We start from the raw sequence: 576,716 nt of genomic DNA on the forward strand, positions 1-576,716 counted from the left end.
ACCAGTGATCAACCTGGAGATGCTGTAAGTGCCCACAAGTTGCTGATTCTCTTTCTGGCATGGCACACAAAGATAGTTAATACTGTTGCTATACACTGGTCTTGATTCGCCTTCAGCAATCTCTCCTGCAAAGATGTTTCACCCACTTTCCCCTGAATATGTAATCATATTATTAAATACCTACTATCAATTATATATCATATTGATCACATGTATTTGATTTCATTCTAGCTTTTGCTGATGCTTCTCAGCTCCTTTAGAGACCTTTAATGTTTTACTCTTTCAAGTACAAGTTGTGTTACAGACTTCAGACTCCAGCAGGGGCTGGCGTCATGTTGGAGGTCTGACTAGGGCTAGGTGCTATGCAGCATGCTTTAGGTTCTCCCAGAGTCGCCCATTTTCTTACTTACACATAAATGTACTTGCATTATGGTTTGCATATTTCCTAGTGCTTTTACCTCCCTCAAAGGTGCTGTAGTGAATGGGAGACAGTTACAACCTCCACAGTCAGACAAAATAATAACTTAATTTCTCCACATGATTTTAAATGTGTCTTCATGGTTTTTTACAAGGTGTCTTAAAACTCATTTTGAAAGTGCTTATTATGTTGATGCATGAAGCTTTACTTGGTAATATTTGCTCCTTGATATAGCACATAGTCAGGCATTAACCCCAAAGATATGATCCATGCCTTTGAAACCATTTAGTACAGAGATGATGGACTTAAATGCCCACCAACGCCAAGAAGGGATGCTTGTCAGGAGGACATGTTAGATAGGCCAAGTTGCATATAAATACCGAGCTACTGCTAAAAACTATGTCCTCTGTGATTACAGAGATACTCTAATGCATCTAGATTGTGTTGTGCTAGAAATTAATTTTTAAGTGTATTCATGTTGTCAGTACGTGCAACTGTTTTATACATATTGTGTAAGCTTAACATTGTCCTCCAGCAAAGTTCACAGGCTACCCATCTGTGATTTCTGACTCTTCCAAAAACCCATTTTACTTGGCAGAAGTATGTGCCAGAGAAAAAGTGATCATGCATAGTAGCCAAGAGGCAAAAATAGAAGAGGAAGGGTCCAGCATCTCAGTAATCTCTGTAGGTCCATAGTCCCAGCCACCTACTTCCTGTAACTAGGTTCTACGTCCTAACTATTCCTCTTATTCTTAATAGTGCCATTAGCTGAAAGCCAAACTTTCAACACATAAATGACCATCCCAGTGGGTAGCACTATAACAGAGACTCACTGAACTGTGTTTTTAGACTCCTATAGTTCCAAAGGCTGTGAACATATAAGTCTGTAGAAAGAAAACATGCAACAGACACCATTTTTTAAAATTTAAATGCATGCGTGCTTAAGGAGCAAGCAGATACTCGTTTGCAGCCTCTTCCGCCACAGTAACTTCAATAAGTATTTTTGTGTATGTGTGAACACACACATGCCACGGCACACAGAAGGAGGTCAGAGGACAATCTCGGGGATCTGTCCTCACCTTCCAACTAGTTTGACAAGGATTCTCGTTTAGCATTAGAAGCACCATGCTAGCTGGCCTATAAACCTCTGGATGGTCTTCTGTTTCTGGCTCTAGCACAGAGTAGGAACACTGAGACTCTAGATAAACCCTACTTTACAAGGCTTCTGGGAATCTGAACTCAGGTCCTTGTATTTCTGTCAAAGTTATCTTCATGACTTTTTTTTACAATAATAAATAATCATATTTTATCTTCTTCAACCTGTTTGATAAACATTAGAAGATAGTGTCTCCCTGCTACCGAATGTCACTCACTAAAGTTGATTTGAATTTTACTTGTACTTTGCCACCACCACCACCCCCACCTCACTGGAAGTACATGTACAACTAAACCTCCTGATCTAATGCTCTTCCCCTGGAATTTCATATGTGATTCCAGCATTGGAAGAAACTTTAATGGTAACCTAAATCCAACTTTATCACTACTTATAATATTTAGTATATTAAATACTGAGTTCCAGGCCTTGTTCCAATCATGCTTGTGATTTTACAATTTAACCCTCAAAATAAATCTACAAGTCAGTGATGTTGTGACTCACATTTTACAATAAGCCAAGCACAGTGAGCCTAAGTAACTTCCGAGAATACACAGTCGACAAGCAGAGGCAGATATCAGACCACAGGATGTCTGTTTCCAAAGTCGATGCTCAGAATACCCTTGCCAACCAGAGCTGCAGTCTGAATGCCATCTGAAGATTGGATACCTATTTTCAAATAAACTACTTAAGACACTCTCACAGAACACAACTGGTGGGAAACAGAAAGAGAAGCTATGAAACAGGGGAGGAAGAAGATGATGGTGGATGAGTGTGGCCACAGAGTGGACAGTCAAAACAGCACATCTTGATTAGTTAATGCTCTGCTCTGTGCTTTCAAATCAGAAATTCTTTTCTTTCCTCTCTGTTTATTGTCTCTGTTCATAATGGAAAATCCTCAACTTGTTAAATAAAAGAAAAAATTTAAAAACCTCTAATATGGTTGTACCATGCATCCATTACAGTCCTAAATCTTTTGTTATCATTGTTGCTGTTGTTTTTTTAAATAAGGTATTCTTTCAGACTGGGTTGGCCTTGAACTTGAAATCCTCTTCCCTCATCCTTTCAGGTCCCAGGATTATAGGTCTACATCTCCATGTCCATTTTCTTGGTGTATTATGTGACCTGTACTGAATGCTAAGGTACCTCCATTCAATGTTTCCCTGTTGGAACATGTGGCCTTAGACATTTGATGTGTTCCATCTCCACTAATCTTCAACATACACAAGTGCACATACTATAACAATATTTTTTAATTCTCACTCCCAGTGTAACACATCTCAAACCCAGTCCCTGTGCTCAGTAAATGGTGGAGCTGTATCTGTCTTCCTAGAAATGGGAGAACCCAAGACCATGAAAACTACTCAGTGTCTATCTTTGACCAATTTTTCTCCACCAGACTCCCTTTCTTCTGTCCATTTCTCCTGCCCTTTGTCTGTGTTTTCCTCCACCCCTATGCTTTCAGTCATCAATTAGCCTTTTAGGGTGTAGTAACATGTGAGATTGTGTCTACAGATGGCCACATAGACCCTGGCATCTCTGCATCCAATCCCTAAGTCCTTGGTGACCTGACAATTAAACATCTGGGAAACTGACTCATCTTGGTTTTCTTTTCATCTACATGACTTGGCACCACTTGGCCACTGCCAGAAGGTCAGGCACAGAGTCCCCAATGCCGTGACAATTTTCTTCTGGCTTCTTGAAATCATCAAGGGTGTGTGCATGGGTAAGGCTTTTTAAAACAGGGAACAGTTGGTTTTGCTGAAGTATCTATTTGTTGCATCCACTATTAATTAGTAACATTTTAGAAAACAGAACAAGAAGAGAAACATTTACAAGTAGGGGGGAGAAGTGGACACCATATGTAAAAGCTGGGGTGATGAACATGCATGCTACAGTTGAAGAATTTTCAGGTAAATGACAGAGGCTAATATCCTATGACTTTAAAGAGTAAAAACATAAATAGTCATTTCAGTAAATAGCATTTTAGACTTCATCTTTCCAGACAAAAAGCTATAAGTCAGAAAATATTCTTTATTTGTTATTGTTTTTATTTTTTCTAATAAATATCTTTTGTATTCTTTACCATTACATGAGAAAAGCATGGAATAAATGGTTACCAAAGAGTTCTTTTTTCTTCTGGAAATTGTTAAATGCAGTAAACTGATGTGAACTGAGAAAGCTGAGACCTTGTGTGTACTTTCACACACACTGCGGAAGCCAGAGAGCAGTCCCCAACTCAGCTACCAGCACTCCTCAAGCACTGGACCTCAACAAATAGCTCGACTTGCCTAGAAAGAAGCTCATGAAACCAGAAAGATTTCATGTTGGCATTAACATTTTATCAGAGAAAAATTGATAGATCAATATGGATGTCCAGCATTACACTTTTCAAAGTTTCCACAGGGCCCTCCGGTAAGTCAGTAAGCTCCTCTTGCTTAGAGTATTTATGGTGGCTTTCTGAACAGGATGTGTTAGAAAGGCAACTTCTGTAGTGGGAATCTTGCTGTATACCCTTCCTTGCTCCCATTCAAATGCATGGCCTCTTTTTTTTTTAAGTTGTTGTTTCATGCCTATATGTACATGGATATACATATATCTTCTTAAATATAATCTGCTCAGGGTGAATCACATTACTCATCTGTATGTTTTCAGAGTAAGAATGTTAAATTTGGTTCTTGTCCTGAAACTGGAGGAGTGTGTCCAAGCTGGAAGTTAGAAAAGTCTGGCTGAAGAGAAATCCACGCTTGCAATGGCACTGAGTGGTGTTCTGACAATGTCTGTTCTCGCTTTCCTAAGAATATTCCATTCTAGAAGCCTAGAAAGTATAGATATAGGTACTCTCTATGTCTCCTTGATTCTTGATGAAATTAGTCCCTAAACTACTTTCTACAACATTTGGTCATCCTGTCTACTCCCTCTGCCTTCAACAAGCCATATATTTCTGATTTCTATTGTATTATATATCTCAGGGATTTTCTTAATGAATGCCTCAGGGTACCACATCTGTTCTCATGCCATCTCCCTCAGTATGTAATGGAGTCCTGTTCTCCACCAGTATCCAGAATACTTAAGAATAAAGCTTTCCTATCAGTTCCTTGTGTTATCATTTACTACCTCCTCTCGTAATCAACAGTAAACCCACAAGTTTTAACCGGCATTTACAGTATGCATGAGGGTCAGTCACGAAAGTTGCACATGTCAACTTCTCTTTCTAAATCTTTCCATTGAGTGCTTTGCATGGGATACTGTCTCTGTCCTGAATGCTATCACTCCCCATTTAACTATCTGCCTCTTGAGGAGACACAAGATTCCTTGTACAGACTTTTCAGTGTGGAGTGTTGTTCTGATGTACTAGCTCCTTAAAAAATTGCTTCAGCTTCTTCATTGTAATAGAGTACATTCCAGTTGTAGGATGTATAGTATTTGTTTAAAAAAAAATGGAACTCTGGCAATACTATTTAGTGTTTAACTATTAAATTTTGAAAAAAAAAACTTTAATCATTCCTTTCTAGGATATCATGTGTTGTGAGAACCACAAGTACTGAAAAAAGATGAAATAAAGCTAATTTCAAAATTTACCTCCTTTTTTCAGGTAGTTCACAATCTGCAGCCCCAGGAGAATGCTAATTAGACTGTATAATTAGTGTCATGGAGGAAATATGAAGAATAAGCAAGAGAGGTGAGATTTTTCATTTTCCTGTACCATATGGGGACATAGAAAACACAGCTACTAGATATTGCATTGTGATCAAAATATGTATTAATAAGGAAAGAGATAGTTTCATTCCTGTTTCTCTGGGGAAAAATACACTAAGCCAGACTATAGACTCTGAAGTCTGTGTGACGTAACTCAGGAGGGCAGACAAGAGTCAGTATTGCCTTCCTCTCTGCAGGGTGCAGAATGATCTGGCCAGTGGCAGGCTATCCCTCTACAGACTGTCACTATAAAGGATTAAGATTCAAGGAGTGTACTCAGTCTTTGATGAGGAGCCACCTGGAGCTGTCAGCTTGCATTCTCTTGGGCAATGAGGTGTTGTTTGGAGTTTATTAATCTGGAAAAATAACAACAGAAAAAGTATGTAATTACCTCAAGATTCTACGTGGCTTGGGTGAGAACTGCAATATAGATGCTTAACTTTTCCAGAAACACGACATTCATGGGGGATGTGAAGTGTTTTGTAGTCATTTTTCAAGTTAAAAAAAATACCAATGATAATGAGGTTTTGTTTCTTTTGGTTTGGTTTGGTTTTGATAGAAGCTCTCATTCAGCAGTCTAGTCTGGCCTGGAAATCACTATGTAGTCCATGGTCCATTTGAGCTCAAAGCGAGCGCCCTGCCTCAGGCTCAGGTGTCATCATCACAGGCAGATAGCACTACCCCTCGGGAATGGGGGCTTTTGAAAAAAGCAAACACTAACCCTTGCAGAAGGTCTTCTTGCACTGTGGAGTTGTACACATACTTGAATTGAAACAGACCAGAGGAGAAAGATGGTATTTGCTGGAGTTACAACATCATTTTCATTTGTTTTTACATCTGCCATTATTAACCAATCAAAGAAAACTGGCCTGACTCAATATTCTAAGGAAAATTCTAAATCTAAGTTAATTAGGGGCTTCAGAGCTGTTCAACAGTTGAAAGCATGCTGTTGAAGAGGACCTGAGGCATGTTCGCAGGATTCACCCAGGCTGTCTCGCAGCTGCCTGCTCCTCTAGCTCCAGCGGATCTACACTCTGACCTTCTTTCATGTATACAAACCCCCACCCACCAACACATAAACAAAGTAATAATAATAACAGATTATTCTATGAAAAAGCCTTAATTGGCTGAAGCTATGAGAATTGGGATAGATTAGCTACTTGCAAAAGACTATAGAGAGCTTGGATCTTATCCCATCAAAACCCAGTGATAATTGACATCCACCTGTGAACCTCACTCCCTGTTTCTAATCCAGGGAGGGAGCTACCATTCAAGAGCATCTTTTTTTCTAATTCTTTCTTTCATGATGGACATAAGTCCATAAATTCCATTACATCTGAAGCATCTCTCTCCATGTTATTTCGTTTTCCCAGAGCATAAAAGTTAGGTGCTGGCAATAGGAAAAATGATTTGGAAACAATAGCAGAATAAAACAGAGGACAAGAGAAAGGAAAGGAAAGAAGATGGAAGGAAAATCTCCAAGGACTGTAGCTCTCTGTCCCTTCCTTTCTTGTTTGTGGACCCAAATTAACAGAATTCATTCTTCATACTTGATTGTCAACCTCTCTTTTCAAGACTCTGTTGCCATTATCAAATTAAAATGTAGCATTCCTGGCAACATGAAACCAACAACAACAACAACAAAAAGCCAAATTGGTATTTCTTGAAGAATAGGGTGCCAGATGCCAGTGCCTGAGCAACAAGGCTGCCAATTACGTCACTATGACAGATCCAGCACTGAAACCACTTGTTAAAGGTGTGTCTTCTTTCCATGATGCTTGTCAGGCATTTTACACACACATGTAGTCCAGAGAAAACAACAACTAGAAATGCCATCTTTGGACCCTATGATGTCTGAAATTTAAAATTAAAAAAAGAGACTAAATGAGTGTGGGAAGTAGAGAAAGAAAGAGAAGAAAATGAAATACAAGCAGGAGAGGAGAAGGAAGAGAAAGCAGAAGAGAAGGAAGATAGAGAAATAAAAGAAAAAAAGAGAAAAATTTTCAGTAAAAAGAAGGCATCTCTCTCTCCTTCTCTTGAAATGTAGACTGAGATGAATGAATCCATTTGGGGAAGATGGAATCACCCAGAACAGATACCTATGGTTTGAGGTGTTCCTCTTGTATAACTTTCTGTCTATCACTCACAGGGTTTGATTGATCCTGTGGACTGGGTGTGTTATGAGACAGACTCCTCAAACAGACAGCTGCATCTCTAAGCACAGCCTCTGTACTAGGCACTATGCCAGGGGCTTTACTGCACTATCTCATTCATGCTTTACAATAACTCAGCAAAGGAGCTAATTTTAAGCCTATTTACAGATGAGGAAATGGAGACCAAGAGAGAGCTGAGGTAATTTGCCCAGGGGCATGTATTTTGTAAGTGACATAGCCAGGATTTAAACCCAACTTGTTTTGCCCCCAAGCTTGTTTCTAAGACACAAAATCCCTTCTCCAAGTCCTCACATCCTTCTTGGCTAGAGAGGACATTTACATAAGACTGCAGAGCTTGGGTGGGGAGGAGGGAGAGGGGTGTTCTGAAAGAATGTACTTCTGTATGGACATTTTGACTACACTGAATTATGTCATTTTTACAACCACACACACTGTATGGAGAGGGCACTTTAGTTCATTTTCCCAGAACATGAAAGTGAGGTACAAAATGATGGAGGGCATGGTGGGGGGACAGTGGCTGGGCTGCTGATTAGATGTGCAGGAAGTTTGACTTAGGACCTAGCCATGAAGTTAAGGAGATATTGGTGTGCTTCCTATTTTCTGATGACTGACAAGAAAGGGGTTAGGTAGAGCAGACAAATTCAAAACCTGTGTAGTTACATGGCTTTATCTGACATCCCTACATAGCAGCCTGTGAATCAGCTGGCCTCTTCTAGTAAGCCTAGGCTCTCGGACAGGAAAGCATGGCTAAGACTCTCGCTTATTTCATATGAGTAAAATTGACGGGTTAAGGCCTAGTGTATACATTGCAAAGTACTTCAGCCTGAGCACTTCTTGATTCTTAACACATGTTCATTAGTATTAGTAAACATATAAGCTCAGGGAGATGAGAGTCATACTTGAATCCTTAGTACTTGTCCTAATGTCTATAACGCAATGGACTACTGATAAATATTTCTTAAGTTAGTAGAAGAATTTCCCATTTGTCCTGACTTGAGGATGCTTCTGAGGATCTGGGAAAACTCAGAATAAAAACTATTACAATTTAAGTGACTCATACTAATTGAACATTTATAAACAAACCTCGTATACTTGGTATTTTGACTCATTTAACCCTCAGAGAAATGCTAAGCAATAGAACTTGCTATTACTGACCCCCTGTGACTAACGAGTGACCTCAGTAAGTTCCGCCTGGCATGGTCTATTGCAGGATAGCTGTGTTCTTCCTTTCAACCCTCTCCACCACTTTTCTTCCTTCAATCCCTAACACTAGAGAAAAAAGGAAAAAGGGTAAAGAGAAGAGAGAAAACATCACTGAATAACCTTAGACCTTGAAAGGGGGTGACATTCTCGTTAGACCGCTTCTTGCTTATTATGGGGACTGAGATCCTTGGGGCAAGTTTGATCTTTGCCATCGGGATATCTATTTTCTTGTTGTTTCTTCTCTGCACAGGGCTACTTAACAAACTGTGTCCAACAACCCTGCACTCCACACCTCTCAGGGCCCTAGCATTTATATGCCCTCTGAAAAGTCCGCAGAACTGCAGAAGTCACACAGTCACAGAAACCATCTGCAGCTGGCAAAACCATGCCTTTGTATGAGCATGAAGCAAATCATAGTCAGCTGCTGTGAAGCAGCCCCACATCTCCACACCTAGGATTGAAACAACAACAGCAAAACAAACAAACAAACAAACAAAAAAACATTCTTACAATATTGCTGTGTTTTTAAAAGAAACCAAAATTCTGAAATCATCACTACATAGCTGGGTTTAAACTCTGTGTCTGTGGACTCAGCATAAGCACTTATCCCGGCAGTGTCTTTCCTTAGATTTTCTTACCTGTATTCACATGAAGATGATAAGTTGGACCTGTAGCCATCAACCCGGAGGTGGCTTCCCTTTCCAAACTTCTTGTCTTCCAGAAGTTGTCAGTGCTAGTACTCCCCTTCTGGAAAGGTGAATATTGTGAATCAAGACAGAAACATTAGTCAATATTGCCTTTGGGACCATACATGTGTGAAGGACACAGACTGTTTTGGTGAAGTGTTTATAACCATTTGTTAACTGAAGTCTAGCTGACCAAAGCTGCCCTGCAGAGAATCTTGTGTAACCTTGGGTCACATTTGTCCTCCAGAGCTAGGCACCATTATGTAGTGTGCTGGAGAGTTGTGGAGAAGATTCTAGACTGCTGATGAGTGGGGAGAATTCTCAGGAGCACACCCTCCGAAGTCACTGGTTTCTCACTGGAGTCAGAATGGGCATTTCCCATTACATAAAATAATCTGTAAAATTGTGTGTAAATAATATTCTCATTCATTCAATAACTGGAAAAACAATAGCTATACCAGGGCGAATTTTGTAGCTCTAAAACCAGGAGATATATAGTTTTCTACCACCATAGTTCTGTCACAGACTTTAAGGAAAAGGTAACAGTGGAATTCAACAGTAGTAAGAAAATAGAACCTGCATTTGGCTCTGTAAAATCTCAGCTTAGCACACACTGAACACTCTAAAGTATGAACAACTATGAACTAGCATTTCTCATCATTTTCAGGGGATGTGAAAGCTGAGAGATAAAGCACATGTTTAGCATATACAGTCCTTAGTTTCATCACAAAATTATAGTTAATGGAAAAGATGACAGATAGATAGATAGATAGATAGATAGATAGATAGATAGATAGATAGATGTATAGATGGATAGACAGACAGATAGATAGATAGATAGATAGATAGATAGATAGATAGATAGATAGACAGATAGACAGATAGGTAGACAGACAAGTCCATGGTCTGTATTCCTCTGGAATTATGTATGTGTTTGCCTCTGTCAACATTCATTTTGCAAGTGTTTCCCGTTCTCATTATGGAGGGCTGGTGATTTCCTGGTGACCTTTATCAGTGAACTTAAAGTCGCTCTTCTGGCATCATACCTCAAGTGATCTCGAAAGATGCTCTACAGCTGCAGCTTAACATATAGGCTAAGAATGTGGCCTTTGAAGACAACTGAATCTGGGCTTTAGTTGTCAAAAATTCGCACAGTGCTCCAAAAGTATTTTTTTTCTTCTCTGTAAAATGGAGATAGTCCTATTACCTGCTACTAGAAGTTCTAAAGAATTAATAATATAGTATCTAAAACACTCAGCACATAAAACAAGCAAACAACAGATTTTACATCCAAAATATATAACTAATTCAAGAAATTAAACAACAAAAAACCAAGTAACCCAATTAAAAAATGGGTACAAAGCTAAACAGAGAATTCTTTACTGAGAAATAATTAATAGCCAAGAAGCACTTAAAGAAATACTCAACCTCCTTAGTCATTAGGAAAATGAAAATAAAAGCAATTATGAGGTTATATCTTATACCTGTCAAAATGACTAAGAGCATGAATTCAAGTGATTGCACATGCTGACAAGGATGTAGAGCAAGGGAGACATTCCTCCATTGCTTGTGGGAGTGCAAACTTTTACAACTACTTTTGAAATCAACCTGGTGGTTTCACAGAAAATTGATTATAGCTCTACCTCCAGACCCAGCTATACCACTGCTGGGCATATACCTAAAAGATGCTCCACCATATCACAAAAAACACTTTCTCAACTATGTTCATAGCATCTTTATTCGTAATATCCAGAAACTGGAAACAACCTAGATGTCCCTCAACCAAAGAATTGATAAAGAACATGTAATAATTTATACAATGAAATGCTACTCAGCTACTAAAAACAAAGGCATCATGCAATTGGCAGGCAAATGGATGGAACACCCTGATCGAGGTAACCTGGTCCCAGAAAGACACACGTGTCTGCACTCACTTATAAGTGGATATTAGCCATAAGTACAGGATGACTATGCTACAATCCAGACCAAAGAGTCTAAGTAACAGAGAAGGAGGTGGATGGATGATTGAATCTCACTGAGAAGGAAAAATAAAATAACATCTGAAGTAGATGGAGGGATAAAACTGGGTGGGAAGGGAGTGGAGAGTGGAATGGGGTTTGGATCAGATGCTACGGGGTAAGGGGCCTGGGAGAGAGAATGGAAATTGGTGGGGGTGGGCATCTCTGGGACAGGAAAGGCTCCCAGGAGTCTGTGAGGGTGGCACTAGCTGAGTAAAACTCCTAGCAGCAGGGGATATGGGGCCTGAAGTGGCCACCTCCTGTAGCCAGTTGAGACTTCCAGTGGAGGGAGGACACCAGCCCACCCACTGAACCTTAGATCTAAAATTTGTCCTGCCTATCAAAAGTGTAGGGATAAATATGAATCAGAGGTTGAGGGAAAGGCCAAGCAGTGACTAGCCCAACCTGAGACTAACTCCACGGAAGAGAGCCAACCCCTGACACTATTATTGATACTCTGCTATGCTTGCAGACAAGAGCATAGCATAACTGTCCTCTGAGAGGCTTCATCCAGCAGCAGATGGAAACAAATGTAGAGACCCACAGCCAAACAATCCTCCGAGCTTGGGGGAAGGAGAGAAGTCCTGTGGAAGAGTAGGAGGAAAGATTGAAGGAACTGGATAGGTCAAGGATACCACAAGAAGATGCACAGAGTAAACTAACCTGGGTCCATGAAGGCCTCACAGAGACTGAACCATCAATCAAAGAGCATGCAGGGATTTTACAGAGACCCCCAACATTTATGTAACAGATGTATAGCTTGGTCATCATGTGGATCCCCTGACAATTGGAGTAGGGGCTGTCTCTGACTCTGTTGCCTGCCTCTGAACCCCTTTTCCTCAGCTGGGCTGCCTTATGTCAGTGAGAGAGGATGTGATTAGTCCTGCTGAGACTTCTTATGTCAGGGTGGGTTGGCACCCATGGTGGAAGGATGGCTCCCCTTCTCAGAGAAGGGGAGGGAGGAATAGGGGGAAAAGGATAGAGGGTAATACTGGAAGGGTAAGAAGGAGAGACAATGGAGGAAGGGAGGGAGCTGCAATCAGGCTATAAAGCGATTAAGTAAATAAATTAATGAAAAAAGCAAGCAACAGTTATGAGCCATTAATAACAATAGCTGTAACAATGTAAGAATGAAAAATATCACTTCACACAGTTAGGTAGACTTTTGCAAAATGTCAAGTAAATGATCCAACATTGATAAATAATTGTTGAATGAATAAATGAATCCTCATCATTCAAAGTAAGATAGGCAGCAGTTTTGTAGGACACATGATTATTTGGGGGCCAGAAATCAGGGTGGAAAAACTTGGGTATGTGAATTTAGGAGAGTCTCTTCTCTTTACTTATAAAAAAGGATGCTCAATTTAAAAGAGTGTAAAATACTTCTGGTAGTGGCAAATATAATGTCCTGGTATGGCATATATTAATTAATCTGACATCTACCTAGAATTGTGTACACAGGACAACAGCAGTTGTTAACCAGTTGACAAGCACCTGGTTGGCTGGCTGGTTTGGCAAGGAGCAGGCCTGAACTTCCAGCTAGAAAAGGAAGCTTGCTTTGTATTGTGTCTTTGGTTTTCCTCTTCTGGATTTTAAGAAATGGAAAGACTCTGTAAAAGATAAACTGAATGAAGCATGACCTCCTTTATTTGAAGTCACACACAGCAGGAGTTAATTAGAGTCTAGTGGATGGCACCAAATGCTCACTGCACTCTTAGCATAAAACACTGAGGATACACTCCATATGGAGTAGCAAAAGGTACAAGATACAAGTCTTATCTAGCATAGAAAACGCAAAATCACACCTAACAATATAACAAAGAGAGAAAGCTCAATAGTCCCTAAAAATGGTTTGTTTTAATGGTTAAAATGTTACTCAGGTGGTGGCTTTTACACTAGTTTAGAGGAAACATATTTGAGTTAGACATTTGGTCTTTTAGCTAGGTGACATGGGGTGAACTGCTACTCTTTCTAGGTGCAAGCATCTTCAATTCTTGAAAGAAAGAAAAAAAGAAAGAAAGAAAGAAAGAAAGAAAGAAAGAAAGAAAGAGAGAGAGAGAGAGAGAGAGAGGGAGGGAGGAGGGAGGGAGGGAGGGAGGGAGGGAGGGAGAGAGAGAGAGAAAGAAAGAAAGAAAGAAAGAAAGAAAGAAAGAAAGAAAGAAAGAAAGAAAGATCTAATGGAGTTGTGAGAATCTGAGTTCAGTCCATGAATAACACACAGAAAAGTGCTGACAAGATATTCCAAACTGATGTAGACTGGGTTTATCAGAAAGCATTGCTGGATTAGCTTCGAAGGAAAAAGTCTTCACCAGTGATTAAGTGAGGGCCTGCCATCTCAGTTCATATAAAAAGTGGCCAATTGGACAGTGATTTTGCAATCTCTAGGGGGGAAATGAGTTGAAAGCTTTGTTCATTATGTGGCTCAAGGTTTAAAAAAAAAAAAAAGCTAAGTTATCAAATGTTTCTCCTCTGATCAACAAAACAAGGCAAAATGTGCCAAAAGAAGAGACTGCCCATCATTGCCTAATTCTGATTTCTAACAAGCGTTCTTCCACTGTGTTGTGTAGGTATTTCTTGGGTTCCAGTTAAAAGAATAGAAAGATAAAGATGGATTAAAGGTGGGTCAGCCCTGCAGTTAAGACTGTGGACTTTGAAGTGAGATAGCTCTGAGTTCAATGTGTCATAGAATTCTTCTATCTTTGTTGTTGTTGTTGTTGTTGTTGTTTTGATAACATATTGTTTTAAGCTTAGTTTGTTTTTTGCAAAATTGGAAGACCATGAAAAAATTACAGATTATTGTTCTGGAGATTTAATACTAGAGTATGAACAGGCGCTAAAATAATAAGTTATTATTACTACTAAAAGAAAAATACAAAAAAGGAAAAGGAAAAATACAAATCAATGGAATCCAGAAAAATGATGTTATTCTACAAACAAGAAGGTAAAAATAAAGTGTTAATCAGTAATTTTCACCTTCAACTTTAATTCTAAACTTGGCAAATGCCCTAGGTACCTTGGATAAGCAAAGGGATGGATTTTTGGTATCAGTCAAATGACGAGAGCTAGAGTCTAGAAATCTCTGTCAGCTTCCTGTAAGCTAGCAGGAAGAACTGAAAGGGGCTTAACTGATTGTAGGGCTACTCAGTTTTTAACATAAATAAATAGATAGATAGATAGATAAATAAATAAATAAATAGAATGGTCCAAGAATGAACTTGGGAAATGCAACAGACTTTCAGACTTCATAGACAGACAATGTAGCTCCTCCGCTGTGTTTTTCTACTTGTACATGATGCAGGTAGAAAAATGCAGGATATGATCCCTACTTCCCTTCCCATGTGGCACTGAACTAAGAACGGTACTTACTCAATTACTGTTAGAATTAAGGTAATTTTTAAAACATTTTAATAAAAATCTTGGAGATATTCAAATTATATTGGGCTAACAACCACTTTATTTTTTAACGGAATTCAAGAAAATAGAATTGATAGTAACCTTCTGAGCAATTAAATTATGTTCAAAGTTACCCTTAATCTTGTAAAAAGAAAAAATAACTCGTATGAATGTGTTCTAACCATTTTTATTTTAAGTGACACACAGTAGGCACGCCGTAAGGAGAAGTCATTATCCCTGCCAGAGCTCTGTTCATCTCCTGCATGTATATCCCACAACACAATTAAACTACTGTTGAGGCAAAGATGAAGAAGCTGGTGTTTACACGGTGCTCACTGACATGCCAAGTCACAACAGAGTCCTCCATGATAACCTCTATCTTATTTCATCTCCCAGATAGCCCTGGGAAGTTTGTACAAATGAAACTGTTATTTAAAGGCTGGATGTGTGTTTCATGGTCTCTGAACTTGCTACACAGTGTTACATCTAAACTGACTATGCTCTCCACTATCCATTTAATACTCCTCTCCCTCCCTCCGTCCCTCCCTTCCCACGTCCTTTCTCCTTCCTTCCTTTCCTCCTTCCTCTTCCTCTCTCCTTCCCTCCTTCTCTCTTTCTCTCTTTCCTTTCATCTCCTTCCTTTCTACAATGTACTCCCCCCACCCCCATCCCAGTTTAACTTCCTCTGTAGGCCTGCTATAAGTGCTTCCTGGGAAGGCTCCAATAAAAGCAACTTACTACAAGCATGACAAATACAAGCTGTTAATAGAGTGATTGTTGAACAAAAATTATAATTCTTTATTTTCTCCCAAATTTTGTATCCTTGTTATTTCAGTTGAAAAGCTAGTGAATGTCACTGCAGATTTATCAGGATATCCACAGTGCATCCTCAACAGTAAAAACTAAGAAAAGGGAGGCCTTAGAGTGGGTATTCCTCACAAATCTGATGTGTTCATGGCTTTATGGCACCATGATTGACACTACAGGAGAAGCTGTGATACACACATGTAAAATATACATGCATTCAGACATACATGTGTGCGTGTGTGTGTGTGTGTTCAACTGTGGTTTGAACAACATGTGAAGCACTGAGCTCCATGTCTGGGGAAGCTCCATGTAAATGCCTTGAACACTGGAGATGGAGCCTAAGTTGCCTTGGGGACCCACTGAAACAAATTCATCAGAAGTTTTCAGAGAGCCCAGAGGAGGGAGCCCTTCAGGCTGCTGGGGGCCTCTGTGGCTCCTTACATTCTTCACAGCAGGTAAGTAAAATGACCCTTGGAGTCCTTGCCCTGGATACTTCCTAATCTTGGTAGGAAGATAAAAAGAGGACACCAAGAACAATGCAAGATCCTATCTCACAGTTTCTACAAGAAGACAATGTTCCCTTAGGAATTCTGAAAGAGAATAATTGACTGTCTGGGAATAAAGGATGGAGACCTGGCTGTAGAGCTGACAGAGAAGCCCAGTGACCGTTAAATTTAAATCTATGGGAAGGAAATGGGTGGCCCTTTATTAGGCGCCTACTGTGTCACACAATGCACTAATGTAGTCCTCATGACAGCACCAAGGCGTAGCCCCTGAGATTCAGAAAAATCAACCACTGGCTGAAGGTCATAGGAACCCAAGTCATGGTAATTCTGAAGCCAGTACTTTGGGTCACAATTTATGCATTCAAGTCCATCTAAGTCTCTAAGGCACTATTCTGATGTTACTCTAACCTCCAACAGAATTTTATACCCTCCTGGGCTACATATATTGCATTCAATTATTTCTAAGTAAAATGCATGTTGAGGCAGTATGTCCCAAGGATTGAAAGTATAAAGTAAAGGGGGCTCTAGTACAAAAAGTTTCCCCAGAGCTTAATAGAGGCTCTCGAGAGGCTGGGTAACAGGGGATCCTACAGAGACTGATAAACCAAGGACCATGTGCAGAGAGGACCTAGACCCCCTGCTCAGATGTGGCTGATTGGCAGCTCAGTCTCCATGTGGATCTCTGAGTGAGGGGAGCAGAGGCTGCCTCTATCCTGAGCTCAGTTGACTGCTGTTTGATCACTCACCCCTGATGATGCAGCATGCAGGCCACAGAGGAAGAGGATCCAGGCTGTCCTAATGAGACTTAACAAGCTATGGGCACATGGCAATAATGGAGAACTCCCATTTCAGTGAACTAGGAGAAGAGGATGGGGGAAGAGGGAGGGAAGGTAGGACTGGGAGGAGTTGAGGGTGGGGGCTTCAATTGGGATATTTAATGAATAAAATTGTGAAGAAAAAAATAAAAAATTTTAAATAAAAAAGACTGGGAACTAAATGAGAGCTATCCCTATAGTAGAGCACTGGCAGAGCTACCATGTGGGAACCACTAAATTCAATTTCTAATACTGAAAAGGGAAAAAATTGGAAAGATAAAAATGAGACAAAATCTACAAGAGACTAAGTGATGAAGTGAAAAGGAGAGCAGTACATGATGAATCATTATTTTATATGTACGTAAATAAAAAAGGCCATGCATAACTTATTGGTTTGAGTGACCTATGAGCCATAGTTTACAATTTCTCTCGTTCTGTGAGACTTAGAATTAGAAAACAGCTTAAAAACAAGCAACTGTGTGTGTGTGTGTGTGTGTGTGTGTGTGTGTGTGATAAGTAAGAGCAGGCACCTAGACAGGTGAGATAAAATAATAATTGTGTGTTTAAAAGTTTTATTTTATTGACTTGTTGAGGAGCTTATATGTGGAGGTTAGAAGACAACTTGAAAGAGATGGGTGAGTCATTCCTTTCACCATGTGGGTCCCAAGAATCGAACTCAGGTCAGCAGTCTTGGCAGCAAGCACCTTCACCCACTGTGCCCTTTACCAGGCTGATAATTATACATTTAGGAATATGTCAGTAAAAGGTGTTTCTAAGGATTTCCAATGCATCTCAGGACTGACCTCAAGTAACAAAACAAGCTAGAATATCTATTCTTTCTTTTTGTTCGAGTTCATAAAGAAGAAATAATTTGACCTGCCCTGTTTATATTTAAGTAGCCAGGGAGGATTCAAGGTGCACAGAGAGAAATTCTACAGCTAAGAAAGTTTTGTTCTCAGAATAAGCTTGTGGAGTGTATATTTTCTTTAGCAACATAGCTGACTGGAAGGTTGCAATGAAATGCTTCACAGGAAGAAAGGTGTGGATGTGTTGGAAGCTGATATGCCTTCCATTCTCACTCCTGGTTGGAGAGCAGGTGAAATTCTAAATGTCTACAAATACTAAAACTATTGCACACAATGGCTTAAAGGCTCCTGGAAATGCAGTCTCAAATACCTAATTGTCGCAACTGAAGTGAGCAGTAGTCATGTTCCAAAAGCCATTAGGGAGAGGGATATTGAATGACAGGATTTGTGCAATTCATCCTTTATCTTTCTTCTGTTAAGGACAACCTCCTGGCTTGTATAGGTGACTCGCAGTTATAGAAAGCAAGAGGTTTGCCTGAGGAAATAGTTCCTAGGGAAGTATCCATGGCATAGCGCACAGTAAACTTTTTTTTTCCATCCAGTGTCTAAAAAAAATGTAGGATGTAGGTGAGCTTCACTTTGTAAGTGGAGAAACTGAGTTCCAGAACTCTTAGCCTGATACTATACCACAAGTTCTTCCCTGACCAGGAGGACACAAATCTGGATAGTTGGTTAGCAAAACAGTGCCATGATTCCTGCTTGCCACATTCCAGCTTTTTATGGAGGGGACATCTGAGTCATTGCTGATCTCACCAATCGTCATCCTTCTACCACCGTGTATTCTCCAATGGTTCTCTCCCTCCCTGGAGCATGAGGCAAAGATCCCAAGTCTTGGGAAGGATCTGGAACAGCCCCAGAAAAGGGAATACCACGCAAGAGCAACTTACTAATTAGCAGCAGCCTCTTCCCCTCAGTTTTCCACCATAACTTCTACCTGTAATAAAACCTTTTTAAGGTGTTATTTGGACCTTACTATTTGGACAGAGTGACAAAGGACTAATCCAACAGAGCTAACTCATTTTGACTTATTAAACTGTTTTGCCATAAGGGGGAGCTTTTGAGTTCCATAAAGAGGGGGGAAAAGAAAAATTATATATATTACATACATGTTTCAATTCAAAACATAGAGCCACAAGCAGCAGACTTCTAGCTTCTTACCTGTGCTGGGACATCGCTAGGCGACTTGGTTGTTTTTTAGGTTAAAACTGGGTAAATACAGAGTTTCCTCTTGTTTATATTCAACAAATATCATGTCTAACAACCAACTGGATGTTTTAAGACTATTCTGGGGCAGGGATGGGGGGTGGTCCGGCACTGAGCCACAGTTTCTACAAGGTAGATAACCCTGGAACCACTTCTCACCTGATTTTCAGTTGTATCTATGAGGATTTCGGAAATTAGTTCGGTTAGCTGAAGCTTGAAGGTGAATGTATTGGGGGCTCAGGGAAAAGAGGACCCACCCACTACAATATAACTTTAAGGAAATTTGGGGACGGGGAGGGAGAAAGGCAAAAGAGACAGAGGAAGCAAGAGAAAGCAAGAAAGAGGAGAAAGAAAGAGTGGAATGACGGAACGAGGATAGAGAGAAAGAAGGAACATGGGAGAAAGAGAAAGAAAGAACATGAAAAAGAATCTGAGAATCAAGTTTCAACGCCTTAAGTGTTGTGGAAAAGGTTAGACGTAACGGCAAAGGGCAAAGAGGACCCTGAAAGCCAGATTTCTCTCTCCCGCCACGAGGCAAAATAAAAATGAAAATAAGAGGCGGGGGTGACGGGGAGCAGAGCAAAACAAAACAAAACCAGGAATGTGTGTTTGGAGCCGGAATGAGGAAAGCGGGGAGGACTGTAAGGGGGTGTGTACAGAATTTCATTAAATTGTTACTTTAAGATTGTCTTCTTAAAAAAAGAAAGAGAGAAAGAAGAGGGGGTGGAGAAGCTGCAGCGAAGGGAAGGAGACAAACGGCAAAGTAGAGGAAGGCCGGGTGGCTTGGCCGCTCCACACCGATTGATTGGTCATGATCCCCGCAGTTTGAACAGGGACTCATTCAATTGGGAAGGTGGAGTGCTGGCGAACAGATTAGCACACGCTTGTTTACTCATCTTCTAAGGGATTTTTTTCCCCTCTTTCCTTTCATTTCGTGAAGAAGGAGGGAGGGGAGGGGGCGGGGGGGGAGAAGGGGGCTGTGGCTTGTGTTATAAAGGACGCAAAAAATAAATAAATGAGAGCATCTTGGGGGGGAGGGAGGGAATTCAGCCGATCAGTGTGTTAGAGGAGATTTTTTTGAAGAGCGAGAAATATATAAAATAAAATATAATAAAACAAGGAGGAAGGCATCCAGCTGTTGGGGGGTGGGATAAGGCAGATAAAGGAGCGGGGAGAGAAATTAATTGCCAACCAGGAGGAGTTGGACTGTATTTTTGAAAGGTGGGGGAGTGGAGCACACACCTTGAGGAGGAAAGCGAGAAAGAAAAGAAAAAAGCAAGTGGAAAGGGGGGCTCGACCGAGAAGGGGGACAAAGTATTGCTGCTTCCAAAGCTGGCAGCTCCGGGCGGCGGTGCAGGGGCGCAGGGGGGGCGGGGGGGGGACCGTCGGACATGCGGCTCTGGAGTTGGGTGCTGCGCCTGGGGCTGCTGAGCGCCGCGCTGGGCTGCGGGCTGGCGGAGCGCCCCCGCCGGGCCCGGAGAGACCCTCGGGCCGTGCGCGCCCCGCTCCCCGCGGCCGGCCCGGCCACCTGCGCCACCCGGGCCGCCCGCGGTCGCCGCGCCTCGCCGCCGCCGCCTTCGGGCGGTGCCTGGGAAGCCGTGCGCGTCCCTCGGCGGCGGCGGCAGCGGGCTGCGAGGGGCGCGGAGGAGCCGAGCCCGCCGAGTCGGGCGCTCTATTTCAGCGGGCGAGGGGAGCAGCTGCGCCTCCGGGCCGACCTGGAGCTGCCCCGCGACGCCTTCACTCTGCAAGTGTGGCTGAGACCCGAGGGGGGCCAGAGGTCTCCAGCGGTGATCACAGGTAAGGCGAAAGGGGACCCCTCTTCGGCGGACCACCCCGCTGGTCTCAGCCTGCGCCTCTGGGGAACGCGCGGATGTCTGGGGGTGCGAGTGGCGGGTGGGCCTGCGGGAGCGGCCCCTGGTAGGGTACAGGGGCCGCGGAGGAGTGCCGCGAGCCTCGCTTTGACCCATCTGCGGAATGGGCGCACTGGGAAAAGATGCTTCCCTGCCTGAGGGAGCTGCAGCAGGGAAGCTCCGCGCCTTTCGAAGACCACGAGCTGGGGATGCTGACCCCCTTCCCCCCGAACTCTTAGGCAGTGATCGGATGTGCAGACGGACTCAGTCTCGGTATGGGAGGGAGGGGAACAGGACACAGACGGGCAGCATGTGAAATCAGTGTCAGGGACCGTTAAGTTCTCTTTACTTTTGATGGAGGCAATTCTTCATCAGCCCGGTTCTCCTGAAAGTAGGCAGGGACCAGGCTGTTGTGACTGCCGGACTCACAAGTCCTAGAAGTACCTCCAAAGTTGCTCTCTGCCCTCCGCTTGCCTCTGCGACCCACCTCCACCACGACAGCCACCCACGCTGCCTTTCAGGGTCCTCGCTTTTCAAGTTGGTGGCCTGTCACTCAGGGCTGGAGCAGACCTTCCTAGCGTACACTGTCATCTTTCCGCACTTTTCTCTTTGGGGACTTTTATGAGCCCATAGTGGATTTAAGTTTTTCCTCCTCGCCCTCCCTCTCTCGCTTTCGCTCTTCCACAGCAAGCCCATAGTGAAACCGGACACTTTGCGAGGGCTGCAAACCTTCCAAACGCCTCAACATCCATTTTCCCTTCTAAATGAATCTGTGGCCGTGCCTTTAATAAAACGAGGGATGGCGGAGGGGGCGGCGCTGGGGGAGAGAAGGAAAGTTTTGCCTCTCTGTCTGGGAGATTCCCTCACTGCATAAACAATCTTACCCCGTCCTGGGACATCTTAAAGCGAGGGTAGGGTTCCCCCTTCGCTGCAGGCTGGAAACCAGCAGAGGCTTCTGCGATCCCACCCCTTACCCCTTCCCCTTACACACCGCCCTCTCAGTTTATTGCCGTTTCGCCTTGGCTTAGACCTTCCCGAACAGTACACAGACTCTCCTACCTACACGAAGTCCCCTTCGGGGGAACCCAAACACTGCTACCATGCCAGTCAAATGTGTTCTCAAAGCTTCCACTTTCCAGCTACCAAAGGAGAGCGAGAATGGCTCCCCCACCACACACACAACTGACGTCATCGCTAGCTACACCCCCCACCCCACCCCACCCCACCCCCCCGAAAAGGAGAGGGAAACGGAGCTCATTCACTTTCAGCTCTCAGACCCTGGTCAGCCAGAGGAGGAGGGTACAACACGGAATGGGGGAGACAAGATTCAAAACAATTGTAAAGAAGATGGTGACAATTCAGGACTCTCTCGTTCTCTCTGTCTCCCTCTCTCTCTCTCTCTCTCTCTCTCTCTCTCTCTCTCTCTCTCTCTCGTGTGTGTGTGTGTGTGTGTGTGTGTGTGTGTGTGTGTGTGTGTTTCGCTTTCAAAACACAAGCAGTCTGCTGCTTGGAAGTGGTTAAAAGCGTAGACCTGCCTTTGCTGGTCTTTACCTGTTGTGCGGTGATTCAGAAGGGATCCCGTGGAAAGGAAAGCCTGGGTTGCACAGGTAGTGGGTGCACTTCGTATATACATGTAAGCGAATCTATGTCTCACAGGGTTGCAGTGTCTAACGCAGACCAAGGTCTCTCTTCCTGTTCTCTAGAATACGTAATCCACTCTCACAACGACTGTTGCAGTAAAATACTTTAATTGGATCAGGGATGTTAGGTTGCTATTGCTCGTATAAAATGTCTGGTTCATTTTATGCGTGGAAATAACATTCCTCACAAAACGGGAGAGAGAAAAACAACAAGACAGTAAATAAGTAAGTAAATAACAAATAAATAAATAAATGACAGGGCTGCCTGTAGCCCCAGACCGCCACGGAGCTGCTCTCTGGAGAATTCTGGTAGATTCCCGCCCCTCCCCCTCCTCCCCGAGTTGAATCGGAGCCAGATTTGGCAGTGTGTAAACACCTGGCAGCCAGCCAGAAAAGACTTATTCTGCCTTATCCTCCACACGGGGCATACTGTAGAACTAAAGAGAACCTGCTTCTCCTTGAATTAAAAAGCAAACAAACAAGAGGGGATTTTTTTTTTTTCTCGAAGTACTTTTTTAGTTCCCTGCTCCGTGGTTAAATTTGGGCTGGAAGAGACAGGACCCTAAGTGGGTGAAGTGAGCACACTCCGGCTGTCTGCCGCGGCGACCTCAGGTGCCCGGGTGGCTGCCCGACCTCTGTTGGCCTTCTCTGGCTGGGAGTCACCATTTTCACAGGAATCCCTGGCCACCTATCTCCGGAGCAGCCATCGCTCAGCAGGGTTTGAAACTGCTATTTCGGGCTTAGTGCTGCTGCCTCTGTCAGCCCAGCCTTACCTCACTAGCCTGCAGGATTCAACTGGCTTTCGTAAAGGTCTAATTTTACGGTGCTGTTAACCGGGTCTGTCGTCTGGCAGAGGCAGGCCTTGCCGCTCCTGGTGGGTGGGTGTGCTCCCAGACCCGCCTGCCTCTGGTGCTATTTCTGCCGGGGTTCAAACTTCACTTCACGGATACTGGTTCCGGCAGGCGCGGGAAGAAGCAGGGGGCTTCGGAAACACCAAACACCGAAAGCATACCTTTTATTTTTTTCTGAAAAGGAAGGTGAACACACACAATTGTAGCGTCTGCAGGAAGACATAAAGCCACAGTTAGAAAGTAGTGGGAAGCAGGATCCTCTTGGGGACTGCCCAGGCTAAAAAGGATACTTTTAAGAACTGAGGATTCCTTTAAGGTTACTATGGGCAGGGTCCCTAGAGGTTATAGATCAGTTATCATGCAGCCCAGGGAGAAGAGAATCACAGAGGGCCAGAGGTATGCTGAATGGCAGAACTCAATGTCAGGACCTAAGACTTAACGCCTGGCATCCCTATTTCCGGGCCTCCCTCACTACCTAGCAGAGAGAACTATCACAAACAGGCACCTTTTACCCTCACACAGGCCCACCGTCCAGGTAGTGCATCTGCTGTTTGCCTGTGCGTGTGTGTGCGCGCGTGTGTGCGCAAGTTTGTGTGTGTATGTATGTGATCTGACACACCTCTGTTTCTGCACCATACCTGACAGATCCAACCCCTGCCTCCCAGCCTCAGCCAACCCCAACGATACCTTACTACCCCTACCTTGTAAAAGAAACAGAAGACAATAAATTACACTTGGTCCTGAATCGGAGGACCTGAGTGGCAGTTAACCTTAGTAAAGTTTTCCTTGACCTGAAAAGTGGACCCCATAAGTACTGCTCTCCTCCCACCCTACCCACAACCTTTTCCATTAGTGATTCAGAATTCCAGCTGTGAGGAAGAAGAGCTTGAAACCGGAGCAATACCCAGCATCTCTGCTGGCAGGTTCTTCTGTAGGTGTCAGAAAGAATTAAGTTTGCTGGCTGCTCTTAGGAACCCTTTCCTTCCACCCTTCCGTAGGCCATTTCTTCCTTCTCACTCAGCCCTTCAACAGGTCAGGAGGTTCGTTTGAAGCTCACACATGAGCTCTCTCTGTAATAGCTGAAGCTCCAGCTGGGGTTCAGAATACTGCACTGGCCACAGTGAGGTGTCAGCGACCTCCGTCCTTGCCCAGCTGTGACCTTGAGCAAGCTAGTGGCTCCTCCTGGCTGCAGCTTCCTCTTCCGCACAGGAAAGGTGCTGTACGCACTTTGTCGCAACAGCACTGTGCAAATGGCGATTGGGCTCAAGGGTAAAACGTGCTTAGGATTGGCCGTGGCACTCAGTAGACGCTCAGCAAAGGTCTCTTTAATTAGACAGGATTTTTTTTTTTTAAGATATCAGGGTTTGGAGATGAGGGGACCAAAAGGCAGAAAGTCTGCTCTCTCAAGCAGTGTATTTCACACTTGCTTTACACCTGAGCATTTTGTCTTACTAACCACCTTGAGAAGTAGACATTGGCACCCACTATAAACACACACACACACACACACACACACACGCATACACAGATACACACTGTAGTCTGTGTCAGAGTTGAAGGTCCAAAGCTTCACATTCCCTCAGATAGGCAAGTCATACCCAGAAATTCAATTCCAAAAGTGCTGATCCCTCTGTTGTTTTGGAGGGCATGAGAAGTGATAATATTTCTGTTCCCTTGGACATCTCTGTACCAACCCACGGTTTTCCAGATCAGAGAGAAGGAATGGAGAGGTCCTGGAGATTGCATGGAACTTGGCAGTTCTGTTTTCATTTTCATATGAAGTAGTCAGACTGACCAGGCTGGAAATATCTCTCAGAGCTACTTGTTGTATAATGCTCCTTGCTATTTCATTCATCTGTCTCTCAGTTCTTTACCTGTCAAATGGGCACTGTGATTTAAGGATAGTTCCACAACACACAACTGCTCAAAGACCCCCTAAAGAGTGCCCTATGTATTTGAGGTGGAGTGGAGGGTAACCACATCTAGTGAACACGCTGTGTTCCAGGGCCTTGGCTGGGTCTCCTGGAAGGCAGAGTGTGTGTGTGTCTAGAGCATCCTCTTTTGAACTGAGGGATGTCTGGAGTTAGCATTGTTTCTTTGGGAACTGTTAAACTCTAATCTCTTCTTTGCCTTTAGTCTTTTCTTTAACCTGTGGGTGACACTTTGCTAGTAATCGAAGGCATCCAGGACTGCTGAGAACTGTGAGTTGTGCAGCCAATGGCTTGGAGAGGAAACATAGATCCCCAGGAATAGGAGGTGAATGGTGATTGTAAATCACGCTCTCACTCCTGGGTTCCCACCCACTTTCCCCTATGCTACTGTCTAATGGACGAATAGACATGATTTAGGCTGTTAAACTTCAGAAGCATCTTTGTCTCTTTCTTCACAGAAGAAAGTAACCTAGAAACAAAAGATGTAGAACATTCAGCTGCGTGGAACAGAAATGGTTGGCTCAGGCTGAGACTTGGCAGCCCATTGGATCAAGCAATTCAATGCATAAAGAGAAAATCAAGGATCAGGGTCACACAAGACACTGCATTCACAGACCTTCCTGGCTTAGAAGGGCTTGTGAGACATTTTGATCCCTTAGCTATCAGTCCCGGATGCATCAAGAATGTCCAAGCTTTAGAACATCCTCCAGGTTAGCATGTATATATGATCCAAGCACAAGGACATCCAAGCTAGGATCACAACAACTTTAAGGCTAGCCTAATCTACATACAACATTTCAGACCAGCCAGGGGCTATATATTATGACTCTATCAGTCAATCATTAAACAACTCAGCTCAGGCTTCACACTGGGCTTACTGTGGCTAGCCTGAACACAGGTATTTCTCTAAGAGTTCCTAAGTAATACAGAAGGACCATCAGTGGGGAACCTAAGATAAAACTTTATGTCCTCTTATTGTGCAGGTGGGTAAAATGATGTAGTAAATAAAAATGACATTCTTTGATTCCAAGGAGGACCCCTGGTTAGAGCTGCCACACCCCAGAAAAGAGCTATCTTCCAACCTGATATCTCTGCTTCCTATCAGCCTCTGGCATTGTTAGGGCTTGGTAGTGCATTTTCCCCCTGAGTTCTTCCTGTGCTCTGAGACATGTTCCTTCTCCCTGGTACCTCCTTTAAGGTAAAAGCATGCCTGCATGGAGTCATGTTGACTTGAGTTTCAGGCACCTGATTTCAGGTGAACTTACCAGTGTTAAAAGAGAGCCTCACCAAGAAGGAATGTCAGAAGGGAAGATTAGCTCTGAAACAACCTCCACTTGTATTCTTGTATTCCTCTCACCTTTAGATATCAATCCAGCCCTGACTGTAGGAAGACAAAAGACGGCCACACCCCTGTTCCTCACTGAGGACTTCCACTGCGGGCTCTTTAGATCTTGTCTACTGTGGCAGAGGCTTCTGTCCAGCATGTGTCTGTTTCCCAGCTCTCTGGGTTCTGTCTCTTTACAATTTTGCTCTCCTCAGAGTCCCAGTAGTGTTCACTTGTCACAGAGAGAACTGTGCTTCCTGCCTTGAGCAGGTCACTGGGAATGCTCACTTGGGACCCTGACACCAGTAAGTGAAAACTGACCTCCAAGGTCAGATCTCTCAGGTGCTGCACATTTGGAATTGAGAATCAAGAGTTCACAGGTCAGGTCCTAGCTTCATGTCGTCTAAGTTCTGTGACTTTAAGCCAGTGGGGCAGGCTTGTGATTACACTGAACATCCCCAGCTCATAATTATCATGGGGACCAGGTGAGTCCATGACAGGAGATGCTCTCCGCAGAGATAAAAACCAGCACTTATGCAGCATGGGTAGGAGGAGGGATGGATTTGTGCAATCAAGGTCATTCTTAGAAAGGTGCCTTTATTTCTATTATCATCTTTTACACTGCAGATGATAAACAGTGACTGAGCCAGCAAACCTTCTACATACATGACCTCACTGCAGTCCTTTGATGTTGTTGGGGTTCATAAGTCCGCCAAACCTTACCAGATAGTGTTGTGTGACATTGGCAGCTTGTGGCTCCTGTCTGGGACCCACTGTTGTCGATATAAAGAAGAGACAGGGATGGCATAGAAACCATACACTATGCCCCTGCAACTTTAGGGCGCCTCTGGAGAGATTCGAAAGGCCAGGATCCTACTTCACATACCTCCTCTCCTTGATATTCTGCTTAAATCACACCAGTCTATGGAATCTCTCTCTGTGTGCCTGTCTCTCTGTCTGTCTCTCTCTGTCTCTGTCTCTTTCTCTCTCTGTCAAGGGAACCACATTCCTCCTTTACAAAGTATTTGAATGGACAAAGACTTACAGGGAGGTATTTGGAATAGTGTTAGGTGTGATTATAGCATTATTATCACAAATTCTAATTTGTTAAAAATGCACACTGAAGCACCTATAGGTTAAGTTATATTATCTCTATTTTTTGTTGTTGTTGCTTGTTTTTAAAACTCTAAAAATATAGAGGCTTGGTGCAGGAATGAGGAATGCTAACGATGTAGTGATAGGCACTGTTGAAATGGCAAGATAGAAACATGGGATTTAATGCATATTTTGTGTTTGTGTGATTTTTTTAAAATGTAATTAAAGCTTTCCATAATAAAAAGTAAAAAAAAAAAAAAAAATTCAAAGTGCTGGAGAGCCAAAGAAGGAGATGACATCTCAAAAACTTAAGCATGATATGAGCTGATGTGTTCAAAAACAAAGAAGCTGGAACCCAAGGTCACACAAAGACTAACTGAAGTCCTGACACACTCTAGGCTTCGGATACTAGGATCTCCCTGGCCATCCCTGTTTACCTGCAAACTCTGGTTGCCATGGCCAGCTGGGAGGAGCTTGAGGAAAAAAAGACTAGAAAGGATCATGCATATGAGGCTAGTGGAGGCTTCCCTACTAACATGTTTTCTAATGACAAGTGTCTTTGCTGTGTCAGACTCCCCTATATGTGGAGAAACACAGCATCCTTGGCTTCCTCACAATGCCAGGAGATTTATTACTTTTTGTAAAAACCCACAGTGTAACACAGCAATATACACGACTCCAGTTTGCATGTGGCTGTGGTTCTCTTTCACTAGTTCCTATCTCTTTCCATCCCAATTGCCCAGAGTACCTTCTATCTAGCATCCTCTGGAGGCTTCCAGGGAACTGGGGGAAAAGGAGTGTGTGTTTACTGAGGAAATATTTTGCAATAGCTGATCTTGGGCTCAGGAGTCAGGCAGATTTGATTCCCTGACTTTTGCACCTGCTACCTACATGACCTTGGGACAAGTACTCAGTAGCTCTACCTTCCCTCTCACCATCTGTCGAATCCAGTTAACACGAGTTCTTACTTACATCAGGGGGTTTTTCTGAAGATTAACTTTATCTCCTTGTGGAAAACGCTCAGTAATAGAGTCTAGATGACAGGTAACCCAAGAATTGTTAACTTATGTTGATGCTACTTGTATTGACCCTTGCTGTACATTATTTCTAGTTCTTTCTGTGATTCTGCTCAGATGTTGTTGATAGGCAGCTCAGTCTCCTTGTGTGTCCTCGAGTAAAGGGAGCAGGGGCTGCCTCTGTCATGAACTTGTTTGCTTGATCTTTGATCACTTCCCCCTGGAAATGGAGCCTTGCCAGGCACAGAGGAAGAGGATCCAGGCAGTCCTGATGAAACTTAACAAGCTATGGGCAGATGGCAGGGGAGGAGCACTCCCTCTTTCAGTGGACTAGAGGAAGAGGATGGGGGCAAGAGTAAGGGAAGGTGGGACAGGGAGGATATGAGGGTGGGGCTGTAATTGGGGTATAAAATGAATATATTGTAAATAATAATAACAATAAATAATAATAATAAGAGATGCATTGGGAAGGAGGTGGAGGAGCAGTCTAAAGAAAGGAAGGCTGTCTAAAGAAGGAAGCTAGCAGAGGCTAGTTCTGAAAGAAGGCTGTCATTAGCTTGATGTGTAACTTTAGCCATGTTCCTTTCCCTCTCTGTTTAACCTCTCTCACCTGAAGCATAGAAGACATTATCAGTTTATCACTACCATGGCCTTAAAAGGCTATCTAGCAGAGACCTTTTTCAGCCTTTAATACCAACCAAGGCTGTCTTAGGTAATGATTGTGAAGTTGATAATAGCTCTGGTTTTCTTCCATTTTGGCTTATTTTCTTCCACTAGGTGGTGCCTGGGCCTGTTACCCTCAGGGGCAATGTGCCCACATAAGTTTTTCCTCCTGCCAGGAGCAATACTAATTCTCAGAAAAGAAAGACCCACCTCTCTTTCTTGCTAAGGTGTCATTAACTTGCAACACTTATAACATTACTTTTTCTTTGACATATACTTTAATGAAATCCTCCCAACAACTTTGTTCACATACCAAAATGTCAGTGGTAGAATTTCAGTCAAACTATAGGCATTATTTGGTGAATGTTAGTACTTCCCAATGGCTAGAAGCAATCTCTTTAATACTTGAAATAATTACAGTTGTCACAAGAATTTCCACCATAAAAGCCACCATTGGGTGACTTTTCTGATAATTGTTTATTAAGTTACACAAACTTCATAAATATGTTTACTGGACAAGGGCCACCCTATACAAACTTCCAGACAGCACAGTCAGTTACTGGCCTATTAATATTTGTGATCGTGTACCTCAGGGACTATTTTGTCAATTAAAAAATATTAAAATCCAGGGGCTTGGATGTGAGTTTATTTGGTAAACTTCTTGCCATGCACTCATAAGGACCAGCTTTTGATCTCCAAAACCCACATTATGAAGCCAGCCATATCGAATGCTTGCAATCCCAGTGCTGAGGAGGCAGATATAGACTCTAGCCTGGAGCTAGCTGACTGGCAACTAAGAGTAATCAGTGAGCCCCAGACCTCAGTGAGAGATACTGTCTTAAAAAAAAGCAAGGGGTAGACAGGCCCTGAGGAGTGACAGCTGAGGTTTACCTGACACACACACACACACACACACACGCAGAAACATATGCAGGAACACATGTGAGGGCACACACTCACATGCATGCACAGAAACCCTGAGATACGAAGGAACACATGTGAGGGCACACACTCACATGCATGCACAGAAACTCTGAGATACGAAGGAACACATGTGAGGGCACACACGCACATGCATGCACAGAAACCCTGAGATACGAAGGAACACATGTGAGGGCACACACTCACATGCATGCACAGAAACCCTGAGATACGAAGGAACACATGTGAGGGCACACACTCACATGCATGCACAGAAACCCTGAGATACGAAGGAACACATGTGGGGGAAACACTCACATGCATGCACAGAAACCCTGAGATACGAAGGAACACATGTGAGGGCACACACTCACATGCATGCACAGAAACCCTGAGATACGAAGAAACACATGTGAGGGCACACACTCACATGCGTGCACAGAAACCCTGAGATACGAAGCTGTTCACCCCTGCGTTCTTCCACTGCCTCGAATGTCATCATTGTCACCATCACTAAAAGTCATCGTGTTCCCTCTTCCTTTCTCTCCTCCCTGTGCTCCTACTTCTCACGCCCACTACTAAGACTCTTCTTCGAACAACATAAATTAAGTGCATGTGCACTTGCCTCTCTCTCTCTCTCTCCCCCTGTGTGTGTGTGTCTGTGTGTGTCTGTGTGTTCATACTGGCATTATTTACTACCAACTAGAGGTGGTTGGAAGCTTGGAAGGAGAATCATGAACTTCTGAGAACCTTGTAAGGACCAAGTTCCAGCCCATTTTCAAAGTGCAACATCAAAGAAATAAAAATTCTGTACTGTCAGTGGTCACAGACCCTATAGACCAGGAAATCTAAAGATGCAGGTAGATGTGACTGCCCGACCCCATAGTGAAAAAGTTGTTCTTGGGTCTGCTGTTTCTCTGTAGCTCTTTTTCCTGAATCCGCATTGCTCAATGTAATAGAAAAGGCAGCAGGGCAGAATGCAACCGAACAGGCTTACGTGGAAAGGACTATTTTCCCAAACTGAGACTGGAGACCTTTTATGTAAGGAGGTTGCTGAGGAAGTAAAGAAGGATGTGATCGTCAGCATTTGGAAGGAAGACAGCTTTGCTCTAACACATGCAAAGCTCACAGTCATGGATACAAGAAACGAATGCATTCCATAGGCACTCTTATGAAGCCAAAGAATCAAGGTGTGTGAATGCCAGAAGTATGTGTTCAGCCATTCATTTCATAGCTGTGGAACTGAGATGCTCGTGAGGAAAGTAGTAGGTCGAAGTCAATGGTTGGATTTGGAAGGCAAGAGCCAAGAGACTAAGCATGTTCATACCTCTGCATACTTTCTCAGAAGTTAACTAGCACAGCTTGCTGATGGTTCTCTTCCATCTCCAAATTCTATCCAGTGTAGATTTGTAGAGGAAAACCAGTTGTGCATTGAAATGCTTTACATATACCACACATTCAACAAGTCCAAAATGTCCACTTTTCCACCAGTATTCCTGTTCCCTTATCTTGCTGAGTGTTACCAACTCTTGGTACATCAGGAATCCCTATGTCACCAGCCCATCTATCCTGCTTTGTAACATCTGGATTAGCAAATGTTCTTTCTTTAAACTGTCTTTCACTATGAAAATGCCCATTTTTGAACTGTAACCCCTCTGCCCACTGCAGTCTACCTACAAACACTGGATGTCCTGATCTTTCTATAGCTATAAAGAAAATCTGGCTCTATTACTTCTAGTTAAAGGCTCTTCAGTAACAATTGAATTATTTAAAGTTCTCTTAGACGCTACTGCTTTTGATTACATCGCTTTATTTGCTTATTGAATATTCTTGAATACTGTTTTACATCCAGTTTAAAGCTCTACAGCTTTCTGATCAAGGTCTCTTTCTTCTGAAAGAGCCCTCCCTGCATCTTTACAACTTGTAACTTGTTTTTCACCTTTCTAATTCCTCTCATTATTGTGACTTATGAAAATTCACATTTACAAATACCTGGACTTCTTCATTACACTTAATTATGAGCACATTTCAAATCATATCCATCTTACTTTCTTCTTTGCCTAGCATTCAAAGGAGCATGTATGTTTGTTGTTTGTTTGCTTGCTTGTTTAAGGTAAAGTAAAGAGAGGTGAGAACCAGCTTAATATCTATTGACTATGGGAGAAAGAGCTCAAAGAACCTCTCAGGCATGGAGCATTACGTAACCCAAGCACATGACCTGTGTTGTGCGTCACAGTTAGCAACATTACACAGTAGTTAATTCCATTTCCCCTGTAGCAAAGAAGTCAGAAGGAAAAAGAAATTTGGCCTTCCAAAAAAGAAAGAGGAGGGGAGAAATGGATTCGTGGGCCCTTCAGCTCATATTGTGGCCTGTCTAATCCAAGCCATATTTTGGCTTTCATCTTCCCATTCGCAGCTCCTGGCTTGTGTGCAAAGCACTTGTTTTGTGTTTTCACTGAAGCACATGGTCCTCAACTTTACACTGAGATCTCCCCATTCTCCCTCTCAGCAGTATCTTTCTGAGCCTCCAGTACCAGGTCGGCTTTCTCCATTGCTTAGGTTTGCACCCACTTTCCTCCTCCCTGATAGTGGGCCTTTGCATCTTCTACCCTTGATCTTGAGAGACCTTGAAATGACCTAAGGATTTAGGATTCTCTGTCCACTGTTTGTATAACCTTGAGAAGGGGTAGGGATTTTCATCAGTAGCGCCTGTGATAAAAGCAGACAACTTCTAAAGATCACATGCTGTGTAGTGGTACCACAGTGACTTTCTGTACCTTCTGAAATTTTGGTTGATAGCTAGTTGCATGCCTTACCAAAGGACCCTCTGCTAATGGATAGTAGAACAGGAAATCAAATTCCATCTTCAAGGCAGTCATATTGCTTAAAATAATGTAAGTATTCAGTTCAACTACTCTTGAATGAATGTATATATGAATGAGTGAGTGGATGGATGGATGGATGGATGGATGAGAACAATAGTGTACCTCATGGCCAGTGCAGATATTTGAAGAATGCAGATTGAAAAAGAATGGCAAGAAAGAGAAAAATTGTAGGAAAATCAACCCCCACCTTTAAAAAGTCTACTCAGAGAAATAAGCTTATTTCAAAGATGTTGTCTTTGTCATGTTTAAGATATTTTCTCCCAAAACACTCAGTGAAGACATGTTTAATCCTCTGATAAGAACCCTGATGATTATGAGCTGAACTGAAGGTTGATTTCTTCTAGATATTTTTTGTGAAAATTCATTGGGAGAGGAAAAGCTTTCTTTCTACCCTGTCACTGTCCATCCATCATTATACTTACTAGGTCATTACTGAGCAATGTTTATGTGCTGTATGTTAGCCAAGCAGATGGAGTCTGAAAAGAGAAGCAGGGTTCAGTGCCATCCCCTGAGGACCTCCTAGTTCTTGTAACGGAAGCCAAGTGGTAAACAGATATGTGACATCATAGCAACTGCTATAACTAAGCAATTAAGTGAATCCTGTGGAAGCAGTGAGAGGGAAACACTGTGATGTGGAACACCCATGTTTATGGGACTAGAAAGTACTCCTAGAATTCAAACCTGTAAGTGGTCTTTTCCATGGGAAAGGACCAGGGTATTTGCAAGAATGTAGCAGTATAATTTGCCATACATGGGGGTATGCCATACATATCATTTTATACACATTCATGAGAATGTAAATGAAATGAGAGAAGCCTGTGTGGCTTGATTCCTGCTTCGGTTGTGGACAATGTCCCAGAGTTGCTTTTTGAAATACAGTGGGAGAAATAATTATTGTGCAATTCAGTTGATCACCATCCAATTCAAGCGCTGACAACTGATCATATTCTTCCTACGTAATTTTTACCATAGTGTATTACAGTTGCCAAGTACATGCCTATGTTTCCCACTTGACTCTGAGCTCTTCAGTAATAGATGCCATTTCTGTTTTCATCTCTATATAATTACCATAACTTAGACTTGTCTTGGACACATTGATGCATGCTAAATAAAGTTTGTTAGATGAATGAATGAATTGGGGTGTTTGAGAGTTGATATCTTATGCTTTAGGAAAAGCCAGAGAGTGAAAGCAAGCACACCATGAAAAGCATTGGCTGTGGTTCTGTGTGACCTTGGCCTCTGAGCTGACCAAGTGTCTGTTGAAATGTACATTGTTATCACCATTTTCTATCTCTTAGTCTTCATTCTCTCCAAGAAGCTACTGTGCTGTATCTGTTAGCTTTCAGTCTTTACTCCATGCTTCTTTCTAAACCTTTCCAGCCCATCCAGTTCTAATTTGTGAGGTGTGCTTCTATTTCTCCCTGTGCCTGAATGACCTCTCTTCATCTGAGACTCATCATAGCTACCATTCTCAGGGACCGTTCTCAATGTCTGGGATATTACATGGTCCAGCAATCATTTTTCAGTAAATACCTAGATGAACAAAAAAATTCACATGTACAGACTATATAATCCAGACTCCTTGACCCTCAGACGAAGAGCTTGATATTGTGAAGAGGGAAAGAAATCATCCCAACTTCCATTTCATCTTAGGCAGAGAAAGAGTAGGTCTCAGTTCCCCTAGTCTTGCCCACCCTCTTTGATCTTAATGTCTGAGGATTTAAGCCCAACTTGTTTGAATTTACACTAATTTTTTCCAGACACTTAATACTCAAGATAGTTAGCTAAGACTTTACCTGTCCTTTTACACCTGGACAGTCTGAAGTCCAATGGGGGGAGGGGGTTCTAGATTAAACAGTGCTGCAGTGACAACTCAGAACTGTCTCAAGAAATCTCTGACTCTCTAGATTAACACTGTTAGATATAGTCATGAATGATATAGAGCAGGCCCTTGTCCTGGTGAACTTTGTATCCTCAGGAGATGCGAAAGGCAATAACTTAGTAAACAGTAAGCAATTATACCTTGATTGTGAGGTTCTTGTTTAAGCATTATAAATAGCAAGCTTTGGAGAATAACTACCACGGAGAAATACTGGACAGTAGGGTCAGGAATGAGGCTTGCATGAAAGATGAGAGAGACTGAGAGACAGGTTTCAGAAATAGAAACAGAAATGTTAATGAACACACCATGGCCAGGAAAAGTTGAGCACAGAGGCAAAACATGTGAAAGCCATTGGAGCATGTGAATATAGAGAGTTGAAAGTATATCAAACATGAGATGTGGACAGTAATCCTCATGTGTGAGGGAGTGATCAGTGATCAATCAGTTGCCTATAAGTTCCACTAAACATTTTCCAATAAGGGGACTAGATTCCATAATAGTAAGATGGAAGTCTCAATTTCAATGGTTAAATTAATTGCCGGAATGTTTTTTTTTCATTATTTAGTATTTTGATTAACATCATTATTATTTATTTTTGAATACCATTTCCTGCTTAAATACCCAATTTTCATTTGTATTTTAGATCAACAAGGCAAACATAGGCTCTTTCATTTGACTTCAGGAGAATTTAAGAGATGTGTTGATCTCAAGATTTTTTTTTTTTTTGTCAAAATCTGTGGTTGTACATACCTTTTTTGGAATCCAAAGTTTTAGTCAGCTCAAAAGAGTTACTTAAATGTGGGAAACAGGGAGCATAGCAGGTCATCCCCAAAGACTGTCCCAGCAAGAGAGTCCGAACACTACAGAGGATTGGTGAAAATGAGAATGTTGATGCCGAGTTGTCAAATCAGACTGAGGAATTGCACTTTCTGTCATCTGCACCCTTGGTGGAGTAAATAGAATTTAGGCTTTTATTCCTCAGAGGAGGAATTATGTATTCCTTAGAAATATAATCTACAACTCTGTTTATTAAAAGTCTGTTCTCTCGGGTTTTCTGAGCTTTTAAGTAGGCAAAGTCAAGTCTATTGTTGCCTGAAATGTTCCTGCTGGCATTTAGTCCAACGCATTCTAACCTTCCACCAATTCTTAACATCCTACATCCCTTGTTCTTCCTTCATTCCATCATTTTAGCCATTCTTCCATCCTTCCTTTCATGGGTCTGTGTAATCTTGTAGTTATCAGGTTTGGGCCTAAGGACAGAACATGAGTTAGAAGAAGATTTTAGTTGTTATGCTACTGTGAATTCCTAAAAGAACTTGTTTTTCTTAATTTTCCAAAACATTCCATTGAACCCCACACATCCATATAGTACAGTTTGAAAACTACTTCCTTCAGAAGTTGAAAATTACTTTAAAATAATTAAAGTGTGCAGTCTGCATAGCTATGTAATTATAAGTAGCTGAAGCTCGTAGAGTCAGACATTGTGCTGCCAAGTAGTTGTTGTTGTTGTTGTGCTGTTTGTTGTTTTTCTTGTTGTTTAATCAACACTAATATTTTTGGTTGATCCTTTTGATCTTTGGGTCAGCAGGTGATGGAAAACCTATAGAGAAACAAAACCCAGCTAGCAGGAAAACCACACCTTCTTAGGTGGAGACAGCTAGACAGCTGTCAGTCACTCAGTTCCCGGGACATCCCTCTCCACAGCCCCTCATGGGGCTCAGTAGTCAGGGCCTCTGTGATCTCTGAGCATCCCTGGACATGTGAAGTAGCAAGAAGCGCTCATGGTGTGAAGTTGTAGCCATTTCTGAAGCATTTTCAACATGTACCTATCATATTTCCATTCACCTTGTAAAAGAAGCATTTTCATTTAATACAGTGAGGTCTTTGTATTCTCAACAACAAACACATGGTTTTAAAGCTCTCAGGAACAACCTGCCTTTTCTCCAACTCTCACTCCCACCCCTACCCCCACCCCACTCTTTCTTACAAAGCCTTGTGTCAGCAGAAATATCTGTTTACAAACAAAGGCTGCAAAAGGACAGTATCAGCAGCTCAAACAAACCTTTTCTTTTTTTATTTAAGTGTCCGTGAGTCTGTCCTTGTGATGCCTGAGCACTGTCACCCAAAACAACTTTCCTCAGAAGAATGCTATCTTTCTGTCTGTCTGTCTCATGTCCTCTGACTCCTTTCACTTATGCAGTAAAACCATGAGATACCTAAACTGATGGGGTGCTCAGAGGCTGGCCAAGGCCTTTGGGAGAGCTGGGAGGTGAGACCTCCTCAGGAAGCTGCTTGTAATGGTCAAAATAAACATAAACACATGCCATTTACATGTTGTCACCTGAAGCAAAAGCTGCCATAAGTAGGGTAATTAGCCAGGAAGGTACAATAGTTTTATGAAGATCAAGTACCTCTGAGGTCCTGGACGACCTAGGAAGTGCTTTATCCACTCTATTTGATGCAAGTCTGCCATAGCTCCCTCGTACTACTCATGCAATGGAAATAGCTGACACAAGCAATCTATGATGTAAGACAGACCATATTCGAAGTATTTTGTCTATGCTTTACTATTCACAAGGATCTTCTGAAATTCGTAACAATAGTATCCTAGTTTGACAATTCAGGAATGAAAAAAAAATTAAATAATTTACCTAAAATGTACACCTGGTCAGTGGGAGAATCTGTCCTCAAGGTCAGTAGTGGAACTATACTCCACCATAAACATCCTAACTCTGGACCAGAAAGGCTCAATATGACACTCTACTTGCTGGCTAAACCTTGTGTCCCATCATAGTTTGTGAAGACTAGTCAGCTCAGCACCATGAACTTTCCAGTGGGCGATTCCTCATGAGTGTTTTCCTGTGTACTGCAGCAGGCTCACCAGCATCCTCAACCCCTACCTGCTCGGTGCAGAAGCAGATCCCATCCACTCTACAGTTGTGATGAGCAGAAATGGAAGTGTCCATTCCCGAATACCCCACAGAGAGCAAAATCCCTACTTCTTGAGAATGGCAGACTTTAGATTCATCAGAATTGCCTGATCTTCTTAGGACATATAGTGCCATTTCTGTTCCCTTTCACATTAGCTTTTTCCTTGGCCTGACGGTATCCTTGGCTCTCTGCTAATTACTCTTCTACATCATATAATCTATTACACACTCAGTCTCTTTTAAGGAAGACAGGAAATACTATCATATCTGAAGGGTTACTTTATTTTTTATGCTTAAAAAACCATATCCAATTACAAACTTTTGATTTACCCCTCCCTCAAAGATTTCATAGGAATCTTGAGTTTAAGAACTCAATCTAATAGATTTTTTTTCACATATCTAACAGACTTTGGGGGGGCTGGTTTACCCCATGTCCGGTGCCAAGCTAGTCTTGGGGGTCTTAAGTCAAAGGATATACACCTGTGTAGATAGATCAGCTGGGCCAGAGTGGACTTAGATCAACTCTGCATTTTCCTGCACTTTAATATACAGGAATCCAAGAAACAAAGGTAGCTTAAATTTAAGCCTTCAACTAGAGACCAGGGTCAATAATAAACATAACACAAATTTTGAATACCTGATAGGTGTCTAAAATCCAGGTATAAGTTTTAAAAAAGCCTTAATGAAATTTTTTCAGTTGAGTCATAACTAACAATTTTGTAATAGATGTCAAAACAGAAAATTAACAACCAGTTAAAATTCCCATCAACCCTTTCCAATATTTTGATTACACTCTACTCTCAACATTCACAGATCTTCATTGCTCCACAGAGTCGTTAGATACGAATTCTGGCTCTCTCTGCTCTGTCACAGTGAAAGGGGGTGCCACGTTACTCCTAGCTAATGGTTCTCCATTTTCTGGACTCTTCTACAAAAACCCCAGGGGTACTCTAATGTCCGTGGAAGGATTTCAGATGTTACTGTGAGTCAAACTCAGCCCTTTACCATCTAGTCTCAAGCAGCCCTTGCGGCTTCATTTCCATCCATTCCCCTGGGCATTCTCAAGGCTGTCATGTGTAGATGTTTCATGTCTGGGGTTATAAGTCTCATCCATGCTCTTCTACCCGCTTGAAGGTCTCTAATCCCACCTTGCTCCCACAGAAATCCTTCACCTCATCAAGGTTTCACACTCTGAGATTCATCCCGGAAAACTTGTGTGAGCCTTCTTATCTGAACCAAGTCCTTATTTTTGTTTGTCATAGGTTAGCCCTGATGGATAGTGTCATTTAAAAGTTAAGATTCTGAACTCCGGACACAGACTGTGTGGCATTGAAGTCCACCTCTCTCCCCTGCATTCCAGTTCCTCAGGCTTGGGCCCGTTATTTTCCCATCTATAAAATGAATGCAATGACAATACTTCCCTGCTTGGATTACAGTGCATGCCACCTGTAACACCCATGCAAAGAGCTTAGCCCATGCCTGCACAGCAAACTTGGCAAGCACCTGCCTTCATGGTTCTCCCAGCCCAGGAGAGAACTCTGTATGACATAGCCCAGTGAAAGGGAGTTCTGGCCTGCCTGGCCTCATCCTTGACTTATCTCTTCTTGCCATCTCTCTCTCTGAAAGGTTGACCCATCTCCATAGGCCAAGAGGTGATGTCAGGCTTACCCAGAGCTTTTTGTCTCCAGAGCTCAGCCCACACTGTCTGAGTGTGTTTTTAGATAACAGGGTATGGACCTATGTCAGGAATTAAACTTATGTCACTTCCCTAGCCCATCCTTTTACCTCTTTTTTTTAAGAGTAAGACACTTCTTAAGCCAAAAACAAAACCCAAACTACAGCCCACAAAATCTGTTGCAAGTATGAATGAAAAGGCTTGCCAAAGATCCATAGCACATTAACAACAAACCAGAACACAAGGTTTTTATTTATTATCTCCAACTCATAAAGCTTTCTTTGTATTTCCAAGGAAAACCATGAAAATTATTTCACTGTAGTTTGTTCTTTTAGAGTTGACAAAGGGAACACCAGAAAGTATTACCAGCTAAGTTGTGTTTTCCTGCTACTTTTACTGTTTTCAACAATCAAATGTAAGACCGTGGTAACACCCTCTCACTCCATAGATGAGAAGCCTGAAGGCCAGAGCAGAAGAGGCTTCTGCATGGATGTAAGGATACAGATGCCTTCATTTCAAGGCTCTCCATCCAGGACTGGGCAGACTCCAATCTAGCTTCCTCAGCAGCCTTAGGCACATTCATCTTATATTCACTCATGTGTTCAACAAATGTTTATTGGGTATTTATGCCCTCGGCACCATGTGGAAGAATCCAGATGAAGAGTGGTGATTGATATGCACTGTGTGCCCTCATAAGCTTATAGTGCAGTTTCAGAGACTACTTTAAAGTGGATATCTGAAACCAATCATGGGATTAGAAGTGATCATTGCTAGGGAGAAGCAATACAAAAACCAAATAACACACAGCAGCAAAGACCCAGGAGTGAAAGTTTCCACTCTATGATATTTTGTGTAATAAAATAACAGCCCAGGTACACGATAGCTGGTGCAGAAAGATGTCCAAGGTCTAAGACCTGCTATCTCTGTTACAAAAGACAAAAGTATCAGTGCCCTTCTATGTGCACATACAAGGGGTACAGACGCATGACAAATCCAAGTCTAGTGGAAGAGAAAACAAATACTGTTTAATCTAGAAGGGCATAAGGCAGAGGAAACAGAATAATATTTCTACCTAAAGGAAGCATTGTGGGTCAAAGAGATGGACCTAACAACAGTCTGCCTTCACCATCAGAAAGAAGATGAGGCCAATGTCTTTACAGAAACTGAAAGATGATCTTAATGTGAGAGGATCAGAGAAATGTGACATTGTGAATATGAATCTAATGATACTCTATGAAATATATCATTATAGGAGTAAACTTCTAAAACAAAGGCTAGTTAAGAGAGCTCTAATGAGAGCAAGGATAAAGTTTTGAGAACCAACTCTATGCTTTCCCACACCCAATGTCACTAACTTTGTACAGGGGGTAACAGCATAATCATTTTACAAACTAAGAAGACAAAAGTTCAGACAAGTGTTATGATTTTCCTATGCCTCCAGGTATATGGTGGCAGAACTGAGATCTGGAATCATAACTCAACTCCATCTTTGAAAAGTAAGCATCACTGTGTCCTTGGATTTTCAAGCTGGCAGATAGAGCACTGTGTCCATATAACTACATATAGAGCATCCTTTCAATGAAAATCTGAAATAAGCACTACTGTTTTGTCAAGTGGTATAGGAAATATCATCTCAAAGTTCAAGTGTACACACACACACACACACACACAAACATACACACACACGTAGGCATACACAACACAGCACAGCAGCTGCATGGAATAGCCAAGAAAAGCTAAATTATGATCAGAATAAAATGAAGAAATATCACCAGTTAACGGTGCCTTTCTTTGCCCAACGATACAGAAGAGACTCATTCTCTTGATGCCTGCTGTATTCAGAATACAATATTGTTGTTTTGGTGTCCTTGACATATGTGTGTGGTTTTGTTTGTATAGACATGTGAAATTTGCTCCTGAGCATACTAGCTGCATCTATGTGTTCTATTTCCTCCCACTCTGATATTCTCATGGTCTCTCTATATGCATTTGTTTCTTTTCTAGCTCTCACATACACAGAGGATGATGCTCATTTCTTGAGTACATATTTGACACCAGACACTTTAAGTGTTCTGTGAACAGTGTCCTATTACAGCCCTTAACCAGAGATGCATTGAAGTTATGTCAGAGTCAGGGATTCACAGATCTGTGTTTGCTGCTGAATAAAGCTTTTAATCACTAAACAATCCACTGTGCTGTCACTCAAGCAAACGCCCTCATGTGTTCTCATCAATCTCCTCTACTGAGCATGCATACATATCAGCAGCAGTCAGTTCTTCCTAGTTGCCCATCCTTGGGCTGAGGCTACGGTCACCAAGAGTATGTATGCACCCTGCAGCTTCACTTGTGCAATGTTCCGTTGCAACAATGGTCCTACCTAGACCAATGTAGGTTCCCCAAATCAGGAATCCTCTTTGCTTCTGAAACAGCTTCTTGTGTAGTCCGGTGGATGACATCAATTGTGTTGGAATGAAAATGCACGTACTTTGCTCTTCAAATGTAATCTCCATTCCTTTAGATTTTACATGAATTTAGTGCATAAATGAGGTTAACAATTAACTGTGCAAAAGAAAGTAGTACTGACCTCAGTGAGAATGTCTCTAGCCACTAAGAAACATGTCTTGAGGCTGTATGTGCAAACAGAGGGCATCTGCATGCTGAGTTAGGACTTAGGACTCAGGTTCTGGTTCTGTCTCTCACAAAATGTATGACATCAGACAATCTGTGCCACTCTTGGATCCTCACTTTTCCCATTCATATAAAGCAAATCATCTACATTTTGTCTCCTTGACAGAGTGCTAAGAGAAGCAAATGAAATAAATGAGATGCTCTGTAGACTTCAATCTCAAAGAAACTTCATATTCTTCTGTGTTATTAAAACCAACAAAACATATAATCAGAGTGAAGAAAATTTGAAAATTACACAAAAAAGTAAATATTCGACTGTAAGAGACTTCTTCTTTTCCATCGAACATGTAGTACATGAGTGAAGTCCTAGTTATCCTAGGTCAAATGACCTTGGCCATCACTGCAATGATCCTGAAACTCAATTTCCTCACTGGTGGAGTGAAAATAGAATTTATGTCATGGAGCAGTACTAACGGTTCAAGAAGATGACACCTAGGAATCTTTTGGTCATGTACATTGTACATCATACGTAGTGGGGATATTTACTTTTAGGCACATATAGCTATGTGCCAGAATTAGAAAAATGCTGTCAATATCATGAATAGGACACATGATACTAATAGGTTCTCCTAACTGTGTGTTTATCTCCTCTGCTTGTGTCTATTTTGCATCTATGTATGGGCCAGCAGGAGTCATCAGTCCCTAGAAAGACAACTCGTGCTGTTCCTCGCCATGCCCCATGCTCCAGATATCTAGCCACAGCCTGATACAATGGACACTACAAGAATATATGTACAGTTAATGAGAAAATTCATACATAAGAGGAAACTTGGAGATGTTAATATGGGAAATTGTAGATCTCACAGACAATACTTGACAACTCAAACATCTTAAGTTCAGCTGGAGGTTCAAGGCACTCAACATCTGTGAGGGTTCCTGGAAATCAGATCATACATTGAAAGAAAGGGAAGTAACTTAGTCTCTGTCTAGGACATTGCAAAACATGATTAATGGTATGTAGGCCTTCTGGGTACTGGGGAATTCTTTGATTGTAGAAATGTGAAGGGCCACTCAGTAAAATGACCTACAGGTGATTCAGAATGCTACTGAGTGATAAAAGGGTTGATAATAGAATATAGTAAGGAGACCTCCCACATGGCTCTACTTGATATTGCAGTGAAGGGTGAAGAAGGGGTTGCCATGAAAGATGGAGTCTGTAGTATCTATCCATACTTACCTATTTTTCAGAAATGATACTGCTCCCAGGGTTTAAAGAGTGAGTGTATAAATGAGTTTCTCAAGTATCAATATGAACAAAGGTGGTGGGTTTTCCTTCATGGAAGGACCATTATTAACATCAGCCAGTATCTTGTTTGAGCTGTGTAATTGTTGAGAATAAATGAAATTGAAATCCACCCCCACCCCATGCTCCCACTCTTCTTTCTTCTCTTTCTTCCTCCTCCACCTCCACTTCTTTTTCTAAGTTGATATGCATCACTTTCATTCACAGTGTATGCCAAAGACGACAATCACTTATGTCTTTGTTACAGAAAACGGTGAAAGAAGTAAAGTTGAAAGAAAAACAACTCAATTCTGAGGGAGAAATATTTATTCTGAATACCAATAAAACAGTTAGCTACATTTATTACATACAGTGCAAGTGTGAATTTTCAGTCTCTCAGTCTATCCTATCCTAGGTGGGAAGTACTGACTTTACATATGAAGAAACTCAAAGAAGAAGGGGTGGGGGGGATGAAGGGAGGTGTTGCCTGAGGCTGCCCTGCTAACAGGGAGCAGAGCTGGGCTTCAAACAGACCGTCCTGACTACACACTACAGATGTTTTAACACGTGTTATGTTGCCAGTGGCTGTGTACCACGTCCCGACAAATTTGTTATCTCTTTAGTTTCCTCTACAACAGTCAGGAGAAGATGGGTTACCCCACTCTAGAGATGACTACTAAAGCCAGGAGAGGTTTCCACCAGAATTCCTGAGTTGCTTTACTGGTTATGGTAGAAATAAGATTTGTTCATCTGTTAAGCTCTGAACTCCCCAATTCTGTGTGTGTGTGTGTGTGAGAGAGAGAGAGAGAGAGAGAGAGACAGACAGACAGAGAGAGAGACAGAGAGACAGAGAGACAGAGAGAGAAAGAAAGGGCTGCACATATGTTTGGTGTACATATGCACAATCACATGCAAGTTCACATGTGTTTGAGTACATGCCAGAGTATGATGTATTTTATGTATTCAGTTTCATGTATTATTTCAAGTTCTCTTGCTAAATCTGCAATCCACCAATTCATTTAGACTGTCTGGTTTGCAACCTCTGGGGATGTGTCTATCTTCATCTACCCACCCTCCCAGCTCTACAGTTCAGATAGACACTTCCATGCCAAGTTTTTACATAGATTTTGGGAATCCAAATTCAGACCCTCATAGTTGTGAGTCAATTACTTTATCCACTGAGCTATCACCCCAGCTCCAAACTGTGACATTTATGCTTCTTATACAGCAAAGGATTCAGGATGGAATGCCAAGAGTAGAAGGAAATGCAGGTGATTTTTGAGCTCCCAGATGCATTTTGCCAGTCCATATCTATTACATAGGCGCATGTATTAAGAATTCCACGTTTTAAAGGGTTAAAGTTAAATATGTATCTTAGTTAGGAAAAGACTCTGAAGCATTTTTGTTTTTGTTTTGTTTTTTTTTGTGAGTTTATGCCTGTGATTCAATGTGTGGATATGTGTGCAGTGCCCATGGTACTGACACATTAGTGTGAGATCCAGAGCTGAGTTACATGCTGCTGAGAGCCTCCTCATGTGAGCATTGAGGAGAACTCCAGCCTTCCCCAGAGCAGAGACCCCTCTCCAGCCCTAAAATGACTTTTATAGGAAACCTTTAATGTGCAGTGCTTATACAATTAAATAAAATAACCTACTGATTTCAAAAAAAAAAAAAAAGAAGAAGAATTCCAGGTTTTAGATGTATCATTCTCAAATTGTCTGGTTTGCTTAAAGTAGTTCTCAAGTATGTTTTCTTTTGTTTCCTTCGTCCTCCCAACGATACCTGTGAAATGTATGAAGTATGCAGGATACTCATCCCTGGAAGTAGGTGGAGGAACCCAGACTCAGGGAGCTTAAGTCATTTAGGGTTATACCACTTAGTGAAACTGGAAAACTGGACCATGTGGTCAGGAGACACCCAAAACTGGTTTCTAGCATGAAAAAATAATCCAGGCAGGAGAACAGCTGTAGGTGCCATTGTCTATGCCAGCCTCACTGCTTCCCGCAACCCTGCCTCTATCAGAACACAGATATAACTGACTCACAAGAAACCTTACCTGAGCAAGTGTTGACCATGTAACTGAGGTTTCACTTGATGCTTTCATTTCTCTGACGCCAGAAGACAAAATTGCCCTTTGATACCATCGCAGCTTTCTCTTAATGTCTGGTAGTCCTGAATCCTTCAGGTCATTTTGGGGGGCCTCCCCCGAATAAACGTAGTGCAGGGACCATGGGTACACTTAACCCGAATCTGTCTGTTTTAATTACTCTCCACTGGACAGATAAAAGCTTTCCATAGGATTGCTCTCTCAAGCATTCTTCTGTGGTTTTAATACTAGCGATTAAATCAAGGAAAACAAAACATAACAAAACAAAACAGGACCAGTGTCAACTTTTAGCTTTTAATTTTTTTAGCATCCTGGAAGGAACTGGATTGTTGACCTAAATTTCACCTTGCATTCCTACCTACACTGTCTCACCTCTGTTTGTATTCTCCTGTCAGATTCCTATAGATCATGGGTATGGTGAAGTGAAACCCCAAACTTGCCGGTCCCACCCACGACCTTTCATTTCCCACAGTGAATAAACCACATTGGCGTATCCAAACTAAGAGCCTAGCATTCAGAATCTAGGAAATTTGGATAGACCTTTAGGTCTGTCTGTTGGGGCCCTCCTGTCAGGAGAGAGAATAAGAACGCTCAGAAAATAATTGGCTTATCTAGGGGTGCAGAACAGAGTAGCAGCAGGGTGGGCCACAAGATCTTCTGGCAGGGCAGAGGCGGGGAAAAGAGTCATTCCTATGCAGGAAAGCTGCTGGGGTCCATTTTAGCTTCAAAGTGAGGTAGATGGGAGTTGTAGGAGTCATAATTGAGTCTCACCCAGACCCTAGTAGAGGTCCTTGGGATACTATACTTTCATATCTGTCATAGGCTTGTTAATATTTTAAAGGGTCACGTGAGCCCCAAGGTATGTGTGCAGAACATGGATATTCCTATATAGAGGTTTTGAAAAGCTGTTATTATTACCATAATTTATTTGCAACTTCTGTGTTTTTTAGAGAAAGAAATGTCCTTAGTAGACTTTTCTGTCTTCCTATATGGATACTCTCCAAGAAGAAAAATAAACATTAGCTGGGTATGCAGTCGTGTGGTTGGCTACATCTCCTCCCTAGACAGTGGCAAATGTAACAGCTAATGTCATACTATGTTGAGCACAGTATGATATTAGAAAACATTAGAGAGAAAGAGAAGATGCTAATACATGTTGAGCATAGAAGATATTGGAAAACAGTAAAGAGAAAGAGAGGCAGAGTTGGGGTCCCCCCAGAGCCATGGAAGAATGAAACTGGACGTTATAATACCGAAAATCTAGCAGTTCCTACTGCTTAGGTCTCCATGACTTCAGGAAAGGGACTTCGCTCCTCTGAGCCTCAACTTTTCTCCCTGGTAAATAAATAGCAGCTATTGTATACAGCTTGAGAGAACATCATGGGAGATACTGTGACATGGAAGCTGCTACCCATGTACTCAATACATAGCAGGTGCACCAGGGAAATCGATTCACGCAGAAACACAGATACTGGCCTCCCAGGAAGGAAAACTTTTCTGTTCATGGAGACTACATCACTGTCTTTGTCTCCTCCTCATACACTGTGCTCTGCTCAAAATCAGAAGGGAGAACATTGAGGCATTATATCATAGGAAGAGAAGGATTGTGAACTGAGCACAAGGCAGTGGGGGAGGGGCAAGAGTTAGAGAAATCCCAGCGGGAGTGTTTGGAAAGCATGTGGAATGATATCTCAACAGTCTGCTGGGGCTTCCCTAGCAGAGGCTCCTCAGGGCCTGTGTGACTGAAACAACACACATTTTTCTTTTCTTCATATGATGCTGGAGACTACAAATGCAAAATGCAACTCTGCGTGGAGTTATTTCTTCTCTCGGGCTTTTAGGTGGCTGTCCTTTTGGTGTGTCCGTGTGTTGTCTTCTCTGAACACATAATGTGCCTCCTCTTACCAAGACACCAGTCATCAGATCCAATCTTATTGTGACATTGCTGCTGTCTGATTACTGCTTTAGAGCCCCTGTCACCTAATGCAGTCATACTCTGAGCTTCTAGGTAATGTGATGTCAAGATACACATTTTAAGGGGTCACAAATATTCAGAATAGATATGAGGCGATCAAATTATGGCAGAAACCTCAAAAAGAACAAAACCACTGTAGACACCGGAAGCTGGGACAACCCTGGATCTGAAACAAACATGTAGAAAGGCTGGAAATAAAAGTCTTGAAGCTGGAGTCTAAATTAAGAAAACGTCCCAAACTCTGAGCCGACAGATGCCCTTGCAGATGTTAGGTCCCAGTAGACCGGGATAAGCGCGACAGATTGTTGGCAGTGAAGTACTGCTTTCTGATTCTAGTTTTAGGTCTAGGCGAAAGCACGTCACAAGGCTCATCCTCCTGGCTTGCACTTGAGCTCAGCTTGCTTGTGTTGGCAATGTTGAGTTTGTACAAGTATTCTTGGAGAATACTTGGCCTTCTTGGAGAAGGCCAGGCCTTAAGACAATCTACATCAAAATGCTTGGTGTTTGGCATGTGGTATACGGACACAATTACAAGCCTGGGGCTTCTATAAGTCCAAAATCAGCCCTGTTGCCCTGGACTTCCTACTCCTGAGCCTCTGAAGAGTGCTGAAGGGTGTGCCACGTGAATGCTTACAGCTTTACGGAGAGCGTTAAATGAGAGACTTGATATTCAGCAGTTCCTAAGAGCAACATGCTTATATGGAGAAAAGAGAAACAGAGATGAATACCGCTAGAGCAGAATCTTTAACCTGACTCATAAAAGATGTCCCATACCCCAGAGCATTTTCCCAAGTCAATACTTTAGAGGACTCTATGCAGATCTCCTACCTTCAGGATTTCCCGCCAGGTGTGAGCTGAACTGGAGATGTGAGAAGGTAAGAGGGCAAGGAGTTGATGAAATGGCTCAACAGGTAAAGGCACTTGCTGTTCAAGGTTGACCCCCTGAGTCTAATTCCTGAACCTGTATGACTTTGGAAGGAGAGAACCAACTCCATAAAGTTGTCTCTTGACATCCTCATAGGTAACATAGCATGTGTGTACTCTCATATAGTAAATAAAATAAAATGGAAACAGAGTCCTGTCAAGCTTCTGGGAACACTTGAAGCCCTTTGTGTATCAAACATAGCTGCATATAGACCAGGGCATATTAGAATGGCAACATACTGGAATGCTGGTGGCCAGTTCCTCAACAGAAGGCTTAAAAGTGGGCCCTCTGCTAGAATTGTGACTCCCTCTCTCCCTCTCTCAGGGCAATGTTTACAGGTACCTTACTGGCCTGCTGAAGGAGCCTCGAAGTCGCTTTCATTGTCTGCTTCTGTGGGCTTACAACATTTAGCAGGTGTATGTTAATTATATGCAGATTGTATGCAGAATTGTGTTTGGCTTTCTGCCTTGTCATATAGGGATATGTCTGTTGAGACTATCCTCCAGTTCCACACAGATGGCTAGCTTAAGACAGACTTTCACTATTTTTTTAAACTATGTCTCTATCTCGCTGAACAATTGCGAGAAAGTACAGTGTGGAGTTATATGGGTGCTCCTTGGGTTCTCCAGAGGATACCGATTTTGGGTCCTGCTTGAAGTGACACAGAAAGAGGAAATCTAAGCACACAAGAATTGAGAATGACAATAAGACACCTACACATGAGGGACCATTCAAACAGTGAACAAACAGGCTCTTGAATTTTAGCAGAGGATTACCTCACTTCAAAACCCCCTTTACAGAAAAGGGCAACACGCTCTAGTAGCATGATGAGGGTGCTATGTCTCCTTGCAGACAAGGTTACTTGGCACAATAAGCCAGATATCTGATATCAAGGCTTGGTCCTGTGTTGATGCAGTACAGGAGTGCTTCCCATCCAGTTTCCTGGAAGATGACTTCAATTAAATGATTTTTCACATACAAATTGACTCCCACCCCCACGTCTGTATCTCAACTCTAGAAAGCCCAGTGACTTCCTTTCACCAAATTACACTCCAGGTAAATATTTCCATCTGAGCTTCTAAGACTCCTGCTTCAAAGCTCTCATTTTCTTTACTACCTTTCCCCCTGGAGCCACTGAAAATCACTCTTTGCCTTTCCTCCTTGCCTCTTGGGACAAGCCAGCTCTTCCTCTATACATTTGTATGGCAGCATCAGGGATGCGCCACGGCTCCACGCCCAGGACTTTTCTGAAGGTAGGAACTCCTACAGGTGTGAACATTTTACACTGATAACAGTGCAGTCTTCTTTCCCAAAGCAATTGAAAGTGCAGAGACCAAGAGCCCCTGCTAAAATAAAAAGGGAAGAAAGAAGAGAGAGGGAGGGGTATCCTGTTTCCTATCAGAAGACTCTTAATTTTTTATGGAATAATAAGGGAAAAATTAAATGTAAAAGAGGGAGACACTGAGCTAAGAGGTAAGGGGGACACAAATATGGTGATGGTGAAAGGTGTCTCTGATCCTACTGACATTCTAAGTGGACAGTAAGACAGGAGCTCTGGGATATTCATTCCAAATGTGAAGGCAGCTCTTTGCCTTTGGAGAGGGTCAGTGGGGAAGTGACTTTTGATATGTAGTCTCTTAATATTGTGTAGGCTGGTGGAAATATAGAATTTCTAAGTGTTTTTTTTTTTAATTCTGTATCTTGTCATATGCCTTCTTTCTCTGGCCCCTTTGTATTTTGTTTCCAAGTATTTCCTACTCTTTCACTTTTAATTTACTCCGAGTCTCTTCAACATCTTAAAAACAAACTTTTGTTTGGATAGCCTCTGTGTGTGTGTGTGTGTGTGTGTGTGTGTGTGTGAAGGATATTATGCCCATTATGTCCTTTAAGGAGGACAACATATTTAAAGAGAGATACAGATGAGGGAATCAAGATCCACAGAGATGAAGTGATTTTGTTCCAAACATATGGCCTGTAATTGCTGTCATCATGAGTCAAAACAGGTTACCCTGGTCCCAAAGATCCTCCCCCTTTCTTCACAGTAGAGACACATCTGTCCTCTGATTTTCTTTGTCCTTTAGCAAATGAGACATAAATTAGTGCCTTAAATTCTGTTTGTCTTTAAAACCACTTTCTTTTTTTTTTTTTTTTTCATACTCTGTTTTGACTGATACACAACTGTGCTCACTCATGGGACACAAACTGGGTGCCTACTGTAACAGGAGGCTGGACAAGGTTGCAGACATGACCAAATGTGGTCACTGTCCTCCACAACCATCCAGTTTCATAGAGAAAGAACAACATGATGGATACAGGCAACTCCAGAGTGAGAGTTTCAATGTTCCCCCCTGAAAACAAAATGAATAGAGTGGAGAGATGGCCCACACTCAGAGCTATTAAAGAGTGCTCCCTTTGTAGAAGCGCTCTGTGTGTTAGTCACTCAGAAGTCTAGAATAAATATAATAAGATATGGATTGACTACATGATACAAAACTTTATTCAAAAAAGATCCAGCCGCATTTATGACACTGCCAATGTCACCCAGATGGTAGAAGTGGAATGACAGTTAGGAGACTTTTGTCTAGTGCCTGAAAATGTTATGAGTGGGAAGAAATAAGTGGGTGAGCTTAGATCCTCTGCCAAAATGCTGGCCATGTCAGATGCTAACATAGACATTTGCACAGATGCTAAGGTCCCAGTGCCCACAAAGAAGGAAAGATTGTGTGGGCCTCCTCTATTGATTTTGCTGGACACTCTCCACGTTCATTTGATGAGCATTAATGGCAGATGCACACTGAGAGTTACAGTGACCGCAGTGATTCTCCAGTGAGAGTAGAGACTGTCCTTCCAAAATGAACATCATCTGTTCGTTCCTGTCTCTTTTTCTTTCTCTTCTCACCTGGCTTCATACGACAGCTGACACTTAAAATACACATGTAATTAGCAAATACTGTTATCATCCAGGAGCTTTGCCTGTGCCAAGGTACAGTGGGTACATTCCAGAATGACTGGGGGATGTGGGACTGGTGAGTACAAAGATAAGCAGATGCATGGGAAATCTGTTGAGCTGCTTATGGGAGTTTCTACATGATCTTTACAGAAAGACACTTGTCTTTAAATGTCTATAAAGACCAACTAAACCTTGTCAGAACTACCTCTGATTTTCTTTGGTAGATGACAAAGCCCAAGTTCTTGGTAGTGTTAGTGTTGGGGTGTTATGCAACTCGCACACTGTACAGTAAACTTCAAGGTCACATAGCAACCAGCTGACCGCATACTCGTCTTTTCACTTCTTTTAGTCTTCATCATCATCATTGCTTAAATTAGAAACGAACTAACGCTGCCATGAATGTTGTGAGAGTTTGATAAGCTAATGTAAATAAAGAGCTTAGCAGAATTAGTAGAGTTCATACTTAAAAGGGCATATACAAATTTGTACACACACACACACACATTATAGAACGGGGAGTGCATTTTGTTCTTGAGAAATTTGTAAGTCATTCTGTATAACCCACAAATGTCTTCTGTCCTCTGTCTTTGTTTCCTCACCACTGATAAAGTTGAAGGAGTTAGAGGCAGTCATCTTCCAAAATCTTTCCAGTTCAGCTATGCATGCCAGGGCTAATCAAGACTCACATTAGAGATGAAACCACTGGTATTCCAGCCCTTGCCTTTTACTCTTCTGGGGCCACTGTTTCCATAATTCCATTCTTCAGACCATTCACTGACTGCTAACAGCAGTTATACGCTCAAAGTTATGGTGATGGCCTTAGAAATAATATTTCTAAATATGCATCTTCCATTCCTAATCATCTCTAACTGCTTCTTCGCCACCTTTCATGTTACCCTTCACTTGAAATAGCCTCCGAAATTGAAAGTATACTTCTCCACACAGTACTTTTGTAAAACCAGTAATTTTCAGGTTTTATTATCATGTTTTATTTTTTTTTTTGATAGGTGAAATGTCCATTCTTCTAACAGAAGCTTTCTTGCATGCTCCCTGTTCAAAATAAAAAGAGTAAAACCTCATGTGCTCATTTTCCGTAAGGTGCTGACAAATCTAACCCTCTGCCCTGTTAGTTCCTCTGGCTCTTAGCATGCCCTAGGGGTGTTCCTCAGAGGTTCTAAGATCAGGAGCCAGGGGGTCTCAGAGAGGTTCCTGAAAACAACTATTCTAGAATACCCTGATATGAAATTTATCAGAGAAAAAATAGCTTACCTGCATCTACCTCCACGTTTTATTTATTCATCTTTCTCTTTTGGGCCCACATAGGGCTGTATGACAAATGTTCTTATACCTCGCGTGACCGAGGATGGGTCGTGGGCATTCACACCACCAGTGATCAAGGCAACAGAGACCCACGCTACTTTTTCTCCTTGAAGACGGACCGGGCCAGGAAAGTGACCACCATTGATGCCCATCGCAGCTACCTCCCCGGTCAGTGGGTGTACCTAGCTGCAACCTACGATGGGCGGCTGATGAAGCTGTATATGAATGGGGCCCAGGTGGCCACCTCCGGGGAGCAAGTAGGTGGCATATTCAGCCCTCTGACCCAGAAGTGTAAAGTGCTCATGTTGGGGGGCAGTGCTCTGAATCACAACTTCCGGGGCCACATTGAACACTTCAGTCTATGGAAGGTAGCCAGGACACAGCGAGAGATACTGTCTGACATGGAAACCAGAGGCCTCCACACTCCTCTACCTCAGATCCTCCTCCAAGAGAACTGGGACAATGTGAAGCGCGCTTGGTCTCCCATGAAGGATGCCAATATCCCCCAGGTGGAAGTCAGCACTGCCCACGGTTTCCTGTTGGACACCAGTTTGGAGCCCCCTCTTTGTGGGCAGACGCTGTGCGACAGCACAGAAGTCATCTCCAGTTACAATCAGCTCCCAAGTTTCCGTCGGCCCAAAGTGGTGCGCTACCGTGTGGTCAACGTCTATGACGATGAGCATGAGGACCCAACTGTGAGCCAGCAGCAGATTGACTTCCAACACCAACAGCTGGCTGAGGCCTTCCAGCACTACAACATCTCCTGGGAGCTGGATGTATTGGAAGTCAACAGTTCCTCTCTGCGCCACCGCCTTATCCTAGCCAACTGTGACATCAGCAAGATTGGAGATGAAAAATGTGACCCTGAATGCAACCATACACTGACCGGCCATGATGGTGGGGACTGCCGCCAGCTGCGCTACCCCGCATTCATGAAGAAGCAACAGAATGGTGTGTGTGACATGGACTGCAACTATGAAAGATTTAATTATGATGGTGGAGAGTGCTGTGACCCAGACATCACTGATGTCACGAAGACATGCTTTGACCCTGACTCTCCACACAGGTAAGACTTTCTTAGGCAAATGTCCAGTTGAAAGCTGATTATGTTGTTCCTATTTGATAGATACGACACCTAAGTTCCCTGGGGGTTTATGACATTTTTCCAGTTTGTGCAGCAGTCTTGTGGCCAAGGCAAGTTCATTATTAAGGTTATCAAGGGGACTATAAACATACATACCCTTTTACGAGACTACTTGCCAAGTGCTTACTGTTGACCCTGAAGAAGACCTCACAATCCTGTCCTCCCAGACACAGGGCTGGGTAACATGCACTGCATGAGAATAGCTGCTGTACTGCACGTGTGTTGGCTACATCTGTCCAAACCAATCCAGGAGCTTCTGGCCATAGGCTGCTGCTGAAATTTAACTCAATTAGAAGTAAATAGAACTACTTTTGTTTTATATTTTCATTTATTATTTTATACTTCTACATTTGTACTTGTTACTTTTACTTTATAAATAAATAAAACCTGAAGCACCTGATAATTCTACCTTTAATCTCAACTACTTCAGAGAGACAGACAGGAAAATTTTAATTTCAAGAAATGCCTGCGCTATAGAAGGAGTTTAAGTCTGTGAGACCTTATCTCAAAATAGAAAGAGGGGTAGGTTTATAGCTCAGTGGTAGAGCACTTCCCTAGCTAGTACAAGGCTCTGGTTCAGTCTTTAACACCACTTATACACATGCACACACACACATACACACAAACACATGCACGCACACAGGTGCACACACACATACACATATGCACACACACATACACACATGCACACACACAAAACACACACACACACATGCACACACCCACAAACACACGGATACACAAGTAAATAAAACTACAAAAGGTAGAAGTCAACTGTTTTGTTACCCAGTTACTACATGGGTTTGTGGCTGTTGTGCTCGACAAAATGATGCAGAAATCTTCCACTGTCAGATCTGGTTCTGCGAGTGCTGAGCTGGTAGATCAGGGGTCAATTAGGAACAGGCACCTTGGGTTCAGATCTCAGCTCTCCCATTTCCTCTCTCTGTGACCTCTTAGAGGCTCTTTATACATCTGTAAAAGGAAAGTGATTTTCAAGTTTGCAGAGGTCAGAGAGAAAGCATACCAAATGCTGTCTCTCTCCACCCGTGGCTGGTCCATTAGCAGATCTCAATATTTATCTAAGGAAAGGGTGTTGTAGTTAGGAAGTAGCATGCAAAGCACACACCTAAAGATTTGAAAGTGTCCTGGAGAGTTCCCTGGGACAAGTGGAAATTCACCAAAGTCTCCAAAAGCAGACATAATGGGAAGCACAACAGAGGATCTCCAAAAATCTAATGTGGATAATGAATATGCAGTGTACTTAGTATCTATGCTAAAAAAAAAGTTTGTAGTTTTTCTTGCTACAACACAAAGGTAGATACATGAGATGATGGATATACACACACAAACACACAGCATGTATATACAAAGAATAGGTATAATTTTGACACTGTTCAGAGACTAGATTGAGAAAGAAAGACATTGCAGGAAGAGGAAATATCTCTTGTATTACTCATGAGAAGCAAGAAGAAAAGAGGTCTGCTGCCCAAATCCTTCTCTGAGTCTGCCCTGGCTATTGACTAAAACCAGCAATCCCAACATGAAAGAGCATAACTTACATTTCATGTGGGACCTTCAGTTTGAAGTCAGGGAAAGTGTCAACAACCACTTTCCTGTTTTTCTCAGGTTCGTGGGGAACTTTTCCATTCTCTCCAACACACAGGACCCTGGACTTGCTGATGGCTTCAACACATTTGCAGATCTATGCAGGTTTTCTGCTGACACTTCTTTGTCTCTCTGCAAAGAGCAAGTGCCTCCCTTGCACAGGCAAAATACCTATGTACAGAGAAATGAGGATTCTGGCAAAAGAATGTCCTCCCTGGCAGCAACTCAGAGAGCACCGCAGCTCAGCCGGTTGGCACACAGGGGGCTCCTGGGCACTCACTTGCTTAGACTCACGCAGCATACAAAGGAAGATTTAGTGTATATAGTCCTGTCCAGGTCACTTCTGCTCGCATTTGAGTCAGGAAAAAACCTGTGAAAAGAGACAGGTTGGGAGCTAGTATGTTCGTATGAATGATGGGGAAAATTGGGCATTTAGAGAGTTCAATACGCATGATTCAGTAAAGTCATCACTGAATCATGGAAATGGAAAGCATAAAATGTAAAATCGTGAAGTTGAAAATGTAGGTCTTCTGTGAAGAGTGTAAGTGTTCTACTAAGCCTTACATGAAACACCTACGTTCAAAGGCAGAGTCTGTGGAAAGGAGAGTGAGTATAGCAGAGAGTCATCCATGCAACTAACCATTCGTAGACTCATGTGTCAAATCGTTATTTTACATCAGCCCAGGGCTGAGAGTCAGGTACCCCAACCTTAATGTGCTTAAAGAAATTCCAGATTTGGAAAGAGGAATGGATACATTTAAAGTCATCCTGCTAATGTGTGGAAGACTTGAACTCAAACCAAGGCTTACTAACTCTAAAGCCGTAGGATGGGACTATGTTTACAGCCGAGGAACAATTAGGGAGCATTAAAGGATGGGATAGTAGGCAGGGTAGCTTTTACAAAGCTTTGGGAGAAGTCTGATGGTTATGACTGATTCAGAACCAACGTTAACTGGCCTTTTCAGAGTCCCACACTGGCATACAGGGATCACTGGGTCCTGGGTTCCAGATAAGTTAAAATCAGCAGACAACAGCAGCAGATTCCAAAAGCCTCTGTGCATGGCCATGTGCCAGCTGTGTGACCATTCAAGCCAGGCTCTCTTTGTTTGCTGCCTGGGAAAACTGGGTGCCCAGGGTCAGCCTCACCAGGCCTGTGTCGTCCTGACTCAGCTGGGGTATTGGGTTCTGCTGGAGTCAGTTCTCCTGTGTGCACAGAGAAACCTGTGGAAGGTTTCAGAGAAATACTCACATTGTGGCTTTGAACAAATGGGAGGAAGGAGGAAGGGGGATGCAAAGAAGAAAAGAGAGAGGGAATAAAGGGGAAAAAGCAGGGAGGTGCCTGGAATAGAAGCCATGACAATCAGGTTGCTGTTGCTAAAATGAGTTTTAATACAGCACTAGGTAAAAAGAAAAAAACAAAACAAAACAAAACAAACAACAACTCCTCCAGGATACTCACCCCCCCCGCCTTGTCTTATGTTTTCTTTTCATCTATCTCCTTTCCTCTCCATCATCTCTTTTCATATGACTATTATTAATGCTTTTCTATCTCTGATTTTTTAAACATTAAATTTATTTTATTATTATTGCTGTTATTATTATCAACATGATTGTGTGTGTGTGTGTGTGTGTGTGTGTGTCCACAGGAGACAGAAGTGGGCATCAGATCCCCTAAATGCATAAAACCTCAAACAGTTATCAGCCCTCTCCCATAGATATCTAGGAACTGAACTCAGATAATCTCAAAAAGCAAGTGCTTTTAAATGCTGAACCAGTTTTCCTCTTCTCTATTTTCTAAGGCTCTTACTATTTCTTTGAGAATTTAACATATGCTTGCAATGTATTTTGAACATATTCACTATTTCCTAACCACTCATCCCCTTAACTTCTCCCAAACCTATATTCCATCCCTTCCCAACTTTTTCTTCTTTCTTCTTTAATATAACCCACAGGGTGCAGAGTGTAATCTGTGCTGGCCGTGCACTCATGGATGCCATTCACTGGAGTGTGGTTGACCTAACACAGTACAAACCATTAAAGAAAGCTAACTCTCCACTCCCCAAAATTTATTCAACTGTTAATGGCTCCTCAGCCAGGGTCAGGGCTCATCTCCAGCCCATGCACAAGAGGGCAACCGCAGCTGCTGTGAGTCCATGAGTGCAAGCACCCTGTGATGTTTAGGAAACAGTTTCACTTTGGTCTTCCGTGACCTCTGGCTCTTAAGATCTCCCCTCCTCTTCTGTGAAGATCCCTAAACCTTAGTGGGAAGGGTGTGATGTAGATCTCCCATTTGTGGTTGAGCACTCCATAAACAATTATTTGAACTTTGGCCAATTATGAATTCTGCATTAAATCCCTTCCAATGCACAAAGAAGCTTCTCCAGTGAGGTTCTACAGCTACACAAGTCTAAGGGTAGAAAGATACAGATTTGGAGAACAGTTAGATATTATGTCAGCTTAGCAAAATAGCAAGAGGAGGTTCATCCCTACAGCCTATGAGCTGCACAACCTTGAGGTCTTAGCCAGGTATACAGTATCAGTCTGGCACTTTGTCCTAGAGGATGGTCTTCAGAAAGTAGTTATTTGCTCCCATAACATCCATACAACTGTTGCACTCCAATGAGCGTAACCTGCCACACTGGTAACTCAGAGTTCACAACTAAGCAACATGTTTGAAGACTTTTCCTTCTATCAGCTATTATAACACCTACTGGCATTGCAGAACCTAACTTTCAATCATTATGTTACTATAAAAAAGAGAAGATTATTCTGCAAACGGCACAAACTAATACCTGTACAATTGGTAGTAATTAGGACTTGATATGATAATAGAATGCCTCTCAAATGATAGGGAAATGGCAGATCTGTCTCACAGTTTCCAAGTAATAGCTTTTTATTTCTTTTTTTTAAATTTTTATTTATGTATTATTTGTTATCATTTATTCAATTTGTATCCTGGCTGTGGCCCCCTCCCTTGTCTTTTCCCAGTACTGCCCTCCCTCCCTCTTTTCTGCCTATGCTCCTCCCCTAGTCCACTAAGAGGGGAGGTCCTTCTCCCCTTCTATCTGACTTTAGCCTATCAGGTCTCATCAGAACTGGCTGCATTGTCTTCCTCTGTGGCTTGGCAAGGCTGCCCCCCCCACACACACACACACACCTCTCAGGGGCAAGTGATCAAAGAGTTGGCCTCTGAGTTCATGTCAAAGACAGCCCTTGTTCCCCTTACTAGGACACCCACTTGGTAACTTCACTTCTTATGGGTTAAATCTAAGGAGGGGGACTAGGTCCTCTTGCCTGCACTGGTATGAAACAGTTCATAGATAGTCCATCTTGACTGGCAGTGTTTCATTATGCTGATTATTTACTTAGCATTTCCTCAGTTTCTTCTTACAAAAAAATAAGATTCACCAGTAATGAAGCTGAGAAAATTGTCAGACTTTATTGGAGAAGTGCCAGCTTTGAACAGATTGAAACTCTTACAGTTCTCTGGGGTATGATCTCAGGGATGCGTATATTATATGAAATCACTTAGTCACCATAAAGCAGCTATAGAGGACATAAAAATGATAACTATCTGAGGAGCATCATTCTCTGAGATGGTTGAGCCTAACCCCAAAGGCCCCACAAAATAAAAATAAATAAGGCTTGCAAACCATTCTTTAAGTGGTGAAGCCTAAGAAGAACTTGCTTCCTGACCCAGCTTCTCGCTATTGCTCTGGTCAGACACAGAGTTATGCCACCTTCTGTCCTTTTAACCTTCTTGCCATTTTCTCAAGAGCTTGAGTTTTAAAAAGTAATAAAATAGCAAGTTTGTAAATGAGTTTCTTTATGTTTCTGTGGTTACATTAAAGTGATCAGGGGAGTATTGGCACTGTGTTTTCTCAGTAAGACATAATGATAATGACAGTCTACTGAGGGTGTTGAAAGAGGAGGCTAGAATAGTGAGGGGTGAGGAGCAGTGTAATATGGCTAGTGCAAGACACTTGGCCTTGAGAAGAAGAGAGTTCACTATTATGAGGGAATACCCTAGTATACTAAAGTGTGGTCATCTATTCTGTGGAAGCATGGCTAGCCTTTCTACGTGACCAGTCAGTCAGAGATAGGCATCAAAAGTGAGCCACAGTCATTTTTCCCAATGTGGAGATAATCCAGGTAGGCAACTAACGTTTTGCATTTTAGTTGTCTCCCTAGGAGATAATGATGTAGCAACTTACTGATAACCTTCTTTGGAACACCAGCTTCCCCATCCCACCTCACTGGCTACAGCGTCAGCAGGTAAATTACACCAGCATCCATGCATATCTGTTCATGTAAACTGAATGGAGCAAAGCAACTATCCTGCCACTTTTGGCTCATAGGGAAATGGTTTTTGGCCTCATGTGTGCGTGTATGTGAGATGTATGAATATGTGTGTATGCTTGATGATTGTTGTGGTGCTGGTGGTGTGTGTGTGCATTTGCGGTTTGAGAAAATGGGTGGTGGGTGTGTATATGTTTCTTTTATAGTGTGTGTGAGAGTTCCTATGTGTGTGAAGATAAATGAGCATGTGAAGGGTAGAGGACAGCTTTAGGTGTCATTTCTCAGGAACCATATAAAAAGTTTTGTGTTTGAGACAAAGTCTCACACTGATCTGGAACTCACGAAGTAGTCTAAATAGGTTGGTCAGTGAGATGCAGGGATGTACCTGTCCCTTCATCCCCATCACTGGGATTACAAGGATATATTCCCATGCCCAGATTTTTAAAAATACATTTTATGGATTTAACTCTTTTCCCAATATTTGTTAATAACTATGTTACTGGATAAACTACCTCCTCTGTCCCTTCTTTGCTCTCTTGCTATTATTATTACTGGATGTAACAAGGGCATTCTCCTGGATTTTTGTTACCTTTTAAAGTCAAGTCAACATAGCTAGAGATCTCACAAGATGAGTTAAGTCTTGAAGTGACCTCATTGCAATGTGTTCTGGTCCTTTCTGAGTCCCATTAAAAGATTTGTCTGTTAGTTTTGTTTCTTGGATGGTCTTCTGAACTGTGCTCTTCTTACTCTGTAGAAACTCTCAGCCTGACACAGCTGTTACAGAGTCAAGGGCTGTCAGAACTTAAAGACACAGGGCAGGTCCTCTTATTGTGGCTCCTTCTTGCTGAGCACAAGGAGCCCAAGTAGCAAAGGAGGGCGGGCAGAGCCCAGCCCTACCAGAAGCAGAGGCCTGATCTGGGACTAAAAACTGCCCAGGAGTTTTCTCCCTACTCCCATGCCATTTCCGTCCCTCAACCATCCCACTACCAACTGCCCCAATGTCTTAGAAGTTGATAGCTGGAAGCTTGAAAAGCTTTTATCTAGCAAACATATTTTCCCACTCATCATCCATATTTTGTTAAGACACCTTTACTATCCAGAGCACAATGAAGAATGCTTCAGGGTTTCACAATAGACTCCCCTGTTTTTACTGGAGTGTGTATACAGTTTAATGGCATTTTATTACAGCCATTCTAGCATTGGTCAAGAAAGTAGAGTAAAATTTCCAATGGAAGCACAATGACCATAAGTTCCTATGACTTCTGAGAAATGCAAGAAACACAAGTGTTTTGAGAAGTTAGGGAAATTTTCACCATGTGGCAAGGACAAAAGAGTTTCACAGCGTAGTCAGTCTTAGCAACTAGAGAAAAGTCGTCATGGGGAGAAAAAACAGGCTGTGCAGTAGGGTAGTTAAAATGGAAAAAATGGAAGCAGAGAGCAAGAAAAAAACTAAGTCTAGTTGAGACTCCACACATGCAGATGCCACAATTTGTTCCTCCGTTGTGCATCAAAGAATCAGCATGCCTTAAGAAGAAATAAAAATTCAGGGGAAACACATTGTGTCCTTGGCTGGGCAATTTCCTAGCTATGTAGTCTTGGGCCAGTCTCTTAAACTCTGAGTCTCGATTTTCACATCTACTGAAAGAAATAATATCTGATGGCACACATCACATATTATTTTATTTGACCATGAGGGTCATATAAAAGTAATATTACAGAGGTCCTGGGAAGAGTTAACCAGCAAGCAGATAAAAAGGGATATTGTTTTCTTGTTTTTTTTTTTTTTCTTCAGTAACTTTGTTCATTCTTTCCCAGTAATCCTGTAAGAGAAATTGCTTGGAATCTTATAATCAGAATATCAGGGTTTATTTAACATGACTAATATTCATTACAGCAATAACAGGAGTCAGGGCTGGTGTAGTGGAAAAAATATGCATGTTGGAGACTGACCAGGGTTTGAATCTTGGCTCACTCAGCACTAGCTCCCTGACCTTGGCTTGTTGTTCAGTAAGAGCTGGTGGTTTCTCATCTGTTAAAACTGGGTGATAACAGCTATCCTGTGGCATCTCCTAAAGCATAAATAAAGCCACTAGTGTGAGACACTTGTTTTCTAGTCTGGCACATTGTAGGCACTGGATGTGTTATTTGTCTCCTTTCCTCTGTGCACACATAGACAGTACTACCCGCCATCAGTACTTATTTCACAGAGACTGCATTCCTACAGGCTCTTATCAAAGACTGGAACAAACTGCAGTATACAAACCGAGAGCATTTACCCAGACTATTGTCATTCTTAAAATATTTTCTTTTAAGGACTGGCCACGGAACTGGTGCTGTTATGTAAAGACCACATCACTTACATCAAACTTCTTGAGTTTGTACGCTGGTTTATTTGACAATTACCCAAAATGTCTAGCTGTATTAGAAGACATATTGCCTCACAAACCATTCCATGCAGTGTTGGCAATAATCATAAAGAGGCACATGCCAGTTTGTTGGAAGTTACTAGCTGTTTTGACCATGATTGCTTCAATGTTGAAACACAACAAACATGAGCAGGCACAGTGGTATGCCTGGTTTAATTTTCTCTAATTTAATATTGAGTTTTCTTGAAGCTTTTTAACTGAGTAAAATTCACCTCCAGTCAGAGTTTCCACCTGAGAATACCCTGCATCATTGTAGTCATTGAGAGCAGCATACAGGGCGATAAAAGACTATCCCGGACTGAAACATTAGGTGAGCAGGGAGCTCAAGACAGTAAACCATGGGAACAGCAAGTTTGGAGACCAAGTCCTTTTAGAGTGTACTTCTACCAACCAGTTATACAGTGCGGTTATAGCTCTGTGTAGTTGTCTCCTTTGCAAAATCAGTGATAGAAGTAACAGTCTGCTTCACTCGGTGGTTTAGATGTGATGAAATGCTGGTATGACATGAGCACAGCAGATAACAATGGTCTTCCCGCTGTTGCTTGGGAATTTCCCTTCCCTGGGAAACCTGATGTGTTCCCTTCAGATTCCAGTCACCTGCCTCTCAATTATGAAAACCTCTTACTAGAATTTCAAGGCGGGAATAAGAGGCAGAGACATTCGAATCCATCACTGCTTCCCTTTGATTTTAGCTGCTATGAGTTTCATATTTTTTTAGACTTTGTCTTTAAATTCTAAGAGCTTTATGCATACTAAATGCTAATGTATTCTTCTGGAGAGATAAGCAGCATGCCAGACTAGGACTGTATACTTGTAACATTGTAACTTCTAAGGAAAAAAGCATGTCTGGGGCCCATCTTGGGGCTCACTGAAAACTGGGGAGTCAAGGAACTGGAGACCAGAAAAGCGGCCATCGTGTTGCCAGAACCAAACCCTGCCAGCTGCCTCCTGGTCACAGGCATCCCAGCACTGAGGAGCTTCCTGATATGCCAGGAGCTGAGGGCATCCTTCTCTCACCCCTTTTCTAGATGCAAAGTACATTCCTATCTACAGTTCCCTAGACAGATAGGAATACTGGATGCCCTTTCAAAGGCCTCACTCGGAGACTGTTGGGGATTTTCCATCCTAAGTTTGGCAAACTCAGCATGCTCATTTCTCTTTCTCCATCCACTGGTGACACTGACAGCTCATGACAGCCTCAACACTGTCAAATTCCCTTCCAGTTAGGAAACACAGCCCATGAAGCTGTGAGGGAATGCTGGACCTACAGACAACAACATATTTCATTTTAGTGGGGAGCTCTGTCCTGAACTGTAGCTAAGCTTGATCCTCCAAGTTCACCACTGGGCATTTCCTTCCACCTTGGAGTGAACCTTCACACTTTTGCTCTCACTTTCTGTAAACAGCAGTCTAGTGAGCTAAAGTGTAAACAGAGAGGCCTTTTCCTCATAGATTTGTTTGACTAAATGGCACAAGCTGGCTTCTCCCTATTCAGGAGAGCATCCTCTTTGTCCTTCATACTCTGCATCTCAGTCTTTTTCTTTTCTGTGCACTGGGTTGTTGTAGTAAAACAGCAGGAAGAACACTTTCTCCATTTTAAGTTTCTGGTGCTTATGATTCCAGCCTTTTGTGAGTTCAGACAGCCAACCGCAGCCCTTAACCTTAAGCTTGACTTCTGACTGCTGAACTTTTTTTATGGCTATAGAGGGCATCAGTGACTGTGACAACACAGAAACATAAAATGTCTCAGCATCTTACACATGGTGGAAGAGATACACAAGGGAAGTCTTTTCCCAAGAGGATCCATGGTAGAAAAACACAGTTTGCCTGTGGTTTGGCCATACACAAAGGCTGTGCACAGAGAAGGAAACTGGATTCTTCCAATAACATGGCAGCCAGCATAGAGTCAGACGCTTCTCCACTCTTACTTAAAATTCTTTGTGTGTAAAATGGGAAGCTTCAAGGTCTATTCTTTGTTAGACTGAGACATTCTCAAATCAGGTTTTGCAGTTCTGATTCCTAGACACTAAGGGTGATTAGGACAGGACAGGTACGTGGGGTACAAACGAAGGATTTTATGTTTTTAAAAGGTACAGATAAAAATCACACGTGGACACTGATGTAATGAGAAAAATAAGAGACCGTTCCTACTTCCAAAGGATTTCCCAGTTCCTATGTCTAATTAGGTACAATGTGTTCAGCACACCAGTGGAGGAAGTTATCTAGATGACAAGTTAAAAACCCTGTTAGCATCCCCTGAGTCCGATGTCTTCTATTTCATTTTTTCTCAAGTCCTAAACATAGCACCCTCTTTCCCAAAATCAGTTTGAATTTAATGGTACCTTCAAACATCTTCACATTCATTGTCATTTTTCCAGTATCCTTTCTCATTCTTTCTCCAAACTTGAACTCTGTTGTCACATGACCCTGTGAAAGCTATCTCTGATTTAGTTTTAGGAAAGAAAAAATCTGGAGTTCTTAGGTTTGTTAAAGGTCACCAAGAGAGAGCTCTACCTACTGTTGTGCTTTTATTATTCTAACTTCAAATACATTTGTTATTTGCCCAAGATTATGTGACTCATACGGAGCCATGGTCCAGGCTAAATTCCAGATGCTGCCTTATTGACAACTATTGGTGATGACGTAATTCTTGATTTATCCTTCCTAAACTTGGTGTCATTTAGCTAGCCTTACCATCTGCTATATGGCAAGTATGTCTAAAACCAGAGCCATAGCATATAGACTCTGAACAACCTCTTGTACCTAAAATATCATGGCTACTACAACTTGTGAAACACATGTGATTTGCCTTTTTTTAATTGTTTTTCGATGCAAAAGATAGACCCCAGGGTCATTAGTGAGCTATGCACTGAAAGCAGTGTGGTCATCTATACTATTTATCAGTGTGGTTTCAGTTATACAGGAAGGAAGCTAGATGGTGGGGTCCTAAAGCTGTGGGTCCTAGAACTCCATGGCTGTGTTGTGAAAGCAATATTTTGACACAACGTTTCATATTCCTGTAATAGGATTTTTAACATAATATTATGCTTCTAGGTATTGTGTTTTCTTATGTAGCCTGGGATACTTCAAGCCTTAGGAGCAGCTCTGAAAATTAGTGAATTCTAAGCTCCTTGGACTATTAAAGGAAATACTGTCTTACTTTAAGTAAAGATTAGGGATAGGACTGTTTGTTTATGCGTGTGTGAACATTTATCTACTATGTGCGGGGTTGTTTTGGTTATACAACACTGGACAGTACACAGGGCCAGCCACAGATCTACCATGTTGAAATTTCCTTTTAAAGTAGCTATGTGGATAAATGCTGATATGAAGAAGACTTGGGTACTGAGAAAGCACAGGATGGCTTGTAGATATGGGGAGAGAGGCCTGAGCCTTGAGGTAAGAGCTACATTAATCAGGTATGTGCAGCTGGGCTTAGTGAGCTCAACACCTGGTTAACAACCAGGTGTTCCTACACTTGTCTTCTACCCAAGTGTTTCTAAAAATCCACATTCAAAGCCGAATGGTAAAATAGCAGCCGTGTAGTTCTCAATAACATGCAGCCTTTGGAAGGTGGAGTTTTTTATTCTGTGATAATTCTTACCTATTATGATATGAGAGGCATTATAGTCAATGACATGTCTTTCCCTCCTTTTGAACGCTTTCTTTTTCTCATGAAGACTATGAACCTCCACTTACACTGATCTCATTTTTAAAAATAACCCAAAGTTCTGATCAACTCTCCCCTGGCTCCCACCCAGTAGACTAAATATAACACCTCTTCTAATCCAAATATTTGCACCCTTCCCATTACACCCATCCAAGACTCATTATCTGAGACTCCTCTAAGTGGGAGGACCTAAGAAAAGTAGCTACCCCACCTGCTCATAGTTTTTTCACATGTCCACAGAAAAGACTCTTAAATAGACTTTACAATTTTTTTAAAACTTCAAAAGGATACTTTTTAAAAATTATATCAAATGTTTTAGTAGCTAGAAGCCCCCTAAGTACTATTGATTATTTTATGATGTTCCTTTTGTTGCTGTTATTATCATCTACTTATTTTACTTCATTCATAAAACCTTTATTTTTTAGTGTAAATTGTTTCTCTTCCCATATTTTTATGACAAGTTTCCAGCCACAGTATATGATAGGATCTTAATGAATATTGATAGATGGAAGTAGAAATGAATGAATGATACATGGAAAAGAAAGAAGTTGAGAAATAATGAAAGAGTGAGGGCAGACAGGAATGGAGGGAGGAAATTGTGGAGTTAATGAAAGAATGTCTTGTTCAATAAATGGATAAAAGAATAACCAGTTTTTCAATTATCTTTGTTACTGTTTTATTTTTCTTGCCTAGGGGTCAAACTTCCATATAAAAGCAAACCATTCAAGATTCCAAGAATTTAATATGCCCTCCAAGAACTGTGTGTGGGAGACTCTTGATAAAGAAGAGAGGCAAACTTAGCCATTTATAATGATGAAACTAAGCAAGAAAATAAATTCCAGATCATTAGGGCCCTTGGGATAAAGTAGAAAATTCGGGTTTTAGAACTGGTCACAGCTTGGAGAAAGCTTGTTATTTGGAACAAGAATATGGACGCAATAAACATTCTGAGGTTTATCTTGCTTTGATGGCTTGCCTTGCGCAGCTTTGATCTTTATATTTGATAATCATTTTCAAATGGTCTGGTGTGTTCTGAAAGTGAAGTAGTGGTTCGTGAATCCACGGGGCTCCTTGGAAATGGTGAACTTCATTTGGAGTTTGGAACTGGACAGTACTGGGACAGAGCCTTGTTCTGGGAGGTGGAGAAACGGGGTGACACATAGTGGGAGGAAGGAAGACAGACACACTGACCGAGTGATGGGTGCCAGAGTCAGTGACAGAATGCCAACCATAGGCAGTGGGAGCTGAGGCCAATTCGCTGGAACTCCACCAGTGACTTCAAAAGCAAGCAATACATCTTGGGACCTCTTCATGAGTTGGTTGCTCTTCTAGGTACTTTCTCATGCACCATCATACTGAATTTTAGATATTCCTGTCCATGTCAGAGTTTATAATCTCCATTTTACAGGTGAGGAAATTGAGAGTCAAAGAGACCGATCCAGAGTCAAAGTGTCCAAGGTCAGAGGGCTTCTTCACAGAAGAAGGACTCAAATCCTCTCTGTCTGTCCTAAAATAGCCATCTGCTACCTTTTCTTTTAAAGTAAAAGAACTGTTTTTAGCTTGGCCCACTCTCGGCTCAGACAAATGCTGCACAAATTGAGGTCACCTGCACAAGTCCAGCACCATCCTCTGTGGCCAGCCTGCACCCATCAAAAGCCCGGGAAGCAGGACAGGAGAGCAGCACTCTCACTTGTGCACAGAGGAGGTCAGCAGAAAGGTGACCTGCTTTTGAATCCAAAGAGAAATCAGAGCACGTGAGATCTGACCTGGGCTTCCTGTAAGCCCTCACTCCGACCACCCTGCCCTCAAAGTGGCAAGTGGGTCTACCAGTGTCCTGACTGAGCTTCCAGCACTTCAGGGGCTCAGGCTTTCCTAGATTTTTCCCATGGTTTCATGTAAGGGATTTGTTGTTGTTTTGCATTTTGAATGTGGTTCCCTTTTGCCTGTCTTTCAATAAAACAGGCCCTGACAGCTCTCCCATTCATATTATTACAGAGTTATAGCATCTCAGGCCAGTGCATTTAGGAAATATGTTGTTGGCACTAACCAGCAACTGAGATGCATAAAGAAAATATTCTAATGACAGTTGAGTTGAGAGAGCTTTGATCTCCCTCCAGGACTGCACTCATGGCTTTGAAATGCAGTTCTGGCAAAGGGGTAAAGCCTGGGCATTGTGGCAATAAGGGCTGGGCCCCCTGAAACAGACATTCCAGGGGACCCACAACCTTCACTGTGGAATCCAGGTGCATGAGATGTGCAGGAAGAAAAGAAACACAGCTTTTGAGGAGGAGGCCTAAGTTTAACAGGGGCATTCCAGTATAGATTACCATTTCCAAACAGTGTTGGTTGAGCTATTAGTGGTGTTTGGGCAAAGATGAGGACGTGGCAGGAGTGCTGGCCTGTGACCGTGGTCAGACACTGTCTTGCTCCTGTTGCCTGTAACATGAGGTTACGAAATGTTTGCAATCAAAAAGTATAAGCTTTTCGACTTGTTCAGGAAAGCATTTCTTAAATGAAAGATGTGATAGCTCTTCTCATTTAAATACTCATCTGTTGTTTACTCTGCATTCGGCTTTAGGTAGGCTGCAAGCTGGACAACAGTGATGTAGTTCACAAGCCCATTGAACAGACACAGACCTCAAGCTACAGGGTATGCAGCAGGCATATGTAGTGAGATATGATGTGGTTAAATATTCATGCAAGTTCTGTGTAGGGATGTCCAGACGAGGGAGATAGGGGGAGGGCGCTGCCATCTCTCCCATGATTGGCTTTCTAAGCAACACAGTCTTACAGGGAATTGTTTCTACCTGAAACAAGAGGAGACATGACTTACCAATAGAAAGGTTCTGAAATCAAAGATCACCTAAGCCAGATCCATGGCTAGATCCTGCAAGTTCTTAGTGACACATGATCTCAGACAAATAACCTCACTTCCCTGAGCCTGTGCTTGCTCACCTTGGTTTGATGCTATGTGATTCAAAGACATGCACCCAATACCTTCAAATAAGTACTATCTCTCTGTGTATTTTTGAGGAAGGTTTCAAGGGCCATAGAAATTTTAACAATTTTGAACATAACTGTTTGAAGCCCAGAGTGTAATGAATGAGATGGGTGTTTGTGATAGGAATAGAACCCAAAACAGAATGATAAAGGTTAGAATTAAAAATAACATCAGTATCCTCATTTTTCAGCTACTGGTAATGATGAATTTGGAGTGTTAATCACAACACTAATTAATGTAGTAAAGTTAGCCTACAATGATCAATAGAATCTTCTGGGTTTAGCGTAGTATCATGGAGCTAGGTGTATCACCCGCTGGGTCTTTAGTCTCCCGAACACTCATGAGAGGGTTTCTCAGATCTCTGAAGTACAGTTGAAAGTTATCAGGATAAGATACATGGAGTGCCAGACTTCCTACAGAGGGAAGATTTTACACAATTAAAATTCAGGAGGGGATATTGTAAGACTGGAGAGAACAGATATGCTTAAGGAACAGCTATAATCAGAAAATACACAGGGGGCTCTGGGTGAGGAAACCCTGAGATTATGTGTGATTGAGGATGCAAAAGGAAAAGAGAGAGATTTGTTAATGCAGAAGAGACACTGGAAGCTGAAACCGAGAAAGCTATGCAGAAGGGAACTCCAGCTTCACATCAGAGGGAGGAAGTAAGAGACCAGGAAGAGAGAGAAGCTGGTTTGTGTGTGTGCTACCATGGTGCTGATCTGTCTTGGAGCTAGCAGGCACTTGAGGCAACTTGTACACTTGAGGCAACTTGTACACAGACTTGGGTCTCTCTGTCCATCTCTGTGTGATACTAGCATGCAAGTTAATAAACAATGTTTAGAGTTAGATTGCTTTTCTCTGTGAGATGTTATTTTTTAAATAATTTGATAGATTTGTAATATATGTTCAAGGCTATTTTCTTTGCTTATCACTGTCACCAATATACCTGACAAACAGAAATAGATTATGTTCGAAAAGATTCATGTTAGTCTGCTGTGTTAAAGGGCGACTTATCCATGATGCTTTGCCACCTCCTGCTTTGTCAGAGCATTAGGCAGTGGGTACATGTGGTGGAGGAGAGCTGTTTACCTAAAGGCAAACAGAAAGCAGAAAGAAAGAAAAGGACTCAAGACCAGGTATAACCTTCAAGCACCCCCCTCAGTAACCTCCTCCCTCCAACTAGTCTCCTCACATCTCAGTTTCCCAAACAATGCCACCAGTTGAGGATCACATGTTGACACCAGAGCCTGTGTGCATCTCATATCCAAACTGTAACTGCTATCTTTCCATAGTCACTAAACAGAAAGCCAAGGGTCCTACCAAGTCATTTTTTTTTATTCAGGGTAAATGCCCCTAGACTACGATCTTTCTAAATTTTCTGTCTCTGGAGCCTTCTCCTCTGTCTACTATCTAAAGTGAAAACTGAAAACCGCAACACCATTTCTAAGATATAAGGGGATGGAGATAATAAAGACCCACACAGACCCCTGATGCCTTTGGGAGATTCCCAGCTTAGCTCTTCATTGGTAGAAGAGCTCATTGTACAGAGGGAAAGCTTTTAGTAACAAAGCTACTTTTCCCTTAGGGTGGATTTTCCCCAACAAGAGAGATGGGGAGAAGAAAGGCCAGTGGGGCCAGTAGCCTGGCTAGCTGCCCCAAATTCTAACTCTTTTGGGAGATGGACACTTCCCAAAGAATGAGAAAACACCACATAACAGCCAGGGAGAAGATCCAACAACCCACATTTCTGCTTTGGGCTAGGTTGAACACCATCTCTTAAAAAGATTGGCTCTACAATTACCACTGAATAAACAACCAATTAAAATGTCTCCTCTTGCCCTGTGTCTTCCTCTCATGAACCTTTCTCATCTTCAAGTATTGGGGCAGAGGTGTCTTTCACTAATAAAGTATGTCTTCTATGCCTGAGAGATCATTTGAGAGAAATATGTGAATTGGCTAGATAAAAATAGAGAGAGAGAGAAAGAAAAGAAAAGAAAAAATGTGGAAAGGGTTGCACAAAAAAAAAAAAAATCAGGCACCTCTGCTTTCTCATTCTCCTCTCGGCATTATTTTTCTTTTCCCAGGGGCTGGGATCAGCTTAAAAGAGAAAATAGGTGGGATTGTTAGACACACGTAGAATTGCACTTGGCCTTGTCACTAGTTGTGTGACCTTCCTACACAGTTTCTTCATCTGTAAGATAGATACACACAATAATCGCTAAAGCTTTGCCAGGTTCTCTGTATGCTGGCCATTATCAGACTCATTTCCACTTCCATTTTCATTTCTTTAATCCTTTGACTAACTAACTGTAGGAATGGTGTTTCATTATCATTCCTGTTCTCTATATAAAGAAACTTGAGCAAAAGAAGGTAAGTAACTTGCCTACAGATCATGGATAGTAAGAACTGAATTCAAACCTGGAGTTATAGCTTGGGAGCATTCCATCTTACCATGCTACACACTACAGTACCAGAAATGAGACATCTGCATTCAGCATGCTGGCGTACAGCAAGTACTCAATAAATGCTGGCCTTCTCAATCCTCATTCTAATCTCAGAGGGCAGAGTTATTAGAACTCTTCACAGGGCCTCTAGTAAAAGCAGCTGGCTGTGGGTCCCTAGAGAAAGGCACTCAGTTTTGAGTCAGTATTTTAGCTTATAATGCTGTCCCTGGAATTAACCACAATGAGTCTGCATTTCTACCCCTGTAATCTTTTCTTGTGACATGTCATCAAGCTGAAGATCACATGGACATTTGACCTCATAGAGACCTACCCCCATGTAGCCACTGTCATCCATTTCAGATTGGAGTAGAGATGAGGCAAATGCAGCCTCTGAGTTAGGAATCACTGAACCTTAGACCAGGACCTAGCTATTTTAGCTTTTATGTTTGCCAATTTAAATTCAACTCTGTCAATTTTTACTGAGAGCTCACAAGATCCACAACCCTATCCTAAAAACCAGGTACCAAGAGATGCATTTATACTCAAATGCCTTAAGAAGATGGCACATAGCGTATGTAAACAAAAAAAAAAAAAATGAACACATTTCTAACCTCACCCAACATAACTGTCAGCTATTCATAAGGATGCCTAAAAACTAGGATGACAGATAAGATCCATAAAACAGTGGCATTGAAAATGAGCACAGAATACTATGCACGTGACTAACCTAAGCAGAGAGCAGAGGCAGCCTTTTACACTTAGTGTTTCTGCTTTAGTGAGTGAGGCTATCCAAGGATAGGTTTTGACTTCTCTTTGTCTCTCTCCCTTGCTCTCTGTCTTACGTCACTCTTGCTTTTGTGTTATACTTTAATTTTTCTCTCTCAGCATCTCTCCTCCCTCTCTCTTACCAACAAATTTCTCCCTACATTGAAGAGATCACTACTGCAACATAAAGAGTTAATTCATTTCCAAGATATGACCACCCTAATGACAGCAACCTCAAGCTCAACATCTTGAGTGTATTTTACAGATAATAAAATACAGTTTTCCAGGATGCAGAATGGTCGACGGGCGGCAGCACGATGCCTCAGTGAGAAGAGAATGCATTTCCAAGCTATCCAGCATTAGCCTTGGACCCCAGCACTGCATCTTTGTATGGCCTATTTAAAAACATTGAATTATACATTTTTCATCTTATAAAACAAAGCCACAATGCCTCCTTACAAGAGTAATGTAGAAATGAAGGACACCTTCTACTGCATCTCCTCATTTTTCCAAGTAAATGAAGACGGTCCATAGTGAATGAATGAGACAGAGAAGCCAAGACTAGAGTACATATTATCTCACTCATGCTCTGTATTCTTGGTTTAGGCTTCTCTTAAGGGGTCCCTCTCCTTAGTCAAACTAGGCATTCTGTAGAAATATGAACATTGGTTCTCAGTGCATCTAGATTCAAAACTGGACCCAGTTATTCATACTAAAATTAATTTGTTTTTCTTTCAGTAAAATGGAATAATGTAACATTTTCAGAGAGATGCAATGTGATGTTTACAAAGAGGTTACCTACTGTGCCCAGTGTAAGAACTCCTGATCGTGTGGGGAATATCCTACTGTTTGAATACTACCTTTGGGGGACAGTGATAACAGCCAAGTTTACTTTTCTGTTTCAGAGCCTACTTGGATGTTAATGAGCTAAAGAACATTCTTAGATTGGATGGATCAACACATCTCAATATTTTCTTTGCAAACTCTTCAGAGGAGGAGTTGGCAGGAGTGGCAACTTGGCCTTGGGACAAGGAGGCCCTAATGCACTTGGGTGAGTCTTAGAAGTTCCTTTAGAAGGAGCTCAGAGCACACCAGTTTGGATTTCAGTGTTAGGAAGACCTCAGCAAGTAAATGGTGCAGGCAATAGCAGTATTGGGGATAACTCATTTAATTACTTAATTCACAAAACACTAGTATCTCCTACCCCACCTACGACCACCAGGCAATCCTCTGCAGGAACTCACTTTCCTGATGGGAGAACTGCAACCCAGAAAGCAGGCAGGGTTTATCCAAGGTTACACATGTCAGTGAGGAAGCCTCAGTTAGAGTTGAAGTTTCTGGATCTATCCAGAAACTGCGTTCTTCTTGTACCTCCTTTTTCTAATTCATGCATACTTCTTGTCCTGGAAACCACATTATCCTGGCACAGCTGGGCTAAGAAAATCCTGAAAAACACCAAAGAAGCCACAGAAATGCAATATATAGGGACTTCTCTTTATTCATGCTCTGACCCACCAGAAACATGGGGAGCTCTTCTGACATTTAAGTTATGCATATTCATAAACAACACAACAGTTTGTGCAGTCAAATCTCCGAAAGGTAGAAATGACAATCATTCCTGAACCAGGGGCTGTAAAAGAAAGTTACAGTTCTTTGAATTTCTTTTTTTTTTTCAATATGCTTGTCCAGTGTACTTAAATATGTAGAGAAGCAATTTTTACTTGTATAGACATGAAATTGTAGTATAGGCACAATTTACAATTCTTTTCATTTGATGTTCTAGGCTACCTACATGTTTCCATTTTACAGGAGTATTATAATTACTTCTCTCCTATATTTTTTTTTACTTAAAATCACAAGATAAAAGCAGCCCTCTGGTTTATTTACACTTTGCTTAAAGATGAGGCTTTGTTTTGTTTTTTAATAACTGTCTAATAGTCCATTGAGAAAGGCACTGCAGTGGGTTTAACTGTTTTGTCTCAATAAAATGATCTCATTATTTACAACAATGAGTTCTGATGACTCAGTGAGATTCTTGATTTCAGAATTCCTGGGCTCAGCAGAGTGGCAGTGCTGGATGCATTCTTGGGCCAGCATGGTCACCCTTTGCAAACCCAGAGTCCAGTAGTTTCTGTGCTTCTATTGTGTTTTGAAGATGTAGATTTCTATAGCTTCAACTGAAGACAGCAGTGCTAAAACAAATCATTGGGCTTAGTTCTCTATTATTTTTAGATGATGAAGCTAGTGGGTGTGAGAGAGAGTGGGAAGAGGAAGGGAGAGAGGAAATGATGGATAAGAGGGAGGGAGAGAAAAAGAAAGATAAAAGAGCACTTTTTTCTAAATTATACACACACACACACACACACATATATATGATATATATTATATATCAAATGAGGCCAGCCTGCCTCTAAGAGACTCTCCCCAGCTTCAGTCGTTCCAGATGGGGCACACTACAGGCATCTAGTGGGTCATAGCAATGAAGTTGAATGTTCCACAGTGGCTCCAACAGAGATTTAGATGCTTTGAAATGTCAGAGGTGCTTAGATCAGGAACCCCTGAAATCTGAGCTGGGTAGTGGCCAGATAAATAGGCATTCAGACACAGACAGAGGTCGGGCAGGAGAGACTATGCAACACGTGCGAACTGGAAAATGAGTTGCCCTTATCACACACTTAGTATGTCATGGGAAAAATTATACAAGATCAGAGCCAACTGCATGGGTTTTCTCATTCTTAGCAGGACAGCCGTAGGCAAGATTCTTGCCTTTGATTTGTTTCCTAAAATTTTGAAGATGCAGGTTAACTAGATGGCCCACCAGGGTCTTTCTAAGCCATATAATTTGCTCCTATTGAAAAAAGCATCCAGGAGGTTATTGATCAGCACCTGGGGATGGCCGAAGAGTGGACTTCTAAAGGTAGAGAGAAATATGCTCCTGATGATTTCATGAATGTCAGAGACTGGCTCAGGGCCAGGGATCGGGGAGACTGTAAATCCATAGCATGTTATATTATTTCAGGATGATGTCAGGCTTTAGCTATTTCACCTTTTAAGAGAAGCAATGAAACAGGACTCGGGGCCAAGTGCTGTCATTCTGTAGAAAAGGGTCAATTGGGGTAGAAAGAACAGAGTCAGGAAGAACACTAAGTTTACTGTCCTTCGCCGTCCTAGGCTGGTCCTGCCCTCTGCTAATGCCAAGGCTTCCCAGGGAGGCCAGGGCCCTTAGTGCTGTTGTAGTTGCTGAGTTTAGACCTGTCTCGAAAAACTTCCTAAAGAAACAAAGTCAGTTTCTCAGGAGAAACAAGGGCAGTGTGAGGCAGGAGGATTGCTGCCTCCACTGGCATGCAAGCGCCAGTTCCCCACCCTGAGTGCAGCTGATCATAAGCAACTCCTTTGCAGTAGCCTCAATCAAACTCAATTTATTAAGACCACATTTTAACCCTCTTTTCCTGCTGTTATTCCATTATCCCTGGGAAAAGCCTTGGGTAGTAGAGGGATTATATTTGAGATTATGACTGACAGAAAATAACTGAGAAAGATTTTCTGTCTATATCCTCATTTCTCTTCTTCCCTGCTTCTGCCTGCCCCCCTCCCATACACACACACATCTTCATCATTGTGTAAGAAGTCTCCAAGTAATTCAGAATTGAAAGCCTGAGGACAGTCCAAGCACTTCAGTCCAAGATGAAACTTTCCTGCTGTCTGCTCTGAGTATGCCATTCCAACATTATCTACACTATAAGATTACTGCCCTGTCTTTCCTCCATATGACAGTGTTTCATACCTCGTATCTCCACTTACAAGGCTCTTACACCTGAGTTTTAACCTTCTCTTAAACACTCTTAGGGCTTAAAGTTTAAATCTATCTCTAGCAACCCATGTGCCTTACCCCAGTGTCTAAGACAAACATGAAAAACTTACTAGTCTTAGCCTCTTTTGGTGTTTGTCCTAGCTCTACAAACTGGCTGTGTTCCCTTTCAGGTACATGAGGCATAGTCATTTATTTCTCAGTCCAGAACGGGAAGAGCAGTGATCCAGCTCTCTTTCTAAGATGCAGATGGCGAGGCTAGAGGTCTGAGGTAGGGCCTGGAATGCGTTTCTGTTAGGCTCAGAGGTAGTTTCTATGCTTCTCGTTCTCATGCGAGTAGACAACAAGTAGCCATTTTGTATCTGCCAACGGTTGCTCAACCTGCTTGAAAGTAATTAGTTCTGTCTCACAACCCTTTGTAGATGTGTCATCATTCATCAAGTATTCAGCACATATTTAATCAAAGCTCCAGTTTCATGCTGTCAATGCTATAAAACAAACACACCAAAAGCAACTTAGGAAGGAAAGAGTTTATTTGGTTTATACTTCCAGGTCACAATCCATCTTCAAGAGAAAACAGGGCCGGAACTTCAGGCAAGAGCCTGGCAGCAGGAAGCACACAGCACTGCTGCTTGCTGGCCCTGTCTCTGCCTTGCTCTCTTACTGGTTCATGCTTAGCTTTTGCACTGCCCAGGCCAACCCGTCAGAGGAACAGTGCCACCCACAGTGGGTTGGACCCTCTTACGAAATTAATTATAAATTAATAATTGAGACAAACCCTCAGAGACATGCTCATAGACCAACTTCATCCAGGAAATGCCTCAGTAAAGGCTTCTCCTTTCAGATTACTCTGGACTTTGTCCAGCTGACAATACAGGCTAGCCAAGACAATCAAATACTATATTCTAGTCTCTGTGATAGCCATTAACACTGGAGCAGAGAGTATGAACCCTGAATTTAGAACCCAATAATGTTGATTTCAGATTCCATCTCCATACATCTCGTCACAGGTGGGTCATTCAGGCTCTCTATGGATAAATGTCTTTATGTTTGAGTTATGATATGGTGATGGGAGCCGCACTCCTTAAAGACTCAGTGCAGCATCCGAGGACACATAATAAATGCTCAGGAAACATCAGTTGCTGTTTTTAAGCAATCTTTGAGCAGAGCTCAACCCAGGGCTGGCTTTCCTGCATGCTTCTTGCTTTTAGAGCATTAGAAAGGAAGGTATGAGACCCAAAGATGGTATTTAAGATTCAGGATGTCACAGAGTTAATGAAGGCAACATGAATGCCAGAGCTCAGGATTGGAAACCTCTATGGGCTTCATCTGTAAAGCAGCATTTAAAACGTGTGAAGTATAGCACATATTGCCGTCCAAGATATAGGTTGCAGAAGAAACTGATCATCCCAGAGATCAAAATCCCTTACTTGAAATAGGATGTTTTCAGTACCTCAGCATCACCTTAGGCCAGCGCTAATCCTCCCTTATCGTAAGTGTTTCCCTGTAAAACGCGACACAAAGTGATACTCCCACCAGTTCTGGCAACCAGTCACTGACAGCAAGGTTGAGGCAACCCTGGGGCAGTAGAGTCACAGAGCGGAGGACACTGTCATTATGAGTAGCATCCTTTTGTCTTTGATTTAGTCTGAAATAGACAGTTGCCTGATGTTCTGGTTTTTCCTTCTGCAGGTGGCATTGTCCTGAACCCATCTTTTTATGGAATTCCTGGACACACCCACACCATGATCCACGAGATTGGGCACAGCCTGGGCCTCTATCACATCTTTCGTGGCATTTCAGAAATCCAGTCCTGCAGTGATCCCTGTATGGAGACAGAGCCCTCATTTGAAACTGGAGACCTCTGCAATGACACCAATCCAGCCCCCAAACACAAGTTTTGTGGCGACCCTGGACCAGGAAATGACACTTGTGGCTTTCATAGCTTCTTCAACACTCCTTACAGCAACTTCATGAGCTATGCAGGTAGGGCAAGACACATCCCTGACTGTGGTTCAGTCTGACATGGGACCCGATATCAGACGTGGGATCTAGCCCTGGGTTAAGGTAGCCTTGAACAAGCTGCCTCCTTTCCTAACATGAAGACATTTCATTCCAAGCAATCAGAATAGCATCTGTTACGAGCATTTCTGGAGTACAAGAGAGATATTATACATGAATTCATACCAGATGGTTGAGACCAAAGCCAGTAAATCCAGCTAGAAGAACTACAGGAGTCATATTCTGAGTCATCCACTCTCTACCTCTGCTTTCTTAAGGAAACCAAAACTTGGTCTGCAAGGTTCCTCATAGTTTTTTTCAAATGTGTTGTTTTACACTGGTGAGTTGTTGAAGCTTTTTATTTAACCAAGCTCTCCCTTAGATAAATACAGTTTTCATACCTTCATTTTCTACTGGAGACTGGAAAAAAGTATTGGGTATGGTATTTTTCCTAGCAGCTTTTAACGTATTAGAGCCCTTTCAATGTCATCAGAAAACAAAACAAACAAACAAAAAAACACTATTAAGCACTCATGATCTAGGTCCCAGTGTGTCCTGTGCTCCTGTTAGCACAGGCTATGTCAAGGCCAATTAAAACCATTTTTGCAGCTTTGGAAAATGATAAGGCACTGCTTCCCTGGGGGTGATTGCAGTCCTGATTATGGTCCCCTGTGATCAACTGATCACAACTGCACACAGTAGGCTAACACTGCATTCTGTTATAATATTCAGCTTAGTCACTTCTTCCCAGAGAACAAGCAAAATTTCCGAAATAAGAGATAGCCTGTTATTGTCTTCCAAAGAGGGAGGAAAATTAACGAACTCTCTTTTTTTTCATGTCATGTTTTAGCTACAATATTTCTTCAGTATTAGGCTCCTAAAATTGTTTCTTTCAGTAATAGTATTGCCTTCTGTATAACTATTTACTGCCTATAAAAGATTTCAATATGTTCCCACTCACTTAATTCTCACAGCACATCTATGGAGAAGGAAGCATCCCATTTTGCAGATAACAATACTAAGGCTTACTGGGGTCATCTGCTTCTGACGATACATTGTATATCAATTATTCTTTCCCCTGTCTGTCTCATGCTGTTCTTTTAAAGAGACCTAGCTGATGGTTAGGTGGAGATGTTGGACAATCTAGATGGTCTTTTTTGCTCTGCTTCCTGCAGGAGGGTGGAGGCTGCTCTGCTTGATGTGGAGGTGAGGCTGAAAGTCCTTATTCAGGTTTGAACCACGAAAGACCCTTTCTAGCTGTTTTTACATTCCTGTTGGAGTTTGATGGGTGTTATGAGTGAAAAGAGATTTTTCTGGTGAGATCCAAAAGATTTGATGATCCCGATGATTCTTAACGTTTCCCATTTAGGCTGCTGACTCCAAGTGGGGTGCTTTCTAGTGTGTGGCTCATACAGCCTAGCAGTAATCTCTCTTGAAAAGTGAATAACCAGTCTCTGGGTCTAATAAAGTGTCTTTAGGTTTGGCTCTAAAAAACAGCCAAGCGCTCGGCGTTTCCTCAAAAAACAGAATCGCAGTGGGCTTCCATTCCCAAACACACTGACGCTCCCCATCCGTGCCCTGTGCCTCAGACAGCCCCGCTCACCTCCCGTCTCTGCAGCGACTTCTTTAGCCAGCTCAGCACGCATAGGAAATAAACAATAATAAGAGTTTGGATGTTTGCCTGCTTCTTAGGGGCTAGGAGCTTCCATGCAGCTACCCGACTCCCATAAACTAAATCTCCTTTTTGTTTCCCTTTGAGACGATCTAAAGGGTGATTAATTTACTATTGTTGTTTTTAAAGGATCTCCTCAGCTCAGTGACCCATTAACAGCAGAACTAATTCATTGGGCCACGATAACAAACTTACACCCCAACAGCATATTCAAAGCAACCAAGAGCTTGGAAATGTTTGTTTTCCTTAGGATCTCTGATAGATGAGGTGACAAAAGCAGTTGGATAAAATTCAAAATGCAGAACAGAATGTGGTTCTTAGAGCTGAGGAAAGGGATACACGGGGATTCCTTCTTCCAGAACAGAGGGCAGAGTCATTGCCGAGTTGACTTCTTCCAGCTGCCTCTCTTTGCTGGGTGCTCATTCCTCAAGCAGATCTGCCTGCCAAAATGGTCACAGTTTATGTGTGTGCACTTCAGTGGAATACCCATTAGCTGTGTGTGACTGCTGAGCACTTTAAAAAGAGCTGTGCAACCGAGGACCCAAATTATTATCCTTAAAGTACTTTAATTAATTTAAGTGGAAAAGGCCCCATGTAACAGTGACTACCATATTGGTCTTTGAAGATCAACAGTAATTGAGTACCTCTAACATACAAGATTTTATATATTGTATATATAAAATAATATAAATTAATCCAAAAAGATAAGTGACATTATTAACATAACTAGTTTAGAGATGCAAAAATTATGGTTCAAAAAGACCAAGGAACTTGCCCAGATTCAAGCACTTGACGTAAATCCAAACCTTTCTAACAGCAGGGTCACTTCACTACTCAGAGGAAGGTTGAAAGGCCAGGCAGTCCAGCCTAGTAGGCAATGAGCTGCTAATGTTTCAAGCACACTTCAGTAAAAAACACAAAAGTGTATGTTTGTACTAAATTATTGGTTAATCTTTTGCCAAATGGATGGGTAGCAAACCTATCTCCTTTTTAAAGATAGTTGGCTGTATTTAGTAGGTACTCAAAGATTACGTGGCATAGACTATAGGATTCTAGGATTTTTTTTCCAGCCTGTAGGTTATGGTAGTATCTTTCTGTGTGCCAGGAATGTTTATGTGCTTACATGCTTTGACCCCATACCCATACATGCTTTGAAATAAACAATCCTGCCTCTAAAGAATGTACCTGAGGCAAATTAACCAATTGTGTGTTTCAAGATTCAAGCGCAAGAATGCTTTCATATTTATTAAGCAGTTACTCTATGGCAGACACAGAAGATAAATGTTTATGTATTTGAAAAGTTTTAAATGGCTTACAAGTTTGAAGACATGAAATACTGAGATGAACTCAAGACATCTTACCTGACATAACATTGTAACACCACTCAATAAACACCTTGTTTATTTTATCAATTCATGGAGAATAATCACTCTTACCTTGAGTGACAATAGATATGATCATGAAAGGAAAGAATCTAGAAATGGCTTTAGTGCTTGACAAATGATAACTAACATGATTATTTATTAACAATTTGATGTGGAGAACACCCCAGTCATATGTATAAGACACATACATGATGAGAATTCCAGAAATTTACTGTACTCACACCCATAATATACATATGCATGTATACATACATATACATTAGACAATAATTGTATTATTTATAGGTACTGGACTTGAACATGATATATTTACATGGGGCCTATTTCATAAATTTTAAAGTAAACATAGTTTTTAAAGTCATTTATTACTGAAACCATTGTTATAATTTTGAAAACAAAACCCAAAATACAAGATTTTTTTTTAAATGACCCATATACTGAATGTCAGTGAGCTTGTTAAATGCTCACATCAGCATTTTAAGCAAGGCTGTCACAGTCCTTCCTATTTCAGTGAGTCGGCCTTTAGGTGAAGGTCCTCCAGGTAGAGTGTCTATCCTGATAGTTCATGAAGTGCACCTTCAGAACATGAGAGAGGTTGCCAGCCTGGAACACTATAGCAATAGTGTGGTGGCCCAACAATCTCCTCCAAGAGCGAAGTTCTCAGTGTCCCTTCTGCTTACAGAAAAAATGGAAATAGAGGAACAAGATGAGCCTGGAAGCCTAGATGAAGGGACCACAGAGCTGTTTGGGGATGGAAGCCAAGTGGACCTGACTCTAGACATGAGCTAATTGAGACAGAAATTTTATGATAAATAGAAACTCATTGGGATTTTGCCCAAGACTCTGATAGTAGCTAAGTCCCAGTGTTATGTGACCTGGGACAGATAGTTTTTTTAACTTAATAAACTTCAAATGTATCCCTCTTCTTTTATTAACTTCTATCACTTATCCATTTTCCAACTGTGTCCTTCTGACAAGTGAAAATGCTTACTATTTAAATTATAAAGACAAAACATACTTCTTTGAAGAAAAATTAAGCAGAAGTTTCTAAAGAATAAAGATACCTTATATTTTCATCCTCATTCATCTTTATATTTTCTGTGCCCCATTTGAATCCTTAATAGCACTTTGTTTGAGTTGATTTAAACACCCCTGGCTTATATATCAGGAAATCTATATATAATATTACAAGAGTTGGTGGTGTTCTTTTATTTTTTTTATTTTAAGGATATCATTAAAATGTATAGACAGCCCTCCATTAATAAAGAGATGTGTTAATATTTTTTACTGTAGTAACAATGGTCAAGACCTGGCCCCCTCCTTCAATGCCATGATTTTCCTCACCTCTGTCCACCGACATCACTGTGTGGAACTGCTATTTGAGCTATGGGGGCTAGGATTCCATTAGAAAGAATTTGTGATTCATACCCCTGAGCTTTGTTTCTTCCTTCTCTCAGTTTCTGACACATCCATGCACACACATGCACACACACACACACACACACACACACACACCTTAATAAGAAGTGTGCTTATTCACTCACTTCTTCCAAACACGAGGCAGTGAGCATTTGCCACCAAGTAGAGGTTTTTTCCTCACACTCCAGCTCAGCCATATTCTGGAATGAACCCACTTATTACCACTACTGTTTCCGCTTTGTAGAGGGAAACAGAGGTGTCAATGACATAAAGGCACTTGCTCCATTGACTCTCTATCTTGCACATCTTCTTTCTTGAACCACCAAACCATCCACCTGCATCTAATCTAGTTGGTAGTTTTTTCCAGGCTTTCTGGATGAAGTGTACAGATTACAGCAATAAAGAAAAATTAACCTTTGTTCTGGCCATTCTCAGGCAGAGGTGTACATACTCCTGGCAATAGGTAGCCACAGGATTTAGGGAGTTACATAGTAGATCTGGGCTTGAGAGAGATTTACTGTCACTCCTATGCAATACTTGCTAATGAACACTGGGCTCTTCTGATTTCGCCAAATGTCTTAAAGCTCCCTTGGTCAGATGAAAAGACCATTAAAAGTTACTAAGGGAACCCAAGCCAGCCTCTCCATGTAAACTCTCACACACTTGCCCATTCCCCTGAAGGTCATGTCCTGCTGCCCAGCACCTGCTCAAAGTTATTTTCTGTTTGTTTGATAAGAAGCAGTGAGTTTGTGCTGCTGGAGTCCAGTAGCACATTTATTTTTAAGATCTGGTGAGCTCCACACTCCTGTCTGGGACCCAGCTGCCGTAATCCTGACCAAGCATATACCCCTGGGCAGTGGTGCATTAGGAAAACAAGCCAAACAGTGCCCTTTTCTGTCCCCAGGGGAGCTGAATCAGAATGTTAGGGAAAGAGACAGGGGGCAAAACCTCTTCTCTAGAGGCTAAATCTTACGTCCCTGCCTCCAGTGCAAACTCTGGAAAAGGGGGAGTAGGACTGAAGGGCATTAAATCTAGACACCTGAGAGATTGTTTCCAGTCCCTCTTAGACTGGAACTGGGCTCAGCTCCCATTTACAAGCCACCTGCTGGGGACTTTACCCATAATATGTTTCATTTGTGCTTTGAAAGAAAAATATGTCATTGTTTAGAAGCATAGCATTGATTCAAGCCCCAGATATGCTTAGCTCTGTGATCTAGGAAAAGTTGCTTGCCTAAACACAGTCTCGGCTCCCACCTCTGTAAGGAAGAGAAAATGAAAGTATGCACTTCAAAAATAGCATGTGCTGGGAGAGAAAAGGTAACTCTCCAAAGTCTGGCACACCATTCATGGCTCATGTTTACCACATGCTGAGATTATGTCCCACAGAAATACGCATACTGTAAGGAGATGTGTTTCCTCTTGTTCACATCTCTGCTGGTTAGGGTTTTTGGCAACTTGACGCTAGCCAGGGTCATCTGAGAAAAAGAAACCTCAGGTAAAAAAAAAAAATGCCTTCATCATATTGGCCTGTAGGCAAATCTATGGTGGTGTTTTATTGGTTAATGATCGATTGAGAAGGGCTCAGATAGGTGGTGCCACCGATGAGCAGGTGGTCCTGAATTGTGTAAGAAAACAGGTTGAGCAAGTCATGGGGAGCAAGCCAGGAAGCAGCATTTCTCCATGGCCTCTGCTTCAATTCCTGCCTCTAAGCTCCAACCTCGAGTTCCTGTCTTGACTTTCCCCCAAGATGGACTGTGGCACAGAGGTTGAGGTGAATCAAACCCCTTCCTCCCCAAGTTGCTTTTGGTCATGATCTTTATCACAGCAATAGAAACCCAACTAAGAAATGATTGTATACATATCCCGGGGTGTGTATCCATGGCCTAACTGTGGCCTGACCTGAGTATTACATGTCTCTAGCTAAGTAGTTGCCTCTCCTGTTCCACTTTCTTTCTCAACCTCAACCAAGTGATCTGATTGACCTCATATATACAACCACCTTTGGTGCCTTCCTATTTGGTCCTCTTTCCCCATAGGGGATTTCTATCAATTCAGTGATGATTCACATCACATTAGTGGTCATAGAACAATCCTTGCTCATGTGATGAATAGTGTTCATCCCTGTCTTAAGGGCAGGAACATTTTAATTCCCATCTTTTTACAGCCCTGGTTTATAGCACTGAACATAAATTAGACATTTGGTAAATTTATTTCAAGAACAGTTCTCTGCATTAGTGAAAAGTAGAATTCATTAATGCTTCAATGAATGAACGTAAAACAATACAACAGGAAACTAGCAAGCACAGAAATGAGCAAAAAGTAAGTGGGTGAAAAGTGAATAAATAAACAAATGACTAAGAGAAAGTGAATGGGGTGGAGGCCTTGCTGACATAGAACCGGAGGTTGCTGGGTCCCAGGAAAGCAGCTTATCTTGCCTTTGTCCTTAGCCATGGCGTCTTAGCAGCTCTCTCCTTGGTTCCAGGCTTAGCTTTCCAGTTCCACCCACCCTCCTTTTTCCTCTCACCTGTCTCCAGGAGTAATTCCTGCACTAATTTGTTCACAGACCATTAACGTCTGAGCACTGGAAGAGGCTGCCCTGATCTGGAGAGAGCAGACCCAGGTGCTGGCCCTTTAGCTGCAAGCAGACTTCATCACTCTCCCCCCCACACACACACACACTCACTCGCTTTCTCTCTCTCTCTGATTCTTACAGATGATGACTGTACAGACTCCTTCACGCCCAATCAAGTCTCCAGAATGCACTGTTACCTGGACCTCGTCTACCAGAGCTGGCAGACCTCCAGAAAGCCAGCACCTATAGCTCTTGCCCCCCAGGTTGTGGGCCACACAACTGACTCTGTGATGCTAGAGTGGTTCCCACCCATCGACGGCCACTTCTTTGAGAGGTGAGTGTGCCCTGTGGAGTACTAATCTCTCTCTCTCTCTCTCTCTCTCTCTCTCTCTCTCTCTCTGTGTGTGTGTGTGTGTGTGTGTGTGTGTGTCTCTCTCTCCCCTCCTGTCAGAAAGAGTAAGACTCAGAAGGGAGGCAGCCATGTTTCTTATTTTTCTCGAAAAGAGAGCCCACCACTTGGCAGTGACTGGTACCCAAGAGCACACTGACAATTTTGGGATAATATAAGAATGCTGTTAACAGAAATGAGCCAGTAATGGTGCATACTTCCACATCAATGGGAGATTAAATTAACTTTATTATTAGAAGCTTGGAAATCAGGGTAGGTGAGAGATGACAATCAATGCACTTTACTCTGGTGGTACTTGTCTTTAATCTAGAACTTGGGAGGCAGAAGCAGGCTGATCACTGAAAGTTTAAGCCTACCCTAGTCCACACAGTGACTTCGAGGCCATCCAGAGTTACATAATGAGAGACTTTTTGTCAGCTTTCTCAGTTTGCTCAACTACCCCCCCCAAAAAAAAATAGAGGTTTCTATTGTAAAAGTCTTTTCTGGTCTTCTCTCCATTAACAGAGGAGTTGGAATTGTCTCTGGTTAATAAGAAAACCCTTTCATATTAGAGTCCTATAATTCACATTATATAAAATATGAGTGTGTGTACTATTCATATTTGCAAAAATGTATGGTTATACATAATAAATGATAAGGTTTATATGTATTATGTTTTGAGAAAACCAGACACTAATCAGGTGAAAGACACCACAGCTCTGCTCCCTGCTACTTATTATCCAGATGCCTCATGACAAGTCACTCTCCCCCAGATTTTTTTTTGAAACCCAATGTAACTTTTGTTCTTGATCACTCTCTTTTTTTTCTTTTTTCTTTTTTATTTTTTTTTATCAGTTACATTTTATTAACTCTGTATCCCAGCCGTGTCCCGATCCCTCATTCCCTCCCAGTCCCTCCCTCCCTCCCTCATCTCCACTGTGCCCCTTTCCAAGTCCACTGATAGGGGGGACCTCCTCCCCATTCATCTGATCCTGTTTTATCAGGTATCTTCAGGACTGGCTGCAAAGCCCTCCTCTGTGGCCTAACAGGACTGCTCCTCCCTTGGGGGGTGGAGAGACCAAAGAGCCAGTCATTCAGTTCCTGTTAGAAATAGTCCCTGTTCCCCTCACTTTGGGAAACCAATTGGTTACTGAGCTACCACAGGCTACATCTGAGTGGAGGTTCTAGGTTATATCCATACATGGTCCTTGGTTGAATGTCAGTCTCAGAAAAGACCCTGTGCGCAGATATATTTGGTCCTTGTGGAGCTCCTATCCTTTCCCCATCAGACTAACTCCCCTTCTTTCTTATGATTCCCTGTACTCTGCCAAAGGTTTGGTCATGAGTCTTTGCTTTGAAAACACTGCTAGTTAGAGTCTTTCAGATGCGCTCAGTAGACTCCTGTCATACGTTCAATGCACATCCCATCTGTCTTTCTAAACGAGGATTGATCATCTTACCCCATGTCCGCTCAATTGATTATTTTTTTTAGGTGTATAGATTTCATTATGTTTATCATATCTTATAGGTCTATATAAGTGAGTATATCCCGTTGTTGGGAAATGCAAATCAAAACGACCCTGAGATATCACCTTACACCCATCAGAATGGCCAAGATGAAAAACTCAAGCGATAACACATGCTGGAGAGGTTGTGGAGAAAGGGGAACCCTCCTCCACTGCTGGTGGGAATGTAAACTGGTACAACCACTCTGGAAAGCTATCTGGCGCTTTCTAAGACAAATAGGAGTAGTGCTTCCTCCAGACCCAGCTATACCACTGCTAGGCATATACCCAAAATTTGCTCAAGTACACAAAAAGGACACTTGCTCAACCATGTTTATAGCAGCTCTATTTGTAATAGCCAGAACCTGGAAACAACCCAGATGTCCATCAACGGTGGAATGGGTACAGAAATTGTGGTATTTTTATACAATGGAATACTACTCAGCAATCAAAAAGGAGGAAATCATGAAATTTGCAGGCAAATGGTGGGATCTAGAAAAGATCATTCTGAGTGAAATATCCCAGAAGGAGAAAGACAAACATGGGATATACTCACTTATATAGACCTATAAGATATGATAAACATAATGAAATCTATACACCTAAAAAAGATAATCAATTGAGCGGACATGGGGTAAGATGATCAATCCTAGTTTAGAAAGACAGATGGGATGTGCATTGAATGTATGACAGGAGTCTACTGAGCGCATCTGAAAGACTCTAACTAGCAGTGTTTTCAAAGCAAAGACTCATGACCAAACCTTTGGCAGAGTACAGGGCTTCTCATTCTTCACTATAGACTCTCAAGGAGCTCAAGCCTTGACCTTAAGCCTTGAGGAAACCAAAGAAAAAGATTAATAGCTATGCAAGTAGTTCACTAGCAAAACACTTGCTTAGCATGTGTGAGGACAAGAACCAACCCTACCACTGCAAAAATAATAACGAGTATTTGTAAAAAACTGTTTACATCTATTTCACATGTTTTTTGTTATTTGTTATTCAGGTAATCTCTCATTCTCACACTTAGCCTTCTTGGGGATCTAGTTTTGACAATGGTGAAGACAATAACCTTACTACTCATTGATTCATCTTTCTCTGCTGGAGTTGCAGCCGTTTGTCAGAGGCTTACCTTGTGATAGATTCTGATCTGAATGCCTCTTGTACAGTCTTACTTTATATTCCCAGTAACCCAGTATATGAATGATGTTTTCCTCATGTGCCAGATAAGGAGAGCACTGGAGCTGAAAGAGTCTGAGAAACTTGGCCAAGAGCTCACAGAAAGTGCTGGAGGCTGGCCCTCAACATTTCAAAATGCCTTATCTATGAATCCTAAGTGCCTTAAATTGTTCCACACTAGAGATGTAAAGGAGGTATTCAGTTTCCTCACAAAATATGACACAAAGTCTCCATTTACAAGTTTTATTTATTTTAATTTTAATTTATTTTTTATAGTTTATTCACTTTACATCCCAACTGTAGCTCCCTCCCTTATCTCTTCCCTTCATCTTCCCCCCATTCCCCTCCCAAAGTCCACAGAAAGGGGGAGCCCACCTCCCCTACCTTCAAACCCCAGCTTATCAAGTCTTATTAGTACTCTTCCATCCTCTTCCTCTGTGGCCTGGCAAAGCCCACAAACTGGGAGAGGTGATCAAGAGCTGGCAACAGAGTCCATGTCAGAGATAGCTCCCTTTCTAAGAGACCCATTGGAGACTGTGTTGCCTATTGGTTACATCTGAAAGGGGATCTTGGTCCTTTTCCTTGGTTGGTGCATCAGTCTCTACAGGCCCCGATGGGCCCGTATTTGTTGGCTCTGTTGCTCTTCCTATGGGCTCCTGTCTGCTCTGGGTCCTTCTATTCCCCTACTCTTTCCTGCAACTCCCTGCGCTCTGCCCAAAGTTTAACTGTGAGTCTTATCATCTGCTTTGATCACCTGCTGGGTGGAGTATCTCAGAGGACATTCATGGTAGGCTCCCATCCTGTTCCCTCTCTTTAAGAGGATTTACAAGTTTTATATATGTGTGTTTTTGTATATAAAGAAAACATAAGCAAAAAACCTAAATCAAGGTCTCTCAGAGGTAAAGAGATAAATAGCGAGTGGGTACATTTTTAAATCCTCACTATCACTAATTACCAGAGAAATAACAACTTATAACTAAAATGATTTATCACCTCACAGTCTTAAAATGAGATTCCTCAAATCTCTTTTGTCTGTTCCCAAAAAGTCAACCTAAAATTTTTGGCAAGGGTATGAGGAAAGTGAATCTTGTACAGTGTTTTTGGTAAAGTAAATTAATTCAGTCACTGAGCAAAACAGTGTGGCTACTCCTCAGATAACTAAGCTAGGACTGCATGACCCAGCTCTCCGACTTCTGCATCCGTATCTAAAGGAAATCAAACTAGAAGCTAGAGAGTTGGCTCAGTAGTAAAACACTTACCATTCAAGTGTACGGACCTGACCAGATCCTCACCCTCAGTCCATTCTAGAAGGAAATGGAGAGTGGAGATGAGGAATCCCAAAGACTAGCCATACAGCGAGTCCTTGGCTTGACTGAGTGACCCTGCTTAATGATTAAGCTGGAAGAGCAATGGAGGATGAGTCCTGACGTCAGTCTCAGGCCTCCAGTACAGAAGTACACATATGCAGAGCACACACACATACACTCACACACGTGTGTGCATGCGCGCGCGCGCACACACACACACACACACTCACACACGTGTGTGCATGCACGCACACACACACACACACATACACGATAAACCAGTGCAAACAAAGAGGCATTGCATACAAAAAATTAAAGAGGAAGAGAAGGAATTAAAAGTAGTTAGTTGAAGAAGCACCCTGTTCTATATGGTCTGTGTAGCATTTCTCATATATTTAAGGTGCAGAATATCACATATTCTAAGATGCAGAAACAACCTGAATATCCTTCTCCAGGTGAAGAGGTTAAAAATACGGCCTATGTATACTGTCATCCTTAGTCATCCTTAAGAGGCAATGGGGAACCCTGTCACTTAAAATACACAGAATGAGTCTGGAAGTCATTATGTTTATTGAAATAAGTCTGTCTCAGAAAGGCATTACCAAACATCTTCCTTATATATGCAAATTTATAAAGTTGAATCCTGTATGCAGAGAGGAGGGTGGACATAGGTGGATGCGAGAAGAGAAGATGTTGGTCAAAGGGTACAATTTCAATTAAACTGCAGAAGCAAACGCTAGTGTGTATTGCCTACAATTGACACTATAGTGAATTGTATAGTTTCAAATAGCTAACATGGTAGATTTTAACTGTTTTCATCATACATGAACAAAAAAAACAAGGTTCGTTAGGAAGGAGAGGTGATAGCTTTGTTCATCACCCTTCTTTAATCATTTATAAACCTGTATGTAAATGTTATTTCATATTCCAAAAGAATACAAAGTTAATAACTGTGAGTTAAAACTAAGTTTCAAAAATGTAGAACACATCATCCTGTGATATGCATTTTATTGGGACTCTACATATATACAATATCAGTCCCTATACCTAGAACCTTCCTTTTGCATCAAAGCAAAATTTGATCTGGTAGGAGGAAATGGAGGATTGTAGGAGGAGATGGAGGAGGAGTGTAGGAGGAAATGGAGGAGGAGTGTAGGAGGAAATGGAGGAGGAGTGGAGGAGGAGATGGAGGAGGAGTGTAGGAGGAAATGGAGGAGGAGTGTAGGGGGAATGGAGGAGGAGTGTAGGGGGGAATGGAGGAGGAGTGGAGGAGGAGATGGAGGAGGAGTGTAGGGGGGAATGGAGGAGGAGTGTAGGGGGGAATGGAGGAGGAGTGGAGGAGGAGATGGAGGAGTGTAGGGGGAATGGAGGAGGAGTGTAGGGGGGAATGGAGGAGGAGTGTAGGAGGAAATGGAGGAGGAGTGTAGGGGGAATGGAGGAGGAGTGTAGGAGGAAATGGAGGAGGAGTGTAGGAGGAGATGGAGGAGGAGTGTAGGGGGAATGGAGGAGGAGTGTAGGAGGAAATGTCCCTCTTCCTGCTCGCAGCTGCCCTTGCAGAGCTCAGAGCTGGCTTTGGGACAAGCTTGCCAGGAGCTTGTAGATTTGTTTACTTTCTCTGTGGTGATGAGAAGTATCAGAGTTTTGGTCAAGCTTTGGCCTCGATTCTACTTAAAAATGGAAATTTTGTAAATGGAGCTTCCTGTGTATATATTCAATTTATTTTGCATAAAGCAGTTATTGTACATTCAATAAATTCCATCTGATTGTTGGAAACCTATTACAGGGTTAATTGTTGTGTAAAGACATATGTCTCTATTACATAGTACTCTCGGCTTTAATCAATATGTTTTTAATAATCTATAGTCAGTGAGTACTTGAGGCATATACAATAGCTATTCTGTTCAGGGTAATACTGCCTAATGAAGTTATCACATTCTAAATTCAAACTGACATTTTTGATACATGTCTAATTAAAGTTAGCAGCCATGCAGACCACAATCTAAAGGAAATTGATCCATAAGTATTAATAAACTGCTGTAAAGAAGTGGTACTTCTTTTGTGTGCCGTATTCCCGAAAGCAAGGAGTTTATAGTCCTAAAAATTGATTTAGCATGCGGCATATAAGCTTTGATGTTTGGTCGCACACACACACACACACACACACACACACACACACCTGCCACCACCTTCCTTAGCTTCGTTATTTCCACCAGATGAAATTTCGGGCAAGACATGTCACTTCTCTGATCTTATGAATCCTCCTCCATAAAACGGTGCTAACTTGCATTCTGGGGTAAGTCAACAAATGGCATCTATGATGTACCAAGCACACATATTCTACACTCAAAGAATGCCAGCTTCTACCATGTGTGAGTGTTTCCAGAACTGTTTGGTTACTTGAAAAATCCCCTTCCCTTGCAAAACCTCAAGCGTTTTCCACACCATCCATCAATGCCAGCATATCACCCCTGGCCATTCTCGTGTCCTCCTGCTGTCCTCACATCTGTGGGCTATGAGAATACAAGGGTTTCCCTTAAGAAAACATATTCAGATTCCCCCACAGCCTGTGTCCTCACACAGGGGCAACTGAATAAATAATTCAAGGCCACCCACCCCTGGTCTCACTAACTCCTTTATATTTCCTACAAATGTGTTGACTGGGTGGTTATCTGAGCAATTGACCATCATAGACTGGAAAACATATTGGACAAGAACTGTAAGACCAAAACTAGAGTCCTGGCAGATGCGTTCCTGCTCTCTGCTCCTTTAACTTCAGTTGACGAAGTCAAAGAAGCTCAGCCTTTCTTAGGCAGAAGTCCTCCTTCACGTCCCCTAATACACAATGTTGAGCAACATTTTCCCCACAAAGGTGATGCACACTAGTACCAGTCTACTTGCAAAGGGGAGAAACTACTTCTCTCTTTATCTAGGATGGCTCCTTGAAGCAAAGTTCAAAAACACTTTATTTGTTAATGGGAATGTTTCCTACCTACATTCACAAAGATAGCAGCCACTCTCCAAGATAGTAGCCACATTCACCAAGGTAGTGGCCATGGAGTACTTGAAATAATGACTGATATAATCAAGGTTCAGAATTTTAAAACATATTTGATACTAATCAGTTTAAATTTAAATAGCCACATGCAGAGCCTACACTCCTCATTGAATAACACATATCTGCAGCTTTGACTCAAAATGTGTAAGAAGATGAACACCACCAACATTAGCATTCCACAGGTACATGATTTGTGTGTGTGTATACAGGTGTCCATGAAAATCAAATAAATGCCAGAGCGAGTCAGGGACACGAGTGTTCCCTGGATGGACAGGATACCACACATGACATTTGCTCTCAGCTGGATGGTGATTTACTCATCACAGTGCTTCTTGAGAACCAGCCTTGTTAAGAAAACAGTGAAGTTCAAGTTTTGCCTAAGGGAAATGGAGAAACTCAGTAGCTGTCTAGGTCAGCACAGTTCCTGAATCCATCCCAGGCCCTTCATGATGTCACTGTTTTATCATCAGTCCTGTGACTCTGAGAGCTGCTGTGCATGGAAGCTGACATTGCAAGGGACCTCTGTCCTCAATAAGACTGCTGAAAAATTCCCCTAACTACCTCTCTCTCTCTCCTTCTCTATGTCCCTCATTCCCTTTCTATAAGTATATTGGTATAAATAAGATAATCCTCTTTCAAAATCAACTTGCAATAAAATCTACTGACAATATTTTGTTACATAAGCCTACCCGAATAACACTGAGATAGTATTATAGATTAAACCTAAGAAAGACCATTCTATTTAATTTAATAGTAAATATGTTTTGCTTAAAATTTCAAAATCATATTTTATAATAACTTCCCACCATTCCAAGTGTTAATGTGTTCTGAAATATGTTAAAGCTTCTATGGTATATTTTTTCCACATTTTTTTCAATCATTGGGTTGACGGGGCACACTATGCTGTTTGAAGATCTGCTTTAATTTAGCCATGAGTATCATATATGTGTGCGGATGACTAAGACTTATGCACCCACTCAATCACTCTTCCATCCATTCAACTGCTTACACTAGCCAACATTTGGGTTATGTATCCAACACTAAGACAGAAAAAGAAGCCTAGCTTATGCATCTTATTCTTAAGGGCCTCATAATTTATGAATGGAATATATCTATATACACACTTATACATAGAGGAAAAGTATTCAAGGTGAACCTTACAGGATGAGAAACATCAGCCAGGTAAAAGCAGCAAACGTGAGGTAATATGACCCAGTGTAATAGAGAAAGACAAGGCTACCATGCTGAGGAGAGTTTGGCTCATTGGTGGTTGGAATCACTCAAGAGGTTTAAGCAGAAAGATGGCCTGCTGAGAATGGAGTTTTGGGTGATTTCCTGACCCTTGCCTGGAAACACCAGCAAACTATCATGCTTACATATATACTTCCTTAGGCTATACACCTAGAATCATGGAGTTCCCTTGTTATGGGAAGTCTTAAACTTGAGATCATTCAGTACTTTCAGGTGGCCAAGTTACACACATTCCTCTAGGAATGATCAAAGAGGAATGTCTGGGGTGCTGCATTTTGAGAAACTGGGCTGGTTGGGACATTACTTAACATCATCTAGAGATTCGGCTGTCAAGAGTCTCAGCAGATGCCACTCAGATTTGCATTTTTTTTTTCGTCCAGGAGAATACAGACAATTCATTCCACTGTCTTCTCCACAACTGCCTCCTTCAGATGCCAAATTTGGAGAACCAGTAGGAACCCAGACACAGTTGTAGCCAGAGAGAGATTGAATCCAGATACATCAGGCAGTTGGGGAAGTCACCATAATACTCCATTTTTGGGACTGGTTCCATTGAGAGATTGGCTCACCCCCTAGAAAGCTGTTAAAATGAGTTAGATGGCATAGCAAAGAAACTGCTGTTGACTATTAAATTGCGAGTGACTCACTCATCCCCAGAATGTCAGGGCTGGAAGCTTTTGTAGGCATCATCTCTTCCAGCCCACTCATTTTCTGGTGAAAGAATCAAACCTTCTTCATATTCAGTGCCTGAGATGCACACTGATGCCTTGAACATAGCAGGTACCCAGAGAATATTTTTAAAGAAATCATTTATGAGGCAAAAGATGCTCTTACAACTACCCAAAAGATTCTCAGTGGAGGATTTTTTTGCCAGATGCAATTAAAATTGTTGCAGGTAGTGGTCTTCTGTCACAGAACGTGCTACTTACCATGAGAGGAGTGTATGCAGCATCAGGGCACCTGACAAAACATCCTGGGCAATCTGAGAGGTTTAGCTTATAGCAATTTTCCTAGTCTTGGCATGTGCGTGGAGAAAAGACAATAAACACAGAGTGTGTCCTCTGTCCCATCACTTTTGCCTTGTCTCATCAGTTGCTCACTCAATTGTTCCTAAGTCGGTGTATGTCCTCTCTTCCCTTGGCCTCCTAGAGAATTGGGATCAGCATGCGACCTTTGCCTAGAAGGGAGAATCCTGGTACAATATGCTTTCAATGCCTCCTCCCCGATGCCCTGTGGACCCTCAGGACACTGGAGTCCTCGAGAGGCAGAAGGTAAGTCAAGTGCTTATTGACAAATGTAGTATACAGAAAACAACTTTAATGTGCATGGAATTTTATTCTTTTTAACACTCTTTAATATTATTCATGTACTCATTACTTTAAAAAGTATTTTTGAGTACATGTACTCTTCTATGTATGCTATTGTCATGTTACATATGATAAAATGAAGTCACCAAAATATTAAGTAATTGTCAAAAGCATATGATATATGGAAGTGTTCATATAACATACAGATTCCAGCCCCCTGTGGGTACAACCAGGTCACAAAAGAGTTAATGTATATATTGAGGGTCTTCAAAGCATCAATTACCAGTGATTCTTCTTCAGTTATTACAAAGGCTACAAGAGTCATTCTTGTATGTGTCACAATTCTTTCTTCTTAATTTTCCCATGAATTCTTTGTGTTGGTTGCCACCATTCTCCACTCATGACGAGATCCTGCCATGTACAGGGGGCATTCTCAGGCAATCCAAAAAGCCAGTTACGGAGCTTTCTCATAGCACTATTGTTTTATGTAAAAAAAAAAAAAAACAACTCCTGTGTCCTATAGAAACAAAGACAACTTCTGCCAAATCATGACTGTTGCACTTTGTCATTTAACCCTGAAGCCAGACTGGCAGAGAACTCATGACTTCCTTTACATGTCACATTTCTCCTTCCCCGCCCTGGGACATTTGCCCATTGACCCTGTCACCACACAGACCCATAAAGCTCCAATGAAGGTCGGATGATAACCCTAGTCATTGGGTGAGACAACATGACATCAGCTCAAGGGATCAGAACCCACCCCCTTGCAGAGCATCAGTGAAAACGCTTTTCTGTCCTCTATATTTTTAGAAAGAGGGTTGAAAAGGAAAAGCCAAAGATAGACTAAAGCAAAGGCAAAGGATCAGAGAGGAAAGTGAAGCTTAAAAACGATGGTCCTGTGCTTTATTTTCTAAAGTAGTTTAAAATCAAAATGAGATTTGAATGTGGGAACTTTAAATAAAACTATCTGAAATATAAAGGAAGAGGGATGTCTGGGAGAAGCCTTTCGTTCAGCTCATAGAATCGCAGGTTGTCAGTCTTGGAAGGGACACCTGAGGTCCTCGATCCCCAGTCCCCGCCTGGTGAAGGACCCTCCTCAATTGTCTTCTTCACTGTGGCATGCCTCACTCCTTGAGGAGTCATTCCTGGCTCTGCAAGCATGATTTCTCCACCTTAATGAAACCCAGTGAGAAGAAACTAGGCATCTCCAACACTGGAGAATACTTTGCATACTGACATAGAGTGTGCTTTCTTCCCCTCTCCGTGCCGTGAGGAGTATATGCTGGGCACAGTCTTAAGTGCATAGGTGAGGTTACACACCAGGACTGTGCAATGCACCAGGACTGAGAAAAGCAAATGATCAGTGACTGTGTGGTAATAAGAGAACAGACTGATTAAAATAGAGGGCCAAAGACCCCTAGAAAAGAGGCTTCATCCAGAAATACAGAATTAGGCTTCCACTAAATGTCAATAAACATACTGGAGCATTGACATAATTTTAAGATTTAAGGGGGGGAGAAGTTTTCTAGGTGTGGTCTAGAGTGTCCTCAAAATCAAAATTATTTTTAATAGTTATTGTGGCATCATTTACTGTGTCTTTCCCATTCTCTCCTGAGAACACAGTAGAGCTTCCCAGGGCTACAGAGCATGAAATGGTTTTAGTCCTCTGACAGATAACAGCATGCATGTTATGCATTTTGTAGTTTCACACTGCCTCCATTCATGCAATAGTATATCTATGCGTAAAGGTAGGTCTCCCAGAGAGAAGCCCCTAATAATGCTGTGGATATGTGTGGACTCACAGCACGAGCAGCATTGGAGGGTGTCAGATAACGGATGGTTGAAGTGGGTGATGCCCACATAAAGGTTTGGATTCCCACTAAAAACAGGGAGAAGATGTCATATACTTAGGGAGGATCACCCCTTCATTAACTGTGGGTTGAAACTCCACATAGGGGTACCATAAAAATTTACAAAAATTAGAGGTTTCGAAACTTTTAATCACCACAAAGTAGCTCACAAGCACGTAATGAATCCGAGGCATCTCTGGCAATGCGCTGTGTTGCACTGTGCAACATCACAGAACACGCCTGCGCTTTACACAGGTCCTGCATGCACTTACACTGTTAATGCTGGTGAATGCTTCCTTAAGACACCTCAGATGTAAGAGTATCGGATGCTGTAAAAGGCAGGGTGTTTACTCTTCATTCAAAGTGGTTTTGCTCATATACAAGACTAGTGACATAATTCAAAAAAAAACAAAAGACTTTAGTGTTTCCCTATCATCATGGCTCAGCAAGCATCAAGTTGACATAACAAAATCTGTGTTGTGTTAAAAATTTTATTTTTATGATGTTAAAGTTGCTGATTAAAATTTCATTTTAAAAAATTAACTGAGTTTTGGCTCAGACATGAGAGAGAATTTCCAGCAATTTTGGAAATGGCCCTACACATACTTCTGCCAGTTCTGTACAATATTTTGTGCAAGGCAGAATTTTCAGCAGATGCTGATTATAAAATCAAAATATCAATAGCTCTGCAAAGCCATTGCACATACTCTACATCTCGTGGGAGCAAATACTCAGCCAAGATCCGTTCTTTGTGTATAGACAATCATATTCATGTCATCAGTTCACTGTTGTAGTTTTTGACTTTAATAAACAACAAAGTTATAAGCATAGAGCAAAATTGTTTTAAAGTAATTTTTACGAGTTACTGTCAAGAGGTGTTTGGTTTGTGTGCCCACTTTAAATGCCTGTATACCAAGATTCATTTAAAAATATCTCATATAAAGGTTTTGCATTTAGAAAAAGTCGGCAGAATGGTCAGTTGTGCAGGTTCTAAAGGCTGCTCTGACCGCTCTGTGGTAAATAAAGGGTGAGGGTCTTGGAAGGAAGGAAGCAGCTTTTGCTTGTTGCTAGAATTCAAGTGATCGAAGGTTATGTCTAAAGTGATGCCAGGATGATGTCTGAGGCAGTAATAGGAGAAAAATGTCAGTGTTATGAGATATTTGGGGGTTCGAATCAGTAAAGATCACACTTGGCTAAAATCATCTTCATCGCTCTACTATTTGTTTGGGTAAAATAATTTTCAGACATTGCTCCACATCTTCATCCATATCAAGTGTGTCAGTCATTGAAGTTTGTTCTTGGTTTTTCCGGACTCGCTTAAAGGGTGACACACAGTAGCTAGTCAAGTACCAATGTGGAGGCCTGTGAAGAACAGAGCTGATTCCAGCAGCTAAGGACTACTTGGAACCTCCTATGTGCAGTTACTACATTCCTGTCCAGAAAAAGCACCGCTCCATTCTTAGGGCATCCTATTACACACTCTGTGATCTGTTTGGCTCAGACCCTTTTAGTATTCTTGAAGAAATAAACTTTTCCATGAGCCAAACTTTATAATTCATGTCCTAACTCATTTTCAACCTATTTATCTTTGTGTGTTTAAATTTTGGGACTTCCTGAACTAACAGAAAATTCTCAAATTCATGAGCCATGCCAGACATATCTGTGGGGTTGACAAAAAAAGTGTGGGGCAGAATTGAGGGGGTGTTTTTTACCCTCCCGCCACCAACTGCTCTGTGCCTTTGTAGTTCTTAAAGTGTCCTACAGAATGAATAGCCAAACTATAATGCCCTTTCTTAACTCCATATTAGTGTGACAAAGGATTTTCATTTTTATGATACATATCAGCTATCCACTACACTCAATTAACTTTACTCCACAATGGGAAAAACAAAAAAACAAAAGAAATGACTCACTTCTGAACACAGAGAACAGCTATATCCCTAGAGTAAAATCTTGATTCCATGGGTACATATTTCTTAAAGTATTTACCATGATACATATATAATTCAGAAACTATATGGCTGAATCTGACTGACACGAATCCCACTCAATTATATCAGCATATCATTCATTCCAAGTGTTGGGCTTACCGTGATGGATTGGCATGTGGCACCACCTGTTTTTGTTCTTTCCTGCTTGTATGAATGCTTGCTCCACTGTTCTTCCTAGAAGATTTCAGGTGTGCTGAAGCACCTATGTGAAAAGCATGTCTTGGCACTGCATCTATGTTCATGTCAACAGCCGCAGTGTAGATGCACTCAGACATACAGTGCATGCTTTTATAGATCTTCATAAATACAAATATGGACCAGCAGAAGTATGTATGGACATATTTCTGTGCATGTCCATGGCCTTATTTGTGGTGGACTGCTCATATAAACATGAGCTTTATCATGTAGTTATCATGTATACAAAGGATATGTATTAATGGTGAACTAACAGGACCTTTGTACCTATCTTTGCATTTTTTCCTTTTTCCCCTCTATCCTTTTATTCTCCCTCAATTCCTTATCTTCTTCATTCCTTCCTTCTTCCGTTATTCAGTCCTTGTCTGTGTCTCTGTGTCTCACAACCATATAACCGACCAGTTTCACAAAAGTATCCATTTTTTTCCACTTTAGGGACTTTAACTCATGATCACTAATTCTCTTTGTACAAACCATAGATGAGTACGTTCTTACTAGCATAAGACTATTCTTTCTTACATTACCAGACTAGAAGCTCTATGACCAAAAAGAACACAACAGAAAACCTGCTCTCCAGATACTAGCCTAATACAGAATACTGACTGGAACTCTGTGATTATTATTTCAATGTATAGATACACATTTTGATGAATGGATAGTGGCGTGGGTAGGTGGATGGATTGGTGGGTTGATTAATCCACGATAGACTGGCAACTGTATGGATGGACAGATGGAAGTATGAATAGACAGATAGATGGATGATCTATTTCTATAAACAGTGTTTTTATTTTTAAGACAAGTTTTATGTCCTTCACTTGCTTAAAATTTACCAGGGCTCTTCATCTATCTCAGTGTAAAATTCAAGTGCTTTAATGTGACACACAAACACTTCCTAGTGTGAGTTCTTTTTACTCTGCTGGCGGCACTTACTACTCTCTTTCTCTGAAACTGTAAGTCATCGTAACTCACATTGTCTTTCAACCGTTGTCTGTACTTGAAATGATTCCTCCTTCAAAGACTTTCTTCCTTAATTCCTCCTTCCTTCACCAATGTATTTGCGAGCATTTGTTAAAGATTCCATTCTGTCTGGACTTTACAACTCTCTTATAAAGCAGGTAACACTGAAGTCCGCAACAAAGCTGAAACTGAATTGTTGAAATATTAACTCAGCTGTAACTGCTACAAAGCCTGACATACTGCTTGGACCAGCAGTATCCCGTGATATTGTATTAACTGTGAGAGGATTGCTCGGCCATCTGAGGCTTGGTTTTCTCTTCTGTAAAATGAGTTTACTTGCTGCCAGGATACAGAGAGCTGAGGCATGCCTCACGTTTAGAGCAGTGCCTGCACAAAGAGGATGGTTGTTGTATGGAACCTGGTATGATTACTAATGGGCTTGATGGTTTGTAGTAAGTTGGATTCCATAAAACTCAAGGTCCACTTTTTTTATCTAAGAATCTCTAACAACCAGACAAGTAGAAGCTTTGCTAAAACTGCTCCTCCTTGAGCATAACTGCTCCTACTTGAGAATAATGATCAGGCTTACCTTATCATTTGGAAAGCATTTGGTCCCTCTGTTGATTAACAAGAAAACAGAAAGAAATGATGAGCCAGACAGACTTGTCATCTTTGTTCTCCTGTGGCTTCCCACCACTGACAGTCATTTTCTCCAATGATGGGAAATGATCACTTTACCCTTGCCATTTCCAAGGAACGCACATGGAGGGGGTGGAATGCACCTGGCACCAACCACTGGACAGCAGGCTCTAAAATGCCATCTTGTTTTTATAAGTACCATATTTGCAGGAGAGCATAGTTCACTGTTGAACAAATACTGATCAAATATCTACTATGTGTAATTGCTGCAGATCAGGTACTGTACTGACTAAAGTCTCTCAACATTGAGTATAATAGTCCATGCCCCATTTCTTCTCTCTTTTATTCTTATATCTTCACTTTGTAGCATCACACACACACACACACACACACACACGGACACCTGTATTTTTAATGCTAATATTATGGTGACTCCTCAGACTAGATTGCTTTTCTTCCTTTCTTGATTTAATAATATCCAACATGCTCACTCCCTACACACACCATCACTAACAGCAACAACACAAACGCTACCACCCAGTGATGCTGAAGGAGCAAATGATATGACTCCTTATACAACCTGAAATTCTTGTATCCTGTCCTCATCAGCGGTCTCTATCTCCCATGGACTCTCCACATCTAAAAGCTGATCGCCACATTGACTTATGATTACTTTTCAGAGAACAGAGAGTTCTCTGAAGGTCTAGATGTGACCTTAGCAGAGAAAAATTTAAAAATTGCTTCCGACTGAGATCAGTGAAGATGAAGCATCCTTTCTCTGAGTTATGAACATCACTTTTTCTCTCCCTCACTCCCATGTCCTTGAGTCAAAGTGGACAGAACTCAGAGAATCTCAGTAGTATAGAATGATCTCATACAGGGAAAATGAGGACGGTAGGTAAAATGGCCTCAAATTTGACTTGTCGCTCTGACATTCATACGTTAGTTTTTCCCCAGAATCTCCCTCTAAGAGGTGGATCCTATCTTTGCTCCCCTTTGCTAGATATTTTTAGTGCTTCTGTTAAGTCTAAACAGGTTGTAACAAAGTTAATGATTCTACTAGGACTGATTTTAATTATCCCTGCATATAACAAGGATTTAAGGTTTAAGCCTTTTTTTCAATTCAGTATATGTTTTTGAATTTTAATTATGTCATTTAGAAAATGAATCCATTCAAGAATGAAACAAGCCACTGCAGCCACTCCTGATGAGACCTAATTGACTAGGATCAGAAGGAAGGAAAAGAACACCTCCCCTATCAGTGGACTTGGGGAGGGACATGCATGCAGAGGGTGGAGGAAGGGAGGGACTGGGACAGGAGGAGTGAGGGAACCACAGGGGGGATACAAAGTGAATAAAGTGTAATTAATAAAGAAAAAAAAAGAATTAAGCACATGGTACATAAAGGGTGTTCAGCAAAATGTCTCTTCTTTCTTTCTAGACAAGGCATCTAAGCCTGTAAGTAGAAGCTTAAGGAAGGAAAGTTTAAGCATTAGCTTAGTAGTAAGACACTTGAACTTCACTTCAAATGCTTAGTGACTCATCTGAGATCTGTTTTGCAGGGTTAGGGATGAGCTGAGTACTCTATGTAGAGCAGATTTTCCATGACACTGAAATCCACTCTTTTATCTCTAAGTTCTCATCAGAAAAATCTTTTCTGGGGTCTGTGGGAAACTATGCAAACTGGACTGAAGTAAGAACTCTTTTGCATCTCTTTTCTGCATAGGTCATCCTGATGTTGAGCAGCCCTGTAAGTCCAGTGTCCGAACCTGGAGTCCAAATTCAGCTGTCAACCCACACACAGTCCCTCCTGCCTGCCCTGAGCCACAAGGCTGCTACCTCGAGCTGGAATTCCGCTACCCCTTGGTCCCTGAGTCTCTGACCATCTGGGTGACCTTTGTCTCCACTGACTGGGACTCTAGTGGAGCTGTCAATGACATCAAACTATTGACTGTTCATGGAAAGAATATCTCGTTGGGTCCACAAAATGTTTTCTGTGACATCCCACTTACTATCAGACTCCGGGATGTGGGGGAGGAAGTATATGGCATCCAGATCTATACTCTTGATGAACACCTGGAGATTGATGCAGCCATGCTGACATCCATTGTGGACAGTCCCCTCTGCCTGCAGTGTAAACCCCTGCAGTATAAAGTGCTCCGGGACCCACCTCTCCAAGACGACGTAGCCTCATTGCTCCACCTCAACAGAAGATTCATGGACACGTAAGTGCCTTCTCCTTCTCAAGAGCTGATGGAATGGATGGGCTGTGGAAAGACATGGGGAAAGTCAGAAGGTCCTGTCATAAAGGAGAAAGGTCATCTCAGTCAGACTTATTTCTAGAGATTATACTCCGGTGTCGAGTGTAGAATTTTTGTTAATAGGCACAGTGAATATAACTCTGAAGGGCCATGGGTGGAGTCAAAAGGGTTGGATGTAGGGACATTTCTTTGTGACCTTCACTTATCTTTCCAAAACTTGGTCTTTTCAACAGTAAACAAGGAAGGTTGGATGGGATTGGTAATGGAAAAGTCCTTCATTACTAATGGAAGGGGTAGAACTGAACTTTTCTAATGCTTCCCTTTTATACAAACTTGAAGCTGATTTGTGCATTCGAATTGTTTCTCCAGTGTATGAAAATGGCGCTATAGCAGTAGCTTAAGTAGGACATTAGTAGTTACATGTCTAGGCAACCGCATGAAAACATTCCTAGACATTGAATACCTCTAGCCACAACCTTTCTGTTTGTTTTATTTCCTAATACAAAACAAAAAAGGAAGAAGAAAAAGAAAAAGCGTTCCTAAAGTCTTTGATCACCGAAGATCTTTAAGCTGTACAGCTCCATGACTGCACTGTGGGTGAAGAGGGGCCACGCACTATACTTGACATTGACATTTACTTTTTGTTAACTTTCATCAATTACACTTTATTCATTTTGTATCCCCCCACAAGCCCCTCCCGCCTCCCCTCCCGGTCCCACCCTCCTCCTCCCGTTTCTGCATGCATGCCCCTCCCCATGTCCGCTGACTGGGGAGGTCCTCCTCTCCTTCTTTCTGATCTTAGTCTATCAGTTCTCATCAGAAGTGGCTGCATTGTCAGGGTTCTAGGTTATCTCCATGAATAGTCCTTGGTTGGAGTATGAGTCTCTGGGAAGTTCCCTGTGTTCAAATTTTCTTGTTCTGTTGCTGTGCTTGTGGAGACCCTGTACTCTCCAGCTCTTACTATTTCCCACTTCTTACATAAAATTCCATTCACTCTGCCCAACAGCTGGCCATCAGGCTCAGCATCTGCTTTGATAGTCTGTAGGGCAGAGGCTTTCAGACATTTACTTTTTAAGCTGTTTTCTAGCATTTTTTATAGCCTCAAATAAGTATCTTATATATATATATATATATATAAAGAAAAGATATCTGTGATGAGGTCATTAGTTTTGTGCCTGTGTGTGTGTGTGTGTGTGGTTTCTGTTGTTGTGATAAAAAATTATATAAATAAAGCTGAGGTAAATCAAGAGAAGGTTTATGTTGCCTCCAAATTCAAAATTTTTAGTTAATTGTCACTTGGAAAAGTTTCTACTGACCATTGCTAGAGGCAAGACAGAACGTCAGGGCAGGGAGCAGATAGTATGGCAGAGACAGATGGAAGCTGCAAAGAAAGAGCTTCATTTCATCATAGGGTCCATTCTTCAGAGATCAATGTTTATGAATCCGTAAATACATTAATCTTTTTATGACATTAAAGCTTTCATGATCCAGTCACCTCCCAAAGGCTTCAACCTCTGCACCCTGATTCACTGGGGGCTACATGAACACTCAGGCAACATTTAAGATCCAAACCATAGCATCCTGTCTACCAGACAGAGGGTATAATAAAGTCAGTGTCACTCATTAATTTCATCCACTCAACAACCACAGCCCTACAACCATCAATTTGCAAAGAAGGAGAAAAAAGAATTTCAGATGTGAAGTCACTTGTTTAGGGAGCAGTGAGAAGGAGAGTGGAATGGAACCCACAGTCAGTGGATCCAATTTATGTCAAAGACTTGGTCTACTTTGGTCTTTAAAAACAAAACAAAAAACCCCAGCAGATTGAGTATATACCCTGTATACATTTTTCTGCTTCTGGGATAGCTCACTCAGGATGATCTTTTCCAGTTCTCACCATTTACCTGCAAATCTCATGATTTCCTTGTTTGTTTGTTTGTTTTCCACTAAGTAATATTCCATTGTGTAGATGTACCACAGGATATATACTCACTCATAGGTGGATACTAGACATATAATATAGGATAAACATGCTAAAATCTATACACCTAAGGAAGCTAATCAGGAAGGAGTACTCTGGCTAAGATGCTCAATACCCCTTCAGAAAGGCAAAAAGGATGGACATTTATTGGAGGAAGGAGAAAACAGGGAACAGGACAAGAGTCTACCACAGAGGGCCTCTGAAAGACTCTGCCCTGTAGGGTATCGAGGCAGATGCTGAGACTCATAGCCAAACTTTGGGCAGAGTGCAGGAAATCTTATGAAAGATGAGGGAGATAGTGACACCTGGAGAGGACAGGAGCTCCACAAGGACAGCAACAGATCCAAAAAGTCTGGGCACAGGGGTCATTTCTGAAACTGATACTCCAGCCAAGGACCACTCATGGAGATGGCCTGGAACCCCTGCATGGAGGTAGGCTATGGTAGTTCAGTGTCCATGTGGCTTCCATAGTAATGAGAACAGGGACTATCTCTGACATGAACTGATTGTTCTGTTCTTTGATCACCTCCCCCTGAGAGGGGAGCAGACTTACCAGGACACAGAAAAAGACAGTATAGCCACTCCTGATGAGATCTGATAGACTAGGTTCAGAGGGAAGGGGAGGAGGACCTCCCCTATCAGTGAACTGGGAGAGGGACACTAGTGGGGAAGAGGGAGGGTGAGATTGGGAGGGGAGGAGGGAGGAAGGTACAGGGGAGATACAAAGTGAATAAACTGTAATTAATAAAAATAAAAATAATTAAATAAAAAAGAAACTGTAAAAAGAACAGTAGAGGCTTAACCTGCTAAGCTAAGTGTGCAGAGTGTGCACAGTCAGTCAACACCCCTAACTAATGCTTCCCACATGAAAGAAATGGAGAACACTTGAATAACCAAAGGAAGCTCACGGGGCAGATGCTTCGTAGTGAGCCCTACTCAGGCCTCAGACTAATATTAGGTGAACTGGTTACTCTCTCTGAGCACTTATTTTTCCTGCGTATGATGCAAGTACTGACCTGCACGATTTCTGAAAGCTGTGTGTGGCCTTTTACTCAGTTCTAAGATGATATGAGGTACAGTCTCTACTCTGTGTACTCAAAATATTTCTAAGATGATATGAGGTACAGTCTCTACTCTGTGTACTCAAAATATTTACTAAGCCAATCATTAATGGAAACAAATTCTGGAAGGAAACTTTTAATCTTTTGAAGAGACAGAACTACTTTCAAACACTTTACCAGCACTTCCTTTTAAATGCCGGATATTAATGTGCACACCTCAGGGAAAAAAACAAAAACAAAAACAAAAACAAAAAACTTGCCCTTTCATTGAATGAGAGACGAAGAACATCTGTTTAAGAACTTAAAGGGAGCACTTGGTTTGTGTTTGAGAATGTACTTAAAACTTAAACACATTATCTTTCCATGAAAATATTTCATAAGCCTCTCTTGCCTAGCCATCAATTTTCTGGACTGGTAAAATTCTGAAAATTTGTAGCCACTTAAGATTTCTTTATAAAATAATAGGGAAAAGAAATAATAGATGCCTTAAAACCTCAGCTTAAACATGTCTTTCTTTTTTTTTTTGCCTTGATTTATGAGCCTGTGAGAACTGACATGGGTTGATAAGTGCAGAATGTTGGAAATGAAACAGAAGAAAAGGGACCCAGAGTTCTGTTCCTGCTGCATCACTAACTCACTCTGTGATCCTGGATAAGCTACTTACTCCTCTGGTCCTTAAATTTGTCAGTTCTATAAGAGAGAGGTTGTACTTAAGGGGGTTGTGGTTCTTAAATTAGATTGCTCCCTCCAAAACATCGAGATACTTTTAAATGGCCCAGTTCTCACCTTCTGTTTCTCCCGCCTTCCTCTCTCATATAGAGTTGATAGTAAGAGTGAGGCCTGATGATCAGGAATCAAACATTTTGTGAGTGATTGTGATACATGAGGTGGTGTCAGATCCACTGCTCTTAAGTAGCCTCCTAGGATGTGGCCAGAGATCAGCATCATCAGCCTCACTTGGGAATCCAGAAAGGCCAGGTTCTCAGGCCCCAGTCAGCCTACTGAATCAGATAACCCAAGTACAGAACCTCTCCAGGTGATTCTCCAGATCGTTAAAGTTTAACAGCCACTGCTCTTGGTGATCCCTAAGGTCCAGGAATCTCTAAGTTTTATTTCACTCTCAAAGCTAGTCTTTCAGTTCACAGCCTGAGTGGAGTGTAGTCTGTGTAGCCTTCTATAATGGAAACTGGGAATTCCAAGAACCACTCAGACTGGCCCCTTCAAAGAAAGTACTCAACCTGAGTGTTGAGGAGATGGCATCACCAGGTGTCTATGATAGAAACATACTTCACACCCAAAAGCATCATTGTTAGATCCACACTCTAAAGTACCATTTTTGTTGTTGTTGTTGTTTTTCATTTGGCAGCCAAACATTTATCAGTCCCTAGTATGTGACAAGTGCCAGAATGAGGTACTGACTAGCCTTTCTGTGTGCCTTCTTTAAAATGTATTTATTTTTATTTTATGTCTATGTTTTGCCATGAACATATGTGTACCACATGTGTGCCCACAGAGGCTGGAGGAAAGCAGTGAAACTTTCAGAAACTGGAATTCTAAAAGGTTGAGAGCCAGCCACCATGTGGGTGCAGAGAATGGAACCAGGTCCTCTAAAAAACCAGTAAGCACTCTTAACCACTGAGCCATCTCTCCGTACCCGCTATTTGCCTTTCTTGAGAGTCACAAAGAAATTGTTGGAAACTAATGTTGGTTTGGTCTGGGTTTTCTCAACTGAATATATTCTGAATTACTGAGAAATAGAGAAAAACACATCACCTCAAGTCCATCTACCATTTCAACTCCTCTTTTATCTTTTAGTGATTTGAGTATTGAAACCTACTGCATTTATGTGTGAGAAAGAATGAGAGAGAGAAAAAGTTTGCTGCTTTAAAATTTTTCATATCAAACGAATTGGCTTTTGTACAAGTTCTATATGAAGGCTGTTTTGGAGAAAAGAGGAGGGAGTTCCTTTTTCTTCTGACTCAACCCTTCACATGATTCCCTTTGACCTTAGTCTCCATTTTTTTCTCCCAACAAAAATATTTACCCTCTCTGTTATCTGCACTAGAGCTAGTCTCCCCAGGCACGACGTTGATGGAGAGGGCCTTCTGTGCTTACTCCATGGAAGTTTCGGGTAGACTGATGACTTTTGGCCCAGGCAAGAAAGAAATGTGGAATGGTTCCATCTTGTAAAAAAAAAACCCACATTGTACAAGAACTGACACTATCAGAATTAAAGGGCCAGCACCAACTTTGCTAATAGCTAACAAACTAACTCAACATGTGACACCAAGGTCCATGTTTCACCATTTAGGCCCCAGTTTTCACTCTTATAAAGTATAAAATGAATGCTCAACACAGTAAGGTCTTTCTCCGTGGACAAGTCTATACAGAGAAGGTAGCTTAAGTGAAAAGTGAGTTTTATACTTCTTTACACTAAAAGGATTCAACAGGATTGCTTAGAATTAGTCCCTATGTGATGCTAACTAACTCAGAAAATCTTAGTTTTCCCTGTGAACAATAGCAACTGTTTATGGTTCATGTTGCTTTAAATGCCTTATAAGCACTAAAAAGCAAGTAAGAAAGTCAGTCCTCAAAATGATGTAGTCATCCTCGAATGGCAAGGAAACGCATAGCTAAGTTAAAATCCCAGATCTAATTCTAGACTCTCCCACCTACCATTCCAATCTCTCCCATTCTACTGCACACCCTCCTATCAGAAGGCACAGTGAGAACCTGGAGGGATGCACTGACTTGTCCAGCTTTTTGAGCCCAATGTGTAGAATACAGGACTACAAGGCAGAAGCCACCATCCAACAGTCAGCTGCTGTGGCCAGCTGCGGGGGTCAGAGCACACTGATTACACAGCCTGTTGTCTATGACCCTGGACAAAAAAAAAAAAAAAAAAAAAAAAAACAAAACAGGGGAGATTTATTTTTTCAGTTTCCTTAGATTTTTCTTACAGTATTGAGATTTCCCCAAAATGAAAATTCTGTATAAAACTAACAGATGATAGGTAGGTAGGTAAATACATACATAATTAAATGATTGATAGATCAAAGATAGATAGATGATTGCCAGATAATAAATGAGTAATGTAGTGTCAAATCAAACCAGAAACAGCAAATAGCTGCTCATTCATTCATGTTTGCTTCCATTTAATCCATCTAACAATTAACTCAACATATATACCCTGGCTGTATATTTGGTGTTGTGCTCCATGTTTGAAAATGAAGATGGAGTAATAATTTCTCAAAGTTCTCAGGGAAACAATGTTATCTATTTAAATAAGGGTTTGAGGGAAGATTGACTCCAAAAATTGAAAAATTGAGATCTAAACTTAGAACTGGAGTATTAACTCTTCAAATGCTGCATGACTGTGTTTTTTTTTTGTTTTGTTTTGTTTTGTTTTGTTTTGTTTGTTTTTTTTAAATTGGATCTGGAATGGAGGAATGGGTAGAGTTTAACAGTCAAAGAGAATCAAAGAACTTAAAGCTTACTAAGTGTTTACTAAGTGCATGTCAAACACTTACTGAAAGCTTCACATAGATAACATCAGTGACCTTAACAGCTACAACAATCCCCTTATTCCTGGGTCATAGATGAAGACCTGAAACTCCAAGAAGGAAGGGAGAAGACAGAGTTTACACAGAGTCAAGTGGCAGATCTGAAGCTTATTAAGTGGGGTATTGACTATTGACTATTAAGTTTCATTCTCTTAGTGCCTCTCTCTTCATATTCCCTTCAAATGCAGAAACAAAGCATTCTTGCACACGCATTTTTCTTTCCCAGCTTCCTTATTTGTGTACCCCATTGTACACATTTATTTATTCGCCCATATTCAGATCGTCATGATTCTAATCTGTATCTATTTTACCTCATCTCAATGGCATTTTCATCGTAATTTGGAAGTAAAGAAATAGTGTTCTAAGAATGTAGGTGTATGTTCTTATAACTCTGACTCCAGAAATCTACATATCAGATCCCAAACTCTTTTTTTTTTTTTTTTAGTCCAAATGCCCAGAACCCATGTTCATCAATGCAAACCATTAGTTCACTCATCAGTTTATTTTATCAGCCAATACTTTGATTGTTTTCACTTGAGTCCAGGTATTTCTTTACTTGTTAGACATGCAAAATTAAAGGGAGGGGGGGGAAAGCCCTTGCTTAGACTCTTTCACTGAGTCTTAAAATGCCATTAAAAAAGGAAAAAAAAAAAACAAAAAACAAAAAAAACAAGTACTCATATGTCTAGGTGCAACAGACATGTGATACTAACTTAAGACAACACTGAGCCTAATTCAGGGTCTGCTGAAGGCACAGGCAGCTCCTGCAGCCTGTGTCTGTGGCTCTTCAGCTGAGTCAGCACTTTCTTCTTATTTTTTTTTTCACCTAGGCCTTATTTATTTGTAGGCCTTTCTCTTTATTACCCAATCATCATTTTGTTTTTATATTTATTTACTTGTTCATGCATTTATCCACTAAATAGTAGAAGTCAGCATAATCATTTTCAGTAACACATTAATTTAACATATTATTACGTGGCTGTTCTGTAACACGCACTATGTTTAAACTAGACATAGTTCTGATGAATTGTTGACTTCTTCCCTCCAGTTTAAAGAGAGCACAGATAAGAACTGTAGGCGCAGTCATGGATAAAAAGTGCCATGGTATGAGGAGCACAGTAGGACCATGGGGAAGCCCAGTTGCGGTGCTAGGCTGGTTTGAGAAGGAAAGAAAGCTTTCTAGAGTGAAATATACATGGGAACTGAAATACTTGCTCACTGAAATTTGCCACAGCATATAGGTGGAAATCAAGTTTCCAGTGAGCAGTGATGAAAAAAAGAATCAATGAATGAGTAAAAAAATAAATGAATGAATGCACATATGCATGGAAATTGACAGGCGTACCTGCTCAATCATAGATCAAAAGCAAAACCTTGAAGCAGAAATTATGGCATTTAGGCTTATCTATCTAGTTAATGCACTTTTATTATTTATTTGCTTATTTATTTATTTATTTATTTTTGGTTTCTTGTGACAAGGCTTCCTCATTTAGCTTTGGGTATCTTGTAACTCTCTTTGTAGACCAGTCTGGCTTCTAGCTCACAGAGATCTGCCTGCTTCTGCCTCCCGAGTGCTAGGATTAAAGGCATGAGTCAACACTGCCCAGCCTCACTTTATCTACTGTTAAATTTGTAATAATTACACAAAAATGGGTTCATTATGACAGTTTCACATTTATACATTATACTTTGTTCATATTCATCACATTACCCAATCTTGCTTTCCCAATTCTTGCTATAGTGACATCTCTCTCCACAACAAATCATAGTGCAAATATTTAAGTACAGTTTCAACATACGAAAGAAAGCATTCAGGATTTGTCCTTTTTCTATACATTGCTCCCTTTTCCACTAATGCTCCCTTCTTATCTTTTTTTCAGCCCTGCAAATAGCTCTCATTTCACTTCCAGGTCTGTCTGTCTGTCATGTCTGTCTGTATTTCAGAAGGGGAACTATAGTATGTCCTGAATCCAGCTTACCTTGCTCAATGTGATTCTTCAAGTTCTATTCATTTTCCTACAATTGACATCACTTTGCCCTTTACTTAAACTCTTCCCTAATGCACCGAAAAACAAATTAAACTAATATGCTCAGGTTACTTAGTCAGACCTCATCAAGATCAGGGTTTGTGTTATTTTTAAATGACAGATGAGTAAGCAAGTGATAAAGTCTGTATTTTTCTAAGTTATGTTTGTAGTGAGTCTGCTGCAGTGGGTGTTCTTTTGTGAATTTCCGTGTAAGCACAAATATCCCAGCATTTCTCTAGGTTCAACATTGGTAGGCAGAATTGCTGGAGAACAAGCTGTGGACTTTTTCCATTTTAATGGGCCTCACACACAGCATCATGAGAACACAACCCGCCATGCACCTCGCTATTTTTTTCCCATTTCAATCCACCTGTATACACACGGTGCGTCATAGCATAAATAGTGTACTCTAGGACGCTGCATCATGGGATGTCTTAAAGCAAGTGTCCTCTCTGGAGAGTGAACATTTTGATGTTTCAGACAAGCTTTCTCTGTGTTGAGACAAAGATTTGAATTTCTTTCTAGCTGATCCAGATTGCCAACTTGATGGGTCTGACAAGTACCTAAAACATTAGCAAAACGCACATGAGTATAATGGATTAAGGGGAAGAACTAACTCTGGGTGCGAGCTGCAGCACCGCATTCCATGGAAGAAATAAGAAGAACGGAGAAAGCTGTGCACAAACACTTCGTTTCCCATCTTCATGTTACAAACTGTTTTCTGTTTTTTAACAAGCCCCACAATATCACATTGTCCGTGTTACTCTTTGATGCACTGAAAGTGGTTGATCTTTACCCACTGATGCATTTGACATGACTTCTCAATGATGTAATTCATTCTTGGTTGAACATCTTTTCAAATATTTCCTGAACATCTTTTCAAATATTTCTTGTTCTGAGACATCTCTATTTATATCTTTAAGAAAGCAATCATCTTTCATCTCTTCATATCTCTACCATCCCCTCTATTAAGCAGAGATTCTAATGTATACCCTCCCTCATTTCTGTCAGTAGAGTGAGGATCAAGGTGGAAAAAGGAGTCAAGAGGGTGTGAGTATTCGTGAAGTACTTACTCTGAGTCATCCTTTATGGACTGATATATTTATCAAACACTTCTTCATTGCACTCCCTGTGCTGGGAACTAGGCCATGTTCTGAAGATAAAATAGGTAACATGAGACCATCTGCTTGCTGCCCTCAGTAAAACCTAAATTTAGTCACGCTGATAACCACCCTCATGTGTATTACTATGAACAGCAGCATTTCTTGGTATCAGTGCTGACATCACTACCACCATGTGGTAAGCACCACACAGACTCCTAGTACTTTTTATAAATCGACCAGTAAAGCTTAGGTGTAAGCACGTCTAATTTTTAGATGAGGAATTCAAAGGCTCAGAGAGACAGTCATGAAGCCAAGCTTTTAAGTAACGGAGCCCTCACTGCAAGGTCTACCTGTTTGCCTGGGCCCCACCCCCAACAGCTGCACTGGGAAAAGGCACCAACCAGCACTATTGCTGTGATAGCTCACCAAGTACGAAGAAGTGTCTGTCTTGATAGATAGAGAAACTGGATAAAAATAGCTGATACTTGTTTCCAAAAACAACAAAATGAGAAAAAAAAAAAAAAGAATGAGGGCAAGATCATCTTTTAACATTTACGTAAATGGATGGGAAGAGAATTACGGAGGCCCAGACATTGTCTGGCCACAAGGTTTCCATTGCTGACATGCAGGGTTTGGGCTGGACCTCTTTCTGAGGAAGGCCTTCTCACATTTGCAGAGCAGGATTTTGCCCATGCTCAGAGGTGCTGCTCAGCACAGCGTAGGATCAGTATGAGGGCTGAGAGCTGTCTCTCCAGCTCCAAAGTGAGTACCACTGTTCTTAGGACAAACCAAGAACCGTGGGTAACATCTGACTCTGTATCTGGAAGCTGAGCATGACTTCTGCTTACCAGTCCTCAGACAAGGATATCTCAGAATGAAATTTGAGTTCTGGGAATATCAGGATAAGCAAAGGGACTCAGCAGAACTGACGAATCTTCAAGACCAGCAGCAGTCAGAAGTGCTGACTGTGTCTTACCACCCTCATGATTTTGACAACATGAAGAGACCCTGTCTCATGGTGAACACCACCAAAATCACTAATTTACATTTTTGAGTCAACTGGGGGCAGAACTCTACTTTACCAAAAGTGTCTCTTACAGCTTCTCTTGTACACGTATGGAAACTGATCAAAAGAAGTTAAATAATGAAGCGTGAAGCTCTTATCCTAAATTTGTTCATATGCTCATTCATTTATTTACTTGTGTATCTAATAATATGTAACCACTGGGTGGCTAAGATGGCTCAGCAGGTAAGGTTGCTTGCAACCAAGGTCGACAACCAGAGTTCACTTGGGGAAACCACATGTCAGAAGAAGAGAAGCAATTCCTACAAGTTGCCTCCACACTCTCAAGTGCCCACATAGAGGCACACAAAAGTAATTTAAAGAAAAAAAAAGAAGTGACTACCGCCACACAGTAGTCTTTGTGATGGCACCAAAATGCCAAATCTTATATTGCAGGAGAAGTACTGGAAACAATGGCTCACAAAAATACAATTACAAAATGAGGAATCTTATTATTGGAGGTCATATTAGTATAACCTTCCCTAAAAATGTATAGGATAAGGAAGAAGAGAGTAGGCAGATGAACAGGGGCCAAATTACAATGTGGTTGATGGGTCATGTTAAAAAGTTTAGATTTATTCACAACAAATAGAGCGAGTCAACAAGATAGGTGAGCTGAGTTGTTCCAAGATGTAGCTTTGGTGAATAAAGAATGGAGAAAGTATGGCTGAGTCTTTTAAAGACCAAGCAAGGAAACAAATGACTTGGAAATATTTGTTAAAGACAGGGACAACTGGACTTCCTGATTAATACCAAGCAATGAAGAGACTGATGAGTGACTCTTGAGTTTCTGGTTTGGCTGTGTAGAATGAATAATGTGTCATTTTGAGAAATAGAAAAAGAAATAAATTTTAATTCAGTTTATTTTTGGAGCCAGGCAGACTAAGAGCTTGAGTCATGCTGGAGATGTCTAAGAATCTTATGCAAAGATATACTCAGCTCAGGGGACTATTGACTATGCAGAACCTATTTGCTCATAACTCAAACCCTTTTCAACTCACACCATACTGAGTTTCTCTTCTAAGCAGCTCCTACCCATAGCCACAAAATTTCTGGTTTATACATCTCTGCCCTACCTGGCTTTTTAACAAGTCATTAAAGACAAAATAATCTGTTTATGCCTAATTTCATTCATACCCTCTAGAGAATGCCTAGGTTAAACTCTTCTCTGTATAATAATGTCCTAGTAACTCCACAGGATAAATGGCTTCCTCATTTTGAGAAGATACTCGAAGAAGTATGCAACTAATCCTGACGCATTCCACAGGGGCTTGACTGACCGCAAGCTAGAATAGCGCGCAGCATGGGGTAATGCATCCATGCTTAATGGCTAAGTATCAGGTACACGATTAACACTGTCAAATATTCATCTCATTTGATACTTTTAAAGAGTCCCTTGAGTTTTTACTATTGTTAACTATAAGGTCAAAGAAAGAAAGTTTTTAAGGCAAAGCTTGATGGAACATGCCTATAAGCCCACCACTCAGGAGATAGAAGCAGATTGATAAGGAATTTAAGGCCAGGCTAGGCTACAAAGTGAGTTCAAAGTTAGCTTTGAATAGGTATCTAAAACTCCTCCTCCAGAGAAATAAACTAAGTTTATTCATGAATTTTGAGATGATATTTTAAAGCACTATTCAGCTAAACCTTTCACAGTAGCATGTAGGAATAAACTTCAGTGGGGAGACACTTCCTGTAAATTAGAATTGTACATAAGAAGACAGGCATGATGGTGCACACTTTAATCCCAGCAGTTGGGGGGCAGAGGCAGGTGGATCTTATGAGTTCAAGGCCAGTCTGGTCTATAAAGAGAATCTAGGAAAGCCAAGACTAAACAGAAAAACCCTGTCTCAAAAAAAAAAAAAAAAAAAAAAAAAAAGTAGATAAAACTGAAATGATCATGCTTAGGTCAAGGATTAGACAGCCCTGTCTAGTTGCTGTTTAGCATTAGAGGTTGCAGAGAAAATTGGTATGACTGCTCTAGAGAGATGGGGAAACGGGCCTCAACATGCCAGCTGTTACATGTTACCCCAGCAAGTGTCCATTCTTATTATGTGGGGAAAGCATGTCGAATGAAGTGCTGTGTCTATATATTTGGTTCTATAAGTTTCTATGAGTCAGTAGCTTCACATCTTATGAATAGCATTTCTGAGAAAGGAAAAACAAGTCTGTGATTTTATAAACAGCACTGGTTCAACAGCCATAATAGTTTCTCCTTTATAGATGATCATGGACCATGCTACCCTTTCTTGTCAATCTCCCCAGAAGTTATTTGAATGCTGCTGTCAGATTTTCCTGACATAAGATAACAAAATTAACCCTCTTTTCTTATTACATGTCTCAAGACTGGCTTTCATAAAGGAGTTTCTTGGTAATAAATGAATTAGTAAAATCAAGTGGAAATGGGTCTCTTGGGATTACATTCTTCTGTGTTATTTTCTATCCAATCTGGGGTTAGATAGGCTAAAGTAAAATTAGTTGTGCAGCTCAAATTCTTGATTATTTTAAGAGAACAAATGGATGAAGAGGAAAGAAAAGGGAAATAGCAGCTGTCAGAGCAATTACAGATGTGAGAAAAGATGGACTTAATCTTACACAGACCACTAGGAAGAGAAGTGAACAGAATTTGTTCAGTATACTCTTGGAGATCCTGAGACCCATCGGGGCAGGTCTTGATGGGTTTATGTCTTGTATGTTGAAACAGGAGCCTCAGACATGACTTTTGATATGTTAAATTTGGAATCACAAAATCTGACTCACAAACAAGACCAATGGGACTTAGCCCAGCTCTCATCAGCATGGAGCCCAAGCTCTGTCCTCTGAGCAGAAAGCCTGTGATTCTGTGTATTTGTGCAGAAAGAGACTTGAAACACTAGGGAGATAATAGTTTTGCAACAATGTGATGCAGTCTTGAGAACTTTAATGACTCAAATGTTCTTCGCTCTTCCTCTACTTTGGTTTCCATTAGATTTGTTCTTGGCCAGTCATATGCTGAAGTACATATGTAAGGCAGAGACTGGCATTATCACACACACACGCACACACAGCATCCAAAGGGGTACAGTTGCTGGGGTTCACTGTTGGATTAGAAGGGAAAAGAAGTTAACCGCATTGTGATTAGAGAACGATAGGGAGAGGGTGCGACATGTGCTAGCCCAGGGCTGGGGCTGGATCCCTGTAGCAGAATTCTACTACTGTTTTTGCTGTGTATCAGGGCAGATGGGGGCTTTGTCTCTGTACTCAAACCCCCTTATGTAAATGAAGGAGCAGGTAGATGACTGTGAAGATCATTTCTGGGTCTGACAGCCTCTCTTGAGACTTTCCTGGAGCTCCGAGCAGCATTAAGCACATCTAATGTAATTCTGTAAGATGGAAGCAGACAATTGACTATCAGGAAGTCTGGACTCTAGGTTAGGTGCAAATCAAACCTAGAATCGTCATTTCTCTTGAGGCTTTAAACACTGTCAGACAACAGTCGTATGTTTTAGGTATGTTTTTCATCAGTGTTAGGGTCTTCAACTTTTAGAACAAGGCCACATATCAAATAGATGGTCAAAAATGAATATCCTCTGTGGCACATCAAAAAGATTTCCACAATACATTCAATAGAACTCACAGGATGAGGTGGGCACTGAAGGATCAAAATAACAAAATTAAAAGATTCTCTTCCCCTCTCCACCCCCCCCCAAAAAAAAACCCTCAGTTTTCCTTTTCCTGAAGAGAGTGGATTAGGTCACATGTGTAAGCTAGTCTTTTATTCATTCAGCAGGCACTTAATTACCACCATCCTTCAGGCGCTGAAGACTAGCCTTCAAGAAGCTAAGTTTTATTCATATGAAAACTGAACCAATAAATATGGGATTATAAAACAACATGAAATGTTATGTTAAGGGAATCCCATTGACTAGGAGTTCTACATTCTGCTCTAAGAGTTCATAATAAGTCCCTGTAAAAGACCACATTGCTAGGGAAGCTCCATCCGGTCTATCCAGACGGTGGAGGTGAGGCTGTCGCCTTATGATGATAAAGGGTGAAACTGAGAAAGAAGAGTGTGAATAGAAATACAGAAGAGTCTGAAGGGAAACAGTTCACAGAATGCCTGCTGAAGAGTCCAGACTTTGTTCAGAGGAGCTGGAGTTACAGAGAATGAGGCTTTGGGCAACATGAAGTACTGATTACATTTGGTCATACAACATCTCTTAAGCCGTGTACAGCTGGTAGGGCAGCGTTGGAGGCTTCAGGTGTAAATAGTAAGGAAAGTAAGAATGGTGCAGAGCTGGATGATGACTTTGGTCTAGGGCGTTGAGGTACAAGAGAGTTAACAAGATGAAGTTGAACAAATGTAACTCTATAACTATTCAGAAGGAAAAGGCAGATGTACGGGTTTGGAAACGTTGGAATAAGTATAAATTCAAAGGCATACTTACGTTGAGCTTAGAAGAGGTGTTCAAAAGTGACTTCCAGGTGCTGGCCCATCAATCGAAAGCAGGCACCACCTACAGGTCACTTTGAACTGTAGCATTTCTCTTCTGTAGAAAGGCATGGGGAAATGAGGTATACAGGTAGTTCTACATGTACGCATGTACACACACTAGCTTGTGTGTGTGTTTGTGGGTTATATCTATCTCTGACTGTCTCTCTTTCTGTCTTTCCTCTGTCTCTCTGTGTCTGTTTCAATGTGTGTGAATGAGTGCGTGTGTGTGTGTGTGTGTGTGTGTGTGTGCTGGGACTAAACAAACTGGACCTGTGAGACCACCAGCTTTCATCACCCACTGATTCTCAGAGTGTAGTCCAATATTCTGAAAAGGTCCCCTGGGGGGCAGTAGGGTTAATCTTCCATAGCACTAATGCCTCTAATGTTACAGGGCTCTGGCTTTGTTTGCTGCCCAGGATTAATCATTCACTCATGGGCTTTAATACAAGCCAGACACTACCTCCCTGTGCCTCTTGCAAAGCAGTGCCATTCCACTTCCATCCTGACGTCGGCTTTCACATTCCTGCTGTCAGAGTAGGAAGTAGGGTTTCGCTGTTTTTTTGTTTGTTTGTTTGTTTTTGTTTTTTTTTTATTGTTATTTTTTCCTTTCTCCCCAACTTCAACATCCCATGGGAAAAAAACAAAAAGTTCATAACCCACGTACAATCTTGTTTAACAAAAATGCCAGAAAATGTGTGTATAGAAAAGCTACTGAGTGTTTCTTGTTTTTGACTTTGTATTCTCGTTGACTCTGCCATCAACTTGCTGTGCAGCTGGGGCGGGGGGAACTTCCCTAGGCTTAGTACTCATCCACAGTGAGACACTTTGAAGTGTTGGGGTCCTGAGCTCCACTGTTTTGTGTACTTTGCCCAAGCTGAGCTCTGTAAATAGAAACTCAGTCAGCAAACTTTGAAACAAATTCTTCTGAGCTGCTCCCATCCACTATCTAGAAATTAGACCCAAACCTCTAGGGCTTAGAAGGGGCACTGAAAATCGTCCAATCAGCATTGGCAATTCGCAAAAGAAACAACTAAGCTAACAACTACCTAACAACAGAAAGGTAACTTCTCCACAGTCACACAGTCATTTGGTGAGAGAATGGAGAACAGAACTCGGGGCTTTTGATTGCTAAGCTAGGTGTTTCTTCCACATATAGCAAGAATGCTGTAGTCTTGCCAGACCTTGGGATTCCACTGGGAGCTCAGTCTCCCTGATCATGGAGTAGTCTTCTGTGGTTGCTCTGACTGAAATCACAGAAAGTTGATGTAGTGACCCAGTGGCAGCTGGAGTAGGTGAGGAGGTGCCTAGGAAATAAGGGAGCACATTTGGTCAAGTTCAGGGTTCGCATGACCCTCCAGGAGTCCTCATTTCAAAAGAGATTCAATCTTGTAGATTCAACCCCCCCCTCCCCACCGAAATGTAACTTCCTGATCCTAATAAGCAGGACTTACAAAGTGGTTCAGCAGAGTCTGTAGACATCAAATAGTTCTTACAAAATAGCGTTTTGATGAGTTAAGTGTAAATGAATCAGAAACATAAGGATTACATTTTCCCCAAGCACACATGGGTTTCAAAATTGAGGAGAAATGTAGCCTGTTAACAGCACGAGGGCTTTCACCGAACCCAAAGCGTCCATGGGGATGGTGGGGGCAGAGAAGAAAGGGAAGCCCTGCCCCCAAATAAGTTTTAGATGTGGTGCCAAATTCAAAAATGCTGTTGGGCTTGCCCTCTGCCAGTAATAAAATTGCTGGCCACCCAGAAAGGCTATGGGGAGGAGAGAGGAGATTGCTTTCCCCACTGGCCCCTAGTCCTCAGTAACTCCTCACTGCTGCTCAATCACCAGCTGTCACTGGGTCCCTGTGCTGGACTGGCTGGCCCCAACTTGGCCTCGATTTTCACACTATACTGCATGCCTTGTTTACATCCGACTCTATCTGGTGTTTTGGCTCCCAGAGTCCTTGGCGATCCAGGAGCTTGTCGTGAGATTCTGCTCTACAATCAAGTGACCTGTCCATCACTATTGAAGTGTTTGGAGAAATTGTCACATACCTCTTTCAGTTGCCTTCAGAAAGAAATTAGGGTCCTTTGGGATTGCTTTCCTCTTTATGTTAATGCTATCCAGGTGTGGGGTTTCCCCAAAGTGGTAAATATACTCCATCCAGATCTCAGCATGACACAAATAACCAGTAAAATCACAGGATGCCTGCTACCTTATGCCAGGATCTTGAGCTCAGAATCTTTTATAATTTCCACATTGTCTCTCAGTTCTTCCCCTTATGCTTTATTTCATTGCACCAAGAAAGTAAGAAAATCATTTCAATTGGTGGTAAAAGATAATTAAAACAAAATAACAAAGGCCTTGGCTGCAAACTGTTAGTTTTATTAGATTTGCTACTGTGCTTTAAATTGGTACCAGGGCAAAGCTTTGGACAATTATATCAAAGGCTGCTGGAATTAATCACTTATGTGTATATATTTTCTCTTTTCTGCATCTACACACAGTAAAAACAGCTCTGTCAATGTGAAAAGAATGAGTTTTGCATTACCTGTGTGACAGTTTCTGTGCTAGTCCCATTGGGAAGGTATCCAAATGCTCATCAGAGTCTCAGATCTTGATGTTTCTCTCTTCATTTGTCGAATTCAGACCTTGCACTAGAGGCTGCAGTGGTCACCAGGAGGAATAAGATGATAGCTATTGTGAAACAAAACAAAGGATCTTTCTTAGCAATAGGACCTCAGGCATTTGTGTAGAAAGGCCGATGTCTTCCTAGTGCCTGGATTGGAGAGGATGGAGGACAGATGGAGATGAATTCTAGAGGACGGATGCTAACACAGTATCTCAACTAACTTTAATACACCTAAGTTTTGAGGTTGACAGCTTTGGTAGGAAGAAGCTTGGGCAGTCACTACATGAACCTATTCAATGGATTCCCCCCTCTCCCATGACTGAGGATTCCTCGCTGACTGTACACTTTGACTTGATCATTGCAGTAAAAGTTTCCTCTTCTTGTGGCTAAGCTGAACGTTCAGTCTACATGAACTATTCGTGTACTATACTCTGTTACATGTCATTCCTACAGCTCAGAACACCACAGTCATTATTGACATCTTCTGACATTCCTCCTCTATGCACCATTTCAAACTATTAATTTATTTAGTAGACACATCTGGAACACTGTGTGCCAGACAGTGTGCTAGAAACTAAGATATTACTATGATGGGCTAATGTGTCCTCTGCTTCAACAAGTAAATAGACATGCAATGTGATAGAAAGTGACTGGTTTTATTTAAAAAAAGTACAAGAAACTTGATTTATACAAGTACAAGATATATACCAGAAACCAACTTAACCCCGGTGTAAAAAAAAAAGAAGCCTAAAGAAACCTCTTACTCTTTACAGCCATGGTTGCATCTTGCTCTGCATTTCCAATATTCAAGCTGTACCTTGTATTTCAACCATATTTAACTTAGCTTATTACCCATGTTTCTCTTTGAATTATTTGAAGTCAATGACAGTATCTTTAGTTTGTTTTACTCATCCTTCCTAAACTCCATGTTTTTAATTGAACAAGGACAAACTGAACAGAGAGAACTGACTTGTCCAAAACAGCAGAGTTAATGAAAGAATCATGTCTGCTTTTCTTCCCAGTTGATCCAGGTCAGCTTTTTAAGATACTCCTTTCAAAGAGTACTACTTTGTGCAAAATCTTTAACAACCACCCCACCACCAACCTCACTAAAACAAGTTAAATCAAAACACCTCCCAACCTAAAGTAGAAATGGAACATACCTTTAATACTTCATGGTGAAACTCACACTGGAATTGAATACTTTATGACAACTACACATGAAAACCTTGAGTATATGTAACTTTGCTGTCTTGCGTGTTAAGAAAGGCATTCTTTGGGCAGACTACTCATGGCTTCAAGGTGACCCCCTAAGGTATGGCATGCTAACAGAAGTTATAGCTCTCTTTAAATAAAGAAAGATATAAAAATACCTACTATAGTGGTAGACCTACATCATCTATCTATCCAATAGACATTTGTTCTCTCCCCAGGCCAGGTGCTGTTCTGCTACCAAAGGCAAATGTCATCAAGTCATTGCCAGGAAAGCCAAGTCTCTTGGGAGTTTGGTTTGGTTGGTTAGTTTTCTTGTTTTGGTCTTTTTTTTTTTTTTTTTTCTTTTCAAGAGAGTGTTTTTCTCTGTGTAGCCTTGACTGTCCTGGACTTGCCTTATACACCAAGCTGGCCTCAAACTCACTGAGGTTCCCCTGGCTCTACCTCCCTCCTACTGGGATTACAGGCACAGGCCACCACACCCTGCCAAATCTCTCAGCGTTTTTTTGTTTGTTTGTTTGTTTTTAATTACAATGTATTCACTTTGTATCCCAGCTGTAGCACCCTCTGTGGTCTCCTCCTGATCCTGATCCCACTCTCCCTCCCTGTTGTCCTCCCATGCCCCTCCCCCAGGCCTCCTCCCCTTCCATCTGACCCTAGCCTATCAGGTCTCATCAGGACTAGCTTTATTGTCTTCCTCTGTGCCCTGATAAGGTTGTTTCCCCCTTACCCCCCAGGGGAAGGTCATCAAAGAGCCAGCCACTGAGTTCAGGTCAGAGACAGTCCCTGTTCCCATTACTAGGAAACCTACTTAGACACTGAGCTGTCCTGGGCTACATCTGTGCAGGGATTCTAGGTTATCTCCATGAATGGTCCTTGGTTGGAATATCACCCTCAGAAAAGACCACTGGTTCCAGATTTTAAAGGCAAATGGGATAGACTTTGGAAGAAGGAGAAAATGGGGAACAGGACAGGAGCTTATCACAGAGGGCCTCTGAAAGACTCTACCCACAGGGTATCGAAGGAGATGCTGAGACTCATAGCCAGACTTTGGGCAGGGAATCTTATGAAAGAAGGGGGATATAGAAAGACCTGGAAGGGACGGACACAAGCTCCACAAATCTCTCCTTTTTTTGAGTTGACTTCTGACCTTTCTGCAGTCACGTGAGCTTTACTCATGAGAGAGCTCATCTAAGATGCTCTCCTCACCACCCCAGGCAATAGTAACCTTCCTCAGTCGTGTGTATGATTTTTATATGAGGCTAAATGTGTCTGTTTTAATACTTTCCCTTCTAAGGAACATCTTAAAGACAGTGCCATATTATTTATTTATTTATTTATTTATCTATTTATTTATTTATTTTTGTAGATTGGGTTGGGTTGGGTTTTTGAGACAGGGTTTCTCTGTTTAGCCCTGACTGTGCTGGAACTTGCTGTATAAACTAGGCTGACCTGGAACTCACAGAGGTTCTCCTTCCTTTTCCTCCTTTGTACTGGTGTAAAAGGCATGTGCCACCACCACCCAGAGACAGCACCACAGTTTATTCACTTTGTCTCCCAGGACTGAGAGAATCCTACGATGGCTAAATGAATGCCATGTAGGTGGACAAAGCAGGTAAACTAGTGAGATGATACAAACATATTTGTTCAGGATTTTTAAAAGAATGTCGCTAGCTAGCCAGACTGTTACAGGCTCATGAACATTAAAAATTTAATTGTATTGTAAGTTTATGGTCTTATAGTAAATTGTATGCTTTATACATTAAAAAGATAGACATAATGATGTTTACCTCACATATTATGATCAGAGATTTCATTTTTAAAGTAATTCTTTTACATAACACTAATTTATACTGAATATTAAGTAATATAATAAGAATTGGTTGTCAAACAAAAGAATCAGTAAATTGTGATAATATATTATCATTTCTTAATTCCACAAAAATATCAACCCCCACTGTAAAGGTGTGTTAGAGGACTGGGAATGAAGTGCAGTGGTAGGACAGATGCCTAACAGGCAGAAGGCTCTGTGTTCAAATGCCAACAACGTAAAAATATCACTGCCCCAAAACACGCATTGAGGTTAAATTTGATTCCTTATACGTATCTGTATAAAATATGAAATATATGTTATTCTGTGTTAAATATCCCTAAAGCCCTTTAGAATCATAATGGGAGCATGAGCTCTCTTCAAAGGTTATGTCCTGAACTTTTTTGTCCATCAATGCATAACCAAGAAATCAGCTAGAATATATGATCAAGTTAGAATATATGAACAATGTATGTATATGGAACCCAACTCTTTGGTTCAGATCTTACTTTTAAATTATTGTCTTCTTGATTTTGGAAAGATCACTGAACTATCCTTAGTCTCAACTGAAAACTACAGTGCATATTAAGATACAGTGATAATCTAGAAGTCTCAACTGAAAACTACAGTGCATATTAAGATACAGTGATAATCTAGAAGATTTTTAACTACACAATGGCATTTGCTCCTTTATATATGTTTTGTTAAATATGGTAATATGATAAGTTAAGCATTTTTAAAATTTAAAAGTACAAATATTTACATTTTTGTTCATTAGATAGCAGAACAAACCTCAACAAATATTACGGAATTAGTATCTTATAGAAGATGATTTTTTACGTTATTTTTTATCATATGATTTTTGTTAGGTCATATGTAAAGAATCAAATAAATAAATAAAAAACTATAAAACATTCAGCTGATGAAATTTATGACTAAGGATATATAATTTTGTGGATATTACAAAAGAAAATTCAGTACTGTATTGAAATCCATAATCTCCTAGAAACACACATAGTGAATAAAAGCTGGATTATTCTAGCATGAGAGATGATTTTAGTATTAGATCATCTTCTATTGTAATTCAAATTATTAAATTAAATTATCAGACTCTTGAGTTAGAGTCATTTACTAGATACAAAAACATGTGTGTGTGTGTATATATATATGTATATATTATGGATTCATATTTATATATATATGAGGGGCCAGTAGTTCAATATAGAGTGTTCATCTTAGCATGTGTGAAGTCCTGGATTTGTTCCTCAGCACCACAAATAAATTTTTTTTAATTTAATCTCTATGTCATTCAAAAGCATTAGCATCATTTTTTGTAAACCGAAGAGTCAAATCCAGAATTCCCCATAGTCTCATTGATTTCCAGATAGAGAGGAATGTAAGGGAAGAGACTGGGCTAAAGATGTAGCTTGATGAGAGAATGCTTTCCTAGCATGTGCTAGGCCCTGAATCCAATCTTCTGCATTTGAAAAAAGAAGTATCAGAGAAAATAAATAAACAAAGCTGTCTTTGGTCTTCTGGTGACAACACAGAATCAACATGTTATTGAAATAATCTAGAAGACTTCTGAACATGTTTTAATTATACCTTAATTGTTTCTACCATCTCTAGAGAATTGGAAAGCATATATGTTTATTTTTTTAAATAGAGCTACAATTAATTAGAACATTGACACCTATGAAATGTCTAGTTAGGAATGCATTCCTAATGAGAAAAATCATCTCCATTTTTTTCAAAAATGTTTTACACTGTTTTACAATAAAAGAATATTCAAGTGTATGAAATAATCAGATATGTGAATTAATAAGACGTTTTATTTTATTTTATTTTATTTACATTTTATTCACTTTGAATCCCAGTTGTAGCCCTCCCTCTCATTCCCTCCCAACTCTACCCTCCCTCCTTCCTCTGCTCCAATGCCCCTTTCCAAGAATAAGATGTTTTAAATTAGAAAGAATTCTCCAGTCCAATTACCTAAAATATAGCTCGACAATTGTTTAGACAGATTTGCAGCGCAGGAAAAATTCTCATGTTGTATGCTAGTGACACAAAGTCCAGCATACTTTCATTGACAGCCAGGTTGAGCGATTTGCCATAGGGTATCAATTTGCTCCTGCAAGAGGTCAATCCTCTGATTGAACACCATCAAGCTTCCTTTTAGTTGAGCATTAATTCCTTTATGTACAACTAAGGCATGAGCTACATTGGCTAAATGATTATTCAGGGTTTGAGCAGTCTGCCCAGTATGACTCATGGCTAATGCCCTGGTGGTAGCTCCAACAGCCGTCAATGAGATGGTAGTAACAATGGTGGCTGTAGTTCCAAGATCCCTTTTCTGTCTGAAGAGAGTCATAGCGTGAGGGGCATCAATGGGCATAGGCACCCAGTGAGGCATGCGAGTAACCAGGGCATACCTAACTTTACTAGCATTCCAGCATTGGGCAAAAAAGCAAGTATCATTACCACAATTACTTGGCTCTATCTGGCTAATAATGAATAAAAATGGGGGATATAGACAAACAGGTGTGGGCTTATAGGAAATATTATGAGAAGCCTTAACCCCTCGTTGGAACATCCTGCGTCAGTTCTAGAACTAGCAGTGGTGGTGTCCGAGGTCTGAGTAGGTTCAGGAGACCATTGCCCCCAGGGGCGAGACGTGCTCCATGCCAATTGACTAACTCCATGTTTTCCTCCAATTTTGAAAGTCATTTAAGGTTCTTAAATTACTTTTTTCCCTTTTTTCTTAAATTTTTCATCAATTACTCTTTATTCATTCTGCATCCCCCCATAAGCCCCTCCCTCCTCCCATCCCAATCCCACCCTCCCTCCTCCCTCTGCTTGCATGCCACTCCCCAAGTCCACTAATAGGGGAGGTTCTCCTCTCCTTTCTGATCTTAGACTGCTCAGACCCTGAATAATCAGTTAGCCAATGTAGCTCATGCCTTAGTTGTACATAAAGGAATTAATGCTCAACTAAAAGGAAGCTTGATGGTGTTCAATCAGAGGATTGACCTCTTGCAGGAGCAAATTGATACCCTATGGCAAATCGCTCAACCTGGCTGTCAATGAAAGTATGCTGGACTTTGTGTCACTAGCATACAACATGAGAATTTTTCCTGTGCTGCAAATCTGTCTAAACAATTGTCGAGCTATATTTTAGGTAATTGGACTGGAGAATTCGATACTACGATGGAGCAGCTGAGAGTGGCCATTGTCACAGTAAATTCTACCGGAGTGGACGCAGGACTAGCCACAGGATTATCAACATGGATTGCTGCAGCCATGAATCATCTGAAGGAATGGGCGGGCATGGGAGAGTTAGCAGGCCTTCTGGTGTTGGTCTCCTTGGTTTGCCTGTGGTATATATGCAAGATTAGAGTCTCACAACAGTGTGATGCAGCCATGATCATTCAGGCCTTTACAGCCATTGAAGCAGGACATTCTCCCCAAGCATGGTTGGATACCATAAAAAGCTAAAATGATACGCTCAGGATGCGAGGCTAAGCACTGCACTCAGGGTCAGCCGCTTTGGACCCAGAGAAGAGCATGTCTGATTGCATGCGGGTTGATGCCCCAGGTCCCGCCTCTGAGAAAAAGGTATCGGACGGTCTGATGCTCTTTGGGTGGATGACACCTAAATGAACATCTGTACAAAGTCCCAATTTATTTCTAATATCAGAGATCAGACCTCTACTCTTGCCTGATGCGTCTAAAACAAAAAGGGGGAACTGTAGAGAGCTGCGGAATGCTATGCCTTAAAGATGGAGCTGGTTTCCGCCTTCCACCTTCCCGATGGTGAGTGCTCTCTGTCACGAACAACTCCACATTTGGCTAAGGCCGAGGATCTGGCTTGCTTCCATGTATGTGGACCTATCTGCATTGCCCCCGTGGCACGCCTGGGTTGGCTACCCAGAGGCTATTTAAGCTGTGGGCTGGCTTTCCCCAGGGTCCGAGGATTGTTCAAGGTTCCTGAATAAACTGCATTGAAAAAAAAAAAAAAATTAGAAAGAAGTCTTTTTACCTCAAATACATCTATGTATTCAGTGAAATTGGCATAAAAATTCCACTAGACATTAACAAACAAACAAAGAACCTTATAACTTAATAAAAGAACAAATAATTTTTGGAGGAAGAAAACAAAATATAGAATGGATTCATAACACAAATCAAGATATGTAAATTAAAATAGATTGCTACGGATGGTATGAAAGAAAACTTAAGTTTCAGTGCTGGGGAAACTGTTCGGTAGGTAACATGTTCTCTGTGCAAGTATAAAGTTCAGATCTACAGCATTCACATGTAAGCCAGGCATGGTAGTGTGTTCCTATCACCCCAGTGCTGAGGACAGAGAGGCAAAAATAGTTGCAACAGTTCACTGGAGAGTTGCTCAGGATGAAACAGCCAGTCCAGGTTTAATAATAAAAACAAAGGAGGAGACACAATTGAGAAAGAGTATCTGAAACTGCCCTCTGGCCTCCACAGCAAGCACATGCGTGAACAGGCATGTACATGCATACACGCCCACAATACACAAGTAACAAATAATAAATAAGTAGGACCAGTGCAGTGAAATTATCCATAAGTAAATATATGCAAACCGCAAGCTACTTGCTAATTTTAAGTAAGTAAAGAGCTGCAGAGATGTTTCAATGGTCAAGAGCACGTATGCAGAGGATTCAAATTTGATTCTCAGCATCGCTGTGAAGCAATTCACAGCCACCTGTAACTCCAGCTCTAGAGATCCACTGACTACATCTGGAGTCTGTGGGCACCTGCCATCATACATGCGTATATCCCAACACAGACAGACATATAGGCAAAAAATTTTAAATAAAATTTTTTTAAATATTAGCTATTTTATGATATTGGAACACAAATCATTAAGGAAACAAAAATCAGTATCCAACAAACAGCATAAACAGAGTAAACAGGAGTAATGGACTTAAAAATGACATTTTCAAAGTTGTAAGTTATAAATAATTCATACCCAGTGTATGTAAACACACGACACACTAATACAGAAAACTTGATTTTTGAAAAGGCAATAGAATGAGCAAGCAATTCATGGGGCTAGAAACGTATGAGGCCAACAATTATATAAAAAGATACTCAGGCTTATTAGTAATGAAGCAACAACAAAATAATACAATAATTAAATATAATTTAATAACCGGCCGATTGGCAAAAAAATAAATGCTTGGCAGAATTGAGTGCTGGCAAAGACGGAGGCAAAGGGAAGTCTGTCGGTAGGCCTGCTAATTGATGCAACCATTTGGGAGAACAACTGGGCAGCATGTAATAAGTTTAGAAATGCAAGTACTCTCTGCCTAGTAACGTTATTGTTGGGTGAATTTCCTCCAGAAAACTCTTGTTCTTTGTCCACAGGAGTGCGACTAGAATTGTTTAAAGCAACATTGTTGAAAATAACAAACAAAAATGTTAAATAATAATGATATTAAAAGAATCAACCTAGATTTCCCATTATATAGAAAATAGACAATGAAAGTATTGCTTGTAGAGTAACACACTTCTGGTGGTGAAAAATAATGACCAGAATCTACTTGTACCAATGAGGATAATCTCAAAACAAGCACATAGAGAAAAAGCTACACAGATACATAGATATAATATTACAATCTCTATGAATTAAGGTATGTAAACCAGTAGATATGTACAAAACTATAAAAATCGTAAAAACCAAATGGAGAAAGAGATAAAACATAGCCCAAGGTAACAACTTGACAAAGATGAAGAGGAAGTCTGTGTAAATTTTTTTGTATTCCCCACACTTTTCTGTATAATTGAAATATCTTCTAATTAAAGGAGCTGTAAGGATTTAAATGAAGTCTCTGGCATTTCTTCTCGGGCCTGAAAAGTGATTGTTTTCTTCCTTCCTCACTCTTGGCTCTGAGCTGGTATCTGAAATGCGAGGGCATTACCCTCTGACTCTTAGCCCCAGGCTGGACCAGGATGTCTGGGATCTTCCTGAGCCAGAGGCAGCCTAGGTGGTCTCACCATCAGATCTTCCAGCTCAGACAGTCTGGGTGGTAGATGTTGACCTACACCCATTCTTAGTACAGGATTTTAACTGCAGTGGCAGCTTCTAACCTGTATAAAAGTCCAGGCCAGGAAGACAGAACACATTTCTCATTAAATTGGAGCTATAGATTGAAAACATGAGTATCACATTTCTCCATATTCTATTTCAGAGATTAAAAAATGGATGTTCAGGCAAGTACTGGCTTCCCACAACAGTGGATCACTAATAGTGTGTAAAAGAGAATGTGTATCTTTTGATTTCTTGATCTTTACAACCAGACATCGTATATAAACCCTTCTAGGTGGCAGGTGCTGTCTTTTGATTTCCTGTCTGTTATACTTCCCAATACATAACAGCTGGAATCATCTGTGACTGAAATAAGCAGTCTTGGTTTGTGGTTACATAAAACTGGTTCAGGTTTCTACCCATGGCAAAAGGTGTGGGCAGGTAGCTTATTCTCTCTTCACTGTGCTAGTCTCTTCACCTGAAAAGGTTTAATAATAATTGATCAAGGTATGTTTTTTTTTTTAACTGAAACTATCTGCACAAAGTATAACATATTATGTCTGGCAAGTAGGAAACAAATTGAAACTATAATTAAAGTTGTTTTTCTAAAGGGTTGAGTTTTAGACAAATCATATTCAGCTTGAAAAGAGAAACCATCTACTGAGACACTGTAAGACATGAATGCTGTGATATGGAAACAGTTGGATATCAATCAAGAAAAATCAAGGGGCTCAGAGGTTCCCCGAAAGAAACAAAGTAAGGTGTTAACACAGTGTAAATAAGGTCTGTCTTTTATTCTTCACACAGTACTGCCTTATTGTTCATTCTGTGTTTGCACAGAGGCGTGGGATAACAGAACACGCTGTGATTCGAAAAGAAGACCCCCAGTATTGTAATGACTTGATTGTGGGTTTCTATAGGTTGTAAGTGACCCATCATAATATTAACTATATATTAGTAATTTCAAATATTCATTTTAAAATGAATGTCTAAGTGTTTAGACCTAAGGATCTTCTGTGTTTTTTAATGTTCTTTTTTAAAATTAGTTTGTTTATTAACTTTACATCCCAGTTGTAGCCCCTCCCTCTTCTCCTCCCACCCCCACCATCTTTCCCCAATCTTCACTCCCCTATTCCTGAGAATAGGGGAGCCCCTTTACCCACTTACCCCAGTTCATCCAGCTACATGAGGATTGAGTTCTTCCTCTTCCCCTGTGGCCGGGCAAGGCAGTCCCGTGAGGGGGGAAGTGATCAAAAAGAAAGAACAGAGTTCAAGTCAGAGAGAGCCTCCACTCAGCTCACTAGTGGACTCACAAGAAGCCTGAGCTGTCCACTGGCTACATATATGTAAAGGACCTAGAGCCAGTCCATGCATGGTCCTTGGTTGGTGACTCAGATGCCACAGGCCTATCTGGGTCCTGTTTAGTTGGCTCTGTTGTTCTTCTTGTGGAGCTTTTGTCACCTCTAGTATTTTATGTTCTTAAGATAACGATGCCATAATCTAACCAAATTTCAATGTGTGATTACACTATATACTTGAGATATATTTCCCATCAATATAATTTGACATACACATCCATAGAGAGAGACAAAAAGAGAGACAGAGAGACAGATTCTCAGTCCATACCGCAGGCTGATCTAGCACTCACTATGTAGCTTGGACCAGCCTCTCAACTGTGGCAAATTTTCTCATCTCAGCCTCTCAAGTGCTTGGATTACAGATGTGAGCTGACACATTCAGCTGTATTATGACATTTCTGAGGAAGAACATTGAGAAATCATACCAATAATAATGGTGGTCTATTTGCATTTTTCTACATGTAGACATCCAGTTAGACCAGCACCATTTGTTGAAGATGCTGTCTTTTTACCATTGTATGGAAAAAGTATCCGTAGGTGGGTTTATTTCAGGGTCTTCTATTTGGTTCCATTGATCCACCAGCCAGTTTCTATGCCAGTACCATGCAGTTTTTATTACTATTGCTCTGTAGTACTGCTTGCGATCAGGGATGGAGATACCTCAAGACGATCTGTTGTTGTACAGGATTGTTTTAGCTATTCTGGGTTTTTTGTTTTTCCACATGAAGTTGAGAATTTTTCTTTCAAGGTCTGTAAAAAATTTTGTTGGTAATTTGATGGGAATTGCATTGCATCTGTAGACTGGTTTTGGCAGGATAGACATTTTCACTGTGTTAATCCTGCCTATCCATAAGCACAAGAGATCTTTCCATCTTCTGATGTCTTCTTCAATTTCTTTCTTAAGAGACTTGAAGTTTATTTCAAACAGATCTTTCACTTGCTTGGTTAGAGTCACACCAAGGTACTTTATGTTATCTGTGACTATTGGAAAGGATACAGTTTTCCTAATTTCTTTCTCAGCCTTTTTAATTCCTACCCCTGAGGGTGGATCAGCCTTACCAGGGTACCAGAACACAGAGGAAGACAATGCAGCCAGTCCTGATGAGAGCTGATAGGCTAGGGTCAGATGGAAGGGGAGGAGGACCTCCCTTATCAGTGGACTTGGAGAAGAGCATGGGAGGAGATGAAGGAGGGAGGGTGGGATTGGGAAGGAATGAGGAAGGGGGCTACAGATGGGATACAAAGTAAATAAACTGTAATTAATATATAAAAGAAAAATAGAAAATTTTAAAAATCCCAAGAGACGAAAAAAAGTGCCACATCTGTTCAGACAAAGAATATAAGCCCTCTGTGGCCAGGATGTTCTCTGAAGCAAATTTATTATTTTATTCCAAAACATTGCCTTACTTTTAATGCATCTCCATATTTTAGAACTGGGTGACTTTATAATAAAACTCATATATTTATGTTGTGCCTTCATGTATATTCCTAAACTTTCACTCTTTCTTACTCTGCTTTTGGAAGAGCCATTAATTAGTCAAGGCATAGATAAGGACTCAATAAAATGTGTATTTTGGTGATGTCACTCGGGGAGTTTGCAATGCAGCCATCATTTATTTTTCAATATCCCAGGATATTTCTGTGCTCTCCCACTGGATGTGGATCGCCAGATCTCTTGTAGACTCCCCAGGGGTGTTTGGTTTACCCCAGCATCAGTAACTGCTTCAGTGCTGCCCAAACAAAGTCACTTTGGGGATGACATGTCTTTGGTTTTCCTTACGAGTTTGTTCTTCACAAGAGCCATCTATTGCTCATGAGCTCTGTCACTACACTGAGTCTCAGGAGCTTCCAGGTCTGTTGTCCATGCACCTGTTATCTTCTTGGTCTTGTCCAAACAGCTCCAGCCTTCACAGCAGCTGAAATAACATATTGTTAGGACAACTTGTGATTTCCTGACACCTTTCTTCTGTTTATAAAATCTACCTCCTTTCACTCTGGAATCTCCTCATTAACCTTTTTATGTTTTTTACCATGGTTCATTATTTACAATAAAAATGAATAATTGGCACATAAGTTGATGCAGATGAACTACCATATTCTTTTGAAAACATTTTATCAGGAAATATGAGCAGTGATTTGGCCATATAGCATTGACACAAACATTCTTTTGTGTTAGAGGATAATTGGCAGTAAATGGGTTCCTGGGTGAGGAAGTCTGGGCAGGCCCTGGAAGTCTTAAGCAGAAGACAGATACAGTATTGGCATGTTGGAAATCTGGCAGGTACCAGCTTCCAGAATTATTCCAGGAAAAGAACCCTCTCTTCAAGAGACATGGTTATTGGGCAAGATTGTGGGGATAAAGGAGGCAGAATATAACATATTATTCAGTAGCATGTCATTGAAAACAACTGGCTTACCATCTCTATTCTTCAGATCCATCATCTATAAAGACAACATAAAAATATGAGTAACCATTTAAGGTTGTTTTGATCCTCAAATAAGAGAATATAGCAAGTACATAGCCCAGGGCCAAGATTCAATTTATGAATGCTACTGTTATTTAGATAAAGATTAAGAGTCATGGAAAGAAATGAGTGGAGAAGAGTCTCTAATAACACAGCAGAAGGAAAAGACTTTCTCCTGCACAGGGTTTCCTGCACAGGGCTTTAATGGTAAAGAAGTGGCCAGATAATGCTCAGGGGCCTTCTGTGCTTTTGCTTGCCCAATCTTTTGCCAGAATCTGTTTTTCTCACAAACTTTCATTGTATGGATCCCATACTCTCTGATGCTTTTCCACAGGGATTGCTATAAAGGTCAAAATCACAAGCACTTAGTTCTATACACAATTGTTCATCTGGTTAAAGTTGTTTTTATTAGTGTGTATTATAATGTAGTCCACCGTTCTTAGCAAAATAGCTTAATGTAATGTGTAATGCAGATTGCTGGATAACTAAATGTGCTTTTGATTAAAAAAAAAAAGAGCAAGATTGAAAGAGTGTACTCAAAGGAATCAATATTATATTCTCTGCCTACCAACTCCTGGCACTGTTTTTGTTTTAAACTAACAGGTTCCTTTGACTTTCCAGGGATCTGAAACTTGGCAGTGTGTACCAGTACCGGATTATTACCATCTCGGGCACTGAAGAGAGTGAGCCATCACCTGTTGCCATATACACCCATGGAAGTGGATACTGTGGTGATGGCATTATCCAGAAGTAAGTAGGGCAACCTAATGTACGAGAAGGTTTGTGAGAATGTTAATTAGGTCAAAAGATGGTCAAGATGCTCGAATAGGAGATCTTAGGAGATGCCTACCCTTCACCCCAATGTATGAGACCTGAGGCGCAAATGATCTCCATCAACCTATCAGTCAGTCTTTAAGCCATTTGCGGGCCTTGGAAGACAAATCAATGACTGTTTTATAGGATCACACACATTTCTCAAGTTTACAAAATAAAATTTAGCCAGAGATACTACTACATAATTCCTACCATCTGCTCTCAATCTTGGTTGTTTGCTATGTGCTAGGAGATTGTATTAGTCTTTTTGGTCACTGATCATAAAGTTAATTATGTGAGCACAGTTCATCTAGATTAGAACATCTTTACAAAGGCCTAGTGAGATAATTCAGAGGATAAGAGTGTATGTTTTTCTTCCAAGGGAGCAAAGTATAACTGCCTGTACTACTGCTCCAGAGGACCAGACACCTCTGGCCTCTGCAGGCACCTGCACTCAGATTTTCATATCCACACAGATATACATTTGCACATAATTTCTTTTAATTGAGGGCTGGTACAGTGTCAGTTAAAGAGACTGGTGGCTCTTTCACAGAACCCAAGTTTAATTTCCAGGACCCACATGGGGCTTGACAATCGTCAATAACTCCAGTTTCGGGATATGGCACCCACCTATGAACTCTGTGAGCACCAGGCATGCTCATGGTGTATATACACACACAGGCAAAACATTCACACACATACAAATAAACAAATCTTTTAATTTAGTTTTTATTTTTTTACAATTTATTCATTTGATATAGCAGTTGTAGCCCCCTCCCTCAACTCCTCCCAGTCCTCATAGCCCTTCCCCTAGTCCACTGAAAGGGGGAGTTCTCCTCCCAAGCCATCTGCCTACAGCTTATCAAGTTTTATCAGACTGCATGGATCCTCTTCCTCTGTGGCTTGGTAAGGCCACATCTCCAGGGGCAAGTGATCAAAGAACAGGCAACAGAGTTCATGTCAGAGACAGCCCCTGCTTCCCTTACTCAGAAACCCACATGGAGACTGAGCTGCCTATAGCTATATCTGAGCAGTGGGTCTAGGTCCTCTCCTTTCAGAGTCCTTGGTTGGTACATAAGTCTCTGCAGGACTCGCTGGCCTTTGGTCTTATTCTGGGTTTCTTGTCTCCTCCATGTCCTTCTATCCCCCCTTCTTCCATAAAACTCCCTGTGCTCTGCCCAAAGTTTGGCTGTGGGCCAAAGCATCTGCTTCAATCCCCTGTTTGGTGGAGCCTTTCAGAGGACTCTATAGTAAGCTCCCGTCCTGTTCCACAAATTAAAAAATTAAAATAAATCTTGTTTAAAAGTAGCTCTTTAAGCCAGTTATGGTGGCACACACCTTTAGTCCCATAACTCCTGAGGATGAGGCAGTTGGATCTCTGAGTTTGAGGCCAGCCTGGTCTGCAGAGTAAGTTCCAGGACAGCCAGGGCTACACAGAGAAACCCTATCATAAAAAGACTCAAAACAATTCCAAACGTGACTTCTTATTTATATAATATATATAATAAGTACACATAATATATATTTGTATATATGTATTTTAAGTAGGAAAGCCCACCCAACATCTAATCTGGATATTTGATGTGGGCTGATCAACCTTTAATCTGGACCACACGTAATATCCTTTTCAAAGAGGAATTTTGTTCACCTAGCTCCACTGTTTAAAACATATTCAAAACTTCCCTAATATCTGATAAAAAAAATACATTTCTTTGCTGACAGCTTTTACATTTGTTAAAACTGCAATTACCAATTTATAAAATGGACCAAAGGCTCATAAATATAATGAAGTATTGTAACATACGATATTGAAACCATAAGCATTAAAGAGTTTTCTAGAGTGAGTAGAGACTCTGAAAATTAATACACTGGGGTGAATGAATCAAGATGTGTAAAGATTTTAGCCCAACTGAAAATTATGATTGCAAAATATTAAGTTGTATGCAAAAAGAAATAGATCTTATAGAATGTTGGGTCCATTCATTGCCTGGTCCTTGGGGGCAGGAAATACATCTGCTGAACAGGAGCAAGAAGCCATCAAGCCTTACCATTAACTTCTGATTTATTTTCTTCTAAAATATGCACAAAACAATTAGATTCTGTCACAAAAATTAAGGTAATCTTTTTTTCTCAGAAATCAAAATAAGAACAATCATCATTCCAAATTAAATGTCTTATTGCTCCCATTGCTAGTGTATTTATTTGCAAGTGAGACTATCACTAAGACTTAAAACAATTGACAGGTTTAATCTCACTCGTCATGTGTGAGATGGCAAAACAAGCTATTGGCAAATTCCTTCATTAAATGGCACTGCTGGGTGTCACATAATATGTTTGCAACATGGGATTGCAATTGCTATTTCTGTTGGGGGATGGGTAGTGTGAAGCCAGCGTTTGCTTCGGGGTTGGATGAAAGCAATGATGTGCAGCCTATGAATCAGCTCTCAGATGTGGTACATACAAGAAACAAAAGTGCTACGTGTCTATGGTGCTTGTCACTGACGATGATGACATGGGGAAGAGCAGTTTGTTTTGTTGCTGGTGATAGTGTGGAAGGTGATGGAAACTGGAAACCTGTGTATTGGGAAGAAGGGACCAGCCAGGAGTACGTGAGTTTATTTAACATACTGGATTTTGAAAGTGAAAAGCAGTGGACAGTCAAAAGTCCTCTCACAACGATGTAGATATTTGATGACAATATGTTGTCCTTTTAAAAGATATATTTCTATTGTATGTGTATGTGGGCTCCATGTCCATGTCTGTGTCTTTGTCCATGTCCAGAAAAGAGTGGCAGATCACTTGGCATTAGAGACACTCGTGAGCTGCCTCATGTGGGTGCTAAGACCTAAACCTGAATCTTCTCTCAGAGCAAGTATTGTTAGCCTCCAGCAAGTATTGCCCCTCCAGCAACAGCAATATGCTTTCTGATCATGATTTACACTGAGAGAAATATGTGTTGTAATATCAGATGAACTGCAGTCAATTCTGTCTTTTCTGTTGACTGTGCAAAAGGATAGCAGTGGACACGAGACCCCTGTCCCACACTGAAGTATATCAGTGACTAATGTAAAGGTGCTAATTCACAATTTGATAGTTTAAAAATAACATATTTAGGATTGGGAGTCTTGCTCCGTTGGAATAGTTCTTGCCTAGCATGCCTGAAGCCCTGAGGTAGATGCGCATAAATCTATCATGATGGCACAAACCTGCCCTGGAGTGGTCGAAGCAGGAGGATCAGAAATACAATGCCGTCTTTAGATTCATGGTAACTTTGTATCTAAACCTGCTCCTATATATAGAGAGAGAGAGAAAGAGAGAAAGAGATTTTCATTAATAAGTCTGCTTAAAATATTCCAATTGAATGAATGCTCATTGGGCAAATATGGTTTATATCAGGAAGGACTTTTGTTCTTCTGAAAAAAGCCCCTGTAAGAACTGCGTGTTGGGGCTAACAATGAGGCCCAGCAGATACAGGTAATCGCCAGATAAGTCTGGAAAACCTAACTTTGATCCCCAGAACCTACATTAAGGGAAGACAGATAATCAACTTCACTAATGAAAATTAATTACAGTAATAATAATAACAGTAAAATTTTAAAGTGCTGTGCTTTCTCCATGTTTTCATGACTAAAACTATTTGATACAAAAGAATTTTCAAGCAATATCTATTATTTGAGAGAGGAGGGGATATTTTAATTATTCGTTGATATTCTTAGGTATTACTTTTGCTATTTTTGAATAAGTGATATTTAAATAAAAAAACAGATTTGGTCAGTAATTACTTCCATAATTGTCAGTGGTTTACTGAAATATACATTTAAGGGATATATATTTGTGCCCTGAAAGACCTGTATCATGTGTCATTTCCAAACAGAATTATCAATACTAATATTGAAGATATAAGAATCTTTATGTCTTGAATTATTGTACAAATCATATGCTCACTAAGATTTGATTTCACCAACACAGGTTATAAAGGCCCATATATCTCTGAAGGTGAAATTTATAATGTGTTGTACATATTTAAGATCCATATAAAAAAATCCAGTAACAGAACATGAAGACACTCACAGTGCAATACGGTAGGGGAAAGGGGCCAGCTACGAGTTTCTCCTCCACTGATGGAACACTGAACTGAGCCCAGAGCACTCAGGAAGAAAGTTGTTGACTGGTTCAAGATCATACAGCACATCTAGAATGCCCAAAAAACTCTATGGTGGTTCCTGAGAGCCTGTAATTGTAACTGTGAATTTCTAATTTATAACTCTCTTAGTTAAGACTTAGTAGTATGAAAAGAGACCATGACCATTGCAACTGTTACAGAGGAATACGTTTAATTGGAGCTGGCTCACAATACAGAAGTTTAGCCCATTGTCATCAAGGCAGGAAGCATGGCGGTCTAAAGGCAGATACTGGGCTGGAGAGGTAGCTGAGAGTTCTACATCTGAATCTGGAGGCAACAGGAAGAAAGAGCAACATTGGGACTGACTTGAACATTTGGAACCCAAAGCCATCCCCCAGTGACATGCTTCCTCCTACAAATACACACATTCTAATAGCTCTCAAATAGCCCCAGTAAAGGCTATTCATATTCATGTCACCACAGTCACAAAGTTTATCCAGATTTGAGCCTTAATTTATAGCTCAGTCTCTGTATATTATAGGTATACACACCTGCATTTACAGAATATTACAAACAATATGAGACTTCTTAGTGATTTAAAAGTTTCGTGACAATCATTAACTTAATCATATTCATAATGTAGTAGTTTTTTAAAATATGATTACCTGGAATCAGAACCCTGTATCGATATCAAATATTTGAGCCATCCTTAGTAAAATGAAGTAGTTATTTATACATACTTTGTTGAAAATTGAATCTAGCTTATGAATGTCCTAACAAGGAAGGAAGGAAGGAGGAAGGTACCTTGGTGGAACTAGAAAATATATTTTGTCAAGTTGTCCTCTGATTCCCACAAAAACAAACAAACAAACAAACAACAACAACAAAAAAAACACCTCAGTACATATGCACTCACATACTAAATCAATGAATGAATTTTTTTTAAGATAGAGAAGATAGATCCAGATCTCACAGAAACCTGTAATGGGTAAGCATTCTGTTGTGAATTGTCCACAGCAATAAATAGATTCTCCCAATTTTATACATAGTGTGGGGATAAAAAGACTGGATGGATATTATAATATGCATGTGAATATTCACCAAGATTCTATCACACGTGAGACCCTGCAACACATTATTACATCCTCGAAACCTCTCCACAGTCATTTGTGATTGGGCCTATTACGATACTTTATAATAAAACCACAAAAGAAAGACTGAAGTTCTTTTCTCTAGCACTCACACCTATTAAACAATAGAGCCAACATTTGTACTAAAGTCTTGATTCTCATCTCAATTCATCTCTTCATTTGAGTGTGAGAAGTCACAGCTACAAAATGAGCCAGTAGAGAGGTGGTCACATGCTGTGTTCTTCGTCCCAAGCACAGGATACTGGGCTGCTAGGATGATGAAGAGTCTGTCTCCTTTGGCACCTCACAGGCACTCCAGTATTAAGCAAAGGCCGTCAGTTTGACAGGTTCTGTGATAGATGAAGCAAGATGTCTGTGAACACAGAGAATGACGCCTACCCACTTGAGCCTGAGAGGTCAAAGGAGGTTTTTTAGAACCACTCTAATGATAGACCAATCGTGCCTAAAAGATATTTGTGGTGACCCTAGTGTTTTGCTTAAACCAATAGAATGTACTGTTTGGGTGGTGATAGAAGGTAAATTGGAAATATTGTTGTGGCTTCAGAAAACAGTCCAGATTGGGGGCAGCAGGGGTGGAGTGGGGCAGGGTAGGGGAGAGTGTATTTCATACATAACCCATGGAAAAGCTAAGAAGCTGAAGGTCATTGTTCATTTCAGGCCTGTGAGAGTCACTGGCAGAGAATGCTGAGGACAGCTCATGAGTCTCTTACCTCATGGATTTGCAGACAAGAGAGAACTTGGGTGGCTCTTTGGAGATTGATGCAACAGCCCAGGCCATCTTAAGGATTGATTGCTAGGCCTTATCCTGCTATTCTGACACCTTCTAAAGACAACAAACATTGCCTAGTGTTAATTACCCCTGGGAAAAAGAAAAGTCTGAGACCTGTTCCATGCTGTGACAGTTTCCAGCTGGTCTCTGAAGAGGGAGGGACAGCTGCCACACGCTCTACAGAGACCCCCACCCCACCTCAAGGCAAAGGAGGAATGAGAACTGACTCTTTCAACATCTGCTAGGTGCTACACAGCATGCCAGACACTTTAAGTCATGCTTCATTTTTGTATCCAGTTCCAAGGAACAGGCTCAATTATCTCCATTATAACACGGGAAAAACTGAGGCAGGGCATAGACAGGACCACCACACAATATATATTCTGGGGGTGGTGGACTTTGTTCTGTGCTGTCCAGCAGAGTTGACACTGGCCACACACTGCTCCTGAGTACTTGCAATGTGGCTACTGTGACTGACGAATGAAATTCCAGTTACATTTGCTTTCAATAGATTTAAACTTATTAGAAGATCAGCTAGACTGGCCAAGGACTTACACAGATCGTGCAGTTATTTTTGGAATATGTGATTCTAAGCTTGAGTTTTTTGTTTCTAAAATGATGGGAACTTTCCAGAAAGCAGCAATCTATCTAGTTTTCTAGTTTTTGCTCTTTTTTTTTTCTCCTTGCCAAATCCTCATTTGAGGGAAGGGAAAAAAAAAAAAGCAGTGCTCATTTTCTGGCCATTTTAACCTCTGCAAAATCATCATTAGGTGATGGAAATAACTGCAAGAACAGTCTTCAGAGTTTCAACAACAAGAAATGACACACTCAATGGAAGGAGTAGAACTTTCTAGTTAAAGATGACTAACCCTGGGGATGTGAGTGGAAAAAACAAAAGTGTCTTCAGGGTATATTGAGGGAAACAGAACAGTGTCAGCTGAAAGAAAGGTAAAGGTTGGAGGACCTTGAACATTCCCACTGTTTTCAATTAAAAAACAAACTGTTATAGACAGTAGTCAGATTTTATTAAGGCGTGTCAGGAACTGCAGCTGGCCAGTCATTTGCTAATTTATTCTTGCATTTCTTAACTGCCCACTATCTTGTCAGTTTAACTCACTTGAAGTTTCAAAAGATGAGGGCAGGAGAGATACCTCGGATGGAAAAATGCTTATCTTGGACTGGTGATGCTTATGTAGGGCTGGGAGAAGTTCAGATACCCAAAACCACAAAAACAAGAGGTAAAACAAAGATTTCACTCAGTACTAAAGTGCTTGTCTTGCTAGCACTTTAGTCCTGAGTCTGATCTGCAGAATCCACATTAAAAGCAGGCATAATGCTGCTTCTGGTCTCAGGACAGCAGAGGCGGAAGTAGTTGGATCCCTGGGTTGCTGGAGGTGAGCCTCGCCTAATTAGTGAGATCTAGGCCAATCGGAGATGGCGCATCAAAAGCTAAACTGGACAACGTTCCTGACAGTAACAACACACCCAAGGTGGTCCTGCTGCCTCACATACATGTGCACCCATATACATCTGGACCTGCACACACACATGCATATACAGGCATTCATATGAATGTTTGTACTCATGCACACACTCACACACATAAACACACATACACAAGCGTATACATGCATAAACACAAAAAGGTCAACACGATGGCCAGTTTTGAAGCAGAACTGTCCTTTATCAAAAAAATACAGCTAAGGCTGACTTATAACTCCATCTCTTCTGATAATTTCATCGTGGTGAGGAACTAGACTGAGCTAGGGAAAGAGACCTGAGTAAACTCTCAAAGAAGCTCCGTTATGCATATGAATATTTCTATTTGTTCAGCCTCAGTTCTGAAACTGTCTTGGGATATCTCCCTTTTGTATCCATTGTGCAGAGGCCGAGGAGAAGAATGTGATGACATGAATAAGATCAATGGGGATGGCTGCTCCCTTTTCTGCCAGCAAGAAGTCTCCTTCAACTGCATTGGTGAGTCTCTGCCATGTCTTTGACTGATTGTCCAATTATGATAATAACAATTATGGCTAAATGAAACTCACTAATTTTTATTTCACATTTACCAAGTGTCTCCTTGGAGCCGCACCTTAGTGTCATGAGCACTAAGAAACACACCAACTATCCTGGGTGGCTATTGCCATAGTATATCATGTGTAAGTCTTTTGTTCTTTAGAGGTGGGAAATATCAAAGTTGAGGCGGTTACAAATGTTTCCGGATTCACCGCGATCAGCATAGGCTGAAAACAGAATAACCTTGATTTTTGTGTGATTCCTTACTCTGCACTACCTCTAGCTGAGGTTCTACCTGCTGTCTTGATGTTTGCTTCAGAGCCAAACTGCACGATCTCTGGGATTGGCAGCATTAGGACAAATAGCAGAGCAGTCTGTGCTTAGAAAGCAAACCTCCTTTCCCACCTTTACCAAGTCCGGTGGGAAACGTGTTTTCCTCAGCCTTCTCAAAGAGTCTGGTCTATCTTGTTGTTTCAGCCCCACTTGGGAGGCCCTGTCCAGCCTCAGGGCTGGTAAACAGACAGGGTTGGGGGCAGGGATGGAATTTTGAGCTGGCCCAGATGAGATCATGCTTCCTTTAAGATGCAAATCGATACCTGAAGATCAAAGGTCCTCCGGCTAATCCCTTGGGCTGGAGGTGAAAACTAATCACAATTCATTTGCAAGTACAAAGGACAGAGGTGCACTATCTGAAAAGGGAATGGGCAGCTAGAGACGGGATGAAACCCGCGGTGGGAAGATTTCTAGCTGAAAGGCAGTTTTCCAGGAGGACTACAGGGAAAGAGATGTCATCGCATCTTTGCATCTGCAGTGCATTAAAGGTCTGGGTTTAGACAGTTTTTCTCTGGGTAGGCTGAGCTCCAGGAGGATAAAAGAAATGCATCATTTACTGTTTATTCCATTCTGAACACAATGATGAAGCACCTACTATCTATTTTGTGCGCCAAGTAGGAGCAGAGCAACAGTGTAGAAATGCCTTGCAAATGCGTGTGGTTGAGAAAAGGAAGACACAGAATGAGGAAGGACTTGGCAGTTTTCTGGCAGCACTTCAGCTCTTTTTGGTTTTGTTTTGGTTTTGGTTTTTTGTTGTTGTTGTTATTTTGTGTTTTTTAGAAGACTTGTTTAAACAACTTGCTTGTTTTAGAAGACTTCCTCCTGTGTTGAGAGTTGAGTATGGCCCATTGTAAAATCTCATTTACTAAACTGTCTTGGCAAGCAGAAACTAATTGAAACCAAGAATTAAGTTCTAGATGCTGTGCTAAGTACTTACATAAGGTTGACCAGGTTTGGGCCTAAATTCACCCCTTTTAAATGGAAATGATTTTGGGAGGAGACCTCTGAGAACCTCTGATGCTGCCGCTATGTTATCTCCAGCATACACAACTGAATTCTTCATAATTGTAAACACTTCTTGAACCTAACCTTCAGCTTTGACAACCTTCAGCGATCACCAGTCTATACCAAAGAATACTTACTTATGTGAATGAGGCATTTCACTTTAGAATCCCCGGAAAGTAGCTTCTGGGGAAGGCAAGATGCAGGACATGGACTTTCGAAAATACACGCCTGGGGTAGTCAGTCCTCAAAATACACATCAATTGGAAAGATGTTTTCAGGAGAGTTTCAGCAAACCTCAGCCCACAGACCAGAACTAGAGTTTGTATATTTGAGGGACCACTGCCAAACTAGTTTATGTCTGACAGCTTTCCTGATGCATCAGAGTAGGTGAGGGGAAAAATAGTCCCAAAGAACCAAAAATACTATCTGTCTCTTTGTTTGATTCTTTTGGTTATTAGTGTCTAGTGCAGAGAGTAGATGGAAATTAGGCTGTTATTTGTCCCTTAGTAGAAAATGAACTGAATTTTAAATATAGAGTGGTAGGACTGAAAGACTATTCTGGAAATAGCACTAAATGGTGAGTCTAGAATCAGCTTGCCTTGCTTGTTTGGGCCTCACATTTCCTTCTACCCTGACTAAAATGAAAGCTCAGGAGTAGAAGTTTTCAGAATGTTCTCTGTAACATCTGTGAAGAAAAGGGTGAAGTCAAGAAGACGGGACTTGATTCCTCCTAAGTCCACTTTCCTAGGTCCTAAGTGACCTGTTGGTGGTAGTATTTGATGACCATCTTTTATATGTCAGGCATTTTTCTGAACTATTATTCTCTGAATATATATATATATATATATATATATATATATATATATATATATATCACCATTACAAAGCTAGAAAGGAATGCTTGTAGTAGAAGATATACATACAAGGTTAGGCTGTATTTAAACTCAGAGTCTGGCCAGGTGTTGTGGCCCACACCTTTAATCCCAGCACTTGGGAGGCAGAGGCAGGCAGATCTTTTGTGAGTTTGAGGCCAGCCTAGTCTACAAAGTAAGTTCCAGGACAGCCAGATTAGTTACACAGAAAAACCTGTCTCAAACAAACAACCCAGAGTCTGACTGTATATTTACTTTAATAAGTTACTTGCAAAAAGGTCTCAATTATTTCTGATTTTAAAAGTATTGGGGGTGAATGGAGACTTTATTATTATGAAACAATTCATGTAATAATTTAGTGGAATGGAATACATAGATGGTGTTAAAGAAAGGTTCTTTCTCTTGTGCATTGGGTGATATCTGTATTAGAGTAAAGACATCAGCTGTACTCCTGACAGGCCATTTAGAATTCTATGTAGACACCCACAGAGATACAGGCATTCCAGGCAGAATGGAACTCATCCTAAGATACCAGCTCTCAGGAACTGCATTCCAACACAAACTCCAAAGCTTGAGTCTGAAAAACTTTCTTTTAAGAAAAACAGCTCAAGCATAGACAGAGAATTTTGCGCATGCACATACACCCCTCTCCAGAGCTTTAATGACTCAGGGAAGTGGGAATGGAGTGTTGAGGATGGCTTTGCTGAAGTGGACATGCTTCTCATCATCCTGTGCGTCACGAACAGTGCCCAGGAAAATAGGCCTCAGTAAAACTGACTAGGGTTCACACCACAGCTTGGTTATATGATGTTGACTAAGACTTGGTATTCGTGTACAGAAAAAGTAAAAAAGACCTAGGGCTCATTTGTGGAAGATTTCTGTCAATATTTTGAAACATTACTAGATTTGGGAAATCAGAATCATTCTTACAATGAGGTAGAACCAAACCTCATTAGGGCAGATTAATACCCCAGCATCTTCACCAAGTCACTCTGCAGCTTGAGTGACTCACAGCCTAGACTTACCTTCCACTCCAGCAGACAGCGAACCCACAACTTGGATTCAGAAGCCAATTAGGAACCCATTTTGATGATGATCCAGAAATGACAGTATCCAAATACTAGAGAGAGCAGCTGCTGAGGAGACATAAAATAGGTGTGTTATTTATACCAAAGAAAGTCCTAGGGCCAGAATTTGAGGACATGCAATTCCTAATCTCCAGACCCCTGAGAAAGCCTTCCATTGGGTAGTGGGTGTTTCTTTTGCTTAAGCTAACCAAAATTGTTTTCTGTTAATTATACTTTAAACTCCAAAAAAATGACCAGAAAAGATAGAAAAAAGTTTAGCAGCATTTTCTGAAGCTAGGCGTCCCTCTGTTGTATGAATGTGGGGAGGTGGGATGTTGTGGAAGACAGTTTCAACCACAACCATTCTTTATGTAGTGCCACAGAATGGGATGGGGTGGCCCTATACTGTGCAGCTTTATTTGGTACAAGCCTATACGTGGCTCTTCTCCCGGATGTGAAAGCTGAGATTTATTGTGATGTGTCAACTGAGCCAAGGTCACAGAGGCGCGACCTCTGACTGAATAAAGGACCCTGCCTTTTTCCTCTGGAACTCTCATTGGAATGGCTTGCCTTCCTCCCTTTCTCCCTCCCTTTCTCCCTCCCTCCCTTCTTCCTTCTTTCTGCTTTTCTTTTTCGATTTCCCTCTTCTATCACCTCCTGACGTTGTCCTCCTCTTGCTTCTCCTCCTCCCGTTAGCTGCCTTTCTTTACTACCCTTGTCATCACAGACCATTTAGAAGAGCTGTTTTCCCCGAGCCAGTAACAGCAGTGTGAGGGTGGGCGACAGATTTATGGGGGCATTCCCCTTCACTTTTCAGAAGCCCACACATCCGGAAGTATTCCCAAGGTGCCAATGTGTTATTGTGCAACACTCCAGTGACTTCCTTTCCCACTTTCCCACCCCTAGTGCCCTAGTCCCCCAGCACATAGTAAGTTTCTTATTAAACAAATACCGCCCACAAGACCTCTTGAGTAATGCCGGCTGAATCCCCTTTGCAATACGGAAATTATCTTGTCCTCTTTCCGCCTGCCTTTTGGAACTATAACACATACCAGGCCTGGGGTTTCTTTTAGAAACCATGCTATCAGTGAAATGATAACTCCCCCAGCAGGCGCTGGCTGGAGGCATTGTTCAGCAGCCGTGAGGATTCGTCTCTAAGGCACTGAGTCATAAACTACTGACAGGCTACTGATAAAAGCTGAAGGAGGGAAAGTATTGGTCAAATTAGTCAGACAAAATGTGCAGGATTCCTCAAAAGGATTGTACTTAGTCATGTATCTTGAGTCAAAACTGGGCATGCTAACCTCAGAGAACATAAACCCTTACAGGGTATGCAACCCTGGGTGTCCCCATCTCCCACTCTGTGTCCTTCAGAGTAGTTCTGGCCAGTTCACTCAGCTCCGTTTGCAGGCCTTGTGCAGTCCAGCACCTTGGAACTAGATTTCTCACTTTGTTCTTTTCGATATCCACCTAACACTGAGCCATCCTGATTCTTCTAGCACCTACTTAATGGCTTGAGGAGATTCAAATCTTGCTTAATGCTGATATACAGTCAAGAAAACAAAGTTGGAGACTCCCACACCATATCTCCCAGGACTGCAGGCACTCCCACTGTGTCTCTGTCTTCCTCCCAGCTCCTCTCCCCCAGCAGCATTCAGCATCACTTTGTCTCTCATTCCTGACAGGACATCTCCATAGATGTTAGCTTCAGGGCCAGTAACTCAATTAGCACTCCCTACAGCCCAGTGAGCTCCCTCTCTCTGAGGTAGATAAGGGGTAGGGGGCTGAAGATCAATCTGCCTTGCCACCAGTTGCTAGGAGGGCAGCGGGTCACCTAGCCTGTGGCCCCTTCATCATACTGTCCTGGCCTCACTGAGCCAAGGAGAGAAAGGGAAACAAGAAGATGAATCATTTTGTCTTCTTGGTGGATATGCTGAGGAGAGTTTAGAACAAAAATGACTGAAAAGGAAAACAGTATCTTAGGCTGGAAGGGAGGGAGTTGGGGGAGTGGGTTTGGAGTTGCTGGGAGTTGTATTTATTATTATTTTTCTTTTTAATAATATGTAGCCCTAATGGACAAATCTACTTCTTATCTTAGCAAAAAATTAATTTAAGAAACAAATACTTTCCTGGTTGCCTAAATTTACTCGCAGTTCCCTTTGTAAAAAGTGTGGTAGCTTTCCCCCACAAGACTTTCTTGAAACAATGCTTTACTTGGCTTAAAGATAGACCTTCATAAAAATAAACAAATAAATAAACAAATACACAGAGGAAAAGATACAAAGATGGCAACGATGGTGACAGAGTCTGGTTTGCACAGCACTAGCAGAGCATCAGATGCCATCGTAGCTGCCAATATGACATTTGGGTGAAATCCTGGTGCAGACACTTTAAATTTTTGCCTCAGCTTTCTCATCAGTAAAATATGTTAGTTACTATCATTACTTCTTAGAGTTGTAAAAAGCAAACACTTGCAATTAAGGGCAGGTAATTTATGCTGAGTTTGATCCCTAAAGCACTACAAACAGAAAACATTCATTTATGTTCACCAGTTATACTGGTGACACCTGGCAGTTTGGGTATAAGTATGTTCTTTTAAAAGTTTGTTAATACGATTCATTCAAAAGTAATTACCAAAGCTCTCAGCAACTCGAAAACAAATAAATTGATCACCCAGTTTGGGAGAGGATAAAACTGAAATATGTTCACTGCCCAAGATCATACAAGTCGAATGAGGAGAAGTAGAGCCTGCAGCAGGCGGGGCTCCATTTGTGACACGCCTATTCCGGCAGCACTGCGCTGAGACATTAGGGAGAGTAGGGTAGCCTTCAGCCTTCCCAAGCTGCCAGCCATCGTGCTGACCAGAAAGCAGAGGCACTGCACCAAGCTAGAGTGAATGGAAGTCATTTCACCAGGTAGGTCAAAGAGTGCAAATACCAAAGACTGTGTCCAGTACCTGGATAAAGCCTTGAGTAAGCATGAAAGTATTTCCTCGTATTTCTGTTTGGTACCACTGAGTCCCAGAAAGAAGGAAAATAAACACATCATGTCCTTCTTGTGTCTTTGCCATTACATGTTTACAACTACTAAAATGCAAACAAACAAAACTTCTCGGTAATGGGACCTTCTGTTCCCAAACCTTCTCTTTCCCAGTTACAGTAGCAATGTTGCTTTCTAAAGTCTAACATAGGGGAAAAACTGCACTCAATTGGATCCCATTGCTGTGGCTGCATTGGGGAACTTGGAGCCTGAAGCTTCTATCTGGGTTTTCATGGGAATCTCTTGCCTGCTCCTGAGAATCAGTTTCCTCTCGTGGGAAATAGACACCATTTTCAAGGCCATAAATTTCTAGAGTATTGAGGATGATTCAAGGCAGCCCATAGACCCCTTTTCTTCCTTCCTCTGTATCTTGAAATGGACTGATGCAGAAGCAAATGTTACTTCTGTGGCAAGACTGGTTCTGAGCCAGATCATTGGATCCTGACACTGAATCACTGTGGTTTGTACCTTTTGCAAAGTAACTAGGCCTTACCACACACATCATCATCAAGCGATTACACTGAGTTAGATAAAACCCAAGGGCCTTTGGAGTCTAACTTCTAGAATCAAAGACCCAGATTGTCATTGTTTTAAAACTGTGCAGTTTTTTGTTTTTGTTTTTGTTTTTTGTTTTTTTTTGTTTTTTGTTTTTTTTTTTTCTTTAAAAAGGGGCGGGGTGGGGAATCCTCCAGGAGGGAGAAGAAATCCTTTTCATCCGGAAGGTCAAAAGGGGTCACTGAGGGTACAAAAGAGCAGGAAAAGAAGGCAATGGGGCAGAAAGCTGATGTGTAGGCAGGACCAAAGATCTGAGTCCTCAACTGGGAGGCCCAAGGGATACATTTGAAGTTCTCATTTTGGCCTTTCTTAAGATCAAACCTGTCTATCTGCCACAGTCCAAGGCCCACTACTCGCTTTGCAAATGGGAGAGGCTTACCCTACAGAGAGGCAGAGCTGGAGTGAGAAGAAAAAGGAAGCTTTTGACTCGAGTAGGGAGGAATTCTAGCCCTTCTCCCTGCTTAGCTTCCTGACTGTCAGGAAGGGTCAGGATCAGAAAAGCCACTTCTTAAATGTAAGGAATAGAGATCAGAGGATCTCTATTCTCAGAGTCCTGGCAGGTGAATCAGGACTTTCTTATGGTACAGAAAGTGACCAGGAATCTATCTGCCTCGAAGTGCATTTGTATACTATGGCTTAGGTAAGCTTGAAGAGATAAGAGGTCTCTAGAACCACTCCTTTACCTGGGCAGTGGCTCTCCTCTGTTGCTTGGAGTCTGTGTTGAGTTGAAATAGATATTTAATATTCATGAGCTGTGATCTCCTCCTGAAGGGAGTGCCCTGGGGGAAACTGAAATATGATAAAGCAAGTGAAGAATATAGTCCTGATTATATCCTCCTTTTCTTTTCTGGAGAAAATGTAATGTGCTTAAAATAAAATTATGGATGGACAGTCATGGCTACGTGCAAACTTCACTCTATAAAAAGGGCAGCTGCTTGCTTCAGCATGTGCACTCACAACTGGGCTGAAAGTGGTGCAAACTGCCTACTGGGTCTCACCCTTCTTTCTGTCATTTTCCATTGATTGTGTCTTGTTTGTGCCATGTGCTGTGATTGTTTCAAAGAAGCAGCAGCATGCAAGCAAGCCTGGGGGGCAGGGAGTTGGAAACTTACCCATGACAATGATTTCAAAGTCATTCTATGGTTGGAGAGAATAAGCCAAGGAGTTTCTCACACGGAGGAGTCAAGAAGGACTCCTTCTAAGTATGTACCATGGAGACTGAATGTCTAAAGGTAGGTGAATGTATTGAGAGGCTATAGGGTAGGGTTACAGTCAAGACTACTAAAAGCTCAGATTATTTAGTGATCAAGGCAGGGAAGAGCTGTTGCAGCATAAAAGAGGGTCAGCATGCAGGATCACAAGTAAACTTAGGACATAGCCTTGAAGGCAAATGTTCTTCAAGGCCTGAGAGGATTGTGATTACTTATGGCTTGGGCTATATGTATTCTCTGTGTTCTGCCCTACTTACAGTAGGCTCCTGCATTCTTGTAGAGACTAGGAGCAGAAAATCACTGTCTATAGCCAAAGCCAACCTATTGCTGGTTTTGGCAAACAAAGTCTAGCCCCTCTGTATAATCTACAGAGCCACATAGCTACTGTCTGTCATTGTACTGAAGGTGTTCCTCAAAGCTGGCTGCTGAATAGGAAGATGGATAAATAGTAGGTGTAGAAACAGCAATAGACAATTTAGGTAGAAAAGGGAGGAATGGAAAAAGGAATGGAAAGAGGAAGAGAAATAGAGAAAGAGTAAGGTTGAGAGAGAGGAAGAAAGAGAGCTCCATTTATCCACGCTTCTCTAACATTGCTGCCCCACAGTTCTGTTTACACATCTGTTCTTTCACCCTTGCACAAAGAAGCCCTTCTGTGTTCCCATCCACCACTTCTAGCCAGCCACTCTCTGATCCACTTAAGCATGTGACGTTTTGTGGCTAGAAGTGATGGCCACCAGAGCCCATATGGCTTCTGTCTTAAAGGTTCAGACAGCATCTGTCTCAGATCCCACCTGTGGAAGTCCCAACATTGCTGTCTCAGGAAATCCTACTGATGTGTCTTTTTTCAGACCCACAGTGACCCTGACAACCAAGCTTTTATGATGACCTCTTTCTGGATGACATAGAAAAACTCCCAAATGCATGAGCAATTTGGCGGAAAGTGGCCTCCATTCAGTAAATATTTATGGAATTGAGAAATGACCTCAGAGGAACAAACCTTCCTAAGTGTCACTGTCTGAGCCAGGCTGGCTGCCACTGCTCTTCCATTCCTGATCCTCACAAGGCTAGGGACTGTGGCAGCCACATTCCCACTGTATAGTGTATAGGGAAGCAAGGTAGTTGTTAGAAGTAGGTGCTCTTAAGTCAGCGGTTCTCAGCCTGTGGGTCATGATCCCTTTGGGAGGGACAAACTAATGACTCTTTTGCAGGGGTCACCTAAAACCTTTATAAAACACATTACAATTAAATTAGAATTCATAACAGTAACAAAATTAGAGTTATGAAGTAGCAACAAAAATAATTTTATGGTAGAGGATCACAGAAACATGACGACTGTATTAATGGTTCAGAGAATCAGGAAAGTTGAGAACCACTGTCTTAAGGGGGAAAGTTGAGATTTGAGTTCAGCCCTTCCCCACTGAAAAATTAAGTGTCTTCAGCTGCCTTCATAAGAAATGGCAGACCTTCTTGTTGATCATGTCTTTTTCACCCTCCCTGGCAATAGTCATAGTAATAAAAAAAAAGTGTTCTTAATGCAATTATATTAATTAATTTAATTCAATAATTTTTATTTATTAAGTCCTTTCCAGATTAATGACACAGTTCTAAAGCAGTATTAACATTGTATGGGTTGTCTGCCTAAAGAAATCAAGACACAGAGGTGTTCAGTAATTTACTCAAGATTTTCATTCACTAGTAAGTTATTGTGGGCCTGTACCCAGAATGGGTATGGCTCCTGTACCCCAGGCTAAAGTACTGAATATATGTTACATCTTTATCTTTAGGCCTATCTAATAAAACATGTACTCTCATGAGCCTAAGGGCCTAACAGCAAACAGATAATGAGATGGGGAAACAATGCAAGAAGCATCAAGGCTTCACATAACAAAAGGATTCCTGGGTCCCTTTAAGAAACACCATCTGAAGGGTCTATTTACAGCTCATTAAATACTTAACACAAGAAGCAACTTGAAAGTCCACTTGCTCAAGGCTGCCACTGGTTAAGGACCAAAGAATTAGCATAAAACAAATTTGAAATTATAATAATCAGTTAAGGTCTGGGTTTTCATTTTACCTTGTGGAACAGAAGGATGAAGTGGCCCGCTGTGAGACTAAGCTCTACTCCACGCTACCTTCTGCGTTTCCTGGGCAACACTCCGCAGCTAGAAATGAGTGTGAGGACCTCACACGAGGCGCTGAAGCACCTGCCACGTGTCTTCTGTGCTCCATATGGATCTCCACATCAGGGCTCCATCAGTGACAGTGAGGGTGGATGGGGAAAACTTGCCAGGGCCTTGGAAAGATCTCGGTTGGAGTTGGTGAGTCTAGGGAACATTCCTGGACAATTGGACTCAGATGATAACAAGAGCTGTACTGTGGACCTTGAAGATTCAAAATGGAGACAGAACCCTTCTGTTGAGACAATACATACACTAGTCCTAAAGGATCCTATGGCAGGATGCCACAAGAGGCCTGGGTGGGGGTGTCTGGTTCTGTAGAGATCATGGTTCCTAGCAGAAGCACAACAGGCTGGAGAAATATTTTAAGACAACCTTCCTGAGTGGGATGCTCTTCAAGGGCCAACAGTACTTTTGGCAAGCTGACCTGATGAGAAATCAGAGTGATTTTAGCTTTCAACACCAGTCAGAAAGCCGGCCCAAATTATCCATAAGTTTAAATTAAACTATCAACTGCCATTGGCAGGGATGTGAACATCCTGGCAGGAGCCATCTCTCCATTCAGCAGTCCAAAACCACTCACATAACTTGGGTTTAGCCTCATTACTGTGAAAAACGTTGTGTGAACTACTTGAATTCCCAGCTTTTCTTTCCATTTGACTCGGTTTTCTTTTGCCAAGAGAATGCACCAAAAGACAGGGGAGCTGGCTGCCTGGACCTGAAGCATGGGAGTCTCCTCTTTGTCCAATCTCATGTCCCTGCGCGTCTTTATCTATGTGAGATATGGGAACAGTGTTCCTTACCTCAGAGCACTGCTATGATCTGTCCATTCATGCACTTAATGAATGTGTTCAATGCTCATGCACCGAGCAGCTCCCACTATGCCAGCTATGTGCTATGAAGTCTGCATACCGTGTTGCCACTGCACGGGCCAAAAAGTGATCAATAAATACTAATTATTATGGCTATTAAAATACTGATGTTCTTACTCACAAATATGGAGCACCCTTTTCCTGGTAGACAACAAAGTTGAGAATCATCCACCATACAAAGAGGTTATAAAGATTCTATTAAACATCATGATTAAAAAATATGCTAACTATTTTTTTTACCTATACTTTTGGCTAGCTTTTTCTGGAAAATAATTATGGATGCTTCTGAAGTATTACCCTCCTCTGTTTTTTTCTTACTTTTTCTGTTCATTTTGGTACAGATTACTTTCTAAAGTCCACAGTGGGATCAGTTTTCACTCTCATTTTTTTTTCTACCAGAATCATCACTTCAGAACCAAAGGTTCAGATTATGTGTTTCATGCCCAGCTGTTCCCCTTACACAGCTCTCTATGCCTTGCATGTTTGAGGCAAGCGCTCTACTCCTGAACTATTGCCCAACACTGGGTTTTTAGTTTTCCTGCAGGCTCACATATCTAGTTTCTCTACTTAGATTTGAGAGTCACTTATATGTTCAACACATGTAGAATTTTACTAGGATTCTCCAAACCTTCTGGTGGCCCCACTAACTAATAAAACAGTTAAACAGGAATTTCTAGAAACACCCACATTTCCCCCATCATTCTCCTTACCTATATTCCAACAATTACAATTCCAAACTTATTTAGAAAATTAGTATTTCCTCCCACATCCATCTCTGTTTATTCTGGACTATCATTGTTTTACTCAAGGCCCCTTGCGGTTCCTGTATAACATGTTGCAAGAGAGCTACCAAGGACTCCCAGTTCCTTAATTTTGTCAGCACAATCTGTCCTCCAATAGGGTGAGAGAACAAATTTCCTAGAATAAACACCTTATTTGTCCCTCTCCACTGGAACATGTGCCAGTGGCTTTGCATTGCCTTAAAGGAAAATGTTAATTCTAAAGATGTCAGAAGAAAGACCATTGACACAAATCATCATAGCTAAATTAAATAAAGCAATCTTTTTAAAATTCATATACATGAGCTGCCTCCCACTGGCATGAGCTTTAAGTGGTCCACATTGGACATGGCCCAGATAAGGCCTTTTACTTCTCAGAGGTAGGAGGTTTCTAAATGAAGGATTTTGCAGGCAAATAGGTGAGTCACAGAAGCAGAACATAACAAGACGGTCATAACAAGGTAATCATAACAACCATTTGAAACAAATGTAGCATTGAAATCCGTTCACAACAACCCCTTGAAACAAAGGCAAAGGTTGCAAGGTGGTCATAAGATTTTGAAAGAAGCAAAGGATTGACGTTCCTGGAACATGCAGTATATAACCAGTATCCTTTTTCCTGGCAAGATCCTTCCCACCACCCACTGTTTCCTGTTAGAGAAACAGCCAGGGTGCTTCCTCCTGAGGTGAGTTCCTCTCTTGGTAGCCTAAAATTGAGTCAAGGGTCCCTCCCCTATTTTCGTGAGGATCCAGACACCTCAGAGCAAAACACAATGCAGTCATAATTTACATATAGCTTTCCCCGCTCCACGCTCTGGAAACTGAGTCCTGAGGAGCACCTCCTTTACCTCCTTTAGTTTATCCGGTTCCTTTGGGCTTAGGTCTGGACCTGGCATAATAATTTGTCAGATCAGTAAGTAGAAAATGAAAAAGAGTATATTCCTTGTAAGATAGTTTTACTTTTTTAGGGTGTCATAGAACTCTTGTAATCTTCAGAGTCTGGTGGCTTGAATGGAGATTTTTCCCCTTATCTAAAGTGGAACACTTAGGTAACTCAGTGGGGGTCACCCTGAAGCTGTGATCTATGGACCCACATCCTAGATGTGAAACGGAAAAAAAAAAGTGATGGCAACTACTTTTGTCTCATCTACACAATGGCCTTGTTACTAATCTAAGTTTGAGGAAGCCAGGGAGGGTTTCATAAGTATCTTTCATTAAAGCTTCTTTGACCCCTTTTTTTTTTTTATCTTCCTGTACCACCCCTGTGCTGATAGCAGCACAAACTCTTGAGGACATTCAGTGAGTTGAGTGGTTCTTTAGATTACCTGTAGGACTCTCAGATAACCCCAAATTGAGAGGCTTTTGAATATCAAGCACAGTCCTAGGCTAGCTTCCTTTTGGGGAGAAAACCTAATTAACTAGCAGTTAGAAAGAACGGCAGGCATGCCACCCCCCAGGCAGAGCACTCAAAAGGAAGTGGGTAACTCAGTAAATAGCGCTGCTTTAAGGGGCATTTAAGCCAATGCTCATTGTTAAGGAAATTGATGGCTTTGTAAGTACTGTGTCTGAAGGGAGTGCTTGAGCTGAAGGCCCCCAGAGCGCCTCGTAAATTCCCTAATGCACTGTGGGCCTGCAGGCTGGGCCCGGCGTGCTCAATCATTTGCCAACAAAACTCAAATTTCTCTTTTAAAAAATTGAAAAGTTTAGGAAAACCTAAGTCATGGAACCCGTGCAGTTTAAGTGCAGCACGGGGTAGTAAGGGCCGAATGTTTCCTTTAGGGAAACCAAGGTTACTGACCTGCCACAGGAGATTTTCTTCCAGGTGCTAGACTGTTGAGATTGGGGGCTTGTAATTTGTCTTATCATATCGTTATCTTAACATCTGGGAAGTGAGTCATTATTTCAACAGTTTCTTCATAAGGGAAAGACCTTGGAATCAAAATAGTATGGATTTGAACCTTGATTCTACAGCTGTTTTAGGGGACGAGTTAACTTCTTCAAACCTTTATTTCCTTGTTGTATCATTGGGATAATGATAGTGCTCTCTACAAAGAGATCATTAGGATTAGGTAATTGTAGGTATTTGACGCACCTAACCAAGAGTCTGGCACTTAGCACAGCTTCCCTTTATTTAATTAGCAAATGTGCTAAATGTACTTTTAATTGCCCAAGTAGAAATATAGAAATGTAGCAAAAAGGTGGCAACTAGCCTTTTCTAGAAAAGGAATGCCAGATAAGGTTTCCAGAAGATATGCCTGGCTAAGCTATGAATTAAAGATAAATGAGGCCTATCATAGGAAAAGCACCTGAAACATTAGACAAAGCCACTGAATAAGTGGAGAGGTGAGGCTAGAAGGGTGGACATGGTTCCCTCAGGGAGAAACCCTAGTATCAGTCTGCCTGGATCAGAGAATGGGAAGACATTAGTGCTGAGGATAGTGCAGAAATAGCTAGGGACAGGATCATACCTGGCAATTGTCACTAAGTCTTTGAGAAAAAAGTAGATGTATATAATTCAGGATCTAAGGCAGCTGATTACATTTTCAAACCCACTGAAGTTTAAAGAGAGCTTTCTCCCGTGCCCCTCTGCACGCCCTCCTTTTCAGATTAGATATCTTGATACTTGAATGAGTATTTCTTAGTGGATCATATCCATTCTGGATCCCATTCTCGGACTCTGTACATACATTTCCTTTTGGCCCAGAATTTGTCTTTGAAGGTCCATCCAGCTAGGACCAAAGTGTATATAGCTGGCCAGTTTTCTGGAATCAATAGCTAGCAATGCAGTCAGTAATCTCTTGTTTTTGTTTAGACAATCCCCTCTTTCAGTTGGTGGAATCTGACCTCAGAGCAGCCATGGCTTCTTGGAAGCAGTCTTGAACATGAAAAGTCATGATGATCCTCAGTGTTTCTGACCAAAAAGGGTAATGGTTCTGATGTCTATGTCCAAATGTTCCACTTAACTCATTAGATTTAGGACCAATGTTTTCCTCTCTTCTCACTCCCTCTTGTCTTTCTTCCCTTTTCTTCAATGAAAGAGTAGAAAGATATATACACAATGTCTTTAAGAATAAAATGCAGTAAAACAATACCAGTTTTAAAAAGATAGAAATTCTGATTGACATAAAAGCCTATTCTAAAACCTAAACACTGTTCTTGCCTATCTTCTGGCTCTTGATCTTTAAACAATGCAATGTGTCTTAACCGGATTGCAAATGGGTGACACCATGACTTGAATGACTTATTCTTTTGAGCCTTTCTGAACCATATGGCAGAAAGATGGTCTCTGAGGCAAGCCAGACTAATCAGGGCCCAAGATAGGAGGGAACCATGTTGCAGTCATCTTAGTCATGGCCAGTTTTGCCTGACTATAGTTATTGGCTTGATTTCCTGTAGTGCCCTGACTCATCCTTCAGTCCTTGGCCCACTGGTACAAATAGTGTCAGTTTACCCAAAAGCTTCTGTTGACTGGAATCGCCAGGATGCTGTAACAGAATAATATGTTCCTTATTTTACTAGAGCAAGGAAAATATACATACATGTCTATATTTTTATATGCTCACATACATGAAATTCTCATAAACCTGTTTTTATCAGGCATTGTGTTTTCTCAGTATTTTTGTAATGCTCCATTATTAGGTAGTAAGGCCCTTTGGTACTCTCTCAATTAACTGAACTGCATTTGATGAGATACTTAGCTTTTCTGAACCTTAGTTGCTTCATTTGTGGACAGAATGCACATGAGCTGTGTAATTGCTGAAGACCTTCACAGTGCAAAATACTCATTCACTCAATATGTGTATATGTGCATATGGTCTCTGTGTCTAGACTGAACTTAATGATGACTAAACTACCTGTCCTTCTGCTTTCATGGAACAGCTACTCTCTGTTAGAGAAAACTGAATGGTTAAATAAATTTTTGAAAAGGCAAGTTAATATTATGAAAGGAGTATAGTAGAGTAGTGGTAGAGAGAAGCCAGAGCCACGATTTTAGTATTGTAATTTTGGAATGTGTTTAGATAATCTTCATTGAGCAAGTAAATGGTCATGGTAAGACATGACCAATGAAATAGGAAGGCAATTTGGTGATTGGGGGGGTGAGTACAGGGTTATATCTGCAATAAGAAACCAAAATAAAAAAAAATTACTTAAAATTTTTGACACTTTTAAGTATTCTCCATAGTACTACAGTATCAGATCTTTTAGTCACTTTCCAAAATGGACAAGAAAAGTAAAGTTGCTTTAAATAAACAGCAAAGCAAAAAAAGAGTCATGGAAGGATGATATATGTTATTAGATAGCCAGGAGGACCTTTGTTTACTAGGCAGAAGGGAAGACCACACCCAAGAAAGGGAAGAGCCTGTCTATTTTCAGACTGGATGAGTCCCCTTCTCTTTGTCCTTCCTTCTATCCTTCCTTCCTTCTTTCCTTCCTTCCTTCCTTCTTTCTTCCTCTCTTTTCTCCTTCCTTCCTTTCTTCCTTCCTTCTTCCTTCCTTCCTTCTTCCTTCCTTTCTTCTCTCCTTCCTTCCTTCTTCCTTCCTTGCTTCTCTCCTTCCTTCCTTTCTTCCTTCCTTCCTTCCTTCCTTCCTTCCTTCCTTCCTTCCTTCCTTCCTTCTTTCTGCTTTCCCTTGCAATCTTCCTTTCTTCTCTCCCTCCCTCTCCTCTCTTCCTTCTTTCTTCTCCCCTTTCCTTTCTTTTTATGTGGTGATAAGATCATATCCAAACCACTGAGAATCTATTTATAGTATATTGTCTTTTGATATCCCTTTTGGGACATTTTTGCATACTTTTTGCATATCAATATTAGTTTCCCTCCCATTTATTAGCTTGGATTATCTAAACCACATTTCATTTTGTTATTTCCTGTTGCTGATTTTAGAGGTCTTGGGGTCTAAGGCATCATTTGTTCTTGTGCTCAAATCTATTTCATTGTCACTAACAATTCATATGGTATGAATTGTCCTCATTCTTTCATATCATGAGATATAATTGGAGCCCCAAAGAGATGTAGATAGAAAATTATTTGGGGCTTTGAATATTTGGGTCTAGTAGATGTGTTATCATTTAATCTGATCTCTATCTTTGCTACAGTCTTCTCATGCCATTTAAATAAATATACTAAATTCAAGGTTATATCAACACACCTTCAATTCTAATTCAGAAGACTGCCAAATCTCTTTATTAAATTTCAGTACAAAATGTATTCCCTTTTCTACACAGATATTTTATTTCTTTTCAAAATTGCGAAAGGAAGAAAATAAAACAATGTTTAGAACATATGGCAAAACACAAAGCACAATGTTACTGATTAATTACAGAGGCACACGTTACAATTAATGTATACCAGAGCTTGCACTAGACCTTCATTTAAAACTTCCATGAAAGTCATCATATAGAATAATCTGCTAAAAAACTTGAAATAAGTTTCGGCATTCATTTTGTTCATTTTGTTGTTGTTGATTTTGTTGTAGAAAGTGTCTTGCTATATAACCAAAGTGTCATAGGTTTTCTTGGCTTGATAAAACCTAGACATCTGGGAAGAGAAAATCTCAGCTGAGGAATTGGCTCTGTCATATTGGCTTGTGGGCATGTCTACGGGCATATTTTTTTTAATTAGTAATTAATGTAGGAGGGCCCATTCCATTGTGGACAATACCATCCTTGGGCAGGTAGTCCTATGCTGTGTCATGAAAGCTGCCTAAGAATGAGCTAAGAAACAAGGCAGTAAACAGCATTCCTCTATGGTCTCTCTTTCACTTTATCTCTAGGTTCCTGCCTTGAGTTCTTATTCTGACATTCCTCAATCTTAGACTGTGATCTGGAAGTATAAACCATACAAGCCCCTTCCCTTTGCTTTTGGTCAGAGTATGTTATCATATCAACAGAAACCAGACTAAGACACTCAGATAGGAAGAGATTCATCACCATTCTCCTTTAGTCTCCTAAGTGCTGAGATTTCAGGTAGAAGATTACACCTGGATTGCTGAGACAACTGTAAGATAATTGATTATGGCAGTAATCTCTACAGGAACCTTATTAATCATTTACTGAGTTTCTGCTATAAGACTGGCACTATCCTAAGTACCAAGGATGTGATATGAATAAACTGGAGCCAGTCTAGAGCTCAGAACCAAGATGTATAGGTAATAACATCTATTTATTATTAAATAGTAACCACATAGTATGATCAGGCAGTTTTACAGACCCTAAAAATAAAACGTGCATTTCTGCAAAACTTACAAGGATGTAGGAACTAGTAACATAAAAAATATTCTTTAAAAGTATTTTTGTGTGATGATGGGGATCAAATCGAGGCCTCACACACAGTAAGAAAATATGGTACTACTGATGTAGACCTCTGTCCTTAATCTTTGGTTTTGCTAACATATTCTGAATGTTGTAAAATAAATCACCCACGCAGTTACTATAGGTATATAGTGCTGTTATTTGAACTAACTCATCACTTATGAAGATGCCACAAGGAGAGCAAGGATAATAAACATGAATATGTAGTTTAAGCTCCTAAAGCAATGATAATTTGAAATAGAGCCTTTTGAACCGACAAATATCAATCTATGTGGATTTCTGTATGCATGCATGTATGGGTGGATCAAGAGATAGTAGATGGATAGATGTGTGGATGGATAGGCAGGAGAGTAGATGGACGGAGAGGTGGAAGAACCTGTGAGTAGGAGGAGTGATAGTAGGAGACAGTGACATAAAGGTGACTGGTGGGTCATGATACAAATTATAGGTTTTGTTGCACGTGGAAAGATAATAAACCACTGGGAAATTTTATGTGGGAATGTATTGTTTCAAGATGAGCATTGTAACTATATTAGAAGGAAAGCATATTCAGGGGATATACAAAAGGGGACATACAAGAATGATGGAGGCTTGGCCAGGATGGTGGCAATGGGACACAATGCATCAATTTTGAATGCCCCAGGCAAAGGAGCTAAAAGATATGTTTATGGCTTGCATGTGACATAGCAAGGTGGGGTGAAAAAGCAAATAGGAAAGATAATGAAGAAGGTTGGTGTTGCATGATTGTTTATGTTCTTCAGCACTAACATGGGAAAAAGATGCATGTGACTAAACTGATGTTCTTATTGGTCTTAGGATGATGTGCATTTGAAGAGATGGTTAGTGGAAATTCTACTGTAGACACTGGAAATCAGGAAAGAACTTATATCTAAATCCACATATGTGAAGGCAATGCATTGGCAGAGGTGTTCTAAAATTTTTATTTAAATGCTAGGATGGATGAGAGAATGTAGAAGAAAAAAGTGTTTCAGAGTTATCTGTGAAGTTCCAGAGGACTTAGTATACAGTGATGGAAGGATGAGCAATGCAATGTAATGGAAAGGCCGAAGATGGCATTGCGGGATGGAGGAGGAGCATGGTAGAATTAAGGGATGGAGAGAAGAGACAAGAGGAGAGGAAAGAAGAGAGATTTCAAGTGGAAAGAGTGTACTCATATTTCATGTGCCTCGAAGCTCTCTAAAGAAGGGAAGTTGCTAAAGTCATGATTGGTTTTAGCAATACTGAGGTTACTGGTGACCTTACTATGGTGGAATATTAAGTACAGAAGACAGATCTGAGACAAATAAAGAATGAATTACATGGTAAAAAGTAAACAGAATATGTAGAGATTCTTATTAATAAATTTTACTGTAAATCAAAAGTAAAATTTGATGTAGAAGAAATAATAATGAGATATGGAGTCAGATATTTTACATTTTATTTAAATACTTTGTATTAAAAATTATTTTTAAATATTGAAAACTTACACTGTGCTCTTCCTACTAGTCAGTAAGAATGGAAGAATGATGCAGAGAAATAAGAACTGGTCAGAGCTGAAAAGAAATCAATGTAATAGAGTGGCATGTGAGATGCCCTTGAGCTGGAGACTCAGACTGGAGCCAGGCTTTCAGGCTGAGGAAATAAAAGCAGATGCTCTGAGGAGTGAGTCCTGGAAAAGAAGCAGAGAGATGTGCCTGGACCTAAGAGTAGACCAGGAAGTTGAGATTAGATTAGGAAAGGACTTGAAAGCTACATGAATACATTCAGATGATGTACGCAACAAATAACTATTTCAAACATGGTGAAAATCACACTTGAGAAGCACCGTTACTGATTTCTATATGAGAGGGGGCTGAAGTGATAGAAACCTAAAGCCTGGTCTGAGTTTCCTATGAGACCAGAGTAGAAAGAGTAAGAGGCAGTGCCCTCAGTGACCTCTATGCTCTGTTTGCAGGTAGGATTACACATCAGGAGTTCCTTCCATGTCTATTTTACTCAGCTTGCTAGAGGATGTTCAGCTGTCATCCTAGAGCATGGAAAGAGGTTTCAGATTCATATTGGCTTGATCAGCTCTTGAGGAAATCAGAAACTGACATGTGCTCCTCAGAGTCCGTGAACCAGTACCAGAAGCTCCTTAGCTGATGGCTCTTTAGGAGCAGTCAACACCTTGTCTTTTGCATTGTAGGAAAGATGATTTGATTGAAGAGTTTATGAACAAACCCTCGGTCTGAGTAAAATTATATAAGGTCAGTGAAGAGGGCTTGACATGAAGTTTTTAAAAGAAAGGCAACACCAAGATGAGGCATTTCTGTTCCAGAAGAAACAGGTCAACATATACTTCTGAGCATGTCCCAACCTTCCGTCATGTACACTACTGGAGTTTAAGGAATTACTATTTCCACTGCTCTAAGACATCATTATTTGGATCCAAAGGCTGCACACTTGGCATCTCCATTGCTGCTGTTGTTGTTTTTGAATGAATGATTATTTGACACCAAGCATGGTGTACATAGAACTGTTCTTAAATAGCTGAACTTAAAAATACTACTTCCTGTTTTCAAAGAAATAGAAAAGAAACTAGTAATTATCACAATGAAAGAAAGCGTCAAAATGCCAATCATTCTTCTCTCACTGAAGACACAATGATGTTTCAAAGGCTGAGCTGTCATTTTAAACAAATGTTTAGAAAGACCACCCATTGCAGCAAAGTATGCATTGAAATAATTTCTTCTTCATTGTATCCTAAATCAAGCCTGTAACTTATGTTCAGTATCTCCACCACTCCAGCTGCAGGTAGTTTGTATTTTTTTAACCAAAATGGAAGCCTTAAAACTCCAACAACTCCTCAGACTACTTAGTCCATACCAATAGTAACTACAAAAAATACAAATGTCTCAAGAGTAATATTGTGACTTGTCAAAGATGGCATAGTAATTTATTCCCTTAATTGAATACTCCATTGGGGGCACATTCACTAGAAAGGGCATCAAATTATTAGAAACTCAAGAAAAAGTATTTTAGCTCTGTTTCTAGTGAATGTATTTCCAAGAAGCTCACTAATAATGGCTTCAACCATATGAATTTGTGCATTTGAAAACTTGATTTAAATTTGTTTTTGGACAGTGTCATATTCATATCAAGTGCTTTCTGGAGCTGGTGAACTGGCTTAGCACCTAAGAGTTAGAATGGCTTTTACAGCTGATTGGGGTTTCCAGAACCCATGTTAGATGGCTTACAATGGCTCAGACGTCCTGTTTGAGAAGATGCATTGCCCCCTGGACTCTATCAACAAATTCATGCACATGGTGCACATAAACTCATGAAGGCACATACACTAAAATAAAAGCAGAGAAAGAAATAATTTTAAAGGTGTGTTAGGATGCTCTCTGTCCCCTTTCATCTCCTTATGTCATTTTCAGCCCTTTCTAACACCAGCTTCTTTTATATACTCATAACTTAGTTTTACTTTTTTCTTTTTGTTTTTTTAATTTACTACAATTTATTCACTTTGTATCCCATCTGTAGCACCCTCCTCATCACCTCCCAATCCCAATCTCCCTCCTTCTTCTCCTCCCATACCCCTTCCCCAGTCCACTCATAGGGATCTGACCCTAGCCTATCAGGTCTCATCAGGATCGCCTGCACTGTCTTCTTCAGTGGCCTGGTAAGGATGCCCCAACCGCAGGTGAAGGTGATCAAAAAGCCAGACACTGAGTTCATGTCAGAGACAGGCCCTGTTCCCCTTACTAGGACACCCACTTGGAGACTGAGCTACCATGGGCTACATCTGTGCTGGGGGTTCTAGTTTGTTTCCATCAATGGTCCTTGTTTGGAGTATCAGTCTCAAAAAAGACCCCTGGGCCCCGATATTTTGGTTCTGTTGCTCTCCTTGTGGAGCTCCTGTCCCCTCCAGGTCTTTCATTTCCTGCTTCTTTCATAAGATTCCTGAACTCTGCCCAAAGTTTGGCTATGAGTCTCAGCATCTGCTTTAATACTATAGAGTATTTTAAAGGCCCTCTGTGGAGGCTCCTGTCTTATTCCTTTTTTTTTCAACCTCTTCTGATGTCTATCCCATTTGTCTTTCTGAATGAGTATTGAGCATATTACTTAGGGTCCTACTTCTTCCTTAGCTTCTTTAGGTATACAGAATTTTGCATGATTATCTTATATGTCTAATATCTACTTATAGTGAGTGTATACTATGTGTGTCTTTCTGCTTCTGGGATACCTCACTTGGGATGATCTTTTCTAGTTGCCACCATTTGCCTGCATATTTCATGATGTCCTTGTTTTTAATTGCTGAATAGTATTCTATTGTTTAAATGTACCACTATTTCTGTATCCATTCCTAAATTGAGGGACATCTGGGTTGTTCCCAGATTCTGACTATTATGAGTAAAGCTGCTACAAACATGGTTGAACAAATGTCTTTGTTGTGTACTTGAGCATCTTTTGGATATATGCTTAGGAGTGGTATAGCTGGATCTTGAGGCAGCACTATTCCAAATTGTTTGAGAAAGTGCAGATTGATTTCCAAAGTGGTTGTACAAGTTTACATTCCCATCAGCAGTGGAGGAGGGTCCCCTTTCTCCACATCTTCTCCAGCTTGTGCTGTTGCTTAAGTTTTTGATCTTAGCCACTCTGATGGGTTTAAGGTGAAATCTCAGGGTCATTTTGATTTGTGTTTCCCTGATGACTAAGGATGTTGAACATTTCTTTAAGTGTTTCTCTACCATTCGATGGAATATTGAGAATCTCTGTTTAGCTCTTTATCCGGTTTTTAAACTGGATTACTTTATTTATAGCTGTTTAATTTCCTGAGTTCTTTATATATTCTGAATATTAGCCCTCTGTCAGATATAGGTTTGGTAAAGACCCTTTCCCAATCTGTATGTAGGCTGTGGTTTTGTTCTGATGCCAGTGTCCTTTCCTTTACAGAAGATTTTCAGTTTCATGAGGTTCCATTTTTTGATTGTTGATCTTAGAACCTGTGCTGTTGGTGTTCTGTTCAGGAAGTTGTCTCCTGTGCCAAAGAGGTCAAGGCTCTTCACCATGTATTTTTCTAACAGGTTTAGTTTTGTGCAGGGTGGTAAGTATGGATCTATTTGCATTTTCGACATGTAGACATCCAGTTAGATCAGCACCATTTGTTGAAGATGCTCTCTGTTTTGCAATGTATGGTTTTGGCATCTTTGTCAAAAATTAGGTGTCCAAAAGTATGTGGGTTTATTTCTGGGTCTTCTATTTGATCCCATTGATCCACCATCCTGTTTCTATGCCAGTACCATGAAGTTTTTATAGTTGAGATTAGGGATGGAGATGCCTCCAGAAGATCTTTTTTTTAACTTTTATTAATTACACTTTATTCACTTTGTATCCCCCACCATAAACCCCTCCCTCCTTCCCCCCAATCCCACCTTCCTTCCCCCTTCTTCACGTATGCCCCTCCCCAAGTACACTGATAGGGGTGGTCCCCCTCTCATTCCTTCTGATATTAGTCTATCAGATCTCATCAGGAGTGGCTGCATTGTCATCTTCTGTGGCCTGGTAAGGCTGCTGTCCCCTCAGGGGGAAGTGATCAAAAAGCAGGCTAATCAGTTTATGTCAGAGGCATTCCGTCTTCCCATTACTATGGAACCCACTTGGACACTGAACTGCCATGGGCTACATCTGTGCAGGGGTTCTAGGTTATCCCCATGCATGGTACTTGGTTGGAGTATGAGACTCTGGGAAGACCCCTGTGTTCAAATTTTCTGGTTTTGTTGCTCTCCTTATGGAGTTCCTGTCCTCTCCAGATCTTACTATTTCCCACTTCTTTCATAAGATTCCAAAGAAGATCTTTTATTGTAGAGAATTGTTTTAGCAATTCTGGATTTCTTGTTATTGCATATGAAGTTGAGAATTTTTCTTTCAAGGTCTGTTAAAAATTGTGTTGGTAATTTGATGGGAATTGCAGTGAATCTGTAGATTGCTTTTGGTAAGATAGACACTTTTACTATGTCAATCCTGCCAATCCATGAGCATGGGAGATTTCTCCATTTTCTAATATCTTCTTTTATTTCTTTCTTCAGAGACTGGAAGTTTTTTTCATACAAGTCTTTGCCTTGCTTGGTTAGAGTTATATCAAGGTACTTTATGTCCTTTGTGGCTATTGTGAAGGGTGTTGTTTCCCTAATTTCTTTCACAGCTCATTTGTCTTTTGTATACAGGAGGTCTACTGATTTTTTTGAGTTAATTTGTATCCAGCCACTTTGTTAAAGGTGTTTATCAGCTATAGGAGTTCCCTGGTAGAATTTTTGGTGTCATGTATACTATTATACCATCTGCAAATAGTGATACTTTGCCTTCTTCCTTTCCAAACTGAATCCCTTTGATCTCCTTTAGTTGTCTTATTGCTCTAGCAAGGACTTCAAGAACTATGTTGAAGAGTTCTGGAGAGACTGGGCAGCCTTACCTTGTCCCTGATTTCAGTAGGATTGACTTAAGTTTCTTTTCACTTAATTTGATGTTGGTTATAGGCTTGCTGTATTTTGCCTTTACTGTGTTTAGGTATGTTCCTTGTATCACTGATCTCTCTAGGACTTTAAACATAAATGAATGTTGGATTTTATCAAATGCTTTTTCAGCATCTAAGGAGATTATCATGTGTTTTTTACTTTCAGTTTGTTTATATGGTGGATTATATTGATTTCCATATATTGAACCACCCCTGCATACCTGGGATCAAGCTTATTTTTTCATAATGAATTATATCTTTGATGAAATTCATAACTTAGTTTTTCAGTGACCCTATCACTTAGGTCCAGATTCTTAAGCCCTCAAGGGTTAGCATGAGTTACAGAATGGTGAAATTAATATATAACATTAATCAATAAGCTGAGGCAGATCATTAGACATCTTGAATCTAGGGTCTGACTTCAGGAGGAAGAACTTTTCAGAATAGATGTACTCCAGTGTTTGCCTAATGTTTAATAAAAACCTGTCACATTTTTTTAGACTTGGCTTTCAAAGTTGTAGTGTGTAACAAGCCCTGCCTATCTCAAGGATGGTCCTTACGTGCTTCAGGAATGAAGGGGCAAAGTATTTCACTTTGATATTATGTGCAAATGGAAACTATACATGAAGTCTATGCAGGCCTGACGAGTTGCCTGTCCAGATAAAGACCATCTGTCTGCTTCAGACTCATGACACTAAGCTAGTTTTCTCCAAATGCAAAAGAAATGGTGCATTCCTTTTTGGTAGGAAATTATAGGCTTAAATGGAGAGATCAGACTACCTCATGTTAAGTCCCACTGTAAACCAGTCCCTACTGAGTCTCACGAAGTTCTTGTTTCCTCATCTTGTGACAGAATTTAAAGAAAGTTTCTAAAGAGTGTAGAGTCTCAATGGGAAAGTCCACATCAAGTTTAGTCATTCATATATTCATTCAACAAATACTTGTGAAAAGGCTGCTAGTTTCTAGTTCTCTCTCCTCTGTGTCCCTCTCAGTTCCTGTCTTCTGTCTCTCCCTTCTCTGTTCCTTTCTCTCCTTCAACATTCACAACATCCATTCCCCCTTCCAGTGGAATCTATTGATTATAAATGTCACCTGTCTACTACCCATGAAGTAGGATGGCAGGATGATCATTTGCCCTTGCTGTAGACTTCAAATTTTGCATAATAACCTGCTCACTGCCCAACATAAAGCATTCAAAGAACACTAAGTGAATTGATGTACTGAAAACAGAAAGCCCAGTTTGTTTTATTGTTCTGTTGCTGCTGTCTTTGTTTTTTCTGGCCTCCCATTTGTATTCCATTCCTTACTCAGTTCTTTTTGGTGCTTGAGGCAGAGGGAGTGGGGAAAGAGAGAGAATTCCCCAGAGAAAACACTGGCAGATGGAGTGGAGGGCTTCCCCTAGGACACCAGTAGCAAGAGAAACTGTATTTTAAAAGAGACTCACAATAGCTTTGTCAGCATATTGGAAAATAAATGAGATATATTAATTTTCCCTCTCTTTTTTTCTCTTTTTCCCTCTTTTACTCTTTTCCTCCTTCCCTCTCCCTCATTCATTTTTCCTTTTCCTTTTTTCTCCTCTCTGTTCATCTTCCTTTCCCTTTGAAAATTTTATATTACATTTATTTATTTAATGGAATAAAAGGCAGCACAGGGAACCCTGGTTAGTTAGATGCAGGTTGCAGGAATGAGTTCTCTTCTTCCATGTGAGTCCCAAGGATTGAATTGAGGCCATCAGGCTTGATGTCAAGTGTCTTGCCCCACTGAACCATCTATGCAGTCTGAACCTCTTTCCTTTTAAGGCTAGCTCTTTATCTTTTGAATTTTTAGGTCTATCTGTTTATTGACCACCATTCCAGCTGGCTGTGTAACTCTTGCTCATTTCTGTCCTCCACTCTCTGATTCTGGTTCGAAATAATCAGATTTATCATGATCTTAAATCTAAACACAAAGAAGTAAGCCTTTCAAAGATTTTACTTTTAGTTCAGTTTTCTGCTATTCTGAGAGGCCTCTTTGCATTGGGGAATGAACTAAATTATCTTAGAAGGTAGACATAATACAATATTAATATTTCTCTCTCTCTGTCTCGACATAGGAAGAAAAGAAAGGTAATACTGAACTTAGTCAACTTCATAATCTTATTCTTTTTTTTTGAATGAAATGGTTTTTTTATTTTATTTTACTTTTTTTATCAGTTACATTTTATTAACTCTGTATCCCAGCCGTGTCCCGATCCCTCATTCCCTCCCAGTCCCTCCCTCCCTCCCTCATCTCCACCGTGCCCCTTTCCAAGTCCACTGATAGGGGGGACCTCCTCCCCATTCATCTGATCCTGTTTTATCAGGTATCTTCAAGACTGGCTGCAAAGCCCTCCTCTGTGGCCTAACAGGACTGCTCCTCCCTTCGGGGGTGGGGAGACCAAAAAGCCAGTCATTGAGTTCCTGTTAGAAATAGTCCTTGTTCCCCTCACTTTGGGAAACCAATTGGTTACTGAGCTACCACAGGCTACATCTGAGTGGAGGTTCTAGGTTATATCCATACATGGTCCTTGGATGAATGTCAGTCTCAGAAAAGACCCTGTGCCCAGATATATTTGGTCCTTGTGGAGCTCCTATCCTTTCCCCATCAGACTAACTCCCCTTCTTTCTTATGAGTCCCTGTAGTCTGCCAAAGGTTTGGTTATGAGTCTTTGCTTTGAAAACACTGCTAGTTAGAGTCTTTCAGATGCGCTCAGTAGACTCCTGTCATACGTTCAATGCACATCCCATCTGTCTTTCTAAACGAGGATTGATCATCTTACCCCATGTCCGCTCAATTGATTATCTTTTTTTAGGTGTATAGATTTCATTATGTTTATCATGTCTTATAGGTCTATATAAGTGAGTATATCCCATGTTTGCAATCCAAGTAATCCAATTAAAAAATGGGGAACAGAGCTAAACAGAGAATTCTCGACAGAGGAATATCGAATGGCAGAAAAACACTTAAAGAAATGCTCATCCTCATTAGCCATCAGGGAAATGCAAATCAAAACGACCCTGAGATATCACCTTACACCCATCAGAATGGCCAAGATGAAAAACTCAAGCGATAACACATGCTGGAGAGGTTGTGGAGAAAGGGGAACCCTCCTCCACTGCTGGTGGGAATGTAAACTGGTACAACCACTCTGGAAAGCTATCTGGCGCTTTCTAAGACAAATAGGAATAGTGCTTCCTCCAGACCCAGCTATACCACTGCTAGGTATATACCCAAAGTTTGTTCAAGTACACAAAAAGGACACTTGCTCAACCATGTTTATAGCAGCTCTATTTGTAATAGCCAGAACCTGGAAACAACCCAGATGTCCATCAACGGTGGAATGGGTACAGAAATTGTGATATTTTTATACAATGGAATACTACTCAGCAATGAAAAAGGAGGAAATCATGAAATTTGCAGGCAAATGGTGGGATCTAGAAAAGATCATTCTGAGTGAAATATCCCAGAAGGAGAAAGATAATCATGGGATATACTCACTTACATAATCTTATTCTTAAGAGGTCATGTTTTATCCTTCTGTAAATACTGAGTATGTGTGGCTCTCTGCTAGGCATAAAGCACCATGCTCTCCCTTCTCACCCTCAAAGCAGCTATCTTTGTGGCCTAGAACTAGACATTATAACTTTCTGCAGTCCCCTTCATTGGATTTGGATTTATGACTGATTGCCTTTTGGTTGGAGCTAAAGTTTTATTGTTTCTGAATTGACTACCATCCCTGGTCACTATGAGGCAGTGGGAAGTGCTGACCTTTTCTTCTTTCCATGATGGAAATACCTGAAATTCTGGTCACTGAAGCTCTCAGTTGGCTTATACCCATCCTTCTATAATTAAATTATAATGAATTGACTTACTCTAGCACATTTGATAATATTTTACTGTGTAGACTCTTTGCAGGAATAAACAAGAAATTTTGGAGCTTGGAAGAGGCTCAACATTCTGCTGCCCCTGAATTCAATAACTCCCTTTACAGATAACAAAATAAAAATTCAAATCCTTTCTCCTCATGACCGTAGGCTTTTTCTAGAAGGTAGAATGTTTGAAAGTATTTCAAGTAAGTATTGATTTAACAAGCTGATTTAAATTCAGCCACTTAGAAGTGAATTGACCCTTTAGAAGAAACACATTTCTTTCTTGTCATGATTACTCTAGAATGTACAAGGCATATTTATGTTCATTTTCAGTGAGGATGTTGTCTTGACTGGAATAATTAAAACAATGTAATAGGTGGGGGACAGAGATTAAGAAGCAAAACTATTTTTAAAAGTTGTATAGGCAGTGCAAGGGATAGAGAGGAAACCCAAGTCTTTGACCTTAAACTCAGTACCTTCCCCAAAACCCTGCTCCAATATTTTAGAGAAAATATTAGATGGATGACCTAGATCAACACATAAATTCAAGAGTGATCCTACAACCTAATTTGTCTGAGGTGTTCAGATTTTCATCTGAAAATCTGGTGCCTGGTGCTCAGACATTATTTCTAACATTGTACTTCTTACTCTCAAAGTGTTATAGTTTGGATGATAAATTATACAGTGGTTCTCAAGTGCCAGATAGAGACAATGGTTTGAGAAGTCTCATACCTTTTAGAAGAGCTACAGCATACACTCCTAGTGTCAGCACTGTACAATGAATGTATAATTGAGATTTTCATAAAATAGACACTTTATAAGGAGGATGCTGCTTAGTTTTGCCTAAAAGCACTGGAGAGTAGTTTAGAAGAACTGACTGTAGCTTTTAAAATGGAACAGGACGATCTCTGAGGGATAGGCACTCAGGTTTCTCCCTGAGTTGTTCTTTACTGAATACATATGCCATATCTTCTTGGATGGCATCCTCCTCATTACTCCTTTGCTTGTCCTTACAGCCATGTGAGCATTGCTGCAATCAATGCTTTTGCCTACACCAATAAACAATGCAACAAAACAACACAAAAATAACGAAAAAGGCGGGAGCTTGATCACTTGACATTTCACTGAAATGTTTAAAGTATCATTTAAGCCTAAAGGAGTTATTAGGATGGGAGCCTGGAGTCTCAATATTTTACCTGCTTCCTTTTCCTTCTCAGAGAAGAGAAGGGACTATCTAGTAAAACAAATAAATTTAGTTTCTGGGCTGAGGCTGAAGATGGTTTTTTTCCTTAGGCAAAACTAAAATCCTCTTTAGAGTTGATTAAAGCCAGATTGCAAGCTTAAAGTCCTGTGATGTTGGATAACATAACCAGGACTTGCAAAGTCAATTGAATTCTTAGACCTGGCACTAATGTATTATGTGTCTTGGGTAGGCTCTTAAAGACGTGACATCTCAGTTTCTTTATCTAGAACATTTGAATTGTAATTGAAATAATGATACCTTCATCAACTTTTGGTTGAGTCTCACTTAAGAGGAGTGAAAATTTATAAAGTTGTTGGAGGTGAGGCAAGAGACCCACAGAGGTGAGACCTGCCGTCTCCGCATATTCTAGGTGTACTGTCCGAAATGTCAACCACAAGCACAATGTGCATCAAATTTCTAGAATGTTTTCCTCTACCATGGCTAAAACCCGTGGCCATTGCACACAGTTTCCATTCCGTTGCCTCCAACGCAACTGGAAACTTGCATTTCTGCTCTCAGTTTCTACGGTTTTTATTCCTTGTGTAAATGACCTGTGCATTGTTGTGCTTTATTCACTCAAGACGTTATGTGCCAGTTTCATGTCTGCCATTGGCCATGGCAGTGCTTCCTTGAATTTCCCCTTTCAAGGCTGAGGAAGAGTATCCCAATGTAACTAACGGCCATAGGTTCAACAGAGCTTCTGGTTTGGATGTGCTATTCTTCAGTTGCTATTGATAGCTAAGCCCAAGGAACAAATCTTTACTATTGACCCCTTTCTATGTCTGCTCCCACAGATGAACCCAGCAGGTGCTATTTCCATGATGGGGATGGGATGTGTGAAGAATTTGAACAAAAAACTAGCATTAAAGACTGTGGTGTCTACACGCCCCAGGGATTCCTGGATCAGTGGGCATCCAATGCTTCAGTATCCCATCAAGACCAGCACTGCCCAGGCTGGGTGGTTATTGGACAGCCAGCAGCATCTCAGGTAAGTTTCTAACCTTGCAGGGCTCCTGCTTCTGGCTCTCTGAAGCCCTGCTGTGGCTCTCATGGTGCCTACTTTAAGTTCAGTGTCACAAGATATCTCTGACTGAGCATATCTTTAGACAACTGTGTTATCAGCACCTTTTCAGTCCCATTGGTTAAGGAGAAGGCATGCAGTGGTAAAGGGGAAAAGAATGCAAGCATCATGAGAATAACAATAATGGCCTTCTTATTATGACTTGAATATGGAAAGAATTTTGTTTTGAATATACCAGTGGAATTCAACCAGGTAAGAACAAATTTATTTGGAAAATCTTAAGGTTGTTTGTTTGTTTGTTTTTGATAGGGACTCTCAACTTGTCAGCTTACCGAATTAACAGCAACACTATCAGAGACTTGCTGTATAATATCTCCACCATTTTGGGTTCTACTTTCTCTCCCTTCTCACCCCACATTTAAAATAGGGAGTTAGCTTGATGTACTTCAGGGATGTCGCCAGTTCTAAAAAGCTGTGACTCAGTGCACAGTCCCCTAATGCACTATTTATACGACATGGTTATCCTACGGGGACTGATAGCCTACTTGAGAAAGGGAGAGCTTGGGGGCTACCAGAGCTTGTGTGATCCTAGGGATGGCTGTGCTTCCCTAGAGCCCCCTTTGCAATTATCCTGATGAGAAAACACCTGCCTTCTTCTGAGACTTCTATTTCCCAGAGACACTCAGTGCTTCTGACTGGCCAGTACAGTGGCCATTTCTGAACCTAGCCTGCCTCCTGGCCTTGCAGATGAGCTATGATGTCAACCATCCCTCTCTAACAATGCTTCTTCATTTCAAGTTTGTGGTGGTACAGCTAGCATTTAGATGAATGAGAATTAGGACCTTAGGCTTGGTCAAGTGAGAATTATTGAATGTGATGTAAGGTAGCACCTTTCATGTGTTCATTTTTCTCTTTATTTGATTATTTCTTCAGCTCTCCTACCTATGTTCACATTGCTTAATTTTTTATTTACTTGTTTGCACATATGAGCAGATGCCCTTGGGAGAGTGGAAAGTTGTGGGCACCCGGGATCCCTTGGTGCCTCTCACGTGCAGGGCCAGCCTGGCAATGAGTGGGTGAGCTTCCTCCTCCTTGCTGTGTAGCCTCAGCGCTTGGTGGACTCACCTGCATGGTCATAGCTTCACAGAGAACATCGAGAATCTTACCTGTATACCCTACTGCTTCCCACTGTGGGCTATTGAAGGTTTGAGAAAAGACTGGGGCATCTCTCAACTCTTCTCCTCCAAACACAGCATCTAGATAACACTGCATGTTGAGGCTGTCTGATTTTGATTTTACTGTAAATGCACTCTCCTATGTGTGCACATACACACACCTGCCTACAAGTGACAAGAGATGCCCAGCCATTGTTTCTTTGTAGCATCAAAGGTGCAGGAATTCCAAATTCAACTAGCATCCTGTTCCTAGAGATATTTGAAAAACAACATTCAAATGAGGGAATTACCAACACTCTAGGAAACTTTCATACACAGGAGTAATGCGAGTAATTGTGCTTAAAATTCACCCAAAGATTATTGTTAGTAATGTAAGCAAAAGGGGAAAAAAAAAGAATTTCCCAATCCCCTCATTTGAAAAAAAAAAAAAAAAAAAGGCTTTCATGGGACAATTAATCCAATCTTGTAAGGAGAATGCTGTCAGGAATTATGGCTGATTAGTTCTTTCTAAACAAAAATCCAATTTAAAAAATCATTATAAATACTAGCTCTTTAATCTATAAAGAGGAGAGGAGAAAACAAAATCATCCTATTGAATTATTCATTGTTACCAATTTTATTTTAATGAAATCGACTAGGTTCCATTACTCTGAGCTTGGATAGAATCTTTGTTACAAGGAGACTTCGGCTGTAACTAAATTTGCCATAATGAGATCAGCTCACTGGCATATACTGGGTCAGAGTGTTTAGAATCAGGAAAATGGAGGCCTGGAGGGCACAGAACAACAGCATTCCAGTTTTCTTACTTGAAAGTAAATGCTCCTGCCTCACACATTCATACATGCTCATGCGTGCAGGTATAGCCATATGTACCTACAATCACACAAAGAACACAACGTCTGCTTCCCAAAGACTAAACATTATTTTTGCAGTGGAAGTACTGCTCCTTCTGACAGTAGCAGAGATAAAATATACTGTGCTCCTCATTGCCTTGTTCAGTGATTACAGGTAGTTTATTTTCACCCTTTCAGAGTCTCTAGTGAAGATATTGATGGCAAGAGAGGAGGAGCTGGTAGGCTCTTGAAAATTGAATGGAAGACTAAGATAGAAAGGTATATCCTGTGTCTCTTGTCTTCCTCCAACATGACCTTCCTTTACTTTCTCTTACTCCCTCTCCCTCTCCTTATTTCCTTCCTCTTTTTCTCTTTCATCCCCTCCTTACTCTTTTCCTTATCCTACATTTGAATATATGCATATATGGGATATTTGCATATATGTATAGGCCTATGGGAACTTAGTCCAGTCATTGACCAAATTAAATACAGGAAAATAGAGGGAAAGGAACTAGTAGCACCTGAACTCCTTCACTCACCTTGTTAAACACACACACACACACACACACACACACACACACAACTTATAGCCAACTACCTTGCCTTCGTGGTAAACACTGTGTTGTCTCTCTTGGAGCCCTGCAAGAAGTGCTCTGGTCTCTCCAATCAGAGCCATACCCTGGATGTGAAGACTCTATTCTTAGAGAATATCTTGGAAGATGACAGTGGGATCCTAGAAATATGAAGTCACATACAAAGTGGGAGTCCCTGGATTCCAAGAAAATTCCAAAAGTTCTAGATGACAGGTGTCAGAGGCTCAGATGTCCCTGAAGAAAATCACACTCTGGAACTGGAGTTTCTCCCACTCCCTGACACACAGGCCAACCATCTTCAGTCTTCAGTCTTCGCTAAGACTAGCTTGGCCTGAGGAATTATGAAAATGCCCAGCCATTCCCACTTCTCTGTTACAATATAGTTTGCCTCACTCTCTGCCAGCCTTTCTGTGGTGTTAAAGAAATGAAAAAACTCAGATATTTGTTGGGATTATGTACCTACCTCTGTGTCTATGATAGAATCCACAGAGCATAAGACTCTATCTCTAACCTCAGTGCTTTGTGAAGACATAGGTGTGACAACTCTCTTTAAACCATAGATGCATCAGAATAATTCTGCGGGTGTTTGTGTCTAGTGAGAATGAGAAACACTCTTTGTGTTATGTGAGCTTAGAGTACCAGTCTAAACTTGAGCTTTGATTTTGCATAACCCTGCCACTTCTAATGATTTCCAGTCTCTCTCCCCCATTCTCCTTAAACAACTTTCCCAAATTTGGTTACAGTAAAGCTACCCATGAATGCTGAGTCTTGTATCCAAATGTTATCAGACATATCAAAGCTTCCTGGTTGTGCAAATTGGGCTGAATATTCTATAATAAAAGACATTCTTTGCATATTTGGGCCATTCACCTTCCTGACCCAGCTGGAATCAAGAAGTTCCTGTAAGTGAACAAAAATGGAAATGAAGAAAGAGAATCAAGTTATCTCTCTTCTGGGAACCTCAGAAATGGTTTGGTTTGGTTTGGTTTAAGTGCTTGCAAAGATCTTGTCTTATTCATACTTTGCTTCCATGCCTCACATTTCTCTAATGCCTTACACTAAAAGGCTGTCCAAATACAAAGGAGACATGCCTCCCTTCTGCTCTCACCCCAGAGCTTCTACCTCAGATCATTTCCTCTCCTCTAAACAGGCACATTCTCTTAGTCTTGGTTTAAAGAAAAGATGGAGATGCTATGATGAGCTGCAACTTATAGTGTTCTTATAGAGACTGCAGCCCATCAGTCAACCAACTGTTTGATCAAGTTGAGTTTTTCAGTGTAAAACTTAGACGAACTATTTCCAGTTAATAATTTGAAGACCTAATTAAAGCAAAGCTTCTCTAAGGATGGATTAGAAAAGAGAGAACTATCCATACTGCAGGTAGGGCTGTGATATAGTAAACCCTCCCATTGTGAGGCTTTCTGGATGATTCAGGTAGACTGGTGATTCTGTGGAGATTCCTGCATTAGAGAGCTGGTGGGACCTCATAACTTCTTCTTTCTTAGTAATTGGTTTGATTGCATATGCCATTAACCTTTTGAAGGGTATATCAGTCCTTTGCAACTTCATTCTGAGTTGCTATCATCTGGTCCTTGACATGGTCATCTTTTATTTTCCCCTTGCCTCCATTAAAATACAAACCACATTGTGCCTTATTCTAGAACAATCTATGTGCTAATTCACTTATTTGTTTGGTTAAAGAGAGGTTGCAAGCCATATTTGTAGCTTGCACTGATGGGTATGAAAGGGAGAGCACAGACAATAGTAAGGAAAATGGGAAATCACAATACATTTTTATATCTAAACTCTAACACAGGTAGATCTGGCTTTGCCATCCTAACTTCTATTCCTGGAAGCCCTGGGCAAGCTACTCCTCCAGAAATCTCAGTGCCCTTCATTGGAAAATGGAAATAACAGCTACACAGTGGAGATTAAGAATGCACAGAAGACAGTGAACACTGGATTTTTGTACTTAATTGAGAATATCAATGTCAGTGACCTGCCTCATGCATGCTAGGTTCCCCTATATGCTTTCATACATAGCCTGATCACAGAAACCCACACAGGAGAGATGATAGCCAAACTTCATCCACTTAAACATAGTCCCATCAACAAACATTTATTCCTCACCCAGGACTATATTAGCCACTTTTGAATCTCCTAGGAAGCCCAGGGCCTCTTGTTGATCTCAGAGAGCTTACTGTTACACCCAACGAGTGTATATACCTGGAAACAGTAGTCAAAGGTCTCAGGGTGTAAAATGCAGAGGAAATTCCCCAAGGAAGAAAACACAAGCTGTCAGCTTACTCAACCAGCTGGGATGACAGCCAGCTGCTGCATGGAAAAGTCCATTGCCCACTTTCAGAATGTCTAGGATAAATCATAGAAAGAACGTTTACCAAGTGCCTGTGGGCTCTATACCAAATTGCTCGAATCTTACTTAAGCTACTACAGAAACAGGATTTATGGTCTCCACTTACAGATGAACACAATATCACTTTGGACTCAGGTCTGGAAAGTGCAAAATTGGGACACAGGCCACTGTGTTCAAGTAGGAGCCCAGGTGCAAAATAAGCAGCTCACACCTTTTTCTAAGACAGATGTGGGGAAATGGTCAGAAGAACAGTTGTTTTCTGTGTTATCTTGTCTGTGGTATATGTTTCAAGACAACCAAGAAAGTAAGAGATCCCTTGCAATACCATAAAAACCACTCCACTCTTCCAGTTCACTGCCAAGACACCCAGTCTTGGCCTCCATTCTTTTGTCAGTTCCTACCTTATTAACAGCTAGTCATGTGCATAGTGATGGGTTTCATAAAGACATTTCCACTCATGAGCGCCATTTACTTTGATTGTATTCACACTTTGAGCTCCCACCTTTCTCCACCCTCCTAGTCATTTTGTGTACCCAATTAATCTTCTACTTTCTTGTAACATAGTATACAATCACACACACACACACACACACACACACACACACACGTACACACACACACAAGCATGCACACACTCACAACCACACACCATGTAGAATCTATTTTTGAAAGAAAACATTCCATGTTTATTCTCCAACTCTGAAGTACTTGCCTTAGTGTAACTAGCTCTAGTTCTATTTTCCCACAAGCAACATATTATGTTCTTCTTTATAGCTGAATGAAACATCATTATGCATACACACCACTTTCAAGCTCCAATATTTTAGCCTCAGAGAATCTTCCAGAGAAACTTCTAAAATGTGCAGAGTTTAAGAAGCAGAGAAAATACTTCAAGTTTCTACCACTGTATGTAAATCAGGTGCCTTAGGTTTTGGAATATGTGACTACTTTTCACTGGAGGATGGGAGATTTAAAAAAAAGAGTAGAATTTTGCATAATTTATGGTTAGCCATGCATAGTAAACCCTAAAATATCAATAAAAGAGAATTATGAGATGTGTAGATTCCTTGATAGCCATTATCTCTGTTGGGACAGGGAGAATTCATTGGTGTCCACTTTATCCTTGTCTCCAAGCAAAGGGCTAGCTATATCCTGGGTTCTTTTGATACAAGGGTCAAGATATCATTCTGCATTTGGGCTAGGCATGCTGACATAGTTTCTTATACCAACACTTGGAGAGAGGAGGTTGGAAATTTAATATCATCCTTGGCTACCCAGCAAGTGTGAGACCAGCCTGGGTTACACAAGAACATATGAACATACGTTCGTGTGTGTGAAAAAAAAATAAATCCATCTTCCTACTTGCATTCGATGCCGTCTAGGAAGTACTTGGATTAAGGCTGGGAGAAACTTCTGCAGAGGTGATTGCTGGGGTGCAACTCAAGGTAGGTAAATTGAGGGCCGCAGGGCAAGGCGTGGCTATGATGAGTTTGTTGTCAACTGAGAACAGTGGGGTAGGGACAGTGATAAAGCGACTGAGACACAAAAAGTTACAAGAAAATTAAAAAGCTAATAAGAAAACAAACAAAAAAAAAGAAACATCAAGAGAAATGCATCAAGAGAGGTACTTAGAGACAGCACAGAGGCTTGGGATTCATTCTTTATCCCAAGGGCTGAAAAGAGAAGCAAACTGGTCAGATGCTAAGACAGAAAGAACAGCAGTAAATCACTCTAAAACACCAACACCTCATATATGCCAGACCCCACAAAGCACATCATTTCCCATGCATTTCACAGCCACCCTCCTGAACAAAACAGGCTTCTCTCAAAGCGAAAGAGCTGAGTCTCAGAGACATGAACCCCTCACCTACACTACTCTCCTTTGTTGTCTCCTATCTACCTCACTACAGTCGTTAACAAAAACATTTCTAGTTGGGAATCTTGTACTGAGAACCATTTCCCCAGTGCTACTTATACAATAATATTTGCAAAGAACAAGGAGAAATCTTGGCCTCGATAACCAGGGCCGAGGAGACAATTCCAGAGGATGTCTGCCCCGTCCCTGCTTGTCCCTGCCTACAACTGGAACATTCAACTCTCCTCATTAGGAAAAGGGGGCAGCCTCTGCCAATGGTGGGGAAGGAGGGGGAAAGGAACATGCTGAAATGCTGGAGCACGTAGATTCCAAGTCGTTTCCTCAAAGGCCCAAGGGATCTGCTTTCTCCTGGTGGTTTCTGAATAATTGTTCAAGAGCACATGTGCAAGTCATCTAAGGAGACAGAACAGAAAGTCCCGTGGTTTGTTTCAGTCTGTCCCACTCATGGGGGCACCCAACATTCCCTCCAAAATAGTACAAAATAGAGTCCATGAGCTGTCATTCCTCAAACCCATCAAGGGAAACCGTTGGCTGGGAAAGGCTTTAAAGCTAGTAAACCTTACAGGGATTCTCCTGGTTCTTCTCTCACTCTGTCTCTCCACCCTTCACTCATTCGCTCCTTCTACAGATGATGATGCTCTGACATTGAGACTGGCCTTAGAATTCTATCGGAAACTATTTGAGTGATGAAAGTTTGAAACAGATACATCAGTTGGCACCTGCAATTCGATTAAGCCTAGCGTCCATCGCTTACTGGCTATGTGACATTGGTCAAGTTTGGTCTCTGCTTCCTGTGTAATTCTGCTTTTTAAAGTAGGAGGGAGAGATTACATATTGCATGTGTGACATGCAATGTTTTGTTTTTTTTTTTCTAATGACAGACTCCTTCAGAAATGCTTTTGTCTCCTGTTACATTTCTGCAACCGAGGGGCAGACATGATTAGAAGTAACACTCTGTGTTACTTCAAAATTGCTTTTTCTAATATGTGGATGGATATCTTGCCTGATTCTGTGTCTGTGCATCATATACTCTGGAACAAGCGGTACATGTAGTTGTGAGCTGGGAATCAAATCTGCCTCCTCTGGAAGAAGAGCCAGTGCTCTTAACCATTGAGCCATCTCCCCAGTCTTAAGATACTTTTTTTTTTTTTTTGAAACTGGGCTTTCCAGTACAAACTGGGCTTCTGAGTAGCTAGAGACTTAGATAGCCCCTGTTCTTACCTCACTTGCCCATTGCTTAGGGAACGAGTCTGGTATTTCAACTGAAGGACAGTAGTGCTATGTCAGGACCCCACCCTGGTAAAAGTACAATTTTAAGTAATGGAATGGCATGGAGATGAAAAATTGAGCCATTACCTTCAAGGGAGAAGGAAATGGCGTGGGATCTTCTACTGAGGCAAGACATCACGACAAAGTGCTCTCATAGGTGGAATTAACCCCAGCAGGGGGTTCTCTGGGGAAGGAGGGTTCGTTTGCAGGGTGGGTAACTATGGAATTATGTTTCTCTGTAGTTGGGCATCTGGGAGTAAATTAAAAAAGCTGTGTTATGACCACATTGTTACATAAAGAAAGCATGGACTTTGCAGCCAGAAGGAACTGATGTGAGTAGTTGTCACCTTTGTGACACCTGACAAATTCCCTCACTTTTTATAAGCCATAGTGTTCTTCATCTGAACTGTTCCTTCTATGTTATGGTCTGGAGTATGCAATGAGCTAGTATACCAAGCACACAGTACGTGCTTATTTTCACTGTGCATCAAAATAATCTCAGACCTCAGTCTCTCTAAAGCACTGGACACCAGAGTAAACTAAGTCTGAAGGGAAACACAATATTGACAGGATTGTTAGTAATGGACAGTGAGCCAGTATTTCCAGGAAGGCACTAAGCCTGTGCTGACTTCTTGAGGACATTGCCATGTGTAGCCCTCAGGGCCATGCTTGAAGAGTGAGTCGCCATCTCCAAGATGCCAGAAGACTTGACTTGAAGCCCAAGAACAAGTAGAGCTCTGTGGTTTGGGGCTCAGTCCCCTGGGTTCTCTGCAGAAATCAGACCCTCCCTTTGCCAACCTTCTTCATGGCCCATCTAGGAAGATTCCTAGGCCTTTGTTTATGGTTTTTATCCAAGCCTGACCTACCCTGATTCTGTTGACTTTCTTCTCCACAACCCCCTTTTTAAGTATCAGCCTCAGGACTGGACACTCCTTCACCCCTGCCTTTCACTCAGACTCCCTCGGGATTCTTTTCTATACTTCTCTGGAAGTGTTTAATATTCTTTCTCTGCATTCCACCTTTTCTTTTTTCTTTTTCTTTCCCTCTTTCTTTTTTTCTTTTTCTTTTCTTTTTTTTTTCACTATTGTTTTGTTTTAAGTGAGGTCACAGGCTTGTAGCCAACATGCCCTTTGCTGTATAATTTGGTTTCATGTTCTGTACCCAAGAAACATGTAAAAAATGTAAACAGCATTCACTCTCTGGGGCTGAAATACACTTAGGAAGTGAGCATCAGTCAAGCTTTGCTGAGCCTGCTGCTTCGGTGGTATTGAGTTCTGTCCCCCAAACCACATGCTCATTTCTCTACTCTGAAAGTAAACTTTCTCAAGCCAGGCTCGAAGGAGGGCCTTTTGAAAGGAGCTTAGATTTGGCTGGGCACAGCTTTATTTTTGTTTGTGTTTATTTTTCAAGCTCCTAAGCCCCACTCTGTAACTCCCTACAAGTCCTGATTTTGAAAAGTCAGTCTCAATGTGGAATCCGTAGAATCAGTCCAGAAAGAGCTTCCTACCTGCACTGCCACCACAGCAACAGCTTTCTTAAAGCTTAAAAGCCCTCACCCAGTTCTAAGAGCAAGCAAGTTATTTGAATATACTCAATTTCCAGAGACAAATGGGGTCCAAGGATCCCATGGGAGGTGCTGTTATTGAGAAGCATGCATCACTGTTGTAGCTTCCTGTCCACTCTTCTGCCCTCCCTCAAGCTAGATCTACAGGTACAGTCTGTGGAAAAGAATATCAAATCAATGTCTGTGAACATCCCTTCTCCTTCCATTCTTTTCACCTCCTTTGAGGGACATGGGCCAGGTCTTATCTGCTGATAAGTACTGTTCCAAGGAGTATAAATCCAACCTGTGGGATGTCCAAGCTTGTAGTGCAGCACCTGGCAGCAAGACATGGAGAAATAGAATAGCAGAGCAGTGCAAACCAAGGCAGAATATTATGTATCACACATCAAGAAGCTAAAGTCAGGATTAGGCTAGAGATAAATACAAATTAAAATTGTGTCATCATTGAGAGCTCCAGACTAATGAGCTGGCCACTGCAACTCCCTACATGCAAGGAAATGCCCTGCATTGGCCCTGTTTTATACAGCAATCTCCAGACACCTGTGACATCAAACCATAAAATGTGGCTCATGTAACCCAGAAGGTATATTTTTCATTTATTTAGATGTAAAAGGCTTCATGGAGGCTGCGGTCTACTCTATGGACAAAGCAGGTTTTGGGTGGGTATGTTGCATCCCATTGCTCACGTGTAGAAAGATCTCAAGGCAGTTGCTTAGCTATTCTGAGCTCGCTCTGTCTCCTCAAATGTAAAATGAGATATTTGAGATCATGAAGATTACAAACAGAGTACACACAAGGTGCTTGGCATGCCCCCTAAATTCATTCACCAAATTAAATCATTACAAGTCCATAGCAGAATAATGTGTGTATTTCCCAGATAGGAAAGGGGGGCTTCTCAGGGAGTCTCACATGTTGTGCCATAACAGGAGAACTACTCCCTCTCTCTGACTCCTAACCCTGTGTGGGTTAGGTCCCATATCATCTTTCTCAAGATTCTTTCTTTTTTCCCAATATGAGGTATGAGGGACTGATCATTTTGTGATAGAAAGTCTTAAACTTTGTACCAGTTCTTATGGAAGGCTTTTTGCCCTTAGAATACATTCCATTCGTTCATAAGAAATAACTGGTCTACATCATCACTTGTTTGTAAAGGTCGCTGTATCATTTTCCACAGTTTGTGAAATCCATATACCTTATAGTAGGCCTGGCCTCCTGAAGTTGGTATAAGATTCTCTATGTTGCTCAAGGGACATGTTTTAGACAGAATGACCTCGGATCCATGAACATAGCTTAAGATTTTTTTTCCCTCCTCTCCAAAGATTCCATGACTCCTTCTGACATGCTTTAAAACTTAGCCATCATTCAGGATCTAGATCTCTCAATTAACATTGGACTTTTATACCAAATGAAAAGTGATCAGCTAAGGATTTGAACTCTACCTTGTGTATTTAGTTATTTCCAGGGCCTAGCATAGGTTATCATTCTTGGAGAACATTTGGAGGAAATGTTGCTGTGTTTACTGAATAGCCCCATCAATGGAAACAATATGTGCCGAGGGCATCTCTTTTGTAAATGGGTTGAATTGACAAGTAGTGTGAGGAAGTGAATGTCTGAAAGGGTTATAATTCCCCACGAATGTACAAATGGGCAGATTAGGCACTCCTAATCACCTGATAGCTCTCTATCTATCTATCTATCTATCTGGCAGATGATTATCTGAAGATAAGAAAGGAGATATTCCTTTATGCCTCAAGAATTGGACTTTTCCTCAAGACCTGCAGAGCTTCCTTGGTGCTGTCTGCTGCATTCATTGCACCTGACATATCACAAGCTCACGGTAGATGTTAAAGAATACACACTCCTCTTGCCAACAGCTTAGCACAAATAGTCGGGAATGGTTTGGGGAAGCTGAGACCCGGGGGTGAAAAGGCTCAGGTCAGCTCCTTTGCCTCCTGCAGCTGTGGAGAGATCAAGAGTCAAGAGTGCCCCCCTGATTGGCTGTTCACAGAAACTCATAACACATTAGGTGTACCTTTTCAGCTTGTAAGTGGGGATCACTTTTAGAGTGCTCTCCCAGTAAGAGGCTAAGCACTGGAGGGCTTGAAGGAATAAGAGAAAGGAAGACAGAGAAAGGAAGAGGAAGGAACAAGGAAGGAAATGTAGAGGGAAAAGGGGATTATGAGATACAAGGGTAATCAGAAGAAGGAAAGACCACACCACAATAATAAATGGCAGCTAGTGATGGCAACATAATTGTGATAACAACAGTTAATGTGAAGTCCTCTCAGGTAACTGTTTTGCAATCAGAACCTTATACTGTGTGTTCACACTCAAATCTGCCAAGAAGATGTTGCTCCTATAGCTTACAGTAGTTTACAGAAGAATAAATTGTAAAGCCTTCGGCCTGCCCAAAGGTAAGGTTCTCTCCCCAAAAGAGAAAGAGTAGACAACTAAAGAGAAAGAGTTCATGACAACTGCAGCCCCTGCTGTCCTTACTCGGTAACTGACCCAGAGACTGAGCTGCTTATCTGCTACATTTAAGCAGGGGGTCTAGGTCCTCTCTATGCATGGTCCTTGGTTGGTGAACAGTCTCTGCAGGACCACCTGGGCTCAGAGTTTTGGATCACTTAACCCTGGCAATGTGGCCTTGCCAGGCCACAGAGGAAGAGGATTTAGGCAGTCCTGATGAGACTTGATAAACTAGGAGCAGTGGGGGAGAACTCCCCCTTTCAGTGGACTAGGGGAAGGGGATAGGGCGGAGGAAGATGTGAGGGTGGAACTAGGAGGAGTTGAAGGGAGGGGACTACAATCCAGATATACAATGAATAAATTGTAAAATAAAATAAAATAAAATAATACTAGCAAACACACACACACACAAAGCAGAGGAAGAAGGTGTAAGGTAAAAAGAACAAACTTGTGTACCTTCTAAATGTGCATGATGTGCCTACATCTCTGTGTGTGTGTGTGTGTGTGTGTGTGTGTGTGTGTGCAGGGAGTCTTTGAATTCTTATACCAGTGGAAAAAAACAGACTTAGCAACAGGTTTGAAGTCCTTCAGTCAGTGAATGGCAAAAGCTGAACTCCCAAAATATATACCTTTGGCATCAAAAGCTGTATGGGCTTCCTCTGCCCCGTGGAGTAGAGAAAGAGTCAGGTGTAGGGTGTGTGGAGGAGTTCATATGGAAGATTCCATGATCATTCAGGCCTTTACAGCCATTGAAGCAGGACATTCTCCCCAAGCATGGTTGGATACCATAAAAAGCTAAAATGATACGCTCAGGATGCGAGGCTAAGCACTGCACTCAGGGTCAGCCGCTCTGGACCCAGAGAAGAGCATGTCTGGTTGCATGCGGGTTGATGCCCCAGGTCCCGCCTCTGAGAAAAAGGTATCAGACGGGTCTGATGCTCTTTGGGTGGATGACACCTAAATGAACATCGGTACAAAGTCCCAATTTATTTCTAATATCAGAGATCAGACCTCTACTCTTGCCTGATGCGTCTAAAACAAAAAGGGGGAACTGTAGAGAGCTGCGGAATGCTATGCCTTAAAGATGGAGCTGGTTTCCGCCTTCCACCTTCCCGATGGTGAGTGCTCTCTGTCACGAACAATTCCCATTTGGCTAAGGCTGAGGATCTGGCTTGCTTCCATGTATGTGGACCTATCTGCATTGCGCCCGTGGCACGCCTAGGTTGGCTACCCAGAGGCTATTTAAGCTGTGGGCTGGCTTTCCCCAGGGTCCGAGGATTGTTCAAGGTTCCTGAATAAACTGCATTGAAAAAAAAATAAAAAAATAAATAAAAAATAAAAATGCAAAAAAAAAAAAAAAAGATTCCAAAGCATAATGCCAAAGTGCCACTGCTGTTCACAAGTGTGAGTTAACCTGGCCAAAGTTGCCACTGGTGAAAACAACATTCATAGAGGTCCTCATCTCTTAGAGACCTTTTCCAATAATTAGGTAGACAGGAAAGTCAGGAGTGGCCACTCGGTACCCAGGGATCCTTAAAACCACCCTAGCTTGCTAATCACAGCTACTCTCTCTACTTCTGAAATCTGAAATGCAAGGCCTGAGAGTCCTGTTATCTATTTTTCTCCTAAAGACTGATGACCTTGTTGAAACTGGAAAGTCACAGAGGCTCTGTCCATGATTTCAGCAGCTCTGTCCACTGCCCCTTGCATATGTCACCAAAATATATCCTTGGAGTCTCTTTCCAGGATAGATGAAGCTGCAGACAGCTCAGAAAAGCACCCTGCTATGTTTTTAAAGACCAAAGAGAGAAGAGACAGCTATAGCAGGGCACCAGAGAAACCAGATGTTGATGTAGGGAGCGGGACCCAGAAACAAACACACACAAGCTGGCTATGTTGGCATACCGCAAAAGTTCTGTACAGGCATTGTGACGTGTTCTTCATCCTGAATCCAGTTTGTATCACACAGACCTTAATTAAACAAGCTGGAGAAGGCAGAGTGGGACAAAAACAAAACAACCTGGTGACTCCCAGTTTTATGAACTTGAGAAAATCGTGTCCTTTTATGACATATGTTTTTAAGTGAAAAATCACTCTTCTGACCTTTCTGAATAGGCTGGTGTGGTCAAGACTGCCATTAACCACTGATCAGCTATTCCTAATAAAGGGTTTAGGTGACCAGGAATGGAGCTTGGATATGGTCATCGATTTCCTGATTAACCTGTGAACATCCAGGGCTTCTCAGAGGAAGGTGAAGATGAATTGAAGGGGTCTGCTGACCCGCCCTTCAATCCCTGAGCTGGGCGGTGAGCATTTCCTCACTGTAGTGCTTTGTTCTAGCTTTGGCCATGACTCCCGGGTCTGCTCCAGGGCCAATGAGGTCATTTTTTTAAAAAAATTAAAGTTAACTGGATTTGTAATTTTAGCTATTGTATCTAAATCTTAAACAGGCCATCTTGTAGTACCAGAATGCAATCGAAAGATATTGCTTAATCTTGGTCTAGAATGATGGTTTTCTGTACCATGATCTGGAAATAGAATTTTGCCAATGCCTTCTTTCTCTAGAACTACCAAAATCTCAGAGCTCTGAAAGAAAATCCACTATAATATTAAATTCTCATCTGAAACAGTTGCTGTCTCAGAAATGGGCAGCTACTGCTAGCCACAGCATGCATTTTCCCCTCCAGTGTTCAGTGTGCACTCTGGCCAAGGTAAAAGAACGCCATTTTCCCCTCTAGTGTTCAGTGTGCATTCTGGCCAAAGTAAAAGAACACTTTTGATCTGATCCAAATCATATCAGTACAGACAGATTTTTTCTTTTCAAATATTTTATTTTAGTTTTTACTTATTCATTTTACATCCTGTTGTAGCCTCCTCCCTCCTTTTCTCCTATCCCCATCCTCCCTCCCTGTTTCTCCATTCTCCACTCCCCTACTCTTCAGAGACGGGGAGCACCCCACTATCCACCAACCCCAGCATATCAAGTCTCAGCAGGACTAAGCACATCCCTTTTCTCTGTGGCCTGGTGAAGCAGCACTCCTTTACCCATGCCCCAGGGGAAAATGATAGAAAGGCAGGCAACAGAGTCTATGTCAGACTCAGTCCCTATTCCCCTTAAGGACTGAGCTGCCCATTGGCTAAATCTGTGTAGGGGGCCTAGGTCCAGTTCATGCATTATCCTTGTTTGGTGCTTCAGTCTCCACAGGCCCCTCCGGGCCCTGGTTAGTTGGCTCTATTGGTCTTCTTGTAGAGCTCCTGTCCCCTCTGGATTCTTCTATCCTCCCCAACCCCATTCATCCACAAGACTCCTGCATTCCACCTAGTCTTTGGTTATGGGTCTCTGCATCTGTTTTGATCAGGTGCTGGGTGGAGCTTTCAGAGGATTTGTTGTTGTTTTTCCAGACAGATTTTCTCTGTGTAGCCTTGGCTGTCCTGGACTCACTTTGTAGACAAGGCTGTCCCCAAATTACAATGATCTGCCTGCCTCTGCCTCCCAGAGTGCCGGGAGTAAAGTCATACACTACCATACCTGGCTAGTACATAATTTTTAAATACTATTTTTGCCTTTAAAATTTAATCCATTTATACAATATATACTGGTCATGTATCATAATCTAGAATTTTTAAAATGTGCTTTCTAAAGCTAAGAGGATGGACATCAGAAGAAGAAGAAAACAGGAAACAAAGTAGGAGCCTGCCACAGAGGACCTCTGAAAGGCTCTGCCCTGCAGACTATCAAAGTAGATACCGAGACTTATGGCCAACTGTTGGGCAGAGTACATGGATTCTTATGAAAGAAGTGGGAAATAGTAAGATCTGGAGAGGACAGGAACTTCACAAGGAGAGCAACAGAACCAGAAAATTTGAACACAGGGGTCTTCCCAGAGACTCATACTCCAACCAAGTACCAGGCATGGAGATAACCTAGAACCCCTGCACAGATGTAGTCCATGGCAGCTTAGTGTCCCAGTGGCTTCCATAGTAATGGGAAGAGGGACTGCCTCTGAAATAATCTGATTGTCCTGCTCTTTGATCACCTCCCCTGAGGAGGGAGCAGCCCTACCAGGCCACAGAAGATGGCAATGCAGCCACTCTTGATGAGACCTGATAGACTAAGATTAGAAGAAAGGAGAGGAGGACCTCCTCTGTCAGTGGACTTGGGGAGGGGCATGAGTGAAGAAGGGGGAGGAAAGGTGGGATTAGGAGGGGAGGATGGAGGGGTTTATGGGGGGATACAAAGTGAATAAAGTGTAATTAATAAAAATTTAAAAAATTTGCTTTCTATATAACAGCTAAAGAAGAAAGATCAGAAAATTAGCATTTTTTTTCTTCCCAAAAGTGTTACATTGGGAGCTGTATGTGGACCAAGGCACTGCCTCTTGACCTCTGTCCTTCACGCTTATGCAACTTACAACATCTGGAAAAATGATTTTGTCATACCTCAGCTGTGGCTCAGCTTTCCCATTCTCAGGCTGTTTTATCTCCAGAGTTTACTTGACATGAAGAATTTACACTGTAGATCTGGCTTCAGGCATAGTTTGCTTCAGCACCTTGCTTATCCACGCCCATCTCTAAGAGTGCATGAACCTCAAAGCCAGAACCAGCTCACTTTTCTCTATGCATGCATGTCAGGTCACTTAAATTCTCCAGCCTCCTCTTTCTATGTGTTTGGGAGCCAATTTTTAAATGAGGAGGGGGAGTCTCAGAGTCCTATTTTGCTCTGGGTTTCATTTTCTCACATGTACCATGGGAATAAAGAACTTAGTACATATTAAGAGTAAAATAAAAGTTAGCTGAATAAGTAAATGAATGAGATAATAAGAATAAATATAGGATGAAGATTTAATTTTCAACAGTAGAGAGAAAAAACTGATGCTTCCAAAAGAAAACGTGGGTGTCTGAAACCCATAGCCTTTCCACTTTTCTCTTAAGAATACAGGGCTGCTCTCACCTTTCTGTCCTCATGTTGTCAGCATCTTACTTCTGAAAGTGGCATGTGAGCCCTGGAGTCACCTACTACCCTCTAGCTAGGGACTTATGCTCTCCTGTGAGAGACTGCTGGAACTGAAGGGCAGCCTCCAGATGTTAGTAGTTTCTGCTCCTTTTCCCTTCCTTTTCAACAACAATAATAACAATTAAACAAACACCCGCCTTGTCCCCCACCCGCACCCCTGAAATTACAAACAGGTGGGCCCAAATGTTCTAGTGCAGCCCAGACACTGACCCTTGGCAAGGCCTACCTTGCACTTAGTCACCCAGCCAGCCATACCAGCTGCTCTATGGACTGGGACATGGTCTCCAGTAAGAGATCATGGTTATGCCAAGAGAGACTCCAGAGCCAGGCTTTCTGTTCCCCCACTTCCCATCCTGAAGCCTTGGCCTCCAATTTAAATGGATGTATTTTGGAGAACTAGGTGGCTTAAGAGATTAGTAATGAGATCCCAAGTCTTTCAGTACTGGGTCAGGAGTTCAGAGGCAGGCCTGGGTTACTGGTGAATGGCATAATTACAGAGCCAGGGGCAGCCTGTGAGGGCCTCTGTGAAATGAGCCTGGACAGGCTTTTCATGGCTGCAGTTGTCAGCTGCACAAAAGCCCACCACCACATCCGACACTAACCACTCTCTCCCTTGTTAGAGGATTTACTAGCCGCAGAATCCTGAGCCCCTCCCCAGCCTTCTAATAGCCAGTGTCCAGAACGGGCTTAGGCTACTGCCTGGGAGAGCACACCAACCCTGTGGTATGGACACATGAGAACTAACATTTCATGTACCTTTACTTGTGAACTGGAATTGTGTCAGTTATTACTGCCATTGCTGTTAGTGATTGTTTGCTCTCCCTATCCGTAAAAAAAGAAAGAAGGAAAGAAAGAAAGAAAGAAAGAAAGAAAGAAAGAAAGAAAGAAAGAAAGAAAAAGAAAGAAAGAAAAGAAGGAAGAAAAAAAAGAAAGAGACCATGAATCTCCCCTGTTCCAGAGAAGGATGGAACAGAGATGGGGATAAGGTCTGTTACATCTGTACAGCTGCCAGCGTAGTTTTGACTGCTGCTTACACTGTGTGAGCCTTGGGGTTCTCACATGCAGAATGGACTGGGAATAAAAAGTTGCCCTGGACTGACAAAGACAGAAATCATACCCACACTTTACCATCTGCTCCTGTCGGTGTGGCCCGTGTGTGCTTTTTATCCCTCTAAGGTATCAAGGAAGTTATCTTGTTGATAGAGTCCCCAAAAGAAGACTTGTTTGGCACACTGAAGCTGGCCAGTAAATGATATGAAAGAAATTCTGGTGTGCTCACCTTCATGGATACTGTCTTAGCCTCCAATAAGAGCTTTCCCCTTAGAAGACTGAGATACCCATTTCTGTCCATCAGAAATGTGAAGCTTCTTTATAAGAAATGAGCAGCTGAATGAGCAGTCAATCCCTACTAATCAATTCAGAAACAATGATTCAGAAACCTGTCTTCTCCATAAAATTTAGTTAACCCCCCTGTTAGCCATGTAAACAAGGGACAAAGAAAGATGTCTTAAACAATTGCCTTAGGAAAGCCTACCTTTTCCTCATTATCAGATCAGGGGCTTGCATCTCGAATCACAAGAGTTCATATCTTGTGGAGGAGCAGGCTTGGCCTGTATTGGATCTCTAAGGAGTGTGAGAGGTATATGTCAGGGACAGCACCCTGGGGACAATGAGGTGATAATCAGTCCTGAGCAGAGACCCAAGGCTGGAGGGCTTCCAATGCCAAGATCTGATTGGGAAGTGTCTCATAAGCAGAGGCACCTGGATTTGCTCTTAGTTTAAGAACTCTAGGAGGGTGAAGGAAGTATCTCTCTGTCCTGCACACAGGAAATGTTCTTTTGCTTAATTGTCTGCACACACCATACAGTAAATTCTCAGACTGAAAGAAAGGCAACCAACCCCTCCTCCTTGCTCTCTATCTCTTTAAGGCAGGCATCAAAGGAGAAAATGCTCAGCATGCCTACGGAAAGTGATAATTGTTTCTAATGGTCAGTGAAAACAAGCCCACTCCTCCTCCCTCTCCCTTTCCCCATTGTTATTAAGTGTGTAGAAAGAAGGTTGGAGGAAGAGATTCTACCCTCTCTCTTTCTCTCTCTCTCTCTCTGTGTGCGTTGTATTGTACATCTGTTAACCCTTGATTGCCTTTCAAGTTTCTATGTTTAGTGAGTCAGTATGAATCAGGGGTAATAAGACTAGTGAAAATGGGTTTAGGAATGGTGAAAACTACCCCATGAGAGAGATCTATGATGAGCAGTGGGAGGAATCTGAAACAGGATGGGGTATTGAGCTGCATTTATTCATTGTATGTGTCAATTGACCTAACCTATGTGAACAATTATTGCCTCAAGTTTATTCTTTTATCCTGCTAATACTTTCTCAGAGTCTACTTTGGATTTTGTCTACTCTAAATGACAATGTATGGTTAAGACTCCAGTCTTGCCTGAAATGAGTTTATGCTCAACTTTAAGGTGTACAGTTGGATTCATCTCCTAAGTTATTTCTGTCCAATTTTGAGTATTTCTCCATGATGTTTTGTTAGAATAACCCAGAGAAGGGAGGAGGTTACAGAGTTTAGTTGGTGATGTCTATCCTGGGAAGGAACTGAGAATGGTAGCAATGCTAACACAGCTTCCCTTCAAATTGTCCAGCAGACTCAAGGCTACTGTACTACAGTCATCAGCCTGCTTCTTACCTAGGAGATAGGAGTAACTTGAATTCCCTTCTTATAGGGTGATTTTATAACTTACATAAACAAACCATTCAAATAGATTTTATGGTAAACCTATTTCATTGGAAAAAGAGCTGTCATCATATCAAAACAACATAAATTAGAGTGTGATGTCTCTAGGTCTGGAATGATCCAGGCATCTTGATGCCTTCCTGGTACTACATGGTCATTATCCACATCAACATCTTTGTACATTGGTCTAGGCCAATGGTGACCTGGGCTCCTAGATTCAGTGTAACACCCATAGGTCACATGTGACTTTTGAAAAACCACATCAATCAAATATTGACAGTATTCAGTGAGCCCAACCTAATGACCCAAGTTAGACTTTGATAAAAAAGTGGCCAGTCATTGTCCTTCAAGTCCATCCAGGATGAGATAGAGGGACAGGCAAGAAACCACATTGTGGGTATATGGTCCCAAGGGTAAGGAGCAAACGTGGTTGGGATTGTTAACTGTAGAGAGGGAAGGAAACACTTATTGAGTCAGACAAGTTTTGTGTGGTGAACTGACCAATTTCTTCCCAAACCTCAAAGTCTGTATCTGTCAAACAGAAAACCAAATGCTTATTCTCCACAGTTATTACAGAGGTGAAATGATTATATGACGGACACCATCATATATGCACACTCCATAGTTAAAAGTTGGTGACCATTCTTTCTGTCAGGGGAGCGGCAGAAGAGAGCAAAGCTGTGTTTAGGGAAGCAGGTTCACTTCACCTGAGCTGTGCTGTGTCCAGGCTTCCCTGGTCCTTTTATGGCTGTGGTCTGGTGGGCTATCCCTTAACAGTCTTTCCCCCTGAGATCTTGATGTTTTATATCTTGTGGAATATAGCTTGGATACAGTATGAGGATAAAGCATAGTCTAAAGAGAGTTGTTGGGAAACGTGTTTGGTTATGACTTTGTGTGCACACTTGAAGGCACACAAATGTTGTTGTAAGTGAATATCCCTATATCCTCTGTACTTCCTCTCCTCTGTTTTCTGTGAAGCCAATCACAGATTCCTCTGGGTAGGAAGAGGAAATTGGAGAGGATAGGCCAAAGGTTTGAGGGACATTTCTTCTCTTCCCTGATCGACAAGAAGGCCTGGAAAACTGTAAAATCAGAATTCTATTGAAAGTTTATGGTTTCTGCCTATGTAGGAAAATACCAGAAGTTCTGTGCTTCTGTTCTCCCCCAGTCTCCCTACCATTGTGTACATGGCATGTGTGGCGGAAGAGAAACCTGATTTAGAAAATCCTTTGAATGTGAGACATTTCTAACTCCTCTAATGAAAGCAGCCTTCTACAAATGTGGGAGATTGGGAGGTGGGTGGTGGGTGTAGTGGTTGGTATACATGGAATGGATGAGAGTCTCCAGGCCTCAGAGCCATAGACCCCTTCTGAAGACATACGTTTTCTGATACCTCCAGGATGGCTGCTGATCTATTGCAGAGTCAGCAGACATAGCCGTGCATCTTCAGGCCATTCCTCCCTTCCCACTGTTCCCTCCTCTGTAGAATGAGATAGTTAGCATAAGGATTTCCAAGAACCTTCTCAGTCCAGACATCCAGGAATCTCAAGCTGTGGTTGATGAACTTCCCAGGTCATTGGCAACATTCATTTGTAAGCATAGAAAGAAAAGAGAAAGAAAACAAAAATCGGAAAACATATTGCTTGGATGACTCCAGTAAAACTTTGTACTTCTCTTGTGGATGTCTTTGGTAGAAGACAGAAGGAAAATGGAAATCAGCTGTTAGCCTCTGAGTATCACAGACATGGGACCTTTAAGTCTTAGAGGTGGACAAGATAGTCACTTGGTCTATAGTGAGGTTTTGTTTGTTTGCTTTAGTTACCCTTCTCTTCTGTGACATTCACTAGGAAGATGTGGGGAACCTAAAGCTGCAGTTTGTCAAAGCCCTTAAAAAATAAATTCATCTCACTCTCTCTCTTTTTAAGTGGGAAAGGTGAATGTCAGAAGTGAGCAACTGAGTCAGTTCTAGGAGGCAGGCATCTACCTTTGCAGTCCAGGCTCATTCCATTGCTCATTGTATTATAGAACAGACCTGCAAAGACCTGTTTGATCTGTTGATGCAGCTTCTCTTTCCTGAATACCAGGAACAGATAGGAGACATTCTGAGCATGAGATCTATGTGGATTAGATCCATCTAACATAAGTATAGCCATTCTCTTCATATAGCCTCAAATAAGTGTTAAGAATAGACACGTCCTTCACAAAGTAGCCTCTATAGTTAAGAGTTTAGACTGAGTTTGAGTAAGGATCTGAGTTTTTTCTTTACCACAAACTTAGTTATGACCTTAGGCAAAATACAGGATTTTAATTTTCTTGTCTATGAAGTGGGTACACATACCAATCTATATCTCCATCTCATATGATTCAGCAGAGATAGAGGATTTTGTTTGTTTAGTTGGTTGTTTGATTTATTTTTTCTTTTTTCTGTATACAATGTCAGACTCACTAGTAACCCAGGCTAACTTTGAGTTTACAATCCTCAGGCCTCAGCATTTTGAGTGATGAGATAGCAGTAATCTCATCACCATTATGCACCATTATGCTTGGATTTAGTCTTTGAAAACATTCAAGACTTACAATAGGCATCTGTGTATGTCAGAAGGTTGCCATGGCTTTCTACCTTCTACACTAGCATCCATTATTCTAAATGTACTAGGAAATAAATTGGGATTTATGTGAGTCTATCTAAAACATCATTCTCAAAGTAGAGGTCTTGAGACTTTAAAGGATAAGGGATAAGTCTGAGCTTTGGGTAACTGTAATCTAACTGGACAAGTGCTAGAACTAAGCTACTCTCAAGGAGCCACGTGAACACGGAGGGGATAGTAATTAAATATGTTGTTGGGTGAGTCCTCAAAACAGGGGTGCTTTCTGAGACTGGTTTTGAAGTATGTGCAGTGATTTACAGAACAGGCAAAACAGAGACAGGGTGTGATGGTTTGGGCACAGGCAACATGGCAGGGATCTGATGATGTTCGGAAAAAAAAATGAGCCTTTCAGTGACAAGAAAGAACCACAGTGAACATGGAACTTCTACTTGGTGGGTGAAGAGAAAGAGCAGCTGGTGATGAAGCTGTTTTCAAAGGCCTTTATCAGTTTCTTCTAGGAAAATCTCTATCCACTGGGCAAGGGTAGTTCATAAGTACCAGAAGATAAGCTTTTCTGTTTGAAATTGGGAATGAATATGGAGCGACAGAGGCAAAAAGTAATGACAAGCCATGCTTTTTTCTCCATTATCAGAAGTTGTGTCTGTGTCAAACCCAAGCAGCAGTTGTGTTGTTGTTCCATTAAACTACAGAGTGTAAAATTAGAGCTATCAGTGCATGTATCCAAGCTCTACATGCAAGTGACCATGTGATCTTGAAAGCATTGTTCAGAGCCTCAGTGTCTCAGTTTCTTCATGATAAATATTGTATAGTGATTCCATTTGTAATAGCCAGAAGCTGGAAACAACCCAGATGTCCCTCAACTGAAGAATGGATACAGAAATTATGGTACATTTACACAATGGAATACTACTCAGCAATAAAGAACAAGGAACTCATGAAATTTTCAGGCAAATGGATGGAACCACAAAAGATCATCCTGAGTGAGGTATCCGAGAAGCAGAAAGACACACATGACATATACTCAGTTATAAGTGGATGTTAGCCATATAATGTAGAATAAACATACTAAAATCTATAACTCTAAAGAAGCTAAACAGCAAGGAGGACCCTAGGGAAGAGACTTAATGCCCTCATTCAGAAGGACAAACAGGATAGACATCGGAAGCAGGAGAAGACAGGGAATAGGACAAGAGCTTTCCACAAGAAGGCTTCTGAAAGACTCTACCCACTAGGGTATCAAAGGAGCTACTGAGACTCATAGCTAAACTTTGGGCAGAGTGCAGGGAGTCTTATGAAAGAAGGGAGAGACAGAAAGACCTGGAGGGGAATGAAACTCCACAAAGAGAATAACAGACTCAAAATACCAATACCATAAGGGCCTGCAGAAACCAATACTCAAACTAAGGATCAAGCATAGAGATGACCTAGAACCCCTGCACAGATGTAGCCCATGTTATCTCAGTCTCCATGTGGGTTCCCTAGAAATGGGAACAGGGGATGTCTTTGACATGGCTCTTTGATCACCTAACTAGGCCACAAAGAAAGAGGATACAGGTAGTCCTGATGAGACCTGATTGGCTAGGGTCAGATAGGACCTCCCCTATTAGTGGACTATGGGAGGGACATAGCCAGGGAAGAGGGAGGGAGGATGGGACAGGGAGGAGATGAGGGAGGGAGCTCCAGCTGGGATACAAAGTGAATAAATTGTAATAAATAATAATAAGAAAGAAAAAAAATTTAAAAGATTCCAACAGATGATCACATCTCTTCACAATTAAAATGCACAGCATGGTATTGTTAACCACAGGTATGGTAGTAAGCAACAGACCGTTAGGTTTTGTATTGCTTAACTGAACTACAGGCCCATTGAGGAGCAACTAATCATTTCTTTTCTCCTCAACCCTTGGCACTGACGACCACTGAATCTTTGAGTCTTTGAAACTAATTTATTTGACTCACGTGTGTGGAGTTATATGGTATTTCATTGTGATAGCCTTATTTATTTGTATTTTTTAAAATATCATTTGAGAGTTTTATACAAATATGCACTGATGTTTGATCATTTCACTTCTCATTTCCCTTTCATCTCTCTATTCTTCCACTGAGCAATAAAGTCCCCTCCTACTTCATATGTTTTGTTTCTCAAATGTAATGAAGGTTACTTGCATGAGTGTCAGTGGAAGGTTATAAACTGGGACATGGACAACTTACCAATGTTATACCACTTAACAAAAGACACTTTCCCACAAGCCTCCTTTAATTTCCCACAATCCTTTAGTGTAGAATAGAGCCCCAGAAGACTTTCCTCCATGCATTATATAATGGCAGGTCCAATATCTATTTATGCAGGAATTATGAAGGCAACTGCAGCTGCAATAAGTTTACAAATTCAATAGCTGTGTCATATCCAGAAGTCAGCTTTGCAGCCTTGTTCCCGAATCTTTTACTCATATTCTTTCTACTTACTCTTTTTCAGTGTACCTTGAACTTTGGAAAGGATGATTGAGATTAAAGTTTATGACAGAACATTCAGTATTCATTTATTCTCTGCATTAGCCACTACCCAGTGCAAAAAAAGAATCCTGATGAAGGTTGAGAACATCACTAATCTATTAGTATAAACATATTTATAAGGCATTTTTTTACCATTTTTACTTAGCAAAATAACAGTACTAGATTCTCTTCCGTGACCTATAGACCATAGGAGTTCTCCCCATCCTCTGACTCTTGATAGGTATAGCAACAGGCATAAATCAATACCCTCCTACAGAGCAGGCAGCTAATTAAATCATGAAATAGTTGATTGCTCCTATAATAGTCATGCCACTACTGTAATAGGCTTATTACTCTAAGTAGCATGTTCTCGTGGTTGACTTTTAATGAAGGTGGCAGGGTTTTCTCCCCTTTTAAAAGTGAATAGTATTTTATTAACACAATTTTTATCCACCATTTATAGACATGTAGGTTCTTGTAACATTTTATCCATTAGGAAAAATGCTTGAATGCACATAGGAATAGGAACTAAAAAACAATTGAGCTCCAGAGAAGCCCTACTTTATCTCTCTCTGAAAACACAAGTCTACAAGTCTACAAGTATTTCTTGAACATTATTATCTTCCACACCATAGTGAAAGATGAAAAAGAAGACAGCCAGTCTTATTCATGCTAGTATGACAGGAAGCAAGAGCTAATGTGGTCCATTACCTGGCATCTCCAGAATGAGATAGCCAATGACAACAATAATCATTAAAGTTTGCTCTATAAGATTAAAATATCAGAGGAAGAACAGAATGGCTCTTTTTCAGATTTCAGATATGTAAAAACTGGGTTAGGTAAGGGAGGTTGACAAAGATTGAAAAGTACATGGACCCAGTCACCGGAAAAACTGGAGAAAGTAGAGAGTGAATAAGAACAGAGATATCTAGCATGATGGTAGAGAGAGCTCAAGAGTTCATGAACGTGTGTCATATATATTTATCCAACAGTATATTCACTAAAATTTTCCTTGTTCAGTAGATCTTTGTAGAGTTGGACTTGCATTTTTTGGAAGAACCAAAAAGGTGCTTGGATAAAAAGAGAACATTCCCATAAAATCAGTGTCCAACCTTGTACTTTTACAGAGTTCTCTGTTGTTCAGGACAGAGGAGCCTGACATGCCTGCATTCCTGTGTCTTCAGTGTAGGTTACTGAATAAGTAAATTCATGCAATGCCCATAAAAGCAGGAGGTTCTTAAGAATTTTAGTCTCCCTTTCTCTCTACCTCCTGAGAAACATAAATGATTTCAATATTAACTGAGAGCTTTGGGCAAAGTCCAGATGGACTTGTTTGTTCCTTTCTGATCTAGTTTGACTGTTCTTGATTGGAATTACAGCCAGCCTGAAACAAACACACAACTAAGTAGGAAAACAAGAGAACAAAATAACAACACCATGTTCCACTAAGAACCTGTCTAGTCCAGATAAAGCTGAAGAGATAAGAATAAATTGTACTTAAGTAATAAGAAAATAAGAAGGCTTTGTTCATGTTGGCCCGTTCTCTGACCATGGATGTTTTAGATGCAGAGATAAGACCCCCAGCTCTGAGCTCAGAGTTATGCTCTACCACACTCTGTGGGGAGACAGGCAGCTAAGAATGCAAGGAGAGTGCATTCCAAAATGATACATGGCAAATTGCTGGCCAGGCTTTTAAATGCCATAGATAGTTTGTGAAAAGTCTCGCACTGTTCTAAGTCATATCACAGTTTACAGACTGCTCTGCCTAAGCCTAGTCCCAGTTGTCTTGATAAAAATAAATACACCGAAGAATGTCTACTAGACTGTGAGCATCTGTGCTTAATTCTGGACAATGGGATAGGTGATTCTTGGTATTTTTGTACGTTCTTAAAATCCCCTGTGATATTTAAGAAACCAATATTGCATTTCCAGGTCTCACTGATTCTTGGAGTCAGAGGAGAAGTTTGGCAATTAATGGTTTTAATTCTTTTTGATATTTATAAAACAATGAAATATTATAAGGTAGTAGAAGACTAAAGGTTCTTTTCAGTTGATATTAAGATGACTCAAGGCCAACAGCAAGAAGGCATTGAAGATCATTTGGAGACATTTTTGTACTGTGGCTAATCCAACATTCCAATGCTGCATAGGATCCACTGAGGTCCAGAGAGGGAGGACCTTTTGCTAATTCTTCCTCTGTTTTTGAGCCATCTACTAGAAATAGTCAACTTAGTATAAACCCAGCTACTGAACATTATGGTGATATTTGATGTTTCTTAATGTTGTGTAAGTGGTTTACTTTCCTCTGAGATTTCAAGGATGAATTGATGGAGACAGTAACATAAAGGGAAGGAGAGTGTAATGTGTACACAGCTTTTTGTATTTTCTTCGCAACCTCAAACATGAACTTACTCCAAGAATTTTATTAAAAAATGGAAGCGTTTCGTGCTTGCCACTGTCGACCACAGTGCTAACTGCATTTTGTTGAACATTGTTTAGTGTGTCATTTCTGTAAACAGAATGAAGACTTGACATTTTCTTTTTAAATTTTTTAGTTATTTTTTCCTGGATAATTTTGTACGTGTATGTAATGCATTCTTACTGCTCTTAACTCCTAACTCTCTTATTTCTTTACTGACACTGTGACCCCTCCTTCCTTCCTATAAGCCCTTTTCTCATATTCATGTCTTTGATTTCAGGATCCACACAGGGCTGACTGTGTGGTGACATACTTGAAGCTTTCGAACTATCCGTTGGAATACAGTTTCAGCAGTGGGTATCCTAACTGAAGGCAAGGACTATCCCTCTTTCAGAAAGTACCAGTAACCAACCATTCATCAAGGAGCAGTAGGGACCCGTGAGCTCCCCTTCCATCATGAGGGACTGTTGCCGGATGCAGCCATGCACACTTCCAGTGTAGGCACTGGAAGCGGCTGAGAACACATGGTTCAAGATGGCATTCTGCAGCCATTCTCCCTACCATCTGGCTCTCGCATTTCTTTCTACTCCCACTTCTGTGTATTCCCTGAACCATAGGGACTGTGTGATACAGATGTCTTGTTTAGAGATAAGCAATCAACCAAACACTTGACTTGACATTTTCTTGGAACCTCTAGAAGCTATGATTATGCCAAAATATGATGGAGAGAGGACCATTTGAGATTGAGCATTTGTTTAGGTGGGATTCTTTGCATGTCAAGAGGAGGCTTTGGTGATGCTAAAAGAAAAAAAGGTTGTTTTACAGAACAACCTAACGTAGTCCAGGGCCCTGGAGCTACTCTATTAAAGCACACTGTTAAAGGAAGTTAGTACTTTTACTTTTACACCTATCTTTCGTGGTCTAATAAGCTAATGTTTTGGAATTGTACTTATTTGGTTTGAAAAAACAATGAACATCCATGATAGTTCACCCAGGCTAGCTTTGAATACTGGCCTCAACTGGTCCCGGTACTTCAGTTTTCTAAGTAGCTAGGATTATAAGTACATACTTATATGCATAGCTTGAAGAGTTTCATTTTCTTTTTAATTCATAAGCTTATATGAAATATGAACTCAGGGGCTGGCTCTCTGATCCTCCTCTTGGGGGGATGCAACCTTGCCAGTCCACAGAGGAAGACAATGCAACCAGTCCTGGTGAGACCTGATAGGTTAGGGTCAGATAGAAGTGGATGAGGACCTCCCCTATCAGCAGACTAAACGAAGGGCATAGGGAGACAAGTGGGAAGAAAGGTGGGATTGGAAGGAGAGACGGAAGGGGGCCACAGCCAGGATACAAAGTGAATAAACTGTAACAAATAATAAATAAATAAATAAATAAATAAATAAATTTATTATATGAAATAATCTAAACCAAAACAGTGAGGTTTGTCAAATATATGCATCACATACTAGGTGTGCACTACTGCCTGAAGCGATAGTTGTGTGAACCTTGTCTTACTTGCTTCTTTCTTCTTTCTGTAAAATAGCTCATTGAAGATAAGGTTCCACACCATTTTCTGCATTTCCTTGATACCAGAGGTAGTTTCCACTTTTGAATTCAGTGCATGCCTCCTCATGATATGCATTATCCATATTAACCCCTGGACACATACATAACTGTTAATGTGCTTTTTTAACAAATATATTATAATGAACTTAGCCATTTATGTGTCATTTCTCTTCACTGATTTTTGCCATTGCTCCACTTTGGTGTCTTCAAATTTATCACTACGTTTTCATTGTGATTGGTCGGGCTCACATGAATCTAGTTAATTCATCTTAATATTCTTTTGCTTTATGTAATTTTACCATATGAAAATACTCATTTTTGTACCCTATCCTCAAGAAATGAACACAAAGACTATCTATGATACCAGATACATATATGCATATGCATATATATTAAAGAAGTGGATATATTTTATTAAGAAGTATTAATTTTCCTCATTTTTATGTATGTGTGGTTTAATCTGATAGAGACTAGATTGTCTTGCTGTTCCTATCTCAGCTTTTAAGATCTTCATGACTTTCTAGGTCAGCCTTACTTCTCAGATAATTAGACTGTGATCTGGAGGTGTAAAACAGCAAGTCTGAGCTCATGTGGAAGTTTTGAGGGAGGAGTACCATTACAGATCAGAGAGAAAGTATTAATTCAGGATAATCTTCCACCAAACATCTGGCCAAACCAGCAGCTTCATTGTTCTTTCCTTTCCACACTCTGAGCTTTGCTCAGTTTGCTGCTGCACACATGTGAGGGATTACTTGATTAATATTTGCATGCAAAGTCTGTTCTGAACCTCAGTTTTATGTGTATTATATTCCCTAGTACTTGATAAGTAGTTTTTCAATAATTAGCATTTGAATGAATTGTATCACTCAATAAATCGAATGACAGTTGGACATATAAGGAACTCTGGTAAGTTAAAAAAAAACTATCAGTGTGCAAATTCTTCTTGATTCTTGTAACACCTTAGTATTAACATCATTGAGAGAAAGATGGTAGTGGGGTAGAGAGAGGGAGGAAGGAGAGGAAGAAGAAGGGTGTTGTGGAACTCATTTTTCTTGATAGCATAAAAGTAAGAATTCACACTCTCAGTACTTTCTTGTGACAGTGGAGCTCTAATCACAATTTCAGACTCATTCTACAATACTCCACATGGCGCCGAAAGTTCAGTAAGAGCAATCTCCTGGCTTCCTTTTTTGCAGATTTCCTCAAGCTTTCTGATTGCTGGGTAATTTATAACAACCTAGGCATTGTGTCCATTTTCTTTTGGGCCTTCCTTTCTGTTGCTTCTGCTTACAATGCCTTCCTGGTCCACATTCATTATCAACTCCTCAACAATTTGTTCTTAGGAGAATGCCCCTGTCACTTTGCCACCAAAATATGTCATCTATCCTTTCCATTCCAGTACTAGGAATTACTTCAACAGTAGAGCGTGAATTTCTGGAGCAGATCCAATCTATTGACTCCTGTTTCTCTTCCACTACCAACCAAGCAGATGGATGGTAAAGGTTCATTAACTGTAACCGAATTCTCAGGACCCTCCAAACATTATCTTTTCCTCCATGTTTTGCCAGGTCTGTCGAACCAAGGTGATAGATCTGAGTGAAGGTATTTCCCAGCATGCTTGGTATCCTTGCACCATTAATTACCCATATTACCAGCTGCCTCAGACCACATTCTGGCTCCAGGTAAGCCCTGATCTTGAGACTCATGATGTATAAGTCTGGCTTTAAAGAAGAACTGAACACTGTAATGATGTTTTTTTTTTCTTGAGATGTTCTTTTCACCCTCCAAGACTGTCAGTTTATAAAGACAGGAAACAAAAACTTATTCATTGAATGGATGCCCCGCTCAATATTTATATTGAAAAGTATTTGAAATCTGCTTATTATTTATTATTCAAAACTTAAAAAAAATCTGTTTCTCCATGGAGTCTGTACTGATCCACAGAACGAGGTGAACATTTGCTTCTTTGTAGCTCTGGATAAGTTTGGTCATTACCTGAACAGCAACCTTCTCATGAGTTTTCACATCTTAGTGTGGTTTCATCATTTTGTCTACAGACTGTGGGTTGAATTGTTTTTTTATTTATGTGTCACTGACATACTTTGAGCTCCATGGTTTACAGAATTTCCAGGACTGTGCCTATTTGGCTTTATCATGTTGGGACCTAGTAGAGAGGTTAATGTGGATGAGTGATGGGTAATAAAGCTACAATGTGCTTTGTGTGCATGTGGAGTTTCACTATGTGCTATCTTTGTGCTAGACCCTATATTCCCTTTGTCTTAACAGGACTTCACAGTGACCCTGTGAGCTATTTTCTTTAATCAACTATTTAGAAATGAAGAAACTTAGGCTCAGAATGTTCCAGGCATCTACCAGTATCACACAAAAATCAGGAGCAAAGCCGAGTCTGAAGCAAGGTTTTTGGCCTGGGCTCCCCACTGGGATCCTCTGCCTCCTCCTCTCCATTGAGGGAAAGGGTTGAAACAGGGCAAGCTTTCCCTTTAGTCCACCCTAATGTGATTGTTTTTCTATCATGTGGCTGAGTAAATAATGACTCTCTCATGTCTTCTCTATTTCAGACATATTTCTCTCAGCCAGTGGTTGCTGCAGCTGTTATTATCCACCTGGTGACTGACGGGACGTATTATGGGGACCAAAAGCAGGAGAGCATCAGCGTGCAGCTGCTTGACGCCAAACATCGCAGTCACGATCTAGGCATGTTCTTCTGGGCTGGGCCACTTGTGGGCGCCTCTTTCCCTATGTCCCTCCCCCTTTAAAGATGGATCTCCTCCCTCCCATTTTCTGTCTCTTGCTTTTTCTCTATTTGGAGTGCTAGTTGCCTTCATCAACATGTGGTGATGTATCCAGAGAAACCCATATTTGGCAAACATGAGGGTAAGGATTCCTTGGCAAAACTTGACCTTCATTGGTTTGCTTAGCTACATGCCTTTAAACTTCCACAGAATCCTCAAAGGACTCTGGGAAGGAGACTGAGCAAAGCCATTTCCCTGCCATGTATGTTAACATTTGAAACCTCTTGCAAAGCACTGGGAGACCACACAACGCAGAGCGAACCAGCACAGAGAGAAGCCAGGTTTGAGAATGATGTCCCTGTCTACCAGACATCTCTGAAAGTCTCAATAGTAGTTGTGCTTTTGTCACATTTGCATGGAGAAAAACGTGTGGAAACAGATATTAGAGAGATCTCTATCAGGTCTCAGGTTGGAGAAATAAGTGAGAAGGCAGGTCATGCCTGCTGGAGAACAAGGGCCTGAGGAATGTTCTCTTGTACTGTTGTGGCCTCAGCAAACACCAGGGTTGACAGAGTAACAAATTTGTGCAGGCAAGAAGGAAATCCAGCTCAACGTGACTCAGTAACCAGTGCTGCTTCAAACTTCTAGTGTCTGACACCAAGCACGTTACTTAGATCTATTTAAGTACAGCACGGAAAGGTTTCCTGGTGTAACACAATCTTCTCTGAACAAGGAGGCATAATTGCATGGAAACTCTTCTCATATAAATTTCACTTCTTTCACAAAGACAGGCTCAGGAAATAGGCTACATGTATTATCTTGAGGGTCTTAGGGAGGATCTGGTGTAGCCTTGTCATACAGATTGCACAGAAGTCATTTAGGTTATTAGCCACCTCTGGTCCTGGTGGTGGGAGAGTGGGTAGCCCCTGGCCATACAGACTGCGCAGAAGTCATCTAGATAATTAACCACCTCTGTGCCTGGGTGTGGAAGATTTGGGGAGCCAGTTATGAGCAGACCCGATAGATAGCATAGGAATTACCCAGGCAATGGCTTCCTCCATTCCCAGCCTTCTGGGAGGGAAACAGGTTATACATCTTTTCCTTTGACCAGACAACACTGCATGTTTAACATTCCTGATTTCCCAAATGTTACTTGTGAGGTCAAGGACTCCTGTGCACTTAACATTGTACCAATTGAGCACATTCATTGGTGTGCTGATATTAGGGTAAGACTGACTCCAAAGTGAAGACTCAAAGTTTGAATCCCATATTTACTGTTAGCTCACTTGGAAAGTGTAAACAATTTTTGACCTCATAGCACCGTTCTCAAAGCCTGGTATTCTTGGATTTCACTGAGAGATGTGCCATATGATTGGGGGTGGGGGGAAGACACTTATCATTACTGTGACTACTCTCAGTGTAAAACTTGGCACTAACTACTTCCTATTTTCATTGAAAATATTGTTACACACTGTTATGTCCATCTACCCTGCAGTACTTTGGGCCATTTCCTGCCAGAGTGTGGAGCTGGCAGTTTAAAGCTGTGTGCACATCACTGTGTAGGAAAGCCCATTCAAAACTCTTCAAAGCAAGTGGACAAAGAGTCGCTTCAGGGGCAAATGAAAGCCACGGAAGCCAGACCTTTGTTGTTGTTGTTTTACGTGTTTATTTATTTTGTAGTTTTAAAGAGAGGGGGAAACCTATTATGAAGAAAGAGAAGGAAAATCCCTTAGGATTTCTGTGGATTCCTGGGAAATTTCCTGAAGTTAGAAGCAAATATTTGCACAGTTATCCTACCAGTGCAGACAGTAAGGAGCAGAGCGCAAATGTCAGGCTCTCCAGAGGCCCCTTGGGCCCCACTGCCCTTACCTAAGGCTTCTCTGTTCCCTCAGATTGGCCTGTTCTCTGCCACCTGAATACGAGCAGAGACTTAGTGTCACCGAGAGTGTAAAACAGAGAAAGGACACGTAAGACTTAAAACTTTCTCCTCCTGTAGGAAAACTCTTCCATCTGCCAGCACATGGCCAAGTTGACACTACTTTCACATGCACAAATGAAGGTTTAAGAACTTGCTAGAATTTCATCAGGAACAAGTAGCTAAACACCAAAGCCTGCCTTCCTCCTTGTAACTCCTTCCCACCTGCTCAATCTTCTCCTTCCTCTAATGCAATCCATGTGCCTTTTCTCTGTGCTACCATCTCTCCCTTCCAAAACCTGTGTGAAGGAACAACCAAACATGAAGGACTCATCTTAGACAAATTTGGTTTCTGTTTGTATTTGGTGCTGCAACTATGCTGTGCTTGTCTGTGCACTCTAGTTTTCACCCGTGAAGACTGGGCAGAGTTCCTTACCACCCAGGGTTGCTCACAGGCCTAATGATGAGCCATGACAGTGAGCTTTTTACTCTGGGGAGGGCTCGCTGTTTTGCATTATTTTCTCCCACCTTTATGAGAGCCCAGGCAGGCTGCATGAGCACTAAAGGCTCAAACCTTCAAGTCTTAAAGCAACGTGGGAGGGAGGGAGAGCCATAGATGCTTAGCTGAGGGTGGCCGTTTGGGGGAGGGAGAGAGACTGTGGGCATTAGGTGAAGGAAAGCTTAGGGGCCAGGGAGACAGGGGGATTGGAAAGATTTGGAAGGAAGAAAAAAGGCAGACAAAGAAACTTTCAATCAAACTCAAAATCCTTACTGGCCTCCCAATGGTGCTTTTGTGGAGTGACATGAAAGGGTCTGGGGTCTTCGGGAAGGGCCCGTTGGGGAGGGCGTGACTGGCCTTGAGTAATGAGCCTGGCCCCTCGGCCCTCTGTCTCCCCTGACAGGCCTCCATGTCTTGAGCTGCAGGAACAATCCCCTGATTATCCCTGTGGTCCATGACCTCAGCCAGCCCTTCTACCACAGCCAGGCGGTACGTGTGAGCTTCAGTTCGCCCCTGGTCGCCATCTCGGGGGTGGCCCTCCGCTCCTTCGACAACTTTGACCCCGTCACCCTGAGCAGCTGCCAGAGAGGAGAGACCTACAGCCCTGCTGAGCAGAGGTAAGGCGGCCAGGGCCTCCTCACCCTGGATCATTTGTAGTAAGCAGAGACAGAGAGTCTGAGCAGCCTCTGCTGCTGCTGCATCCTGTGTGCTTCTCCATTCTCCATTCTCTGCCCTCTGGCCAGCTTACACTTCAAAACTGAGAGGACCAAAAGTCCTTGAATTTTGGGGTGAACTAGAAAGTAGAAAGGAACCCTCTCTTTCCACCCCGCCTGCAGCTGTTGAGCTGACAACAGGACACAGGGTGATGCAGGGATAGCAGTTTCGTCAGGGGGCTGCAGCGTTTCCATCTGGCCAAACACGGACAGGCATATCAGTTCTTGGTTCTGAGCAGTCAGCTTTGATGGGGGAGATGTGGCAGGAGACATGACCCTCCTCGGTTGAAGATGACGTGAGGACTGTTTGCTTCTTTCCAGTTCATTGTGAATTTTAATGAGCGAACCCCCATATCTTCTGGGGGCCTAGCCCCTGAGATTCCCCCAGTGCTGGAGGAGTCTGTGTTTTAACTGCATCACATTACTGCGTTAGTGCCTTTGCTCTGCTCTCTTAGTGCCACTCAGCTCTTGCAGTGAAAAGACAGCATTTCTTTGACAGCATGAATTTGGGGGAATACCCTTATTTGGGGGTTGAATCTCCACATTGCTACTTCTCAGATGCATGTCCTTACATGAGTCACTTCCTTTTCAGAGTCTCGGTTTCCTATTTGGGAAGAAGTGAGTGATGATAGCTATCCATCAGGGTGATTGTGATGTTAACTGCTACACTGTAGATGAAACCTGTAACATGTGCGCAGTTAATGCGTCATGGAGAACTAGTAACAACAGTCACCCTCCAACCACAGCGGGTGCCTCTGTGTACAGGAATACGTTTCTTGCTCTCAAAAATCACAAGTGGAAGAAACCTCAGAGCTGATCTCGGGCAATGAACACATCCAAACTTAGTGTTACAATCTAGGATTCCAGGGCCCTGGGAAGGGAAGTGGTCCAGGGTGGCCGAGAGTGTCTCTCAGGCTTGTTTAATAAGATGCAGAGGGAAAGCTGGGATGTTGGTGGGCTCTGAGAGTGAAGCCCTTTGCATGGCAATTCAGTCCTGCCCAGCACACCTGGGGGCAAGGACAGGGAAGAAGACTGGTGATGGGAGGGAGACTTTAGCCTTTCCCACGCCCCTGCTCCCACAGAGGACACAAAAGGTGGTTGCAAAATCCGCATTGTTTTGCACCCACAGTCTCCAGCTTCTGTTGTGCAAAGTGTGTCGCAATCAATGTGATGGAAGAGCTCCTTAAATATCCCTCATTGTCGTATTTCATTCTAACAGCACTTCTCTAGCCCCTGCTCTCCAGACTCTATAAAAATAAGCTAATTCTCTGAACGCAGGGAAACGATGTTGATGGAAAAGGCTAATCAGTTGTGTCTTTTCCACAGCCAGTTATCTCTACCACCCACAAGCTGACCAATGCGAGCAATGACTTCTTGGAGCTCTTAATTAATGATTCCTGTGGGTTAAGGAAACAGTGTTTAAGCTCTAAAACAAACCAGGTGGTATATGATTATACAATTCTTTAGTGGTAGAGAAAGATGGGTCTGGTTCATGTGACCGTGGGCTGTCGTCACTCCCCTTCTCTGTGACTGTTTTTCTCTTTAAAAGATGCTGATGAATATTATATTTTCTGTGGCTCCTTCCCAGTTTCACAGCCTGTGATTCCAAGAGCTGGGAAAAGTATGAAGAAAGAGGAAGGAACAAATTTCTGTTAAGCCCATGATAAATGCATTATCTTATTTCATTCTCACACCTGTTTGGGAACTGCATGACTCAGAGAAACAGCCAGTGAATCAAGGAAAAGTAGGCAATAGGAGGAGAAAACCCTATACTTTGCCCTTCAAAGACAACCCTTGCCCAATGCATCAAAGATGGATGTGGAGAGGAATCTTTAGGCCTTGTCATTTGTGAGTGTACACTGTCTTGGTAGAGGGAGGCAGAAGCAGCCATGAAGGCTTTGGCTGGCTGGGCTCTGCACTAGGACTAGTCTTCACAAAGGGCTGAGGCTGCAAAGCTTCAGGATCCTTCCGAGTGGCCCAGTGGGGAAAGGACAGCAGCTGTTCTTGGGGAGTTACACAGGCATTGACAAAAACAGGCAGGACTCTACAATCATGCAAATGTAGTAAAACAACCCAAAAGACAATAGAAAGAAAAACAAGCTACAACACACACAAAAGCCTGCGGTGTTGTTCTTCATTCTAAAAATCAGCAAATCAGAGAGGTCAATGTCATTGCTTTTTAAGCAGAGACTTCAGTTGGTTGTCGTTGGACCTTTAAACTTTACTCTAGACTGTTTTTCTGGCAGTAAAAGGCACTTTTCCCTTCCCATCCAGACAATTTTCACTCCTCTCTCCACCTCTTCCTCTTTTCTCTTACATTTTCCTCTCCAGAAAGTCCTACTAGAGCCAGTGTGTTTCCTTGAGAAAAGCACTGCAACAGCAAAATAAATGTAGATGTTATTTTCTGACCTAGATTCAAGGTTCCCTTGCACCTGGGCAGTACTGGGCATCGCTTCAATTCAGAGTGCTCCTCCACCAAGATCAGGTTTCAAGGAAGGGGTCCATCCATTTCTGAAATGCCAGCTACTCTCAGCTCTGTACCTGGTTGGAGAATGAGGCACATCGCAGATGGAGAGGTGGAGTGGGAGGCTAAAAGGCTTCTTTATGAAGAAAGGCTCTAGTTATGATAAGAGTAGCTGTCTGTCTCTACATAGTCCATCACCTTTCCCTTTTTCTCTCACCTATACCGTTTATACAGACACACACATCCATCCATCCATCTATCCATCCATCCATCCATCCACCCACCCATCCATCCACCCACCCATCCATCCATCCATCCACCCACCCATCCATCCACCCGCCCATCCATCCATCCATCCATCCATCCATCCATCCATCCATGCACTCTGTTTATTAATAAAATCAAACAATTTATTATAAATTCCAGTAGGCTAAGTATTTAAACAGTTATTGCCACTTTTTTCCTTCCTCTCTCCTTCCTTCCCTCTCCCTCTCTCCTAGCTTCTTTCTCTTTCATTTCCTGTTCTCTTCCTCTACCTCAAAATTTCCCTTTTTCTCCATGTTAGCACATCCATAGAGGTAATACTGGTACCTAGCTTTTAGAAGGCTCTGGCTAGATACAGGTTCTTCATGTGGCTTCAATGAGTTCCTTCCAGTTGGGGAGAAGATAACCCAAACTGGAGACAAATGTTTCTGTAGTCTACACTCCCAGGACACCAAGTATGGAATATCCCATGAAATAACTACACAGGAATTCACACATAGCATTTGAAGGTCAGATTGAAGCTACCCATGACTATGGGAAACAGTTTTTAAACAGGTCAGAAGGACTGAAGGCCACAGGCCTCTGTCAAGTAGGCAAACAGATTTAAAAAAGAATTGCTGCTCCCATAGCCAGACACTGGCCAGAGGCAGCCACCAGTTCACTTTGACCTTTGGTCGTCTATGGGCCACTGAGTTTGCATCTCACTCTTTACGGTCTGGTCTACCCAAGCACTATGAAGTGCTGGATGTTAAATGTTTTACTACTACTTTTCCTTGTAGCCTCACAGCTGGGCAGTGAAAGGGGGTCCTATAAGGCTAACTTCTCTTTCTCTCTCCCAAAGTGACCTGAAGAGCTGGTACCAAAAATACTTTCCCTCATTTTCCAGTTTTGACCATGTGGCCATCTTTGTTCTTGTTGTGACTGTCATTTAATGGCATGAATGTAACTAAGCAGAAGGCCACAGGAATTAAGGGAGGATTTAAAGAGCAGAGCCAAGAGAAAAGTCCTTAACCGCTCTTCAAGGCTGGCTTTTTTTCCTGGTTGTTAGGTATTAGCCATTGGGTGTGGGATGTCATTTTCAGTTATCAGTAAGGATGAAGGGTAGGTAAAAGGTTGCTGTAGCATCATAAAAGGTTCTGCCTTCATGAAGATCTTGAACATGTAAGTAAATAAACACAGAAGTGTTTGGGCACATGCATACAAACAAAAGAAAAATATCACTTTGCCTCAATGTAAAAAACCTGTTACATTCTCTTTTTTCAGCCACCCAGTGAGCCATAGTCTTCCTTTAGAGAACTTTCCTTCATTCCTTTTTCTTTTTTATGGACTGTCCATCACAAGAGTTGACTCCCCCCCCCTTAGGATCAGAATCTTTTGTTTGATTTTTCTTGGTTTTGTATTTCAGAAAAGAATCACAATTGTTTAGGGGGCGGGATGTGGGAGGTGCAGTTGTCATTCTTCTCCAGTGAAGGTATATAACCTTTTCTTGACAGTGGGATAGCACTGCAGAGAACAAGGCCTGAGGGGAGCGTAGCGTCTTCTGTCCATTAGAATCCTGTTCAGGCAGAAGTGCCTTTGGGCAAACAATTACAAACGCTTATTTTCAAATGAGAATAATATCATCACCTCAGGAAGTTCCTGTGTGGTTGCTAAGAAGGTGTTATAATGGGATTCAGTGGCTACTGCCTGGCATTTCTTACATCATTTCCTCTTCTTTCCTTCTTATTTACAAGTTTGTCAAGCAGATGTAGACAGATGTGCTGAGAAACAAAGGATGTTTTGCTTTCCAAGTACATTCTAAGAAGACACTGGTCCTAAGAATTGTCCCATAATAGAGGGGCTATTAAACTTTGGAAAATGATCCCTGCTTTTAGCCCATTCTGGACATCATGAGAGTATAACAAAAGATTCAATGTTCTGAGCAGGTTTCTCAACCTGTCGGTCATGACCTCTTTGGGGGGGGCAAAGTACCCTTTCAGAGAAATCACCTAAGACCATTGAAAAGACAAATATATACATTTCTGATTCATATGAGCAGCAAATTATGATTTTGAAGTAGGAATGAAAATAATTGTACATTTGGGGGTCACTAGAACATGGGAACTGTAATAAAGGGTAGCAGCATCAGGAAGGTTGAGAACCACTGCTCTAGGGTAAAGAAGGCTCACTGATCTCATTAGTTCACGACTACACACATTTGTCTGAGAACAGAACTCTTTCATAGGGAAGTTCCCCAAGGCAGGGACTGTTTTCCTTCTGTAGTAGAAAGAGAAGGAGCAGCGAGGCTACCTTCTCATGGAATTTCAGTTTCCAAAGCATTTATTCTCAACAAGGGTTTACAAATACACCAATCTCATTCCATGTTGGTTCTATGCAGTCCTCTTCTCTCTGCCTAGATCCTTGTGTCCCAAAACTTTGTAAGATTTATCTCCACATTTCATCCAGGTCTTAGAATTTCTCTTCCTTGTGGATCCTTCTAATAAAATTTATCCTGATCCTACCCCCAAAACAATGACCACTCTAATTTATCTTTGCTTTTAATAGTCTTGCTGTATGTATCATTGTCTACAGTTGTCTCATTGATTACTGAGCTTGACTGAGTATATGCAGTTTAATACCCAGGGCAATGGACACCTGATTTGTCCTCTTAACATTGCAATACCCTGTGAGACACCAAGTTGCCTCCGTTAAATGCCTGAATGGGTGGAAGTTCATCTGTTGACAACTTTGCGAGGCAAATCATTTTACTGCTGCCAATGTCCACATCAGGAGACCAGTGAGTTATACAACCTTCCACAACGAAGAAGTAATAAATGACAGAGATGGACCATGAGCTCAAACTCTTCCCACTCATACACTCTGTTCTATTTTATAAAATTAAGTATTTCAGTTTTCATTTTCTACTGAAGAACCTCAGTATGCACAGAGCAGAGAACAGGTTGCAGTTTTACTTTCAAAGCCCCAGAATGTTTTCCTTCTGAATCCTGATAAGATGCGAACCAGGGTGTCTTGTGAGAGTAGAGAGTGAGAATGTCAAACTGTAAGGCACATGCCAAAGACACAGCTTGGGAGTTCCCAGCTTACAGAGTGAGCTGCTTAAACCAGACTCCATGGCTCTTCCCCAGCACTTGAACAATGTGAATAGTGTATGGTATGATGTCAAAGCATGTGTGTTGACTCCACACTCACAGACTCTCCTAGATCTCTGCATTGGTGCAGCATGGAATGAGCAAGAACAGAGACTAGCTCAACAGAGGACACAGAATGTCAACGTGTCCTGAAGTGTGTGGTGGTGTGAAGAGACAACAAATCTACATCAAGATGGTCTGAGCCCCAGATGAAATGCTTGTTCTTGTCTGACTATTTAAAAACCTGTATTTGCTTGTGATTTGTTTTGTAGGTTTTTGCTTTCTTAAAATATCCTTACTCTAATACTAGTGAATGATGTGAGTACTTGAGAAGATGTGTGTTCAGATCTTCTTCTTCCTCCTAAAAACAAAACAAATGTGAGGGTCTCAAAACTGGTGCCATGAAGGTCTGAAGCATCCTTATGAAGCTCCTTCTGGCCAAACATTTTCTTCTTTTTTTTTTTAGATAAAAACAGAAAAGAAATGCCAGCATTAGTGGTGCATGCCTTCAATCGCATCACTTGGGAGGCAGAGGAAGGTGGATCTGTGAGTTTGAGGCTAGTCTGGCCTAAATAGTGAGCTCCAGAACATCCAGAACTGCAGAGTGAGACCCCATCTTGAAACCGCCCTCAAACAAATTCTAGAAAAACCAATGACTTGAGGTTCTGGATGCAAATCTAGCTTCCTGGGAACCCTAAAGCCAAGGTCTAAGGGTGAATGTAAATAAAGGAAGCTTTTGCCCAGTACGTTTTGATGCTGAATACAATATTTCAGCTACTGTAAACAGCTTAAGCTGTGGAAGGTGTTACCACCAGTTGCTTCTCTCTATTTACTCAACATCTGGGTACAAGCCCTTTTAATTCATAATGCAAAGTATATCAGAATGAAATAGGCATTGTCCCCATCCATAACAATGTCGTAGTTCAGATCCATAGGGTAAAGTTAGCTATGAAGACCTTAGGGTCTACACGTAGGCGTGGGAATTTAAACATGCTCCAATCTTTCCAACTATGAATCGAATAACACTTATTACATAGGTTATTATAATGATGAAGTGAGCTCTTTTAGATTTGCTTTCCGTGATGACTTACGGATGCTCCTGAGTGTTGGTGTACCTACAACCTTAGTGGGAAAGGCCATCACAGCACAGAGGCATTGTGCCATTTATGCTTGTATCTTAATGATTAGTACACATTTGGGTGCCTGGTAGGCAACTGCATCCTGGACTTGAAATGTGTTGAGCTTGAGACAACAGAATGAGACACAAGAAGGCAGAAATGATTTCCAGGGAACTCATCTAGAGAAATAAAGGAATGTTATAGAATTAGCACCGACTTGAAGACTGCAGAAATCAGACTGATTAAACAGTGAAGACAACAGCCAGAACAAGAAATAAAGCATGATTTCTATACATTTTTCCTATAGATCTGTGAGTTACATGACAGTTCTGAAAGGTGACCCCTTCTACTGCCACTGTGTCTTATGGCTCTGTGAGGCGGAGTAAATCTGAAGAAATATGGAGGCTCCCATAAATAATATATTTTCCAAACTTACCCAATCTCTAGGTAATAAATACAGAAGGGTGTCTGTATAACATTAGCTACTGATTTTTGAGGCTTAGAATGTGCCGAGAATTCGGCTACATGCATTTCATAAACTAACTGGTCTAATACTCCCCATGACTCTTGGAAGTCAGTAGTCACTGAAGTCTTCAAGTGATGGGATTTGAATGTGGGATTGTCAGTCCCCATTTCTTGTATTCTTAAAAAGCCATAACCATGACCAGCAGGAGCTTTTTGCCTGACACAGAGCTCTTCCTTGTCTTCAGTGTTCACTTCCTGAAAATTTGTGAAGCCTAGTCTTCACCTTCTAGCTGGAATAAAGTTATCTAGTGAGTGAACCCCTCCTCACTTTTTTATTTCTTCCTCCCCAGCTGTGTGCATTTTGCCTGTGAAGCCACGGACTGCCCAGAACTGGCTGTGGAGAATGCTTCCATTAACTGTTCCAGCAGCCACCGCTTCCATGGTGCCCAGTGTACTGTGAGCTGCCAGACTGGTTACGTGCTGCAGATCCAGCGGGATGAGGAGCTCATCAAGAGCCAGGTTTGTGGATGCAGACAGGAGAGCGCTTTCCAGTGAGGCGAGGCTGGCAGGTGTGGAATGGGTTTTTTGCAGTGTCCTAAGCACTAGACAGACTGCTACCACAGCAGACAAATAAGACTCTCCCTTCTTCAGTCCCTCCCTCTCCCCCATTCCTCTCTCCATCCCCCTTCCTTTTCTCTCCCTTTCTCTCCACCTCTTTCTCGCATGTATGTGTATATATATATATATATATATATATATATATATACATCCACACACATACACACACAACACACACATGTGTATAAGTATACATATACACACATGCATGTATATAAATATACCATAATGAATTAATAAACTATGCAGCCAATAAACAAATAAGAATAGAGTTTTTGTCCAAGAAGGATTGCAGGCAAGTTATGTTTTGACATAGGTTACAGACTTAGGATCTAGGATGAGCATATTAGAATGAGATGCTGACCCTCAAAATTCTGCAGAATGGAGTAGGCTGTTTTAAGAAGATGGACACTTTCACTCTATTCATTCATTCATTCCAAAGCATGCCTTCATCATAAGTCATAGACCGTGCTAGGAAGTCCTTAAAGCTGAACTGTTCTTTAATGATTAGCAAAGAGCATGGAGACAGAGAGAGGCATATAATGTCTTGCAGAAATATGGGGGGCTGTTAAAGAAAATTCCCAGGAGAAAGTGGACTGAGAACTGAGAAGTGGTTTGCTGGGCAGAGGTGTGTCTTCAGGGTACAAACAAGAAAAGTACCCTTGTACAGGCAGGGGAATAAATGTGGAAACCTGTCAGCACTGTCGGTGTGTCACATGTGGAGACTGGTTTTTCTTTTCCTAAAATCATGCAAGTCATGAGGCTAGGGGGTCAAATTGAGTCCACAGGTGCCAGGCCCTGCAAGTTTAGTTGGGAAGTTTGAAGTTGTTATGGCAGCAAGAAGCTGTAGAAGGACAAAACATGATTAAATCCTGATAAACAAAGGCCTCATTTGGCTGCCCACACGGGTGTGGCATGGAATACAAGTGGTGAGAGAGACAGCAGACAGACCCACGGGAGTGTTATCTATGGAGCCTTGGAGGTTGTCCTGAATGAAATTATTGGTAGTGAGTAGAGATAAGCAGCATGGCAAACCTTGCTTTAGCTTGATGTTGCTTTGGGCGTCTCAGGGAGTGGGACAAGCTAGCAGCTGAAAGTTTTGAGGATTCCAGAGCTGTGTCTAGATGCAGCTTTTCCTCAGCCCCAGCAAGTAGACTGTGTCCTCATGCTGCCAGCACACAGGACCACATTCTTCATTCCTGGGAGTGCCTGTTTGTGTAGAGCTTCTGGGCTGGCTTGTCTTAGACACCTACTTCCGTGTGTCAGACATGGCAGGTCTGAACTCCTATGGAAACAATTAGGCTGCCTTGGCAGTGAGAGACCTCTGATCCCTTTGAAGTGTACTTAAGAGAGGAAAATGTCCTTTGCTTTTAAAAATCCCAAATCAACATTTGGCACTCTCAACCCCCAGGGGTTTGGCTGCTTCCTCCTTGAATAGAAGACTCTGGGCTGCCAATGACAGGCCTTCTCTTGGCTCTATAGCATGGCCTCACCCTTCCACCTACACAGCCCTACCATTTTCTGGTGTGGTTTAGATCAGCCAGACACCCCAGTGTTCCTAAATTTGTTTCTTTTCAATGTATTTTTCCTTGGTTATTCAATTTTTATTTTCTCTGGAGCCACTAAATGTCAGAATAGGCAGTAGCATATAGTGTAGTCAGTCTTTGGAGTCAATCCTTTCGTTTTACCAGTGGGAGGCATACAGAAAGGACCTTCTCATGGAGAGACATTAGGAGTCCTATACCAGAAATCACTCCCTAACTTTGTACCAAGAACTTATATATCTCTAAGTAAACCCCTTCAATAAAATATCCCAAGATCAACCTCTGATGTTCTTCTTTTTAATGCTTCTTCAAGCATCTTTTGTAAAAGGAGTCACACCCTGTGATATCTCTGATATCTCGGGAAAAATGGAGATGATGATCTATCTGGAAGACATTATAGATTGCATTTCTTAGCACAGTATTTGAGTTCAAGACACGCTTAGCTTTTCTATTAGTGGGTAACTGGGGGCTGCTTATACATTTCTATAGGCTTCCATTTTTGCATCATTTAATGAGGATTAAAAGATATATACCATACAGTCATTGAGTTATTAAAAATGGGTTCAAATTAAACACTGAGAATTGATTTCCTCTTTCCTGGACAAGACTCTGCCCTACCACCTGTGGAGAAGTGTTTTTCCTCATATGTAAGGACCCAACTGTTCTTGCTCATTGTATCTTTCTCTGCTTCTCAGGCAGGGCCAAGCATCACCGTGACCTGTGCGGACGGCAAATGGAACAAGCAGGTGGCCTGCGAGCCAGTGGATTGCGGTATCCCAGATCACCACCACGTCTATGCTGCCTCCTTCTCCTGCCCGGAGGGTACCACCTTTGGCAGAAAATGTTCCTTTCAGTGTCACCACCCCGCCCAGCTGAAAGGTATTCTGAGTTTGTTGTCTCCGCCTGGCCTCCATCATCTCTTTGAAACCTAGTGGCTGTTTCCCAGCCTCCTTCTGAGTCACAAATACCAATATGTAGATGGAGTTGTGTCTGTTCCTAGTTTCTTTTTTACCATTTGTAGTCATGTAAACTGTCTTGTTATGCAACCAGGAATTTAAAAATATGTGTATGAAATTTTATATGTGTATAAAAATGGAAGCGAATACTCTCTTAAGATCTTCAAAACCTTGCAAGAAGATGATGGGGGCAGGGCAACAAAGAGAGTTATATTTAGAATGGATATATATAGCTTATTGTGTATAATTAAGACTCAGCAAACCCTATGAGGTGTTATTTGTCTTTTGAATTTTCAAAGGAAGAAGACAATTATTGGGAAGTAAAGAACTAGCCCAAGGTTGCTATAACAGTGGTAGAGACCATGTTGTAAGCCAGGTCTGTCTTCACCCAGTGTCACTTACACTCTTTACAACAACAGCCTGCATGTGGAGAAACACAGGCATGGCCAGGAAGCAATGGGAATATAGAGGTGAAGAGGAGGGAGTCTGGCAGGCTGAAAAAGAGAATACATTTTAGAAACTGGTGAGAAGTGGCCTGGAGACACATATAAATTTCTAGAAATATAAGAGCTTTCAAGCTTTCAGAGCCTATCCAGAACAACTAGAAATACGGAAGATACAAGGTACATCACAGAGTTCAGTAGCAACATTTTTTTGTTTGTTTGTTTTCTTTTGTTTTTTGGTTAAGTGGTGGATTTATGAGGCTTCTATCCTCCACATGGTTTGTTAGCTGAAATATGTTTCTTTCTTGAATATCAGCAACAAATAACTACCTTGATCATAAACTCATATTTTGGTTTATCGTGCCTCAGAGTATGCATAAGGAGTTCTGTTGAGTATGTGGATTTTGGGTTATGTCCCTGAATGTTGAGGTTTAGGTACTGGGAATATTGGTGATCAAGACTCTCACCAGTTTTATTCAAGGGACATTGACAGCAAAAGGTTATATGAACTTGTAGGCTTTGGAGGCAATGTCTTTGTGGTCAGAAGTTCAGGAAATGACATGTACAAAAGCTTAATAAAATGTGTTGGTTGGGTGGCTGAATTCTGTGATGACTGAAGAATACAAGAAGACACAGCTCTAATTATAAACTGTACCACAAGAAAAACAGGAAGTGCATCTTAGCTGCATCCCCTAGCTCCTCCTTTTTTCCTATTAGAGAAGATTTGAATAATAAATAAATAGAATTTTACTTTAAGCTATTATGAAGATTAAAATCAAAGAGGAAAAGGGAGGAAACCAATGGAAAATGGAAACTTTCCAGCTTCTAAGGCCAATAGTTCTCAGCCTTCCTAACGCTCTGCTCCTTCAATATAGTACCGTGTGCTGGGGTGACACCCGACCATAACATTATTTTCATTGCTATTTCATAACTCTAACTTTGCTACCGTTATGAATTGTAATGTTACTATCTGTGTTTTCTTCTTTTTTTTTTTTTCAATGCAGTTTATTCAGGAACCTTGAACAATCATCTGACCCTGGGGAGAAACCAGCTCCCTCTTTAAGGCGCGGCATTACGCAGCTCTCTACAGTTCCCCCTTTTTGTTTTAAGACGCATCAGGCAAGAGTAGAGGTCTGATCTCTGATATTAGAAATAAATTGGGACTTTGTATTGATGTTCATTTAGGTGTCATCCACCCAAAGAGCATCAGAGCTGTCCGATACCTTTTTCTCAGAGGTGGGACCTAGGGCATCAACCTGCATGCAATCAGACTTACTCTTCTCTGGGTCCAAAGCGGCTGACCCTGAGTGCAGTGCTTAGCCTCACATCCTGAGCATAACATTTTAGCTTTTTATGGTAGCCAACCATGCTTGGGGAGACTGTCCTGCTTCAATGGCTGTAAAGGCCTGAATGATCATGGCTGCATTACGCTGTTGTGAGACTCTAATCTTGCATATACACCACAGGCAAACCAAGGAGACCAACACCAGAAGGCCTGCTAACGCTCCCATGCCTGCCCATTCCTTCAGATGATTCATGGCTGCAGCAATCCATGGTGATAATCCTGTGGCTAGTCCTGCATCCACTCTGGTAGAATTTACTGTGATAATGACCACTCCCAGCTGCTCCATCATAGTATCGAATTCTCCAGTCCAATTACCTAAAATATAGTTAGACAATTGTTTAGACAGATTTGCAGCACAGGAAAAATTCTCATGTTGTATGCTAGTGACACAAAGTCCAGCATACTTTCATTGATAGCCAGGTTGAGCGATTTGCCATAGGGTATCAATTTGCTCCTGTCAATCCTCTGATTGAACACCATCAAGCCTCCTTTTAGTTGAGCATTAATTCCTTTATGTACAACTAAGGCATGAGCTACATTGGCTAAAAGATTATTCAGGGTCTGAGCAGTCTGCACAGTATGACTCATGGCTAATGCCACAGTGGTAGCTCCAACAGCTGCCAATGAGATGGCAGTAACAATGGCAGCTGTAGTTCCAAGATCCTTTTTCTGTCTGAAGAGAGTCATAGCGTGAGGGGCATCAATGGGCACAGGCACCCAGCGAGGCATGAGAGTAACCAGGGCATACCTAAATTCACTAGCATTCCTGCATTGGGCAAAAAAGCAAGTATCATCACCACAATTACTTGGCTCTATCTGACTAATAATGAATAAAAATGGGGGATATAAACAAACAGGTGTGGGCTTATAGGAAATATTATGAGAAGCCTTAACCCCCTGGTTGGAACATCTTGCATCAGTTCTAGAACTAGCAGTGGTGGTGTCCGAGGTCTGAGTAGGTTCAGGAGACCATTGTCCCCAGGGGCAAGACACGCTCCATGTAAATTGACTAACTCCATGTTTTCCTCCACTTTTGAAAGTCATTTAAGGTTCTTAAATTATTTTTTCCTGTTTTTTTTTTTAATTACTATCTGTGTTTTCTAATGGTCTTAGTTTACCCCTATGAATGGGTTGTTCCAAGGGGTCGTGACCACAGGTTGAGAACCTCTATTAGAAGCTAAATCCAAACCCATTACATGGCTCCATCTGTCAATAGGATGCAGGATTATTAGTAGCTAGAAAACCACACCTTTCTTAACCATGGGTCCTTAGAGAAAGAAGTAGAATAAATTAGCATTGATTATTAAAGCTCTCAACATGGCAAATCCTTAAACAAATTTTTTTTCTACCAGTTTTTATGTGACTATGCAAGAGAAAAATGGACATTGCTATAAAAAGGTGATATCAGGAAAGCCATCATTTTGACATTTGTTGATTCCCATTTTTCCCGTCTCCTGAGAATTCAGAAAAGCCTCTTGACTTTTACACTGGCCTGTGAGGGCCAGCTGATAGTCACTTCGGCTTACTAACATCGCCATCGCACATGCACGTCCTTGCTGAGCTTTCCACTTGGACTTGTTGGCAGCGAGGACTGGATGAAGGCCGCTTTCCCTCTTGGAGTTTCTTCATGCTACCAATTTTCTTAAGAAATGATCAAAATAACGTTTCTTCCATTATTTTATTCGCTTTGTTTTCTTTTTTTCTACCTCTTAGTTTTCCTTTCTTTACATTGTGTTTCATAAAATGCAACGGCTGTAGAATCAGTGAGTTCCAGGTTAGATACAGCAAAACAGCTCAATGGATAACTTCCGTATGGTGACATTTAAATACCCATACATATACACATGCAAGTAATCAAGAAATAAATAAAAGTTAAAAATAAGAAAGTGCAGATTCTAGTGGTTGTGTCCTTTCCCAGGACACAGCTGAGCAATGTCACTGCTATGCCCAACACAGCCCTACTCAAAAACAAGTTTGGCAGTAGTCACCATCTAAGAACTATCACTGAATGTAAAACTGGCCTTCGTAAGATGTCTGCACTGGGAAAAAAAAACACTTTCTGAATAGTGGGTGATTTCTCCACTGCTGACCATGTCTTGGGTAAACCTCACGGCTAGCAACAATGGAGTCATGTTCTATTCTTTATGAAACTTGAGCAGAACAATGTTGTTCTTTTCAGAAGAGTACATACCATCTGGGACAATCCAATAACTAATCCTAAAAAAAGCCCTATCCCACACAAGTGGCACAATCCCATTTCTTCCTCTATTTCAGGTCAAATATTGCTTTAATCCAAGCTTCACTTCAAGATTTACACAAAGCAGCATGAGAGTTCTAGGGCGTCAAATAATTTTCTGCCAAGATTTTCACTATTGTTGTTGCCATTTTTCAAATAAGCTCTGTAAGCATAGGTCAAGTGTATAAAACTAAGGAGGGAAGACCTGTCAAATTCAGGAAAAACAGCTTTAAGATGAAGACCATCAATATTGAATTAATATATTAAAATATGCTACTGTTATTACCTAGTGAATTCAACTTAACCATGATAGATGCATTTACTATAAAAGAGAGTACACTGCTCCCGAAGTAAGCATGTCCTCATACTAAGAAATCTCTACCGAAGGGCTGCTCTTATGCCATTTTTCTATCTTTTTCTCATGTGAGCTTGTAAAAGTCATTGAACTCACTTGTTTCCAAGATATACCTGTTCTGTGGAGCATCTTCTGATTTCTTGAGTTTTACTGAAGATGAGGTGAGAGTGGAAGGCAGCATAGTGAACTGTATCCATCTTGTTTACCTGGGGATGCTGTCTTCCTGTGTGTCACACTGGTCCTCTTTTGTCCATCTTTGCACAGAAGTAAGCAATCTTCCATTTTTCTGATTAGGAAGAGTTTTAATTTCCATGATCCCTGAAAACAGCTGCTTTATAGGGCATTATTTTTCCTCTGTATTTAATATTTGAAAAGAAAAATGGACTGCCTTAGTAAAGAAATAGTCACGTGAGGTGAGAAGCTGAAGATGGTAGCATTCTACTGTGTAGCTGATCCTTGACTTCAAGATACTCCTCTGGTTTAAGTCCTTTACTCCATAAGCCTTTTATTGAATGCAGTTTTGCAGTTTCTTTTCTGTTTGTTGTTTGTTTGTTTTGTTTTTGTTTTGCCAGTTCATTTTGGTTGAGGAATCTGACAGACCTTCTGGGAAAGTCAAATCTGATGTAGATTTAACTTTTTAGAATCCCAGTAGCCTAGAGATATACATTTATTGGATTAGCTGTTTCTCTTGATATCTCTGCTAATACTTCACCTCCTTCCTCCTAACTTTGTCAAGACAGTTGGCTGAAACTCCCATGTTTTTTCTTTCTTTAAAAGAATAAGGAGGGATGGACATATGGGGGTATTTAGAGGAAGAAAGGAAAGAAAAAATCATGTATTTATAATCTCAAAAATAAAATAAATAATTTAAAAGATGAGCAGAGTGTTAAAGAATGGCTCAGTTAAGAACATTTCCTGTGCACAATGCAGCCAGTCCTGACGAGACCTGATAGGCTAGGGTCAGATGGAAGGGGAGGAGGACCTCCCCTATCAGTGGCTGTGGGAGGGGCATGGGAGGAGAAGAGGGAGGGAGAGCAGGATTGGGAGGAGCCGAAGAAGGGGGCTACAGCTGGGATACAAAGCAAATAAATTTTAATAAATAAAAAAAAATGCAATAAAAAGAACACTTCCTGCTCTTACAAAGACCCAGATTAGATTCCCAGCACCCACATAGTGGTTTCACAACCACCTGTAATTCCAGTTACAGAGGACCTAACTCCACATTCTGGCCTCCATGGGCACTTGGCACACATATCATATAGATATATACTTGTAGGCAAGACACTCATATAAATAAAATATTTTTATATTTATTAATACACATAAAAATAAATAAATCTAAAAAAATTGAAAAGATGAGCAAGTGAAATGACAGAGTACCATAACTTGAGAGAACCTAGTGCCTAATATCTATGCTCTCATACTCTCCTAGGAATATCTGTCTTCATTTTATGATTTAAGTCACACTCTCTAGAAAGCACAGGTTGGGGAACAACATAAAGAGGGTAGATGTGGTATTGACAAGAAAATAAGTGTCTCTTCTAATGCCAGTTAACAATGGAAACAATGAGAGCTCCTTCTCCAAGAGGAACCTGGAAAGAGAGATTAGAACATATCTGAGTGGTCAAACACTAGATAGTCTATAAGTTTGCCAACAATGATCGGTTGGGTGCTGGTTCCTGCAGCATTCAGTCCTTGGCTTTTGCACATGTGATTAAAGCATGAATTGGTGACCAGAACCAAAACCACAGTATAATAAAGATTCTTAAGAGTAAATGGGCCACGTGAAAGGCACAGAGTGAACATGCCATACAGTGCTTTCTTCAGAGTCACTTGGTTGAATGCAGGTAGTGGGACTAGGTAGAGACTAGAAATCTTGATCCTGCAGAGTCCTGCCTGCACTTCTGACCTGGTTATTAGGGTGGGACACACATCCGTGGCTCTGAATCACAATCCTGCTCTACCCTGCTTATTCTTTTAGCACTGACTGATAATTTCTATTTACTCTCTCCTAGAGTGACCATTTTCAGTTTGATCCTTTCTTCTTGGTTAACATTCTGAAATCCTCATGTCATCTCACAACAAGCAACTGTGCCCTTCATTTCGTAGTTTATAGCTGTGAAGTGTTTTCATAGTTGATAGAGCCCCAACACTTTGGTTAAATCACCAACACTTTAGCCATGGATATTTTATCACTCTTGAGCAGTTTGGAAAGGGTGCCTTCCTGTATCTTCTAAGCTCCCATTCTTACCAAACAGCTGATATATCTGTCATTCCCAAACAACTAGCTGCATTAATTAATCCTCAAAACAATGCAGAGAAGTTTCCTGCCCTGAAGTCCCTTTGCTTTGATGAGAGCTCAATAAATCATCCTTTCACCCTTTTCTCTTTCCACAAGATTAAAAAATATCTACTTGGTAGTATTATAACTTACCAGTTAGCATTTTCTGTGGGGTTTGCAAACACTATTCTCTCATGTCATCCAGATGAATCACTTTGATGAGGGGGAGTGAACTGCAGGAAAGTAATGTTGAGGGAAGATGCAGAAGAGTGCACAAAATTTGTGAAGCATTTCTCTGTTCTTTCTTTCTTTCTTCTCTTTTATCCTAGGTAGTTCTTGTCACCACTTTCAAGAAATCTAGTTAATTTATATTTGATAATTATTTGTCAAGCTCCTTTATATACCATTAGATTATAAACATTGTGTGCATGTTATTTTTGTTTGGTTTTATTCATTGTTTGCTCCCAACATATAAGTTACCTGGCATACCACAAGCACTAAACAGATGTTTGTTGAATACATCTCTCTGCATCTCACGTTGGTCCTTTCTGACATTCTTGTGTAACTGTTATGCTAACAGAGAGGGAAAAAGGAATGGTTCAGCTTAATTGGCAAACAAGGCCATTGATGGCCCTTTGGTTTAACTTCTTGAACGTGTTGCTCTGTTTAACCATCTGAGTGTTGGGCAGCAGAGCTCCATCTTTCTATAGACACAGTATTAAGGATGAGCCACCTGAGTGGAATATAAGAGCTTTCCTGAAAATACAGACGTACCTCTTATGGTATAAGCAACCAAATCTGTAGAAAGACAAACTTGGTTTACAGCCTTTTGTCTTTTGCTATTGACAAACTGTAAGAGCTTGATCAAGCTGCCTTCTCCTTTTGCAAATGAGAATTAGCAAGCTAAGCACCCTGCATTTCAAAAGCACTCTGTGTTTAGTAACCGCTCGATAAATGCTAGTTTTCTTCCTGTCTCTTCCTGTCTCCCACCCTGCTTCAAATCCAGAGACACCCATGTGCTTCCAGCACTGTTGTCAACCCCATTCAGTATTACCCCCTCAGAGGAGACTCAGTGGAGAGACAACCACTGCAGGGCCTCCTCTGATTGTCTTGAGTTTCAGAAATGCTATGCCTCCATAATCCACAAACTAGCAATGAAAAGCCTAACTTCTGGCTTTTCCTTTTATCTGCACCAATCCCCATCAGGCAAGTATCCTGAAGGCAATCAGCACTCTGTCAGAGCTGGCTAGCGCTTGTGGCAGGGAGTACTGCTCTCTCAGCTTCTCTGGCAGAACTTCCTTGGTTACTGGGGTCTGAATAGAAAAAAAAAAAAAAAAACCTCCTGAAAACATAGTGTTGTTACTTCTAGTCTGGGGGAAACCAGGACAGACACGGGGCCGAGTTGCAGAGGCAGCCCTGGGCCGCACAGAGCACTGTTGGTAGGGCTGACACCTTTAGGCTAGTTTCATTGTCTCTGGCAAGGACACCTGCAGGGAACAGGGCTGATGGAAGGGCTTTTTCCTGTACAGTGTATGAGGTACAGAATGATTTGGATTTTAAGCACCGTATAAATGGGCTAAGCCTAGTTTCCACAGCTTCCCACCTTGCGGCAACTGCCCAGCGCTCTTCAGAGATCCTGAGTTTTTCGAGGAAGGCATTGGAATTCCAGTCAGGGATCCCTGGGGACCTCAGTTGGTTAAAATCCAAGCTGCTCATGTGTTATCTTAGCTGTTGGGGATGAGGGGGAATCATTCTGCTGCTAAGTCTGCCTGCCTGTGTCTTCCAGGCAACAACAGCTTTCTGACCTGTATGGAAGACGGACTGTGGTCCTTCCCAGAGGCCCTGTGTGAACTCATGTGCCTCGCCCCACCCCCAGTTCCCAATGCCGACCTGCACACAGGCAAGTGTCGAGAAAACAAGCACAAGGTGGGCTCCTTCTGCAAGTACAAGTGCAAACCTGGATACCATGTGCCTGGCTCATCTCGGAAGTCCAAGAAGTAAGTGGTGCTGGGAACACACTTGTGGGCTCTAAGGAGAAGCAGAGTCAGGTCTGGCTACCTCTTTTCAAGGAAACATTTCTGATTCTGCTGGAGGACATACCAAACAGTATCCCATTCTTTCCCGTGAGGAAAGACAAAGAAGATTAATAATTATATCAGGGCAGTGGCTAATTTTTTTAAGGCCTCCTATTTTTTTTATCAGTGATAAGAAGATGATAAGTTACCATACAGTATTGCCATGATGCAAAAGAACTTGCACAAATGTCTTACACAAAGAACTTGTTTAAAAAATACTGGGTCTTTGCATTGTCATTGTACAAGCACCCATCAGCACAGCACACTCTGGAAGAAAAAGAGAAGGCAAGGGGTGGATGAGGATTAAGCTTTGTCCCAAACCACATCTGAATGACAGACAACCTGCCTACTGATAATGTTGTTCAATGAATGCAATTTCCTTCATTCTTTGTTGTTATTATTATAAATTATAATATAACGTACAATTTCCCCTTCTTTTCCATCCCTCCAAACTTTTCCATGTATACAGCTTGCTCTTCTCAAATTCACGATCTATTTTTCTTGTTAAATACATGTATTTATACAGACATACATATTTCTAAATATAAAAATACAGCCTGTTCAGTCAATATATTACAAATACGTATTTCTATATCTATCTAGAGTTCTACCTACTTATCCGTCTATCTATCTATCTATCTATCTATCTATCTATCTATCTATCTATCATCTATATCTGCATTTATGTTATGGAAAGATTACTTCTTCTCCTGCTCTCAGCATTCTTTAGTTGTCTTCATTTCTTTTTCTAAGGATGAGGTCTCATAAGCTTCCTCTTTACATGTTAGCATGTATATTGTTATCATCCCTGTTTAGGTTATGTTTAAGCAGCCATGTGGATGATAGTTTATGGTGCTACTCTGATATATCTAGATGACAAAAATATGACAGAAAACTTCTTGTTCCTTGGGTTTTACAGCCTTTCCTTCCCTGGCTCTGCAATGATTCTGAGCCTTAGGTATAGAGGATGCATTATAGACATATCAGTTGGTACTTGGGCCACAGCTCTACATTTTGACTAGTTGTGGTTTTCTGTAATGGTTTCCATCATGCCTTCCTCATCTATCCCACAAAACAGGCAATGAGGTATGAATAGGGAGACAATATGAAGCCTCCTGGTAGTGCTCAGGTTTGAATCATGTGATCCTTGAAATAACTATTTCTTCATCTTTCCTGAAGACGGGCCTTCAAGATTCAATGTACCCAAGATGGCAGCTGGCAAGAGGGAACTTGTGTGCCGGTGACTTGTGACCCACCTCCACCAAAATTCCATGGGCTCTACCAATGCACTAATGGCTTCCAGTTCAACAGTGAGTGTAGGATCAAGTGTGCAGACAGTGACGCCTCTCAGGTAAGCTCACTGAAACCTGAGGATCAAGGTCTTCTCCATTTAACAACTGCTGCTTCTCATCCAAACTTATAAAATGACAGGATCACTGTTGCAGAAGCTGAGAAACTGGACTTCTAGTATCTTCTTTTGTAAGATTTCTGAGCTGTGTTGTTTCTCTACAAGCCTTATTTTAGTCAGATATTTTCAGCTTTAAGGTTCTTTTTTAAACATTGGAACTGTTGGACATTTATTGAGAAACTATTATAGAAAGGCATATATGGCCTCCTAGCAGTTAAGATTGATCAGTTATGTCACTCCAGTAGGAGTACTTGGGACTTTGATCAGCTCTGCCCCATCACTACATAACACCATCACTACCTGCATTGTCCTTGAAGCATTTGAAGACGAGGCCTCCATTGTCCTTAGATCAGAGAGCCCCTAAAGCCTGCGGAGGGGGCTTTATTAAGGTTGGGAGAACACATCTGAGCACACTATGGAACAAAGAAAAACAGAAGCATGGGTTTGATTTTCATCCTAAGCCGCATGTAACTAAAAAGATAAGTCCAGTTCTTCTGCCTACCTCCTCCACTAAAGGCTGAAAGAACATCAGCCTCTATCCCCTACCTCTGACACTCAGCAGGACAGACAGGGAGTCACACAAGTAAAATCAAAGTCAAAAAGAATGCCAAAGTCCACAGAAACCCGTTTTCACAGAACCTAGCACTGAGATCTGCCAAGCCAGCCCTGCGTTCACTGCTGTGCAAGGACCGCCGGTCAGGTGACCCTGGAGTAGACCTGGTTAGACACCTTCTTGGTGAAGACCTCACTGCTCTTTGTCTCTTAGCCTCCAAATACCAAACATTACCAAGTCAACACACTTAGCTTTCTTCCTTTTCCCACATTTAAGCTGTTCCTAGACCTACTCAGTTTTCCCAGAATACCCCTAAAGCTGTTCCCTTTGTACCCAAAGCAACCACCCTAATAAAACCCACCATGCTCTCTCTCTCTTTTGTTTTTTCCTGGACCACATTCTTAATCATGTCTTTTCTTATCATCCCAATTCTCTGGCTTCAAGACCTTCTAGGTCAGAATCTTTTTGTTTCCTTGGATAAAATCAACCCAATTAGACAGCATTTCAGACCCCGTCCTCACCACAGAAGACCCAGGTTCCTTATTTCCTCTATGTTTCTATCTTAAGCACTTCCTTCTTTTGCTCCAGATGCCTGCATACTTGTCTTCCACCCTTCTGGCCAGTAAGCCCCTCCTCCAACAGTCCAAATCTGTCCCACTCCTGGGCTCAGTTACACCTCGCCCAGGTTACTGCTCATAACAGCACCCACCCACGCTCACCTTCAGATATATTTTGCAGAGGTCCCACCCAAGGCTCTACAGTCTTCCACTGTCTCTTTCAACATTCATGTGCCTTCAGCACTTAGGACAGTGCCAGGCACCTAGTAGGTTCCTAACAAGTGACAGTCACATTAGAAGCCTGATACCTCTTGTGTGCATAAGCTGAGTTTAGTAGGCATTGCCTCCACTCCCTGAGCATCATGCGTTCACAGGTATCTATGGATGCTCTAGGAAGTAGGAGTCCTGGAACAAGCATGTAACAAGATTGTCATGGCCTCTCACAGTCTGATCAACTTCCCTTTTGCTCCCTCACATAAAACTGTTCCTAACAGTTATCCCTGAGCCAAATAATATTCTGGCCATGGCCATGTTATCAAACTGAAACCCAGTCTGCCTGCGGCCTGCCAAGTAGCTTTCATGGGCAGTTTGTATTTAAAGGAGAGGAAAATGTAAATTCATCAGAGGACTGGAGTGTTGCTCTTTGGCAGTGGGTGGAAAGGCTAGACTGGAAGAAGCAGGGTATGGCTTGTCAGCTCAAAGAATGAGGGGGCGTGTGCCAAATGGGCTCTTAACACAATTGATGTTTCTAGTTTGTACTAAGAATGAATTTCCTCTACCCTCAGACCAAGGGCCTGAGAGCCAACACCAGTGTTCACCTCAGATTCCCTCTCGCTGCCTGTAAACACAGCGGGAACGCAAGGCCCATTCTTCTTGAATCCCAAAGCTTATATGGAACAGAGATTCTTAGCTTTCCAAATAAGTTCGAGATCCTGGCAGAGAAGGCCAGAGGCTGCTATAGGGGAGAGTCACAGACGCCTTCCACTGCTACTACTGGCAGAATTTTAAAAATTCCACTTCATTGTGTCCTCCAAAGGAGCCAGTAGGATGTTAGGTCTGAGTTCAAATCCTGACTTCACCACCCCACCCCTCACTGAGGGACAATTTTACTTAACCTTTCAAGCTTCTGTTTCTCTGTATGTATCATGTGGAGAAATAATACAGCCTGCCTCACAGTTTATTGGTGGTAGCAGGGAATAACTGGGCACAGCCAGATATGTGCAGTGAGCAGGCCTGTGCCACAGTGCTCAGAGTGCTAAGGAAGGTACAAATAGTCTAGCTTGTTTCTATGGTCACTACAGCAGGAAGATCTATGATGTTGGTTGGAGGCTTCCATAGAGCCTAGAAGCAAAGGCAACAGATTGAAATATGGCCCTCTACTGGCTAGCCCCCAAAGTCACCAAAGTGGCACTTAGCCAGGGTAAGGTTCCATATGAACTTCATGGAAACCTCACATCTTGCCCGAATAAAACCTGTAATCCTTCTAGAACTTTCTGTTATGATAAACATATATCATGCCTGTCACTTGTCTCCAGGCACATATCTCTGAAGTATGTGGAGTGTGGTTACAATGTCCAAGTAGCTAAATATTAAACTTCACTTAATTGTATATAATTTTAAAAATGTAAAGTGTGCATGTCGCTAATCTCTATATGCGGGAAGTGTAGGCAGAAGGACTAGAAGTTCACAGCTAGCCTTGACTGCATAGTGACTTTGAGGAAAGCCTCAGCTACATGATACATGAGACCTTTCCTCAACCAAATTATTTTACCTAATTTTTTTTTTTGACACAGCATCTCACTCTGTATACCAGAAAGGCCTCCATTGAACTCATGATAACCCTTCTTCCCTTGCCTCCTTAGTGTTGGGGTTTTAGGCCAGGGCCATCACATCCAGCCTCATGCTTCGTATTGAAATGTAAATAGCCATAGGTACACTTACATATTCAACAGTTCAGTTCTGACATTTATAGTGTTCCTGCCCCACTAAACCAAGATGGAAAGCCTAAATAATCATGTTTGCTTTTTAATGTGTGGGTTTTATGGCCACCAGGATGGTATTAACAGACTTTCTTTCATTCTGGTAACTCAAAACAAACACCAGAAAAAGAAATTATCTCCCCATTTTACAGACACAATACGAGGGTCTATTGAGTCTGTCTTTACCTATAACTCCAAGTTTGTAGGTGGTTTTGAGGCTCTTCAGCTAGGTTCATCCACTGTCCTCAGACACTTCCAGGGCAGGCTGGTGGCAAAGGGTGAGGTTTGCCCTCCAGACAGCTGGCGAGAAATGCTATTCCTCTCTAGATTTAATGTGACTGAGAAGGCATTAAATGTGTGAAGAGATAATCTAGTTCCAGGACACAGTGACAATATTTGCAGGAGTTTACAACTGATTGGAGAAGCAGCCAGTCTGCAGATAGGACCAGGGTCTATGGCAGACACTTGAAGCAGGAGAGGACCAAGGCTAAATGTGCTTTGTGGGCAAGTAGTGTGTCTAATAATGGTCTTCCATAACTCAGCAGGAAGCAAGAGAAGAAAAAGACTAGAATGGACAGCACACCAGTCTCTTGAGGAAAGACAGAGGGTGGGTGTACAGTTCTCTCTGCCATGAGAGCATGAAGCTGGCCCAGGCCATATGAGCTCTGCCATGGATGCAGAATAACTCTATGGGTGGGAAACAGTGGGCGTGGCTGACCAGTGTCTAGTTTCATGGTTAACTGTACATTAATCACCTAGAACTTTCTTGAAAAAGTGAGAAAAGTTACAAAAGCAGATGCCATTAGAGCTTGGCAGAAGCTCAGAGGCCTGCATTGAAGGACATTTAGCTCTCAGATGGCTCCACTGACTCCTGCCTAGGAGAGCCACGTCGACAAGTTACGCGCAGAGCCAGGTCTGAAACCAAGTAATAGCACAAGCCAGGTTTTCCAACCCATTCTTACTCCTGAAGGTACTCACTTCCGTTGTATGGTTGTTTGATGTTGATTGTTTCACATAAATGTGCTGGGCATTTCTGGTCTACTTACACATGTGAACATGGAAAGTGTTTTTTTTCCCCCTTGGGGTGGGGTTGGATATGTGTCTGCTGTGTTACACAAGCAGGACATAGCATATACAGACTTCCATAGCTGATGCTCATTCTGTCCCCTGCCACCTGGCTCTGCTTGGCTTTGATGCTCTAAGAATCCTATGTCATGATTTGCTTTATTTTTTCTTCTACCCTTTGTCTCTCTTCCCCCTTTGTTCGTCTCCCTTTCATTGTAGGAAAGGCACCAATGTGCACGATGAAGGACTGGGACATGGCAGCTACTGCTTCTCTTACTCTGTGTGTTGCCTCCTAATTCTGGTTACTGCCATGTCAGGAAAGCACTCTGTGTTGATATGACTCTAAAATTCCCTATAGACAATGAGTGCAGCATGGAAGTTAGGACCCATGGCAAATGCATAGCTCTGTGCATGCATACTAGATCTTAAACACTTCCACCACCTGACCACTTGGCTGTCGTGATGACTCCTTCAGGCAGTAGACTCCATGCCTACTGAACAGTTGAAGGAACTGAGGCACATAAAGAAACTCTCCCAGGACCCAGAGCTGGGATACTGCAGAGTTGACATTTGAACCTGTGCAGCTGTAACCATCACCATAGCATCCATCACTTGTTTCTTTCCAGTAGTGAACCTTAGTTTTCACATTTGACATAGGACATGGTTTCTCTTACACCCAGTAGTTAAAATGACTCTTTAGAACATTGAGCATGTCATAGGTTCCAGTAATATAGTTGTAAACACCTTCAGCTCTGTGTGGCTCTTTTGGCTAAACAGATAGGAGGTAAAGAAAAAGTGCAGCATGACTTTTGTAGACAGATTCATGAGCACAGAGAGGAATGCAGTTATGGTGAAGGATGCACGTTCCTCCTGTTCGAATTTTTACTTTAGTAGGTAAAGTCATGTCTTCTGTGGGGACATGGCTTTTTCATTTGGAATCAAGCACATTCAGTTGGTTTGGTTCCCTGACAACACCCCCAGAAGTAGGGTTCTTAGACTGGACACACAGCTACACTGGCTCTTCTGTGCTCAAATTAGGGTGAGCAGTAAACAAGGATATCCTCATTGTCAGGCAGCCAGCAAGCAGTAGCCCTGGGAGAGACTGGAGCATCTAGAAGCTGCAGAGAGGCTAATATTTAGAGGGAATACCAGAGACAAAGGTGTGAGGCATGGAGAGTCGGGGAGGCAGGCGGGGGAATGATGTCTTTACACAAGTAGAATGAAGGGCATGTGTGTTGGCAATGGGTGGGGCTAGAATTGTCTGAGTTCCATATATAAGCTCTGGGAGTGCTAGCCTACATGTTTGCCTTGTTCTGAAGGCTGATGCGTCGTAGCAGGTGGGTGGTACATTTTAAAGGCAGATTTACCCACAGAAAGTGCCAGATGATCCATGCAGGAGAAGGAGAAGGAGAAGGAGAGGGATTCTTGAGAAAGTAATACCAGTACCTTCTGTTCCCACCTTCCACAGTGAGGCCTCTGGGACTTGGAACTCTCTGAGTAGATTCCAGTTAGTTCTAATACATCCTCTGCTGCAAAGCTCCCTCTTCAGCCAACTCTGGCCAAAGGAGTGCTGAGGTCTGCAGGCCTTGAGAGGCTGGAGGCCAAATGCATCATAGTCCCAGGCCAAGGCTCCAGGAAATTGGGGTCAATTTCCTACTCCCCTGAGAACCCAGCAGAATCATGGGGCTTAGAGCTTGGGGCTCTGAGAGGGAGAGTCCAAGTTCTCTAAAGTCCACAAAGCTGCATAAGCCACAGGCCCACACCACGCTACCTAAAAGATCCTCTAAGTTTCCCCGTAAGTGCAAGCTCAGACAGGCCGCATGCTTCCATGGGCAGGGGAGGGGGTTGTCTTGAAATGGTGCCCACCTCTTGCTGGCCGAGGACAGACCTCAAGAGGGGCCCCTTTGTCTTCTCAGTCCTAATTCCATGCAGCTGTTTTTTTAATTTTATTTTATCATTATTTTTTTAAGACAAGGCAACTTCAGCCCCATCAGCTTTTTCACATTTTATCTCACAAACGCGTATTTTTATTCCCTCTTTCTTTTTTTTTACTCATTTTGCCTTTATTTTTTTCTGACTATGCATTCATTTATTTCATATTTAGCCAAGACAAAAATCTATACGCTCATACTATCTTTAGTTATGCAACCAGTCTTGAATGAACAGAACTATCTACAGATAGGCGAACTGACAGAGTGAGTGGCCTGCATTACTGAAAGGCTCTCAGTAATGAGTCAGGCAGTATCCACACCCTGAAGTGCCTTATGATCCATAGGAAAATGATAGTTCTCTCCATGCTCTAGAGCAGAGTCCAGTCTCCTGAAGCCAGAATAAAAAATCCCCACCCCCTACCTCCTTCTCTCCTTTACTCTTCCTTCAAGGCACAGGACAGAACCACACCTCCTCAGCCATGCCTACTACACTGTCTTAGGTTTGCAAATGCCCTTCCATTCCTTTTCTGCCTCCTCGCATCACCATCTAACCTCTGGTCTGATACGGTTTTGGATGTGGCGTGAGGCTTAAAGAAGTATTTCTTTAAATTTCACTTTCCTACTTGCTCACAGAAGAATGAGGTAACCTGATGCTTACCTTAAAGAATTGACAATAGAGGTACATATAACCTCCTTTGAACCCTCTCGTGTCCCTCATGGCTGGAAGTACCTTAGAAGAGAAAGCTTCTTGCCTGGGCTGCTTTTATCATGGTATAAAAAGCGATAGAGTGTGGTGCACAGGTACTGTTCTTATGACTGAGCCCCCTAATTTTACATATTATTGTCTGTATATGTGGAGTAGCTAAGGGGGTCTTGAATTCTCAATAGAAACAATAATCATAAAACACATCTAAGCCATAATTACTCCAGTTGGAATTTTCCGAAGACCATTAGTCCAGGAATTAGGAAACCTGGGAATTAGGCAGTCTGGGAAGACAGGAGCAAGTTCCTTTTTGCTTTGAGTCCTCAGTTTCCCCATCTGAACATACTAATAATATCCCTGTTTTGAGATGACTGGGAACCAGTTATTAGTAATAAGTAATTTTGGAACAATTTTTAGGCCTGTGGGAAAATGCCAAGTTGCTTTCTCTTTCATTCTGAGATGCATGTCCTTGGGGCAGCTGGAGTCTGTCATCGTCTAAGTGTGTTTCTCTGCTGTTCAGGGCCGCGGAAGCAACATCATTCACTGTCGGAAGGACGGCACCTGGAGTGGCTCTTTCCATGTCTGTCGAGAGATGCAAGGGCAGTGCTCAGCCCCAAACCAACTCAACAGTAACCTCAAGTTACAGTGTGCTGATGGCTATGCCATAGGTAAGATGGGTCTACATGGAGACCAGTGTCATGTCCATCCATGAGCCTAACTAGTGCCTGATGCATTTTGAGCCTATGTCCATGTGAAACCTGACTCTGTCTCTGTGGAAGACAGAGAAGAATGAGACAAAGTCCATCTTCCCACCAAGAAACTCAGGGACAGGATTATATTATATATTATATGAAATATGAACAGTTGTAGTATAGAAAAGTTATCAATGACCAATGGGACACAGAAGTACCCAAAGTAAATAATGCTTATCCACAGATTTGCTAGACTTCACCATGTATTCTAGGGATAAGAAGCTGACACGTGACCAATGAGCAGGAAGTATGACAGCATGCAGGATCCACTGTGGCTGTCTTTATAATGAATTATAAAACGTACTTCATGCAAAGAACTCAAGAGAACCTGATACTGGTCAAACACTGGTCCCCTAAAGGGCCTCATTACTGATCCCCTTAACAAACTATAACATTTCAGAAAATGAAACCTTGATTGGACAATGGAACTTACCCCTAGCCAAACCTCTCTCCTCAGCATCTTGGCTGCCTCTAGAGGATAAATGGCTCCTTCAACATTGTGTGTGTTTGTGTATGTGTGGTTAGTCAGCTTGAAAAATGCTTCTACTGAATAACCACCTGGGGTTTGCTTGGTAGAATCCTGGCTCGGCGACAGATACATTTATTATCAGGTGCATGGTTTTCTTGAGGGAAACTGAGAGTTCACAGAACCTGTCCTAATTTAAGGACAATGATGCTGACCTCTTGAGATGATTCCCTAATTGACCGAAGGGATATCTCCAGGGAATTGAATGTCCTTACTCAGGGCCAGTGTGATTTATGGGAATATTTCCAGGGTTGTCTGGCACAGAAGGTCATCTGAGCATGTACAAAGCCAACATGTTCTTTAGAAGCATGCTGAGAATTGTCACTGTGTGTCCAGAAACAAAAAGGTCTGTGGTTGGACAGAGAAGGTGCCTTGGGGCTGTCCATCTTGTTTAAGAAGATGGAAGTATCAGAAAGCCACATAGCAGAATTTGTTGTCATCTGAACTTAGAAACAATGCCAACATTCCTGCACATTGTTTTTGGTGTGGCTTAAGCCAGGGGCCAAAGACAGCAAGGCATGTGGTTGTTCTTCCTGACCAAGATCCTACAGAACCACCATGGGGGCCAGACCATGAGAATTATGGAGAAATTTTGGGCTTGTGAAGCCTTCTAGAAAGTTGGGGTAACAAGTGTCTCTGTGGTCAGCAACAATGGTTGTTGCATCCTAAGGCCAAACTTTCCTTTTCTCCATCATTTCTGATAGGTGTGCATGTCTTTGAACACCTATGCATGAGAACAGTCTAGACACAGAAGAAAAGATATATAGAGGTGGTGGTCATTCTCGCAGTGGGACTTATGTAGCCGAAAGGAAAGGAAATTTCTATGATACCAGTATTGTATTGCCTTCCTGTCCCTTCATAAACATGTTCCCATGGTAGCCTGGATGGTCATCCTATAGAGTCCAGAGTGGCCAGTCAGTGAGTACAGGCCTCTGATGGGAAAGTAGAGAGAGAAAGGGGAAACATGTGGATACTAATGTGGAGAAGAGAAAGAAAGGGGGAGGTAAGTTTTCCCTCTTCTACTCCTTATTTTTTAGGGGTTATCATCTAACCCCAGGAAGAATGCTACTCAGAAATCCCCCTTCCCCGTGGAGAGGGGTTTGGTTAGAACCCTTGCATTATGGCAATGTAGGTGTCAATCTGGTAGCTAAAGACCTACCAGGAGTCACTGTGACCATCTCTTGGTATTTCCCCAAGCAACTTTGGGAGCATGTGTGGCCATCATGAGCTCCAAGGGAAGTTCCTCTCTTCCTGTGAGGAAGAAGAAAGGGCCTGATGAAATCACCACCTGTGATAATATCAACTGTGGCTTATATGTCACAACACTGCAGCCTTGTCCTGAGCACCAGAGCCTGGCATGTGAGAGAGGAGCCAGAGCAAGAAAAGATAGAATGAGAAAGGCAAAGACAATGTCAAAGAACAACCAGTTTTTCCTCTTTCCATCTTGACTTTTTCACCTTTCTTGGGGTAGACTGCCTCTGTTTATTACCCAGGAGAAACATCTTTTTCCAAGATAGTTTTATCATTACAGTTTTGTTTCCTCTATGCTCTCTCAAATCTCCTTTATAACTGGTCTCACGATAACATATGATGCATCACAGAATTTTTGACAGCTGAGTGACAATTGTCTCCTTATTCTCCTTAATTACCATTTGGTTTTATATTGTTGTGTTGTGTGCTTTTGTTTGTCATGTGGTCCTTCCCTGGTCTCTTCAATTCTCCTTTGCCACCTTTCTACCATTTCTCTTTGTGGCTGTAGCTTACTCATCACTGAGCCTGAAATTTTGGAGAAGTAGATCTTTGTTTAACCTGGGATTTCTGCATAGCATCTTAGAAAGGTGGCTTCCATGTCCTTTTGCTCCCCTACCTAAGAAATGCGTGTGATGACACCTGTCTTGCCACAATGCTGGATTTTCAGAAAACTGGAAGGACACCTTTTCTTCTGGACTTGGTGTCTTTAGGTTACAGTGGAACTGTTCTAAACATTGTTTTAAATGCCATTGAAGTTGCCTCTTCTTTAAATTTGTGAGTTTTTTAGAAAAAAGGAAGATATTATTATAGTAACAAGGAGGGCACTGAATATGCTCTCTGTCTCTGTTTCTCTCTGTGTGTGTCTGTGTGTGCGTGTGTGTATGCATTTATGTATCTGGAAAGGGATATTTAGAATAGCTCATGGAAAAGCTTACTTACTCTAAAGATTTGGCTCATTCTTTCACTCTTTCTGTGCTGAGTGGTGTGCGAGGCAGAGGAATGACCTCTCTGGACCTGTTCATTTCTAACAGGCTTGGACTCATGGGGACATACCATGGAGCATGCTTCATTTTCACAAGCCCTCAAGATATGTGTTATTAGAGACGTCAAGGTATATGTGTTTAGAGACGTCAAGGTATATGTGTGTTTAGAGAAGAGAATGAAAGAGGCAAATTGAAGCCCTAAGCAGAAAGTATTTAGAAACCTCTGCACTAAGGCCTATGTGTGCTGTGACTGTTCAGCCACCCTCCACGGACTTATGACGTGATTCACTTATTGTCTTGCTAGCTATTTAGCTCATTATTATTCACTCACTCAGCCACGATGCCTCACTTCCTCATTCGTAAGATACTAAACTCTTACTTTCTCATCATTGTGTCTTTATGTCACCCCTTCATTCATCATTCATCCACTCACTCATCCTCTCACTGCTTATTGCAATCATTTCTTCATTGCTTCTTTTACTCAGTTCACACACTTCTATTGTCTGCTATGTAAAGTTACAGGCTGTGGACAATAGAATAGGGAACATAGAATAGTGGTGGCTTTACAGAGTTACAACCGAACATGGAAAAAGGCTGTTGATAAAACAACCACTAGGCATGTGGAAGGTGGTAATATGACAAATACCACTGGGTGCCTGTGAAGGGCTTGGCCCTCCTTGAGCAAGGGCACTTGTGCTAAGGTCTGTGTGTCATCAGTAGTTTGCTAATGGAAGAAAAGCAGAAAGAATCTGGAGAGGACAGGGTAAGAGTTCAGAAGAAGAAGCATGGGCATTGAGATCACGTGGTTAAACATATCCGGTTCTCACTAGGCCAGTTTCACTGCGCTCTCTCCCTCTGTCAGATAAATGGGCTACGGATAAGTCAAAAGCACCTTGCCTTTCTCGGGCAGCACAAACTGCGGAATGGAAGCACGGCAGGGAGCAAGAATAGGGCAGGACTTACCAGTGTCCAGCAGTGTTGGTTAATGCAGTAGGCATTCGGAAAGAATGTGTTTACTCAATGTCAAAGGCAACAGTAGACATCATTGGGCATTTGAGCTGGTCCTTGAAGTGATAAGATTTGGTCTTTAAAAGAAAATTTGGGTCAGTTCAGGGAGATGAGGCAGATACTATTGAGTATATCTCAGTCCTATAGGGCAAAGCAAGGCATCAAAATGTTAGGTGGTGAGGAGACTGACAATGGGGCTGGGAGAGGTGTTGAGTGTTAGAAAATTAGAGTTGGCATGTAGGGAGGATTCAGCAGGCTTTATGGTGAAGACAACACATATGAAAGTGAAGCTCTGGGCTAGTCACTGTAGTGTAGTTGCTAACTGGATCCAAGGCAGGTGAATGGAGTTAAATGAACCAGAGATGATTCTGCCAAGGGCACCCTCTCTCCTTACTACTACCCATGTGCACAGCTAAATCCACCAGGAAAAAGAGAAAAGCAGTGCCTATTTCCTGAGTATTTTGGCCATAGGTTTCTGCAGATATGGCTAAGCTATCACTTCACCTCGGGGAAATAGCCTGAGTATTTTGGCCATAGGTATCTGCAGATATATCTAAGCTATCACTTCACCTCGTGTTTCCCCTCAGGGTCCGAGTGTGCCACCTCGTGCCTGGACCACAACAGTGAGTCCGTCATCCTACCAGTTAACGTGACGGTGCGTGACATTCCTCACTGGATGAACCCAACACGAGTCGAGGTGAGTGACTAGAACCATGTAACTATGGCTAAGGGAGAAGAAAATGTCATCGTTGGGCTCTAATTATGTCTTGGCTCCACCCAAGTTCATCCTTCTGTGTATGGGATCTTATTTAATCACATCTGTTTTATGGGTGACTTTTTTTACAGCAATTTTTCCGTCTGTAATTTTTTAGTATACCTCACAGCTTCTTCCTGAAAGCCTTGTATTTGTTTTCCCACCAGTGCCTAGTATGCTAGTGAAGAAACTGAGACCACACGTGCACATAGGGAGAAGACAAAGAGCTGGACCCTGGTGTAGTGTCTGCTGGTGTAATCTGTGCTCACAAGAACAGGGCTTCTTGGCATCTCTAGCATCCTCCGTGTAATCGTATTTTATGTTGCCTCAATCTTTTCCATCTTTCTTCATGCTTTACTTATTTGGTGCAATACAACCAACATGATAGTCAGGACAGGGAACGCCTTGAGACCAGTGTTTGTGGAATCCATGTTGTATCCAGGTATCTGTAGCTCTACATCCAGGATGACTTAAACCTCAGGCAGTGGTCTGACTCTGCTCTTTCAGGTGTCCCAGAAGGAGGGGTCAGACCTGATGCTTACTCTGAAAACTGACCTTTCTATGGCACCAGGCTGTCTGGCTCCTGGTTGATGCCCCGGAGTGGTACCAGTACCAGATTGGGCTTGAGGATGACCATTGTTTCCCAGTTCCTCTTATGTTGCCTGATCATTTGGGGACTCTGGAGATGATTTGGGACCATACTCTCATCTTCCAAGAGAGCATGGTTCTGATATTTCTATGGATCATTTTGAGCACTGATTCCTCACCTTGAAGAAGCAAAAATGGAACAACAGGAGCAGAGGCTGGACAGGCAAGTCTCAGCTATACTGTTCCTTTATCCACCAGCCTTTCTGCCTGGGATTCTGGGAGCTGCTGTCTGCCCACCCACCATAGATTGAGATCTGGATAGCTTGGTATAACCCGATATACGGTGTACTGTTTCTCAAATGAGCTGAGAGAATAGTTTCTTCAAGGGCTTATTCAGCACTCGAGGTGTGGGGACCTGAGGAGACCCTCAGCTGACTATACCAGTGTCCACCTTTCCTCCTTCCCCTGCTTCTTCCTCTTCTCTCTCTCCTGCCCCTACTTGTCTCTTTATAATTTGTTTTACATTTATTCTGCTTCCATTTTTCAAAACCATTTCTATTTCTCTCATTTTCCATCTTTTTCATCAGGTTCAGTCCCTCTCCCTTCTATACTTCCACCACCCCCTGGCTCTGTCTTTTTCTCTGTGTATACACACTGCACCCTTATTCCCTACCCTCAGGCTCCTCCACCTCAGGGTACCTTTTCCCATCTTCGACAAATCAATGAGGGAATTCTCCCCAAGGCCCCAGTGTGTGTGATGCAGACGACGCATGCAGTAGTAGCCACAGAGCCTGTTCGCATATAAGACTACTGAGACTCCTGGAGATCAGCTCAAACCCCTGAGTCTACTCTGGAGAAACTGAAGTCTGAGGAGCAGATCAAGGTCACATGGGAATGCAGCCTGACTTACCATTCAGAACTCCAGACTGGCAGCATCTCCCACCTCTTTTTCTTCCACTACCTCCCACATGCTCCTAGACAGATGAATGCCCCCCGTACGAGAGCCTTTACTGCCATACTAGTACCAAAGGTCTCCTTGGCTTAGCCCAGCTCCTACTTTAGGCCTTTCCTAGCCACTAAGTGAATATCTACCTTTTCCTCTATGAACTTGGGGCACTAAAGAGTTCAGTTGTGATTCACCATGAAATAAATCCAGGGATTTGAAAGCCCACAGGCTGGCCCCCTCCTTGAGTTGCCCACCCGCTTGCCTATACACAGCCTCTACCCCCTTCTCTGTTTTGACTGCCTTTATTGATGCTGGACTACCAAGAGAGCTGTAACGAGGTTCAGACCTCCACCAGTCTCTGGAGGCCTCATTATACAAGAGGAAAAAATGTAGGAAAAGGGAGGGAGGGGGCTAAGGGCATAGATTGATGACTTCCAGGAATAAGGCAGCAAAGCTGGCCTCTGCTGCACCCTTGCCCCTTGAGCAGTGAGAGCTGCAGAAAGAAGGAGGCTGGTGCAGGCATTTCCAGGCCCAGGGAGGCTTTGGGTGGCTTCTAGATCCTCTAAGAGATGGCTGCTCCAGTGTGAGCAGGATGGTGGGAATGTGGCTCTGTTCCTGCTTAGCCACCTTTGCCCTAGGGTAAAAGTATGAGAGACCAGAACTGACATTTAATGGATACCTGCTGTGAGCAGTCATTTCCTATTCACCTTTGGCATATACCCACTCTCCCACCCACCCAACTACCACACACACACACACACACACACACACACACACACACACACAGTAGAGGAAATGAAATCCCAGAGAAGGACCCCATCCAAGTTGCAATTTATTGTAACCACCCCTGCAGTCCCTATGGAATGTAGAATAACACCAAAGGCAAGGCATTTATTGACTGCTTGCAAGGATGTGCTAGCAAAAACGTAATAAGAAGGTCCCTTCACTTGCATGCACACATGCACACACAAACGTGTGAGCTCTGCTTGTGACATTTGCCTATATCTCTGGTGTGAACTCTCCTACTGGGTAAGATCAAGGGTTCTCAGTGCTTATCACTGAGCAACAAGTTTGAAAGACATGAGCATCTGTGGCCCTCTGGATGCCAAGGATCCCGTAACTGCAGTGAATAGTAAATAGTCCTGTAAGTTTATTTCTGTTAAGAACCTTGTCATGACAGGAGGAAAATAATTAACACAACTTACCATCTTCATGCTGCATATTCTGTGGCAGATATTATTTTACACACAAAACATATTAGTTTTGGTAGCTGGACTGCATTAGAAACATTTCAAAAACTCAGAAAGATTAAAAACAGCAAGAGATACTCCTATACACACTACCCAACTGAAAATAAAACTTCTCTGGTGTAGTGAAAGTGCCCTCATTTTCCTTGGTATGAAATCTATATGCTACTATTAAGCATAAATCTTGGTAAGTTCTTATGCTTGTGTGTGCTCATGGAACCACTATTATATCTGAATGAGAAACTTTTCATATAGCCAGGAGACCATCCATACTCTTACTAAAAGTTGCCTCTATCGCCAAGGCTACCAGTGCTTAGATATTTATCACTATTGGCTTATGGTACTTATTTTAAACATCATATAATTGGCATCATAAAGTATATGTCATATGAGTTTCATTCATGAGTACATTTTACTGCTATTAATAAAGGGACTGTGCATTTTATTTTAGTATGTTATCCCCTTTTCAGTAACCCTTGTCACAAATATGTGGTAAACTCCTCAGGGACATGAGTATGGTAGACTCTTCTTGTAACTGAAAAAATAAATGAGGTGATACAAACCCAGTGAGAAAATGAAATGTCTCTAGCTTGGTACTGGAATTGCTTTAAGAAATGCTAGTAATTGTAAGAAAGTATGAAAAACATCATTGTTATAATCATGTGTATGATATATGTTTGTTCCAGTATGGGTTTGTGAAAGTCAGAAAACAACTTTATGAAGCATGTTCTCTCCTTCCACCTTAACATGGGTTCTGAGGATTGTTTTCGGGTTGTCAGTTTCTCATAGCAAACATTTGATTCACTAACCATCTCACAAGCACCCCTACCATCAACATGGACATTGTTTTTAAAACGAGCTATTTCCAGTTTAGAGTTTGTTCTAGTCAAATATAGCAATGTAGAAATGTGGTTTTGTGTGGCCACCTTTTCCAGTGTATGCGCATGTGTGTGTGCATAATAAACCTGGAGTTTTGTTAATGTTAAAATCTCTTTCTCTCTCTCTCTCTCTCTCTCTTTGCTTTTCATATTGGCAACTAATTTCTACTTTCTAAACTACTAGTATGCCAAAGCAAACATTTCTGTGGCTTGTGTAGCCTAGAAACTGCTGCCTTACGATGTTTCAACGAGAAAGCCTATTCCAGACATATATCTAGAATTATGGAAGATTCTCCCCCATCAGAAGGAAGGTCTCCAGTACATACCACCCCTTGCTAGGGTTGTCAGGAGTGTCACAGAGTAGAAGAAATATTCTTTTATCTTCATAAATGTCTAATTATTCCATATGGCTAGGTCTTTTCTAGAAAAAGAATGGAGGGAAGAAAGAGGAAAGAGGAAAAATAAAAAGGAGGGAAATGAGGAAATGGAAATGGATTAAGTATGATATTATGTAGCTGGCTATTGCACTTCCATGTCATCTACAGCACTTTGTGGCATCATACCCAGTGATGTCAATGTTGTCGTATTACAGTTGTAGCTTAGGGTCAGGGACACTGCCATTGCCCAATTTATGTAAACAATATGGTTAGATTGCCTACACTGATTCCATTATGCAAGACAACCAATGTGCACATTTTGAAAATAAAACTACATAATACATTTAGACAAATGCTACAGAACTCATTTCTGACAAGAATGAAAGAAGCATGGTGGGAAACCCTGCCTGAGTCTAACGGTCAGAAGTTATCTACTTGATAAAAAGATGAAGGTGCTAAGTACCCTGGGGGGAAGCCATACATGAAGAAATGTTTCTACACTCTCTTATTCCCTCCCTGACATATTTATATATTCACTAATTAGGATGATTATTCTTTCACACATTTTATCCATGTCAGTCAGTATCCATACTTACAATGGGCAAGTATGCTATAAACATCAGGGATAAAGATGAATGTACAATGACAACAAAAGGTAAAAATAACAGTACCGACTGATAAGATTCACTCCAGGAATCTTCTAAACATCAAGGGAAAGGGAGAAGTTAGCTGAGAAGGCATCCAGAAGAAAGATCTGGGCACTGAGGTGACGGAGACCCTAGTGGGTTCTTTCTCACGTCTTTGGTTCTCCTTGCAGCCACCCCGTTCACTCACCTTCATCTTTGAAACACTCTACTCCTCCTACATTTGTCTCGTACCCTTTATATCTTTCCAACTTTTGGCTTTCCCCTCAGTCAAAATAAGGTGATACTTTATAAAAGTAATTTTAGGGATTATATGACTTTGAGGAATGGAGTGTTCAAAAGCTAGACCTCAAAATCAAATAGAGATAGGTTTACTTGTTGCTGGTCACTGTGTATGTCTGTGATTGGTCTGTGACTGGAGCAATTTATTTTCATATTACCCCAGTTTCCACAGTCAAAATAAGAGTTTTCTCACAATCGTGACACAGCATGCATGCTCTGCACATGTTCATTTCAGAAGGGGCTTTGTGCTGTGGACTAGGATGATGATGGTGCTAGTGGTGGTGGTATTCACTGAGTTGCTAGACACCATTAATATTTTTGTGGCAATCACTAATGGTGATGGTGGTACTAATCCTGTGAGGATGAATATTGATGCTAATGATGGTGGTTAGTTGTGTTGTTCAGTTTTTACCACTGTGAAAAAAAAACACTTGAGTAAACTTATAGGAGCAAGTATTTATTTTTGCTCACAGCTTCAGAGTCTTTAGTCCATGGAAACTTGACCACAGAGCTTCTGGAACCCTTGTGCTATGAAGTAGAATATCTTGGAGAGGATATGCCCTTCAAAGCTGCTTACCTTATAGCATACAGGAGACAAAGAGAAACAGAGGAGGGAGTCCAGGACAATATACAGACTCCTCCCTGTAATGTCCTCGCTTCTGCTTCCTCAGATCATCACTTGCCTCCAAAGTTTTTCAACCTCCCAACAGTCCCGATTATGTTAGATCCTTTATGACTCAAATAAGATCTAAAATCCCACCATCTGCCACACAACCTTTTGCTGGTGGCTTTTCTGGTTCTGCGTGTGTTGTGATGATGGCAATTGCAGTCATGATGAAAAGACTGGCCAATCTTCCTCCATCCCCAAAGAGGAAATGAAAGCCATCTATTAAGACCTTATATGAATAACTCTGGTTATGCCAGATTTTTCGTTGACTTTAAAAACAAGGCTGACATTTGAGGGGCCCCACAGGCTCTCCCAGTTCATGGGGCACACAGCCTGACCTCTCCTTCGGCTTTCACTGCCAGTCCCCTTTCTTGGTTTCTCCAGCACACAGAGGGGCCCTGTGGCAAACAGGTAGGGTGTGAAGCCTTGAGCATCAGTGAAAAGTCCAAATACTTGGAAAGATAAATAGGCTCATACAGATAGTACAAAAGTCCTTTTTCTGAACTCATGTCAGATAAACCTCAACTGATAGAATCTTTTATAACCACACCAATACACTCCTACAGGAAGAAATTAGATCTCCAATAAGGAGGGCAGCTTGGGTATCAAGTCTCCAGTGGATCCTTTCTTGAACGTTTACTAAATACTAAATGCCTCTGGATTTTGGCTGTGAACAAACTCTTGGGCTCATTGAGGAAAGTCTTATTACAGGCCCTCAGAGAAGCAAGGCATGTGGGCTTGTCCACTTTGGCCCCATGACTGGGAATCAGAGAAGGAAAAGGATGTGGTGTGTACTGACATCCCTCCAAATGTTCTTCAGTTGGACTCCATGTGTGGCTCTGAAGAAGACAGAGATATCTGAAACCTGGAACCATGCTCAAGAAGCTTGAGAGCTTCATCCAAGAAGCCATTCTTAATATTTGTCCATCTCAGTGTGTCATCGTACAAGCCTATGACATTTTCAGGACACATTTCACATACATTTTATAAAATGTATAAAAATGTGTAAAATGCAGTTCAAGTTTAAATCATAGTCATAACTGTATTATCTCAGATTCTGTGGTTGCCCTGGTACTACAGCACAGCCCTGTAATACCAGTACTCACAAAGCTGAGGCAGGAATGCTTCAAATTTCAGGCAGCTTGGGCTACAGAGTAAGACCCTTTCTCAAAGATGAGGTGGGCAGTGCAAAATACTATGACTTCACATATCAACAGAGGCATCATGGGGCTAGATCACCTATGCTCTATGTGCAAAATATTAATTTTAATGGATTCTATACCAGTTAGACACTGTGATTGACATTGTTGATAGTCTTCTGACACTCAAGAAGTAAGGAAGACAAGTGAAGAAATTATTGTTCATTGGATATAATGATGTCTACTTTGAGATGGATCCATTCTTTAATTAAAAACCAAACCAAACAAAGCTATTTATCAGGTAATCTATGAGTGCCAGGCACTGTCCCAGGCAAGGGGATCCATTCTATGAACCTGAAGTACTGTAGAGCAGAGAAGAAAGTCACCCTGCTTAGTCTTAGACTGGGGCCACGTGACTTCCTCTGTTTAAAGCTTGCCAAGAAACTAATTACACTTTGGCTCCCACATAAGTCTGCCCTCGGGGAGAGAATAGGATGGTCACATGCATTTCCCACTTTCTGGCCCTTGTGACTGTTCATTTCTTAATTAAATAAATCAACTGGCACTCAGCCAGCCGAGCAGTCCCTGCCCAGACATAGACTTCCATACTTCAATGGCTGGTCCTGGTCAGAGCTACCTCTTGCTGCATAACCAAACATATGCTACTTCATTTTCTTAAAGAAGCAATTGTAATGCAACATGAAAAGAGAGGCTTCAATGGGCAACTTAAAAGGGAGGGGTTTAGGGTTTTTATGATTATTCCATTCTGGATACTATGTCACGTTTTTTGTTTTCCGTATCTTTCATTGTTCATCTATGTTAAGAAACATTGTCACATTGAATTTTATGTAATAAGTTAATTTAAATCATTTCTGGAACAATTGGTGATTTCAAATCCTGGTTTCCCCACTTAACAGCTATGGAGCTTAGGGAGTTTATATTGCTATGACACAAGAGTAATGCCTACTTCACAGTACAGGAGCAAGAAATAAATAAGATAATCCCTAAAGTGATTACGACAAAGTAATTATTAGTACTGAAACAACACACCATTTGCATGTGCGTATGTGTGTGCTCTGTCTGGAGGAACTGAGATGTCTGAGATGTTCAGGTCATGGTTAAAGATTATACATTTGTTAACACAGGAGAGAATATTTCTTCAGTGTAGAAGAACCAATCCTCTGAGAAACAAAAGTGTGTGCAGCTTTAAGGAGTTACCAGCGGCTCATGCTATGTTAGCAGAACACGATAGCGAGAGAGTTCTTTGACTTTCTGAAGCTCCACAGCAGAGGTCCTCTCATTCCTCCACTAGCTCCATTGCTCTCAGGCAGGAGTGTGATGTGTTAGCATCATCGAAGACACTTGCTCTTCTGATGCAGACACACAGCCCTGCCTTCAGATATCCAGATTTATTAGAATTCAAAACAGGGTTGATGAATCTGTCTTCTGAACATGGTACTACAATGTTCTGATAAAAATGATCTTCAGCTTGTACTGGGAGAAGAAACTTGTACTGGACGAAGCCTTGCCCTTTACTTTTCTCTCATCTAGCCACAAATGCACTTGCACTTGTGTGCACACAGGCACACACACACACACACACACACACACACACACACACACACACCACACACAATCTTTCGCCTCCTACCCTGTCCTCCAGTCTACCAATGAGTCCAAGGTCACGCAAGAGTTTTCTGAAATGCTGTTCTACTCCTGTTTCCTTCATCACAATTCTGCTTTGCCTCAACCCTCATTCCTGACAGGGAAATAAAGAACCATAGCACCTATGGTGAACACAAATATTATTATAATCTTAGGACTCCTGTTGTTGCAAGTACCTAGACAACCTCTTCATGTAAATACCATTGTGAGATCAAGACTTAACTAGTCCAAAAGAGGTGAAGTGATTTCATGTGCTGCCAAAAGAAAGTTGGTTCCCTCCCCATCCCAAACCCGCCTGATCCCCCTCTCTCCATCTGTCTGCAGAGGATCGTCTGCACTGCTGGCCTCCAGTGGTACCCGCGTCCTGCTATGATCCACTGTGTCAAAGGCTGTGAGGTGAGTCACAAGATGAGCTGGCTCAGCTTGGGAGAAGTACTTCCGGCTTTGTTTTGATTTTGATGGTTACAATTTACTAGGCGTATTAAGCAGTGCATGCATGCATTGGTGCAGTAGCTAGGAATGAAGAATCATTATACACTACAGATGACAGAATCAGGGTACATACTCAGAAAGTAAAGTCAGTATGTAACAGTGCTGGGAGTCAGATCCAGGCTTTCTTTCTGCAAAACCTACACCCAAATATTATTGGAATACAAGAGATAGGAAGCTGGCCAATCAGAAATGGAATATATATGCAAGCATGAGCACATGAATTCAGATCCAGAACTCACATAAAACAAAACAAAACAAAACAACAACAACAAAAACAAAATAAACATTGTGGTATATACTTGTAATTTTAGCCTCAGGGAGGTAAAGCCAGGAGCATCCTTGAAGCTCACTAACCATCCAGCACAGCTATACATTACAGTGAGATTGAGGTTTAATAAGGGACTTTGGCTGGAAAAGAAAAATATAGAAAGGAATTGAAGAAATTACCTGACATCAACTCAGGTTTTCATACACATGCGCTTATATGCACTTGTCCTTGCCATATGTACCTATGTATACAAGGCAAATAAAGGACAGAAGCTATATTAATGTAACATAAATAATAGGCATTTTAATTGCTATTTAACATTTAACCATTGTAGTACCACTTGAGGTCATCTTTTTTTTTCTTTTTTAATTTCCATTTCACTAGTAACCATTGCTTCCAGATGAATTCTGTTTGTCTCCATATCTTAATTACTTACTATTCCTTCAGTCCCAGAAATAATCTGGCCATGTTTGACTGAATGGTTGCATTTAAATGGAAGATCCTTTCTGATGCTCAAAGTTGCCGACTTCTTGTTCAGCCATTCCCTGGCTCTGGAATTATGGAGAGCCAGCTCTGTAGATAAGTGGCAGTTTAGAGATGGCATCAGCAGGCAGGTTCTTGGGATGCAGCTGTGTTCTTTTTGTAAATTCACTTTATACCTTGGTAGCCCTTTCCTTCTTCCTCTCCCAGTGCCACCCTCTCTCCATTCTCTTCCCCCCTCCCCTTTTCTCAGGAAAAGGGGAGCTCCCTTTCCTATCCACCCCAGCTCACCAAGCATCAGGACTGACTGTGTCCTCTTCCCCTGTGGCCTGTCAAGGCAGTCCCCCCAGGGGAAAGTGATCTAAGAACTAGCAGGTGAGTCCATGTCTGATTCAGTTCCCACTGCACTTACTAGAAGACCCACATGAAGCCTAAGCTGTTCATCTGCTACATCTTTGGTGGGGGCCTAGGTCCAGTTCATGCATGGTCCTTGGTTCATGCTTCAGTCTCTGCAAATCCCTCTGGGCCCTGGTTAGCTGGCTCTGTTGTTTTTCTTGTGGAGCTCCTGTCACTTCTGGTTCCTTTTCTCTTTCCTTCCACTATTTCCCAGGACTCCCTATGCATGGACCAATATTTTGCTGTTAGTCTCAGCATCTGTTTTGAGGAGGATTCAAGCAGAGACTCCTAGTAGCAGAGACCATAGAGACTGAAGAGAACATCCTCTTACTAAACTATTCTTCTAGTAGAGGGTTGGGTAAACCAACCCAACCACAAAAACTTTGACCCAAAATTTACCCTGCCTACAAGACGTACAGGGATAAGGACAGAGCAGACAGAGTAGAGATTGAGGGAACGCCTGGCCCTAGCAAAGACCCACCCTACCAGAGCGTTCCAACCCCTGATGCTCTGAACAATACTCTACCAAGCTTGCAAATAGTAGCCTGTCCTCTGAGAGGGTTTACATAGCTGTGTTCTTGAGGAAAGTCTTCCATGGAAACCAAAGCCATTTCTCTGCATCCAATTCCTTGTCCACTCTTTGTCACTTCCTGAGATATGACCCAATGTTTCTAACAAATGCATAGAAAGAATCATGCATGCCCATTCTTCTCAGATGGAATGGAAAAGAGTCTCATAACCACTCCCAGATGCTTGCCAAAGCTCTGTAGTCTCAATAGTTCACCAAGGAGATTTTAGGTAGAGAACCTACTTCATGCCCTAGAAAAATCTGTGTGCAATAGAAATGTTCTTTAAAGAAATCATCCAAACCAAATCATTCTTTAAAAGATAGGAAAACAGCCCAGGCAACTGTCTTCTGAATAATTTGATGGAATTCCCAAGCTGTGAATATTTCTAACGTGATCTAGCTCTACCTGATTTTTGTACAAACAGGAAAATAGTATCAGAGGATAGACAGCTATACATTTGTACAGCATGGTAGCCACAGAGTAGAAACATGAGCACAGGTCTGCTGACTGCTGCTTTTTCTTCTCTTCCATCTCATTGCCTGTCCGTAGCCATTTCCTATAAGTGTTATAAGACAATAGGGGCCACACACTTCCTCCTACAGCTAGTGACTCTATATGTATCCTTTCCATGTAGCTAGCATGGTATTATTCACGGACTTCTATTCCTTCAAACTTTATCCAGATGGGAAAATATGGCTATGGCCTTGCCCCTGTTGGTTCTTTTCATGCCTGAATCAGTGCTGTGTTTGGGGAAAAGGCATCTTTCATTTCCTGGGCATTCATTTTGCTGAGCTGGCAGTCTGGTCTTTTAGTGTGACAGCAGAATTTGATCCCTTCTTTGACTCAGCATAGAAACCAAGAGACCCTCTTTCACTGCCGAGCACTGAACCCTGACAGTGATGCTTATCGCCTTTACCCTTGCAGGTACCACTCATAGTCTTCTGCCTTTCTCAGTTTAGAGCTAAAACTCTGTGTCTTATCGGGGGATGAAAGGATGCTCAGAAAAGAAATATATTCTGGGACCAGAAACGAGATATCAGGCACCAATTGCCTAGAGTAAGTCAAAATGCAGAAAGGACCTCTGAGTCTCATCCTTGTGACCAAAACTGTGCCCAAGTCAATTATACGCTCATTTATTCAAAGGCCCTCTGAGTGCATTATGCAGTCAGTTGCTATTCAAAGTTCTGGGTATACACAGTTTCAAGCCTGCTGTCACAGAGTCAACCTGTCATATCTTTTGTCTCTCCTATGTCCCCCCGACACCCTCCATTCTATTAATCGTTTTGCTAAATATTTATTGGTCATAGATTTGAAATTTTTGTGTAAGTTGTCAGACATTTTGATAGGAAGTTTGGGGTATAAATCCAGAAGATGCACATCTGATCTGTTGAAAACTTAACGTTGAAAATAAAAAAGACAAAGATGAAAATCTAAGGTTATGTACCAAACCGTATCTAAAATGAGTATAAGAGGGTGTGGGAACATTCAAGGTCCGCTAGAAACAGTATAAGGGTGGGTGGAGGTGGTTTTTGAGTGATATCCTGAAGGATAGATTTGCGTGTTTGTGTGACTGCATTACTATTCAAAGTAGTAACTGGATATGGGATGAATCTCTACATGGCAAGCTTTTCCACTCATCTTTAACAATTTTCTCTCTAGCCCCACCTAATTAACTCCTATGTCTGATTGTGATCCCCATCCTCTAGACCATTTTCACTGAGCAACCTGAGGCAAGATCAAATGCTTTGCTACCATAGCAATAGATGACTATTTGAGTAAAGACCTTTTCATTCACAGAGTATAAGAACTGGATGGGTAGGGCAGATTGACAGATAGAAGAGCAGATAGCTGGATGGATAGGTGGATGGATGGGTGAGTGACTGTGGCTAGGAAAGGGTACATACCTAGGGAAAAGACCACGTGGAGGGAGCCAACTACTCATTTTCCAACCCAGTTTATTCATTCTAAGAAAGGGACTATGATTCACCTTCACTAATTTGTCAACATATTATATGAGGAAGAATTCAAATGGAAAAAAGGCTTGTGCTTTGTTATTGAATATGAATGTAACAATGTGTTGGCCATAGAACTTACATGGCAGTCATTCCTCAATTCACAGTTCTCACAGTTGTGTGTGTGTGTGTGTGCATGTGTGTATGTGTGTGTGTGTGAGAGAGAGAGAGAGAGAGAGAGAGAGAGAGAGTGCTCAGCACTTACTCTTAGCTCCATCTTACTAAAATCTTAGACTCTAAATAGAAAATAATGAAACACAAATTTGGCGCAAAAAGGTTGAATGAGAATTTGGGAGCACATATGCAAAAACAAGTCATGCAGCACAGAATAGACTTATTGTGAACTTAGTTCTCCTCAGGGCCAGCCAGGATGGGAAGGAAGAGTGGTCACAGGTGAATCATGAGAATTGTGCTAGGATAAGATAGTCTTAGAAAAACAGTGACATCTTTCTCATACCATTCTCTTTAGTCAGGCTTCTACATGATTGGGAAGCACAGATGAATTGAACACTGCTTATGTTTTGGGGGAGCTTATAGTCCCCTACCATCATAGGCACCTAAATAAACATATAATATAGTGTTGACAACTACACTGGGGAACCTTGTGTGCGTGTGTGTGTGTGTGAGAGAGAGAGAGAGAGGGAGAGAGAGAGAGAGAGAGAGAGAGAGAGACAGACAGACAGACAGACAGACAGACAGACAGACAGACAGAGAATGAAAGAGACATCAAAGAGTCTCATGGAATCCTTAGGTTCCTATCAGCAAAGATTTTACTCTGTCTTCTTTCCCTCAGTTTTGGAGTAACACAAAGTTCATAGAATTCATTGAAGAAAATAATTAGTGTGAATGAGGACATGGTTAGAATAGATAGGGCAACTGGGGAAGGATGGAAACAAACAAATTTAGATCATGATTCTTTTCTTTTTCTGCCAGTGTGGCTTTGATGTAGTCACTTTGATATGCTACCTTTCCGGGTTTTGGCTTATGAAGTAGGAATAGTTATGATGAGCCCATATGTTTAGAGAAAAATAAGAAGAGACACGCAAAAGGTTAATACTGAGTAGACCTGTATCATGTTAGGAAGGCCACTGTTCATGCACATGTCCTGGTGCCTAATCCCTATGAATCCTCCATTTTTAAGCTTGTAATTCTGATAGTTTTTATCCAGATTCCTAATTTGTCTATGTATAATTCATTAAAGAAATACACAGCCAGAAATGCAAATTTTCCCATGACTTAAAGTAAAATTTACCTTCTAATTCAAGAAGAAAGAAAGGATATATTTTGTGTTTTAATTTTCATATTACAGCAAACAAAATATGTTTCTCAGCATAAGCATATTCCAGCAAGGAAAATATGGCACATAAAAATGTTTGTAAATTGTAAAAATAAAAACTTACCCAAGGGGGTGTTGGGATTGGAAGCCAAGTTGGCTGATGGTGGAGGTTTGCAAGAAGATGAGAGACTGCCAGGCAAGCACAGAGGCCCCAGTGAATGGCTAAGAGCAGTTCGCTCTCATGCCAGAATAATAACAAAGCCTCTTTCCACCACTTCTCTTCCCTTCATAGCCATTCATGGGAGACAATTACTGTGATGCCATCAACAACCGAGCCTTCTGCAACTATGATGGTGGGGACTGCTGCACCTCCACAGTAAAGACCAAAAAGGTATGCTGATGTTAGCCTTCTCATATTGTCACCCTTGTAGCTCTCCAGCCTATGGACCAAAGTCTCTTTTAATGTCATGGCTATGTTAGTCTTCTATCTTCAGGCTCACTATCACTCTAGTTTTTATTCCTTTAGTTAGTAGTAAAGTTGTTATTGTTTACTGAGAGCTAGCTGGTCTTTGCAGAGGTGGTCTTCAAAGCTGAGTGTTGTGCATGGAAGCATATAAATAAAAGAGCAATGCACTTTAAGAACAGACTGGTCAGAGAAGGCCCTGCATAGTGGTTAGTAGCAGAAAAAGAAGAGTTACGGGGGCAAGAACATTTAAACCAAGTGACTAACTTGTAAAAGCTAGAGAGACTGTATATTCTAAGTGATAAATCCAAATCAACGGGTAAGAAAAGTCATGACATCTACACACTTTGAACACTTTATTATCTATTTTGTTTTTCTGCCTGTGGAACTAGAAGTCTGTGAATGGCCTTGTCTGTATATAGGAAGAGGGCTTTTGTTGTCATTTTCTTCCTCCAGCATTAGGATACATACACACAAGTGGCTTAAGTATTTGGACTAAAACAGGAGCATTAGATGAGATAGATGCTCATTAGCTACCGCAAAAAGTGGCCACCTCTGCTAGCTTCCTGAGAAGATCTAGGAGCAGAATTTGAGGCTCAAGTTTAGAGAGGGGTGTGAAACCTGGGAACCCTGAACAGAAAAGCATTCACGTGATGAATGTGCCCATGGGAAACTCTTTGGTGTTTTTAGCCATCTACTGTCTGAGGCAGAAGGTCTTTCATTGTAAGGGATGATTTCCTCAAATATTTCAGCATAAAGAAATGAGAACTGAGTCACTAGAACACGAAAAGAGATAGCTGAGTGCTTGATGACTGTCCCACACGATCTTCCCATTTCATTAATGGAACACCGAGGCCCTAAGGAAGGATGATTTGTGACAGTTGGCAAAGGTTCCTGATGCCAACCTAAGCCCTCTGATATTGTAAAAACCTTAAGAAGGTTGATTGCTTTAAGAAACATGCCTAGCCTATCGGTGGACTGGGGAAGGGGCAAGGGAGGAGAAGAGAGAGGAAGGGTGGGATTGGGAGGCGGCTACAGCTGTGATACAAAGTGAATGAATTGTAATTAATTAAGAAAAGAAAAGAGAAAAAAAGAAACACGCTTAGGCCTCACATTGCTGAGATGGATGAACACATATTCAAATCAGAAAACTGTTAATAGCTGACAAATAAGAATGCTGTGTCTGATTGCATGCGGGTTGATGCCCCAGGTCCCGCCTCTGAGAAAAAGGTATCGGAGGGGTCTGATGCTCTTTGGGTGGATGACACCTAAATGAACATCTGTACAAAGTCCCAATTTATTTCTAATATCAGAGATCAGACCTCTACTCTTGCCTGATGCGTCTAAAACAAAAAGGGGGAACTGTAGAGAGCTGCGGAATGCTATGCCTTAAAGATGGAGCTGGTTTCTGCCTTCCACCTTCCCGATGGTGAGTGCTCTCTGTCACGAACAACTCCACAGTTGGCTAAGGCCGAGGATCTGGCTTGCTTCCATGTATGTGGACCTATCTGCATTGCCCCCGTGGCACGCCTGGGTTGGCTACCCAGAGGCTATTTAAGCTGTGGGCTGGCTTTCCCCGGGGTCCGAGGATTGTTCAATGTTCCTGAATAAACTGCATTGAAAAAAAAAAAAAGAATGCTGGGTTTCTCTGGAATCTAGTCAGTCCCAAGTGGGCAGTATTTTCACAAATGCCTGACCCTTTGTGGTTTTGGTTTTGTACTTTGCTAAAAGACTGAAGCTACATGTTTTCTGCTTAATACAGGAGAATAAAAGCAATTTCCTGTTAATACACTTTATGATTTTATCCTAATAATAAAATAATAAATATCTCACTCTTTGTAAAGGAACAGAAAAATATACTTACTCTTTTGCAGCCTGAAGAAAATCACTGTTGTTTTATTTTAAATATTTTTGTTTGACTGCTTCATACATTTTATGATAAATTCTGGTCACTTTTACTCCTAACCTTCCATCCCTCCCTCACCTGTTGAAACCCTTCTGAACAAGCCCAGCCTCTACTTTCTTGCTTTGTTTTTCCATGTGATTTCCTGCCTGAGCGTGGGTGAGGGCAATGTACCAGTCATTATAACACTGAATAAAACAGCATTCTCTTTTTGATGTATTTTATTTTATGTATTTTGTAAGTATAAAGCGATGCACATCTCTATAAATCAATTCATTGCCAGTTTGGGATCTAACTTCTGTTTACTTGGCACAGGAAGTTTCATACATATAAAGGATCTAAACTTTCAGGTGTCTTTTTTGCTATGTTGTTGTTTATTAGTTGATTGTGCACAGAATTTGTGCTATGTAACCATTTCCTTTAACTCTTGTCTTGAGCTTTTGAGTTATTTTCAGTTTTTTTTTTTTTTTTTTGTGCATGTAAGTATTTTTAGAGCTTCAATTGTTCCTTTAAAAATCATTTCTAGGACTGAGATGACTAGGATTGATGTTATAAGCATTTTTAAGGTTCTTGCTATCTACTTCCTGCTGAATATAACCAATTATAATTCATATTTATCCAAACAGAGTAGTTTGGTTTTGTGAAAATGAATGGTGGATGTAGTTTTATTTTAAATAGATGTTTCTGTAGAATTTCAAGCTTGTCTGACCTCACAAGTTGTTAAACTGGTAACGATTAAAAATTTTATACTATTATAATTTATAAACCAAAACATTATAAAACTGTTTATTTGGGTGCCTTCTTAGGTTTATTACTCTTTTTACAGAATGTTGTGTAGGGAGATGAAGTAATGTGACTGAAGTTCAGGGGTAGCTTCAAAGTTGTTACGTAATTTTTTATGGGGTGTGAGTGTGTTTGTGCCTGTATCTGTGTGAGCATGTGTGTATGAATATCAGTCATCATTTGGGTCTGTGTTCCTGAGTCGGGTACATCTGCAATAACTTCAGACGGCAGGACTCTGATATAAGCACTGCTTCTTCACTAAGGGGCCCAAAGTGAGATCTGTGATGATTCTGAATATCTTTCCTGATCTTTTCTACTCTCGATTCTTTTCCTGTTTATCAGCAGTGCAAATGTGGTCTTCTTCTTCGTGCTGCTCTGTCCTTATTGATGAAGCAGCATATTACATGTGTATATGCATCCAGGCTTTCTTCCCCCAGAGACACTGAGCACCCACTGTCCACTGAGCATCTTCTCCAGACCAGACTGCGTACCTACAGTAGGTCCAAGTGGCTACAGCTCCTACACTTGTGAGACTTGCCTGTGAGGGTGCCTACTGAGAAGCCCTGAGCCAGTGACAGTGCATTCAGTTGTTAAAGACTCAGTTAATGGATGGTGTGGGACTTCAGGGAGGAAGGTCGCCTGAGGATGCATGTTGTTTAACTCTAAGAAGTGGGAATAGAAGGACAGGGTTATGTGACCTAAGAGATGAAGTAGAGAGGTCAAAGGACGCTCGGGACATCTGTGGCAGCGTTATATGTATGTAACATCTGTCGAAGTACAGATTCTAGAGAGAAGAGGGAAAGTATCTTGAATTAACATCATGTGTCCTTCCATTCAAATTGCCCAGTGTACCATCTAAATAAGCTTTAAGCTTCAAGTTCTTGAAGCATCTTTTGTATGTACCTTGCGACTTTCTACAGTAGACTGGTTTGTAGAGGTTCAAAGGCAGGAAAACAAAACACAAACAAACAAAAAACAGGGATAACAAATAAGTAAGTAAATAACCTTATGTGCCAGACCCTCTCCTTGACTCTTCTTTTTCTGAAAATTGAGAATTCTTTATAGATTACCCTGTATTTCCTTCATCTATACTGCCCTTCCCTTCTTCTGTATTTATTTTGTAGATATTAATTATTGAGCCAAGACACTTTTAATCCTCATGCCAACTCTGACAGGTCAATATTATTACCCGTATTGAACAGACAACTAACATGGGCTCCAAATAATTATGAGGCTTGCCCACGTTCACTTGACCAATGATTGGCAAAGTTCAGGTTCAAATCCAGTTCTGTGTAACTCACAGGTCCTGCTCTTTTTTCTGCATAGGGCTGAGCCTCACAGGGTAAGAGTACCTGTGAATAGGGCCTTGTCCTCAGTGCACCTGGGCATGATACTACGAGTTTAGGTTGGAATAGTTTCTGATGAGCCAAGGCTGCTGGGAACTTGGATGGGAACCCTCCCTGTGTCAGATGAAGGCAGCTATCCTGGAAGCAGTGTTGCCTGGCTATCCCCTGACATCCCAGGATGCCCAGCTTGGGGGTGATGAATAGGACAGGGTAAGTTCTTTTTCTGTGTCCAGCTTGCCCAGTAAGAAAGCTATCACTGGAAAGGAGAGGCTTTCTTGATTTAGAGTTCCTGACCTTACTTGTTATGTCTTTCATTCTCACCCTACCCTTGACCTCTCTACCATGGGAGATTCCCTTTCACTGGGCACCGAGTCTGGTACTCAGAAACTCATTCATAAAGCAAGGCTGCTGCAAACACATGAGCTGAGCACTTCCTACACATTTGTAGGATTGTGTTGGGAATCTGCACATAGTGTTTGCAGAACTGTCTGCTGAGGGAGAGAACAAACTCGTTAAGTCAAATGTGAGTACAAGATGACAGAAGCATTTGGGATTAGGATCCCCTACTTCTGGAAAAATATTTGCTGACAGTTGGCTCTGTCACACATAGTGTTAACTACTTTTCCTTGTCATTTCACTTCTCAGTACAGTAGCTCTGTTGTAGATGTTAATGAAACTCAGACTTAGAACGTCTAATGTCATCCAATTGGTAGCTCTCTGATCTCAGATACAAATCTATGGTATTTGATAAATACGTCACTAGCCTTTAACCTTTAAGACCATTTTTCAATGAGCTTGTAACTTGTCAAAGCATCCTATGTTTTTCCTTGTATCAGTCTTGCTTTGTACATATCTATACATTCTAGGCCAATGGTTAAGACAGACTTCCAGGAACTAAGGCTTTCCAGTTACCTAGCACAGTGTGATGTCTTCTTCCTCCTCTGTCTACATAGACACCAGCTCTTCCCCACAGCCACCTTGTAGAATGGCTGTGTGTGTATTCCTTCCATTCTTCCTCCTCTGTCTGTCTGTATACCAGGCCTTGCCCACATTAACCTTGTATGAATATCTTGGGCCAGGTTGTCATACAAAAGCCATATGGTAACACTGGTGGCAGTAGTCTCCAACTGCACACCCAGACACCTGCCTACAGTATGAGGCATGCAGGAAGGAGCAGGGAAGTCTCTGCTTCTTAAGATGCTGGTGTGTTATTCTTGTTGGAGCCACAAGCCACAAATTCAGCACAGCTGTCTATGATGGTTGTTCCCATTTTTCAAAATAAAAACATAGCAATTTTAGTAAATTAATTTAATAATTTTATTCTAAATTAGTAAGCATATGTTAGCATATGTAAGCATATGTTAGCACTAGAAAGTAAGAAGAGAAATTCCCTTACCATGTTCAATATGCTAAAGCTTTACCCTGCAATTCTAGTTGTTTTCATGTTTCAGCTAGCTGGTAAGAGACTGCTGAAGAGTCTCAGGTGTTGGGCTCTGTAGCATGGAGTAATTATCTGTATACTTCAGGCAGGGCATACTCATGATGTGTTCTTATGTCTTGATATCTGGATGTCTGAGGACGTGTCTGGTTTCTTGTCAACCAGTAGTAACTTCAAGGTTAGTAAGCTCAGAGGATATACAGTATCAGAAGAGACCATCTCAGAAGCACATCCGTGTATAGCATCACACAGCTGAGTAAAGGCAATACCTGCAGGACGACCATATCTGGAGGATATTTAGTGCACCTCATTTTGCTCATTGGTTCATTCCAAATTTCAATGCACCTCAACATTTCCCACAGTAGGTCTTCAATACCCACAAACTAATCTTTCTGCAATGAGTGAAGTAATGATAATCTTTGCTATGGGAGAGACACTGTGATAAGCCTGTGCAACAGTGGGCTGTGTTCAACCACACTAAGATTATCTTGAGGATAAACATCAATACTTAGAGTACATCTTGGTGATAATCATATAGAAAATGAGGGGTGTTAACAAAGATTCCTAGAATAGGTTACACGGCAGATGAAATATACCACATCTATAAGGCCTTAGGTGAAAGGTTTAAGAAAGGAGCAAGAACACGGGTAAAGGAGAAAGGAGCATTTTTGGTAGAGAGCACTGACTATACCATGACTCAGATAACAATTAGGGAAATGTGGAGGAAGTCACATCAACCTTTACAGAGCCAGATCAGAGCATAGAGGAAAAAGAAAGTAGCCTAGAGGGACAAGGATTTTATAATGTAAGCCAGTGTCTGCTCATTCTGCAAAGGTTATGGGGAAACACAGAAAGTATGGCAAGTACTGCCCCCACGTAGAGGAAGCACAAATGCTGCCTAGGATACAAGGTGTAGATGCCAAACTGAAAGGATTAGTAGCAGAAACAAGCAGCTAGCCAAGCAGAGCAGCCCAGCCCTTTCATGCCTGATGAGCAGATACCCAAAGTGCTCTGGCTCCCCCCATTCAAGGTTAGCTGTGACATTTTCATGTGGATCAGACGTGAAAAAAAGACTCTTTCAATTTGTTCCTTTGAGGGAAACCAATTAACCTGTCTCAAAATGTTCTCTCCACCCTCACTGTCAGTGTTATCAATATCATCCCCTCCACCATCTTCACCACGTCACTATCGACACCAGCAGTGACATGACCAATATCACCACCACCATGGCCAACACCGTTATGATCATTATCACCATGATTTAATGAACATATGTTTTGTGGAATACACTGTATCAAATATTTTGTTTCCTGGATTTCATATTTTTTGGACAGAAATTTTCCCTAATACAATTATTATTTCCTACATTTTATCGAAAGAAAAACTGAAGCTCAGAAAAGGAAGTGATTTGCTTGAGATCGTAACTTAAGTCAGTCGCAGGGAAGAGTTCAAACCTAAGTTATTCTTCTCCATCTACCAGTACATTTCTTCACTGTACCTACTTACATTATTCATCAAACTTTATCCAAACCTGAAGACTGTACTCTGTCTTGATTGCACTCTACCAGGTGCTGTATCCTTCCTGCTCTCAAGAAACGCTGTTTGTGTGTGTCCTGGCTTCCTCTACCGGGTTTGTTAACTGTTCATATTTGCAATGTACAGCCCACGAGATTCAAGGAGAGACAGTGATTGGCCAAGATGCCACAGCACAGGGTTGGCAGAACTAGAGCTTTCAGACTGCCAACACAGGACATCTCCTGTCTCGCACACTGAAGCTGCTTTCCTGCTGAGTCAGAGTAGAGCACATGTCTGTCTCCCAGCCAGAAACAAGGTCTACAGCCAGAGCTTTGTGGTACATTTGAGCAAGCTGCATTCCCGAGCCATTTGTATCCATGGGTGGAAGGGTTAGCATGGGCAGAAGACCCTTATAGAGAAAACACAGGCCTCGGTACTATCCACTAGCCGAGAAGAAAAGGGAGAGAATCTTTCCTTGACTCATTGATCTGGTCTTGTGAACAGAGCCTGGCACGAAACAGCACAGCTATGTGGTTACTGGGAATCTTCAGATACGATCTGGCCACCATGCTGTGTGACACATTTTCCTTTTTAATTTTAATTTTTATTAATTATAATTTATTCACTCTGCATCCCTCCTGTAGCTCCCTCCTTCCTCCCCTCCCAATCCCACCCTCCCTCACCTAGCTCCACCCATGCCCCTCTCCCAGTCCACTGATAGGGGAGGACTTCCTCCCCTTCCTTCTGATCCTAGTCTATCAGGTCTCATTAGGACTGGCTGCATTATCTTCCTCTGTGGCCTGGTAAGGCTGCACTCCCATCAGGGGAAGGTGATCAAAGAGCAGGCCTCTCAGTTCATGTCAGAGACAGTCCCTGTTCCCATTATTAGGGAACCCACTTGGACACTGAACTGCCATGGGCTACATCTGTGCAGGGGTTCTAGGTTATCTCCATGAATCATCCGGGTGGCCACATAGAAGGAAATCTAGCAGGAATTCAGAAACTGGATTATTGTCCCTGTGCCTAGATTTCTTTCTCTGCATTGAGATGGCCTTGCCATCCGTTCTTGCTTATTAGGCAGTGGGGGTGGCACTGAGAAATAAAAGTAAACACAGATACCTGTCCCTGGCCAGCTGCCAGCTAGTGACTCACTTCTGTGCATCTTAGTTTCCTCTAAGGTATAAGACAGGCATAGTAAGAATAGCTACCTTATTAGGGGTTCTGGGAAGCACTGAATGAGATAATGCAGGTTGAGAGTAGCTCTGCGCTAGGTTCACCATAAGGGACAACATCTAAGAGCTGGTTTGGAGAGGAGCTGATTTCATTGACACACATGCACATGCATGCATACACGAATGCAGGAACGCATGCACACACACAGACACATACACAAGCTACATTCTCTAACTTTTTTCCTAGACAGCATTGTGCTTTCCTATTTTTCCATAGTGAAGAATATTTTTCAACCATATTTGATGTTAGATCATAAATCTGGAAACTTAAGTTCAGAGAAGGTAAGTTATACATTGGAAGTTGTCAGAAAGCGGGTCCAAGATCAGGGCCTCCGTGGCTTGTGCTAAGTATCTGCTTATGCATCCACATGCTCATCTACTGATGGGCCCATTCAGGGCTATCACTTAGCAAAGTGTACCTTCAACACTAGCCCCTCCTTCTTCCCATACTGAGCAGATGCACAAGTGAGAAGCAATTCTGTGCAGGAAGAGTGCAATAGTAATATCCTAAGACCAAAGAAAAGGAGGGCAGAGGAACCAGAAGAGTTAATGGCTAAAAAATGAGAAAATATTTGGAATATTTGAAAAATCTGTAAGTGAATATACTACAGAGTGTGAGGGAGAAGAGACACAGGTGAGGTCTCAGAACCATGTAGTGCTCAGATGCTGTCAGTCCTTACATTTAGGTGGGCCTTTGAGATTTTCTTCTAAGAGTTTGCCAAGTACTCAGCTGTGCGGGACACAGATGTGAGGTTGCCCCATTGAAACACAGAGTTCAGTGGGAAAGAGTTACAGAGAGCATATAGAAAAGACATTAGAGGTAACTGGAGGGTGTTAAGGGCAGGATTTGAGCAAGCCCTGGAGGAAGAGCTGGGCAGGGGATGGACAAGCTGAGGACAAAGTCTGGAGGTGGGAAGAAGGCAACAGAGTCTGGGAAGAAATGTGTGTGAGAGAGAAGGCTGAGTCAGCATGTTTAATCCCTCATGGAATGTACCCTGTGTTGGGCCATGTCCTGGGGATTCTATGTGTTTCCTCATGTTTGATCCTTACAAACACATGACGTGAAATACTGTTGCAGTTTTAATCTGTTGAAACTATGAGCCATGACAGAGAAGGAATTTCCCCAAACTGTTCAGTGAGCGTGAAGCAAGGAGCTGCAGCCCAAGCTTTTGGGCTGCCAGTGGTGCTCTCCACGCCAGCTCAGCTATTGGAGTTTGTCTTGTGTCTTTACTGAGTTTCTCCACCTGGGACAGGGGAATTTCTCTCTGTATCTTTTCCAGTTCTAATATTGTATATTCCTACTGAAAAGGAAGAGGCTGTGGAAAAAAAGTCTGAGAGAGAATACAATGGATTCTAGATAGAATGCTTTAAAATATTTTCTGCCTCAAGTTTTTAGAGGCTAGAGTGTACGTGTCCTGAAGAAGAAAAAGCAAGTGAAACGAAAAGATAGGTGCTCAGTGGGAAAAGCCTGAAACTGACTACCATGGCAGCAAGTACCTGTCAACTGAGCAGTAAAACAAAGTGATGTGTAGCAATGCAGAGGGCTGCTCAGGAGGCATAAATTAAATAACAACTTGCTGGTTCTGTGGGTTAGGATCTAAGAAAAGAAAAGAGAAAAAAAAACAATAATGAACAAGACGGACCCTATCTTTTTCACAGTATCAAAGAGTTGGTGGGAGGGAGATGTATCAATGTGTTTTCAGTGTGTGCACATGAATACATGCCTGCTTAAACGGACACTTAGTTTACAAGCATCGTCCTAGGCATTTTTCATGAGTAGTTTCATTTACCCTTCATCACGGTGTCAGAGGACATAAGGAGGTACTTCCGCTGTGCACATTGAATGAATGACTTAACTAAGACTCCAGGAATTGCCACATGTTCAAGGTCAACCCTGAGAGAAGTGGGACAGCAGCTAAGGTTGATACTTATATTTAAATTGTTACAAATTTCATGATGGAGATAGGATGATAGTTAAAGAGGTGAGAAAGAAGAGAGGCAAGTGAGGAGATAAAATTAGTCCACAAGTACATAATAACAAGGGAGAGAAAGATGCGCTCAGTGGCGGTGTGAGCACTCTGAGACCCTGCTTAGGCAGGAGGCGAATGAGGTCATTAAATCCATCTGCGCAGATGGGGGACCCTCTGGGGAAAGTTACAAGCAAATGTCATGATGCAACACGGTGCAATCGACGTGCGTAGGTCAGGCTGGGACTCCAGCAGGGAGTGCGCTGCAGTCTTTGGAAAGATGGATCATGTGCCGGATGGGGAAGACACTTGCTCTGTTGTGCTTTTCCTACCACTTTCTAAAAAGGCCAGCCAGCCCAAGGTCACAGAACACATGAAAGGATAGACTGGAAATGGAACTTTGGCCTCCTTCTTTTCCTCATGCTAAAGTCTGTTTCCAAAAAAGGTCCAACAAATTTGATTCAAAACTTTTATGTAAAATGCTCCTTACTCAGGATTTCAGGTTCCATCCAAGGTCATATAAAGTATTTTATGCATTCTTTTCAATTAATTTTTGCCTCCCCAAACCAAAAATAACAGTACGTGTAAAGAAATTTGTTCATTTAAAAGATATGTTCACATCCTTTATTTTAATTTTTCATCACAGTAGTTTTACTTGTTAGATATCTCACTGTAGAATTATCTTAACAAACTGTTTCAGTACTCATTATGATTTTTATCCATGTTGCTCAGCCTATGTAGCTGAGTCAGTTCTTTCCAAGGTACAGAGCTTGTCTTACTTTAAATACCAGATAGATCACTAACTTTGAGGAAATAACATCCCTTTCTTGGTTTTAACTTCATCATTGATAAAAGAACAGTTGGTATAGCTGTAAAATAGAATCAGAATTGGCATCTTCTTATCTAAAACGTCCATTGCCTTACAGAGTTCCACTCCAGGTAACCTGCAATGATGACAACCCTGATACTATGGAGAAAGTCTTGTTAGTGCTGTCAAACCTAGAAATACAACTTGAATCTAGCTCTCAAATCTAGTGACTGTCCCATTGCTCTTTACCACCAGTCTGGAAATTAGAACAAACAATCTGATTCATTCCTTCTCTTCTCTCTGCAGGTCACTCCTTTTCCTATGTCCTGTGATTTACAAGATGACTGCGCATGTCGGGACCCTGAGGCCCAAGAACACAGCCGGAAAGACCTTCGGGGATATAACCATGGCTAAGGAAAGACAGGTGTTATCAAAGATTTCCCAGCGCCAGAACCCGCATCCCTCTGGTATTGATTTCACAGTCTGCTGCTCGATGAAATGGCCTCTCCACACCAGGGATCCTTAGCACCCAGCCAGTCTGCCTTTAATTTCACCCAGCAAGGCCCAACTATGGGGCAATGAACCAAGTCTCACCATGTTGAATGATGGAATGGAATACTATCCCGCACTCCAAGGATTGTGTACACAGCATGTAGTCCCAGAGCCTCTGAAAATTCTTACCATTTGTCACATGACCACAGCCCAACAACAACAACTTCATGCGCATCTGTGGTTAGTACGCATGCATGCATACACACTTATAAAAACGTCTGTGTGAGGGCAGTTTTGAAAACTGAGCAGAAAACAACTGGAAAACAAAAACAAAAAACAAAATCCACAACCTTTCCTTTCCCAAGCTCCTAGCCAACACTGCCCTTGGGAGGAAGAGAATTATAGAAACTAGAACCAAGCACTGAGAAGCCAATATAGCTCCGAATCGGAGGCTCACACACATAGTGCACACATTCTTGTTCAGTGCTTTGGGACCAGAAGTGAAATGGCTTGTAACTACCAACCTTCTAGGGAACTAGGACTCCCCCCCCCCCGCAATGGTAAAGATTCCAAGGTGTGCAAAGCTCCGATTGTTCTGCCGCCATGGGGATTTTGCCCCAACACCAGGGTGCAAGGCTGAGCTGGAAATGGCTTAGGACTGCAGAATCAAGGTATTCTATCAGCTCCCTGCTTGAGGCTTGAGGTCTTCAGATCCCTTCCAGATCCCACCCAATTTCCAGATCTTACCTTGGGACCACATTTGCTGCTACTCTTCCTGCTGCTCTATCTAATAAAATTGAGTACCCTAAGATGGTAGAACTAGGTTAGAACAAACTTCATGTAACAGTGTAGACTGCCTTAAAAGTGATTCATATTTTTCCACAGTTCCTCACTTCTTGGCCCATCTGCAAGAAAAAAAAAATCTTCATGGGCTTAAGTTCTTCATGAGTAGACTTCTCATTCTGGAAAATAGTTGAGAGATGCCAGATGCTGGAGCCCTTCCTGAGAGTCCAGAATGTCTAAGCCAGTGTTAGATTTTCTAATCAAGTGCAACAGTGTTAAACTTGGGAATGCTGGAGCTACCCAGAAGCTGTCAGAATAGTTAGGACTTGAGCTATTGCCTTATCCCAGTCTTCCTAGCTCTCTAGGCTAGAACAAGCTGTGGTCTTGAGACTCTCACTATCACTCTCAGCAGAATTAGTTCTGAAACATTTTGGATATGGGCAATGTAGACTGTCTTCTAAAGGAACAGAAGAACATTGATGGGAAACCCTGGCAATCCGGATTGAGAACCCAACCTAGTTATCAAAATTTCCATACACTTTTTCAGAAGTTGGGACCTCTTTCCACATCCATTCCTGTGCTCAGTCCTTCTCCTCCCGTATTTAGTCTTCACACGTTTAGAGGAAATGAGTCAACTGTACATGTAAGCCAAAAATGTATGCAGAACATTTTTTTTGTTTCTGTTTTGTTTTCAGTTTGGGGTTTTTCTTTTTTGGTCTCTTTTCAGTTACCTATACATACCCTCTGAATTAATATGGGACGTGATTAACATGGAATGAGGTGGATAGAGTAGCTAACTTTGACGTAATTTGTGAAATATGGAGCTGGGAAGCAATAGGATGGGAGGATCTAAATGAATCATATAACATCAAAATGACAGTCCGTCAACTGATCTCAAGTCTAGTGGAAATAACCAATAAAAGCAAAGTCTGGGATAGAATGCAAAATGCCAGCCCATGTGCAGCCAGCCTGCATCTAAGGCATTCATTGTTATTCCATCTTGTTCTCCTCTGTACCGAGACCAACATAACATCACCAACACTGTTTTAATATTATAACCAATAGCTTTTTCCTACTGAGCAAGAACACTTGAAAAGGTATCTATTGACCATCTGTGGTCTCTAACAGCAAAAGCATTGCTAAGGTGCTTCTGCACTGGTACCCACAAACACAGATACAGTGCTTAGATCCTGTAGCTTTTCTTACTTCTGTGGTTAAAGTCTAGAATGGAGAAGCGATCACCAATGTGATCAAAAAGCACTTTGCCACCTCCAAAAGCATATCTCATTTATACACAGGGCATTTCACCCTGTAATTACCAGGACCAATCTTTAGCAAAATATAAGAACAATTTTATGGGAACTGGCCTGATTGTGTTTAACTCTTTAAGACTCTCAAATGTTTGTCAAGCCTTCAGGCCCCTCTTTTACCCTCATGTGCTATGTCAGCATAGAAGGGACAAGCTAAAGAACAGTGACAGGGCCAGCCCTCCCAACAGCTTAATATGCCAATGAATAGTAGAGAAACCCCCAAAGACCCAAAGATGATGTTATTAATAGCAGACCACAAGAACTTCCCTCAATCGATCCTCATCCAACTCTATCTTCAGTCTCACTGTCTTTTGTTCCTATATTCTCCAGCTGGGCAAAGATTTCTGGAGGCTGGCTCCTATGTTAAGATTCATAGACTGAATTAGACATTTACAGACAGAGCCCCAGCCAGTTTCCTTCTAGCTGCCATTCAAACCTGCTATGAACAAATTTGTATTTGCTGAGCCTAATAGCTAAAGCGGGCTACACAATTGGAAGCCTGCCTTATGCTCACAAGGATGTGTAATTCATAAGATCTTCTCAGACCTTAGTGTGGGACAGTCAGCTGTATTTTCACAATGCACTGATTCCCAGTTTCATTTTCTTTCTGAGAATAAACTCCTTGTCACATCCCCTCTCTCATCTGTTTTGGACAATGGAGTAATCAAGAGGAGGCGGGTCTGAAGCATGTTGGACATCCACAGCTTAGGAGCCATAAAGCACTGGGAAGTTCTGCAGCTGAAGCAGTATCAGTCTGTTAGCAGCAAGGAAGCAAAGAGGAGATGGACAGTTCTCTGAGCCCCATCTGGAAAACTGTTCCAAACCACAGCTCACTGTCTGCCCAGAGGACTTGCATTACCCCTACATTTTGTGCCAACAACCTCGTAAGGGAAGTCAGTGTGGGAAGTCAGTCAGTCCTTGGGAAGTCAGTGTGGGTAGGTGAAGTGGGGTGTAAAGCAGAGGAGAGATTAACAGTCTTAAATAGCAGGCCTTTAAAGAAGGAGGAATCAGCTGCTGCTCTTGGCCTCAGCATACTGGGCCACTGCCGAGACCATTCTCTGTCTCATTTCCACTTTGGCCAATGCTTAAACATTTTTGTTGAAAATAATTCTTTGGGAAAGATTTCAGCTACCTCCCTTCCAGGTTCAATTTAACTTGGTTGTAACTGTCAATCTGTTAAAGGTCTTACCTGTGTGATTAAAAAAGAGAAAGAAATAGAAAAAGAAATGAAAGAAAAGAGAAGAACACAATAAGAAGGAAGCATAGTCATGTTAAAAGTTTCAGTGTGTGTGTGTGCGTGTGTGTGTGTGTTTGTGTGTGTGTATGTGTGTGTACATGATTTTATTTCTGGAACTACTTAAAATGAGAAAATAAATAGAAGAAACTGAAGGTGGCAAAGTTGTAAAGATAGAAATGACTAGAAGACAGTATGATTACAAGGAGCTAAAATGCATGTATCAAACCTAAGAATATGAAATCTATTCTTGTGCTTCCTCGAGGAGACTGTTCTACAGACTGAGTAGGTAGAGATGACATAGAGATTTCTCTAGAAGATGTAGCATGGAGTTTTATGGTGCTGCCTAACATTTTCTGTACATTGTGGTAGTACCAGAAAGTAAGGCATTTTCTCCCTTGAGATCTTGTTACTTGGGCATTTTGTCCATTTCTTTGGTGATTGTCCATGGTAGAGGAGATTGAGGAGGGTTTGATATTGGGTTTTTTCCCCCAAATGTTAAGGGGAAAAACTGTGTCTTTGTCCTTTTCACACTCTAAGATATTTGTACTTGCCAGTATGGCCGTAAACTCCCTCAAGACTGCACTCAGAACCACACTGCACAGCCCAGTCCCTACAAAGCTGCTACATGGCCAGACAGGTGATCCCATTGTTGAGAAAGAAAACAAATCAAGCAAACAAATAAATAGAAAATGAATCTTCTAAGAGCCTCCTTTTATAATTTACTCAAGTTTTGCCAAATTCTCAGCTATGATTTTCTTTCTAAGAACAGTGTAATAATAATCAAGATATAAGTTTCTGTGTCTGGCACAAAGCTCCAGACCCCAGGCAACAGTTCCCTCAGTGATCTTGGATAAGTCATCAAATCGCCTCTACATTTGCCTCAGTTTCTCAAGCTGAAAATGGGGATACTAATACTTACCTACCTCACAGTGGGAGGACCGAGGATCACGAGGCGCTGATCTTTTTAAATGGACTATGCAAGTTGTAAGAGACACAAACTAATGCAAAGTTCATCAGTTACTTTTCAACAAAACCCATTGCCCCTTTCAGAGAAAGACATTTCAAGGCAGAAATCTGGAACGCCTGTGTTACAGTCCACCATAAGTGACCTGGGGAATATTTCATCTTTAGAGAAGTTTCCCCTCCCTTATTCTGGCCTTTACCAGTTTAATGGTTTGATCACAATCCAGTGGCTTCCTACAGTGTAAAAGTCAATTTGCTGTCATCTACTTAAGATTTAGAGGGAGGAGATGTCCAATTTACAGAGTAAGAGGGTCTGACGTCTCTTCTCCAGTAGATTCCTCACTCTCACCCTTAGTTTCTACATCCCATGTTCCGTTAAGAGAAGAGATAACATTTGGAGTTCAAGTTGGGCTTCTTAAATTTCACACCAGCAGTCAGTGAGGAGAAATTTGAACAATTGTTGAGTTGCTTTCTTGGGTCTCTATAATCAATAACCTGTCTGCAGATATCTATCTATATAAAGATATTATATATATAAAAATTTACATATATATGCACATGTATATATAGTTGTACATATATGTGTGTGTATATATACTTAAATGTAATATTTACAAAACTGTGATCTCGTCTAGAGAAAATGTATTCACATTAGAAACTGCTCTTCCATATTTATGTATCATATTATACCTTTTTTATTATTGTCTTAATTATTGAGGGTATTTCTAATTATTATGCTGTTAAAAATCTGTTTAGCACCTTCTGGAAGCAACCAAAAAATATGACTCTTCATTGAAGTGCTTAGAATCTGTTCTCATGAGAATTCTACTAGTCTACTGTAAACAAACAAAAAAAACAAAAACAAAGAAACAAAAATAAACAAAAAATGAAAGAAGGAAAGAGAGAAAGTGAGAGGGAGAGAAAAGAAAGATAAAAGCAATGTAAACAGCAAAAACTAAATACAACTCTAACCTTCTTCCTGTACCTCACGCGCAGAAATGTGCTGCTCTTGTTTTGGGTTTTATTTTTCCTTTTATGTGTTTTTATGGATCTAAGTTAAGTCTTTCAGCAATATATAAAAATGTAAATAGTTAACTTTATTTATTAAGAATGTCATCTTTTTTAATTTATATTTACACAATGGTTCATCTAATTTATTTTTTCTATACGGTTTTAAATACTCAGATATATTTTGCTGTTCATGGTATTTTTTTATCCTCTTCTCATGGATTTGTGTTTCCATACTGTCCTCTCTGGTCTCAGTTATAGGTTGGATCTGACACACCCCCAAAAAATAATGTCAAAGACAAATATTTTGCCACCGTTAATTGCTATACCTTAAAGTTCTATATTATGAAAATATACATAGCTTGTCTGCTTCAGCATGTTGTTGTGTGGTTTTTGTCTGTTGTAGAGTCACAGAGAATGGTCATGTGCGTGCACACACATGCACATGCACACACACATGTGCACACACACAATAACATGAAAAAGAACATGTGAGCTTAAAATTTTAAAATCAATGAAAAAAAGCAAGAAATAGAATTTAATATATACTAAATCCTCTAAGTACTTCTTGAAAATTTCCATGTATTTTGTACATGGAAAAACTGGCAAACCTTAATATATATTTTAACACATTCCCATTCTGTGGCACTAAAGCATATATCATTTATCAGTATATATTGATTTTTGGACTCTATCTTCACCAATATACATAGTCTTTATTTTTGTAACAAGCAAACAAAACAGAAAACATAATAAGCAAACAACAACAACAAACTATTTCCTATCTTGTCTTCTGGACATAACACAGTCATTGCAATCCTGAGCTCACTGCAGATGTTGATACTACAAACGGTTCTGAAAACTGAGTCCTTCAACACTCCATCAGGAATGAGGGCCTGAGGGGGGCCATGATGCCTCTCTCCCAAAGGAGCGGGACAGTTCAGGACTACAGTTGGAGAGAGGCATCATCTTCTTCAGTGTTGTAGACATTGACAAAGGTGCCCACGTTCCCCAAATTAGCCCTCTATCCAAGCTCATCCAGACAAAACTCCCCAAATAAACGTGAGGAACAAGAATGACAACGACTAAGAAGAAGGGTGCCTGCAGGGGTAGAAGGGAGATGAGATGGTGATGGGTAAATATGATCACAACACAATGTATATGTATAACACTTTCAAAGGATGTTATGTGAAAAAGTAATAAATTAAATAAAACAGAATGAGTACTTGCACATACAATCCATCATGTGGGCAAATGGCTGAGGCTTTCTCTCTATGTATCATAGTCTATTGCTCATTAATCACCAGTTAGTAAGTAGCTAGGGTGTTTAGAAAATTATCAAATTGTTTTAAAATCTTGTTTTACTATCTGTGAAATGAAAATAAAATATTAACTTTATGAGATTCTTAATTAGTTGTTTTTAAAAGATATGTCTTCAGTGATTTAGAACATTAATGAACATGGGTTGCACCGGCCCTTGTCATGTTGAGACCAAAGTTGTTTTTGATAAGTACCAATGATATATTAATTTACTGTTGACCTTATTTTTAAAAATGAATAAGAACAATATAACCTAAAGTTGTGATACTTGCACAGGCATCTCTATAACACTGGCACCATACTGAGCTGTTGACTAGCAGTACCAGGAGAAGGCAGCCCAAAGCATATGTTAATATGATGATGCTTAAGATCTTGATCTTTGTACAAAATGAACTGTTTGGGGGACTTCATTTAGAAGATTGGTATAAGAGAAGTCAGGACTATCTATATATACACAATATACCAGAAGGTATGAGGGAAGCCACCAACCAACCAATAAGAAGTATTGCTAAATGCTCCTTACTCCACAACTAGGTTTTTGTTTGTTTTCTTGTTTGTTTATTTCTAAGATAGAGCTTCTCTGTGTAGCTCTAGCTCTCCTGACACTTGCTCTATAGACCAGGCTGGTTTTGAACATAGAGATTTGACCACGTCTGTTGTACATAAAGGTGTGTGCCACCATGCCAGGTTCCATAACTAGTTTTAATGGGAAGGCTCATGTAGCATATTTTCTGTTCTGCAGTTATATTCAGTTCAGTATGAAAATTAAAAAAAAAACACAAAATAAAATTTATAGAATGATTTCATAAGTATAATGAAGTAAAAAGATTTCATGCTGTGGTGTTGATATAGCTCAGTATTCTTCAAGGTTTTGTCTGAAGAGACAGAAAGAGAGGAAGAAGCTCTGTCATCCAAGAGTGATGCTGAGAGTGCCTTCTCCCCAACTCAGAGAGACAAAGAGGGGAGGAGAAGGGAGAAAGAAAAGAGAAATGGAAAATTAACTGATTCCTAAAAGTACTTAATAGGAAAATGATATTTTCCTCACTCCAAATCAAGCAAAGAAGTTCATCATTTATAATTTATAGTTAAAAGCTTTAGATTGGGGGGGGCATTCTGTGACCCTATACTGGCAGTAGCAAATGTGCTGAGTAGCTGCAGTCAGAACTTAGGATAAAAACACGATCTGTCTAAGAACATTCATTCATTCAGGGATTCTTCATCCTTTGAGTAAATGTTTTAAACACTAAAGGACTGAGGCTTAAGTTGAAAGTGTTTCTGTGGAGGGAGGCAAGTTCAGGTACAATCTGCCCTGTGACATTGAACAAGTACTTTGCCTTCGAGAAGACAGAAGGAGCTCATCCTGAGAAAATGAAGGTGCTGTGATTAAACAAATGAGACCAGCAGGTGCATTCATCTTCCTATGAAAGAAAAGTAAAGCACAATATTTCCAAGGAAATGAAAAACACTGAGCAATTAGATATTTGAAAGGCAATAGTGGTACAAGCGTGGAATGCAACAGTTGTGAATGGTGAGGAAGACCCCTGTAGGTGGCAGTGAAAAAAGCAGATGTTAGAGGGACTAAGAGTGGACACAGGGTATCCAGGCGATGCTGAGGCTCATGGTCAGAATTTGGGCAGAGTGCAGGGAATCTTATGAAAGAAGTGGGAGATAGTAGGACCTGGAGAGGACGAGCTCAACAAGAAGAGCCACAGAGCCAAAAAGTCTGGGCACAGGGGTCTCTTCTGAGACTGATACTCCAGCCAAGGACCATTCATATAGATGGCCTGGAACCCTTGCACAGATGTAGCCCATGGCAGCTCAGTGTCTGTCCAAGTAGGTCCCCTAGTAATGGGAACAGGGACTGTCTCTGACATGACCTCAGTGGCTGGCTCTTTGATCACTGCACCCTGAGGGGAGGAGCAGCCTTACCAGGCCACAGAGAAAGACAATGCAACCACTCCTGATGAGACCTGATAGACTAGGATCAGAGGAAAGGGGAGGAAGACCTTCCCTATCAGTGGACTGGGAGAGGGACACGGGTGGGGAAGAGGGAGGGAAGGTGGGATTGGGAGACGAGGAAGGAGGGAGCTACAGGGGAGATACAAAGTGAATAAACTATAATTAATAATAAATAAACAAATAAATAAATAAAATAAAAGAGTGGATACAAATGAATACATGAGAAAGCATTGCAGTTCAGGAAAACAATGACTGCTTATGTGAAAATGTCACAGGATTTTTTTTTTAATTTCCTTCCTGTTAAATGATGTGATTAGATGAAGTCATCTTTAGCCTTGAACATTCTACAATTCAGGAAAATAGAGAAAGTGAAACCAGGTGATCAAGATTTGGAAAATAAAAAAGTCCTTTTGTTCATATGACAGTATGTGGAGTGCTGACGACCACACAGAAAGCCCCGGGTTTGGTCCCTGCGTTACAAGAACAGGAAAAGGTAGTACATGCCTATTTTCCAAGCACTGGGGAGGTAAAGGCAGGAGGGTCAGAAATTCAGTGGTAGTCTCAGATATAAAGTGAATTTCAGGCCAGTTTGGAATATCTAAAAAACAAACCAAAACAAAATAAATGACTACATAAACAGAGTCAATGGTCTCACAAAGAGTGTCACAAGGAGGTCTCAGTAAGAGGAAAGCTTTGGGGAAGGTCTCAGAAGGAATTCCTTGGGTCACAGATGTTAGCATATTGTGTTATCAGTGCAACACTCTGCCTTTTTACTCTGTTCAATCTCCCATCCAAACTGGAATGTCCTAGGAAAGCAGGAAAGAGTCTAAGTGAAGTGCTAGGCAGCAAGGAGTATGGTAGGGACTCAGGAAATGTCGCACACCACTCCCTCTGTGCTCTCCGTTTCTCCATTCCATCTGTGACTCACAGCAGGAAGTGTGCAGCAGAGAAGAGGCAGGGAGGTGATGAGGCGTCCTCTCAGCTCCCTGGTGTCTTCATGGGGAAAACTTGCTTCATTTTTGTATCACCAAGATAAACGTTCTGCAAATCATTAAGGCTATTTTCATCTCCATAAAACTGGATAAATCTTGGCTGAAAGCTCAACGTATTGAATAGGCTGAGAATGAAGAAAATTTAAAAAATTAAAACAACACAATCCCATAGTTCCTGGAATATGTGTCAAAGGGGTAATGAGAAAAGCAATTCTGGAATAAGGATATATTTCTTTAATATGTGGAAGTAGATAAGTGTTTTATTTTAATTCTAACAAAACACTATGATTTTAAGAATTACAAGACTCAGTCTTGCAGATGAGAGAAACCAAGTTTCAGAGATTAACTGATTTTTCTTAAATAGTGAATGCCCCCCAAATAAAACCATAACCTCTTTGAGATGTATATAACATTGTCCAACTTTTTCTTGTCATATTCTGAGTCTGTCTACTTAAAGCAAAAATCTAAGTTGGTATTCAAATATCCATAGGCTGGAAGCTACTTAGGCCTATCAGAAGTTGAGTGATAGCCTTGTAATGCTGTGTTGAAATTGAGCCACAAGAGTTACCTAGGTTTTACCATCCAACTGTGGAGATTGGCACGCAGCTCACTGGTGCGCAGTGTATTTTTGTATGTGGCAGTGCTTTAACTAGGAGAACCCAACCCAGGTGGGCAAGGATAAATGATATAGGCAGAGATAATAATGTGTATCAAACATAAAAAGAGTGAAAAAGGGCAAGGTTGTGCAAAAAGAGGCAAGTATTAAGCTCACCAGAACCTCAGTTGAGAAAGGGACTAAGGGAACACACTGAGAGAGAAAGTTTCAGTAAGAGCTGGTGTTAGAGAGTTATACAGAGACCAAATTGCTGAGCATGTTTTAATTTGAGTTTCTTCAGAAGTCAAAGCAACGACTGAAAGGCATGGAGTTTATCTGGATAGCCATCTTACTGTCAACATTATTGTGTAGCAATTTTTGCCAAAATAGAACTTCCCTGTTAGAGGGAAGTTTACTAAGCCATAGGATGTTCTAAAAGGAGGTGAGACATTTTATCCTGCAGCGATGTTCTTAAGTTCAAGAAGTGAACAACTCAAAGGCTCCAGGAAGTCCCAGTAAACTTAATCTTATGAGACTAAGTTTCTCCCTACTTAAGAGTAGATAATCAGTAAAAAGGACTGAGAGACACTTTCATCGAGATGAGATGCCTAGGAGAGGCTCAGACAAAATGGGATACCCCAAACAGGTACTCTCCAAAGCTATTGGGCTGCCTGAAAATTATAAGTATGCCCCATGTTTCCAGCTTCCCTGAGCTGTCACTCATTCCAGAATAAACTTTCATGATACAGCTGTCTTTGAGTCATTTCCGCTCTGGTAACTAATTGCTGATTTATATTGCAGTATGTAACCATGATGTAATTCATTGTTTCACCAAAATGAACTTTTGTGTTCTCTTTACTGTCATCTATTATTAGTTCCCTGTTAGGGGTGAGTAGACATTATTTACCTCTCTGCAGCAATAGTGTCACACAAGGTAGCCAGCAGTGGAATCCATATTAAAAGAAAAGGTAGGATCGAAACCAAAAGGGAATGTGCTTTGTGGTACTAAAGTATGTTTTTGTACCCCGGGAAAGTCACTGCACCGGTAGAATGGGAGGCTAAGAGACTTACCCAATCTTCACCATGAGCCAATGCTCCAGAATTTCCCTGAGGGTGAACCTAGCATATCTGCCTTTCATGCTAGTAAGGACTGTGGGCTCGTGGCAATTGGAAAGGCTCTCAGGAAAAGGAACATGCACTGCTGAAAGTCAGACCAGCAGACCTTATAGTGGCAAGAAATAAGAACACAGATCTATTGAGATCAGCTACAGCTGTAATGTAGCTGAAAACTATTCCAAGTTTGATGGGCAAACATGGAAATTTTTAGGGAAAGGAATATCTGGAATAAATTTCAGTTGATTCATAAACCCCTGTGTGTGGAACAAAGCTATTGCATAAAGCTAGGACTCACTGGGACCAAATGGGAATGCTAAAGTGGTGCTTGATTTGAAAAATAACCTGGTAATGTTGGGCAATAATGAAAAACCAACAACAAAAAGAGCTCAAGAGGGTTACTAGAAGTAACAAAACAATAAATTTGATAGATTAAAATGCATACTTACAATAGATGTTCTAGGGCATTTAAGGACAAAAACAACAGCTAGAAAAGTTATGAAGTCAGAATAATGGATTCATTAAATGGATTCATTTTCAAAGAACAGGAGAAGGGCATTCAAGAAGAGTGACACAATGGCAGATCTGTATGTTTTCATGAATTCTTTTACTAGGTTAAACCCACATGGAACTGACCTAAGCAATGCCAATACCAACCTTTTAAAACACGAAAGAACTTTTTATTTTTAGGTCACAATGCTCTTGAGTTCTGTCGAAGCTTGAATCCATAGAAAGTTGGAGGAACTAAGACATTCTCAACACAGGATTCTGGTCTCTTCCTGACTCACATGTCTCTGACTTTAGCATGCATTCAAATAAGCCAGAAGTCTCTAGGCATGACTCATGAATTATTACCTAACTACTTCTGATGTAGTAGTGCCGATGAATGCACACACACACACACACACACACACACACACACACACACACACAGCAAAACAAAACAAAACAAAAATCCAACAACAAAACTTTCCATGTGATGTGATTGCTGTTAATTGACTAGGGGTGGTACACAGTAAGAAAGCCACGGATATATCTCCAACAGTCTACAAACTACCTATCTACTACAGAAGTAGAGATTCCTTCATGAATAAAATAAATATGGCTTCTTCCCTTGGGGAATTTCCTCTCTGTTGGTGAAGATATTAGAGTGCCCACATTTGGATTCCAGTGTCAAAACTAAGCCTTGGAAAAACTCAGCAGCCTTTGTGGTAACAATGGGATGCTCATGTGGAATTTCCATTATGTCCAGCAGAACAAGATGAATGCAGGGAGTGTTTTAGGCAGAGGGAATAGTCTGGACAAAAGCTATGGACAGGAGAGTTGCAAATAAATTCATGGAAAGAACTACCAAGTTGTTAGATAGTTAATGCATTGCCTATATGTGAATAATTGCAGAAATAGGATTTTAGAGAACCCTGGAGAATGCTTACAGAGACAGAGTGTAAGCCAAGCCTTGAAGAATTCCAACATCACCATTTCTTCTCTCTACACATGACAGAGGTAGTATAGAAGAGATGCTCTTTGATAAGACGTAGTCTCAGGGGAAGGGATTCCTTAAGGATCATTCCAGAAGTCTGTCTTTGCTCTGCAAGGAAAGGAATACCTTATACGCTTAAGACCCTTGTACCATGAAAAACACATTCCCTTTCAGGACTAAAAACATGTTAAGGTACCATACAATGTGTTCATAAAGGAGGTGACCATATATCTTATTACCTACAGTACTCCCCCCATTCATGTAGCCATACACATTCACGCTTTCTCCCTCCTTCCCTCTTTTCCTCTCTCCCTCCCATTCTCCCTCCCTCTATCTCTCTCTTCTCTGTCTTCCCTCCCTCCCTCCTTCCCTCTCTCCCTCCCTCCCTCTCTCCCTCTTCCTCTCTCTCCCTCTGTCTCTCTCTCTCACCTTCCTCTTCTCTCTGTCTCTTTCCCTCTCCCATACCCTCTTTTCCTCCTCCCATTAACTCCAGCCACACACACCTTGGAAACAAAATTTCCAAGAACCAGTTGCAAAACTGCTTTAAAAGGAGCCAAAGCCAGAATTTGGTTTCCACACATTCAACATACTATCCAAGACCATAAATGCAAACCTGCATATTTATTTTCTGTTAGCAAAATGGATTCCCCACAAGTTGCTACAAATGTTTCTCCCTGTCGATATTTTTAAAAGATTTTCCACAAAGCTCCCAGCTAAATGCTTTCATCTCAAGCATCTGCACATATTCACAAAGCTCCAGTTGTTGGGACCTCATTAACCTGTAAATTTTCGTTATCTTCAGAGCCTGAAGTTTGTAAATATGCAGTTTTAAGAATACTGCTCTGTGAAGTCTGAACTTACTCCTCTCCTGTTCTCAGGAGATTATATCCGACTTCCTAGGCCTTCCCCTTTAGCTCTCTATTCTCTTTCACAAAATGACTTTCTTCAGTTATTTTAACATGTTATCTTTCCGTAGTTCTGACCTGCTTTTCCTAAAATGCTCACATTTAATGCTGCCTAGTTAATTTGCAATCCTTCTTCAAGTCTCAGCTTCTGTGGGCACATTCATTTAATATACATAGAAAGCCTTTAAGGAAGGCACAATCATCACTATCTTAATTTTAGAAATAGGAAAATAGGTGAGAGGAATTTAAAATACTCTTTCCAATGTCATATGGCCAATAAGGTGAAATCTGTATTGGAATCAATATACTAGCCAAACTTGGCTAGAAAGCCAATCAGTTCCACCTGCTGCAAGTATAAAACACTCAATGTGTTTCAAAATAAATTGTGCAAAGAAAACACACACATACACACAATCTCACTAGCAATATGCACATGTGACATATATTGAAATGACAATACTTTGGATCCTTTGAGTTAGATAAAATATATTATTAAATTGCATCTCACCTACTTCCTTTTGGGGTTTTTCATTTGCCTATTGAGTAACTTAAAATAGCACAAGCGGCTCAAACTTGGTATCTATTCAGCACCATTGTTCCCAGTGCTATCTAATGCTCACCATCAATTATTTCACACCTTCTCCTATAGTTTACATTCCACAAAAGTTGGATTTCTTTAAATTCTTTATTCTTGTGGGGTTTTGTTACTGTCAAGCCTCTCTAATGCCTGAACACATACACAAACACATACACACACACACACACACACACACACTCTGCAGAGACTTAATAAGTACTTTAAAAAGAGAAGAAAACCCCACCAAAACCCAGCACATCTATTGCATCCAACATGCTATAACAGGCATTGGCAAACTTCATTCAACATATTTTTCTGAAAAACAGAAACAACAAACAAAACACCACAGAGTTTTATAGGAACACAATCTCGTTCTCATATCATACTCCGTATTTGTCTGTTGTAGAGATAAACAGCGATGATAGAAATTGTATGGTCCCCAAAACGAAAAGACTTACTGAATGATCTTACTATGAAAAATATCTTATCCCTGCCATGTAAGACAATGTACATATTTTCAGACACGTTCCTGTCTCCATGGCCAGGCTCTTCTGATAGGTACTCTACCTATGGTACCTACTCATTCATTTGGCATTCCTACGCTCATCCATCCCAGAATGGAGCATGCCATAGCTCTCAACACTCTGTTACACATATCATCATTATTACATTAGACATAATAAAAAACATATATGATCATTTATGGGCTTTTCTCGTCTAGTCTATACATTATGCAAGAACAAAGGAAATTCATTCACTTAACAAATTTTTAAGAGTCCATGTCCTGAACAGTTTAAGGAGAGAGAGATAGAGTGATCACTGAGACAATGACATCTATAACCAAGACCATACTCAGTACACTTTCATCTTTGTATTCACAATGCTACAAAAAAATGAAGTAAAATAATGAATCTACCCACTGCTATCCTCACCTTCAATGGGAAGCTAGGAGGAAGGAAGTGAGGCTAAATAGACAGACTCCCAGGGAAGATGTGTCGTGCAGGCGTGGTCAACTATTTTAGCATGAGCGGGGCTCTGGGCTTTGTCATTAGGGCCAAGAAAAAATAAATAAAAAAGAAAGCCAGTCTTGGAAATAAAGTGTCTGGTTTTAAAGTATGGTTTTCCCAGTGACGCTCCGGTTTTGAACAAATTTCTGTATCTTTGTGTGAGTGATCATACTGGTGATACCCATGTCAACTATGAGAGAATGCCACGAAGATTAAGTGAACTACTGGTGTGAAGTGTTTAGTCTAGTGTCCGGCCTGTAGAAAACACTTTGTAAGTGTTGGCTCCATTGTCTTCATTGTCATTGTTGGTGCTGTCATGATGTGCAAAAGAGATCTGACAGGGCCTGAATGGTCAAACGCAAACAATGCTACCTGCTCTGCTGTGAGGAATCTGATTAGAGGCAACAGTGAAGAAGACTGACTGGTAAACTTCTCTCCAGATTTGAGCCATGCTAGCAACATGTCCCAGATGTGCGTGGCAAGCCATCACCAACCATCTGGAAGGCACAAACATCTGGAAGTCTCGCATGCCACTGACTCAACCTCTGTTGCCCTTGCTGCTCACAGCCCTTCTCCCACCAGGGCACCCTGCCAGTGCCAAGGTTGCAGTGAGAAGAATAACATTCTTGTGTGCTCCGTCCACTGTGGAAATTCCATCTCTTGGCAGTTTCCATCATGTCAGAGTTGTACTAAAGGTCCATTAAAGGTTCTTATGGAAAAGGAGGAAGGTGTGGGGGTAGGGTGGGGATGGGAATCCCTTTTACTAGGGTTTTTACTAGCACTCAGATGAAATCTTTCCATCCAGTCACCAAAGTGCTTATTGGGTCATGACTACTGCTAGAAGGTGAGTTTTAAAATTAGACCTACAGCAAAAGAATGCCCCATTGAGGCAAAGCACACATCTACTGTGACTTTTTTCCAGGCCTTTTTTTTTTTTTCTCTTTCCTATTTGCTTTCCCAAACACAGCAGTGTCTGGCTTAGTTCTCAAAGCAGTTCTGCATGTAAGGCTGAGTCTGCTTTGTAGGGAGTCCCTGAAGTAAGTCATTTCAGTTCAACACACTGATTTAGCATTAGCTTTCTGCCAGGCACCATGCTGTCACTGAAGGGCTAGAGGTGACTGGAACATTGAACTGTCTGTCACTGAAGACTACACAGGCTTTGGGAGACAAATCATGAAGCCTAAACCTTTCCAACAAGCCTTTATGTTGTTGCTTGAGAATCTCACAAGAGGAGCAAATGCCATGGTTATACACAGCCTAAGTTCTGTTCAGACCCTAGAATGTCGTAAATCCTCTATAGGAATACCAGCATGAATGTTAAGCCTGGCCTCTGAATGTCTAAGAAATACTTGTAAAGAAAAGATGGAGAGTAGTTGAATATATGTGTTAGGTTCCATAGTTTGCTAAAGAAAACAACAGAAGAGGACCCATGAATAACTTTCTATAAGTGTTTGACTTTGAGTGAGGTTGTTTCCCAGATTTCAGAATGAGTAATAGAGGATGATTAAGTTATAAATACCAGCTATGGCCATGTTACCAGTTTGTAGAAACAGAAATTGTAACATACATGAGCATTTATGTAGTATTTTGTTAAGAACATGTTTGTGCATACATACATATATATTAAGTATATGTTTGTGTATTCTTTCCTTTATTTTTTATCATGCAAAGCAATGTTAACTGAGATCTTATCAGTGTTTAAGTGTTAAGAATTTATATTGTTGTATTGAAGTTATGAAACAGTAAAAAACTCAGCATTCATAAAGGGACATTGTCTCTATTTTATAATGTGCAATGCCTTTATGGTTGAATGTGGGATGCTTACATCACCATGAGCAGAATTATGACTTAAATATTTTTTTTTATTAGAAATTAAGCATGTCACAAAGATTGTGTGTCAGGGTGACAAGGGGTGGAATAGTGATGGTTAATATTAGCTATTTCCTACATCTGTAATTAAATGGGATCTGAGTTGCTGTGCAATCCTGTGAGGAATTTTCTAAATAAAATTATTTGAAACAGAAAGGCCCAACCCTAAATCTGTTCTACACCTTCTGGTGACAGCCCAGATAAAAATGACATGAAAGAGAGAAAAAAAAAAAGCCAAAAAAACTATGTTTGTCCACACTCTCACTGGCAAGTTAGTTTGTCCTGTTGTTTTGGTTGGTATTAGATCCAAGTTTTTGGTTTCTTGTTTTTTTGTTTTGTTTTGTTTTCAGTTTCCCATGTAAATTGAAGACCATCAATTCTCCAGGAATCCTCCAAGACTTCAGAGCTGGACAGCTGAGAGAGCTAGTCTCTAGACTGAACACTTAGACAACAGCCTATACACAGTCTAAGGATATGCTCGCTCAACCAGTAGTTCTGGCACTTCCTTATTAACCCAGCCCAGCCTCGATCTCTCAGGCAAACTATCTGAAGAGGGAGCAGAAGTATTGGAGGGGTAAGAGGTTGTGGATAACTGCAAGGATTTTTTTTTTCTGGACAAAACAGGACAGACTCATCTATCAATATGTGATTATGATAGCATGCACAAGACCTGACTTGGCTCAAGCTAAGTCAGACAAAATCCAAGCACAGGAAGACAGACGTGAACACAAAGACCCACCTGAAACTGCAGGGCTCTTGGCATTTAATAACTTCTGGAACAGAGGTGCCAGTTTTCTTTCAAGGTGTGGCCACTGGAAAGTTGATCACTGTTTGTGAGAGGGCCCAAATGCAAGAGTATTTCCATAATAAAGACTAGACTCCATGAGTTTAAAAATCAATCAGACAGACAGACAGACAGAATTTTAATCTGGGTAGAAGGGAGAAGGGATGCTGTGGGAAGAGTTGCGGTGGGCTACTACGCCAATATGAGAACATGATCAAAATTCATGGTGTGAAATTCCCAAAGAATTCATAAAAGTAATTTTTAAAATCTTATCTAGATTATACAGGTCAGTTTATTTTTTTTAATTTTATTTTTTTCTTATCAGTTACATTTTATTAACTCTGTATCCCAGCCGTGTCCCACTCCCTCATTCCCTCCCTCATCTCCACCGTGCCCCTTTCCAAGTCCACTGATGGGGGGGACCTCCTCCCCATTCATCCGATCCTATTTTATCAGGTATCTTCGGGACTGGCTGCGAAGCCTTCCTCTGTGGCCTAACAGGACTGCTCCTCCCTTGGGGGGGATGGGGAGGTCAAAGAGCCAGCCATTGAGTTCTACAGGTCAGTTGTAATTATTCTTTTTATCTATCACTCTGTTGAAGATTCAGAGCCCTGAGTGTAGTATTCTAATTGACCCACATGCCATCAGATGCCTGGATGTTGAAAACAAGAGTCATCTGAAGTAATAGAAGCTATCCCAAATAGGATAAATAAAGGATATGCTTCACCACCCAAATCTTTAAAAACAAACAAACAAAAAAACCCGAAAAACAAAAGGTTGCTGCTGAAGACTACAGAACAAAGCTGTGGAGATCTGAGAAAGACCTCTGACAGCAAAGCTTAAACAGCTTTAGTGTTGCTTGGGTGTAAAACAGAAAGCAAAGGATTCTAGAGACAAGGTATGGATACAGTAGAGCCTGGCAATGTCTAAACTTGCGTCAGTCTTGTGATGTGATTAGGATCAGAAAACACGTGATAAGGTTTAGTGCCATTGTTGTCTGTGTCACTGCTGCCTTGAATGTTGCTATTTCCCCTCTATAAAATACTGCAGTCGTTGTTCTAGCCCATGGACTCTAGGATAAGTGTATTAATTAAGTCCAAATACCATTGCCCAATTGCAGATGTACTGACCAGGTGCTGGCTGAACTTGGCCCTCCACAAGTGGAAGTTTCATTGAAAAGGAATGAGAGCCAGAGAATCTTGTGTGTAGCCCATGGCACATTTTCCTTGCTAATGAAATAAACCCTGTGCCCCCAAATTATCCTTTGTTCTGATTTTTACTGTTTGTTTTTAGAACAAGTTCCAGTTTCTCATGCAATAGGACATGAGGTTGGCTGCAGACGTGATGCCAAGGATACACACCAGTGAAAGCTAATGAGTGAGCAAGCTCGAGCCCTCACTGGGAACTGGTACTTACCAGTCTAAGCCACAGTGTTTCTCACTTAGCTGTGATGCCTTCCAAGCCTCATCTACATGTAGATAGTCCAGAAGTTTCTGTTTTGCTGATGAACAGACTGAGCACCAAAGATGTGTAGTTCTCATTTAGGGTAAAGCTTGGATTTGCACTAAAGGTTCATTATAAAGAATCATATTCATGCCCCAGAATAACTGGACTCACTGACAACTCTTTTCCATTGGCATCTTGCTCCTCGTTCCATGTATACCATCCCTACTCAAATGTCTCTCAATATCTAACACTAGTCATGGAGAGCTGAATGCCACCTCCTTACTTCACTCTACCACACACAACCAAGCAGCCTTTTTAAAGGAGAATCTCTGAGCAGACCTAATCTTCTCTCAACTCTCTTTTTCTTGAGTGAATCTTGATAAAGAAGACATTCAGATGAATGTCTACAGTTGAGGTGAGTAAAGACGGGACTAGACCTTGATGTGTTCTCCTTGTACCAGTATAGATTGTGTGCTCTGGTGGGAAGGTGGCTTGGAAATCACCTGTATTTGTGAAAAGACAGGAAGTACATCAAAGCCACCTAGCACAGATTGTGAAGGTACAAAGGCTTCTCTCAAGATTTATTCAAGTGGCATCTCTCTCGGTGAACAGGACAAAGAAATCTGTATTTTACCTCTTAAAGTCCCACGTTATTTGTATATTTCAATTAAAATCTCTAAATTGCAGTGCATAGGGAATCATGATCCACAGAAAGAATGAAATTTGCCCAGGGCTCCACACGCCACAGCCCAGCACACCCCACAGAAGGAAAAACTTGTCCTGCAAATTCCTGCAGAGAGCCCTGTCCAAGCAACTGCTTCTTGTTCTGCCCCAGGAAGACTGTTTACTCTCGCTAGAGCTGAATAGCTTGCAAGTGAGTGAAGAAACTACGTCATTTCTGACCGTAAAACCTAGTGAACCACAAGCAAGCTGGTGTTTGTGCTACAAAACCACCTGGGGAGACTGCCTGACTTGGCACACACTTGAGCCTGAGGAGAGCTAGGGTTTTTTCCCTGCCTTCACTACCTGCCCAGAGATCAGGAACAAGTATGGACCAGGGGTCATTGTGGGGTTGGGAATGTACTGGAGATAAAAATCAGAGGATAATTCAGTCTTGGTTCTGCCACCTGCATGACCTTGGCCAGGTTTATTTTCCCTCCTGATTCTCAGTCTCTGCATTTCTAAAATGGGAACACGGGTGTCTGAAATATGAGAGTGGAGTTGTTAAGATTCTAAGCGTACAGCTAGATCAGTATCCTGGCTTCTTACTAACTGCTTGACTCTAGGTTCCACCTCCTTGAGCCCGAATCTCTGTTCTCCGAGATGGGAGCATTGACTGCTGGCATGGAACATGGGTGAAAACTAAGAGAGATGTTGTAACTAGCACACTTGGCATAGACCCTGGCCATAGACAGTGCTCAACAAGTAACAGTGTTGTTTTTAAAATTTGTCACTCTCATCTGATTCTCTGAGAGGAAAGATGCCAAGCCTAGTTCTACACATACATTCCAGTCATCAGGAAATCCTTAACCATCACCCAATAAGTTAGTCAACTCCAGAGGAAATTAACATGGGATTCAGAAAGTAAGAGGATACAGGCCTACTCTGGCTGAGAGATCCTGTGTAAACTCAAAACCTTGTCTCCATATCCTACATGTCCTCATCCACAAGGTATAGACCACGAGCCCTGGCCTAGAAGGTACAAATAATCACAGTTTTGAGATGTCATGGCCCTGTATCAGCACAATGTTTCTGAGCATTTTGCCAATAGTTTAACTTATCCTGAATACTAGAGACTGAGAACAGAGTCTTATCTAAGATCTCATATGATAGAGGAAAGCAGACATCTAGAGGCACAATTAGAACCTGGATTTATGGTACCATCATGGGGATATGAAGTCTGGGAGAAGCAAAGGAAGGAACCTTCATCCTGAATTTGGATGCTAAGAACAGCTTTCCTGGAAAATGTCATTCTTCTCTAGGAGTTTGCTTTGTAAACATCAATGTTCTCTGCAAATATGCAAGATTGCTTACCTCTAACTTTTCCAACATCAGGCCAGAAGACGTTGAAAATCCTAAACACTAAAGCTGAATGACTCCAAAAGGAATCTCTAGAGCAAGTAACTTTAGGAAGAGGCATTGAAGGTACATCTGGGAAGAAATTGGCTCTGGAGAGAAACCAAAGCCTCCCAAGTGTCACAGTTGAATCAAGAATATGAATTGGGTACTTATTACTACCTGAAATGAAAACCTTCCTAACCTCTTTGCCACACCTACACAAAAACACAGCACACACGGGGGTGGGGGTGATAGGAAGAATGAGAAAGAGGGAGGAAAAGAAAGAGACACAGAGAGAGGCACACAAGGCTGCTTGTCCAGCAGGACACACCTGTGGATCCTTGTCCTTTCCTGCTGCCAACCCTTGTAAAATAATCAGGCAGAGCAGCTTGGCTTTGGCTATGATATGTACAAACACATGGGGCAAAGTTTCCAAAGGGAGACAGACAGTGAACACCTTTCAGGGTCTGGCAGTTTTATGAGCATAAGCCAATTAAAAGCACACTCCACACAAAGCTAGTATGTTTTGTTTGGCTATGGCCTTCTTTTTAAGCTCCTTGTATACTGCATTGATGGTATGGGTTGGAAGGGTCACTGTTCTCAAGGGATCTCAGGTCTTCTCATGTTTCTGGGGCATCTTCTCTCGAGGTCATGTTATAGAAGCAAGCTCAACCTTACTGACAGTAGGCTATTAAGTTAAATCCTGTGTGGAGTTGCAGGGCACATAAAGAATCTAACATAGATCATGTCTTAGTGTTTAAGAGAATAACAAAGCGGTACTGAAAGAGCTAAAACAGACAGTAAGTCCATACTCTGAGAATCCAGAGGGAAAATACCAGGTCCTTTGAAGAAAAGCAAAATCTCTCAGGGAACTTGTTAATGACATTTAAACTGGATCTGCCCAATCGATAAAGCCATTCCCAAAAGAGGAGTGCAAGCACAGAGATTGGGAGCTAGGAACAAAAGGCATTTTTGAGATTTTTTTTATGTGGCTGGAGACTAGGCATTGAGTATAAGAATGACAACAATGAATCAGGGTGTAAAGTGAATATATAAATTAAAAATAAATTTAAAAAGAATGGCAACAATGATTTACACTTATAAAATTTCTTATAAGCTGTGTGCTATTGTAAGTATCTAATACAGATTTTCAAGAACTGTATGAGAGACATCACTGTTTTTTCCAATAGGCAAAAAAAAAAAATAAAGGTACACGTGAATTGTAATTTTCATAAGGCTATTAAATTATTAACAACCAGTTGTTTTGTAATAAAAAAATATAAAAAATGTTGAGTGATGGGGGACCCCAGTTCTCTATGACTGTCTGTGACCTTACTGAGACTTCAGTCACTTGTAGGGTGATCAGAGGCAACCTCACACGGAAGTGGTAAATATGAAAGGCAAAGAGAAGTCAAAAACTTTCTTTGTGTGCAAGTCCTCATGTAATATGATTCTTCATGCCTAGAAAACACACGCTTCCGCCAGTTCGCAGGAAGAATATAGAGAACTGAGTTCACAGAGGGCAAGAAGCTGCTCAAAGTCCTACACTATTGTACCACTCAAGAGGGACAAGAACCCAGGGTTCCCTACCTCCAGGAGTATGAGAAGGTATATTTTCTTCTCCTCCTCCTCCTTTGTTTGTTCATTTGTTTTTGTTTTTTGACAGAAGGTTTCTCTGTGAAGCCTTGGCTGCCCTGGGCTCACTTTGTAGACCAGGCTGGCCTTGAACTCATGGAGATCCACTTGCATCTGCCTCCCAGAATGTTGTGATTACAGACATGCACCACTGTGCCTGGTTGATAAGATAGTATTAATACTGAGGTCAGATGGGATCTGGGGTAGAATTTTGGCCTGTCACACTAGTTGCAGAGATTAGGCTATTTCTTAAATTCCATTTTGTCTATGAAATAGGTATGATAATCCACACATTGTTTTTTTTTTTTAAAGAATCCAGAAACTGATTAGCAACAAACCAGTCATAGGATGATACTGATGATGACAAGAAAAGTGGTGGTGATGATAATGGTGATAATGAAACAGAAAAAGAGAAAGAGCGGAAAAGACAAAAAGTATGCTGAAGAAAAAAGAAGGGAGAAAAGAAAATGAGTCATAGGAGTAAAAGAAAGAATATTAGAAAAGGGTTGAGAAACAGGAAGATGAGAAGGATAGAAAAGAGGAAAAGGAGGAAGAGGACAGAGAGGACTAGGCACTTTTCACTTAAATCCAGTACTCCGTTATTCCACAGAACTGTTCAGTTAAGCAAAGGCTTGTGCGTGGTTTTCACATAACTAACATTCTTGACTCTAGCAGTGGCTCTCAACCTGTAGGTTATAATCCTTCAAAGGCCATGGGAAAACAGATATTTACGTTATGATTCATAACAGTAGCAAAATTACAGTTATGAGGTAGCAACAAAAAAATAATTTTGTGGTTGGGGGTCACCAAAACATAAGGAACTGTATTAAAGGGTCACAGCATTAGGAAGATTGAGACCCACTATGGCCAAAAATATTTGCATGATGTAAATCATGCTTCATCCTTGTACTTCTCTTTGAGGCCATGCAATTCTATATCTACTTCATTCCCCAGCTACTTCTACTAATCCAGAACACAGAAGTGGCCAATAGAAAACTCAGATCATAATGCTTACTAGTTAATAAGTCTTTCTTGAGTCAACTTACTTAACATACCTCAAATCCAGTATTTCTTTGCCATGACCTTAGTTCTGAATTTCCCATATCCCTTCTAAATAATATCTAGTTTCCTATCTTGTTTCTGGGCCACTGGCTGTCTGCCTTTTCACCATTCTTCTACCATGAAGACAGACAGGTCTCTAGAAGTGATTATCTCTCTATGCCACACTCCTCCTTTCTGGTTCTGACCTCCTCTCCAAACACCTTCTATCTTCAAGCATAGCACACTTTCAAGGAAATGCTGGTCTTTTTGCATTCTCTGCTGCTCTGCTTGCTGAACTTCTGTACATTCATACATGAAAAGATTGCTTTTGGAGGCAGAGACCATAACACCTGTCCTTTCATGTATAAATAAGTCATCATCGTAGCTGTTTATACATAAAAGTTGCTAAGGTTATCTCCAATTTTTTATTTAGTGTTCTCAGCATTCATGAAAAATGGTGTATTTAACATGTCAGCAGGTGAGGAAATTGAGACTTAGAGTAGTTTAGATGCTGTCTGCTAACCAAAGTTCTTAGTTGGCAAGATCTGTCTACTTTACCTTTCAGATTTCTCTTGGAGTTCAGCCCCTCCCAATGTAAATTGCCTAGCTAATATTTAAAATCAGATTGGCTTGACTTCAGAGTGTCTGATTTTATCACACTGTGTTTAGTTAGTTAAATTCTTGGAGATCCTCAAGGGCAGATCAAATCCTCTTCAGGTCAGTGTCAAAAATAATCCTCAGGTTCCAGCAGGAAAGAAGACTTAGCTTTTGACTTAGGAAAGAGGAAAGGTGTGTTGCCTTTGTTTGCCCTTGGTTGCAGCAAGCACAGTGCTCACCAAATGCAATTCCTTTATGTGACCTAGGTTAGACACCAGTAAGCCAATGCCATCATCTATGTGGTACAGAGTTAAGAATAAGTCTGCCTAAATCTCAGTTTTCTAAAAACAGAATCACAACAGGGCATTTCTACTTGGTAGGACAAGTGTGCAGAGTCACTGAATAGGATGACTTTCTAAATGGAAGTCATCAGTGTTTGACTGTGTCATAAACTCTCATGAAGTGTACCTAAAGTAGTTTTGTGTGGTATGCGTGTATGTGTGTGTGTGTGTGTGTGCATGCACATGCCCACACATGTGTACATATGTGGGTTTGCATGGTTTACGTTTGTGTGGTGCAGCACATATATCATATTCTATTTTCTATCCTTCCTTGCCTAATTGCCTGAAGACAAGGTCTTTCATTGAATTTGAAGTTTGCTCTTTTAAGTTTCTAGGCTCTGCTCTCCAATGATGTGGTAGTAAGAATTTACCCAGGTCAGTTTTCACATCAGTTTGGGGATTTGCACTCAGGTCCTCAAAAGTGCAGAGAAAGTGCTCTTCCTCATTGAACTGTCTCAGTACTGAGAAGTTAGTTCTTGATCGTTATAAAGGGACCACTTGGGGGTGATTTCCTATGAATCTCTAGCATATACCTCTGTATGTTAACAACTTCATTATCTGATAACAGAGAGAATGCATGGAAGGTCTCTTCCTTACCCCTCACTGAGATGTCTGCTCCCTGGTGTTTTCTATGACAACACGTGAACCATGCCAGGATTCCCATCCCAGCAGCTGCTTTGGCACTCTAAGAATTTACATTTTTTCCAGTAAAACATCTTTTGTTGTTGTTGTTTTTCAACGTTGGCTTTTTCTGTGTTTCCTTGGCTGTCCTGGAACTCACTTTGTAGTCCAGTCTGGCCTCGAACTAATCAATCTGTCTGCCTCTGCCTCTCAAGTGCTAGGACTAAAGGCATACACTACCATGCCTGGATCCAGTGAAATGTCTTAACAAACACTGGTCTAAAGTCTTTTGCCAACTTGACAGTCCACACACACACACATACACACACACACACACACACAGCCACACCTGTCTTACCAAGCTTCTGGCTTCCTACTCTTGGGAGCCTCATGATGGCTGAGAAAGGCAATAACTCCACAGAATAGGGATTGAAGCTGAAACCAGTGAGGCAATGGAGAGGGGAACAAGTGAGGGGCAGCCTGACAAAAAGTATTCCAGGAACCACCATCATCTGTGAGAGCTTCAGGGAGACCACATGGTTTGGGGGGACATCATGATATTGCACTAAATTCTGATGTTATGACCACTTCTCTTTGACTTAAATCTGACAGTATTTATATTATCATAACTCATAGAACTCATAGTCACTAATCTTATGTTTGTGAGGAGGTGTGTGTGTGTGTGTGAGTGTGCGGGCGCGCAAATGTCAATGCCACAGAAGTTGGTGTCAGGGTCTTCTTCTATTGCCATTCTTCTTCCCTTTTTGAGATAGGGTCTCCCCCTAAGCCTGAAGCTCTGCTCCTCTTCAACTCTCGGGATTAGGACTGGAGATGCTTGCCACTTTTCATGTGGAATTTGGGGCTGGAACTCAGGTCCTTCTGCTCGTGCAGCAAACACTGCTGCCTGAGCCATCTTTCTAGTTCCCTTCCCTTTCCTGTTAATCGGAGTTCAATAGAGTTTCTTTTGGCCCAGTTTCCTAAGATTCCTATTTCCCTTTTGTAAGATTATAATATTGATATTATTTCTATTATAAAATGGATTATAGACTAAAAGAAACTACTATACACTACTATCCGTGATGTCAGCTGCATCCTAGCTCTTACCCAATCAACGTTTACAGAAATCCCACCAGGCAAGACTATTGTTGACCTGATTAACTGACAAGATAACCCAATTTAAGTTGTCAAGTTGTCACTTAAATGTTATAGTTCATGAACAGTAGTGGAGTTGGAGTCAAAATTCGGCAGGCTCAGATCACTGCCCCAACATGCTGGACAGTTTTATTTTTGTCAACTGTTGGACTGACTTTTCCCTCAGGTTGAGTCTTTTCTTTTTCTTTTGTTAGGGGTGTAGTGGTTCAAGACATGATTTCAACCACTATGAAGCTTGTCCTTGGAACTCACTATGGAAACCAGCCTGGCCTTGAACTCACAGAGATCTGCCTGCCTCTGTCACCTGAGGGCTAGGACTAAAGGTTTGTGCCACCGTGGCTGGCTAGGTTGAGCCTTTTCTATTGCTATGAAAAGCTAGAGTATTGTGCTGGCTAAGAGAAGGCCTGAACTTAGGTTTTAGAAAAATGTGACCGCAGAGGTATTCAGAACAGTGTGCTGCATAAAACACACACTCAATGTGTGGTAACTATTACTTTTTTGCCTTTATTTTTAATTTTCAGTAAGTGTTGGCTCCTCTCTGAGAAAAGCAATTCCAACACTCCATTCCAACACTGACAAAAAGTATTCCAGGAACTTTTTGTCACCAAAAGCTCAATGTATATACTTCCAGGTGCACTGACTCCATCATAATTAACCTTCTTCAGAGAAGATGATGCTTAAGGCTAAGGAGATACCTAAGCGTCAGAGTTGGAATTGGTATTCCCATTTTCCTCATATGGATCAAAGCCTTGGGGGAAGTGATTCAAAATATAGGTTTTCAAAACTGGATATTACAAGAAGTTCTGATAAAAAAAAAAGAAAAGCAAAAAACAACAACCTTAGGTGTATTTTTAAGTGCCTCAGGATCTTTTCCTTCTCCGGAACCTCACGTACCTTCTCTGTTCTCTGCAACAGGTGCCATATTTTACTGGTGATATAACTTTATAGACATTGAATTCCTTCCAGTCCCTAGAGTCTAGTGAAACATCATACCTGCGGTAAAGACAACGTGTTGAGAATATAAAAACATCTTTGTAAACTCATCACACCCCCTGCCCAGACGCAGGGAACACAGGGTAGCTGTGGGATCGCCATTTGAATGGAAAGTTCAATTCTGAAAGTGCATAGAAATAAACAAATAGAATAAGCAAGGAAATATTACTCCGTGGTTGGAACGTGTCCTCTTGACTATGAGGCCTAGGCTGCCCTAATCTTCCCTGGAAAAGACCTCGCTACATTCTCTTTGAAGTTGTCTCCAGCCTACCTCGGATACTGCCACTGGAGCAACTTTTCTTAAAGAATGCTGACTGTTCATTATCTTAGTGAAACTTAGTTAAATACAACAGTGCCTGGTTATTTCAAGGCACGACACACTTCTCGGCCAAGATTTCACAAGCTGCTGGCCTCCCAGTCTTCTTTCTACTACTTCTTACTTTGATTCCTATTTTATTTTTAAATCTTTTGGCTTAAAAAATGGTTGCCAGTTTTATATGTACGCATACTGAGTGTTGAGCACCCATCCCCCTCTCTGATGTCCCCCTCTATACTTTTCTTCTGTACTTGACACAATTGTATCATTTGATTCCCATGAACTCACTCTCAGAAGCTGTGGTTACTGGTACAAAAGCTGCACAAGGGGGTACCTGTTGTCATTTTATCGTATGTGAATAAGGGGCTAACGAGGTCCCAGTCTTCACTGAGAGATTATGGGGAGTTACAGGTGCTGGAGGAAAGTTATTATTTTCGCCAGTAGTGTGACCACTGAGAAAGTTGCCTGTGACCTGGTAAGCCATACCCTACTTGTGCTCATGCTACATTCAGTATTTCCTATTTTTGTTTGGCTCTTTAATGAGTTATATTTTATCTTTCTCTGCTTTTGTTCATGGCTTTTCCTTTTCCTGGAGTTTCTTCACTTTTTGTCTAACTTTTTCTTTCTTGTTCTTTGGGATAAACTATTGTGTTTTCAAGCAAGCAGGATATAACTCCTCCATCATGTTTTAGGATCCAGACACGTCTCTAGAAAGTATTAATTCCACTCTGGTCCAGCCTGACGCCTCTAAATTGTTTTCCTACAGTAACCACTAGACTATAAATTCCTACAGGTAAGAAAACTCTGCCTGTTTTGTTCATCCTGTGTTTTCTGCAAAGTATCTCATTAACCAATATTTGTTTAATGAATAGACAGAGATCCCTCAAACATACTTCATTGGTAAGAAACATCACCCAAGCAAAAAGAGAGACAATAGGAATTTTAATGCACAGAAAGTCCTGTAGAGACCCACAGGTAGCAGAAAGAAGCAGTGGGCCTGAAAACTCAGTAATGTCCAGGAAGAGATGGGGAAAGAAAAGGAGAGAGAAGGAGGAAGGGAAGGGGAGAGGGATAAGAGAGGAGGACAGAAGAGGAGCGAGAGGAGGAGAAAAAGGGGAGAGAGGGAATTTCTTAAAGACCCAAGCTTCCTCGCTGCAACAATTCTAGGGCATTCTTGCTAATGCTGAAGTAGTCAAATTGTCTCTCCACAGGTCTCCTTCCAGGGATCCATGGCAGGAGGAAGGAAGAAGAAGGCTGCTTGGTATCCACCTGAAAGTTCCTGCCTCCACACTGACTTCCATCCATAAGAAAAGGTTTAAAAAGGAGAGACATTTGATAGAGTCAAATAATATCTTAGAAAAAATAAAAGAGAAAAATGAATAATTCCATTGGTTACAAAGTTCTCTGTTGTCGGTCCATGGAGAAACAGTTTGCTTTGGCCTTGCTGGCAAGTGTCATGTGCCAGGCCCCTCAGCTGTCCCAGCCCACCCAGGCCCCAGGATCCATGAAAGTGGTGCTCCCCCTAAGAGCTTCTCTCGACTCAAGGAGGGTAGTACCCTCCCTCACCGGCCTTTGGTCTCCCCATACGTGTTTCTGGCCATGGACACCATCTTCTCCTCACATGTGATTTTGGTGTCTTTGAGGATGCTGTACCACACCATTCCTGCAGGCCGGACCTCCTCACTGCGGCAGAAGAGATAGGGGATGGTGTCCACACGGCTCTGGATGTAGGCGCTTCGCAAGAGACTGGAACAATGGCTGCTGACTCTCTCCAACCGCCGTAGGATCAAATGAGCCTTCCTAAAGGGCACATGGAGACAGAAAGATCCAGGGTGAAATCCAGAAGAGGTTTAACATAAGATCAACAGAAGTTGGAGAATGTCTTACCCACACTATATCTCCTTACCCACTTACAACTTTAATTTGGTACTTTAGAAACTTCTCAAGGGTTACCTGGAACTGTGCTAGTGTTCTCGTAAATTCCAGTCTCAGGATGAGTACTAAAGTCTTTCTTCTTCCCCCAAAATAATGACCTTGATATCTACCTTTTCAGTTGCATTGCTTGCACTGTGATTTGTAACATGATACCAGCTTGGGGCCCTTACCAACAGACATTACTATAGTAATGACGTAAAAATATTCACAAAAACTAACAACTTGAATTTGACACCATGTGCTTTGTGTTCACTGAATACATACTTCACGTATGCTTTTAAATGTTTATATATTTATGAGACGTTCACGTCAGTCCCGGATGAGTTTTTCATTTTCAGTTAAGAGGTGAGTAACTCATCCCAAGAAAAGTAAAAATTACTTGACCAAAGCCAAATACTAAGTTGATCACTCAAGCCACATTAGTAAATCCAGTCTTTCTCCAACTAGGTGCCCCTTGCTTTGGTCACTCTCATGTACTTTACTCCCTGTCATGACATTTGAAAATCATGCCCCCTGGGCTTTTTCTTTCACCAAAATCTAAATACGAATGTGTTCATATCAGAACTTCTCTGAAGTTTTTCAGCCTATCTCTTAACCAGTAATGGATGCCCACCCTCCCAAGTTGCTTCTGAGAACATGGATGAGACAGGCCCAGTGTCTACAAACAGTAAGCTTCCAGTACATCATTACTATGATATGGCAGGACCAAGGTTAACCTGAATACTCATCTAAGTGAGAGTCATTCTGTATGGTGGTCACCATTTGGGGCATACCTGGGATATTCTTCTAGCAGTAGAAAGTGATGATGGCATAGTCTGAGCTAGGGGAGAGCTTTGAGATCTCCTAGTCCAAGGTTTCTTAACAGTGTGCCTATTTTTTTTTTCTTATAGGAGCAATCATGTAGGATGCTGATCACCATCTTGGGACTTTATCCCACCAGGTGTAAACATCACTATACATGAGTCAGGACAATAAAACAGGGTCCTGACATTTCCAAATATCCTTTCAAAGCACCGTTAAGAGGATCCAACCAGTACTGATGAGACTTGATAGGCAAGGGTCAGATAGTAGGGAAGGAGGACCTCCCCTATCAATAGACGAGGGGAGGGACAGAGGGGTGGGTGGATGAAGGTGGGTAGGTGGGACCTGGAGGAGATGAGGGAGGGGGCTTGAAAAAAATGAAAAAAGTGAAACCTCTTGAGAATCACAGACTTACCTTGCCTATTCTACTATAATCAAAGATGTAGACACAGAAACCTAGATAGAGAAGGAAAGGAAGGCCTCTTTCCCAGATCATACTCCACACAAAACTCCTGTTTTTTTTCTGCATTATGTCATCTTTAAAGTGCCCAGAGGTCCTAGGGGCTAAGGAAAGTCTGTCTTTGTCTCTGTCTCTCTATCCTTTCTATGACCCCATGAGACCCTAGAAGAGAAGGCATTTTATAACATAGACCCCACAAATTGGAGACTATGCTAGGCACCTGTGCAGTGGCTGAAAAGTGACTGGACTTGTGTATTACATTTTGTGGGCATGATTTATGAGGTGCCTTTCAAAAAGTCCTCTTTGTATAGTTCACCACTTGTGTGGAATATTTTGTGAGGAGCCAAGAATTCACCATTTTGTGACCACACTCTATCCATAGGCCTCCCTCCTTGCAGTCAATTGCTCCCACCCCTATGAGGAGCCTGATGAGTGTATTTCTCATCCTTCCTTCTTTGAATCCTTGCTCTGTTCTTATTTTGTATTGTTTATTTTTAGGCTTATGTACTTTATTTTATGTGCATGAGTATTTTGCCTGCATGTATGTGCGCTAACACAAGCAAGCTGGGTTCTCCCAGAGGTCAGAAGAGTTGATTGAATCCCCTGGAACCGGAGTTATAGATGGTTGTGAGTCACTATGCATAGTCTGGAAATGGAACACAGATCTTCTGCAAGAGCAACGTGTGTTCTTAAGCCCTCAGCCATCTCTCTAGTCCCACTGCTCTTATTTTTAAAAAGTATTTCCATGTGTGTATGTATTCATACACTATTTCTGTGTGTACATGTTTATGTGTGAGGGTGGGCACATGCCGTTGTGTGCATGTGGAAGTCAGAGGACAACCTTTTAAACTGGTCTTCACCTTCTACCTTATTTGAGCCACAGTCTCTCTTGTTGTTTCCCTGCTGTGCTACATACTCCAGTCCAGATACCAGAGAGCACTGGGAAGATTCTTCAGTTTCCTCTCATCTTGTCATTGGTGTAATGGAACTATAAACACATACCCCTGTTTCTGGTTTTTACATGAGTTGGAGGTATGTGAACTCAGGACATCAGGCTTGTGTATTTATATCCTCTGAGCTATCTGTCTCTGGTCTTCTTTTTCTGTTTATTAATAGTTCTTTGTCTTTGGGAAATTTATCTATGTTATCTAAACCTTCTTTCGAAAATGGGCTATGATGAAGCTAAAGGACATGAAGTAATTCATGCTTATTAGCTGAAAACATTTTATAGCCAAGTTTTCATTCAATAGATTCTAAGGGAATAAGATATAGATAGAGACTGTGATACAGGATGCAAGAGCAATGAATTAAAAAGCACATCACAATTGCTGTATGGACACACAGAAAGGTATCTAAGTGGGACTGCCATTGTCCAAGAAAGCTCCCTAGTGGAAGAGGAGCTTGTATTGAACTTGTATTATTAGATGCAGAAGAGAAGACTTGGTAGGCAGCAGTCGCAAAGACAGAGATAGAGAAATGGGGAAATGTCCTGAGGATTTGTAGATGGAGCTCTGGAGGTGAGTGGGGACATAGCAGCATCACAAAGTAAATAGACTGTTGGCTTACTATCCACATTCCAGCACTATCTTCAATGTTTAGATTAATAATGATTTAGATCTCAGCGCAGCCACATATCAGCCAGGTGAGTCAGTAAAGCCTGTCACCACTGCTGTCTCAGTTTCCTTGTCTTACCTTTGCAGTGTGAATAACTCTTGATAGAACATATTGTTTCAAAAATTAAAAAGTGGAGTAGTACGGACACAGCTCTGTTTTTAGAATGCTTGTCTGTCATACACGAATTCTTAGTTTCAGTTCCCACAAATGCACAAGCCTAGCAGAATAGCATACACCTGTAATCGTAGCTTTCCCCAAGGCAGAAGCATGAGGATCAGGCACTGAAGGTCATTCCTTGGCTACACAGTGAATCTGAGGTCAGCTCAGGCACATGCAATTCTATCTCAAAAACTAAATAAATAATTAAGTAAAATGAAAAAGGGATAATCAATCTACATTAAACTCTTCATAACTGTTACATCTGATTATATAGGTGTTTTTGCTGCTAAATGAAAAGTTTAAACCAACTTTTTAAAATATATAGTTTATATTTATTCTCTGAGACTTTCAGACATTTAGTTAATGTCTTTGATAAAATACATCCCCAATTTCTCTTGCCAGACTAAGTAGATAAAGCAACTTTTGACATGATACATGTCATCATTCACAAAGATAAGACTCAAGAATCACACAATGGAGTTACAAAAGGAAAAATGTCAAAAAAAAAGTCATAAAATGTTTTACTTGTAAAATTTTGTCCCAGGCCTCATTCATAGCTCTGCTTGGCCTCTCTAAACTTTAAACAGAGAAAGGAATTGGATGAGATCTGCTTTGTTTAAAATACGCTTTTGGCTGCCTTGGGAAGCAAGCAGTGGACGGGTTAGACCAACTCCGAGAAACCGAGCTGGTGGTGTTAGTGTTCTCTCTTGTTCTGCTTAAGAAATTGGTTTGAATTTTCTCTGGGGTGATGAAAAGCCACCTGCTCTCTTTTTGCAGCTACAAAAAGGAACATCAGATGGTTCACCACATAGGATTATAGTAGGTCTTAAGTTAATTAGTACGTGCACAACCATGAGAACTGTTGCACAATGGTCTTAGGAAAGTCTACAGAGAAAGCATGTGGTCCATGTTAGACAATGTTCTCGCTCTCACCACCAGCGCAGCCATGGCCTCTGCTGCCACCATCACTGACACCATCATCATTTCTACCACTGTCACTGCCACCACCAATCATGGTTAACACTGTCATTATTGTACAATTAGGTATTGTTTGTCGTTCAGGCAGTGGGATAGACATGATCTGCCTAAAGCTCTAAGTGTCAATATTGCAGGAGGCTGACAAAGGTGCTAGCAGTCTCTCATTGAGGAGCAAGAGTGCTGAGCTGGAAACCATGAGGATGTATACTGTAAGAATGTGTAAGATGAGCACCTAATCATCAGCTGGGAAGGGGGCTTAGGAAAGTCTTCTCAAAGAGTACAATGGCCAAGCTATGTAGTCAATGATGGAACATATGCTTCAGATAAATGAGAGACATAAACTAGCAGTTGATTAAAATAGATGGTGAAAGAAATGTGTGGAAGACCGTGGCAAATATAAGACCATCTAGATTTTCCTTTGCCACATTCATAGATTTTTATTTTATTCTTTGGGCAATGGAGAACCACTAACTGATCCAGGCAGTCACAAATATAAACAATAAAAAAATAAAAAGAGGTTGAAAATAGTGTTTTTCTAACATGCCCAAATGTTTTGCCTTCAAAAGCCTGGCCATTTCCTCAGAAAGAATTTCAGAACTCAAATATACAAAGCCTCCCTCTGTATGGATAAGAAAACGGGGCTTTGGTTAGGGCTAATTAAAGGAAACTGTATTAAAGGAACGACTTGTGTTAATAGTGAATGAATTCAGAACCAGTATTCCTGATGGTACAGATTAGAGGCAAAGTTGTTAGTTCTACCATCCTCTATTCAAGTCCTAGATTTATTACTTATCAACTAAGTGAATTATGAGCAAATTTGTCAACAGGACTCTGAAATTTTACAGCTGTAAAATGGAAATGGTAATAGAGATGGTGGCAGACGAAAGTACGTAGGTTTTTGCTTGGCTTTAAATAAATGTTAGGCACAAAATGGAATCGTGTCTATAGGAGAAAAGCTTGGCCTTAGAATCCATTACAGTTCTTGTATCTTCAGTTTCATCATGCTAAAAAAGATTCAGGCCTAGACAAAATGATTACCACAGATGTGTACCCCATGCGAGTAGATAGCCAACTCTAAATTAAAGAGTACATTCACACAATAACAGAGGGTACTGGAGATGAAGCAAGTACAGACGGGTTGAGATGGGTTGAACAGCTCGGAGAAGACAAGGATGAGGGAAAGAGACCAAAGGCCGGTGTGCTCGGTAATAATCTATATGCTGTGGGGAACCATAAATCAAAGATGAAGTATGCTTCAAGTGTTCCCAGGATGAAACTCCTAGGTCAAACTGACCGTTCTTTGCAAAGACTGAAAATTAAAACTCCCTCATTGTAGTGGGGACTGATCTTTTCTGGGATAAGAGGCAAGGGATGAAGGAAGAAAGTTAATTTGTCATATAATAGTTGAAAGAATGGGGAAAAAATGAGGGAGTCAAGAGCTGGGCCAAGCTACCAGTTCTCTGGGAACGGAAGAACCTTTGATGGGCATTCTATTTCTATCACTGCTACCCAGGTGGTGGTTGATGCAGGCTGCTCTTCTGTCTCCCTGCCTCTCAAGCTCTTAAAGGTCTCTGGGTTGGGTACTACCAGACTAATGAGAGTCAAAGGCATGCACGAGAAGGTTGTAAGAAATTCTCCAGAATTGAAGAGGGCAGAGTAAAGTAAGTAAAGATTCCATTGACTCTTCCCTGGTCAGGCCACAAGTGGAGAAAACAGGCCAGTTCTGGTAAAAAAAAAAAAAAATAAGTGATGGTACTAAACTGTAATCAGATTGTGATGTTTGTGATGTTACAGGTCTTTTAACAAGATAGCCTGCTGAACTTAGGGCAGGAGGAAATAGGAGGAGAGGCAGGCAGGCAGCTGTGTTATTTAAGCAAACTGCAGGTAAGTAGGAAGGGATGATGATGGTGGTGGTGATGATGATGATGATGATGATGACGACAACAAAGATGATGACCATGATCATGATGATGATGACCATAATGGTGCCGCTGCTGCTGATATTAGTGATTATAATGATGATGACAGTGGCTATAATTGAGTCCCCACTGTATGTCAGAAACAATACTTATTCAGAATCATCTAACATCAACACCCACCACAATGTAAGAGCCTATATTCCATTCCTCTTCTACAGGTGGGAAAAATTGAGCCAGTATAAATCATGTGACTTGTTTCATGTCTCTGTTGCAAGGTACTAAGTGTTACAAAGAAAACCATACTAAAATTGCCACAATAATGTTATTTTTAACAACATTAGAACCAGAGTCTTTTAAAATTAATGTGATTCTTTCAGTATGTTTGTGGGTCCCCCTCACTGCCGATAAGCACGTTACCATATTTTAGAAAAGGAGCCACTCATAGCCAAAACTGAAGTGTGCACTTCTTGTGATTATTTTTGGTGTGGTATGTGTGTGTTTCATGTGTATTTGTGGAGTATGTATGTAGCTATATATGTACAGACATGTGTGTTTCATATATGTGTGTGTAGTGTGTATATTTGTTGTTGCATGTGTACCTGTGTGTGTGTATGTGTTCCATGTGTAACTCAGTTTACCACATGCATAGAGATGTGTGTGTGTGTGTGTGTGTGAGAGAGAGAGAGAGAGAGAGAGAGAGAGAGAGAGAGACAGAGACAGAGACAGAGACAGAGAGAGAGACAGAGAGAGAACTCAAAGTTGACATGGAGAGCCTTCCTTAATCACTCTCCTCATATTCATTCAAGCTAGAGTCTCTGTTTGAACCCAGAGTTCACGGACGTGGCTAGTGTGGTTAACCAGCTTACTCTGGGATCTCATATCTTTGACATAGAAGCGATAGAATTTTATATGTATGCTACCATGTCTACCCTGTGTTTACATGGGTGCTGGGATCTAAACTTGTCTTCATATTTCCTTATTGTGCAGTAAGCACCTGAGGCACTGAATTATCTCCTCAAGACCCTTTTGTGTGTTTGTGTAAAAGGAAGGGGCCTTGATTTAAAGAGAAATGCCATCCACTGTGCCTCTGATGAACAGTTCATTAGGAAAACTAGTGTGAAACACTGATCAAAGTACTGCACTACAGAGAGGAAGGAACCATATTCATTGAGGCTCCTCAAGGTCATGTTGAAATTTCACTTTCAGGAAGTCTTCCAAATGTTCCCAAATTTCTGAGTCAGGCTTTTCTCTTTGTTGTTGAAACATTTTCTTTCTCTGTTGTGAACCACATTATACACTCTCTCAGAAGTGTACACATTTTAGAATATAATGTGTCACATAGAAGGCTGGCTTGAAAAAGAAAGACTGTATTTTGAATTTGGGCTTTGACTCATTACTTCTGTGGCCTTGAACAATTTATGTATCAGGATGGCTTCTCTGCTGCTTAATTACCAATCTATATAAATGCCAGGTCCATAATAGTTGCTCAGTTAACATTTCCTAGTAGCAAGAAAAATGAATTAGTAAACAACTGGAGTATTTTTCAGTCCTATATTTTCAAAACGTTGTAGTTTTCTAGCAAGGAGCTGGAAAGGCAATGAAAAGCACAAGTACATCATGTGACTTAGGGAAGCAGTTAGACATGTGGGCAGGTGATGAATTCTGCAAATTTATCTGTTATAGCAAAGACAATGGGTTGGTATATAATAACAGAACTGGAGTATCATGGGATACATTCTTGTAACTGCATGTTACTTAGACATATGATAATCGGAAGATGCCCAACTATTGTATTGTTAAGATGACAGTAGGCAGATGGCGATGTGTATATTTGTTAAACACAGCAGACTTCAGATATGAAGATGTGGTTGTGAATATAGATATCACGACACCTGTGTATATTTCCCTTTCCCATAACTATCCATGTTTATGATCACATCTGTATATGGAAAGTTATATGCAGTCAATAATTTTACCTTTGGGGTAGAGCTAGGATGACAGCAGTCATACCTACAAAATTTCTACTTTCTATTTTGTACACCTCTATATGATTTGTACACTGTTAAATAAGTAAAATTTATTTTGAAATGAAATAACAGTATTTCCATTTGGAACACATGAATGCACTAACATATATTTAGCTTGTGAATGGAACAATGAAGTCAAGTTTTCATAGCTTCTTAATAGTTCATGAGGATACCTTCAAAGCAAACTTTCCTCAAAATTTAGCCTCAACATCTTGCCCCAAGAGAAAACCAGAATTGCTGATGGATGTACAGCCTCAACGTGTTAGTAATTAGTGAAAATGTTTACATTGGTTGGTTCTCCTTCATGTTTTCCCATAAGCAATGATGGGATCCATTTTCTTTCTTTTTTCTTCAACACAGGGCTTATCTATGTGTATCAGTTATTTTCTGTTACTTGATACATTTACCACCATCAAAAGCAATTTAAGAAACAATTTATGTTGGCTTACATGAGTTCCAGAGGCTTGGAGTCTACAATAGTGGGAAAGCACAGTGGTAGGAACAGGAGGCTAAGCAATCACATCTCAGCAACAGACAGGAAGCAGAGAGAATGAGCAGGAAGAGGGGGGAGGGGCTATTAACATTCAAAGCCGCTCTTCCCAGTGTCACATTCCCTCCAGTAGGGTTGAACTCTGACAGGTTCCACAACTTCCTCACAACGTTGGCAGCTAGAGACCACGTGTCTAAATAGATGTCAAAAGGGGCACTGAAACCCGCTTAAACCACAATACTTTGTGATTTGTTGCCAATGTTGGCCTCCAACTTGAAATCCTCCTGCCTCAGGCTCCTGGGTGCTGGCATTACAAAGATGCAGTACTAGGCCTGACTCATGAGGCTTGGTAGAATTCTTCTCTTGATGAAAGACAAAACTAAACCAAAACTATTTCAGTTAAAGCTGACAGGGACTTAAAGATTATAACCATCTGCTATTCCATCAGTGAGAAAACTCGTGATGCTTATTATATTGGGAGTCATAATACAGTGTATCAGTTTTCACTAGCATTTCTCCATTCTAAAATACTGTGAAAAAAGAAGTTATAATTAATTACTTTACCACTATATACCTAAAAATATAGCTACTCTAATATACACATATACTATACTGTAATATCCACTATACACATTTCATTCTCATTTCAAAATTATCAAAATATGAAGAAAAAAATTAAAGCATATCTGACTTTATTAGAACACATCCTAGAAACCCAAGTTTATTGCTTTTACAAGTATGCTAGATATTCCAAAGTTGTTAATCCAAGATATGTAGGGAAGGAGACAATATGATCTTTGAAGGCTCTAGAGTGTGTTTTCAGGCTAAGGATACAACAGTGGTTGTGTCATCCCTTATTAGATGAGAAAGTTGCATTATCTTTTAAAGCTGAGAAAGATCTCATATTGAACAAAGCCTGTGATAATTCTGTGATCTGTTGACATCTGTCATAGAAGAAAATATGGCTCACAAGATAAATAAACCATTTCTAGCTCAAAGAGATCAATTTTTCTGAAATCAGAACTCTTCACGTATTTTCTCTCCTCTCACTACCCTTTCAGTTTGGCCAAACATAACCCTAAGTACAGAGAAGCTCAAGAGTGGTCAAGGATGCTCTGAGCTGAGAAAATTCTGGTCCCTGGCCACCTCTGAGCTCAGCTTTTCAAGTCTTGTAATAGGAACCTCATGGTGGGACAGCTGGTGTCAGCGCGTTTTTGAGCAGCTGTTTGCAGTAACCTATAGTTGTCAGGAGCACCAGGCTCGGGGGAAAACTAGCCTGATGGATTTATTAGGCAGAGGTAAGAGATGCCCTTTTGTCACTAAATTTTATGGGGGTTTGCATGCCCAGACCAAGGAAGGAGTTGAAAACATTTTGGGTTGGAGATTGTTAGGCCAGAGAATTCTAACAGTGTTGATCTGTGTCAAATCTTGGGAAAAACTCTAGTCTTCCTGGACATCCTGGGTCCCCAGAAAAAGGATGTCATGTCGGGCTAGAGATGAAATGACACTCATGTTGTCTTCATTTTCTGGATTCTGTGACTTTCAGGGCTTTCTGGTTCCTTGGCTCACCAGCTGCAAAAGACTTTACAGTTAAGCTCTTTTGCATTACAAATGAGGCCCAGAATGGAGGTAGAATTGATTTCAGGTCTTACAGTGAAAAGGTGGCAAAGCTAGGACATGAACTCTGGGCTCCCAGCCCTAACAAGTGTCTTGTCCCCTCTCCTTTACATGTTGCTAACCCTTGAGAGGCAGAGACAATTTATTCAAATTGCTCTTTTAAAAGCTTTTATATAACTTCTGGGGTAAAGAACAAACTTCTGAGTAGGACTTCTCAAAAGCCATCAAGATCTGACCCTAGTTAAACTCTCCAGCCTTGCCTCTAATTTCGTTTTTTATCTTTTTCTCTTTCACCTTGAACTCTCTGCTTCAGTGATATTTATAGTTTCTGACTACAGTATGTTTTTTCCCTCACCACCACTCTTATTTCCACACTGGTTCCTCCTGATGAAGGCGCCCTATCCCCTGCACCTGGCATGCTCTGATTCTAAGCAGTAGCGTATCTTTGTTTGGCAGGGATTATTCTTCAGATTTGGGTATGCATTCACTGCTCTATCTACCTACCTCTAAAATCTTGTTGCTGTCAGGGTGTTTTTAGACCAGCAATAGTGGGATAACTCGACAATGTGTTCAAAGACAAAATCTGAAGTTCCTCCCCGCCCCTGAGTGGACAGGATGTTTAACATGATGCACATTAACATTTGTGACATTCTGCTATGTACATCCTTTCATCCCCCTTCTTCACAGCATGCTTTTTGTGGCCTGCTCCACTATAACTGCCTGCTGACAGTATTTTTGTCTCCAGAAACTAAGCTATGAGCACAGCCTGACCAGCTTTATTCACTCATTTGCAGCCCTCAGCAAAGGGCCTGATAAGTTATTGCATAAAATTTATCTATAAATCAGTTAATGAAGTGCAGTCTCTTCAAGTCCTTTACTATCTAGAAGACCACTTCATCCTTTGACCTTTGGGTTCTCAATGCTGTTATTTCCAAAAGGAAGCTATACGTCCTTGAGAGTGCAGAGAGAATTAAGAGACACTTGAGATGTAATGGGCCTGGAGGTACACAGAAGAGACTAGAAAGGTGGACTTTATCAGAATGAATCTATGATCATCTGTGCACAGATTCATACCAATAAAATTATTGGTATGAGCATCCAATAAAATATCATATAATTATTTTGCATCTACTAGCAAAAGTGAATAAGGCACAAAAGATCAGTAACTTTGCATAACTTGCATTATAATAGGGAGGAGAGGTGACACATTAGCAAACACAGAAGCCCAGTAAGTTACTACAACTAGTGAGTACAACACAGAAAATTAACACATGCGGTTGACATACAGTAAAGGGGTGGGAATTTTAGAAAATGTTTGTGGGAGTGGCATTCTAGTTAAGACATGGAGTAATATTTATTTAACTTTACTGATGAAAGGAAGGAGGGGGAGGGAAAGAGAAGATAAGGATGGAAGGAGAAAGAGAGAGAGAGAATGAAAGAGAGAATGACAGACATAGGGGAAATGCTACTTTTTCCCATTTTTTAAATTTTTTATTTTTTAGATTAATTGCAGTTTATTCACTTTGTATCCCAGCTGTAGCCCCCTCCTTCATTCTCTCCCAATCCCACCCTTTCATCTCCTTCCATGCCCTTCTCTAAGTCCACTGATAGGAGAGGCCCTCCTCCCCTTCCATCTGACCCTAGCCTATCAGTTCTCATCAGGACTGGCTGCAATGTCCTCCTCTGTGGCCTGGCAAGACTGCTCCTCCCGCAGGGGAGTGGTGATCAAGGAGCAGGCCACTCAGTTCATGTCAAAGACAGCCCCTGTTCCCCTTACTAGGGAACCCATTTGGATACTGAGCTGCCACAGGCTACATCTGAGCAGGAGTTCTAGGCTACTGTCTTAGTTTATCCTGATCATCTTATAAACAAGCTAGCTGTAGCACAGAAGTGAAGTCTCACAGAAGGCAGATCCCAAGAGTTGTGCAGCAAGCTTATTAGTAGAGTCAGGATGGGCCCTCCCTTATTTCTGCTGACATGGCAGTGTGGGTCACTAGAGCACTCTCAAAACCCGTCTGTTGTCTAAAGAGACCAGAGAAGAAAGAAGCATGGAGACACGTACAAGGGCTAGCAGACAGTGCGGGGTACTTGTTATCTGAAAATTAGTTGATTAATATTGTCCCTTACCTAATAAGTGGTCTTGCTTCTATGGGTGGCCAGAAATCCTTACTGTAAAACATATGTCTTGAAGGGATATAAAGAATCCTAGCAGGTTATAAAAAGAAGAGTGGGCCTCTTGGTTTGTTTCTACCCAAACTCCCTGAATTCTACAGGAAAGCCCAATAAAACTGAATGCATTCCTAAGCCCATGGATGAGATGGCACTGAGGTTACTCACGTGGCTTTTATCAGAGTCTCTGGACTGATGTCAACCAATCTTCTTTTAGTTTTATCGAAAGAAATTTCCTTTCATGTGAAAGGAAGAAAGTTGCAGTCCAGGACCCAACAGAACAGATAAGACCCACTGCAGAGAGATATTCCTTTTTATCTTTTGAACAGTGTTCATCAAATCTCATAGCATTCCAGAAGGGCCTCAAATTCATCTCAGCATGAGACTTCCAGGCAGCTTTAGCCGCCATCTGCAACTCTATAACTCTAGGAAGTTCACTTAAACTACATGGGATCTCCACTTCTTCCTCACTCAGACATGGAACAATTATCCTGCAGGGGGCATTTTGAAACTTTTGAAGCATGTACTACTACATACTAAGTATTTCTGAAAGTCACACGTTCCTCTCCAAAGCTACCTAATGCTATTCTGTCTGAGGATACCACGCTATCACCCTGGTTCTGTTATCACAGGAGCCTGTAGAAAGCCTCTTTGCCTCCTTTTGGCCTCTCTTCCTGTGCTCCTTTCTTCCAACTGCAGCCAGACGGATCTTTCTCCCTTTGAGACCTGATAATACTGTCCTCACATCCCTGTGAAAAACACTTGAAAAGATGCCCATTAACCCATGGAGATAATCCAAACTCCTTGACCCTCCTTCAGGGGTATTCAAAATGTGGCCCCTGCTGATCTCTCTCTCTCCTGCACTTTAGCACCTTTTGCCCCAAATGCTCAGAAATCCTTTAGTGCCTCCCAAGAGAGAGCTCACCCAAAGCTTAGAAAGAATTCCTGTGGGATAGGGTAAAGAATTTAGGTTGTTATTCAATATGATCCTAGATCCCATGCTAAAAAGCAGTGAGCCACATTTGGAGAAGTGGTTAGATTCCCTCCTTCTTTCTCTTCCCTCCCTCAAGTGCCTTTAAAAAATCTTGGTTGATTTTTTTTAATATTTAATTATTTTGGGGGACAATATATTTCTTTCTTTCTCCCCCCCAACTCATGCTAGATTCTCTCTACCTTCCTACCCATCCAACTTACTGTCTGTCCCTAACATTTCTTTTGATAATATTTTCATAGGTCAGATCATGTTCTTGTAGAATTAAGCAACATACTTCTCTCGTTCTGTTTTTGTTGTTCTAGTATCTTGGATTATTTTATTAGTGGTTAGGATTACTTTTCTGATAAAGGCAAATACCTCATTTTTTTTTTTCTACAAGAAGATACAGTGTTATTCTATCCCAATACATTTCCAGGAGCAATCTCTTCCTTCTTCCACCCTTAACCCTGACATCACCACCCACCTTTCTTTATTTGATACAACCCATTGTCAGCATAGGTTGATAATGTCCAGTAAAATTATGAGAGATAAATAAATAAATAAATAAATAAATAAATAAAAGCATTTGGCCCTCCACCCACACTCCTTAACCCATACCTGGGTCCTAGCTCATCTTCACTCCTCCAGACAAAGTCACCAAACTTTTCATAGTGAGAGTTGTAGTGGTGCTGGACTCGGAAGAGCATGGAGGCAGAGACCTCCATCAGTGTGTTGTAAGCAGTCTGCTGCTCCTTGCCACTGGTATAACCATTGTATAGATTATAAATCTTGTCGGCTATCTCTGTAGGGCAAGAAGCATAGAATACATTACTGACAGTAAGAGAAAAATGTGGTGATGGACACATGGTCCACAAAAGGCAAGGCATAGCAGCATGGGTGTCCACTTGAGCGGTCCTTGAGGACAGAAATGTCTCCATTCTGTCTGAAGCATGTCATTGACTAGCTGAGAGCTGAGTTCAGTTTTCTCATGTGTCACTAAAGATAAGGTTGTCTACTCTGGGAGGATGGGGTGCATTAGGAGAACTAACAGAAAATAAATGCAAAGTGCTCCCTGCACAGCCTTGCAGAAAGTTAGTGCTGAACAGCTAAGCTTAATTAAAGGTAATACCTCTGTGCTAAGGATTTAACAGAAACTCCAAAGAAATGCTTATGCTTAAATAAAATGTTGCCTTCTCTCATCGTCTTCCTTCTGGTCTCATCTCTGAAATGTTTCCAGTGTATTTCTGTAGTCAGGCCTGCTAGATCTATGTTCAGAGACTATATCAAGGAAGTCCTGATGCTCCATCTTGTCATTCATAGTCATTCCTCCTCCTCCAAACTGTGCTAGCCACTATGAGTTAAATGGATCATGAGTAGATGATCTAAATGCTTCTTTTTGCTCTAATTGCTTCGATCAAAACCTGTATGTGTCACCACTTCATCATTAGCATTGGGATCTCCAGGGGAACCTAAGGCTTAGAGTTGGAATGAGAAAAAGACCTAAATTGTACTATTTCCTACTCTAATTTTTCAGCAGTGTATTAATTGTTTTAAAATAATACTTCAACTATCAAGAAAAACATCACAAATACCCGTGTCTCGAGGCTGAAGAGCTCACTGGCTGCTCTTATCTATTAGCACATAAAATATTATCATTAATCTCTTTGCTAAGACAATAAAACTGTGTGTGTCTCCGTCAGCAATGGGCACTTCCGAAGGGTGCAGAATTGTCTGTACTACATTGCTTAGACCAGAGCTCTGGGGAAACATCTGCACAACGAAAGGAGGCCCACCAGGACCTGTTAGCTGCCACCATAGTCTGTCAGTCTCAATATATAAGCTGTGCCTACATGATGTCTAAGAATATGGTTGTTTTGATTAGTTGCTGTAATATTTGTAGATGTTCTAATCTAATATTTTCAACTTTATGGATCAGGAGAGGTTAAAAATAAAACCAGACAAAAATCCATTCATGTATATAAAATCTGACTGACAGACACGGGTGGTTGTCTGGGGCTGAAAGTTCACAGGCTACCTACCTCCTACTGCACAGAGTGGAACAGTGTGCTATCAGTTAATGTCACCAGGAGTGCACAAAGATTAGTTTTTGAGGTGTCACTGATTACTCAGCGCTGGCCCAGACTTCAGTAGGAGAAAGTGATAAATCCCAAGGAGAGAGTACAGGCTCCGCCCCTGGACACTCCTTGCCCATGGGTGAGCAAGTGTGGCCACCAGCAAAGACATGGCAGCCCAGCTCACTTTGTTCCTCCATTACTACGATTAATCAGTTCTATGTTTGTCCTGTTTTTAGCTCTTTCACACATATCCTTTCTCTCTGTGTGGTGGTGAGTGACAAAGCTTAGACAGGAAAAATGTAGAACCTCCCTGGCAAATGCAGAGATGAATCACCTACCTTCTGCTTTGTTGTCATCCACCAGTGGACAAGCTGTCCTCAGAGTCACTGTGCTCAGCTCTGAGTGCCTCCCTCGAGTATCCACAGCATACAGAGTAAACCTACAGAGCAGGAAGACAACACCAGAGTGAGACTTTGCAGAAGGGCTCTGCAAGCTGAAAACCACAATACCATGGCCACAAAAACTGCTCCCAGGAACTCAAGCATCCCTAAGCTGCTGAAAAAAAATGACTATTTAAAACAATGATAATTATAAAATTATAAAGCATCTATCACACATTGAATGCCTTCTGGGCGCTTTGCAGTTAGTCTTGTAATTTGCAGTTAAGAAAACCTCAAAGACAGAGAACAGATGTAAACCATGAACCATCTTTCACAATGAGTGTGCTGAACCTTGGAATGCTTATCTTTTATTGGGTTTACTGTTACTAAAGACAGAATAGAAGTTTGGATCCAAGCGTCTGATTCTAAGGGGTGGGAAGTGAAGCTCAATGATAAACTGTTCTAGGAATGTGCTCATTTACATGTTTATTAATTCATTCATTCATTTGCTCATTCATTTTAAAATTAGTGACTGCTTGAGCATAAACTGTGTCCCGGGAATTATTTTAGATGCTAAGGTTTTTAATAAGAGTCAAGCATAACATTTATCAAAAAGCTAAAACAATGAAATCCACAAAAGAACAGTCAATGATAGCAAAGACAATGTAAAAATAGAACAGGATCCCATGAAAAATATCAGTGTGAGTGTGAGCTGCATAAGCATTTAGGAGAGGTTAGAGCGCAGATGTCCTTCTCAGTAAGCAGATTTTTAGCTAAGACTTGAACAGTGGGAAAGAGTGGTGGTGGGAGGAAGCACACAGGTCAGGGAAGAACAAGCTCAGTAACAGCAAAAGAGCTGCCAGGAATACCTGTGAGTTTACAGGGCCTGCGGACAAAAAGACAGGATGCAGGAACAGGCAACTGCTATGGCCAAGGCAATGTCAACTGAGAGGAAAGGGTACTGGAAGCAAGGATAGGGAACTTGGGAATTATTCTAGCAACAAGCATGGTCCCACCTCATCATATCATCTGAAGACCTATGTGGGATCCAACTCAGCTTGTAGGCTTAGCCAGGGAAAACTGTGCAAGTCAGACCTGGTGGATGCAAGAGAACAAAGTTCCTTTGAGAGCAGCACCTGTGGACCTCAAGAACAGCCTGTGGCCTTTCCTATCTTCAGGTCTCTGAGCATTAGCACTGTAGCTTAAGCAAACTATAAGGAAGGAGGAGAAAATACTTTCCAGAGAACTTAAGATGCAGAGGCCAGGGAGAGTAAGAATAGAAGGGCTTTATATGGAATTGGCCCCACTTGATCTGGCCACCATTCTCCACCAGGAGCACAGGCAGATGTGTGAAAAAAGGGTTCGCAGGCTAAGTTAAAACAGCCTGATCTTACCAAGCATCCCAGTTGAGCTCATGTTTTTTAAGATGGACTTGGTGCCCTGATTATGAAGCTGCAGAACAGCCAGACTTGCTTGACTATGCATATTGGGCACCTAATAAATACACATTGCTTACACCAAGTTATCAACATATACTAAGACCTTAATATGCTTCAAGCATTGAGCTAAACAGTTTAAATTCACCAAGCAATTCTAAAGGAGATGTACAATTACCTTCTTTATTTTATACTAGAGACTCGGAAAGGCACTCCCAGAACCACACAATGATTACCAGGAGCGACTATTTAAACTTAGGATTGTTAGATTCCAAAGGCCATAAATGAAACTGCTGCTAGTTTCTGTAGTCTTCTGGATCAAGATCTGTAGACATCAACTTTTGTACAAGTGCAATTCGCACTAGCTACACTTACGGAACTTAGCTGTGCTGAAGCAGTGCCACCCCATGCATTTTTCTAATCTTATGAAATCATTCTGAAATAATCATCCTGAGAGGAAATCTAAAATGAAATAATAACCAATCTGTATAAAATCATGGGTTTTGAGAATAAAAGAGTCCAGCGTGTGGCCTGTTGTAATCTAGGCCTTCTTGTTTTGAGTTACTCTGTTCCATTCCAGCTCTACCCTTCACTGGTGGAACCAGTCTGGACTTGATGATATACCTAGACCTTCTCAGCTTTGATACTCCAGAACCTCAAGTCTCAAAGGTTGTTTGCATACAAGAATCAATGAATAGGAACTTCTCAGTACAGAGGAAGAAGATTATAATAGTGAAAAAAACCTAGTTTTGGAAATGACCAGACTTGCGTTATTACTCGAGTTCTGCCCTTTGCACTGTGACTTTGGGCAAGTCACTTTATGTCTTTATGTTACTTTATCTCTCTGTATCAAGTGTCAGTGAGAAGCAGACTCACTTGTTTCTCAGGGGCAGAGTTGATGGTTACGAAAGTTGTGTTCTTTAGAAAGGTACATAGAAGGGTGAGGATAAAATAAAGAAGGAATTCTGAAGCTACATAGATATGTTGGCATACAGACATAATTACAATATTCTGGAGGATGAGGAAGGAAGTTTTTTGGGGTTCAAAGCTAGACTGATCTAAATTGTGACACTAAGACTATTCTTGTTTGCTTTGCAAGACTCTCTTCAAAACATAAGCAAAATAAACAGAAAAACAACAGCAAAAAAAAAAAAAAAGCCTTCTTAAAAATATGCAGAAACATAAATGAAGAAAGAAACTTAGGAATGTGAGACTAGGCAACTTGTGAAGCCAAAAGGAAAGCGCTGCACTGGAAGACACCGGGGAAGTCCTTTCCACATGCACAGAAGCTCATCTCAAAGCTGCTGAAGATAGAACTCTGATCGCAGCTTGTACATCCAGCAGGTGCACACTTCAGCCTGGCTGTTTGCATCATTTAACACAGCACTAGTCACTCAGACTTTGTGTAAATCAGTGAACTTGGAGAAACTGCATCTCATTCCTCACTTACAGTTTCTCCATCAAGAGGCTGGAGAAAATTTTACAGCATATGGTTATCTCCAGGGTTACAAGGAACGAGGCATGAAGAATGGCAGTTGCAGATTTTTATAAAGACCATGTATACAATATTTACTCAAGCGGGAACACAGTTTCTTCAAAAGCATTTTATTTGACTCTAACAAGAAGATACATTGCAACCGGAGAACAGATAAGAAAGTTGTACTGACTGAGTGAAGTCACTAGTAAGCCTCAAGACAAAAAATATCTAGAAGGGGTTTAGGGCTTTTTTCCTCATTGGCCATGTTTTGATGATGCTTCTGTTTCTCCTCTTCTTTAAGCAGCACCAATAATCCCACACTGGGGAAGAAGGTTGTTTAGCTTTTGTGAAGTGCTGACAATTGAACCCAGGTCTTGCATATGATAGGCAAGTGCTAGACCACTGAGCTATATCCCACTCCACCCAAAACCCATCCTAAAAGTGAAAGGTGGTTAATTTTGTCATTAGTCTTCAGGCTGCTTTACAGTGAGCACAGGAGAACCATCAGCGTGTAGATGACACCTTCCTAACCCCTGAGAAGCATAAATGTCTGACAGTGGTTAATTTTCTAGTTGCTTGTGGAGAATTCTTAGCAAGTTGTTTTACCATCCCTAACTCTCAGCCTCCTCACTTGCAAAATATGGCCACAGTTGAGGATCAAGACTGAATGAATGATAGTACGCATGGTTCGGTCTTTGGTTCTTAAAGTGTAGTTTTGGCTTTTTCTGTCATAGTAACTAAACATGTTAGGAGAAGTACCAAACAGACAAGGCCTTGGGCCACCTTGCTAGATGAGTGTGTCAAGGTGGTGGGGCAGGGCTGGAAGAGAGAAAGGAAGGTATCAATCTCACAGGAATAGGTCAAAAGTTATAAGGCCATGAGCTTTCTGCCTGTCTCAGCTGTAATTGTGAAACTGCTCTACAGACACATCTGAAATCTGTTAGAAAATCAGGCAGGGGCTGGGGCATTCTTTGTGGAAGGGAGAAAGTGATGGTTCCTGACATGGAGGGGGAGGATACCCAAGCACACAGTCAGACTTTTGTGCTTCTCAGGGTTTAGGAAGGTGTCAGCTACACTCTGATTGGTTCTCCTGCACTCGCTGTGAAGCAGCCTGAAGGCCAATGACAAAATGGATGCAAACCCTGGGGCTCACTGGGTCCTCCTCCAGTGCCATGCAGTGTCATAAACAGGTAGCCTACTTGAATCCCTGTATAATTTGGAGAAGTTCTGATAGCTACAGAAGTGGATCTATGAGTGAAGTCAGACTTCTTAGGACCCTGAAGCTATAGGCTCAAACCATCACTCCTCCAAGTGCCAACCTTGCTTCCAAGTGCCAACCTTGCTTCAGAAGGAAAAACCATTAGCCAATTGGTTTGAAAGTCAGGGTTTCAGTACAGCACTTCTAGAATTTGCTGCAGTCTCTTCAGCGCATTAAAGCAACATCGTCCTCTGCACTGAGAATCTAAACCAAAACCAGGAGCCATACAGAGAGCTGTTTGAGACGACTGCTCACATGCAAGGCTTGTTCTGTGTCTCTTTAGTGTCGAGACAATCTCATCCTCTTGAGCCTCCCATCACCTCCAGAACAATTTATCATTCTCTGCTATGGCTCTTTGATGTTCATTTATTTACTCAACTTCTGAACCCAAGGAAAGACCTTGACATCAGGTCCAGTCATAGCTGCTGATCTTAGCTTCCCACTGCTTCGCAGTTAAGATGGATCCATCTGCTGACTGCTGCAGAGGATGGATCCCACCTTTTTGTCTTTGTAGGTGTTATGTCTTCCCGCTGAGTCACTCTTCTCCTTTGTCCTTGAAGCACCCTTTGAACTTCGGCTCTTCAGGAAAGTCTTTGTCTTAACTGGCCCTCCCTCCTAAACCCAAACATGCAGGGCCTGTGCATTTCTCTACCCATGTAGGTGTCTTCCCGCCATAGCAGCTCTCTGTAAATACTTACACCCGGTACCTCAACAATCAGCAAATACTATCCAGAATGTGTGATAACCACCTCGTGCTGTTAAAGCCACAGCCCTTGTCTGGAAATGAAATTTTCTATCTGCAAAATAAACAAAAGATGACTGGATTGACGGGTTCTAAGGGGGACTAGCAGAAGGCATTTTGTAATTTGGTTTTCAAATACATTTCCCCATTTATTGGAGGTATGAATATTTATCACAATTTACTCACCTATAAAATGAAAATCACAACATTAAAACATGCCATAGAGGGAAGCTCGTTTACAACCAAAAGTGGTAGAGAGGATGCCAGTGTGATAACCAGCATGTGTTAAGCAATCAAAGAACAATAGTCCTTGGTACTATCATCAATGCTATCATTTTGCTTCTTTCTAAGGCTCTGATTTCAACCATACCTGGCATAAGTAGCCCTCCTGGAGATCAGAAGTAGGTGGGTGGGTGAAAAAGGAGCTGTTGCAGGTCCCATTCAAGACCCCCAGACCTCCTAGCAGCAGGAGTGAGAGAATGAAACTGAGAAGTTAATTGGCAGTGAGAGCAGCTCAGAATCTGACAGGGGGTAAGAGCAGGGAGAGAGCCCCAGAGGCCTATGTCAGGCTCAGGTCCCCCTAGAGTGCAGGAGAATGTGTTTGAAGTCTCTAAGCCAGCGCCTGCTCTTCCCCAGCCACCACATGATTTAGGCATTCTGGGGAGGCAAAAGTCTCTTTGCTGATTTGAAGGGAAACAGATGTTTCCAGGCCAGAGGCCCTGGTCTTATAAAATGTTCCTTCCCCAGACAAGGCTTTGGCAAACAACTTCCCATTAGCTCACACCCACCCCTCTCACCTCTCCACCCCCAGCTCTCTACCTCCCCACCCCCATTACCATGGCTTTGCTCCCTGCCTTCTCAGCACAAAGGGGTAGTGGGGAAAACACAAGAGTTCCAATACAGACAGTTCTGGTCTGAGCGCCTGGCTTGGAGGCACTCCTAAGTACAGTTCTTTGAGTTTGCATCTCTAGTCTCTGCAGTAGGGAACAGAAGCAACAGCACCTCTAAAGGTGATTTAGTCTGATATTCTCTAGACAGAAGATTTTCTTCCCAGATAGAGCTGCTGCTTTCCCTTCAATATTGTCCTTCATGGGAGTCCCCTGAAAGGAACATGGGTTTGCAAGTTAGACCCCCATTTTCAGTCCAGGCTGCACCAGCTCCTGGCAAGCTTTTCCAGTACACTTTAGTTTCGTTATCTCTAAGATGGGAACCCCAGTTCAAACTCATGGAGTTATAAAAAGGAAATGAGAATTCAATCTCCTGAATCATAATTTAGAATACTTACGAAAAGAATGTTGTCTCACTTCTTTCCTTTGTCACCCTTAGTAGTGCCCATGTAGTTGGGAGTAGGTATGGAGTAGAGGTTGCAATTGGATGCTATAAGAGAAGAGCAGCTCACTCCCATGAAGCAGTGAGACAGCCTGTGAAGGGATTAGAATGGGCTCTGTAACCTGACTACCTGGGTTCAAATGTTGCTTCTGCAGACTATCATACTTACGACATTAGGCAGTTAAACCATCCTCTCTATTCTTCAAAATCTGAATGATGATGTTCAGGACAAGAGGACACTATGTTTGAAGTAGTCCCTGGTATAGGGTATTACTAAGCATGCAGTGAGAATTATTTAAATTATTAATGCTTTCAAAGTTAGAGTAAGTTCTATCGTGTAATTGATGACTCATCTTGGATTTGGAGTTGGCTCAAGAGTGCTTCGATCAGAAAAGTACAGTGGCAGGGATGCTGTGTGGTTCCTGCTCTGGCTAGACAAAGCAATGGTCCTTCTTTCCGTTCACTAAAGCATCTCACCTGGAATCCTGGGCCTCCAATAAGAAATCTAAATGCTCTTCTTTCTATAGCACATGAGGGATCCAAGCCAGGAGGTGATGTTGCCTACGGTGATCACGGTAGGCTGAGGCCTGGGACACTTGAATCGTTCCAGCCTGAGGCCGTGAGTCACCTCAAGCTGAATTCCTTACACCCGATTTGCCAAGCTCCCAGGAGCACACAGAGCCCAACTCGTGTCTGTGCTGCAGTTTAGAACTACAAAATTCATGTGCACAACAAAAGAGTTATATGAAGCTGCTAAGTTTAGGGGTCATTTCTTAAATCATCAATAGTAACTGTGACAACCTACAAACATGGAGAGTACCATTTGAAGCCAAACCTGGCTTGCTGTCTGCTTTTAAAATAAAGTTTTAATGCAAAACAGTTTCTTTGTTTCACAAATGTTCTCTATGGCTGCCTTTGCACTAGAGGGACAAATAGGAGGGACTGACCGAAACCATAGCTCCCACAGGCTGCATATAGACCTGGATGGAGAACTCTAACAGTATTTAAAGAAATAGTGTTCCTCATATTCCTTCATTTGATTCCACAGTTAAAAATCATTCCCATGGTACACAAAGGCTCAAAATGTTCAAGAAATTGAGCCAAGGTCATAGCTCTTCTGACTTTTAGTCTAACACCATGTCTACTGGCTCGGGACCGGGACTTCAATTTCAGGACTGATTCTAAATGAGCACAAACTTTTGGTCAAGCCCTACCATGATCTTCCCTCTGTTTCCCAGCTTTTGACATGAAGACCATTGGCTAAATGGCATAGAATGGGCGCCAGAACTCAGGCATCCCAAGCTTTCCTGAGGTGAGTGGTCACCGCTAGGCAAAATGTCTTTGTTTTCATTTAGTCTAGGAAAACCAAAGTAAAATCCAGAATGCGTAAGAAAAGGCAGCTACGGATTCCTCTTCTTTCACGCGGCAGCTATGGATCCCTCTTGTTCATGGGTATCTCACTCATCCTTAGCACCAGAGCCCAACCGTCCCATCTTCCAGGTCAGGCTAACACTCCACACATTCTACCAATATAAAATTTAATTCTAGTGTCTGACACAAAGATGTGATCCAAGTATCCTGGTAGTAAAGACTCTAGATGTGTTTCCACCTTTAAAACAACCCAATCTGGATAGCGGTTGTGAACGCTGGGCAGGACAAATGTGAGCTAGTGTATGGCTAAATTCTGTAACATTTTGAAGATTTCCTGTCTGTGGTAGTTAGGGTATGTTCACATGAGTTCATGTGCCCACAGAAGACAGAAGAAGTCATGAGACTCCCTGGAGCTGGAGTTATAGATTCTAAGTCCCTGATATGCATTTTGGGAACTGGACTCAAATCCTTTGGAAGATGAGGATTCGCTCTAAAGTTCTAACTTACTGTTTTAACCCTGTGGTTGAATTCCCACCGCCAATCCCTTATGTATGTACTACCTTCAGTCACTCCAGCAGGATAGCCTAACCATCAAAGAGTCAGGAAAATGTTGAGGTGGCTAGCTCTGAGAATTCTAGCAGAAGGCCAGTTTTGAAGAACGATGTTGCCACTAAGCTCAGATGGAGATAATCACTTCTGGAATTTGTAAGGTGATTACTACTGTCTGTCATAGCTCCAGATCTTACCTATCCTAATTAAAAAATGGGGTACAGAGCTAAACACAAAATTCTCTGCAGAAGAATACTAAATGGCAGAGAAATGTTCAATATCCTTAGTCATCAGGGAAATGAAAGTCAAAAAGACTCTGAGATTCCATCTTACAACTGTCAGAATGGCTGAGATAAAAACTCAAGTGACAATACATGCTGGAAGAGGAAGTGGAGAAAAGGGAATCCTCCTCCATTGCTGGTGGAGTACAAACTTGAACAACCACCTTGGAAATAAATCTGGCTCTTTCTCAGACAATTGGGAATACTGCTACCTCAATCAAGACCCAGCTATACAACTCCTGGGCATATATCCTAAAGATGCTCCACCATACAACAAGGAAATTTGCTCAACTATGTCTATGACAGGCTTATTCATAATATATAAAATCTGGATACAACCTACATGTCCCTCAACCAAAGAATGGATACAGAAATTGTGGTACATTTACACAATGGAATACTATCAGGTATTAAAAACAAGGAAATCATAAAAATTGCAGGCAAATGGATAGAACTAGAAAAGATCATCCTGACTGAGGTAACCCAGAACCAGAAAGACACTTATGGTATATATTCACTTATAAGCAAATATTAGCTATATAATATAGGATAAACATACTAAATTCTACAGAGCTAAAGAACCTAAAAAACAAGGAGGACCCTAGGATGCTTAATACTCATTCATCAGGCAAACAAAATAGATACCAGAAGGGGCAGAATAGAGGGAACAGGACAGGGTCCTACCATAGATGTCCTCTGAAAGATTCTACCAGCAGGGGATGGAAGCAGATGCAGAGACCCATAGCCAAACTTTGGACAGAGCACAGGGACTCCTTTGGAAAGGGAGAGCTGGGGTAGAAGGACACAGAGGGAACAGGATATCCACAAGGAAACCAACAAAGCCCAAATTTCTGGGCCCAGGTGGACCAGGAGAGACTGCATCAATCAAGGACCTATGCATGGAGAAGACCTATAACCCTGAACAGATGTAGCCCAGAGGCAGCTCAGTCTCCATGATGGTTTCCTAATAAGGGTATCAGGGGCTGTCTCTGACATGAACTCAGTTGCCTGCTCATTGATCACTTTACCTTTGCCAGTCCATATAGGAAGAGGATCCAGACAGTCCTGATGAGATTTGATAGGCTAGGGTCAGAGAGTAAGGGATGAGGACTCCCTCTTTCGGTGAACTAGGGGAGGGGAATGGGGGTGGAGAAGGAGGGAACTTGGGACTGGGAGGATACGAGGGAGTGGGAAATAATTGCAATATAAAGTAAATAAATTGTAATAAATAAATATAAAATATCTATAAAATGGAGTCAGCAATCTTTGTCTCACAAGACTGGTATGAATGAAAGACTCGGGAAAGCAGCTAGAACAGTGTCTGGAGCACTGAATGTTATATAGCTGGTTTTACTCACTTGGGGAGCTCAAATGAGAAAAATGTGAAAATGATGTTTCTTAAAAATTCCATCACATCAATTCTATACACAGGCGATGGTCCTGGAGGCTGGTATAAGTGATAGGAGCAATGTGATCTGTCAGCTTCAGATAGAGTCCAGCTTGACACTACGTTGGAGCATGAGAGGTAATATGTAGGCACTGGCTGAGCAAGAGCCAAACTGCAGATTGCCTGTTGGAAATGCTGGTTTTGCTTCCTGTCAGCACTGATTCTGGGTAATGATTCACTTTGATTGATTGATTGATCGATCGATTGATTGACTGATTGCCTAATTGCTTGTTTTTTCTTCTTGGAGAGAATGGGCCACAAGATGTCATTGGGGAATTACACTACATGAACACTAATCTTCTGAAAACCCGTCATATAAATAACAGAAAGGGAACACTATCAGTTAATTCAAATGAGGCTGAAATTACTTTGATAGCACAAGAAAAAAGAAAAGTACGTGTATGTAGTCCAATAACCTTTATAAATGTAGAAACAATAAAGTGTCAACCAACCTGAGAGCCTTTTCTGTAGACGACAGCATGGGCTGGAGATGCAGCTCAGTGGTAGAGCCTATCATGTCTGGCTGTACTAAGATCTTATGCGCAGACCAGAACCCGAAACTAAGTCATATTTATAGTCAGTTCTGTGCTTAGATAATTCAGTAATTAATTCAATAATCAATTCAATAATTCAACCTCTATCCCTCCTTCTCCTTCTTTTTCTCTCTTTTCACTCTGTCCTTTCTATTTCTTTCCCATTTGTTAAATGTATATAATTGGCATTATTTGTAAATCAAGAACATAGCATGTTCAGAATGTTTTATCACATTTACACACCTGCGTTCTTTCCCTTAAAAAAAAAACCAACACGTTTTATAAAGTGTAAATGAATTCTCAAGGAGCTTGATTATCAACTATGGAAAGCAAGACTAGCACTGAGAAATGAAGACAGGAGGATCAAGAGATTAAGGTCATCCTTGGCTATGTAGGGAGTTTGATGTCAATCTATACTACATGAGACCCTGTTTCAAAAACAAAATATGAGAAAGTATTCACTTGGTTGACTGGAAGTTTTCTTCCAATTGTAAATTGTTCTGACTCTGACAAACATGTATGGCACACCAGCATCTCTAAAATAACCCAAGTGTTTTCAAACGTCGTTGTAATCCACGTATGCCGAGCTACACATCATGATTCATGCATCTGTGTTTTGTGTGTGCTGTGTGCATGTTCATGCGTGTATGCATGTGCACACATGCATACTCTACTGTATTTGGGTGAATGTGTGTCCCGGGTTCACAAGCACAAACCTGCTCACGAATGTGGAAGTCTGAGAGAGTTGGTGTCATCGTCAGTCATTCTCCACCTTATATACTAACGTGAAGTGTCTCAGTCGAACCCAGAACTATCTATTGCAGCTAACTAGTTCTAGTAGTTCTTGCCAAAATCAAACTAGAGTTTCTATATGACTCAGTAATTCTTCTATGCACAAACTGAAAAGGTGTGTGTGTGTGTGTGAGAGAGAGAGAGAGAGAGACAGAGACAGAGACAGAGTGTGTGTGTCTCCATGGAAAAAAACTTTCATGGGTAATTACAGACAGAAAAATTGTAAAATGGCCTAATTAGTCATCAACTGATGGATAAAATAATCTGGTAATTTATATAATTGAATATTATTCAGCCATGAAAATGAATGTGGTTTTTTACTCAAGCTACAGTTTCACTGAATCTTGATAAAATTATGTTAAAAAACACAGGTGATCAAGATCAAATTTGTATGATTTCATTCATGCAAACTGAATGCAATAGGGAAATGCCCAGTCACAGAGAGCAGTTTAATCCTGCCAGGAGCTGGCTGAAGGGGGTGAATTCCTGTTTCTTTATAGGTGAGGAAAATGTTCTGGAATTTGTTCTGATGATTGTTTAAAACTTTACAAGTATTTGAAGTCTAAAACATCCTGACGTGTACATCTCAGAGGAAAATTCCACAGGTGTGAATTATATCTAAATGAAATCTGCATGGGAAGCAGAGGGGCTGGTGAGTTGCTCAGCGGTAGAGTATGGGCATAGCCCAGAGTTCAGTCTCAGCAATAACAATAGCAAGAAAACAGAGTCAGAAGCCTGCCCAGATAGGAGTGGCCATGGTGGGTGTTTGGAAGCTCGTTCTTCTTTATCATTCTTGCTCCAACCCCTATCTCATATTTTTTTCATGTAAGCAAAAAGCAAACAGCTTCTGTTATGCAGAAAACTAGAAACATTCAATGAAATCATAAGTGAACATTCATATCTTTGGTTTGTTTGTAAATGTGGGAGTATAAGGACTGCACTGGAACTCTTTGAATCCTTAGGTTGCTATAGAACGTAGCTCCCAATCTGTGCGTCATGACCCCTTTGTGGGTAAAATAATCCTTTCACATGGATTTCACACCTAAGAACATCTGTATATCAGATATTTACAATCCAATTCATAACAGTAGTAAAATTATAGTTATGAAGTAGCAATGAAAATAACTTTTTGGTTGGGGGTCACAACAACATGAGGAACTATATTAAGGGGTCACAGAATTAGGATGTTTGAGAACTGCTGGCATAGAGTCTAGGTGCATGAATGTGAAAGTGGAGAAAATTCTAGATTTTGAAAAAAATCTCCATATTTCAGGTTATGACACTGGTGAAAATTTAGTTTCTTTAAGTCTTAGTTCCCACGCCAAGAAAATGAATGACATCCACCTGTCTCAAAGGCTATTTGGAGGGTACTGTTGAGTGGAAAGTATGGAGTTAGACTTACTAAACCTGTTTTTTTGAGATAGCATTTCTCTGTGTAGTGCTGGCTGTCACTTTGTAGACTAGGCCGGCCTTGAACTCACAGAGATCCGTGAGCTGTTCTTTTAAGCCTCAATATCCTTGCATTGCAATTAATAAAGAGTTAGCCTAGGAGAGACGCTGTCATTGTGTCCAAATTTCATAACTGACCAACAGTAGACTCATAAAAACAATGAATTCCAAAATTAAGTACTTGAACATGGGACCTACCACCACCAAACTACCTCTCATTCGCTACAGCCACACTTGTCCACTTGTATACACATTAGAACCAAACTTACGAATACACAACCTTGCACTATCCACAAAAGAATGTACCGATAACTGTGGATTCAATGAGAAATGTATATTCAGCCACTGCTTCACTTACGTAGTCATCAAATATTGAATCGTCCTCTTATGTGTATCGTATTCTGGCTGTAACGAGGTAATCAAAATGCTGCCCCTGATGTGAAGGAGATAGATCACAGAGTATTATAGGGCAGGTGGTAGACAGCATAGCTGGGGACACAGTTACATTCTGTGAAAAACTTTAAAGAAAGCACAAATGAACAAGATGTCTTTCTCCCCATCTACAACACCATGATTCTTGCTTCTGCAAAATAAGTTGGTCAAAGTGTCTTAGAATAAAGAATGTTCAAAGTAGGAGTAGACTTATCCCCCCTGGGGAAGGGAGCAGTGGGTAATAAAGGCAAGAGCATCCTATAAGAAGACAGCAAAAGTCCCTTAGGCTGAAGGACAATAACAGCTTGAGACATGGTGTTTGACTGATATTAGTGAAATATGTAGTGAAGAGTGAAATTCTGAAGAAGGCTGGGCAGGAGTTGTGTGGGTTGTGCTGACTAGTTTTATGTAGCTAGAGTCACTGGAGATGAGGGAGGATCAAATGAGAAAATGCTTCCCTATGACAGAGATGTAGGCTAGCATGTAGGGCATTTTCTTAATTAGTGATTGATGGAAAGAATCTGGCTCATGTGAGTGGGGCCACCCCAGGACAGGTGGTCCTGACTTCTATAAGAAAACAGACTGATCAAGCCATGGGGGAAAAGCTACTAAGCAGCACCCCTCCATGGCCTCTGCATCAGCTCTTGTCTCCAGGTTCCTGCCCTGCTTGAATTTCTGTTCTGACTTTCTTCGGTGATGAACAGTGATGTGGAAGTATAAACCAAATAAACCTTTTCTCCCCAAATTGCTGTGGTCATGATGTTTTATCATAGTAACAGAAACCATAAACAAGACACTAGAATGGATGAGTTTATTTCCAAAGATCTTTGAGGCTCAGCTTGAAGAAGCTAAGTTCTATGTTACAAGTGATGGGAAGGGGTCAAAGATTGGAAAGAGGTATGATGTCAATGGGTTACCACTTCAGGACTATGTCCCTGGAGAAAAATGAAGAACAGACTAGAGACATGGCCTTATGGATGCTGAGATGGGTGAGAGATTGCTTAGGAGATGGATGCAGTTGTGGAGGGGGAAAATGGTCACAAAATTTGAACAATCCTGTACTGGAGGGAGAAAGTAGATAAGTGGAGAATACGGTGAGAATTGGGATGTAAGTTAGAAGCTTCTTGTACAAAGAGGTGGAGGATGAGAAACAATGGAGAAACAGCTGAAGGTTGGGTGGCTGCTGCTGCTGTTCTAAACAGGCAGCACAAGCAGACAAGTCACTTGGCAATCTGGGGCCGAAAGGTGTGGCTCACAGAACGTACCTGTGTCCCCAGCTGTGCTGTCTACCCTGTCCTCCAATGCTCTGTGATCCATCTCCTTCACATCAGGGGCAGCATTTTGATTACCTCGTTAGAGCCAGAATATGATACACATATGAGGATGATTCAATATTTGATGACTACGTAAGTGAAGCAGTGGCTGAATATACATTTCTCATTGAATCCACAGTTATCGGTACATTCTTTTGTGGATAGTGCAAGGTTGTGTATTCGTAAGTTTGGTTCTAATGTGTATACAAGTGGACAAGTGTGGCTGTAGCGAATGAGAGGTAGTTTGGTGGTGGTAGGTCCCATTTTCAAGTACTTAATTTTGGAATTCAGTGTTTTTATGAGTCTACTATTGGTCAGTTATGACACAATGCCAGCATCTCTCCTAGGTTAACCCTTATCAATTGCAATGCAAGAATATCGAGGCTTAAGAGAACAGCTACCACAAGACATTCACAAATTTACTCAAATTTACTTATAATGATATTCATTGGAGAGCAGTTTATGTTCAATCACATATGGATAAGATATCTATGAGGTGTGTGTGTGTGTGTGTGTGTGTGTGTGTGAAGTTTGGAGTGTGGAAGAAATGGTAAAATGTAAAATACTGCTTATGAATTACTCAGGGAAGATGTAGATCTTCCCCCTCACAGTCAACAATTGAAGTACTGGGAAAGTAGAACATGGAGAAAGAAGATAAGGGGAACACAAGAAGCTATACTTCTCTGGACATAATGGCACAGGTCTTTAATCCCACCACTCTGAAGGAAGAGGCAGGCAGATCTTTATATGAGTTTTAGATCTCTAGACCAACCTGGCCTTGAGAGCAAGTTACAGGACAGCTATCTGTTAACACAGAGAAACTACACCAAACCAACCCAAACCAAAACAACAAACAGAAAAATCTCCACGAAGTTAGACTATTCAAGAATACACTGATCTAGGAGTCATTGTGTGTGTTTGTGTCTGTGTGTGTAGGAGAGAGAGAGATGGATGGATACCTGAATCACATGTATAGTTATTTCCAAGGCAGGATCCAATCTCAGAGATTATTTGACCCCCAGTACATGGTCAATATATAAATACATATACAAACATACATATATATGTATGTATGTATACATACGTTCTCTATGAGAGCTGTGTTCTCCTAATCATGAGGCTTCTTTTTGTCTTGGACAGAAGATTTGATTGTTGTTTTGAACTCACACAACCTTGTACATATATATGTATGTATGTATATGTATGTATATATATATATATATATATATATATATATATATTGACAGGATAAAAGGTTAGCACTATTCAAACAGCCAAAAGAAAATGTAAGGAAGTTATTAAAGCCTTTACCTAAATGAAAGCTGGGATTTGTCACCTTCATTGACTTAGAAAGGACTGCGCAATAGGGTATGGAGTTTGGTAATGCCAATAGTATAGAAAAAAGATCAAATATTATATCCAGGTTGTCAAAAAATGTCAGACATGATAAAAGATTGTTGCTGACCAGGGAGAATTGTCAAGACAGGCGGAAAATGCCAGAGAAGAGAAGCAGCTGACAGGGTCTATGCTTCTGTTAGCCTTGAGATCCTAAGAGGAACCAAATAATCTCACCATTGAGGCACGGTGAGCAGCAGGATGTAGTCTTGCCCAACCTCTATCCGACCCCTTCATTTAAGTTAGGGTTAGAGCTGCAGTCTTGGTATGCCCTGGGTCACACAGTGAGCTCGATGCTAATCCAAGGCCAGATGTTGTATAGACCCTCATTGTGCTGAATACACCACCCTGGCATTTCGCATAGTGACCAACAGTGAAGACTGAGAACACTGCAAAGAGAGGTTCCTTTTCCAAAGTTCTTGCTCTGACTCTACTACATTTTGTGTAAGATACCAGTGTGGATTTCAATATTTGTAAAGAGGAATTTTCTTCCTGTATGGGTTTTCTTCATTTACTTGCCTTTTCCTACTCCTGTGATGTTAAATCTCTGGCCACACAGCTCTGGGCATTGCATGTAATATGGATCCACATACCACTTTGCCCACCAGCCACAATGTGGGGTGGTTCATCCACAGGCATAGTGCTAAAGACACAGTGGGCTCTACCTATTCCCTGCTTTCACAAGAACCTTGCCCTTGGGAACAGGGCAAGGTTACAGTGGTGCAGTCACTACCTCAGGACATCTGCTTGAGCTTTGTGGACTGTAACACTGAACCCACTCACTCTCTGCCTACGTTCTCTATGAGAGCTGTGTTCTCCTAATCATGAGGCTTCTTTTTGTCTTGGACAGAAGATTTGATTGTTGTTTTGAACTCACACAACCTTGTACAGACCTCATCTCATATCTTGGGGCCCCAACCACCATCCGGCTTCCATTGCCCCATGAAGATAAGCCTCTCTGGTCGATTGGACACATTAGCCGTGGAAACCTTGAGTTACCAGAATGAGGGCAATGGGCTGGCCAGGCATGGTTGAGGCATCCGATGCTGATAAGACCTTGACATGGCTGGACAAGCTCACAGCGACGTAAGGCTTTGCGTAAGCACAAGATTAGAAGAATACATTATTCAAATATTTATTTTCTTGCAGGAATTGACATAAAAAAGGGAGTGGAGGAGATTCCCAGGAGACAGATAAGACCCTGTGGGCCTTTCTGCACCACAGCTTTGAATATGTGGTTATTACAGAAATCAAATTAATATTAACAATAAACAATGCAGACTGTGAGTGTCAGCTGGAAGCAGCTGTAGTTTCGACTTGTTAGCATAAGAAGCCAGGGATGACAGTGTAAATTAAAGAATAAACAACTAGGAAATATAAGCCTACTTTGCTCTTGGGCTAGATTAATATAGATTCAGGATGCTGGTGATATTTTCAGAGGGAGTGGTAGCATGAGACTGACAAAGGCAGCAAACATAGTCTTGAAGTAAATCTTGAATTTTGATCTCTCTGAAGCCTGGAGTAAATTTGACACAGAATTGACATGCATGGGTAGCATGTGGATTATTGTTCTTTTCTCATACCATCTGCGTTTACTTTTGGTTTTTAGAATTAAAAGAAACAAACACATCCCTGACACCTCTCAATTTACACTTTGCAAAGCTTATTATACAAATAACCTTGAGAGTAAGGCAAAGCAGAGTTTATTGGCCACATTTTGCATTCGGGGAATTTGCTGTTTGTGAGGAGGACGGCAAGGGGGCTTTTAAAGCAGGGACACATTGTTGCAGGGGCTTTAGGGCTGGCATTTAGTGGAAGACCGCCTAGAGATCTCTGCGCCGCATTCACCTTGACTTTGAAGACATAGCTGTTCCCCTCTCTAGGGTCCAAGGGCTGAGGCAGCACCGAGGCAGAACTCCCGTTTCTTGGCCCCTTAACTTTAGCTCACCCCATCAAGCAGCACTCAATGAGTCTTGCCAGCACTGGCTTAACAATTATTTCCTGAAGCCTGGATATGAAGCTATGATTTCTAGGTAGTCTTCTTCACATTTCCCATGAATCCATTTGCTCTTCCACCTATTCTCCTTTCGTAAGTTTGGCTGTGTCACCTTAGTTGTGCCTTCTGCTTCCCCCTGCCACCTTTGGCTGGGTGGAGTGCTATGATAATTAAAGATCCATAGGAGTGGCTTTGAAAAGACTTAGATGTACAACCCTTTTCAACCTAATGGTCTTCTTGGGGCTATAAGACTTTGAGGTTATTTGTACTCCTTACCAAAGCATCTGTCCTCTTTGGGTAGCTCAGTACACACTGAAAAGCTATGTCTCCAACTCGGAATGGGGTTTGGACACTATGACTCACATTGTATCCTGGCCTCCCAGTGCAGGAGTGGTGACATCATTCAAGGAAGGCAACCAGAGTCTGACTTCCCACAGCGCTGCCTTAGTATGACTCTATTACTAGTATATTGATCAGAAAAGGGCTTCAGCAAATATGACAATACCTACTGAGCAGCCAGCTCAAGACAACCAATGTTTGCACCCTCAAGTTAAGAACTCACACTCCACATTCTGTAGCTTCCCTGGAGTTCTTTCATGATTTGAGTTCCATCAATGTCATTAGGATTGGCACATTCATGTATGGCTGTATTGTACCAGGATGACCTGATGTGGTCTGTAAACCTGCCAGGTTGCCATACTCCTCAATAACTTTTCACATGAGATTTCCTGTCCCTGGGGAAGCACTTTCTTTTCTTTCCCAATCTTCCATCTTACTGATCTTAATCAGCTTCTAAAGTTCAATGCCAATGTCCTGACACTTATTGCAGTTAGCTTTCCCTGGGCAGAAAGGTCCTGCTCCAGCAAGAGCTCACATCACTGACCACATCTTATGAGTTCCATGGAAGCAGAGGCAATGTCTGGTTCATCTCTGAGTTCCAAGAAGGCAATGCAGAAAACTACAAAGAAGCAGACACAAAGCCAGTGGGATAAACAAACACGGATGCTAACAGGGAAGGTATCACATTGAGCAAATGCTTGGCTGGATAAAGAAAGTGGGAGGGGGTCTTGTTTCCTGGCAAAACAAAACAAACAGAACCTTCTTTGTTGTCTCAACCACTTTTTCCCATAATCTGTATATTACAAAGCTAAGTTACCAATTAATTAATTTGTGACATAGTGATCTGTCTCAGTCGGCTCCTCCCAGAAGAACAGGAAACTCAGTGCCAGCACAATATTTTATTTCTCTGTGTGTCCATTATGTGGCTTAGTAGAAGAGAGGACAGCGCAGGGAGTCAGAACATGGACCTTGAGCCTAGAGGTCAGAGGTCTTTCAAATACTTATTCATGCACTCTCTGAGAGTTTATTAGCCAGTTTATTAAGCCACCAGGACCCTTTATTTACCTACCTTTAAAGTGAAGAGGGGAAAATGGGCTCTACCTCATTCTTATGGTTATGACTAGAAGCACATAACACATTTATACATATATAATAAATTATTATATATAATAAATTATTTATTATAAAAGAAATATCTATTGCCTTTCTTTGTGTGTGCAGCTAAGTATATACAAAGAAACAAAATAAGCATTCCCTTTACTTCACAAACTCCCCATATATAACACAAATATAAATTTGTATTATCAAGCTTGATAAATTAGCACAAGAAAGAGTATTTGGGTAGATAATTTAGCAGATAGGCCAGAGGGTGCCATTCTAGGAAACAACTGAAAGATAAACAAAATTAACCAAAAAAAAAAAAAAAAAAAAAAAAAAAGGCATGTGGCATGTGAAAAAGCCCTGTGGTGAGACAGAATGTAAGCTTTGTTGTGCAAGAGGCTCATGAGATGCTCAAGTGAGTTCTGAATTAGTGATTGGGAACTTGGCCTCAGGAGCCAGGCTCCTGAGTTCACAACCTGGCTTCCAATATTAACAGTTGTCAAATGTTTTTATGTCTCTGGGATTTGATTTTCTCATCTGTGATCTGGAAATGATGGGGTACTGTCCTCACTGGGAAGTCCAGGTGAGCTAACTTATAGAAAGCATTTGCAACAGTGTCTGGTATGTGGAAAGTTTGTTTTAAGTACTAGCAATTCAAACTGTTAATTCTTTTCTTGGGACTCCATGAAATAGAAGCAGAAGGTCTTATTTGGAAAAAACATACTCTAGAAAAGAATCAAGGGAAATAAAGAAGAAACTGGGGAGGAAGCCAAGCCGTGTGGTGTAATCCCAGCTACTTGGAAGCTGAGGCAGAGGGATAGGACATTCAAGGCTTGCTACAGATAATGTTCAATGTCAGCCTGGACTACTTAAGGAAATACTCTCTTAAAAAACAAACAACAAATAAACAAAAGAAAAAAGAGGCCCTGGGTTCAATCCTCAGTACCATAACTAAATAAATAAGCTCACGCAGACATATACACAGACATACACACACACACACACACACACACACACACACACACACACTCAAATTACTGAATCAGGAGCCAGCAGCTCACTTTGTCTGTCTGCAAATAGCAGCACACTTCAAACCAGCAGTGTTATTCCTCAGACAACACTAGAACTTTTTCTCTCAGCCTGCCATTGGCTATTTAGATCTGCATGAAGGTACTGAGATTTCAGGAAGAACGTTATGATACTAAGATAGATAATATGCAAAAATTCAGGGGAATAAAGCTATGACAAACAAAAAACAATCTGGGGGTCACCGCTATTTTCTTCTTCCTAAGGATATTTTTGTGGAAACCAGAAAAACTGCTATTTATTTCTCCTGTGGCTTCTGAGTGGCTTCCTTGTTTTGAGCAATGCCTCTTCAACATGTTACAAGTCTTAGACATGATTCAGAAAGAGTAAGTAAACCGTATTGAATTCCTGGCCTATGACCAGAGTGAGAGGATCTGAACACAGCCATGGAGTTAGAGGTGCAGCCCACTCACCCACAACCAATCCTCAAGCAGACAGCTCCTGGGGCCTTGTGTGCTTGTCCTAATCTGTGAATATTTCCCAGAAAGAAATACTCACTTCTGGCAAGGGAGCCTGATGAAACTCCCTGCAAGCAGGGCCTCTCCCTCCCCTTCTTGCTGGCCTCATGCACATGCACACGCTAATGCAAATCAGCCCTGACCCAGCCAGGGGTCTGTGGGAAGGCTGCCAGGCACTGGGAACAAACATGCAAAGAATGTTATTTCATTTCTGGCATCCTAGGGAAAGAGGGCTGAGAGGGGGAAGTTGGTCAGTGAAAGAACAAACTGGGTGGAGAGAGAAAGAGAGACAGGAGTATTATGAATGTATACAGCAAAAAGGGTGAAGAACACGGGAAGGAGTAAGAATAAGCGGCCTACTGGGCACTGGAAAGTGCTGTTTGAACCTCTCAACTTAAATTGTCCATGTGAATCTTTAACGTACAATATATTAGTCCTACTTACTAAATGCAAACGCTTGGTTTTTGTTTGTTTTTGTGTTTGTTTTTAAGTTAAGCATTGTTTGTCTGTGATAATGTCTAACTCTCAGCTCAGGAATGCATGGAACTCACTGTGTAGTTCAGGCTGGCTTAAACTTGTAGTAATCTTGACTTGGCCTTCAGTGATTTTTCATATGTTACTCAATGACCAACTGGTGGATCGAGGATTTGAACCCAGATTTTAAACTTTCAAATGTTGACCCTTAAGATGTCTCCGTAAGACTAGTTGACTTGTGATTAGTTGTCTTTGGTCAGACTTCTAAAGAGCTGGATGCTACTGCCCCTCCTCCCAGGATCCTCACTATCTAGCCCTTCTCCTCCATACCTTGACACAGTCTTAATTCCAGAGTAATTGCCTCTTATCCTAATGATTATGACTATACCCAACTACTCTCCTCAGCCTCAGTCTCCTCTATTAAGTCATATATTACAGATACATTTCTTAAATCCAATTTTCCCTTCTCACTGTTGCTCAGAACTCATCAATGGCTTTCTAGCCTGCATCATAGGGTTTAGTCAGTCCTGTCCCCCAACTTTGTTTATTGTATGCTTCAACTATCTTGAACTTTCTATCATCTTCCAAATGGAACTCTTTCAATATATCATCTCCTCTCTCTCTCTCTCTCAGGTTGTTTCAACCATTTCTTCTACTTAGGATGTAAGTTTACCCATTATAAATGTTCAGTGTTACCAAAACCAAGCTCAAAAGCCCCTTCACCAAAAAGGACTGGGTAATAAAGATTATGGCTTCCTTATAACTCCTTTGCTTCCACTGTAGGACAAATCCACCCCAAGGTACTTGGCCTGTTCCAAATTTGATTCAAACACTAGATGAAATTCATTGAATGTGAGACATAGGACTTCAAATTCAACTCGATCTCTCTGTAAAGGTGATATGCACATACTGTTGACTTTGGAGCCAGAAGACTTCTGTTAGAATTAAGGGTCTACCACTTATCAGTTAGGTGACCTTGACAAGCCATGTTTGAGCATTGCTTTCTTTATCTATAAAGTGGAGATGGTGGTCCTACCATAAAGGTACTTTTTCAAGATTGCCAAGCTTTAGTGTTAGTTGATCTTAGCACAATGTTGGCATGCAGCAGTCAAGTTTGACAGATGGTTGATGACAAAGATGGTAGTAATAGGCAAGCACCTGTCATTGCTTTGTTCGTGGCTGGTAGGTACAGCTGTTTATCTCAAACACTAACAACTCCGACCTGTTGTGGAGAGATTCTTATCACTGGTTTTTGGTATTTGCTGAATTAGGTATCAATCAAATGCAATGCCACTTTGTTGTTATGAATTCACAAAAATATAATGCATGATTCCTGAAGTCTCGACTTTTGGTCAATGGCAGATTATCTGTGAATCTAAAGAACTATATCGGGGACAGGTTCAAGAAATATATAAAGCATAATTAGGAGGCATGAAACATTGATTCTTTTATCATGTATAATGGGGAAATGACCGCAATTTAACCACATTTTATGTTGAAATGCTGCCATCTCAAAACACTCCCATTTATAGGAGGATCTTACATGATGTGGTACCTTTGGTGTTCTATTGGCTGCACTATGCCCAGGAACTCTGCACAAATACTCTACATGAGTATTGGTTCCACAACCAAGCTCATACATGAGGTATGGTGGATCACATCATCAATTCTAACACACAGGAAGTGGAGGCAGGAAGATCTCAAGTTCAAGTGCAGCTATTTAGACAGAGAAAGTTCCATGCCAGCCTGAGCTTCAGAGTAAGATCCAATTTCAATAAAAACAGAAACAAAACTAAGATATTCTAAAGCAGGCAGTAGCAATATCTCTGTTTTAAACAGATATGGAAGTTAGAACACCCCTCCAGAAAAGAAATATTTTATACAGAAAAAAAAAGTAAAGAAAAAAAAGTATGTGAGATTTGAAATGACACTAGGGTAGTCTGTTTCAATCATATGACCTTAGCATCAGATGATTTGGGGCACCTGTATGCATGCATATAGAACAAGAAAGCAATAATGTTGCTTACTGTAAATCCAAGAGCCCTCATCCAATCTGTTCTGACTTTGAGTGACATAGACTAGGCCATGAGGATGTTTGGGTCAGTGATGTCTGTACTCCCAAGCATTGTTATTCTGTACTTGAGATGTAAACAGACTGGGGTTACTGTTTTGTTACTGGATGGAATGGTCTGTACTCAGGAGAAAAGAGAATGTGGCAGAGTGGAAAAACACCAAAAGTCTGGATTTCGTCTCACCTCTGTGTCTCTACACATCGCTAATGCTGATTCCCTACAGTCCACTAACACTTTCACAGTATGAATCTCCTCAAAGCCTCCTTCTTCACAGAGGTAAGCAAGTGTAACATTGGGAAGAGACAGGACTTTGTGCAGTGCCTATGCCCAAAGCCAAGATGAGGGGAACAGGAAAAGGTTAGAGGACCTGGCCTTTGACCTGAGTCCATTTTAGTGTGAGCGGGAGAAGACTTTTCCACTGACCCGTTTGTGGAACTGGTGAGTAATGTAAAGTTTGGACAGACATGACTCTGTAGAAGCTCTTAAGATGATTGACCTAGGTGAAGATTGTGATTCCACAGGGAAGAAATATGTTCCTGTGCTGAGCGATCTCTGTGCTTGTCCTTAAAGGTGATGCTACCATAGATGGTAGTGACCTTACATTTCATGAGTCATGACCAGAAAATTAACTGTTGTGTGGCCGGTTGTAAGTTGACTAAGAGTCACCTCTTCCCTCAGACATGAAGCTCAGGCAGCAAAGCATCTTTACTATGGAGCCTCTTCATGCTTTGCATGACGATGCAGGACTGGTAATGAGGTGCTCGTCTTCCATGTAACACCACCTCTCCCATCCTGGCCCTTCATGTTTCATCTGTATTCTCTTCTACACCACAGTGTCTCCCGTTTTATAATTCTCATACTCTATTCTGACAGATGTTGTCTTCATCTCTGTGTTAGTTTCTTATGACTGCCCTAAAAAATATTGCAGGTGTGCCTATCTTAGTTTGAAGCACGTTGTACACGACCAACTAACGAAACCTTTCCTACAGCTTTTAACACTACATTCATTTAAAAGGAAAAGAAGGAGCTATTACTATGTATTTTGAAGATGACCTAAGCCATGCTGCTCCATTTTTGCTCAGTACACTTTTTCACATAGTATGAAGACCTGGAGTCCCAATCTGTGAGATGCAGCCATTCTCTTTCTACTTATATCAGATGGGTTATCTGACTTTCAGTCAAATCCAGTTAGAATTATTACCTCATTACAAAGGTTGAAGTACATTGTATATCTCCTCAAATGACTCTGATGGCTCTCTGTTACCTGCAGGGGAAAGTCCAGCTTCTCTGCTCATCATTGAAGGATTCTCTTTGTAGCTTAGAGACAGTTTATTTCCCCTTCCACCCTCCGCAAGTGCGCATGAGCAGTCCGTGCCCTGTCGTTCTGGAATCCTGGCTGGTGTCCGATTCCTGGATGAAATCCTGATGCAGTTTGAGGAAAGAAACGGCCGGCCTTAGAGTCTCCAGCAGGTTTTAGGAGCCTTGCTGTCTGTCCGCTGAAGAACAGCATTATTTTTCCTCTATGAGTCTCTCTTGGCTTGGGATACATGGCTGTTTTTGCTTCTGGCTTGAAGACAGCTCTTCCCCTCTCTGGGGCCCCAAATGTGAATTTTTGCAGAGGTCAGTGTGACCTGATGTTGAAGAGAATTAAGTCATGAAGCAGACCCCACTCACCCACATTGCCTGACCAATAAGGCTGGGCACCATAGATGAAGGCAGTTTACATTCCTCTTGATACCCACATTGCCTGACCAATAAGGCTGGGCACCATAGATGAAGGCAGTTTACATTCCTCTTGATTAGGGGGACATCAGAGGCTCTGGCCTGTGGTGGCATCAGGAATGCACTGGCCATGCTCATCTGGGTCCTGGATGCAGAGTCTGATAATAGGCTGATCCTGGTGCATAGGCTAGGGTAAGGCATGAGGGAAGGAGAATGGAGAAAACTCACAGAATGTTGAAAGAAGAAAGATCTTGAAATTGTACAAGGCAAATATTGAGAAATGATAAGCAAAGAGAATGGAACAGAAGGAACAAATATGCAGACAAGGATAGAGCAACTCAGTGGTCCATGCAGAACCCAAGAACAACATAAGAGGGAGGTAGTACCCATGGCTAGGACAAAGGAAATGGAAGTGAGGAAGAGTATGGAAAAGAACAGAAGAAGCAATAAAGAAATGGATAGAAGTGAAAGCAAAGATGAAATTAAGAATGAAAGGGCTTGAGTAAGGGCAGAGGGAGGAAAATAAGGAGAGAAAGAATCTAAGCAAAGAAGGGAAGCAATGAAGGAAAGAGGAAAAGAGTAAAGGATGGAGAGGGAAAGGAAGAGTGCGAAGAAAAAAATCCAGAAAAGTTTTCAGTGGTATAGAAAAAGCCAGAAAAGAGCAGGGCACTAGCTCCATCCAGCCCCTTCTGACTTCTTTGCCTCGTGTGTCCTGAATCCGCTTTGGGCAGAAGATTCATCCCGTGTTGGTTCAGACAGTGCAGCATGACCATGCAGGAAGACTTCTTCTCTGTACATCTCATTTCTCCTAGGAGCTAAAAGTCCCTCAGATGTTGTCTGGGTCATGTCTGGTGCTTGGCTCAGACGCCAAGGGAAGCAAAAGAATTTTGGCTGTTTCCAGAAAGCAAGTCTTCTGTGTGGACTGATGCTGGCCTCCCCAGCTGCTAGGGTCCTGTTATATCTCTTCACTTCTTCTGATCTCTGGAGATGGTCAGGTTTTCAATTTTGAAAATGTCTTGGAGGTGGCCTCTGCAAATCTCTACAAATGCATAAGCTGAGACATCCCAACTGTAAATCACTTGGCCAATGCCTCATAGCCACTTAGGACAAGAGACAGGGTGGCTCTTGGGTCTCTGGCCTCTCATCAACTGGGCAAGCAGTTTTGAAAGTTTGCCCTAGAAGACTCTTGATGACTTTCATTCTGTTTCCAGTAAATTCTGTGCTGATTCTTAGCATGAGGAGAGGAAATGAAGAGGGTAGTGTAGAAATGTAAATAAAAAGAAAGGTTAGAATGACATCTAATATATAATTACAGTATCCATGGTAGTGTCCTTAACTGCTTTTGCAATAGGATTCCTAGACTGTACCCAGGAAAGAATGGTACCCTGAGGGTAGTAGAAGGGCCACAGGCTCTGACATGGCCCTAAAACCCCTGAGTGTTTGGAAAAACATTTCTAGGCCAATTGCCTCAACTTCTTCACAGAAACATGAAAGCTGGGGGTGAAAACACCTAAAATGGCATTAAGAGTCAGTTCCTTGTCAGAGCAGGCATCTCAGACATTCAGAGTTTACTAAGGGTTTGTATTCAGGGTTTGTATGCTATTGTGAGGACTGGAGGGCAAGACAGAGGTAGGAGTTCTGGAGTATACCTATAACATTCCTGTAGCATTTAGTTAAAAAAGCAGAAAACAAGTTTCATATACTGTTCCAAACCCATCTGTGCAAGGATTTTCTTTGTGTAAAGGTCCCCTTTCAACTCCCTGACCAGTAGCATGTATTTGTCAGATTCTTGTCATTATCTAGTGAGGGTAATTTTGAGTTCAGGCATTGGACCTATGTTGGCCTAGTATATATTTTGGCTTCTCCTCTTATTTCCTTTGTGTTGTAGTAAAGTTTCCAAGCCACTCTATACCTTAGTTACTTTACCTGCATAGAAAATTTTCAATAAATTGATTAACAAAGGATTTTTACTGTCTCCCTCTTCTTTCATAAGATTCCCTGCAATCCGCACAATGTTTGGCTATAAGTCTCAGCTTCTGCTCTGATACCCTGTAGGGTAGAGTCTTTCAGAGGCCCTCTGTGGTAGGCTCCTGTCCTGTTCCATGTTTTCTCACTCTTCTGATGTCCATCCTCTTTGCCCTGGAGAGGGCAGGAGCTCCACAAGGAGAGCAACAGAACCAAAATATCTGGACACAGGGGTCTTTTCTGAGACTGATACTCCAACAAGGACCATTCATGGAGATAACCTAGAACCCCTGCACAGATGTAGCCCATGGCAGTTCAGTGTCTAAGTGGGTTCCATAGTAACAGGGACAGGGACTGTTTCTGACAGGAATTGATTGGCCTGTTCTTTGATCACCTCCCCTTGAGTGGGGAGCAGCCTTACCAGGCCATAGAGGAAGACAATGCAGCCACTCCTGATGAGACCTGATAGACTAAAATCAGAAGGAAGAAGAGGAGAACCTCCCCTATCAGTGGACTTGGGGAGGGACATGGGTGGAGAAGGGGAGAAAAAGGGTGGGATTGGGAGGGGAGAAGGGAAGGAGCTACAGGGGGATACAAAGTAAATAAACTATAATTAATAAAAATAAAAAAGAATTTTTAATATAATTTTTATTTATTATAATTTATTCACGCTGTATCCAAGCTGTAGCCTCCACTCTCGCCCCCTGCCAATCCTGCCCTTTCTTCCTCCCTCATATCTCTTCCTATATCACTTCCCTAGTCCACTGATAGGTGAGGACCTCCTCCCCTTCCATCTGACCTTAGCCTATCAGGTCTCATCAGGACTGTGTTTCATAGTCTTCCTCTGTGACCTGGTAAGGCTGACCCCCTTCCCCCTTGGGAGGTGATCAAAGAGCCAGCCACTGAATTCATGTCAGAGACAGTACCTGTTCCTCTTACTAGGGACCCATTTGGAGATTGAGCTGCCATGATCTTCATCTGTGCAAGCGTTCTAGGTTATCTCCATGAATGGTCCTTGTTGGAGTATCAGTCTCAGAAAAGACCCCTGGGACCAGATTTTCACTTCCGTTCTTCTCCTTGTGGAACTCCAGACCCTTCCAGGTCTTTCTATCTCCCACTTCTTTCATAAGATTCCCTGCACTCTGCCCAAAGTTTGTCTATGAGACTCAGCATCCCTTTAATACCCTGCTAGGTATATTCTTCTTTAGTGAGGAATCCCAGAAGCAGAAAGACACACATGGTATCACTTATAAGTGGATATTAGAAATATAATATAGGATAATGATACTAAAATCTGTACACCTAAAGAAGCCAAGCAAGAAGGAAGACACTGGGTAAGATGCTCAATCCTCATTCAGGAAGGCAAATAGGATAGACATCGGATGAATGTGAGAACAAGGAACAAGACAGGAGTCTACCACAGAGCGCCTCTGAAAGATTCTACCCAGCATGGTATTAAAGCATATGCTGAGACTCAAATAGGATTTTTAAAAGAGAAAACATGAGGAAGAGAGGCATAGACAGAGGAGGGATAGAGACAGTGAGTGAGAAAATGAAAGAGAGAGAGAGAGAGGTGTAGGGAAACTGGTAACAGAACAATCACTCTGGTGCATAATGGAAATTCCTTGACTGCTAACACAAGGAGTAGAGGGCTGTGAGTGACTGAAGAGAAGTGGGTATATGTTGGATTTCTGCATTGAATTAAACATGTATTCAACATTTAACAAAGATAAGAAACAAGCACACTAAATAATTATGCCCCTGGTAAAAATTATGGCCATAGCATGAAGCAAGTGGAATATTTGGTAGATAATCCAGTCAAAGAAGGATTTGAAGAAAAGTGGAGAGCCACTGCAGAGAAATACCAAGGAAAAAAAAACCATAGTGAAAATGGCCATTGGTGCTAAGTACCTCAAGGAAATAGGTGTTTCTGGAAAGTGAGGCAGAAAGGGGCCAGAGGTGAGGATAACAGAAGATGCCCTCCCACTGGAATGTGAGAATCAGTCTGCCAACAGAGACCACGGAAAGCATTGGTTTTGAAGTAAAATACAGCAACACAAATCGTACTAACAGTGGCTACCCTCTCTTAGTCTTGATTCTTGTCAAGTACAGTCATGAAGGAGGTAGTATTTTGTGCCCTTTTCATGTATCAGTTCACTTATGAGCTAGGTCCTGTCATGATTCTACCTTACATGTGAAACACAGATAGGTGGAGAAACTTGTCCAAAACCATATAGATGAAATCAAAGTGTTAGAGCCAAGGTACAGTTACTCCTGTCTAGTACAAAAGCCTGATTATCTCTGTATGTGTGCACACATGTATGAGAGAGAGAGAGAGAGAGAGAGAGAGAGAGAGAGAGAGAGGAAATACAGAGAGAGATGGGCATGTGGGCTTGTCTTTCCTAGTGCTTCTTTTTTGATAACCCTTCACATGTGCCCACAATCTAAGGAAACACCAAACTATTGTCTCACTTAATATCTAGGGTGATATTTAGAACAACCTCTGGAAGAACAGTTTGTTATTTCCTAGTTTACAAAGTTAATCATCTCTATTATGCAGGTGGGAAAGATAAGGCCTGAAGTACTTTCCGACATACAAAGCTGTGATCAAAGTCTTCTAGTACCCAAGTCTGGTATTCCTCCTACTGTAATCAGTGTTGCTTGCTACTACAAAGCCCTCTTCTGGTTCTGCTTACAACTCCACATCTGTGTGCGAAAGAGCATGAGTAAAACATAGCAGAAGCATTGGTATCATCTGAGATGCGGACTTTGCTCTAGTCCTTAGTCATGTGACTTTGTGCAAAACTCCCAGTCTCCACATCGTTGATATGGGAGATGATAAGAACACAGCTACTATGCCATAGGGTTATCATGAAAGTCACATGAGATTGTGTGTATGTCTTGCATGGTTCCTGGCATGATGCCTTCTCTGTGTAAGAGTACTGTTACTACCATTATGCAGAAGGTGAAGATGTAGTACTGTGAAAAATTAGAATTCTGGTTTGAATTCTGAATGTCTGAAGTCTCAGGACCACTGAGTTTAACTTTTCTTTATACAGACAGAACATTATGCCTGGAGGAGGAGGAATTGGTCCAAGGTGGTATTGAGCAGTGAGAATGGCTGTCTGCCTTCTGACCCCAGAACCGTGTTTTCTGCAATTCCCTTCTTCCCCTGGGCCCTTTGTTTTAATTCTGCTTGTCCAGCCCCACCCAACCCTACTAAGCCTTTTCCTCTGAGACTCTGTTCCCACCATGGATGCTGGCGCTTCCATGCAGTACCCAGGCTCCTTTGGCATTCCTTTCATAGAGCAGAATCCAGAGAGGTGAAGGTGGGCCTGAGGCAAGCGTCTGAATGTGTGGGAATGAGCCCCCACACACACCCTAGGAATCAAGCCTGGCTGCTTCTGGCATGTTCACTGAGGACCCCTTGGCAGCCAGCCATCATTAAAGGAGGCAAGGCAGCCAAGACAAGACGGAGGCTAATTACCTTGAGTAATAGGAAATTGGAAGGCACTTACGAAAAGAGTGTCTAGGCCCCTAGCCAGGTAAAGACAGAGACTACAGATGGCTAGCCTGGCTTCAGCCATTGGCCCACTTGGACTCTCTCACTCAAGATCACCCTTGGACTTCAACTTCTTAAGAGATTAGAAGCTGGTCCCACTGTTGGGCCTTTGGGGACCCTTTCCCTTTTCTTTCATTGTTTGTTTTCATTGAAAGCAAAACAAATGAAACAAACAAGGAAATTCAATTTAAATGGGGCATAGTTGCTGATGTTTCTGGTTTGTACACCAGGGTGAGCTTAGGACGGAAAATCAGCCTTGACTTTCATTCCTCCAGTTGGTCTCACCCTGAAGCACTGTGTAAAATTACATGGACAGAGGAGCTGCAAAAGCAATTTGCCTTTCTAGGTAGGGCAAAGAAAGGGAGTTCAGATGAGAAGGGGCAGAGTCAAAACTTCAAATAAGAAATAGATGCACTCAGATAAAGAAAAGCTTAAGAGAATAACAAATGGGAAGGCAAATGATAGGCACAGACAGACATCTATATAGAAAATAACCAGAAAAAGTTTATAAGACAAAGAGATTCTAATAAGAGAACAGAGAAGCCCACCGTGGAACAAAAAGAAAAGTGATAGAAGCACGTAATTGGAAAGGGCAGGAGCCTTAGGACAGAGGATGAGACTAGATCCCATGGCAAACGGAGAAGTCTCAAGCTGTAGTGATTCTAATGTGCCCTTTTTAAATAAAGTTTCTGCAATTTCAGAGCAGGTAGAGCATGTGGAGTTTCAGCCCAGCAGACACAGAGGGAGTTGGGCATGAGTGCAGGCTCTTTGGTAGGTATAATGGTTATGTCTCTTCTTTCCTGTCAGTTGAGAGGATGGAGGATGGAGGACTTAATGTCTGACTGTCCTTTCAGTGAAAACTCGACTGTGAGCCTTTCCTCCTCTGAATCTGTCTCTTCCTAATCCCCATCTATCCCAGAGAACTCCTTTCAGGGCTGGTAGGACCCTACCTTGCTTCATGGAAACCAACTCCTCCAGAATTATTCTTGGAAGAAAAAAAAAAAAACAAAAAACAAAAAACAAACAAAAAAAACCAAAACCAAAAACAAAACAAAACAAAACAAAACAAAAAAAAAACAAACAAACTAAAATGAAGGATTGAGATCAAAATGGACAGGAGAAACTCGTTGACTCTCCCTGCCAGTCTCCTATGCACCAGGCATTTTGGCAAATTCTGTTCTAGTATTTTTTAATTATTATTAATGAAGTTCTCTGTTCCCAAAACGTGTAAGACAGGAGTTTCTACCCACCCCTTTTCTACAGGAAGAACTTGTCACTTAGAAGAGTAAAAGATCAGTTGTCTAGGATCAGTTTCTGAGCACACAGGGACAGAATCAGGATTCACACCCAGGCTAGCCTGTCCCCAAAGCTTGTGCTCTTTCTGCTGCCACATGCAGTGTTTTTGGCTCAGAAGGAAGAAAACAAATTTTGCCAAGGCATGAGCAAGCAGAAAATGAGAAACCCCAAGAACAGACTTGGGAGCTATTTTAAAACTTAAGACCAAGTGGTCAGACTTCACGGGAGGAGAGCCGCCAGTGGGGTGGGAGACTGTTCCAAACAACACCAGGCTCCCCATCAGAGGAGGCCAGGTCCCAGGGCCATTAACTAAATCTCCATCAGAAAGAAAGAGATGTAGCAAAGGGGTGTCCAAGGAAAGACAAAATCATGACAAATACATTTCTAAAGCAGAGAAAGGGAGGTGACCATACCTCAAGAGTCAGGAGGCAGAGATGATGCCAGACACTTGGACAAAGAAACAATGAGGGAAAGTATTTACCATATAAAATATGGTAGCTGATTCATCAGCTCTCAGCATTAATTGCATTGGGGGAATGTATAAACACATATGTCTCGTTTTTTTGTTTGTTTGTTTGTTTTTACATAATGGGGTTGTAGACTTTACCTAAGCTAAAGCCAAGTTGTTACAATACCACCAAAAGACTGGACTTATCCTTCTGATTTAATGGATAAGAGCATCAGGTAAGGTGCTGATCTGTTTGCTAGATACTTACTCATCCGACCCATCAATCTGAGCACAGATGAGAGGCAAGGGAAATTCATGACTGCCATAATCCAGTAGCAAGAGCAACAGAGATAACAGTTAGTGCATGTTATACTCTAGCTAGGGGCTCACACCAAGTAGCCTGGAGGAACAGACAGTCAGAAGCACGGGTACATAGATGGAAAGACAGACAGAGAGAGAGTGGGAAAGTCTCAGGAAGGCATGTGCATTCTCAAAGAGAAGAAGCCATAGGCACAGAGAATGAACACCAATAAAGAGGAAGGTCTAGATTTGAACCAGATCTATTTGTCTCTCATGTATGCCCTTAAGGAGGGGCAGAGATATCAGAAGCCAGGCATCAGGAAATGTTCTATCATTTTCAATAGAATTACAGGTTTTAGTGTCAGAGAGGATCTCACAGCTTCTACTTTAGCTGTGTGCTTGCAGCATTGCATGGGTGCAGTGACCCTGGAGCCCAGAATCCAGTGCTCACTGACTCTGGGGTGATAGAGTTGTGTTCTCCAAGTCCATATTCCAGTCCTAGTATTCATCATCAAGACTGTGGCAATTCCTCAAGGCCCCAAGTACATCACACTTTCCTGCATACATTACAGAGAGATATCTATCTCTCTGTACTACAGAACCCCTATTTCTATAGCATTGACTGACCCTACATGATTGAAGATAAAATTTGAATTATGACAGCTCTGAGATTATACAGTCAGGGTACAGGATCCAATTCTAAGTTCATAATGATATACTTGATATATTTGTAGGGCAACATAATTAAGGTTATACAACTAAATATATCAAACTCAATATCTATATCTCTATCTCTGTCTCCTCTCTGTTAGGCTGTGAGTCATCTGAGGACACGGCCCTTTGTATCAGCTACATGCACACCTGAGAAGGCCTTCGTACAGTATGAAGGCGTGAAAAAAGATCCTTAGAAAATGTAGGAGTGAAACGAGAATTCCATGTGAAAGTATATAAACATGGATGAATTATATGAATAGATGAGTGGGAGAAGAGACAGAAAGAGATAAGTGCAGGATAGATAGATGGCTGAGTAGATGAGTGATTTAAGGGATGAATAAATAAATGACTCAAATAAAAGAATTATTTGACAAATTGTTGAAAAGCTTAACATCTCACCAATTACAACTTTTGAGTGTAATAAGGGAGGTGACCTATGATTTCATCATTAAGAATATGATAAGCTGGTCTCTAGAGCTCTTTATTATTATTTATGATGGCTGACTACAGATGTGGTCAACACTCTTTGAGGTTGGAAACAAATGAAAAATTAACCTCCTGTTCCCTCTGATGTTACCAAATGAAGCTGTGAGTGATTCCTAGAGGTTTGGATAAAATGAGTCCAGTAAATTCTAACATACAGTAGATATATATTACTGTATATATGTATAAAGTTATATACACAGAGACATAAAAATAGACACACATTCATATATGCCTATCAAAGAAGATGCATTCATGAGCTGTATATATCTGTATAACTTAACATGTGCATATACACACATATACATACCTCAGAGACATTATGAAAAACAGAAAAGAGGCTAAAGTAGGCAAGGATTGCCATGACAGCTCTCTGTAATAACCTGTGACCCCGAATAACCTTTTGTCCTTCTCTTGGTTGCAGATTATTCATCAGTAGGAAGAACAGAATAGAATTTAGTGTCTGGACTCTATGGAACCTATAGGACTCACCTTGTGCAGCTAACTGTGGTCCTACATTCTAAACAGAAACTTCTAAATCTCAGTCCCAAAGTCACGCACAGACAGGCTAAGAAACATTGGGCTGCTCTGAAAAGAGTTACTCCTATTATCTTTTCCAGGTTTAAACCCATCCTCATTGCTTCATACTTCCCAAAAACCCATCACCTCTTACTTGTAAAGACCATCTGGCTCCAGACACTTGAAGATCACCGAGTAGACACTGAGTTCAGGGACCTCTCCATGGCTTCGACCAGCTGCTACACAAGATGTGCCCAGGCCAGAGAGCAAGTCATCAGCAAAGCTCAGGAACTCTCCTGAAAGGAGATAAAACAAACAAACAAACAAACAAATCAGCTCTTTAGTGCAAGCCTTGGTTAAAAGCATTATCAGGGGAAAAGGCAGATCTGAAAATACCACAAATTAGCATCTATAATGCCTAGTCTCTATATAATTGCTTTATTGCTTTTTTTTTAAAGATGGATTTGTCCATGTAGCCAAGGTTGGCTTTGTGCTCATTATTCGCCTTCTTCAGTCTACCACCCACTTGTAGGGATTATAGCTGCGAGCCACCATACCAGGCACACGATGACCATTGAGATTCATGTCTGAATTATTCCACCTGTGAGATAAGAACACTAACATGGAACCTTGTGGGACATGGCAAAGCTAAACTGAAGTACATTGTTCTATAACAAAATGCATGTAAAGACAAAGTTGTCTTTTGGCATAGAGTAATCATTTTATTACAGTCACTGCCATTTTCTTCTGACTCCATGATCAAACATTTTCTTCCTTAGAGCTGCAGGTTTTTCTTAATTGAGGAGTTAGACTTAGGATGAAAGAGTTTTCATATCACTCTTACATGCCCACGTTAAATTCATAGATTGTTACTTTGAGGTGGATGCAGATAAGCACCAGTTAGGGAAGAAGAATTCTGTGACTGATGAGCAGTATAAGCCACGGGCACAGGAGATGACAACGGAAGACATGGTAAGTAAGTCTGAGCCCCTGCACTCTATGGATTCTGAAAGCTACCTTAGCCATTGGATTTAAGGACACATATGAGCTAACTAACTGGAAAGAGAACTATACGAAAGAGATAGTAAGTAAAGCAGAAAAGAGGAGCTGAACCTCTAGAATCTAATAATTTAGTATTAGCTCTGACAGGAGCTTTAGAGATAACTAAATACTGAGCAATATAAAAATGCCTGTCAGTTTGTCAGTTGTAGCTCAATGGTGTTAAAGGATACTGTATAGACTTTAAAAATAAGTTCTTGAAAGATGGAAGGTATATAAAAGGACATTTCTGACATATTTCAAGCTAGAAAATAAAAATAGGATACACAATTTTAGAATATTATTTTGTGAAAACTTCACACACATGATTTTAAAATAGGAGAAAGAAAATAGCAAATGCTTACTAGTGTTTTCGAAGTGAGGTAATGGATACTTTTCTATATTATTTTTGCTTATCCCTACTTTTAAAGTTATCTTCAGTAAAAAATATACAGCATTTATAAAAAGAAAAATCAATAAAATTACCAAAAATAAAGTAAATGAGCTAAACAGCTTCTTAGTTTCTTTTAAATCAAAAATTGGATAATTAAGAAGCAAAACTAGGAGGTATTTTATAACGCACAGTAAGAAGTGCTATGAGTCCTCCCACCTGCTGCTGCCTTACATATATTCATATAAAAGCGTTAATTAGAGTTGCCCTAAAGAGGGTATGATGTTCTGGCCAAAAGCCATTGGTGGCCAAATAGAAAGATGCAAGACACAACTTCTCAAGTAGTTGGTCATCCCAGAATTTTTCCAAATTGTACAAAATATTGACAAGGCTCTTCATTGCCTACCCAAACCAAGTAAGAGCCTATTGTTGAAGAGAAGGCACACATTTGTCACAAGCGATGAAGAAATAAAGTTGGTAACAGATCAGGAAGCATCCCCACTACTGGCTAACCGTCATAGTACTAGAAGTTTCTCTGCAGGCTGCGTGGTAGAAAAAGTCATCAGTAGCCTTACCTTGTGAAGTACAATAACAACTGCAGGACAATTTATATCCATAGGTATAATAGTGGTACAGATATTATTGAGGTAACAACCTGCTTTCTGTTTGAATTTAACACCTACTTCATAGAAGAAAATACATGCCTGATATTGTAAATATGGACAAGAGTCAAAGATTCAGGAGATCATATATCCCAGGAATGAGCTTGTTACTATTACTTTCCTAAATTGACACTGTATCAAAGTGCCCTCTAAATTTCCATTTCTATATTCAAAGACTGGAACAGCTTTAAGATATTGTTGGGGAAGTTTCTTTGTGCAGTGTATGGTGGTTAATGTACAAATTCACAACTGTCCAAAGTGCATAGAATAAATATCAGTGCTCAGTCACAAGTGAAATATCAGTATTATACCCCACCCCTTCAAGGCTCAGAGACCATCATGAAAGAAGAGGCAGAAAGATGCAGAAGAGGCAGAAGTTAGGAATGATTAGAGAAGTCATGTCTTCTGGGAATGGCAGGACTGCTATACTTATGAATTCACAGCAGCCTGTGGATGACTGCACAATACCTACAAAAGATCAAGCCAGTCAGCATTCCAGCTAATGTATAGGATGGCTCAGGTGCCCTCACACCTATCTGATGAAAGATTGAGTTGATGTCTTCTTGGGAAGAGGCAGTCCGTTTTCTTTAAGAGTACTACTTCTGGGAGGTCAACCATATTCCAGTGGATGGTTCTAAACCCCTGAGTAGATGGGTAGAACACACTGGACTAGGTGCGTTAGAAGTTGTGAATGAGTAGAGTTATATATTAGGTAGGAATTGGTGGAAGGAGTCGAGTGAATATGATCAAAATCTTTGAATGTAGAATGAAATGCTCAAAAAGTAATAAAACTATATTTAATAGTCCCCCCAGCTATGACACCTACTAACTACAGCAATGACCAGCACAATAACCCTCAGGATGCAGTGGTGGCACACCATGAATACTTCAGTAGTACCCAACAGTTCTCAACTGGCATTAGATCTCCTGAACAAGAGGGACGTGAAATGGTACTGGAAATCTAGCCAACTTCCCAGGACCAATACAGTCGTGGGTATTAGGATAACTTACAGCTGCCACTTTACTAAACTAGCACAATCCCTAACTATCCTCTAAATATTTGTCCTTATGCCCACAGATAAATTTAGTCCTCATCCCCCATCAAGAAAACTTTTTTTTATGAAAGACCATTAAAGAAAACTACAGCTGATGAAAACACAGCTCTGCGGGCCCAGTCTCAGTAGATGCCTCTACTATGACTGAGGGAACACCGATGAAGAGGGAGAAGAAAGCTTCTAAAAGCTAGAGGGTCAAGGAGTTTGCTGTGGTCCATCTCATAATAACATCAGAAGCTACACCCATAAAGTCTCACCAGCCCAACACCACGTAGAAAGCACAGTGAAGAGTATAGAAAGAAATAAAGATGTCAAGAAGCAGAGGCTTGCTGACCATGGAGAGGTAAATGAAGCTTTTATCTACTGTAGCTTTAGACATATCACATTTCCACTTTAGAACTCTTATATTGACCTTTTTGATAGCACAATCATAAACCACATTTCTATAGGTATCAAAGCAGAACTGTACATGGGATTACAAATTAGAAAGAAAAGAGAAAAAAATGGTTAGAGCGAGGGTATTGTTTAATTTGGTCTCAGGATTGCAAATCTGGCTGTTTGTACTTGTTTTCATACAGCATGGTTCAATGTCTGTCTGCTTTTCAATTTATTTCCAGATAACCATTGAAGAAATTGGCTCTTCATGAGGGAATTCAGTATGCTTGTAATGAATATTATTTAGCTGCCTGGAAGCCAAAAGATGCTGGCATTTATTTTCAAATGGGACAAAGCTTTCCAGATATTTCCATGAATCTCAGAATCATTTGGGCCATGGAATAAGCCTTATAAGCATGTCAGGTCAATCAGCACAGTTCTAACTTTTTTTTTCTTTTTTCTTTTTGTAGCTCCAAGGATTATAAGTAAAGTTCAAGTGGAAAAACCCGGATGACCTGGTGTAAGCAATTCATAACATGGACACTACAGAAATACATAGTATCAGGCTGTCATTGGGATTACAAGCAAATAATGACTGAAGAGACTTAAGAGGAGGGGAACTGATTCTTATTATATAATTTACTCCCCCCCCCCAATCCTTAATGCAACTAACAAGTCGGATGTCATCCTGCCACAATGAAGTCTCTGTTAAAACTGCAAAAAAAAAAAAATAAAAAATAAAAAATAAAATAAAAGAGGGCTAAGACTTGAACTTCTAAACCTCTAATGCTGAAGCCCCATCTGTTATACTATGCTGCCTCCTGCAGAGGATTCTAAGGGGATACTGTTCTAAAGCTGGTTTTCTCAAAGATATTCAATTTACAGTTGAGTTCATGCCACCCTCTTAGTGCTATGGGCTTGTGGAATGCGACAATAAAAGAAATGGTCCCTGACCTTCTACAGCTTGTAATCTGACAACAGGAAGGGTTGTTAAATATAAGAACAGACCCATAAAGTAAATCGTAAGATTGCTTTTCTTGGCTCTCCACCTTACACTGCAGTGTAACAAATGTGGAGACAGGTGAATGAATGACCCTTCTGTATCTTTCCTTACCTAGTGGAGGCAGTCCTAGAAAGACCTCAGGAGATTTCTCTATGCACAAATGCAGATCAGAGCTATTCATCCACATGTATTGTGGTTCTGCCACATACAATAGTATGAATCGGGCTGTACCACAATGTACTAAGTACTAATGCAATGCAGTGGATAAGAGTCCAGGCTCCAAATTGACTCTACAGGGGACTAAACCATCCATTATAACACCCTTTCTTACTGCTTGCTTTTGAGAAGATCCTTACCTACGTGCATCTTCCTTTTTTAATGTGGAAAAATATAATGGTAGAAAATGTGGTACTGCAAATATGTAAAATGTCACATATAAATTACTCATCAAAATGCCCTGGCAAGCAGGAAAAGCTCAAAAATAGCTACCACTGTGGTTTTTGTTTTTATTTGTTGTTGTCACCACAGCAGTGCAGAGAAGAGGAGTGTTTTGGAAATTATTTGGCCGGCAGGGTGCTACGGTGCATGCCTGCAGGCCCAGCACTCGGAGGCAGAGGCAGGAGGATCTCCGTGAGTTCGAGGCCAGCCTGATCTACAAAGCAAGTCCAGGACAGCCAAGGCTACACAGAGAAACCCTGTCTCAAAAAACCAAACCAAAACAAAACAAAAGAAAGAAATTGTTTTGCTCGTGCTTTTCCACTCACTAGAAACAGAGTGAAGTGAATTGGAATGAAATTTTGCTTTCTTCACTCCTTTACGATATAATTCAATTTTTGTTGGGCAGCCTGGCACACAGAAGTTAAGAGTGTTTGAGGTTGTCACTACACAGCTTCTTCAGTTTCTGACTTCTTCATATGATGTGAACGCTGCATGAATTTCCTGGGCATTCGCTAAGTATTAGGCTCTGTGTCGAGTCTCGGAGTCTACCTTGCCATGATCCTAAAACCTGCAATTTCTGAGAAAGATATAAAGTACACAACAGACAAGAATTTGAATTGGTCTCTGGTGTAATATTTTCTATTGATGCTTTGCAAATTACAATAAGTGGAACCCAGGATGAGGGCTGAATACTGGGGGACCTACCATTGGCCTCCTCTGTACCCACATTTGCTTTCAACCATATCAGCAGCCCATGCATGATTCAATTTTTTATTTGATATTTATTTTATTTTAGTTATCTGTATGTATGTGTTTGGGTTTGTGGACATGAGCACATCTGTCTGCCGAGGACAGAGGCAACTGGATCTCCCTGGATTCAATTCAGGTGGCTGTGAGCAATCCTCATGAGTCCTCCAAAAGAGCAATATGTGCTCTTAACCACTGAATGATCTCTTCAGCCCCACTTAGTTTTAATTTAAAAATGCAAAACTGAATATAAAAATTTGATTTAAATGGTTTATTTCTTTTTTTTTTCAAACAGAAAAAAGTTGTGTGTGTGTTATTGTCATGACATTATGTCAGGTTCATGGAAGACTAAGGACAACTTTTTTTGAGTCATTCTTTATTCTACTTTTAGATGGGTTCCAGGAATTTTACTCAGATCACCAAGCTTGTGTGACAAGGGTTTTATCCACCAGGCCATCTTGCCTAACCTGGCTTAAAAGTTTTATGGTTTAACATGCTTGAATCCCTAATCATTTTGTCATTGAAAAACAGTTGCTCAGGAATACTTATGCCGAGTCAAGCATTTACTCAGGGGCCAGAACCAAATGAAGCTCTTTTTCAAATGAGCCCTTGTACCTTCCATGTGGCCACCCTACCTGGACACCATGGTCCGCTCCTTTTGGCATGATGTCATATCTCCGGGTACAGACCTTTGAGATCCTAAGCTGCAGCCACTGCCTCAGCCAACCCTGTCCAAGTCTTAACATTCTTTTCTCCTTTGTTGTTGTTTTTCTTCCCTTGAAAACAGATAGGGAGTTGGGGGTTGTTGTAAAGGAATGTGCCTGTTCCCCATTACAGTTCTTCTGGGGCTGCAACCCGAGTGGGCTGGGGCCAGACCCCCACACATTTCTTTATCCACTCACACTCCGTTTATGTTCCACAGAGAAGGTTAAGAATGATTCTGTTGCAGCTTCAGCTTGAATCAACAAAGCACTGGGCCCCACCCCCTGCTCCAATTTTCTCCCTCCCCCTCCTTTCAGCACCCCCTCAACCTTCCTACTTGCTTTTCCTCTCCTGTTCCTCACCCTCTCCTTTCTGATTGGCTTGAGGTCACAGTCAAAGCTGGCCACAGGAGCAAATTGAAAACAGGCTGGGAGAAAAGCAAGCAGAGAAATCCAAAATGGAAGGGGAGCTCAGGTGGGGAGAAAGGTCTCAGTGTCCGGACTCCACAAATTTCAGAAAAAAACAGGGGAACTTCCTGCCTCTCCAGGGCTGACCTCTCTGTAACCTGCAAATATACCCTCTGCCAAGACGCCAAGAAGGTTCTTCTTCCCTCCCCACACTTTCCTGCCTTTTTACTTGGACCAATGCAGACATGCATTCTGAGAATTTATCAGTAAGAAAATATACTTCAGGGGCTCACACCTATCAGCTGCAGCTGCTTCGTCTCTTCTGAGACATAATGCTGTTTTAAATCAGAGGGACGCGACGTAATGATCCTTACCTTTATTGTGGTAACAGTATGAGGTAAAGAAACCAAGATGGGTGGAAGGGCAAATGAGGTCTGGTTTTGAAGCCAGGCTCAACACTTATGAACTACACTCTAAGGGGCTGCTTTTTCATCGGCAAAGGAGATGAGCATATGTAGTTCACAGAATCAGGCAAGAAGTAAATGATATAATAGTGTATGTAATGTATTTTTAATTTAATATTATTAATTACACTTTATTCACTTTGTATCCCCCAAGAAGCCCCTTCCTCCTCCCCTCCCAGTCCCACCCTCCCTCCCCCTTCTTCATGCCTGCCCCTCTCCAAGTCCACTGATAAGGGAGGACCTCCTCTCCTTCCTTCTGATCTTAGTCTATCAGATCACATCAGGAGTGGCTGCATTGTCATCTTCTGTGGCCTGGTAAGGCTGCTCTCCCCTCAGGGGGAGGTGATCAAAGAGCAGGCCAATCAGATTATGTCAGAGGAAGTCCCTCTTGCCATTACTATGGAACCCACTTGGACACTGAACTGTCATAGGCTACATCTGTTCAGGGGTTCTAGGTTATCTCCAGGCCTGGTGCTTGGTTGGAGTATGAGTCTCTGGGAAGAACCCTGTGTTCAAATTTTCTGGTTCTGTTGCTCTCCTTGTGAGGTCCCTGTCCTCTCCAGATCTTACTATTTCCCACTTCTTACATGAGATTCCATGCACTCTGCACAACAGTTGGCCATAAGTCTAAGCGTCTGCTTTGATAGTCTGCAGGGCAGAGCCTTTCAGAGGCCTTCTGTGGCAGGTTCCTAGGTTGTTTCCTGTTTTCTTCTTCTTCTGATGTCCATCCTCTTTGCCTTTTGGGATGGGGATTGAGCATTTTAGTCAGGGTCCTCTCTCTTTAGGTGTACAGATTTTAGTAGGTTTATCTATGTTATGTGTCTATATGAGTGATTATATACTGTGTGCGTCTTTCTGCTTCTGGGACAGCTCACTCAGGATGATCCTTTCCAGGTCCCACCATTTACCTGCAAATTTCATGATTTCCTTATTTTTCATGGCTGAGTAATAGTCCATTGTGTAGATGTACCACAATTTCTGCATCCATTCTTCAGTTGAGGGGCATCTGGGCTGTTTCCAGCTTCTGGCTATTAAAAATAAGGCTGCTATAAACATGGTTGAGCAACTGTCCTTATTTTGTACTTGAGCCTCTTTTGGGTATATGCCTAGGAGTGATATAGCTGGATCTTGAGGAAGCACTATTCCTAGTTGTCTGAGAAAGTGCCACATTGCTTTCCAGAGTGGTTGTACAAGTTTACATTCCCACCAGCAGTGGAGAAGGGTTCCCCTTTCTACACAACCTCTCCAGCATGTGTTGTTACTTGAGTTTTTGATCTTGGCCATTCTGATGGGTGTAAGATGAAATCTCAGGGTTGTTTTGATTTGCATTTCTCTAATGGCTAATGATGTTGAGCATTTCTTTAAGTGTTTCTCTGCCATTCAATATTCCTCTACAGAGAGTTCTCTGTTTAGCTCTGTCCCCATTTTTTAATTGGATTACTTGGTTTGCTGCTTTTCAGCTTCTTTAGTTCTTTAGTTCTTTATATATACTGGATATTAGCCCTCTGTCAGATATAGGGTTGGTGAAGATTCTTTCCCAATCTGTAGGCAGTTGTTTTGTTTTGGTGATGGTGTCCTTTGCTTTACAGAAACTTTTCAGTTTCATGAGGTCCCATTTATTGATTGTTGCTCTTAGAGCCTGTGCTGTTGGTGCTCTGTTCAGGAAGTTGTCTCCTGTACCAATGAGTTCTAGGGTATTCCCCACTTTTTCTTCTAGACAATTTAATGTGTCTGGTTTTATGTTGAGGTCTTTGATCCACTTGGACTTGGTGTTAGCTCTTCTTTGAAGGTCTGGTAGAATTCTGCGCTGAAGCCATCTGGTCCTGGGCTCTTTTTGGTTGGGAGACTTTTGATGACCGCTTCTATTTCTTTGGGAGATATAGGACTATTTAATTGATTTACCTGGTCCTGATTCAGCTTTGGTAAGTCAAATCGATCAAGACAATCGTCCATTTCGTTTAGATTTTCAAATTTTGTGGCATATAGACTTTTGAAGTAAGTCCTAATGATTGTTTGGATTTCCTCAGTGTATGTAGTTATGTCCCCCTTTTCATTTCTGATTTTGTTGATTTGGGTGGTGTCTCTCTGCCTTTCAGTTAGCTTTGCTAAGGGTTTGTCGATCTTGTTGATTTTCTCAAAGAACCAGCTCTTGGTTTCATTGATTCTTTGAATTGTTTTATTTGTTTCCAATTGATTGATTTCAGCCCTGAGTTTGATTATTTCCAGCCGTCTACTCCTTTTGGCATGTCTGCTTCTTCTTTTCCTAGGGATTTTAAGTGAGCCATTAAGTTGCTTGAATGAGCTGTAAATGATATAATAATGTATGTAATGTACTTCATGTATGGATGATTTGTGTATGTTGATGGCAAAACTCATAGTATTCAAACTCACTCGCTTTTCAGAGTTCCACAAAATATCTAACTCCCTAGTACTTTAGCAAATGTAAATACTTTTGGAAGCAAAGAACTTGAAAGAAAAGAAAGTAAGCATTTATCTCTTTTTTATACATCAGTGATGGTATACACCTTCACTTACATTGTCAAGTTAAATACTCTAAGAAACCCATCCTGTTATAAATTGAATACAACCAAATGGATTTGGTTTATTCTGTACAGGGTACAGGTTCAATAACTTGCCTTGGAATAGATAAGTAAAGGTTAGACATAAGGAAGCCAAAGTCTTCATGTTATCTGCTACATATTGACCTGCAGACCATGAGATGCTTCCTGCAAGAACTGTGTTTTGAGCACTCGTGTGTCACCAGTCCTGGGTACAAGCTGACCACGCAGCTGTTTATAGAATTCTGGAAAATTAATTTCCAGACTTGCCTGGATCTTAGTCCCTCCACCCCAGTGGAGGCATTAAAAGAAGTCTCTCTTGGGAAATTCATGCTGCTTTCTGGGTTCTGACCTTTCAATAGTGAATACAACTTTGTGGCAGAGTAGAGACCAGCAGAAAGTAAGTCCTCAACAATAAATAAATAAATAAATAAATAAATAAATAAATAAACAAACAGATAAATAAATAAATAAATGAAATGTTAAAAGGTCGGGCTAGCACATGCATGTCCACAATCCCTATAAGCTAGCCATGGTGGCAAAAAGACTTTCGGTTCATCTACATGCCCACTCTAATAGGAATCCCTTGTTCTTCCTTGCACAGAGTCATCCTCCTCTTTGCTTTTAGTTCCATTGGAGAATTGTTTATATCATAATCTCCATTTATATCCTTTAGGGAGACTAATGCCTCTTCCATTATTCTAATGTTGACGGATGTTCAAAGACCATACATCCCATGTCAGAGACAAAAACATAAATAAATGGTCTAGGGTCTCAGTGTTTAGGAGCACTGGTGTTCTTCCAGAGGTTTCAGATTCTATGCGCAGTATCCACAGCAAAGCTTCCCACAGTCAGTAACTTCAGTTCTAGAGAATCTGACACTCTCTTCTAGCGTCCAAGAGCCCCGGGCACACACGATGTGCTACGCAGACATGCAGGAAGGCAAAACACCTTTATATATAAAAATAAATAGTTAAAAAGTAAAGTGGCCCAAACCTTGTCAATTGGGCTAGCTCCTAGGTCAAAGACCGAGTCATGGTGACATTATTTGAAGCTTAAGACCCAGTGAGCCCTGATGCTTGACCTGTCCTTGAGGTTCAGATCTTCACATCAGGACCTTCCTTTTCTAAGGCAGTTTCCATTTGTTTCACTTACAACCACAAGTCCCACAGACCTGCATCATTGGGGCTATGTTCATGACTGTCGTTGTACAAATAAAAATGAACAGTTTAAAACTCTAAAACTATTTGTCCAAAGTCTTATTCTGTTTAAATTCAGTCCTCTTAGACTATAAAACTCACAGTTGTCCTATCATAAAACACTGGGTAGGACGAAGGAAACAGATTCTTCTCCTCTACAGTAATCCACTATCTCCAGAGACCTGCTGTCTTTGGCCCCTTCAGTTCCTTATTGTCTGTGTTCTTCCTTCCTCCCTGACTCATTCCAGGCATACTTGCTATTCCTCGTCTTCTGACATGGCAAGACAGATGCTGCCACAGGGCTTCTACACTTGTTATTTCAGGGTCTGGAGAACATATTCACCACCTCTTCTTACCCAGATCCCTTACACATCATTTCTTCATACATATATTCTATCAGTCACTATTCTGAGAGATGACCTTTAGCTTCTAGCCCCAACTACCTGTTTTGCTTCAACTTATGCGTCTCAAAAATCAATGAATTATTGTACTATTTGCATCTATGCACTGTGGGTTCTATGAAGAAGCTCACTTAGAATGGTGTCAGTCAGTGCACAACAAGTTCTTCATAAATATTTCTCTACTGAGTAAATAGATCTACGGTATACCATAAATTAAATTGATAACCAGAAGCACAAACATAAAGAAGAAATTCTTGTTTGCATCTTCTCAAAAGTACATGCTAAAACAATAACTTGGATGCATATAGCTTATTTGGGAGGTGATCCCAAGAAGCAGGATGGAAAAATTTAAAAAAAAAAAAACATCAGGAAAAAAAAAGAGAAGAAAGGCTAAGTGTTTATCCAATGGTCAATTAGGTTTTCTGATGTCAGTTTCAAAACTTGTTTCTGCATGGATATTTGACAAAGTGGGAGATTTCTTAGAGTTGTCTTGCTGGAATTCAAGGAACTGGAATGCTCCAACTCTAGATGGTGTTTTCTATTAGTTGAGTCCTCCTACCTCGAGCAATAAGCTCTCTCAGTCTTGTATTAGGCTGTGGAATATAATGCAAGTATCGTTCTGAAATCACTGGCAGATCAAGGTGACTCTGGGTACACAGAACTGTTCAACACACAAATGGATGCAATAGCTTTGAGACAAGAGAGTATAGCAGAGCCTCGAACACACTGTCTTACAACATCCATTCTCTGCTTTTGAGGAGTTTGAAGAACAATTGATATGACTTCCTTGCTAAGATCTAGGTCTAACTTGTTAGAGCCATGGTTGTAAATGCTCACAAGAAGTGGCTGGACACCCACTAGATGCCATAGACAGGACTACAACTGCAGACTTAGCTCTGGGCTACATGAACAAAAGGCCTGTCCCTGTGGTGTTCATGGCATAGCAAGGGGAGAATTGTAAGAGTTGCTTTTGTGTGAAATCCACTGAGGAGTCCTGCAACTTATTATTAATATAGACTTTAATAGTTTTAACTCCGGCATTAATACGCACTTGGCTAATCGAGCCATCCCTTCTCTACTGTTGGATTAATTACAGCCATAAAAGCCCTCGTCATCTCCACAATTTGGTGGACAAATGATGCTAATGCATAGTCTGGTGGACAAATGATGCTAATGCTTTTGGCTGCAGTGGGTATTGCTCCCATGTGTGAGAACTGATTCAGGGACAGACTGGGAAAGATGAGGAAGCCAAACATCCCAACTCCAGCCCATTTGCTCTTAAGGACCACAGTGTGTGTTCACTGCCTGTGATGTACTCAGTCATGGACAGCTTTCTTTCTTTCATTTTTCTAGGTCAAATTTCCAGATGTTACGCTGTTGTAAACCAACCACAGAGAAACAACAACCACAGAGAACACCATATAGAATGTACTTCTTTTCTGGTGCTTTGTTCTCCTTATACTTCTAAGTCGCTCTGGACTGAACAATTCAGCTGACATTTTTCTGTCTACAAAGCCCATGAAGTTACTGCTGGCAAGGCTCGCAGTGTGGGAAAGTGGCCCAAGCAGTGTTGAACAGGCAAAGCTCGAGTTATTATTCTCAATTAGCAAGAAAGGAAAAGAACTCAGAGAGTTGGGGTCAGCTGCCCAATCACACAATCCTTCCAGCACAGCAAAACTTGGATTTGATGCAAGGTTCTCCTCATTCCAAACCTGCAGCATTGCTTTTTGTTGTCTTCGACCTCACACACTTATCAACTACCCTGTCCTATGAAGCGGAGCCACTGAGTTCATGACCTCCATACATAGAAAGGAGTTGGGGAATGAGAATACTATAAAGGTATAGGGTTAACTTGGGTTCCAAGAATTCTTCTCCCATTATCTTCCTTCAGCTCAGATTCCATATTCCATGTTCTCCTTTCTCAGAGCTTTCTGTATCATCCCATCTAATTCAAACCCACAATGACTGCCTTTAACTGTGTTTCACCATTTAGAACTAAATTATTTCATTACTTGGAAAACTTGCAGTTACTGTTAGTCATTTTATTGTTTGTTTCTTGTTTCATTGTTAAAATACTAGTTCCACAATTTCGGAATCCTTGTTCATCCTATTTATGATACCTCTCTATCTAGAAGATCTAAGATCTGAATGAAGAGGTAGAGAGGTAAGGCTAAAGAGCTAAAGATTCTACAAAAACTTTGCACACGTACTAGGAAAACTCATTCTCATCTTTCAGGCTTTTGCTTATCAATGGTAGCTTCTAAAAAGCTTCCTGCCTGTTGATTACATCCTGTAGGTTTGGGGACCCTAGTCTGCGTTCCTACAGTTCAACTGTACCTCTATTCATTGTTCTCCTAAACTCATTTTTAGAGATCTTTCCCTGCTTCCATGGGTGAAAAATGTTATGTCAATGTTTATATCTCATTTAAGATATAAACCCTGTTGTTTAAACTTTATTCAGAATGAGTGGGCCAATGAACAAGCCTGGCATCTTTTCTTATCTGAAAGTGGGTGCATGGTTGAGGGCTGAGGAATATCAGGGCTTCCTTGTGAATCAAACTTTTAATGGTGTTGGAAAAAAATCAACCCATGAGGTTACTGAATCTTACTTAAAAATAACTTAGTCAGGACTCAGGAAATTGGCCTGTGTTTGTGCATCCTTGTGAGATTCTGCAAAAATTATCACACCCCAACCACCCATCCCTGTCTGCCTAAATAAATGACTATCAAAGAAAAAATATTCACCAGGTTATTTTTCAGCATTTATATTGTTTGTTGTATATCCAACATTCCATCTTTTCAATATATGCATACATTTCTCCTGTTTCCCTGGGCTTCTCTGTCTAGCTAAATGTTCCTGACCATAGGAAATTTTTCTAATCAAAGAATAATGCTTTCCTTTTCTCCTTAGTACTGGAAACTGAACTTATGTCCTTACACAAACTGAAAAATACTCCACCACTAGCTACATCCTTATTCCTCTTTTCATATTTAAATTTTGAGAGAGGGACTCATCAAGTTGTCTACACTGTCTCTGCTTATAGCCCAGGCAGCCACTGAACTTGCCAATCTCCTGTCTCAGCTTCTTGAGTAGCTAGGATCAAAGGATTCTGACAAAGTCTGGCTTAATGTTATTGTTTACTGATGTTTTCTCAACCCTAACAATTCTACCCAAACAATCCTTGTGTCATCCAGACATGCATATGTTTCAAAGGGTAAAGCTGAGTTGAGTTCAAGGCAAGTGTGAAAAATCCCATTGAACAAAAGAAGAAGATAAAATACTAGAAAGGAATGTATCCATCTAAAGATGTACAGGGATAATCCCAGCTCTTGGGAAGGCAGAAACAGGCAGATCTCTTGAGTTTGAGGCCAGCCTGTTCTATAAAGCAAGCCCAGGGGTTGGAGAGATGGCTCAGTGGTTGAGAGCACTGTCTGCTCTTCCAGAGGGCCTGAGTGGAATTCCCAGCAACCACATGGTGGCTCATAATAATCTGTAATAATATCTGGTGTCCTCTTCTGGTATGTTGGCACACATGAAGGCAGAACACTGTATAAATAATAAATAAATCTTTAAAAAAAAGCTTCCTGAAAAAAAATCAATGTGGTGCTTTCTCAGACAATTAGGAATAGTGCTACCTCAAGATCCAGCTATACCACTCATAGGCATATATCCAAAAGATGCTCAAGTACACAACAAGGGCATTTAACTCAACTATGTATGTACCAGCTTTATTTGTGATAGCCAGAGTCTGGAAACAACCCAGATGTCCCTCAATTGAGGAATGAATACAGAAATCATGGTACATTTACACAATGCAATACTACTCAGCTATTTAAAAAAAAAAAGAAATAAGAAATTTGCAGGCAAATGGTAATTAGAAAAGATCATCTTGAGTGAGGTAACTCAGAAACAGAAAGACATGGTATATATTAACTCATAAGTGGATATTAGCCACATAATATAGAATAAACATATTAAAATCTATACTCCTAAAGAAGCTAAACAACAAGAAAAACCCTAGGGAAGATGCTCAATCCTCATTCAGAGGGACAAATATGATAGACATTGGAAGCAGGAGACAACAGGAAACCAGACAGGAGCCTACCACAGATTGCCTCTGAAAATCTCTACTGATCGAGTTATCAAAGTACAGGCTGAGACTCAAAGCCAAACTTTGGGCAGAGTGCAGGGAATCTTATGAAAGAAGTGGGAGACAGAAAGACTTGGAGGGGACTGGAGCTCAACAAGGAGAACAACAGAATAAAAAAATCTGGGCCCAGGGGTCTTTTTTGAGACTGATACTCCAACCAAGGACCACTCATGGAGAAAACTTAGAACCCCTGCACAGATGTAATCCATTGCAGCTCAGTCTCCAAATGGTCTCCCTAATAAGGAGAGCAGTGGCTGACTCTTTGATCACCTCCCCCTTGGTGGAGGGGGGCAGCCTTACCAGGCCACAGAAGAAGACAATGTAGATTAGTTCTGATGAAACCTGATAGGCTAGGATCAGATGGAAGCGGGGAGGACCTCTTCTATAAAGGGACTAGGGAAAGGGCATGGAAGGAGAAGAGAGAGGGAGGGCAGGATTGGGAGGGATGAGGTAGGGAGATAACAGCTGGGATACAAAGTGGATAAATTGTAATAATTAAAAAAAAAGCGAGTACAGGAGAGCCAAGGCACACAGCTCCAACCTCAGACCTACAAAAGCCTGAGAGCCATTGGAGCAGCCTTCAGATACTGCTCCAAGGTGTGACCAGTTATCTCTAGCTAAAAAAACCAAACCAGAGGACTCCATGGTTCTTCATGAGGGCTTCACACAGCAAGTACAGCTTAACAGCAGCAGCTGCAGCTCACTAAATCAGAGCTGGAAAGCCAGCAGCAGGTCAGCCATCTCCAGGACTTCTCCTGATGAGAGGGCAGCCTTCCTGAACACCACCGTAACCACACAGGTCCATATGCCTGAAGTGAACTGACAATTACTGAGAAGCACCACCATTCAGTTGACCATACTCAAAAAGCTGAGGAGATCTCTTTCAGAACCCTGCCAAGGGACTTTTCCACACCAGGAAACCAGCAGGCACCAGAAATTAACAGACAATACCTGAGACGGACAGATGGGTAGAGGCCAGCAAAAAAGCACAACCAACAAAAGGCAAAGCAGTATGGCATCCCTAGAACCCAGGTATCCGGGTGCAAGTAGCCCTGGATACCCTAACATAAGTGAAATTCAAGAAGATGACCTTACATCTATATTAATGAAGAGGTTAATGGAGGAAACAAATAAAATGTGTAAAGAAATAGAGGAAGATTATGGCTATCCATAAAGAAATACAAGAAGATGCAGAGAGGCTTTCAGAGAGGAAATGATTAAATCACTGAAAGAACTAAAAGAAACAAAGGAATGCTCAAACAAACAGCTGAAGGAATTGAAGAAAAAAACAGGAGAATAAAGTCAGACTGGTGAAGGAAATCAAGAAAACATCTCATTCAAGCAACTTAATGGCTCACCTAAAATCCCTAGAGAAAAAAGCAGACAAACCAAAGAGGAGTAGATGGCTGTAAATAATCAAACTCAGGGAAGAAATCAAAAAATTAGAAACAAATAAAACAATTCAAAGAATCAATGAAACCACGAGCTGGTTCTTTGAGAAAATCAACAAGATAGACAAGCCCTTAGCCAAACTAACTAAAAGACAAAGAGATACTATCCAAATTAATAAAATCAGAAATGAAAAGGGGGACATAACAACAGACACTGAGGAAAAACAATCGTTAGGACTTACTTCAAAATTTGAAAATCTAAATAAAATGGACAATTTTCTTCATTGATTCTACTTACCAAAGCTGAATCAAGACCAGATAAATCAATCAATTAATTAGTCCTATATCCCCTAAGGAAATAGAAGCAGTCATCAAAAGTTTCCATTCCAAAAAAAAAAAAAAAAAAAAAAATCTAGAGCTAGATAGTTTCAGCACAGAATTCTACCAGACATTCAAAGAAAGAAGAGCTAACTAGCTAACTCCAATTCTTTTCAAAGTATTCCACAAAATAGAAACAGAAGGAACACTACCAAACTCGTTGTATGAAACCACAGTCACCTTGGTATCTAAACCTCACAAAGACCCAAAAAATAAAGAGAATTTCAGGCCATTGTGAACATTGATGAAAAAATACTCAACAAAATACTTGCAAACCAAATAAAAGAACACACCAAAGATATCATCCACTATGACCAAGTAGGCTTCGTCCTAGGTATGCAGAGGTGGTTCAATATATGGAAATCCGTCAATGTTCTCTACCACATAAACAAACTGAAAGAAAAAAAAGACAGATGATAATCTCCCTAGATGCTGAAAAAGCATTTGACAAAATCCACCATCCATTCATTACAAAGTCTTGGCGAGATCAGGGATACAAGGCTCATACCTAATCATAAAGGCAATATGCAGCAAGCCTACAGCCAACATCAAAGTAAATGGAGAAAAAATTAACTCAATCTCACTGAAAGCAGGGACAAGGCAAGGCTGCCTGCTCTCTCCATATCTCTTCAACATAGTTCTTGAAGTCCTTGCTAGAGCAATAATAAAATTAAACGAGATCAGGGGGATACAAATTAGAAAGGAAGAAGATAAAGTATCACTATTTACAGATGATAGGATAGTATACTCGAGTGACCCCAAAATTTCTACCAGGGAACTCCTTTAGCTGATAAACACCTTCAGCAAAGTGGCAGGTTACATAATTAACTCAAAAAAATTAGTAGCCCTCCTGTATACAAAGGACAAAAGGGCTGAGAAAGAAATTGAGGAAACAACACCCTTCACAATAGCCACAAAGGACATAAAGAACCTTGGTGTAACCCTAACCAAGCAAGTCAAAGACTTGTATGTAAAAAATTTCAAGTCTCTGAAGAAAAAATTAGAGGATAATATCAAAAAATGGAACGATCCCCCATGCTCATTGATTGGCAGGATTAACATAGTAAAAATGGCCATCTTACCAAAAGCAATCTACAGATTCAATGCAATTCCCACCAAATCACCAACACAATTCTTTACAGACCTTGAAAGAAAAATTCTCAACTTCATATGCAATAACAAGAAACCCAGAATTGCTAAAACAATTCTCTATAATGAAAGATCTTCTGGAGGAATCTTCATCCCTCATCTCAAGCTGTACTATAGAGCAACAGTAATAAAAATGCATTGTACTGGCATAGAAACAGAATGGTGGATCAATGGAATGAAATAGAAGACCCAGAAATAAACCCACACACTTATGGACACCTGATTTTTGACAAATATCCCCAAACCATACAATGGGAAAAAGATAGCATCTTCAACAGATGGTGCTGGTGTAACTGGATGTCTACATGCAGAAAAATGCCAATAGATCCATACTTATCACTCTGCACAAAACTAAAGTCCAAGTGGATCAAAGACCTCAACATTAAACTAGACACACTAAACCTGTTAGAAGAAAGTCAGGAAGAGCCTTGAACTCATTGGCACAGGAGACAACTTCCTGAACAGAACACCAACAGAACAGGCTCTAAGATCAACAATCGATAAATGATACTTCATAAAAAATGAAAAGCTTCTTTTGAATATATACCTAGGAGTGGTATGGCTGGATCTTGAGGAATCACTATTCCTAGTTGTCTGAGAAAGTGCCAGATTGATTTCCAGAGTGGTTGTACAAGTTTACATTCCCACCAGCAGTAGAGAAGGGTTCCCCTTTCTCCACAACCTCTCCAGCATGTGTCACTTGAGTTTTTGATCTTGGCCATTCTGATGGGCGTAAGGTGAAATCTCAGGGTTGTTTTGATTTGCATTTCCTTAATGGCTAATGAGGTTGAGCATTTCTTTAAGTGCTTCTCTGCCATTTGATATTCCTCTACAGAGAGTTCTCTGTTTAGCTCTGTTCCCCATTTTTTAAGTGGATTACTTGGTTTGCTTGTTTCAGCTTCTTTAGTTCTTTATATATACTGGATATGAGTCCTCTGTCAGATAAAGGGTTGGTGATGATTCACTCCCAATCTGTAGGCAGTTGCTTTGTTTTGATGACTGTGTCCTTTGCTTTACAGAAGCTTTTCAATTTCATGAGGTCCCATTTATTGATTGTTGCTCTTAGAGCTTATGCTGCTGATGTTTTGTTCAGGAAGTTTTCTCCTGTACCAATGAGTTCTAGGGTATTCCCCACTTTTTTTTTTCTAGCCGATTTAATGTGTCTGGTTTTATGTTGAGGTCTTTGATCCACTTGGACTTCAGTTTTGTGCAGGGTGATAAGTATGGATCTATTTTCATTTTTCTACATGTAGACATACAGTTAGACCAGCACAATTTGTTGAAGATGCTATCTTTTTTCCATTGTATGGTTTTGGCATCTTTCTCGAGTACACAAAAAGGACATTTGCTCAACCATGTTTGTAGCAGCTTTATTTGTAATAGCCAGAAGCTGGAAACAGCCCAGATGCCCCTCAACTGAAGAATGGATGCAGAAATTGTGGTACATCTATGCAATGGAGTATTACTCAGCAATGAAAAATAAGGAAATCATGAAATTTGCAGGTAAATGGTGGGACCTGGAAAGGATCATCCTGAATGAGTTGTCCCCAAAGCAAAAAAACACACACGGTATATACTCACTCATATAAACATACAACATTGGATAAACCCACTAAAATCTGTACATCTAAACAAACTAAGCAAAAGAGAGGACCCTAACTAAAATGCTCAATCCCCATCCTGAAAGGCAAAGAGGATGGACATCAGAAGAAGAAGAAAATAGGAAACAACCTAGGAACCTTCTACAGAGGGCCTCTGAAAGCCTCTGCCATGCAGACTGTCAAAGCAGATCCTGAGCCTGATGGCCAACTGTCGGGCAGAGTGAATGGAATTTTATGTAAGAAGTGGGAAATAATAAGAGCTGGAGAGGACAAGAACTCCACAAGGAGAGCAACAGAACAAGAAAATTTGAACACAGGGAACTTCCCAGAGACTCATACTCCAACCAAGGACTATTCATGGAGATAACCTAGAACCCTGACAATGCAGCCACTTCTGATGAGAACTGATAGACTAAGATCAGAAAGAAGGAGAGGAGGACCTCAGTGGACTTGGGGAGAGGCATGCATGCAGAAAGAGGAGGGAGGGTGGGACTGGGAGGGGAGGAGGGAGGGGCTCATGGGGGGATACAAAATGAATGAAGTGTAATTAATAAAAGTTAAATAAAAAATTAAAAAATAAAGAAATAATAAAACTAGTAAAAAAAAAAAGAAAAGAAAAGCTTCTGTAAAGCAAAGGACACAACAGCTTACAGATTGGTAAAGGATCTTGACCAACCCTGTATCTGACAGCGGGCTAATATCCAGTATATATAAAGAACTTAAGAAGTTAAACAGCAACAAATCAAGTAATCCAATTTAAAAATGGGGTACAAAGCTAAACAGAGAATTCTCAATAGAGGAATACCGAATGGCAGAGAAACACTTAAAGAAATGCTCAATGTCCTTAGTCATCTGGGAAATGCAAATCAAAACGAAACTGAGATTTCACCTCACACCCATCAAAATGGCCAAGATCAAAAACTCAAGTGACAACACATGCTACAGAGGATGTGGAGAAAGGGGAACCCTCCTCCACTGCTGGTGGGAATGTAAACTTGTGCAACCACTTTGGAAATCAATCTGGTGCTTTCTCAGACCATTAGGAAAAGCGCTTCCTCAAGATCTAGCCATACTACTCCTAGGCATATATCCAAAAGAGGCTCAAGTATACAACAAGGACATTTGCTCAACAATGTTTGTAGCAGCTTTATTTGTAATAGCCAGAAGCTGGAAACAGCCCAGATGCCCCTCAGATGAGGAATGGATACAGAAATTGCTACATTTATACAATGGGATATTACTCAGCAATAAAAAAGAAGAAAATCATGAAATTTGCAGGTAAATGTTGGGAACTGGAAAAGATCATCCTGAGTGAGGTATCCCAGAAGCAGAAAGACAAACAGGGTATATACTCACTCATAAGTGGATATTAGACATATAATATAGTATAAAAATACTAAAATCTGTACACCTAAGGAATCTAATCAGGAAGGAGGACTCTGGCTAAAATGCTGAATCCCCTTTCAGATAGACAAAGAGGGTGGACATTGGAGGAGAGAGAAAACAGGACATAGTACAGGAGCCTATGACAGAGGGCCTCTGAAAGGCTCTACCATGCAAGATATCCAGGCAGATGCTAAGACTCATAGCCAAACTTTGGGCAGAGTTCAGGGAATCTTATGAAAGCAATGGGACTATGGCAGTTCAGTATCCAAGTGGGCTCTGTAGTAATGGGGACAGGGACTGTCTCTGACATGAACTGATTGGCCTGCTCTTTGATCACCTCCCCCTAATGGGGGAGCAGCCTTGCCAGGCCACAGAGGAAGACAATGTAGCCACTCCTGATGAGACCTGATAGACTAGGATCAGAGGGAAGGGGAGGAGGACCTTCCATCAGTGGACTGTGGGAGGGGCATGGGTGAGGAAGAAGGAGGGAGGATGAGATATGGAGGGGAGGAAGAAGGGAGCTACAGGGGGGATACAAAGTGAATAACTGTAATTAATAAAAATAAATATAATTTTTAAAAATGTAAAAGAAAAGAGAAAGAAAGGAAAAGAAAAGAAAAGATGTATTGAGATTAGATCATTTTATAACTCTTAATTCTCAGCCTTAATAGGAGCACCTTGTGGTTCCTATCTCATCATTTGTGTAATGAGATGATACATGATAAACACAGCATTATAGCCACCCTACAGCAGCTATCCACAATGCACCCTTCCTGACTCCTCTACACATAAACACTGAGTTAAACAATAGCATTGACTAAGACACCCAAAACAACAATGCCTATTGAGGGAGAAAAGCATCGTGAAATAGAACACTCTCCTAAGGGGCTGTCTCTGCTGTACCAGTTCTTATACTCTCCTTTTTCTACTCTAGCAGAATAAATATGAACACATCTTATTCAACAAAATCAGTATAATTATATCAGGAACTAACTTAAAGCATAAGCAGAGCACTTGGCATGCTGCCAACACTCAAGAAGTAGAAGCTTCATTGGCATAATTATTGTTGTGAAAAATACCAATTCATGAGACATTTCCTATGAGATAAGTAAAGAAGAAAGCCCAGCAAATCTCGGAAAGTGAGCTGTCCTCCTGTATTTAGCACATCTTGTCCTCCCCAAGCAGAGCACTATAAACTAGGTGCCCAAAGATTACAAACTGCTGAATGCTCAAAGTTTCCATTTCTTTTCCAAATATAACTTCAAAGCTGGTGGTAAGAGATAGCAGGGGTATTTGCAGCATATAAACAAGCCTCTATTTTCTTGTTCTTCAGTAAAGTGGGTGAAAAATTCTTTTCTTCAACAAACATTTGACCAGGACCCTTCCAAAACAGCCTCTGAGACCCCATCAATGAACCAGGGGGTTTAAATTAAATCATCAGCTCATTTTCTTCTTTGAATTTGTTTCCTCACATTCGTGTACACACATACACCACACACACACACACACACACACACACACTCCTTCTGCTTTCCATCCATCCCTGAAAGAAACCAACTTCCAGAAGGGTGGAGAGACACCCTAGGCAAAAATGAGTCAAGTTTTCTGCTCATGCAAGTAACACCATTTAACCAGGCTGAGGTGAGTCATTAATAAGATCTGGAAGGTGACAGTAAAAGGTAGATTTCCAAGTGTGTGTATGTGTGGGGGTGCAAAATGCAGAAATGTAATCAGAAATTGTTAGAGTTGGATAACTTATACAGATACAAACATCTAGACAGAATCGAAAGAGAAGGAACAGAAATAGGTATAGAAAGGAGTTGGGAAAAGGTGCTGGTGGGGCCTAGAAAAGGTGGGAGAAATAAAGACAGGCATCAAGAAGTAAGCTATAGAATCTCCATTAGAGATAAATGCCCCATGACATTTGAGAAAGGTAATTTTGGTGATTCCTGTTCCTATCTATCCCTGGAATAAATGGTCTGATGTCAAAAAATTAAAAAATAAAATAAATAAAGCAAAAAACACCTACAAAGTAGGTGACTAATATTTTCCCCAACCCCCTCCATCTTTGTCTTTCGTGTATATGCTTTCTTCATTCTAAATGACTTCCTTGTAGACAACTTACATGGAATATTTGTTTTCAATAGAAAAGAGGGGGACTGAAGGAGTTCTCTCTTCAGTCTACAAAGAAAGCTATAAAAAGGTTTCTAAGATTGGAAAACTTGGCGGGTGAGTTTTTCCTACTATTAAATACATGGCTTATACTGAATAAGTAAATATATTTTATACGTTTCTAACTCATACCCACACCTGTGAGTTTATAGTATCTATCTATCTATCTATCTATCTATCTATCTATCTATCTATCTATCTATCTATCTGTCTGTCTGTCTGTCTGTCTGTCTGTCTGTCTGTCTGTCTGTGTATATATGCTCATATGTAATGCATACACACATAAAGACATTTGCACATACATCTTTATAAACAATATATATACATACTATAAAGACACTTTAAAAAACTTACAAATATAAGCATGCAAATACATTTGTGTTTGTGTAATCAACCTAACTTCTGACAGGTCACTAACCCTTCAACATCAGCCTTTCTTCATTTGATCCTTATAGACATCCAGGAGATAACAGATAGAATGATCACTCTTGGTTTATAGGTACCTGTGGTTGAGGTAAATTTTCTGGGGACCCATCTCTCTCTAATGGGTCATAGTTCCTGGCACAGTCTTCCATCTCCACAATCTCACAGATAGATTTCATGAGCTTATATGGTATAAGAACAACTTCTGGACATTTGAGAACTGGAGCCAAAGAAAGCCAGAAGTGCCATAACTTTTAGGGCTTCATATTTTTTAAATATCTTTTTCTTTTAAAATTTCATATATGCTCCATCGTAGTATCGAATTCTCCAGTCCAATTACCTAAAATATAGCTCGACAATTGTTTAGACAGATTTGCAGCACAGGAAAAATTCTCATGTTGTATGCTAGTGACACAAAGTCCAGCATACTTTCATTGACAGCCAGGTTGAGTGATTTGCCATAGGGTATCAATTTGCTCCTGCAAGAGGTCAATCCTCTGATTGAACACCATCAAGCTTCCTTTTAGTTGAGCATTAATTCCTTTATGTACAACTAAGGCATGAGCTACATTGGCTAAATGATTATTCAGGGTCTGAGCAGTCTGCCCAGTATGACTCATGGCTAATGCCCTGGTGGTAGCTCCAACAGCCGTCAATGAGATGGTAGTAACAATGGTGGCTGTAGTTCCAAGATCCCTTTTCTGTCTGAAGAGAGTCATAGCGTGAGGGGCATCAATGGGCACAGGCACCCAGTGAGGCATGCGAGTAACCAGGGCATACCTAAATTTACTAGCATTCCAGCATTGGGCAAAAAAGCAAGTATCATTACCACAATTACTTGGCTTTATCTGCTGAGAGTGGCCATTGTCACAGTAAATTCTACCAGAGTGGACGCAGGACTAGCCACAGGATTATCAACATGGATTGCTGCAGCCATGAATCATCTGAAGGAATGGGCGGGCATGGGAGTGTTAGCAGGCCTTCTGGTGTTGGTCTCCTTGGTTTGCCTGTGGTATATATGCAAGATTAGAGTCTCACAACAGTGTGATGCAGCCATGATCATTCAGGCCTTTACAGCCATTGAAGCAGGACATTCTCCCCAAGCATGGTTGGATACCATAAAAAGCTAAAATGATACGCTCAGGATGCGAGGCTAAGCACTGCACTCAGGGTCAGCCGCTTTGGACCCAGAGAAGAGCATGTCTGATTGCATGCGGGTTGATGCCCCAGGTCCCGCCTCTGAGAAAAAGGTATCGGACGGGTCTGATGCTCTTTGGGTGGATGACACCTAAATGAACATCTGTACAAAGTCCCAATTTATTTCTAATATCAGAGATCAGACCTCTACTCTTGCCTGATGCATCTAAAACAAAAAGGGGGAACTGTAGAGAGCTGCGGAATGCTATGCCTTAAAGATGGAGCTGGTTTCCGCCTTCCACCTTCCCGATGGTGAGTGCTCTCTGTCACGAACAACTCCACATTTGGCTAAGGCCGAGGATCTGGCTTGCTTCCATGTATGTGGACCTATCTGCATTGCCCCCGTGGCATGCCTGGGTTGGCTACCCAGAGGCTATTTAAGCTGTGGGCTGGCTTTCCCCGGGGTCCGAGGATTGTTCAATGTTTCTGAATAAACTGCATTGAAAAAAAAAAATTTCATATATGGGTACTGTATCTACTTGATATCTACTCTACCTTCTCACCCTCCAACTCTTCCCAGGTCCCCCAATCCTTGTCCGGTTCAGAGAACCCCTGACCACAGGCTACCCAGCCCCAGCTAATAGATCTACCTAGCAACTGCTGCACCTCAAGTCTACGGATTGCAATAGTAAAGAGAGCTGGTAATGGTGAATTCCAGGACGACTGTGGTTCTTATCAAGACCCTATCTCAAAAATACCCTAAAAACTTTTTGTTTTGTTTTGTTTTGTTTTAAACTGAAGTGGTTGGCATCAGCACAAAAACCTGAGAAATCCAGTTCACCACATTTGACATTCCTAGGAGCTGTGCTTAGCCAAGCACAGGACAGATGGGACATAGTACACAAGAGAGAAAGAACGCATGGTCACTCTTGGAAATGACTTGTATTTTGAAGGCCAGAAACGAATGCCCATAAGGAACAGAAATAATAATGATTAATATTTAGTACGTACATAATTCTTTCTGGCACATGGTACACATGTGAGTGGAAGAACACTTCCTGCTTTTTTTTTTCATTTTGACTTTTCAACTGATTCTATTATTACTAGTGACAGTGATAATTGAGCTAATATATCTACTCATAGTGTTAGATCCCATTGCTAGTAGTTCACATAATCCATCTCATTTTATCTTCACAGCAACTTTATGAGTTAGTTGTTTATAGATATTTTTAGACTGATATATCACATTTCGGAAAGTTGAAGTACCTTGCCCAAATCACATGGCAAATTGCAGAGGCAAGATTTGAATCTTATTAGAAGAGTGGAGAGTAGAGATACATTCACAGTCTTTGAGGTTGAACAAAATATCTTTCATCCTTGCACACCAGAGGGACCTACTGTCATACAGAGCACTGACAACCAGTCAAGGGAATGATTTCCTGTGCTTACCTCATGCAGAGCCCAAAGAAGAAAGAAGAACAGATCTCTGACTTAGTCTCTGTGTGTCCCAGTGTCCAATACTTTATTCATCATACTGAGGCTGTAAATGAAGGGTGATCTCCCAGACATATATTCATGGAGTTTTTCCTCTGAGGTCACAGACCCTGCTGTCATCTAACTTCTTTCTGATACCCATCTTGCTTCCTATTTCCTCTCTCCTTCACTAAAAGCTCAATGGATGTAAATGGGTATGGTGAGACATGAGATATTTTTAAAATAAGGAATAAATCAAACTAAACCAAAACCAGAATTGTATTATAACAGACAAAGGGTTACCTTTTGATTCCTGCTCAACTGAGATTCTCTTTTGAAAAGCAGAAAGAAGTGCATTTATTTCAGTGGACCATTTAAAGCTTTGATGCAATGTAAACTCTTTAGGGTGGGGCCAGAGAGAGGTCTGAGCAACCACATGGTGGAAGGAGATAATTGAGTCCTAAAATTGTACTTGGTAGGAGATATGTAGGACAAATTTCACATATGCGATGACATCACACATAAGCAGAAACACAAGCCCTTTCATCTGTGTCAATCCCTCACCATCATTTGGATTCCAGGAAACCCAAGAGGTGCCTTCTGATCCAGAAGACTCTCCTTTCTCTCTGATCTCTATACTTCTGTAAACCCTGCCCTCCTTGCTGCTGTTTGAGCATGCTCCAAGGCCTTTGCTATTGCTCTATTCTCATTCTGCTAAAGGCTCATCCAGCTAGCCATGAGTTTACTCTATTACATCTCTCAGGCTCTTATCCAGACACCAACTTCTCAGGGAGGTGTTCTCCGACCACCTTGGCAAAGGGACTCAGCAACATCTATTTCAGCATCTTCCTTTATTTGTTATGAAACACAGAGTATACAGGAAATCATTTGTCCAGCTATAATTTAACCATTATCTTTACCCTCATCTGAAACATATGCTCCATGGTAAAAAGCGGTTTGTATCTTATCCTTAGCTTCTAGCATAGCATCTACCATATCGTAGCTAGTCAACATGTAGATTCTGAATAATTTAAGGGCTCAAGTTGCTAACAAAATGGTTCAAAGCCCTTCATCTCAAGGGTAACTTAGCCAACACCATTGAACTAAGCTTTCAAACTCAAATCCAGGGTCTTTCACCCTCCACCGATTTGGGTTTATTATTACTACTGCTCACACTGTAAGTCTGTATTAAGACTTGAGAAGCCATAGGAGATGGTGCAATGAGAAGTGACTTCCCAGTGTGTTTCCTACCTAGATATGGAGGAAGAATCAAGAACCTTGCTTGAGAATAAACAGCAGAGCTAATTGTGAAAGACAAAACATTAGCAGCCAAAATAAGAAAATGAATGATTTTCAACTAAGGACAATACAAAAAGAGAACAGGGCAAGAATTTCTCAGCCATTCTCAAGGCTCCAAGGAGTCAGGGATGTTTCCAGTTGCCCTTTCAGTGTTTTATTTTCACTCCATAAAGAGGTGATGCCTTTATTGCCCCCACATTTCCATTTGCCCATTGGCCATGGCCAAGTCCTGCAGGGAAAGGAGCAGCTTAGTGACTCTCAGATTTCTGGAGAAGAAAAGAAGTCAGGCTAAACTTGGGCTGTAATTTGTGTTAGTTTTACTCTGTGACTCACCTTCCCTTACTGGACTTTGGTTCTCTCTTCTATTTAAAGACTTCTTGGGTTCAGATGAGTTCTGGGGATTGGTTTGGAAGAGAGGATGTCAAAAATTTCATGTACTTCTGCCTGTGTCAAGGATAAAGTACTTCTTTACTATAGACCAGGCTCTACTTTATTGTGTTCTACATAGGTGATTTTTCTAATCCTAGCAATCATTCTGTGAGGTTGGCATCATCACACTCATTTTTACTCCATAGTTAATGAACAACAAATTTGAGATTAGAACTCAGAGGTATCGAAACTTTTAATTATTTGTCTACCTCATATGTTTATGTTGTCACTTAACATTAGTACCTCCCAACACTGGCACTTTTGTTCACATTTTATTCCCTGTCCGATAACATTCTTTCCATTATTCTTCAGACTCAAAAAAGGTCTAAGCTTTAACACTCACCCATTTTCACTGTTTATTTTCTTTCGATATCAGTTCGCCCATCCTTCATCATATTCTTATAAGCTTGAGAAAGTTTGAGGGCTTTTCTAAGCCTTAGTTATTTCACCCATGCAGTAGAAAAAAGCTCTCCAAGTCTCCAGAGAGCTGTAGTGAGAATCATGGTGTCACATTAATTCTGAGATATGGAGATCACATAGTTCCTGAGTGGAGCATTGATCAGCTTCTTCATCAGTTAATCCAGTTCTATAGCCTGAAGGAGCTTGAGTGTGTTCCACTCACTCTGATAGAACTTTATTCCTCACTGAATAATTCCTTTCAACCCTGTTAGTAAAGAGCACATGCACACTAGTATGTGTGTGGGAGTGCACATGTGTGCATGTATGTGTGTGTGTTAAAGACTGACAATTTAGACAACCTTGGTTTCTGAAGATTCATCAACACCCTTACTAACATGCATGATACTTCACAGTTTACAAAGCATTTTACTTTTCTCTGTGTATTTTTATTTTCACCCTCATAACAATGTTCCAAGCATATTTATAGTTTTACAGAAGTAGAGTATTAGAAAGGCAGATGATTTAGAAAAGATGCTAGCATTAACCTGAACCCAGATCTAACTCCCTGCCAAAGTCAGCCATATACACAACAGAAAGTAATGGTGGATGAGTAAGGAGGAATTGTGCCCATTGAAGAGGTTCTTGGGAGGCAAAGTGTGGGCTTTCGGTAAAGAAACAGTATCCTGGGAGGGACTCCAAGGTGGCTTTGCCGATTGCACACTGTACCTGATCAGCAGGGCAGCAGTTCCTGCACAGGGACCAACAGACTGAACTGCGGGCCCCAAAACACCAGAGACTATGTTTCCCAGGTGAGAGGAAACCCCACAGTGATGGAAACAATTGGGTATAACCTCAGGTCACACAAATAATTCTGGAAAAAGTTCCTGGGTTCCTGCTGTGCCCCCTTGCCAGTAAATATCTTCTGGGCACCAGGGCACACAGCTCAGGCCTCCTGATGCCTGGGAGCCACAGGAAGAGCCCCAAACACTGCTCCAAAGCTCAAGCTTTCTCCCTAGGGAGACCGACCAAACTTCTGGGCTCGCTAGTTCTTCAAGATGGCTTTTTCCAGAAAACACAGTGTCTGACCACAGTGTCTGGGCATCTGTGGCTCACTAACCTCAGAACAAGAAAGCCAGAGGTAGGGCAGCTGTATCTGGGCTTTCCTCTGGTGAGAAGAGAGTCCCTAGGCTCCTGAAGAACCCAGTTAGTCCACAGGATCATACACCTGAAGAGAGCTCGAGCAATTCCCTGAAAACCACCCATCAATCAGAGACCATACCCAACAATTTGAGGAGAGCTCCTTTGGGAACACCAAGTTTCCTGCCTTGGGATTTTCCTTCACTCCCCTTTCCTGGGACTCCAGCAGGCACCAGAAACTACCAGCCAACTCCAGAGACAACCAGATGAGTAAAGATCAGCACAAAAATACTATCAACAAAAGCCAAAGCGATATGGTTTTTCCAGAACCCAGTTACCCAAAGTCAACCAGCTGTGGATACCCTAACAAAACTGAAACTCAAGAAAATGACCTTAAAACTATGCTTGTGAAGTTGATAAGAGAGGAAAGGAAAAATATCCATAAAGAAATGAAAGAAAATACAGTCAAACAGATTGTGGCCCACAGAAAGAAAATAATTAAATCCTGAAAGAAAGATGAAATTTCAAACAAATGGGTGAAGGAATTGAATGAAAGACAGGAAAATGCAAACAAACAGGTGAAAGAAATCAACAAAATGGTTCAAGATCTGAAGATGGAAATGGAAACACTAAAGAAAGCACAAGATGAAGAAATCCTGGGTAGGTAGAACTTAGTGAAGAAAACAGGAACTACAGAGGTAAGGGCCTCCAACAGAATTCAAGAGATGGAGCAAAGACTCTTAGGTATAAAAGATACAATGGAAGAAATTGATGCATCCATCAAAGAAGAAAATGTTAAAATTAAAAAAAATTCCTAACACAAAACATCCAAGAAATCAAGGACTTCATGAAAAGATGAAACCTAAGAATAATAGAAATAGAGGAAAAAGAATAATCCAATCTCCAAGACTCAGAAAATATTTTCAACAAAATTATAGAAGAAAATTTCCCAATTAAAAAAAAGAGAGAGATGCCTATAAGCATACACGAGGCTTATAGAACCCATAATAGATTAGACCAGAAAAGAAAATCCTCCTGCCACAAAATAATCAAAACACTAAATGTACAGAACAAAGAAAAAATATTAAAAGCTGCAAGAGAAAAAGGCCAAGGAGCATATAATGCAAATGCATCAGAATCACACTTGATTTCTCAACAGAAACTATGAAAGCCAGAAGTCCCTGGACAGATGTCATGTAAATCCTAAGAGAACATAGGTGTTAGCACAGATTACTATACCCAGCAAAACTTTAAATCATAATATATGGCGAAAACATGATATTCCACAACAAAAATGAAGTTAAACAGTACCTATCCACAAATCTAGCCCTACAGAAGATACTTGAAGGAAAAAAAATCCAGCTCAAGAAGGCTAACTACATCCAGGAAAACACAGGAAATAACTGCAATAAAGCAAAACTAAAAGTAGACAAGCACACAAGGCTGGAGAGATGGCTCAGAGGTTAAGAACACTGGCTGTTCTTCCAAAGGTTCTGAGTTCAATTCTCAGCAACCACATGGTAGCTCATAACCATCTGTAATGAGATCTGGTGCCCCCTTCTGGCATGCAAGCCCACATGCAGGCAGAATACTTTATAAATAAATAAAACAAAAACAAACAAAAAACAGAAGGGGGAATAGACAAGCACACAAACACACTATCACAACCAATATCAAAATAAAAGAATCTAATAGTAACTGTGGTCATTAACCTCTCTCAAAATCAATGAACTCAACTCTCCAATTAAAAAAAAAAAGATTAGTAGAAAGGATGCATAAACAGGACCCACCATTCTGCTGCATACAAGAAACACACCCCAGCCAAAAAGATAGACATTACATGAGAGTAAAGGGCTGGAAGAAGGTTTTGAAAACAAACAAACACACGAAACTAGCTGGAATTGCCATTATAATATCTAATAAAAGACTTTCAACAAAATTAATCAAAAGAGTTGAGGAAAGACACTTCATACTCATCAAAGGAAAATTACACCAAGATGACATCTCAATTCTAAACATCTATGCCCCAAATACAAGGGCACCCATATTTGCAAAAGAAATATTAATAAATCCTCTTTTGAGATCTTTAATTTTTTTATTTTTCATTAATTGCTTTATTCATTTACTAATCAAAACTTCCCTTTTTAATTTTTTCTTTTTTAATTTTTTATTAATTACACTTTATTCACTTTGAATCCCCCCTGTAGCTCCCTCCCTCCTCCTCTCCCAATCCGTCCCTTCCTCCCCTTTCTCCTCACATGCCCCTCCCTTAGTCCACTGATAGGGAAAGTCTTCTTTTCCTTCCTTCTGATCCTAGTCTATTAGGTCTCATCAGGAGTGGCAGGGTTGTCTTCCTCTGTGGCATGGTAAGGCTGCTCCCCCATCAGGGGCAGGTGATCAAAGAGCAGGCCAATCAGTTCCTGTCAGAGACTGTCCCTCTTCCTATTACTATGGAACCTACTTGGACATGGAACTGCCATGGGCTACCTCTGTGAAAGGGTTCCAGGCCATCTCCATGAGTGGTCCTTGGGCTGGAGTATCAGTCTTAGAAAAGACCCCTGTGATCAGATTTTTTGGTTCTGTTGCTCTCCTTTGGAGCTCCTGTCCTCTCCAGATCTTACTCTTTTCCACTTCTTTCATAAGATTCCCTGCACTCTGCCCAAAGTTTGGCCATAAGTCTCAGCATCTGCTTTGATAGTCTGCAGAGGCTTTCTGTGGCAGGCTGCTGAATTGTTCCCTTTTTTCTCCTTCTTCTGTTGTCCATCCTCTTTGCCTTTCTGGATAGGGATTGAGCATTTTAGCCAGAGTCTTCCCTCTTGATTAGTTTCTTTAGGTTTACAGATTTTAGTAGGTTTATCCTATATTATATGTCTACATGAGTGAGTATATACTGTGTGTGTCTTTCTGCTTCTGGGATAGCTCACTCAGGATTAAACCACACATTATTCCCCATACATTAATAGAAGGAGACTTCAACACCCCACTTTCACCAAAGGGCAGATAAACAAAACAGAAGCTAAAGTAAGAGATAATGATACTAACAAATGTCATAAATTAAATTGACTTAACAGACATCTACAGAACATTTCAGCCAAACAAAATAAATATATATTCTCCTCAGCATCTCATGGAATTTTCTTCAAAATTGACCATATAGTAGGTCACTAGGCAAGCCGCAACAGATACAAGAAATTGAAGATTGAACTAATACCTTGTATCCTGTCAGACCACAATGGACTAAATCTGGATCTCAACAACAACAGAAATAACAAAAAGCCTACACACACATGGAAACTGAATAACTCCCTACTCAGTGACATCTTTTTCAGGGAAGAAATAAAGAAATTAAGAAGTCGCTAGGGAATCCAAGATGGCGGCAAGCAGCTCACACCGTATTTGAGGGTCAGAGGATCTGAAACTCCCAAATTGGTGAGTGGAGGGGCAACTGAAGCCAGAACATCAACACTGAAGCTTCCATCGGATCGCCTAGATCCACTGGGCCAACCAGATCCACGGCTCCCCAGGGCCTCCCAGAAGGCATCTGTACCCTTCTCCCAGTTCTGCAGCTATAGCTGGAGTCCCAGTGGACCACTACACCAGCCTCCAAGTTCTGCCGCTGCAGCACCATTGAGATCATGACTCACCTATACTCTCGAGTAAAAAGATTGAATAGTCTTAAATCCCCCAAGGAAATAGAAATAGTCATCAAAAGTCTCCCTTCCAAAAAGCTCAGGACCAGATGGTTTCAACACAGAATTCTACCAGACCTTCAAAGAAGAGCTAACCCCAATTCTCTTCAAACTATTCCACAAAATAGAAACAGAAGGAACATTACCAAATTCGTTCTATGAAGTCACAGTCACCTTGATACCTAAACCACACAAAGACCCAACAAAAAAAGAGAACTTCAGACCTATCACTCTTATGAACATTGATGCAAAAATATTCAGTAAAATACTTGCAAACCAAATCCAAGAACTTGTAAAAGATATCATCCACCATGACCAAGTACACTTCAACCCAGACATGCAAGTTCGGTTTAATATACAGAAATCCATCAATGTAATCCACAATATAAACAAACAGAAGGAGAAGAACTACATGATCATCTCCTTAGATGCCAAAAAGCATGTGACAAAATAAAACACCCGTTCATTTTTAAAGTCCTGGAGAGATTGGGGATATAAGGCACATACCTACACATAGTAAAGACAATATACAGAAAGCCTATAGGCAACATCAGACTAAATGGAGAGAAACTTAAATCAATCCCACCAAAATCAAGACAAGGCTACCCACTCTCTCCATATTTCTTCAACATAGTACTTGAAGGCCTAGCTAGAGCAATAAGACAACTAAAGGAGATCGAGGGGGTACAAATCGGAAAGGAAGAAGTCAAAATATCACTATTTGCAGCTGATATGATAATACACATGAGAGACTGCAAAAATTTAACCAGAGAACTTCTTCAGCTGATAAATACCTTCATCAAAGTGACTGGATACAAAATTAACTCAAAAAAAAATTAAGAAGCCCTCCTGTATACAAAAGACAAAAGGGCTGAGAAAGAAATTAGAGAAATAACACCCTTCACAATAGCCACCAATAATATAAAGTACCTTGGTGTGACTTTAACCAAGCAAGTGAAAGATCTGTTTAAAATAAACTTCAAGTCTGTGAAGAAAGAAATTAAAGAAGACATCAGAAGATGAAAAGATCTCTTGTTTTCATGGATAGGCAGGATTAACATAGTGAAAATGTGCCAAAAGAAATCTACAGATTCCTTGCAATTCCCATCAAAATACCAACACAATTCTTTACAGACCTTGAAAGAAAAATTCTCAACTTCATATGGAAACACAAAAAACCCAGAAGTGCCAAAACTATTTTGTAGAAAAACAGATCATCTGGAGTTATCTCCATTCCTGCTCTCAAGCTGTACTACAGAGCAATAGTAATTAAAAACTGCATGGTACTGGCATGAAACAGAATGGTGGATCAATGGAATCAAATAGAAGACCCAGAAATGAACCCACACACCTATGGATTCTTAATTTTTGACAAAGAAGTTAAAACCATACAACAGAAAAAAGATAGCATCTTCAACAAATGCTGCTGGTCTAACTGGATATCTATATGTAGAAAATGCAAATAGATCCATATTTATCACCCTGCACAAAACTAAAGTCCAAGTGGATCAAAGACCTCAACATAAAACCAGACACACTCAATCGATTAGAAGAAAAAAAAGTGGCTAGAAGAACCTAGAACTCATTGGCATAGGAGACAACTTCCTGAACAGAACACCAACAAAACAGGCTCTAAGATTAACAATCAATAAATGAGACCTCATGAAACTGGAAAGCTTCTGTAAATCAAAGGACATTGTTGTCAGAACAAAACGACAGCTTACAGACTGGGAAAGGATCTTCACCAACCTATATCTGACAGAGAGCCAATATCCAGAATATATAAAGAACTCAAGAAGTTAAAAAGCAACAAATCCAATAATCCAACAAAAAATAGATACAGAGCAAAACAAAATTCTCTGTAGAGGAATATAGAATGCAGAGAAACACTTAAAGAAATGCTCAATGTCCTTAGTCACCAGGGGAATGCAAATCAAAACAACCCTGAGATTACACCTTACACCCATAAGAATGGCTAAGATCAAAAACTCAAATGACAATGCATGCTGGAAAGTATGTGGAAAAAGGGGAACCCTCCATTGCTGGTGGGAATGTAAATTGTTACAACTGCTTTGGAAATCAATCTGTCGCTTTCTCAGACAATTAGGAATAGCGCTTCCTCAACATCCAGCTATACCACTTCAATGCATATATCCAAAATATGCTCAAGTACACAACAAGGACATCTGCCCAACTGTGTTTGTAGCAGCCTTATTCATAACAGCCAGAACCTGGAAACAACCCAGATGCCCCTCAATAGAGGAATGGATACAGAATTGTGGTACATTTACACAATGCAATACTACTCAGCAAGTAAAAGCAAGGAAATATGAAAATTTCAGGTAAATGGTGGGATCTAGAAAAGATCATCCTGAGTGAGGTATCCCAGAAGCAGAAAGATACACACGGTATATACTCACTCATAAGTGGCTATGAGACATATAATATAGGATAATCATACTAAAATTTGTAAACCTAAAGAAGTAAGGCAAGAAGGACGACCCTGGGTAAGCTGATCAATCCTCACTCAGAAACCCAAATGCAATGGCTATTGCAAGGAGGAAACACAAAATAGGACAGGAGCCTGCCACAGAGGGCCTCTGAAAGACTTTACCCAGCAGTGTATCAAAGCAGATGCCGAGTCTCATAACCAAACTTTGGGCAGAGAGCAGGGAATCTTATGAAAGAAGTGGGAGATAGTAAGACCTTGAGAGGGCAGGAGCTCCACAAGGAGAGTAAAAGAACCAAAACATCTGGGCACAGTGGTCTTTTCCAAGACTGATACTCCAAACAAGGACCATTTATGGATATAACCTAGAACCCCTGCTCAGATGTAGCCCAGGGCAACTCAATATCCAAGTGAGGTCCCTAGTAAAGGGAACAGGGACTGTCTCCGACATGAACTCAGTGGCTGTCTCTTTGATCACCTCCCCCTGAGGGAGGAACAGAGTTGCCAGGCCACAGAGGATGACAATGCAGCCAGTCCTGATGAGACCTGATAAGCTAAGGTCTGATGGAGAGGGAGGAGGTCCTCCCCTATCAGTGGACTTGGAGAGGGGCATGGGAGGAAATGAGAGGGTGGGAGGGTGGGATTGGGAGAAATGAGTGAGGGGGTTACAGCTGGGATACAAAATGAATAAACTGTAATTAATATAAAAAATAAAAATTTAATTTTAAAAAATCCCTAAAATTCAACGAAAATGAAGGCACAACATACCCAAAATTATGAGACACAATAAAAGCAGCACTAAGACTGAAGTTACAAGCACTAAGTGCCTTCAGAAAGAGATTGGGGACATTCCATACAAACAATGTAAGGGCATACTTGACAGATTTAGGGGAAAAAAAAAAGAAGCAAAAAAACAAACAAACAAACAAAAAAATGAGTAAATGGCTGGAAATAATCAAACTCCAGGGCTGAGATCAATAAATTAGAAACAAAGAAAACAATTCAAAGAACCAACAAAACAAATTTCTGGGTTCTTTGAATAAACAAACAAGATAGACAAACCCTTAGCCAAACTAACTAAATGGCAGAGAGATACTATCCAAATCAGAAATTAAAAAGGGAGACAAAACAGACACACTGAGGAAATCCGAATAGTCGTTAAGTTCTACTTCAAATGCCGACAGCCACAAAATTCAAAATCTAAATGAAATGGACAATTTGCTTGATAGATTTCATTTACCAAAGGTGAATCAAGATTAGGTAACAAATTAAATAGTCCTGTATTCCTCTAAGGAAATAGAAGTGGTCATCAAAAGTCTTCCAACCAAAAAAAAAAAAGCCCAGGGCCAGAATGTTTCAGTGCAGAATTCTACCAGACCTTCAAGGTAGAGTTAATACCAATACTCTTCAAGCTAATCCATAAAGTAGAAATGGAAGGAATATTAACAAGTTCATTTTATAAGGCCATAGTGATACTGATACCTAAACTGCACAAAGACCCAAAAGAGAGAAAGGGAACTTCAGACCTATGTTTTTTATGAACATTAACACAAAAATATTCAATAAAATACTCGCAAACTGAATCCAATAACACTTCAAAGATATCCACCATGACCAAGTAGGCTTCATCCCAGACATGCAGGGTGGTTCAATAAACAGAAATCCATCAACGTAATCCACCATACAAATAAACTGAAAGGAAAAAAAACATAATCATTTTATTAGGTGCTGAAAAAGCATTTGACAAAATTCAACATTCATTCACATTTAAAGTCGTGGGGAAATAGGGGATACCAAAAAAAAAAAAAAAAAAAAAAAAAAAAAAAAAAAAAAAAAAAAAAAAAAGCACATACCTCAACAGTTTATGGCAATATACAGCAAGCCTATAGCCAATATCAAACTAAATGGACAGAAACTTAAATCAGTTTCACTGAAATCTAGAACAAGACAAGGCTGCCCACTCTCTCCATATCTTTTCAAGTCCTAACCAGAGCAATGACACAACTAATGGAGAGCAAAGGATACAAATTGGAAAGGAAGAAGTCAAACTTATCACTGTTCACAAATGATATAATAGTATACATAAGTGATCTCCAAAATTCTACCAGGGAACACCTACAGCTGATAAACACCTTCAGCAAAGTGACTGGATACAAAATTAACTCAAAAAAATGCAGTAGATCTCCTATATACAAAAGACAAATGGACTGAGAAAGAAATAATACCTGTCATGATAGCCAAAATCAATATAAAATATCTTGTGAAAGTGAAAGACCTGTATGACAAAAATATCTTGTGCAAGTGAAAGACCTGTATGACAAAAATTTCATGTCTCTGAAGAAAGAAACTGTAGAAGATATATGAAGTTGCAAAGGACTCCCATGTTTATGGATTGCAAGGATCAACATAGTAAAAATGTCCATCGTACCAAAAGCACTGTACAGATTCAGTACAATCCCTTTCAAAATACCAACAATATTCTTTACAGATCTTAATAGTACAATCTTCAACTTCATATGGAAAAACAAAAACAAAAAACAAAACAAAACAAAAACTGAGAATAGCTAAAATAATCCTGTACAATAAAAAATCTTCTGGAGGTATCTCCATCCCTGATCCAAGCTGTCCTATAGAGCACCATTAATAAAAACTGCATGGTACTGGCATAGAAACTGAATAATGGATCAATGGAAGACCCAGAAATAAACCCACACACCTATGGACACTTGATTCTTGACAAAGATGCCAAAACCATACAATATTAAAAAGATAGCATCTTCAACAAATGGCACTGATGTCTACATGTTGAAAAATGCAAATAGACATTTATCACCTTGCCCTAAACTAAAGTACTAGTGGATCAAAGACCTCAACATAAAACCAGACACAGTAAGACTGTTAGAAAAAAAAAGGCAAAAAAGAGCCTGATCTTATTGCCACATCAGACAACTTCCTGAACAGAACACTAACAGCACAGACTCTAAAATCAACAATTAATAAATGGGACCTCATGATGCTGAAAAGCTTCTGTAAAGCAAAGGACACTGTCAACAGAACAAAATGACAACCTTCAGACTGAGAAAGGATCTTCACCAACCCTACATCTGACAGATGGATAGTAACCAAAATATATAAAGAGCTCTAGAAATTAAATTCCAACAAACCAAATAATATAATGTAAAAAAAAATGGGGAACAGAACTAAACAGAAAATTCTCAACCACGGAATATAGAATGGCACAGAGACACTTAAAGAAATGTCCAATATCCTTAGTCATCAGGAACATGCAAATCAAAACAACCCTGAGATTCCATATTATACCCATCAGAATGGCTAAGATCAAAATTCAAGTGACAGCACATGCTGAAAAGGCTGTGGAGAAAGGGGAACCCTCCACCCCTGCTGGTGGGAGTGAAAACTTGTAGAACCACTTCAGAAATCAATCAGGCTCTTTCTCAGACATTTAGGAATAATGCTACCTCAAGACCCAGCTATACCCCTTCTGTGTATATATCCAAAAGATCCCCCACCATACAACAAGGACATTTGCTCAACTGTGTTCATAGCAGCTCTATTTGTAATAGCCAGAATCTGGAAACAACCTTGATGTCCCTCAACCAAAGAATAAATACAGGAATTGTGGTACATTTACACAACAGAATAATACCCAGCTATTAAAAACAAGGAAATCATGAAATTTGCAGGCAAGTGGATAGAACTAGAAAAGATCATCCTGAGTCAGGTAGCCCAAAACCAGAAAGACACGCACAGAATACACTCACTTATAAGTGGATATTAGCTATATAATACAGATAACTATATTGCAATCTACATACCTAAAGAAGCTAAATGGCAAGGAGGACCCTAAGGAGGATACTTAATTCTCATTCAGATGGGGAAATAGAATAAACACCAGAAGTGGTTAAAGAGAGGGACCAGTACAGGAGCCTACCATGAATGTCCTCTGAAGGACTTCACTCAGCAGGGGATCAAAGCAAATCCTAAGACTCACAGCCAAACTTTGGGCAGAGCACTAGGAATCATGGGGAAGAGTAGAGGAATAGAAGGACCCAGAGCAGACAGGATCCCCATAAGAAAAACAACAGAGACAACAAATCTGGATCCACGGGAGATTGCAGAGACTGATGCACCAACCAATGACCATGCATGAAGATGACCTATAACTCCTGCTCAGATGTAGCCAATAGGCAGCTCAGTCTCCATACGGGTTCCCTAGTAAGGGGAGCAGTGGCTTTTCCTGACATGGACTCTGTTGCTTGCTTTTTTTTATCACTCCTCCTGGTGTGGAGGCGTTGCCAAGCCACAGAGGAAGAGGATGCAAGCAGTCCTAATGAGACTTCATAGGCTGGTGTCAGATGGTAGAGGAGGAGGGCTCCCCCTTTCTGAGAAACAGGGGAAAGAAATACAGTGAAAAATACAGTGAAAAAGGGAGGGAAGGTGGGACAGAAAGGAGAGGAGGAAAGAGCTACAATCTGTATGTAAAGTAAATAAATTATTCAAAATAAATTTAAATTAAAAAGTACCCTCAAAATATCCTCACAAGAGCCATTTCTAATGGTCATGCTGAGTGTGGTTAAGTCTCTATAATTTAATTTTCTTTCTGCACATTTTTCCCTCTACTTCTGAGTCTTTAAATATGTTTCCCAATAAGCTGAATTTTTAAACTTAATTTGAATACCAATAGGAATCTTGATTTCCTTCTTATTCATTATTATTTAACTCTTGCTTTGTTCAGGGGTTGACATCTTAGGAAGCACCAAAGTCATAAGCTGCTCATTGTTTGAAAATGAATTAATGCAGAGTGGTGGACAACTGACACAGATATGAGAGTGACTGTGGAGAAGGAATCCTAAGAAGTGATTCCTCCTTCTCTTAAAACAGGAGAAAGTGCACCTCTGTGAACATCAATGGAGAGAAAGCTTGTGAACTTTACAAGCCATTTGGTGGTTGCTATCATACATCTATCTTGCAGCTGGCCAAAGGAAAAATTTAATGTATGTTTGGAGAGAAGAAACAGGGCAGAATGAGGATGGTCATTTAAAGAATTTAAATGAAGAATTTAATACTATGCAGACTGCTCAGACCCTAAATAATCTTTTCGCCAATGTAGCTCATGCTCTAGATGTACAAAAAGGAATTAATGCTCAACTAAAAGGAGACTTGATGGTGTTCAATCAGAGGATTGACCTCTTGCAGGAGCAAATTGATACCCTATGGCAAATCGCTCAACTTGGCTGTCAATGGAAGTATGCTGGACTTTGTGTCACTAGCATACAATATGAGAATTTTTCCCGTGCTGCAAATCTGTCTAAACAATTGTCTAGCTATATTTTAGGTAATTGGACTGGAGAATTCGATACTACGATGGAGCAGCTGAGAGTGGCCATTGTTACAGTAAATTCTACCAGAGTGGACACAGGACTCGCCACAGGATTATCATCATGGATTGCTGCAGCCATGAATCATCTGAAGGAATGGGTGGGCATGGGAGCATTAGCAGGCCTTCTGGTGTTGGTCTCCTTGGTTTGCCTGTGGTGTATATGCAAGATTAGAGTCTCACAACAGCGTAATGCAGCCATGACCATTCAGGCCTTTACAGCCATTGAAGCAGGACATTCTCCCCAAGCATGGTTGGATACCATAAAAAGCTAAAATGATACGCTCAGGATGCGAGGCTAAGCACTGCACTCAGGGTCAGCCGCTTTCGACCCAGAGAAGAGTATGTCTGATTGCATGTGGGTTGATGCCCCAGGTCCCGCCTCTGAGAAAAAGGTATCAGACAGCTCTGATGCTCTTTGGGTGGATGACACCTAAATGAACATTGGTACAAAGTCCCAATTTATTTCTAATATCAGAGATCAGACCTCTACTCTTGCCTGATGCATCTAAAACAAAAAGGGGGAACTGTAGAGAGCTGCGTAATGCCGCGCCTTAAAGATGGAGCTGGTTTCCGCCTTCCACCTTCCAGATGGTGAGAGCTCTCTGTCACAAACAACTCCATATTTGGTTAAGGCTGAGGATCTGTCTTGCTTCCGTGTATGTGGACCTATCTGCATTGCCCAAGTGGCACGCTGGGGTTGGCTACCCAGAGGCTATTTAAGTTGTGGGCTGGCTTTCCCCAGGGTCAGAAGATTGTTCAAGGTTCCTGAATAAACTGCATTGAGAAGAACAACAAAAAAAGATCAGAAAGAAGGAGAGGAGGACCTCCCCTATCAGTGGACTTGGGGAGAGGCATGCATGCAGAAAAGGGGGGAGGGTGGGACCGGGAAGGGAGGAGGGAGGTGCTTATGGGGGGATACAAAAGGAATAAAGTGTAATTAATAAAAGTTAAATAAAAAATTTAAAAAAAATTTGAACAAGTTCTTAGATCATGCTGGTGTTGCTTGGTTGAGTACCACATTCTGAGAATAGACAACTGTGATTTAGACAACTTTGTAATAATTCCCCTCATAATTATGTGTATATGGATACTATTTGGTGAACAAGATAAAAGAGAGTAAACCCATATTGCTTCTAGCTATAGTTGTGCACCTGGAAACTTCTAGGGAGTGTGTTCCACATGGACTATCTCACTTCAATTGTGAAATAAAGGAGAAGTTTAAGTTTAAGTCTCCAGATGATCTTTGTTTTTGTTTCTTTTAATTTATTTTTAATTTATCTATTCACTTTGCATCCTGATCTTAGCAACCTCCATCCTTTCTTCCCGGTCCCACCCTCCCACCCTCTTTCTCCTTTCCCTTCTCCTCAAAAAAAAAAAAAAAAAAAAAAAAAAAAAAAGAAAGAAAGAAAAGAAAATACAGCCTTTCCCCCCGACACACACACACAACCTACTCCAGCACATCAAGTCACATCAGGACTGAGCTCATCCTCATCCACTGAAGTCAGGCAAGGTAGTTAGGAGGAAGTGACTGAGAGCAGGCAACAAAGTCTATGTCATAGACAGCATCCTGTCAACTTACTAGGAAACCTACACGAAGACCAAGTTCTCCATCCATTACAAATGTGTAGGAGGCCTAGATCCAGTCCATGGCTGCTCTTTGGATGGTTGGTGCTTCTTGTTGTTGTTTTTGTTGGGCTGCTTTTTGGTACTCAGATGGAAGGATGTTGGCTGTTTTAGATTCAGACAATCCAGGAGAGAATACACAGTGATGGAAAGGTAGTCTGAGTCTTATATTCCCATGTTCTGTATAAAAGGGCACAACCAACATGTATCTGAGACAAAAAAAAGTAATCGATGTCACCATCAGTGCATCATTGTCATCTTCTAGCATTTATAATCGACTTTCTGTATCTATTCTCTCACTTAAGGAAGATCATTAGGATTTTACATAGAATGGTAAAGCAGCCAGAGGAGAAGGAAAAAAAGACAAAAACAAAGTAGAAAGGAAAGGATAATTCCATCATACAGGTTTGGAAACTGAGTCTAATTGAGTTGACCCTGTCACACAGCAACAAGATTCCTGGGCTCATTCTCAAACACATGCATGTATGACAATAAATTATGTAACTTTAAAAAAATTATATGTTGTCAATGAATTAATACAGGTGTTAGCTATGAATAAAAAGAATAAAATTTAGTAACTCTAGGGATTTTTCATCTTACAGTATACTTTTTGTTTCCTAATAACCAAGAAGATATTTTTATTTACAGAACACTCACACACACACACACACACACACACACACACACACACACACACAAACACATCCTGCTGCAAGTAAGGATCATCATCATAAGGCTGTAGGAGACTGTTCTTTGTTTCATTCAAGGGTTACTAACTTGTCATTTAAGATAAGGGCGGGAACCTGTTCAGTTTTATTTCCTGTGACTGTAGAGGAAGAGTCAGAAAGACTTTTAAAAGAATTTACATAAATATAAAATTAATATTGATATTGTTCAAATACTCTAACTGGGACTTGTTGATCAAAAGGGAAGAGGAAAAATGAGCCTATTTCTTTAAATAAACTCAAAGCATTAGGTCACCAGCAGAGCTAAGTAGCCTCCTTGGAAGGTGGGGTGTGGAAAAGAGCACGATGAATTGAGACGGATCAATTAGTGTCTCTGAGATTCTGTGTTCTGGGTTTTAATAAAAAGTTACTAATACTGTTCTTGAAGAATTTTGAGGATAGTCAGATCCCCAAGTCAGATCGAAAGAAATAGAGCATCTTGTTATTTTGATAATGACAGGTATGTTTGTGGTGAAAAGCGGGGCAGAGAGGGCTAAAAGGAGTGGCTGCCTGCCCTGCTGGGCATGGGTAGGGAGGGTACTTCCTGTTTAACCAGGTTTTTGCTGACAGCTGCAAGTGTTATTTTCTAGAGTCACGATCTGCTAAGCCAAGCAGTTCCTGAACCTTACAAATCATTGCTTTGTTGATTCAGAAGCCTCCTTTAACGAGAACTAGCACTTATCAGTGCAGACAAAGACTCAGAGCTGCGAATCTCATGAGAATACCCTCCCTGGGTAGAGGCTGCATGGAATCTCTCTCATGTTCACTCCTAGTTGGACTTTTAGATAAAAAGGAAAGGCAAAGTGTTAACAAAAGTTATCACATAGTGGCAACACTTAAATTCTTAGACTTGGATTGCCATTTGTTTCATTGTAAAATTCCACTATGGATGTTATTTCCCTACTTCATTAACTGATCATTTCTAACATGAGTTGGACTTTTGATGAAGAAAAAAATGATTCATGTTATAAGAAATGTTAAGGGGCTCCTATTTCTGAGTAGCTTCTGCACAGGTGGTGTCCCTCACCAGTTGTTTTCTACTTTGTTAGAGCCTCCCCTATACAAGGCAGATACGTGAAGCATGAAAAACTGCATTGGCTGGGTGGTGAGGGAATTGCTCCAACACAGCACATTTCTCTCTGAGCCATGGACGGGAACCAGCAGAGGTGGAAATGTTTCCCTGGGAAAATGAAGTAAGAGTTTCCTTCTGCACATTGATGCCAGACACACCTTTGCCTTGCAAGCTTTCACTGATCTCCAGGACACCACATCACATCTGGGCAAAAGCTCTATATTTAGAGCACAATGACATGAGTTCCAGTCTCCCTTTCCTGCTCTGCCTAACAATTGATCTTTGAGGAGTCCAAGTCTTGGTTTCTCTATCTGTGTGACCAGGCACTAGTATCACTGTCTTTGGGCTGTTGTGGGCTGGAAGAACGATGACATTAGTAGAGTGGTTTGAAGTAACTGAAATTCCCTGTAAATTTTGGAGGAGTTGCCAATATGCCCCCAGTCTCAGAAAAGGTTCAGTTTACAGAATAGATCCACCTCTGTTCCAGACAAGCTCTGTCCATAAGCCATCCCTCCAAGCTCAGGCCCAAACAGAGCTCAGTTCACACACTGTTTTGTTTTGTTTTGTTGTTGTTGTTTGTTTGTTTGTTTTGTTTTGTTTTCTCTTTAAGGCTTCTTTCTTGACTTGGTAGATTATTTCATTTTTCCCCCCTGCCTGGCCCTAGCATTTGCCTTTTATCTAAATTCTACTCATTCCCAAAGCTCAGCTCAAGGACCAGGTTATTTGGACTCTTGGTTTACCCTGTCCTCACAGCCCTATTTGTACCCTTTTCTGTAATTCACTGTAGCTGACCTCTGTAACTTTATTCACAAAAAAAAAAAAAAAAAAAAAAAATTCAGCTTCGACTATATCTGGCCCCCTTTGCTTATTTTAAGATGAGGATAATCATAAAACATCCTGCTGAGTCAGTGTGAGCAGAAACGTAATAAAATATGAAGTAAGTTCTAACTTTAGAATCACAATCAGTTAGTCCTGTGGCCTTTGAGAGAGGTTTTTTTTTTTTTTCTAAATTTCTTTGTATGTGTCTCTAAGTGTTTAGACTTAATTCTGGCTCAGAGAAAGTGGCTGGAAAATAAAGGGTGAGATACAGATCAATGGCATGTACCAAAAAGCCACAGAATAAACTCTCATAATTAACACAAATTAATTTTTAGCCAAAATATTTCACAAGGGGAAAAGATAATGTCTTCCATAAAAGGTGCGTAGAACACTGAGAGAGTCATATTTATAACACTGAAATTAGAAATGTATTTCTCACACCATGCACAAAAATTGTCTTCTAACAGATTTTAAACCTAAAGGTAATATCTGAAATTAAACCCATTGGAAAACATAGAGGAAATTTTGTTGCACTGGTCTGATGGATCTGATATAGCACTGATATACAGGTGATAAAAGTAAAACCAGATAAAAGGAGCTGCCTCAAACTAAATGTTTCTGTGCAGTTAAGGGAAAATTCAATAGTTAGTGGACAACTCAAAGAATGGAAGGATATATTTTTAAACCATCCATTTGATAAGCGGTTTCTAGCGAAAAAACCCAAAAATAGAAATGAAAAATAACCCAATTTAATTTGAGCAAGGCATCTATAGACATTTCTCCAAAATGTTATAAAAATAGCTAACAAGGGATCTGGAGTAAAGGCTCAGTGGTTAAGAGCATTGGCTTCTCTTCCAGAGGACCTGGGTTCAATTCCCAGAACCTTCTTGGCAGGTTATCTGTAGCTCCAGTCCTAGGATATCCAACCCCAACTCTGGCTTTTGGAGGTAGTGCATGCACGTGGTCCATAGGCATATGTGCAGGAAAGCATCCATCTATATGAAATAAAGTAAAGTCAAAGGACTGTCACTGTTTCTAAAAGCCACACAGAAAAGGCTCAGAATCTCTAACCATCAGAGAGTTTAATATGAAAAGCACAATGAGGTATTACCTCACATTTTTATTTTTAAAAAATCTTGAAAAGCGAAAGGTGCAGTTTTAAATAAATGTTAATAGTGCCCTGTGTCTCTGGTTGAAGGGCACAGACTTTGTTCCCACTGCCTCTCTACTCTCCGGCTGTGGCACTTCTCACTGGAGCTAAGTTTTTCTGTGTCTGTGTTTGTAATTGTGTGCTCTCCACATCAGAACCGCCTTTCATTTGAGCGTGTGTAGTAGGTGCAAACCCATGGGCACCATACGGGAACGACAAGCAGAACTGCAGCTGCAGAGCAGTGTGGACATGCAAATCCCGCTGCTTGCTGGGGCTCAGGACTTCTGCTCTTCTCCTTCTGAGTATTACTGCTCACCCACATTTGTTTGTGTTCACATAGTGATACCATAGACAGATTATGATTTTGATCTCATGATTTATATTGATAGCTTCAAATTCATTTGACGTGTCTATCAAATTTCTGACAAGTTTTTTCTGCTCCTGGAAACAGAGGCCAAGTGACATATGTTGTGACGTGTACTGGGAAATAAAAGCTTACAGCAAAGCCCTTGGAAGAACATCATTGAACTAGAGCAAGCCGACAACCTTTGAGTTTCCAAAACTAGAAAACTAAAGAGGGTTTCTTAAGAGAAAAGTTCTGTGTGCCAGGCCTTAAAAAGCACATGTACTATAAAACAATGGAAGAACTCCAGAATGGCCACACAATGCTAAGGAAAGCAAGGCGCCTGGACTAGGAGCAGAGGCCTGTAAACCCAGGTTCTCTGAAGGCTGAGATATGAGGACTACGTGAAAAACCCAGTGAGGTTCTTTGTAAAAAAAAAATAAGGAGGGAAAGGGTTGTTCAATCATAGCATGGAGGATAGAATTAGTATTTATTTTTATAATAAACCAACGACAACTGGAGAACAACATTCCTCCATCCTGCCTGATAGAAGAAAATCACAAATTTTAGTAGCAAAGAAAGGGAATATGGGAAAACAAAACAGGAGAGAGATATCTTAGAGCCCTTTGTGGAGGACTCAGCCCCAACTGGGGAAGATTCGCCACCCAATGTTTACTCTGAGAACCCAGAGCAAGTGTCATAGAAAAACCATGGAAAAGAAATATACAGTGTTCCACAAGGTAGGGATCTGGTATAAGCCACATATTGGAATGAACTACAGAGAATCAGGCTTGGCACCCATGCCAACACCAGAGAACACTCTTCTGATGAGGTCTGTATCAAAGTTTTTCTTCTACAGCTAAGTTTTCTTCAGTTCGTATCTAGCTTCTATAGTATTTGCTTTAGGTTCTCAGAGTAAACCATGAAAGGAGGAGGGACCTTTGTCTATCTAACATTCTAGCTCAGCAGGAGCCATTTTAAGTTGGTTATTTTATTTATTTTTTTATTTTTAATTTATTTTTTATTAATTAGAGTTTATTCACTTTGTATCCCAGCTGTAGCCCCCTTGTCCGTCCCCTCCTAATCCCACCCTCCCTCCCTCTTCTTCTCCTATGCCCCTCCCCCATTCCAATGATAGGGGAGGTCCTCCTCCCCTTCCATATGACCCTAGTCTATCAGGTCTCATCAGGATTGGCTGCATTGTCTTCCTCTGTGGCCTGGTGAGGCTGCTCTCCCCTCAGGTAGAGGTGACCAAAGAGCTAGCCCATGAGTTCATGTAGCAGACAGTCCCTGTTCCTATTATGGGGGAACCCTCTTGGACACTGAGCTGCCATGGGCTACTTCTCTGCAGGGGTTCTAAGGGTTCTAAGTTATCTTCATGCATGGTACTTGTTTGGAGTATCAGTCTCACAACAGACACCTGTGCCCCAATTTTTTGGTTGTGTTGCTCTCATTGTGGAGCTCCTGTTCCCTCCAAGTCTTTCTACTTCCTCCTTCTTTCATAAGATTCCATGCACTCTGCCCAAAGTTTAGCTATGAATCTCAGCACATGTTTTGATACTCTGCTGGGTAGAGTCTTCCAGAGGCCCTCTGTGGTAGGCTCCTGTCCTGTTCCCTGTATATTCCCTCTTCTAATGTCCATCTCATTTGCCTTTCTGAATGAAGAGCATCTTACCCAGAGTCCTCCTTTTTTACTAACTTCCTTAGGTGTACAGATTTTAGTATGATTATCCTATATTATATGTCTAATATCCACTTATAAGTGAGTATATACCATGTGTGTTTCTCTGTTTCTGGGATACCTCACTCAGGATGATCATGTCTAGATCCCACCATTTGCCTGCAAATGTCATGGTTTCTTTGTTTTCAATTGTTGAGAAGTATTCCACTGTGTAAATGTACCACAATTTCTGTATCTATTCCTCAACTGAGTGACATCTGGACTCTTTCCAGCTTCTATTACAAATAAAGCTACTACAAACAAGGTTGAGCAAATGTCCTTGTTGTATACTTGAGCATCTTTTGGATATATGTCTAGGAGTGGTATAGCTGGATTTTGAGGTAGCCCTATTCCTCATTGTCTCAGAAAGCGCCAGATTGATTTCCAAAGCGGTTGTACAAGTTTACATTCCCACCAGCAATGGAGAAGGGTTCCTCTTTCTCCACATCCTCTCCAGCGTATGTTGTCACTTGAGTTTTTTATCTTAGCCATTCTGATGGGTGTGAGGTGAAATCGCAGGGTCATTTTGATTTGCATTTCCTTGATGACTAAGGACATTGAGCATTTCTTTAAGTGTTTCTCTGCCATTCGATGTTCCTCTATTGAGAATTCTCTGTTTAGCTCTGTACCCCACTTTTTAATTGTTTTGCTTGATTTTTTGCTGTTGAATTGATTGAGTTCTTTATATATTCTGAATATTAGCCTTCTGTCAGATATAGGGTTGGTGAAGATCCTTTCCCAATCTGTAGGCTGTCCTTTTGTTCTGATGACAGTGTTTTTTGCTTTACAGAAGCTTTTCAGTTTCATGAGGTCCCATTTATTGATTGTTGCTCTTAAAGCCTGTGCTGTTGGTGTTCTGTTCAGGAAGTTGTCTCCTATGCCAATGAGTTCTAGGCTGTTCCCCACTTTTTCTCCTAACAGATTTAGTGTGTCTGTTTTTATAATGAGGTCTTTGATCCACTTGGATTTTAGTTTTGTGCAGGGTGATAAGTGTGGGTCTATTTGCATTTTTCTACATGTAGACATCCAGTTAGACCAGCACCATTTGTTGAAGATGCTATCTTTTTTCCATTGTATGGCTTTGTCATCTTTGTCAAAAATCTGGTGTCCATAAGTGTGTGGGTTTATTTCTGGATCTTCTAGTCAAATCCATTGATCCACCAGGCTGTTTCTATGCCAGTACCATTCAGTTTTTATTACTGTTGCTCTATCACACAGCTTGAGATCAAGGATGGAGATACCTCCAGAAGACCTTTTATTGTAGACTATTGTTTTAGCAATTCTGTGTTTCTTGTTATTCCATATGAAGTTGAAAATTTTTCTCTCAAGGTCTGTAAAGAATTGTGCTGGTAATTTGATGGGAATTGTATTGAATCTGTAGATTGCTTTTGGTAAGATGGCCATTTTTATTATGCTAATCCTGCCAAGCCATGAGCAGGAGAGATTTTTCAATCTTCTTTTATTTCTTTCTTCAGGTACTGAAAGTTTTTTTATTTTTTATTTTTTTCATTCTAATCTTTGGTATAGCTTCAGTTAGAGCTATACCATGGTATTTTATGTCCTTTATGGCTATTTTCAATGGTGAAGGGTGTTGTTTCCCTAATTTCTTTCTCAGCACTTTTGTCTTTTGTATATAGGAAAGCTACTGAATTTATTTTTAGTTGATTTTGTACCCAGCCACTTGGCTGAAAGTGTTTATCAGCTGTAGGAGTTCCCTGGTAGAATTTTTGGGGTCACTTATGTATACTATTACATCATCTGCAAATAGTGATAATTTGATTTCTTCCTTTCTGAACTGAATCCCCTTGATCTCCTTTAATTGTCTTATTGCTCTAGCAAGGACTTCAATTACTATGTTAAAGATGTGTGGAGAGAGTAGACAGCCTTTCCTTATTCCTGATTTCAGTGGGATTGATTTAAATTTCTCTTCGTTTAGTTTGATGTTGGCTATAGGCTTGCTGTATATTGCCTTTACCACATTTATGTAGGTGCCTCGTATCCCTAGAAGCAATTTTCGAATGGTCACTTTCCACTACTGAGAAAAAAGGATCTCTCTCTCTCTCTCTCTCTCTCTCTGTCTCTCTCTATCTCTTTCTCTATGTGTGGTGTGTGTACATCCTTCAACCTCTCTCCTCCCTTCTTTACTCTTTACTCCCTTTACTTTCCCCTCTCCCTGCCTCCACTTAAAACTATAACTTACATAAACTATAGTTTGATGCTCTTACCATCTTAACCTACATTTTCTACCTTCTAAATAATACTGACAATAGGAGTAAAAAATAAAACTCATTCAGATACAGAATTAAACAGAATGATTACAAGAATATTCAACAAAATGTAAAAGGATACAAATGAAATCCTGAGTAAATCCAATGAAAATGTAAACATATTATGAAGTAAGGAACTTAAAACTGACTACAAAAGGAAGATTTAGTAAAAAAAAAAAAAAAAAAAAATACTAAAAAAAATCAAGTTGGACAGGGGCCAAGATGGCAGTGCCGGGAGAACATTGTGTATGAGAAGCTGGACAACACACTCCGTGCAGCGACCAGGAGACTGAACTCTGGGCCCTAAAACTGCAGCGATCATGTTTCCCAGGTGAGGGGAGGCTCCCACGGCGTGGGAATCGGTCGGGTCCACTCTCCGCTGCCCAGCCAGAACCCAGAAGAGAACCCGGCTAATGCGGGCTTTGGGTCTCCGGGCTGGAGCTGCAAGCCTGCGTGTCCCCATCACTTTCCCAGGCTGATTGGTGGGCACAAGGGTGCCTGAGACTGGGAGTCCCAGTCACAAGAAAACCCCACGGGGAAGCAAAGTTGCGAGTCTGATCACAGGTCACCCAGTCTTTCCCTGGAAGATCTCTCGGACCACGGGTACCCGCCGCCATCACAACTGAGCTCCCGCCATACTGAGAGCTGCGCGCCCAGCTCAAAATCCCTACTCCCTCTTGGGAGGAGGCAGGAGGCGGCCAGCAGAATCTGCCACAGACCACATTGTCTGTACCCCAACCCGAGATCAGGGCTGAGAAAACCCAATCCTTTTGGGCACCCCCCAAACACAGCCATAACCCTGCCGCAGCAGAGCGGGGGGATAAAGAGGCGCACAGCGGCGTCACAGTGCCGGAACCCCAGTGCTGCTCCTAGCAAACAAACTACAGCTCGGGATCTGGGACTGTGGTCATTCTACACGTCCTGAGATTCTCCTGGGTTTATCGCAATAAGGTCTAGCAGTAAGTTCTATCAATGGCGACCCCCGCCCCCCCCATCCCTGGCAGAGAAATGCCGGCTCAGGATCGGACAGGGAAGCCCCAAACTCTTCTGGCACTCCCCTGAGAGCACCTCCATAAGCTTGCCCTAGCAGAGGGGAAGGTCAGAGGGGAAGGACAGAGAGGTAGCCTACCAAGGACACAGCACCCTCTCTCCAGCTCACCCAGCGGCCCCTAGCAGAGAAACCCAAGCTCTGGATCTGAGGACACTCAACCCTACCTGGTACTCTCTCGGGATTAGCAAACATAGGTTCTACCACCAGGCTACTTCTGGCAGAGAGATCTGGGCCCGGGATCTGGGATTGAGAACACTCAACCTAACTCTTTCCCGCGCCACCCCGGGACCAGTCAACATAACCCCTCCTAGCAGAGGGAAAGGACAAAGAGGCAGCACACAGGAAAGGTGGACACCGAGTCCTGCAGCCACAGTGCCACAGAGCTGACTGTTAGCCTACCCCTGCACTCTCCACAGCAGGACCAAATCAGAGAGTAGTGAGCAAGGGGAACCCCTGTGCATTCTAACTGGTCCTGCAAGAGAGTGAATGAGCCTTCTAGGGATAGTTTGCCCCATACCCAGAGCCTCTCCACAGAAGCAACCAGACGAGATCCCTGCCACCCACACCCATCATCATGTGGGCATCATAGGCATTCTTGGGATAGCGACCCCAACATTGAAGCCTCTGCCTTGTGGGTCCACCAATGTAATCCAGGCAAACAATCCCTGGATCTCAGACAGAACTGCATAATAGTAGCCTGCAGGCCACTGCAATAGTCAGAGAATCCACGCATGCACACTGCGCCCACTAAAAGGGCATGCAAATAGCACCAACGTCACATTCCTTACTTAGGCAAAACTGAAACCACAACACACACTCCCAAACCAGTGAACCTCTCTCATCTTCCTGAAAAAACAGTCCAGAAAACAGAAAGAGACGATCATAGCCCGAACTACAAACTAAGAAACAAACAGTGAGGGTTATAAATAACCAGATAGCTGGAGGCAGACGTAAGAACACACCCAACAAAAATCAGGACATAATGACCTCACCAGCAACCCCACAAAACAATGGACACTTCAATTCACTAGATATACAAGAAAACGACTTCAAAACTATGTTTCTTCAGCTATTAGAGGTCCATAAAGATGAAATGAACAAAGCCCTTGGAGAAATAGCCAAAGAAATCGAGACTAACCAAGAGGAAACAAATCGTGCTCTCAGAGAAATGACCACGAAAATTGAGGCAAACAAAGAAGAAATGCACAAAGCTCTCAAAGAAATGTCCACACAAATGAAGGCAAATAAAGAAGAAATAAACAAAGCTCTCATAGAAATACAGGTAATTATACCCAAAGAAGTAGAGGCACAATTAGTGATACATAGAGAGGAAACGGACAAAAAAATAGAAGCTGTCATTGAAAAGCAGGACTCCACATTCAAACAGATGAAGGAAATGGTGCAAGACATGAAAACAGAATTAGAATCAATAAAGAAAACACAAATAGAGAAAAACCAGGAGCTGGAGAACATAGAGAAAAGATCACCAACAGAATACAAGAGATGGAAGAAAGAATCTCAGGAGCCGAAGATACACTTGCGGAAATTGACACATCTCTCAAAGAAAAAATAAAATCATTTACAAGAGGCCTACAGAACACCAAGTAGAGTAGACCAGAAAAGAAATTCTTCATGTCACATCATAGTCAAAACACTGAACCTACAGAACAAAGAAAAAATTCTAAAAGCAGCAAGGGAAAAAGGCCAAGTAACATATGAAGGTAGATGTATCAGAATCACACCAGATTTCTCACCAGAAACTATGAAAGCCAGAAGGGCCTGGACAGATATCATACAGTCCTTAAGGCACCACAGACTCCAACCCAGACTACTATACCCAGCAAAACTTTCAATCAACATAGATGGAGAATTCAAAATATTCCAAGACAAAACCAAAATTTAAACAATATCTACATAGTAACCCAGCTCTACAGAAGTTACTAGAAGGGAAACTCCAAACCAAAGAAAACAACTACATCTAAAGAAACAGAGGAAATAGATAACTACACAACAACAACAAAAAACCAAAAGAATACAAGCAATGAAACTCAGTGACACCACCAACCCCACATCTAAAGTAAGTAACAATTGTTGGTCACTACTTTCTATCAACATCAACGGACTCAACTCCCCAATAAAAAGACACAGACTAACAGAATGGTTGCGGAAACAGGATCCATCATTCTGTTGCATCCAAGAAACACACCTATGCAACAAAGAAAAACACTACCTCAGAGTAAAGGGCTGGAAAAATGTCTTTCAAGCAAATGGTTCCAGAAAACAAGTGGGAGTAGCCATACTAATATCTAATAAAATAGACTTTCAACCCAAGTTAATCAAAAAAGATAAGGAGGGCCACTATATTCTCATCAAAGGAAAAATCCACAAAGAGGACATAACAATTTTGAATATCTATGCCCCAAATACAAGAGCACCTACATTCGTAAATGAAACAATATTAAAGCTTAAATCACACATTGATCCTAATACCCTAATAGTGGAAGACTTCAACACTCCACTCTCACCAAGGGACAGATCAACTAAACAGAAAACAAATAGGGAAATAAAAACATTTACAGAGACCCTAAATCAAATGGACCTAATAGACGTCTATGGATCTTTTCATCCAAACTCAAAAGAGTATACCTTCTTTTCAGCACTGCATGGAACCTTCTCCAAAATAGACCATATAGTTGGTCATAAAGCAAGCCTCAACAGATACAAAAAGATTGAAATAATCCCTTGTATTCTATCTGACCACCATGGAATAAAGCTGGACCTCAATAACAACAGAAATAAACAGCCTACACATGGAAACTGAACAGCTTGTTACTCAATGACAGCTGGGTTAAGGAAGAAATAAAGAAAGAAATTAAAGACTTCCTAGAATTCAATGAAAATGAAGGCACAACGTACCCAAATTTATGGGACACATTGAAAGCAATGCTCAGGGGAAAATTTATAGCACTAAGTGCCTGCAAGAAGAAATTTGTAACATTACATACAAACAACTTAATGGCCCAACTGAAAACCCTAGAAAAAAAAGAAGCAGATACACCCAAGAGGAGCACACGGCTGGAAATAATCAAACTCAGGGCTGAAATCAATCAATTAGAAACAAATAAAACTATTCAAAGAATCAATGAAACAAAAAGCTGGTTCTTTGAGAAAATCAACAAGAGAGACAAACCCTTAGCCAAACTAACTAAAAAGCAGAGAGAATCTATCCAAATCAACAAAATCAGAGATGAAAAGGGTGACATAACTACAGACACTGAGGAAATTCAAACAATCATTAGGTCATACTACAAAAGCTTATACGCCTCAAAATTTGAAAACCTAAATGACATGGACAATTTTCTTGATAGACTCCATCTTCCAACATTAAGTCAAGATCAGTAGAAAGACTGAATAGCCCTATATCCCCCAAAGAAATTTAAGCAGTCATTTACAGTCTGCCCTCCAAAAAAAAACCCTGGGACAGATGGTTTCAGCACAGAATTCTACCAGACCTTCAAAGTGCTAACACCAATTCTCCTCAAACTATTCCACAAAATAGAAACAGAAGGTACATTACCAAACTCATTCTATGAAGCGACAGTCACCCTGATACCTAAACCACACAAAGACCCAACAAAAAAAGAGAACTTCAGACCTATCTCTCTTATGAACATTGAAGCAAAAAATACTCAATAAAATACTTGCAAACTGAATCCAAGAGCACTTCAAAGATATCATCCACCACGACCAAGTAGGCTTCATCCCAGGCATGCAAGGATGGTTCAACATACGGAAATCCATCAATGTAATCCACCACATAAACAAACTGAAGGAGAAAAACCACATGATCATCTCCTTAGATGCTGAAAAAGTATTTGACAAAGTCCAACACCCATTCATGTTTAAAGTCTTGGAGAGATCAGGAATACAAGGCATATATCTAAACATAGTAAAGACAATATACAGCAAGCCTATAGCCAAAATCAAACTCAATGGAAAGAAACTTAAATCAGTCCCACTGAAATCAGGGACAAGACAAGGCTGCCCACTCTCTCCATACCTCTTCAACATAGTACTTGAAGTCCTAGCCAGAGCAATAAGACAACTAAAGGAGATCAAGGGGATACAAATCAGAAAGGAAGAGGTCAAAGTGTCACTATTTGCAGATGATATGATAGTATATATGAGCGACCCCAAAAATTCAACCAGAGAACTCCTCCAGCAGATAAACACCTTCAGCAAAGTGGCTGGATACAAAATCAACTCAAAAAAATCAGAAGCCCTCCTATATACCAAAGACAAAAGGGCCGAGAAAGAAATTAGGGAAACAACACCCTTCACAATAGCCACTAATAACATAAAGTACCTGGGGGTGACACTAACCCAGCAAGTGAAAAACCTGTTTGAGAAAAACTTCAAGTCTCTGAAGAAAGAAATTGAAGAAGATATCAGAAGATGGAAAGATCTCCCATGCTCATGGATTGGTAGGATTAACATTGTGAAAATGGCTATCCTGCCAAAAGCAATCTACAGATTCAATGCAATTCCCATCAAAATACCAGCTCAATTCTTTACAGACCTTGAAAAAAAAAGATTCTCAGCTTCATATGGAGAAATAAAAAACCCAGAATCTCTGAAACAATCCTGTACAACAACAGATCATCTGGAGGTATCTCCATCCCCGATCTCAAGCTGTACTACAGATAGTAATAAAAACTGCATGGTATTGGCATAAAAACAGAAAGGAGGATCAATGGAACCGCATAGAAGACCCAAAAATAAACCCACACACCTATGAATACTCGATTTTTGACAAAGAAGCCAAAACCATTCAAAGGAAAAAAGACAGCATCTTCAACAAATGGTGCTAGTCCAACTGGATGTCCACATGCAGAAAAATGAAAATAGATCTATATTTATCACCCTGCACAAAACTAAAGTCCAAGTGCATCAAAGACCTCAGCATAAAACCAGATACTCTAAAGCTGTTAGAAGAAAAAGTGGGGAACAGCCTAGAACTCATTGGCATAGGAGACAACTTCCTGAACAGAACACCAACAGCACAGGCTCTAAGAGCAACAATCAATAAATGGGACCTCATGAAACTGAAAAGCTTCTGTAAAGCAAAGGACACCGTCATCAAAACAAAACAACTGCCTACAGATTGGGAAAGAATCTTTACTAACCCTTTATCTGACAGAGGACTAATATCCAGTATATACAAAGAACTAAAGAAGCTGAAAAGCAGCAAACCAAGTAATCCAATTAAAAAATGGGGAACAGAGCTAAACAGAGAATTCTCGACAGAGGAATATAGAATGGCAGAGAAACACTTAAAGAAATGCTCATCCTCATTAGCCATCAGGGAAATGCAAATCAAAATGACCCTGAGATATCAACTTACACCCATCAGAATGGCCAAGATGAAAAACTCGAGTGACAACACATGCTGGAGAGGTTGTGGAGAAAGGGGAACCTTCCTCCACTGCTGGTGGGAATGTAAACTTGTACAATCACTCTGGAAATCAATCTGGTGCTTTCTCAGACAACTAGGAATAGTGCTTCCTCAAGATCCAGCCATACCACTACTGGGCATATATCCAAAAAAGGCTCAAGTACACAATAAGGACATTTGCTCAACAATGTTTGTAGCAACTTTATTTGTGATAGCCAGAACCTGGAAACAACCCAGATGTCCATCAACGGAGGAATGGATACAGAAATTGTGGTATTTTTACACAATGGAATACTACTCAGCAATCAAAAAGGAGGAAATCATGAAATTTGCAGGCAAATGGTGGGATCTAGAAAAGATCATTCTGAGTGAAATATCCCAGAAGGAGAAAGACAAACACGGTATATACTCACTTATATAGACCTATAAGATATGATAAACATAATGAAATCTATACACCTAAAAAAGATAATCAAGAGAGTGGACATGGGGTAAGATGATCAATCCTCGTTTAGAAAGACAGATGGGATGTGCATTGAACATATGACAGGAGTCTACTGAGCGCATCTGAAAGACTCTAACTAGCAGTGTTTTCAAAGCAAAGACTCATGATCAAACTTTTGGCAGACTACAGGGACTCATAAGAAAGAAGGGGAGTTAGTCTGATGGAGAAAGGATAGGAGCTCCACAAGGACCAAATATATCTGGGCACAGGGTCTTTTCTGAGACTGACATTCAACCAAGGACCATGTGTGGATATAACCTAGAACCTCCGCTCATATGTAGCCTGTGGTAGCTCAGTAACAAATTTGTTTCCCAAAGTGAGGGGAACAAGGACTATTTCTAACAGGAACTCAATGGCTGGCTCTTTGGCCTCCCCACCCCCCAAGGGAGGAGCAGTCTTGTTAGGCCACAGAGGAGGACTTTGCAGCTAGTCCTGAAAATACCTGATAAAACAGGATCAGATGAATGGGGAGGAGGTCCCCCCCTATCAGTGGACTTGGAAAGGGGCACGGTGGAGATGAGGGAGGGAGGGAGGGACTGGGAGGGAATGAGGGATCTGGACAGGGCTGGGATACAGTGTTAATAAAATGTAACTGATAAGAAAAAAATAAAATTAAAAAAATCAAGTTGAAACTTTTTTTTTTTCAATGCAGTTTATTCAGGAACATTGAACAATCCTCGGACCCCGGGGAAAGCCAGCCCACAGCTTAAATAGCCTCTGGGTAGCCAACCCAGGCGTGCCACGGGGGCAATGCAGATAGGTCCACATACATGGAAGCAAGCCAGATCCTCAGCCTTAGCCAAATGTGGAATTGTTCATGACAGAGAGCACTCACCATCGGGAAGGTGGAAGGCGGAAACCAGCTCCATCTTTAAGGCATAGCATTCCGCAGCTCTCTACAGTTCCCCCTTTTTGTTTTAGACGCATCAGGCAAGAGTAGAGGTCTGATCTCTGATATTAGAAATAAATTGGGACTTTGTACATTCTCCCCAAGCATGGTTGGATACCATAAAAAGCTAAAATGATACGCTCAGGATGCGAGGCTAAGCACTGCACTCAGGGTCAGCCGCTTTGGACCCAGAGAAGAGCATGTCTGATTGCATGCGGGTTGATGCCCCAGGTCCTGCCTCTGAGAAAAAGGTATCGGACGGGTCTGATGCTCTTTGGGTGGATGACACCTAAATGAAGTTGAAACTTTTTAAATGAAGCACTCAATACATGAAATAAAAACAGTTAAAAGTTTGATAATAGAATGGATCAAATGGGAGATAGAATACAGTGGCAGAAAGACAAGAACAGTCAGACAGTGGTGAAGTAAGTGAGAGGAACTATGAACAGAGTATATGAGTCCTTTGGTACCACAAAGAGTACAAATTTATAAATTTATAAATCATAAGCATAGAAAAGGAAGAAATTTAAGGTGAAAGCACATGAATACAGTCAATAAAATCATAACAATATTCTAAAGAATATTGTCACAGGAAAGAAATGGTCATTCAGATACAAGAGGCATTCGGAATGCCAAACACATAAAAGCAGAAAGGAATCTCCCAAAGTCCCAATATCAATAAAGCATATATATTTATGAGAAATCATATATATATATATATATATATATATGAGAAGCTATGAAAGAGAAGCATTAAGTTACCCACCAACACAAATCCATGAGTATAATAGCAGACTTCTAATCAGAAATGCTAAGTACCAGGAGGACATGAGTACGTATTGCAAATGCTGAAACTTAGTAACTGCCAATCCAGACAACCATGCCCAGCAAAACTCAAGGGGGAAAACCTTTCCATAATCAACACAAACTAAATTGATTCACAACCACTAATGTGATGCAACAGAAAATACTAGAGGGATTCTATACATCAAATAAATAAATAAATAAATATATCAACGATGCCATAGACTGATTCTCACTAACCCAGCATCTATAAACTGCCGTTCTTCAGAAGAAGGAGAATCTTTTTTTTTTCAGGGTGTGGTCTCTGGAAGAGCTCTTACTCTAATGGCAATACCATGTCCATACTGGCACCACTAACTTGACATAGTGAATTGTCAAAAGAAGAAAAGGAGGAGGAAGAGGAAAAGTATGAGGAGGAAGAAGAAAGAAAATAGGAAAATGGTGAGAGTACCGGTAGATATGGGGGAAGTTGAAGAAGGAAATGGATGTAGATGTGGTCATATTTCACTACACACATATATAAAATCTTCAATAAAAATAAGTATAGGAAGAGTGTGTGAAAAGAACTGCAATAGCTCAGGAAATAGTTGTAAGAACTGACAAATAAGATCCTGTGAAAGTGAAGAGCTTCTGCACAGCAAAGAAACAAAACAACTGCTTGAACAGTCCACTGAAAGAGAAAAAAGCCTTTGCTAGTATATATCTGATGAAGTTCATGTTTAAGATAATCTAAATCCATATCTAAGATATATATAGATATAGATATATTAAAACTATAAATACTCAAGACCCTAGTCAATAAATATGTTAATTAAATGAATGGGAAGTCCAAAGATAAATACAAACGATCAGAAAACATATGAAAAACCCGTCAGCATGTCTTTCCACCAAGGAAATGCTAGTTAAAACTAAATGGAGGTTCTGTCTTACATTATTTGGAATGGCTAGTATAAAGAACACAAGTAATAAGACTAGGAAGATGGCTCACTGGTTAAGAGGGCTGGCTGCTCTTCCAGAAGACCTAGGTTTGATTTCTAGCACAGCAGTTCACAGTAACCTGTAAACTCTGTGAGAAGAGCTCCAGCACCCTCATCTAGTGTCTAAGGACACCATGCATGCATGTGGTGCACAGACATATACGCAGACAAAACACCTACTGAACAAACAAGGAACAAATGTACCTCTTTTCTCCTTCTTCTGATGCCCAGCCTCTTTGTCTTTCTGGATAGGAATTGAGCATTTTAGCAAGTCAGGAGCCTGACACAGAGGACCTCTGAAAAGCTCTGCCCTGCAGACTATCAATGTAGATGCTGAGACTTATGGGCAACCTTTGGGCAGAGTGCAGGGAATCTTAGGAAAGAAGTGGGAAACAGTAAGATCTGGAGAGGACAGGAGCTCCACAAGGAGAGCAACAGAACCAAAAAATCCGAGCACACGGGTCTTTCCTGAGACTGATACTCCAACCAAGAACTATGCATGGAGATAACCTAAGACCCCAGCACAGATGTAGCCCATGGCAGTTCAGTATCCAAGTGGGTTCTGTTGTAATAGAAACAGGGACTGTCTCTGACATGAACTGATTGGCCTGCTCTTCAATTACCTCCCCCTGAGGGGGAAGCAGCATTACCAGGCCACAGAAGATGACAAGGCAGCCACTCCTGATGAGACCTAATTGACTAGGATCAGAAGGAAGGAAAAGAAGACCTCCCCTATCAGTGGACTTGGGGAGAGGCATGCATGCAGAGGTGGAGGAAGGGAGGGATTGGGATGGGAGGAGGGAGAGAACCACAGGGGGGATACAAAGTGAATAAAATATAAATAATAAAGAAAAAAAAGACACCAACTCCCTACATCTGCTCTGGGATGAAGTTTCCAATGCATAAACTTAGGGGGGGGGGGCGCATTCACACCATGGCTGTTGACTAACCTAGGAATTCCCCCCTCTGGCTCAGAGTGAAGGAGTCAGGACAGGCTGAGGAAACATTCCACATGTGCAGGATTTAGGGTTGGGGGTAAAATAAAATTTAAAAAAAAAAAAGAAAGAAACAAATGTAAAAAACAAAAAATGCTAGGAGGTGTGAGGGAAAGGGAACTCTTACACACTGCTGGTGGGAATATAAACCAATGTATCCACTAATGGAATCAAGATAGGTAGCACTCTAAAGCTGAAAAATAGGACTACAATATTAACCAATGATACCCTTCCTAGGTATTTATTCAAGAACTCTCAGCCAACATACCATAGAGGCACATGCACATTCATGTGAATTGCTGTACTATTCACAATAGCCAGGTTATAGAATTGGCTTTGGTATCTATCAATAGGTTAAAAAAAAGTACAATGATGTTTTAAAATTGTAACATTTATTTGAAACTAGATATAATTTTTATCATAACATCAATGTCATAAGCAAGACTCAGAGAAACAACCACATGGGTTTGTGTTGTTTTGAATCCTAGATGTTATGGAAGGAGAAATGGTAGTGTGAACAGGGAGAAGGAGAATCATGTGAATCTTTTAAGAGTATGACATAGTCCCCTCCTTACACTGGGCCTCCCAAGGACTAAGCTTGGGGCATGAGTCTTGGTGTCAGTGACTCCTACCAAGGTGGCCACCTCTTCAATCTCATGAGAATTATCTTATGCCCATATTTATTGGAGCACTATTCATATTAGTGAGCTGTGGGACCAGCCTATATGCTAATCAGCAGAGGAATGAGGAAAAATACAACCCCTCTCACATACTGAAGTATTCACTAAGAGAATATAAAATAAGATTTTACCATTCACATAAAGTTGAATGCCGTTAGAAGTCATTATGTTAAGTGAAATAAACCACACACAGAAAGGCAATTGTTGCACAGTTTCTCCCATATGAGCAAGTTACAATAATGACAGATGACCTGAAAGTAACACAGACCCTCCTGGGAGAGTGACAGGAACTTTGAAGATGTGGAAAGAGAGGAGGGCCAGAGAGATGAATCGAGGGAGTTGAACAAAGACGATGTCTGCCTATATGGACACATCACAGAGACACTCGTTCATATAATCAATCAGTGTATGCCACTAACAATTTTCTAAACAACTTTGAAAATATGATGAAGCCAAGTTATAAGTTCTGGGAAGCGTAGATAACACTTCTGAATAGGTGACTAGGGACAACCACATTTTTCAATGCATTGTTTTAAGACTATCAGTTCTGGAATAACTGATGCATCTTTTGACTAATCCTATGCAAAAGAAAAAACAACTTTCTATAGTATGTGTATTGGATGAAAACTAGCATTTTTGTCAATTTTAAATTGAAAATTCATTTCCCTAGAGAACCACTATTTAAAAAAAAAAATCAGTAATAGGGCCTTATTGTCTTATAAAGTTCTATGAAGTAACCGAAAGCAATGGTAAGGTGTTTAATGTTTGCAGAACTCTTTAGCAGAAGACACCACACACTGGAGTTATAGAACATGGAGAAACTATGACTAAGATAGATTCCTAATGACTTAGTTCTATACCCATAAAATAGTATCTCTCAATCCTTGTCAGAGAAGTCTCTGGTAAATGACTACTGTCTCTGAGACCCAAAACCTATTAGTGTGCAAAGAACAAAAGACTATGGAGTGTCCAATCCGAAAAGGGAGATCTATGTCACACTCCTCCCTAGAAAGCCCAAGAATCTTAGTGAAAGAGAGGGCAAAAAAAACTGTAGGAACCAGAGTGGTAAATGACAACAAGGAAGAAAGATTTTCCAGACACAACAGGGCAGTTTTCACATAAGAATTCATAGATTTTGCATCATTATGCACACGCTCTGCACAAGCAAACACAAGCCAGACAAAATGTCACTATGGAGGTGGCTGTGGGGGCTGTGGCTAAGTCCCACCCACATTTGAAGAACTATTGGCAATTGATAACTCCTAGGAGAGAAAAAGATAGTCATTATCATTTTTTATTTTTATTAATTTTTTAGTATGACCCATGGTAGATTCACCACAATCCAAGGCAGATCCATACCCAAGAATATTTGGCAACAGAGATTGGACATTGATACTGACATTTGTGTGTGTGTGTGTGTGTGTGTGTGAGAGAGAGAGAGAGAGAGAGAGAGGCAGAGACAAAGAGAGAGAGAACATTAAGTTGGGAGAGGAGAGAGGGAGGGTGGATCTGGAAGGAGTTGCAGAATGGGTGAATATAATAAAAATATATTGTATGAAATTCCCAAAGAGTTAATAAAAATATTACTTTAAGACATGTATGAGGATTTTTTCTTTTGATGATAAAATTATGGAAAAGAAATGAAGGTGGCTCTTTAAACTTGTAAGTTTGAGAATTTGAGCATAAAGGTAGCCCGGCACATTCTTCTACTGATTATCGTAGTTTTCAAACAAATTGTCACTAAAAAAATATCTAAAAATTGGTTAAACAGTCAGGAGTTCTACAAGGTAGGATAACTTGATGATAGAGCACATGATAGAGCCTATGTTGCTGAGTTAGTGCCTTTAAATTGTATGTTCTTAAGTCAATACTTTCTTTTTTCCTTATCTTCCTAGTGTCCTCTCTAGAAAAAGTCATTATCATCCCCAAATGCTCAATTTTATGATGGGCTTTTTTTCCCTGCTCATGTGAATTTTGAGCTTATGGAAGCTTCTCAGCTGTTTGTTAGGATCTGATGACAAATCTGCTTGTCTCAGAGTTATCTGTGACATTAGGTTGATGCTTCACTGATGAGTATGAAAACATCAGAACTTGTTGCTGTCCTTCACAAAGGCAACATGGGCTGTGGACGATGAATAAAGTCTTCGAATGTTTTCACACTAGAACATGACATAATCAAGTTCTAACAGAGAAGAGAGAAAGAGAAGAGGGAAAGAGTTACTGTGCTATAATAAATCAACCTAGAAATTTGCAACGAATTAATTATACCAAGGAACAAACTGTATTTGGGGAGAAGTGAGATATCTGAATGAAAGATGGAGTGTCTCTAGATATTTGTGAGGAGATCCCAATTAGCCAGAAGCCCTCCAAGTGTAATTAAGTGGCTTGCCTTGTGCATCCCCCACTCAACCACCTCCAAAAGATCGACAAAGGACATGTGTATCTTAGACATGATAATGGAAGGCCTTTCCTTGAAACAGTCTGTCCTTACTTTTCCTCTATATTTTTATAGGTTATTTGCTATTTTTACACATGCTAGAAAAAGAAGGAAGGATTATCTGATTCTTCTATTTATACAGATTTCATGTGATTTTGACAGTTCTATGATATTCTTGACAGTTACACATCTTTGTTAATGGGCTATTTGGTAGAATGGTCTTGGGGATATCAGAAGCTTACATTAGAATATGGTAGAGGCATGCAGACCTCCCGCTTCTGACACCAAAGTTCACAATTTGGATTATGTGCTGGAGGCCAGGCTTTCAGACTACAGCAGCAAACACAAGAACAATTTTTCCAGGAGCTAAATCAATGGGAAACATGGCATTTTTTTGTGGCTCTTTTAAGGATATAAAAAGTCATGAAGCATAAAAAGCCTCAGAGGGATTCCCTCATTCTCCCAACTGTAGAAACATTTTACCTTGTATGTTTGGACTACTGTGCCAGAAGACCCTGGGTGAGAATGCCCGTGGCTGGCTCTTGGTCCAACTACGTACTTCCCCATTTGCTGTAGAAAGCATGGATTCTGCTGCTCCACAACCCATGGGGCAGTTTCTTCCAGCTTCCCAGCAATGTTCTTGGACTGCACCAGTGGCTCCTGGCTCCAACTTAGGCCAAGTGCCCAGATGGGCCAACTCATAGCTACGGATGCCAGAGCTGGCATGGGGGGCCGCCTGCCTGGGGCCATGGGCTATCCTCAAGAAAACAGTTTGAGAGAGCCTAGAGTAATAGCCCTAGCTGAGGAGCAGCCAGTGAGTTTCTGCAATTATACTGGGTTCTGAATGGTGCAAATTCTACAGATTTATACAGAAAGTGTTGCTCACAAAATTGGAAAATGAATTGAAGACTTCACACACACTCACCATTCTATATTCCTCATCTCTTTTAGGAATATCTCAGTTCCTTCCTTTGACCTTAAAAGCCATTCGTAAAACATTCTCAATGCAATAAAATCCACCTTGAAAAAATTTGTATACCTATCTTCCATGACTGTAGGGGAGTAGAAGGTTGTCAAGCTGTAGCCCTAACACCCAATCCACCATCAGTTCCATTGTGCTATTTGTCACCTTCTGGGTTTACCCATAGATCCCTTAACTTCTCAAAGAAACTTACGTGAAAATTATGGTTTATCCCTGCACATCTTGTAGCCAGGGTAAATTTTGAGTTGAAGATTTTGTGGGTGGGTTGTTGTTTCCCTCCATCCACTAGGAGTCCTGTCTAGTTAGAGGGTGTCCTCTTCAGTCTTCATGACTCCTGCTACTAGGAGGAGTCTAGGGACTTGATGAGCTGCTGGGAGTCTCAGCTAAAGTCACTCCCCATATCCTCCCAGTTGTCTATCCTGTCTTAAGTCTCCAGCTTGTCACAAAGAAGCTCATGCCCACTGTTTCTCTTCTCTGTGAAGGTCATCTGTCCTCCTGGCTCAGCCCTCCCCAGGTCTGATCTTCACCTTCATTTCTTTCTGCTCTCCCTCTATGTCTCCCTCAATGTCTAACTAATGCCTAGCCTAACCTGAGACCCCCATGAGAGACAGCCAACCCCTGACACTATTAATGATACTCTGTTATGATCGAAGACCTAGCATGTCTGTCCTGTAAAGGTCCACTCAGCAGTGGATCAAAACAGATGCTGAGACTCAGAGCCAAACATTGGGGGAAACAGGGAGTCTTGTGAGAAAGTTGAGGGAAGGATGGAAAGACGTGGAGGTGACAGGAGCTGCACAAGAAGACCAACAGAGCTAACTAACCAGAACCCAGAGGGTCCTGTGGAAACTGAAGCAGCCAAACAAAAAAACATGCATGGACTTGACTTAGCCTCCCTACACAGATGTAGCTGAAGGCAACTCTGGCTTCATGTCCCTAGTAAGGGGAGTGGAGGCTGTCTCCGACATGGACTTTACTGCCTGCTTTTTGTTCACTTCCTCTTGACAGGGGTACCTTAACAGGCCACAGGGGAAGGACTCACTCAAACCTGATGCAACTTGATGAGCTGGGGTGGACTGGTGGGGGCAGGGATGCACTTTTCTGAGGAATAAGGAAGGGGAGGGGTAAGAGAAGGGGTAGAGGGAAGAGGGAGGGAGGGTGGAACCTGGAGGAAACAAGGGAGGGGCTATGATTGCAATGTAAAGTGAATAAGTTAAATAATTTTTAAAAAGTATGGCTTTAGGAGTTTTAGAAATAAATTCAATCTTTTTCTAGTTTTCAAACTATCAGTTTTGTCAGGAAAAAAAAACATTTAAACAAATTTGCACATAGTTGCTGTAAGAAATGTAAATATCTTCTGAGTACAGAATATAAATTAAGCACATCCTAAGCATGAGAAATGAAGATGCAGAGAAGACACAGTTCAAGGCAGCAAAACAGACCTTATTGCTGCATGGACTTGGGGAAAACATTTGTGCCTCAATAAGTCTTTGTTGATTTGTATCTTTATAAAACACATACAAAGCATGCTAAATCAGATTACTATTTTTACGTAAATACATCTTTATTTTACAATAAGTTGAGCTCCAGAGTGGACAGTGGAGTTAGAGAGGCAGACCCAACTTCCAGTCTGCTTACTTACTCTGGCTCAGTATTTCCCTGAGTGAATTGGTATGAGCTGCTTCATCAAGGAGATAACCTTAACAGCGACTTGGATAGAGCAAAGATGGCAGTGAGGCCTATGACTTCTCCTGCAACAGAGAAGACTATATTAAAATTAAATCCACTATTTGATGTACAACGAATTCCTGTTATGAATGAAATTCCATTCTGCCTCCAAATTGGTTACTGTTAGCACATGGCTAGGAGCACAAGCTGATCTTCCTAGAAAAGCTCAAGAAAGATCTGCAAAGAAATCATTCCTACCTCAGATACAGAGAAACTTAGTGAGATATCTGTCTGGAGGTAATGTGGAGGAACCAGGGATTTGAACTCTGACCTGCCATGAACTCTCTGCCCAGCTTTATGAGTACCAGATACATGAGCTCAGCTGCAGGACATCAGATAAGTAGTGAACTGCAGGACAGGGACATCTCAGTAAGAGCTCTTGGTCTTGAGTTTTGCATGTTAGATTTACATTGAGTTAGAGCAAATCAGAACTGAATTCTGGCCTAGAAATGTAAAGAAAACCAGAGAAGAGAGAAAAGCCAAATTCTAAAATCATTATTTTGTGTGTTGATGTTTGTGGTGTGTTTGTGCATTTAGATGAGAATACTGAGTGTCTCCCTTGATCTCTCTGCATGTAGCAATAAAAAAAATGTGTATGGATAATTTGTATGCTGTCTGTCTCTGCTCCCAAAGGCCAGACGAGAATGTTTGGTCCCATAGGCTTTGAGTTACTGGTAGATCTGAGCCAACATGAACACTTGGGAATTTAGCCCTGGTGCTCTGGAAATGCAACCAGTGCTCTTAATCACTGAATCATCTTTCTAGGCCATGCAACTTACTTCTTGAGACAGGGTCTCTCACTAACCTTGAAGCGCATTTATTCAACAAGGTTGCCTGACCAATGATCTCCAAGGATCTCTGTCTCAGCAGCATGAGAATTACAGATATGGGCTGTGATATCTGGCTTTTTCATGGGTGCTAGGCATCAAACTCAGGTCTTTATACTTGAAGAGCAAGAATTTCACCAACCGAGCCATGTTCTTAGTCCCCAAACTGTTATTTATTGAACCTGAATTATAATTTCAAAAGAAATCATAGCTGTTTTATTTTGTAATTTGCCTTATAGTGAGGAAGGCACAGGTATAGAAACAAACGTCTAGGTCAGTGAGTTCTGCAACACAGATATGTATAGAAACTTGTTCAGTAAGTATTAAAACCATTAATCTTCCCAACTCTCTCTCTCCTCTCTCTCTCTCTCTCTCTCTCTCTCTCTCTCTCTCTCTCTCTCTCTCTCACACACACACACACACACACACACGCACTCCAACTCTGATAGGCAACAGAACTTTTGGAAAGCCTGAGTTACTAGCCCCTACATAGCACATCCAACCCATAGATAGAGTAAGAGTTGAAATTTTGACACAAATTCTAAACCTCCCATTCTCTGTACTTGACCTAGTGGCTCACAGCTTCTGTGAACGTGTCTGCAAACATGCATCTGAAGATGGTAGGAACACACATTTAATCTGCTGGCCCTATGTAGGGTGATATTTATCTAGAAACTTTCATCTTAGAGACATAAAGCGTTTTATAAACATATGCTTATCGCCTTCTTTCTCTTTCTCCTCTCCTCCCTCTGAGTCCTGGGAACCAAAGAAGCTGCCAAGAACAGCCAAGGTCACACATGTGGACAGGTGTAGCAAGGGTGGTGGTCCCCCATGTGTGGACACAGCTGTGTTTGGTGATAACAGCAATCATCTCTTGCATTTGTATATCCCTTTGCTATTTACTAATCTCTTTCATGTCCAGCTTTTATTTGATCCTCGCACCTGTCGTGGGAAATAGGCAGAGAAAGCATCAATTTACAGAGGAAAACCCTGTTGTGCAGCGAGGTCATATGCTCACTCACATGGCATATCATGAACCAGTGGCGAGTCCAGCCCAGGTCAGGTTATTCATTCATAGGCAAACAGTGTTCTGTAGTGGCTGAGGTTTTGACATCAGACTGGCTGGAGTGATTATGTAATGCACCTTAACATCTGTGTGCCTAGGGTAGAGGACTTTATCTCCATGATTTTTCTCTCTTCTTCTGTGCACAAAGCCAATACTCCCTCCATAGTACTGTTTGTAGACTCCACGTGTGTGTTTTGTATAAAGAATGTATAACAATGCTTAAGACATAGAGAGTGCTCCTTGAATACCTCTCCTAGGAAGAGTCCAACTGTGGTATCTTTCCACTGTGACAAATCTTTCCCTTCTTCTCTGGGAAGAAGGCTTGGAGATTAGCTACACCTCAGAGGGTCTGTGTGGAGGCAGGTCAGGGTGCAGGCTTTTACTGAGCTGCCACCCAGGCTGAGATTTGGCACTGCATTCCCTCCCCTGTAGGCACTGGCCTCTGTGTGGGGTGCATTCTCAGGAGGCCTCTTGGCAGCAGCTGTGGGAGGAATGCACTCCTGACTCACCCCCCATGAGCTCTGCCCACCTGTCTCTAGTCTTGTCTCTGGCAGCTCCACTTTGCCTCTGAGAAGAGCAGCAAACCTGCGTCCTTAGGTGCTCTCCTCTGAGCGCCCCAACTTCGGGATGGAGCCAACAAAAGCCAAAGAAGGCTGTTTGTTTTCTAAGCTAGAGCCAGCAGTGATTCCCGTAAGGCACTGCCTGGCTTAATGGGGCTGTGTCTGGGCCTCACCTCTATGCCAGGCCCTGGCAGAGTCAGGAGGCTTCTCTCCTGCCTGGCTCCACCGGAGGCCATGGCATTTGCATAAGGTGATTCAAACTTGGGGCCAAGGGACAGAGATGGCAAGAGGAATGGTTCTAGTTCTGTCCACACTGACTCATTCTGGACATGTCCCTTTACCAGGTTTGGGCTTCAGTGTCCTTGTCTCTTTGCCTTTAACAAAGGGCAGCTGTTTCTACAGTGATGGTTCTTCGCACTGTTGGAATAGATTAACCAGCTGTGGGAGCTTTTATTCACTTTATTTCCTGGTTGTAGCCCCATCCTTCCTCCCCTTCCTGTCCTACCCTCTCTCCATTCACCTTGCTCCCTTGCCTCTTCCTCAGAAAAGGGGAGCTCCCTTTCCCATCTACCCCAGCTTATCAAGTTTCATCAGGACTGAGTGTGTCCTCTTCCCTTGTGGCCTGGCAAGGCAGTCCTGCCAGGGGAAAGTGATCAAAAGCTGGAAAGTAAGTCTGTGCCTGATGCAGTCCCCATTTTCTTTACTAGAGGACCCACACGAAGCTTAATTGGAAGGGGACAAATAATTGATATAGATAGTAGCTGAAGAGAGGGAACAAGGTAGGAGAGAGGGTGCAAAGAGGTAAGAGGGTGGAGAACAGAGCTGGGGAAAGTGAGGGCGAGAGGACGGAAGGGCTGTAGAGAAAAGAGAAACTGAGGGTGGGGGCATCTCTGTGACAAGCTGGAGATCTAAGGCGGGGTAGGCTCCCACAAGGATATGAGGGGGATTCCAGGAGTGACTCCCAGTAGCAGAAGGCCATAGAGACTGAAGAGGACACCCTCTAACTAGACTAGTCTTCTAGTAGAGAGAGGGGAACACCAACCCACTCTCAAAAACTTCAACTCCAAGTTTACCCTGCCTACAAGATGTGCAGGGATAAAGACAGAGCAGATAGAGCAGAGATTGATGAAATGCCCAAACGATACCGGGCCCAACCAAAGACCTACCCTAGGGGAGAGTGCCAACGCCTGACACTGTGAACAGTACTCTCCTAAGCTTGTAGACAGGTGCCTGACAGAGTTGTCCTCTGTGAGAATCTACTCAGCAGAACTTCAAAGCAGATGCTGAGACTCACAGCCAAACACTCAGTGATGCTTAGGGAGTCTTCTGGAAAATTGGGAGGAAAGAGAAAAGTACCTGAAGGTGACAGGAGCTCCAGAAAAGGACCAACAGGGCCAACTAACCAGTGCCCAGAGGGGTTTGCTGAGACTGAAGCATCAATCAAGGACCATGCATGGACCTATGCCCCCTACAAAGATGTAGAAGATGGACAATTTAAAACATCTTCTCATCACACTGCTTCACTGGAGAGTTGGAAGAATTGAGGCATGGAGGAAATGGGTCTAAACGCATATAGACAGCCACTGATGATCTAGCATAGAACCTGGGCATCCTGAATCATACTGCCAATAACACGTAGAAAATAAAAGCTTGTAAAGGAAGAGGATGATGACCTAGGAGAAAAGAAAAAGCATGGGAAACAAACCAAAGGACACCAAAGAGTAGAAAGCAAAAAAAAAAAAAAAAAAAAAACTGAGGTAAGTGGAGGTAGGGGAGGGGTAGGGGAGGAAGAAAAGGAGTGGAAGTCACAGCAGAGGCATGAATAGTTCTAATCACTTGCAGTGAGACAGGGCAGCATTGAACCACATTTGGCTGTACAGGCCATTTTCAGCAAATGAAAGCAAGAGAGAACTTCCATCCCAACCAGGGCCTCAAGCTTGGGGCTGGAGTCTCTGTCTGCGCCTGTGTGGGGGCAGTCTGACTCACAGCTGCCGCTGCCTCACCCGTGTCCTGCTTCTTGCTCAACCCAGGCAGCAGGAGGGAGGGATGCCCTTTTTCAAGATGATTCCTGCAGTGAGGGCCCTGTAACCTTTCCAAAGAAGTCTGGTTCTGAGTAGAAAAAAGACCAGGGGACCCCATAATCCTGCCATGGCAAATATCTGAACAGTTCAGAAAAAGCCCTGTCCTTGTCTGCCTTCAGGCCTCTGCTTGAAGCTCATTTCTATTTAAGTCTCCTCCCCAGGACACCTTTCTTAACATGACATTCAAAGTTTGCTGTGATATCTCTTCTGTAATTATTTACACTATTTTGTTCCATACCACCTGTAAGACCATGTGCTAGCTCAAATGTGAGTAGAGGCTTCTTAACTTCAACCTTTGCTTAGGATGGGATTAGTTGCCCTATGCTACTGGACTTATAATCAGCATACACACACACACACACACACACACACACACACGCTGCACAGGGAATATCCTTACTTTAATTTCATTCCTTCTTATTAGCTTCTTCAGAGCACAGAAGGCTGAATCCTCTCTCCTCTTCTGTTTCTTCTTTTTCCTCCTCTGCTCCTCTGCCTACAATCCTCACTGTGTCTCTGAGATACTTTCTCCTCAAATCCCAGAAATCAAAAGTTGCTAAGTGTCCAGCACTTAGCACAAATGTCACAAACCTAGGTTTCAACCCGGGCATTTGCACTGAGGCACAGTCTACAGACTAGATGTCAATATTTTTTCTCTTAAGATACTCATGGTTAGAGATAATTCATAAAGACAAGTTTGTTAGGGGTATCAGGTATGTGTGGTCCATGTTCTCTTCCTTCCATGCTAAAAACAATGTCTTGTTTAGCTTTTGGCCTGTAGTGGTCTTCAAACTGTAAGTATCCCTTACAGTTCTCAACAGAAACTCATTCCCTTTCTAAAAGTGGTGATGGGTGGATGAGGAGGTGTCAGAGAAAAGGATAGCAATGAATCCTGAAATGCTAAAAGAAAATAATGCTGGCTGATCTTTTACTGATGAGATGAAATCTGGAAGGTCTGAAGTAACTTTTGTACTTATGGTCTTTTGCCCTTCACCTGACAGCTTTAAGAGCTCGTCTGGAATTTTTGTCCTTGACAAAAAAAGAAAGTTCCTACCTAATGGATGGTCAGATAGGTGGGAACTCAGGCTGTACTTCCAATGTTCTACAATAAAGCTTTGCTGCTTGCTAGGAAAAGAAACAGCCTCAGACTCCATATGAATAAGTGAAACTCTCATGGTACAATGGGGAGAGTTGCTGACTGTGATTCAAGAAGGCAATGTGACTGTTTGATGATTCAAACTGTCTCCCTGCTTTTCACAAGACAACAGGGCTGTAGAGCCAGGTGAAGATCTGGAACTCAGAAGCTTGAGGAACATTTTTTAAAAAGCATTTATTTTGTTTCATATATTAAGGAAAGTCTCACTCCAGGCAAGATTCCAATGTCATAACCGAAGAATCACCTTGGAGCCATGGATGGTGGTACTCATTTTAATCCTACCTGATTGCCAGTCTGATCTAGGAGGACTGCTAGTTTGAAGCCAGTCTGGGCTACATATATTACATACCACCTTAGTGGGGTGACACACACACACACACACACACACACACACACACACACACACAGAGAGAGAGAGAGAGAGAGAGAGAGAGAGAGAGAGAGAGAGAGAGAGATCTAGGGCGATTCCCAGAAATTCTGATTCAGTAACATCTTGGGGTCAGCGCTATCATCTGTGTTATTTATATGTTCTCCATGATGGTGCAGGTGTAAGTGGACCATACACTGCAGAACACTTTGGTGCCTTGTTTGACCTAACTCCCCTTCCTCCCATTCCAGTCTTGTGTGCCCCCTTCCCTGCCCACCTAAAGTCATCTTTTACTGAAAACACAGGATAAACTGATCTTCTCTCCTTTCCTTTACCATCAGCCATAATTCCTACTTAATGTTTCATTAAAGAGGTCTTTGATAAGGGGAAGGGCAGATTTGCATTCCATGAGATTAGGCCTTGCTCATGAGTGCCATATCTTTGAAGCCATCCAGGTTCCCGACTCTTTGAGGACTTAGTTCTTTCGGTCATGCTATCTCTGCCCCTGGTATTGCTTCTCCCATACTTTTGTCAAATCTGTGGTTCACCTTTTGTCCATTCTAGTTTCTCCTGCAGCAGTTTCTGCATATGCACACACTTAGCAACAAAGTTCTAAGGATTCTACTTATCACCAACTGCCCCATCCCCACTGGGGCCATGATACTTCAGTTGTCATTTTTCCCTAGAGGCCTGTAGTCTATTGGGACAGGAAATCAGAAAATGAGAAAGTAAGAAATTAGATTAACAGGTAAGAGCCAGGAGTTTCTAATCTCAGATTCTAAAAAGTGGAAAGAACTATTAAAAGTTAGAAGGAGGCAGAGGCAAGTAAGCTGAAGCTCTAATCAAGATTATAGCTATGTCCATAGAGAAGTGGTCAACTGATTCTATTCTCAACTAGTCTCTCATGTGTATGTGTAACTACATATCTATGTACATGATATATATATATATATGAATGTATATGCATACATATGGCTCAAACACACACATATATATGCTTGTGTATGTATATATATTTAGATAGAGAGAATTAAGATTATACGTATATGTAGTATAATCATATATAATATATATATATGTTGATTGATTGTTTGATTGCTTGACTGATTGATTGTAACCACAGAGAACAAAAAGCATGGCTTAGGCTTTCCTTCCTTTCCCTAATAGCTCTCAGAAGCCCAACTTGACACATTGTACTCTACTGAAACCAAAAATTCTTAAGATTCTTCCAACAAGGGACATGTAATTGTGTAAATAAAGAAGGCAATTATTTTCTTGGTATCCTAGCCATTTGCCTCAGAGCTGTTATCTAGAGTAGTCATTTTTACTAGGAAAATAATATTTTGTTTTTATTTTCTTTTAGGAAACTGGTATGCCTACGCGTAAGGGCAATGACTATTTTCCAAACTATTTTATTTAAACAAAAATCATTTCTTTCTAACAAAACCTCACACAAGAGCCCAGAAAATACAGATAAAAGGCATGGCTGTAGCAGGAAGGGTACAACTCCTGCGGATTGAATTTGCCCTGTGTGGTGACTCCTGTTGTTCCCAGAGCATCTTGGCGTTTATCAGCTCTGAAAAACAGCTCAGTCCAGGGCATCATTGGGAGCCTGGCTGGAGTTGCTGTTGAAGCCACTGAGGAGCTAGGATTGATCCCTTGATTCCTGGCTCCCACTCCTATCCCTTCAGCAAGGGAACTCTCTCCCATGTACTAATCTTAAACCCATGTCAGAAACCAAGGGAAAAAAATGCAGATCATAAGGTCTGGTGTTGTGGAATCAGCTGTTACCTGGAACCAGATTTGAGGCCAGTCATCCCCATACAAGCTTTTATGAGTATGGTCACTGAGAATATGTTGAAATCTTGCAGTTTCCTTGGCAAATCTATAAAATTATTATTGTCATGAAGACAGTGAGGAAGGCCACCAGTAAAGTTACCCAATAAAGTTCAGAACAGACAAGCCTGAGCAACATCTGACATCAAACAAAAGGGACAAACAGGACAGATAGGCCCAAAGGCTTCCTCTAGCTGAATTTTAGAAGACTTGTCTAAACTAGGCTCAAGCAGAAGCATGTCCTTTTATGGAAGCCTAATGAATAGGTCTCCCCCCCCCAGCTTGGGGGATATTTTGTGTGATTTGCAAGCATGCCAACAAAGAGGCCATAAAGTCTACCTGTGACTCTAAAAGAAGACTGATCAATAACAAGTCTGACCTAACTTCATTTTAGTCCCCAAATTAAAAATAAATAAAAAGACACAACTTTATAGCTGCTTATGAGATTCACCTCAAACTGGCCCTGGATGAGGGATAGATTCTAGAGAGTGCTGAAACAGTGGTTTGCAGTTCTTTTTTTCTTCCCTCTTTTCCCTGGTCCTCAACTTCCATTAATTACCCTTATTCTATATTTTATATGCAGCAGTCGTGTTTCCAAACTATGTAATGAAGTAGAGACATGAAAAAAAAAAGTACGCTGTACTCAGAATGCTCTTAAGCATATAGCTCAGAAATGCACTGAGGAGAATAGGAAAGCTTTGGAGCAGAACATTTTTAGCTGAGTCCACGGCAATCATGTGCTCCAGTCTCAGTTCAGGCTGGAGTGACAGAAGCAAAATATTTAGCTGGGTCACTGAGACAATGAAGGAACTTAATAAACTACACGACAGCCCAATAATGGTGGTCCGGAACTCTAGGCCCTCAAACTTCTCCAACGTAACACCAAGTTGCCTCTTTACAGAACCCATTCACATTGAAGGAGTGGTTTCTCCCAGGTAAGGATTTTGTCAAGAAAAAAGAAATCACCATCTCTGTGGTATTAATGCCAGTGTATCAGCTACCACTTTGAACTTTTTTTGATACATAAGATTTAGATATTTTTGCCTTGATTTGAATACATATGCATGTATGCAAACATTACATTGCACCTCATTAATATGTATGATTATGTTCCTGTGTATTAGCTGAAAAGAAATTGAAATAAGCAAGGCTCTGGCTTGGAAACTTCCAGATGTAACAATGTCTGCTGATAATGTTATAAAACTGTTTTGTTTACACTGTATTGATTTTTAGAGTTATTTTCTATTTATGGCAAGTAATCCTGGTTTCCCACTTACCGGTAGTGATATAAATTTCCATTTTGAAATAATTGATTTTAACCAAAAAAAAAAAAAATAGAGAATAAAGAAATGAGTCAGTTTTTAAGAACACATGAAGCTAATATTTCTGGTACAGCAAAGATGCAAAAAGGTTTTTTGAAGGATGGGCAAGAGAAATCAAAACTGATGGTTTTCCAGGATCCTTCAAGAAGGGAAGAGATAAACTCGATTCTTTGAACCCCCAAACTGCCGTCCCAATCATCTCCAAATCATCACATGAGGGTCATTTGAACTTTGTTTCTGGGAAAACAAATTTCACTCAAGTGAAACGCAAGCACTTAGGAGCAACTGTGCTATTCATCTTGTGTCTGTAAGGGGAAAAGAGCAGGCCAGCAGATGCTCTGCGAAGAGTCAACTGCCTTGAACTGCAAAGGCCAGAGAAAACAGCCTACAGCTGCCCAGAGCCGCCCCAGCAAGAGGCCCTGGGATTGCTCTGAGCTTCCCCAGTTGGAGCCTCTCTGCTCTCTGGCCAAGAGGAGAGGCAAGGCCAGCTGCACAGACAGGCCTTCTAGTGCAGGGCTGGGATCGCCGAGCCAGTGTGAGTCAGGGCCCCAGATGCAAGCCCGTTCGCCTGTGCTGCCCCCCTCCCCAGATTGAAGCATAGCAAAATATGAGGGTGAAACCAGGACAACCCCACACTGCAGAAAATGGGTGTAAGTAGGACTGGGATGAGCTTTCCCTTCCCCACCCAATGCATGTTACCCCTATCCCAACCCCATTCCATTTCCTGCAGGACATTGCAGCTCACAGGAGACAGCCTGCAGATGATCTCTGTGAAAGCTATTGGAGAGTGCTTTCAAGTTAGAGGAGAGGGCTTCAGGAGGAAGATGTAGAGTACCTCTAGATAAGAGGGAAAAAGGAGTGTAGGTTTCTCTGTGTATTTAGTACTCACTGAAGAATAAATGGAGCTGCTGACTTTAAAAGAGAACAAAAGTAAAGGGGGAAAAATCACGATACTGTGCCTCACACTTGCTGTCCATGGAAAGAGGAGAGGCCCTTGGGTACAGGGGCATGGGAAAGATGGATTAATATTTGGGATAATTAACATAAGTTCATATGCTGTGAGCTCTGAGATGCTTATGTGTGAGGGAACATCACAGCCCATCATTTGGATGTACAACAAATCAGATAACAGCACCAGATTGGACCCACAGGATCTCTGCGCACACATCTAACCACCTGTTAGATAGTAGCACTGTCTTCCACTCCTGCTCTGTGCTAGGTACCGAGGCTATGATGGAGAATTTGGTAGACAACTTTCTACATCACCTTGTTTAGAAGCTTCTGATGGACTCAGAGTAAGTCTCCATATTCCTCGAAGTCTTTCTCAATGGTGACCAAAGTGTGTGGAAAAAGAGAGAGTAGGGGGTCATATACATGTCTTTTAAGTGGAAAGACTCTTCAGAAGTACCCAGCTGTCTCTGAGATAAATGCTTCAACCATACCCATAAGTGACTAGATACTGTTAATGCTTTTATTGTTGTTGTTGTTATTTGTACATTGGGCTTTTCTTACATGCAAAGAGCTCTGATGACATAAAAAGGAGGGGGAGAAGTTTGACAATAACTCAACTAAATGACTGTCAATATTCTTTCAACGTAGCTTTCTAGAACACAGTACTGGTGTGCTAGCATTTGATATACAAATGTTGCTAAGCACAACTCGCTAGCCACGTCATAGCCAAACCTGGCTCAGACCATATGCACAAATTAAAGCAATTTTTACCCACGTTCTTATTTATTTATTTTTAGCTCTTCTTTTTTTCTTTTCTTTTTTTTTATTGTTCTGCTATTTGTGTTATTTGAAGCACGATCTTTTTGTGTAACTCAGGCTGGTGCTGAGTCACGATCTCCCTGACTCAGCAACTGTAAGCTCTAGGATGAAGCACCTGTAGCAACAATACAGACAATTCATTATAGTATGCAAGGACTCAGCTCTGTTTTTGTGATTCAGACTCTCAGCAGATCTGTACTAGAGCTGCCCATCTTCCAAGCATGTATGCTTTTACATGTTTTCTTGAAAACAATTTGTTTTCTCAGCACTCTCACCACAGGGTTACAGGCTTTGAACTGTAACAGTTGTGTCCACCCTGTACATCAGACCTCCTTTCAACAAGTGAGTTCTGGGGGCCCAGTATGAGCCCTGAACCCTGAGAGGAAGGGCAGAGCCCCCACTCTTCCTAGTAGCTCACAGTGCAGGCCGTCGCCAGGTGTCATCCTGAGTTCCTCAATCAGCTGATGATGTAGTCAACCAGCTTGAATCCTTCAGATAAAATCACTAGTAATGTTAGCAGCCACCTCTTTACTAATCATTACTGTGATAGTTTATATTCATTCACTGTCTCAGGCTCACTCTATGCATCCTTAAAACTAAAATGTGGCTGACCTTTTACATTGAATTAGAGGAATAAAATGTGACTGTTTAAGGTCACGTGACAAGCGAGTGGCTGAATTAGAATTACTTCCTCCTTTGTGGTCCATGAACATGGATTGAAGGACACAGCCTGTGGCTCGGGATCACATGGCTGAAGGATAATGACTTGGTCTTGGTTTGGCCCAGGAAATTCACTTTAAGGAGATGGACCCGAGTAGCCCAGGGTGCACTGGGGCTGAGAAAGTCCTCACTTTCCGCACAGACTTCCCTATCTGCTGTGGTGCGCCTCTCTCAGACCATCTATCTTAGGCGGTCATCAGACTTGCTCTTCAGCACACTGCTCTTCTTTGCCAGGGATGGCAGAAGAGCCCTGAGAGATCCCAAGGTCAGCCTGTCTTTTATGGGGCACCTGATGTGTCAAGACAAAGATAAGAACTGAGACATAGTGACAAGAGATGGAACCTAATGACCTGAGTTTGTCTGACATTTTCCAGATATAAAAAGTGAATGACATTAACTATTATGTAAACTGAATGTGAGGATCAATAAAATCATGTGAAACTACCTGACATTAATGATAAGTAGGTGTTTAACAAATGTTTATTATAATTAATTTAATGAGTATTTACTGTTTCTCATTTTGGTACTCTTGCTGGAGTTTAGACAATGCTAGTCAGCTGTCCAAGCCTTTGCCCCTTGGTGGTTATAATTTGCGGATGAATGAAGTTATCCATATCCCATCCTTTCTTTCATTCTCTATTGTCAGCTAGTGACAAAGGAGTTTGCCTTCTGTGTGAGAAACAAGTCCTGCGTGGCTGTAAGAGACATCCCATTCTCTTCTCTCCAGGGTGACATATTGCAGACAGTAGAGCTTTCCTAGCTCTTCTCTGGGGCCATTTCTCCACTGTAAGTCATGTACCCTAACCTTATTCCACCCCACTGGTCAATTCAGAGAGCTGAGACTGTGGAGGTCTCATCACAGCAGATGGATGAGAGTTATCTGGGAAAGGAGGAGCACATGGTGAGTACAGCCTTACATTTGCCTCAGCCCACGCATGTTGTCCAGGTTCTTTCACAACTAACGTGGCAGCCGATATCCAATCTGAATTACTTATGTTTGTTTAGGATTTCCCTCTTTAGCCCTACCTACTGTGTTTGCAAATGTGTATGTCTAGCTGGAGGATAAGTTTGGCTGCAAGTGCAATGAGGATACTATAGAAAAAAATATATACACTGTGTCTCTATAAAACCCCCAACAAAATTTGGGGCCCCAAGCTCATCTATCACCTAGAAAATTTATAGCTAATGTAATAGAATCCAGATTTGAACCTAAGTGATCTGACTCATCATCCTGAGTCCTTGACTTCTGTATAATTATACCTTCTTTCTCCCAGAATTATGATCATGCACCGGGCGCTTTATTTTTCTTTCTTCACACTAATTAAAGCAGGCATTACAATTATCTCTTCTGTTTTATTGATTAAGAAATAATTGCTAGAGTTGAAGACATGGCTCAGTACTTAACAATACTCCTGGTCTTCCAGAGGACCTAAGTTCAGTCTCCATGTCTGGTGACTCACAACTGCCTGTAACTCCAGCTCCAGGGGATCTGACTTCCTCTTCTAAGTGCATTATTGCCCACACACACATGGTGTACACACACACACACACACACACACACACACACATACACACACACACACACACACACACACTAATAAAATTAAGATAAATCTTAAAAAAAGAAACAATTCTCCAAAGCTATGCATGCTGCTCCCTGTGGCAGAACTGAGCAGTCAGGATTGACTGGCTCTAATGTTTCAAAGTATTGTCACAGTGCTATACTGCTGTAATCCAGCAAGGACCCAAATACACTGTAATAACTTAAAACTTGCACATTTCTTTATTATATATGAATGTCAGCCCACTGATACTTGTAAAATAAAATTGCACCACACACACTAAATCTTTCCATAAATGTTTATTGAGTAGCTAATGGCATATTTTTTTGCCCCTGGTCACTATGAAGACAATGGTGTATAAAAACAACTGCCCCAAATTTATAATAAACTCTGAAGGCCTATGGTAGACCCAGGGATCTTCACCCTCACAGCTTCTCCCTTTACAGCAGGAGCTTCATCCACCGGTGCTCATTCCAGACACAATCCAACCTCAATCTCTCAGTACATGAGTGTTCTTGTTTTCAGGATTGTTTCTCATAAAATACTTTTTAGTTTTCTAATTTAAGGGATGTGCTTGTCTCACACACTAGTCTATGCCTCTCCTCATTGGTGAATGTAGTCTGTCCTCTGGCAAAACATGTGTAACCCAGAAGGCATCTGATATGTATTCCCTGAATCTTTGGAGGGTAAGTAGTATTTTAACAATATAGTTCAAGTATTAGTGTTTAAATCCTGAAGGACGGAGAGGGGAAAGATAGAAGGCACATCAGAGGTTGTGAAAGTGGCACGCTTGAACTGCAGCATCGTGACTGTCGTTGGCACTCAAAGGAGCAAGGAAGCACAGCAGAGGGTGGGGAACAAAGCGTGCATATTGCTGTGCTGTGGGATGAGCATGGAACTGAGCACTGAACCCAGGTTCATTGGTAGATGAAGCTGAGAAAGTTTGTGGGGCAATAAACGTGAAGCAGCCACATATGTTGAAAAGAACGTCCTTTGAAAAGACAAGCGGGCTGCTTCAGGTTCACCTCCTGATCACAGATCTTCCAACTGCTCCCACCCTGTTTCCTTCATGCCTAAATCCCCCAACAGAGTACTCATCATGATGCCTTTAGTCACTCTATAGTATACAGATGCCTTATTATGCTGGAACAATGACTAGAAATAATTTATAGTGGTCTCCGCGCTATCTATGACAGGGATCTTGGAAGAATCAAGGAGTGTTTATGAAAGGAACAAAGCTGAAGTAAAAATATATGTTTATGTATGTTTTTCTGTATGTGTGTATACATGTATATGCAAGTATATGTGTATCGGGTATATATGTATGTATATATGTGTGTGTACATGTCTGTATGTGTGCATAGGCTCAGTTTGCATATGTGTGTATGTGAATATGTATGTTTATAAGTCTGTATATGCATGTGTGTATATATGTGTGTATGTGTAGATGTGTGTATATGCATGTATGTGTCTACATATGTGTACATGTACATGTGGATATGTGTATGTGCAGCATGTGTGTATATATACATGTGTGTGCATATTTGTGTTGTGTGTTTGTGTATACTTTAGTTTGTGTGTGTATGTACGTATATATGTGTGTATGTGCATGTATGTGTATTTGCATACATGTGTATTTATGTGTGTGCAACATGTGTCTATAGACATATATGTATACTTGTGTGTATATGTGTGTATGTATGTATCCATGAATGTGTGTATGTGTGTGCCTGTATGCATCTGTATGTGTATGTATGTGTGTATGTATATGTCTGTGTGTATATATGTGTGTATATGTGTATTTTGTTTGTATATGTATGTGTCTCTGTGTGTGTTTGTATATATTCATGTGTGCAATACAGTGAAGTCTGTTGTGTTTTTCTCTCTAAGCTGTCAATTATGATTATCTATTTAGATTATTAAATCTCAGGTTGGAAAAAGTCAATCCAAAGTTATGAGACAAGGCGACCACCAAAGAGATAAAACAAAAAATACATAATGGCTTTCAGAAAGACAGACAAAAAGACTGAGCAAAACAAATCTCCTTTGTGGAAACCTGGAAGGGACCTGTTGGCATCTCCCATCAGCCCTGGGGAGGAAAGATAAAGATCCCATCCCTATGGGTATCAAGCTGCATCTATTACATACCATCACTAATTTAATTTATACAGCATGAACTGACCTGCCAAGCTTTTATTGTTGAGACTACTTGAGAGGAGGGTAGAAAGCAAAAGCCATGCTCTTGCCGGCAACAGTCCGGGGTCAGAGGTGCCCCCTCTTCATTCCCTTGTCATCCAAGCAAGCTGGGGTCAGAGGTATCTCCTCTTGATTTCCTTTACTTCCTCCCAAATTCATAACCATGGCTCTTTATATTTTCTTAAGGGTTCCCTGCTGGTTAGGAAAAATTTAAAGTCTGAGGTCATTTCTCTTTGAGAAGCGAGCAGGAGTTAGAAACAGAAATCAAGATGGCTGCCCTGGACTATAAAGCTAGAATGACAGGGGTTGGCTGAGGGTAAACCAAAGAAAAGTCTAGACAAAAATGGTTAACTTAGTCTTAGAAACTGAGGTCTTGCACATTTCTCTTTAAAATAAAATGTCTCACAATCAAATATCCCTTTAACCACCCCCTTTGAGATTCACAGTACCCATTACTATATGATCCAAGAAGTCAATGAATGAAGAACCTAAGTTATGTTTACAGAACAATTGTTTAAACTGATTCATATGAGAGCTGTTTTATGTGCTATGACTCATTTGTTAGTATTTCATAAGACTAATATTCTCCTGAACACACTCTGCAGATAAACTCAAGAATGCTGAATAGAGTATATGTAAGCACACAAATGCAACACGCAGAGCTTTTGTGTGATCCTGAACACTGGAGGATGAGGAAGAGAGAAGAGGAGGCTCAGAAGTCTCGTATATCCACTTAATACTGCAGTCAGTAAAGATCCAAACAGTGCTTACTCTGAGCCAGAGAGCATTCTTGATGTTCAGATACACAGAGCCAAGGGAAGTAGGAGGCAGGAATACATTCTTCATGGAATTTGTATTCTAAAGAATAAAAAGGGATCTGAACGAATATTCAAGAGTGATTCTTCTGCCTACGATGGTCAAGAAAATCATGTGGAGCCTGAGAGTTACTTTAAAAATTTCCCAAACCAAACAGAGAGGAACATGAGTCTGTATCCTCCTGCCCTCCTTTGAAAACACCACACATGCTCAGGGCCTGTACATGTACTCTCCTCTTGCCTGGTTTGCTCTTCTCTGTCCTCTGGTTGTTCCACGGTTGCCGGCTTCTAACTACAATAGTTAAAAGCAGGCAGCCTCTATCTTCCTTCTTTCCAAAAATTTTATTTTTGTTTACCTGTGATATCACTTATCAAATCTGAGAAATGGTATTTAGTTTTCTAACTCACTCTAACTCTGAGGAAATGATGCTCCAAGAGTTGTGCCACATTCAACCTCATTCTCTCTAATGTTTCCTCAACCAAGGAAAGGAGCTTTCTCTATGATTTTCTTTTGTATATAACCTGGCATATAGTAAGAACCCAATAGTTATTTATGTATATATTTATTGAATTAATTAATTAATTAATGAAACTATTTCTCTGACTTCCTGCTTCCAGTATATTCTCTAACCAGAGTCATAGATCTTCTAACGTAGATATTCCATGAATTCTGTTACACACCTCACTTGCCTACACTCTACAAAATAACTATATGTATCATCTCCTTAGCCTAGGCTGTCCCTGATTCCTCTTCCAGGGCTATTTCTCCATAATTTCACTTTCGGTCTTACAATGAATCAATGTATAATCATTTACAAGGCTAATCACTTTCCATTCTTCTTCATATCTCCAGACTTCCCATGATTTTTCAGGCTAGAATTCCTATTTCACTTAATTCTGGGTTCATTCGCGGACTGTTTTTCTAAACAGTACCTCCTAGACACCTACTTACCCCTATGCTGTTCCCAAAATGCCCATCACTCTTGACTATCTCCTCTGTAGGGTGACTATCCGCTTAAGGGCTACATACTTAAACATTTTTCTATTACCAGGACTCAGTGCATTACTCAGGATGGATAAGACACTCAGTGCACTCAAAGACAAGACATCTCTTCTACCACATAGGGCTTTCCTCATGTTTTACCTGTCTCAGGATCTGTTGCCCAGACAAACCTAAACAAAAACTATATTCTTGATGTATACCTGAAGTAATTGAGGCCCAGAATAGTCATGTGACTTGCAAACAACTGGAGAGAGTTCAGCTGAGTACTGGCAATGTTCACCAAATGACTCTCTGGGTGAAGAAAAGGTGCTGATGTGTAGTAGGGGGCTGATTTCCAGGATGTAATTACCTCTGCCCTGGGCAATGTCACACTACCAATGTGACTTCCTGAATGTGGAGAGTTGAGGGTAGTACACAGTCGACCTCAGGAGCCAGGTAACCCAGCTGTAGCAGGTCTGTGTGAGGCTGCTGCCTCTGCTGACATCTTTGACACTCTTCCCAAGCTGTGTTTTACTCCAGAGTACTCTGCGAAGGAGATGCCCTATGTCCTGTTAATTTTCCTTAAAACCTTATACACATGCAGTTTCTCCATTGGCTCAAGTGGTAGACAGGAGTTCTCCAGTTCCTAGAAATGCAGATTCTGCTAGGTAAGATACAGTATAAGAATACCAAAATGACCTTTGAATACCTTTATGAATGGGTCATGAGAAACAAGATTAAAAGAGAAAGCATATGTCAGAAAGGCTAAAAAGGCTAAAAAATACATAAAATAAAAATGGAAGACAGCGTTATAAGGACTTTGGGGACTCAAGGAAGGTGAGGGGAAAGAAGAAAGGATGAGAGAGATGGAAGGAAAGAAGGGCCGTAGTCTCTAGTTATGAAAACATCACTTGCCAATCTCTGTGCCAAGCACTTTCTTATTTCCAACAGTCTTTACCCTTTTGCTAAGCAAAGAATGATTAGTATCAGAAGCATCAGCGAGATGGTTACTTTCATAATGACATAGGTCTCAAAAATGGCAACTTACATGTACAAAGCCTTTGGATGGCTTAATCCGTCCACTTCAATAATATGATTAGGCAAACATGAAGGAGCCAAGATGGGATTTCAAAGACATTGTTCTTGATCAAAGTCTGCGTATCTTGCACTACATGCCACTAAGAGTTTTCACTAAGCTTCTAAACATGAGCTATCTTCCCTCTCATTTCTCTTTTCTAGATGTGGGCAGAGGTAAAGAAATGCACCAACGTAGAAAGAAATGACTCTGATCCATTTGAAACATGGAAAACCTAGTGTACCCTCCCAGGTCAGACAAGAACTCTTAGCATTTCAGGTCAGTCTTATTCTAGCACACAAGACTTGAGTAAATTTATCGCATGGAAGGAATTTTGGAGATGTTCACTAAAGACTAAAAAGGCGAAAGAGAAAATGTAATGTATTTGAGAACAAAGGCAGCCATTAACCTTCCCATCCTGGGAATTTGATACTGGGGCCAAATCTCAGCAGACAGCTGTAATGCCGACATAAGCGCCCGCCTCCGCACGCACGCGCTGAATAAGAGACGGAGCAAACAATATTGAGCGTTGCAGCCGCCTAGGCTTACAGGTAGCCCCCACCCTCAGGAACTTAGGTTGTTAGACCCTGGCAACAGTAAGTCCAACAACTCTGCTTGGCTCCTCGCCAAACTTAATCAGAAACTCAGATCAGCCTCAACTGAGGAAAGTTTAAACTCTCTAAAGGGAGCAGGAACTTCCACTGTTTTGCTACTCAAGACTTTGGGAGCCAGCCGAGGGCAGAATACCCACCTTTCCAAAGGAGCCTATAAAGGAACAATAGTTAGGCGACGCTTTAAAGAGAAAATGAAGGGCAGGTCAGAGAAAGAACACGTTGTAGCACCCACAAAGTCATTTCTCAGCAAAGAGAAGCATTTCTTGAATGACATCAGACTGAGAACAAGTGGCAGGGCCAATCCAAGTACAGTAAGCCCTGGGGGAGAAGCACAGGAGAGGCACAGAACTGGGGGTGGGATTGGCTCAGTGACTTTGATTAAGACTCTCTTCTAGATTAGCTTCTTTAGGTGTACAGATTTTAGTATGTTTATCCTATATGATATGTCTAATATCCACTTATAAGTGTGTATATACCATGTGTGTCTTTCTGCTTCTGGGTTACTTCACTCAGGATAAGTTTCTCTAGTTCCCACCATTACCTACAAATTTCATGATTTCCTTGTTTTTATTTGCTGAGTAGTATTCCATTGTGTAAATGTTGTAAAACTTCTGTATCCATTCCTCCGTTGAGGGACTTCTGGGTTGTTTCCAGCTTCTGGCTATTACAAATAAATCTGTTACAAACATGGTTGAGCAAATGTCCATGTTGTGTACTTGAGCATCTTTTGGATATATGCCTAGGAGTGGTATGGCTGGATCTTGATGTTAGCACTGTTCCTATTTGTCTGAGAAAGTGCCAGACTGATTTCCAAAGTGGTTGTAAATGTTTACATTCCCACCAGCAATGGAGAAGGGTTATCCTTTCTCCACATCCTCTCCAGCATGTATTCTCACTTGAGTATTTGATCTTAACCATTCTAATGAGTGTAAGGTAAAATCTCAGGGTCGTTTGATTTGCATTTCCCTGTTAGCTAAGGATGCTAAACATTTCTTTAAGTGTTTCTCTGCCATTTGATATTTTTTATTGAGAATTCTGTTTATCTCTGTACTCCATTTTTAATTGGATTGCTTTATTTGTTGCTGTTTAACTTGTTGAGTTCTTTATATTTTCTAGATATTAGCCCTCTGTCAGATATAGGGTTGGTGAAGATCCTTTCCCAATCTGTAAGCTGTTATTTTGTTCTGATGACAGTGTCCTTTGATTTACAGAAGGATTTCAGTTTCTTGAGGTCCCATTTATTGATTGTTGATCTTAGAGCCTGTGTTGTTGGTGTTCTGTTCAGGAAATTGTCTCCTGTGCCAATGAGTTCAAGGTTCTTCGCCACTTTTTCTTCTAACAGGTTTAGTGTGTCTGGTTTTATATTGAGGTCTTTGATCCACATGGACTTTAGTTTTGTGCTGGGCAATAAGTATGAATCTAAAGAAGGTAATCAAGATGGAGGACTCCGGGTAAAATGCTCAATCTTCATTCAGAAAGGCAAACGGGATGGATATTGGAAAACAGAGAAAACAGGAAACAGGCCAGGAGCTTACCACAGAGGGCCTCTGATCCAGCAGGGTATCAAAGCAGATGCTGATAATCAGAGCCAAACTTTGGGCAGAGTGCAGGGAATCTTATGAAAGAAGGGGGAGATAGAAAGACCTGGAGGGGACAGGAGCTCTACAAGGAGAGCAAGAGAACCAAAATTCTGGGCACGCTGGTCTCTTCTGAGACTGATACTCCAAACAAGGACCATGCACAGAGATAACCTAGAACCACTACACAGATGTAGCCCATGGCAGCTCAGTGTCCAAGTGGGTTCCCTAGTAATGGAAACAGGGACTGTCTCTGACATGAACTCATGGCCTGGCTTTTGATCACCTCCTTCTGAGAGGGCATAAGCCTTACCAGGTCACAGAGGAAGACAATGCAGCCAGTCCTGATGAAATCTGATAGGCTAGGGTCAGATGGAATGGGAGGAGGACCTTCCCTATCAGTGGGCTGGGGGAGGGGCATGGTAGGAGAAGAGGAAGGGAGGATGGGATTTGTAGGGGAGGTGGGAGTGAGCTGCATCTGGGATACAAAGTGAATAAAGTGTAATTGATAAAAGAATACAGTTTTTAAAAGTCTCCCTTGTAGGCCAGTGTTTTCTTTGTTGTAACTCCAGGATGCCTGCCCCTGCTCTTTTTTCCATGTTGTAAAGGAAATTATATAATACAGCATTAGGTGTGAAACATTAGAGCCAGATAGGCCTGGTTTGAACATCGGTGCCACTCCCTTGTTCTGCAGCTCATGTCACGTCATTGTATGTCCTTGTGTCCTGGTAGGCTCAGGTAAAAGTCACAAATGCAGTGCCTGTCCAACAAAGACGCTTAATAACACAGTACACGAATTTGATAAGCTAACCATAATGTATTTCCTTGCATGATACAGTTTAATAAATATTTGCTATTATGATTACCAATTAAGACAGAGCACAGAAGCAATAAATGAAGACACAACATTAGACCCCCAAATTCCCACTATGAAACAATAACATAACCTCAGAGTTTCCTTACAACTAACTCTACTGCTATCTGAAACTGCACAACAGAAATATGGTGATGCAGAAGAACAGACATATAACCAGAGATCAAAGTGTTTACCAGGATGTGTGTGTGTGTGTGTGTGTGAAATTTTATATATTTGTATGTGCACATGCTTGAGGATAATGTAAATGTTCTTCCTGAATCTCTGAACCTTCATTGTTTGAAAGGGAGTCTGCCAATGACCCTGAAGCTCCAAGTGTCAGCTAAGCTAGCAGGCCAGTGAGTTTCAAAGGCTACCTGCCTCCGCTGCCCCACTGCACTCAAGGTTGGGCTCACACACAGCACTGCCATGCTGTACTTTTTTTTGGTAGCTTCTGGGGATCTGAACCCATGTCCTCAAGTTTATATGGCAGGTGCCTTATTAACCCAACCATCTTCTCAGCCTGTTTAACATTTTACTGTTTACATGCTTTGCTTTTCCTGCTTATGTATGCCTGGAGCTACTCAGGACGCCAGCAATGCATCGCTGACATCTTGACGCTGGAGCCTTCAGGGTGACAGCTGAAGAGCTGCGCCATGCAAGGACAGAGGGCCTGAGCAGCATCCTAAAAAATCTGTCAGCACTGATGGTGAATCCTGAGGCCAGATCTGAGGCCAGTGCATGAGGTCCTTGGGAGGTCTGCAGATTAGCCTGTCTTTATAAGGTTTCCTATTACAGGTTGGAGAGTCCAAATTGTTCCCTGACGTCTACCTCAGTGTCTCTCTACCTTGGATCACACCCCTTTCTGTGGGGTCTTGATCAAGATTTACAAAGCTAAGGAGGAAAATTAAGTATGTCCATGCTACAGAAGTGTAAACAGACATTGAAATCAGGCCTTCTAACTGCCATCTGTGACAGGTGGCTTTATATCTGTGGCCTTGGCTACTTCATCTGTTGTATGATCCTGGTAAACCTTTTTATTTCCCCATTTATTATATGACTAACAACTCAGACAGTGGGTATGTACCGCCCCTAGTGTGTATATAGAAGTTTTTTAACTAATGGCTTCTTCCCAACAAGTATAAAAGGAGCCAGGCTCTCTATAGTTCCCTATCTCTCAGCCCCCACCATGTCATGCTTACATTGTATAGGTCTGTCTGCTTCTAGGCTGCATGCTTTGGAAAGTGGACTTTGTTTCTTATTTTTACATCCCAGCATCCCACATTAGTAGGGCCTAGCTTGGCTGCTTGAGAAAGTTTGCTGATCTGAATCTATTTCACTGAAAATTATGAGATTCCAAGAACTGACTTTTATTTGGTTAGTTACATAATAAGCAAGTTTTGCTTGAATTCTGTACCATCCTGACCTATCCTCTCTTCTTTGGAAAAACAAGCCTTCTCAGGAGCACATGTTTTTCTTTGTTTTTTGTTTTTGTTTTCTTGTATGCCTTTAAAAGGCAGCACAAAGTACATCTCCTGAAAGGTTTGGATATGGTTTCTGTATAACCCTGGCTGCGGAGTGGTGGTTCGGGTGGGATGGGATGTACATGGCTTACAACTTACTGCTGAGGAAGCCTGAGATGGGTGGAGTTGTAGCAGACATCTGTGGAGCTGAGAGGAGCTGGCAGCTGCAGGGACATGCAGGAAGGGACATAGGAGTTGTGATTCGGTGCCATTGTTGTAGCTGAGACTGAAGGCCAAGCCCTGGCCTTGAGCCCGAGGCTCATTCTTCTTAGGAAACCCTTTGCCCCTGATGTAGCCGCTCTGTCTAGCCTCTGCAATAACACCGCCTAAAATCAGCTTGATCACTGCTGTTGTCACCTAGACAGAGGAGAGAAGCTGAACCCTGTACCTTCCCCGTGTCCCCTCCAAATGCTGCTTATTTATTTAGCACCCTCTCTCCCTCTCTTTCCCCTTTCACACACCCACTCCTCCCCCTCCCCCGCTCTTCCCCATGCCTGGTTCTCTTAACAAAACACGTATTGAATTCTAAGGGTTTTTAATGTATGTGGCCTCAAGTCTATGCAGTATGTTTGAGTGTTGTGCATAACGTGTGCTAAACATTATTTGATGTGTTACCTGTGCCTGTGTGTGCTTGTTATACTGACATGGAATTGGGCACATTTATTTTACAGTAACCCCGTGGATTATGCATCTCTGTTGTTTATCTATGATATGACTCCTGGGGAATCTGCTGTGCAGGGAGCAAGAGGACCTCATTGTCTATGTGTGCTGTGCTTTTAACATGTTTTGAGTGTCTGTATGCACTGTGATCCACTGCCTGTGTGTGCTGTTTGTTCCTCTCTCTCTCTCTCCCCCTCCCTTTCCCCCCCCCGCTCTCTTTTTTTTTCTCTCTGCATGTGTGTGTGTGTGTGTGTGTCTTTATTATCAATCTCTCTTTTTCTATAGCACAAGCTCTGAATATCCCTGTGGGATCAGCTGCTTACACACCTTTTAAGATGCAGTATACATCCGCGTATTGTCCTTCTTGCAACTTAGCTGTGTGAGATGACTGTGTTGTTTGCATCTGTGCGTGTGTGCAATGAGTTGCATTGATACTGTGGCCCTTGTTTGCATGCTGAGTCAGAGTAAGGTATATTTGTTGTTTGTAGGTACACACTCATATTCTGTGCTTTCCCTGGGCCTCTTTCTCAGTGAGATGTGTGTTTGAGTGTTTTCCCTGCCAGCTCTTTCTCCCTTTCTGGTGCCCCAGCCTCCCTCCCTTCCTCCTCCTCCCTAGGCTGTGACTGCTCTCAGCTGACACCTCCGCTGCTCTGGCAACCCAAGAACAGCCTGGAGAAAGGTCAGCTGGCTGCCTTCACCCAGTGCCTGCCTAGAGCCTTCCACTCAGTGTTGTGGTGTGGGAGCGCCCTCTATTGGCTATGGTATTCACAAATGGACCAAGAAAACGCTTTAGGCTTCTCTTTCTTGATAATCCCTGAGATCTCCATCTTTACTGATTAACAGGCAAAGAGGGGAAGGAGTCCACATGAGTTATTATATGAAGACAGACACCTTTAAGAATGACATACTAAGACACTGATGTATACAGAGTAAGTAGCTCAGAAAAAAGCCTTTGCTGGACCCTCATTCACGTCATAGCTTTTTGGAAATGAGCCTCAAAATGAGTGCTAGCACTCACCAGTGAAAGAGCCCACTGCTCTGTGTTTGTATTCTGGCGAGAATCTCAAATCCACACTTTCTGATGACTTCATGCAGGTCTGGAGACCCATGGCAGGAATTTCCCAAGGCCTTAATTACTTCTTTGCAACAGACCTACAGCTCCAGGTTCAGAGGGTAAAGGGGCTAACTGCAGTAAGTTCCCAGGGAATTTAACACAGCAGATGAAATACATCCTTGTGAGAACAGGGGTAGTCATGAGAATGCCAGGATTTCATTCAAAGTGTTTCTTGTAGCCTTATCTGTGAACCTATGTGTGAACACATACACATCGTCATACAGAAATACACCTGGAGACAGATACTCAAGAGCAGGGTGGTCAGTAATTCCATAGATTTGAGGACAACCACTGCTTACTACTGTTGGAGTTGTAGAAGAAGCAGGACAAAACTGAACGTCCATTTCAGGTGTGGAAAGTGGTATCATTCTATTCCTTTTGCTGATGATCACATAAAAGGCTCAGTTAGAGAGTTCATTCCTGTAAACGGAGGCAAGTGTGGTCAGACTTGTCCATTTGGTCTAAGGAGCATTTTACAGAACTTTACTTTCTATGAGACACTGATAGTTATTTCACATAAATTTGAATGTTAGAGGGGTAAAAAAAAAAAAGATAAGCAGACTTCTTTCTTGAGGGTTATCTTAGAACAATAAAAATGATGTCATAAGTTTACAGAAAAGGGGGCAGGTACTGCACCCATTCTTTCATAAAAGAGAGATGTTGAGGTATATTTTGCCCTCTCCAGAATCCAGAATCCTATGGAAACACATTCTGTCTTACTGAAACTTGTCCTTGTACATTTGTTTGTTTCCTTGTATAGATCTGTACTGACATCCACAAACAGATCACCATACTAAATCGAAAACGGAAAAATAGTGCTGTCCCAGATGATGACTTGTCCCAGGCCACAGCACTGGGCAGTGACAGAGCAAAAGGAGACCTGGAACCTCTCTCTAAATCACATGAGTGTCTCACTTAATTGACAGCTGTTGAACAGAATTTACAGTTGTGCTGTGGGTATAGTGGTGAACATAGCTGTCTCCAGAATGTTTAAATATGAATGTGCCCACAGGAACTACACAGCATTCTGAGAGAGATCCTTAAAAACATACATATAAAAGAAGAAAAGAGACAAAATGCGTTGGCATGCTACCTATAATCTCAACACTCAAGATAGTGAGGCAAGAGGAATGCGGCAAGCTTGAGGCCAGCTTGCATCGTACGAAGTGAACTGAAGGGCAGATCAGGCTTTAGAAAAACCCAACAAAGAAAGCTGAGAAAGAGGAAGGAAGGAAAGAAGGAAAGAAAGAGGAAGGAAAAGAAAAAAAAAGGAAAGAAAGAGGAAGGAAAAGAAAAACAAAAAAAGAGGAGTACACTGTTGTGATGTAGCATATAAACGGGAAGGGGTAGAGCCTGCCTGCATTTTAGGTCAGCCACGTCCATCCATATAGTAAGACTATCCGAATAAGTTAGTAGCTGGTAAGGAGCGTCGCATGTCTGAGGTCAGACAGCTCAGCAGGAAGTGGATGGTCAGCATAAGATTCTCAGGGGAAGTACATTTGAGCTGTGCTTTGAAGATAGAGATAGCATCCTTAGATCAAGGGCCAGCAACTTTTTTTTTTAACGTAAAGCAACAGATAGTAAATATTCTGTTTTGTGAGTCACATAATCTGTGGTGAAAGCATTCAGTATTGTCTTTGTAGCATGAAAGCAACAGCAAATAATATGTAAATGAAATGAAAATAAAACTTTCTGCAAACTGGCAGCCAGGGCTTTGCCAGTTGTAACTGGCCACGTGTTGAGTTTGAAGGGGGGCAGAGAGAAGTGAATGGAGCCAAAAAGACCCTTTCAATAGAACTGGGAAGTAATACACTCAAGGGAAGCCCACAAATCCTGACTCTAACTGTTTCTGTTCATTCTCCCAGCTCAACCTCAAACCTCTTTCATGGTGTTCTCAGCTAAGCAAAGGGAAAGCTACCTGCATTTGAGATAAGTTGAATAAACAATTCACATCAGTGGAAGGTGCTTGTGAGCTGTGCATAAAGTTAGTCTGTTGGAAAGTCAGAAAAACAAAATAAAACAAAAAACCTAGTTTTCCAGTGAACAAAGGGCTTGAATTCACCCTCCCCAAAGCCGCCATACCTCACACCTCCTTTTTCCCTCTTAAGTCAAGGCCATTGCCAGGCCACAGAGGAAGAAGATTCAGCCAGTCCTGATGAGACTTGATAGGTTAGGGTCAGATGGTAGGGGAGGAAGGCTTTCCCTTTCAGTAGACTAGGGGGGTGAGGAGAAGAGTGGGATCAGGGGGAGATGAGAGAAGGGGTTACAATTGAGATATAAAATGAATAAATTAATAATAACATCAAAACCACAGCTAAATAAAGCATTTTCCTCTTTCTTCAGACTGGATGAACTACTTCCCTGTACAGATAGTCACAGCAGTGGTCAGAAGTCCCTGACTCATGACGTACACTATACTGCGACAACGTCTCTGTTTTTCTGCTTTCCAGCACTGCCTCCACATTGTTACATCTTTGCACATTAAGTTTCAGTAACTTCCCACTTGAGAGGACATGGTGACATAGTCTAGTATTCCCAGTAATGTACACCAGCTCTTAGTCTAATTCCTTTCAGTATCCACTCTGTCTACCTCACCCTTGTCTCAAATCTTGGGGTTTTCTACATTGTCAAAAAGCCTCAACTTGCAGATCTTCAGCCACTTGTAATTCCTTCTTTCTTCCTTTCACCCAAGTCCTACCCCAAGGCTCTGCTCTCACTCCCTTCTGCTTGTAAGGACACCACATTCTTACATTTAAAGTTCTCCAACCCAAATACAGTAATTCTTAACAATGACGATTTCCTTGGCCACTTTTATAATTTGTTTTCCCAAGTGAAATCAGCATTTTAATAATTACAATAATGTGTGACTTACTGTTTAACAATCAAGCATTCTAGAATAAATCCTGAGAAAAATTCAGGAGGATGGTAAGGTCCAGGAAGATGAAAAGGGCAATATAATATAGCCTTAAAAGGAACCTAGTGACTTTGGTCATAGCTGAGAAAATGCTTCCTGCAGAAGACCAATGAGCAATGAGACTGGAGACCTGGCAGGGCCCAGAGCACCTTAAATTCTGTAGTTTTCATGATATATTGATTTACATATTGTCAGAGTAAAAGCTATATACGACATACCTCAACTAAGTGCTTCTCTTGACCTGCAGTTGTCAACTCATAAATATCTGTTACATTAACATAGAGCTCATTATGGAGTCTTAGGCCAGGAAATTACCCCTAACTGGATCTCTAACAGGATTCTTGTAGGAAAGGGATTGTGTGAGGCTGTGCGGCAGAAATTTCAGCTGGCTTGTGTCCTACAGAAGGTCTCATAAACTGATTCCTTAATCATTTCCCATCCAAAATATTAACTGAGTGGCCCCATATGTTGGCCCGTGTATCAAAGCTAAGCAGAAGACTGTGAGTGGATTTTTCCACAGTGAGTTGACGATGGTAATTTGAAGAATACATGCTAGAGAGTCATTCATTTACGTACATCTCTGACTAGGAGGAGAAAAGCTCGGGGCACTGGAAAGGAGGAAGAAGGAAGGGGAGTAAAAACCCCATAAGTGTCCTCCTACTGATCTTCTAAACACAGGAAGCATTTTACAAAGTGGTAAAATTATAGATTCCAATGAACTGAATAGGCCACGCGCCTTTCCCTTCTGACTGTGTTCGGGCATTATTTGGCTTCACTTTGAACATTGTCTACTGCAAGAACTCATCCTATGTCCGGGAAACCACTTTGGAACAGGGTCCAGATGCAAGTGCAGACTGTGGAAAGAGGAAGACTAATCCTCTAAGAGGCACGTTCCATATGTCAGGTCCTGACTCAACATGCTGCCTGTGGTGTTTCATGTAACCCATGTGACAACTTTGTGAATGAAAATTAACATCCCTCCCTATTTTACCAGCAAGGAAAATTGGGCTCAACCATATTGAGTCATTTGACCTAATTACGCGTCTGTTAAGGAGTGAAGTTCGAATTCATGTCAGAACGTTCTACCACTAAGGCATGTGTGTTACAGTCAACGAGAAAACAAAACAGAAATGATAAGACCAAGCAAAGGACAAGACAATCACCGTAACCCCACAGGGCAGTAGACTAAGCGAGGATGACTCTAGTGGTTGGTAGGCCCTTGGGGGAGCATGAGAGGCTGCCAGGCTGAGGCAGGCAGGCAGGCAGGAAGTGCTTCAGGACAGGATTACTGCACACTGGCAAGGATGGCGCTACCTGCTCATGAGTTGCTGGTTTCCCATGTGCCTGTGCCCATGCCTGCCCCATGATGAACATTTTGGACATTCTTCACTTCTCTCCCCCTTTCTCAAAACCCAAACAAAAGAAAGAGAGAAAGAGAGAGAATAGGGCTCAGGGGATCAACAGTGCTCTGACTTGATCCTATAATCACAGAAAGCAAGTCTCACCTTGTATTTGTTTCCAGCTCTCCTTTGAACATCATCAGAAAGTTCACTCTGTACTCTGCACAATTACAAAATGCCTTCATCCTTTCAACAGCCATTGTCATCTCTGGCCCGGGCGCTAGGGATGCATGAATGATAACAGCAACAATGGCAGCGCGCACACATAGACCTCTGTGTCAGGAGCTCTGCAAAGGGGTTTCTGGGCATTCTCTTCCTTGTTGCTAACAACAGTTTATAAGATAAGATGGCATTCTTATTATGTTTTAAAGCTGAGGTCTTTCAAGGTTCAGAATAATTGTCCTGAAGATACAAGGAGTCAGTCATGGAGCTAGAATTTCATATGGGATCCAACCAAGACAGAGCCATAAAAAATTCAAGGCACAGACTACATTCCATTAAAAGAGAAAGACACTGAGCTGGGAATATGGCTCAGTCAAAAAAGTGGGACCTGAGCTCAAACTAGAACCTTCATTAGAGAGAGAGAGAGAGAGAGAGAGAGAGAGAGAGAGAACAAATATAGAACTTTCACAGGAACCAGTCATACTGCGTCTCAGTATAGGTTCCAAAAAATGAAAGACCATCCACTACAGTGCTATTTGCCCACCCAGGTTTGTAGAGGGATTGTGTGTAACAGTCAAACTACAGAAGCAACCTAGAGGCCCATAAGCACAAAAGAAAATAGATTATGTCATTTGTAGAAAAATGGAGAGAATTGTAAATCAGTGCGCTAAGTGAACGATCATGTAAAGACAGTACATATCATGTTTTCTCTCATTATATAGAAGTTAGAACAAACAAAACAAAATGAAAAACTAGAAAGGCATGAGACTAAAAGACTACTTGGAAAGTAGGAGGGGAAAAAGAAAAAAGATGGCAGAGGATGAGTAAGGAAAGGTAATATAGGGAAGTTTATGACTAAAGTTAATTATATGAACGTATAAAAAATATAAGAAAACCACTTAGAAAAAATAATATGCACTAATAAAAGTAAGCCCACTAAAATGGGGATTTTATTTTAAAGGCAAAAAAAAAATATGGTCGGTTTTAAGATCTTCTCTTTAGATTTAAGAGTATGGAATCTAAAGGGTCACCACGGGGTAGAAGACAAGCTAAGAAAATGTCATAGGAAGGCAATGATGTGCAAAAGAGCTAATGTTAAAGGTTACAGGGTGGTGTGCTCAAAGACGACAGATCAAGTTTCATTCCTTGTACCAATGGGAACACTGAATCTCAAAAATAAAGCCACTGTTAGAACTGAGACTCAAACTATGGTCTCCTGATTCCAAGCGCTACTTACACCCTTTCCTCTAGAAATCTCTCTTATACTCATTTAAAAAAATTTTTCTCTCACTGATACTCCAATCAAGGACCATTCCTGGAAATAACCTAGAACCCCTGCACAGATTTAGCCCATGCCGCTCAGTGTCCAAGTAGGTGCCCTAGTAATGGGAACAGGGATGGTCTCTGACATGAACTGATTGGCCTGTTCTTTGATCACCTTCCCTTGAGGCGGGAGCAGCCTTACCAGGTCACAGAGGAAGACAATGCAGCCAGTCTTGATGGGACCTGATAGGCTAGGGTCAGATGGAAGGTGAGGAGGACCTCCCCTATCAGTGGACTAGAGAAGGGGCATGGTAGGAGAAGAGGGAGGGAGGGCAGGATTAGGAGGAGATGAGAGATAGGGCTACAGCTGGGATACAAAGTGAATAAACTGTAATTAATAAAAAAGAAAAAATTCTTCTCTCATGTATTACAGACCAACCAGAGTTCCCTCCTTCTCTCATTTCAGTGTTTCCACCTTCCCTCTCCTGAGATCCCCTCCTCCTTTATTTTCCTTCAGAAAAGAGCAGATCTCCCAGGGCTATCAATGGAACATGGCGTAACAAGTTACAATAAGACTAAGTACATGCCGTCATATTAACACTGTAGGAGGCAACCCAACAGGAGCAAAGGGTCCCCAAATTAGGCAAAAGGGTCAGGACAGCCCCCTTAAACTGCACATGCTCCTGTATCTTTAAGCACATATTTAACTCTTACCAGATACAAGTTTTCTAATCATCATTTTGAAATTATGAAACCAGCAACAGAGCAAAAAGTAAAACAAACAAAAATGTCCAAGATCTCATGAACAGAGCTACAGAGCCAGGCTTTGAACCCAGCCTGTCTGGCTTCAAAGCCTCTGCTCTTCTTCCTTCACCTCGCCAGGCTCTGAAACAATAGCCATGCTTCTTCTCCCCCAAGCACTGCCCCTGCCCAACCCCCAGCACATTTTATTTTTAAAAACTGGGTTTTCAAATGGAAAAAAGTACTGACTGCGGAAACATAGTATGTAATACGTTCTTGGATAAGGTTATTTTTGTCCAGTGTTTCTCCTCTTTGGAAGAATTACAGAAGGTTCAGATCAGCAGAAAAACAGCCTGGAAATTTCATGCTTTAATAAGTTCCAAATATTTTGGTATTATTATTTACTTATTTTCTTAGGAAGTAGATTCTCCACTTGGAGGCAAAAGGACTGGGGAGTAGCCACATCCACAGGTTTGGATTCACTCAAAAGAAGTAAGTCACCCAGACAAACGATCCCCTCCGTTACCACAGTCCACTGCACACACGCCGATTTACTTGTCGCAGCGATCCTAAGAGGGTAGCGCTTTCGTCTTCATCTTACAGTGAGGGGGCTTCTAGGCGGAAATCACTTTCTCAATAGATGAAAATGAAAATCGATGGGTCACATGTCCACCTTGCAATGGTTAGTGCTCTGGGTTCTCAAAGCATTCACACACAGACCTATCAAATAAAAGTCTTTTCTTTCTATCGGGATCAACTCCACTCTTCCTGTGCTAGCTGGTTTTGAAAACTGACACAAACCTGAGTCGTGGAGGGAAGAGTCTTAACTAAGAAAACATCTCCATAGGACCCAGCTGTAGGCTAGCCTGCAGGGCATTTCTTAACCGGTGATCTCTGGTGTGGCCCAGCCCATTGTGGGCGGGGCCACCCTGTCCTGGTGGTCCCGAGAGCAAGCTGAGCAAGCAAGAAGCCATTAAGCAGCTCCTCTCCACGGTCCCTGCATCAGATCTGGTGTCTAGGTTTCCATCCTGCTGGAGTTCCTGTCCTGATTTCTCCCAATGATGAGGAGGGCTATGGATGTATAAGCCAAATAAGCCCTTTCCTCTCCAATTTGCTTTGTTTCGCGGTGTTGTCACACCAACAGTAATCCTAAGACAAAAATTGCTATTAGCGTAGTCAGTTATTGCTGTGACAGACTCAACTACGTTATTTTGAGGAAGATTATGGAAGGGCCTTGGAATTTTGAGCTAGAAAAGTCATTGAGTGCTGAATCTCAGCGGACTGTTCTTCAGAAGCTTGGAAGAAAAGCATATTGAGACCAGTATGTGCAGCGGCGGCCCGGCTCGTGATATTTCAGAGGGAAGCGTAGACTCTGATGAGGTATGGGTGGTGTCTAGCCAGCTGGAACTGAAGATTCAGTTGTTTTTAATGAGAGACCAGACCCACTATGGTAAAACCTTTCTTTTGCTGGGACAGTGGATGCTGGGTAGCTGGGTCTGAAGAACCAGCTATAATTAAGTATTCAGATAAACTTCTGGGAAGTGTTTGCTGAGAGTCAGCACACAGAAGCTGTGGTCTGGAGACAGCTAACTTGGTAAGAGTCCCCCAGGTGGTACTGGGTTTGCAGTCATTGAGGCTCGTCACTGAGAGGCTGAAGTCCCTGAAGAGAGGCCAGGAGAGGCAGCCCAGTTACACAGGAGACCCCAGCATTCTGGCGATCCCATTGCTGTTCCGTAGTACAGCATGAAGACACCTGGTACAGCATCAGAGGTGGAATACAGCCAGTCTGAGGACAGGCCGCATGTGCCACAGAGAGCAGAGCCAGAGAAGTGGTTGGAGCCCAGAAGATTGCGGTGAATCCCAGACATTGAACACTGTCTTATTTACTCAACTGGAGGTTAACTTTGTGTGGATTTGATTGTGAGTGTGTATTTTTTTATTATTATTATTTTACCGGAGCCCACAGGTGAGAAAACTTAAACATTAAAAAAATAGATTTCTTAAAAAAGAGACTGAATATTTTTAAAGAATCAACTTTTCATGCATTTGGATTTATAAGACTATAGGCCTTTTAAGTTTGTAAAAATGTTTTGTACTGTGATGTCAGTATTAATGTGTGATCTTGAGGACGAAGAAGGAAAGGTTATGGCTTAACAAGGATGTGTTTGTGTGTCTAGGAATGTTGGCTGGTTGTGTGTTAAGTTGACACAAACTGAAGTCATTGGAGAAGACTGAGCCTTGACTGAGGAAGGGCTTCCATAGCACTGGAAGTAGTGCAGTTTCTTAGTGGGTGATCTCTGCTGGATGATCCAGCCTGTTGTGAGTGGTAGTACATGAGCAAGCCATGAAGAGCAGCCGGTAAGCAGCCTCTGGGTTCCTGCCCTCACAGAGTTCCTGTCCTATTTCCTCCAGTGATGAATGATGCCATGGATGTATAAGCCAAATAAACCGTTTCCTCCATAATTTTCTATTTGGCCATGGTGTTTCATCACAGCTATCATAACCCTAAATAAGACTCCCCACTTCCCTTTCCTTAAACTGAGTTTATGAGAAGGTGGCAGATATATCACCAGGGTCTGACGTGAGGAGCTTTTCCTTCCACCATCTTGTCACCTAAAATCTCACTACTAAAAAGTCATTGCGATAACGATTTGGGAAGAATAATGAACTCAGTCTTGTCCTTGGGTCTAGTCTTGGCTATGTCAGACTATATGTGAATGTCCACCATGACCTTCAATGGCTCTCAGGCTAAGCATCTCTTAAGTGAGAAAGCTTAGAAGATAGCCAGGAATGCCTCGGGTTTCCTATTTCCGGATGTGAACACATGAGGGAGCAATGTAGGTGGCTATATTGTTATAGCAAAATTGACTATATGCTGGACAAAAGAGGCAGAGATTTGAAGTTAGGATAGAAAAAGCAAAGAAACCTGAAATAGATCTCTAATGGAAAGTACAAGAGACCAATTCTGTCTTCTTCTCCAGAAGATACCTTGATCAAAAACTCACAACCCTAGACAAACAGCATCTAGTAATTGATTTCCAGCTGGGATACAAAAGGAGTCAGCAGAGAAGTAGCGACAGGTTGTTCCAAATCCTCGGGACAGCCTGTGTTTCCAAAACTTCTTTGTGCTGCAGGCAGCTGTGCTGTCACCCTCAAACAGCCCGACATGGCAGCAGCATCAGTTCAGCCTTCCTCTGCTCTCCTGCCCTAGCTGCCATTTTCACGTGGAAACCATAAAAGATCCCAGAAATGGGAGTTGCACTTAATGGGTTTCTTTGGCACCAAGAAATTAATCTTTTTTAAACCAAAGACATTTTTTTCCCTAAAGATCTTTGGCAAACAGGAGCCAAATTGCTTCCAGGCCTCATGAAAGGTATTTTGTGCAAACGAGGTGTGATTTACACTTCCTTTAATTAGTCTGAACCCTGGAAAAAGAAAGAAATAATAGAAAACAAGAGTTATGTAGAAAACAAGTCCAAACATTCCTAAAATAACAGTTTTGTAAAAGGATCAGTTGAGGGTGCTAGAAGGAAACCAAGAGAAAAACCCTTCTAATTCTGGAAGTGGAGCAATTACATGAGAACTGGAGTCTTGTTGGACTCTTCCCTGGTGATGGGGGTGGGGAAGAAGTTTGGCAGAAAGGCGCTTCAGTGTTCTCAGAGTCCCAAGTGTAGCTGACCTTCCTTTAAGCCTCAGTCTTTTCCAGAGGCATCTGAGGTCCAGGGAGGAAGAAAAACGGAGAAGAAAGACAGCCCTGCTTGCAACCACAGACTCCTTACCTCCAAGCTTGCTTCCTAGTTGAGTGGAAGCACAGTCTTTTAAAAGTGGTTTGGCCTCTGGAATCTCAGACAAGGTTTCAAATTTTAGCTCTGCCATTTTTCTTCCCATTAGAATGACTCTGAGAAACCCAAGTGTTTGACCTGTTGGCTATTTCCTTCCAGGTGGAAAGGTTCTTTCCCTGTTTCTACTTTTATAGTGATCTATCAGGTTCATCTTGCTTTGCCTCACTGTCAGACTCCGTCTTTAGTTGGATGATTTCAAGTGCCCTAAGATTCAACATGTCAAAATTGAACTCAGGATATCCTATCTTAACTCTACATTCTAAACATTCTCTCTGAAGAAACATGCCAGGCTATAAAGATACCATCTTTGACTCCCATTCTCCTTCAACTCTTACACTCGACCAAACACCAGGCTCATCTGACTTAACCTTAGCATGGATCTAGCAGACTACCTGTGCCAAATTTACCTCGATACTGAGCAAACTAGGAAAGCCAAATATGTTCTCTGGGCCTGTTACTGCTCTGATCCTATATGATGATGCAATTATGATCATTTTATTTCGCTTATTATTTCCTTACCTGGCTCACAGTTCACAGCAATATCTGGATCCCTCCACATATCAGTCTCAGCAGTTCTTTAGGTGGTTTAAGTTTATGGAGAAAATCCCAGACAAAGAATAAAACAGTCTTAAAGAAGTTGCTATCTTCACAACTAATTCTGTCCTCTCTTGCTATTCTTCCTTGGGGAGATGGGGCAAGTGACTCAAATTTCTTTAGGGCAAAAGAAATGGAATGGCCACATCCTCATTCTACCTAAACCATAATATTCTCTCTCTTATTCTTCTCTCTCTCTCTCCCCACCTCTCTTCCTCTCCCCTGTTAAAGGCTGAACCATTGAACTGTATTCTTAGCTCCGGTAAGAACAAGTATATTTAATTTTATAAGTTTAAGGGGCTCTATTCTGCCTCTAGACAGCCCAGAATTACTCCTAACTCAGTTCAATACCTAGGATCAGTTCCTTCCTCTCTTCTCTCACCATATGATAAAAGTATGAGTTACATGGACTCTGGTAGTGCTGAAGTTTCCAAGACTGTACCACACTCTATGTGGAGAATGACAGGAACATCCAGGGAATTTTCTCTACAGAAAGTGATTATGGCTAATATTGTGTATTATGGATCACACACTAACATTCACAGCTAAAAAACTAAACTAAGACCACAACCTCCAAAAAGATGAAAAAGAGATCATACTAATGCCACTTAGCTAATAAATAATACAACAGATTTTAAGCCTCAGGCAGAATCTAAGCCTATGACATACACCATTTTCTCTACCTATCAGCCACAGTTATTATTGTCTATTTGTTTGTTTACTCAACCATTAATTCACACTACAGGCATTACATAAGTACTTTGTCTGTGAATAAAAGCTTATTAGCTAAAACAAGCATAAGTAATGATATTTGAGGAAACTCAGACTTGATCAGCAGGCTTAGAAAAGTTTTTCAAAGGTGACACTGAGACTAGGTTTATGATCCTTTTCAAAAGAGTTCAAAGACTGTCCTTTGCCTATAGGATAAAATCCTAGTACTGAAACCTGTTCTCTCATCACTCTGTGATCCGACCCTTGTCTGGTATCCTGTTAGCCCCACTCACGGAACATTTGTTAACCTCTAACCACAAACCAGATGCTATACAAGTCTAGGGATGTTGACTGACACAGACTTAGACTCTGCTCTCCTGGAGCTCACATGCTATAATCAAATCCACATATCAGTACAAGACTAGGCATCACTTTAAAATTACTATGCTCCTGTCCCTCTAAATATGAGGTCACTGATGGCAGTACATACTCAGAATACACACAATGACACAGTTTTATTTGAACTCATGACATAGTTCCCCAACAATGTTGTCGCCTATTAATCAAGCAGAAATATCTAATCATAAAGAGAACACATTTGATTTGGTTCCTTTCAAAAAAATTAAAATGATTGTTGTATTTCAAAGCAGATTTCTATCAGTATGTTGAAGTTTATTTCATATTCCCATGAAGTGCCATGCTCTCTCGACCTGAGTCACTGAGTTTCACTTTAATTGTTTGCTGTCCATATCCCTAATTTAACTCCAAACTTGAAGGGGACACAATTTTGCTTAATATTGTTCACCAATGCATTTCAAACACGTCTTTCCTTTCAGACTATGGACATTCAGTAGATTAGCTAAGGATTATATAATCTAAATAATTACACAAAACCTAATTCAAAATAAGAACATAAAAGACAGATTTCTACTTTGTTTTTCTCAACCTCTTCCTTTTTTTGTTTAAGATGGAGAAATAGACAGACCCTGAGAGGCCTTTACAAACACCATAGAGGAAGATACCTAATATTTAGTTCTCTATTTCCTACCCACAGTCTTAAATAACCCGATAGTGCATCAAGAAAAGACACAGCAAGGCTGGAAAGGTGGACCCAAGTGTTAATGCCTAGTGCTAAGACTAACAACCTGAGTTTTATCTCCAGAATACATACTGTAGGAGAGCATGGACATCTGAAGTTGTCCTCTTACCTCCAAACACATACCATCACACTTACATGTCCACATGCATACACAGCACACACACACACACACACACACACACACACACACACACACACACACACAGTGAATAAGTAAATGTTAAAAGACAAAGAATATAAGTTGAGGCAGACAGTTCCCAGCCTTTGTTCTGGGTGAATTTACCCAAGAGAGACTTGCAAGTAGCTTTCCCAACTAGAAGTTTCCATCTTCCTGGGAGTAACCCTTGCCTGCCCCCAAACAAGGCCTCTGATTGAGGAAACCTCTCATCATTCTCTCTAACCCAAACTCTGCAAAATATCACTTCCTATTATGTCTCAATAACCAAATCTAAACCACCCTCATTTCAAGATTAAATCTGTGAGCTCACAAAGACTCAGTCAGTCACTTGGGAGGAGGTAAAACCTGATCCTCTCCAAACAGACTTAATGTGACGTAATTCAGCCACCAGGATTATAGCTCACTCAGAATGAACCAGAGGAGCTAGGCAAGAATGGGTGGGTCGCTCATTACAGGCAAATTTTTCCAGGGAATCTGAAGGGTGTGCGTGCTAGATCTCAGTGTTCCAGGGACCAGAAAAAAAATGCTAGAGGCAAGGCCATGGCTTTAAGACGCCTGGTATCAATGATGAATGTTATACTACAGCCCAGAAAACCCGAGGAAAATGCCAGCCTTGAAAACCTACTGAATTAGGCTAATTCAGGGTGTGGAAAAATCCCTCCTTGGGGCCTTCACCTCCAAATTCTTCAAATAGGAGCTGAGAGGAGCCTAACTACTTTAACATGCAAAGTCTCTTCTATCACCCATGGTCCCAGGCACTGATACAGGAAGTCAACAACACCAGAGGGTCAGCGGTTCCTACAGAAATGGCCTCAAGATCCAGTTTGACCATAGGTGAATGATGTCTCCTGACAGTACCATGTTTTGTTTTTGTCTTTGTTTTTTCTTAAAGCTGGTGGACTTAAAAACTTATGTCCCTCAGAATTACATTATAGATTTTAGAAAGCAACAGCAACACGCGGCATACAGATGTACGGAGTAAATGGTAGTGATCACTCCAAGCTCTTTGGCCTTTGGATAATCACCCAAAAATGCAACTCTGAAAGAAACCTTAAATTTAAGAACCCTCTGTGTTCTCCAGTGAGAGATTCTTCAAACTCATCAGCAACTGGTTCTCTACCAGAGGCCACCAACTAAGAGCTCAAGGAGGCTGTTTTTCTTAATGGGCCATGAAGAAAAGAAACACTGTTAAAGAACACCGCCATGTCAAAGCTAGCCTCTAGTTCTGTGTGAAACTTTACTAAGAGGGGCCTTGGTGTAGACTCAGTTTTAGATATCCTGGGGGACCTGCTCCTGGTAACCGAGCCATACAAATAATATTGACCTCACATACTTCCTACTCACTTATCGGCTAATTAAAGTTTCTTCATTTGGGGCTGGAGAAATGGCTCAGTGGTTAAGAGCACTTTCTGCTCTTCCAGAGGTCCTGAGTTCAATTCCCAGCAACCACATGGTGGGTCACAATCATCTACACCCTCTACTGCCCTCTTAGAGCACTAATATGCATAAGATAAATAAATAAAATCGAAAAAAGTTTCTTCATTTATAAGCTGGGGATGACAATATATATTTCCAGGACTTGCTGAAACAATTGACTGATTACTTAAAATCCCCCCACACTGTCTAAACAGCAATAAAGGAAAAAGTCATTGGCAGGTTGGGGGACCAGCTGTGCCTCTTATCAGCCATATGTCTTTGGTTAATTCACTTTTCCTTTCTGACTGTCCATATGCACATCTAGAAGCTGAGTCCAGGAATACCTCACATTCTAAGACTCCTGTAAGTCTTGGATGAGACAATGTACAACAAGCATCTTTCCAGTTTAAGACATTAAACTGATCGGCAAGAGGGTTTCATTTTTATTCTCTCTCCCTCTTCCTGCTCCAGCTCGTGTGTGCGTGTGTGTGTGTGTGTGTGTGTGCGCGTGTGTGAAGGTTCTATCATATCTGCCCCATGAAAAGGTCATCATCGTCATCACCATCATTGTCATCATTATTGTTTATCATTTGCCATGACCTACTTTCTTGGATCCCAACTAAAAGCTGAAACCTCCTTATTGAAAACCCCTCTTTACAGGACCCTAGGTAAGATGCTTAATCCTCATTCCGAAGTACAAACAAGATAGACATCAGAAATGGGAGAAGACAGGGGACAGGAAAGGAACTTACCACAGAAAGCCTCTAAAAATATATACATTTTAGGGTATCGAAGCAGATGCTGAGACTTATAGGCAAACTTTGAGCAAAGTTCAGAGAATCTTTTTTTTCTTGTTGTTTAACTTTTTTCTTTTTTTATTGTTTATTATTATTAGTTACATTTTATTCAGAGAATCTTATGGAAGAAGGGTGAGATAGAAAGAAGAAGGGTGAGATAGAAAGACCTGGAGGGGACAGGAGCTCTACAAGGAGAGCAACAGAGACAAGAAATCTGTGCCCAGGGAGCCCTGCAGAGACTGGTGAATCAACCAAGGACAATGTGTGGAAAGGACCTAGACCCCCTGCTCAGATGTAGCCCATGGGCAACTCAGTCTCCTTGGCGATCCCCTGGTCAGGGGAGCAGGGGCAGTCTCTGACATGAACTTGGTTGCCTGCTCTTTGATCACCTCACCCTGGCAAGCCAACCTTACTAGGTCACAAAGAAAGAGGATATAGATAGTCCTAATGAGACCTGATAAGCTAGGGTCAGAAAATAGGGGAGGAAGACCTCCCCTATAAGTGGACCTGGGGAGAGGTATGAGGAAAAAGAGAGAGGGAGGGTGGGACTATGAGATGAGGGAGGAGGCTACAGCTGGGGTACAAATTGAATAAATTGTGATAAATAATAAATCAATAAAAAGGAAGGAAGGAAGAAAGAAAGAAAGAAAGAAAGAAAGAAAGAAAGAAAGAAGATATGAAAGAAAACCTCTCCTCTAGGGTAGGTTAATTGGGATAACTCATCTTCAATAAAATGGAAACTAGACTTCCTGTGTCTATGTAATTATGCCAGCAATCTCTATAAATAGTAGCTTTCTTTCCTGACACCTATCCATGCTCATTTCCTAAATGTAAGAATATCATTGCAGTACACAAAACTTAAGTGCTGGATTCCTATCTCGATGTTTTGGGATAGCGTCTGGGTTATTCACTTTTATATGAGTATCTGATTCATGTCATAGAGTCATAGGCACAAAAAGTAAAGAAAAAGATATGACTCTCCTGAGACCTAGAAGACACAGACTTATAAAAGAACTTACACTGAACTGGCCTGAAAACTGTCAGTTTTTGTTTTAAAATTAGAAAACTTAATTTCAGAGAATTACACTTGTATAAATGATCTCAGTACTGAGCACCACCACATCCTCTAAAAATCTACTGAGTTTTGTTTGTTTGATTTATATAACTAGGAGAGGCCATTTCCAGATCTTTTACTGAGAGAAAGGCTCCATTATAGGCTATCAATCTTTACATTTAAAATAGCTACCATATTTTATAATAAAAGATTCACCCAAGATCAAAAGAAAGAAAAAAAAAAGGAGGATAAAGGAGGGTTAAGAGGATGGTAGTAAAGAAAGATAAGTAAATTACAACTTGAGCAAATATGGATGAATCTCATAGCATGGTAAATAAAAGAAGTCAAATACCACTAAATATATACTATATGATTTTTTTGTTAAATATGTAGAGCTTTCTCAGAAAACTGGAAACAGTCATAACTCAAGACCAAGCTATCCACTCCTGGGCATATATCCAAAAGATGTTCAAGCACACAACACGGACATATGCTCATCCATGTTCATAGCAGCTTTATTTGTAATAGCCAGAAACTGGAAACAACCTCAATGTCCCTCAACTGAAGAATGGATACAGAAATTGCGGTACATTTACAGAATGGAATATCACTCAGCCATTAAAAACAAGGAAATCATGAAATTTGCAGGCAAATGGGTAGAACTGGAAAAGATCATTCTGGACTAGGTAACACAGACTCAGAGAGACACACATGTTTACTCACTTATAAGTGGATTTTAGTCATATAGTAAAGGATAGACATATTTATTACAATGTACAGACCCCAAGACAATAAGTAACAAGGAGGACATGTAAATCTCACCCACAGGGGGAAATAGAATAGACAGAGGTATGGTTGAAGAGTGGGAACAAGTTAGAAGAGAGAGCACAGGGAGAAATAAGGGTGGAGATCAGACCTGAGGAGAATAGGAGAGGGAGGGCAGAAGGCCTTCAGAGAAAAGAGAAATGGTAGGTGAGGGCATCTCTGCGAAAAGCTGCAGACCTAAATCAGAATAGGCCTCTGTGAGGTTATGAGGGGGACTCCAGCTAAGACTCCTAGTGTCAGGGGCTGTGGAGATTGAAGAGGACACCCTTATTCTAGACAAGACTCCTAGTGGATGGAAGAGATCACCAATCCACCCACAAAAACCTCAATCTAAAACTCACCCTCACTACAAGACCTGCAGGGACAAAGATAGCGCAGAGATTGAGGAATGTCAACTAATGCCAGGCCCAAGCCTAAGACCCACCCCATGGAAGAAAGCCAGCCCCAATCACTATTAATGATGCTCTGATATGCTTGCAGACAGGAGCCTACCAGAGTTGTCCTCTGAGAGGCTCCACACAGTAACTGCTCACAACAGATACTGATATTCACAGCCAAATATTGGGTGACATATAGGGAGTCTACTGGAAAAGAGAGGAAAAGGTTAGAGGTGACAAAAGCTCCACAAGAAGATCATCAGAGCCAATCACCCACGGTGCAGGGGGCCTATGGAGTCTGAAGTACCAACCAAGACAATGCATGGTCTAGACCTAGGACCCGTACTTATAAGTAGCTGATGGCCATCTTAGGCTTCATGTTGGCCTAGTTAGAGGAGTGGGGGATATCTCCGACACAGACTATGTTGCATGATTTTTGATCACTCCCCCCGATGGGACTATTCTACCAGTCACAGGCAAGGAAGAGTAACTCAGTCCTCATGTAAATAGATGAGCTGAGTTTCTGGGTAGGGGGCTCCCCTATCTATTCTAAAAAATAGGGGAGGGAAAATGCAGGAGAGAGGGTAGAATTAAGGAGAGGAGGGAGGGACCTATGATCAAGATGTAAATTGAATTAATTAATAAAAAATTGAAATAAAAAAGGCAAAATCAACCTATGTCCAATGTTAAAAGTCAAAGAGAGTGTTTTTCCCTTAAGGAAGGGGCTGTGTCTGAGAGACTTTGTGTAGTTGTTGTTTTGTTCTCTCATCTGGATATAGGCTATGTTCACTTCAAGAAAATGTACAGAGTTTGCATCTATGATTACTACAATTTTCTCTGTGGGTACTATGTTTCCACAGAAACTTCAGGAAGAAAGTGAGAGCACATACCCACAAATAAAGTAAAGAAGCTGAAAGAAGCTGAAAGAAGCCAAGGTAGTCTAACTGTTTAATAACCCTAGAGGATTGGATCATTAAGGCTTAAAAATATAAAAGCCTCAGAGTTGATTGATTCATCTGCCTTATTTCACAGGCAAAGTAAACCAAACGCATAGATGATGTACCAAGACCACACAAGGATTCAGTATCAGAATCAGGTCTTGTGAAACCCTCAGTTTACGGTCCTTTGTGCTTCGTGATGCTGCCTTCCTAATTAGATGAGGAAGAGTTGTGGTTAAAGTCTAAACATGAGCCCTGCATCTCAGAATGTCATGGCATACACATTTTCAGATGATGATTAATGCAATATCTGCCTCACAAATGGCCTGAGCAGCTGGGATAAGGCAGACATGGCTACACAAATGTGCTGTCCATGACACATGGGTTGAATGAGTGGGGTGGAGGCAGCTCATGAGTAAAGGAACAAAAGGAGAGTTTATCTTCCTGGAATGCAATGGGACTGAAGATTCCAAGCGGGTCATCCAGGGAGATGCTGTGCCTCAGTCCCAGAGAAGTCTGGGTGCATTTACTGACATTCTGAACATCTGTGCTTTTGCAAGGGAGATAAAAGGGAATCTGCCTCTCTGCCTCAAGGCATGATGTATGGGCTTCTGAGACACTGGGTGCGGGCTGTTGTTGAAGGCACAATGCAGAGGTTGATAGATTAAGGCTAAAGGAACTCACCAGGCCACACATTAATAAAAATTACCAACCTGTCCTAGAAGGTGGAGTAGAATGGTAATGCCGTTCCCCATGCAAGTGTTGAAAACAGAAAAATGCAGGGTGCAACTCATTTTCTGTCTCTACCTTGATTCTACACGTCCAAGTGAGATTCTCTATTCTTCTGCCAATGGCCTGAGTAAGCCAAGGCTGGCAAACTCTCCCCTAAAACCACCCATGATTTTAACCTGCCTCTAGCCGTTCTTGACTAAGAGCAAGAAATTGTGTTCTCATCACGACTTAAGCCCTCATGCACCTTCCATCACCTGCTCTGCCCGAAGAATAGAGTGTAAAGATCTTATCCTGGCCTTTGAGTCTCTCACTGGACTACAAACTCCAGCCTCTCCTACATTGTGCTTCTCTATGGACCTTCTGTCCTGTGCCCACGTCCTTCCCTCTGCCTACATTTCCTCTTTTATTTACTCTATTATGAAAATCTTTTTAGACTGAGCTCAAAGATTATTTCTACAAAAAGGTGTTTCCAGACTATCAAAATCTCAACCAAGATGATACTTCTTCCATTGTCGCTCATTGTGTTTACTCCTCTTTTTATTTTTTCATTTCATAATAGAGTTGCCCTGTTTTTTTCATATCTCGCTCTTCTATTCCAGTACTCCAAGATGAAAGAAATTATATATATATATATATATATATATATATATATATATATATAACTTATATATATATATATATATATCAGTTTTGCATTGCTTTTATGAGAGCAAAGCAATGTGTCTGTCATGTGCAGTTTCATGGTGTCAACATTTCTGAATGAGTATTCTTATTTTGTAATACTCTTGTTTCAGTTCCAGCTGCAGTACTTTTGGTATGCATTTAGATTAATTGTGATATGCTCTAATACCCTCTACCTCAAGTATATCATAGCCCAGAAGTAAAAGAAACAGTATGGCTGGTGAAGTTGAGCCAACACTCCCTAGCTCTACATCCTTCAAGTAAAAGGAGCCTAAGTTCCTCACTAATTCCACCTCATTGCTGTATTCCTCTGTCCCCATGTGATTCTTCACAAACATATCTTATGCATAATGAACAAATAAACTGCTTCCAATCCTTGATTAACTCTGTCTTTAGGGCTATCAAAAGTGTAACTAAAGCAAAATTAACATGTGTCTTCTATTTTTTTTGCATATAACTAACTTTATTTATCAAATTTTCTTAAAGAGGGTGTACTAGACATGTTTGAACACTCAGTATTAAACCATGATTGACGTTGGCAAATTGACCTTTAGGGAGACACATCAAACTCACTGTGTATCACAATTTTTTGCTTCCAACACCCATGAACACTGGTTACCATCATGTCATCTTCTTTTTTTTTAACTTTTATTAATTACACTTTATTCACTTTGTATCCCCCCATAAACCCCTCCTTCCTCCCCTCCTAATACCACCTACCCTCCCCCTTCTTCATGCACGCTCCTCCCCAAGTCCACTAATAGGGGAGGACCTCCTCTCCTTCCTTTTGATCTTAGTCTATCAGATCTCATCAGGAGTGGCTGCATTGTCATCTTCTGTAGCCTGGTAAGGCTGCTCCCCCTGAGAGGGAGGTGATCAAAGAGCAGGCCAATCAGATTATGTCTGAGGCAGTCCCTCTTCCCATTACTATGTAACCCACTTGGACACTAAAGTGCCATGGGCTACATGAGTGCAGGGGTTCTTGGTTATCTCCATGATCTTTGACAAAGATGTCAAAACCATACGATAGAAAAAAGATAGCATCTTCAACAAATGGTGCTGGATATTTACAAGTAGAAAAATGCAAATAGATCCATACTTATCATCCTGCACAAAACTAAAATCCAAGTGGATCAAAGACCTCAACATAAAACCAGACACATTAAATCGGTTAGAAAAAAAAAAGTAGGGAAGACCCTAGAATTCATTGGTACAGGAGACAATTTCCTGAACAGAACACCAACAGCACAGGCTCTAAGAGCAACAATCAATAAATGGGACCTCATGAAACTGAAAAGCTTCTGTAAAACAAAGGACACCATCATCAAAACAAAACGACTGCCTACAGATTGGGAAAGAATCTTCACCAACCCTTTATTTGACATAGGGCTTAATATCCAGTATATATAAAGAACTAAAGAAGCTGAAAAGCAGCAAACCAAGTAATCCAATTAAAAAATGGGGAACAGAGTTAAATAGAGAAATCTCTGTAGAGGAATATTGAATGGTAGAGAAACACTTAAAGAAATGCTCAATGTCATTAGCAATTAGAGAAATGCAAATCAAAACGACCCTGAGATTTCACCTTACACCCATCAGAATGGCCAAAATCTCATGTGTCTTCTACTTTAAATTACATTTGTGTCTGTTTCTAGTATTTTTCTAATTGTCAATAGTCTTCTATCAACTAGAAATAAATTTTAAAATAAGGTTGTTTTGTTCTGCTGACAGTGTCCTTTGCTTTACAGGAGATTTTCAGCTTCACAAGGTCCCATGTATTATTTGTAGAAAATAAGATCCATTAACGTCGTTTAATGTTATGTAGAAAGAACATAATTAAGAAGAATTACCTGTGAAGTGAGTCTTGGGTGAGAAATGCTGGAAATGCACAGCCTGCTGACAGTTGCTTCAGGTAGTTGACTGGACTCCTGGGGTATTGTTTTCCAGTACTCCTCTCTCTCTCTCTATTCTGTGGCATCAGAACTCCCCTCAGGAAGTGTAGTGTTCTAGTGAAACCACATCTGACCTTCCTAAGAAGTGATTCATTGTGTCCTCTATGATAAGCCATTTGAAACCAATATATGAAAAATGGTGAAGCACAGATCCTGGCCCAGAGTGGACAAAGCAGCTCCCCAGGCCACCACTTCTCCTGTCATCCCAATCAAAAGCACAATCCAAATGCTATGTATTTTACTACACCCTCCTCTCTTTTCTTTGATTCAAAACACAGTCTTTCCACTTTCAAGGATTCCTTGGAAGGCATCAAAATAAGGATGAAGAGCATGAGTGCCTGAATGAGAACGTTAAGGTTTAACTTCCTAACTCTATCATAGTATCTATATACCCTTAAACAGGTGACTTCACCCTCCTTAACCTGTTTTCCTATCTGTAAGATGAGGATAATAATTTTCTGAATAATTCTGATGTCTGCAGTTAGAAAGGGCCAAGTAATTTGACTTCCCATTTCCTCCAACAGCTTCACATTTCTTACCATGCCCATAGAATTCTTGTGATGGAATCCTAGGCACCTATGTGCTTAGTAAGCTGCTATGGTTAGCTTCTATTAGATGCCTTTCTACTCCTTAACTGATGGTGTTACTGCCTGGTTTCATGACCTCTGACAATACTGTAATTCATATTTTGATACTAGAATACAGAGTGGAACTAGAGAGGCAAAAATCCTCATCTACACTGAAGAGAGATTCAAGAGAAAGTGAACTTTTGTACTCTGTTCTTGGAGAAGTAGAATAGTGCAACTATTCTGGAAAACATCAAGGAAGTTCCTCAAAAAATGTTTAAATGGACCAATGAGATGATTCAGCTAGTTAAAGGCATGTGCCACCAAGGCTGACCACCTTAGTTTTATTCCTGTAAACTTTATGGTGCAAGAACTCCCATAGGTTTTCCACTGACTTCCACACATACATGCACACATGTTCATGTGTATGTATGAATGTATGTGTGTGTATATATATATATATATATATGTATGTATATATATTTGCATATGTATTGCATCTATGTATTCAGTAATATGCAGTATTTATTAGAATGGATTAAAGGCTGTGGTCCACTTAGCCAACAGTGGCCATCTACCATCAGAATATCCAAGAATATAGTAGTTGTTCAGTCCACAAGTTTAGATGTCTCAGCTGGTCTTCAATATATGCAAAAATCCCAAACAAGTAGGCTCTCATGCCAGTGAAGGAATGGGCTTTCCAGAGAGAGCTAGAGCAAACACGCAAAGAGAACAAGATTCTTCTTCCATGCCCTTTATAAAGGCTGGTAGCATAAGATATAGCCCAGATTAAAAGTGGACTTTCCCACCTCAAATGATCTGGATGAAAGTGGGTCTTTCCACTTCAAATGCTTTGATTAAGAGAAAAATCCCTTGCAGGTATACCCAGATACTTGAGTTTTAGTTAATTCTAAATGTAGTCAAGCTGACAACCAAGAATAGCTATCACACAAAAAAACATGGAGGTATTTTCATAGTCAGTATTATTCTCAATAATCAAAATATTGGAAAATATAACTTTCTGCTAATGAAAAATGATTCTTTTAAAAAAGTGATATCTTTGGGTTTCCTGAGAGCATGTACTTTCCATCCCATTACAAGTTTCAAAGCAGAAAGGCATCTAATACAAAGGGAACCCTGCCACGTGGAAAGATGATGACTTGGGGGTCATGTCTAGGCTATTTTGTAAGACTGTTTTAAAATAGAATATTTAAATAAACAGGAGGTGTCATAGGACACCATTATGTTTCAGGTGGTTTTCCCTCCCATCCATTAGCTCCCAGAATAACGACTCATGAGACTCAAGATGATTATTTACAAATACCTAGACCTTATAGCTAGGCTCTTCTCTGACTAGATGATAACTTAAAATAACCCATTATACTAATTTACATTCTGCCATGTGGCTGGTTACCTGAGATCAGGCACCATGCATCCATCTTCCTCACATCTTGCAGGCTGAATCTAGCACACCTGGCTCTATTCCATAATCCTTTCTACTTGCTAGAAGTCCCACCTATTTCCTGCCAAAGCTATAGGCCATAGCTTTGTTTTTTGTTTTGTTTTTGTTTTTGTTTTTTTAATTGACAGGTGTTGCTTCCTTACAATATACAAGAAATTCCTTCTACAGGTAGGGGTTCTGGAGTGAGGCCTAAGTGGTTAAGAAGTATGTGTTCTTCCTGAGAACCAAAGTTCAATTCCAGAAACCATATTGGTCAGCTCACAACAGGCTGTAAATCCAGTCCAAGTGTACTCAATGCCATCTTTTGGTCTGTGTGGGTATCTGCACTCATGTGCACAGACACCTACGAAGAGGCAATACTTTTTTTAATTACATATATGTAATTAAAAGTATTTTTAAGAGGGAAAGAAAGAACAGTATTATAAAGGTATAAAGAAATATCACTTGGCCTTCAAAAAAGAAAACCATTGTCAATTGCAGAAATATGGATGAGCCTAAAGTACACAAAATAAGGGAGCCACAGAAAAATAAAAGCTGCATAAATCCAATTACATAAAATATCTAAAATAGCAAAATTCAAAGAGACACAGAATAGGATGGTGCTTTCCACCAGCTGGGGTGATGCAGAAATGAAGAATTGTTTTTCAAAAGGGTATAAACTTTCTGTTCTTCAAGATGGGATGATTTCAGCGACCTGTTACCAAACATAGCACCTACAGCTAGCACTCTAGCACGGCATGCTCTAAAATGTGGTACAAGAATAGATGTCATGGTAATTATTCTGACACCTACACACTCATGGTCACATAAGTGAACAAAAGGAAACCTTTGGGGAGACGAGTACGCGTTGTTATGTTTGTGGCAAAGCCGTCCATGTATGTGCACACATTCCAAACAACAAGCTGTGTGTATTATATGCAATTTTGTGTATCCCAGTTATACTCTCAATAACGGTTATTTCTAAGAACAAAAGCTTAAAAATAAGCAGATAAATAAATAATTTAAAATTCTAGGTGCTATGTCAACAGTAAGAAAAGGGACTATGACATAAAAGACAGAAGTAACCTTATATCTTGGAGGCCAGGAAAGCCTTTTTGTGATGAGGAGAATAGGATCAGTTCATAGTCAATGAGTAAATTAGCAATGCAAGCAAGTGGGGTGGGGGAAGTGGAGAATTCTTATTGAACTGTTTTAATTAGCATACAAAGTAATAGGTTTCACTATGGAATCTCCATACATACTGTTCTTATTTGTTTCCTTTCCCTACTTCTCTTCCTCTCTGCCCCCATGATCCCATTGGTCCCCCTCTCTTCCAACAGTCCTCAATCTACTTCCATGTCACATGTTTTCTATTAGTCACCTCCCTTTAAGATTTATTCTGCCCATCCTATAGTCCCCTTTCTGCCAAAAATGTGAGAAAAAGAAAGCCTTATTTACCACAGGTGGGAGTGTAAACTAGTGAAACTACTGTGGAAATTATTATAGAGGCTTTACTAAAAACTAAAAGTAGAACTACCATATGACCCAGCTCCACTGCTTCTGGGTGTATACCCAAAGAAAGCTGGAGAATTCTAAGCATAGAGAAGTAGATATGATGTAACAAACTTGGTGTGTCTGAGGACAAGAAAGCAGATAATGTTTTTACCACCCTCAAATGCTAAATTAGTCACTGGTTTTCTGAAAGCCAACTCAGGAAAGTAAATTAGTTGTTTTACATTGCTCTCTTTTCCAAATATGAAGAAAATATCACTTACAATACTTAAAAAAGGGATCAATTTTCATGCCTCATAGAATATGGGTTTCATTTGCTTTTGGTCTTTGGGAATAGTATAGTCTACTCTGGAAGTAATGCTCCCCAGAACTCAGCCTCCCCCAGTGATGTGGATGGTTCGGAAGTCAGGAATGCCCTTTTATGAGGTTCCAAGGATGTCCTTAATCCCTTTCTTGTGAAACATCGTGATCCAAATAAAGGTACCACAAAGGCAGAAAGTTTATGAACTCTGGAATAGAATTGGTAGAGAATTCTAAACTTTGATAATCACCAAAGCAGATGGAATTGGAAGCCCACAGTAATCTGGGACACAAGAGACACTGGCTATTTGCTGGGCATACATTGCTCATAACTACACTATAGAGCAAAGTCCTTGATGTTCAGACTTACAGAGTCCTAAGATACAAAATGAAGGGACTGTTGTAATTAATTGGTTTGTCAGTATCTTGCAAACAAAATAGGGTAGAATTTTGGAAGCATATGATGGAGTACTCAAGTTATAATCCTCAGTTTATGTTTTATGAAAGTGCATATAAAATAGCAATTTCAACATAGAGTGGTGAAGATGAAATTTAACCTAGCATCTCTATTTTGTTCAGTGCACTCATTTTCCAGGCTTTTACTGTAGGTCAGGCTCTGATCCAGGAGAAATGGATGATTTTTGTGTTTTTTTTTTTTATTTTTTATTAATTACACTTTATTCACTTTGTATCCCCCCTGTGGTTCTCTCCCTCCTCCCATCCCAATCCCTCCCTTCCTCCACCTCTGCATGCATGCCTCTCCCCAAGTCCACTGATAGGGGAGGTCTTCTTTTCCTTTCTTCTGATCCTAGTCAATTAGGTCTCATCAGGAGTGGCTGCCTTATCTTTTTCTGTGGCCTGGTAATGCTGCTTCCCCCTCAGGGGGAGGTAATTAAAGAACAGGCCAATTATTTCATGTCAGAGACAGTCCCTGTTTCTATTACAATGGAACCCACTTAGATACTGAACTGCCATGGGCTACATCTGTGCAGGGGTCTTAGGTTATCTCCATGCATAGTCCTTCGTTGGAGTTTCAGTCTGAGGAAAGACCCCTGTGCTCAGATTTTTTGGTTCTGTTACTCTCCTTGTGGAGTTCCTGTCCTCTCCAGTTCTTACTGTTTCCCACTTCTTTCCTAAGAATCCCTGCACTCTGCCCAAAGGTTGCCCATAAGTCTCAGCATCTGCATTGATAGTCTACAGGGCAGAGACTTTCAGAGGTCCTCTGTGTCAGGCTCCTGACTTGTTCCCTCTTTTCTCCTTTTTCTGATGTCCATCCTCTTTGCCTTTCTGGATAGGAATTGAGCATTTTATCAAGAGTCCTCCCTCTTGATTAGTTTCTTTAGATGTATAGATTTCAGTAGGTTTATCCTATATTATATGTCTATATGAGTGAGTATATACCGTGTGCATCTTTCTACTTCAGGAGGATCTTTTTCAGATCCCACCATTTACCTGCAAATTTCATGATTTCCTTGTTTTTTATTGCTGAGTAATATTCTATTGTGTAGATATATCATAATTTGTGCATCCATTCCTCCACTGAGGGGCATCTGGACTCTTTCCAGCTCCTGGCTATTACAAATAAGGCTGCTACAAACATGGTTGAGCAAATGTCCTTATTGTGTACTTAAGACTTTTTTGGGTATATGCCTAGGAGTGGTATAGCTGGATCTTGAGGAAGCACTATTCCTAGTTGTCTGAGAAAGCGCCAGATTGCTTTCCAGAGTGGTTGTACAAGTTGAGAAATGGATGATTTAACAATGAAGAACTAGAGTTAGGCCCTCACAGATTTATAGCAGGGTATATCACCTAGCACACTACAAATAAAGGCAATCTTATTGACACTGTTTTGCTTTTCTTGAATAGTTGACATCAAATGCCATGTACTAACACACTTAGTACAAGAGCAATATCTCAGAAGAGCTTCTATGTCCTAGTTTAGGTGAGAGATACTGCACTGAAGAGCCATACAACAGAGCAAACTATGTCAAGGAACATACAGGATTAGACAATGTTAGCAAATCTGGAAGAAAAATAAAGAGGGGCATGGAAAACTAGAGTTTACATATTTCTCTAAAGTGAGCAGTTGCTACTAAATTCTCCTGCCTACTTCTGCCATATGGATTGTAAGCCCAAGGCTTCCAGAACCTACTATTTTTCAACAGTTTTGAATCCATATTTCCATATAAAAATCACCTAGATTTCCAGTGCTGTCAACTTATTAACATATTTTTTTTTCAATGCAGTTTATTCAGGAACATTGAACAATCCTCGGACCCCGGGGAAAGCCAGCCCACAGCTTAAATAGCCTCTGGGTAGCCAACCCAGGCGTGCCACGGGGGCAATGCAGATAGGTCCACATACATGGAAGCAAGCCAGATCCTCGGCCTTAGCCAAATGTGGAGTTGTTCGTGACAGAGAGCACTCACCATCGGGAAGGTGGAAGGCGGAAACCAGCTCCATCTTTAAGGCATAGCATTCCGCAGCTCTCTACAGTTCCCCCTTTTTGTTTTAGACGCATCAGGCAAGAGTAGAGGTCTGATCTCTGATATTAGAAATAAATTGGGACTTTGTACAGATGTTCATTTAGGTGTCAGATAGCCACTGGTTTGCCGTCACCGATTTCAGGCGTATTGTGCAGAAAAGGAAGAACAGGGCATATATTTTCAAAGAGTCGAGAAAAGAAAAAGGAAAAGAAGATGAATGATTATTAAAATGTGGTTTCTTTCCTAGTTCCATCCATTTGCCTGCAAATTTCATGATGTCCTTGTTTTAAATAGCTGACTAATATTCCATTGTGTAAATGTGCCAACATTTTTGCATCCATTTCTCCATTGAGGGCCATCTAGGTTGTTGCCAGATTCTGGCTATTACAACTGAAGCTGCTATGAGTATAGTTAAGCAAATGTCCTTATTGAATGGTGAGGCATTTTATGTCCTTATTGAATGGTGAGGCATGTTTTGGTATTACTCAGGAGTGGTATAGCTGGATCTTGAGGTAGTGCTATTCAAAATTTTTTGAGAAAGTGTCAGATTGATTTCTAAAGTTGTTGTACAAGTTTGCACTCCCACCAGCAATGGAGGAGGGTTCCCCTTTCTCCACAGCCTCTCCAGCACGTGTTGTCACTTGAGTTTTTGATCTTAGCCATTCTGGTTGGTGTAAGATGGAATCTCAGAGAAGTTTTGATTTGCATTTCCCTGATGACTAAGGATGTTGAGCATTTCTTTAAGTGTTTCTCTGCCATTCTATATTCCTCTGTTGAGAATTCTCTGTTTAGCTCTCTACCCCAATTTTTAATTGGATTATTTGGTTTGCTGGTGTCTAATTTCTTGAGTTCTGTATATATTCTGCATATTAGCCCTCTATTTACTGTAGGATTGGTGAAGATCTTTTCCCAGTCTGTAGGATGTTTGTTTTTCTTTTTTTCATTTGACAGTGTCTTTTGCTTTACAGAAGCTTTTCAGTGTCACGAGGTTCCATTTATTAACTGAAGATCTTGGACTCTGAGCTGTTGGTGTTCTGTTCAGGAAATTGTCTCCTGGGGCAATGAGTTTGAGACTCTTCCCCACTTGAAACAGAAAGACAGGCATGGTGTATACTCACTTATAAGTGGATATTAGCTGTATAATATAGGATAGCCATCCATAGACCTAAAGAAGATAAAAACTAAGGAGGAACCTAGGGAGGATGCTTAAATCTCATTCAGAATGGCAAACAGGATAGATACCAGAAGCAGTGGAAAAGAGGAAACAAGATGTGAGCCTGCTATAGAGGGTCTTCTGAAAGGCTCCACACATCAGAGGATTGAAGAAAATGCTAAGAATCACAGCCAAACTTTGGGCAGAGCACAGGAATTCTAATGGAAGAAGAGAGGGTATAGAAGGACATGGAGGGGACAGGAGCCCCACAAGGGGACCAACGGAGCTAAAAAAATTATATGAGCCCAGGTGGTCCTGCAGAGACTGGTGCACTGACCAAGGACCATGCAAGAAGAGGACCTGAGCCTCCTGCTCAAATGTAGCCGGTTGGCAGCTCAGTCTCCAGGTGGGTAACTGAGTAAGGGGAACAGGGACTGTCACTGTAGTGAACTCAATTGCCTGCTCTTTGATCACCTGCCCTGTTGATGTAGTATTGCCAAGCCACAGAGGAAGAGGATCAGGGCAGTCCTGATGAGACTTGATAAGCAATGGGCAGATGACAGAGGAGGAGAACTCCCCCTTTTCAGTGGACTAGGGGAAGAGGATAGGGGGGAAGAGTGAAGGAGAGTAGGACTGGGTGAGGTTGAGGGAGGAAGCTTCAATTGGGATATACAATGAATAAGTTGTGAAAAAAAATAATTAAATTTTTTAAAAATGTGGTTTCCTGAAAGCAGCTCACACATATTATATATCATTTTGTTGTATGCTTGCAACAGTGATGAGAAGTACCAATATTTAATTCTGCAGGTTTTTTTTGTTTTGTTTTGTTTTTTCTGATTGGGAAATACTATACATAGAAATGGCTATGGTGACATAGAAGAGTAGAAAGCCTGGCAAGGAAATAATAGTAAGTTCTGAACTTCTATCTAGTGTGGATAATAAAGTGAGTAAGATAATATAATAAGTAAGTAAATAAAACCAAGGTGAAATAAAATAAAATAAGAATTAACTAAAATTTACTAAATTTACTAAAATTACTAAAATTAACTAAAATCTGTGCATGGTTCAGTACTGAGGATCAAGCTGAGGCAGTTTGAGTAATAGGAAAGGGTTCACCACCTAGCTGTACCTTCAGCTCTTACTGTCAACTGTGAATGTCTTAGAGAGAAATTCTCATATTTTTAGAATGATTTGATTCTGTAAAGGATACTTAAATGTTCCTGCTCCCAAGAACTGGAGTCTTCTTGACTCTGGGTGGTATCAGTGACAGCAATGAGTGATGGGAATAAGTGTAGATTAAACAGTCAGAACACACAAAATGTTTTCTTAGTCCTGCCTTTTTTAGAAGTTTGACCTTCACAAGCCCAATCTTTAACTCTCTTATTTGTGAATGGGAATATTTAGCATCTACTTGGAAAGATTCATTTATGGATGGAATGAGGTAATGATTTAAAGTTTCAATGCATTCTGCACAGAACAGCCACAATGCTAAAGTTTCTAGATTTTACCACACCTTGGCTCTCCATAATCACTTAAAATTATAATCTAGGAACCATTATTCACTACTTAGCCTTAACTTTATCTCATTAGCTCCTCATTAGACCTTTTTTTGAAGTCTGATATTGTATGAGGCACAGGAGATAGAACAATGAAAATAATTATCAGTGGAGATGTTAAAAATCCAGTGACAAATGCAAAAGTTAAATTCTTATCCTTTGCCCCCAGATCGGCAGAGAATTAGGTAAGTGCATTATTTATAACCTTTTAGGACTTGTCAACAAAGTTTTCATTCATTAATAAAAATAACAGAAACACTTAAAAGGCTTAAAAGGGGAAGGATCTTATTTGTAAAGCAGATAGCTATTTTCATATTTATTGAGGTTCCCAGTGTATCAAGTAGTATACTTAGCACTGGCTAGGATCACATGAATACTATGAAGAGCAATTCAACCTTCAGAATTAAGAACTGATATATTAAAAGATGAGAATTGATTAGACAGCTAATAAAGAGATAGTAGTCTATAGAAGCAGTAGGAATAGAAAGATCAAATTCCTGAGATAATGATGACTTAAGCAAAATAGTTTAATTATGAAATGAAAAAGAGATAAGTATGAGAAAGAAAGAAATCCCTGAGGTTTTTTGTTTGTTTGTTTTGTTTTTGTTTTTAAAGTTTAAGACTTTTAATCTGCTCTAAAGTCACTGAAGCAAAAAAAAAAAAAATCATAAGCATTCTTTTATAGCCCCCAGTGCAGAAAGAAAGAAAGAAAGAAAGAAAGAAAGAAAGAAAGAAAGAAAGAAAAGGAAAACAGAATAGGAAAAAAGGTTTTGTACATAGGGTAAAACAATATGTCCCTGAGTTTTTAAGACCCTGATTTTACAGCTTTTCCAATTTCTTAGACAGTAAATACACAGTCAGGGAGGAGCAAGTTTTCAGGGAGGTGAGAGGTTCATTATAAAATATATTGATTTTGAATGTTTTACATACAATTGCAAAAATGTATAGAAATCAGCTAGATGTGGCTAAGTATAATGCAAATGAAATAAGGCTATGATGGATAATAAAAAAATGTGCTAAATAAGTGCACAGTAGAGTTTTGGTTAGCCATAAGAAAGAATCAATTATGTCAAACAAAATAAAACACATACACACAGAGGTGACATGAAAGCAGATGAGGGCTATTTTGGAAGGAGGAACAGGACTGGAAGAAAGGGGAAATATAGAATAATGGAAGAATAAATACAAGCTAAATGCATGGTATAAATATTTGAAAATGTCATTAGACTCAATTTGTATTATAAATATATGGTAACAAAAAAAAACAAAAGAACAATGACTATATTGACTTTTACTATAGCAATAGACACAGTAGCCCAAAGATACCTTAAATTGAGAAAAGAATTGACAAACCCAAGCCAAAGAATCTTGAGGATTTAAATAAAAGAGAAGAGGATCCACCAAGAAAGGCTGAGGGTGCCTCAGAGATGGGAGTAGAAAGCTAAAGTAGTATTTTATCAAAGAACCAAGGAAAATAAAATACGTTGGCAGAGAATAGTTAATCTTATAAAATGTAAGAAAGTAATAAATGTAAATTTATCCAATAAATTTATAAAAAAATTTAAAATCTTCTAGATATGACAGGGATGTACACCTGTGAAATCTCAACAATATGACTGCCTCAAATAGCAGGACAATTTTAGCACCGGTTGGCATCCCAGAATCAACAGGAGAAACCTCACAGGACCACACCCCTAGATAAAGACCATAAACAATTAGTGACTGCTGAGAGAGGGAAAATTAGTCTTCAGCTAACTGGTTACTTAATACCAAGTGGTCAGAATTAAAAGCATATTCTTACAAGCAGCACTAAATGGATTCATTTTTATGCATATGGTTATGTGTGAGTGTTCTTTAACAAAAGAAGCAATAAATTTGAGAAAAAGAGAAAGAGAGAGAGAAAGAGAGAGAGAGAGACAAAGAGGAGGAGGAGTCCTGAGATGACTGGAGCCAGAAAAGGAAATTATGTAATATTTTAATTAAAAACAATTTTTAAAAGGTCATTGGCTACTGTGGAGGAGGAAAATCTTACAAAGTCCCATGCATAGATGAAGAACAAGTAATGACTGCTGAGAGAGGGAGAAACAGTCTTTTCCAAGCATAAACCTCTAAAAGATTGTCCAGTCCCACATGGTCACCCTAAGCACATAGACATACTAGAAATACACAAGGACCTAAAAGGCTATAGGTGATATTAAAGAAGAACAGACCATAAATTGGAGAAAATATAGATGTAGAAAGATATAAAGGGGTGAAAATAATATAAAACACACTATTCATGTATGAAATTCTAGAATAATATACAATTTAAACTGAAAATTTTGGATTCAAAGATAGGAAGATCATAAATATTCATAGAGTAAAATGATTCAGTAACCTGGTCGTAACAGAGCACAGAATAAGTTTAGAAATTAGTAGAAATTGGAGTCATTCACCACAAAGTATGTTATCAAATGTGACATTATGAATAAGAAGAAGTGCATTTTATTGGGTGGTATGTAGAGAGTTTTATCTTTGTTTTAAGGTGAAAGACTTGTAAGCAAATTTAAGTGCTGGTAAAAATATTATATGCTAAAAATATAAAGAAAATGTAGGATATAGGGGAAATATATATATCATTGGATTTATGAAGATATAAGGATACTATTAGAATAATTTAATGTAAGGGGTAATACTTACATGAAGAAGAAGGAAGAATATACATTGTGATGCCTATAAAGTTAAATTGTTATGGGCGTAAATGGACTACTTCCTGTTATTATAATTTTTGTGACTGAAGGACGAGTGTCATACATTTAAGGATGATGGAGAGAGTAAGTAGGCAGGAGCAACTTGTAATGATTAACCAATGATTAACAGAGAGGTGGCTAATGATGTAAAAGCCCCCAATCCTAGACCCTGAGTTTTCCTCGGTCTGTTTAAATGTCACAGAGGGAGGACACTTACATTCCAATCAAAGATAGAAGAGTGAGAGAGTATCGGTCCTGTTGAAAATATAAGCTAAAATATAGCTAAATGTAAATATAGCGAAAATATAAGCCATGAAGTTTACCATGAGTAGGCAAATGACTTTTAAAAGTTGTAACTGATAGATGGACACAGTAATTATATGAAAATTTGGCTAGTGCAGATGAGTCAAAAGGCAGGTCTGATAAGAGTGGGAGATCTAGAGACAGGCAGGAAAATTATGGTCAAAGAGTTGGATGTAGAAATTAATTATTTTGACGTAACAAAATCCTATAGGGACGAGTCTTCAGTGTTGCTTAGGAGTGGTTGGCTGAAAAAGAATAAAGAAAAGTTCACTGAAAATGTGTGGGCCAAGGATACAGAAGATTCAGTTGTTTAAAACAGCTCATCTACAAGGACCATGAACAAAAAGAGAAAGTTCCAAACCAAGACCTTAACTATTTTTAGAAACAATTTTGGTTGAAGCAGGAAGTAAAGTTGGAAACCTGCAAGTTTTTCCTATTAAGAGGATATCTGAGAATCCTAGACATCAGAGAATATGGATTTAGCCTTTAAAAATTCTTTTGTAGGAAAGGTGTGTGTCCTCCTGGTATGATTCATACTTGTCCCGGAGGGAAATATTGGTGATTAAACAGGGAAATACAAGTTTTCTTCTCTTGTTCTCTGAAATGGGCAGATGGCACTAAAGATTAAAATAGCAACAGATGGCACTAGAGAGGGAGACCCGAAAAGACTGTGGGTGATCACCATGTGTGCTGGAGGTCTTGAGTATGACAGCCTGATCCCGTTGACTGATTACTGGCACTAGAAACTCAAACAACTGCCTCACCTCTTCTGGGTACCTTTGACAAACCCCACTGTATTTAGTTAGAAACCCCTCTTCTCTATCTTATACCATATGAGTTATCTCAGCATCCATCTTGCTGTCCCGGACATTTCTCACTAAATCATTTCTCTCTTCTTGTAGACAATGAGCTCACTGGGGAAATGAATCACTATGTGCTTCTTTCATGTTCTGTTCACACAAAAGCAACTTTAACATAGTTATATCACATTAATGAGATGAGTAAGTGGCTCTTTGTGACTTGTGAAGAATTTGTTCAGAAAGTAAGCTTGTTGGTCTATTGGGAGGTTCTTGGCTTTAGAAATATCTCATTCAAAAAGCAGATGGAGTGACAGAAACATTACTGAGACCCTAATATTAGTTCCAGATGTTTGTAGTCATGCCATTTTGTACCTCACTCTGCAGAACACATTTCACTTGCCATCCTCACCATGCCCACCCCTGTTCCACTTTAGCTGAAGGGGTAGAGTTCTCATTCTAGGGACATTGATTCCCTCAAGCTGGCTCATGGCAAACAGAAACCAGGGTGAGGATAGCCCCTTTGGCTTCCTCAGCAACAAACATGGCTAAGAAAAAAAAACATATAGTTTGAGGGGCTCTTGGTTGCTTCCAGAGAATGTCTTCAATACCTTCAGGGTAACTGCTCCATCACAGCTGGCACACATACCTCTCTACTCCTGGAGTAGCATTTTCCTAAATGCTCTTCTCATGTAAAAAGGTCTTTACTTTAATGTCTAAGAAGGATTTGTGAGGGTGTGCTAGGCAAAGGTCTAGAGGAGGGTCTTCTCAACTGAGGATGAGACATAATGGTACAAGGGAGAGAAGATGCAGGAAGAGCTGAGAACAGACAGAGGTGACTTTTCACAGTTTAAAAGTTCTCTGTGATCCAAATCTAAGTCTAGATGAACAGATCATATTGAAGCCAGGTTGGAGGAACAAACAGAAACATAGAGACATGGGCAGAAAGTAAAAAGAAGAGGCAGAAACCAAGAACAGAAATATATACGAGAGAGAGAGAGAGAGAGAGGGAGAGAGAGGGGGGGGAAGGAAAAACAGACAAAGAAAAGGAGAGGATGGAGAAAAGCAGAATCAGAGACTTGAGAGTTGGCAAGAGATAAACCTAATGCCTGGTACCAATCTGTTGGGGAGAGGCCCATCAGACTTCCAGATGCCAGGACAGAAAGGGGTACTGACCAGCTCCAGATGTTGCTGCCTTTTTCAGAAGGTAGGGAGGGGGACAAACAGAAAGGGCCTGCTGCCTCTTCAAAAGCCAAAAGTGTCAGTTGGCTTTCTAGCCCTGAATCAAATGAGCTGAAGCTGGAAATCCCATGAGGAAAGACAGAAGCTTTTATTGTTTTAAAGATTAAAATAAAATCCATCAAGTGAGCAGCAGATGCCTGAAGAAAATATGTTGTAGGGATCTTACCACACTGGGGAGTAGGTAGCTAGAATGGAGAGCGAGCCTGCTTCTTTCTGGTCTCACACCACGGAAGGAGGACTCCATGCTTAAGGTCATCCTACTCCAAACTCTTGGAAGGCACAGCAGTTGACATTCATATGAAAACAGAAGCAACAATCCTAATGGGACTTACCATTTAAAGATCAGGAATCCTTGGCCCTACCCTCATGGCTATCTGGTGGCTAGTTTCCATTCTGCTTAGCTATACAAATATCTCTTATTTCCATCTGCTTCCAGGATTTTTTTTTCAATCACAGAAACTATAAAAGATTCAACATGGGCTCTTAGACTTTGGCTAGAGGTGGTCAAAGAAAGAAAGCAAAACTCTAGGACTAGCTGCGGGTCTACAACTAAGTAAAGATGTGCTGAGTTCCTGCCCAAATCCCTCTCCTTTGAGTCCATAGGTCAAAGATGGGATTTGGACTCAGTAAGTTGGCTTGTACTTCAGCTCCACTTCTTACTCCCCCACTCCACACATGTCTACCCTGCCCAAGAGGCTGAAGCTCATGCCAATTGCGTTGATGAGGCCACGTGGGAGAGCCAGAAGTCTGTTTTTAATACTGATGACAGATTAGCGTGCGGGGAATTTAGCCACCCTCCAAACAAGCCTCATTCCACTCACAACAATTGGAACAGGAGGCTACCTATGGTTGGTCTTCCTAAGGGAGTCCTGAGACTCATAGACCCATGGTTTCTCAAAAGGAAACAGACAGGTCACCTAACCCAGGGAAGGGAACAGGAACAGAGCCAGGAGACAGGAGAAAGGGTATGTATTTAATGCCTCAGAGGAGTGCGACACAGATGGCAGCCATAAGAATGTGCTTGCATGCACATTTGGGAGCAAGAGAGAGAAAGATGTGTATGTGTTTACCTATGTCTACATGAGCATACACATGGGCTTCTGAGTAAATAATTCCAGCACTGAACTTGGATGCTGTAAAAATCCAAAGATCACAGACAAGAGCCTTGGATTCCCTGTCTTGGTAGCACCTGATTTACTGTGATGAATGTTCTTTCCAAAACAAGTCTTAACTCTATTTTGTTTTCTTCACAGCTCTCTTTCCTCACTTTTCCTTCCCTTCCCCAGTCCTGACTTCTCTCCATACTCTAATCATGAACACAAGAAGCAACTGACCTCTAAGTACTTACTAGTCCCCAAGAACTGTACTATATCTGGTTCTCAAAAGAGCTTACCTATTCCATAGATGAGGAAACTGAGACTAGCAAACGTACTGACACACAATAGCTCTCTCAGGGAAAAGTAGCTAAAATTGAAATCAGAAGCCAACTTTTCCAAATGTTTGTCTTTCCATCGGCCTATGTTCTTCAGGATAAGTGGACCTTAGGAGCCCTGCCTTAATGCTTGTGTTAATTAACTGATACATCATCACCTGGGGCATGATTAAAAGGTCATGGAATCTAGGCAGTGAGGATGGTTAAAGAAAGCAGGTCGCTGGAGATATGTCCTTGAAAAATCTTGTCATTATTTTGTTGTTGTTGTTGGAGATAGGGTTTCTCTGTATGGTCCTGGCTGTCCTGAACTCACTTTGTAGACCAGGCTGGCCTTGAACTCGCATATATCTACCTGCCTCTGCCTCCCCTAGTACTGGGATTACAGGCTTGCACCACCTTATTTTCTTATTACTCCTCCACTACATTTTCTTCCCCATCCTCCCTTTCATGGATACCACGTGGTAAGCAAACATCTCTCACACACACTCCTGCTACGTCATCCCAGTCAGGCCCAAAGCAACAGAGCCAGCTGACCCAGGGGTGAAACCTCTAAAATTGTGAGACGAAATCTTTTCTCCTTTCAAGTTTTGTTTGTTCTTTTCTTTGTCTTGTTTTCTTTTATTATTTTTCTCGTTATTTGGTTACAGCAGCATAATGAATAACACATAGTAGTCAGGAATTGAATTAGGTCATCTAGCTCAACTGCAAGTGCCTTTACCCACTGAAGCAAAGACACTGCATTATGGGACCAGGCAGCAGGGTCAATGTTAAAGGTGTTTGCTATGAAAGCACACAGCCCAGAGTTAAGATCACCAGCACCCATGTAGCCACAATGTGAGACAGAAGTTTCCAAAGGGCTTGCTGGCCAGCCAATATAGCTGAAACACTGAACTCACTGAATTCCAGTTTCAGTGAGAGACACTTCTGCAAGAAATAAAGTGGAGAAACATTTGAAGATGACATTATACTTTTAGCCTCTGGTTTCCACAAGAATAACTGAACTTCCCCACATACACATAAGAACCTGCTCAATAGCTTAACTGTCTCCTAAAACAGAATTCAGACTACTATACTGAGGCATTTGAGTATATCCAGTACTAAACAGGGCAAACATCATAGGGTTCAGCATGAAATAAAAAATTACTAAGACTGAGTTCAACAAGATGGATCAGAGGTTATGAGTACTTGCCACACAAGTACCATGTGCTGAGTTTATTACCAGAACCCACAATGGAAGGAAAGAACTGCCACTCAAAAGTTGTTCTCTGACCTTCATATTATGAGCACACAAATACTTGTACACACATGGACACACACATATTAACTCCCTTACACCCTACACAGAAAATGTTTAAAAAAATGAAGGACACAACTGGAAGCAAGAAAAATGAAACCTACAATGGGGTTAAAAAAGTAATGAATCAGTAATCCAACCCAAAGCTGGTACAGATGTTAGAAATAGCATAAAGGAAACTTAAAGTTATGCTAACTAACTTCCATGTTTAAAATGTGCTGGTAATATGGTCCAATGGCCAAAGGCACTTTCCACCAAGCCTGATGATCTTGATTTGATCCCAGAATTCACATAGGAAACGGAGAGAACCAACTACCACAAATGGTCCTCTGACCTCTATTTATACTCCAAATAAATAATTAAACGTAAAGTAATTAAATGATAGTCCATGCAGTACACAGCATGCCTGTAACACCATCCCAGGAGGATGAACGGCAGGACCAAAATTTCAAGGCCAGGTCTGACTTCATAGGGAGTGCCTGTCTCGACAAAACACAGTAAGCCAACAAAAAAGATATGAATATATCTAGACATAACTTTCAAAAAAATAAAGTGGCAGTCTAAGACCAAAAAACCTCACTGGATAGAATTAAAAACAGATTATACTTTATGGAAGGTACTAGAGGCAATATGAGAAATTATCCAAATGAAGCACAGAAAGAAAAACTTAAAAAAAAATAAATCAAACATCACTGATGAGTAATACCTTCAAGTGGCTACATACACATGTAATTGGAGTCACTGAAGAAGAAAAATGAGGAGAGAAGAAACCTGTTTGACAATATAATAGACAAAGTGTTTCCCCCAAAGTGATGAAATTATAAGCCCACAGATCTAGGAAAGGTCAATAAATGCCAGACAGGAGAAATACTAAAATTGTTCAAAATGAGTAATAAAGAAAACTTTAAAAGCTGCCATGAAAATTATCATACACATAGAGAGAAACCAGGCTAAGAATTATGGCTTAGTTCTCACATGGCATAAGGAAAGAAGACAAATGAAGAGCATCTTTAAATTATGGAAAAGTAAGTTTGTCAATACTGAAGATCACATTCAGCAATGATATTTTCTAAAAACAAAATTAGAAAGATGACTGATGGGAAATATAAGAAATAGTAAAAAGTGTTCAACATTTTTAACAATAATGGAAATGCAAATTAAAAATACTTTGAGATTTCTTAATAGATTGACTAGGATCAAGAAAACGACTGACAAAAGCTGGGGAAGATACAGGAAAAGGGACCTCTCATTCACTGTTGGTGGATTTGAGAACAGGCCCAGCCACTCTGGAAATCAGTGTGAAGAATTCTCACAAAGCTGAAAGTAGATTTACTACATGACCCAACTATACAACTCTGGCATGTAACAAAACAATATCCTATTCCACAGACAACTTTTTTAGCTGTTTTCATCACAGCACTGTTGACAATAGATAGGAAATGGAAACAACCTATGCAACTTTCAATAGTTGAAAGGATAGTGAAAATGTGTGTGTTACATATTCAAAATTTAATACTGTTCCATTATGAAGAGAAATGCAATCAGGAAACTGGCAGGCAAAATAATGGAATTACACCATATTATACTGTGAGGTAACCCAGGACCAGAAAGACAAACATTGCATGTTTTCTTTTATTTCTGGATCCTAACTCAGATTTTTTGTATGTGTGTATATAAGCTGGAGGAAACACAGAAACCAGTAAATGGGGGACCATGGGAGGGGCTCCAAGGAGGTGAAAAACATGGCACAGACTATTTAGCAAAATTCCAGTGCCAGGCATGGGAAATCCACCTTTGTGCAGTTGCTCAGAGTAGTCCAAGAGACTCCCCAAATATTGCAGGTTCCCGTTAGTGCCCTTGGTTAACCCCCAGATCTAATGATATAACCTTATTGGTGAAGACACTTCAGACACAGGACTTAGAGGACACAGGCTTGAAATGATCGGGAGGTCTCCTTCTGAAGATGAGCTCTTCTAGTATCTAGAGTTGGTATACAGTGTTCCAAGGAAGAAAAGCCAAAAGTGAAGCCTGTGAACCACACTAAAATTCAGCACAGCAACATAGATCCAAGAGTGTAACAATGGTATTTTATCTCGGGAGTAACCAACAGTTACCTAATTTGACTCATGGCTCACTCAGTAGAAAGGAACTCATGCTCAATATTATAAATCTAGCCAAATACCTGTTGAAGTAGGGTCCATGGTTAACTCATGGACTCTACAGGAGAGATTATGACTGCAACATTCATAAGCCTTTATAATTCTCTACTACATTTTAAACACTTGTCCTTATAACCTCACCATTCATCAAAGAAGCTTGTTTTACAGCAAATGGAGACCATCACAGAGATACATAGTTAGTAAAAATGGAGAAAACAAATGACTGTAGGTTCTCACCTCCAAATGATACAGCACAGCCCACTCCCTACATCTAAGGCTCATGGAACATCATAAAAGAGGATGTGGAAAGATTATAAGAGAAAGAGGACCAGTATAAAAATAATGATATCCTTTAAATGACAGGGAGCTATATTCATGAAATCATAACAAAATTGTAAATTTTCTTCTAATCAATAATAATACCATCTGCTATTATGATATGGATAGAATAAAATCTCACATAGCTCCACCCCTAGACGAAGAGCTGTAGCCAATTAAAGGCTGCTAATATGGGGAAAATCAGTTTTCTCCAGATAAAAGCCACCTGATAGGTTCCCAGATCCCAAGTAATCATTCCTAAATGCATATGCACATAATTAAATGGACTCAACACAGTGTGTGAGTGTGTGTGTGTGTGTGTGTGTGTGTGTGTGTGTTAGAGATGGAGAAAAAAGATGGAGATAGAGAAGGGAGAAGAGAGACAGATACAATAATAAAGTATGAGAGGTCAGGAAATTAAGACGGAGTGGGAAAGACATATGAGGAATTGGGAGGGATAGAGAACAGGGTAGTAGCGATGTGTATGCAGTACTCATGAAATTCTCAAAAGCTTAATAAAATAAATATTAAAATGTAAAAAATGATACTTATAACCTTAAGACAAGACGCAAAACAGTGAAAAGAGTCTCATTTAGTAAGTTAATAAAGATATTCTGAAATCATAAAACAATTTAAAAGAAGATAGAAAAAAGAGGTAAAGCATGAAATAATCAGTAAGATAAAAGAAAACAGATAACAAGATAATAGTCATAACAATTTCACAAACTAGTTTGACTTTCATAAAGTAAAAGCTTCAGGAGAAAAGGACAAATAATATAAAAAGATACGTGCCACTCAATTCCATTAGAAACACAGAAAAAAAGTTTCTTAGCACACACAGTATACAACTTATAAAAACAAAATACTAAGCTCTAGCCAATGAATTTTCTCCTGTCTTCTACAACCCAAGCCTCACTATGTATGTCATATTCTTCCTACCTTCAGAGGAATCAAAACAAAAATAGCTCATAGAGGAAAGTTACAGAGAAAAGAAAGTCAGGGAGAAAAAGGACCAAAACAAAATTGAAATAATTGTTTCTATTTGTTATCTATTCATCCCAAAATATGTGAATATCAGACTTTGTGGTAGATGTTGAGAATTCAAGTTGATTTAAGAGATATAAATCATTAATCTTATTGTTTTCTAATATAACTGAATAACCAAGAATTTTAAAAATTATAACCTTTCACACTCCTGACTTGGTTCTAGGATCTTGGGTAGATGCCACCAGATGGATATCCTCAGTCTCATGATCTCTTAGTCAAGGACAAGACACCAAACCCTTTAAATTTGAAGCCATTCAGGAAGATGCTGAACAGTGTAGGATGGTCAATATGTGTCACAGAAAGCAAATACCCAATCTTTTCTGGGAAAGAATAATGACTACCTGAAAGTCTCAACAGAGTGTAGAGCATAGGTTCTCAGTAGAGTTCAAATTTTCTTTGCAACGTAAAGGACACATAAAGTTAATGTTCTTGGTGACAACCAAATGGAGCTTTCTAAAAAGCTACATTCCTCAAAGCCCCTACATGCCTGCATCATTTCTAGTCATCTTTTACCCTAGCACCAGTTTGTAACAATTATCCCCATTACATCTCATCAGGAAAGGCATTGCTTGAATATTCTCAGTCTTAGGAGAGCATATTTATGTACAAATGTTTTCAAACCCAAGATCTGTAGGATTTCTCACATAGATAAAGGTCAAGTCCAGTTCAGAAAGAGTAATCTTCAAATCACACAAGATGGTGACTATCCAAGCCAGAGAAACTCTTTGCATATACAACTTGTTGCTGATGTTTATTCAAAATCACAGCAAAACTTCTCAGTGCCTTCTCAAGATGGGTGACACCAAAACCAAAATACATTAGAGAATCTGGTTTCATCCTTTGTCATACTATCCTCCAAAAAGGCAAAAGCACTTACCAGTGTACAGGTCAGTATCTGTGTATTCATCCACTTTCTTGTGCTGCAAAATATAGTCAGAAACTTTGGTCCCAATGGCTGGCTGCACGTCTGTCCACTCCAGGGAAACCACGGTGCTGGAAGGCTCCACTGTCGGGGAAAGCCGCAACCTAATGGAGGTGACAAACAAGGTCGTTTATTTGCCATCTTGTATCACCCAGGGTCTTAAAGACTTGTAGAAGTGTCAGGCTGATTCCGTCTGTTACCACAACTTTCTATATCCTTAAATAAACTAGTTTTCAAGGCTTCTGTTTCCTCATCCACAAATCATGGATACAAAAAGCTCCCTTTAAAAAAAGAATATAATATAATAAACAAATTAGCCTATGCTCACAACATGTGTTCAATGAAAATTTGTTATTGTTTGATTTATTTAAACTACATTTTCAATGGTGTTTCATTTTACATAAAGTGGCGGGGAATAACTCCCCTTTGTTCCTAAATGCATCAGTCAACTTTCAATATCCTCAAATCTCTTCAATGGATATGTAATACTCTCAAAATAAAAGGAGAGTGAATGAATCTCTTTTAGAATAAATCTCTTTTAGAATAAATCCTATTGTAAAGCAATAGAAAAGAAAATTGTTGAAGGTTATTACTGAATTGGTCTTTTGAGATAACGAGGTGCAATTCTCTCATTTCTACAAAGTAGGGAAAACAAGGCCTTCAAAGAGAAACAGTTTGCACAGGGTCATATAACAAGACCCAGAAAATTATCACAGTAACTTTGTCTACCCTAGGTCACTATTCTTTCTATGCATCGACTATGCCATACTATCTCTACAAGGACAATCTTACAGTTTGGATTCTCTCTTCCTACAGAGGTGTTTTGTGAGACTATGGCTTGCCATCCTGGGTCCTGACTATTTCTCCGTATGCCATTTCTTCTTAAGCACACTTCTCCAAACACGATGACTTTCCTTTGCTTCCTCAAGTAAATGTCCCGTGTCTGGTACTTCTAATAGGCTGTCTCTTCTGCCTAAACCATGACTCTTAGTACTTGTTACATAACTCAGTGCTCTCTTTTAATTCAGGTCCATTCAAAGGTATTCTCTTTATTACCCCCTCTTCTATCTAAAGCATGCCCCCGAGTCTTCCCATGAACAACTTTGTTTTTCTTTAGCTTGCAATTTAACTTTAAACTGTGCCTTATTTACTCTTAGCACCTGTCTCTCCTCATCTCACTACCAGCCTCCAAAAGCTTCAGATAGTCTTTCTCTTAATCACTGGTATTTTCTAACCCAGTGACCAATACACAGAATGTGTTCAGAATTTCTGGCTGAAAAGTGAATAAAATAAGAGAAGTTGTATGCTTTCTTTATCTCAGTAGCTATATTCAAAGTAGGCATTGGCAGAACACATCAGTTGCCCAGAAGACCAGTGCTTAGTGGATAATCACAAAGAGAAATGGATTACAAGGCGTCACTTCAAAACACCATCCAGTGCAAACTCAGTGCATGTGCCACATTTCTATACTGCAAGAGCTCCTTCTTTCCCAAAAGAGGAGGGGCACACTAGAGATGTTAATGATTTGTGTAGGTAGCCTGAGAATACAACAAAATCACAGCTTTGTTTGCCAACACACGACTGTGAGCCAATGGGAAGGAGTAGGTAAAGGAAGAGGGGCCATACATACTTACACCGGCTGCGGAAGGGGACTACAATTGGGAAGCCCACTGGCATCAAAGGCACTAAGGTCACACCTGCACCAGTCATCGATCACATCTCCTTTCCCAGAACACCAGTAGGAACTCATCAGTGCACTCTTGAAGGCCTGAAAGAGAGAATGACCAAAGAAATGACAATAATAGAGACTGACAATAAAGGTGTGTCAATGATCATTATGTTACCCAACCATGGATTTAGCCTTCTTGCTTAAACATTTGTGACTTTATCATTTGGGATCTTCCATCTTGAGATATGCATTTCCCAGCATCCAGAATATTCATTGAGACATAATGCCAACAGCGTCATTGGGAACTTCTCTTGACCCTAGCATTCTATTTATTAACATAGATCTTCACAATAATTGCACATAATAGATATTACTATTATTCTCATTTTACACATGGAAAACTGAAGCACACAGAAAGTAATTGTGTGAACTTCACAGGTAGTAAGTAACAGGTGTTGGCTCAAATCCCCGGCTCCAATCTATGGACACACTACCTTAAAAATGTCCAATCTTATCTGATTCCTGGTTCCCAGAGCCAGTCCTCCTAGAGACACTGCATCTGGCTATCTCACTGCCCTGCTTCAAAACATGAAGCTGCCCACAGTTGCCAGGACTAAATCTAAACCCCTTAATTAAGTTTCCATTCATCTTTCTACACTCATCTTACACAAGTTTTAGGACCTTCGGCACACAAAATTATTCTCCTTTAATAGAAGTACTAATATTCTCCCCCCCTCAGTAGTCAATTTTTCTGTATTTCTTAACGCTGCCTTTTTTAGTATGCTAATGATGTCAACAATACCGTAAGAGAAATGTGTGTTACAGGTAAGCAAAGAAAAGAAAAGAAAAGAAAAGAAAAGAAAAGAAAAGAAAAGAAAAGAAGAGAAGAGAAAAGAAAAGAAAAGCCTTCATCGACAATGCTGGTCAGTGGTATGGTTGGCTCCGTTAAGTCTTGCTCTGTTAATCTGCCTTGCTTTAAATAAGGACTTGTCCTAAGCCCCTGCACATATGGAGCAGATGCAAAGCTTGGTCTTCATGTGGGTCTCCCAGCACTTGGATCCAGTCCTCTAACCGGGTCGCCTTGTCTTGCCTCAGTGGAAAAGGATGTGCCTAGTTTTTCAGAAAGTCACCATTTCATGGCGGGTTGGTTCCCATGGGGGACCTTCCCCTTCTCTGAGGAGAAGGAGAGGGGAGAATGGGTGGAGGGTTTTGAGAGGGAGAGGTCTGGAAAGAGAGGAGGGAGGCTGCAATCAGGGTGTAAAGTAAATAAACAAATAAATTTTAAAATATAATGGTCACTGGTCTATTTAATGATAATGTTTTCATTGTCTTTCAAAAAATTATGCTCTTTTAAGCCTGAAAAATCTCCATTTTCATTGAACTCCAACTCAATATTTTTGGCCTTAAATAAAACTTTCCCTTAAACCTAAAACTGACTGTGTTCTTTCGGACAATGTGACACCACGTCACTTCTACTACCACCCCTCTGGGTCTGACTTATCCACCGAATTCTAACACTAACTGCTACCAGGAGCAAAAGACAGACTCTCTAGCCAGAAGGGTTCTCACAAGACCTGCTGTGATCCAGTTAGTACTTCATGAACAAATGAACGGTGACTTCAAATTTTCATTGATAGTAGATGGAAAAGGGAACTTGGAAAAAGTTTTCTGTACCGATTGAATGAAAAGCTCAAGTCTTTAATGTATTGTCTTCTTCTCTTTTAGGTTATTATTATTATTACTATTATTATTGTTATTATTATTATTATTATTATTATTATTATTTTGGTGTGGAAGATACTAGCAACATGGGTCTAGTGCTTGAGAAAATGCCCTAGTTAAGTTGTTCCCTTTGCACTGAAATTTCCTGCCTTTGGGGACTGAGAATGTGGAATCCAGTTCTTTAATACTTAAGAACTCCAGAAAATGTTAATCTCTTGCTCCTTTGTGCTGGGCCAGCCATGAGTGTTTTCTTTCCTTTTATGTTACTTTTGTTGTGCTTTCTAAGTGGACTTTGAGTATTACCTAATTACACTGAGTTTACCTGATTACCCTGTTGTCACATTTTTTACATTCTGAATTATTCAAAATAGTCCATAACAGACGGTTTGTGTACATTGACTTTTGGTTCTCTCCTGAGAGGCTACACAGATCTAGCACAATGGTTCTTAGACGTCCTAATGTTGTCACACTTTAATACAATTCCTTATGTTTTAGTGACCCCAACTGTAAAATTATTTTAGTTGCTCCTTCATAATTGTAATTTTGCCACTGTTATGAATAATAATGTAAATATTTTGGAGACAGAGATTTACCAAAGGGTCTGATACCCACAGGTTGAAAACTGCTCACTAGATGACTGTATGCATCAAGAATGATGAGTATAATCCTTTTACCTTCCTCTTCCAGAGGAGCAAACAAGAAAACATGCATGTGAGAGACCAAAAGGTAAATTAGCAGCTATTATTAAGACCTAAAGTAGGTACTGTAAAGAAGTTTAGTAATGCCCTGAGGGGAGGAGCCACCTCACTGCATTCTTTCCCCACCCACTAGAGATACAGTTGCTAGGAAACTGGACCATCCCCCTAGGGAGGGACACCTAGTCATTAATAGTCTGGGAACCTTCCTATAGCCAATCGATTCAAAATGTAGCATCTTGACCAATAGATGCTTGCCAGGCAGGAATCGCCCCTGCCTTGGGCATGCTGGGATGGACCAGAATCTATATATCACCCAACAAACCTGGGCACAGCACGCTCAGCTCCCACCGCTTTGGCGGTGGGTGTTGTGGGCCCAAGCTGCAGCTTGTAATTTACAATAAAAAGACCCTCATCTGTTTTGCAACGGAGTCGATTCCTGTAGGTCTTTTGGGGGCTCTGGAACTGGGTATAACACATGATTCTTCTCTCATGTTCTTGCCAATAGCTTCTGCTAGAGACAAACACATTACCAAGGTTCTCCTTAGTCAAGTGAGTGCTCAGGCACACGAAGCAGGCAACTGCACAGTACAAAGTACTTGAGGCACACAGTCCTGAGCAAAAAGAGCAATGCTGGGGAAACTGCCATTCCAGATTCCAAGATATGTTACAGAGCATAGTAATAAAAAAAATGTGGTATTTATACAAAAAAATACATGCAGACCACTGGAAATCAAAGACCCAAACATGAGTATGTATAACTAAAGCCATTTAACATTTGACAAAGAATAACAACACATACAAACACTGGAGAAATGTCAGCATCTTCAAATGGTGGTGGGGAAACTGGATGTCCATGTGTGAAAGAATGAAATTAGACATTCATCTATTGCCTTATGTAAAAACCAACTCTAAGTGGATCAGAGTCACACATACTAGACCTGAAACTGCCAGAAGAAAACACAGATAGCACTCTACAGAATACAGATGTAGGAAAGAGCTTTCTGAATATTACTCCATTTATCCAGGATTAGAGGCCAACAGTCGACAAGTGGGACCTTATAAAACTAAAAACTCTTCTTCGTTTAAATAAAAATTCAGCTGACTAAAGAGAAAGCTCACAGAGTGGGAGAGAATATTTACTAGCTATCCATCTGACAAGAGGATTAATATCCAGATTGTATAAACAACAACAACAGAGCTTAAAAAAACAAAATAAACAAACAAAGAAAACAAATGATCCATTCAAAACTGGGCTTGGAATCTAAACAACTAATTCTCAAAAGAAGAAAAAATAGCTAAGATATGTCTGAAAAATACGTTTATCATCCATAGCAATTAGGGAAATGCAAATCAAAAGAATTCTGCAATTTCATGTTACTCCAATCATTATAACAAAAATCAACAAAACAGCTGCCAACAAATACTGGAGAGGATGAGGGAAAGAGAACCCTCATTCATACTGTTGGTGAGATTGTAAATTGGTCTAGCCATTCTGAAAATCAGTGGGAAAAACACTCAAAAGACTAAAAGTAAATCTACCGTATGACCCAGCTATACCACTCCTTGGCATATGCCCAAAGGACTTGACATCCTACACCATAGACACTTCCTCAGTCTTGTTTACTGCCACTCTATTAATAGTAGCTAAGAAATGAAAACAGCCCAAATGTCCTTCAACTGATGAATTAATAACCAGAATGTGATACTTCACTCAGAATGATCTTTTCTAGATCCCACCATTTGCCTGCAAATTTCATGATTTCCTCATTTTTGATTGTTGAGTAGTATTCCATTGTGTAAAAATACCACAATTTCTGTATCCATTCCTCCGTTGATGGACATCTGGGTTGTTTCCAGGTTCTGGCTATTACGAATAAAGCTGCTAAAAACAGGGTTAAGCAAATGTCCTTTTTGTGTACTTGAGCAAACCTAGCAATGGTATAGCTGGGTCTTGAGGAAGTGTTATTCCTAATTGTCTGAGTATGTGCCAGTCTTAATTGACTTCCAAAGTGGTTGTTCCAGTTTACATTCCCACCAGCAGTGGAGGAGGGTTCCCCTTTCTCCACAACCTCTCCAGCATGTGTTGTCACTTGAGATTTTCATCTTGGCCATTCTTATTGGTGTAAGGTGAAATCTCAGGGTCATTTTGATTTGCATTTCCCTAATGGCTAATGAGGTTGAGCATTTCTTTAAGTGTTTCTCTGCCATTTATATTCCTCTATTGAGAATTCTCTGTTTAGCTCTGTTCCCCATTTTTTAATTGGATTACTTGGTTTGTTGCTTTTCAGCTTCTTTAGTTCTTTATATATACTGGATATTAGCCCTCTGTCAGATAAAGGGTTGGTGAAGATTCTTTCCCAATCTGTAGGCATTCGTTTTGTTTTAACATTCTGGGTGAAGTATCCCAGAAGGAGAAAGACAAACATGGTATATACTCGCTTATATAGACCTACAAGATATGATAAACATAATGAAATCTATACACCTAAAGAAGATAAACAAGAAAGCAGACACGGGGTAAGATGATCAATCCTCACTTAGAAAGACAAATGAGATGTGCATTGGACGTATAATAGGAGTCCACTGAAGAAGGCATCTGAAAGACTCTACCAAGCAGCATTTCAAAACAGATACTAAGACTCATAACCAAACCTTCGGCAGAAGGGGAGTTAGTATGACGTGGAAAGAATAGGAGCCCCACAAGGACCCAATATATCTGGGCACAGGGTTTTTTTCTGAAACTGTTTCTCCAACCAAGGACCATGTATGGATATAACCTAGAACCTTTGCTCGGACGAAGCTCATGGTAGCTCAATAACCAATTGGTTTCCCATAGTAAGGGGAACAGGGACTATCTCTGACAGGAACTCAATGGCAGGCTCTTTGACCTCCCCACCTTCCAAGGGAGGAGCAGTCCTGCTAGGCCACAGAGGAGGACTTTGTAGCCAGTCCTGAAGATACTTGATAAAACAGGGCCAGACGAAAGGGGAGGAGATCCTCCCCAATCAGTGGACTTGGAAAGGGTCAGGGAGAAGCTGAGGAAGGGAGGGTGGGATTGGGAGGGATTAAGGGAGCAGGATACAGCTGGGATACAGAGTTAATAAAATGTAACTAATAATGATAAACAATAATAAAAAAAGAAAAAAAACAGAATGTGGTACATGTACACAATGGAAAACTATTCAGCAGTGAAGAAAAATGAAATTTGCATATAAGTGGATAGAATTAGAAAAGATCATATTGGGCAACACAGACCCAGAAAAATATCACATATTCTCTTTTATCTGGAATCCTAGCCCCAAGTCTTCAAATGTGGGCATACTACCTGGAGCGACTGCAGAAACCAGAAAAGTAAAAACGGACCACTGTGAGGGGAGAGCAACAGAGGGGAAATAACAGGTCAGAAGGAGTTGAAGAGAAAAATTAGAAAAAAATATGTGGGAGAGTTCAATTAGGGAATGAGGAAAAGGTAGCAAAACAGTAAGGCTGTCTGAATAAGTCATAGCAAATTGTCATTTATCAAAATAAAATTATATGTAATACATATAGGTCTATATATACATACATAGAATAAACTGAATTTTCCATCTGTGCTGACAATGTTCTCCCAACAGTCATAGACTATTTTACAAAAAGTCATGACATTTGAGTTGTTAATCAGGATTGTACAAGAAACTCCCAAAACATTGTAAGCTGTTGCTGCTGACCTTTGCTACATCCTAGGAGTGAACTGGAAATCTCTATTATTTAAAACTCTACAAATTTTCAACACAAGACCCAGAGAACTAAACTGGATCTGACCTGGAAGATTCCTATCTGAGGAATAGGTCTTATGGCACAATGAAGCTTCCAAGGAAAGCAACCAATAAATATTCTTACCCAGCTATGATGTGTATGAATCACATCAATGACTAGTATGTATTCATAACTTTAGAAGTACAAAAGTGGTATGCATACTTTGGTGGTAACTAAAAGCTTTGTAACTGAACTTCAGGCCAGTTTGACAAGAGGGAAGCCAAGCATGGCACTGGAAATCTAGTCAGTTACCTGGGGCTACTGAGCTCATGAATCTTGGAGGAAAACCTAAAAACCAGAGTAATTCCAAACTACATCCTACACATTTTTCTTTATATCCATAGGTAAGCGTAGTTATTACTTCGCAGCAGAGAAACTTTTCTTGCAGCAGACAGATTATTACAGAAAACCACAACCAAAATTCAGAGAACAAAGCATCTGGTGCTCAGTCCCAACTGATACATCTATGACACAATTCCTACCCCTAAAGCTCAAGGATCACTGAAGAAAAGAGGTTGGAAAGCTTTTTAAGAGCAAGATAAATAGGTAGTTTGATGTGAGATTGTGTCCCCTAGAAATATTAATCTATAGCATCTCATCAAAATGACTGCCTATGCAAGACCTAAGCAATGTTGACACCAGTGGACACAGTAGCAAGGAAAAGCTCCCAGTGTCTCAAGCCTAGACAAAGAACCACTGACAAGTGGAATAGAAGAGTAGAAGAAATAGGGAAGAACCTCTGCGAATTGATTATCTAATACCAAGTGGGGAATACCTTATGATCACATACATACACCTGATGCAATACAAACCAAGAAGTTGTGTGTGTGTGTGTGTGTGTGTGCAACAATTACAGAAAAGAATGCCATGAATTACATAAATTAGAGAAAGAGCAATGGGAGAGGTACACAAGAGGAAATGGAGTTAAGAAAGGAAAAGAGGAAAATGATGCAATTATAATTTCAAAAAATGAAAACATATTGTAAAATGTAATCCCATAACATTTTTAAAGCTATATAATACAACCTATATTTACAGATGAAAAGACTAAAAATCGGGGCATGAAGCATTTTTTTTTCAAGACCCCACAGCAAGAAAATGGTACAAACAGAATTCCAGTTTATACTTCCATCACATACAAAAGTACAGGTCTTTTTGGTTCAAACATGAAGATTTGTGAGATTGACTTCCAGGTTCAGTAAATTAATATAGAACATGCTCAGTTAAATTTAAATTTCAGACATTTATTTTATGTAAGGATATTCCAAAACATATTTGTTGTAAAGTACTTGGGCTTGAATTGACTCCAGTGTATGAGCATTGTTCCGACTATATCCCCAAATCTATTTTGGGAGCCATTATTCCTTTTAATAGCATAAGAAAAGGAGGTGCATTCAGAAACACAGGAACCAGATAGGAAAGTGTGAGTTTATGTTGACTGTCAGACCTGTTCTCCCTCGTTTGCAGGTTCCTCTTCAGTGCAATCAGTGTGTACAGCTAACTGCTCATAAATAAAGATTCTGTAACATCCCCCATCCAGAATTAAAAACTTAATTACCATAGTAACGAAAGCCAGGGTCATGGGGGAAAATGACCCAGATGGGAAGACCGTGTTTCAATCCAGCATGGAGAGAGAACATCCTGGTGTGTGTGTGTGTGTGTGTGTGTGTGTGTGTGTGTGTGTGTGTGTATGTGTGTTCTGTCAACAGGAAACTGAGCTTTCAGAAAACAAAGCAGGAAATCTCCCTGCACCTTGTGAGCTTCACCATAAAGGCAGGGCTTGGGGAGAAATCCTGCCCGAAGGTCTCCACATCCACTGGCTGTTTCCAAGAATGCTGGGGAACAGAATGGGGACTGGTGCAATGGCGAGCAGGCTCTGGATAAAGCGCAAACACACTCTGATAAAAGACTGACATCAAACAGGGAGCTCTTGCAAGGCAGCAGAAGCCAGAATTGTGTCAGCACAAGATCACTCTTCCTTACGTCTTCAGTCCTTGCAACACCCCCTCCACAGTCCAGCTGGATCCCAGGAGAAGAGAATCATAGAAGGTTCCAGCTTTGCAGAACTTGGTCTGTAAATCATCTAATCTAATCCATTTACAGATGCCGATACAGTGGCCCAGGGAGTCTAGCTGACTACCCAAAGTGACATACTCTCAATGATGAAATCATTCTTTACCTTCCATTAATGCTCAAACTTACCCTCTGCACGGGTTTTCTCTCCCCATAGACAGAAGGACATGAAGAAGGAAGGAGAATGAAGAATTAAAGTCCATTGGAATCCTGTACCATTAATTCTCCTATGTCACTCAATATAATAAATGCCAGGATTTCATCCAAAATCTAATTTTAGTTTCTCTGACTTGGATCTTATATTTATATGTGAATGCATGTTTTTATGGGTGTGCCTGTACTCTGTGTGTGTGTGTGTGTATTTGTCTCTGTGTTCTCAGAAATAAATGAAAATGTGTACTGGAAGCAATCTGGCTCCTAGCGTTTGAGGAGATCAACATTAGCATGGTCATTGCTTTTCATAACAAAGAAGGTTTGCATTTCCAGAGCTCATAAATGCTTCCAAGTTCAAGCTAATTAGTTAGTAAACCAAGTTGAGCAGGAGGAGAAAAGCAGCCACAGAAATGTTGAGCAATCAAAATAAACTAGGATTTATTCCTAAAACTATTGTTACTTTCTTATTTGAACTTGCATAAGTGATTCTCCTTGTTAAGCCTCAATTTCCCCGTGTGCAAAATGAAGGGAACAATGATACATTATTGGCAGTTGAATGAAGCTCAGTAAATATCCACTGAACTTCTTATTCATTACCACTTGCTGACAAAAATTAAAGAAAGGGATGAACAAGACCCAGTGGCTAACTTCAAAGTACTCATGGCTTAATGGTAAAGACAACACACAAAGAATTAAAATTACTATGGTTCAAAGGCTGTAAAGTCATATACACAGGAGGCTGTGGGAAGACAAAGAAAAGGGCCTTTCCATCTCGAAAGCTAAGACAATGCCTTAGGAATCTTAAACTCTAAGTAAACAACCTGCATTTCATTAAGATATTTAGGACAATGTACACAGAATGCCTTTAAGCTCATGAATTAAATTCCATGTTCTGCACTTCCAAAGCCTGTATTTTTATGACTGCATTTTTACACTGAAAGTTGGTATGGCCTGTTGACAACAAGTAGGTTATTTTTGATGTCAGGAGGGTTACGTAAGACTCCAGAATGAGCCCCTGAAGTCCTCACTCCATGCTTCACGCATTGTGTTATCTGTACAGTACTAACAAGCTTGGTGCTGAGATTGTACAATTCTTGCCAAATAAGGAAAGGGAAAGTTTTCTAAAGACAAAATAACCTATTATCTTCTTATCCTCTGTTTCACTGCCTAATACAGTAACTAATATGCAATATACATCAGTAGGTGTTTGCTGAATTGACCTCAATTTTTACGTGGAATGTTGAAAGAAACAAACTAATTCATAAGCACAGAAAGAAAAGAAAATATGTTTGTGGCCTTATTCTTAGCCAAGAAAGAACACTTGCAACATGCATATCAATGGGGTACCTCCATGCAAAAGCTGAATGTCAGTCTGAGCTTCTTCCTCATCTCAATCCAGTCTCCTTCCTTGGTTGCATCGATATCTACCCTGGGAGGGCAGCCCTGCTCTTCTGTAGGCAATTTCCATAGCTTTAATTTGTTACTGCTTCAAATTCTTTCACAGCTTTCTGAAACATCACTTGTTCCTCTGTCTTATTGCTTGAAGCTTTTCAAAATTCCCACTATTTTCCAGTGAAAGCCCTACTAATGAGCTTGAGAGTCAGCATTCTTTTTCTTTTCTTTTTTTTTTAATTCTACATTTTTTGTCAGCATTCTTTTTCATAAAATGTGTCTTTTCTTTTGTCTGTTTCCTGCTGCTCACTCGCTGTGATGCCTCCCACCTATTAGGGAACTGCACTATTTCACAGCCATAATCATGTTGTCATGGTTGTAAATGTCTATTCCCTAGTTTTCCTCTGCTGAACTGAACATACTTTGGCATATTTTCTTTCTTCCACTTTCTCTCATTCAAAGTTTATAAATTTCATATTTCCTTGCAATTTGATTACCTATCTTACTCACCTTTCAGATAGTGAGGTGTTCTAGCGAAAGTCACTCATCTGAGTAATCTGGGGCTCCAGCTCCAGGAAAATGAACTGTGAACACAAAGGGCTCCATGATTTGTAGAATGGCATAGGTTTGAAATAAGACTCTCTGTCGAGGTCTAAAATGAGGAGGGAAGACACACTCTAAATGTGAGTGGCGCCACTGCACAAAGAGGGGCCCCAAAATGAAGAAAACTGGAAGTAGCTGATATTTGCATTCACTTCTTTCTCTTACTCACTGAGGATGCAATGTGACAAAATGCCTTGTGCTTTCACCAATATGCCTTCCAACCACGAAGAACTAAATCTCTTCTAACCTTGAGCCAAAATAAACCCTTCTAGCTTTAAGTTGCTTTTGTTGAGTATTTTTGTCACAGCAGTGAGAAAACTTATTAATACAAAAATCTGGTACCAACAAGGGTTGCTCCTGTGACAAAAGTAACCATTTGATTTTAAGTATTTAGAGTTGGTTTGTAGGGGAAATTTGAAAGTTTGGGCCTATTGTCTATAGAATCCTTAAAATGCTGCAAACAAAACTTAATGGATCATTCTGATAGAAATCTGGGAGACCAAAATATTGATGGAATGTGAAAAATGGTCTTAGGTTGTAGTGGAGTCCACATGATGTTGGAGATGTTCACCAAGGAAAGCTCCAAGCAGGAAGTGCATCAGGCCTGAGGGAGAAGCTGTGTGTACTGCCAGTGGCAGAAGTGGTATATGGGAAAGCCTAAGTTGGTGGTGCCCAGCTCATGCCATCAAAAGCCTTGGATGTTACACATGCCTTCTCCATCACAATGAACTTTATCCCTGCCAACTCTGAGGCAAGTACAGTCCTTTTCACGCTGCTTGTGTTAAATAGTTTGTCACAGCAATGAGAAAAGCAACTAATAGAGTGTAATTCATTTAACTAAGGAAAGGACTGACTTTTTGAAGCCATTGAAAGGAGACTTATATGCTAGAATGGTTATGAAGTTAGAATTTTTTCTGAAGATAGTGTAATTACAGTTTAAAGAACAGTAACTGAAAGACATTTCGGTTACCTTGCAGATACCAGAGATGTGAGGAAAGGGCAGTAGCTGATCTACATCTTTAGGAAGACTAATTCTGAGCCCATGCTGGCCACATGGTAGATTAGTTAAAATGGAAAAGATCTAATGAACATAGGAAGGGTTAAAGAAGGTGAAATCACAGTGTAAGCACAACACAATTAATAGAGAATTCTAGCCACACTAGAACTCTGGGGAAAGCCATGACTGAACTTATTCACTCATCAGCAAAACCACTTTATTGGCTGGGAAAGATATTCATGTCCCTAGTAGCTTTAAGCAGTCTGGGATGAAAGAAATGAGCTTCATGAGACAGGATAAAATATATCAGGCCCATGTAGTCTGATAATGCAAAGGATATTATCTAGTCATAATCATGTTAAATAATCAAGATTGCATAATTAAGTAGCATGTGTGAGAACATACATAGGTAGAGAAATAGGTAGTACTAATTATCAGTCTTCTTATCCCCAACAAAGAAAGAAGGTATTTGTGATGGCCCATCTCAAAGATTATCTTAAGAAGGTACAAGTAAAAAACAGATGAGCAAAGGAAAGTGGAAATCTTCAATGACACACAAACTTAAGCAAAAGTCTGAAGGGTATCCATATTTTTTTCTTGGCCCTGATCTTTTAATAGTAGTATTATCATGTATGCATGCAATATGTGATTGTCAAAATTATATATATATATATATATATATATATATTTCTCTGATGACTAATGATGTTAAGCATTTCTTTAAGTGTTTCTCTGCCATTCGATGTTCCTCTATTGAGAATTCTCTGTTTAGCTCTGTACCCCATTTTTTAATTGGGTTACTTGATTTGTTGCTGTTTAACTTAAGTTCTTTATATATTCTGAATATTAGCCCTCTGTCAGATATAGGGTTGGTGAAGATTCTTTCCCAGTCTGTAGGTAGTTGTTTTGTTTTGATGATGGTGCCCTTTGATTTACAGAAGCTTTTCAGTTTCACGAGGTCCCATTTATTGATTGTTGCTCTTGGAGCCTGCGCTGTTGCTGTTCTGTTCAGGAAGTTGTCTCCTGTGCCAATGAGTTCAAGGCTCTTCCCCACTTTTTATTCTAACATATTTAGTGTGTCCATTTTTATATTGAGGTCTTTGATCCCCTTGGACTTTAGTTTTGTGCAGGGTGATAAATATGGATGCATTTGCATTTTTCTACATGTAGACGTCCAGTTAGACCCTTAGTCATCAGGGAAATGCAAATCAAAATGACCCTGAGATTCCACCTTACATACATCAGAATGGCCAAGATCAAAAACTCAAGTGGCAATACATGCTGGAGAGGATGTGGAGAAAGGGGAACCCTCCTCCATTGCTGGTGGAAATGTAAATTTGTACAACCACTTTAGAAATCAATCTGGCGCTTTCTCAGACAATTAGGAATAGTGCTTCCTCAAGATCCAGCTATACCACTCCTAGGCATATGTCCAAAATATGCTCAAGTACACAACAAGGACATTTGTTCAACCATGTTCATAGCAGCTGTATTCGTAATAGCCAGAACCTGGAAACAACCCATATGTCCCTCAATGGAGAAATGGATACAGAAATTGTGGTACATTTACACAATGGAATTACTACTCAGCAATTAAAAGCAAGGAAATCATGAAATGTGCAGGCAAATGGTGAGAATCTAGAAAAGATCATTCTGAGTGAGTTATCCCAGAAGCCGAAAGACACACATGGTATATACTCACTTATAAGTGGATATTAGACATATAATATAGAATAAACACACTAAAATCTATACATATAAGGAAGCTAATCAAGAAGGAGGACCCTGGGTAAGATGCTCAATCTTAATTCAGAAAGGCAAACAAGACAGACATCAGAAGAGGGAGAAAACAGGGAACAGGACAGGAGCCTACCACAGAGGGCCTCTGGAAGACTCTACCCAGCAGGGTATCAAAACATATGTTGAGACTCATAGCCAAACTTTGGGCAGAGTACAGGGAATCTTATGAAAGAAAGGGGAGATAGAAAGACCTGGAGAGGACAGGAGCTCCACAAGAAGAGCAACAGTACCAAGAAATCTGGGCACAGGGGTCTTTTCTGAGACTGATACTCCAAACAAGGACTATGCATGGAGATAACCTAGAACCACTGCCCAGATGTAGCCCATGGCAGCTCAGTGTCCAAGTGGTTTCCTAGTAATGGGAACAGGGACTGTCTCTGACATGAACTCAGCACTGGCTCTTTGATCACCTTCCCCTGAAATGGGAGCATCCTTCCCAGTCCACAGAGGAAGACAATGCAGCCAGTCCTGATGAGACCTGATAGACTAGGATCAGATGGAAGGGGAGAAAGACCTTTTCTATCAGTGGACTGGGGGAGGGGCATGGAAGAAGAAGAGGGAGAAAGAGTGGGATTGGGAGGGGATGGGGAAGGAGGCAACAGCTGGGATACAAAGTGAATTAACTGTAATTTATATGAAAAATAAAAATTAAATATAAATATATATTTATATATATATATACCTATAAAGGAACTCCAATACAGACAATGACATTTGGATGATAATGGTGATGTAAGTGCATACTTATCAATTATAGCACATGCACTATTTTTACTGTGAAACGTTGGAAGTTAAGAAGCTTGTGGGATGTACTAATGTAAGTAGGGGATGTATTGATGTTCTCCATACTGTCTGGTCAATTTTGCCAGGAATCTACAAAATGTTCAACTTGACATCCATCGAGTTAGCACCTACCCTGCAAAGAAGGTTCATACATGCCACCGATAATTTGACCAATAAGGAAGTGAGAAGAAGGAATCAGACACCTTTTGAGCTCACCTTATTCAAAGTCTAGTACTATACTTTCTGCCTTTTATGAGCCTCCCAATACTCTGGATGAAATAGTCCTTCTTATTTTCTCTAGTAATTCTTAATAGATAAACAAGTCAAGTGTCAGAAAAATCCATTCTCAGAATCACTTCAGTTAAACAAAAGTCCACTTTCAGCTTTCAGCTATGTGCTGATTCGTCTCTGTCAACTTGACGCACACTAGAGTTGTCTTGGGAGAAGCAATCTCAAATGAGAAATTGCCTCCGTCTCATTAGGGCTATGGGCAAGTTTGCAGAGAATGGTCTTCATTAACAGTTAATGTGGGAGGGCTCAATCCATTGGAGGTGGTGCTCTCTGGACAGGCAGTCTTTGAGTATATAAGAAAGCAGACTGAGCAAGCCACAGGGAGCAAACCAGAAAGTGGAATTGCCCCCATAATTCCTGCCTCTGCTGCTGCTTGGGTACCCATCCTAACTTCCTTCAGTGATGGCCTCCATCTAGATGTGTAACCCAAATAAACTCTATCTCACCAACTTGTTTTGGTCATGATGTTTATCACTGCAACAGAAAGCAAAGTAGGATAGCAGTAAGCCCAAGAATTTACTTCCTCACATCTTTCAATCATCTGTATCTAGCCTAAGATTACTCTACGCTGTGATGAAATACCAATTTGTAAGGACCTATCTCCTATATAAGAAATCATGCAATTCAACCTATGGCTCTATAAATCATAATAACAACATTCAGTTTCCCCTGTCAGGACACACTGCTTTTGAAGTTATTCTCCTTTAAGTTATGAGAGCTCAACAGAATATAGATGGCAGGAGGTGGACATTTAAAGCTGACACTCTGCATTGCCACAGTATGGCTAATGAAAAAATATTACATACACACACACACACACACACACAGAAACCCACATGGGGGTTGGTAAACTCTCTAAAAGATACAGAGAAAAGATGGCAAAGTTATATGATCCTCCAGGAAGGAGTTATGAATTTTGCTCTGTTAAATACAGGTTATGAGAGTGAGGACAAGAACTCAGTCTTTACATCCTCAGTCTCATCCTCTGTATAATAGAACACACAAGTACTCAACTCATGGTGTGCCTGTGACAATAATATGATTCCCGGCATGTCAAACATTGAGCATTGTATCAGCCATATAAAAGTGTTCAAAAATGCTTGCTATTATTTTTAATGAGTTAACTTAGCACTTTCTCCTCTGTAAGATGGATGGGAGCTGAAAGGTGAGACTACCTGACAAGAAAAAACTAACTCCTTGCTGGAGTGTGGCAGTCTGAGGGCTAGAAGCTCCATGCATGACTAAGCTCCATGATCCTAAATAGAACTGCTCAGTCGTCAGGGCAACAGCTTGTGTGCTGACATCGTTTTAAACTATCTCCAGACCATTTGTCCTTCCTGTCGCTGAGCAGATAGCAATTCTGAAAGTGATGAATAGCAGACCAATTATGAACAATAGGAAACATCAGTTATAACTCCAGGGAGAAGACATAACCATATCAGTAGCCTCATCCATCTAACGGTGAATCATCTGTCCAAGGCATCTTGCCCTGTGACCTTGAACTGCCAAAGACTTCTTAGTTTTGGACAGACCTAAGTTCCTCCTCTCAGGCTGTCTTCTACAAGGCGTTGTCCCTGGCCAGCTCAGACCTGGAAAGGGAACATGGGATGGTCCGCACATATTTTTCCTAAGGGAAGCCACTACTGGAGGATCTCAGCCCCACCCAACAGACATGAATGGTCTTCTAAAGCTTTCTCGCCTCTGACAAACAGCAATGTCTCTCTCCCTTGTGGTGAGAACATCTGGAGATGAGAAGCAGTGGAAAGGCCAAACTGTGGAGTGTACGTGGCTAAGTGTTAGCAGAAATTAATGGCATTTTTTTCATCTGTGGCCACTGGTGACTTCTTTTTCTATCACTCATGTGGTCTTGTAGGAAGCATCCATGGTAAAAAGCCTCCTTTGCTGGTATACGTTCCGTAGTTGAGACTCTAAGTGCAGGATAGAAAGAGAAACTTCAGAGCACACAGGAAAAGGCGGGCTTACTCTAGATTCATACTGAGCCTACACGGGCATTTGAAAAGAAGGTGTGTGCTGAGCAAATTGGTTAAGAATGGGGAATTTTGTTGTTACTGTTGTTGCTGCTGTTATTTCTTGGGCAATACTGGGGCTTAAAACTAGAACAAGTGCTCTACAACCGAGCCACAGCTCCAGGCTTTTAATGAGGGGACTTTTATCAGAAGTATTACAAAGATATTTCAAAGCAATTTTAAAAGTTCAGGTAACTTAACCTAGAATGAATAAAATGTTCTACATGCTTTGTGGACAGAAGAATATGGTCACTGGAACAAGACTGTTGGTTCAAATAGTAATTCAAGTAACTTCAACTTCATGCATGGGTGATATATATTGATTTGTACACATTAAAATGGATATATTAATCTCTAACTCTGTAATAACTACTGTGTCATTTTTAAAATGCCTTAAAATAATGCCAAACCTATATACTTTTCTTCACACAGACATACATTTGTTAATTTAATAACTACTGCCTAAATCTTGATTATGAACAGTCTATAGACCAAAGTATATTAGTGAATAGAAGAATAAAAAGCAGTTAGACACATTTATTTACAGATATAATCAATTCTAGACATATCTATAGTCACCTACAATTAACTTAGTATTTTTAATATCTTCAGTTGGAAAACATGTCAATGGAAACATCGTTCAGAGATGCTACCTTTGCCTTTAGGAAAGAATGAGTTTCTTGTCTGTGAGACAACTGCTCATTTGTTTGATAAAGCCGGTGAATACTATGAAGGTAAAGTAATTGCTATGTATAACACACACTCTGCACTAGATGCTTTAATCGGAGACAAGAGCTGAAATGACAAGAGGGCAAAACAAATAATAAGAGAGGGTCTATAAGAAGAATGTAAAGAAAGAGGAATGAAGCTGCAACTGATTTACATCAAGTATTTAATGTACAAGGAATTTGCTAAATGCTTCCCAACATAATCTTATTTAGTCTAACAACTCTGTGAGTTAAATACCATTATCATAGCATTCCTGCTTGGATTCTGAGGAATGAAATTATATCCCCACAGTATGTGGTAAAACTGAACTCTAACCTGTATCTGATTTTTGTGCTGCCTGTAAAAAGGGGTACCTTCATTATTCTCATCTTACAGAAAAGACGAAACCATGTAGCTTTAACATATTGTCACATATGAAATGCCATCCAACATGGAATCAAGAAGCCAGAATTGAAATTTAGATCTGACCACAAAGCCAAGATGCTTTCACTGATGTTACTTAACTCCCTAAAAATCTCCAAATGGCAGTGATAAGCATATCTACATTAGACATAGCAAAAACAGTATTGAATACATTAAAAATAAGAAAATGATCCTATCCATTTTACACTGTTGTCTCCATCTAATTACATATCTAGTTCCTTTCAAATTAGGTATGTGCTCATTTGAGAAACAATAATGAGGGAGGTTCTGTGGTGAGGAGTAAGCATCTTTAATAACACATATGCCTCAATACCACAATATTAACAACTGTGTTTCTGTCGTTGGTGTCCCACCTAACTTTTTTTAAAGATATATTTATTTATTATGCATAGTGTTCTGTCTGCATGTACACTCGCACGTCAGAGAAGGGCACGAGATCTCACTATAGATGGTTGTGAGCCACCATGTGGTTGCTGGGACTTGAACTCAGGACCTCTGGAAAAGCAGCCAGTGCTCTTAACTGCTGAGTCATCTCTCCAGCTTCCCCCACCTAACTTTTTAAGAAATAAAATTATGGAGAACAAAAGAAAGATTCAGATTGGGAGCTTCCATTATGGCATTTCACCTGATTTTTTAAAAAGAGAAACAATAATTTGTTTGTTGTTAAGATAAAGAAGCCAAAGTAAGCAAAAGTTGAAGGAGCAACTCAAAACAATTCTAAAAATAGATGTTTGCCCTCTGGAAAGAGTGAAGAAGGGTTGAAGTAATCAGAGGTCTCTGCTGAGGTGTGTTTGTTTGTTTGTTTGTTTGTTTGTTTTAGTAAAAGTATCATTTGGATGGTGGGTTATGCCTTACCTTCTAATAGTCTCAGAAGTAACTAAGATATGAAAATGAAGGAAAGGTAAAGAAGAGGATAGTGACATGAGGGATTCTAGACTCTAATAAAGGGTGTTATGTGGTAAAGAGGTTTGTTCATGCCAAAGTAGAGTGAAAGAACACAGTGAGGACAGATTTCCAGGTAGTTACAAGTTTAGTCAAAGATATACACTCAGGCAGGAGTTATGCAGTAAGAGGCTTTGAGGTGCTGGTATGTAGTTCTTTTCTCCTGAGCTTCAATTTTCTTTTGTCATTGAAAGTTTTTTTTTTTTTTTTTTTTTTTTTCAAGCCAGGTACAGTGGCACATACCTATAATCCTAGTTTTCTGGGAGGCAGAGGCAGGTGGATATCAATGAGTTTGAGGTCAGCCTGGTCTACAAAGTGAGTTCAGGAAAGCAGTGGCTACACAGAGAAACCCTGCCTCAAAAAAATAGTTATTTTTCAATATTTACTACGCTTATGGTCATAAAGACTGTAGTTATTATGACTAGGGACAACTCCAAAATATAAAAGAGATTTATCTTAATGCAAAAGGGCACTGACAAGTCTCTCTGTTTTTTGTTGTTGTTGTTGTTGTTGTTGTTTTCAATGCAGTTTATCCAGGAACCTTGAACAATCATCTGACCCTGGGGAAAGCCAGCCCACAGCTTAAATAGCCTCTGGGTAGCCAACCCAGGCGTGCCAGTGCCACGTGGGCAATGCAGATAGGTCCGGCTTCTCATAGTATTTCCTATAAGCCCACACCTGTTTGTTTATATCCCCCATTTTTATTCATTATTAGCCAGATAGAGCCAAGTAATTGTGGTAATGATACTTGCTTTTTTGCCCAATGCCGGAATGCTAGTGAATTTAGGTATGCCCTGGTTACTCGCATGCCTCACTGGGTGCCTGTGCCCGTTGATGCCCCTCACGCTATGACTCTCTTCAGACAGAAAAGGGATCTTGGAACTACAGCCACCATTGTTACTACCATCTCATTGGCGGCTGTTGGAGCTACCACCGGGGCATTAGCCATGAGTCATACTGGGCAGACTGCTCAGACCCTGAACAATCATTTAGCCAATGTAGCTCATGCCTTAGTTGTACATAAAGGAATTAATGCTCAACTAAAAGGAAGCTTGATGGTGTTCAATCAGAGGATTGACCTTGTGCAGGAGCAAATTGATACCCTATGGCAAATCACTCAACTTGGCAGTCTCTCTGTTTTTTAACTACTCTTTTCATAAGAAATACATAAAACATTAAGAAGGATTTAGGAAAAGAACAACTTCATTTATGAGCTGATATAGATGACTGGCAGAAAATTACTTCTGCTCTGGTTTCAATAATGTCTCTCAAATTAATGATAAAAACCACTCCCCAATGGAACACTACTAAGAGATATTCCCTGCTGGGTGAGGTGGACCACACCTGTTCATCCAGGACTGAGAAGACTGAGGCATGAGTTTGAAGGCACACTGAAATCAGGTCACAACATAAAAGCTCTATTAAGTCAATAGCTAAAATGTGCTGGGTAAAGTGTTGATGTACGGAATAAAAAACAGCAAGCACAGTAAATGTTCTTTTTGTTTGCTAGTCTTTTTAGAGACAGGGTCTCACTATATAGTTCTGGCTGTCTTTGAGCCGTCTCTGTAGATCAAGCTGTTCTTGAGCTCACAGAGGATCCACCTGCCTCTGCCTTCCAAGTACTGAGATTAAAGGCATTTGCTATTACACCTGGGTAAGGACAGGAAATGTATAAGAACACATTTTTTTTTTTACTTTTTTAAATTTTTATTAATTACAGTTTATTCACTTTGTATCCCCCCTGTAGCTCCCTCTCTCCTCCCCTCCCAACCCCACTCTCCCTCCCTCTACCCCACATGTGCCCCTCCCCCAGCCTACTGATAAAGGAGGTCCTCCTCCCCTTCCCTCTGACCCTAGTCTATCAGGTCTCATCAGGACCTGCTGCATTGTCTTCCTCTGTGGCCTGATAAGGCTGCTCACCCATTAGGGGGAGGTGATCAAAGAGCAGGCCAATCAGTTCCTGTCAGAGACAATCCCTGTCCCCATTACTATGGAACCCATTTGGACACTGAACTGCCATGGGCTACCTCTGTGCAGGGGACCCAGGCCATCTATGTGAGTGGTCCTTGGCTGGAGTATCAGTCTCAGAAAAGACCGCTGTGCCCCGACTGTTTGGATCTGTTGCCCTTCTTGCAAAAATCCTGTCCTCTCCAGGTCTTACTATCTTCCACTTCTTTCATAAGATTCCCTGCACTCTGCCCAAAGTTTGGCTATGAGTCTTAGCATATGCTTTGATACCCTGCAGGGTAGAGCCTTTCAGAGGCCCTCTGTGTAGGCTCCTGTCCTCTTCCCTGTTTTCTCCCTCTAATGTCCATCCTCTTTGCCTTTCTGAATGGGGATTGAGCATCTCAGCCAGAGTCCTCCTTCTTGATTATTTCCCTTAGGTGTACAGATTTTAGTATGTTTATCCTATATTATATGTCTAATATCCACTTATGAGTGAGTATATACCCTGTGTGTCTTTCTGCTTCTGGGATACCTCAGTCAGGATGATCTTTTCCAGTTTTCAACATTTACCTGCAAATTTCATGATTTCCTTGTTTTTTTTTATCACTAAGTAATATTCCATTTTGTAGATGTACCACAATTTCTGTATCCATTCCTCAACTGAGGGACATCTGGGCTGTTTCCAGTTTCCAGTTATTACAAATAAAGCTGCTACAAACATGGTTGAGCAGATGTCCCTGTTGTATACCCGAGTGTCTTTTGGATATATGCTTGGAGTGCTATAGCTGGATTTTGAGGGAATACATTTTTAAATCAACATGAAAGTGGTGACACTGCCCAAGTAGGAGGTTACTTGGGTATCACTGAACAAGCCATTACTGGTGATATTCACTCATAACATTCTGCATGGCAGAACAATAAAGAATAAAGCAATAGAGATGGATCAGTTTGAATGCCTGGATAACTTTATTCTTTTCTTTATCAAGGACAATTTTGTGGTTATAAAACAGTATGTAAAAATACAGAGATGGAAAGGGCCAAGAAAGAGAAGAAAAAGGACTGAATGCAAGACGAGTATCAGCTTGTTCTTAGCATTTATTACGTGTGATGCACAAGGCTCAGCATGTTATTATTCTACTCATTTAATGCAATATTCTCAGAAATCATGAATCAGCATGAAGCTCACGTCACCTCCGAGAAAAGTAGGGTTCAGAGTGAGTGCCTCCCCTAATGTTACACAGGAGAGAGGGAACAACAGGGCTTGAGGACAGATTCATCCTGCTCAAAGAGAGACTCTGAACTACACACAAGCTCAGGTTCTTCTTGCGTTCAGTTGAGTGTGTCTGGAGGTAGACAGCACCAACTTTGCTGGACTGCCAGAAGCAAACAAACAAATAAACAAACAGTAAAAGGAAAAAACAAATGCAAATGTGGTCAAGCCTCAAGACCAACTATGGAATTGCTAAAAACACAAGGTCAGAACAAGATGTTAAATAGCACAATGGGATGGAAATAACCTAGGCTATGGAGATTTCTAAAGCACAAATAACTGAGTTTTATCATGAAAATATAAGTTTTGTCATACTGAGGTGGGCAGGAAGAGGGAGAGAGAGCTATAGAGTAGAAGATTCCCTCTTAAAAGCTAACCAGAACTTTTTAATTTTGATTTCATTTGGTTCTCAATTTGAACAAATAATCTGAACAAAAATATAACACAGTTTATTAACCCTGGACAGTACCTGAATCTGGTGATCTAAAAGAATGACTGAATTGGGAGGGCCTGGTGGTGATGGGCCTCTTTTGGCAAAACAGATGAGAAGGCCTAGTGAGGTTATCTTAAGGTGAGCTGATTATGGGTGAAATTCAGTGACAGCTATGTGGAAGGCCACTCTGTTATTATGTTCATATCAATTATGATTTTTCTAAATGAAATTAACTATAAGTTGACAAGATTCTGAAATTTTATAGAGTTTCCCCCAAATGGTTTAATATACAGACAAGGTGAACAAAAACAAAACTTTGTGGTACAAAAATAAGCTGCTTTCCTTCCATTCTTTCCCTCAGTTCAGGATGTAATTTATAGCCTGAAACCCTCTGCTCAGATATGCCAAGTACTTGGCCACTATTGACCAAAAAAGCCCTATATAGAGCAACCATCATAGAACCTGTACCTTTGGGTCTTCATTCCTGGCACACTGTGAGGCAATCTGGAATGATTATTTTTCTTCTTCCTCTTAGATTACAGTTAAATCTAAAGAGAATGTTGTATTTTGTTTTAATTCTCTCATGGTCCTAAGCATCACAGATGACTCAAGTTGTCTAATGACCCAAGAAGAGGCCCCTTATAAAAAGGGCTAAACTCCAGCAAGGATGGGGCCTATGGTTTGCTCTGTTTCTGCAAGTTTGCACTTCTCTGGCAGGGGCAGCCTTTCACAACACCCTCAGATGAATGAGGGTGCTGTGATGACTGAGTTGCTGCAGAGCAGAGGGAAAGAAGATTCCTGTTCTGGCTCTGGCATTTGCTAGACCTCTAGTAACAATTGTCTAGATACTTCTAGCCTAAGTATCCTTTTCTATAAAACAAAGATAAATATATAACACTATTGAGATGATTTCTGTAGTACATGTAGTGAAAGTTCACTGTAAACATATCATAGCAAATTAGTGACTTTTCTTGATTCTTTATTCATTTGTTCTCATTTAAATATATTTTTTGAATTTCTATTCTATATCATAAACTATACAGTATATAAACCACTAGTATAATAAAGCTGGTCCAGTCTCTGACTTCATGAAATCACCTCCTAAATGCATAGAAAAAATATTTTAATTCAGTGTAAGAAACAGTGACTTTCATTGAAAGAAGGAGAATTCACAGAGACCACTAAAAAATATTTTAAAAAGAATAAAAAATAGATGCCAGGAATGGTGCCTTTAATCCCAGCAACTATAAGGCATAAGCAGGTGGATCTTTCTGAGATAAAGATCAGCCTTGTCTATGTATCGAGTTATGGGCCATCTGGGACCACCCTGTTGAGACGGTATCACAAGCAAAGCAAAACAAACAATAACAACCGCAGAACTAGGGACAGGGAGATAGCTGAGTGAATAAGAGTGCTTGCTGGGAAAGCAAAGACCTGAGTTGAAATCCCCAGGACCCAGGTAGAAGCCAGGCATTGTTGTTCATGGCAGTAACTTCAGCACTGGAGGGTAAAGACAGGCAAATCCCAGGAGCTTGCTGGCCAGACTACCCAGTGAAAAAGGTAGGCTTCAGGTAGAATGAGAGAATTTGTCTCAAAAAACCAAAATGATAGAGAAAATCACTGGACACCTGGAGTCCTCCTCTGGCCACTTCATGCACATGTATGTGTGTGTACACTTGTATATGTGCACAACCCTTCCCCAAGTGTGTGTGTATGTGTGTGTGTGTGTGTGTGTGTGTGTGTGTGTGTGTGTGCGCGCGTGCGCGCGCGCATATGTGGGGAGAGAGAGGGAGAACTAAATGCCTATGTAATCCTTTCTGTTCCTGAATTTTCCCCTTTTTTCCTTCCTTCCTTCCTTCCTTCCTTCCTTCCTTCCTTCCTTCCTTCCTTCCTTCCTTCTTTCCTTCCTTCCTTCCTTCCTTCCTTATTTTCTCCTTTCTTCTTTCCTTCTTTCTTTCTTTCTTTCTTTCTTTCTTTCTTTCTTTCCTTTCTTTCTTTCTTTCTTTCTTTCTTTCTTTCTTTCTTTCTTTCTTTCTTTCTTTCTTCTGGCCTTTCTTACTTTTATTTCTTACAAGCACTGTTATGAGCATAAATAACACCATTAAGGGGAAGAGACACAGATAGTAGTAAAAACAATCACAGATGAATAAATAAAACCAGAACTGCTAGATGTGGCAACTGCTATAGAAGAACAAGAAAGAGATTCAAGAAAATAAATGATCAAGCATGAGGGAGGATTCATTAAACATAAAACCTTGGCCAACTGATGAATGGGCATCAGTCTGCTAAGAAGCGAGTGAGTGGGACAGGCATATATGTCTCTACAGGAACAGTTCATGTAGAATTTTTTTGTCAGAAGAAAAATGTGTTTTAAGAAAATGGAAGAGAATCGCTATTACTGTGGTACAGAATGAGGAAACAAGGAAGAGATTAGTGTTAGAAAGTTAGGGATATCCAGAATCATGGTCCCTCATGGATCATGATGATGACTTTGGTCTTGATCCTAAAAACAACTGAAAATCAATAAAGCATATAAGCAGGAAAAGTGTGTGAGAGATTTAGTGCTGGAAATATCAGTCTGACTACATGCAAAGGATGTGTTAAGAGGACAGGATCATTGTTAGCTATTAGCACAGAGAAGACTTGGATCAGGAGGGATAAAATGAACACATTTTGAAAGCCCTTACGAAGAAGAGAGATGTGCAGGGTCTGTTAATGGTTGGGGGACAGATAAGAATACAGAAGCTATAAAGGAACAATGGGAATGGTGGACGTTCCTTCGGCTTCAGGATAATGAAAGGGGAGATGGACAGCACCATCAGAAGATAGATGAGGCTGCTTATGGCAGACAAAGTATAGAGGACTGCAGGGACTAAAACGGGAGAAGCTGAGTAACTGGAGTGAGCCAAGGTAAAGGACAGTGAATCAGTTCAGACAGATGTGGTTCAGTTCTCCAGAATCTGTCCACTAAGTAAAGATGAGATGGTAGCTGGAAATGGTACACAGAATGAAGTGATAATGTCTTTAGTACATGTTAGGCAACCATTTATTATACCTTATTGTTAAACCTGGAAGGAAGGAGCCAGGTGCTGAGGACAAATCCCAGCTCTAGCAGCTAGGATCAAGTGAGTAAACTTTACAGTGTTTCTATTTTCACATTGGAAAAAGAAAGACGATGTGCATGTGAAGCTGATGAGAGCCTTCAGTGAGCTAAGTACATCCAGTGTTTTAGCTGGGCTCCTGGCACTACTGCAGTGCCCAGTAAATGCTTGTTATTGCTAAAGTACAGGGAAGCGACGTAGCATTGTTCTACTTACTGGATTTAATAACGAAATCCAACGCCCCATCAAATTGCTCTACTCTCTGACATGCAAAAACTTTTGCATTTGCTAAGACTTTTTGTCCGTATGTTTTTCTGAATCAAGTAGTCTTCTAGTCCTGTGAAAGAGCTTCGTTTTCCAGTTTTGTAAGTAGGCAAGCCAAGCATTAAGTTCCTCTTTTGTAATTGACCGTGTGAGTTGAGTAACATGTGGATTACTCCCTTCTTCCCTTTGATCTTCCCTCTTGCCAACGATTGCCTGACAGGCTGACTCCTGGCCAGCTCACCTCCTTCTCAGAATCTGAGATGGAGAAGAAGTGGCCCATAATAGCAGGGAAGATTTAAGCTAGATTGTAAGAAGCATTTGACTTTCTTAATCCATAAACAAAGAATTCTTTATATGAATTTTAAAATGGCAAAACATATGAAGCAAAGATTTGATTCAAGATTATTAAGTGCAGTGTTAGGATGAACTTGTGAAGCTCAGGAAAGGCAGGTTCTCTGTTCTTAGAGAAACAGAGTTGGTTCAAAGAAGCCATGAAGCTGTATTCTTAATGAATATTTATTCCATGTCGTTCAAGTGATTCCGGTTCTCTTGGAGACAGCTGGAGCTAGGACTCTGTACTTGACTGCACATATACTATACATATTCATACACACATACACTACACATGTACATATACACATATGTATCTTTCTTATTAACTTTTTATCCACCTTTTCATATTATTTGCTAAACTGCTTATTTTCTGTTCCTTGTACATATTCTGGTAGAAACAAAGCTTCCAGTTGTGTCCACTTGTGATGTACCCCAAGTGATCAAAACAGTACTTGACCCCTTAGACAATATTTACTAACTTCACTTGAATTAGATGCCCACTCTCCCCAAACATCACAAAAAAATTATCCTCCTGCTGTTGTCCTTCCAACTAACTGATCCTCTTACTTGAATGTTCTAACATTTGAGTGAAGAACAGTCAGGAAAGTTGCTGATGCCATGGATCTCTTGCCTGGGGAAAACAATAATAAAACATGCCTAATTCTGGGCTAGGGAGAGAGCTCAGCTGGTAAAGTGCCTGCCTTGCAAACAGGAGGACATGAGTTTGATCCCTAGAATCCATGTTTAAAGAAAACATCTAGGCATGATATTGTGCTTATAATCCCATATCTGGGAAGATAGAGACAGAAAAAGGTACCCGGGGCTTGCTCTACAGCCAGCCTAGCCTACTTGTTGAGTTCCGGACCAGTGAGAGATCCTTCTGTCAAAAGCAAAGAGGTAGACAGTGAGTGACATGCAGGGTTATTCCCTGCCAGGCTCAGCAGTCCACACCTGTAATCCCAGCACTCATGGAGGCAGAGGAGGGCAGATCTCTGTGAGTTTGAGGCCACCAGGCCTACAAAGCAAGTCCAGTACAGCCAAGGCTACACAGAGAAACCTCATCTTGAAAAAAAACCAAACAACCAACCAAGCAAACAAATAAATAAAATATTGTTCTCTGACCTCTACTTAGAAATACACACACATGTGCACACAAATACTTCCACAGATACTTGCAGCCCCACCCACATGAAAACATACACATACAGACACACACACAGGCACATGCACATGCACACATGCACACACATGGAATTTTGAATGAACTTTCTGAGGATGATATACAAAGGTGCTTTAGAGTTGGCAAAGATAGAGAAGTCTCAAATTAATAGCACCTGCACTAAAAGCAGTTCTGAGGTTGTGAAGTTCACGTCCAGGGTTGCTGTAGTGCTCAGCCTAACCTTCATATCTAGCAACTTTCCATTGACCCAGATCTTAGCGTTCCTCCTACAGCGTTCAGACCCCATACTTCTTAATCCGGCATCCCAACTTACCCACAACTCGCCTTCCACACAACCCTTCTCCTGTTTTCTCCTTTTCAGTAGACTGTTTTCCATATTGCATAGGAAAGTTTAGTCATTTTCATGTCCCTATAGTCCCCTCCATCTTCTCTGCCACTGGAACCTTTCTTATCAAGAAGTCCCCTACTTCCTGAGTCCTTTACATCTACTGCAAGCTTTAGATTCAGGAATCTTGCCTTTGAATTCTTAACTTTTTTTTTTTAATTTTGGTTATTTTTTAAATTTTGTGTAGGTGGTATGTGTCTTTGTGTGGATACATGCATGTGAACTCAGATTCCTGCGCAGTCTTTATGAAGGGTTCAGATCCCATGGAGCCAGAATTAAAGGCAGCTGTAAGCCATTGGTGCTTACAACAGTACTGGTGCTTGGAATCACACTCAGATCCCTTGTAAGAGCAGTATACATCCAAACCACTGAGCTATCTTTCCAGCCCAAATTGTTAACTTTCAGTTATCCACTTGGATTTCAGGTCTCACCCTTCAATTCAATAGCTGCATGATTACAGAAAATTTATTTAGCTCTGAACCTTAGGTGCTTTATTTTCAATTTGTGAAATTATTATACTAGTGCATTCTTCAAATGTTTTGTGGCAGGGAAGAGAGTAATGAAGCATGTTAATACACATAACATAATTTTTAAAGTACTAGACACACGTTTGAAGTTAGTTATATTAATATATCTTTTTCTTAGTCTATATGTTTGTCACATATTATTTTATTACATTTTCTGTGTGTGTTTGGCCGGATACACATTTACAAGAGTGGATGTGTGGAGGTAAGAGGACAACTTGCCAGAGTCAACTATCTCCTTCCATCGTGTGGGTCCCATGCCTCAAACTTGGGTCATCAGGCTTAATGAACAGCACCTCCACACACTGATTCACTGACACTTCTCTCTCCTTCACTTCCAATATCATTTAGTATAGATAATGGTTTTCTAAATACTTTAAGTTAAAAACCAGAAAGGGGATGTTTCAGAAATTACCTACCATTGTCGGCAACTACCTTCATTTTCCTGTGGTTACTGCTTAACTCTGTCACTGTAGCAGAAAATCAACAACAGATATGAATATATTAATATAAACTTTATTTGCAAAACCTGGCAACAAGCTGGACTTGGCACATCAGAGGGACATCACCTTCTGCTGCTGGTCCAGAGTAGGTTTGGCATAATACAGACCTTAGTGTAAACTTCTCTGGGGTTAAACATTCTTGCCTGCTACACAGGAGTAATAATAGCATGGTTAAATAAGACTAAAAATCCCAGTACCTCGAAGTGATGTGCAGATGGTTGAGTTGAGGGTAACTTGGAATGTTATGTTAAGAAATGTAAGGTCTGTGTAAGACATCTGGAGCCATTTATGATACTGGATCAATATAAAGGCATGGCTATTAGATACACACACACACACACACACATACATATATGTATATACACATATACATATAATAAACATTATTAACTTCATCTTCAGTAGATATATCTCAAGTTCTTGCTATATGTACTGCTTAACTCTATGTACCTTCAGTTTCCCAGAATATTTTCCAGGTCAACCCACTCAACATTTCTCACTGTCTTCTAATACATTTGGAATGCTCATTTCATTATTTAAAAATAAGTCACATATTTAGCTAGCATACGCAAGTAATTAAAGCTGCTTATGTGTCTCCTGCTTCACCCACTAGACTGTGAGATCCTGAAGTCATAGTCTACATACTAATGCCCTCTGTATCATGTTTCCTAGCACAGTATCTGGCACACAGTAGTACATGAACATGGCAGTGACAGGGCTGAAGTGATGGTGGAGCAGCGACTGTGACTGTGGTAATGGCCATGGTAGTAGTGGTGCAATGACAGTGGTGCGATAACTGTGGTGAGCACAGTGGTGATAAAGTAGTTGTCGTGGTGTCCATGGCACATACACACACTAATGCACATGAGTCCATGAGTGGTGGCAGTCATTACTTAAGGTGGAGATGGCTGTGATACTGATACTGATGGTGATGACAATATTGATGATGATGATGATGGTAACACAATGGTCCTTGTTATGTTGGTAATTGTGGTCAAGCTATTATTCTAATGATTGTTGTGGTGAGGGTGTTGTTGCAGTTATGTGTGATCATTGTTGTAGTGATGGCAATGGTGGTCGTGATAACACTAATGGTAGTTGTGCTTTGGTGTCATGGTGGTGGTCAGTGATAGAGTGGTGGTGGTCATTCTTGTTGTGATAGCAGTGGTGGTCATGGTGGTGGTCATTCTTGTTGTGATAGCAGTGGTGGTCATGGTGGTGGTCAGTGATAGAGTGGTGCTGGTCATTCTTGTTGTGATAGGGGGGTAGCAGTGGTGGTGATGGTGGTGGTCATGGTGGTGTTGCTGGATTGTTATAGGGATGCTGGTAGTTGTAGTACAGGCATGGTGGGGTAATAGTTGAGGTAGAAAAGACTTTATTAATTTCTTTTTAAAGGTTAATCAGCGTTTTCTTCAGTTTAAGCCAAGAAATGAAAATGAAGCGAAGAAGTGTTCTTGGCAGTGCGCAAAGATCTGCAGGAAGGTCAAACCACCACCACAACAAAATTGCATAAGACAACAGAAAAGCAAAATGCTCCCAGGACTGGAAGTATTTCACAGCCTTCAAAATCCTATCAAGTGCTCTCTTAATTATTCAACATGAGACCTCTGAGGGCAAAGCTATCCGCACCAGCCCTATGGAGGAGAAAACCAAGTTTCGGAGAAACAAAAATATCCTTGAGCTCAGGTATCTTGCCCACTTTGAAGTCAAACAACTTGAATAAGTTACTCTTCATATCTACTTGTAAAATAAAGAGGTTAACCTGTAAGATAAACAGGTTAAGGTTAACACACCCCACCTAGTAAATGAGCATCCACTGAGGTGTGCAGGGTTATCAAATCGCTCTCTTCCCTTTACTAAGTCTGAGAAATAATGCTGGCTCCGCCTCTGTGTGGTAAGTAAGCTATAGGTGACCAGGTTTTTCTTTCAACCTCAAAAGATTTACTTTATATTTTGTTTCAAAGGTATGTGCTAGTTTCAAATTGGTTCTGATTTTCACTTCCCTAATGGTTGATGGTGTTCAGCATCTGTTATTATTCATCAGTCTTCTCAGGATAGTTATATATTAAAATATTTTGCTTTTTTAATTTTTTGATTATTCATATTATTCTGCTGTTTGTCATTTTGAGCTATAAAAATTTCATAATATTTGGGTACATAGCAATAGATAACACCAGCTACTCTCACATAGCTTCTTACATGAAATCATGTTATTGATACACTTTAACTGATTACAAAGAAAAATCACTAATGTTCCCATAGAGAGAAGTCTTCACTACTGATATTGATATTATATAGCAAGAGATATACTTAACGTAGATTGCATGTACACAAACATATATTTGAAGCTCATATAACAAACTTATTCAAATAAAACACTACATACACCAGTTTTAAGAAGAAGGAATTAGAGCTGACTTTATCACAATATCAAAATGAGATTGTAGATAAAGTTGGCTTCTGTTTCTTCACATCCAGATAGTCAGGGACCAGATCTAGACATTGTAAGTCCACCCAGTGGCTTATAACAACGAAGGAGAGTGCCTAATTTAGATCCCTGGTAAAGTAGAGTTGTCTACTTCACCCAAACAAACGCCTAGCCCTGAAATGAACACGGATGGATATTGTAATCGTAACTATGAATAAGTGAAAGAAAGGTCACACAGACAGTAAATGCCAGATGTGAGATTCAAATTCAATTGTCTGGCTTTTCCCTGTGACACTCCTATGTCTTCTCCACTTGGAGACTCTGCTTCACCCAAAGGCTAAATTAGCAACCACACAAAGTCCAGTATATCTAAGTAGCAGTTGCACAGAGTCAAGGCCTATAGCTTTGGTTTAAGAAAGGGGTCATTTATCGGGTGGAAGAAGGAGAATTATGCATTCATCAAATCCTCCATCTCAAAGATATTCACTTTTTGTTTTAAAATTCTGCTTGTTCAAAATCACAGCACAAAGTGTAATTATTTTCCAGCTAAGGCAAAAGGCATCACCCCTTCCCACATGTTCACTGGAATTGATCCAAGGAAACTCCAGCCATCTGAAGAGGTAGTGTCCATACCCCCCCCAAAAAAAAAAACCAAAAAACCAAAAACATTAAGTTCGTGTTCTGGCTGACATTGAGAATTAGAGGCCAGGATGCTCCCACAAAAAATCAGTTAAGTCACACTCCACTTGTAATTTGGTCAGTCAATGAGCTCTCCCATACAAAATACGAATCTAACTTGAACACAACACTCAGTTTGGGCATCAACAAAGTCATCAGGTATTATCTAGAAAAGAAGGTACCAAAGGAAGAATAAGAAACAGTCATGTATTCTTGAATCTCATAGACAAAATACTGAAAGGCTGAGACTTAAAGTTGGAAGACATGAGTTCTGAATTCATAGCAAGGCCCTGGCAAGTCCTTTGCCCTGTGGGAATTTTTTTTTCCCATCAGAAGAAGAAAAAAAAAAAAGGACAGATTAAATGAGATAATAATAATGTTGTTGTGAGTTTCCTGCAAGAAACTTTGTCTTCATGGAAGCCGATACTGTAGCCTCTGTGCTATTCTTGGCCTCTACTCCGGAGCCACTGTGTAATTCTAGGCAATTTTTACAACCCTCAGCTTATATACCTGTGAGATTTGTTCTTCTAGTATCTACTTCTAATGGAATCAGATGAGGTGGTGAGTTCATGAGGCCCAACAAGTAGTGTAGGCCTTTTAGTGTTTTATCTACACAGCCAGTTCTCAGCAGCCACAGTGGCAAAGAGAGGCAGAAGCTACAAAAGAGGGGGGGTAGAGTATCACAGAACTGGAAAAACATGATGGACAAAATGAAAATGAATACTATCCTCACAGCAGCCTTCTTGGGTGGCCATGATACCCTCAGTCAGGATCATTTTCAAGTGAGCATTGGGGTTCTTCCACATATTCTGACTACAAGCTGTGTCTCTTGAAAATATGTGATGTAGCCAGGCATAGTGGCACACACCTTTAATCCAAGCACTCAAGAGATACATGCATGCTGATCTCTGTAAATCCAAGGCCAGTCTGGTATACAAAGTGAGTTCCAGGACAGCCAGGACTGTTACACAGAAAAAGCCTGTCTCAAGAAACCAAAGAAGAGGAGAAAGGAGGAAAAGGAGAAGAAGGAAAAGGAGAAGGAGGAGAAAGAAGATGAGAAAAAAAAAGAAAAGAAAATATGCGATGCTTTTTGGACTTCAAAGAAGCCCATATTTGATTCAGGGAGAGGGAAAAAAATGGAGGCTTAGAGGAAATTGGGTGTAGTAACATTGCCTGCAGAAATCTCTAAGAGGAAAAAACATGACCAAAGAAGACAGCGGTCATGCCTGCCTATCTATCCTCACCTCTCCAAGGTTCCCTACTACTCTGGCACCAAATTCTTCATCTCTCTAGCTGTTCTCAGACAGCCTGATCTCTCCACAGCACTGTCCGTGGAAATCTTTCAGTTTTGACACCAGCCACATTCGGCTCCTAAAAAAAAAACATACTTGTCCATCATTAGCTCCAATCTGAAATGCCCTCCTATGCTGTCTCCTCCATCAAGCCCAGCCCTCCGTATTCCATTTATACAACAGTGACAGGGACTTGGCTTAAATGTCACTTCCTCAGAGAAACCCCAGATTCCACAAAGCTCCTTCGTAGGCACTTCAGACCCATGAGCCCAGACTTGCCCCTGATACTTTGTACAGTCTGACGTCTTCTATATAGGAAAAATGGAGGCTGTTCAGTGTTACAGTCCTTACAAGCTGAATTAGTTCCTGGTATTGGAGAAGGGGGTACCACATACATCTTCCTACTGTTTCTTTTTTATAGTACTGAGCATAAAGAGTGCATTAAACATATTTATTGATTTAATCAATGAATGACTAGTCCTTCCAGCTCATCAGTCTCTTACAAGGGACACAGTGACATCTAGTGATCACTTCCCCAAACTTGAGATTCTCTTAGTGAACCATGAATTAATGTTAGAATACCTTACTGTTTCTCAGAAAGAAAGAGCTCCCTTTCCCATCCACCCCAGCTCATCAAGTTGCATTAGGACTGAGCATGTCCTTTCTCCCTGTGGCCTAGTAAGGCAGTCCTGCCAGGGGAGAGTAATCAAATGCTAACAAATGAGTCTGTGCCCGATGCAGTCCCCACTTCCGTTACTCAGAGATTCACATGAAGGGAAAGGGAGGGAGAGTAGGATTGGGAGGGGAGGAGGTATGGGGCTACAACCAGGAATGTTAAGTGGATAAAAAGTAAATACATTTTTAAAAATTAAAAAAAATGAACACAATAAAATGAGGAAAAATATTTCGCTACACCTCACTCAGTGTTCGAAACACTGAGCATTTCAACAATGCTATGCAAAGCGGGCACTGAGTCCAGACACAGGCGATTCCTGCTCTTGAGCCACAGTGGAGAGAACCATCAACCTCTCAACTCCACATATGCTAAGAACGTGCCCCAAAGCCTAATAGAACTTAGGTTGTACTGGACCACACTGCAGATGAAGAAAGCTTGACCTACAGAGGCATCCTTTGGGAGGGTATTCACAGAGCAGTAAATGAGATATCCACAGCTTCCAGTGTGAAGACTCAGACAGACAGTCCTGCAGAGCCGCTGGTGTGCTGACACAGTCCCCCTTAGATCACCTGTGTTGCTCATCGGAAGCTGGAGGAGCTTCTTCACAGATAGCCCTCTTTCCAGCCTTATATTTCTGTAATCTACAGGCAGATTACTGTAAGAAGACGTGTATAGAAATGTCTGTATGTTTTATTGTTGGTCTTTGGTAGTATGGTAGTTTCTTTACTTACGTGATGTTCATTCCTGTAACAGCGATGAGCTTCACTGTGGTTGATTAATTTGGGGGTGTGCTTCATTAAACTCTCACATTACATGGCAGCTCTACCACTGATGTTTACACAGAGATCTGTCTGTAACACAAATCTAATCCTACAAAGTTCCTGCTAATCATATATCTCTACTATGTTACTGCTCTAAAATTAGGTCCCAAATTCCAACCTCGTATCATCCCAAATAATCACACTCCTTCAAAACCCTTTGGACTCATCTGGATCTCCCTCTGTCTCTTGGCCTTAATAACGGAAACTGTTTTCTGAGATATGAGTAGACTTGTGCCATCGACCTGATGCTCGGCCTGCATCCTTACTTTCATCCCTCCTCTGCTCTCTAACAAGCCCTATGTGAATCTGTGCTACCTTCTACCTGTTACCTTGGTACAACGCTGTGGGAGAGGCACATACACCATGATCTCAGCCTTTGTTCTACCAGATTGACCTCTTCAGTGGCACGGAGCTGCCTAGGAGTTGCCACAGAGGGAGGAACGGGGGCTAATTACATATTTCATGTATGCTCATTTTCTTCACTGCTGTTCAATACTGTCACTATTCCGGATTTTATGAGACTGAGGTTCCTGAAATGCTGTATTTAAAAATATTTGATTCATGAACTAACATGGCCGGAAGGCCACCTCTTAGGAAGGTAAGACTTTTCTCTAGGACAGCAGACTCACCTTACACTAGAGAGTCAGGCAGAGTAAGTGTCCCTTTGACAAGATGATGTACTTTTACTTCACCAAATTCCCTTGACCAACGCAGAGCCACTGCCACTCAGGCTGTGTAACTCAGCTTATTCTTCTAAATTATTGAAAAACACGTCTTCCCCTTTTCTTTTTCTATTTTTTTTAACCATGTTTTCTGCAATGCTTTGGCCTTTGCTCTTTCTCTAAAGATCTCTTCAACAGCTACCACTTGAATGACCTCCATGGTAGCTCAACTCAAAAGGCATGTTCTTTTTGTCCACCTTTTCACTCTCCTCTTCTAGGAACCTGCTGAGATAGACATCTTGTCAGCCCTTGAATTCTAAACTAAAATGAAATTGTCCTTGAGCTTTAAAAACAAAAACAACAAAAAAGTGTCCTATAAAAATAGGTTTATAAATTGGTGAACCAAGTAAGTCATATGACTCCTCCCAAGTCCTGATACATGGTAGTTAAAAAATAAGAGACACGGGGATCTTAACCATTGCATAGTTAAGCATATAAGTTCTACGGGGACCAAATTTGAAGAAAAATCACAGCATTTGCGAGGTTTTCTCAGAAGGATTAATCATGTAAAACTGCCATCATATAACTAAAAAATGGTCAAATATCAGCAATTTCATATGGATTATTGTTTTTAAGTATATTGTAGACTTGAAAGTAATTAGTCAAACATTGTTGGGTTTTTACCAAACCCATGCATTCTTCCTGTAGGTTCCCCAGTTAAAATACTGTCTCTGTTGGCACAGGTGTGAACAATGACTGGATTCCTATAATTCATGGAACTGTAGACACATGCTGCCTTCAATGCCTGTCCCAAGGGCATGGACTTGAGCTTTGATTTTGGAAATCCCCAAAATTCTATTTTCTTCACAGTGACCTTGGCAATGTCAGGTTAATTGGGCGAATATGTACTAGTCTAGGTCCCTGAAACACCTTTCAGACAAAAACCATTATATGAGATTCTGTGCAAATAAAGTGATGTCTACTGTGTTGGGACACTGAGATTGGGGATTTATTTGTTATTGCAGCTAGTGTCATGAAATTATATATATGTATGTGTGTGTGTGTGTATATATATGATATGACAATGAATAAATAGCAGAAACCACGACGTTGCTGTTATTGACAAGGAGGACAAGCCCATGGACAAAGGGTCCATACGGGCAGGAGCTAGGAGAGTTGGTCAGGGGTTACATGGCATCTGGGCCAGGGAAGCTCACCTCCTTCGTGCCATTGTCTTGGATGAGGGTGTAAAGCGGTGCCACACGGTTAATCTCCAGCAGCACTGGTGTTGGGCTCAGCTGCTCTTTGCCTGGCCGGCGGCAAAGGTGACAGGTAGATGGACAGCGGCCCTTCTCCTCACATCGAATCTCCACACCTGAGATGAGCTGGTCATCTGATAGCATCTGGGCTGTCAGTAGACCGGAGAGGTAGGTGATGAAGGGCATGGACTTGAGCTCCTTCTTGCTACCCAGTTCCGTGGTCTCTAGAGGGTATAAAAATAAGCAGCATCATAGGTCAATCCAATATTTTCTAAATGGCTAAATTCCTGGGCCCACAAAGAACATTTACTGAGAAAACCGTACTTGTTGGAAAAGAACAAAGATAATAAGGTGACTTGTTCATCCTGCTTTGGAAAAACCACTGGCCTAAGGGTTAAAGGAACAGCATGATGTCTTACTCTCCTATTTATACTGGATAGTCTGTTGCTTTGTGTAGCCCTCACTTTCCACATGTTAAATTTGTAGGTCGCACAAAATGATTCTACAAGCAAGATGTAAAGACTCAGAGATATTTTTCCTGACCAGAAATTCTCTTCTGTCTATCATCAACTTACACAAATTATACCCTTCTTTTAAGTTTGTGCTCCAGTTTTATATTTTCCATAAAACAATATAATGAGAGAAGCATGAACATCAGGTCAAGCCAATTTTGGTTTAAATAACAGTTCTGCTTGCTAAAACTTCTGCAGCTTTGAAAAAAAAGGTCTCTTAATGTTTGGGCATTTGGATCACTAGTTGTTTGAAATGGGGTTCATAAACCAATTTGATCAGTTATAAGTGGCAAATGGGCTAGGAGGGAGAACTGTCTGGGAGAGGGGGTTATTTCTTCTTCTGATGCTTACCTGTTCCTTCGGGAAAACTTCCTTTCCTTCCCATTCTGTCCTGCGCTCTCTAGGCTGTACTCTGGTCACCTTTGTTACTGAGCTTCATATAGTGGTCTGTGTGCTTAATAGTTCCTGTCTCTGTGTCTTTGCTCACCATGTCCTGGCTTTCTCTCTGTCTCTGAAATCTCTTACAGCCATTAATGCTCTAATCTAATGTATTTACTGTCCCTGCTGATCCACTCTTCTGGAAGGAAAATCCTACCTTAAATTTTCTTTCCTTTCCTGTTCTCTGACTTTTCAGCCATATTGTCAACCTTTGATGAAACAGGGCCCCTCCTTGTTCCTGTTCTCTGCTGGTATCTACCATGACCCTGGGGATATGCTTATCACTTGTAAAGGGAGCTTTCAAAACTGAATGGGGAAACACACATTTATGATCCAGTTCAGATATTTTGAAGACTTCTCAAAATCATAGGCAGCAGGTCATCATATGGCTCCTGTGTAATAGCACTCACCACACAAACCTGACATCTTAAGTTCCACCCCAGGAATCCACATAAAAATGGAAGGTGAAAAGAACCTCTGAAAAGCTGTAGTCCTGCCTTCACACACATGTCATGTACATACAAACATATACCTAATAAAAGTAATAGGGGCCATAGAGATGATCAGTAGTTAAGATTGCTGCTCCTGTGGGGGGACCCAGATTCAGTTCCTAGTACCTGCACAGTGGCTCACAACCATCTGTAACTCCAGTTTCAGTGGATCACAAACTTCTTATGGCCTTTATGGGCTCTAGGCACATACTGTTACACATGCATACTTGCAAACCAGCACTCATACACGTTAAAACAAATAATAAAATTCTAGGGAATGCCTCAGCAACTGCTTCCACAGAGTTAATTTAGTAGATAGGAGCTAATTTCTAACATACCAAGCTTCAAACATAGCAAGTCCACTTTTATTTCTTCAGTAAACTGGCTTTCTAGATAAGATTTTCTGGGGGAAAAAGGGGGGAGGGAGGCTTGGTGCTATACCAAAAGCTCCAAGGTACACATTATTGCATATGACCCAGACAATGACATTGTACTCTCTGTGGCTAGTGACCTCAAAACATGCAAGGCACAATTTAAACACCAAAGCAGAGGAACTCTACACTAAAGGACAAAGCATGGTCCAGACTGCAGCTTCTACCAGGCCGTGAGAAATAAAGGTAAATCCATACCTCAGTGGCCACCAGGGCCCTAGGCAATAAGGTCAGAAGGAAAAGGAAGAGTTTTCTCTTCTTCCTGCTCTGGCTTGCAGTGGCATGCAGCTGATTTGGAAATGGGCTTGCCAATTAGAAATACAAATAAACTCAGCCTTCATTCGTTACTCTTTCTGCCCTCAGGTCTGGGATCTGGACTCCACCTTTTCTGTCTGGCTGTCAGCAAATGCATGTGAGCCTCAGATCAAAGGCTCTGGGGGAGGAAGACAAGGAGAATTCCAGCTAACGATTCCTTCAGAGGGATTAAAGAAGGGTAGTTACTAAGATAAACAAAACAAGGCTGTGAAAAAGGCATCCCAGCAGCTGGGAGAAGGAGAGAGCATTATATGTAGACATGAGAAAAACATGGAACAACCATTTGGATAGATGACCAGGAAAAAATCCAAATGGCAAGAATATTACAAATAAATCCACATTCTGCTCCAGAAGTTAAAAATAATAAAAACAAACAAACCTATGGTGCATGCGGTAAAGTTACCCCCTTCCTGCTTTTGCGAATAAAGCTGTATTGGAAAACAGATATGCCTGTTGACTTATGTATTGTATTTGATCACAATGGCATAACTGAGTGGCTACACTAAGGATTCTATGTCTCACAAAGGCTAAAACATGTGCTTTCTGTTCCTTTACAGAAAATCTTCAGCAACTCCTCTGTGCAACTCCAGTGTACAGAGTGGGACATTGAGTTTCAGGTCCATGAGATGTACCTATGGTCAGACAAGATAATGGATTAGGTAAAAATGTAAAACATTGCAAAAATAACCAGTACATTTGGACCATGACTTTCCAAAGAGTTAAACATAGTGGGACACTTCTTCACCCAAAATCAAGACACAATGAACTATTTAAAAGACATTAATTAAAAATTCTTTTAGAATATAATCTTCCTATTATAAACTAGGCTGTTAGTTGTCTCATGAAGGAAAATGACCTTCCAAGACCAAAAACTGAATTGGTGACCAATTAATCACCCAAATTACTGTTGTTTTCTATTTACTTGTCTAGTTTTTACAAGTTGGAGGATTAAACCCAGGGCTCTCAGTATTACTGTTAAGTTTGTATGCGTGCTTTTAAGGCAGGAAGTCTCCTGATTCTCAGGATGGCTTTGAACTTAGTGTCCTCCTCCTCTGATTCCTTTGTTGGAATTAGCTCTTATGTGCCACCATTCTTATCTAAGGGTCTTAAATATTAAAACATAGAAAGCTATCATGAATGTGTAGACTTTTTGCTATTTCTGTTGTTGTTGTAGTCCAGCTTAATCCATGGTGGTCAGACAGGATACAAAGGATTATTTCAATCTTCTTGTATCTGTTGAGGCTTGCTTTGTGAACAACTGTATGGTCTATTTTGGAGAAGGTTCCATGAGGTGCTGAGAAGAAGGTAAATTATTTTGTGTTTGGGTGAAAGGTTCTGTAGATGTCCGTGAGGTCCATTTGATTCATGACCTCTGTTAGAGTCATTGTTTATTTAATTTCTGTTTTGTTGATCTGTCCTTTGTTGAGAGTGGGGTGTTGAAGTCTCCCACTATTAATGTGTGGGTATCTGTGTGTAGTTTAAGTTTTATTAATGTTTCTTTTACAAATGTGGGTACCCTTGTATTTGGGGCATAGATGTTCAGGATTGTGATGTCTTCCTGGTGGAGTTTTCCTTTGATAAGTATGAAGTGCCCTTCCCCATCTCTTTTGATTAATTTTGGTTAAAAGACTATTTTCTTAGATATTAGAATGGCTATTCCTGCTTGCTCCTTGGGTCCATTTGCTTGGAAAACTGTCTTCCAGTGCTTTACTCTCAGATAATGTCTCCTTATGACTTAGATGTGTTTCTTTTATGCAACAGATTGCTGGGTCTTGTTTATATATCCATTCTGTTAGTCTGTGTCTTTTTATTGGAGAATTGAGTCCATCTCTGACATGAACTCAGTGGCTTGCTCTTTGATCACCTCCTCTGAGGCAGCTGCAGCTTTACCAGGTCATAGAGGAAGACAATGCAGCCAGTCCTGAAGAGAGCTGATAGACTAGGATCAGATGGAAGGGGAGGAGGACCTCCCCTATCAGTGGACTGGGGGAGGGACATGGGAGGAGATGAGGGAGAGAAGGTGGGATTGGGAGGGGCTGAGGGAGGGGGCTACACTTGGGATACAAAGTGAATAAACTGTAATTAATAAAAAATAATAAATAAATAAAAATAAAAAATAAATTAATTAAAAAAAGAAAACTGGAAGAATGGTTCAAAATGAGAAATAAATGAGATAATCATAAAAAAGCACACCTTATCATATGCACATAATTTAATTTTTTAATGTTACTTTGTGTTAAGGGTTTAAAAAAATTCCCTGATCAGACAAACATACCTAAGCATCTTGTTAAAAATATAACTATCCACTTACAATCAAATGATCAATAGCTTTTGCTGCTCTGCTTTGATCAATAAATATTAGCTTTTTCCATTTATCATCCTCTGGAAGTGGTTTTAAAGGGTAACAACTCAGGCTAAAAACGCAAGATGGCAGCAGTGCAGATTTAACAGATGACCCAAAGGTTTAGCTTTGTAAGTGGAGGATGCTTGGCAGTCATTTAGTTCAACATTAAAAAAAAAAAAAGTAAGGAAATGGGAAACAAAATAGAAAAAGAGACACCCCTTTAGGTCCAATCCATATTTTTTAACAATGGTTCTTTTTTCAAAGTTTGTGTCATGCCTAAGTTATGATCTCGATGAGAGTCACAGCAGGGAAGACCATTAGCCATTCCATTAATTATTCCTATGTAGACATTACAATTGTGAAAGCTAAGTTTCTGACCCTACTCCACCCTGTGGCTAAAGTCATCTTTCCAAAAGGCAAACCATATAGCTCTCTCCTGCTTTAACCTCCTCTGTGATACTCCCCTACTCCTAAGATAGAAATCATAACTCTTAGGGTAGGTGGACAGTGTGAGGTCTAGACAAGCCACTGCCTGTCTAATCCAATCTCACACTGCCCCACCTCAGTCTCCTTTTATCAGCTGCAAAATGACCTTCAAGCTCACCACACACACCCTGGGCACATGCTCATGTGTCTCCTTGCTGAATGCTTTCTTCCATCTCATCGAGGGTCTTGGATTTCTCCTGGATGACTTCTATTCATGACCCACATCTTAGTTTAAAAAGCAATTCCTCAGAAAACTCTCCCAGATCTTCCTATATCTTTAATGCATACTAAGGTTTCTTATTACAGATCCTCATAGCACCCCGATTTCTGTATCCTCTGTTTCAAAAATACAAAGTCCATGAAAGAAAAGTCAGTATCAGTTTTTGCTGATGTCCAGATCTACCTCACACAGTTCATGAACCATGACAAGATTTTAAATGCCCAGGTTTAGGGATTAATCCTCAGACTATGCAAGCACTCTACCACTGAACTATATCCCAAGAACACTGGCTATCCTGGAACACACTCCATAGAACAGGCCGGCATTGAACTCAGAAAACTATTGTGTCTGTCTCCTGAGTGATGGGATTAAAGGTGTTCACCACCACTCCTTTTAATTTTTGTTTGAGTTTGGGTCTCACAGGTCATATAAGTTCACCTTGACTTTACCTTGTAACCCAGGAAAGGCTGAAATTGCAATCCTGCTAGGTTGGATTCCAAGTACTTCTGATTATGAAACTTTAAAAACATTTCCAATAAATGTTTGTTGCATACATGGTATGCTTAGATGCCCTAGACACTGTGCTAGACTTTTAAAGCACCAATAAAGACAGAGACCAGGATTTAGAGTCAGAAGATAAGAAGTAATCAAGAATTCCAATGGTGATATGGCCTCTTCACAAAGTAAGATTCAACTTTTCAAAGAAAAGTCAACAGATAAAGTAGTTGATTAACTTTTGGTGTGTTCTGACCACCTCTGGGTTTGCATGGGGCCCTTGCATTGAGAGGATGAGGGAGCTGCCTTAAAACAGGCTGTCTGTCTTTAACAGGGAAAAGATAAAGAGCATTTTGAAGAGACTTATCCTCTGTTCCCATTTCCCATCCCTCGGAACAATGCTTCCAAAATAGGATCATGTCTGGTTTCAAGCCCCAGTTCAGTTCCAATGACCCTACAACCCGTTCATTTGAGAACCTGCCAAATGAACTCCCTTTTTTCTCCTCCCAAATTCCTGCTGGGTATTATTTTGTTGCCTCCAAAAAAAAAAAAAAAAAAAAAAAGCCTCAGTTGAAGTGACAACTCCTCCTTGGGAGAGCAGCCAGAGCTCTTCGGCAGGAGGTGATGGCACCATTTGCCCTCAGCCAGAAAACAAAACAAAGGCATCAGACTAAGGGCTTCTGAGAGAGCCAGAGTCACTCGGGTACTTGCTAATCAGCCATGGTGCAGGATGCTGTCTCCCTAGTCAGACAGGCTTTGCTTTGGCAATGGGCTCCCAGTTGAAGCATTTAAAGGCTCCATGGGGATGACAGGCCCTCAAATTAGAAACATGGAGGGAAGAGGGAAAAGGGTGAGACTCTTACATCATAAAGAGTGGCCTTTCTTAAGGCAGTGGTCTCCCAGGAATTACTGAAATGAAATCATCTCTGAGGAGGAGTTTTTATGTCCTGTTGGAGGAAAGCAGTTTAATCCAAGGCCTGAGCCAAGTGGAAATCTGAAACAAAGGGGGAATGCCCATCTGAAATGTCATCAGTGAGTTCTATGCTGCTTTGTTGTTCAATGTGAACTTTTTCTCCTAACTCAGCCCATGGTCTTCAGTGTCCTTTATACATGACAGTGTCCTACTGAAAGTCCATGTGAGGATTAAACGAGGTGCCTGGCACAGGTTAATCAATCAATATGAGCTGCTGTTGTTTGCTGCTGCTGCAGTTGTTATAATGATATTGTTGCTGTTGTAACAGGATGTTGAAATTGAAATTTCTATTGATATACCAAGAGAGAACAAAAGTTGGGTCTCAACAGTAAGCCCATAGGCACAGAACTTAAAAATGAAATTAACTCGAACAAGTTTCATAACTATGGAAACCTCAGCCAGAAAAGAAGAAAAGAACAAAGAGCCCAGAGAGTATAAGTGATACCTTCAGGGATATTTCTTTGGGAGAACTATTACCATGTTTGCAGTCTCCAGCTTCCTAGGAGGGACATATAGAGTATTTTGTCCTCTGAAGGATATCCTGTGAAGGGCCTTTAGGAGAGCTATTTAGAGAACTTGGAACCTGTTGGTAGAATCTAGGAATGACAGGAGTTCAGGGTCTACCTTCACCTGCAGAAACTCTAATAGCCTGTATTACAAGAGGAGAAAGGACTGCAAAGGAACTGGCAAAGGGTGTCCAGAAGATGCAGAGAGAGACCTGCATGTGTTTTCCATGGACCAAAGGAAGATATGACATGAGAGATTTTTTTTATTAAATTTTTATTTTTAAATTAATTACAGTTTATTTACTTTGTATCCCAGCTATAGCCCCCTCCCTCATTCGCTCCCAATCCCACCCTCTTTCCCTCATCTCCTCCCTGCCCTTTCTAAGTCCACTGATAGGGAAGGTCCTCCTCCCCTTCCATCTGACCCTAGCTTATCAGGTCTTATCAGGACTGGCTGCATTGTCCTCCTCTGTGGCCTGGCAACTCTGCTCCTCCCTCAGGGGGAGGTGATCAAAGAGCCAGCCAATGAGTTCTTGTCAGAGATAGTCCCTGTTCCCCTTACTAGGGACCCACTTGGATATTGAGCTGCCATGGACTACGTCTGAGCAGGGGTTCTAGGTTATCTCCATGAATGGTCCTTGGTTGGAGGATCAGTCTCAGAAAAGACCCCTGTGCCCCAGATATATTTGGTCCTTGTGGAGCTCCTGTCCCTCCCCAAGAGTCCTTAACTGTGAGTGTCCATGGCATGAACTACCAGAAAACCAATTAGGAAGGTGGATCTGCATCAACCAGCAGTAGAGAAATCACAACGTTCCTGGTCTTGAGAGAAATCTTTAGTATTGGACATCCTAGCAGAGACACTTATCCAAGAGAAAGAGGCAGCTTTAAAACTATGCTGGAAATGAAAAGATTGGATTCAAACAAAGTCTGACATCCTCATTGTTAACATTCTCATCTTCTGCTTCGATAATGTAGGTAGAAGAGTAAGACACAAAAGGTAGAGAATTCTAGTAAAGGCCAGTCTTGGCTTCCTTTACTATTATTATTAATTTATTGATTCAATCACTTTACAGCCTGATCCCAGCCTCCTCCCTCCTCTCTTCCCAGTTCTACCCTCACAGCCCCACTTCCTCCCTCCTTTTCCCTAACCTCAGAGGAAGGGAGGACCCCCCTGGGTGCCAACCCATCCTGGGCCATGCCCCCTCTTGATGCCACCACTGGGAAGGAAAGGGAGGTTTTGGGCTGGGTAAGTATTTGAGAGCACATTAACAGTGAAAAATGTCGAGTTCCTCTTTACAAGTGGTAACAGGGTAGATGTGATCTTAAATGGTTTGTGGCTAATGTAAAATATATTACTCCAATGAATGCATTAAAACAGTTTGGGAACTGACACACATGCACGTGCAGACACATTCATAGATTATATTTGATTCCTTTCAGTTTCTACTGTCAATGAAAACACTAATTGTGACAGTACTTAACACATTTGTAACTTTTGCTAGTGCTCTAGTTACATAAATATTTGTCATGCCATCTGACTACTTTGTTCCGTAAGAACAAGGAGCAGTTTTAATGAACTTTTATATCCTCAGCACAAAATTGTATTGTTTGTATCATTTTCACAGTCTGAAGGAAAATATATGAATGGATGGATGAATGAATGAATGTGTACATATGACTCCACTTTCGTTAATGCTACTAATTATATGAAAATACATTAGACTCTAAACCTACTGTCTCAGCCTACCAAAGTGAGGCCAAGGGCAGCAAGTCTCACCTGTGTTTTCTTATGCCCACCAACAAAGGTGAAGTAACTTGCACAAGGCCATGTAACTGGTCAAGAGTCTAGCTATTTCTAAACTGCACAACTCTCTTTTCACTATATATGTGTTTCCTCTTGGAAAATTCCTTGGTACCAATTTTCATTCCTGCATGAGCCCTGCTTAAGACTTCTCTGTTTCTTGTACATGTACTTTTCTGAGCTTGTCACTCCCAGGTAATACACCCAACTTTTCCCATCACTTGCATGAGCAAGTATGTTCTTCATGAATAGAAGGGATTTTAGAGGTCACCTGCTCAGAAATTCCATCTAATCTTTTATTTGCTATGAAATCACCATTTATTTCTCTCTTAGACACTTTTAATAACATGAAACTTCTTGAGTCTTCCAGGTTCTTCATGGATAAGCTCTGTTAAACTCAATCTAGGATCCAACCTGGGGAAATTCTCATCCTATGTATCTGACTAAAACCCAGAGTTTATGCTATTTGATGGCTAGCAGTAGTCAAGCCTGCCTCCTGCTCACCATGCTACAGCTAGCCAACTAGCTGGACAGATCAAATCCACACACATCACAGAGACTGTAGAGAACTATGGAGTGAGTTTTCCTAAAATATGTATCTGTGTTTTGTGCTATGTGTGTGTGCTCATTTGGGAAACAGAATGAGACACAACAATGCAGAGCCACCAAACAAGAAGTTAGGTTTACAAAGTAGACATACAAATGGTTTCCTAATCTAAGCTATCTTGGCCTTTTCACTGCACACACAGGCTTTAGGGCAGCTACAACAGAATGGCTTGCCTTAATTTGAATCTCAGCTATTATTTTCTATTTGGCAACAATCAGTTATTACCTCTCTAATGTGCTATTCTAATGTGATAAAATAGCTTTGAATAGCTATTTTATCAGCTTTGAAGTACCAATAATAATAGGTTGTTGTTATTATTATTATCTGAGGGATTTATAGAAAACATAATTCAAGGAAGAATGTCCAATACAAGGGTATCAAAAGCATCACCAAAACTCATTTAATCTGGCCCATCTTGGCCTCCATCCACCACTTTTCCATTCTGAAGTAAATGTGAATCTGTAAGCCCTTTCTTGACACCTGATTTGTGCTATAACAATGAAGACTTTCTCTTAAGCTGCTTTCTTTCTATCTACTGAGGAGCTCAGGCAAGGACTGAGCTCAATTCCACAGCCGTTGAGTCTGACTACTTAATTTCAAATCAATGACAAGTTATCTCACTTCTCCAACTCCAGTAAAATGGAGATTTTAATTCTCCATTCTAGTGTTCTGAAAGCCAAATGAGAAAAGCTCATACCTATGACCCCTTCTGATCATCCAATAAAAATAGCAATTGTTGTCATCTTCTACAGGCTTAGAGTAATCAAGCATAACCTGGAGGAAGACAGCTGTCTCCTAGAGAAAGCCGTTTTCTGAGGAAGGTCGCACCCTCTGTGGACATTGCCCAGCAGCTCACTGGTGGCTAATGTTTTGGCCAGAGGCAGGAACCAGTCAACATCTGTTCCTAATATTCATTTCTGCCTCTTGAGAAAAGGTAGGTTGTGACTCCACAAAGAAGGCTGAGAACTAAGCCAAGTGTGATCTCCTGCTGCCCTCTAGTGTCTGCTTTAGATGTTTACTCCTGGGAACTCCTGCTTTTTCCCAAAGAGACTATGGTTACAGGATGCAGAGCAGCTTGTTGGGTAAGAGGCGCAGCGAAAAACAAAACAAACAAACAAACAAAAAACCCAGAGACATCTTTGACTCAAGGGATTTTCAGTCAATGCCACTGTAATAACTAGAAGTTCAGAATGGCATTTCCTTAGAAGTCCCATACAATCCCAGGTTTGGAGGTAGGCACCATGGGGAGAGAAGAAAAGCAACAATCTGCTCCAAAGCTCCAGGTTCTCAAGTATACCTGGAGGCATTTGAGGGTATATGCTGGGAAGGAAAATACAGAGATGGGAAGAGATTAGAGATACAAAAGAGATCAAAGATAACATGGAAAGAAACTCCTGGAAAGCAGGGCAAAGGATATGCTAAAAAGGTGTTTTCAGATTACTTAAAACTAAGCCACGTGATCAGGGATTGTCCATAGAACTGAGGCACACCTTTGCATACTCCATTAAAAAAGTGACTTACTTCAGTGACACGGAGGTTTTCCCAGTGCCCCAGAGCAGTGCTGATGAGAGTGGAGGTTAAAAGGAAAGTAAGGAGCAGGCAGATCACTGCAAGTTCAAGGCCAGCCTGGTCTACAAAGTGAGTCCAGAACAGCCAAGGCTACACAGAGAAGCCCTGACTTAAAAGAAAAGAAAAGAAAAGAAAAGAAAAGGAAAGGAAAGGAAAGGAAAGGAAAGGAAAGGAAAGGAAAGGAAAGGAAAGGAAAGGAAAACAAGGAAAGTAAGGAGACACCCAGAGACCTGCTGACTGTCAGGCAGGCCTGAGAAACACGGAGGCCCACCTGCTGCCATGCCAGGAGGTTGGCGGGGGGGGGGGCGGGGGGCTCCATAGACCTGCCTGTTGCCATGCCACATGGTCAGTCTGGAGACCTGGACACCTGAATGCTGTCCCACCAAGCTGCATGGACAGAGAAGGTCACCCAGAAGCCAGCCAGCCACTTGGCTCACCTGCAGCTGAAGCCACTACAAAGTGCAAGTGTGTGGAAGACAAAAGAGAGAGAAAGACAGAACAGTTTAGGCATTGTGAAGACACAGGGACGGGAGGAATACCTGCCTGAGGCCCTGGTGATGTCCCAGCCTGTGCTGCCTTTGAGGCCCATAGCTGGGTCCATGGCTGCGCAGTGGCAGAGGTCAGTGTGAAGTCAGTGACTCATATTACCACAGGGCATATGTGGATGTCCCTAGTCGGGGAAGCCTCCTAGAACCACATTGATGGCCAGGGACTGTTCAGAACTGTCCCCACTCCTCATTGGTAGTGGCATTCTGGAGAGCTGGTCCCACCTATCACTAGTGGTAGCACGTGGGAGAGCAGGCTCTGTGCCTCACCTAGGAAGTACAGTGGAGCGGGCCCTGGTGGCAGGGACACAGGTGGGCCATGCTGATGGCCTAAGTGTAGGAGAGCTGACTCCTATAGACACACACACACACACACACACACACACACACACACGCACGCACGCACACACGCACACACGCACGCGCACACGCACGCGCCTCCAGCTGTCTTCTGGGGTTATGAGAATGGGTGAGCTGGCCCTGTCCCCTTGCTGCAGCACTCGGCAGGAGTGGGTCATGCATCACAAGAACAGCAAACTACAGCTGGGCCTGGTGGTGGGGACACAGGGGAGCCAGCCCCATGGGTGCAAGCACTGGAGAGCTGGTGGGCACTGCCCCATCCTCCCCAGCCCATCCTCCCCAGCCCATCCTCCCCAGCTCCCTACACACACCATGAGAGTGGCAGAGCTGGCCCTACCCACAACTGGCACGAGAGTAGGCCCTGCACCTCAACTGGCCAGCCCAGTAGAGCCAGCCCTGGTGGAAGGGGTGTGAGTGAGCCAGGCCTGAGGGCATAAGAGCAAGAAAGCGGATCCTGCCTCGTGCTGATGGCAGCACTGGGTAGCCTACTGGAGCAGTGCTCGAGGGTTTGCCCTGGTGGTGCAGATAAGGGAGAGCAGCTGCTCTGACCAGCTCAGCTATCACCCAGGCCCGAATCCAGGGCTTTGTGTAGGAACTCTCCAAAATCTACATCATCTGTGAATTTGGGGGATACAAGAAAGGGCTAGATCTCCATGACACAGGGTAACAAAGGATACCAGGAAGAGTCCCACTGCGGACCCAATATTGATGTTGTCATAGATGCTAGAGACCTCAAACCAGACCAATGACTCATTGCAATGAACATTCACAAGTAAAGTTATGTGGATAGAGAGGTATACTGTGGGACAGATTCCACGTCAAGATGTTTTCTATGTTTGCTTTTATTTTGGTTTGTTTTTGCATTTTTTATTGGGGAATGGGGAGGTTGAAAGGACAGAGGGTAGATAAAAAGCATAAAGAATAAAAAGGGAGTAAAAGAGGTGATGAGTGGGACTGAGGTGCATGATGTGAAACTCATAAAGAATTAATAAAAAGTTGTAAAAAGGTGACTAGTATGTTGTAAAAAAGAAGAGGTTAGCTATGGCCCCTATGTGGTCATGGGTAAGGCAAACTGGCAGAAACGTATGTGGTTTTATATGTAAAATAAGAGTATTGTGAATGACAAACAACTGTTAATTTTAATGTGTTGAATTTACACACAAAGTGCCCAGTGGCTATCCAAGAAGAATCACTTCTCATTGTTTTTATGTATATGTGTGTGTGCCTGAGTGTATGCATGTATGTGGAGCACACCTTGTGGAAAGCAGAAGGTGTCATGTCCCCTGACACGGGGAGTGTGCTAGGGTCTGAACCTGGGTCCTCTTGAAAGAGTATCAAGTACTCCTGACATCTGAGCTAGCTCTCTAGCCTCCTTACATTTACAACAAAAGTGTTACTACATTTTTAAGATGCAGCTGAATGAAATGTTTGAAAGGGGAAGATGGAAGAAAAAAAAAAACATTTCCAATCTTCTAGGTTTTGTTAAACATATCATATCGTGGATATGTCACGTCTTTACTAGTCCTGAATTCTCCATCCTGGGATCCAGCTCATGCACTGTCATTTCATGTCCTGCTCAAAACTCAATCCCCAGGACTCAAAGACACACTCTCCATCCTTCAAGTCTCTTAAGTGGTTGGTAGAGCAGAGGCGTATGTCTTAGACAGGGCTAAGTGTAAATAGATATTGGGGAGACTAACATCCTGCTTTGGATGGAAACTTCTATATTGTCCTGCTGTGACAAGGCTTGGAGGTAGAGAACAGGTCACAAGGTACACCAACCATTCTCAAACCAAGGAGAAGCAGCCAGGTTCAGACACCACCTTCCCCTAAATCAGCTAGAGGCTTTGGGAAGCAAGCTGCCTTTGTTTTGCCACTTTTATACCCTTTCACACTTCTCTGACTTTCAGAATCTTAACTGCCCATGTCACAAGGTTATATGTAGACATACTTGTGAGCATTTTATAGTGTTCCAGAGTGTGTTCATTCCTCTATTCTCCGTGCTCTTCCCTGTCATGGCACATCATATGGCATCAGGGGACTAACCAGACCACCCAACAGAAAATAAAATTAAACCAAAGGGTTATAACCTGTCATTAATTCTCTTTCTTAAAGATGAAGCGATGAGTAAAATGAACAGTAACTACTTCACTTTTGCAGACGCACATTCTAGGCCATAATTTACGTATTTTATTTTGCATACATGATTACATCTGGTCTCTCCGAATCCTGACAGCAATGAGAAGTACATTTCAAGTGTAAAGTCAGGGATCTGTTCTACTTTTCTTTTTGTTGCTGTGATAAAACAGACTGAAACCAACTTGGGATAGAAGATGTTTATTTGTCTTACAGATTAAAATCCATAATGAAGTTAGTCAAGGCAGGAACTCCAATAAGGAACCTGAAGGTCAGAACTGAGACCATGGAGGAACATTGCTGACTACTTGCTTCCTCTGGCTTGCTCAGGTATGTCTCCTCCTTTTGTAGCCCAGGCTGACATGCTCAACCAGCACGCAAGAAAATGCCCCCACAAACAAGCTCACAGGCCAATCTGATGTAGGCAATTTGTCAAGAGAGATTCCCTCTCCCTAGTTATGTCCAGGTTTCAGTGCACTGAACAAAAAATATAATTGGCTCCAAGAAAAGCTGGGTTGAGACTTTCTCGTCTTATTTCTAAGTATCTTTTTTGCACTGTGTTAGGCTACCTTTCACTCTGTGGCAGTGCTAGATTGGGGTCTGGATAGCTATGAATTCCAGAGGTCAAGTTCTACTTTTTCTGTTCATCACATCATAATGATTGTACGTCTTAAGCGCAGGACAAATGGCTGAGGTGCCTACCTAAAACATCAAAGCAGAAGCTGGTTGTCAGGTAATCCCTGCATCCCTCAGTCCCTACCTATTACAGGGTGTGGCTGGCATACCCTATTCCTACCCTAAAATTTCCCAGCCCAAGTGTTGGGCTGCTTTTTCTCCTCCTACCTTCCCTATGTAATCTAGCCTTTTGTTGTAGCCTTTAACTCTTGGCCAGTCTCTTGGCCCAGGCTGCCCCTTTTAATCAGTGCTCCTTTCACATCCCTCCCCCTGCCTCTTCACACGGTTCAGGTCAGTCGGGCCATGTTCGATCTGGACCAGCCCAGATGTCCGTCTCTGGCTATGCTCTCCATTTTATCTGCAATAAGCTTTCTCTGCCACACCTAGGAGCAGTCATATTATTTTCTTTTTTTTCCTTTTCATTCATCTGGTGTTCAAACCCAAGAGAGACATAAATGAGCCTCTCTCCCAGGAGCTTGGTGTTTCCTAATTGAACCAAACTGCCAATTTTGCCCACCTGGATGCAGATTGCTTGCCCATCCATCATATTTTGGCTCCAAATTCTAGAAGCCAACTCTTCATCTGCTCTCCCCCACATCTGCTATGACATAACAATATGAGAGACTCTCCATGACTATTCAGTGTCTCTCCGGCTACGGGAGCCTACCACACCTAAGCCTCTCTCATACTAGATGCTTCCTTTTTTATCTATTAAAAGCCCCCCTTTCCCAGAGGCCTTTCCCAGCCTACCCCACAAGCTGTTTTATCCTCTACCTTTCTCTAATTCTAATCACTTTTCTCTCCTCACCTACTCGCGTCATTCCAGAGCTCTCTGCTTCATCTACTATGACTACAAAGGCCCCACTGATGTGCCAGGAAGCTCTTTTCATCCCCACTGGGCTCTAGTCACAAGGACAAGGTACTCCTTTTGTTCTGCAATTTGGAACATTTCTTTTTCACAAGTCATTCAGTCCACTTGAGGGCACTGTTGAGATTCTTGTCACCACAGCGAGCCTTCTCTACTCCCCCTTACCTCTAATCCTCCTTTGGGAGGAAACTAAGGACATGTCCATTCCCCAATGCCCCGCCACTTCTACTCTTTGACCATAGGCTCTTCCCCCTCAAAACCTAACCCCTCCACTCTACTCTGCCTACTCAAGTCTCTACCCACCCTTGTACTTATCTATATCCTTAGGCCTTGCCACTTTTTCCTTCCTTTCTTCTTTCTTCTTTCTTTCTTTCTTCTTTCTTTCTTTCTTCTTTCTTTCTTTCTTTCTTTCTTTCTTTCTTTCTTTCTTTCTTTCTTTCTTTCTTTCTTTCTTTCTTTCTTTAACTATGACATGGCCTGGCCACAATACAAACTCCACAGTCAGTCTCACTGGGGAAAGAATGACCATTCTAGTACCAAATCCTCACCAATCTTGACAAATACTGCCAACATGCAAGCAAGTTGTCCAAGTCTGCTTGTATGCAGGCTTTCACTGCTTTCCTCTCTCACTCTTCCCTCTCTACCTCATGCCATGTACACAGGGTTCTCATGGCCAAGGCCAAACCCCATCCTTATACTGACCAGAACCCAGAGCTCTCTGCTGTCACACTTTCAACTTCAATTTAGAGGGTGAGGCCCTACCCTAAACACTCCTCCACATAATCGTCTTCCTCAGCCTTAATTTCACTCTCTGTTACTCTCTCAGCTAACTTCCCATCCTATTTCAGCCTCAACAGCTTTCCCCTCATTGCCTCCTAAAGCTCATACCCACGCCTAAATAGTGGCCTCTACACTCTCAGGGGAGTAAAAAGTCCTGAAGGCCTCCTCCATGTACATGTTCCTTTTTCTATAGCTGATCTCTTCCAGAGAGAAAAACACCTTGGTTTTTGTTGTTGTTGTTGTTGGTTGGTTGGTTGGTTGGTTGGTTGGTTGGTTGGTTTTGTTTTTTCTATTGATCCTTCTAGCTTCACCAAAGAATGCAGATGCCTTACTCAAACCTGCAACCTCAAAGGCATCACTTTTATATCATTCTCTTACTCTTACTCCTGAGGAAGAGGAAAGGGTCTGGTCAGCTGCTCAAGCTCATACAGATGAGGTTCTTATCTGGTAAGGGTAAATACAGGGACAAAGCTGTTATTTGATTTGCCACTAGGCCAGGAAAAGGCTTCCCATAAAGAAATTAATTTTCATAAGCTGAGGGAAGTCACCCAGAGGCTTACTTAGAATCCTGCAGATTCTCCTAGTCCAATTTATAGAGGTCCCTTTCGCCAAAGAAAAGGAGAATACTTCCTTTTAGCAGGTAAGGACTTTTTTTCTCAAGTCCCTGAGGGGATACTGGCTTTTGTCTAAATGTCAGAATTTGTGGGGAAGGGATTCCTTGGGACCAGACAGTGATGAACAATAAAATTCCTAAAATAATTTGCAGCTGTTGTTAGAAGACCTGCCTAGCATTCACAGAGCCATGGCATCCATTCCTACCACTGCAATAAATCAAGTGCAATGGTGCACAATAGTAATCCTAGCACTTAGAAGGTAGACAAAGGAAGTTCAGGAGTTCAAGGTCATCCTCTGCTACATAGTGAGCACAAGGCAACCTGGGGTATGGGAGACCCTGTGTCAAAAACCTAGGGGAGGGACTGGCAAGATGGTTCAGGGGTCAAAAAGGCTTGCTGCTCTCACAGAGGACCTGGGTTCAGTTTCCAGCACCCACATCATGCTGCTCATCATAACTGCCTGAAATTCCAGCTCCAAAGTTTCCAAGGAACCACATGTCCTCCTCTGACCTTGGGCCCTGCATGCTCCTGAGCATACTCACACACAGATAGATATGAACACATGTGAAAAAAAAGTTATGTATTTGTAAGAAGTCTTTTGACAGTCAGTAGGAAACTGGTGGAAAATCCTAGTGCATCTAAAATAGGATCACCCCCACACCCTTGGAGTTAGACCAGCTTTCATTATGTGTGAGATGGAGTAATCAGAAGCACATTTTATTAAATGGAAAAAGGAAAGTACACAGAAGCATTCATAGTTCTTCTTCTATTTGTATAGAAGATACATATCCAATACACATAGATTGTATCTATATTATCCTTCTTTGTTCTTCCTTAAAAAATTCTGACCGGCTTACTCAAACTAATAGAACGGTTAGCTATAGGAATAGCAGAGAATCAAGGCCAAGAAGATTTTTACCATGTTTTATGAAATTAAACTTGACAGAAGCCCCAGACAGTTTTTATATTATTATCAAAAGATAAGAAAAACACATATCTTCAAACTGTATAGAAACTAAAAAACATCTACTGTATAGCAAAATATTAAATGAACCAAACAGGGCAGAAGACACCCAGAGGCCTGGATGCCACTACAATAAGTATATGGTATAGAGACAGCAGAGAAGAGAAGAAGGAAATGTGCATGATGAGGAGACGCAGACCTGGAGACTACAGGGTGGCGAGGAGTAGCCTAATGTGAGTAACCTGCGCTGCTGCCACCGGAGGTTATGGCGATGTCCCCACTATGTTGCCGCCTAGGACGAGGTCTGGGTCCGTGGTCCCCGTAGTGGGGTTGGTAGTGGCCTGTTCCAGTGTCCTTGGCCCATATTTACCGGCCGAGGCTATCCCAGGTCTGTGTGCATATTGACGTCTGGGGCCTGCTCGGGGCTGCCCCCACCCCCTGTCGAGGCAGTATGGGAGAGCTGACCTCCAGCATGTGAAAGCAGTTGAGCTGGGCTTGTCCCTTGGAAGAGCTGGCCCGACCCTGACCAGCTGGAGCACTTGGGAGAACAGCCCCACGCCTTGTGTGGGTGGTGCAGTATAGCTGGTCCTGGTGGTGTGGGCTCAAAAGAGTGGACCCTGCGGGTGTGAGAGCAAGTGAGCTCTCCCCTGCTCATAGAGAGTGCTGGAGAGCTGGCCCTGTGGAGCGGGCATGAGAGAGCTGGTCTTGCCCTTCGCCTGGGCAAAATGGGAGAGCTGGTCTTGGTGCTGTGTGTGGAGGAGAGCTGTCAGGTTGCCCAACTAAGCTACAGCGCAGGCCCACATGCAGGGCCTGGAGTTGGCCCACCCAACATCTACCCCATCTGTGAAGGGATGGAGCCCATGAAGGGTCCAGTCCTGCAGAACCGAAACTGCAGGGTCTCCATGACACAGGGCAGCACCTAGATACCAGAGAGGAGTCCTAGTGAGGACCCAGTAGGCAGTAGAAGCCAGAGGCCTTGACCAATGACTCCTTGCGATGGACGTTTTCCGGTAAAGCTATTTGATCAAGAAAGAGTGCTGTATGAAAGATGGGGACACACCGAAGCTCCCAGCGCAAGATGTTGTTGTTTTTTGTTTTGTTTTTCGGGAGATGTTGCAAGGTGGGGGCACATGTGGAAGGATGGGAAGAGGAGTGAGACTGAGGTGCGTGAAGTGAAATTTGCAAAGAGGCAGTAAAGTTAAAAAAAAGGAACTGGGGGATTGAAGCTCCAATTTTGTAGTTAAAAGCACTTGCTGCTCTTGCAAAGACCCTGGTTCAATTCCCTGCACCACATATAAGGAAAACAATGTCTGGAACTCCAGTTCCAGAGGATCCGACAGCTTCCTCTGGCCCCTAAGGGCACTGTATGCTCACGGCACATTGACATGCATACAGGCAAAAATACCCATACACATAACATAAAAATAAACATTTTTTAAAGAAAGGCTGAACTAGAGAGAAGAATAATGTTTGGTGTCTTTCAACAAGGTATTTGTGGATTGTATGTTTAATGATATTATTCCAAATAGAAAGGAATTTGGAAGGAAATACTAATGTAGATTTAAGGGGCCTTCCAGTTGTGTGATTGCTATTACGAAATTTTTACATATATATTGAAGGATACAGCAATAAAAACCATCAGTATTGGCATTACGAATTAATTTTTCAGCAAAATAAAAGCAGTCTAGATATAGAGGCAGAGATGCTAAGAAAAATTCTATACTCTACCATTTCAATTGGAAATCAACATTTCATAGCTGCACCCACTGAAAAGACCTAGAAATTATGACGCCATTTTGGAAACAAGTAGCCCTACCACTCAGGCTTGCTCCTTAATGGGAGCAACTGGAGACTCTTAAACAAAAAATTCTGATTCCAAGTGTAAACCAGGAATAGCCCAGTCTAAACAGAGGCCATTTACTACACCAAAGGCCAAGGAAGACTTTTCAAAGGCACATGAGAGCTGTTGTAAAGGTTAAGGTCAATTTTTCTTTCTATGAGGCAGAACAATTACAATTGATGAAAACTGTAATTTGAACATTCTAAAAGAAATTTCCATTTGAACTCATATGGTTCCTCAAAACAAAAACATGAATAAATAAGCAAAGAAATAGTTAACAAATAGTGAGCTCATTGCTCACTATGAGCACACATGCTAACATGTGTGTGCGTGTGCACACCTGCATGTGTGCCTATGTGCGTGCCTGCGTGCGAGTGTGTGTGAGAGTGTGTGTGTGTGTAGTGTGATGTAATATATGTTGTAGCCAGATATCAATATAAGATGTCTTTCTGCATTTAATTTTTGAGACAGAGTCTATCCCTCGAAGCTTTCTCATTCTTGATTACGCAGCTGGGCAGACGCACTTCAGGACTCTGTAAATCTCCAGACTCCTATGCTAGGCTTGCAGGCTTATGTCACCACACCGGGCCTTTTCTGTGTGCATTTTGGAGGTCTGGATTCGGGTCCCCACGCTGATGCAACAAGTACTTTACCAACTGAGCTATCTACCTAGACCCTACTTTTTTAGATCACTATAGGAGACTGCTCAGAGACCAGCATACTGTTGTGCAAAGAAATAAAAACAACAGCAACAAGTAGCAGCCATATTTTTATCACATGAATGGGATTTGGGTATAATCACATTTTTCTTTGTGTAAATATTATATCACAGGTAATAAGGGCAGAGAGAGGGGCTAGAAAGATGGCCCAGCAGTGACAAGCACTTCCTACTTTTCCAGAGGACTCGGCTTGATTCCCAGCACCCACATGGCAGTTCATAATTTTTAGCTCAAGTTTCAGGAGATTGGAACCCTCTTCTGGGCTATGCCTGCATCAGGCACATGCATGGTGCATAGACATGCATGTAGGAAAACATTTATATACATAATGAAGGAGAGAGGGAAAGAAGTCAGGGAGAATGATATAAAAACCACAGTTTCCAATGTCCAATAAAAGAACTCATCTACATAATTGTCTTCAATGTGTATTAAACTATTAGAAGACTGGTTAGTGGTAAATTTTCTATGGCTGGATTAAGCTGTAAACAACAGAACCTGCTACCAGTCGTGATTAAATGTCAGTCCTAGTAAGGTGCTGTGGCAAGTGTGTAGATCTGCCTGTCTATTCTAGAAGAATGAAAAGTTTGTGAACATGGATAAGGAGAAACAATACACCCCTTTTGTGTCATAAAATGAGAATTTAGCATTTTTAATGCTGCAAATGCAAGCAAAATTCCCTATGATTTTTACATAAGAAAACTTGCATACACTTACATCACACAACAGCAGTTCTAAATATATCAGTATTTATTGTTAGTGTTCCTTAGAAATCTTAAGTCATTGTACTGCACTAGATATTATCCCTAGCAAATAAGAATATATTTCATGTTATAATATTTTGAGTTACTCTATCTTGATATCCTTTCTTCCTCTGTAATCCATATGTATTTTCTTTTATGCAGTTACAATCATATTCAGAGAAATAACTCAATACTCTAGAAAAGCAATCTAAAAAAAAAAAATCCAAACAAACAAAAATTCATGAATCCCTAACAAAGAGGAGTAAGTTTACACAAGAAGAAAATAGTCTGTTGGAGTTTCAAGTGACACAAGGTTTTTGACAAATAATAGTATCGTCAACAATAGAGACTGTAGCCATCATACAGCAGAAAAGACTCTAGCACCCGTTACGACATTTTGATCATTATTTAAACACACTAACAACAAGTATTTTAAAAACTTAGTGGCTGTGTCAAAATTATGTTTAAAACAGCTATACAGAGGCATATTGGGGTACTTACAGGAGAAGTAATATAGTATCTGGGATTTGCTTGAAAACATCCCGGCCAAATGAGAAAAATTGAAGATGAGGATAAATAGAAACCATGTTAGAAATAATACTGACCACAATCATAGCTCAGTAGTGGGCACACAGAGAATCCCTGGGCCATTTCCTCTTCCAGTGTATGTACTTAACACACTCTTTAAAAAACTTGACACCTGTCAGAGGATTGTATGTAGCTGGAAAAGCCAGTCACTGCTGGGGAGTACGTAACGGGGAGTTTTCTTATTCTATGTTATGTACTATTACCGTTCTTATTAAACCACATTCACTTTTATTGTTTTAGACACAATTTTAGAGCATTTCTGGTTCATGGCAAAATTAAGAGGAAGGTACAGGAATTTCCCTATGCTCCTGTCCTAATTAATATATAACCTTTTTCCAGTATCACAGCTCCCACCAGTGTGATAATAGCCCCCAATGAGCCTTCACTGTTATATCATATTAGGGACAATTCCTGGTATTGCTGATCTACAAGTTTGGACTATTATATAATGATATGTACCTACAATGAGTGTGTCATGCCAAGTATTTTCACTGACTTAAAGTATCACCAGTGTTTTACATATTGATTTCTTATCCCTGCCTCCATCCCATGACAACCATTGATCTTTCTGTGGTCTCCACAATTTTAATTTGTCCACAAAGGCATATAGTTGAAGCCATAGGGAGTTATCCCTTTCAGATTGGTTTCTTTAATTTCCATTTCCTGCATGTATATTTATGACATGAGAACTATTTTTTACACTCATTGTGGCACATGGGCTAGAAAATAAGCCACAGTTGATCCATTTATAAAGCAAAGGATACTCATTGTTCCCAGGTTTTGGCAATTGCATATAAAGCTTCTATAGATGTCCATGTGAAGGCTTTGTGCAGATATATGTTTTCACTTGCTTTGCATGAACACTAGAGAACATGACTGCTGAGTCTCATGATGACTGTATGCTTTGCTTTTGTGTGAAGCTTCCAATTTGTCTTCTAAAATGCCTGTGTCATTTGCATCCCCACCAGCAATGAATGAGGTTCCACTTGGTGCACGGAGTCAGCATTTACCTCTGGTATTGTCAGTTCTGGGTGTGGGTACTGAAGTAGTCAAATGGATGTATTTTGTTCTAGTTAGTGTTTCGTTGGTGGTATATGATGTGGAGTATATTTTGTGATGCTTATTTGTCATCTGTATATCTTCTTTGGTGAGCCTCTATCAAGGTATTGACTCATCTTACAAGTCAAGAGGTTTTCCTTTTTATATCTTTTTATTTGTATCTCTGTATCTGATTCTGTTTTTCTGTGTGTATGTCTGCGTGTCTCTTTGTCTCATTGTTTCTGACTCCTCTCTCTCTGTCTGTGTGAGTGAGCGGATGCCCACACCTGTGTGTGCACACGGAGACTAGGTGTTGATGTTGGCTGTCCTTTCTGTAGCCCTACACCTTATTTTCTGAGACGAGATCTGTCACTGAACCTGGAGATTACCAGTTGGCTAGACTGGCTTGCCAGTAGGTTCATAGGACCCTCCTGCCTCTACCTCCCTGCACTACGATTACAGGTGTGCTGCACCACCACACTCAGCTTCTCCGTGTGGACACTAACGATCTAGACTCAAGTCCTCATGCTCTAGTAACGCAAGAACTTTTACCCGCTGACCATCTCCCAAAGCCCAGTGTGTTTTCTTAGAGCTCTAGTTTAAGATGTCCAAAAACCCTCTGTCGATGTCTCCCAGTCCCTGGTACCCTACTTATTACCTTCATGCTGTCTTTTGTAAGATAGTTTTAATAAATCAGTTTATTGTTTCTTGTATATTACATTTTAAATTTTAAAATAGCTAGACCTGTCCCTACTTTCAAAAATGAAAATAGACTATTTGGTAAGCAATGATCTTAAAAACATGGGATGAAGTTGACTTGATTGGATATTGCAGACTCTGCATAGTGACACTGAATCTAGCCGGCAGCTACTAAAATAGTCTTAGAAATGGACACTTCCTCAATTCAGACCTTCATCTGAGACACCAAACCTGGAACAGAACCTGACTTCAACCTTGTACGATACTTTGAAACACAGGAACCAGAAAAGCTGTAGTTGGATTTCTTGACCCACAGAAGTTCTGAGATAACACCCGTAGGTGACTTTAAGTATTAGGAGGGAGATCGCTTGTCATACGGAGGTAGACAAGTAAAACAGAGAGACTGATACATATAAATTTATATTATTTCATAAAAATTCCATTATAATTATAAATAGGTCTTCTCAGATAAATTTTGTCATGATATATGAGAATTTTAGCTCCTTATACTTTTCTCCTCTATATTTTGCAAACAAAACACTCCTCTTTCCTATCATAACTCATTTGGTAATGAGGAAAGGAAAAGAGATTTTTCTGTTGCTATTAGCAATCAGAGTAATTGCCAACATTCACAGAGCACTTGGCAGGTAGCTCATTAAATCCTTTAGGATGATATGCTAAGCCAGGCATGGAGGTATATGGCTTTAGTACCCGAAAGGCAGAGGCAGGTGGATCTCTGAGTTAGAGGCCAATCTGGTCTACAAAGTGAGTTTCAGGATAGCCAGGACTACACAGAGAAACCCTGTCTCAAAAAACAAACAAACAAAACTGTTATCTGTTAAGTCATTGATTATTAATATTTCTGTAAGGAAATGTCAATATTGGATGTTCATGCTAAGGTCACAAGACTTTCTCAGTTCCAACAAGTTATTAAGCCTTATATAATGTCATCTCTTTATTTTTCCCCCAAACAACCTGAATGTAGGTGAATGCAGCTGTGTAAGATTTCAAAGCTCTTGCTGTTTTAAGACATAGTGTTCTTGAGAAGTAAACTTGTTAATGATTTCAAGTCTTGGTAGTGAATATTACTGTAGGTTAGACACAATGCTAAATACTTTTTCATTTTGCTCCCAATGATATGATGAGAGTTGGCTATTGCAGTGTAAAAACACCCACTTTAAAAAGAAGAAAACAATATTTAACTCAAAGGATGTCTTCCATTTACTTGTGTCTTTCAATTGAATGTGCTGAAATCCGAGCTTCCAAGTTATCAGAATATGATTTATAAGGATATTAAGTTGATTTAGACATAATCAGGGAAGATGATAAACTGGAATCGCACTGACCCTTAAATCCATTCTGACCAATATTGCCAACCCAGGGTCTGCATGGTGCTAGGAGGAGACAGAAAGAGACTCTCAGTCTAAGCTAGAGAGAGACAGACAGAAAAAGACAGACAGACAGAGAGGAAAGGAGTCCTGGTAAGACCTTGATTTCATACTTCTTGCCCACCCAGAATTTCAAGAGAATAAATTTCTCTGCTTTCAGACACCTCGTCTTTAGTAATTTGACCTAGTCCTGGGAAACTGATATAGGGAGTTTTAACCTTTAAATCAAAATCCAGTATGCTAAAATGCCAAAGAAAGAGCATTTAAAGAGCTTCACAGAGAATATTTTTATTTAAAACAGTGGCTCTCAACCTTCCTAATGCTGTGAACCTTTAGTACAGTTCCTCATGTTGTGGTGACCATAAAATTATTTTTGTTGCTACTTAATAAATTGTAATGTTGCTACTGCTATATACTGTAATGTAAATATTTTTAGACAAAGAGATTTGCCAGAGTTGCAAACCACAGGTTGATAACCACTGATTTTTTTTCCTTTTTATTTTTTATATATTACAATTTATTCACTTTGTATCCCAGCTGTAGCCCCCTCCTTCCTCCCCTCCCAATCCCACCCTTATTCCCTCTTCTCTTCACATGCTCCTCCCCCAGTCGACTGGTAGGGGAAATACTCCTCCCCTTCCATCTGACCCTAGCCAATCAGGTCTCATCAGGACTGGGTACATTGTCTTCCTCTGTGGCCTGGTAAGGCTGCTTCACTCTCAGGGGGAGGTGATCAAAGAGCCAGCCCCTGTTCTCCTTACTAGGGAACCCACTTGGACACTGAGCTGCCATGGACTACATCTGTGCAGGGGTTTTAGAGAAAGACACACGTGGTATATACTCACTTATAAGTGGATATTAGACATATATTATAGGATAAACATACTAAAATCTGTTCACCTAAAGAAGCTAAGCAAGAAGGAGGGCCCGGGTAAAATGCTCAATCTTCACTCAGAAAGGCAAATTGTATAGACGTCTGAAAGAGGGAGAAAACAGGAAACGGGACAGGAGCCTACCACAGAGGGCCTCTGAAAGACTCTACCCAGCAGTGCATTAAAGCAGATGCTGAGACTCATTACCAAACTTTGGGCAGAGTGCAGGGAATCTTATGAAAGAAGGGGGAAATAGAAAGACCTGGAGGGAACAGGAGCTCCACAAGATCAACAGAACCAAAAAATCTGGACCCAGGGGTCATTGCTGAGATGGAAACTCCTTCAGAGAACCACTGTTTTAAACCATCTCTGTGCCAGAGGAGTGCTAACATTGTGCCAGGATGTGCAATGCTGCAGGACAAAGGGAGGATCATTCTCCAGTGTGTTTACTTTACTCCTAGATCTTGGGTGGAATGTGATTATTAATTCAATTGCTGAATAATTGTAAATATTTTAAAAAAGAAAGGAACATTCAGATAAACTATTTTCAAGAGAAAAGAGAAGAATGTTACAAAGGCATGGCTGAGCCTTTTCTTCAGACTTTCAGGAGGCCCAGTAACTTTCTGTTACTGAAGAGAAATATCAAGTTATATGTGATTATATGTACTATAAATTACATGTAACTAGTCATATGCACATAGCTTATACATGTATATTTATATATGCATGTGTATACACATACACCCCCACACATGCACACACACAAAAACACACATACACAAGCATTCCTGAAGTGAGACTATAGGCTTTTAACTGTAGTGTTTAGAAAACAGACTATTAATTCTTACCCTCTGGTAACAGAAGTGAATTTAAGTCATAAGCCATTTGACAGCCTCTTTCTCAAGCGTCCACCTACAAGCCAGTGAGTACAAGTACCCTGGGGCCTTTCCCTATCTCTCTAGAGGAAGAAGCTGCAACAAGCCTCTGATGTGGCAGAACAAAGGGAAATCATTTTTTTTCCTTGATGATGTTGTTCAGAACTTAGTCCTTTACATAGTTCTTGACTTAGCACTGTAGCCTCTCTTTTAAATATTTTGAACCATCTTTACCTAACAAAGTAGGAAGATAGCTCCTTTCATCTTGGCCTGTGTTTAGACCCTAGCTCTGTGTTCTCAGGAAGAAACACAGCTGTAACTTGATATTTGGTCTTTCTATCTAGCTACAGTATTATGGAAAGGGTCAGTTATGACATGTAAAGGAATTTTAATTCAGAACATGGCTGCTCTGACAAGAGATCATATCCAAAGACCTTCTAGATCTGTGTGATCAGTCTGCAACACAAACTCACCTTTAATCCAGGAGACAGAGGCAAGCTGAGCTGAGGCCAAAGCCAGCCTGGTATACAGTAATTTTCAGGTAAAAAAAAAAAAAAAAAAAACAAAACAAAACAAAAAAAAAACAAAAACCAAACCAAACCAAAAACCTTAGGTCCAGGGGTGTTGGCACATGCCTTTACTCCCAAATAATGAAGGTACAGATTGTTTGTAGAAGGAAGCATCCATGCTTGAAAGTAATGTCTAATTGAATGGCAGAAACAGTGATGAATCTGAGAACGGTTTGACACAATAGGAAAGGGAAGCTCCTAAAGGGGCAATGTGAAAGAGAGGCGGCAATTTTACCAAGTTTTACAGTGAGAAGTTGAGAGAACAAGCTAGACACAGGTGAAGAAAGAATGAGATAGAATGAGATAGAGAGAGGAGGAGGAGTTTTACCAGGACAGTAATAGAGAGATTGCAGAGAAAGAACACAGGTGAAGATAGAAAGCCAGAGAATGAGAAGGAGCCAGAAGATTAGAACAGATTGGTGGGGTTAGGTTGAAGCCTAGCAGAGCAATTCAAAGGCCTAGAGAAAAGCCAGTTTGAGTAAGTCAGCTGAGAGAAGTGTTTGAGCCAAACAGCTGAGTTGAACCAGCTAGCTTTGAGCCCAGGAAGAACAAGCAAAGGTCAGCTTCTTAAGCAGTAATTCTCAGAGGCTGAAAAAATTATAGGCCTAGGTTAGACTGTGCAGAGACTATAAGCTTCCAGGACTAGGCCTAGGTTAAGAAACAGAGGCAGTAAGCCTTCAAGACAGCAACTATAACAGTCAAATAAAAGTTCTGTTTACAATGATGTGCTCAGAAAATGCCCAGCTATTACTTGACTTATCCCACTGGTTCCTTTTGCAGCTATGACAACCTTAGGTCAGACTAGGATATAATGTTCCTAAAGTCCTATGTTTGAGTTTGGCTCAGCTACTCTGAAAAAAACCTTACAAGCTAGTCACTGTGCTCACAGATGTGATTGGAAGCAAACAATATTCACTGGTGAAGGTGACAAATAAGTAGACAAACAGATAGTTAAAATTCAGCTGATACTTGCTTTGTGAGAAATCATTAAAGTGCATTAAAGTTGCTACCTCAGGTAACTCTAGAGCCCTGAACCAATCCAGGACCCCAGACCTCCCAAGGCCTGTCTAGAGACCATGTGATTTGAATTTAACTGAAGAAGTTACACCTGTCTTGACTACCCTTGTAGACTGACCAAATAACTAGAACTTCCAGGTCCCTGGCCTTCTGGAATTTCTGCCCTGTCTTCCCTCAACGATGGACTGGCAACAAAATCTGTAAACCAAATAAACCATAAACCCTGCTTTCGGCCATAGTCATTATCACAGCAGCAGGCAGCAAATTAGTAGCCCAGGCGGCCTTTAAACTGTTAGCTCTCCTTACTCGTTCTCCCAAGTGCCATGATGCTAAACATGTGCCATTATGCCCAGCTAATTCTAATTTTTTAAGTTACTATTAATAAAGTGTGAATTACTCATAACCCCAATCAATCATCAAAACAACCGTTGGCTGTATTGTGAGATAAAGAAATAGACAAACATAAAACAGTTAAAAGTGCTTCTCATAACGGCAATCCTGGCTCGGTCAGGTAGAAACTGATCCTTTTGTCATTTAATCCCTGGGCCTCAGTTTCCTCCTCTCAAAGGGCTGTTAGGAGGGTTGGGCTAAGCCTGTAAAATGCGTAGCTGTAGTTAGTCGCAAAGTGCTCAAAGATATTCCTGGTTTTGTCTGTTGTCTTATCACCGTGCAGAGGGCACACGGCTTGGTGGAATTTCAAATATGAAAACATAATATTTCAGATTTCTTCCTATTCCTAACTAGTACTTTGTGTTCCCGTTCAGTGGCAAGCATTAACGGTCCCAAAACTATGTTAAGGACCAGCAGGTGCTGGGTCAGTGGGCCTCAAAACCTCCCATGGGCAAGGCTTCTCCCTCGGCTATCCGCCTCCACGCCGTTTGGCAGAGGAAGCTCCTTCCTATGCACGGTTGGTGGTGTGCTCAGTGGATGTGTCACAGGCAGAAATTCCTAGCCCCGGGGAAGCAGCTGCTCTTTAAAGGAGTGTGCCTGCCTTCCCAAGCTGAGGCTCAAGGGGGCCTTTCTGAACGGTGCCCAGGCTCTCTGGAGACTGCTGCTGGGGAGCTCAGGATTGACCAGCCGCGTTCAGGTTCTGAGACAGGCTGGAAATCCATCTTCTATGGATAGCACACAGTGGTGGTCTAGCCGGAGCCATCCCCGTCTTCTCGGCTGGGCCGCAAACACCGGTCCCGTGGGCCTACAAGCCCCAGCATGCTTTGGGTAGGCGGGGCACGCTGACCGACAGGCGTTTCTGCGAATTGGCGACTGCCAGGGGCAGGACGAGCTGGCGCCTGCGCAGAAGGCGGCGGGTGGGTGGGCTGCCAGCGGTGGACTCGCGTCGGAGCCACGGGCGGTCAGGTAGGGGGTGGGAAGGAGGGTCTGCGACCAGGGATTGTGGTGGGTCGCGGGGCTCCCAGGTTGAGTGGCAGGATCTGGGGACTGGATCGGAGTGGCAGGCCCAGGTGGAGGGAGGGAGAGGCTACGGAGCGATTCCGCGGGGTTGAGATGCAGCTGGGGGAGGGGAGCAAAGGGGCTGAGGAGATTTGCAGTTGCAGCATCTCGGGAGGTATGAGGTAATGTAGGGGCCGTGCGGAGAGACGAGGGCGGGGGAAGGGGGCGATGTGAAGTCCCTGGAGGGATCCGGGTGCAAAATAACAGAAATAGAAAGGGATTTGGAGGCCTGCATGAGATAGGTTGAGGGTTGGCAGGCAGAATCTCTGGGGCTTTGAGGAGATTGGTCTAATGGCAGCAAGATTTGAGATCAAAATAGTCAGGGTCTTGGAAGATCCTAATTGCTGAAGAGAAGGGGGTTTCTGTAGTGGAATCTGGGAAGGATTGAGGGGTGAGTTCCCAGGGGAATGAGTACCCAGCTAGCAAATCGCAGCAAGGGTTTGAAGGCAACACGTGAGGCAGGACGGGGGTGGGAGGTTGGAGGTGGCACAGTGCAAAATGAGGAATGCAGATTAGGGTTTAGATTGAGGGAAGGCAGAAATCCGAGGTGCAGGATTGGAGTTTGGAGCTGGCATACAGGGGTGATAGGTGTGGGAATTTGGAAATAGACTAAAGGATCTATCAGAGGGATGGAGGACACGTAACAGTAATTGGTAACTTGCAGGGTTGCAACATACAGTCTAGAAGATTGAATTCTAGATTTGGGGTTTAGGTTAAGATGAGGATTTTAGGAGATTAGATGGTGGGGAGTGAATAGTATAACTAGTTTGTAGAATTCAAGATCAGGTGAAATTTGTGAGTTGGTGCTTAAGGTCTTAAAGGAGGCTTTTGGTTTGTTTGTTTGTTTTTGGTCTCTGCATAACTGAGCCCAGGGGGTGTTCTGGAGACCCAGGGCCTGAAAATAATTTAAAAATAAACTGTGTATGAATGAATGGAATTTAGGAGAATGCAGGGGTTTGGAAATAAAATCATGAGTCTTCAGAGGTCGTGAAGGAGAGTTTGACATACTCTGAAGGGCAAAGTCTTTCTTATTACTTTGTAAAGGGCTTTAATCCTGAGATAGACAAGGTAGTCTCACTCAATCCACTCTGACCAGCTCAACCTCCCCACCACAGAGCCAACATGAAAGGCCTTGAGGGAAGAAAAGAGGGAGTAGGGGGAGTGAAGCAGAAAGCTACATGTCCCTAACCCTGTGCCCCCAAGCTGTGAGAAATGTGTAAACCCTCCAAGGTAATGAAAGGAGCCAGAATTACCTGGCTTTATCTTATAGAAGGTCTTTGACAGCTCAACGAGGCAGAGGCAGTGATTTTATGAATAAAGTGTTAGGGCTGGGAGAGAAACAAAACAAGGTTTGAGCAAGGGAGATCCTCACAAGTGCTGAGAACGTACCTGTGCCATCTAAAGCCATGGTTCTCAGCCAGGTGGAAACAGTTGCCACTATCTGGATGGAGACACTGTCAGTTGCCATGGTTGAGGGAGTCTGGGAGCTATTGGTTTCTAGTGAACAACCCCCAAAATAAAATATTATCTAGCCCAAAATGGGGAGAACTGGCTTCAGACCCAAGTATCCTGGGTTAAGATCCTGGCTTTTGCTCCTTGTGCTTTGTAATCTTAAATATTTACTTGACCTCTGAGTGCACCAGCTCTTCCTATACCACAGCATTGTTGTTAGGACTCAGTGATACGTTAGGGTACTTCCTGTCGTACCCAGTAGGTGCTCAGGATTTACTAGCAAAAAGTCCTGTATGTACTTTCTTCTCATAACAGTCCTTTTAAATAAGCTTTAGTGTGTCCAGTGTTACACATGAAACTGAGCCTTAGGAGGTCACTTGTCTAAGGGCACATAACTAAAAATGCTGAGGTATACTGCCGTCTAGATCCCCACCACAGAGAATTTTCTCTTTCTTTGCTTCTTTGCTGTAGTCTTCCGTTTTCAGCTTTTCCTAATGAAAAGGAGGATTGCCCAGTATTCTAAAACAGGCTTCTTGATCAGAAGCCCTGGACTTGGTTCTTGGTTTGCTCATAGACCAGAATCAGTGGGGAGATAATGCAAGGAGCTTTGCGTTAGGCAGCATGAGGTGCGAGGAGCTACCAGCTGAGACAAGGAGGCCACTGGCTTGAAAGAATACTTCATTAGGGCCTCAGGCCCAAGTGTAAGTTCTGTGTTGAAGTACAGTAGCTGCTGCTCTGAATGGCCTCTTGTGTACCTTGTCTCTGGAACAGAAGAGTAGCATTGCCTTATCAACTCCAAATCTAGCTACCACACTACAAAAGGCAGTTTTAGAAACAAAATTAGACTGGAGCTAAGACTTAGCTGGGATATCAACACACACCACTTAGGCATATACCTGATGGGAATGGGTTAGCGTGGAGTCTGCTGTTTTACTGCTTGCTTGTTAGTGGTCAGGCACTTGTTGTCCTCTGGCTAAAAACACAGCTACATTGTGTTGATTAATGTTCATTTTTTTCAATAAAGCCCACCAGTTATCTTGCTCACAGTCTAAATGTTATTCCTATTCTATAGGTCAGAAAATTAATAGGTAAGTGACGTATCCTAGGCTACAGAGCAAATGCTTAATGGGCATGTAAATCAGAAGTCACAAGTTTGCAAGGCTCCTAAAGTGTACCCTCTGTGTGCAGACGTTACCTTAGGGAGACTCCTTCCATTGTGCCTTTATGATGGAACAATATGCTTTAAAAGTCATTCCTGGATGAATTTTTCAACCTCATTTCCAGATCTTGCCTGGAGGTAACAGTAGTCTCATCTTCTATGAAAGTATAACATGTTTTGAGTGAGTAGTTTTGTGGCCCAGTTCCCAGGTGTGCATTTGAGGCACTACGTTATTATATACCACTGTCAGAGAACCTGGACAAGCTACTTTTTCTGAGTGTTATTTAGGATGTGGGAAAATGCTTTATTCACACAATTAAGAGAATACATGTGACATGCAAAAAGTGCCTGGAACTCACTACTCCCTGTTTGCTAAAAGGTGGCAGCTAGAAGACATGATTTTAGCTATCTGCTGGCATCGTAAGTGCCCTCACTCTAAACTTCGCAGACCTGGCTCCCTTGCTAGAGTTAGGTGAATAGCAGGTGGTAACCTGGAATGCTGGAATCGGCTTTGTTAATGAGTCCTTTCTGGCATTGAGACAGTTTCACACTTGGTTAGAATTGGGTCAAAGTGCATAAGGAGTAAATGCAGCTTGAATGCTGGCGTAGAAGGAACTGATAAGTCTCCAAAAAAAAAAAAAAAAAAAAACAACACACACATGCAAACCATGTGGCTATGTTAACTGTACAGTGGTCCTTTATATCTAGTTTTTAGATAAAGTTTTTTTCATATCTACTTCTAAAACATTTCTGTGGCCCCACCCACAGGACTAGACTAGTAGTAATTGCTTAGTAAAAGTCGTCTTCATTTATTGCTTAAGGTTCTCCAGTTTTGTTGGTAACCTACACCCACAAGGAACAAAGAGGGGTGTGGGAAATGAAGGCAGCTACAGAATACATTAGGTAGAGAGACTCAGACACTGACCGAGGATTTTATACCTCGGCTCTGCTCTTGCTTCTGAGATCAAGAAACAGTCTCCAAGGAGGCTCTGAGTTTAGGTTATTTAAATGTATGTTTGACGCCTCAGGTCTAGTCTTGTCTTATAACAGGTGCCTGTTCCCACGCACCACAGGCTGGGTAGTGGTCATCACAGGCTGTAGCAGCTGCGGTTACCGCTCCTGCTAACTATGAGAAAAGCTGTTCTCCATAGTTAACTCTGTCTCGCCTGGTGCTGTTCTAAGTGCTTTATGCTCAGTCTCATTCAGTCTTTACCCTGTATGAAGGCATTTTCCTAGATAACCTGAGAAGTTGGGTAACTTGTCCAAATGTTTCCTGTAAACTGGGATGCAAAGCCCGCATGCCCACGTCCTGTGTGCACTTTCTTAATCTGTGTAGCACTGTTCACATCCAATGGTTCTGCCCTGTGATGTATGAGTTAGCTTCCCTTTCGGGTCTCAGTTTCCTCATTCGTATTATTCTGAGATCACTACTTCCTCTAGCTTTCCTTATTTGCTAGAAGGGCTCAGCAGTTTATATTCTGATCAGAACTGGTGGCTTCATTTCTTCATTAGTTCCTAGCCTGGGTGATGCCATTCTCAATCATATCACTCCCAAGTTGACTTTTATTAATCTTTATATGCCTTTGCAGTTTATGAAAGAGACGATTCTTCATTCCCTTCAGAATTTAGTTTATAAACTGAATTATCTGCTAAGTACTGGTTATGATTCTTAATGCTCTTGATTGCTAACAATTATGTTAAATAGTTATTGTCACCAACTATCAAAAAGTCACTGCTTGCCAACTACTTATCAGCACAAGTATCTAGACACATTATCCCTAGTCCTCCTAGTATTTTTTTTTATATAAACTAAGAAAATAGTCAGAGGGAGGTTAAAGAATTTGTCAAGCCTAGAATGACTGACTTTCCCTGCACAGAGAAGTTAAGCAAGGTTAAGCAACTTGCCATCTGCCCCACGTTCTGTACGTGAAGGTACAAACATTTTCTTTTTCTGACTTGAAGGTTTATGTTTTCTGTTTATTCTTTGTTCTTTCTACTACCTGGCTACCTGTTTCACAGACTGGCAAACCTCAGTGGTGTCGAGGATCATACTGTCTTAGCTCTGTGGGAACATACACAGCTCTAGGAGATAGAATATCTTGAGTGAGGGTTGTGTTGGTGTCAGGATGGGTTGTACACTGTAAATCATGCTGAGGAGGTGAGCAAACAAGGTGAATTGAGGTTATATAAAGTGAAAGGGCAAGATTTGGGGGGACGGAGTGAACAATGGGAAATGTGTTCAAGGGACTCTGGAGGCGGCTAAGATTGAAAACAACGCGTTGACTTTTCATTCTGGTTGGTTACTGATTTTTATAGCTTGCAGGAGATGGGCAGCATACCTAAAGGCTTGGCATAATGAGGCAGTTCCTTTCACTGGAACAATCTCTCAAGGAAGTTGAAGTCAAATTGAGCTTCTGTGTGATTCTTTCTTGGTATTAGTAGTCGTGGTCAGGCACGGCCTTCTATAGGAGAGGTCTGCCTGGCTTTGGTCCTGTTTCAGGCTAAGTGAAAGCTCTGTTCTGGGAGGATGGGAAGAGAAGTAGTAGTTCAGGCATTTTCAAGTCTGCTTCTCCAAATTCAGATTCTTCATGGCACGGCATTGTGATGTCTTTTTGGAGAACCTGGTGAAACTAAAGACTAGAGAAGTAGCTTGTACTTGGATGTGGGCATAATTTATTTCATAAAGCTGATAGCTTACACAGGCGGGACGCTTTTGAATTGAAGGAGAGAGTATAATATTCCAGAAATCTGGGGAAGGAATTTACTGGTATTTTCACAGATTGGCAGGCTTGTTTAACAAGCTGGTCTGCCGTGCCAGCTCCAGGAAGAACAGATGTCCCTGCACAATGTAAGGTAACATGCTGGAGATCCAAACACCAAATGCTGCCCTCAGACTGTTGTCGCAGATGCCAGCAGACAGAAAAAAGCAAGTGGTTAGGATTGAGAGGCTTGTGTGGATCCAGAGTCTGTGCTTCTCTTGGCATTTCTGTGGTGCTGCCCCAGACCCACGGCATTTGAGAATTCAGCATTCAGAGTTTGCAGAATCCACGGAGACTGTTTAAGGTCCATGCTGCCTAGTAATCTGTTGTTTTGTTAAGTCTTGCATTTGAGCTGCAATGGGTTGCAGAGCAAAAGCTTGGGATGGTTCACCCACCTAGTAGGTAGATTTGACCCACTCTGTGTTGGCTGAAACTCACCCAGAAGACTGTTCCTTTTTCAGGGAGAAAAGGATGTTTTAAAGTCAGTGTATCCTAGAGCAGAGTCGAGATCACTTGTTAATAAATATTGAGTGACAGGGGTTTTTTTGGTTTTTGTTTTTTTGTAACTTGGAAGTAATGTTGGGTTAAAGATAAGTAAAGGTGCCATTTTTTAACTCTGAGACCTTGAGCTAGTTTTTCTAAACTTCAGTGTTTTTGTCGATAAAGTGGGACAATAAAAATCTTACCACATTTTCACAATGCGGATGAAGTAAGAATAAACATGCACAGCTCTATGTAACATGTAGTCAGCGCTATTTCCTAGGAACAGGGGACTTCCTGGAGGTAAATGTGATGTTATACAAGTGCTGCATCTGCTGCAGAATATTTACTTTATATATTTTCCATTAACTGCTCCTTCCCATATGCCTAGGGAAAGTTGAGGATGTGGATAGGCCTTTCCTTCCCAACTACTTTTCCTTTAAACCAGGCTAACCTCTATACTGCACATAAGACTTGCATCCAAGAAAGACTTATTTATCTGTGTGCCTTGCCTTCCTGGACTTTTTCATTCTAATTTTGGGTCAACAATATCATAAGGCTGCAGAGTTTGTGCCATAAGCATTTTGTCTGCAGAAGATTAGGGCTTTTCAGGATACATAGGTGACATGGGTAGCATGCCAAGCCAGCCAGAAGTGCTTCTGTTTGAAGAACCAGTGCTTTTAAAATCATTAGGGCTTGAATATTTGGTCATCTTAATTCTTTGCTACTCTCCCACCATAAGCCTCTTGGTTTTTAGCTCTTACTAATTATACCTCTGTAATATTGCTTAACTGTGTCTCCTTTGCATTTATACCTGTGCCTTGGTTTCTCTTGGGTCTTTTGTTTTAGCTTTTAAACTGGTTTCTCTGACCCAGCCCCCATACAGAGTCCTTTCCATCCTAAGCATATCAGCTCCTTGCTGCAAAGTACTTGTCCCAGCATACCCTATTTTACTTTCACATGAAAGTCACTTTGTAACCTGAATATCACCAGTCATCCTTAGATTATTTCTCCGTGCATTTTCACAGCTCCCTCTGTAGTCTACTACAGTTTTAACATAAGGGATAAGAGAGAACAGATAACTTAGGACTTTGCTGGTACAGAGATAAATATCAGTGTCACTCACAATGATGTGTTTTTTTTTTTTCATATGATCCTTATGTGAACCCAGCAAAAGACATGCTATTTCCATTTTACAGTGCAGAATATTAAATACGGTGCGATCAAGTGTTCTCTGTTTTCATCCCAATATAAGAACTTGTGTTTCCCATCTGCTTTCTCGGCTTGGTTAAGGCTATGCCCTCTGCCTGATGCTTTGTTCTCCCATTTCATTTCTGTGTTCTTCCAGGCCCAAGTAAAGGTTATAGCCTCTCTGAAATTCAATTTTCCTTTAGGTGAAAATGAGACTGCTTCAGTATCTCTTAGACTGAATCTGCTTTGATCCCTTACTTACATACCTTGTATTTTTAAAGCAGGGCAGGGTATGTATGTTGAAACTCAATGTACTGTATACTCTATGAGGCCTAGACTACCATGTGTGGCTAGGTGACCAGGTGGGAAGCTACACAAATGAAAAACTTGTGGCATCCTTATCTGATGTTTTGTAGATTACTTAAAGGTAGTCATCAGAATTTTCTGTTTTTCTGAGTGAAACATCACAGACCATAAACTCTAGAACGGAGGAAGAAGGGGACATCAAACACACACAGTATTCTTTGCTTAAAATACCTGTGTGTGTCATTGCCTCATTGCTTTCAAGACTCATTTTACAAGTAGCACCACTTACAGGCTGCCTTCCTCAGGGACAGGCTCCATCACTGTACCTACTGTGTTCCACAGAGTGGACCTTCATGTGACTTTCTCTTGGGGACAGGGTTATTCTCTGCTTTTCCATTTGTATATCATATATTTTAACCCTTCCAGTAACCGTATGGGATAGATGCTGTCATTTCTATTTTATAGATGATAGGAAAGTGCATGTGTGTGTCACTATTACCTGAGACATAGTGACTGCAATAACATGTTTGTTAAATAAGTAGATGGTTAAATGAATGATTATAGCTATTTTCTAAGTGTTTCTAGACAGGATTAATTAATAGGCAGTGGAAAAAATGAATAATGGTTTGTTTTTCTCTTTAGCAGGAAATTGACACTGGGGCATGAATATTAAGCTGTGCAGCTCTAGGTTGTGTTAGCAGGAACCCTTGCAGAAAGAGCAATGGCCGCGGCCGCTGCAGCTTCTCACCTGAACCTGGATGCCCTCCGGGAAGTGCTAGAATGCCCCATCTGCATGGAATCCTTCACTGAAGAACAACTGCGGCCCAAGCTGCTGCACTGTGGCCATACCATCTGCCGCCAGTGTCTGGAGAAGCTTCTGGCCAGTAGCATCAATGGCGTCCGCTGTCCCTTTTGCAGCAAGATTACTCGCATCACCAGCCTGACCCAGCTGACAGACAACCTAACAGTGCTGAAGATCATCGACACAGCTGGGCTCAGTGAGGCCGTCGGGCTGCTCATGTGTCGAGCCTGTGGCCGCAGGCTGCCTCGGCAGTTCTGCCGAAGCTGTGGTTTGGTGTTATGTGAACCCTGCCGGGAGGCAGAGCACCAACCTCCAAGCCACTGTACACTCCCTGTCAAGGAAGCAGCTGAGGAACGGAGGAGGGACTTTGGGGAGAAGTTGACTCGCCTGAGGGAACTTACTGGAGAGCTGCAGAGGCGGAAAGTAGCCTTAGAGGGTGTCTCCAGGGACCTTCAGGCAAGGTATAAGGCTGTTCTACAAGAGTATGGCCACGAAGAGCACAGGGTCCAGGAAGAGCTAGCCCGCTCTCGGAAGTTCTTCACAGGCTCTTTGGCTGAGGTTGAGAAGGCCAATAGTCAGGTGGTGGAGGAGCAGAGCTACCTACTCAACATTGCAGAGGTGCAGGCCGTGTCACGCTGTGACTACTTCCTAGCCAAGATCAAGCAGGCAGATGTAGCACTTCTGGAGGAGACAGCAGATGAGGAGGAGCCGGAGTTCACTGCCAGCCTACCTCGGGAGCTTACCCTGCAAGATGTGGAGCTCCTTAAAGTGGGGCATGTTGGTCCTCTGCAAATAGGACAGGCTGTTAAGAAGCCCCGGACAGTTAGCATGGAAGATTCCTGGGAAATGGAGGAGGCAGGGGCGTCTGCTGCTTCGGTCTCTGTTACCTTTAAAGAGATGGACATGAGCCCTGGGGAAGTAGTTGCTAGCCCTAGGGCTTCACCTGCGAAACAGCGGGGTCCTGAGGCATCTTCCGGTATCCAGCAGTGTCTCTTTCTCAAGAAGATGGGGGCGAAAGGCAGCACTCCAGGCATGTTCAATCTTCCAGTCAGCCTCTATGTGACCAGTCAGAGTGAGGTGCTGGTTGCTGACCGGGGCAACTATCGTATCCAAGTGTTTAACCGCAAAGGCTTTTTGAAGGAGATCCGCCGCAGCCCCAGTGGCATTGATAGCTTTGTGCTAAGCTTCCTCGGAGCCGATTTGCCCAATCTCACTCCTCTTTCAGTGGCCATGAACTGCCATGGGCTGATTGGCGTGACTGACAGCTATGACAACTCCCTTAAAGTCTACACCTTGGATGGCCACTGTGTGGCTTGTCACAGGAGCCAGCTGAGCAAGCCGTGGGGCGTCACAGCCCTACCGTCTGGCCAGTTTGTGGTGACGGATGTGGAAGGCGGAAAGCTTTGGTGTTTCACTGTAGACCGAGGAGCAGGAGTAGTCAAGTACAGCTGCCTCTGCAGTGCTGTGAGGCCCAAATTCGTCACCTGTGATGCTGAAGGCACAGTCTACTTCACCCAAGGCTTGGGCCTCAACGTGGAAAACCGACAGAATGAACACCACCTGGAGGGTGGCTTCTCCATCGGCTCTGTGGGCCCCGACGGGCAGCTTGGCCGGCAGATCAGCCACTTCTTTTCTGAGAATGAGGATTTCCGCTGCATCGCTGGCATGTGTGTGGATGCGCGGGGTGACCTCATTGTGGCTGATAGCAGCCGCAAGGAAATTCTCCATTTTCCCAAGGGTGGTGGCTATAGTGTCCTTATTCGAGAGGGTCTTACCTGTCCAGTGGGCATCGCCCTCACACCCAAGGGGCAGCTGCTGGTCTTGGACTGTTGGGATCACTGCGTCAAGATCTACAGCTACCATCTGAGAAGATATTCTACCCCTTAAGAAATGAGAAATACCAGTATCGTCTTTCCCCAAACCCAGTTTCCTTCCCTTTCCTTCCTTGGTTGTTGATGGTACTGTAGAGTAGATGTGGCCTATGCCCTGATTCTAGTAGGATTGCTCTAAAATCGTAGAAGCTCTAGTTTTCAGTGCTTTCTCTTTGTTGTTCCTTTCTTCCCACTGCCCCCCTGCTCTTTCCTAAATTTAGCGCATTAACAGGTACTATATCCCGGGTAGATGATGCTCGTACTAGAAGTTGCTTAGAAGTTAGGTGCTTCCAAGGCTTCAGTAGAGATGTCCACGGATCCCTTTGCCCTTGTGTTGGAAATTTGTATTGCTATTGAATAGTCATTGATTTTTCTCCCTTGGACCCTGAGGTTCCTAGTCTGTTGCTACCTTCCTGTTATGATGTGCTTCATCTGTGATACTTGAACTCTGGCTGCATTCTGTGTGCATGCTCCAGTGGATCTGCTCTGCCCTTCAGTGATATTTTGTGTCTGTAGCATGGTGTCTCTTTTGATCACATTTACCAGTGTGAGAGTGTATCATTAAGTGCCACCAAAGGTGACACAAAGTCCCTTTGGGAAGCAGGACCTCTTGGCTGGATGATTTCTGCCACCATGGGGTGTCTTCTAATAGCACATGTGCCAGAGGACGGTGTGACCCTAGTTGGATAGTGTTGAAATTTTCAGTCTAGAAATCGCTCGCCTTTTAAAGGAGTTCATAGGTTAGAATTAGGCCATAACCAAGGCCGATGAGAACATATCTAGCAAACTTGGGGTATTTTCTAGGACTCAACGTTTCATATTCTTTCCACTGACCTGGGCTAAGAGTTGCTGGAAGAGATGTATACTGGGAGCTTTGGCCAACAATGTGGGAGGGTCGACACATCCGTTTTTATTATAAACCAGTCGGTAGCTAACTCTGTATTCTCTTCAAGTGAGTGCACACTATTTGACTGTGAGATGTATTTCTGTTCTGTGAAGCATTAAACTTATTGATAACTTTCTTCATTGGTGTTCATGCCTTAATTAGAAATGGGATTTTGGGAGGAAGAGGTTAATAGCTCATATTTTGCCTTTTTTATCCTAGGAGTACTGTTTTTTTTTTTTTTTTTTAATTTAATTTAATTTTATTTTGTTTTTGACAGCATAGCATTCTACTTAGTTCAAAGTACAGCCCAAAATACCATTATGTAAAGATAAACAGACCCTCCTCACTGTCACATGCATTTGAACAGAATCAGCCTAGCATCACCAGCATCCTGTTCAAAACTGGGCCTTCACCATATCCTTTTGTACCAATTTGTAGTTTGTAAAGGAAGATAGTTAGAAATGTGTGCTTCAGACTACATGTGAGAGTGTGTGATTCTGCATGCTTCCATGTCTGCTAAGCGACATATCTTCATCTAAGGTGGAGGAGTGATTGTAAGCCAAAGGCCTAAATTTTTGCTGTCCTGGAAACAAGATTGCTAAACTAAGCAACCACAAATTATTGGTGGCAGTGTTGCTAGGTAGCTGTCAAAGGATGGGTGAAGAAAAAGTAATAGTGAACTAGTTTTTCTTGCTTCCACTTAGAGAAAGCTCCATATTTTGATTATGAAATTGCATCTGATATTCCAGGTACACAGAATTGAGAATAAATCGATCCAATTAAAAGTGCATCGCAGTGGCTCAGTCACAGAGCCATTCTATCTGTGGTGTCTTCTGGCAGCAAATCTGTCTTTGCTGTAGGTGGAAACTTACGTAGGCAGTAACAGTAATTGAAAGCTCTGCCACACAATGCGCAGTAGAAAAATGAACACAGTGCTAATTGATAAGAGGGCTAGGAACCCTCCAGCTGCCTTTGTATTTGGCATTTTGATTTCTCATCTCTATAGCACAACCCTTCATTGACTTTCAAATAAAGCAGGTGTCTGCTGGTGTGATCTGACTGATTTTCCATTTTGACACTTTAGGCCCTGTTGAATATACAGTTTGCAGCTATCTGCCGGGTTGTTTAAATAAACAAAATGTGATTTCAAGAAATATTTAATCATAGCCATTGGGTTTTGTCCTTCAAAGCAGTAGCCCTCCTACCCAAATAAAGTATCAATTTCCAAGACTGTCCTGTGTAAAATCAATTAAGAGCACTGGCTCTATTTGCAGATTTGGTGGCCTTTCCTTACCCCAATTCCTGTGCTACAACTGTAAACTTTTAGGAGCCTATAGAACACTTTCTGAAAACAAGCTGCAGCATGCTAATCTTCCACTTCTATGTTATTAGTCATGGAGGCTGCACAGTTTGCCTTACGAAGAAAAAAAAAATGCCCTGTGAGTCTAGGAAAGATAAGAGAACACGGATGTGAAAACATTCGGCCCAGTTCCCAGCGTCCTGGACAAATACTAGCCAGCTAGCCATTTCTTTAGATACAGAAGAGTGTGATGTGGGCTTTTGTGGTTTCCGTCCACATTAAACTTTTTTTTGCCTATCTTCAAGCTTTCCAGGCTTACGTTTGGCAACTGGAACCCGCTTTGGGCATTTCCTCCCCGAGCCACAAGTGTCCTAATATGTCTGCCTGCTCCTTTTTACAGGCTAGTTAATATTCCTTGTTTTGTATAAATCCCCAGGTCACTGTTATTTGTCCATGTGTCCAAGCTTTTATGAGACCAGCATATGGCACTATGTTTCATTTAAAATTTGTTTTCACCTCATTATTCAGTTTGCTCCCTGGTTTCTGAGGCTTCTTAGTGCAGCTCCCCTACAGTAGATAAAAAAGAGATTCCCAGTCAAGTCCTCTGAAAGACTTATAAAAAAAAAAGCAAGCCACAGTCAAAAGCTTGGTCTGACCCATGTCATTCTTGGAGAATGTAGGAAGAGAGATTCCATTTGTTTTTGTTAAGCATCTACTATAGGTTAGGTGTTCTGCCACATGTTTAAAAGAAAAATGAGACTATTAATGTGTTAACTTTTTGTAATTTTTCCAGAATCGTTTCATGTCTGGAGTGTCTGAACCCCCCTGTTCTGCTGCTCTGTGCTTCCCTGCAGACCATGCACAGGCTGAATGACAGCAAGAGTGCAATTCACTCTTCCTGAGCACAGAAGACACGCCACTGTTAGTAACAGTGAGTGTGGCTTGAGTTTTGCACTCTTCTGGGGTAAGGCAAGTACTGCTGAAGAGGTTGTGTGGCAGTCCTAATGAGAACTTCCTAAGCGAAGCACTACCCAGCCCCATAGGAGGGCTTGGAACATGGCTCTAATGTGAGACAGGGTCTTCCTTTACATCTGGCAGGAGGCTGGCTTACAAATGAGGATGTACAGCCCCACAGTCATGAAACTGGGTGCTTGGATGAACTTTACAAGCCAGGGCGGTGGTAAGACAGATAGCAACTGAGCAGGATATACCCTTAGACTGCAGATTATGGCTGTATTTTGTAAATGTCGATGCTGTTGGGACCACATCTAAATGCAGGCTTGTTGGGCAGTCCTGGCCTGGCAGTGTTTTCAAGTGTGAGATCATTGGATTTAGTCGGGCCTGGGTCTGACTTGTGGCTCTGTCTCATGTAAGTAGCTGCAGGGCTGCAGGTACTCTAGAACATCGGTTTCTATACACAAGGGCATTGGGAGAGACTAGGAAATTCCCTTTTAGCTGTGCTCTCAATGTCTCCCTGACATGAGTTGTTGATGTCTCCCCCATGTCTTTGCATATGATGTGCTATAATACTGTTGTGTGTTCATGGAAAGTAGAAGGCATTAAGGAGAAATAAAAAAAGCCTGCAGTTTGGAATGTGCCTCACCTTAGTTCAATTGTTTCTGTTCTCCAAGTATTATAATTTTGTGTCAGTTATTAGCCAGTTGTAACCCTGCTAAACTATAGTTTATATATCTAGTAAAAAGAAGTGACAGTTTACATCTCAAAGGGTGAAGGTTATGAGAATTAAAAGATAATAATGCCATGGTTTATGTAAAAGCGCCCAATTAAGAAAATGACTTTTATGGTAGAGGGCAAAGACTTTTCTTTTGCAGGAAATTGATTCACATTTTTTTTTTTTTTTAATGTAAATGCTGGCAATTCCAGGCCTTTGTTGGTGAAACAACGAAACGTTTGTTCAACCTGGCCTGGTTTAATTAAAAGGTCTGTTGGACCAAGAATGGGTTTGCTGGAAGAGCAAAGGCAGAACTCATTCGCAGTACTCTATCCCACTAAGAAAACTGCATTGATCCTAGCCTAATTCCAATAAAGCAAGTAAAGTAACATCTTGGCTCTGAGAGGTAGATGGATTCAGGGAATCGGGATTTTAAATGATTACATATAAATGTATATCTACATATGTATGTGAATACATGAAGGGAATTTTTTTAACTTAGAATCATGCATGTTTGCTATTCTTCAGCTAGCATAAAATACATTTTCTTTCAGTCCAGTTTTCATTGAATCATATAAAAGCCACAAATCACATTCTGAGGAAGAAGTGTTAAGACATACGGTTAAAACATGGACTTATGGAAGCAGAATGAGCACAGCTTGGGCCTGCTTTCCTGCCCAGTGATTCTGTGACCAGCCACGGACAGTCAGTTTCTTCCTCTTTACTCTCATGGTACTGCTTCCCACTTTGCTAGAAAGTTGTGAAGAAATGGTAAGTGTAAAGTAGCAGACTATAAGGCACTTCTAAAATCATATATGACATGGATAATGCACCTGAAAGCTGCTCTCATTTGTGTCACAAGGAATTGGTGAGGAAACAGTCTCTATAACAATAAAGGAGAATTATTTAGTAACTCATAGAAATCCTGACTGAAAGACATGAACAGTTTTTATATGTCACCTGCCTGGGCTTTTATTTTCTATACTATTGAAATCAGAAGTTCCCTCTAGTGATTTATGGTTTACTTGGTTATAACTATGACAACATTGCATATTTTCAAAAATAATAGGGCCTGAGATCCTATTTATTCATTCACCTGCTCATTAAACACACAAGACATCTACTGTATTATCAGCACTAGTTGTGTGAGTAATGAGTACAAAGACAAATCAGTCATGAGCTTCACAGTCAGATAGCTTGTAGTCTGGTTGCCAAAATAAAATAATGCAAACCACACAGATGCATTGAAGGATAAGATAGACGGGTTAAGACAGAGTATGCCAAGTGTTGCAGCAAAAATGATGGCTGAGGAACTCTTGATTGCTAAAGTGCTATCAACGCAAGGGGAACATGACCAAGTATATTGTTAAGGGGAAGAATGGGAATGTGCCAATATATTAAAACCAGAGCAGAGTGAGGAGCCCAGAGACTAAAGAAGTCTAGTTGCTCTGTAAATATCAAGAGTTCTTTATCCAAGGCTGAGTCTCACTGTTCCTTTCAGTGCCCATATGCAGCTCAGTGAGGCTGCAGTTGTGATCAGAATCCTGGAGTCTCCATGGTGCAGGGCAAAAGTATAGCTAGTTAGAAACTCTGATTTGGTCCCCTAAATTATCTTTTATTTATTTATTTTTTTTTTTGCTTTGAAAAACATGAAATAATGTAAAACCACTTCTCAAAAGCATAAACCAAATGAGTCTTTTACTCTCTTGCTTTGTGGTAGGGTTTCACTCTTTTATTTTTTTATTTTTATTTTTTTACTTTTACTGGAAATTTTCACAATTCACCATTATTGCTTTTGCCCCGTCACTAGACGTGCTAGTAAGAGAAAGCTCAAGGGCTTGCGCCTTTGGTCCTTGGACTATTTTTAAAGTTCACAGGCCATGCCTGTGCATGGAAGATCCGTTGTCCTCCCTGCCTCCAAGCATCTAAAACCAAGTCAGTCTGAATTGCCTGCTTCAAGGTATTCTTGGACCTTCTTAGGAGTACTGCATTTCCTCCAGAAAGCCTCATCTGTGGGTAATAAACATTTTCATGTCTATTTTCTGTGAGGGGTAGTGCCATTGGCTTTAACGTTGGAAATAAGTGTATGGTAAAGGCTTCTACGTTGTGGGGATGACTGCAGCGGTTGACACAGCACGCTGGGATCCAGGCAGTCACCACCTTGAGATTTGAGGTAGCCTGCTAATTAGATCCGGAAGGGCTGTGTTTTTGTCTCCTTGGCTGTGCTGACTGGCTGCATTTGCTGAGCCCTACCAATTATCACAGATGCACTTACCTAGGTTGGGAGTTTTGATGGCCACTTAGGAACGAAGCACCAATTCTGCTCATACTCTGAGCTGTGACTGACGCTAAGACTCAGAAGAATGGCTCTTGGTCAGTTGTCCCTACCAAGCATTAACCCCATTCTATACAACACTCACAGGAAATGATATAGCCTGTGCACCTTGGACAGGTGTAGACAGGACACTTGTGTAGAGGAAAGCTATATAGAATATGACAGCCCTTACTCCAAAAACCAGATGAGTGTATAGAATGTGCCGCTTGATCAAAACAGGTCTGATCCTCAGAATTAGAGCTGAAGTTTGAACCCCATTTACCAGATCTACTTAGAGAAGAGTTATTCCCAATGCATCCATAGCACACATGCAATGTGGCCAACAGATGAATTCAAACCTGACTTAAGGCCAGCATTTTTAAACGCTTTTAAGTATTTGTCAATGCAAGGGGAACATGACAAAGTATATTGTTAAAGGGAAGGATGTAGTCAGAGAAGCTCCTGGTTCTGCTGATAACAGGTCTGGGATAGAGGAGGAAACAAGCAGGTGAGCTAGGACTCCCCACCCAGGTATATCCAGTAACTGCCCGAACTTCAATACAGGAGGATGGACAGCAGCAATGAAAGAAAGAGGTCCATACGTTGACCCCATTGGAACTCCACGCTTTACCAAAATGATTTAAATAGCCACACCAAAACAAGATTAAAAAGTTGCTGATTGGCTTTTGTATGTCTACAACCTGCCTTGAGATGTAACTTTAAAAAAATTTTTTTTTGTTGTTTTTCTGAGTCAGGGTTCTCTGGCTGTCGAACTCAGAGATCCTCCTGCCTCTGCCTCTCCAGTGCTGGGATTAAAGGTGTGCACCACCACCACCTGGCTGTGAATTAACTTTTAACATTTGCTGAAATTGGCAAAACTCTGTGTCCTTAATAGTGGGGCTCAAACTATAGTTCTATCTGTGAATTCCCCTGTACTTAAACAGGGTGCCTATAATCTGCGGGCAGCTACTGAGAACATTTCAGGACATATGAGGGAGACAACTAGGTACATCTCATTTTAGTCAACAAAAATACTGCCTTGGCTAAATTCCCCATCACCCAGAGCACCCATTACCCTGCCTATTCCATAGTGGGCAAGGACATGTTGACCTAATGAGTAATAAAGTTGAATTAAGTCTTGGATGCTAAGCAGATGCCTTGCCGAAATGGGACTACATGGACTTCCCCCCTTCCCCCAACATCCTCCTGTTAAGTAAAATGGGTAATATGGTACAGTTTAAATGAAAAGAAGGCCTTTGAGGTTTGAAACCCATATACCAGACTACTTAGAGAAGAGTTATTATCCCCACAGCATCACCACCTAATGGCTCAATTTAGACTTTTCTTAAACCTACACAGAGCAAATGCCTCCTCACAATGGATTGTTGTAATCCTAATGCTGAGGCTACACCTATTAAGGCGTCCATGCTAATGTCAATATTACTAACTGACCAACAACTGGTAAGTACTTTGCAGTTGGAGATCTGAAACAGGAGTTAGATTTCTGTGCCTTTTTTAACAGATTGAGCCAGTTTGCCTATGCCTTCAGTGGATACCTTTTGCTGGGATACTTGTGGGGAAGGTACTTAAATGGCTGTGCCCTCACCCAGTCTTTGTGTACAGATATAAACACATTTTTCTTCAGGAGCACAATGATGACTACACGGATAACATCACTACAAAAGATTCATGTAACATATTAAATGAGGGTATGTGAATGAATAATCACCAAAAAAGCTCTCATCAAGGGAGACAGATCATTAAGTCACACATAGTAAAACTTTTTGCCACAATGGTCAACTTCCTGAAAATTATAACATAGTTCTCATTGAGTTTTACTTATGCCCATTTATCTAGTAACTCACAAATGGGCCCACTTTAACTGGGCAACAAAAACCAAAGGCTGTAGAATTGTCGGTGCTTTGGAATCTCTCAGTCCTCCTGACATCTATGAACCAGATTGGATAGCTGTAAGTTATCTCTTCTGATGCCTTCTTAGCTCCATGCTCTGCACTATTAGAGTACAATTACTGGCAACATACTGGGCTATTCTAGAAGTAGGTTGGATGTCATGGGATCTGAGTCTGGAGACTTTCTACATTTAGCAGCTTTTTAAACTTTGGGTCATGGAAACAGCTTTCTGAAAGCTTACTGAAGATCTTTGCTATACCATTGGTCCATATTACATAGTCCATCTGTTGTAGAAGGTTTCCTTTAGTCCTTTTCCCTTGAGAGTACCTTGGTACTATTGGTAATGGTTGCTTTCATTCCAAACACTTGGATAACTGGATGATTTTTTGAAGTCAACTGAATTAACAACAAGTCATGTTTATACACTTCACAAATGGTGTACCACCATGATATGCAATGAAACTTGAAGAGTTGTCAGTTTTGTAGGCCTGAGCTGGAATGTCCCTGAGAACAGGACAAGGACCCAGGAGTGGGCCCAAGTAGCTAAGTTTCCTGTGGTCATTTGCCCAGGACCACTGTATTGTTGGACTGTTGCCAATGATCAGTTCTGTTCCTGCCAATAGCAGCAAAAGCAGTTCCCTACTCAAGGCTGCCTCATTGGTAAAACAACACTGAATTGCTTTCCATAACATAAATCGACAATAACCATACACATAACTAAATCTCGGTAAAGTCATGTCTTACTTTGTCTAGCATCCCAGACAGGACGATTAGTGAGCATGTACTTGTTTCCTCTTTTACAGTTCACATCCTATAAAAAGATTTGCTGGAACTTAACTTTCTCCCAGATTCATGCTCCAGACCTCATAGACACCCAAAAATGCTATGTAAGTTCAAATCCATTTAACAAAAGAGTGCATATTTCAGCCATCACATGTCATAAGCAGATAACAAGATCCTGTATCCACCTTTCATATTGCAGAAAGCTGTCAAGCCCTATGTCCCTTTCCTTCTCTTCAGACTCACAGACAAACTGATAAGAAAGCATAGGTTGCAAGCTCTTGGTTGCAAGAGCAGCCACTCTACACCCCGCATCACTACCTCTGTATGAGGGCAAGCTAGCTGAACAAGGAGGGCACCGACAAACATGCCACACCAGATGGAAAAAGTCCATGGGGCTTCAGCCTTACACCAGGAACTACAGGCAGCTGAGTAAGTGGGAGCAGGAGGCATACATGCTTGCAATAATGGCTAATGAAAGAGTGGTTGTAAATTGAAGAACAGAGAGGAGGGGTATTCAGGAGGACTTGGAGGGAGAAAGGTCAAAAGAGGAATGTTGTAATTAAAGCACAATCACAAAAATCACGGTTCAGCTCGTCTCCTTTCCTGTCCACCAAAGCTATTGGGAGGCCCCTCAAAAGCTTCATCTTATAAGCAATGCATCATTTCAAATCCTGTAATGTGTGTGTTTTGCCACCAGCCTCAATATGATTTGGTGTAGGGGTGCACCTCCTGCTTAGAGGGACCTCAAAGCTTTAAGAGTTGAATATTGAAAATGACTTCATGATGTATGAGAATGTGGTAGTTTCATTTCAGAGCAGCCATATGTGGAATGGCATTCCTATTGACACTTAAAAACACTAAACCTATAAATCTTTTAAGCCTCTGGATGCGAAGGCTGTTTGACATACTTAATGGTTCTGTAAAGATGTCAGGAATAAAGTGAAATGGCATGGCTCAGGGGACACAGATGGGTGGATACAAATACCATCTCACCGCATCCAGGACTTAGAAGCTAGATCTAGGAGAATAAACTTGCACTAATTGACACATTGGGGAAAAGGTCACAGAATGAGGAATGGGAGTATCACGATCAGTCAGAGACAGTAACTGTTAGTGAAACGAAAAAAAAAAAAATCAAAAAAACCCTTCCATTCTACTCTAATGACAACTGCCCCAGATACCTTTTTGCTTGTCCATGAATTCAAGCCATTTAGTATGTATGGACTATTCTCAAATATCTTATAATGTTTTACACAAATAAAACTGAGCCCAAACTGAGCAGCATAGGCAGCCTATCTAAATGTAATAAAGCCTATATAAACAAAATGTCAGAAACAACAGAGAGTCTGGTTGGGGAGTAGCTCCCCAGGGAAACAATTTGCAAAGAGGAACTCAACTTTTTTTCTAGGAGATATCTCCTGTGATTTCAACATCTGTTGCAACTGTAACCCAAACTGTATTTTTCAGGTCTTAACCTTTTTCTCAGTTGGCTGGTATATATTCAGTTGCCTTTTAGTTTTGCTGATGTTATAGCCTTTAGGAGCCCACACTCAGCATGCTCAAAGCTGACTTCAGTGCTGCCACATCTGATGCCCATTCCTCACTTCACCTAAGGAGTACTAGCAGCCATTTTGGCTGCTGATCCTGGAGACTTGCTCTAGTGATTACAATACCTCTTACCTCCTACTTCCCATGATTCAGTCCTAAAGCCCTCATTTGTTAAAGCTTGCATGTAGTTTGAGTCTGTGCCTGCATCAAGACTATTACAGGTTTAGTTTTCAGAGTTAGGAAGTACTGAAGCCTTTAATATGTGAAACTAGGTGGAGTCTCATTAGGTTATTGGAAGAATGCCCTCAGAAAGCAGTTTTTAATGGGGCACCTTAATAATTTTCTGGAGATGACTTTAAAAACAAAAACAAAAACAAAAAACCCCCTCATATTTCCTCATCTGGTTTTCTCATTTCTGATTCATGACATACCTTCTTGCTCCATTGTAAGCCCCTACCACTGCTATTCACATCTCTCTGAACACCAGTTTACTGACTAATTTGGGGCCTTTGAAACTCCAAAACTGTGAGTTAAATAAATACCTTATTATGTATCTTCTAATTTTTATAATTATGCAAATCTAACTTATCATTATACATAAAACTAGCAACAGTGTTTTTCATATCCATTTATTCTTTTCTTTATCTTCAGGACAGCTGAACATTACTCTGCTCATCGTTTTTGTCTTTGGAATATTACTGTAGCTTCTTAGATTAGATTTTCTTGATTTTCTCTGACTTGCATCACTTTAGAGAATCATCTCAACTATGAAATAAGTGGAAGTCATCTCTTTTTTTTTTTTTTTTTTTGATTCACCCATTCTTTGTCTTGATGTAAAGTCACACAGGAAGAGAAGAATGAATTTTCAATGTTGTGGACTATAACTGTCACTAAAGCTGTTGCAAGCCCAAGAGATACAGTTAGATTCACAGCCTCTTGAATTCCCTCTCAACTTACAAAAGAAAAGGAGTTATCCACCACCTGAGTCTAAATCCTCTTCCTAATTCCTTTGAGAAAATTAGCTATTTTTAAGATAATGTTACTTCCTTCTGTATTGATAATTGTATTACATTAAGGATATTTCCTTTCTTAAACATTAATTGCCTTGATATACCAGACCTTAGGGACTTCTTCAGCCATGGTCTCCCAAAGAGAGAAGTTGCCATATTTGAGTAAGGGAATCAGGATGTTAAGAACAAGGACTCTGAGGATGAAATCTTGTGGTCAGGACTAGCATGTCAGGTGTACATTGCTATCAGTGCCAAGCCAGTTATGCCTGATGGTTATGTCTGTTTCTAAGACCTCACTTAGAATCTTCCCTCTGCCCCACAACTAAGGTGATGCTAGACCCAGCTAGCCAGTATCATGCAGGTTGAAATTATACAGATCTGATTGCTGCTTCTTAGCTCTCCTTGCTTAAGTACTTTGATTTAGTGCAGAGAGAACTACTCAGGAAGAATACTTTCCAAAGCACTGCCTGGGACCAAATGATATCAAAATGTAAATGATGACTATCAAAGCAAGAAAACACAAAGAAAGGGCGACAAGTTCCTAGTTGCCATCTCTGTGGCGTTTTATAACTTACTTTTATGCTCCCTACATGGTAATTTCCTACTCATAAATACACCAACTTCAAAGGGTGTTGTAAAAATTAAATTTAACTAGAAGTTAAGAGTTCAGCATACCTCCTGGATAATGAGTTCCAGTGCATGGCACCTGTTTTGATAGAAATGTCATGGGTCATGCAGATTTTGGAGTCAGACAGTCTTGGAATGGTATTCTGATTCTGCCTATTATCAACTGTATAACAATGAACAGACTCTATAGATTTCTACACACACTTACCTCTATATTTTTAAACAATGTATGTTTAGCCTTCTGCTATGCAAGTACAGTCCTCACATCCCACTTTGACTCCAGGCTAGGCTGTCTAACAACACTGCTTTCTTCTATTCTCACCACCAGGTTCATGCAAAGCTTATCTTCAAAAGCTTGCAGATTAACCAGGGAGAAATATCTATGGCTTAGCAAAAAGAAGGCATATATTTTGCTCTACTATAGTTACAAATGGAAAGAGCTACATCTTCATGGTGTTTGCTTGGGAAAACTAATAATAGCAATGATCATTGCCCCTCTGCTAGTCCATTGATAGGGGAAGATATCCTCCCTTCCATCTGACCCTACCCTATCAGGTTTCATCAGAATTGGCTGCATTGTCTTCCTCTGTGGCCTGGCAAGGTTGCTCCTGCCCAGAGGGATTAATTATTTATTACAATACTAGAGGAGGAGCATAGGGGGAGGAGAGGGAGAGAGGGTAGAACTGAGAGGTGCTACAGCCAAGGTACAAAGTGAATAAAATAAAAAAGAAAACAAAAATTCAAATTTTAATTCTTTGTGTGAAAATGGTTGAGCAATCTATCTCATTAGTATGCAAATCTGATTTCTTTATATTTAATAAATGTTAAAATAATATCATCCAAAATTGTTTTAAGTAAACTTACTGGTTGTTTATCATAAAAATGAATGATCATTGCTGGATTAATTATACCTCAATAATAAATGAAAATAATAATGAGTAGCATTCCCTGGCATTTATTATATGTCAGCTGCAATGATGGTCACTTTATAAACATTATTTCATTTAAACATCATTGTCATAACAATAATGCAACACAAAGTATTTAAAGGTTAGAGAAATTGAGGCTCAGAGTACAAAACTGCCTTGATCCAAGTCACATATCTGACAGTGGGACAGATGTCTCACATATAGCAGGGGTGTGTGTGTATGTGTGTGTGTTATTCATTGAGGGGGCACCAATGACTGACTCATGCTGACCAGTTCCTGCTGTGGACCCACACAATAGCTCATGCATTTACATAACCTCTGTGTGTGATAGAGATACTTTCATAGCTCTTTCTTGGTGCTTCCCTAACTGGTCTGTTGTTTTTGCTTCATTTGGTGATTCAGTCCTTTCTCTTTGTGATATTTCTCAGCTGTGCAAGGAGGTATAGAAGCTTCTCTAAGTACTATGTTACTTGAGGCATAAGCAATGCCCAAAGTTCATCAGAGAAGCCAGAGCATTCCTTGGCATCACCCAAGGAGATCCAGAGACTATTTATCTATAGTTGTTCCAAGATGTTTAACCAATAATCTAATGTGTCAGGCCTTTCCTCACATTCAACTTTGCCTAGAATCTCCTTCTCCTACAGTTTCTTCATGGCAAAAGGCCTCTTACGCACCCCAACCCCAGAGTTCTGCTAGACATCCAAAGAAACGCCCCAAAACCTTTTTGAAGAGGCAGGGGTCCATCTCTCAGCCCTGTACGTCTGTACCCCAGCTTCTGTGCCTCCACACACACCTTGGCCTCCTCTATCAGCATTTATTAAAGGACACTAAGGAGGAGCATATAGGAGAGCTTAATGGGAGGCAAGTAAAGGGAGACATTTTGCAATTGTAATATCAAACAAAATTTAAAGTAAAAAAATAAAAACTTTGGGTCATTCTATATGTTACCTTTCCCTGTTTGATTGTGAAACTTGTGAGAGAAACCGCTGTATTCTACCTACTTGTTATTCTTGGCTGTCTGGCGTATATCAGGAAGTCAAAACACTACTACAGACTAGTGGGGAAGTAAGGGAGAATGAAGAAAACCATCACCTGAGGTAGAGAGAAAAATGAAAACGCTTTTGTGGCATTTCTGAGAAGTGTGTACAGGGATCCTCCCAGGTCAACTTTGTCCTGAGAAAGACAGATGCTTCAGTGAGTGTATCCTCTCTCCAGACTTTCTCACTGAGAAAGTGAAGGATATTCTACAAAATCTCCATAATTGTGTCCAAGGAAACTTCATGTTCCTGATAAAATACTGCTGACAGAGAGATGTTCTGTCTAACAGCTCTATCCCCTTAGACCCTGCATTTCATGCTGGGAACTAGGTCTATGACAGAATCACTGTTGTTTGGCTCCAGTTTAGATAGAATCAAGATAACTAGCTTACAATGGTATCAGTCTTTTATTGTTTCTACCAAAGACTGTTCCTTACGTGATTTCCCATAAGTTCTCAGAGTTTCAGGTATGCTTTAGCCTATATTTGCATTTGTATACATGTGCACACACACACACACACTATATTATATGAGACAGTAAACAGTCTGCCAAGACATTACTGTTTATTTATTTATGTGTGTGTGTAAATATATGTATGTATGTATGTATTAAGTATCAGCAACCAGGCATCTGAATTTATTCTAAAATTTTAGAATAGTTAAGACAAAAAAAAAATACTTCTATACTTCTAGCTCATTGTTTTACCCTTTATGGGCACAGGTACTAATGCTGCATAAATTGGTCTCGGCTTGACATTCCCATATGAGGAATGGAAATGGCTAACATACACAAAAGAAGAAATGACCCAAAAGTCATTATTTTCTAGTCTCAGCCCCTGGCACATATTACTAAGAGATCTCTTGTTCTTCACTACTAAGATGGGCCGTAGCCCAGAATCTCTTTTACCATAGTACTCCAAGCATTCATTACCATCTGATTGCAATGGTCATGAAAGAAATGTAGGCCTGGCTAGATGATTTCTAATGTCTCTTCCCACTCTTTTAAGGTTTTTTTTTTTTTTTTCATTGTACCTTATAACGCTGCCTCTAAACTAAGATTTGGAAGCAAATTGTACCGTGGGGAACTGATGAGTAAGGAGTATTTTTACATCTGCTGAAGATGAGAGCTAAACTTTGATTCTTAGTGTTCATCACTTCTTTCAGCTGGCATAAGAGAAATGGAAATGTGAGCAAATGGTCCCTTGCGTTGGACGCCAACATGCGAAGAGCTCTCTGGGACTGTGGTAGAGGTGGATGAACACTGATCTTGATTAAAGTAGCCTGGGTTCAAATCTTTGCTCTGCAAGCCTCCCTGTTGTGAACCCTCTTAGCCTTAGTTTACTCAGGCATGAAATGCAGATAGCAATGCCTGTCTTACAGATGTGCTGTGAAGAGTGAATTGGTTGAAGTAATGTATATGAAAGTGCCTTGTAAGTTGAACTTGTACTGAGTGCATGGTAAGAATTATTATTCTTGGTTTACACCGTCAGGAAAAAAGACTAGGGAAAGACTAGGGTGTTCCATTGCAGATGGACTTAATCTCAAATGGGGAAACAAATGCTTTTTTTTTTAAATTTTATCTTGTGGAAACAGCAATCTCATGGCCCTATTTGTACTTAATGAACCACATGCTTTATAGTCTTTTTGCATGGTTTTGAGAAGAAATAAGTCAGCTCTCTCTTCTGGTGTGCTGCAAAGTAGGTGTTCAGCTTATATCTACCTCCTCACATCATTCCCTGCTCTCTATAAGAAATAACAGGACCTCATTGCTAGACTGACCCCACAACCATCTGTACAGAAGTTAGGATACAAGGGAAAGGGATGCCACCTCTCAATCCTGTGTCCAGGCTGAGCATTTTTACCCATGTTAGAGTTGAGGAAAGTGAGATAGGCCCTTAGTTCATGCAACTTGGCAATGAAAGAGCCAGGTTTCTCTGAGTCCAAAATGAGTGCTCTCAGATTTTCCACAGTGCTTCTATACAGTGCTTCATTCTTCTAGAAGCCGGGACTCGTTGGGACCACAATTAGGCTGTGTACCCTTTCTTCGCCAATAAGATACAAGTATAAACAAGTATAGACTAAGATACTAAGGTATGTTCATATGGATCTTCCAGCTTATGTAGTCATTCATTCTTAAATAAACATTGTTGATCAATGGTTAAGCATGACATTATAAATATTTACCAAGAGGAATGGTCTCTGGTTCAAGGAGCGTCCAGTCAGACAACAGAGACAGACCCAAACTATGAGTGTAAGATTACATACTAGGGTGAGTTAGTTACCAACTAGATATCTTCATAATCAAGATGCTTACCCTAGCCTGATTCTTCTTAAAAGGTTTCCTGCAAAAAAGACATTTGAGATCAGTAACCTAAAGTAACAAAGACTATGAAAGTCAACAGCCAGAAGAAGACCAAACTTTAGTGGGACTACAAATTGTTCTAGGGTCTGAAGGAGGGTAATAAGACTGAACAATAGAGAACAAGGGGACATACGGTGCTGTAGAGGTGGGATGGAGACAGATGGTACCTATAGGATTTTGATGCCTGGAAATGAGTTTAGACATTATCCTCAATGCAGTGATAA

At 41.1% G+C, this 576,716-nt stretch overlaps 3 protein-coding genes across 9 annotated transcripts in view; 2 read left to right on the forward strand and 1 right to left on the reverse strand.

The window, feature by feature from the left end:
• Positions 1 to 20,332: 20,332 nt before the first annotated feature.
• Pappa (pappalysin 1) lies at positions 20,333 to 272,618 on the forward strand. The gene is made up of 22 exons (XM_021654123.2): positions 20,333 to 20,738; positions 52,795 to 53,857; positions 73,054 to 73,199; positions 77,649 to 77,942; positions 85,147 to 85,339; positions 94,837 to 94,958; positions 102,353 to 102,851; positions 134,317 to 134,445; positions 142,437 to 142,528; positions 173,205 to 173,398; positions 203,997 to 204,110; positions 205,008 to 205,143; positions 207,999 to 208,212; positions 216,098 to 216,266; positions 218,605 to 218,788; positions 227,312 to 227,522; positions 228,780 to 228,951; positions 236,317 to 236,464; positions 240,904 to 241,013; positions 249,828 to 249,899; positions 255,289 to 255,387; positions 266,758 to 272,618. Exons 1-22 carry the CDS (start codon positions 20,333 to 20,335, stop codon positions 266,863 to 266,865), a joined length of 4,875 nt encoding a protein of 1,624 aa, XP_021509798.1. The 3' UTR covers positions 266,866 to 272,618.
• A 23,348-nt stretch (positions 272,619 to 295,966) lies between these two features.
• Astn2 (astrotactin 2) overlaps positions 295,967 to 576,716 on the reverse strand; it is a 995,804-nt gene continuing 715,054 nt past the window's right edge. For all 4 annotated transcript variants that reach the window (XM_060381206.1, XM_060381207.1, XM_060381208.1 and 1 more), the window contains 7 exons: positions 520,128 to 520,393; positions 483,951 to 484,084; positions 482,272 to 482,420; positions 347,136 to 347,277; positions 312,601 to 312,701; positions 310,806 to 310,989; positions 295,967 to 296,845 (listed from right to left, as the gene is read on the reverse strand). In XM_060381206.1, the coding sequence (XP_060237189.1) occupies positions 296,608 to 296,845; positions 310,806 to 310,989; positions 312,601 to 312,701; positions 347,136 to 347,277; positions 482,272 to 482,420; positions 483,951 to 484,084; positions 520,128 to 520,393 (1,214 nt within the window). In that variant the 3' untranslated portion in view covers positions 295,967 to 296,607. The remainder of the gene's footprint in view (positions 296,846 to 310,805; positions 310,990 to 312,600; positions 312,702 to 347,135; positions 347,278 to 482,271; positions 482,421 to 483,950; positions 484,085 to 520,127; positions 520,394 to 576,716) is intronic.
• Positions 549,909 to 561,135, forward strand: Trim32 (tripartite motif containing 32). Of its 4 annotated transcripts, none has more exons than XM_021657659.2 (2): positions 549,909 to 550,000; positions 558,083 to 561,135. In XM_021657659.2, the coding sequence occupies exon 2, from the start codon at positions 558,162 to 558,164 to the stop codon at positions 560,127 to 560,129; it is 1,968 nt and encodes a 655-aa protein (XP_021513334.1). In that variant the 5' UTR covers positions 549,909 to 550,000; positions 558,083 to 558,161; the 3' UTR covers positions 560,130 to 561,135. The 4 variants fall into 4 exon arrangements, with proteins under 4 accessions (XP_021513334.1, XP_021513335.1, XP_060237192.1 ...); XM_021657660.2 differs by having other exon boundaries at positions 549,912 to 550,000; positions 558,086 to 561,135; XM_060381209.1 differs by lacking the exon at positions 549,909 to 550,000 and adding an exon at positions 550,073 to 550,215.

Source organism: Meriones unguiculatus, chromosome 3 (assembly GCF_030254825.1).
Source record: "Meriones unguiculatus strain TT.TT164.6M chromosome 3, Bangor_MerUng_6.1, whole genome shotgun sequence".
In the NCBI taxonomy this organism is placed as follows: Eukaryota; Metazoa; Chordata; class Mammalia; order Rodentia; family Muridae; genus Meriones; species Meriones unguiculatus.

Coding starts and splice junctions, on each gene's coding strand:
- Pappa (XM_021654123.2), top strand. CDS start 20,333: ATGCGGCTCTGGAGTTGGGTGCTGCGCCTGGGGCTGCTGAGCGCCGCG. Junction 73,200..77,648: donor GGAGGCCCTAATGCACTTGG/GTGAGTCTTAGA, acceptor TTCCTTCTGCAG/GTGGCATTGTCCTGAACCCA. Junction 142,529..173,204: donor AGTCTCCTTCAACTGCATTG/GTGAGTCTCTGC, acceptor CTGCTCCCACAG/ATGAACCCAGCAGGTGCTAT.
- Trim32 (XM_021657659.2), top strand. CDS start 558,162: ATGGCCGCGGCCGCTGCAGCTTCTCACCTGAACCTGGATGCCCTCCGG.